This window comes from Marmota flaviventris, chromosome 3 (assembly GCF_047511675.1).
Source record: "Marmota flaviventris isolate mMarFla1 chromosome 3, mMarFla1.hap1, whole genome shotgun sequence".
NCBI lineage: Eukaryota > Metazoa > Chordata > Mammalia > Rodentia > Sciuridae > Marmota > Marmota flaviventris.
The window spans coordinates 23,680,494-24,191,891 of NC_092500.1; the positions used below are offsets into that span (position 1 = coordinate 23,680,494).

The 511,398-nt window shown below is 36.6% G+C and overlaps 2 protein-coding genes across 4 annotated transcripts; both read right to left on the reverse strand.

The window, feature by feature from the left end:
• Positions 1-60,800: 60,800 nt before the first annotated feature.
• On the reverse strand, positions 60,801-119,358 carry Nedd1 (NEDD1 gamma-tubulin ring complex targeting factor). Of its 3 annotated transcripts, none has more exons than XM_071609619.1 (15): positions 119,287-119,358; positions 116,909-117,052; positions 114,142-114,236; positions 109,218-109,334; positions 103,373-103,513; positions 81,629-81,858; positions 80,151-80,352; positions 79,604-79,769; positions 76,614-76,742; positions 73,071-73,118; positions 71,989-72,191; positions 70,953-71,109; positions 69,914-70,070; positions 62,884-62,950; positions 60,801-62,455 (listed from the first exon to the last, which is right to left on the reverse strand). In XM_071609619.1, exons 2-15 carry the CDS (start codon positions 117,042-117,044, stop codon positions 62,351-62,353), a joined length of 1,953 nt encoding a protein of 650 aa, XP_071465720.1. In that variant the 5' UTR covers positions 117,045-117,052; positions 119,287-119,358; the 3' UTR covers positions 60,801-62,350. The 3 variants fall into 3 exon arrangements, with proteins under 3 accessions (XP_071465720.1, XP_027783681.2, XP_071465719.1); XM_027927880.3 differs by having other exon boundaries at positions 79,604-79,799; XM_071609618.1 differs by lacking the exon at positions 119,287-119,358 and adding an exon at positions 118,877-118,963 and having other exon boundaries at positions 79,604-79,799.
• A 21,868-nt stretch (positions 119,359-141,226) lies between these two features.
• On the reverse strand, positions 141,227-450,149 carry Cfap54 (cilia and flagella associated protein 54). Its single transcript, XM_027928857.2, has 69 exons — positions 449,725-450,149; positions 441,662-441,767; positions 439,417-439,560; positions 437,523-437,694; positions 433,794-433,852; positions 427,221-427,364; positions 425,344-425,457; positions 425,122-425,223; positions 420,472-420,670; positions 417,132-417,313; positions 416,879-417,044; positions 415,869-415,954; positions 406,653-406,787; positions 405,455-405,605; positions 404,179-404,255; positions 398,618-398,746; positions 398,122-398,248; positions 396,001-396,087; positions 395,791-395,912; positions 386,390-386,566; positions 382,818-382,910; positions 382,394-382,579; positions 373,236-373,372; positions 370,188-370,335; positions 368,272-368,427; positions 365,418-365,540; positions 356,527-356,655; positions 354,754-354,868; positions 352,962-353,051; positions 352,223-352,349; positions 347,165-347,279; positions 346,711-346,811; positions 342,138-342,368; positions 339,861-340,003; positions 337,430-337,605; positions 335,654-335,881; positions 328,079-328,302; positions 327,840-327,975; positions 323,600-323,708; positions 316,279-316,431; positions 314,355-314,549; positions 311,429-311,516; positions 310,934-311,143; positions 307,900-307,966; positions 305,405-305,587; positions 302,394-302,480; positions 290,401-290,523; positions 286,055-286,108; positions 277,481-277,697; positions 267,060-267,139; positions 265,160-265,329; positions 258,546-258,651; positions 256,503-256,647; positions 255,356-255,513; positions 255,007-255,186; positions 254,774-254,900; positions 246,551-246,706; positions 244,735-244,840; positions 243,747-243,840; positions 237,711-237,809; positions 236,891-237,032; positions 220,676-220,849; positions 218,207-218,430; positions 213,154-213,324; positions 208,361-208,467; positions 204,811-204,952; positions 188,402-188,476; positions 152,905-153,038; positions 141,227-141,483 (listed from the first exon to the last, which is right to left on the reverse strand). Exons 1-68 carry the CDS (start codon positions 450,126-450,128, stop codon positions 152,919-152,921), a joined length of 9,603 nt encoding a protein of 3,200 aa, XP_027784658.2. The 5' UTR covers positions 450,129-450,149; the 3' UTR covers positions 141,227-141,483; positions 152,905-152,918.
• Between the last annotated feature and the right edge of the window lie 61,249 nt (positions 450,150-511,398).

Consider the following 511,398-nt stretch of genomic DNA (forward strand, 5'->3'; position numbering starts at 1 on the left):
ATGATGCTGTCATTTAACTTCATTGCAGGACCTGGGCAACATGCCACCATCGTGCAATGGAAAAAGAGAGCAAGGGTCAATAGTTGGCTTTGGGAACCAAATGGCCTTGGAGCTACTTTAGTTGAGACTTGTCTGATCCATTTTAGAGCCTTCTTAGTAAAGTTTTCACTGCCTACCTATAGCTCCATGATGATCTTCAAAGAAGCAATGGAAGAGGGAGGTGGGAGCATGCCAGTCCACGGCTGCTCCTCTCTCCCCTGCACCTGAGCCTGGCTCCAGTTAACAACGCTTACAGCTAGTGTTCTCACTCCGGAGGCATCTCTTTAGTGAAGACCATCCATTACAATAACAAACTTGATCTTGTTTTATCTCTTTATCCTTTGGCCTGAATACCACCTGAGAAAACAAGAATCTGAACCTTCTGGAGGTAGGGCCCAAGCATCAGTGTGTTTTAAAAGATCTTCACGTGACTCTAATGTATAGGCGGGGCTAAAAACCAATGAACTATGTGACCTCTAAAGTACCTTCCAACTTAAAAAAGAATAATAATAATACTGTGATCCTACCAACAGCTAGAGGAAATGACTTTGAGGCACTTGGGACATCCTTTTTAGCAGCCCTGAGACTCAAATGCCTAGTGTGCAATCAACCTTCTAATGGGAAAAAAATACATAAGCTTCATGTGTTGGTCCCAAAGCTTGCCTCTTAGGGCTCCCCCACCGGGTCACTGCCACACAATCAATGGTGGAACTGTTCTTTACTGTAACTTGAGAGGGAAATAATCAGGAACATCCCAGCTACACCACAGCCTAATCACAATGACTGATATTTCTAGGGCTGTGTTCATCAAGCCTTTGTGTAGACAGACTCTTAAGGTCAGACTGATTCTAGAATGATTCTGCCTCCACAGTTGGAATCTTTTATAAACTGAAATTCTCCATTCAGCCTTCCCTCTTATCTAAGTGCAAAATCCCTCCTAATGGTAGCATCTGTTGTCTGCAGCAAACAGAGTTGATTACAGATGCTCTGAAAGGAATTTAAGTCCTTCCTCATGCTCCTGCAGAGGTGATGGTGTGATGGGAAGCAGTAACTCTTCTGATTAGGGAAAAAAAAATCTTTGGCTAAATAGTGAATGCAATAATAAGATAAAAAGATATATTATTATATAAAATATTAATATTTGTTGGATTTTTTATCTCTTTCTTCAGTACTAAATACAGCCAATAACCATACATGTACTGTCTCTTACAGCTACAGAGCAGGTGTGCAGGTAACTGGTTACCAGGCAACGTACTGGCTGGGGATTAGAGCACACACTTGCATGGCCGTAACTCTGAATAATGCAGACCGTGTTAAGTGATACATTTTTCATTTTCTTAGTATCACATCAAGTTTTATACCACCTTTTTTTTTTCCTTTAATCCGGGGAACAAATTCCTATTAAGAACCTTGAAGAAATCTTACTATCAGATATTTCTTTTTTATTAAAAACAATGAAAAGAACAGATTCATTATATCTTATCCATCAAACTTGTTATCGACCTAAACATCTGTTCGGTTTTTTGTTGTCGTGTTTAGAAAGAATAATTATCCAGCAGACCTTATAAGAAATGAATTCCAACATGCGGATGAACTTTACTAATGACTTGCTTTTATAGTTCCTCAAGGAAAAAGTTACCTATTCTCATAATCCTGTGTATTCTTTCAAAATGAAAAGGTCTTTGGTGGTTATTTTAGATCTTAGAGGGTTTTTTTAAACTACCTCTCAAAAGTTTTCTGATCCTTAATAAATATGATCAAAACCCATTTTAAATGCTTAGAGCTCCTTAGTCCCTGAGTTTAGAAATTGTCTCTGTTCTTTTCCCTTATTTTCCTAATTTAAATCTTATCCTGCATTAAGAATGCTAAGCAGCAACTAGGAGATCTTTTGTGTATAGGAAAGTTCTCTGATACTTATGATAGCATAAGTTTCCCCTTTTGTTTTAAAGTTGTGTGTGTGTGTGTGTGTGTGTGTGTGTGTCTGTGTTGAAGTGGGGGAGGAAAAGACTGACTAATCCAAAAGGACTCCTGATTCCCCATTTCTTTGGAAATGTTAAACAAGTAGATCTGCTTAGATTGCCTTTCTTTATATTCCACAGTAAAGCTCAGCATTTTGAAACCTATTTTGTGATTGTTTAAATGATTTGCCTCCTGTAGAGAAGGTACTTACAAATAGAAATGGTATATAAAATGATTTCAGTACAAGGAAACAAAGTAAATGTTCGCATCCTTAATTTTAAGCTTACCTATCTTTGATTTTTTTAATTACAAAATTAGCAAGTATGTTTTTCTGAATCTAAGAAAAAAACAATGAAATTTTGTCTTAACCATAAATCTAGAGAAAAAAACATTCTCCCCCAGCACGTGGTACTGAGGTCTCAGTTACAAATACAGAGAAAGACCATGTTTCCCGCAGCCTTTGGGGTTCACGCAAGGCTGCAGACAATTGCCTGCCTCAGAGAATGGAGCAGTGGGGACTTGCTTCCGACCTGGTGGCTTATTGAAGCTCAAACTGGCAATTTTATAAACTCTGCAACAGCTTTTGTGTAACCGTGTCTATTATTTATGATTCCACATCTTCAAATTCATCTATGGTATACTTAACTCGAGCAGAACACTAAAAAATGGTAAAGTAGGCAACTTCAAACTTCTTAGAGACAGAGCTATGAAAGCTATTTCTGCTCCTCCTAGCTGCTCCTTTTCCTATAAAGGAAACAATGTTTTCCATGCTGGGGTTGGATGAGGAGCCCATGTGTAATTTCTTGGAGTGAAATGGAAATTTCATTTATTTCGATATAAAATTTACAAGTTTGATACAGTGCTTACATCTAAAACAAATATCTGAACTCAGAACCTCTCAAAAACAGCAAAGTGAAATAACTGCATTTGTTTTTCCAAGATGCTGCTGTAGGAGACATGAGCCACTATGTTGGCATTTTCTCCACCACTGCTGCCCCTACCCACCCCACCACCCACCCTACCCCCATCTACCCTGCTGTTTCCTAACAGGATTCCTGTCACTTTGTCTTGAAAAGGTCTTCTGACTAGTAAGTCAGCAGAGTTAATTTAAAGAAACTAAAGGTAATTGTTTAGTTCAAATTCTGTTCTAAGATTTTCCTGTTACAATGAAAAATACATTTTTATCTACCTAGTTTTACTGTCTCGGACATTTCTAACAACTTATCTATGTACAGAGTCTTCTTATAACTTAAGCTAATTTATCTCAAAATGGTAATGTCCTCAACAGTATCACTGCAACACAGATCATACTAAGAAGATACTCAACCTAAGAAAGTAGAACTTCTTGGGCTGGGGTTGTGGCTCAGCAGAAGAGCACTCGCCTAGCATGTGTGAGGCCCCTGGGTTCCATCCTCAGCACCACATAAAAATAAAAGTTATTGTGTCCAACTACAACTAAAAAATAAATGTTTGAAAATAAATAAAAGAATTTCTTATCACAAAAATTTGTTTTGAGTCAAAACATAGATAGATTTACACACATACATTCCTGCCTCCCTTTCAAAAGTATGTGCTCATATAATCATTTAATAATCATTCAATACAGACATAATACAATATAGGTAGAAGTTTTAAACTAAAATTTTCTAAAGGCATTAATTGTCCATCTAGTATGGCTTAACTGGTAATACTCTTTAATCCAACAAGTATTTTTCTAAAACTGCCTAAAGTTGTCTCCATTTCTGAGTCAGGAAATAAAGGAAAAGGGGAAAAAAGATAGCCTATAAACCTGATTACTGGGCTGGGGTTGTGGCTCAGAGGTAAAGTGTTCACCTAGCATGCGTGAGATAGTGGGTTCAATCCTCAGCACCACATAAAGTAAAATAAAGACATTGTGTCCATCTAAAAAAAATTATATATATCTTATGTTTACTTTTGTAATCTTCCCTATAGAAAACAACTTGTACTTCTGGGTTAAATCTTAGACTTATAAATTAGCAAAATCAGGCCAGGCAATATTTGCTATTAAAATGGGCTATCTACAATTGTTTTCTCCCCTTACAATGAGAAGACATTGGAATTTTAAATTTGCAAAATGTAAAAAAAAAAAAAAAAAAAAAGTCATAAACTGATATTTTACATCAATTTTAAAACAAATGAAAAAAACACAATGTTAGAATCAAAATGAATTAATAGCATCCCTCTGTCAGTCTATTTGATCATATGAATTCCAGGTTCTCCTCTTCCTGTGCCCCTGGAGCTGCCTGAAAGCCACAGTCACATTAGTTTCTTTGCTCTGTTCAGCAAAAAAAAAAAAAGAAAAAAGAAAAAAAAATGCTCGGTTTTGCCTTCGAATCTGAATTTATTCATAGAACCCTCCAATTCTAAACGTTGTGATCAACTTTTTTCTCCCCCCAAGTGTAAATGCAATCTAAACATCATTCTCTGAGTGGACACCTAAATAATTACCTTTTCAGTTTATTGCATTTTCTTTTTGCTTGAATCTTTTCAGAAATAGGGTAGGCCAAAAATTATTACTGAGAGAAAATTTATTAGAACGTCTACCATGCCCACATTTAAAATGTCAGCTTCGTGATTCATTACTTCTTGTCAATTCGCCTATGCAATTGAATGTGGTAATTAACAAAGTCTGAATAATATTTTCCAGGGGTCTTTAGGGGGTGGGAGTTTGGGGGCCAAGAGAGAAATGGGCCTGTAGTTGAGCCAGGAGAGGGCTTAAGGGGAGATACCTTACCCAGCCCACAGAGTTGAACCTCTGATTTAGACGGGAATGCCCCTCGGCACCCTCACCCCAAACAGGCCAGGAAGGGCTGGGTACTGACTTCCTCTTTGACTACTGAGGGAGAACAGGTTCCCTGAGAAACAGATAAAGGGTGTCAGCATCCCCAATTGTATCCTTTGCATCTACTACTAATAAATTCTCTGGTCTATTAGAATGTGTCCTTTCCATTACCAATTACAAGTTAGTTTCATATGTGGATAATTATGGATATGGATAAAGGGAATCGATGTTTATCAAGCAACATTCTTGTATCTGGTACTTTCTAAGCATTTTCTTATTCAACCTCCTTCACATCCATGAATGGTTGTATTCTTACCTACCTATTATACATGAGACATATAGAACTCAAAAAGGCCAAGAGATACCCTTTTGCAAGGAAACACAGTTGTGAAAAACTGGCTTGGGGATTCACATTTAGGTCACATTTCAAAGCCCCTGTTCTCTGTATATTATCTTGGAGACTGGTAAGATCTAGATTTCCTCCCAAGCAGAGGAAATTTAATTTGGCATTGAATAGCGTCATCCGACTCTTACCTCTGAAAATAGTTTTGGCAGCTCCTCAAGTAACCGATTTGTATTTTGTTGCCTAACATTTATTTCTGTTTGATAACATTTCCAATATTTAAGCACACTGAAAATTTTGTTGATCTGCTGACATTTAAATTAGTTTTTGCATGCCTTTCCTTCCGACAATTTTAGGTCATTGAATTTCAGAACAAAGTCATGATTATAAAAAATAGCTTTCTCCAGATGTAAAAAGACTATTATATTATACACAATAAAAAGGCCAGGGATTAAAGTTTGGAAACTATATATTTCTCAAGGTGGGCCCAACAGACTCCTGAATCAGGATCATCTTGGAAATTTGTTAAGTGCAGAATTTTGAACCCCATCCCAGAGATATTGATCTTGGGTAAGAGACCATGTTCTCTATATTTTGAATATAAAAATTCACCACCATAGACAAAGCATTTGAAAGAAGTTATATTGTAAAGATCCAAACTGTGGAAGTTTTCATACCCCAAGAGTTTCAAAGAGTTACTGAGGTTTTAGATTTGAAGTGGACCTACATGAAATTAACTAGATTTCTCTGCGCAATTATACCGATCATCTCATGGGAAAGAATAGTTTCATGTATGTCATTATTGACATGGTTAAGCAGATTAAGTCATCCATATCTTTATAACAACTGGCAAACTAACACAAGCACAAAACTTCAGAGGGACCCTGGACCTAAGGCAACTGGTGCATATCTTCTTCCTCCCTTCTTCCTACTCTACCCTTATCCCTATACCACTATATGTTACATGGCTGCTTTCCTCTCCCATATCTTCATGTTTCCTAATGATTATCCTCAAAACCTAATATGCTAGCATAATTTTGCCTTTATATATATGTAACATGTAAAGTCATTCAGACCCCTGTCATCTCTGCACCTACTTCTCTTCTCACATTTCTCTCATCTCACCTTGCAACAATGCTCAACTGTAATTGCCTAAGCACATAATCCTGATTCACCACATCCTTCCTTGTGGCAAAGTGACCTTCAACTCAGCATCTTCCTTCCCTGATGGAACTCAACTTATCTCCCAAGGATAATGCTGGAAGCCTCCCCTAATGCAGTCCTTCTGTGGGTAAAGTAAGGTGTTCTCATTACTGATCACCATCAGTATTACTGATCACATCAGGATCATTCAAGGAACTTTTGATGTAAATACAGCCCCTCCAGCTCTCTCATGGTTAATGTTTGTGTGGTCTATCTTTTTACATGCTTCTACTTCTAACTTCTTTGAATCTTAGAAACTAAAGTATGTTTCTTCAAGACAGCATACAGTTGAGTCTTGCTATTCATCCATTTAATCATATTTTTACTCCGCTCACATTTAATGGAATTATTGTCATGGGTAAATGACAATAATTGAGAGCTTTTATTAATATAGGTAGAATTAATCCCAGATAATGTGATTAATATATTTGCTTTTGGATTTCATACTTTTAAATTTTTGCTATAAATGTAAATACAGTTGAATTTATTTGTTTTTAATATCCTTTACACTTTTTTGATCCTATTTCTTCATTTACTGCCTTTTTCTGTATTAAATGTTTTTTGGTATACCACTATAATTCTCCTGTTAGATTTTTAGATATATCTTATGCTTTTTCTTAGGGTGTCCTATGGTTTACAGTATGCATCCCTAACCACTATATACTTCAGGTTAATACTGACGTAATTTCAGTAACATATCAACTTATCTTCAATACAGTTTCATTTCCTCCCCACTTTTTTGTGTGATTATTGTAAAATATATATCATTTCCTCCCCACTTTTTTGTGCTATTATTGTAAAATATATATCTGTACTGGATTCTAGCCTCTAGGTTAGATGCTAACAAAGCTAAATTATAACATATCAGATCCTCAGTCAAAGAAGACAAAATGTAGAGGTCAGATATTGTCTTTCAATGCTTTTTTGTAAAGAACAGCCATTTATTGGTCTAATATAGGAAAGTGTGGGTGGAAGTGAGTGATCAGTAGTAACACAACAGTAGAGAAAGAAAACAGCGAGAAAAATTGATTCCAATCCCCCCCCCCAAAAAAAAAACTCCACTTTTATGACTTTATTCCTCTGAGCTCCAATTCCTTTCTATAAAACCAAACATAAAGGATGAGGTAAGGGCATACAGAAACATTAGATAATGTGTTAAGTGTAAAAATGTACCAGGGGGCTGTGCTCGGTGGTACACTCCCTTAATTTCAGCAACTGAGGAGGATGAGGCAGAATGATTGCAAGTTCAAGGCCAGCCTAGGCAACTTAATAAAATTTTGTCCAAAAATGAAAAATAAAAAAGAGTGGGGATGCAACTCAGTGGTAGAGCACACCTATCTACCTATGTTTAAGACCCTTAGTTCGATTTCAACTAAAGTACCATGAGATAAGAAAGTCAAAGGAAGAAGATAACCGTGAGGATGAAGATGAGAGATGAGAAGAGGGTATCATGCATCTTAGTGATGGAAAACAAAATAATGAAATGAAGGTGTAGGGAATAGTGATGAAGCTTTGATGGGTAAAACTAGATACTATAATAAATAAACATGATATCTTGAGAGAGAAAAAAAAATTCCCTTTTATCTTAGGTAAATTTGAGTTGGATTTTCTTTAACTTACAATTGAGAGCTTTTATTAATATAGGTAGAAAATATGAGCTCTTCTCAGGAAGCAGTCAAATTTGTATGGAATTGGGAAACACGGGGGAGGGTGTTAAGTGATAAGGCTGAGAACTCTAGATCCTAGAATTCTTTTAAATTTAGGTTAAGTATATTCTGAGTTTAATGAAATTCTACTACTAAAACACAGAGAGGAAAAGTACCTTGCTGAGGTCACAAAGCTAGATAGTAGTGAAACTCGGGTTCAAGGCCATAGATCTGTTCCTAACGCTGCACTAATATGGTAGCTAGTAGCCACATGTGGCTGTCTACATGTAAATTGATTTAAATGTAATTTAAAATTCAGTTCCTGAGCTAACATAAACATATTTCAAATAGTCAATGATTCTACTCTATCTAGTAGGTAGAGTGTTGGACAGGGCAGATACAAAGTATTTCATACCAAAGAAGATCCTATTGGACCACCCTTTCCTAGAGGATTTTTCTTTGTTGTGTGTGTGAGAGAGACAAAAAAGAAGCCTAGATTATGATTTGTATGAGTTATTGAACAGTATTTGGGCTAGAATCTCCACTTAGAAATCTGGTTTCCAATTTGTATGTATACAGAAAACAAACCAAAACACCTAATCCACAAGCATTAGATTATGTTTCAAGTAGTAGACTTTCTCTGTGTTTCAGTAGTAGAATTGTTTTCTGTATACAAACAAATTGAAAACCAAGTTTCTAAGTGGAGATTATAGCCCAAATACTGTTCAATAACTCATACAAATCATAATCTAGGCTTTTTTGTGTGACTTTCTCACCCCCACAACAAAGAAAAATATGTGCGTGTGTGTGTATGTGTGTGCAGATATAAATGAAAAGAAATTTGATTAGAATCATAAGAAGAAAATGAATCAGAACTCTAAAAGATTTTCTTAAAATGCTTCTACTTCTAACAAATGCTGAATGTTTTCTCTGATATAAGGAGGTTGACTCATATTGGGGTAGGGAGGGAGAGCATGGGAGAAATAGATCAATTCTAGATAGGGAAGAGGGGTGAGAGGGAAAGGGAGGGGGCAGGGTTTTAGCAAGGATGGTGGAATGTGATGGACATCATTATACAAAGTACATATATGAAGACTTGAATTGGGTGTCAACATACTTTATATCAGAGATACAAAAATTGTGGTACATATATATGTGTATTAAGAATTGTAATGCAAAAAAAAATGCTTCCATTTCTGACAATACTAGGATGATTCTATGACTTCCAAATGTAAAAGAATGAGTGATAACAAAGGCTTTCTTTTTCTTCTGACCCTTTTCTTGGTAAGGGTGACCTGCACTTTGCTCTGTGCCTCTTGCCTTCTAATTCTGCTCTAAAGGTGAATCAGTCCTTCCCTAAAATCTCCACTTTGTGAATTTCCAAAGAAACTACTGGGTCTCATTTTAGTCTCTTGAGGCAATAAGATTATTTTTATGCAAATGCAGCAATGCACAAAACAAAGAACCTCCTATTACCACGCATTACATACAAAGAGAAATAAAATGAAAAGCACACTAAGTACATACGTGCCAAAGAGTAACTCTCATAAGAAGACCTACTCATTTGTTAACAAGAATCTCCTGCTAACCATTTTTAATCTATTTAGATTTCCGGAATAACAATGTACTCTGACTCTGATCTTTACCCAGTTCAACAAAGTTACCTTTGCCCTCTCCAGAGCTTATGTGGCATGCTTCCATAGACAACCCTTAAACCTACATGTAAATTGATGCCCAATATTTGAAAAGAGAAGTACTATGCTCATTCTGCCTCCATCTCTAGAAGAAAGGATCAGACTTACACAGTGCTGAACTCCATTGCAAAAGATTTTTTACAATAATTCAGTTTTATTCAGCTCCAAGTCTTACCAAGGTCAGATTCTCAAATAATTGGTTGTAAGGTGATGTAGGACATAACGAGTTCAGCTTTATTCCCTGCACTCCTGCCCTACAACCTGGGTAATCAAGGCAGATAACTGTACATGTTATCAAGCCCCAGGTAAACAGATGTAGTTGGTAGTTTCCAAGATTTCTTTTATGTTCTCTTCTCCCTTCACACCAATACTGGTTTTGAAAGATCATAAAACCAAGCTGTCTCAATTGATTTATTGATTGCATAGTTGGTTTAATTTCTGTCTTAGTCCAAAGTGAGATGCATGGTGAATTTCTGGTGTGAGAGAAGGACAGGGTATCACAGAGAGAATATGATTGGGTATCACTCTTCTCACCTTCCTCCCTCCATAAACATCTCAGGGACATGGAAGGACCTTCTGACCTACAGAAGAGCCACTCCAGAATCCTTTTACTGTGACAGTTAATGAGCCTCCTCTCCAGAGGACAAACGCAGCTGGCTGTTCCAGACTAAAAAAGATGATCTTACCCTGACACAAAGACAGAATAGCCCAGCTGTCATGAAAACTGGCCCCAAGGAAAAGAATTCTCCACCAAAACAACCCGTGATGCCCAACAACCTTCCAGCCCATAACACGGAGGCCCACTGGTGGTACCTGGTCCCCTTCCAGGGCCAGGATCCAGGCTCAATTCAAAAACAAAGTTCTTCAAGCTTATCTTTACCACTTACCCATCCTCAATTGCATCCCCACTTCTTTGTGCGTGGCAGCCACCTATTTGCTCTAGATACCCAGGAACCTCGTTCTGATGCCATTTCTCCATGCTTCTCTTTGCAATTAAATAAAAAAAAAAAAAAGTATCTGTCTTGCTTCTCTTTCCATCTAGGACCTGAATGACAGGTTCATTCACGGAGCCAGGACATTGATGGCTGGTAATTGCTCCATGAAGTCCCTCTTCCTAAATACCTGTCTATTTTTTTTAAAAGAGCCTCTAATACCTTCACCAAAGAAATAAATAAAATAGAAACTCCAGATGACCTGGCATGATTTGTTTGACAAGGGAGGAGGAAGAATGTCTGTTCATGTCTCTCAAATCTTCCTTTATATACTCTACTATATAAGGGAATGGAACATCACTGTTTGGGGGGGTTTTTCCCCCTATGCACCAACATCAAAACCATTTACTTACCTACTGTTGAGATTCTATGAGACTAAGGGCCTAGAGGAAGGCAAAGTGTAGAGACTAATCAGAAGCTCAAACAAAACAGTGGCGACTGCTGACATGCTATTGGCCCATATGTGCCCCACTAACTTCAGTTAAATAATATAACTTTTAATTAGACTTTCTTAGAAATTGTCACAGAGCAAAAATATCCCACTTACTACACAAAGGCAGAAGAACCTGTCAAGGCTACCTTCATGAGCTCATCCGGGTGAACATCAAATCTGAACCCCAAGTTGTCTGTACATAACCTAGAGATAACTATTCACCATCCAGGGCTGTCACGGGGATTAAATGAGATGGTACCTGTTAAGGTAGCAAGCCTAAGGCCTGGCGCATAGCAGCAAGCCCCCAGATGCCCTTCATTCATCTTTATCCCCAACTTCAGGATTTGTTTCTTATCTCAGTCCCTTTTTATGTCAATCTGGACACCCATAAAAGATCGTGCTTTTCTCTTCTCCATAATCACTCACTCTCTCACTTGCACTGTTGGGCCTGCCTCTTGAGACCAGCCCAGTCTGCTTCCCAGGGTTCGTTTCATGATGACCATGGCAACAGATGTGGACATCCTCCTGTGAACTCACACTTGGCCAACAAGAACCTTCCAAGAGTACACTGAGTCCTGCAAGCTGGTCTACCTGAAGCTTCCAGCTCAGTTGAGAGAGCAGGCTAAACAGATAAAACTGTCATAAGACATTTGAGACTGCATATTTTTAGTGTGTGTTTATTTTTTTAAAACATGTTTGCATTATAGAGTCTAAGTAACAATAACAATAACTAAAGTCAATGAGGGCTAATAATAAACTGGGCATGGTTCTAAGTACTTTATATACATATAGATAGATGATTGATAGAGAGATAAGGTGCTATTATTATTATTCCCATTTTTCAGAGAAGGAACTTGAGGCACAGAAAAGTTAGGCCATTTTTACAGATGATGCAGTCTTACACTGCATAATTATTAAGAGCCATAATCATTAATCAATTCAATAAAAATATACAAAACATTGTTCTAAACATAAGGTTGAGTGTGCTGGGTTAGTGCGAGATCCTTAAGAGCATGAGTCACACTTTTGTGATATTTATTTTCATGGTAGACAGTCCATAAATGGGTGCTGATTGATTGACTAAATGAACAAGAAAGGCTTTTCGGAAGATTCAGGTCAACTGAAGAAAATCCAAGTAAAGACCACTTGTGGCAAGTAGAGATGATCTTCTAGCTCATATGTTCAAAGGCTAGATTTAACATAATTATAGATAGGAACCAATAAGATCAAAGTATGAAGTCCAGGGTTTTCATTGAGGGTAATGATGGATTTAGATGGAGACAACAGGGCCTTCAAAGCTAGAAAGTGTGGTTAACACCATAGGCCACAGAAAAACCCCACAAATCCTTGAATAAGGGAATAATTTGAGAAAAGCATCATTTTAGAAAGACTAGTCTGGCTGGGTAAAAAACTGGAGGAGAGGACAGCAACCCAGGTGTGAGGTCAGGAGGGGACGAGCCTCAGTTTGCCAAATGACCGAGCTGGAAGGAAGAGTTACAGAAGCCAAAGCACAAAAAGAAATAACAATCCAACAATTACTAGGTGTCTTTATGTGCCTGGAATGGGCAAACGGTTAAAGAGAACAAATGAGACATAATCCTTGGTGACTAATGACAAAGATGAAAAGAAAGTTGAGAGAGCCCTGCCAAGATGGCACCCAGGCATTAGACAAGGGGACTGAGGAACAGAAGGGAGAGATTCCAGTTCTAGACATGTAAATAATGGAGCTACCACTCATATTTTTCTTCCTTCCCTTCAGAAGTATTTGTGTCTCTGATGAGATTTTTAAGCTTCTCCAGAAAAGGAGTCATATCGTTTCATATTTTCCAATATAGCTAGGACACGCTGGAACTAAACCAGCCAATGAATATCTATGATCAATTAAGTAAATATCATTACACTCAACAGAAACCTCTTGTTAAAATTATTACCATAACACAGTCTCCCTCTCTTCCCTCATTATCATTTTGCAGTGCTCCCCCTTTCCTCCATCCCTTCACAATACCTCTCTACTCCTGACGAGATGCTTCCTGCTGCTCCAGCCATCTGGCTCACTGTTGGTGAGCCTCGGAGACTCTACCGGTTCTGAAACATCACTTTTGTTATACTTTGGAAAAATTAACATAAAGAAAGAAGTGTATACTAAAGCTGGAAAGTAACTGAGGAAACACTGTGATAAATGTCAGGAGGGTATGTACATTATTGGATCAGAGCCTGGGAGGGCTAAGAGCTCATATTCCATTGCTGACATGCCTGGATTGTTCTATCTATAAATGGACAATATTCAGGTATGATAAACCCTCACAAAGAAGCTATCACAGTATCGGACCAATGGAAAAAAAACCAAGATGGTTAGGAAGCAACTCGCCAGCACACCGTTTCCTAGGTGGCAAATAAAATACCAGAAAGACAGGTGCTATTAAAGCCATGCACTCCCCACTTGATAACCATATATAGACATGGAGGGATAATACACAGAAAATGCATATTCCTCAGAACATTGCCGCCTACTGAAATGATCCCAGAAACAAAAGATATGAGGACTCAAAGCCTTCCTAAAGATGGGTTTAAGTTCTTTAACAAAATTCTGATGGACACTATCTACCTAGATCCTTGTGTTAAGGACTTGGGCTGTTCTGGGCTTGTTAAGAATCAGCACTGTAACTGATAGCTGGGATCTAGCACAGGGAAGGGAAAGGTGACAATGGTAGGTGTGTGTGGGTGTGGGTGGGTGTGGGTGTGTGTGGGGGTGTGTGGGGGTGTGTGTGTGTGTGTGTCCAAACTCCTTCTTCTTAATCGGCATGAAGAGTTTCTAAAGGACTGAATGAGATTCAACTGCAATGCTTCTAGAGAATTCCAGTGAGTTAAATCTACACACATTTCCTGAGTCACTACTAGGTGCAGGGTACCATATTACAAAGGGAAGCCATGTGTGGAAGAAAAAGAATACCGAAGAAAAAAGAAAGAAAACAATCAAAAGACCTGTAAGTCTACTACAAGATAGCTCTATAACCTTGGACAGGACATTTCACCCTCTCACATGCTCTAGAGAGAAGGGATGTCCTTTCTCATACAAAATTCAATGTTTTGTTGTGTGGGTCTTTTAAAACTTTGTAATAGATATTTTCTTGACCACAGAGGAAAAAGGTATAATCACATTAAAACACATGGGTCATTTGGAGGTGATCTTCCTTGAAGAAGAAAGTGGGAGACTTCTTGGTTTCAATCTGCCATCTACATATTGACATTCCTAGATCTTAGTTTTTGTCTCTTTATCCTTCTTATACAACATGCCATATTCATCCTCTTTCCTGCACGGCAGCCTCCAGAAATAGAAGTAATGTTGGCAGCAGCTAGAGATGACCCACTACTGGGTAGGGGCTGGGGGTGCTGACAGAGAAAGGGACACACATTCCCCTCTCAGATTTCCAATTTCATAGGCGAGAGTGATCGAGAGGAGAAAGAACTTGAGGAGGAAAGACTTTCAGCCAGCTTCTGAGGTGTTTGGGGAGCTGAATACAGCTGTCCACCTCCATATGTAAGTCTGAAGCTTGGGAAAAAAATCTGGGCCAGAGATACGATTCAGGAGTCATTGGTATATTGATGATAATTGATATAATGAGAATGGATTAGAGCAGCCAGGCGAGAGGGTGCACAGAATGAGAAAAATACTTTGCTTAAGATGAAAAGAATGTCCAAATTTAACTGGTAAGCAGCAGGGGTCCCCTAAAGCAAACTAAGAAGGAATTGTCTGTAAAGTGTCATGACAACCGAGAGAGTGATGAGTCCAGGAAGCCGACAGGACAGAGATCTTGATGAGGGAGTGACAAGCGGCAGAAGGATCCAGAAAGGAGTGAGAAAGAAAACCCCGATGCATTTGGTGATTAAAAGACATAGGGGCTCTCAGTGAGAAGACTCCAGCAGAATGGAGGAAGTGCATGCGCAGTGAAGTGGAGAAAATAGTATTTTACTGGAAGGAGGGAGGCTGTGTGTTAGAGGGCGAGACAGGGAAGGGAAGGCTGAAGGCAGGTGTGATAAATTCTACATACTTGCTCTTTTCTATTGCCTGAAAATGGACAAAGGTGGGCTCCTTTTTTTTATTTACTGGCATGAGTCTATCAAAGGTCGATTTCAACTGACTCACAGCTGGGAGAATTGACAGATCACACTAAGAAGAAAATAACTTGGTCTCTCAGACAGGGGGGGCCCTCTAAGCCCCATTCCCCTGGTCTGTGGTGTTACATCTGTCAGGTTTTAAAACAGTCATTCAGCCTCTTTGTTGATCCATTTCCTTAGCCTTGGAATGGGAAAATAATTCCCTTTTAATTGGATCCTGAAGTGCTCAGGGCCTTTCAGGCTGCCCAGGATTCCGCCGTGTTGAGAGACAATATCCAAGCTCAGAAGTTTCCCAGCACTTTGCCCTAAGACTGAGAAAGCCACTTCTGTCTTCACATAAAATCCACAACCCAAATGCTCAAGATATAAATTTCTTTTTGTGAGTTTACTGGGCTTCAGACGTGAAGCCGTCTCCCCGTGTCCTCCACAGGCGACTTCAAGTGGACAAGGGAGGAAACGATCCAGAGAGTCCAGCTCTCGGCTCAGCGTTGGCTTCAGTCTGTTCATTTGTTCGAGCAGAAAACTTTCTAAAACTAAATTCCTACGGCATAGGAGAAGGCCTCCAGTTTATTGGATCTGTGCAGGTTCATTGGAATTCTGTTGCTTTCCTCTTAAATTTCAGCCTCTACCAATTTGGGTCCCCCAGGAGCTGTTGTTAGCAGCCATACATCCTCTCTTGTAAATAAGCCCCAACTGTCTGCTGGAAAATTCCACTTGCCTATGCAGCCATCTCGCACCTACAACCAAAGGAATCAACCTCCCCCCCCCTCCACTGACTCCTGCCCAGACTCTATTTCTGTCAGATGACATCATTCTCCCCATCACTCTGGCTGCAGTGCTTAGCACCACCTCTGTGCCCTCACTCTCCTTGGTCTCTTGTATCTGTTCCCCAAGTCGGAAAATTTTTCCATTGAAATGCTTGGCCCATCTGTGTCACCTAGCTTCCAGTTTCTGCACGCTTCCCAAGTGCCAGCAACCATGCTGAGAGCTTTACCAACTCACCTCGCCTACTCCTCATCACAACCCTTGGAAGAGGTGGATGGAATTTCTCCTCGTTCTGCCCAAGAGAAAAACTGTGCTTCAGATGACTAAATGGACTGTTGTGGACTGAATATTTATGGTCCCCACAAATTCATATATTAAAACCCTAGCACCCAGTGTGACTATATTTGGAAATGGGTCTGTGAGGAAGCCATGAGGTTAAATGAGGTCATCAGGGTGTAGCCCTTGTCCAATAAGGTCGGTGCCTTTGTAACAAGAAACAGAGATGCCAGAGCTCATTTGCTCTACTATGTGAGAACACAGAAGGAAGGTGGTCCTCTGTAAGCCATGAAGAAGATCCTTACCAGGAAGATCACCTTCATCTTGGACTTAATCCAGCCCCCAAATGGTGAGGAAATCTATTTCTATTTTTTAAACCCAGACAATGGTGTTTTGTTATGGCAGCCCAAGCAGACTAAGACCAGGACTGCATCCAACCTACTACCATGGGACAGAGTTAGGATCCAAACCCAGGACAACTTCTCTCCAGAAAGCATGTCCTGAGCTACTGTACAGCACAGGCTTCCAGGCCAGCTCTTCCACCCAGGACCTGTGGCCTTGCAGGGGAAGCTCCATAACAGCTCCTTAGTGACCCCCTTGCTTCACGTCTTCCGTGGCCTCCTCCAGTTAACCTGTGCATGTCAGATTTATTCTTCTTAAATAGCACTCAGGTCTGAGCAGTCCTCTGATCAAAGCTCTCCATGGCTCCCTGCTGGCTATAAGATCAGGTTCAATCTCTCTAACGAGGCATCCAACTTCCTTTGAGTCTGTCTCTGGCCTTTTTATTCAGTCCCAACCCCCCTCACTGCCTATCCCTAAGGCATGCACTTCTGCTTATCAAAGTGTCATATGTTATTTGTTGTGAGTTCCAATGAGTGAAGGGCTATGTCAGTTTCATAGCTGCAGGACCAGTGTCTGGCACATAATAAGTGCTCAGTCAATAGTCGTTGAATGACTGAATGAACTGGCACATGTCTCTCACCTGGCTTGAACGTATTGTCAATCCATTCTTCCATCTGCAGCAATCAGGACTAAGCCCAGATCCACCTCAACTACAGTGGCTTTTCCTCTACAGCCAACTTACCCTCCATGATCTTGCCCTCTCCAAGCCTCTCCTCAAGAACTTTCTATCTCTATAACTCACTTGACACGTTATCTACCTGCATGAACCAACATGGTCACCCATGCTCAGGAATGTTCATCTCTGCATGGTCTGCAGTAGCAAAACCATCAGTAAACACCTCTGGCAGAGGCTGCCCAATGGCTCTCCAAGTCTCCTCAATCCTTTCTTATTATACAAACTCTCATCTTTAGCTGGGCCTGTTGCTACCCAGGCAAAACAACAACAAAAGAAACACTTGTCTTATCTTCCTTTGCAGCTAATTATGGCCTTGGTCTAAACTTTGGTCAATGGAATGAAGTAGAAGGAAAATTGTGTGTACAATCCCTGGGAGGTGTCCTGAGAGGCATCGCTTTTCCTCTTCATTCTCAGTCCCACGGCCTGGAATTCAGATGTGATACTGTAACTCTAGCAACCATGATGGATCACAAGGATAAGGACATGACAGGGTAGTGAGCTGGAAAGAGCCTGGGTATTTGCCAGTGTCATGACACACTGCCATCGAATCCTTGTGCTGCCTGCCTCTGGACCCCTCTTTCGAGAGAGAGGAATGTACCCCATTCTTGTTTGAAATCATTGCTATTTAGGCTTCTCCACTAACACAACCAAGCTGACATACACTGAAAATGCCCACCAATAAAGAAATCTAGTGTGGGAGGGGGGAGGAAATGTTGATATGAAGACAAATGAACCAGCTCTATCTGCTCACCTACCTCTCTATTTGAGATAAAATGCATTATGATATTTTTAAGTAAAATGGGATCATGTATTACATGTATAATAATAAATGAAAAAAATTTAATCATAATAATTGCTAATTTTTTTCTGTCCTATATAGCACTTGGCCTCAAAAATCTTTCCAACTTACTGGGGTAGAGATAAAAACTTCCATTTGTGTATGTGTCCACCACCCTCCCTAGACTATAACAGGTGCTAATATTTGATTGGCTAAAATTATGGAACTTTGTCAAACCCTGGCTATGTACAGAAAACCATTGGTCAATGCAGGAGAAGGGGTGTGGACTTAAAAAAATGACATCACTTATCCTTAACAACTTTCGTATGTGTTACATTTTTAAAGTTGCTTTTTTTATTTTCAATCCTAATATAGGAGATTTATATTCAATTAAATATTAACACCATCAACTTGTCTTCTATCCCCTATCCACCCTCCATCAAATTTAATTTACTATTAAGCTTAAAAAATAAGCATTTTTGAACTTTTTTAAAATGTGGGTGGTAAAGATCAACATCAAGAGAAACAGAAGAAAGCAAAACACAGATATCAAAAGGAGTAAAATGGCACTTCTTTATAATACATGGTTCCAGAGACAAAATTAATATTCATGACACCTTTCCCAGGTTCAAACTTACTCCTACCCTATGTATTTAGAAGTTATTTTCCAGAAAACAAGATTCTTTTCATCAGCTATGAAAATCCATCCTAAGTTCAAGGTCTTCACTAGAATGCTTTGTCTGGGGCCCATCGAGAGGTGTTACAGCATAGCATAGGAGTTTATTGGAAAGACCAACTCTTGTTTATTTCATAATTATGCACTTGACATTTGGAAACTCCAGCTTGTTACTAATCGCTTAATTAGGCACCCCAAAGTTCATAAAAAATCATAGGTTTAACTTCAACTTAAAAGAGCCTTTAGCACCCTTTGCTCTGAAATTCGATCTCATCTCCTTTACGTGCAATTACAGCCCTGACAATGATTGCTAAAGATAATCGACCTCATTTAAAGGAAAGAAATCTAAACATGCAATGGCCCAATTTTTTTTTTTTTAAATCTGTGTATCCACAGAAAGGAGGTTTGGAACAGATAAATCAATAATGGGGTGAGGGAACTTAATCATTGACTTTACTTTCAGCAAATCATTAAATAAAGCTTGCATTAATGGAGATTTACATAAATAGTCTGAATGGTGGGTGACCTTCAGGAAAACTGCTACTAAGATAAAGCTTTTGCATATTCCTTTAAGAGATGCTTGACAAGGGAATGACTCTCAGTAATATGCCTTCATTATTGTTTCACTGAGATCACCAGGAATTTTCCTGAACTGTACATATATCTTAGCTAGAACCAACAGTAAATTTGATGAATTTGGGCAGTTTACAAACACACATATACACAACACCCAAAACAATTATGTCCGAGTGCAAACCAGAAAACATTTTATTGTTTTCTTATGAGCAGTCAATAATATTCAGAGAAAAATGAGGATGATTTTAATCGTGAAAGCACTTTTGATAACAAAGGCTACCATATAAAGATAGAATATTACTCCACATTAATATTTCCCAGAAATGAGTTTAAAACTCTGGTTTATCAATGTGCATCACCAAAAAGAGAGAGAATTCTGTGGTCAAAAGAACATGAAATAAAATGCCAACTACCTGCTCTCAAAGACCTTCAGTTTAGCATGTAACATGTTATAATCATAGTAAAGGTTCTAAAAAAGGTTCCAAAATAAGGCAATCTTTGTAAATATAACCAGATTCTTTTTCCCCAAACTTATATTACCATTCGATTTTGAGAAATCATGCTCCAAATTAAGAGTCTGAGGGATTTTTCACTTGGCATTATAGTTTTCAACTGAATGCATTTTATTATGAAGTTCATCTACTGAATATTTGCTGTGGTTAAAGCACCCTAGGGAATAAGAGGTGAGTAAAGGAGGATCTTTGATCTCTAGGAGCTTACACTGGAATAGAAAATCTAACATGCAAACCCCAAGCTAAAATATATCATGGCAAGTGGTATGTGTAGGCCACAGGTGCCATAGTCAGGTTAAACAGGGAAGGTTTCAGAGCTGTGACATTTCAAACTGAATCTTAATGAATTGAATTTCATCTGGGAAGAAGTGGAGTTTGGAAATACAAGACACAATGATGAGGGGACAGAAAAACTTGAGATGTACCGAGGGATGATGAATCCACTAATTGGCTTGGGCAGAGCTTTCAGGCAAGGGGCCTTTAGGCTAAACGCTGGAGAGTTTATCCGCAGTTTCAAAGCAGAGGACAGGTTATGAGGGTGCTGGGATTCAAGACTATGAAAGGTGGACTCTATGAGGCAGGCCGTGTTCAGCACAGAAGGAATTGAGGGGTAACATGATTAAAGCTCTGCGGAACAGTTTGCCATGCAGCTCTTGGTAGAGACGTGAAGTCGCCCCGGAGGGCTTTCATCCTATGCTGAATCACAGTAATACATAATTTAAGATCTTAAGCAAATTCATGTTTTGAAGGTTCATAAAGTGCACATTTTATCAGAAATGTTCATACCCAAGCAACCAAGAAACTAGAAAATTATGGTTTTGGAATAACTGAGAGGGTGATAAAACCTTCACTGCCTTTCATAAATCCAATGTGATGGCCACACAAACGAGTAACCATGAAATATCACCTTGGGCATTCCCATGCCCACCTGGGGTGGTGACCATGGAATGGTCCTGCTAAACCGATGAGACCCGTTTCACCATGTTTCTTGTATTGGTTACAGTAGGCTACCTCTCTCCCCACAAAGACACATGCTCTTAATAAGCTACATGGAGCAAGTATCACATGCAAGGAACATGTGTACCAACAACCCAGCACTGCCAAATACCTAAAGACCAAATAGAAAACCTGCAGCTTGATTTTTTAATCATAGGGATTGCTGGCTTCAGAGAATAGTTTTGCTGCCACAATTGCTTTCACCTCTATTGGAGGAGTTTAGGTGACTAGCACAGAACTGTGCTCTATGGGAGGTACAAAAGGTTGAACTGAGACATGGAGAACTTTTCAAATAATTATAATGAAATATAGGTAGTCTGTGTCCACAGGATGGCTCTCCTCCTACATGGGCTGTTTTATTGGGAAATAAAACTGTTTTAACTTCGAAAAACTCTATGAAGTTTCAAACTATGGATCACAGAATCAAAGTCCTAATTAATTAGACTGGATGGTATAAACAGAGATGTTGGTTAATTTACTTAAGTAACTGAAGATCACTAAGATCACTTTTTTCCTCTTCATCCTTTTTGCTTAAAATCTTCCTGAATAAAAGTTAATCCATATTCCTGCCTAATCGAATGGATCATCTTTGTCCATGATTCCCAGAGACACACCAATGCTGGACCGACTATATCCGAGTCAGTGGCAAGCTCCTGAGAAATGCAGATTCCTAGCCTGCTGCTGCCCCTACCTTCATGCTGCTTCTGATTCTATTTGGGTCTAAGTGAGGTTTCAGAGTTAAAAAAAAAAAAAAAGTCATCCAGGTCTTGGAAACCATTTATCCAGACGATAATTGTATGTTTCTTGTTGGAATCAAAACTCAGTCAGGGCGAGGTAGATACCAAACCTCGTTTCTTTTTCTTCCTGGGCACGGAGTTGTACTGCATTTCCCAGCCTCCAGGCGAGGGCCTCTGGCTGGGTCCTGGCCTTGGAAGGTGTACACTGAAAGCTGTGTGCATTCAATTCTGGGCCCACCACCTTCCCAGGGAATCTTCCAGGTTGGCTGCTTTCCTTTGCCCCCTCAGGTTCCTGTGACTCAGGGAAAAAACAGTGAGATCTAGAGGAACCCTGGGAGCTGAGTGAGTGAGTGGAGCAGAACAAAAACCACCTGTGACCCCCACCGGATTGTGAGGTGCACAAAAATAAATTTATTGTGTTGAGGTCCTGAGATGCAGGGATGATTTGTCAGCCATGCCCTCCCTCTGCGTCATACAACCCCCTTAACGTTTTAGTGAACTTTGCAACTGATTAAGCATAAAAAAAATCATAAAGAGATATATGCATATTTTAACATCTAACTAAAAGGCACAGGACCATAGGCCATAGTTAACCTTTAAAAGAAATCCTGATATGAGCTTATTTTTCCGTGGCTTTCTCTTCCTTCTAAAAGTAAAGTGGGGGTGAGGAGAATCTGGCTAATTGAGAGCTTCAGGTAATAAGATTTCAATTTAATAAGCTTTTGTAACAGTAACAAATAAAAATGAAATACAGCAACTAATAAACCTGAATTTTCAAAGTCCAAATGGATATGATATAAAAGGCTGTGAAAATTTAAGACTTAATAGAATCACACAACCCAAAGAGTATTCAAAAGGTCATGATATTTATTTACTTTTGAAAAAATCTGTAGGAAGGAATTCTACCACTGAGCTCATCATTGTCATTACTTTGGAGGCAGTTTTACAGTATAATGTTAAGAGGGCAAGGTTAGGAGTCAGGCAGAGCTGGTCTGAATCCCAACCCTTCTGCTTCCCAGCTGAGAAATCCTAAAATAAACTCTACAGCTGCACCTTCCTCATCTGCACCATGGCGATGAGGCTGCCAACTTCACTTGGGTTGTTTTGAGATTTCAGTGGACTCTAAGGCAATATGTAGCACATCGAAAATATTTGATATATGCTCAGATTGATTTTAACATAGAAGTTAGTTGCATCAGCACTTCCTTTTTAGGATAACCAGTTACTGACTACATATATAAGGAATATCTTGAGAACTTAGAAGGCCATAACTTGCTCATTTTATTCCCCCAAAAGATAAGCATGCTGGTGGTGGCCGAACCTGAGATTCTATATAGGTTTAACCTTGTCCTTGCAAAGCAGCTAGCAAGCATTCTAATGTCTATGCATCTTAACCCTTTTTCTGCCCATCCTGAAGATGCCTGATCTTGAGTAAGGGTCACTGGTGTTCAAAGCCCTCCCTGTTCTTGGGGTGATGAGCTAGGCTAACTGTCATGGTCCAATCTGAGCAAGCTTGAGCCTTGGTGCCCTTCAGATCATCACCCCATCTCCAAAAAGCCTCTTGGACAAGAGCAGAGGTCACCTGTCAGGTGCATTGCCGGACCCTCCCTGGCTGGCTGGAGACAGCGGTGGGAGCCTTGCCACCCCTTCTGATAAGTCTCTGAGGAGACACAATGCCTTCCCCAGTTTTCTAAGTTTTAGTCTGAAAATTAAATTCAGGAACTTGTCAACTCTGACAGCTGAGCTTTAAAATTCAGTTCAAAGACAATCTGCTTGTACTTTATAAAAATCCATCTTCTGACTTCAGAGCAGTAGGATTTTTCAAAATCTTCACTAGGTAGGGAATGAAAAACTTTAGTTTTTCTTCTTTCCAATTAAATTTGGGGGGAAAAAAATCATTGCAATTTTTTTTCCTCTTCCTATACCAGTTCTTCTCCCCTAAACTGCCTCTTTCAGCAAACGGAACTTAGTCACACTTTTCAAAACGCAAGGCTGAGACTCATGTGGAATGAGGCCCCTTCTCATCAGTAAACAGTGAGGATGAAAATAGATTCAGAGGGGACTAATCACAAACCAACACTGTTCAAGTGACAGGATCCATGACATGGGAGATCTTAAAAATAATAATAAGCAGAGCCTATGAAAGAAATCACTCCATTCCCCAATGTTCTAAGAGTCTCCCCGGCACAGAGCCCTTGTCGGAGGTTATATTGAGAGGTAAAATTACCAGGACTCAAAGGGATAGGTCAAAACCCTAAACATGGCAGGAAACCAAAGGTAAAACCACGATCCAGTGACAGATGGCAAAGGCCTGTCAATGCCGGGGAAATTACACGGTGAAGTTCGTTTCTGACATTTCATTCACACAAGAATAACAGGACCCTGAAGTTAAACAATGACATTCCGAAAGGAAACACCTCAGCGGATGACACTTCTTGCATAGTTCAGCCTCAGGGGCATACACCCAAACCAGAATCTCATATTGCTCAGGTGTGGGGGGGCAGGGGGGCAGTAAGGGAAGAAGGCAATGGGGGGGAGAGAGCAGAGCAGGGAAGAGGAAGGGGGCTGATGGCTAAGCAGGGGGAGGAGGGGGGAGAAGGGTGACAGTTCATTTCTGCTTCTTCCCAAAGGACTTGAGCCTTCACTTCATAGATTTTTTTTTTAAGTGACATTTGAAAGGTGCTGCAATCATCCATTCATTTGGGTTCTGTTTGGCCTTTAAATGTAATATTTCAACTGAGAGTTCAAGCTGGGGTGCGGAGGAGGGGGGCGATGAGACGTTTTCATGAAAAATAACCATGCCAGATGCTTCCTATTGTCAAGAAGACCCTGTTGAAGGCAGGAAGCACTAAAATGAGCCACTCACCATTCAAGTGCAGGGGCACAAGCCCAACGCTGGCCTGCTCCATTCTTCCGAGCAGGAAGATATCAAAGGGAAGCAATACCGTGATTCCAAAAAAATCCAGTGTATTGTGTGTGTGTGGTGGTGGGGGGAGGGTGTTTCCTTTGTACCAACCCTGGAAATGAAAGAAAATGCGTAATGATTGAGAACTCAAGAAAAACAGAGCCATATTAAATTCCTAAGGCAAGCTCTAAGTTTTACTTGCTAATTTCTGTCACTTTGCCTTCATTTCATGATCATTAACTATTATTATTAAATTTAAACTCAGGGCTGTCACTGAGGTTGGTGGAAAATGGCTTCAACGATGCATTTTAATTATCACTGATATATTTTATTAGGAATCAAATCCTAAACTATAAAAGAAATCACAGCATAACAGAACACGGACGTATACACATCCCCTTACACCATCAAAAACTTCACTTTTCTTTTCTTTTGCTTTAGATAGTACGCAAAACTGCTTTCAATTCCAGGCAACACTGAATGGTCCAGCTCCCCCTCACCCAGCACACACAAAACTATTTCAAAAAGGTGATTAAAAACAATATCTTATTTTCCAACCCACCTTCCCACTTAAAAAACATCAAGCTGAAGAGACAGTTTCCCCCAGTGAATCTCAGAAATACAAAACAGGATGTTTAATTTGTTTAAGTTTCCACAGCAATTTACCAGAGACAAAAATAAAATACCATGGCATTTTGCTGGCATCTTCAAAATAAAAGAAAAAAGAAACCTTCTCTTGGAAGCACAATGAACCTCATGAGATCTCAGACACGAATCGGCTATTTGTATGCTCACATATTTTTATGATTTTGTTCACTGAAGAACAGTTTAACATATTCCAACCCATGCACTTGGTGCAAGAGGAGCTTCCAACAAAACAGGTCTTTTTATGAGCAGCCCCCAAGGTCTCCAGCAGCTTGACAGACTCAAGCAACCACCCACAGTTCCCATTCCAGCCTCAGCAATCAAAAGACTCTGTTCATTGGATCGTTTTAGTTTGAGAAAAGTTTCTCCTGTTTAATGGAGTAGAGACCAACCTCAGCGACAGCACTGAGATTAAAAATCTTTAAAGGAAACTTCTATGCCTGTACTGCTCTCTGTACTTTCATTATTTTTAAATGAAGGTTGAAATAAGAATTTTTTTTTAAAAGACAAGAAATTATTTATCCACAGCCCCTGGTTTAGACATTTGTGCGTCACCGTCCAAGGAGGTCAAAGGCAGGCATGGTTTAAAAGATGATAGTCACTTTTTTTTTTTTAATCCCAAACTTCAAAGTGTGTACTTGATCTGTTGCCATTGATGACCTCTCATGCTAGAAAAGTTTTTATTTTCCTGTTTTTGAGGGAGAACTCAGGCAATCTGTTGGTTTATCAATTCTCTTTTGCAGTGGTAGCTTGGCTATGGTCCATGGAGGTCAGGACAAGAAACCTCAAATGTATAGAGTTTTCTTTACAGTTTCTTACTCTACCCTGACCCTCCACCAGCAGCTAGATACTTAATAAGCACAAATGGGATTTATAAGGCACTACATATCAATAAGCTGCCATGGACAAACTAGAGTTCTTTGCAAGTTAACAGAAAATTACTCTGGCTAACTTAAAGAGCAAAAGACTTTATCAAAAGGGAATAGCAGAGCTCACAGATTGATAAAAGAGACTAGAGATCCTGATAAAGAAAATGGTGGGAACCAAGAAAGGTTTGAGGAGGTCTAGTTAGCAGAAACAACTGGAAACTTGTAAATAGGCATTGCTACTGGAATAATGCATTGCAGTCATTTTTTTTTTTTTTAAGTTTGAAGTTTCAGATTCCAAAGAAAAAGTCTTTTTGGCTTAGATCAGGGTTTCTCAACCTCAGCATTACTGACTGACAATTTGGGCCAGATGATGGGGATGACAGGTGCTGCTGTCCTGTGCACTGTGGTGTTCAGCAGCACCTCTGACCTCTACACAATAGGTGCCAGCAGCATTCCTGCTAGTCAAGTCAAAATGTGTCTAGATGTTTCCAAATCTCTCCTAGTAGGCAAAAATCACTCCCTAGTGAGAAGCACTGGCTTAGATTTGAACACAAAACAGCAAACTCATGGCTTAGGAAAGGCCAGGTGACTTGAGACTCAATCCTATAAGACAAAGAAAAGGTACCTACGTTTCCAGAAAGGAAACTGGGTTTCTCTTTCCAAAAGATATGCTATGCATTTCAACATTAGTAAGCAGAAAAACCAAAGATTAAGTTTTGCAGTTCATGTATTCAGGGAACAAGGTTTTTAGAAAATGGAATTTAAGAAATTTTTGAAAACAGACTATAGAAAAAGCAATCCATCAATATTCCATACTAGTCCTTCATAAAACTGTGATGATGAGCATTAGTGTGCTGGAAAAGCACAGTCCTGATAAGGTAGTGTTTTTCTATTTTTATTCAAATTCCCCATGTTTCCTTCTCTGCTTTTAAATCCTGTCAGATCTTTTTCCAACTCTGGGTATCTATAGACTCATGGTAATTGACATGGCTAATTTAAGGGAAACTGATTCCAAATCCCAAAGAACACCCATTGCATCTCTCTATTAATTAGTCATCTAACTCTGTTGGTTCCAACATGGTGCTAATGAGACCAAAGACATGAATCCAATCCTCATGCCATATGGGCTCGTTCAACAGCCAGCCTGGAGCCTCACTCCAGCCAGCCAACCGATAAATGTATATGGCTGCTGGTGGGGAGGGGTGCAGAAGACTACAGATGTGTCCAGATGAGTCCAGATCTACCTCCCCTGGTACACTCTCCCAGGAAAGGGGCCATTCTTGTATTCCCAAAGTATCCAGAGCACAAACATAGGATGCATCTTTCCCCCTCCCCTCTCCAGCTCATACCTGCTCTCTTTACTTCCCTTCTCTTCTGCTCATTAACATTTCTTACAAAGTGGAGTGCAGAAATTCATCTTCAATCTACACTGACATTAAATTTCCTGATCCTACCATCAGTAGCAAGACTGGGCCTGTCTCTTCTTCCATTATTATTTCTGACAGCCCCACAGAAATCACTTAATATTCATTTCAGCCTCCTTTTTCAGACAGTCTTAAAAATCAATTTCAAAATTTTTCTTCTTGATCCTGTCATTTAGCACTGAAATGGCCCAAACTGATTACTTGGGACATTAACGTTTCTCCCTTCTCCCTCCAGGATGTCAGCTTCATTTTGTGAATCTGTTCTGGTCTGATTTAAGCTGGCTTTCATTTCAGGGTTGTTGTTTTTCACGGAGAAACATGATTTTTTTTTTTTAAGCTATATTTGTAGAACAACTTTCAATTATCCTTAAAAAAAAAAAAAAAACACAGCAGTAAAGAATAGGCAAAATGCTTTGGCTAAGAGAAAAGTCAGATTTAATGGGTGCACAAAAGAAAAAAAGAAAGGACTTAAAATTGCAATTCCTCTAAAATCTTCAAGAGTGCCACTTCAAAGCCTCTACTTCATAAACAGTAAATTAGTAACAGTAACATCGTCTTATTTATTATTAATAAAAAGCAGAAGCTAAAATAGTCCTTCATTGATAAGACACAGAAAGCTACAAGGAATCCAAGAACAGGAAGAAAAAAGGTCTGAAAGGGAAGAAAAGGGACCGGCAGCTTTGCATAAAGAAGAAATCCAGTCCTTTGTCTCTGCTGCTATTCTCTGAACGGTCTAGAGAGTTCCGTTCATGGTTATTGAGGCTGCCCTTCTTCCTTGTTACCGTTTTTTCTTTATCAGGCTGTTTTTAATTCTCCCAAGTAGCATTATTAGAGAACTGGAGAAGTTGAAAACCACCAGGAGGACTGAGGAGGGCAGGGACTGAAGTAAATGAAAGGTGCTCAGATCACCACACACCACAATGGTACAGTTCTGGCTCTCAGGTTCTAATGGCATTTCCTGCTCGGCCTGTCTTTCCTCCTCTCTTGTCTCTTCTTAGTGGGCAGAGGGTGGTTTTAAAAGTAAATAGACTGCTACAGACTGGACATTGAAAGAGCACTTCAATGGACCACGAACAGTCTTCTAGCTTGATAACTGCCACTGATTTTTGCCCTAAGAATCACGCAGCTACATCTACAATTGCTCCAGCTCCTTGTTTATATTATCACAGTGTCCTAATGGGCCTCTCTCATGGTGACTGGCTTACTTGAGAAAGAAAATATCTGCTAAAACCATGAGGGGAACAAAAGCCATCAGGGTGAACTGTGAGACTGAAAACAATGAGATTTTTTTTTCTTATAGGATCAAAGAGTCAAAACCCATTCTTTCTGGGACTGTGGAACATCAAACATTGGGACTTAAAAGTGTCACCTCAGGACTTAAAAAACACTAGAATGTGCACCCAGACCCAAACCACTTTCCAAGGCTGAAGATAAATTGGAGAAACCCATCCACATCACAGCAAATACAATCAAACACACTCTGAGAAGGCACGGTGTGGCCTAGGGATAGCATCCCCTCTATCTTTTCTGCCTGACAAATGTGTGGCCTTTCTGGGGGAGCAAATGTCCTTCTAGTGCCACCAGAAGGCCCCTTACCACGCAACACAATGGTACAGTTCTGGCTTTCAGGTTCTAATGGCATCAAGTCAGTCTACAACTACAGTGGACTCATCACATGTAACCAAGAGGAGCTATTGTTGACTGTGACTATGATTTGGACATTTATTGAATATCAATAATGCATTGCACTCCATCTGCAACACAGAATTGGATGCTGCTCCTGACAGGATTGATTCGTTAGTCTATGTAGATATACAGGCAACCAGGGGACGCCTTGACAAGAAGTTGGGGAAAACAGGAACTTTTTAGATTACTCATCTTTTTAATAAATGAATCATCTATAGAGACTGTGCTGTAGCTGTATGACAGGTCCTGAGGTAAGTCAGACAGTGAGAACTTATTCTCCAATAAGTTCTGCCAGACTTCAGGTAAAGCTGATAGAAGAACATCCTGACTTTTTGAAATTAGGTTGATATTCACTTTACCCAAGTTCCATTTATTTTTACTAAGGAATTAACTTCTCAATTCTTACAAGTAGCATTGCTCTTTGAATGCATTTCTAATTGGATTGGAATTATAAACATTGTAAACCAGACTCAACAACCAAAGACAGAATATCTGAACCCCCCAGTGTAATGAACATGTCCTTAGTATAACAAACAGCATGCCTAAGTAATATGACCCTGAACTGGGATGACACACCCTTTATCTAATGATGCAAGGATTTCAACTTATTGGTCTTCATCTCACATTTCCTTAGGATGCATCAGCATTTGTAAGACCATCTTTGATTCTACTAAAATAAGCAAAATAGTAGCTCACTGCAAAATCACATGGCATTTTCATTGACAGACAACTTTAGAGGTCACCTAATAAAGCCTTCCTGCATAGTCGGACACAGCCCTGATGGCCTGTGCTTAAGCACATCCATTGATCAGAGATGACCCGAGTCTCAAAGTTCTTGCATGTCCCTTCTTGCATACCAACTTCAGTGGTACAGAATCTCCTATTAAACTATTAACAAATGATATATGTATGGAGGCAAGAGTAAAAAGGAGAGCATATTCCAGCCATCTCTGTTCTACTGAAGCATTTGGTTTCCAGACCCTCCCATTTCAGATATTCTATGACTCTGCCCTCATTTGAATTCTTTCCATGACACACTATTCCCAGGTTTAGTCTCTATTTGAAAAGAATGATAGCACCAAAAATCCAAATATTTATGATAAATTCCATGTAAATCACCTATCAGATGACAACCACACATCCATTCACCTAAGTCAGGGCATTTCATGAGCCTCATAGAGGAAAGTACTTCGAATTTCATGAATGTCTTAAAATTTCAAGAGTCTGCCATTCTCTATCTGGTCAACAATTCCAAAGGAAAACAACTCACTAACCACTATATATGGAGGGTCATTTTGGTTTCATACAGGGCTAGTTACCAGAATGGCATAAAGAAAAAATATCTCAGAGGTGGTTCTTTGCCATCAAAGATCTTCTATTGTCTCAATAGAGAGACAAGACTAATACACAAGGCCAACAAATAAGCTAACATCTAATTTTTTGAATCAAAATAGAAGAGGGTTAAATTTGTGGATTTGATACTTCAGTTCCATACACATTAGCTCTGGATGGCTTATCTGGGGTTCAACTTGACTTCAGGGATATTCAAGCCCTCTCCTGATTCTTCCACACATGTTTATCAACAGCATTTCCTGAGCATGGTTTCTTACAGAACACTCCATACTAATACTAATTTACAATTTCAATTTAGAAATGTTCCATTTTGGTGGCTGCTGTATCTCTTTTCCACTTTATAAGATGCAAACTTGAAAGTTCAACACTTCTAACATCTATCCTATATTATCAGAATTTTCCAGGCCAACATAGAAATAAGACTCCCAAACCTAAAATACTTTTTTGCCCCTTTTTCCCAAATAGATGTTAAGCAGTTTTAAATACTTAAGAACAGTCCCTTTCACACCTTGTTGCCAGTTTCTTTGTTTGTAATGTTAACAACAACAAAAAGTAACAGGAAAAGAATAGCCCAAAGTAAGGAGCAAGCAAAAGCTTACAAGAAAATACAGAAAAGAAATATATGTAAATCGCTTGCTGGAATCCTTATTTCTTCCTCTGCTTAAATTTCAGCCTTACACGATTCAATTTCACCCTAAACACAGCAGAGATAGCTGAGACAAAGGAGGGAGAGAGTGAATCATTTAATGTACATTCTAGAAGAAAATAATGCCATTCTTTTCTGTGCAAATTCATGTCAACTTTCCCTCCTCTGCAGATAAATAAAAGCATTTTTAGATAAATAGTCACCATAAATTTTGATGTTGCAAATATAAATCCCTCCAATGTTTTGTGTAGCTTCAGGAGTAAAAAGCTTCCAAGGCATTTATTCCGAACATAATACCATACTCTATAAGAATATATTGAGAACTAAACCCAAAATAATATTTTATGGAAGATACGGCACATTTTACTTTTTTAGGAGATCCAAGACCTTGAATGCAATCTCTTGGGAATACAAAGTCAAGCATATAAACTTTTAAAAATGTGTTTTAAAAATTAAAGGGTGCTATTTGACCATGTTTGTAGTTATTTTAAGAATTAAAATGTATTTATATATAATGCTAAATACTTGTGAGAATGTACTACCATAACATCTAAAGGAACATTAAAATAATTTATACAAAAATATTTAAGTTCCCATCCCAGGAATCACAATCACAGACTACAGAGCCCCTTACTCAAGAGCTTGGGCAAACTAAAGGAATTTAAAAAAAAAAAAAAAAAAAAAAATTTTTTTTTGAGACAGCTGTGCCCTCTGGAGGTAGCACTTGGGAATTAAGTAAATCTCCCCTAAACAGATAACAATGACTTTCCTAAGGAATTGAACGCACACTTGGAAATGCAAAGAGGGCTTAGAAGTTTTCATTCATGTTTCTTTGTGTGGAATCAGTTTTCAATAAATACTAATTTGCAATTTCAATTTAGAAGTGTTCAAATGGGTGTGAAACATTTTGGTAGGAGGGATTAAACATTTGTGTTCAATACCTGGAATACAATGATTAGGAACACCTGAATGTTATGAGAGAGAATGGTGGTTCCCAAATATCCTCCAGACCTTTAAGGAAGGGCATGGTGGGTGACCCTGCTTCTTCCTATTACACTTCCCAGTGCTCTCCAAGAGAACAGAGCCAGCCAGCCCGTCTAGCAAATGCATTTGCCCTGTCGTTTGGGAAAAATTCACTACTTCTCCTTTATTTTTCTGACTTTCTATGCTTGATTCCTACTAAATGGAGATAAATTTCCCCATCAAGGGAAGATATTATTCCAGCGGGAAAACTGTAAGATAAGCATGTCTTTGTCGAAGTTTTAAAGACAGAAATGAATTAAGTTGGCCTGTGTATTTGAAATCTCAAGAGGAAGGAAGGAAGAAAGGAACAAAAGAAGAAAGGAACGAAGGAAGGAAGGAAGAAAGGGAGGGAGGGAGGGAGGAAGAAAGGGAGGGAGGGAGGGAGGAAGGAAAGGAGGGAGGGAGGGAAAGAAAGGAAGGAGGGAGGGAAGGAGGAAGGGAAGGGGGAAGGAGGGAGGAAGGGAAGGAGGGAGGGAGGAAGGGAAGGAGGGAGGGAGGAAGGGAAGGAGGGAGGGAAGGAAGGAAGGAGGGAGGGAGGGAGGGAGGAAAAAGAAAGAAAGAAAATAAATGAAGGATATAATTATGGGAGGAGGATTAGAAAAAAAAAAAATCAATCCCCAAACTTGTCCTTACTTGATATTAAAACCCAGCAAAGCTGCCACTTAGAAAGAGAGAATGAAAACATTCTAATTGCCTTTGCCCTGGTTGTGAGGGAATGTTGTTTGTGTCTTTTTAGAACAAAGTAAGAAACTAAAGAATTAAGTACTGGGAGAGAGAGAGAGGAAGGAGTATAATTATCACGGGTGCGAATGACTCCAAGTATCAATGGGATATGAGCTTGCGCAGATGGGGCCAGTGCTCCCTGCAGTGCCAGGGGAGACCAGAACAAAGAAGGTTCTCAAAGAAGGCAGTGAAGGCTTTCTCCATGAGTTTGGGCCACACCTGCATCTCAAGGTCTGGCAGCCCTAAGGCAACTCCACTCCCCAACCCCATTTCCTCCCTCCTTCCCGGAGGGAAGTGGCCCAGTGTCTTTAGAACCTAGAACCTTGACCTTGTCGGTCCCCCACTGCCTCTTTCAAGTTCTCCCGTCCCCTGGCCCCTTCTCCCAAAATGTGACCCTACCTCCGCTCCTTAAAATGTGAAATATGATATATCAAGAACTATGTAATGTTTTGAACAACCAACAATAAAAATTTAAAAAAAAAAAAAAAAAGAGGCCAAGAGGCCTCCGGAGAGAAAAAAGAAGGCTCTCCTGCATCTCTGAAACTCACAGGTGACATCCAAGTCCCACTGAAGTAAGTACTCAGCTCCCCATTACGTGAAAGCAAACCCTTAAGGACAGGCCTGTGGTCAGGACGCTGGCAGGAACCTCCGGCGTCGGCTGCTCCTCCTGCAGGCCTCCTACCTGTCCTCCCTGCGGTCGGAATTCAATCACCTGGGCGTCCGCTCTTGGGGCCGTTGCACCTCCACGCCAGCACCGACAGAGGGCGCCCGCGGCGAGCTTCGCCGCCCTCAACCACGCACCTCCTTGGGCCTGGGACCAACCAGCTTGAGGAGCCATCAGCCTGATCCACTTCCGCATGCGGCACAAGCCAGGTAAATGGCAGTGAGATCTAGTGGATAGTTATCTCTCTTCCTTCCTAGAGGATGAGTTACCTGCCTTGAGCCTAGGGTGCCTCATTTAAGGACATGGTAGTAATCCTACCATCCAGGTTGTAGTTGTCAGTTATGACAACTACATTTATCTGTTCATTTATCCTTTCATTTATCTGTTCACTCACTCACAATAAATATTCCTTGAGGTCCCTGCTGTGTTGGGAGTGTTATGGAGGCACCAGGAGTCTCCTGACAAAGCAGATCCAGCTGCTGCCCTTTTGGATGCGCCTTCGAATGGGACTCACCTGGTAGCTAGCTTTAAGGAGGCCCTGCAGGCTAGCCCAACTCCTAGCACATGCTCAGCCTTTGGGAAATGCTGGTGCTTTTTAATCATTAAGCGTCAGTATGTCCATCAACTTTATCCTCTTTCTGCAAGGCAAGGGACTGTTTCATTCCTGCCCCCCCCCCCGCCCCCCAAGGCAAGGGATTGTTTCATTCCTGGGTCCTCTAGAGCTGGGTATGGCCTTCTTTAGATTAATAGTTCAACAAGAGTTCAATAAATGAAGGATTGAATTGAATAAATGCATGCCCTGAATCTCTAGAGGAGGATGGCATTGATAAAGGGGGCAGAACCCTACCACAGGTGAGGCAAATAACACTAGGGCTAGTTGACTGCCTTCTGGTAACCTCAAAGGTAATTTCTAGTAACCTCAAGGTAACTTTTCTTCTGGAAAAAGCTTTCATATTTGAGGGGCTGCCCACTTTTCAAAGAAAATGAAGCCTCTTCTGGCTAAAAAAGCCCAGACCTACCCTTGAAAGTTTCCAGTGGCACTCTGAATGTCAACGGTCCCCTACCTCTTCTGTAGGTATATTTAGGGGAGCCCAGTGGTATCAGTGTCTAAAAACCTTTCCCTGGGGGTTCTCTCTCAAGAGAGCTAAACAGAGATGATTATTCACACTCGTGACTTGTAAAAACAATCTTGGACAAATGAGAATTCTCAGCTTACTTTTAGGGACTTTAAGGTTTTAGCTCCTCAGAAAGCATCTGAACTAGGCAGTCTGCTTCTCCTTTCTACCTAGCACAGCTGAGGCTGTTTTTTGTCTTTTTTGTTTTGTTTTGTTTTTTCCTTTTAAATGAATTTTAGAAGGATACATTAATCTTGCACTCCTATGTAACAAATCACCACAAGTTTACCAGCTGTCAGCATCACACATGTATTATCTATCTCACGGTGTCTGTGCATGGGGCATCCATCAGGTTTCTGAGCCCTTTGCTCCAGATCTCACAAGGCTGTGCTAAAGTTGGCTGGTGGCATCATCTGGAGGCTGCACTTCAGAACTTTCTCAAATTACTGGCAGAATTCATTTCCTTGTGTTTGTATGACTGAGATCCTATTGTCTTGGTAGCTGTTGACTGAGGACCTCTCTCAGCTCCTAAAGGCCACTCTCTGATCCTTTCAGCAGACCCTCTGACACTCCAGTCTTTTTAAAAATGCAGCCCAACTTTTAATTTGTTCAAAGCCCACTGGTTAGGAACCTAGTCATGGAAATGATCCCATCATGTTTATAGGAAAGGGAATTATACAGATGCCATAGTCAGTTTGGGCTACTATTTAAAAAAAATACCATATTCTGGGTGACTTAAAGTATTTTTCTCATGGTTTCAGAGGCTGGAAAGTTAGAAGATCAAACTTGCAGCCAGTTTCATCCCTGGTTTGCAGAGGAACACCTTTTTGCCATATTCTCACGCGGTAGAGGGAAAGATCATCTCTCTCGTGCCTTTTCTTATAGAGATGCTAACCCCATTCATGAGGGCTCCATCCTCCTGAACTATTCACCTCCCAAAAGTTCTACCTCCCAACACATCACATTACAGATTAGAGCTTCAATATATAATCAAGCATTAACCCACAGCAATGGAACATGTATATAAAGGGGTGAGACTCTTGCAGATCAGCTTAGAATTCTGCCTAAGTCAAGAAAATATAAAGCTGTTGGAGAGTGCTCATTTATAGACATAAGGTTTCTGTTTAATATCTACAAAGGCCACAATGTCTCCAGAACCTAAAAGGACCCTTTTTCCTGATTTTGAGGCCTTAGTCTTCTCCAAACTTCTCATTCCCCTCTTTACCTATACAGAAATGGGAGAAAGAGCCATAGCTGGAACTCAAAAGGATAAAAGGCATTGATTAAGGGCCAGAAGGAAGAAAGTGCACCGACCACCCCATGGTGCCTCTGGCATGGCATGAAGCAGCAATTAAAGTGGAGGGGTCAGTAAGGCACACCTGGGTCAGGGCCCAGGTTTGCCACTTACCTTGCAACCCTCATCAGGGTCTAGCTTCTGAATGTCCACTTCTGCATTAATAATCCCCAGGGTTATTGCAAGCATTGGGTGATACAATATGTAATACCTAACAGCATCTGTATGGAAGAGTAAAATAACTGGGGAAAAACAAAACCCACCCAGAAAGCAGTTTAGAGAAGAAGTTATGTTTCACATGGTATCTACTGGGTCCCCATCACCATACAGGGAACTTTGGGGGGTACAGATGCCCATAAAGCATGACCTTGAGACTTACACCATTGAGCTGGAAAGACAAAGCCACTCACCCAGTGAAGACTTTCACAGAGGGATGGATTGTGAGCACAGAGTTTCTCTTTCTCAGGAAGGTCTTTTTACCCAGAGCCTATGGGCACGTGGCCTCACAAGGTGTTCCTGGTAAGCTTGGGGACCCTGCTTTGCCTTGGTAGCTCATTGGCTGGATAAGAGGAAAGGTCTGATGGGACTATCCCAGAGGGCCTGGTGGGACCAGTGATGGCCACCAGAGCTATTTTCCTCCTACTGCTGCTGTAACAGATTGCCACAAAGCTAGCAGCTGAAAGCAACTCAGATTTGTTGTTGTACAATTCTAAAGGATAGCAGTCTAAGTCAGTTTCACTGGGCTAGAATCAAGGTGTCCGCAGTCCACCTACCTTCTGTGAGCTCATTCTTTGCTTTCTCCAGCATCTAAAGGCTGTCTGCCTGGCTCTGCTTCACTCTAACTCTACTTCCTTCAGCTCATCTTCTCTGACTTTCACATTCCCGCCTCCCTCTCAAAGACCCTTGTGGTTACACTGGGTTCACCTGGATAATCTAAGACACTCCTCCTACCTCCAGATCCTTAATCACATCTACAAAGTCCCTTTTGCAAGTATGATAACATAGTCACTGGTTTCAGGGATTAATCATGGACATTCCAGTGACCCATTATTATGCTTATTACAGGATACTCCTTCCCAGAGCTGGATACTTGAGAGCAAATTCCCTCTCCACAAAGGTTCAGAAAACAAAACAAAACACCTCTAACCATTGCCCAGATCACATTCAACACATTTTCATAGATATAATTTTGTTGAAGTTTTTATAAGAAAAAGGTGCTGGGCTCCAGACATCAGGAAAGAATAGCTGATGGTTAAAGTCTGCTTCCTAATGCCACTGATTGGGCACCGTTTAACAAGATTTGAAAACAGCACCCGTATTTCATAGTATTCTAACATTCTCCACTTCAGTGTTTGCAAACAACTGTGATCATCGCTAACACCTATGTTCCCCTACCCTGCTTTCTAACTATTCTCTAAATTGACTTGATAGTGCATTTTTTTGACAGTTCAGTGACAGACACAAATTATTTCACTGTTACCATGGTAACCAAGGCATCTCAAAACAAGAAAAAAAAATTAAGATTAAAGTGAAAGGAGAAAGGAATAGTCCAAATTGGCATTAATGAGCCATTGTCCAGGTGAAATCGGTGCTAATTGTCCAGGCTTTGGGGGGTGCTTTAGTAGGGACCCTCAGTCAATCAGTCACCAGGGAAAGCCACCCAAGTGAGAATGCTGTCTCTTGCAAGAAGTTCAAAGTTTACAGAGCCTTCTACTCTCCCTTACTTATGCATCTCTTATTTGGATCATCTCCTTTGTTTTTCATCTCCTCCTGCTTTTCCCCTTCTGAACACATTAGTTACTATGGAAACATTGGTGTGAATGTCAGAAGGCTCAGCTCGGAAATGCTTCATAAAGTCAATTTATAGAATGGTCTGACATTTATCTCATGTTTGGGAAATTTTAAAGAATTTGTGATATTCATGACCACGGACAGGGTTGGGTGGTAAACACTGTGCTATATATGGATTTTAAAATTTGTTTTATATACACTGAGAAAACATCAGGTTTTGTCTTTTAGAGAGAGAATAGCAACAAAAACAGGAGTCTGGTTTGGGATTTGAAATTGGATTCATTTCCCCTCAGTTCAGGGAGGCTATCCACCTTTTCAGTTTGTAGAGCTGACTAGAATCTCTTGTGTCAAAATAAATGCTTTTTGGAAAAATTATGGCTGGCTTATTCTTTCTAACTTTAACCTGACAATAAGACAAATGATATTACCCATAATAGTAGACACAGGGTAACAGGAAACAGAAATGTTAATGTCCATGCTGTAAAAATTCTTTTTTTACCAAGATGAATTTCAGAGTTACGAGTTACCCTGTGGAATAAAAATAATAGCTAATGATTCTAGCACATCTATTATATGTCAGGCCCCCTTCTAAGGACATTATAGGTAGGAATTAATGTGATTCTCATGAGTGACTGGTGAGGTAAGGGCTTTCATTAAAAATTATTACACATGAGTAAACTGAGGCACAGAGTGGTCATGTAACTCATCCAAGTAAGTGGCAAAAGCAAGATTAAAACCAAAGAACTTCAGGTCCTGAACCTATGCTCCTAACCACCATACACAATTCCTTCTCTATGAAAGAAAAAAATCATACTAACCACATATCCAGAACCAGAGTTTTAAGTTCTCAGTTCTGAACTAAAAAAGACAATCTAGGCATGGACTTTATTGCCTCTCCGAAGATATTACCCCAAACCTTAAGGCTTGTGCCACTGGGGTTGAAGATATGTGGATTCCTAATGATTACAGTGCAATGATGAGTTTAGAGTTAAATTGGGTTTTCAACTTGCAAGCTGCTATGTATTTATTATGTACAAGAGGGTAAAAAATTTTTCCTATATTATCAGCAGGAAATCTAGAAAGAGATGAAAAGATCTTGAAATTAACTCCACTGTATGCCATCAGAACTTTACACAGAACACCCAAGGTCAGTCTGGGAAGCAGCATTTACTCTTTGCCACCCAGTGTTTGCCCATCTCCTCTGGCCGCAGCTCCCAGTTTTTGTCTGAAAGCTAGACCTACTCAGTTCATGTGCTTGACATGCTTGATCCCAGGATCAATCAGGTGGTCCAGGGCCAGAGCCAATCAGCACATTTCGTCCCCCATGACCTCAGTGATTGGCTTAAAGACAGCATGTGACCCAGTCAGAGCCAATGAAACACCACAAGATGTTTGCTGGGAATGCTCACACAGGAAGAGGATAGAAAACCTGACTGTGGAATGAGCTGTCTTAGTCATCCTCACCACCACACAGAGGTGGTCTAGAACTCACAGCTGCTACAAGGTACAGAGGGAGACTGAAACCTTGGCAACAAAAAGTATGTAAAAGATTAAGGGAAACCCACTACATGGCATCACTGGAGCCCTGGACACAAGTGTTCTAAAATCTGTCAACCATTTCAATTATTGACTCCATAAGTCACTACCACCACAGTGACAAGGACTCTTCCTCCTCCTCCTCCATCTTCTTCTTCTTCGTCTGCTCCCCCACCCTAATGCTTCCACTTCTCCTCCTCATTTAAAAACACGCAAGCTGGCTTATAATAAACAGAAAAAGATCCAATGGACACAACATGAAGTAATACGTGTATTTTAAGAACAGACACCACATCTTCCTCACCTTCTTGGTAAACTAGCAAATATGCCCTTAGTTAAGATTTTGAAAGTAATAAACCTCTAAAATCCCAAAATCTCTTTGTAACTCATGTGGTAGTAATACAGATATGACCTGCATGGACATGAGTCTAATCATGGTGTTTACTTTTACCACTTGCTGTCAATATTTTGATGTTTTGCTCTAGAACATGTTTATGATTACAGGATGCTACACAGACCCTGTGAAAAGTGTCCAGCTGTGTAAGGTATACAAATTCCTATCATTATTGAATCAAAAAATTATAAATTCTGAAGCTTCAAAGGTTTTAGATAAAAGACTATGGACTTCTAGTCACATTATAAATTGAATGAATAAAATGATTGAATAAATAAGTACTTAATCTCTCAATAGGATGGATCCTGAGTTAGCTAATGACACTGTTTGAAACACAAGATGAAAGTATCCATCATACCAAAATTGTATTGAAAGTAAAATTATGTTCACATGCCAGACAAGAGACATACATCAAATCAGACATCCGTTTGATAAACACCCAGAGTGAACAAATTCTAAAGTTCAGGACAAAAGCAAAAGAAATCAAGAGTATCAAAGAAGAACTTTGAGAACAGAGGCTCTGGGAGAAGAAATCCTGCTGCCTGACTCTATGTCAAGCTACAGCACACTACTGACTGCTGAACTCGAAAGCCTGAAACACTTAAGATGCTGAGTGCATGTGGCTATGACATTGACTAAGCCTTGAAATCCATGCTCCATGTCCATGAGGGGCTTATTCTGAGTTCTCATTACATACGTGTGTGTGTGTATTTCTGAGTTTTCATTATATACATGTGTATATACATGTATATATGTGTGTGTGTATATATATATATATATATATATATATATATATATATATATTCTTTTTTTAAAAAAATTTTCTTCTATAACCAAGAAAACTGTCATTCTATGCAATGTTTGATGAAAGAGTGCTGGAAACTAATTAGACATTATCCCAAAGTAGCAAACTTTTGAGTCATGACTCATCTATTTTCTTCTATCCCTTGCCTGAAACAGTAGCTAGTACACCATATGTGTTTCACATGTGCTTTATGAATAAGTGAAATAAATGCTACGTTCTGACACTTCTGCCATCTGACAACACTGATAAGTTGCCAATGGGACAAATGACAGGGGGTGGGGGAGAAAAACTAAAGAAAGAAGAAACCCCTAGTGGTGAGGACCCACTGATGCAGAAAGAGCCTCCACGAGCCTATCATGAGTTGTAGAAAAATCAAATTTAGGTCACTAATCCTCGATATGCCTTCTATCCCTATGATCACATGATTTTTCTGCATGCAAAGAAGAGAAAAGCTAAAAGGGTACAGATAGAAGTGTGTGTAAATTACTTAAAACACTGGCTAGTAGAGCATGAAATAATTCCTAAAATTTGAAGAAGACTCTCCTGCAGTTTGAAAGAGGGGCACACACATGTGTGTGTGCACATGTCATATATATGATGGATGAGTATCTCTTTCATATATATTAAAAAATCTGAGAAATATTGAATCCTTGTCTCCCTATTAAGAAAATCTCCAATGCCCAAAAGCACCCAGCTGTTAAGAACCCAGCTGGCTTTAAGGTCTCTTCTTTTCCTAGCCAAACCCAACATATTGACAAAATTTTCAATTTTTTCCCACGACATTGCTCAAATCCAGCCTATCTTTTCCATGTTCATAGTTCTTGGGCCAGGATTGTGGATCAACAGTAGAGCGCTCGCCTCACACGTGCAAAACCGTGGGTTCAATCCTCAGCACCACATAAACATAAATAGGTAAAATAAAGCTATTGTGTCCAACTAAAATAAAAAAATAAATATTTAAAAAAAATAGTTCTTCACTGCTCCCCCACTCCAGTTTCTTCTTCAATCTTCCTCGCACACAATTGCCAGATTAATTTTCCTAAAGAAAAGCACTGATCCCATCACTCTGCCTGAAAGCCTTCAATAGTCCCCCTTTCCCTTCAACAGATTTCACTCACTTCAGTGAAATGATATGGCATTTTCCTATCGTCTCTCTTACCTCTTAAGCCATCCCTTTTCAGCTTTTGAAACTGAAGCACTGTCTTCTGCCTGTCCTTTAAAATGTTGGAATTCCTTCAACTTCAGTCATAGCCCCTCTTCTTTTTCTATGCCATCTTTTTAGATGACCCTATTACAAAGCCTTCATTAACCACCAACCTGCTCTATGTCTCTCTGGACTTCTACCATGGATATTCCATGTTTTAGTCAGATTTTTTTGCTGCCATGACTAAAAGACCCAACCAGCTCAGACCCAACTAGCACAATGTTAGTAGAGAAGGAAGAGTTAGGGGCTCATGGTTTCAGAGGTCTCAGTTCATATGTGTCTGGCTGCATTCCTTGGGGCTGAAGATGAGGCTGGATATCATGGTAGAAGAGTGTGGTAAAGGGAAGCTGCTCACATGATGATCAGGAAGCAGAGAGAAAGAGAGACTCCACTCTCCATATACAAAATATATTCCCCATAGCCACGCCCCCACTGAACAACTTCCTCTAGCCACAACTCACCTGCCTCCAGCTACTACTCAGTTAATCCCACCAGGGATTAATTCACTAACTAGAGTAAGGCTATAACCCAATTATCTCTTGCATTGTCTCACACATGAGCTTTTGGGGGTTACCACATCTAAACCATAACATTTCATATGAATGGGAGCTTATAAATACCAGTCATTTGTGTCAGTTTTCACTTAGCATGATGTTTCTAAGGTCCCTCTATGTTGGATGCATTTCATTCCTTTTTTATGACTGGATGATACTCCATTGTATGGATACACCACATTTTACTTATTCATTCATCCATTGACAAACATTTGGATTGTTTTCACCTTTGATCTACTGTGAATGCTGCTGTGAATACTGGTGTCCAAGTTTTTGTTTCTAAACCTCTTTCTAATTATGGAAGGTATAAACCTATGAGACAAATTGCTGGGTATTTAAAAGTATTTTTATGTTTAAGTGATTGAGGAACTGTCACATTATTGTCCACAGAGGACATAAAAATAACCATTTTACATTTCCACCAGCAATATGAGTATTCCAGTTTCTTTGTGTCCTTGTCAACACTTGTTCTCTTCTACTTTTTAAATTCTGGCCATCTTGGTACATGTGAAGTGGTAGTTCAGTGTGTCTATGATATGCACAGTTTAATGACCAAGGATATTGAGCTCCTTTGTGTATGTTTGATAGCCAACATTGTCTTTTATTGAAAAACATCTTTTTGAGCCTGTCACCCATTTTCAAATTGTCTTTTTGTTGTTGAGTTGAAAGGGTTTTTTATATATTCTGGGCACTAGGCTCTTTTCAGATATATTTGCAAATACTTTCTCCTATTCTGTGGATTGTCCTTTCACGCTTTCGTTCCATAGACAATTTTTTAACTTTGACAAAGTCCAAATTCTCTATATTTGTTGTTTCTTATGCTTTTAGTGTCATATACAAGAAGTCATCGACAAACCTAAGGTCATGAAGATTCACTCTGATGTTTTCTTCAAAGATTTAATTCTTAAATTTTTTGATTTAAGTTTTTGAGTTAATTTTTGTTTGTGATGTGGATAAATGCTCAACTTTATTTGCATTTGCATTTCTACTTGTCACATCACCAAAGACCATCAAATGGTCTTGAGATGCTTGTCCCAAATCAGCTTACCAGAGATGTATGGGGAAACCTCACTATGTCTTAGACTTCTCCTGTGAACCTGAGACCCTATATGTATCCAGTGGGCTGTTCAACCTCTCCACATCAACACTACCTAAGCAGACCTCATGGTCTCTAACTGTTCCAAATGTGTTCAGACCACGTTATTCTGAGCATGACCATTTATCTAGCTGTGGAAGAAAGACTCATCTCCTCTCTTCTACTCTCCACATCCAACTCCTGTCAACTGAATCTCCATAAAAATATCTTGGATCTAATTCCCCCAAGCTCCTCTGCCATTCCTAGATCAAGTTACTCTGGTCTATTCCCACACTATTAAACCATTCTCCCAAGTCAAGTCCCTCTGTCCATCCTTGCAATCATTTATCTATTCTTCAATGACCTCTTTAAAAAAAAAATAAAATCATTTCTCTTTCTCTCCCTTCCTTAAGCCCACTTTTCATAGAATTCTTCAATGTCCTCCCATTACTATAGGATGAAGACCAAACTCACAATAATGTTGTACACAGCTCTACAGAGACAAATCCTGACCTTCACTCTAACTTGACTCTATACCACTCTTCACCCTTCATCCAGGTAACTACTTAACTTTCAAGTTATTCTTTAAGTCAATCTTCAAGTGACTCCTGCTAGATAAAATTTCCTTGCTAATTATTTTACATCACAGGCTACACTTCTTTACTGAACTCTTCACAATTTCTAAGTATATATCTGTGGGATTATATATGTCTGTTGCCCTCTAGATTCAAATATCAAAATCTTTAAATTTTACCCTAAAGTATTCTATATTCTCTATAATGTCACCTTTCTAGTCTTTTTTTTTTTTTTTTTGGTACTGGGATTGAAGCCAGGAGTGCTTTACCACTGAGCCACATCCCCAACCCTTTTTATTTCTTATTTTGAGGCAGGGTCTCCTTAAGTTTATAAAAGTATCACTAAGTTGCTGAGGCTGGCCTCAAACTTGTGATCCTCCTGAGTAGCTGGAATTATACGAATGTACCCCATACCCAGATCCCTTTCTATTCTCATCCACAACTATTTTCCTTCACATTCCCATCCTTGTCCCTGATAAAACCTTGCACATTTCTCTTTGTAGTTCATTGACATTGTTTACCTGTTTCCTCTTACTCTGTTTTTCTATAATTATTGTGCTAACACTCTAGCCCATTCTCATTCTTCATTCATCATTTAGATTTAGTTTATAGAGGACCTACTATACTGGGAGGTCAGGTCTGGAGCTACAGAACACAGTAAACCTTGATTCCAAATATAAAGGAAGTATGAAAATAAGTCTATAAACAAATAGCTACAAGCCCAGATCAAAGTTGATATGAAGATGACTTGAGATCTGAGAACAGAGAAGCCCAGTAATGTCAGCAGAGCTCTAAAAAAGATGTGTCCTTTTAGAAGGTCTTGGAAGATGAGTGAGAATGGAAAAGGGGCTGGGCATGGTGGCACATGCCTGTAATCCCAGCAATGTGGAAGGCTGAGGCAGGAGGATCACGAGTTCAAAGCCAGCCTCAGCAATTCAGCGAGATCCTGTCTCTAAATAAATATTAAAACAAGGGCTGGGGATGTGGCTCAGTGGTTAAGCACCCCTGGGTTCAACCCCCAGTAACAAAAAGAAAAAAGAATGGGAAAGGGGAGATTTACAGGCATAATGTAAGTCACAATGAAATACTGTCCCTGAACATGTTACAGAAGAGCAAGTGGTCCCAAGCCAAGTGTCTGGCTCACAGACATGGGCAGCATGTGAGACTGAAAGGAGGGATGTCCCAACAGCCTATGTCATTATCTCTTGGATACAACTGTCCTTCTCCCTCACACTGGAAGGAAGAATATAATTTTCCAATAACATACTAATGTACTGTAAGGCAAAACAATGGAAACATAGCATAAAACTCTGTGGTGGATAGATCCTAGGGTGTCTTATGAATCCTGCACCCTGGTGTTCCTGCCTTCCCTTGAGTTCAGGTAGAACCTATATCAATGTGACAAAAGTGAACGGATTTTGCTGATGTTATTAAGGTTTTAAATAAGTTGACTTTGACGAATTAAAATAGAGAGTATGCAGAGGGGAACTGACTTAAACTGAACAATAAGGCAAGGACCCTCCCTGAAGCAAGAAACTCTCCTCACATGGTTGATGACATAACCTTGATCACAATGCAATCACAGAAGAATTCTGCCAACTTCCTGAACTACCTTAGAAATTAACTCTTCCCCAGTCAAACCTTCAGATGCGAATGCAGCCCAGAAGAATACCTGGATCATGGCCCTGGGAGACCCTGAGCAGGGGATTCAGCTGTGCCATCCTATACTATTGAGCTAAAGAAACCATGATAATAAACGTGAATGGACACTGCTAAGTTTTTGGTAATTGGTTATGTAGCCACAGGAAATGAATCTAGTCTTGACACTAGACAAGATATTTTTTTTACTGTTTTCCTTGCTGACATGTCTTTTTTATGTATTTGCTCAAATGGCTTAAATATCTAACCCTTTAGATACTAAACTGACAAAATACACCAGTTAGTACAAAATGGAAATGTTTCTAGCCAATTCACCAATAATGCAAAGTGATAGTAGAATGCTCCAACTTGACGTGCTTGGCTTCACCGAAGGATGTATAACTTTTTGTGTTTTGTTGTTGTTGTTGTTGTTCAGATTCTTATTCTTAGCAGTTTCTTTAGCTCATAATGAACAAGTTGCTCTCAGATGCAGGGGGGGGTGTGGAAACAGATGCAGAAACATATCAGCTTTGAGGATCAAAACACAGCCATAAAGAAACACATTTATTGCACAACATGTACTCACACATTAAACTGTCAACAGCCTGTTTGTGGCATACTGTGTTCCTCACTTCTGCTGTTGGAGTCTCTACCTTTGAATAAGTTTGTAATAGGGAGTTGATGATCTGGCATCAAATAAGTCGCTATTATAACCAATATGAATTTATATATAATAAAATAAAGGATTTGAGAGCCTTCATGATAATTGAAAGTAAAACCATTATGCTTCAAGTCCTATTCTTCATCTTGATAAAAAATAAATTCGTAAGTAGCATGATAAATACATATATAACTTTTATAACACTTTTTTCATATAATATGCTAGACCTGATAAATATATATCATATAATATAAGATTTTTTTTTAGTTGTAGACGAACACAATACTTTTATATCATTTATTTATATGGTGCTGAGGTTAGAACCAAGTGCCTCACACATGCTAGGCAAGCGCTCCACCACTGAGTCACAGCCCCAGTATAAGATAGTTTTTAGGAGCTCCATGCCTGTAATCCCAGCATCTCAGAAGTCTGAGGCAGGAGGATTGCAAGTTCAAAGCCAGCCTCAGCAACAGTGAGGCCCTAAGCAACTCACTGAGACCCTATCTCCAAATAAAATACAAAATAGGGCTGGGGATGGGGCTCAGTGGCCGAGTGCCCCTGAGTTCAATCTCTGGTTAAAAAAAAAAAAAGAAGAAGAAGCTCCTATACAAAATCTAGCAAAGATATTAGAAACTTACATTGATTATGAAAAACGAAATAAAACAATAGAGAAAAGCTTGCAATAGCACATGAAAAAGCTAACCATCTCTGGCCAAAATAAAAAGATGGGTCAGTATTCAAAAATAAATTATGACAATTCACACCTATGGGTTAATAAAGGAGAGAAAAACTCAACAGACGCTGGGAGCTGATATTCCTATACATGTCATTAACTCGCATAACTCTGAAAACTGGGGTTAGTGGGATAATTATTAAATGTCAGTCTTCTCAAGTCAGTAGCCCACCTAATGTTTAACGGGTAATTTCTAGATGCATTCCTGTTTAAATCCATTCTCTTTTACCAATCTTTTTACCGTCTTTTGCTCCAATCTTCTGCTGGTTCACTCAGCATACGGAGCTGAACAGTATCCCACGAGTGAGTTCTTCCATGTGATCCTAATGCTTTCAGCACAGAGGAGCTGACTCCTGTTCACTGAGTGACTAAAAATGAACACAAGGGTTTGGTAGTGAGCCTCATCAGAGGAAACACCTCTTCTGAAGCACATGCTGGAAAGGAATCTTTTGCAGATATTGCCCAAACCAGGGAATGGTGCCTTAGAATATAACCTGCCACTAATCCGGGGAGAACCTTCCCCAAAAGTGGACCTTCCAGATCCAGGATATCCCACACACCCACCAGAATCATCTCATACCCACAATCAGAGGACAAATTTAAAAGGCTGGGCCTTTTAATGCACAGAATGAATGTCAGCCACATTTACCTTATAAAGCTGAAGAGGGTGATTGGCTGCATGTAAGAGTCTGGGTACCTTCTTGCAAGAAGGGTGGGGACAGAAGACAGTCATTCTCCTCATTCTATAATGAACAAGCAAACATCCCTCTGTTTACAGGATGAAGTCTGAACTCTTACCCCAGCTCATAAGCCCTCCTTGATCCCTCCACCCCTCACCAATCCTCTCTGCATAGGCTCCTTCATGTGGCTCCGGTCCTAGCATTTACCCACTCATACACGGAGATGACTTCATTGTCAAAGTCAATAATTTTGTTATTTAAAGAGAGCTCAATAACTATAGCAATATTTAGACATCTAGATATTCTTCAGTTTCATTTGGCAAATAAAAGTATAGTGTGATGCTCATTTTTAAAATGAGAAAATGTTTTCTCATTTCACTAGTACTCAAATAATAGAGTAGGTATCTTTTGACATAAGATGTACTTCAAATAAATTTTGAAAAGTTCAATTTTGTCTGAATGCAAAAGGAAGCATAATTGATGTTTGACATGTTAATTTTAAGTGAGCTGATTGTCAGATTTCACTTGAATAAGACCCACAATATCTGCATCGAGGATATGCTAACTATCTTCAACCATTATTGTCATTTTTCTATGTTCATAAATTAATCCTACTATTATAAAAGCTATTTCTTGACATGTGTGAAGGAGAAAGGATCACAGTTAATCAAATTTCAAGTTTATTTGAATGCCATATATACCACATAGGACTTAGTAATCTGTAACAGTCTTCACATGTGTTCATAGTGCCTCAATAATTGTTAGATTCACATGAGATGATATTGAACCTCTCCAGAGGTCAAAGCTTCATACGATACACTGCATATATCTAGAGAATTCAGAGATAGCCTGAGATAAGTGGTGGGGAGACAGGCCTGGAGAGACAAATCATCCTAATTCTGTACACATTATAATACTGGGAAGAAAGGAATTTTGCTGATGCATAGAAGAGAAGCATGTTTGTCTTTACATCAAGGAAGAATGTCACACACAAAAAGGTGGCCTGTAAGAAGTGTTTATAGAATTTGACAGCCAGATGAAAACAGTGAAGGTGATGACCAGAGCTGTGGAAAGGCACAGAAAACTCTAGAACATCAAGTGCAGGGTGTGTGGGATAGGAAATAAGTTTGCAAGGAAGGATCAGAACACTGTGCTAAGGATCATGGCTGCTTCCTGTGGACAATGAGATTTTCCTTTTGGTGAAGACACCACTCATAGAGGTGTATGCAATGGACAAGAACGAATAGAGGGTGAGAGAAAGCTAGCTAGGAGGGTCTTTCAAAAATCTCAGTAAAGCCTGTTGAAGCTCGAAACCACAGCAGCTCAGAGAGAAGTGAGTCAAATTTTCGTGTGGCTGCACAATAAACTACCAAAAAAAATGTCAATGGCATGTAATGGTGAGACTGTCAGAGACCCCCATGAAAAGCAGCATCCCTTGAGATTAAGACAGGAAAGACTCTGAGGAGCAACGAGACAGGCAGGCAGCCCCTGCAAAGGCCAGCGCACTCCTGGGACCTTAACTCACAGCTCGATAGCCATTAAACACAGAGCACAAGCTTCTCCTGCCTCCCACCCTCACTCATGGCTCCATAGATGTTAAGAGCAGGACATGTGCCCTCTCCCCCCCTCACATGCTCACTCTCAGTCTCATTGGCCTCAGGTGCATCTCCATCCAGGATCTCCTGGCCATGACTCTCCAAGGACAGACAACATAAAGGACAAAACTGTTGAGGAGTCACAAAACAGCAAATTCACAAACCCTTTACTTGTTGTTCACCTGATATGTGTTTTCTTCTAACCCCCAACTATATGTTCTTTCAACAGCAACAGCAGCTCATCCTCATCCCAGAGTGAAGATGTCTGTGCAGGAAACAGCGTCAATATGACAGATCTGACATTTGGCACCAGACATTTGACACTTTAACCTTCCCCAAAGTTAAAGTGCTCTGCCCAAAAAAACACCTTTCAGAATGCATCTAAAGCCAAGGAACATTCATAATGTTCTAGCTCACTCCTCTACCACCCTGACACGTGAATAAAAGTTAACTCCCTTCTTTGTTCAAGAGCCAGCTTGACACTGTCTTGGTTAGGGCTGTGACTCCCTCTTGCTCAAGCAAAAAGTCCCAATAAAGAGTCTTGCTCCTATCACAGTTGTGCCTTTATCTGATTCTGGTTCTTCTGATGGGGATCATGAGAGCCCGCTGAGCCTTAACCTTATTCTCAGTTGAGCTGCATTAGGTTGGGTTTGACTGAGCACTTTGGCAGAGACACCTCTACCTCAAGTATTTCTCAATTTCTCATCTTCCTCTTGGGACTATCAGCTATCCCAGGGAGGATGTGTGTGTGTGTGTGTGTGTGTGTGTGTGTGTGTGTGTGTGTGTGTGTGTTTAATGTCCATGTCAAAAGCACAAAGACAACTGAAAAAGACAAGATCTCTTAAACCTTAGGCTTAGAACTGGAATGACATCATTTTTGCCCTAGTGCCTAAAGCAAGCCACATCATCAAACCCAAAGTCATCAGACAAAAAAACAGATTCTGCCTCTTTAGTGGTAGGAGCTGCAAAGTCAACTGGCAAAGGAAAGATTGGAGACAATAATGCTATATATCACGTAGTCTGCCCTTGGGGTACAGTTATTCACATTCCTTCCATATGCATTATAGATGTGCCCACCCCATCCAAGAATATACCAAAGCCACATCCATTCACAGCCTCACACTCAAAGTTCAGGATCTTGTGAACCTTATTAGGTACAGAGGTTTCTCATTGTATTGAGAAAAATGACTGCTCTTTGTTCACAGAACAATGAACAAAAACATGTACTTTCTGGTGCCCCCCAACACACACACACAGCTTACATAGAATGGTGCAGTAGGGAGAGGAAGACTGCAATAAAAATTCTCATTTAAGAATAGGAGGTTCGGGCTGGGGATGTGGCTCAAGCGGTAACGCGCTCGCCTGGCATGCGTGTGGCCAGGGTTCGATCCTCAGCACCACATACAAACAAAGATGTTGTGTCCGCCGAGAACTAAAAAATAAATATTAAAAAAAAAATATTCTCTCTCTCTCTCTCTCTCTCTCTCACTCACTCTCTCTTTAAAAAAAAAAAAAAAAAGAATAGGAGGCTCGCAGCAGACATTGGCCCACAGCAGTTCTGAAATCCCACTGGCAAATGATGAATGAAAATTTCCTGGTTGGGCCTGAGTTCTGCTCATGCAGAGCACCTGCCCAGCCCATTCTTCTCCCTTGCTTTTGACTCTTTCCTTTGAGATAGTCTTCATTTTTTCATCCTCCTCCTAAATTATTTTTTTAAATGGCCTTGGAAAATATGATATACTTGGTACCCAAGCAGCTTTTTCAGCCTGCTTCCTGCCTTTGAAAGTTGTGGGAAGAGAGTTTTTGTTTGTTTTCATTTTCAAAAAGCCTCCATCTCTTATAGTCTCAGATGGCAGTGATTCTGCTCATTCAATTCTCTAAAAAAACACTTTTGTGTATTTGATTCCACTGTATTTCACATACCAAAAGCCAAACGTCATTCCTACAATTCTGTTCTAGAGTTAATGACTGGTAATAAGGGTATATTAGACTAATAATTACCAGTCATTAACTCTAGATCAGCTTCCAAGATGTCCTTTTAACCAATTGAGAATATCTGCTACAGGTTTTGTTTTTTGTTTTTTGTTTTTGGTCTCAGGTGTCTTTTATACTATTAAAAATCATTGAGGACTTCAAAAAGCTTACCTTAAAAAATTCTTGAAAGCCCAAGAATACACAAGTGAACATGCCATTAGATACCAGGTCAATGGTATAGACATGTCAGTAACTTCTTAAAACTCCACTCTACATTCATGAGAAAATAAGAGTGAAACAATGTCTTAATACTATTACAAAAATAATTTGGTCTCACAGGCTCCCCAAAGATCATGGAAGTTCTCAGAGCTCACCAAGGTATATTTTGGGAATAATCGGTCTTATCTCTCTCCTTTCAGACGTTCTAGCAATAGTTTCATTAGTAATTCCTTGATATTTACACAAATAACATAAATCTTAACATACTATCTCCTTATTTTATTTCTCTGTAATCTTTAAGGGTTTCATGTATCTAAGACAAGTATATTAAACTTGATAACACATGAAATAATTCTTTCTTTTTTGAACTGGGCATAGAACCCAGGAGCACTTTAATATTGATAAACCCTAGTCTTTTCCTTTTTTGTCTTTTTTTTTCCAAACACAGATTCTCAGTAAATTTCAGAGACTGCACTGGAACTTGTAATCCTCCTAACTCAGCCTACTGACCAGCTGGGATTACAGGCATGCACCACCATGCCCAGCCATAAAATAATTCTTTATTGGGAATATTTTATGATGCCATTGGATCCATGGATGTTTCAATGTTCATTTTAGAGTAAATTCTCTAAACATATATCCTGTCTCAGAAATAAACAGTGGCTAACTACAGTACCAACTTATTTGGAATTCTGTGACCTACAACTGCAAAACAATACATCTGAACATCAAGTAAGAAGCATACATCTGAAAAGAGTTTCAGGGACAAAAATTGCATGACTCACCAAGTAGTATGACTCTGATAGTACCCCAAGGATTTAACTGGAACCTCCATTCATTCTGTTTTCAGCCTTTCCCAAGTGGTAGGGCTTGGACATAATGTGAATAAGTTAATTGCTTTCATGTAATAAGAGTGGCATTTAGTACAATTTCCAATAGAATCCTCAGTCCCATCTGAGACTAGTTGCCCAGTCTCCTTGTCTTCTGAGCACTTACGAGAATTGCCCACAATGCCCTATTGATAGCATTCCAGCTGTTTATATCGTCTCCTCCAAACTCTTCCAACCTTGGCCCATAATCCAGTTCCAAAGTCACCTCCATATTTTCAGGCATAGTAACAACCTGCTCCAGTAACAATTTTCTTAGTTCATTTTCTGTTGCTAGTAACACCATATCACAGAGTGCATCAATTATAAAGAAAAGAGGTGTATTCAGCTCATAGTTCTGAAGGTTCCAGGACCCACATTCTTTCTGGCAGAGTCCCAAGGTAGCACAAGACATCACAAGGTAAGATACTGGGAACACATGGGTACGTATGTCTCTGGTTGTTTTAGTCAGCTTTTTCACTGCTCTGACAAAAGTAACTGACAAGAACAATTAGAGAAGGAAATGTTTACTTGGAGCTCATAGTTTCAGAGGTCTCAGTCCATAGATAGCCAGCTCCATTCCTTGGAGCATGAGGTAAGGCTGAACATCATTGAGGAAAAATGTGGTGAAAGAAAGTGGCTCAGGAATGATGATCAGAAAGGAGAGAGAGAAGGAGGGAGTGGGAGAAGGAGAGGGAGAGGGAGAGGGAGGGGGGGAGAGAGAGAGAACACAGAGACAGACTCCCCTCTCAATAGACAAAATATATAACCCAAAGGCAGGCCCCCAATGACCCACATCCTCTAGCCATACCCTACCTGCTTTCAATTATCACTCAGTTAATCCCTATCAGGAATTTAATGCACTGATTGGGTTAAGGCTTTCATAACCCAATCATTTCACCTCTAAACCTTCTTGCATTGTCTCACACAAGAGATTTTGGGGGCCACCTCACATCTAAATCATAAAACCAGTCTCTTTTTATAAAACCACCAATATTTAATCATATGGACTCCACCCTGGGAATTTCATCTAATCCTAATACTCGTCAAAGGACCCATCTCTAAACAACATAAATTTCCATACTCTTAGTTCTTCACATTGGAAATTAAACTCCAACACGAGTTTCAGAGGAGACAAACATTCAAACCATAGTGTCTTGTCCAGGGGAAGATAATAGCATCAAGAGACTCAATTTATTTCTATAACATTTCATAAAAATATTGAGAAGATATGTTCCATATACATATACATATATATACATATATATGTGTGTGTGTGTGTGTGTGTGTGTGTACATGTACAGAGAATAGGGAGAGGCAAAAGGGATGAAATTATTTAACTTTTAAAAAGGAAAGAACAAAGGAATCAAGAATAGATAAGAATTTCTGGTTTTGAAAAGGTCTAAATGACTTGTGGTAGACCAATGTTCATCTGAGAATAGAGAAATCAAATAAAAACATTGCTTGTTTATTGATCCATAACCAAGGAGGATTAGAGGATATGTGATTCTGGAGAAGAGAATCATGAAGAACTACTGATCTAAAAGATTCTTTTTCCATAGGAAACTTTCTAGTTATGATCACAGAAAGTTTTACCTAAATAACAAAAGAAATTGGCGCTTTTAGCATTTCTTTTTTTTTATATAATTTTTTATTGTTGGCTGTTCAAAACATTACATAGTTCTTGATATATCATATTTCACACTTTGATTCAAGTGGGTTATGAGCTCCCATTTTTACCCCATGTACAGATTGCAGAATCACATCAGTTACACATCCATTGATTTACATATTGCCATACTAGTGTCTGTTGTGTTCTGCTGCCTTTCCTATCCTCTACTATCCCCCCTCCCCTCCCCTCCCCTCCCCTCTTCTCTCTCTGCCCCCTCTACTGACATTCATTTGTCCCCCTTGTATTATTTTTCCCTTTCCCCTCACTTCCTCTTGTATGTACTTTTGTATAACTCTGAGGGTCTCCTTCCATTTCCATGCAATTTCCCTTCTCTCTCCCTTTCCCTCCCACCTCTCATCCCTGTTTAATGTTAATCTTCTTCTCATGCTCTTCGACCCTACTCTGAAGACTTAAGGAACCTCATATAAACCTCTGGTTTTTCCTCAGGACAATATTTGGACTTTGAAGCTAAAAATGCAGATGGAAAAGTCCCAAAAGCAGAAGAGTTTTTTTTTTTTGCAGTTGATGCTGAGACAACAAACTCTAGCATGGCATTTAGGTCCAACAGGTAGAGGGGACCCAGAGAACACACTGAGCTCCCACTGACATCCCGGGATAGCTACAGAGGCAGAAGGAGCCTCAGCAAAACCACAATCCAGACTTGACCCACCTTATTCCCTGGTTAGATTGAGGTGATAGGTCTGCACTCTTTCTGCCTACATCTGCAGGTGAATCTACTCTGGGGAAAGAGCTTTATGAGCCTGTAATTTTATTATGCCTACTAAACTTTGTTTCTAGTAGAAGCTTAACCTTGATACCCAGATTTAACAAATATATTCTAAAAAAGGAAAATTAACGACTAATCTTTCTCATGAATAACCCAAAAGACTCACACACAAAAAAATGAGGTCTATTAAGGGTTCAAGAATGATTTAACATTTAACAATCAACATGAATCACTACATTCACAGATTTTAAAAAAGAAAACTGTATCTCAATAGATGCCTCAAGAGCAATTGATAAAACTCAGCAACCATTCATAATTAAAAAAAAAAAAACCTTAGTAAACTATAAAGAGAACTGAATAGCCAGTGTTTTTCTTCTATCAATTATTTAGAGGTGTGTCAAAATCTCCCATAAAATTTTGAACTTTGTTCTTTCTTAACATCTGTAATATTTGCTTTATATATTCCATGCTATGTTGTTAGATGCATGAAATATTAGAATTTTTATTTCTTCCTGGTGAGTTGAGCCTTTGCTTTAGTCAGTTTTTTGTTCTGGGGACCAAAATACTCAACAAGAACATCTTAGGGGAGGAAAAGTTTATTTGGGGCTCACAGTTTCAAAGATCTCATTCCATAGATGCCAACTGTACAGCTCTGGACTCAAAGTGAGACAGCATATCTTGGCAGAAGGGCCCAGTGGGGAAAAGCTTCTCAGTTCATGTCAGGGTCAACCAGGGGAGAGGAGGGGAGGGGACAGGAGGGGAGAGGAGAGGAGGAGAAGGGAAAGAAAGGCGATCAGAAGATCAGAGAATATGTACCCTTCTAGGACATACCCCACCTTCCTATAGTAACCACCCAGAGAGACTACTCAACCTGGGATGAACTTATTAGGTTATGGCTCTCATAATCTAAGCATTTTACTCCTGAATATTCATTTCTGCATTAACACAGGAGGTTCTAGGGGACATCGCACATTCCAACCACAACATTCCACCCCTGGTCCCTTAAAACTCATGTCTACCTCACAATGAAAATTGCATTTAGCTCATCTTCAAAAGCCCCATAGTCCAAGTTCAAGTCCAAGTTCAAAGTTTCCTCTGAGACCCAAGGAAAACTTTTGGCTGTGAACCCCTGTAAAAATAAAATGCAAGCTCTCTATATCCAATATGCAGTGGCTTAGAGTAAACATTCCCTTCCAAAAGGAGGAATGGGGCATAGGAAGAAGGGACGGGACCAAAGCAAGGTGGAAACCCAGTTGGGCAAACAAATCCCAGCCTCTGCACATAGCACAGGACACAGGACTGTAAGGGGTTATTCCAAAGGACTTGGGCAGCCCTGCCCCTTTGCTTTTGCCAGGTCCAGTGTGTATGAGCTTTCTCCTTTTGTCAGCAGTTTTTTCTCAGTGGACAGTCCACATTATTGGTAACTCTTAATTCCTGGGGTCTCAATTCCAGTCTTGGTTCACCTTCATATCTTCACACATCACCTTCTCAGGGACTGAAACTCTGCTCAACTTTGCCTGGACTCTCAATGGCAGTGTCCATGACTCTCAACTCCAGCATTGTGCATTCCTGCAGAACCAGCACCACGTGGATGATGCCAGCTCACATAGTACCTGGGCCTTCTGGTATCATAGCTGCAGAAACTTCTGAGTGCCTGAGTGGCTCAACATAGTGAAACAACTTCCTAGGGTCCCAGTGCAAGCAGGGGACCCCATGATTTCTTCTCAAAGGAATTTTCCCTTTAACATCCTTGAGCCTGCAATGGATGTGGTCTTGAAAATTCCTGAGATGACCTCAAGGCATCTTTCCTATTATCTCTATGCAAAGCCCCTTTAGAGGCTGTAATCCCTCTCAAACAAACAAAACAAAAACAAACAAAGGGGGGGGGGCTTTCATAGTCCCTGTTTAACATGTACTTTTCTGTCCAAACTATAGGTTTTCAAATCCCTTAGCATTTTCATCTGCTCCCTATTATCACAATAAATCTACCTAAAAGCTGCCTGCAATATGCATGCCATTGATGGAATGCTGTGCTGTCTTGAAACGTCCAACAGCATGTTAATTAGGCCATCATTTTTAAATTTAGTCTCACACACAAAAAAATCTTAAGACATGGACAACCTATATTGAGTATATTTTGTACAGGGGTCAAACTTCCTACTTTGGCATGTGAACATTCAATTTCCCAGTATAAATAAGCTATTTTGATAATTGATCAAAGTATACAATTAGTAATAGCATAGTTAACTTCTTATGGCTTTTATAAGCACTATTTTTTCTTAAGTTGTTAGATGAAACCACAACTTAGCAAGATCCTATCTAAAAAAGAAAGAAAGAAATTCTTTTTTTTTTTGAAAAGCTGGAGATGTACCTTTTGAGATCAATTGCCAGTATCAAAACCAACCAACCAACCAGATTGAGGTATAATTGACATGAACCACACATAATTAAAATATATAATTTGGAAAATATTGGCATGGATACTAGCATCATCATAATCAGTTTATAAATGTAGTCATCACCCACAAGTCTTCTTACCCTTTCCCCATTGTTTCTAGGCAAACACTAACTGCTTTCTGTCACCATACTTAAGTTAGCATTTTCTAGGATTGTACATAACTGGAACCACATGGTACTGGTTTATGCTACTCCATATAATTATTTTTTGATTCATCTATGTTGCTGTACATATTATAGTTTATTCCCTTTATATAGCTGGATGATATTCTATTTTAATACAATTTGTTTATCCGTTCCTGTTGACAACATTTCAGTTATTTCAAGATGTTGGCTATTATAACTGGAACTGTTATGCCCATTCATGTACAAGTCTTATGTGTATACTTTCATTTCTCTTAAATATTTGGAGCAAAGGGTTAGGGTCTATGACAGTCATATGTTCAATGGTATAAGAAACAGTCAAAATGTTACTTAAGATGACTGTCCTATTTTATATTCAATTTCTAGAATATTACAGTTGCTCCATATCCACACCAACACATGGTATAGTCAGTTTTTAAAGTTTTAACTACTTTAATAAGAGTGTAGTAGTATCTCATTGTTTTGTAGTCTGCATTTCCCTAAAGACAATGATTACAAGTATGTTTTTATGCAAATATTTGCATCCTTCGTAGCTTCTTTAGAGAAGTATCCATCTAAATCATTTAACCATTTCGAAGAGTTTTCTTATTGTCTTAAGATTCCTTTACACATTCTGGATAGAAGATCTTTTTAGATATGATTAAGCAACATTTTCTTAGTGCTCTGCCTTTTAATTTTTTTAAGAGTACCTTTTGAAGATCATATCTTAATTTGCTTAAGTTCAATTTACCCAAAGTCACAAACATTTTGTTTTATATTTTGTTCTGTGATTCATTTTGAGTTAATTTTTTGTACATAATGCAAAGTATGAATCAGGATTTTTCAGTTTTGCATATAAGTCTTCATATATACCCACAAAATCTTTTGAAAAAGTCTTTCCTTTCTCTAGTGAATTACCTTTATATGTTTGTTCAAAATCAGTTGATTATATATAGGTGTATTTCTGGATTTTTACTATGCTACATTAATGTATGTCACTGTATTCATGGTTTTTCATTGTCTTGATTAGCTATGGCTTGACAACAAACTTCAAAATTATGAAACGTAACCCCTCTATTGTGTTTTTAAAATTTTTCCGAGGTGGGGTGGTTATTCTACACTAATATTTCCAAAGTTTAGAAGCAGCTTAGCAAATTCTGCTACAAAAAAAATTCTGCTAAAATTCTTAATGTGATTTGGCTAAATACATACCAATGTGGAAAGAAGTCATTTAACAACATTGAGCCTTCCAATCCATTCATACATATGTCTATTTGGTTTACTTCCAGCTGTTTTTGCAGAATTTAGTGTACAAGTCTTGCATTATCCTTTATCAAATTTATACTTGTGTCTCATTTTTATGTTCCTGAAAATGGTATTTTTTTATGCATTTCCGCACTGATTGTTCCTTATAGAAATGCAATTGATTTTTGTTTACGAATTTGTAGTCTATAGCATCATTAAATTTAGATTTTTTTTCTACATAAGATTTTCTAGAGTCAATATGTCATCTGTGAATAAACATTTTTTACTTCTTCCTTTGTAATCTGGATGCCTTTCATTTAATTTTCTTACCTAACCGTCCTGGCCAGAAACTCCACACCAATGTTTAACAGGAGACATTACATATCCTTACTTTGTCCCAGACCTTAGGAAAAGCATTCCATTTTTTCACCAGACGTTTTTAGCCCAGCTGCTGATTTTTCATGGATATCCCTTGTTAGATTGAAGACAAATGTATTTACTACTAATTTGCAGTTTTTAATTAGGAATAAATTTTGGGTTTTGTCAAATGATCTCTCTGAGACTATTATGTTTTCTCCAGGATACTTGAATACAGTGAATTATAATTTTCTAGAGCTGGCCCACATTTGTATTCTTGGTTATATGTATTATCTTTTTTACCCATCAAAAGATTCAAACTACTAAAATTGAGGTAGAACCTCTGCATCTGTGTTCATGGTAAGTATTGGTATGTAATTTTGTCATGATGCTGCCTTATTTAGATATCAGGGTAATGCTGGTCTTGATGAGATAGAAATTATCCCCTTCTAATTCCTATAAGCATTTGTTGAGAACTGAGATGCTTTCTTTAAATATTTGAAAGAACTGCTGGGGATATAGCTCAGTTGGTAGAGTGCTTGCCTCACATGCACAAGGCCATGGGCTCAATCCCCAACACCACACACACACACAAAAACAAACAAACAAACAAACAAAAAAAACCCCACAAAAACTGCTCTAGTTGATTCCCTGAAATTTTGGCATCTTGTCTTCATTTGATTCAATATATTAATATTTCCTCTTTTTATATTTAAATTTTCATATTTAAACTGGGTTTTATTCACTATGTAGTTGGATTTTTTTTAAAAAGATTCAATCTGATTAAGAGTAAATAACAATTCACATTTAAAGTAACTATGGATATGGCTATTTAAATCTATCATCTTAGTATTTATTTTCCATCTATTTTTTGTTTCCCTTTTCTCTCCTTTTGGATTTTTTTTTTTTTATGGCCACATTTTATCATCTTTGTTGGTTTATTTATTTTTTTGTGGTTGCTTTAGGATTTACATCCTTATCACAGTCTACTTCAGGTAATATTTTTCTGCTTCAGTTAGTGGAAGAAACTTAGGAGTACTGTACTTTCTCTCTCATCCTCCCAACCTTGATGATCATGGTACAAGTTAACTTTACATACGTGAAACACAATATCTGATGTTTTTATTTTTTACTTAATCTATTATCTTTGAAATAAAATTTAAAACAAGGAAAAAGATTATTTGTTCACATATTTACTATTTTTTGGTGTTCTTCATTCCTTTGTGTAGCTGAAGATTTCTATGTGGTATCATTTTCCAACAAAAGGCATTCTTTCATATTTCCTGTAGTTCATTCTGCTTGTGAAAAACCTTCCATCTTTTCTATGTCTTTTCATTTTTGGTTTTGAAAGCATTCTCTCTAAATATAGAATTCTAAATTGAAATTTTTCTTTTGGTACTTTAAAGATGACACTTCAGCTGGGCGCGGTGGCACACGCCTGTAATCCCAGTGGCTCAGGAGGCTGGGGCAGGAGGATCACAAGTTCAAAGCCAGCCTAGGCAAAAGCAAGGTGCTAAGCAACCCAGTGAGACCCTGTCTCTAAATAGAATACATAATAGGGTTGGGGATATGGCTCAGTGGTCGAGTGCCCCCCCGAGTTCAATCCCCGATACCAAAAAAAAAAAAAAAAAAAAAAGGATGAAGCTCCACTGTGACAGTCTGATTATCTTTGTTCTTCTGTGTCTTCAGCTTCTTTTAGGAATTTTCCCCTTATTGCAGGTTTTAAGGAATTTTTGGTATAGTTTTTTTTTTTTTTTTCCTTGTGTTTGTAGTTCACTGAGCTTTTGTGGTCTCACTGTTAGCCCCACTCAAGGATCACTGTCTGGTAAAATTGCCTAATGTCCAACATCTGATAATTATTTTAGACATTTTGTCTTTTTTATTTTAATTTCCATTGGAAAGGTAAATCCAATCCCTATTATACCATTCTGGTCAGAGGCAAAAGTCCAATTTCAGATTTTCTATTTTTTTTTAATAAAAAATTTTATTTTTTGTACTTAGCTTTTAAATCCATGACAAAAATGTTTCATCTATACACATAAAGTTACTAAAATTGTTTTATTTATTCCACCCCTCAATATACATTATGAGTACCTATATAAAAAGACAATAGGAAAATATAGATTTAAATACTGCATGTAGGCAAAACACACTCATGTTTATGTCTTCTAAACCTGTTTTCTGGTGACATATAAGGAAACTTGTTACAAGTCATAATGCATTCATAATCTGCCAGGAAAAGATAACATTAACACACCTATATGTGTTGATACAATGTATTTGCTGAGCCATACTGGGGAAAAGTAATATTCCTGTTTTCATTTTTGGAAGTAATTATTAGCATATTTACACTTATTTCCCATTATTTTGGAAAACAATAAAGTTAGTAAGCTAAACTAGATTTTTAAAAAATTTTAGTATATATCTTTATCTTAGAAGTCAAAATGTAGTAGTAGAGCTATATTCAAGGTATACAGTGTAACTCTTTGGGAAAGAGATAAGAACATGAACAAGTAGCCCTCCTCATCTTACACCTAAAATGGAGATCACGGCAGGTAGATGCAAATGTCCAACTACTGCCAAAGGGGTGTGAATTCTTTTCACAATGAACCTTTATAAATAATTTTATGATAAAGCAAATAATATAAAAATATTATTCATATCACAGAAAGAATTAGAGAAAGTTAATGATACAAACTGCAGAACAAAACAATTCACACTTCTCTCTTGGGAGGAAAAGATGGCAATGATATTGTAATATTTAGTATTTAATATGAAATTTTCACTAGTTGAGTAATGGTGATTAAAACTTTTATAATTTTTGCATATTAATAATTCATGAGAAAATCGGCACATATATGGTTCTTGTTGAGTCTCACACACCCTTAAAACTTTTCTCATAGGCAATGTTAAAAAATATCAACCAGAAGTACAAAGTTATCAGAAGTACTAACATAAACGCAAAAGATAAAATGCATCTGTACAATTCAAAATTTCAAAAAATTATCACATTTACAAGTAATAAATAATAGTCATACTTGTCATTAACAAAATAATTACTAGCCAACTGTGTTTTATTAGTCAATGGCATTTTCTCCATAAAAATAGAAGGTATATCAAACTTCTAAAACTACCCCAAAAAATCTGGAAGGCAATTTGTCAATCAAAAATATGTTTAAAAAAGGTAATTAAAAACATAACCTATTTTTATGCACAATTTTCTATGAAAAAGGGCACTTAGTGTATAGCTAAAGTTTTCAGAATAAAGATCCTGTTGACTTTCCTATTACGCAAATGATATATTGTACAGTTTAAATATAAAAATATAAATATTTGTGACAGAAAACATGAAACAGTGGTTGGTGTAAAATTCCAACACCCTTTAACTTGAAAAAATTTTTTTCTTCCCCTAGAGACCAAGAAAACAATACTGATTCTATGAAGTTCTGTGTTGCCAGAAACTCCCCAAATTATTAAACATTAACATATTCAGTGAAATTTTAAAAGTGAGCCCGTAGTCTTTTGTTTTCTTCTCGAAGTCTTTCAATTTCAGCCACTAAACCTTCATTCACTGAGTATCTTTCCAGCAAAGAGTGCATTTCATTCTAGAAAAAGGGGAAATGCTGTTTAGATTACTGGTGTTTCACAATTACTTGACAAGATATGTTTTATATACTTTCAGCTATCATTTCTCTCATGTTCAATTAACTAGCTGAATGATTTGTTTTTTACTTAATCACAAAGATCACTGGTGAAATTAATACGTTTAGTAGATTTATACTCACACATTTGGGAGGGTTTTTGCTTCTTAAAAGAAAAAAGAAAGAAAGTGCTGAAAAAGTGGCCTTAACTACTTACCACAGGTTAAAAAGAAGGTAAGCAGTTAAAATATTATTAAATATCTGAAACTCCCTATTTATTTATCTTAGCAACTAGATATGGCAAATAAGTAAAAATACATTGTTTTTTTTTTTTTTTTTTTTTAGCTCCACACAACTCTCAATTCATTTAAAACACAGTTTCCCATACATACCAGCTGCATATGAAACTGTTTTATCATCTCCACTTGCAAATTCACAATGTCCCTATGGCATGCTTCTCTAGGGAAGAATGTAAAATACATTAGAATTATAAGAGTTTAAACAATTCTAGTTCATTTAAGAAACTTGCTAAACTTTTTCATTGTCTCAAATTATTGAATGTTAATAATTATTTACAATAATAAAAATACTAATGCACCTAGCATTTATTTAACATATACTAGGCACTATTTCTTAAATTTTATAAGAACTTGTTTAATCTTCACAATGAGGAGAGATGACTTCTTCCACTTCACTAACAAAGTAAGTGAGCTAAAGACCAGTTATAACCTGTTCAAAAATCATACAACTAGCAAATAGTAGAGCGGGATGTAAACCCAGGCTGCCTACCTCTAGATCTCATACTGCACTACATTCCTTGATATGTAAATAATCATTAAGGAAAGACACTGATTTATAGTACAAGAAATATAGAAAACTCACTAGACTACAAATCATATAATAATCAATGACTGTGCTACTAAAAATTTTTAGTAGAAAGGGGCTATTCTGATGGATGTAACATGATTAACTCAGTACGATGCAATTAATTCTTGTCTCCAAAAGAAAATCAGCAAGTATAATGGTAAAAGAAACACTCAGTCACCCACCATACAACTTAAAGCTAGAATATTATCAAATCATAGAAATATACTGGGTGCTCCTATCTGATGATATCACTTAACACTTAACAGAAATCCCAAGACAGAAGTTGTTATATTCCTGAATTTTGTTGTTCAAAGAAAGACTTTTCTTAAAAACTCCAATACTGGCTGGTTACGGTGGTGTATGCCTTTAATTTCAGTGGTTCTGGAGGCTGAGGCAGGAAGAGTGCAAGTTCAAAGCCAGTCTCAGCAACTTAGCATTGTCCTAAACAACTTATTGAGACCCTGTCTCAAAATTAAAAATAAAAGAAGGCTTGAGATGTGGCTCAGTGGTTAAATGCCCTAGGTTCAATCCCTGGTACCAAAACAAAACAAAACACTGTCCAATAATGAATATGCTGAAAAAGAAATCAGAAAAACTATCCCATTTACAATAATCTCAACAACAACAGAAAGAATATTGGGAATAAACTAAATAAATCTAAACAATGAGGTGAAAGACCTCTACAATGAAAACTATAGAACACTGAAGAAAGAAGACTGGGGATGACCTTTGACCTTAGAAGATAGAAAGATCTCCCATGTTTTTGGATAATCAGAATTAATATTGTCAAAATGGTCACACTACCAAAGGGATTATACATATTCATTGCAATCCCTATCAAAATATCAATGACATTCTTCCCATAACTAGAAAAAATTGTAATTAAATTCATTTGGGAGTTTAGAATACAAGACTCAGAATAGCTAAAGCAGTCCTGAGCAAGAAGAGTTATGCTGGAGGCATCACAATACCTAATCTCAAATCATACTACAGAGTTACAGTACTCTGTAATACTGTAGCAAAAAACACATGCTCTTGGCATCAAACAGATACAAAGACCAATGGAATAGAAGTCACAGAGACAAACAGATCCAGTCATTCAATATTTAATAAAGGTGCCAAAAGCATACATTGAAGAAAAGACAGTCTTTTTACCAAATGGTACTGGGAAAACTGGATGTCCATATTTTGAATGAAATTAGATCCCTATTTTACCCTGCACAAAAAACAACCCAAAGGGGATCAAAGACCTAGGAATTAGACCAGAAATTTTGCAACTGCTAGAAGAAAACATAGTCTCAACACTATAACATATGGACACAGGCAAGTGTTAGAGATCTTCTTCAAAAAGATCTCTAACACTCAAGAAATAAAGAATCAATAAGTGGGATGGCATCAAATTAAAAAGCTCTGCAAGGCAAAGGAAATAATTAAGAACATGAAGAAAGAACCTACAGATCTTTGTCAGTTACTCCTCCAACAAGGGATTAATATCTAGAATATATCAAGAACCCCCCACCCCACCCCCCAAAAAAATCAACAAATGGGCAAAAGAACTAAACACATTTTTCAAAAGAAAAATTAGAAATAGCCAACAAATTTATGAAAAAATGTTCAACATGCCTAGCAATAAGGGAAATGAAAATCAAAACTACACTGAGATTTCATCTTACTCCAGTCAGAATGGCAATCATCAAAAATACAAATAATAATAAATTCTGGCAAGGATGTGGGGGAAAAGGTACACTCACATATTGTGGTGGACTGCAAATCAGTACAACCAATCTGGAAAGCAATATGAAGATTGCTTTAAAAACTAGGAATGGAACCACCAACCGATCCAGCTATCCCACTCCCTAGGTATTTATCCAAAGGAACTAAAATCAGCATATTATAGGGATACATCCACATCAATGTTTGCAGCAGCACAATTCACAATAGCCACGCAGCCCAGGTGCCCTTCAACAGATGAATGGGTAAAGAAAATGTAGTGTTTATATACACAGTGGAGTTTTACTCAGCCATAAAGAAGAATGAGATCATAGTATATGCTGAGAAATAGATGGAACTAAAGAATGACAAGTGAAACACGGCAGATATAAGACACGATCTGTAGTTAATGTTTTCAAAGTGATTGTTTTTGAGTGTTAACAAAAAGGATACAATAATCTCTGTAGTCTTGAGAAGCTTATATTTAAGAAATATTGTTTTCTAGGTCCTCAGTATCTGTAAATCACTGATTTATACTGGTTATGCCCATTTTCCTGTCAAATGATACTTGAATTGTTTTCAAGTTTTTATTATTATTGTATTATTATAATCATGTGTACACCTCTCAATCCACATGCACCCATATACACAGATGAGATGTAAAGGTATAAAGCTACGTGTGTACTTCATCAGTTTTACAAAATCATGCAATTTGTTTTTCAAAGTGGCAGTATCAATGGATATGTTCATTATCAGTGTATCAGAATTCCTCTTGCTCTGTATCTTCACCAAGACTTGCAATATCTGAACTTTCAAAATATTTTCCCATTTAATGGATGTGAAATGGTATATCATTGCATTTTCTGTTTACTAATTGTGGGTTTGAACATTTTTCCTCGTGTTCTTATTTTTCATTTTTAAGAGTTCTACTAATAATCTGACGCTTTTTTTGGTGATATGAGTATTCCAGATGCTAATCCCTCTGCTTTATTAGTGATATCTCATAATTAGAGTTGTTATTTATACACTCAAATTTACTCAATACTGCAAATTTTATAGGTAATGCATTTCCTTATTTTTAATAATTTTCCTACTCTGAAGTTTTAAGATCTCTTAGAACATTTAAAATTTTGATTTTTACAATTCAACTTTTATTCTATACAGAATTGATTTTTAATTAGTAAATTTATTCTTATACAAGCAAATATTACAATCTATAGATTATTCCATATTTTGGACACAGACCTGCAATGTTAATAATGTCATTTATCAAGTTTCCAGAATCACATAGGTTTCTTTCTAACTATTTGCTTCTTGTGACCAATTTGTCCATGCTGTGCCAGTGTTATACTATTATCTTAATTTTATTTAATAACTAAGCTTATCCATCCATCAAACCAGTCCCCTCCAACTTTATTCTTCTTTGGGATAGTAGTCTTGGATCTTTTTTTCTTCCATATATATACATTTTGGAATCATTTCATCATCTCCCAAATAACTTAGCTGGGATTCTGACTGGGACTGCATTCCATCTATAGATCAAGTTAGATGAAATGTCATCTTCATAAAATCTTTCCATTTATTTGTAAATGCTTTGTAATTCACTTTAAAAATTCTTTTTTTCTCAAAAAATCTTCACTATTTTTGTTTAGATTTATTCTCAAGTACCTTAAATTTTCTGTTGCGATTATATAGCATTTAAAATAATTTATATTTTCTGCTTTCAGTTATGATGAAAGTTGTATTAAAAACTGAAGATATCAGTTGTGGTAGAATGTTTGCCTAGCAAGTACCTTATCAATCAATAAATTCATCATTGGTATCAGAGAACCATCAGCATAGCCAGGGCTTAAAGAGCCACATTCTTGCAAAGAAGGGAAGTCTACTAGGTAAGACCCACATTTACCTCTGCTTTTGTCTCTGGAATATGTGCTGATTCCACAATGTGGAAAAAGGCTGAGTGGCAGCATTCTTCTGAAGCTTGAGACAGTGTCACCAGTGTTGGAGTGTTAGAGTTTGGGACTACCAAGAAAGCCAATGTTAAAAAGTCCAAGAATCTGAAGAGGAGAAGCCTGCAGAAATTTCCCCTTTGGATATCTATCTGCTGCCTCCTAAACAATGCCTGTACTGGGTTATGTGTCAGTAAACCAAACATAAAATAACAGCTGAAATGCAGAGAAGGAACTTCGGAAGCCTTGTGATGCTGGTGAAATAGGTTAAAGTTTAAGACCCACCTGAAAAGACAGGGTGAATACTCAGCAGATGTCCTGGAAGGGCAAAGACTAGAAATAAAGGCAAACTAGAATAAAGGAGTTCTCAAAAAAACTTAAAAAGTAGCTACAACAAGATCAAGGTGACCAGCTTGCCAAAACAAACTTAAATCTTTTTGAAAGACAACAAAGCAGCTGAACAGATTTCCACTTATATGTAAACTCTCAATTCTAATTATGAGAAGAAGCCTGATAACCTATAAAATCATACATTCTTAAATTGACCAAAGTTTAGAATAAAAAATATATATAAATAAACTAACAGCAAAGAAATGATAAGGATACAAAGACCCAGCACCATTTTCAGCATCAATACAACAGTGGCCGGAGAAAGCTGCCTACAAAAGGGTAAAGAGAACTAGCTGAAATTTTTATACATTTTTAAAAACCAGGTGAAGCCTGGTATGGCAGTTTAGAATTCCAAGGAATCACAACTAAAAAGCCTGCATTTATTCGCTCACGTTCCCCCACATGCATTCATTGAGTGCTTACGTAAAAAATTATGGATAGGCAAGCAGCAGAGCTGAGAGACTCCCTAAGACACAGATGTAAAGCACTTGCAAAGTCTTAGGGTGGAAGAGAATTGAGCATAACCCCTCTGAAGCACTCCAGGTCCTCATGGAGAAGATGGCAGCAGCCCACTACAGACCACAGACATTGACTGAGAGTGAGTCCCTCAATACTGTTCCATCTGTGCTCTCAATAACTGGTGTAGCTGAATACACCTACTGAAGACTGAAAGCAGAACAGTTAACTGAAATCCCGAGCCACTCTGGGTACTAAGCCAGGATCAGACCAGAAGCGAAAGAAAAATCAACCCTTAGCAACACAAGGAGTTGGCAGGCTATAAAGCACAGAGAATTCAGTCATCCAGGGCTCAGATCCCCAGGCCTGCTGAAGGAAAAGTCCTGAGCCCACTGCCCTCGAATCATACAAAACTATTGGTGAACCAACACTAAAATGCTTGTTGAATGAACAGATAATAAATAACACATTACTTTCATGACCCCCCCCCCCATTCCTACATATTAAGGCTTTCATAACTACCTTTTCGGCCGCATCTCGTCATAGTACCTTCTCTCTGCAAGTATTCCTAAAATTTACAATTGTTTCTGTGCTCATACTGTTCCCACACACTTGAGTATAAAATAAAATCTCTTCAGTCATTCTTTTCTAAATTTGCCCCAGCAAATTGCTCCTTTTCTGTGTTTCCAACATCATTTTGTTCAGACAGTTCTGCTATTATGCCATAAATATTTATGTATTCCTGAAAAACCTCACTCTTTAAAACTGTGTATTGAAAATAACAGGACTTAGGAAAAAAGAATTGAGGTCCACCACTCAAAACTTATGCAACTTTGTCACAGAGCACTAACAAAAACAAATCTTAATAAAAATACTAGAACAGTTTTAAAAACATGGTCTAATAGATAAATATTGAATAAGACACTTTACCTTAAAAAAGTGATGGTTACTTAATGGAAGAAGATAGAATGCAGAAGGATTGGGGCTGTCAAGTTATAGAGGCAAGAACAAAATGCTACCCGCCCCAATCCCCACAAATGGGGAATAACCACAAAATAAGTGCTTCTAACACAGACCATATAGCCACACCAAGTTAAGAGAAAGTCAGAGGAGATGGACATTGACAGGGGCTTCATTAAGCTTTTTACATGCACTTTACTTTGGCTGCTATTATAACAATGAAATTTCCCAATTGTTTTGTCAACTCTGCCCGATTTACCAATCACAAAAGAACTAATTCACATAAAACACCTATCATAGAAGGATGTACTGTATCTGTCCTGAATAAACTACAAGTCCTTTTTGGGTCCAGAGTTCATTTTTGTATCTGGTACATAAACGAGGTACACTGTAAATGCCAAAATAATTTTTCTTTAAAATATACTTTTCTAATATTAAAAAATACATTTTAAAAATATTTTAAACATAAAAAAGAAATATTCACAAACAAAAACTGCACATCTCCAATATTCTTACTCATTATAATCCCAAGTAACTATAGACTAGAAGGGGAGGGAGGAAGAAACCCCACAAAAGATTCTAATAATTGAAAATGGCTTCCAAAAATACTGAAATAAGTAAAAGGAAGCAAAATTCTAAAACACATTCAAAGGATGAGATAGGCAAGAATAAGGAAATTTTTCTATATTACATATGTTATATTATTACATTCTGATGCATTCTATATAAAAATATTTAGAATTAATTTAAAAATAAAACACTTAACAGGTGATCTATAAGTACTGATATAAGAACTACACATGGGTTTACAAGAATCTGTTCACAATCTGAAGATTTAAAAAAAATCCAGAATAGCAGTCTGCATGCTAGACTTCCCTGTCAAGTTATCTAGGTAAATGGGCCTGTTCCTGGTTGATAGTCAATAAATGCAGTACAACTAGATCAACAAAACATATCACGTTTTCTATGGTTTTATGTTCACAATAATTTAGATAAAAAGTAGTAACCATTACTTATAGTTCTGGTTTTACACTAATAAAAATAAACAAACAAATGCAAGGTTTAGATAGAGTAATTTCTCAATTACTACCTAAAGTCATCCAATGTTTCCTGTATCATATTCTGAATGAAACGGATTTGAACAGATGTCAATGGTGCATTTGGTCGATTGCTTCCGATAGTATCAACTATTTTCTCTGAGAGTGAACTGGCAACTCCAGCAGTGACAGAGGATGCTATCTTTGGATCTAAAATAAAGAATGGAGAAAATATGAATAGTCAATTTGGACTAAGAGACATAAAACATTTCTAAATAAGATTTGGCATGAGGGAACTTGAAAAACTGGCAAAGAACAGTGTTCCTCTGATATTTAGAAAAATTCACTGTCTAGAATACAATTTTAAAAAATTTTATATGACATTATTTCTAATAGTCATTTATAAACTGCCAACTGTCTAATGTAATAATATGATAGAGGAATTAATCTTGAAGAATCTCTGAACCATTTCTACTAATAAAAGACGAATGAGACAAGCTATACCACAAACCAGATAAACCAAGACTATCAAAAACAAACAGAAGGAGGGTAGGAGTAAAGTAGTGCTATAGGCAAAGTCTTGGCATTTCAGCTAATGCAATACACCCACAGAAACCTTAAAGTAAAATACAAATAGTTATATAAAGAGTTGCTCCTATATGAAGAGTTCTTTTATACAGAATATTCTTAGAGGTGAACTTCAAACTCTTTAAATTGCAATCAAGTTTTATGAGTCTGTGGCTTAAATTCTAAGAGAAAGATTTAAATATGAAGAAGAAAAACTACAATTTAGGTAGTTAACCATCCCTTTTCAAAGGGTCCTAAATTATAATTCTATCTGTACCATATTTAATAAAATCCTTACATATTAGATTGAAAATGAAATTCACACAAAAAGGGGAGGAAATCAATATTGCTGAACTTAATCATTCATATACATATGTCATTGTTTTCTAGACACTAGACAAGCCAATAAACTTTAAAGTCCTTGATTTTTTTTTAGTCTATGATCACTCTATCCTTTTTAAGTTAAATATTTGGAGGACTTTTCAATTTAACATTTTCAAACGTTATGAAGTTTTATGTACTTACTTGGAGTTGAAGATCCATTAACTGGTGGTTCATATATGAACTGAGCTTCAAATTCTTTCTCTGGCTTTTCAAATTTCTCAAGATTTCTTGTTTGGTTAGACGATGGAGAATTATTTAGATTTCCAGTTTCAGTACCAGAAGAGATCAACTTTGCAAACTTTATATTTAAAACAAAATAATTTTTAATATACTTAATTTCTTGTTTTACCCATATTACTAATAAATTTTTTACCTATTTCTCCTACCACCCCCTCCCCCTTTTAACAGAAGATAGGGTTGGGGAAATGAAGGAAGAATACAAAGAGAAAAAAATATTCTGGGACTAGCAGCAAAATAAATTAATTTTACAGATCAAAAACAATCTCTGCAATAACATCATAAGGAAAAATAACTAATTTACTAAGCATCTTCTGAACATAATTTAAAATGAAAATTATTGGCCAAAATTTAAAAAAAAATCCCCAAACTCTTATGCGACAGCCACACAAAAATATTAAAAAACAAATCAAAAGACGTATTTACTCCATAATTATCTTTTAATATTATTCTAAAAAATAAATGTGAAAACAAATAAACACATACTATACACCTAACTGACTTGGCCTTCCTATAACAGATTTTGAACGCTTACATAAGAAATTAATTCTATATTGGATACTGTATTTTTCATAAAATGTAATAATGATTAATTTCATTCTTAGCACCATCAAATTTGCTCTAAAACTTAGAGCAAACATCTTAACCACCAACTTGATGTTTTATGCTGCAATGGAAATATATTATTAAATTCAGGTAACAAGTGTTCTTACATAGACAGTACAGCAAATATTTACCTTAAGAAAAAATAGTATACATTTATATCTGCTGTTACCTTCAACATAGCCAAAGACAGATTTCAAAAATATTCTTTAGTTGTTAAAAAGTAAATATTATTCTACCTAGTAAGTGCACAGCACTCTCAATAATTAGGATATATCCTGGCAGCCACTCACTTTCTAGTGACAAAGTGACTTCAGTATCATTTTCAGGCACATACCTGTTTGAAGGAATCTTTAGGATCCTGTTTTCCTAGAAATGCTTTCTTAGACTCAGCTATCAGATCATGATTTTCATTTTCTTCTTTCCCTGGAGATCCCATAAAGACATTAAGAGGACTAGAATTCAATGCTGAAGTATTTAAAGTTACTGGATTTTTTCTTGGAGGAAACACTGAGTTCAGTTGTGGTAGAAAGTCAAAGCCTGAAGAAAAGGAGAACAAAAATGGTACATGATATCCTTTATCTTGGATATTTAAAATAAACACTTAATAGAGTCAGAATAACATAGCCAAACACATAGGAACTTGAGTCAGAAGACTAGTTTCTCAGCTATTCCCCTTAAATGATGTATACTCTTAGGCACAAATTTAAAAATCTTAAACCTACTTCCTGATATGTAAATGTGAATGATGATCTCTCAAGAGTAGTGAGGCTTAAAAAATATTAAACGTGAAAATACCTTGACACAAGGAATGCTTTATTAGTTTTTGATAAATGAAGAGGGTTAATTTGGTATGTATCTGTGGCATGTATCTTAGTAGGCAGCCTCTAAGATGGCTTCTGACTCATCTTTTGACACCCATGCCCTTGTGTATTCCTCTTTCTTTGAATATGAGTTAGACCTGGGAATTTTCTTCTAACAAAGAGAATATGGCAAAAATACTAGGATGCCATTTCCAAGATAAGGTTACAAACACACTGTGACTTCTATCTCTCACTCTTTCACTCACCTATTCTGAGGAAAATAGCTGTTCTGTGGTCAGCTTTCCCAGAGAGATGCTTAACTGTCAAGGAACTAATGTCTCTAGCCAAAAGCCATATGAATGAGCTTGAAAGCAGATTTTTGCCCAGTTGAGTTTTGAATTGAATGCAGCTCTGGCTGATACCCTAATTGAAGCATCAAGAGAGATCTGAAGGCAAAATCATCTAATCAAATTATGCCCAGACTGTCAATCCACAGAAGTAATAAAATGATGTTTGTTCTGTTAAGCCTCAAAATGTTGGGGTGACTTGTTACACAGCAACAGATAATCCAATAGCATTTTTAATTTTCATGAAAATACTTCTAAATAGTTCTTACCATCTCCTTTGCCTACAGACTCATCAACTCCCTTGTTAACTTCACCATCTACAATAAAATTTAAAAAAATCAAATTTTAAAGTAGTGAAAAATAAGCCATAGCAACTTAAGACTTCCAATTCTTTCCCCAAGGAGTTCAGAGACTATCAATCTTAAGGAGTGAATGAGGTTAAAGATTAAAGCTAGTACTTATTTAAACTTCCCTTTTCATTCTTCTAGCTTCATTCTTCCAAGTTTACATAGTCAGAAGGAATAAACATGTGTATTTGTATAGAATTATTGGTTATCTTCTGCCTTACCCTAGTCAGAAAATAACCACTTAAATTTCTGGGTCAGAATCTCCTATCTTTCACCTAATGAAAAAGGAAGGATCCTTTTAGTATAAAGAGAAAATCAAAGTACATAGTTAAAAAGAGTAAAGAAGGGAAGGAAGGTGGGTGAGGTGCCGCACTCCTCTAATCCCAGTGGCTTCAGGCAAGCTTACAATGCAATTAAACTCCAGTTTCTGCATCTCTACAATGGGATAACGCCTTGATCATCTTGTTTGGGGGCTCAACTGAAATAACACAAATATTGTGCAAGTATTACAATGTTATAAAAAACACTAGGTTTTATTTTTATTTTAATGCAGAATGTGTTAGATTATTTCAATGCTATATTATTCATCGATTAAAAAAACACTCAATTTTAACAGATTAATAGAAAAATGGACAAGTCACTAAAAAATTCACCAGAAATTCAAATGACTAATGAACATGATTATTATATTAGTGTTTCAGACCTAGTAACTGTATATAATATGCCCGCTACACACAATCTTATAAATTTCCTCTTAAAAGAGAAATACTTTTATTTACAAGATGAAGAAATCAAGACAAAAACAGATTAAGTCTTTTACTTAGAGAGCTGCATCCTTGAGATTAAAAGAAAAATCCCTCAACAATGAAAACTCTCAGCACTATATTTAGTAACTATGTTTTTCCATATTAATAACATAAAACTCTAAAAGAATTGAGGACATATGCCTCAAATTTTCATCACATTTTTTAAAAACAATAAAAGTAATTAAAGGAAAAATTAACTTAATCATTTCTCTTAAAACTCATTTAAAAAATTTAATTTATAACTCTTACAAAAAGCCCTTCCTACATTCTTCAATGCAAAAGGTGCTCTAAGCAGGTTTCAGAAGCCAAGTTACCCAACTCAGTGCTGATCCTAGAAAGCTTTCTCAATTCTAGCCACTCTTTCCTTAGTTTTTGGTGCTGGAGCTTGAACTCAGGGGCACTCAACCACTTAGCCATATCCCTTCAGTTGCTTAGCACTTTTGCTGAGGCTGTTTTCTTTCTTTTGCTAAGGCTCGAGATCCTCCTGCCCCAGCCAACCGAGCCACTGGGATTAGAGGAGTGCGCCACCTCACCCGCCTTCCTTCCCTTCTTTACTCTTTTTAACTATGTACTTTGATTTTCTCTTGTACTAAAAAGGATCCTTCCTTTTTCATTCAGTGAAAGATAGGAGATTCTGACCCAGAAATTTAAGTGGTTATTTTCTGACTAGGGTAAGGCAGAAGATAACCAATAATTCTATACAAATACACGTTTATTCCTTCTGACTATGTAAACTTGGGAAAGACAACATTAAAGTAAAAATGAAGTTGTAAAAATCCTAAGTGAATGTAACAATTTCAAGAACCTAATACTGGGGCTGGGATTGTAACTCTGTGGTAGAACTCTTGCCTCACACCTGTGAGGCACTGGGCTCAATCCTCAGAACCACATAAAAAATATAAATAAATAAAATAAAGATATCATGTCCATCTACAACTAAAAAACAAAAACCTGATATTTTGATTGTCTCTAAGCTTTCACTACTATAAATAAAACTGTAAACCCACAAATCTTTGTAGGCTTCTCTGAATATTTTCTAAGGTAAATTTGTAGAAATGGAATTAATAGGCCAAAAAATATGATTAATTTAACTCTTCCAAATTACCCTCTAGATATTTACCCAATTATTGATTACATTACTATAAATAGTAAGATGTTCCCACATTAGCATCTAAAGTACAGCACCTAAAAATACATCAAAAGATGAACATTAGCACCTAAAAAGTACAGCTAAATACTGTCTTAGTTCCCACCTATCAAGCCAGCAAAGACTTAATGGCAATATTTTTAATATATATTATGTATACACACAAGCACAAAATATGGTACTTTCATACATAGCATAAATGAGGAGGTATTCTATCATATGGCCATATACTCTGTGAAAACATTTAACAAATATCAATTAAACACTAATAATCTAGGGCTGGGGTTGTAGCTCAGTGGTTGAGCACTCGCTTAGCATGTGCATAAGATCCTGGGTTCGATCCTCAGCACCACATAAAAAAAAATAAATAAATAAAGTTCAATGTAGTTAAACTTCCTATTAAAAAAAAAAAAAGAAAAAAAAAAAAAAAACCCACTAACAATTCTAAATTTTTTAAACTAGGAAGATATTTTTTGCATACCAAAACATCCAAAATTTTAGGGAGACTTATTTTGAAGTAGATACAAGTAAAAGACTGCCTATAAAGGTAAAACTTCCTTTAAGAAATTATTTTGGTTGGCTAGGGCTCAGTGGTATAGCACTGGTCTAGCATTCATAAAGCCCTGAGGTTTGATACTCAGCACCACAGTAAAGAAAGAAATTTTTGTGGAAATTAAAATAATAATTTGAGAACTATTTGCATAGTTACCATGTGAAAATTACCAATAACTACTTTAGAATTATATTATCTGCAATATCAAAAAATATATTTTTATATGTGATAGAGTATATATGTAAAATATCAGAAAAATGTTGCTCAGGACAAGAGAAAATAAGCCAATTGGTCTTTTTTTTTTTTTTTTTTTAATTTAAACCACTAAATTTTAATGTGATTTTTTAAACTAAGCAAGTAATAACTAAAATTTCTTATTTAAATGTTTACATACTTTTTTAAAATTTTTTATTGTTGGTTGTTCAAAACATTACATAGTTCTTGATATATCATATTTCACACTTTGATTCAAGTGGGTTATGAGCTCCCATTTTTACCCCATATACAGATTGCAGAATCACATCAGTTACACATCCATTGATTTACATATTGCCATACTAGTGTCTGTTGTGTTCTGCTGCCTTTCCTATCCTCTACTATCCCCCCTCCCCTCCCCTCCCCTCCCCTCTTCTCTCTCTGCCCCCTCTACTGACATTCATTTGTCCCCCTTGTATTATTTTTCCCTTTCCCCTCACTTCCTCTTGTATGTACTTTTGTATAACTCTGAGGGTCTCCTTTCATTTCCATGCAATTTCCCTTCTCTCTCCCTTTCCCTCCCACCTCTCATCCCTGTTTAATGTTAATCTTCTTCTCATTCTCTTCGACCCTACTCTGTTCTTAGTTACTCTCCAATTGGTCTTAATTAACTTGAGTATACAAAAAATATTACCCACATTTTAGGAGGAGAATGTAATGACCACCAGCAAGAGAACGTGATCCACCCATCTGAATACACTTACCATCTCTGATAGGTGAGAACATGTCCCCTAAACTACTTTTCCCAGTATCATCAAAGCTGGAGAAATCCTGACTTTTTCCACTGTCAGTTTCCTTAGATAAAATATCTGTATTTATGCTTCGAGGAAAACCTTAGATGAATTAGATTAAAAAAAAAAAGTTGTTATTAAATCTAATTAAACATCATCAGAAGCTAAGTTGAAAAAATTATCAATATTACCCATTTTTTAGAAATTTACAACTGTGAGCATCTGTGAAAAAAAAGCAGAATATGACAATAATTAAGCCAATCAGCACTTTCATGGAATGAAGGGCTCCTCAAAAGCAAAAAGCTTATCTGTTCATACAGCAACACTTTATTTTAGCCATTTTAATGGAAAATTTCTGAAATAATTTATACACTTGGCTGCCCTCTGAACACAGCTTACTTTTGTTATGAACTCTTGGGTTCATCTACAAATGATGGAGGCAAAAAGTCTGGCAGGTATGTAATACAATGCCTAACAAACAAGATTCATTACACAACACTAAAGAGGTTGCAGCAGTTTATTTTCTCTGGCAGTATATAATGCAGGGACTTTGTAAGAGGAACTCTGTAGGATCAGTAGCTTCTTGCTCATTTCTGGGTTAAGGAATGAGTTCTTGAGATTTGAGAAGTTGGATGAAAATCTGGGAATGGTAGCACATTACTGTGCTATATTTTAAAGTGTTTTATTTAGCATCTCAGTCTCAAATGAAAACTGCAAACCCTAGGATAAAAACAAAGAATGGACTATTGTATATCCAAAAATGTCCATGTCTTGCTAACAGAATAAATTTTTCTAATAACAACTGCTAGAAAGCTAAATCATAACCAAATCATTTGAATATCACAACCACTGAAAAGTGTTTACCATAAGAGTTAAACTGTTATAAAGAGACATTTTCTCTCCTTCTTTCTAGGTCTAACTCCAGCCTGTAATAATATGCAAGCTTTAACATGCACAAATTAAATATAAAAAAAAAACAAGTTTGGTATCATATAAAAACAGTGCTAAAGCCTTAGTTTTGACTTCTTAAACAAATGTTTTGTACTAAAAATGAGCACCAGAAACAAGTCTTCAGAGATTCTTTTCAATATCTAAATCAGGACAACTTTAGTAGAAGCAACAATAATTACACAAAGCATAAAACAATGAGAGTGATGGTGATGATCATGAAGATAACAGTATCAGCAATACCACCATCCACTGTCTGCCTTGTGCCAGATACTTGTGATACATTTCTTCTGATTTTCACAAAATCCTAAAAGCTAAATATTATTATCTCAATATATGGAGGGAACAAATGAAAGTCTGGCATGTTAAGAAAGCGGTCTAAAGCTGTCTAGATAGGAAGTAATGGATCTAAGATTTAAGTCTAATTACTCTCAATGCTTCCCAGGGGAAAAAAATGTGTTTTGTGTGTGTGTGTAAAGATGTGTGTATGCGTGTGTGTGCATACGTGTTTGAAGGAAAGAATGAGGAGGCCAATGTAACAAAATTTACAAAGTGGTGAATTTGCTAAAAGCTCAGGAGTTATTTGAGTAATATTAAAAACTTTCTGTAAATTAGCAATTATTTCAAAATAAAGTTAATAAATAAAAATCTTTAACTGTGGGGGCAGAGCAAACAATCATTTTGCCAGAAATTTTGTGTATTTGCCTACCATTATCATTCATCAGTGACCCAACAGACCCGTCTTTCATTTCCTAATTAATGTTGTCATCCTTAAATAAGAGACTCCTTATTAAAAACTAGATACATAACAGTGAGACTTGAGTTTAGAGTAAATGAGAGAACCTATTTTTTAAAAATATGTATCAAATTAATATGTTTCTAAAGATTTTTTTAACTTATTGGCAATTTTCATAATATAGTTAATTCTAACAAATTGGCTGACATTACTCAAAGTCATATTTCAAAAAGAACTTATTCTTTTAGGTAAATAGCAATGGTATTTGTCTCCAAGAGTCCTTAAATAAGCACCCAATTATTTTCTATACATAGTGACTATTCTATAAGGATGATATAGATATTCACAGGAAATTGATAGTAAATATACTTAAAAAAAAAACTATTCCATACTATCAAGGTCAACAAATTAAAGTTTTGCTGCTACTTGGAAATATTAAAACTCCAACCCAGAAGATACCAACAATGAGTTTTGCCAAACTACCTATCTTGAAAACTTAAAAATATATGAATATATTGAGCATATTTCAAAACTAGTTTGCCATTAAGACTTTTAAAAGTACTGCAAATTGATGATATAGCCTAATACACTGAAAACAAAAAGGTTTTCAGCAATATGGTCTTTACTGGGAATAAGGGATGTTTTCTATTTTAAGTATGATGAAGCTTATTATAATACCTTCCCAAAGTCTACAGGAACTTTTGTATCAGAACCATCTCATCAATGATTATCAGAATAGAAGAAATCATTGATAAATAAAAAAATAAATGAATATGTTGCAATTTAACAAACTGCTAATGTATTGCTTAATATATGCCAGGTACTATTGAGCACCTAAAAATATTAATTACAGCACCTTACTTTTCATTCTGAAATATAAAATAAAAGGAGTCATTAACAGCTTTTTTTTTAACTATTCAGTCAAATTATAATGAACATCAAAGTTTCATATTCTCTATTGAAAACACAATGGAAAGTCACCTAGTGTTTGGTAACACTGAAGATGAATGATTTCTAAGTTGGCATCATTTCATTTTTTAAGATAATCACTATTTCCTACAATAGAAGTTTAAATGAATATAATAAGTGCCTTTCATGAATTAAAAAAAAAAAAAAAAAACTTATATCCAAAGTTAAAATTTTCATTTCTTCAATGACATCTACTGATAATTTTACCTAAATCTCAAATGAATTTTGAGATAAATATTCTTAAAGAAAGTGCTAATTAAATATATTTGGGGAAGAAAAAAACCCCAAATTCTACATACATAACATTTACCTGCTTTGTCCTGAACAGCAACTGTTGCTTTCCCCACAGTTGTTGTCATGGGTTGCGGGAGAACTGTGGAAATAGAAGTGGCAGTTGCTTCTCTGACAATTCCAGAATTCTGAATTCCTCCACCAACGGTGCTCACATTAATGGCTCGTTTATTCGCTGCTGTGACCTTATTTGAACAGTTTTTATTTAAACTGGACTAAAATGTAATGAAACATTTAAAGGATCAGGTTACTAATATTTTCTACTATATGTTAATATTTTATATTCTCTATTAGATTAAAAACATTTTCTTCCCTTACATATCTTAAGCTTGGTGTTGGATCTAAGTTTTCTTCTAAACCAATAAAAATACTTTTAAATACTTTTAAAGACAGAGAAAATTAAGTACCCACAAATTTTTAAAACTAAGTATCAGAGGGCTTTATGCTAAAGTTATTTAAAATGCTGTCATATAATTATGAACCAATATACTGCATTTAAGTGAAAAAATTTACATATTTTGAGCTAGAATTTTTTACTAAAATAAAAAATGCTGAAAATATCTCACCTTAGTAAGAGCAGTGGAGTACTGAAATGCTATACACTGCACAGATGTCTTGTGAGCACTGATGGTTTTAACTGGTGATTTCAACATCCTTAAATCATATTGATATATTTTCCCACGGGAAGATCCAATAGCCAAAGTGGCTCCATCTGGCATAAAATCAACTGCAGTCAGAGGAGTGTCGGCCACCAAAGTTTTCACTACCCTTTAGAAAAGGGAACAAAGTATATGCAGATATGTGTATAAGCTTATGTGATATAAATGTTTACTAACCAAGTTAGAATTGGGTAAACAGCATACACATCCCAAACACTTGTTTAAAGTAGAATTTTAGAATCTGTCTTAAGAGACATTTCTAATAAAATGACATGTAAGTAACTGCTGAATGTTACATCCTATTTTTCTATTCACTTTCAATAAGTTCAATCTACATCAACCAGAATGTAGAAAACAGCACCTTGATTAATTATTATCTTGGAAGTGAATGTGACATAATACTTCACAAAAAGGGTTTCTAGCCTCAGGGTTGATGAAGCTCTAAGTAACCACTTTCCATTTACTGAACTGCTTAGGTCTCAAGAGGACCATGACCTTTCACAGGGAAGCAGCTGCTACTTTGTTCTCAGTTGTACACTTCTTGACCAAAAAGCTAAAAGGAACAGAGTCTATGTAGCTTGACCTGAAGAAGCTAACAAAGAAATATGGATTCTGATCTGCTGAAGCTGATCTCTTTGCCTGTGTGTTTAGTGTGAGAAGAATGGCTTGCTAACTCAGAAGAGAGTGAAAAAAGTAACAGTAAAAACTCTAGCATCCTAACAAGGCCTGACAGTGGGAACTTCCCATCAGGTATCTTGAATACAGCTCTAGCACTCTTGTAGCTGGTTTTTGTTTACGTAACTGATCCAGCACACCCATAACTGAAGAAAGAAGAAAAATGGGCCCAGATGTTTAGAAGATCATCTAGGGGGCCATAATCCTCCAGGGATATTTGACAATATTTGGAGAAACTTTAGGCTGTCATGACTCTGGCAATGATAATAGGATTTAATAGGTAGAGGCCAGGGATACTGCAAAATACCCTACAATAATTGGAACAGCCCCCCACAACACAGAATTATCCAGTCCACAATGTCAACAGTTTAGGAAACTTTGATCTAGAAAATAAATTAATTTTAAAGCAAATTAATCATAATGCTTTAAAAATATGTATTTACAAAAAAGAATAGTAAGCATGCTAAAGTAAAGACATGAAAACATTAAGATGTCATCCCTCAATATCTATATTTCAAAAACACCCTAAGTAATATCCATAATCCTATCAATTTTTTCTGCATGAAAAGAAAAAGAGCTTGATTTTACTAGCTATATATATTAAGTGTAAAAACATTAGATCCCCTGGACATTAGCCAACAGTCTATGTTTGTTAATAAAATAACTATGGTTTTTTAAACTAAAGTAAGATATGAGCACATCACACTTACTTCTTACTTGAAGTGTCATAGAGGATGATTCTTTTATCCAAGCCTATGGTTACAAACAGCAATTCATTGACAGGAGAAAAACAGATGCCTGAAGCTGGAGCTTTATGCGTACTATCAAAGTTATGATATGAACTCTGACTATTCACATCCCAGAGAGTTACTACTCCATTATCTGAAACACTGCCCAATAGCGATTTCTTGAACAAGGAGTACTTCAAGTGCCGAACAGACTATAAAAATAAAAGAATAAGTTTTACATAATGGTAAGCATTCATAAAGACATTTTATATAAGCTATAAATAATAGTCAACTATACATTTCACATGGGGTTTATGACTTCTCTAGTTTCAAGACTAACGTATTTCTATCACAACAATCACACTATTATTTTGGGGGTGTAAAATGAACCCGAAACATGCAAATATTCTATTAATTGAATATCTGTCATGATTTTATCTCATATAGAGATTGCCTACATTATGTCCATTAGGGTTAGAACATTCACCATAAATATTGGACTTGATCAGAGACAAATCATGAACAAGTATAAAGGAACACTAGGAGAGAATAAGCAATAATATTTCACATTTGTTTTCTATATATACTTTAGGTATCTGGGTATGTTTGAGTATGTGATAAACTGTCAACTTAACACCTGAAGCATAATAAGACATTAAACCCTAAAGGAGGAACTGGCAATGCTACAGACCTGAGATAAATTATATCCACTCTTTCAAAAGTATCAGCCTAAGAGCAATGCTGGCCATTTTCTAAACACTAATCCCTGAGGCAGTGAAAACATTCTCCATTTCCAGTTTTTAATGCACCAAAATAAATAAAGACACAGGATGGGTAAACAGGTCTTACATTACAACAGATTGAATTTTACCTATTTTTCCAAAAAATGACACTCAAACTACTGATATTATAATGCATCATAAGAATTAAGTACTTGACTTTTAAGCTACTTTCCCCTGCAAATTTATAATCTATGTAATTCTACGATGTTTTTTTAAAAATAACAGGCATTTACCTTCCATAACAAAAAATGTTTAGGAATAACATAAAACAAACTCTAACTAAGGAAACCAAGTGTTTGCTATCAAACATCTAGGGTAAGATAACTATTATGTTCACCCATTACATTTGGCTCTGCTTTTCATATAGCTAAAGTACAAAAAGAAAGTATTGGTTTATATATTTTTCATTTTTGTTGAGAAAAAGCATATACACTTGAATAGACAAATCCTTCCTCTGGTCTACATTCAAGAATAAACCTCATGAATTTTGACTACATAAGACAGAATTCTTTAGTGGATTATAATTAATGGTTTAGAGTCATGTGCCAACCTATCAAAACATAAGGCAAACATTAATTTTCAAGGATTTCCACAGCACTTTGTGTTCATATACTTACGGTCCTCCACATGATCTAAATTTAGATGAAATGCACAAGCATAAGTGAAAGAAAGAGAACACCATAAAAGCATAGATCCATGGATTCTCAAAGTTTATAAAGTTCAAACTGATATTAGCCACAGCAAAAATTTACCTAAAACCTTCTTAAAATATGGTTATCCAGAATCTGTCTGAGTATATCAGGGAACAAGGAGCTTACCACTTTATATAATAAAACATAAATAGTTAAAACATATTTCTTGACTCACAAAAGCTAAATTATATATATTGCTTCAAGTTCTTAAGATCAACATGGCAACTTATTAAGAAAAAAAGGCGACAGATAATCATAAATGTTATTCTCAGATAAACCTGGCTTTAGGTAGAGGTTCAGCCAAACTAGCCATGATTTAGGTAAATACTTAAATTCTCCAAACATTAATATTCTCATTTATAAAATATAAAAGACTTTTGTTTGCCTATCAAGACTCTTTTGAGGATTAAATGGCATTTCTGCAGATTCAGATGGACAGTAGCTTTCACCACTGTCTCATAGTTCATAATACTTTGTTCACTGTTGCTTGTATACCCATCATTCGATCAATTTTTAGACTTCATTTTTCTTATGGTGCCAGGAATCAAACCCAGGGTTTGGGCTTATTAAGCAAGTAGAAAGCACAAACTCTGGGCTATGTCCCTAACCCTCCTGGGTTTCTTTCTTTTCCTTCCTTCTTTCTTTTCTTCCTTCCCTGCGCCCCCCCCCCCCTTCCTTCCTTCCTATCTTCTCTTTTCTCTCTGTTTTTAAAATTTTGAGACAGGTTCTGGTTAAGTAGCCAGTCCAGGCTGGCCTCAAACTGCAATCCTCCTGCTTCAGCCTACACCATCACACCCAGCTCCTACAAAGATTTTTTTAAAAAGATTCATAAGTAAGCACACCAACTTCTATAAACGTCTATTCTTTGATCCTGTATTAATATTAATAGGATATCATTTCTGAACTTTCTACATCTATTGTATCATCAGTCTTAACTTGTTAAGCACTTATTTTGTTAGATTATAAACTATTTCAAGAAAAAAAAGTTCTACAAAAAAATCAACTGATTACAATAATCTAATGCTGCACATTTAAGTTACCTCCATTTCCAAGTACCTGACTACTACAGTTTCTTTAAAAAAAAAAAAAAAAACAGCTAATTTGCAAAATAATTTGTATCTCATTGTTGTTCTTGCTTTAAAAGGTCCTGGTTGAAAAATAATATGACCATCTGTCTCTCTCCTTTTGTGAACTGCCCATTAATACACTTTGCCTATTTTTACTGGGTTAAGATTTTTTAAAAGTACTAACTTACAAATCTTAGTATAAGGCCATAAACACTCTTAGAGGTTATAAATATTTTTCCCATTTCCTTTTAGTTTTACTGATTTTTTTTCTTGCTTTCTATCATAGGTTTTAAATTTTTACATATTTAAATTTTCTGGACTTGTCTCCCCTTATGACTTAGAAACAGAAAAGAAAATACATTCATGATATTTTCTTATTGCCTTAGTGTGTAGTATATATATTGCATGTGGACATATGCATACACACATAAATATACATATGTAGTTTCCCTTTTGACTCCTTCCCCTCCCCTTTCCTTGATTCCCAGGTCTTCTTTCAAAAGCACTAGCTGATAACCTCTTATCACCTGAGCTACTGCATGTTTAACCCACTTCCACTCTCAATGGTTTCCTAGCAATCCTTCCTAGTATTGTAGAAACACCATCTTCAAAATGGAAATCTGAACAGATTTCTCTTCTGCTTAGAGAAAGATCTTAATTGGAGAATTCTGGGAAATAATGATTATAATAGTGGCATTTCTTTAAACTCTTCTTAAATTCCACTACTCATATGTATGTGTGCAGAAAAGCAGACCTGAGACTTCTTTAGCAAGTTCTGCTTTCAAGGTTGGTCCTTGGCTGGCATCTGGGAACTTGAATTTTGGAAGGTTCCCATTATACCTTATAGGAGTGGTTCGCTATGCCTAAACTATTTGGGCAAAAGATGAGGTGTATGGATGAACATCTGCTTTCCTTCTAGGAGTCTGGAATTTTGGCATATATGAGTAGCCAGAGAGGCTGCATTAGAGGAAGGCTGCCAACCCAAAGGAACTCTGCCCTAAGGTACTGTCTGTTCTTTGGACCCACTTATCTACCCACAATGCATTTATTCTCTCATTAAGTGCCTATGGTCCCCACTTCTCTCATTTAAAGAAGGGTATATAAGCTTCTAAATAACTAGCTTCCAATAAAAACTTACTTGCAAGCTTTTCCTGGTAGATAACATTTCATACAATGTCACAATTTTATGCTGGAAAAATTAAGCACATTATCTCTGTTGATGCTTACAAAAATGTCTTGGCTTGACACGCTCAGCACTTTGAACTAGAGAATCAGCCTCCGGATTCTCTGACCTCACAACACCTACTCCAAACTCCTCCTACAAATCACTGGATCCTCCTTCTGGAATTACAGGGAATGACTTTCACTAAGTTCCCTTGCCTAAGGAGTTCATCCAGAAGGAATAAAATCATCTTGGAAATCTCACTAAATCAGGGAAAATTAATCACAGAAGAAACTAAAGGTCATCACTATACATACTGGACAGACTTCCCATCCCTTCTGCGGATGTCATCTGAGAGACTGCCTTTGTTCACAGCACAATTTTCAACTTCCCATAACTCGTCTTAACCCCTCCCAAACTCAGAGGAACTCTGCCCTAGGAACTATCTGTTCTTTGGAGCCACTCCTCTCCCCACAATGCATTTATTCTCTCAGAAAGTGCCTATGGTCCCCATTTCTCTCATTTAAAGAAGAGTATATAAGCTTCTAAATCTTACTCAATTATTGGGTACTCAGTTTTCATTCTTACCTCTCCTGTTATCAGATGTTTAGTTTATTTCAGCAAATTCAATCTACTGAACCTTCAGAGGGCAGAAAGTGAAGCTACCTAGGTGAGTTAACTTGTCCTCTGCAAATTGTCCTTTGTAAACTTGCTTTTTGTTTTCTTTCCCTAGCTTTTTAAATTCTAAATAAGACATTAAGAGCTACAATAAGTTATTCCAGAAAAAGGAAACAAGGGAAACATTATCATAAGGCCTTCTAATCAATAATCTTTCTGCAGATATACACAAGCCAAAACATCTGATAACTGTCAGATAATATCAGAAAATAGACCACTGTAGAATTAGTGATTATTCTGGTGCCACCCATCTGTGGCTGAAGATACACTTCCTTAAATTTCCTATATAAGCCCTTCACTTGCAGGTATTAGCTAAGATGGTCCCTAGGACAATGGTGATAGTACAGCCATCTTCTAATCAACCAGGCAGATTGTGGTAATAAGGTTCTTTCTATACCTCTGCTTTGCCCCTCAACTACTTGGACTAACTGAGCTTTCACTGGGCTACCACCAGACCAAGGTTTTGTGTGACAACATTCCCTCCACCCCTACATGTTGTTGGGGAGATGACTCTTGGAAGCTCACACTTAGTTTCCCATGGACTTCCCCCATGTGCATTTTCTCTTTACTGATTTTGCTCTATATCCTTTCATCATAATAAATCATAGTTGTGTGATTATACACTGAGTCTTGTGAATTCTTCTACTGGGGTCTTAAAGGACCCCCACCCCCATACAGTATGTGAAGGGGTATGTGCATGTGTCTGTGCTTAACAGACAGATAATAAAGTAGATAGAACTAAAATTCCATGTATATTTACAATAAAACTAGACAGTCATATATCTACATTAATTCCCCCCAAAACATGCTGGCAGGTCAATTAACAGCCATGAGGAGTCCTTCATGGTAGTGTCTATATAAAAAGAAACAGAGGGAAATAATATGAAGTTTGAAACAGATCTGAAAACAAAGCCACACAGTATTTACAGAAAAGCGTGGTGGCAAATTTCAACTCTAACCAGGAATACCCATTATATTACCAGGTCTTTTCAGGTCTATGAAAGTTCTGAAGGGCTACAGCAGTTTAGACCTTGTGAATCCCCAAAATTATCAGCCAAAGTGCCTCCCTGTCACTGAGGAGACTGCTGGGAGCAGAAGTAAACCTGGGCAAGCTGGAGCAACAGAAAAAAAACAAAGGTTCACATTCAGTTGGAGAAATAGAACAAACCAGGGAACCCCAGAAAGCAAGATAACACTTCTTTTTATTTTTTTTTTAAAGAAACCTACCTTAAAACAAGAGGGAGCTCTGTGAAATTACATACCCTGAACCCCATCTCTGTCTAGAAGTTCAAGGAAACTAATTTCAGAGATACACTCCACATATAATTACTGTGAGAACAAAGAAAACAAGAAGACATTCTCAATTGATAGCCAAAAGGACAACAAAAAAATGACACAAGACCCTTTAAAACATAAGTTAGAATTAGAAAACTAAAAAATGAGATATAAGAACTTGAAAAAGAATTAAAATTTTTAAAATTCTCTTTAAAAACGAAGGCTAATTTAGAAGAAATACAAGAATGAACAAACATAACAGAGAATATCTAGAAGTAAAAAGAAATTTTTAAAAATCAAAAAGAATAAAAAAGAATTTAGGAAAAAAAAGACAACTGAAAATAAGCAAAGATATCCAACAACAACAATATGACAAAGATAGGGAAAAACAACAAATACAAAAGCTATAACTGAAGAAAATTTTCCTAAAATTTAAAAAAAGATATGAAACTACACATACTGTATACATAAGAATAGCAGCACAGAATGACCAGCTCCAGCACACGTTATAGTAAAATTAGTGGACTTCAAAGCGGGGAGGGGAACTCATATAGAGAAAAAAAGTGATTTATAAAGAAAAAAATAAATTATTAAACATTTGAGATCAAATATAAGAGAATAACACACTTAAGCTCCCCTTGGAAAGAAAATGAAATACATTGAAAGAATTAGCACCTTGAAAGAAAGTCTGAAGCAGAAGAGATGTACTTATGGAAACAATATTAATATGGTGTCTGTTCTGATTATAAAAATTTGGAAAATATCTAAAATAACAGAGGAATGTTTACGTAAACTGTGATACTAAACAATAATATATCTATAATCATTAAAAATTGGTTGTGAAGACTAATATGAGCATTCACTAATGAGAAAAAGGCAGAAAACAGGATTAGACAAGGAGAATGACTATAGAAGAAAACAAATAACTTCCCATTAAAAAAAAGTCTGGAAGACACAAATGGAATAAAATCAATCATTAAGAGAAAAACATAGCCAGGCACTGTGGTGTACACTTATAATCCCAGTAACATGGAAGGCCAACAAGTTTGAGGCCAGCCTCAGCAAAGCCCTAATTGACCACATGTCAATTATAAATTGTTCAAGAACATAATATAGGCCAGGCAAGTACATACAAATACTAAAGAAATACAGCAATAAAATAAAGAACATGCTATGCAAACACTTCTATCCCAATGTAAATTATACTCGTGTTTCCATATAAAACTTAAAGAGGACCAATATTAGATATAAAGCTTTGTAGTGAAATACTTTGAGTATAAACAATTCAGGTATAAACATATCAATTAACCAAATAAATCAAATTAGAATTTTTTTTTCTTTTTGGCACTGCTGGGGATCAAACCCATGGTCTTGCATATATGCTCTCCCACGTTATATGCCCAGCCCTAAATTTACTCTGATAAAATAATAATTATTTTAAAAATGTAATTAGTACTTATTTGCATTTAACAGACTCTGTACTCAAATGGGTTATCTATACATAAAAAAGCAAAAATTACACTTGAAAAGTAAATGGATTTAACATATATTATAATACATTTAAAATCTCACAGAATCTCACCCTGTTATATCTAAAGTTTTTTTTTTTTTTTAAATCCAAAGAATCAATAAAGTAGATCTACATTTTTAACTGCTTTGGAAAATGCAACAGTTTGAGAAAGACAACACAGTCTATTTTCAAGCCTAAGCTGCTGAACTTGCCAAACACTGACAGGCAATTATGGTCTAAGCAGTCGGTCAGCCCCAGCATTTCTGTAAGGAGCAACACGGTTCATTTTACCTTGCAGAAAGACACTGCATTCCACATAAAACTAATAGCTTCAATTCGGCTCAGACATTTCAAAGTAGAATTCTACATATATTCAGGCAATCTTTTTTCTGATATGAAATTCAGTCTGATGTAGATTCAGTGAAACTCCAAGGACTTGTCACTTTTACCAAGAAACCAATCTGATAATTATCAAAGATTTCAAATCCTTGATTGTTCAAAGAAACAAAAGTATGTAAAATTTCAATTTAATCACAGAAATGTCCTACTATTTTTTTTAACAACTCAGATCCTATCTATTATAAAACTGAGCAATATAGAAGTTGGGCTCAGTAACAGTAATTTGAATTTTAAAAAGTCAATTTTTTTTTTTACAAACTTTAAATTTTTATAAATACTTTTTAAATTTAAGAAACTGAAAGAGTTATTGGGATAGAGGAAGGTATAGAGTTCCAAACCAAAGGAATGAACAATCTATTGAATGAAATAATATCAGAAAATTTTCCAAACATGAAGAATGAATTGGAAAACCAAATTCAAGAGGCTTACAAGGACGCCAAATGTACAAAATCATAATAGATTTCCACACTGAGGCACGTAATAGTGAAAATGCCTAACATATATAAGGAGAGAATACTAAAAGCCACAAGAGAAAGGAATCAGATTACATTTTGGGGAAAACAATTAGATTATGTGCAGATTTTTCAAACCACACCCTGAAAGCTAGAAGATCGTGGAACAACATATATCAAGCTCTGAAAGAAAATGTATGCCAACCAAGAATCTTGTATCCAGCAAAATTAAACTTTAAATTCGATGATGAAATAAAAATCTTCCATGATAAACAAAAATTAAAAGAATTTACAGCTAGAAAACCTGCGCTACAGTCCTTGAGAAAATATTCCATGAAGAGGAAATGAAAAACAACAATGAAAATCAGCAGAGGGGAGGTATTACACTAAAGGAAAAACTAATCAAAGGAGACACCAAGTGCAAGTTAAATAACAAAAATGGCTGGGAATACAAATCATGTCTCAATAATAACCCTGAATGTTAATGCCTAAACTCACCAAAAGACACAGGCTAGCAGATTGGATCAAAAAAAAAAAAAGATCCAACATATGCTGCCTCCAGGAGACTTATCTCATCTCGTAGGAAGATTGCCACAGACTGAAGGTGAAAGGTTGGGAAAAATCATACCACTCACATGGACTGTGGAAGAAAGCAGGGGTTTCCATCCTCGTATCAAATAAAGTAGACTTTAAGCTAAAGTTAATTAAAAGGGATAAAAGAAGGACATTTCATATTGCTCAAGGAAACCATACACAAATAAGACATAACAATTATAAATATAATATGCCCCAAACAATGGAGCAGCTATGTTCATCAAACAAATTCTTCTCAAGTTCAAGAGTGAAAGACCTCTACAATAATTTTGTGTAACTTTAACACACCTCTTTCAGCACTGGATAGATCTTCCAAATAAAAGCTGAACAAAGAAACTATAGAACTCAATAATATAATCAATAACTTAAGACTTAACTGACATAATATAGAATATTTCATCCTTCAACAAGCAAATATACTTTCTTCTCAGCAGCACATGGATCCTTCTATAAAACAGACTATATATTATGCCACAGAGACTCTTAACAAATAAAAAACCACCCTGCCTTCTATCCCATCATAATGGAATGAAATTAGAAACTAGAAATCAATGACAAAATTAAAAATAAAAACTACTTCAACACCTGGAGACTAAATAATACGCTATTAAATGAACAATGGGTTGCAAAAGACATCAAGGAGGAGATTAAAAAATTCTTAGAGGTAAATGAGAACACTGATACAATATATCAAAATCTCTGGGACACTATGAAGGCAGTTCTAAGAGGAAAGTACATTGCATGGAGTTCATTCTTAAAAGAAGAAAAAGTCAACAAATAAATGACCTAACATTACATCTCAAAACCTTAGAAAAAGAAGAACAAATCAATACCAAAAGCACTAGAAGATAAAAAATAGTTAAAATCAGAGTTGTAATCAATGAAATTGAAACAACAACAGCAAAAAAAAAAAAAAATTGAAAAAAATTAACAAAACAAAATGTTAGTTCTTTGAAAAAATAAATAAAATTAGGGGCTGGGGTTGTGGCTCAGCGATAGAGTGCTTGCCTAGCATGTGAGAGGCCCTGGGTTCGATCCTTAGCACCACATAAAAATAAATAAATAAAGGATTGTGTCCAACTACAACTAAAAAAAAAAGTTTAAAAAAATAATAAAATTATCAAACCTTTAGCCATGCTAACAAAGAGAAGGAGAGAGAAAACTCAAATTAGTAAGATACGTGATGAAAAGGTAATATCACAACAAACACTACAGAAATACAGAAGATATTTAGAAATTATTTTGAAAACTTGTACTCCAATAAAATAGGAAATATTAAAGGCATCAACAAATTTCTAGAGTCATATGATTTGCCCAAATTCAATCAGGATGATATACACAGTTTAAACAGATCAATTTCAAGCAACAAAACAGAAGACACCATCAGAAGCCTACCAACCAAGAAAATCCCAGGACCAGATGGATACACAGCCGAGTTCTACAAGACCTTTAAAGAACTAATACCAATATTCTTCAAACAATTTCAGGAAATAGAAAAAAAAGGCAGCAATTCCAAACTCATTCTATGAGGCCAATATTACCCTGATTACAAAACCAGGCAAAGATACATTAAAAAAAAAAAAAAAAAAAAAAACAACTTCAGACCAATATCTCTAATGAACATAGATGTAAACACCTCAATAAAATTCTGGCAAATCGAACACAAAAACATATCAAAAAGACGGTGCCACCAGGATCAAGTGGGGTTCATCCCAGGGATACAAGGTTGGTTCAACATACGGAAATCAATAAATGTAATTCATCACATCAATAGACTTAAAGATAAGAATCATATAATCATCTTGATAGATGCAGAAAAAGTATTCAATAAAATATAGCACCCCTTTATGTTCAAAACACTAGAAAAACTAGGAATAACAGGAGCAAACTCAACCTCATAAAAGCTGTCTATGCTAAGCCTTAGGCCAACATCATTCTAAATGAGAAAAACTGAAAGCATTCCCTCTAAAAATTGGAACAAGACAGGGATGCCCTCTTTCACCACTTTTATTTAACATGGTTCCTGAAACACAAGCCAGAACAATTAGACAAATAAAAGAAATTAAAGGGATACAGATAGGAAAAGAAGAACTCAAATTAGTACTATTTGCTGACAATATGATTCTACACCTAGAAGGCCCAAAAAATTCCACCAGAAAACTTTTAGAACTAGGAAATGAACTGAGCAAAGTAGCAGAATATAAAATCAACACCCATAAGTCAAAGGCATTTCTGTATATCAGTGGCCAAAAAAAAAAAAAAAAACTTGGGAATCAACCTAACGAAAGAGGTGAAAGACCTCTACAACGAAAACTACAGAACACTAAAGAAACAAATCAAAGAAGACCTTAGAAGATGGAAAGATCTCCCTTTTTTTGGATAGGCAGAATTAATATTGTCAAAATGACCATACTACCAAAAGCACTACACAGATTTAATACATCCAATCAAAATCCCAATGGCATTCCTCATAGAAATAGAAAAAGCAGTAATGAAATTCATCTGGAAAATAAGAGACCCAGAATAGCTAAAGCAATCCTTGGTAAAACGGGTGAAGCAGGTGGCAGCACTATATCAGACCTTAAACCATACTACAGAGCAATAGTAACAAAAACAGCGTGGTATTGGCACCAAAACAGACTTGTAGGCCAATGGTACAGAATAGAGGATACAGACACTAACCCACATAATTACAGTTATATTAGACAAAGGCACCAAAAACATACATTGAAGAAAAGATAGGCTCTTCAACAAATGGTACTGGAAAACCTGGAAATCCATATGCAACAAAATTAAATTAAACTTATATCTCTCACCATGCACAAAACTCAAAATGGATCAAGGACCTAGGAATTAAACCAGAGACCCTACATCTAACACAAGAAAAAGTAGATCCAAATCTCCATCATGTCAGATTAGCCCCCAACTTCCTTAATAAGATTCCTATGGTGTAAGAATTAAGAATCAATAAATGGGATGTATTCAAACTAAAAAATAATCAGTGAAGGGAATAGAGAGCCTACATATTGGGAGCAAATTTTTACCACTCTCACATCAGATAGAGCACTAATCTCTAGGGTATATAAAGAACTCAAAAAGCTAAACACCAAAATAATAATAATAATAAAAATAACCCAATCAATAAATGGGCCAAGGAACTCAACAGACAATTCTCAGAAGATGATATACAATCAATCAACAAATACATGAAAAACTGTTCAACATCTCTAGCAATTAGGGAAATGCAAATCAAAACTACTCTAAGATTTCATCTCACTCCAGTCAGAGTGGCAGCTCTCAATAAGTGTTGGTGAAGATGTGGGGAAAAAGGCACATTCATACATTGCTGGTGGGACTGCAAATTGGTGCAGCCAATTTGGAAAGCAGTAGGGAGATTCCTTGGAAAACTGGGAATGGATCCACTTTTTGACCTAGCTATTCCACTCCTTGGTCTATACCCAAAGCACTTAAAAACAACATACTACAGGGACACACAGTCACATCAGTGTTCATAGCAGCACAATTCACAATAGCTAAACTGTGGAACCAACATAGATGCCCTTCAGAAGATGAATACATAAAGAAAATGTGGTATATATACACAATGGAACATTACTCAGCATTAAAAGAGAATAAAATTATGGCATTTGCAGGTAAATGGATGGAGTTGGAGAATATAATGTAAGTGAAGTTAGCCAATCCCAAAAAATCAAATGCCAAATGTTTTCTCTGATATAAGAAGGCTGATTCATAGTGGGGTTGGGAGGGGGAGCATGGGAGGATTAGACAAACTCTAGATAGGGTAAAGGGGTGGGAAGGAAAGAGATGGGGTATGGCAGTAGAAAAGATAGTGGAATGATATGAACATCATTACCCTAAGTACATGTATGAAGACACGAATGGTGTATACTTTGTATACAACCAAGATATGAAAAACTGTGCTCTATGTGTGTAATATGAATTATAATGCATTCTGCCATCATATCTAACAAATGTGAATTAAAAAAAAATTTTATCCATCACCGTAAGTATATACAATCAATCAAACAGTAAATTAAGCCCTGATTTGTAGTAGTTACCCATTTCTGTTGTGTAAATATTCCCACCATAACTAATTTCCAGCTATCAAAATATAATAAAATAATTATGAAGTGAAAAAAAATAGAAACTCATATTTAATGTATTTGGAATCTTGAATAAATTTTGATAAATCTTAGAAAATACTTTTTAAATAAATGCTCAAGTAAAAATTCTATGCTTTTGGTCAACAATTGATAAGGTTCAACTAAACTTTTTTTAGAAAACAAACTAATTTAAAAAAACATTTCAATTATGTAAAAGAACAAGGAATCAGGGCGTCTATGACTTTCCTCACTAAGAAAACAGAGACTGCCATCCTTACATATTCAGAAACCAATTCCTATTTCTCAGCCCCTATACTGTTTCAGTGTAGCTTAAGAGAAGAAATAAAATAAACAAAAAATATATTACCACTCATCCCAGGGGAAAGGAAAAAAATAATGCACTACATTCAATTTCTTCACTGTCTTTAATTTTCTCAAGTCAATATAAAACACAAAATATGATTACCAAGATCAAATTATAACTAGTACATTATGAGGGATTTAGGGGGAACATATCACACCCAAAGATGTTCAAACCAATTTGGAGAAGTAAATCATATAAGGTATTTTAATGGGTTGATATAATTATTTATTAAAAGCTCACAACAGCTATCATCATTGATCTTTTATTGTCAGACACAGTGATAAATTTCAACATTTCATTTAACTATATTAAAAAAAAAAAACCTGATGAAAATACATCATTTCACTTGATGGATTAGGAAAAGGAGGTCTGAGAGTTAAGTGACTTGCACAAATTCATTCAGCAAGCTAAGTGCTTTACCCCTGGTGCTCTTCAAATAAATGTGTAACCTATCATGAGAAGCTATACCAAAAGCTTCTACTGAGCTGCAAAATGTCTGAGCAGGAAGCAGCACAAACAGGATGATCACAAATTTTGGCTTATCTTATCTGGACAAAAGATAAACTTTGAGGGCTGGGGATGTGGCTCAAGCGGTAGCATTGGATCCTCAGCACCACATACAAACAAAGATGTTGTGTCCGCTGAAAACTAAAAAATAAATATGAAAAAATTCTCTCTCTCTCTCTTTAAAAAAAAAAAAAAAAAGATAAACTTTGAGCATTACTGTTTTCCTAAACTAGAAGTTAAATTTAATTGGGTTTTCCTATACAAAGTAATCAATGAAAATACCTTGATAAGCAACAAAAGAGCAACCCATCACCTAGAATTTTAAAAGATAATTCATTTAACATAAGAAAGGGATAAGAGTAAACACTGGACTCCTGCACAAGGTGACAAGAGACTGGTACAAAATTCCCCTAAGATTTGGATTCTCAAATTCTTACACATTTACAACTAGAAAGAGATCCAAAAGAAAACAATACTGCCACTCTTGAAAGACTTGATCTTCAAAACAATCAAAGAGTTATATGATCTATGAATGGAACTGCATATCATCATGTTAAGCAAAATAAAGCAGATTCAGAAAGACAAGTATCATATATTTTCTCTCATATGTGGAAGCTAGAGGATGGAAAAAGAAAAAGGACATTCTGAATGTAGAAGGGAGACCATTAGTGCAGAGAAAGGGAGGGGAGGGTAAGAGGAGGCATCTGGGTCAGAAATTGATCAAATTATGTTATATACATAAACAAATATGCCATAATGAAACCCACTCTTCTGAATAATTCCTATGCACCAATAAAACTTAAAAATTTAAGAGTTATGTGATCTAAAAATCCTGGAATCTTATTTTCTAGACTTTAAAATGAGAAGAGTATAATCTCCACAAACTAGTAACAAAGATTAAATTAAAAAATTAATATAAATCAATGATCAGTAAATATTAAGTATTCCTTTCTTAATTTTTATTTTTAGTTGTTGATAGGCCTTTATTTTATTTATTTATATGCAGTGCTGAGAATCAAACCCAGTGCCTCACACATGCCAGACAAGTGCACTACTGCTGAGCCCCAGCCCCCAATATTAAGTATTCTATGCTGGTGATAATCTCCATGAAAAGTAGTTTCTAAACCCTCTCACCCTTTCCTTTTCCCTTTCCCACCCTAGGTCTGAGTAACTTGGACTTTTCTCAGGATGCTACTGAGACATCATTCTCTTCAAAATGTTTTTCCTGGGCTGTGGTTATGGTTCAGTGTTAAAGCATTTGCCTAGCATGTGTGAGGCATTGTGTTTGATCCTCAGCACCACATAAAAATAAATAAATAAAATAAGGTATTGTGTCTACCTATATCTAAAAAAATTTTTTTAAAAACTGCTGTTCCCGACTTCTTCCCCAAAAGGTCAGGTTCCCTAGTACTATTTACTGTTTTCATAACATTTGTATTATCTGGTTAACTGTCCATGACTAATTGCTCCTACTAAAATGCAAATATATCATATTCAAAGTCATATCCCACAGTATTTAGTCAGTACTTACAACATAATCAGCAAAGTGTTAAATTGTAAAATTCTATAGGGAAAAAAGCCATGTGTATGGTTTTTTTAATTTAATAATTTCATTTAAATGTAAAAGGTAATAAAAAGTAACAAGAAATAATACCTACAGTGTTTTCTTGATTCATTCTAAAAGGTAAAAATAAGAATAAAAGCAGCAAAAGATAAACAGAAGTTTCATCTAGTATATGTAGGCTACAGAAACAGAAGATTGTGAATAATTTGATTGAATGTCTTAAAAATGTCCAAAATAAGTAGTAAATTTTGCCCACATAAGCTAAGAACAATAAACACCACTTTAGTAAGATAAAAGATAATTCTGCAAAGAAACTTTGCAATTCAAATCATGCTTTGTAGTGAAATGTGAATATTTCTTCCTGAATTTGGCAATGAAACAAGAACATCCACTATTACAAAGTCTATTCAACACTGTATTGGAAATTCTAGTCAATGCAATAAAGAAAAAGAAACAAAATGTGTAAAGATAGGGAAGTAAGAAAATAACTGCTATTTACAGAAAGCATGAGAGTATAAAAACTGCAAAATGTAAAAAAAAAAATTACAAATTCTTCAAAAATAATCAAAACTGCCAAACTATTAAGTGAATTTAGCAGGATTCCTAGATAAAAGAGCAATATACGAATACTTACTAAAATTCTGTATCTCAGCCACAAAGAAGTGGCAGATAAAATTTAATAGTAAAAACAATTATACTATACCAACAAAAAATCAAATAAATCTACCAAAACATCTCTAAGACTTCTTTAGTGAAAACAAAACACTACTTAGAAAAATTAAGGAAGGTTTATATAAATACCAAGTTAAACCATATTTATATTATGATCAAGAATTTTAAGATAGCTCTTCCTAAATTAGTCCACAGATCCAATATAATCCCAATCAAAATTCAAACACTTTTTTTTTTATAGAAACAGACATGCTGAATCTAAAATTCAGATAGATATGCAAAGGACCCAGAAATAGTCAAGCAAATTTAGAAGTATCAAGTACCATAGAGCTACAATATCCAAACAATGAGATTCTAGATTCATATAAGTCAGTCAACTAGATCAATAGAACAAATAGAGTGTCTAGAAACTAACATCTAATTACCAGTTTTGTAAGAAGGCATTACTGTAATTCATTGGTCAGTCTTTGCAATAAATAGTTCTAATGCAATTAGATATCTACAGGAAAAATAGAACCCTATTTTACACCCATACACTATTTGAAATGGATAACACATAAATGAGAAAGCTAAAACAATAAAGCTTCTATAAGAAAACAAAGGACAGTGTCTTGATCTATTTTGTGCTGCTATGACAGAATATCAGAGATCAGGTAATTTATAAAGCAAAGAAATTTATTATTCACAGTTCTAGAGGCTGGGAAGTTTAAGGACAAGGGCCTTCTTGCTGTATCATCCTATAGGGCCTTCTTACTGTATCATCCTATAGTAGAAGATGGAAGGGAAAGAGAATTTGTACAAGGAGTATGCAGAAAGGGAGAACAAAAAGGGAAGGGGGCCAAATTTACTCTTTTAATAGAAAGTTACTCTCCTAATAATGACCTAAATCCATTCACAAGGCCAGAGTCTTCATGACTTAATCCCCTCTTAAAGGTCCCACCTCTCAACATTGATAAAATAGTATCTTCCAAAGGTGGGGAAGGTAAGATTCTTCAATAGGACACCAAAAAACAGCGACTATAAAAGACAAGAATGACAAACTAGACCCAATTAAATTTAAGAACGTCTGTCCATGGCGGGGTGTGTGTGTGTGTGTGTGTGGATATTATAAGAGTAAAAAGATAAACCACAGCTGGAAGAAATTAAAAAGATGTGAAAAGACAGACAACCCTTGTTCATAAGCAGGAAGAATTAATATTAAACCTAAAGTGATCTACTGAATCAATGCAATTCCCATCAAAAGTCTGATGACATTCTTCACGGAACTCGAAAATAACAATACTAAAATTCATAAGGAAGAACAAAAGACCTAGAATAGCCAAAACAATTCAGAGCAAAATGAGCAATTCTGGAGGTATCACAGTACCTGATTTCAAATTATACTGCACAGCCATAGTAACAAAAACAGCATGGTACTGGCATGAACACACATAGATCAACAGAACAGAACAGAAGATGTAAAGACAAACCCACAAAGCAATAGTCATCTAATTCTTAACAAAGACGCCAAAAAACACATTGGGGAAGACAGCCTTTTAGACAAATGGTGCTAGGAAAAGTGGATAGCCATATGTAGAAGAATAAAACTAGATCCCCATCTCCTACTCTATACAAAATTGAACTCAAAATGTATGAAATACCTATGTATAAGACCAGAAACTTTACAAGTGTTGGAAGTGAAATGTAGGGTCAACACTTCAAAATAAAATTATAGGCAACAACTTCCTGAATATAACTCCTGTAGCTCAAGAAATAAGATGAAGAATCAGTAAATGGGATGCCATCAACTGAAAAAGCTTCTGCCCAGCCAAGGAAACAACAGAGTGAAGAGACAGCCCACAGAATGGCAGAAAAACTTTGCTAGCTACTCTTCCAACAGATGATTCATGTACAGAATATATAAAGAACTAAAAAAACTCAACAGCAAAAAAACAAATAACCCATTTAATAAATGGACAAATGAACTAAACACTTGGCAAAAGAATGAGTAGAAATGGCCAATAATTACATGAAAAAGTTCAACTTCTTTTGCCATTAGAGAAATGTAAATCAAAACTACATAGAGGGGCTGAGGTTGTAGCTCAGTGGTAGAGCACTTACCTAGCAGGTGTCAGGCACTGGGTTCGAGCCTCAAACCACATTAAATAAATAAATAAATAAATAGTGTCCATCTACAACTAAAAAAATTTTTTTCTTAAAAACTACATTGAGATTCCACTTCACTCCAGTCAGAATGACAAGCATAAATAACAATAAATGCAGTCAAGAATGGGTGGGGGGCGGTGGCTAGAGTTGTAACTCAGTGGTAAAGTGTTCACTAGAATGTGAGGCACTGGGTTCAATCCTCAGCATCACATACTAATATAATAAAGGCACTGTGTCCACCTACAGCTAAAAAATAATAATAATTAAAAAAAGAATACAGGAACTCCTCTACATTTTGCTGAGAATGTAAATTAATATAGCCACTTTGGAAACTGGTATGGAGGTTTCTAAAAAACTAAACACTGAACCATGATCTACCTATACTACTCCTCAATATTTATCCAAAAGAACTGAAGTCAGCTTACTCTAGAAATACAGACATACTCGTGCTTATCACAACACAATTCACAATAGCCAAATTATAGAACCAGCCTAGGTATCTGCTGCTAAAAGGATAAAGAAAATGTGGTATATGCACACAATGGAACTTTATCAAGCCATCAAGAAGACAGAAATTATGTCATCTGCAGGAAAATGGATGCATCTACAGAGGATCATGTTAACTGAAATAAGCCAGATTGAGAAGACAAATAAGTACAGTATGTCTTCTCTCATGTGGAAGCAAGGGGTGGGGGGGAGAAAAAAAATGGATGTCATGAGAGTAAAATGGAGACCACGGGAGTCAAGGAAGAAGATAAGTGGGAAAGAGGAGAGGAGGGTAAGGGGAGATACTAGGGAGTGAAACTGATCAGATTATTTATATGCCTATATAAATATGCCATAATAAAACTCATCACTCTGTATAATTAATATGAGCCAATTAAATTAAAAAAATAGGAGATGACTAAAGTACACCCAAAAATTGACAATCTGGAATAAGTAAAAAATTATAAATGCATAAAACTCAAATAATCCAATGCAAAAGTAAACAAGTCTTCAACAGTCAGTTCACAAAGGAATATATATGAAAATGAGTTCAACATAGAGAAATGCAAATCAAAGCCACCATTATATACCACACACAACCATCAAAGTGGCAAAATTTAAGATATACAACACAAACTATTAACAAAATCATGGAATAACTAAATCTCATATGCACTGCTAGTAGAAGCATAAAATGGCACAAGCTCTTCCTAAAACTTTTGGGTAATTTTACGTAAAATAAAATTATATGCCTACTCTACAACCAAGCAATTCTACTTCCGGGTATTTACTTAAGAGAAACAAAGACATATGTCTAAACCAAGACTTATACAAGAATATCAACAGTAACTTTCTGATAATAGTTAAAACTGGAAGCAACTGACACACTCATCTACTATGCACTACATAAATAAATGAAGGCCCATTTAAACAGTATTAAAAGAGTGTGAACTACTAATTCATGCAACAAAGCAAACATGACTAAAAGAAACTAGGCACATGATTTATGAAACATGATGCAGTGATTGGAAAACATAAGAGAGTCTTTGGTGTGCTGCAAATGGTCTGTATCTTGATTTTGTTAGTATTTATATAGCTTTAAGTAAACATAAAAATTTATCAAGCTGTACACTCAAGATATACATACTTTATTACATGTATGTTATTTCTCAAATAAAAAAGCTAAAATCTTTCACATATAAACAAGCCTCATATCTTTAGGAATATTCCTCTATGTTTTGTTTTAATAAGAAAACTACACCAACACACAATAAAAACTAAACTATAAGAATATACATAGTAGTATCTGATCTAATTTGATGCTACTAAAAAGCCAGTCCAAATTTTATAAATCTGCCATGCTTCTAATACAAAAAAAGCAAAAAAAAAAAAAAAATACTGTATTTCCTATGACATTTGATCACTGCATATTAATTTTTTCACAATTTCAAAATTTTTAAGCTTAGACTTTGTCTTCATTATCAAAATACATACAAAAAAACCACAAAAACAAAACACAATTTTTATGACAATACTAACATTATAAGAAACATGTCTATTAAAAAAAAAAAAATCACATCCTCATCCATAAAATGAAGGAAATGAGATTATCTCCAAAAACTTATTTTTTAGTTTAGATATTTTCAATTAAACACTCTGATTAGTTTCCCTAAATGCCTTCCAAAACAAAAGCCAAATCTTGTGTCTGGCATTCAAATCTTAACAATGATATTCATCTTTTCCCATACTAGTCCTATATTAAAGTCTATGTACTTTCCTTTCTCCTTGTTGTTATTTTCTCTATTATCAAACATCCTTTCCCAAAGTTCTATATTAGCCTACTACATCTCTTCCATCTTTAAATGAATTCATACATTCACATATTATATCCAGCATCTTTTCCATGTAATACATGAAGCTGGACAACAAAATAAAAACAGAGATACAAGCCACGGTTCCAACCATAATGTGGACATGTGAAGAGTTAATCCTAGCCTAAATCAGCATCAAAAATCTGCCAAAAGGACAGATTATAATGCCTTAGCAAAAACAAAAATTAACCCAGCTTAATTTAACCCCTTTAATTTTCCTAATTTTATTCCCAGATAGCTTTCTCTCACCTGTTCTGAATTCAAGATTATTGTATATCAATACCTCATAATACCATTTATGTTTATATCTCCTTCATTCCTAATAGAAACTTGAAAAATCTTTTTTCTGTATAATTTAAATATCCAATAAGTTTTCCTTAATCACTTAATATTATTCAAATAATGTTTAATAAACTGTTTTCCAAGAGTGACTAGCTCTCATAAATTTGATTCTTTAACACATTTAAGAAACTAAAACTCCATTGCCCTCTGCCTAAACACAACTATCCCATACCTACTGTTGTGGTTTGGATGTGAAATGTCCCCTGAAGTGGCAATGCAGGCATATTCCAAGGTGAAATGATCAAATTTTGAGAGCTGTAACCTAACCACTGAATTAATCCATTTGATGGATTAATAATTTGAACAGATTACTGGGTGGTGACTAGGCAAAGGGGGCATGGCTGGTGGAAGTAGGCTGGACCATGACCTTGGGAATTATATTTTGTCACTGGTTCATCCACTTGCTCTTGTGCACTCAACTCTCATTCTTTCTCTGCTTCCTGGCAGCCATGAGCTGAACCACTTTCCTCTACTATTTCCTTCAGCCACAATGTTCAACCTAACCTCAGGCCCACAGCAATATAGTCAACTGACTACGAACTGAGATCTCTCAAACCATAAGCCAAAATAATCTTTTCCTCCTCTAAGTAGTTCTCAGATATTTTAGTCACATCAACAAAAAGCTGACTAATTCATCTATGCTATTTATGAACATAAGTATCTGTCTTGGAGCCGACAGCCTAAAGTATGCAATACTCTTATATATGACATATATGCCATACAAAGATTAAAATACATATTTAGGCTTAACCTACTAACGGCTAGTTGTATTTTGTTAAATACAGTTATATTCTAGAAGTATGCAACTATTTAATTACATAATCAAATTTGGGTAAGTACCCTAATCTATTATGTATTAAATAATTTTAACATTTTAAACATCACCATCAAAAACTGTCTAGAAATGTTTTAAGCAAACTAAATACAAATTTAAGACATATAAAAATGTTTTAAACATAAATTCATCGTCTTATGTAAAATAATTTTAAAACCTATGTTATCAACTTCATTTTGAATAAACCCATATTGCGATACTATACCTGGTTACTACCATGGCCAAAAGGAGTACTAGATATATTAGTGGTTACACTATGCAAAATAATTTCACCACTGAGAGATCCAGAAGCAATGTAGCAATCATTCCAATTGTATGTTACACAAGTTACTTCATCTTTATGATCCTGAAAGAGAGAAATCCAAGTAAGCATCATGTTCTATACCATCCAACAGCCCATTTTCATAGTTTCATTACATTTGTCAAATGTTATTTTAATATTTTCCTGAAATAAGTTTTAAAAAAAATTCAGATATGTAAGGAACTATATAATCAACACCAAGTCTTCCCAGGAAACAATATTTACCTTTCATAAATATATTAATGGTCTAAGAACTCTCAAACAAGAGACAGCATAGAAGGGTAATTTTTTAAATGACTACCTTAAAGAATCATTCTCACTTACAAATAGCATTTATTCCAAGTTGACTATTAATTAGTATTACCAACTGAGAAGATGAAACATTTATATTAACATGTAAATGACACAGCAAATGCTGAGTGGTAGAGGCAAAGTATCCAAAAAAAAAAAAAAAAAAAAGAGATGGGCTATTACTCTGAACTAGTTGACAGAAGATATAAAACTTGAGTTCAAATTTAAAGGGCTGGGAATATACAACAGTGGTAGAACATCCCTGGGTTAAATTCCCATTCCCTACCCTCACCACATACACACAGAAGAATACAAAGGATAAGAGGCAAGTCAGGGGAATAGGAAAGAAACCAGACATTGAAAATGAAGAGAGGAAAAACAAATGAGCAATGAGCAAGGCACATTCTGAGACATCACACAGCAGCTGCTTAAATTTGCTGAGTACCTACCCATGCTGGGAGCTTTATGTTCTACTATTTAATCTTTAGGAAATCCCAAAAGGCAAGGTCATTTTACTCATTTATAGATAAAGTACATGAGACAAAGAAAGGTTAATAAATCCATGCAAGCTCATAGAACAGCTAAATGACAGAACCAGAATTCAATTCCAGGTCAAACTCCAAAGCCTATCTTCTTCCCACTATGAGACTCCCTCTCAAATCCAAATGGCAATCCACTTTGATGAAATAAAGTGTAGGGTTTTAAACAAACTGAATTCATAAGGACTACTTCCCAATATCAAATTAAAGATGTTTAATAGGAAAATGAAAAAAAAATCAACATTTGCAGAATAATTTTAAACAGTTTTATGTCATAAGATAAACTGAGTGTGGTACCTAATAATTAATGTCCTATTAAGAGTAGTTACACATCCCACACATATTACAAATTTATTACTAATATTACATATTTTCAAATGATTCTTCAAGTATTTTTCAGAAATTTACATTTTATTACCTTTCTAAATCAAAGAAACAATTGTCTGTGGGGGAAAGAAATGTCTGACAAGAAGAAAAAAAGGAATTACCAACATTTTGTGCACTGTTCCCAACTGGGAAATTAAGAACATGGGAGTCCAATACGATTTCTATGACTTTGTCAAGGGGCAGGTACCTTCCTAATTTCAGCAGTGAAAAATAAGTCTTTCAGTAAACATTTACTCAGCATTACCCAAGTGCCAGAAATTGTTATACCAACAGGAAAAGGACTGTAAGTGAGGGATCCAAAGGCCAAAGATAAGATTTCCCACTATCACCACTTGCCATTCAAATACTACTTAATGAATAAGGGAACAAATCACTCTAAGAATTTCAAACAATAAGAAAAATGTATCTGGAGTAAATGGGAAATGATATAAAAGAAGATATAAAACTTGAGTTCAAACTTAAAGAAAAGATTAAGAGTCTAGTGTCATGGTGCACACCTATAATACCAGCTATTCAGGAGAATCATAAGCTCAAGGCCAGCCTAAAATGAGTTAGCCATTGCTAACTGTTTAACAAAGAAAAAGTTCTTTAACTTCTCTCAGTTTCTCCATCTGTACACAGGAAAACTCTACTTGCTTTGCAGTATTTGTTGGGTTTTTTTTTGTTTTGTTTTTTGATACCAGGGATTGAACCCAGGGATACTTAACCACTGAGCCACATCCCCAGCCCTGTTTTTTGTTTTGAAATAGGGTCTTGCTAAGTTGCTGAGGCTGGCTCTTAACTCATGATCCTCATGTCCTGACCTCCTCAATCACTGGGATTACTGGCCTTCTGGGCTATTAGGGTTACAGGTACGTGCCACTGCACAGAGCAGTATTTATTTTTTCTTGAAATTTTTACTGGCACATTATAGTTGTATATGCTGATGGGATTTGTTATTACATATTAGTACAAACACATAAAAACATAATTTGGTCAGTATCAACCCCCAGCACTTCCCTCCTACCTCTGGGCTTCCCAACCCCTTAGTCCCTTTCCACTACTGATGTCCCTTTGATTTTTAGGAGATCTACCCCCACCTTTTTTCCTTTTTCCTCTCTAACTTCCCCATGAGAGAAAACATGTAATCCTTGACCTTCTGAGTTTGACTTATTTCACTTATTATGATGGTCTCCAATTCCATCCATTTTCCTGCAAGTGCTATAATTTCATTTTTCTTTATAGCTGAATAAAACATATATAAAACATCTGTTGATGGACACTTGGGCTGGTTCTATAGTTTGGCTATTATGAATTGTGCTCCTAGAAAGACAGATATGCACTATAGTAATATGACTTTAATTCTTCAGGAAAAATACTGAGAAGTAGTATAGTTGGGGCATATGGTGGTTCCATGCCTAGACTTTGAGAAACTTCCATACTGATTTCCACAGTGGTTGTAAAATTTACAGTCCCGCCAATAGTGTAAATGGATTCCTTTTCCTCCACATCCTCTCCAGCATATATTATTGTTTGCATTCTTGATAACTGATATTCTGACTGGTATGAGATGAACCTCAGTGTAATTTTGATTTCCATTTCCCTAATTGCTAATGATATTGAATATTTTTTCATGTATTTGTTGGCCATTTATATTTCTTCTTTTGAGAAGTGTATGTTTAATTAATTTGCCCATTAATTGGGTTATTTTATTTTTTTGGCATAAAGTTTTTTGATCTCTTTTTATGTTCTAGATATTAATCCTCTGTTAGAAGAGTAGCTAGAAAAGATATCCTCCCATTCAGTGTGTTATTTATCCACATTCCAAATCGTTTCCTTTGCAGAAGCCTTTTAATTTGACGCTATATCATTTATTAACTTTTGGCATTATTTCCTGAGTTTTAGGGGTCCTACTGAGAAAGTTGTTGACTGTGCCTAAAAACTGGAGCATGGACTTTATGTTTTCTTCTGGGAGTTGCATAGTTTCTGGTCAAAATCTGAGGTCTTTTTTTTTGAGAGAGAGAATTTTTTAATATTTATTTATTTTTTTTAGTTATTGGCGGACACAACATCTTTGTATGTGGTGCTGAGGATCGAACCCAGGCCACACGCATGCCAGGTGAGCGCGCTACCGCTTGAGCCACATCCCCAGCCCCAAATTCTGAGGTCTTTGATCCACTTTGAGTTGATTTTTGTTCAGGGTGAGAGATAAGAAGGTAGCTTCATTACAAATATGGATAATCAGTTGTCCTGGCACCATTTGTTAAAAAGGCTATCTTTCCTTCAATGGTTTTGGCACCTTTGTCAAGAATCAGATGACTCAGTGCGGGTTTGTCTCTGTGTCTTCTATTCTGTACCACTGGTCTGTGTGTCTGTTTTTTTTTTTTTTTTTTAATATTTATTTTTTAGGTGTAGATGGACACAACTTAATGCCTTTATTTTTATGTGTTGCTGAGAATCAAACCCGGGTCCTGCCCATGCTAGGCGAGTGCTGTAGTACTGAGCCACAATTCCAGTCCGTGTGTGTCTGCCATGCAGCTGCTGTTACTATTAGCTTTGTAGTATAATCTGAAGTCAGGTATTGTGATGCCTCCAGCATATTTTTTTGACTTAAAATTCTTTTTTGCTATTCTGGGTCTTTTAGTCTTCCAAATAAATTTTGGGACTGTTTTTTCTAGTTCTATTAAGACGTCACTGGAATTTTGATGTGGATTGCACTGAATCTCTGAGTCACAACCCCAGCCCACTAAATGATTTTTGTCCTTAATTCTGTTGGTGTGATGAATTACATTTATTGATGCACATATATTAAACTCTCCTTGCATCTCTGGAATAAAACTAATTTGTTCGTGGTGTACAATCTTCTTAATGAGTTGTTGAAAACAATTTGCTATTAAGTATTTGCATCTAAGTTCATCAGAGATATCAGTCTGTAGTTTTTTTCCTTGATATGTCCTTATTTGGTTTTGGTATGAGTGTGATATTGGCTTCATAGAATAAATCTGGAAGTGTTTTATTCCTCTCTCAGAATAATTTGAGGAGTGCTGGCATTTGTTCTTCTTTAAAGGTTTGGTAGAATTCAGCTGAGAATCCATCTGGTCCTGGGCTTTTCTTTGTTGGAAGGCTGTTTATTACTGCTCATATCTCATTACAAATTATTGGTTTTCTATGTCCTCTTGATTCAGTTTTGGCATATCATATTTGTCTAAAAATGTATCCATTTCTTCTAGGTTTTCCAATTTATTCGAGTGTAAGTTTTCAAAATAGTCCCTAATGATATGCTGGATTTCTAAGATGTCTGTGGTGATTTCTTCTTTTCATCTCTAATTTTATTAATTTGGTTTTTCTCCCATTTTCTTTTGGTTAGTTTGGCTAAGAGATTATCAATCTTGTTTTTCTTTTCAAAGAAGCAACTTCAAATGACAGTATTTAAATAGCAGTAAGAGAATTATATTTCAACTTAGCTAAGAGAAAACCATTCTTCAATATTATCACTTTTCTGGTAAGAATTAACTAAATAACATTAAAATATTTTAAAAAAAAGAAAAAAAAAAAAGGACTGGTAGTTGCTACAAAATAACCTGAAGGTGGAGAGATGAGAGCTGGTGAAGATAAAGATGAAACACTTTTTTTTTTTTTTTGGCACAGGGGATTTAATGGGATGACCACTGAGCCACATCCCCAGTTCTATTTTGTATTTAATTTAGAGACGGTCTCATTGAATTGCTTAGTGCCTCGCTTTTGCTGAGGCTGGCTTTGAACTTGCAATCCTCCTGCCTCAGCCTCCTGAGCTGCTGAGATTACAAGGTATGCACCACTGAGCCCAGCTTAAAATGAAACACTCTTGAGCAAGAGTTGATGTCAGATGACAAGTATATGATTGACGGGTTAAAGGAAGTTCTTCCTGTGTGAGTTCGCATATACATTAAATTTTTTTCACATCAAAACTTTATTAAAAGTAAAAATTAAAAGTAACTTTAAAGATCAACTTCTAAAAAGCAAAAGACAAAACGTGTAAATATTATTACAAAAGTCATCATAATCATACTTTATTGAGAAGAATACTTTTATTTTCTGAAACTGCAAAAATATAATAATTTTAAATAGATTTAAATAATTTTAAATGTTCAGATATTTTAGTAAGTATTTCATTACCAGCAACCAAATATACCACAAAACTAAAAAGCTAAATCGCCAACTCTGATGACTGAAATGATTGCCATCATTCCAGAACCAGTTTTATCTTTCCAAAGTACCTAAAAAAAAAATCCCCAATAACAACAAACCATGTCTCAGGGGAAGAAAAGCTAAACAACAAAAAAAAGCAAACAAAGAAGTAGTTGAAACAAATGCTAGCAATGTGCCCTAATATACATGGAGACAAAAAAAGGACAAGGTTTTTTGGCTAACCAGCACTTTTACTTCCCCTGACAAAACTCACTTCAATTCTGAAGCATCTTAATCTTAATCCTCAAGATTAAAAGTTTGGATAATTACTCTAAAACACATTGGGTGATACCCTTTCTGTAAAGATTTAAAAGAAAATTGCTTACCTTGAGAGACCGATGAACTCTTTTTGATTTTAAATCCCAAATATTAACGGTGCCATTTAAGCCTCCGCTTACCAAATACATAGATGTGGAATTTAAATCAACACATGTCTGATTTTGCTGTTAAAAAAAAAAAAAAAAAAGTTAATTTAACAGACCCCACAAGTACCAAGTCTTATCCAGCACTTAGTAGGCATTCCATGGTAATAGTTACACTAAGAGTTCTCCTCTCATCATCTTTTATATGGATCCAACAGCTTGCAAGAATTTCTAGAAAACATCAAGGAAATCATATTAGCTGTCTCTTCCACTGAAAAGTGACAGCAGGGAAAGCTTAGGAAACAAGAAATCTGGGCCTCCCATCAGATTGCCCTTAATATTTTCCTTTGATAAAACCTATTGTCTTGGGGGCTGGGGTTGTGCCTCAAGTGGTAGATCACTCATCTAGCACAAGAAAGGCCCTGGATTTGATCCTCAGCACCACATAAGAAAAATAAATAAAAAAATATAGGTATTGTGTTTAACTACAACTAAAAATTAAAAAAAATTAAAAAAAACAAATTAAAAAAAATTTAAAAAAACACTATTCTCTCATCTCCACAGAGTATCCGAAATTAGAATCAATTCCCAGATTGGAAAATGGTAAAGAGTGAAGTTTTTAAAGAATTTTCTAGTTTACACAAGAAACAAATTACAAATGGAGAGGTGTTTTTTTTTTTTTTTTTTTTTTTTTTTTTTTTAAACAGGTCAATATACAAGCCCTAAGTCTCCTAGCAAATCTCATCATATGGAGCCCAATTTTTAATCCTGTCATCAAAATCTGACCTCAGGGGCTGGAGATGTAGCTCAGTGGTAGAGTACTTGCCTAGCATGCTTGAGGACCTAGATTAAGTTCCCAGTATGGTAAAAAATAAAATAAAATAAAAAAACCTGACTTTACATTCTTCCTCATCTCTGTAAGGATGCCATCCATTCTGTTTCTCAGGATAAAAATCCTGAACAATCCTTGATTCCTTGTTCTTTCTCCCTTCAATCCATTAATAAGTTCTATAAACTCCAAACACCTTTATTTATAGCTACTACTAGCACTAATCCAAAAATTGCCAAACGAAAACAGCAACATCCTATTTTTACTAGTTCTACTCCTGCTTCCATATATACCAAACTCCATAAAGCAGAGTGAACTTTAAAAAATACAAATCAAAGCATGCCTTTCTACTTGTTTAAAAATCTTCAATGGCTTCCAATCACACCTAGAATAAATTCCAAACCCATTAACCTAGCATTCAGAGCCCTATTCATATGGGTCTTGTCTACTTCATCGCCTACCATTTTCTTCCTTATCTACTAATTCTCCAGTCATATCAACCTTTTATTTATTAAATTCACAACACTTCTGTATTTGCCTCAAGTCTTCAAACTGCTACTCTCCTTGCCTAGAAAGCTAAGTTCATTGAACCTTGTCTGGATGGCTTTTTCAAGTCAAAAGATTTCAACTTAAGTGCTACCTTTTCAGGAAGCCTCCCTTAGCCACCTGGTATAAATTACTAACCCAATATCTTACATTAGTTCTTTGCAAAACAACTAATACCTGGGTGTCCTATGGTTGTAATTTATTGCCTGTCTTCTACCAGAATGCCAGGTTCTTTAGAGATCATCTCCACTTATAAAGTAAATGGCTAAGAAATACAGAGGTTACCAAGTTCTTCTCACAGTGAAAATCTATAAATATTCCTGTCTAGTAGGTGCCATCAGTAACTGTGCTATGCAATACAACAAAATGATACATGTATGTTCCTATTTCACCTACAGAGGCACTATGAAGTTATATCAATTGTCCATATCTTCAGTTGGGTGCCATGAAAAAAAAACAAAGAAATGAAATCCAAAAGAGGTATTTCATGACTTAAGTTCAAAGCTGAGTTATATAGGTTTAGGCAACTCACTTCATGTCTCCGAGCCTATGTTTCATCTGAGAAATGGCAGGTAAGAACTACATCTACTATTTGTACCTTGACAGTCTATATATCCCAAGAACATCTTCTGCACAAGAGATTCTTAATAGGGTACAGAAAGTCTAGTTCCCGCATTCCAGTTGGACTAGCCAAAGTTTCTTCTAGTTCTTGACCAAGAATATCAACTAACATAACAGTGTAGCAGGATGCACATTACATTAGTGTTTTAGTACAGTTGCTATAATTCTCTTATAGGTACCATTCTAGGTATTGACTTTGGTCTAAAGAAACTAATAAAATTTAGAATCGGGTTGTCACTGCAAACCAGGACAATTTGCTAAGAACTACCAAAATAAACTTTAAATAGACAAAGAAGTTGGGGTTGTAGCTCAGGGGTAGAGTGCTTGTCTAGCATATGTTAGGCACTGGGTTTGATACTCAGCACCACATAAAAATAAATGTATTATATCCATCAACAACTAAAAAATATTTTTAAAAAAGAAAATAGACAAAGATGATGTCCAGCAAAGACTGATATGTTAGAATGCCAAATTACACTTATTCTTAAGGGTTCAGAATAAAACCTACACTTATAGTTCGCTTACCCTGTTAATAGATGATCTTTTTACGTTAATATTATTAATGTAATAAATGAACTTAAATAACTTAAAATAATTAATAGAAATTGTGTGGTCATTACAGGAATCCTGTAACCCCAAGACACAAGGCAACAACAGGCATAATTTTTTAAAAAATCTAAAAATTACAGCTGGTCAAATTTATAGATTACTTAGTAGCTTATAATACCCATTATAATTTTTTTTCTTTTTCTCTTTTTTTTCTATCCCCATCCTATCCCCCCTCCCCTCCCATCTTCTCTCTCTACCCCATCTACTGTAACCCATTATAATTTTATTAACAACATTCTGTCAACTTTAAAGAAGTAAAATGCACACACACACATACACATGAGCGCGCAAAAAAAAATTTAGAAGTTCTACTCTAAAGGCAATTTTGAAATAAGTAGAATGGAGTGTTATTCTTTCTAGCAGAAAAGATTTAAGATTTCAAATACCATGAGCAACAGGACTTGGATTCCACAAAAAACCAAGTTATCAACACATGAATACTTTACACAAAACTCATAAGAAAGACTATAGAATCAATGTTTGCAAAGTATTTTATAAGTAAATTAAGTAGATTCAAAATTAGAACTATAATGATTTCACTTTTACTACTTACATTATGTGATTTCTTAAACATGGGAAAGGCGACTAAGAATTACAGCAACTAATTTACAATATTCACAAAATCCTTAGAACTGTGCCACATTTGTGCATATCATCTGTTGAGTTTATGCTTAGGAAGAAAAAATAGATTCACTGATTCTAAGGCATAATACATAAAAGAGTGTGAGTGTGTGTGTGTGTGTGTGTGTGTGTGTGTAAATAAAACAGAGGAAACTGTTTCAGCATTGACACTGACACTGGTTCAATAAATGCTTACTGACCACCTCTGACAAAATCCAAAGATCCAAAGATGGTTTCTACCTACTCTTGAAGACTGCAGTCTACTGACCGACCAGGGACATTCTTGCCTCAATTTTACTTAACCTATTATGTCTCATCATCCTTATAGAGGACACCTATAAAAGCTTAAATTGAGCAATTTTATAGGTATCTTATAAAATTTCATAGGTTCTTAATAGGGATCTATATATAGGACAATGAGACATAAATTAATTCTATTTGAATAGGCAGAGTACCTCAAACTCCATTTCTTCCCTTAGTAGACATTAGCTCTGCCCAAGCCTCCAACTGTGCATTGGAAGTGAGCTTCAGGCCAGTCCTACCAGATACCTGTAGGAGAGGATTGATAAAATTCTAATGTTCTATAGCATAGTAGGGTAACTAAGTTGAACACAATTGATAATTGTATATTTCAAAGTAGCTAGTACAGAATTTTTAATGTTACCAACACAAAGAAATAATACATTTTCTGAGGTGATGAATATGCCAACTTAATTGATGCTTGTCAATGCATATTATATTTATGAACTGAAATATCAATTTATGCTATAAATACTTCTAGTTACAATGTGCTAATTAAAAATTATTAAAAACTTTTTTAAAAAACTTATTAAAAATCTTGTCCTCTTTAAGTTGGCAGAGTTTTTATTCTTTTGTTCTGATGTTCTCATTCTAAGTAGGCTATCTTACCTATCTCAGTATATAAAATTATGATCATTTATAATGTTTTAAGGTCTACTACAAAAACTTTGAAACTTAAAAAAAAAAGTTACCAACTACTTTTTTTTAGACTTTACATTGTTTTAAAAAGAAACAGTTTTCAAGGAGTAGTTAAAAATGAAAATGAGGAAGCCAATATTATTCTGAATCAGGGGGATTAACATAAAACAGGATAAAGAAACAATATGCAGTGAGTGCTCCGTTTCATGTGCTATGGGACTACAAGTTCATTTTGACAAAACCATCAGTTCAAGGAGATTGAGAGAAGCTCAGGCAGCCCCTCCCCCACCGAGTCAACTAAATCTGGCAGAAGGCTACCATCAGATGGGAGTCTTTAGCTGATGGTCCTGAACCCAAGGTCAGTAAGAGTAGTTATATCATAAGGGTTCACATGGTCAGGTCAACTTAGTGACTTAAGTGCAACATAGTCCTAAATCAAGCTTGAACAAGATCCTACCTACAGAGGAAAAAAACAGAGAAAGCAAGTATTAATTAATACAATCCAAGTCCTCAATTGCTCCTGTGGGATCCAATATTATTTTATCTTAAACACATGTAAACACATGTACTTCACCTTTAAGTGTTACTGTATTGACTTCAGATTAAAAATAATGCTTTAAACTACTTTCATCTTAAGTTGCAAGTGCCACAGTAAATAAGCAACTGCTACACAAGTAGAACTATGATTCTAAACAAAGAGTTAAAAAACAAACAAAAACTTACCCCTTCGGCAAGCTCCAAAAGCGGAACAGGCTTACATTTGCAACTTGAAACAACTATTTTGTCACCACTGGAAGATGCTGTTACAAGAAAGTTATCTAAATGAAGAGTTATGGAGCATCAAACAATCCATGATCATCCATGACACTAGATTATTATTTAAGAATGCAATCACACAGGCAAACACTAAGATAAGCACATAAATATAGTTTACACAGTAGCTTTCAAAATCGGCTCAAGTTACTAATTACAAATTCTCTTTACTACTCCTGCAAGAAAGAACTACCCCTTCTGGCTCTGCTATCAGTTGAAAGCTATTTAACCCATGTGAAATTCTACTCCATTTTCGGGGTAGGCCAGAAGGACTAATTTTATCCTTCAAAAATGAGAGCATGACAAAGGCAGCATCAGCAAATAGCAGTCAGCCTTTCTATCTATAAAAACTGCTCAAGATGCTTATTTATTAAACCAGTGTCTGGTAAGAATTTAAGCCAGAAAGTAAGTACCCTCGCGACTCTCCTAATTTTACAAAAAAAATGAATACTAATATTTTCTCAGAACTGGAATTCTTTTGATAGAATATTTCAGTCTGAAATATATTCAGAACGAATATTACACTAACTGGCAAATATAAGTGAGTGTGGTTCAATAGCAACTATTAATGTAATGGAAGAATTTTAACTATTTTAAATTAAATATAATCTAAATTATTTTAATTTAAAATTATATTTATTTTACATAAATGGGTAGTAATAAGTAAACACAAAAAAGTAACTAAAATTTTTGAATATACTAATACAATCAAGAATAAAATCAAGGATAAAATTCAGATTTTTAGAGTTGTAACACATTTTAATATCAGCAGTTTAAATCTATGCTCTTTAACAAATAAAGTCTATGCAGAGAATCAAGGGAGAATGGCTAACTAGACATTCAATCCTAACTGTACTACTTTTGGATAATCTGCATAACATTCAGATTTTTTCTAGACCACATATTATAATATCATCCAAACAAAATCATTTCTAAATAGGTACTACAACACTGAGAAAAATAAATCATTTCCCTTTCCCTGGCTTCTTCCTCTGTTTATCACTAATTTTGTCCTTAGAATATAAAAAAGAACTGAAAGAAGATACCGTGAAAGGGTAAGCTAGTTACTTTTCAAAGTTCTCTTATACTTTTAGAAATCATGAGAAAAGAAGGAACATTATTAAAGGACCAAAAGAGAAAACTAACCTCCCTGGCACCTTGCACTAATCCCATTTTTGGAATCTATGTTATGGGGACCCAAAAGTTGCTGAGTTCAACTATTCTTTATTCTTTAATAACCAACCTCCATGGAAGGAATCAAAATCTCATTAGGAAGACAAATAAATATATGAAGGCTTTCAGTGCAGATTCATGCACACAAGAAAACTATACTGAAATAAAACCAGTTTCCAAGCCACCCAACACAACCTCACGGCCACATCAATTTGTTGATATGTTATTTAGAAACATATCAGCAAATGCCAGCTCCCAGTAAAATTCCCTAGAACAAAAAATAATAAATCTTATTAAAAATTACTTCTTTTCTCTTACACAATAACAGAAAAAATTAAGCTATGAAAATCTAAAAAGAGGGCAACCACTTCATTTACTTGCCCCTCTCTTCAAAACGTTTTCCCTACTATACATTGGAGAGTCCTTCAAAAACTAGTTACTTCACCATGAGTTTGATTAATAGAGCACCAAAGTAAATTTTACTACTGTAATGCAAAAATCAAGAAATGATGAAGAGGTAAATTTAAATAGCTAAGAAAATTTGTCATATTTGTTATGTACTTGTAAGAACAAGCCTTAAACATAAAAAATTCTAATATTTTTGTTCAAGGATAGTCATATTTTAAAGTTTTAATATTTTTCTTTCATTAAGAAGTAAACATTAATACTTTGGTATTAATAAGATCATAAAACAATTTGTTGTTTAAGAAACAGTGTAGGCATCACAAAAGAATAGTTCCTAGCATACCAATTCTATATTTTCATAAAAGGGTGTTAAGAATCAACAGCAGTGATTCTGAACTGGGGGTGACTCTGGCAATTCTGGAGACATTTTTGGTTGTCACCATTGTGGCTATTGGCATGTAGTGGGTAGTTAGCAGGAAAGTTTCTAAACACCCTTCAATGTATAGAAAGTCCCCATGACAAATGTATAAGGCAGCCCAAAATGTCAATAGTGAGAGGTTGAGAAACATTAGTTTATGGGTGTAATTCCTCAATTCATTTTATCCACATTTAGGAGCTCACCAAGAAAAGAAGTCAAGCTATACAATTTTACTACTTTTGTTTGGGAAACAATGTTACTTTCATCATAGAAAGGGAGAGAAATACAAGTAGAATATCAGTAAGATGATGATACTCAACAATTTATCTCCTCCTCATTTTGCTTCTGCCTTCAAATTCTGTCATTAATTTCCAAATCAGATTCAAATAGTCAAATGCAGATGCAAAAACTCATTCCAAACTGCTGATAACACAATTAATTCTATGTTCTATATCTAGATTCTAATATTTTTTGAATGAGTAGGCTGCAACTCAACCTTTAAAAAATAAAATCAACAGACAAAATCAAAATACATTTATATATAATTTTTAAAAACTACTATATTTTAATCAATGGTAGCCATACTAAATATATTTTTCATTATGTGTAATATGCCAAAGTTTCATTGTTACTTATTGTTAAGCCCAATAAGGTGGTTACTTAAAAAAAAAAAAAGGATACTATTGCTGCTCCAACACAATGAACTGATTCCATGTGGTGATGTGTGTGGGTTGAATTTATCCACCAGTGTCATGGATGATGCATCCCATATTTTAATATCATCTCCTGATGAAGCAAATCTGAGGTTTTCTTGCATGACTGCGCCTACAAAAAGTTTAGAACATTATATTTAAACAGGGTGGGGAGAAAAAAAACCTGTTGAAATGAAACATCTAATCAAAAATGAACTGCTGTTTGTCCTTTTTTACTCTAGAGCACTTACCACAAAGTAGAAGCAGTGACCTTTCTAAAATATATATCACATACTCTTGATTGACCCTTTCAATTGTTCCCCAATAGCAATTACAATAAAATCCAACCTTCTTACCCTACCTTACATGACCTGGTTACTGGGTAACTCTCCTACCTCTCTTTCCCAAGGGCCACCAGACTCTGAACACAATGGCCTCCTGTCTCATACAACAAGACAAGGTCATTCTCACCTCAGTGTCTTTTCATTTGCTGCCCCATGGTCATCTTCTCATCATTTAGGTCTCAGCTCAAGTATCTCTGCTTCAGAAAGGTCTTCCCTGACCACTGTGGCTAAAGTGGTCCTTTACCACTTATCTTTCTTTACTCTGTATTCCACTGCCCAATTTCATTTCTTTTCATGGCATTTACTACTATCTGAAATTCTTATTTGTTCTCATAATAAGGTCTGCCTTCCCGTACCAGAGTCTTGAAACATTCCTGGCATACAGTAGGTACTCAATACATAAGTGTTAAAAGCAACATCCTAATATTTTTTTAAAATCTACCATAAACCTGTGTACTTGCAAGTCTGAATCCTGACATCCCAAGTTTTCCAAATAACTAAAATTTGTAATACCATCAAAAGAGATGCCACTTTATCCCTATACCAATTCTTGATCTATGATACCTTCACTTTTCTCATTTATTTACAGTATGCACTATTTAGAGGCACTACATAATTCTAACAAGGTGCTCTCACGACCAAAGGCAGTCTAGGATTCAGAGGCAAGGAAGTTGCTCCAGGCAGATACTTTAAAGAACAGCAAGTACTGTGAATGATGGGTAAGAAAAAATATGCTCAAAAGTACATGTGAAAGAAAAAGAGCATAGAAGTACACTCCCAACACCTTCCTGGAACCAGGGTGAACAAGTATTGCATAGCAATAGTCATATCATACGGGTCCCAAAGTCATCAGGAAAGCATCACATTTAGGTCTAATATACTCCAGTTCAAAGGACAAGTTAAAGGCAAAAATGAATTACAGGAATCTTTCAGTCTCAAAGACCAAAAAAAAAAATAATAATATTTATTAAAAAGCTAACACTTTTAACCAGAAAGATCACTCACATGTTTCGTCATGCTCTTTTCATCAAATAAGCAGTGCTACTAAGAGTCACTGAAGTCACCTGTTGAAATGTACACATACAGTGTTTCGATTTGGTGTTTCAAACATATGTAACTTCTGCCCTGTTGGTTTCCTACTCAAGTAACAATGAGATGCTGGAAAGGTGATCTCTAAGCCTAGGAACACTCCTGCAAGATGTAGCCAGCTACCATAACCCTACCCAGTGCCCGTTGGGCAATGTGGTGTAGTGGGTAGATTACTGAAGTCAAAGTTCAGAAAAAGATGGGTTTAAAGGGCTGCCCTAACTTAGGTGATGGTAACCTTGACAATCCTTAAATTTTTTCTTCTCTAAGTGGGAAACGGGACCATCTGCCAACCTATCACTCATCTTCTGAGATCTGAGCACATTTAAGGGAGAAGTGCTACATCAGCTCTTCAAAGGGAGTCCCATCCAAAGAGATCTGCCAGGGCACCAGGCATAAACCGGACACCAGGCCGGCCCAGTTTAGGGACGGCAGCTGCTCGCAACAAGTCAACAACACTCAGCTGAATAAAACTTCTCCAACTTTCCTCCACCAGGACGCATTCTACTTGCCAGAGCACGGCTCACCTGGGGTTATTGGTAAAACGCACTCCAGTGCCCGCCAAAAGAACTATAGGGAGGTTTACAAAACGGGAGACAGACTTGTGGGGAAGAAGCAAAACTTTCCGGAGGCTGCGCGCCCCCTTCAGCCGCCGTCAAACTACCCTAGCGGGACAGGCTACCTCTCGGGACCAGGCGGAGCAGTCAGGGGCGGAGGTGCGTGACCCCGACCCGAGAATCCCGGGCCACTTCCCCGCCCGCCGCGCCCTGGCCGGGTAACCGCCTGGAGCGCAGGGCCGGCCGGAGCGCGCGGAACCCGGGCGTCCCTGGCGCCCCAACTCTGAAGTGGTTGAAAGGCGGCAGGGCGACAGGAAAGCGGTCGGACGTGACCCGCGTGATCGGGCTACCAGCTGACTCCGGGACCTCTGGGACCTCACCTCTCCGTAGCGGCACAACAGGGAGCCCAGGCGCAACCCGTTCAGCACTCGGCTTCCGGCTCCCGCCTGGACTTGTTAAACTTCGGCGGCCGGAAGTCCCGCCCCTGAATACGTCACGGGGTGAGGCACCGCCGCAAGCGGCGCTCGAGTGTGCAGAGCAAGACCAGGACAGGGGCTCAGGTTGGAGCTAGTGCTGGGGGTCTACAATACAAGCCATTCCAGCCACGGGGCGGAAATTTGGACCCGGGGCAACAACTTCCACGCCCCAGAGACAGCCGGCAAAATGCTTCATTTGTTCTTTGCCAACTGTGTGCCAGGCACTGAGTTAGATAAATCTGGGGATAGATAACAGTGATGGGCTTAGCCTGGGGTGGACAAGAGTACAGTGAAGATTCTGGTCCCTGGCCTGGTGGCGCTCACAATAATCCAGTACAGAAGGCTGACATTAATGAATAATTACAGACTTAAAATTAAAGGAAAAACTGTGACAGTTGATACCAGATTATGAGACCTCATGATGAGGAAAATTAATATGGATGTAGGCTTATGAAAGATTCTATAAAGAGGGAACTATGTGGAGCAGATAATACCACATGAAATTTGCTAAGAGGTAACCGAAAACCTAGGAGTCTGAAAACCTAGGAGTCTGAGCTCGCCAACTTCAAAACCCATGGTCTTTCACATCTTGCTGTGAGGTCAGGAATATCAAACACCATCTGGTTGGAAATTCTTTTGAAGGGAATGCCTCTCCGCATGGACGAGAGGGTTGCTGAGCTGAATTTTCAAATGCCCCTTTAGCTCTACTGACAATTTTTGCTGAGAGTACTTGTAGGGCATTTCTTCCTCAAAGTGTCACTCTTTCATCACAGCTACACACAGGATGGACGTTGTTTGTAGATTAGGTACATAAGCCCCAGTTGTTTGCATCCATATTGCAAGTAACTAGAAACATTTCTTAAAAGTCCATTCTCCCACCCCCAGGAGAAATTGGAGTCCTGGTAACATTCTGGAGGCTGATGAGGAGGGACAAAGGATAAAGATAGCAAGCAGTGACTACCTTAATTGTATAAACTGCAATTCTTGAGATTAATCTAATGTTGGCCGGGATGGGCACAAAATGTTGGGAACTGAGACAGTAGAATAATGGAGCTAGAGAAGGGGGGATTGGGGACACATGGAAAAAAACAATTAAATCTCTGAAAATTGAAACCAGCAGGAAAATTGAGACTAGGCTATATGAAAAAGATGTCTGATATGATAAAATACAATAATGGATTATACAGAGATAGTTATTGAGCACTTTGCTAGGCACTATATAAGTATAGGTATGTATATAAAGTGTAGATGTATGTATATTCAAATGAATAATTTCACCTTTCTAAAAGCCCATGAAGTATGTACTATTATGGACATATGATGAAACAGATGTTAGGTAAACTTGCCCAAGATTACACAGTTAGTAAGTAATAGAGGCAGAAATTAAGCCCAGGACCTCCTAAGATTAAGAATACAAGGATGCCTATAAAGACTATACTCCAAACCATTACACTATGTAGTCAAAAGACAAAACAGGATGAAGGACATAGTAATAACCGCCACTCCTCCCTTCTTTCTGGTGCTATAGTCTCATCATATCTTAAATTAGTCCTAGAAAAGTCCCATTGTTCTTGTCACCATTTCTGTGTCCATTTGTTTTCTATTTATATTCAACATTATTATGATCAGAGAACATGCTCTCTGAGATTTATACTTTTAAACTCTATTGAGACTATGTGGTTTTTAAATAAATATTCCATGTGTATTCGAAAAGAATGTTTATCTTGTAAAGTTGGGAATACAGTGTTCTATGAATGTCAGTTAAAAATATTCCTTGTGTAGTATAGAATACAAGCAATAGAAACCAAATGTTGGAAATCTTGGCAATATATAAATCACATAAATATATATCTTCCCAAATAGACATCAAGACATGAACAATTCCTAGAGACAAAGAGGAATATTTCATAATAATAAAATGGTAAATAACACAAGAAGCTATATCAGTTGTAAATGTATATGAGGAATAAAATATCAGAACTAAAGGGGAAAATGCATATCCATATTCATTGTTGGAAACATTAACAGAATTCTCTCAGTATTTGATACAAAATCCAGATAAGGAAAAAAAATCACTAAAGATGTGGAAGATTTGGACACTACCAACTGTTTTTATTGACATAGAACACTGTACTCCCAACTATTACAAAATAGAATTTTTTTTCAAATATATATGGAATGTTTATGAAGATAAACTATATAATATCAATAGATTTTAAAAGAGTAAATATCACCAAGCATATTTTCTGATCATAAAAGTATTGAACAAAGATAGAAATGAATGAATAGAGTATCTGGAAAAGTTTTGAACATCTGAAAATTAAGCAACTTTACTTCTAAACAGCCCTGGGTCAAGAAGTAATCAAATCACACCACACACACACACACATAAACACACACAAAAGGCAACATATAAATATTTATGTAGACAAAGATATAAAAAGAAAAATTATAGAAAAAGCTACAACAGTGCTTAAGAGAGAAATAATAAGCTTAAATGTTTTTATTGTGGAACAAAAGCAAGTTCTAAAATCAATGATCTGTGCTGTGCTGGGTGGTAAGGAATCCAGAAAAAGAAGAGCAAATTAAACACCATAAAGATTTTTTTACTGTACAAAACAATGAAATTGAAGCAAATAAATAATAGAGAAATACTGATGAAACCGAATGCTGATTTTTTGAAATGATTAATAAAATCAATAAACCTCTACCTAGGTGTATCCAGAAGAAAAAAATTAATTAGCAATAACCTGATTAAGACAGAGATCATCAATACAGATCCAAAGAACATCTTAAAAGATGATAAGGGAATACTCTGAAAACAACTCTATGTTGATAAATTTGGTGACTTAAATTAAATGGTCAAATACCTTGAAAGACACATATATTAAACCTGACACCAGAAGAGAAGAATATGTACATAAGTTGAATTCATAATTGATAAAACTCAACCACAAAGAAAACCCTAGGATTAGACACCTTCACTGTTGAATTCTGCCAAACCATAAGGAAGAAATAATGCCAATCCAATGTAAATTTTGTCAGAGAAAAGGAGGGAGTGTTTCCTAAATACATTTTTTTAGACAGTATTACTCTGATACTAAACCTAAACAAATATATTAAAGAAACAACTGTAGACAGCTATCCCTAAAACATAAGACAAAACTCTGTGTTTGTGTGTGTGTGTGTGTGTGTGTGTGTGTATTCAAATTAAATCCAGTACTGTGTAAGAAGGACTCATGGCCAAGTAAGTTATTCCAGAAATGCTAAGTAGATTTCACATTCAAAAATCAGTTAACTTAATTCACCATATTAAAACAATAAATGAAATAACAAATAATTATATCAATGGATGAAACAAAAGTATTTCAGAAATGTAACATGCATCCATGATTAAAAATTCTCAACAAACTAGGGAAAAGAGGAAGGAAACATCCTCAACTGGTCAAGGTCATCTATGAAAAGTCCATGGATAGCACCTTCATGGTGAAAACTGGATTGTTTTCCTCCTAAGATTAAGAATACAAGGATGCCTCGTGTCACCACAGTATTTAACACTCTCCTGGAGGTCTTTGGAAGTGCAATAAGGCAAAAAAAAAAAAAGTGAATAAAAAAACATATAGAATGGAGAGGAAGAAGTAAACCTCTGTTGACATACCATATGATTGTGTGCTGGAAAATCACAAGGAATCCAGAAAGAAAAGTCTTACAGCTAATAAATGAAATTAGCAAGTCTGTACAAAGTCAATACCCAAAAATAGAATAGGATTTTTTATATACTAACAATGAACAATTGAAAATTTTCAGTTCCATTTCCAATAACATCAAAGTTATGTGTGACTATTTCTAACTACAAATAAATTTGAGAAAAATGTGTGTAATAAGCATACATTAAAAAAACAGTACTGAGAGAAGTTAAAGACTAAGTAAATGGAAAGCTATGTCATAGTCATGATTGAATGTTGTTAGAATGTCCATTATTTTCCAAATTAAATCTGTACATTCTACTGAATCTCCCCCAAATTCCAGCAGCCATAAAATAACAAAGCTAGTTCAAAATTTTATATTTTAATGTGAATCTCCTAACCAAACCAATATTTAATAAACAACAAAATCAGAGGACCTATATCTCGTATCTAGATTGATTCAATCCAAACTAACCCTCAGTGACAGAAAGCAGAAGAGCTTTCTTGCTGAGTGCCTGGGTGTTATGGAAAGGATGGACTACAAAGGAGTCAAGGAAACAATGATGGTGATGCGAATGTGATTGATATTGGCAAAGGAAAATCTCAGTCTAACAGGTGAGCATTGGGCCTAAAGAGCAACTGGTCCATGTAGCAGATCCAAGGATTCCACAGAGATACAGTCAAGAGAAATACACACACACACACACACACACACACATATCTTGAATGTTTAATTATATTGAAAAGAGGTTTACAAAACTGCGGAAGAGAAGGGTAGGGCTTAATTCATGACTGAATCCATAGAAAACCAGTCAAATAACCAAACAACAACTAAGCAAAAACCAACACCAGAGAAATAAAAAGTCCTGTGAATAGGAAAAAAATGGAAATCATAATTTACTACATACTTATTATGGTTTGGATATGTGGTGTCCCACAAAGTTCATGTGTAAAACAATCAAGAAAGTTTGGAGGTGAGATGATCAGGTTATGAGAGCCTTAGCCTTATCACTAGATTAATCCATAGACATGGATTAACTGGGTGGTAACTGTAGGCAAGTAGGGTATGCGGGGAGGTGAGTCACTGGGAGCATGGCTTTGAGGCTTACCTTTTGTCCCTAAAGAGTAGAGTTTTCTGCTTCCTACTGTCTGTCCTTAGGGGCTTTTCTCTGCCATGTCCTTCTGTCATGATGTGCTGCCTCACCTTGGGCCCAGAGAGATGGAGTCAGCCAATCATGAACTGAACCTCTGAAACTATGAGCCCCAAATAAACTTTTCCTCCTCTAATCATTCTCATCAGGTCTTTTGGTCACTGGACAAAAAAGCTAACTAAAACAATGTGTCTCTATAAATAATATTCATCTAGTCATAAAAATGTGCACATGCAATATTAATTTAATCAAAATTATGATACAGTTATCCTGGGTTGACAGGGAGATAGGAAGTGTGCATGTGTGTGTAGTTGGGTGGAGGAGGGTTCTGAAAGAACTGACTCCGCCTTCTTTAGGAGTAAAGCCTAAAATTGGAGGGAAAAAAAATAGCCTGTCATCAGAGAGATGAAGATAAATGCCATAGGACATTACAGAGAAGTACATAAAACTACAGGGCTTAAAAATATACCAGTGTTTTTTTAAAAGCAGTCAATCACTCCTACACACCCACGCCCACTTACCACTTCCCCACAGGCACATTTTTCCTATGCTCTGTCATGTTGTCATCATTGTTCTATCAACACACATTTGTGAAACTTCTAAGGTGCTGGTAGATGGGTACCGCAGTCACCAAGATGAACAACTATTTTAAATTCTTCTGGAGGTCTCAGGCAGTGCAATAAGACAACAAGAAGAAAATAAAAAGCATACAGAATGGAAAGGAAGAAGGAAGACTTTATTTGCAGATCATGTGAAATCAAAAGGAATCCAGAAATGACATGTACTCAAGAAATATAGTAGCCTCCCCCACGTTCTACCCACCCCTCACCTGCAAGAGATTCATTTCAAGATACCTTGTTAAGGTTTAGACAGGAGGTATTCAACAAAAGCTTCTGTGTGAAACAATGCAGGAATGCCCAGAGGTAAAATGATTAGATAATGAGAGCTGTAATTAGTGGATTAATCCCTTTAGTGGATTTATAATTAGAAAAGACTAATGTATTATATGGCAGCTATAAACAGGTAGGGTGTGGCTGGAGGAAGTAGGTCACTGGGAGTGAGCCCTTGGGGATTATATATTTTGTTCCTGGCTCCATATCTCCATATGCATTCTCTCTCTCTCTCTCTCTCTCTCTCTCTCTCTCTCTCTCTCCCTCCTTCCTGACTGCTATGAGCTGAGTAGCCTTCCTCCACCACACCCTTCCAGAATGATTTTCTGCCTTACATTGAGCTCAGAGCAATGGAGTTGTCCAACCATGACCTGAGCCTCAGAACTGCGAGCCCAAAATAAACGTTTCCACCTCCAAGTTATTCTTGTTGAGTATTTGATCAAATTGACAAGAAGTGGACTAACACACCCCCAGTGGATGTCTGAAACTGTACATAGTATCAACCATTTAGTCTGGTTTTCTGTATACTTTTGTACATAAAATAAAACTGAATTTATAAATTAAGCACCATAAAAGATTAATAACAATAATAAAATAGAACAGATGTAACAACATACTATAATAAAAGTTATATGGATGTCGTCTTTTCCTCTCTCAAAATATTTTCTTGTATTATACTCACCCATCTTGATAACGTGAAACGATCCTTAAACACTTTAAGAACGGCTTCTCTTTGGCATATTCACATCGCTAGCCTCACAACTCTCGTGCACAGGGACAATTACTAAGTAAAACAAGAATTGCTTGAACAGAAATACTGTGATACTATAATATCCAGTCTGGTAACTGAGACAACTATTAAGAGACTAACCAGTGGGTGGCATATACAGTGTGGATACACTGAACACAGGGATGATTCATGCCCCAGGTCAGGATGGAGCAGTACAAAACAAGATTTCATCATGCTATTCAAAATTTAAAATATATTCATTTCTGGAATTTTCCACTTAATATTTTCAGACCACAGCTGACCACAGGTAACTGAAAGTGTGGAAAATGAAAACACAGATAACAGGGTCTTCTGTGATAGTTTACAGGTACGGTCAGAGGTCCTATTAAGTGGACATCTGCATTCCTTTCCTCTTTCCCTCTTCCCTATACAGCTTCTACCGACCCATAATTTAGGCAGCCTGCTGTTCCCCATGGTTCTTCCTTGCATGGTTCTTCCTGTGTCTCCCTGTGGCATTTCATCCAGGTTTGTGCTGAAATATCGCCTCTTCAAAGATAATTTTCCCTGGACTACCTATCTAATATGTCCACTGTATTCCATCGCACTGTCATTTCTTTATCTTCAAAGCACATACCTGCTTGACATTCTACATTGATTTGCTGTTTGTATTTGCTTAGTTTCGTCACTGAAATGAAAGTGCCACAAAAACAGTTTTTCTGTTCCGTTTGTTTTCCACTGTATCCCCAGTGCTTAGAACAGTGCCTATCATAGAGTGGACTCAACACCTATTTGTTGAATGAGCAAACAAATGTGTGAATGTCTTCAGTCCAAATCTCTCATCTGAATGCATCTTCTCTATGCCCAAACATCTTCCCTTCCATAGCTCCTCATGGCATTCCCAGTACTCAAATCAGATATATGCAAGTCAGTTATTTAATTTCCCACTTCCTTCCCACACAAAACCAATCTCTGGACCCCATCAATTCTATTGCGGATTATTTCCCAATCAGTCCACTTCTCCACTTGCTATTGTTGTTATTTTGATTTGGATAATTCTCTATGTTTCATTGGATTGTTGAAACAACTTCCTCCTAATTTTCTTTACAGTTTTCAGGCTTTCATTCCTGTTACTATCCTCAAAACTCCTAACATATTTGTCACAAAAATGAAAGTCTGATCACATGACTGCCCTTCTTAAAGCCTTTGCCTTCAGAATAAAGTCCAAATTCCCTTGCAGGGCCCTGATGCCCATCACCACCTTGTGCTGACTTTTCCAAATCTTCTCTGGACACTACTGGGCCAGCCTTCCTGATTATAGATGCCATGCACCATGCTGTCTAGAATTGCCTTTCCATTGTCTCTCCTTACATCTTCTCCTGCCTCTTTACCTGGCTCTGTCCAATTGATCAGAGGGTAAGGATCTGAGAAAATTCCCTTCCCTACTGAGTGCTGCCACAGCATCCTAAGTTTTCCACTGTATCCCCATCCTGATGGATTTGAAATTACGAGTCTGCCTACTCACAGGCCTCTTGCACTGGACTTCAGGTTACAAGAACATAGAGCCTGCCTATGAAAAATAAGGCTTTGTGTCCCTAGTTCCCAGCATGATGTCTGACACAAGGGAGATATTTAATGAATGCTTGATGAATGAATGAATGCATGCATGAGTCTGTTTTTTAGAATCTGTTTTTAGAATTTAGCTGTAAAGTGGAAAATGGATTGCCAGTGGGGAGTCTAAAAACATGCAGACTGGTTAAGAGCTAATTGACATATTCCAGACAAGATGAAGAGGGGCTGGACTAAGGCAGAGGCAATGGGAATGGAAATAAGGAGTCAGAATCAAGAGACTTTTGTTCCAAAAAACAAAAGAGATTTTATGAGCAAATGCAATTGATTGAGCACTGTATATTTTCTGAAGGATGGCTGTAGTGTTTTAAATTTAGACAAAGGGCTAGAAAGCCAGACATACCCCATAAGAAGCAATCAATCAACAAACTTCATGAAAGTGAGAGGAGGTGATAGAAGTAGACAAAGAGGTTAGGGAGCCACATAGAGTTTCTGATATAGAAATAAAAAAGAGTTTTAACTGCCAAAGATCAAGAGACTGACAGAAGAGTGAAGATTTCAGCACAGAGGACATAATAACTGGAAAACTTTGCTTTAGTCTCTAGTGTAGTAATAAAAATTGACGATAGTCTATAAATATTATACTGACTAGGAAGTTATGTATTATGCAAACTGTCTTCCATTCTGATAAAAAGATAGAAAAATAAACAAGCAAATTTCTAGGATTTATTGGGGGGAAATAACTGACTTCTAGGGAAGGTCACAGGATCCATGCAGGTACATCCTATTTGCATTTTCTATCTCTAAAGCCATAACATGATAGTGACCCCTAAGATGTCCCTGAAACATGTAAAGATACCATTATGACATCTGAGCTATCAGAAGGAATGAACAACTATTTCCTAGAAGCTTACTATGTGTGGGTCACCATGGTTTATATACATCAGTCCCCCACCTCCACTTCCGGAAAAGAAAAAAGAAACAAATTATTATAGCCTCCTAACTTACCCTGGGAAATTCTTTTTGAAGGCTATTTTCTTTTCAAATAATCAAAACTGTAAGGAGCTTTCTTTTCCTGAATAGGTTATGAATATATGTTGTAAAACATTTAATCAGTACAAAAAGGTCAAATTAAAAATAAATCTTTGCCCATCCCTGCTCGTGACTCACAATTTCCTCTCTCTAGGACAGCAGCTAAGCATAATTTCTTGTGCCTCCTTCCAGGAATATTCTGTATATAAGTACAATTTTTACATAATGCATTCAAAGTCTGCTCCTTATACATTGAACACATTCACTTACTCTGCATCTGTTCTCTGCTCTATTTTTTCGCTGAACAATATACAGTCAAGTGCTCCTCATCTTAGTACACATTGGCCTCATTCCCCCTTTTGTCCACATAATATTCTGCTCTGTAGACAAGCATGGTTTATTTTGCAAAGGTGAATATTAAAATTATTTTCCAGATATTCTTTATAGCTAAATCACACATGTAAGTAGAACTATATATGCTAACACTGTTCAATAGTGACATAATATGAACAACAAATGTATTTTAAATGTTCTAGCAGCCACATTAAAAAAGTAAAAGAAACAAGTGAAAATAATTTTTAAAATATATTTAACCTGTTATGTCCAAAATATTATCATATCAACAAGTACTCAATGCAAAATAGTTAATAATGAGATAATTGCTATTCCTATTACTCATCTTTTTAACCAAGCTTTACTCCAAATGATAACTTGGGTTGTTTTAAAAATTCAGATTTATCCTTAAAAGATGTGGGTTTTTACCCTTTCAAACTCTGAGGCAATTTCAAAAGAGAAGTTTTAAGAATGTTTCATTCAGTAGCATCTCCACTGGGACAACTGCACAGCTTCCCAACATGAACACCCTGGAAAATGTTCTGTTTTTATTTATTTTTATAATCAGTTTTCTTTATAAGCTTATCTCACACCCAAAACAAAGCTAAATTGCCATTAAGGAAAAGAAAATCTATCTTAATGTGCTGCTTTTAGGGATACCTCTTAATTCATATATTTGATTAATAAAGGCAGGCTACCTACCAACTCAGTATCTGGAAAGGTTAGGGCCTGTTGATGCCACAGTTCCTCCTGTTCAGTAAATAAAGACTTGGGTTCATTCTCTTTTTGGGAATATGGGTGCAAGTTTTCCTGACCCTAGCTATCTTGACTTTCAGGTATTCTAGAATGAATAACCAGAGCCATTTTGAGATCAGTTCTGTTCCTGGGTTACAGTCTTCTTGCTCTCTGCTTGACCTCTAAATCTCTATTGTCCTGATTGTTATGCCTTCAGCCTTCTGGATTTTCATGGTAATGCCTTTCTTCCTATGAAAAAAAAATCATTAAAATCTATGGCTTTATCATTGTAATGTTTTGAGCAACCAATAAAAAAATCTATGGCTTTAATAACTATTTCTACTCTATTGGCTCTAAATCAGACATCCCATGGGAATCTCAAATCCAAAAGGGTTACAGTAAACACTGTTTTTAACACCAAGTCTGCTCTTCCCACTACACCTTACTGTATTCTATATAGCAACCAGTTGATCCAGCACCCATCCAAAAGACCGAACCAGAATCCTAATAATTATGGTCAGGGGCCTCCTCTCCTAGTCCATCAATTAGATAAAACCATATCGGTTTTACTTTCCAAGTATCCTTCAAATTAATTCCTACCTTCTGCCCTAACATACCTTCCCTTAGTTCAGACTATCATTTATTCTAGTCTGGGATTTCAGTGTTCTCTCCCAGTGAATCTTCTTCCCTCCATGTTTGTCCCAATCTGTGCTCCATATTATTGTGTTTTAGTTAACTTTTGCTTCTCTGTGACCAAAATACTCGACAAGAACAACTTCGTGGAGAAAAAGTTTATTTGGCGCTCGTGGCATCAGAGGTCTCAGTCCATAGATGGCTGGCTCCATTGCTCTGGGTCCAAGTGAGGTAGAAAAATCATGGCAGAAGGATGTGGCAGAGGAGAGCTGCTCACCTCTTGGTGGCCAGGAAGCAGAGCCAGAAAAAGAAGGGCTATAGGAAAGAAGCAATCTTCCAGGTCACACCCCCAGTGACCCACCCAATTCAGCCCTGTTCCACCTGCCTACAGTGATCACCCAGTGGGTCCATTCAAACTAAGATGGACTGATTAGGTTACAGCTCTCACAATCCAATCATTTCACCTCCAAACATTCCTGTATTAACACTGAAGTTCTGGGAGAACACCTCATATCTAAACCATAACATTGCCAGACAGATCTATAAAAATGAAATGTCACCATGTCACTCCTCTTCTGAACATGCTTCACTGGCCCCTCATCATTTTTTAGGATAAAGTTTCATACACTCATTCATTCAGTGGCTAAATCTTAAACACTTACCATGTCCCAAGCTGTGGTTGCTATAGTTGTGGAAAATAGGATAAAAGCATGGTTTCTAAAAAGCTTAAAAGAGCTACTAGCTTTGTTTATTTGAAAATAGGTTTCAAGTTCTTTGAAAAAAGTCATGAAACAAGAGAGACTTTATTGAAATTTGCAGTGCAAAGACTGTGATTCACTCTTTCTCAATTCTACAGAAAAACAACCTCAAATAGATGACCTAAGAAGTCCCAACCTGAATTCTTTGTCTACTGCAGATCCTCTCTTGCTTTTTGCTCTTTTTTTTTTTAACTGTGATGAAGCTTTTCAAAAGATTAAAGGAAGATTCCACCCCCAAAATGACTTTTTGCATTTCTTATAGTTTCTGAATGCTATTAGCATTCAAGGAATCTTAAACCCCATATCTCTGTACTTATGCAATGGAGAAAGCTTTGTCTGCCTGTATCCATGGAGGTAGACCTTTGGGTCAGACAGCTGTCCTGTTTTTTTTTTTGAACACAGAGTGAGAGATGCTCTATATCCCTTATTTTCTAATAACTTGCCACAGCTCTGATGCAACACTCTGAGGTTATGGTGTTCAGCTGGTTTGGTACATACTTCCTGTAATAAAGGGTGTATTTGAATAAAAACAGCTGATCTCGTTTTAATCTTGAGAAAAGCTTGGAAACTACATTAGAAGGGACAATCCTTCACTTGATGGATTTTTTTCTCTTTAACTTCCACAGAACTAGACAAACCTTTTTTTAAAATTTATTTTTTAGTTGTAGGTGAAAACAATATCTTTATTTTATTTTTATGTGGTGATGAGGATCAAACCCAGTGCCTCATGCATGCTAGGCAAGCACTCTACCTTCAAATCACAACCCCAGCCCTAGATGTACCTTTTATGAAGGAAAAAAAAAATGCTTTCTGGCTGTTAATTTGATGACTGGCATTTTTTTGCTTTGGTTCACCTGGACTTTCATCACTAATTTCAGCTTATGGACATAGGAGAGTTGTCTCAGAGAAACCATTTTTGAAGACTGAGTAATAATGGTCTGAGGGTATCTCATGATGTAGGAAGGTATGTTATCAAGCAGATTGCAAAGTATTTGATATTATTCCCTTCCTTGCCAAAGTATAGACCATGAAAGTGCTTCTCGGGTGTTAGTAAAATTCTGTTTTTAATCTGAATGCTGGTTACCAGGCAGATTTGATTTCAATAAATTCATTAAGCTGTACACTTTGGATTTATGAAATGTTCTGTTTGTGTGTTAAACTTCACTAAGTTTAAAAAATAACTGCAACATCCTCTTCCCACCTGGATGATAAACAGATGGGTGTGCATACCCAAACGTATACACATAAATATACACAAGATTTCCATTCAGTCAAAGGGTTTATTTTCTAAAAACTCTTTTTCTGTTAGACTATAAATTCAGTTTGTTCTTTATTAAACTCCAAATTTCTTGCTGACAGGTCAAATGTCTTATTTAGCTTGTACACTCTACTGGAGCTAACACATAAAAGATACTTCATAAATATATATTGAATGAATGAATAAAAGAAATTGGAAACAGATGATTCAAAACAGGACTAAGTTAAATTAGTATTCTCTACATTGTAAAATAGAATTATGTTCATAACTATTTTACCTATTTTGGCCAGATTCTAGAGGCAGTTTGACTCCCATAATTCTAATAAGTATTAAAAATAATGTTTGGCCAGACCAGCCTACTCCTCAGAATTACTACATAAATGTTAGGAAGAGTAAAGTCTCTGTTACCTACTGATTGTTTTTAACGGGTGGAGTAACTGCAGTACTCTAGGGCAACATGGTCGTCTTCATCTAATTTTTTGCTGCTAAGACTGTATCCCACAGCTTGAGTAATTTATAAAGCAAAGAGGCTTATTTAGCTCATGGTTCTGGAGGCTTGGCAATCCAAGTATCTGCATGGCATCTGGTGAGAGCGTTCTTGGTGCTTTTTAACATATCACAAGGCATCACATGGCAAGAGAGCCAGAGAGAGTTTGCTTAAAAAAAAAAAAAAAATCATTCCTATGATATCCCAGGGTTCTAACAGGGGTTCACTTGGTGCTTTGACTATATGCCTTGAGGCTTTGAAACTTACATGTTTTTTTCTTTTTTCCCAAACTTCTTCTCCCTGATCTTCTTTTCCCTAATCTTCTCCTCCTTCATCTTCTCCTTCCTAATCTCTCTTCCCTAATCTCATTTTCTCTGAATCAATTCTATAAAAGCCCCCTGTTTCTGCTGATGGGCAGAATCACGGCCTTTGGGACAGGAATCCCCAGTGTTTCTACTTTGCTAGCAAAGCAATAAACCTCCTTTTCTCTTTTTTCTCAAAACCGTGTCTTTTTTATTGGATTGGCATTGGGGACAAGGACCGGGGAAGACTATGACCCAATCATCTCCCAAAGGACACACCTCCTAATACCATTAACATATGACCTTGGAAAATCTTTAAATTATAGCTGAACTTGTAAGAAAGAATAAGAAATCCCCAATCCAAAGAAAAGAGCATATGAGCTAGTACTGCAACTTCACTGGGTGAAGCTTTTGGTTTTGTTAACCTAAGGGCACAGATTTTAAGGCCTGGAGGCCTGGGGCTACAAAGGGTTACAAGTTGGGAGTTATGAGGTCCTTACATAAAGCTTAGACCCTGGGAAGACTGTGGTGGGCAGAACAATGGCTCCCCAAGGATATCCACATCCTCCTGCCTGAAACCTGTTACTGTGTTACCACACTGGACAAGCAGAAAACAAGGTTGCAGCTGAAATTACAGTTGCCAATCAGTTGACCAAAGAAGAAGATTGTCATAGATCATTCCTGTGGCCTCATGTCTTATGTAGGAGACCCCCCTCCTAAAATGGAAGAGGAAGGCAGAAGGGGTCAGAGTCGGGAGATGTGAGAGAGACTTCACCCACCACTACTGGTTTTGAAGGTGGGCTACCAGTGAAGCAATGTGGGAAGTTAGGAAATTTCAAGAAATGGTTTCTCCACCAGAGCCTCCTGAAGAAACCAGGCCTGTAGGTACCTTGATTTTAGCCCAATGGGACATGTTTCAGACTTCTGACCCAGAGAACTAAGATAATATTGTTGTGTTGCTTTGCTTTTTCTTTTCTCTGTGGATTGGTCTCTCTCCCTCCTTCCTCCTTCCTTTCCTGCCTCCCTGTTTGCTTCCTGGCTTCTTTCTTCCTTCACTTCCCTTCCTTTTCCCTTTCCATTTCCCTTTCTTTCTCTCAAACTAGTGTTGCTTCAATTTCCAGTAGTTTCTGGTAATATTATTACAACAGCAATAGAAAACTAATATAGACTTAATCCTTCATAAAATATTAGACTGAAAGAAAACTGCTCATTAGCACAGGTTAAAAAGAAGGACTCTTTTCTAATTGCCCTTGGGCTCTAGGTAAAAAGTCTCCCCTGAGAATTTGTTACCATGGCTCTGCCCTTTATCATTTGCAGGGTCGGGTTCTACCAAACTGAGGAATTATCAAAATAATTGCTCCCAGGGAGAGGTTCCTGGCAAATGTAAAATCCCCTCTGGAAAGACCCAACCTCAACCTAGGCCAAAAAATTCTGATATAACAATGCTCAAAATGACAATCCAAGTAAACACACACACACACACACACACACACACACAGAGAAAGGGGGGGAGGGGGAGAGAGAGAATATGAATGAATCCAGCATAAATTGGATTGACAGACATAACTTAAATAAGCAGGATCAGTACCCCAATCATGCCTGAAAGTACCACAATATTACAGAGAAAGGGAAATACACATGCTTAAAATAAATAGCAACATAAAATAATCAGTATCATAAAATAAGATACTGTGAGAAAAGAATAGGGAGCTTTCATAAGAACCAAGTAGAAATTAAATATAACCTTTGAAATTTAAAATTCCATGGGTGGTTTAAACAGCAGTATTGACAGAGTCAAAATGAAAATTATCAAACAAAAAGATAAACCTGAAGGCTCTTTACAGAATGTATCCTGAAGGAGAAAGGATGGAAAAGATTAAGAAATGGAATAAATGAAAAGATCTAAAACAGGTTTGGTAAGAGTCCTCAAAGAAGGGAATGAGTAAGAGAGAAGCTAGAGTTAGGAAATTTATGGTACATGTCCTAGATCCATTTTCATCAGGGACCATGAAGAAAGCAAAATGATGTTCTTTCAACTCCCATTTGTAGCACGATTAAAGTAAATAAATGCACCACACATTGAATAATCATTGTCATTCTTTTCTATATTGCATAGTATGTGTTTATTCCCTGTAAAAGCATAATTTTTAAAAAGTACAAAGCATGAGACTTTTAAAAATATAAAATAAATATGAAATATGAGTCAAAGGATTTATTTAACTTATTAATTAAAGAAGGAACCTGCAAGATGCTCAGATTTTTTGAAAGAGCATTTTATAAAGTGTTCAAATAAGATAGGTAGGTTAGACATACAACTGATTGGCATCCTATAAGACAATAAGTGAACACTTTTGAGTCATGGTCTTGTCACTTACAATATTTGGGGCAATTTTTGTTATATTATTATAGAACAAGACCATTTTGATATCAGTTTTTTTTTTTTACAAGATAACCTCTATTCTTAAAGAGATGTAAGACTTCCTAATCAATAGTAAACTGAATGTCAAACAAAGGTTGTTAGAGAATTAGACCATGCCCCTGTGATCATCATTTTTATGTGTCAACTTGACTAGGCCATGGTAAATCACCAGTCTAGATATTGGCGTGAAAGTAATTGATAGATGATTTGAAGTAGACTTTGAATAAAGCAGCTTACCCTCCATGATAAGGTGTGCTTTTTCCAATCAGCTGAAGGTCTTTAAGAGAAAAAAAATGAGGTCCCCATAGGAAGAGCCAATTTTGCCTCCACACTGCTCAAAAGTTTGAGCTGCAATATTCTTCTCTTCCTTAGGTCCCCAGACAGCCAACACATGCATCCTGCTCATACTATTTCTCTAGAAAACCTAACATTCCCTCCCACTTAGGCAAGATAGACAATGCCCACTAATAAACTGAAAGGAATCCATCAATAAACCCAGTAATCCATTTGCCTATTTCCAAGTTTTGGATAATTTTTCTATATACTCTATAAAGTTAGAAAGGCTTCCAATAAATTCCATTTAAATATTAATACCTGCCAATGCACAGAAATTAAAATAATTTAAAGATCTTATTTGACTTCAATTTTTATTCTAGAATTAGAAAATACTTCATTCCATAAAATAGAATTACTATTCAGATAGGATGAACAGAAGAGCTTGGTTTTGTAGACCGAAAGTGGGTAAAAGAAAAGGAGAAACAAAGAACAAAAAGCAGTTGGGTAATTTCTAAGTGACTTTTCTTATAAGGAAGGGACAGGGAGCCAGCTCTAGGTCACTTCTTTTGTAAAAGAAATAAATCAGAGTGAACTTCCTTATTATGCTGACTGAAACTAGCCTACATGGGAAATTTGGCTATTATCTCTCATTTCTCTGATTTGGTAACTTTAGCCTGAATGATTCCATTTTGATTTTTAATCTAGTCTGATAGGGTCTAGGATAATAGCTTAGTCTAAAAATTTAAAAAAAAAAAAAAAACAGTCCCTGTAACTGTATAATTTCATTTCTCTCCTTTTTTTCTTTCTTGTTGTACTATGGATTGAACTCAGGGCCTCACACATTAAGACAAGTGTTCTGCCACTGAGCTAGAGCTACATCCTTAGAATCATCCTATAATTTTTACTCAACACATCAAAATTAGCCCTTCATTGTGGCCTTTCATATCGTAACTTAAAGAGCATTGGTATACTTGTGTTTGTGTTGTAATAAGAAGAAACAATTGGACTATTTAATTAAAAGGCCAATTTTAATAATGGTATTTTAATATAATGTATTGATGATATATGATAAACTACTTTCATTCTATCACAAAATGAATGCCAGTACCACACCCTAGTGAACATGGGCAAAGATTGTTCCATTGTTTCTGCTCACTTTCAATCCAGCTCCCCATTGCAGACAGAGTGGTCTGAAATGCATGTCTGTCTTTGTCATTCCTTGGCTTCAAATTCTTCTGTGGTTTTACCCCCTTCCTTACAGAGGCCAACTGCATACTTTAGTGAAAAGATGCACCCGTCTAGCCTCTTCTTTCACAAACCCTACACCACCACTCCAGACTCGCTCCCCAACAGAGCCATGTCTTGAGAACTCCAGTGCAATGGACTGAGTGATTATGTCTGTCTAAGGCGCTTATGTTGAAGTCCTAACCCCCAAGATTATGGTACTAGGAAGTGGGGCTCTTAGAAGGTGACTCGGTATTGAGGATAAAGCCACATGATTGGAAAGAGTATCCTTAAAAAAAAGAGACTCCAGAGAATACTAAGTCCCTTCCACACAGCTAAAACCAGGAAAGAGGCCTTTGCCAGATGTTGATTTGCAAGTGCCTTGATCTTGGACTTCCCAACCTCCAGAACTGTGAACAATAAATTTCTGTTATTTATAAGACATCCAGTTTATGGCATTTTGTTACAGCAGCCGGAACAGACTAAGATTAAAAGCTAAATTCCAATTTTGCCTTAGGTCTCCAAGTATACAATTCTTTAAATCTAGAATATTATCCTCCATGCTCGCCAGGCAATTTCTTATTTCTCTATCCAGTATTAGTTTAAAAGTTGTCTTAGCTCAGGTTTCCTAGACAACAAAGCCTAAGGCAAGAAATCAGTGATGATTCTTTATGGAAGGGTCAGGCATATATAATCCAAGGGCAAGCAAGTGTGAAAAAAATATATAAAACTGAATGAAGCAAGAAAGAATTTCAAATGTATTACCACACTGTCCTCAGCCTCATGATGTGCCTCAAAGAAGCACAAGTTTTCTCAGAAAATGTTGGGTATTGAGGACTTCTCAGGGTGGCAGTACAGGTAATCAGTGCTTCAGAATAGGAGAAATGGAAAAGTGGAATCCAATTGTTCTGATCCCACCTAGCTTTTGTTTCTCATTGGTTGGTGAGTACCCCGGAGTGTGACAGAAGTCAGTGTGAGGGCATCTAAGGGATCCACGTTTTGGGAGCTGCCACTCAGAGAACACAGGCAAATTATAAGGACATGAGTTACAGGAGATTTCTACCCTTATTATCTCACCAATCTTCCTCTTGAGCTCCACAAATACAAGCCAGAGTGTTTTAGTTTGCTTTTTCATTGCTGTGACTAAAGGAGCCCACCAGAACAACTGTAAAGGAGGAAAAGTTTATTAGAGGGCTCACAGTGTCAGAGATCTTAGTCCAGAGAAGGCCCGCTCCATTCCTCAGGGCTCCAGATGAGGCAGAACATCATGGCAGAAAAGTGTGGCAGAGGGAAGCAGCTCACGTGATGATCAGAAAGCAGAGAGATACTCCACTCACCAGATACAAAATATATACCCCACAGACACACCCCCACCCAGTGAACCACTTCCTCCAGCCCTCCCCCTCCAGTTACCACTCAGCTAATCACATCAGGACCAATTCACTGATTAGTCTAAGGCTGCAACCTAATTATTACTTCTCTGAACCTTCTTGCATTGTCTGATGCGAGCTTTTGGGGGACACCACATATAAACCACAACACAGAGAAAGTCAGATGTGGCAGGATGAAATAAGAACTGAGAAAACGGGCTTTGTCCTTTTCCTCACTGCAGGGTACAGGCTTCTTTGGAAGAGAGGGAGAGAAAAATCTTTTGAGTTGGATGCAATTTCTAAATTCTGATTTATTGGGTTTTAGAATACTTGAAAGTGAATCTCAACTCCCCAAATGGGACTTGTTCATATATTGAGAGGAACTAGAAAACAATATGAGGATCCTGGTAAGAAAATACCCACAGAAAGAAAGGGAGATTCAACACAGCTTGTCCAAAGGGAGCTTCTAGAGTGAATTGCCAGGATATAAACCTCATCTTTTGAGTATTCAAGGGACAGGGGAATAATGAGGAAAATAATTTAAACAAATGAAATATCTGTACAAATTCTATCCCTGTTGTCAGAGTAGAACTTTTTGTTTCATTAAAAAAAAAAATAGGGGCTGGGGTAATGGCTCAGCAGTAGAGCACTCGTTTCGTACATGCAAAGCCCTGGGTTTGATCCTCAGCACCAAATATAAATAAATAAAATAAAGTTATTAAAAAAAACAAATTAAAAATCATATATGTGGCTATTCCTGTTTTCTGCAAGAAGTTTTTGGAATTGAATTTTTCAAAGTTGTATTTCTATAAGGCAATTTGGAATTCCAACCTTTTTCTTCTACCAGTCTCTGGAGTCATTCAGCTGAAACAAAAGACTCAGATGGGATAACAGAGAAGCTGCTCCCCTTCACCTGCCTTCCTACCTCCCTAGACAGGCACTGGTTCTGTAGAATTCACAGGTATTTTAAAAATGTAACTGAAAGCAGCGTCTTTAAATGGTCTGAAGTTTGTATGGCATAAACCAAACTCAAATTTAAAACCGTCAAGCCACAAAGTAACAGCTAAGTAAGCTAAAATTATAAAAACATGTTTTAGTATGCAATAGTGGGGGAGCTACATGCTCAGTGAAGAGTAAACATGGATGTAATTTCATCCAGAAGAGCAGGATTCCTGTTACCTTCCCTTCCCCGCGAGAGCATGCAGGTTGGTTTCTGCTGACACATGCCCTGCGTAACTCTGACATCCTGGGACTGGAAAGTTTTTAGCATTTTTATATTCAGAGCTCCTGTGTTCTGAATCAGTCCAGGTTATACATCATCTTTTCTCAGTCTCTTCTCTGACTCACTCTAGATGTGGACACTTTTTCTTGATTTCCCCTGCTTATGTCTGTCAATCATAGGAGAGACAAGTGTATGGCAGAGGAAGGGTCTTGTGTCTGTTTCTTCTCACCCTCTTCCCCTCCGTGTTCTTCCTTTTCCCATTTCTCCTTTTCATGGTCTCTCCAAGAAATTAATTTCCCTTTTCTGTGACTGTAAAACAGTGTGGGCCACTGTCTCCTGCTTGCTCATGGCTTTCATTTACCTATACTTCATGTATTCTGTCAACAAGGGACCATATTCTCCAATGCTACACTCTTGAGCAGCACAAAAAACTGTCAGCAGCTTTGGAATTTCAACTTTTCTCTCCTACCAGCCTCTGAAATCATTCAGCTGAAACAAAAGACTCAGAGATGGGATAATAGAGACGCTGCTCCCCTCCACCTGCCTCCCTAGCTCCCTAGACAGGTTGGTGGTGGGGCACAACATGTCCCATCATGCTTGGGGTGGGTCTCTAGGCAACCTCAAAGCGGGAAACAAACATTACATGTATTTTTCTATTAAACTACCTCCCCATACACAAACTTTTGAAGGCAGGTGCTGCTAAGGTCGATTCTGATTTTAAGTAACACCCTTTTGTCCTCTTCATTCCTCAGCTGTCACATGAACCATGCCAGAACACATTTAATAAAGAGCTCTATTTTAATCATTAATTATGTTACCAATATACCAGTTGTATTGTATCCTAATGTAATTCGCACTTGTGGATTTCAAAGAGCTTCCCAGATTTAATTAATCTTAAGCTCTGCTAATGAAAAGCCTTGCTTCTACCCGGCACGAGTTTGGGTTTCTAATCTGTTCCTTAAGGTCACCTCATTTTTCTTGAAAATGTACATTTATAATTTAACACTGCAGATCTTTCACATTCCCTATTAAGCAATTATTTTGATTACTTCATTATCTTTCATTTTTCCCCTAGACTATTTAGGTTGGCTTCTGCCTACCACCAGCCAAGTGTAATTCCGACATTCTCTCTCGCTCCCTTTATTAGCATGATCTGCATTAGCAAGGGATTCATTTTCATTCCGAAGACTGAAAACAATTTCATTATCTGATAAAAATTATCTTCTCATACACTATAAGAAGCAATTCTCCTCATTTATGGTCTCATTAGGCATTTCATCTACCCAATACATCTTCTCAATATTTCTTTCCGGAAGTAATTGTCTTGTGACTCAACTATGGATATTTTGGACTAGGGATTCTCCTTTTCACCTTCTTTTCCTCCTTCACTTTTTTTCTTTTCCTAATGTAAAATCTGCAATGTCTCCTCTGTGAACCTCAATATTTCCCTCTCTTCCTAAAACATTTCTTAGGCTTCATTCTAACATTTACACTGTTGTATTGTGAATTGTAAGTTTACATTTTCTGTTGCCCTTCATGTTCTATGAGTATCTTAAGGGCTGGGCAGACTTATGGATCTTTGTGTCTTCAGAGCCTAAAATGATGTCGAGTGTACAGCAATGCTTAAAAAAAATATGTACTGAGTAAATGAAGGACTAAATGCTCATATTTATCAGAATGTAGTTTTAATTTAGTCAAATGTTTATTCTTTTCAAAACACAGGAGAGAATGAGGAAGTTGAAGCAATTAACTAAGAAAATAGATTAGTTGGACAAAATAAAAGCAAACTAAAGAAACTTACAAAAGCGTAAATAATAGCAAAAACTCAAAACAATATCTGGAGTATCTGCATATATCATAAGTAATCAAATGGGGTAAGATCCAAGTCTGAATGGGAACTTTCTGTGGAAGCAGTATATTGAATCACAACCATTTCTTCTCACCACATTTCCAAAGGTTCATAGATACTGTTGAAAAATTCTTCAATCTGATGTCACACTTTTGATTGATTTCTCAGTTTTATTCATCCCTAGAGGAGGAAAAAAGAATAATAAGACTACTTCCTCGTCTCACCAAACACAGGTTAGAAATGTAAACAACAGTGAAACACCATCTTGCAGCACTGCAGTCAATTCCATGGGAGTGACAATATGTCTCTGCCTGCTGTTGGGAGCTGGACCCATTTTTAAGGAAGCCAGAATTCCTGGAAGGTTAGGATTGTGTTAAGTTCAAAATGCTACTATACCTTGAAATGGAGATGTCAAGAAGGTAGGCAGCCAAAGGAATCTGGTGATAGGGGTGCAGTCTGGGTTAGAGATAAAACTTTGAGGATTTTGGCACGTAAGTGGCACTGGATGGGGTTGTCTTGAGAGTGTGGAGAAGAGAAAAGAGAAAATATGCCAGGAAGGAGAGAGTTCTGTTTTTCTTTTTTTTAACTCTGGTCAGACAATCTTTTAAGTCAGGGATCAGCAAACTATGGCTTGTGGGTCAAATCTGGTTCACCACCTGATTCTGTTTAGACCTTGAGCTAAGAATGGCTTTACAATTTTTAAATGCTTTGGAGGAAATTCCAAAGAGTAGTATTTCATGATACACAAATTTTAAAATATGCAAATTGATGAAGTCTTCCCAGAACACAGTCATGTTTTTTTGTTTATATATTGCCCATGGTTGCTTTCACACTATAATGAAATGAGCAATGCAGATGCAAAGCCCAAAATATTTTCTATCTGGTCTTCTACAGAAAAAGTTTGCTAATCATGATGCTGTATAAAAATGTGAATCCTAGGACTGCTGTCCCATTGTTGCTACCATGAAGGGACCCTGCTTTGAAGGTGAAATGTCATAGGAAGAGGGTTGCTGAGAGGCTTGTGGAGATATGACTCTGAACCTAGGCAGTGAATTAAACCTGAATTCCACCCTACCTCTGGATTTTTTAGTAATTTCAGTATATAAATTCCCTTCATTGTGTAAGACAGAGTTAGGTTTTCTATCGTCCCAAATCCAAAGATCTTAACTAATATAAAATCCTGGTATAATCTCAAGTCTTTTTCACCCATAATATACTGTCTTAGACTCAGATCTTCTATTCCATAGCCTATGACAGTCCCAAAGCATACCAACATTTCTACAAATACCCAAAGATAACATTCTCATTGTCCTTGCCCCACAAATACCATGTCAGTGATGCATACTGTCTATTTTTAACCCATTTTACTTCATCACTAGCTTCCCAAACATAGACACACACTTTAGAACTATCTTTTTATGTGTTTAGTAATATTTCTTAAGGTTCAAAGGATCACTGGAAGGGGCCATTTCATCCACTGTACAATCTCTTAATATCCCCTGGATATTCAATAGCCACTGTTTTCTTCTCTCTTTATTCTTTTATTCTTCTATTTCCAAGGCAAATGGATTCTTCTCTTTGCAGGATGAGTAATGGTCTTGGTTTGCCTGAAACTGTCCCAGTTTTTGGAGTCCTGGTTTTCGCACTGTTAAGTTACATTTTCAAAGAAATATCTCAGTTCTGAACAAACTGGGAACACTAGCAACTCTATCTCCTTATCTCAAATAATTTTACCTACTTCTGTAAACTATCAAAAATATCCCATATCTGTGGCTCAAGAGACCACCTGCTCCAATATACTTACCAAAGCATCGTCCCAATCAAGACAAAGATCTCCTCAAAGGGAATTACTGAACAGAAGTTTAGAAAATAATATTTTATCATTAGACCAACACACTTAAGATTATCTTATCTTAATGAATTAATGCTTTCGTCATTACAAAATGTCTCATTTCATTTCTGGAAGTATTCATGTTTTAAAATACACCTCTTCCTTTTATTTTCAAGATGTTAGTGTCTTCTATTTAAAATACATAACATCTCTGTTTTTAGTTAGAAGTTTTGGTACATTTATACCTAATATAATCAGTGATATGGTTGAATGTAAGCTGAGTGTAAGTCATCTAGACTTTTAGGTTGATTTATTTTTTTTTTTTCAGCACTTTTAAGAAAGGAATGATTGGAGCTGGGGTTGTGGCTAAACAGTAGAGTGCTCCCCTAGCACTTATGAGGCCCTGGGTTCACGATCCTCAGCACCACATAAAATTAAATAAATAAAGGTATTGTGTCCAACTACAACTAAAAAATAAATAAATGTATTTTTTAAATGTAACGATCAATATTCAGCCTTAAACAATTGTTTTAGGTCTGATTTTATAATTATTTGTACTGTTTTTTGATCCAGAGTTCAAAATTGTTATTGGCACATGGTAGTTCTATAAAAGTCATTCTGTTATTACCAGGAGACAACTCTTACCATTACTAAATTTAAAAAAAAAAAAAACCAACAAAACAAAACCCTCTGCTTTTTCTAGGTAGAAATGACTTTCCCTGGAAGGCATATGTAATAATATAAGAATTTAATGATCAGAAGAGGTAAGTGCTACCGAGTTTCCAGTGTATGCCAGCCACTGTACTAGGCACTTTATCTGTCCCAAACTTACAAACAAGAAAACTGAAGTTTAGAAAAGAAACTTGCCCAAGTTCATGTGGGTGGCATGTCAGAGCTGTCTCTCTTAAACATCATGCTACTCTGCTATTCAAGTTTAGACTGGTTGTTTCATGAGGGAGAAAATTTACAGGGGATTTAAACTGTGATAGAGAAACAAACTGAATAAAACTTCTCTGGTCTCTTTAAATTTATGAATCTATTACTCTATAAAAATTATAATCCCAAATTGGCTAAAAATATTATCATGTCAAAAAATTATTTTTCCCTCAATCAGAAATCCAAAAACATGTACCAGTTTTTCCAATTATTCCCAACTCCTGCAGAATCATCTCTTCCTTCTGCTTTGAATTTGACTTCTGGCACTTCAAGCAGAACTCTGTGGTTACAGGGGTTGCAGCAACACTAGTTGTATATTGTGTTCATTCTGAATGCAGTGTCAGGACTGATCAACCAACTTACTTTGAGCAGTTCAAAGTATCAGCCTTTGAAGTCTTGACAAATAGCTGTTTGGTGTGTTTTTCCACGCTACCCCAAACATATCTGAAAAGTATTTTTGACCAGTGAAATTGCTCTAAGTAAAAGGCCACTGGGAAGTGTTTTCCTTCATATAAAAATAAAACTGCTTTTAAGATCAATACAAAACATTCTTTTCCTTGACATCCTTCCTTTGCTACATGCCTCCCTGATTATTTTAAAATAATTAATCAGAAATGGACATTGTTTCACAAAGTTAAAACAAAGAACAAATCCTTGAAAAATTAGTCTGCAATTCTTGAAATGACCTATGAGATGTGTTGCATTTCCCTGTAGGCTGCTGCTAAAGATACAGTTTATTTACAATGTGTTCTCATAAGGATTCAGAGGAAAACCTTTTTTGGAGGGGATGGATTAGCATCAGAATTAGGAATATCATTGTATCTTCTAAGTATGTCCCCAGTTTCTCCCTTGCACCACCATTGATCTTGTACATTAGATTTACTTGTCAACATGTGCTACAGGAGAGCAGACAGCCACTCTTAATGAGTGCAAACATGCAATGGCATCTTTTTTAAAAAAATAAAATAAAATCAAGGCAACTCCTGGCCCATCTTACTTTCCTATCATTATTTGTTTTCTTTGCCTAATTTTTTTTTATCTGCTTTCACTTAATCCTGTCCTTGCATTAAATACATACTTCTAAGCTACCTTTGACTCTCTTTTTGAGTATGTCTGATTATAAAAAGCTAAATGGTCCAGATTTGACTACTACAATGTTGAAAATAAGAACCATTGAACTATAAACAAAAACCAAGAAGTAAATAAGAATCTTAAATTCAGAAAATATGTAAAAAGGGTCAATATCGTTGCTATCAAGGGATCTTGGAAATCAATAAGAAAAAGGTGATCATACAAGTAAAAATTTGAGCTCAGGTCCTGAAAAGGAATTAAAATAGGAAAAAAAACTGCAATGGTCCAGTAAAAAATTTGAAAACTGTTCAATTTTAGTAGTAGTCAAAAAAAGGCAAAACTAAATTTAATGAGAAAGTTCTATACAAAATGGAAAGAAAAAGTTTTTTATTTCCTTGAAATCTGCCTACTTTGTTGCCTCACCTCAAGGAGGGGACAGATATACAATAAGCATGATAAGAAAAAAGCATGAGTGTTTCGTGGAGGCACCAGAAGATATGGTGAAGACAGGCTCTAAGCAAAGGATATGCCTGGGCTGAGTGTGGAATGTGAGCTTTAAAAAAAAAATTAATTAACGAATAAAAATTATATTAATAAAAATTATAACATGTATGACATGGTTTTTTGAAACATGTATACATGGTGGAATGGCAAATTTAAGCTAACTAATATATGTATTATCTCACATTCTTTGTTTTTGTGGTGAGAACACTTAAAATCTACGAACAATTTTCAAAATGACAATACATTGTGATTAACTGTGGTCACCATAGTGCTAGAACACAATATTTCTCTTGAACTTATTCTTCCAGCCAAACTGAAATTTTGTATGCTTTCACCAACCTATCTCCTACCACCTCCCTTCCCTGATCCTGGTACCAACAGTCTACTCACTTCTACGTGTTCAACTTTTTTAGATTCCACATACAAGTGAGACTGTGTGGTGGCTGTCTTTCTATGTCTGGCTTATTTCACTTAACAATGTCCTCCACCTCTTCCCACATTGTCACATGTGATAGAAGTTTCTGCTTTTTAAGGGCTGAATAGCATTCCATTGTCGATATGTACCTCATTGTTCTTTCTTTATTCATCAGTTGATGGACACTTTGGTGGATTCTACATCCTGGCTGTCATGAACAATGAGGCAATGAACATGGGAGTGCAGCTGTCTCTTCAATATACTGATTTCATATGCCCAGGATTGGGAATGGGATGCAAGCTCTCAAAGGAAGGGGCTGCCTGAGTACCCCTTCCTCATGTGTGCAGTCCCTGGCACAGAGTGGGCATTTGGAAAATATTTTTTAAATAAAAAGAGAGAGAAGGAACATTTTCACCAAGAAGCAAAAATGGAGTAATGAATAAAATCTATTAAATGAACAAAGTGTATCAAATGAACAAATGTAGGCTTGAATGAATGAGCTTAGTTTGTCAGGGAGACACTAATGTATCTATGAAAGAGAGATTAAATGACCGGTCTCCAAAGGACGAAATGGAGATTTGATTTTTTTCCCCCTTCTATGGATCATTACCATATACTTTATTACTAGGGAAAAGAATTCTGGACAATTCCTTTGGATCTAATTACATCCTGATTATTCTAACTGCATTTCATCCAAACCCCCAGGTCTAAACACTCCCAACTGGAGCATTTTCCTAGCCAGTAAGTTTCTATGATACACTCAGGGAATGTGGATAGTTGCTTCAAATCTTGAGTCTGAACATTGTTTGAACACTGTTTGTTTGTTTTTTTCCTGGATAATGGGGAAGATAATTAGACAATTAGATGTTAATTAGATAATTAATTATTAATTAGATAATTAGATAATTAGATATTGGAAATATATTTAAATGTTAACATTGGTGGACTTCTGGGTAAATTTTCTACTTTGTACCTTTCTATACTTTACAAATTCTCTACATTAATTCTGAATCACTTTTATAATGATGAGAAATCAGGCCAAGAAATTCTTGCGAATCTTGTGGGAGAGAATTAAATTAGGAAAGTTATGAAACTACTTAGAAATCTCTCAATTACTTAGAAATATACTGAGTTTTCACATCATGGACAATTTAAAGGGAGGGGTTCAAGGCTGTTTGGCCTTGGACAGAATCTGGTTTTAGATTTGTTCCACTCTAAGCTGTTGAACACAAAATGTATAAATGTTACCTTAAATATCAAACAGGGGCAAGTGCAATTCACTTGCAATTAAATTTTGTATTGTTTCCAAAGTTCTAGTTGAAAACATACTTCTTAGTAATGAAATTCCTATGCCTCTTAACCCAGTTTTTTAACTAATTAATTTAATCATGAAGAAAACTGCTGTCACTAAAGCCTTCCTTTTAATCATGCCTGTGTTTATGACAAAAAAATATCTGTTGCCATGGAAATTTTAGTGTCAAAGTTGCAACTCTATAAGTCTCCATTGAAGTAGAAAGCGAAAATAGAAAATGAATATTCGATAAAGAGAAACTTACTAATGTAATTTTTAAAATGTTAAAATTATAGATGGTAGGTGGATTTTATACGTGAACCTCATCTTACATAACAGGCAGTCTTGTAAAACAATCTGCATGTGTATAATTTTGGAAGATCAAATAATTTATTAAGTATAATGAGAAAAGTTATAATTGATAGGAATTTTGCAAGGAATCTGCCTCAATTTAATTAAACATTTAGTATGGCTGTACTATCTTATATTAAAAATTAATATATGCATAGATTGAGTGTTCTAAAATTGGGCATATGTATTTAGTCTGATATCAGTTTCAAAATGATTATTAGTTGTCATTATAAACCCAAATAATGGAACCAGATGTGAACCATTCAGATGCAGTCATATAATGAGAACTGAATCATATTTCTCATTTAAGAGATGTTTACTGATTTGTGAGCCAATAACTGTACAAAGTCAACAAAATGAGGAAGATATTTGTTTTTAATTTATGAAATATACCATGAATGCAAAAAAAGTAGACAAAATACAAAAAATAAAAAAAACCCAACCCACCCAGCTTAAGAAAGAGAAATTTTCAAACCCAAGTGAAACCTCTTGGGCATTCTTCCTAGAGCTTGTTTCCCTTCTTCATCCAACGGGTGATCACAACCTGAATTTGGTGTCAAACATTAACTTGTGTTTAAAATACGTTTTGAGGATATATGCACACATTCATAAATATTGTATTGTGTTACTTTGCCTGCTTTACACTTTATATAAATGCTATCTTCCTATGTATCCTTTTGCAACCCTTAATTTTGTTCTCTTGCTCAACCTGCTTGTGAAGAGAATCCAGATTGATACACATCTCTTTAATTTATTTGCAGAGGCTTAGTATTCTATCACTCATTATAACTTCAGGATAATATTTTCCTGTATGGCTATGACTATGGCTAATTTATTTATTCTCCATCTCAGGGATATTTAGTAGGTTTTTAAATTTTATTTTTGCTATTATACTCAATGCATCAGTGACATTTTTACACACAAGGGGGTCCACAACAAGCATTTCAAACCTGAGAAAATGGCAGAGTAATTATGCAGTAGACTTTTGGGCTCACTGTTTACTCTCTAAACCATAGTTAGGGACTTTTTTCAAACTTATGCACACAGATAATATTAATAAATAAATGAACAACATCTGTATGTATTACAGATTGAAACTATCCTTGAGGGCATTATGTATTTTTCACTTAAGTTCCCAGCCTTTATGAACACTCTTAAATTAGACAAAATGATGTACTGGGCCTCAATCTGAACTAGTCAAAGGAATGTAGGGCAGACTCATATTTATGACACCCTTGAGCTAAGGGTAGAAAGCTGTGCTGTGAAAATTAGAACAATATGAAACTATGCCAAAGGGCACCGTTAGAGGTCAAATGAGTAGGGCATCCGGAAGTACTCTAGGAACTCAGGGGGAGGACATCCTCCTGCCCAGTCACTCAGAGTAACCTGGAGGGATTTGCAATGCTATTGTCTGGAAGAAGAAAGGAAGGACAAGCAAACCAGAGGCAGAAACCAAGTTTCTTGTAAAGTGAACCATTTTATTCCAAAAATGTTCCATTTTTTCTCCCCTGCAATTCAGTGAAGGAGAACAAGTCAGCTGGGCTGGGGAATGTGTAAAGCTGCCCGCAAGAAGTGAACCGAGACCACTGCATTTAAGCCTCTGAATAGCTGGCAGGTGGTCAATTTCTAAAGCAATTGCTTGGAGATTGATAAGGAGCAAGATGTGGGAAGCACTTGGGTTTTATTACTTATCACTTAGCCACACTTTTCCCAGTCTTCCCTGCATCCCTCCTCCATTTTTTTTTTTTTTTGCTTTTCTTTCCTCCCCTTTTCAGTTTGTCTTCTGTTATTCTCTGCTATAATTAAAACAAATAGAAAACACTGCAGGTGTGAACATGCTATAAAGCACTTGCAGATACTTGTATATTGCATTTTTAAAAAGCAGCTGCAAACTTATTTGGTCTTAAAGAAAAAAGAAACCCCCCCGAAAGACAATTTCATCTGGTAGATTCTGAATTTTCCCTTTGTTTGTACTTGAGCCTAGTTCATCATTTCCACAGCACCTTGCACAGAAAGTTCCAGCTTTAACTAGTGAGTGTTGCTCCTATTTTAGAAGAGACGGGGACTTTGTAGAATGATGTTAAAATGGGAAAACTGTGACTTCAGGGTCTGTTGCAGTTTTAGGCAGTATTTTTCTGAGACAAAAACAACACCCAATAATAACAGCATCTATGAATAACTGACACTGGCGAAAAAGTAAAAAATACACTGAAATGTTATATTATCTGCAATAGTTGGAAGGGACCTGCCTTTCCCCGAGGAAAACCGTGTATTGGCTTAGATAGCATTGCTTCCCTCTACACCATCGTGTTTCTTGAGGCATTCGTTCAGGTCTGCAAGTCATTTTATAAAGTCTCTTTCTAGGGCAGGATAATAGGTGTTTCAATTTTAACTTGAGGCTCAGCTATGGCTTACTCTCCCTTGACTTACAAGTTTTCCAGAGCCATGGAATGGCTTAGCAATGAAGAACTCAGATTCTCCGGTCAAGATTTAAATCCTGGCTCCATCTTTAACTGACCATGATCACTGGGCTTTATGCTTCTGTTTCCCCCTCTGTAACATGGCCTCAGTAATACTCTGTGCATCATGGTCACAATTCTTGGGAAAATACAGGGAGATAATGCATATGAGGTACTTACTAATACAGTGCTTTGCATGGTAACTGCTCCAGAAAGAGTGGGCAAAAGTGGTAGTGGTAATGATGGTGGAGCTATTTGCCATACCTTTACCTCCTTTTTTTAGACTCCATGTTGCCATATGGCCTAGGTCATTTTCTTCCATCCATCCATCCATCCATCCATTCATTGAACAAGTATTATACTATATCATAGATCTCTATGAAGTGTCAGGCATTATTCTAGGCCTCTAGAAAATAGTACATGCATCCTAATAGTTACAATAAAGAAAAATGTGCCAGTCAGGATAGAATCCTGTAAACCCAGTGACTTAGGAAGCTGAGACAGGAGGATTGCCACATTTAAGGCCAGGTCCAGCAACTTAGCAAGACCCTCAGCAACTTAATAAGACCTTGTCTTAATGTAAAATAAAAATAAACAGTTTGGGAATATAGCTCAATGGAAATATGTTCCTGGATTAAATTCCCAGGACCACAAAAATTAATAAATAAGTATATAAAATTAAAATAACAAAAAATGTAAAGCATTCAACTAGTCAAAACTTAATAGTGATGAATAATGGAAGATGAGCATATATACCCTTGGGATGCTAACATTAGGTTGAAATTAATGGCCTTGGGTTTTAGTCATGTTATATTTCTACATGTATATATTAAATTTATAGGTAATCTACAGCACCTTTCTTGCCCTTGGTGGCCAAATTTTGCATAAAAAATTTAACTCCATCTTTTGAGAAATGCAGACCTTCAAAGTGTTCTCTAACCCAGCAGAGACACCTCTCTCTCTCTCTCTCTCTCTCTCTCTCTCTTTTTCCATAAGAGCTTCTTCTTTTTTTCTCCATGTTGACCCTCCATGGAGGCCATTCCTTTCACTCAACCCCTTCTATAAATGTCAACTAGTGCCATGTACTTGTCTTTCCTCTCCTTAGTCAACTGTAATGGCACCCTATCAACCACTGATTCAGCCCCAAGTCTCCATTCAAGACCATCCTTAGAGTTCATCTCATTTTCCATGCTAACTGCATACACTGGCTAGGTAGTAGGCTAGAAATCTGCACATGCACCAAATGCATTTCCACGTGTATGCCTCTGCCCTCCTACAGTGCCCAATTCTAGAAAATTTCTATAGCAGTTTTTCAACTGCCCAGATTCTTCTGATCCTTAAATGCCTTGCCAAAAAGACTTATGTAGTACTGTAGGACAATTCTAGTTTGGTTGCTTACATATATTGAAATTCTGTGGATGTCTATATTTAAAAAATTAGGGGCCAACTTAAGATTGATCCTTTTTTTTTACTTTTTATTATTAAGACCATTTTAAAATGCTAGTTACTAGATACTATTATAATGTTTCATAAAAGAAAGGCATTTTTAAGGATTGGGGATATAGCTTAGAGGTTAAGCATCACTGAATTCAATTTCTGGTACCAAACAAATAAAGTAAAATAAACAAAAAAAATTTAAAAAGAAAAAAAATAAAGATCCTTTTAACACCATTAGGAAGTAAGAAATTCATAATCTGAGAATAAAGAACAATATACTATTATATATTATATTTAGATTTAGAAAAATAGATTTACTTACTTTATTTACTTAGCCATGAGTAATCATTTATGGGCCAGCATCTGGACAGCATTCATGTTTAGCATTGTTAGATGCTAGACAGTCAGAAATGCTCAGTCCTCCTCTACTTTGGCAGGGAAACGGCACTCCCGGTACTCTGACATTGCTACATTAGACACTATACTAAGCATCTCATTGCACCAAATCACTTACTTTGATACATGCAATAGCCCTATGAGAAGGACGCTAATGTCCCCATTCTATAGATGAGAAAACAAAAGCCTAAGAGTTTAAGTTAATTATTTAAAGTAGCAAAGCTAGCTAGCAAATGGTGAAGTTACTTATTATCCAAACCCAGGTCTATGTGATTGCAGAGTCAGAGCACTAAGATGTGATCTCTCCGAAGTATAAAATATGGAAGGTCTAACTGGCTTCAGAGTTCTTTCCAAAGCCAATAGACAAACTTCCAGAGTTGAATTGACCACCTGTTGGGGTTAATACATGGTTTCTCAACACTGGCACCACTGACATCTTGGGATGGGTAATTCTTGGTTATTGGAGGATGTTTAGCAGCACCCATATCCTCTACCCACTAGAGGCCAATACCATTCTTCCTCCAGTTATAACAACCCAGAATGTCTCCAGACACTGTCAAATGTCTTCTCGATGCAGAAAACTGCTCTCAGTTGAGAACTATTGGTTTAATCTGATCTTGTTGGATGGACATGTCTAAAGACAACCTCACATAAACTACCACAAATGTTAGAATAGTTATGTCATGCACAAACATGTTTTCTTTGGCTATCTTTGTAAGATAGTTTGAATAAAACTGGCATTGTCATTTAATTCAAATGCTATGTAAAGCATTCCTCAACACTATAGTTTATAAAAAAAAAAAAAACCTCTAGCTTATATAAGAAAATAATCTTTATAGTTGTAAGAGAACAGTTCCAGAAACTTATTTCAAACTAAGAAAAATACCAATTGGATTCTTTCTAAAGTTACCTTGGAAAGGATGGTCATGAAATAATCGACACTATCCAGTTGAAAAGGCTTCCTCCTGATATAATACAGCCATTAGCAAGATCGAAAAGTCTCTCAAGATTGAATATAGAAGGCAGCGAGATATCAAATGGGACCTGAAAAAAAAATAGAAGTGTTTGTGAAGTACACTGTTTCAAACTGTTCACAGTATTCTCAAAATACCCAGATACACATTTCACATAACAATTTTATATGAAAGTTAGCTACCTTTGTTGATTAAGATAAGGCACAAAGCTTCATACCTCTATAGTGCTGAAATGTCACAAAGTCATTCTGTATCCTATTAGGATTTATAGATTAGCCTTCAAATTATCAGGTCCTTCCAAAAATGTAGACTATTTATATGGTCTTGCTCATAATTCCAAGCATAGGACTCTTGGCCCTGTTCTATTGAAATGCTTTCCTTCCTAACAGACTGGCTGTTGACACATCTCCCTCCCTCATTTTGAGCATAAGTCACACCACAGTCAAGGGGAAATACCAGTAAATTATATCTGGAGATCATTCTATTTGAAAGAGGCACTGAGTTGCCATGACTGAAAGTAACTACAGCCAAACTCATCCTAAGCAAGTTGAAAAACAAGAGAATAAAGACTGCTTCTCTTGTTATAGTGTTGGTTATTTGATTGGGGGAAGGACAAGGAAGAGAAGACAAAACTGATGGAAAGGAAATGAATGCTTACAAAGATCCACTTTATACCAATATGTTTGTATCATGAATGAGCAAATGCTACATAGAATGACCACAACGGGTTAGAACTGTGGGCCTAAATCACAGTAAGAAATTAGAGGACAAGTTTTACTAATTTCTTGTCTACTTATTAAATAAACCATTCATTCCTTTTATTCTCAAAGAAGTACAATGAACTTAAAAAAAAAAAAAGTGGAGGCTGGTTTTTGTTAACCTTTTCTTCACTTAAAACAAATGTATCCCAATGATTTCTAGAACTTGAAACAATAAAGAGGCATTAAAAAGCTTAATATCATCTCCCCCCTTCCTTTATCAATTCTGATATAAAATCAATTTTTTTCCTATGGCTTTTGAGTTTCTTTTTTAAACGGGATGACCACCTTTCCATTATTTAATGATATATAATATATATTAGTGATATATAAGAGAAATCCCTTCTTAATTGATTCAGGGAACCACATGGAAGTTAAGAGTGTGCCTTCTAGAGTAAGACTGTCTGGTTCAAATTCAGACTTCACAGACACCAGCTCTGCGAGGGGGTCAAGTATTTGATCTGCCTGTATCTTAATTTCATCATCCATGAAATAGAAATGATAATATTACTACACCATATTGTTTTTACAAGGATTGAATGAATTCATACAAATAAATGGCGCCTAGCATACTACAATGACTACTTGATAAAAACCACATAATACTATTATTACTGAATCCATCCTTCTTTATGGGTATGCAACAGTTGGGCTGGCCAGCTCCTGATTTGTTCCATCATTCTCTGCAGAGCTCACTTCTGCTTTTTTGTACATACTTGCCTATTTATAGATAGATAATCCCTGGATATAGCGTTTTTTTATTTCTGTGTTACTGATTCTCTGAAATTGTTTTGTTTAGTCAAGGTGTATTTACCTTTTACATTTTAACATTTCTTTCTAGAATTACTTTCCAAATAAGTTATGGCAATTAACACTTCAACCAGAAATATGTGAGAATTTCCTCAAACCCAAGGTAGCATGTTATGGAATGTCAGAAACCCTCATTTTTGTTGTTACTTTTGCTATTTCATTATAATTTTTATTCAGTGAAAAGGGAACAATTTTGGGAATTAATTCTAATTGCTTTATTAATGCATTGGAACTACATATAGTAACCATGCTTATTTTGGTTGTATCTCATTGCTATTTAATTGCTCTGAACATTTGATCTATTTTATGTGATGAAACATCTCATATCCAATTTAATAACATTTAGAAGATGGCTTTCAAAAAAGTAAACAAGGAAAAAAAATTGGTATTAAAAATATTTATATTTTCTTTAGAACTCCCTTTTGTTGCAGAACCCTTTTCATTATGTAGAAATGGTTTTAACAAAACAAGGTGGCCAAGTTAGTTTTATTTAATATTGGAGTTATCTTTATGACATAATTTATTTACTAGATACAAATAGAGCATTTTGGCTTCTGACCCTTTCATTGAACCTCTGTACACAGGTCACCATTGGTCAAAGCAGAAAGATTAACTGGTGAGTTTATGTTGAGAGCCACAGTTTAGTCAGAATGACGCCTGGCATTTTGCTAGAGGGAATGGTTGAAAGGTGACCCTGCTCCGGGATTAGGGCGGATCCTGCTGCCCTAATCCCAGGGGATTTGGCATGCGGAGCCCGGTGGAGGGAGTGTGTTCCCGGGAAGTGTGTGTAGAGTGCTGGTGAGAGTTCGGGAATAAAGAGTTGCTATTTGAACCTACAAGGCTTTGTGGAGGCTCGGTTATTTTGTGCCCAGCCAGACTGCCGCAAGTTTACTTATGGAGGCCACAGGCCAAAGTTTCACATTAGAAAGATAAAAGCAGTTGTCACCCAGAAGGCACTGATCCTTGTCTGTCCTCAGAAGAATACAAATTTTTCTAAAAATGTTAGGACCCACCCTAACTTTCTATACACCCAAGTGTTTTAAGCCCTTTGGAAGGTAAATCTAGTACTTCATGTACTTATGTCTATGCTAGAACATAGTATTCTATATTTTTGTATTGATACACACAATTTTAAGGTAAATTTCTGATTGAAATATATATTTATTTTTCTTTCTTTTTTTTTAATTTTTTATTGTTGGTTGTTCAAAACATTACAAATTTCTTGACATATCATATTCCACACTTTGGTTCAAGTGGGTTATGAACTCCCACCTTCACCCCATACACAGATTGCAGAATCACATCAGTTACACATCCATTGATTTACATATTGCCATACTAGTGTCTGTTGTGCTCCACTGCCTTTCCCATCCTCCACCCTCCCCCCTCCCCACCTCTCCCCTCCCCTCCCCTCCTCTCTCTCTACCCCCTCCACTGTATAACCCTGAGGGTCTCCTTCCATTTCCATGCTATTTCCCTTCTCTCTCCCTTTCCCTCCCACCTCTCATCCCTGTTAAATGTTAATCTTCTTCTCCTGCTCTTCGTCCCTACTCTGATCTTAGTTACTCTCCTTATATCAAAGAAGACATTTGGCATTTGTTTTTTAGGGATTGGCTAGCTTCACTTAGCATAATCTGCTCTAATGCCATCCATTTCCCTGCAAATTCTATGATTTTGTCATTTTTTAATGCAGAGTAATACTCCATTGCGTATAAATGCCACATTTTTTTTATCCATTCGTCTATTGAAGGGCATCTAGGTTGGTTCCACAATCTTGCTATTGTGAATTGTGCTGCTATGAACATCGATGTAGCAGTGTCCCTGTAGCATGCTCTTTTTAGGTCTTTAGGGAATAGACTGAGAAGGGGAATAGCTGGGTCAAATGGTGGCTCCATTCCCAGCTTTCCAAGAAATCTCCATACTGCTTTCCAAATTGGCTGCACCAATCTGCAGTCCCACCAGCAATGTACAAGTGTACCCTTTTCCCCACATCCTCGCCAGCACTTGTTGTTGTTTGATTTCCTAATGGCTGCCAATCTTACTGGAGTGAGATGGTATCTTAGGGTGGTTTTGATTTGCATTTCTCTGGCTGCTAGAGATGGTGAGCATTTTTTCATGTACTTGTTGATTGATTGTATGTCCTCCTCTGAGAAGTGTCTGTTCAGGTCCTTGGCCTATTTGTTGATTGGGTTGTTTGTTATTTTATTGTCTAATTTTTTGAGTTCTTTGTATACTCTGGATATTAGGGCTCTTTCTGAAGTGTGAGGAGTAAAGATTTGTTCCCAGGATGTAGGCTCCCTATTTACCTCTCTTATTGTTTCTTTTGCTGAGAAAAAACTTTTTAGTTTGAGTAAGTCCCATTTGTTGATTCTAGTTATTAACTTTTGTGCTATGGGTGTTCTATTGAGGAATTTGGAGCCCGACCCCACAGTATGTAGATCGTAGCCAACTTTTTCTTCTATCAGACGGCGTGTCTCTGATTTGATATCAATCTCCTTGATCCATTTTGAATTCACTTTTGTGCATGGCGAGAGAAAGGGATTCAGTTTCATTTTGTTGCATATGGATTTCCAGTTTTGCCAGCACCATTTGTTGAAGATGCTATCCTTCCTCCATTGCATGCTTTTAGCCCCTTTATCAAATATAAGGTAGTTGTAGTTTTGTGGATTGGTTTCTGTGTCCTCTATTCTGTACCATTGGTCCACCCGCCTGTTTTGGTACCAGTACCATGCTGTTTTTGTTACTATTGCTCTGTAGTATAGTTTGAAGTCTGGTATCGCTATACCACCTGATTCACACTTCCTGCTTAGCATTGTTTTTGCTATTCTGGGTCATTTATTTTTCCATATGAATTTCATGATTGCTTTCTCTATTTCTACAAGAAATGCCATTGGGATTTTGATTGGCATTGCATTAAACCTATAGAGAACTTTTGGTAATATCGCCATTTTGATGATGTTAGTTCTGCCTATCCATGAACAGGGTATATTTTTCCATCTTCTAAGATCTTCTTCTATTTCTCTCTTTAGGGTTCTGTAGTTTTCATTGTATAAGTCTTTCACCTCTTTTGTTAGGTTGATTCCCAAGTATTTTATTCTTTTTGAAGATATTGTGAATGGAGTGGTTGTCCTCATTTCCATTTCAGAGGATTTGTCGCTGATATACAGGAATGCCTTTGATTTATGCGGGTTGATTTTATATCCTGCTACTTTGCTGAATTCATTTATTAGCTCTAATAGTTTCTTTGTAGAGCCTTTTGGGTCTGTTAGGTATAGAATCATATCATCTGCAAATAGTGATAATTTAAGTTCTTCTTTTCCTATTTTTATGCCTTTAATTTCTTTCGTCTAATTGCTCTGGCCAGTGTTTCGAGAACTATGTTGAACAGAAGTGGAGAGAGAGGGCATCCCTGTCTTGTTCCAGATTTTAGAGGGAATGCCTTCAATTTTTCTTCATTCAGAATGATGGTAGCCTGAGGCTTAGCATAGATTGCTTTTACAATATTGAGGTATGTTCCTGTTATCCCTAGTTTTTCTAGAGTTTTGAACATAAAGGGATGCTGTACTTTGTCAAATGCTTTTTCCGCATCTATCGAGATGATCATATGGTTCTTATTTTTAAGTCTATTGATGTGGTGAATAACATTTATTGATTTCCGTATATTGAACCAGCCTTGCATCCCAGGGATGAATCCTACTTGATCATGGTGCACAATTTTTTTGATATGTTTTTGTATCCGATTCGCCAGAATTTTATTGAGGATTTTTGCATCTAGGTTCATTAGAGATATTGGTCTGTAGTTTTCTTTCTTTGAAGTGTCTTTGTCTGGTTTAGGTATCAGGGTGATGTTGGCCTCATAGAATGAATTTGGAAGTTCTCCCTCTTTTTCTATTTCCTGAAGTAGCTTGAAAAGTATTGGTATTAGTTCTTCTTTAAAGGTTTTGTAAAATTCTGCTGTATACCCATCCGGTCCTGGGCTTTTCTTAGTTGGTAGTCTTTTGATGGTTTCTTCTATTTCCTCAATTGATATTGGTCTGTTTAGGTTGTCTATATCCTCCTGACTCAATCTGGGCAGATCATATGACTTAAGAAATTTATCTATGCCTTCACTATCTTCTAATTTATTGGAGTATAAGGATTCAAAATAGTTTTTGATTATCTTCTGTATTTCTGAAGTGTCTGTTGTGATATTGCCTTTTTCATCCCGTATGCTAGTAATTTGAGTTCTCTCTCTTCTTCTCTTCGCTAGCATCGCTAAGGGTCTGTCGATTTTGTTTATTTTTTCAAAGAACCTGTCTGTCGATTTTGTCAATTTTTTCAATTGTTTCTTTTGTTTCGATTTCATTAATTTCAGCTCTGATTTTAATTATTTCTTGCCTTCTACTTCTTTTGCTGTTGTTTTGCTCTTCTTTTTCAAGGATTTTGAGATGAAGTATAAGATCATTTATTTGTTGTTTTTTTCTTTTTTTAAGGAATGAACTCCAAGCAATGAATTTTCCTCTTAGAACTGCTTTCAATGTGTCCCATAGATTCCGATATGTTGTGTCTGTGTTTTCATTTATCTCTAAGAATTTTTTAATTTCCTCCTTGATAACCCATTGATCATTCAGTAACCTATTGTTCATTCTCCAAATGATGTATGCTTTTTCCTTCCTTCTTTTATCGTTGATTTTCAGTTTCATTCCATTATGATCAGATAAGATGCATGGTATTATCTCTACTCCTTTATATTGTCTAACAGTTGCCCTGTGACATAATATATGATCTATTTTTGAGAAGGATCCATGTGCTGCTGAGAAAAAAGTGTAACTGCTTGATGTTGGGTGGTATACTCTATATATGTCAATTAAGTCTAGGTTATTAATTGTGTTATTGAGTTCTATAGTTTCCTTATTCAACTTTTGTTTGGAAGATCTGTCCAGTGGCGAGAGAGGTGTGTTGAAGTCTCCCATGATTATGGTATGGTGGTCTATTAGACTCTTGAACTTGAGAAGAGTTTGTTTGACGAACATAGCTGCACCATTGTTTGCGGCATAAATATTTATGATTGTTATGTCTTGTTGGTGTATGGTTCCCTTAAGCAGTATGTAGTGTCCCTCTTTATCCCTTTTGATTAACTTTGGCTTGAAATCTATTTTATTTGATATGAGTATGGACACTCCTGCTTGTTTCCGAAGTCCATATGAGTGATACGATTTTTCCCAACCTTTCACCTTCAGCCTATGTATGTCTTTTCCTATCAAATGCGTCTCCTGTAGGCAGCATATTGTTGGGTCTTGTTTTGTGATCCATTCTACTAGCCTGTGTCTCTTAATTGGTGAGTTTAAGCCATTAACATTTAGGGTTATTATTGAGATATGGGTTGTTCTTCCAGCCATATTTGTTTATTTCTGTTACTAAACATGGTTTGTTTTCCTCTTTGATTATTTTCCCCCCCTTTACTGTCCTACCTCCCACTGTTGGTTTTCATTGTTATTTTCCATTTCCTCTTCCTGTAATGTTTTTGCGAGGATGTTTTGAAGAGATGGATTTCTAGCTGCAAATTCTTTAAACTTTTGTTTATCGTGGAAGGTTTTAATTTCATCTTACATCCTGAAGCTTAATTTCGCTGGATACACAATTCTTGGTTGGAACCCATTTTCTTTCAGTGTTTGAAATATGTTATTCCAGGATCTTCTAGCTTTCAGAGTCTGTGTTGAAAGATCAGCTGTTATCCTGATTGGCTTACCCCTAAATGTAATCTGCTTCCTTTCTCTTGTATCTTTTAAAATTCTCTCCTTATTCTGTATGTTGGGCATCTTCATTATAATGTGTCTAGGTGTGGATCTCTTATGATTTTGCACATTCGGCGTCCTGTAGGCTTCTAGGATTTGGGATTCTGTCTCATTCTTCAAGTCTGGGAAGTTTTCTCTTATTATTTCATTGAATAGACTGCTCATTCCTTTGGTTTGGAGCTCTGTACCTTCCTGTATCCCAATTACTCTTAAGTTTGGTCTCTTGATGTTATCCCATATTTGTTGGATGTTCTGCTCATGGTTTCTTAACAGTCTTGCTGAGCTGTCTATGTTCTTTTCCAGTTGAAATACTTTGTCTTCATTGTCTGTTGTTCTATCTTCTAAGTGGTCTACTCTGCTGGTAGTATTCTCCATTGAGTTTTTAAGTTGGTTTATTGCTTCCTGCATTTCTAGGATTTCTGTTTGTTTGTTTTTTATAACCTCTATCTCCCTGTATAGTTGATCCTTTGCTTCCTGGATTTGTTTGCGTAATTCATTGTCGAAGTGATCTTTCATTGTCTGATTTTGCTGTCTAATGTCTTCCTTGATACTCCAGATCATCTGAAGCATGTATATCCTGAATTCTTTATCTGACATTCCATCTGCTGCAGCTGTTACCTCTTCTAAAGTTGCGTTGACCTGCATTGCTTGTGGTCCTTTCTTTCCTTGTCTTTTCATACTGCTTGCGTATCTTTCCTGCAGGCGCGGGCGGCGGCTCTGCTCTCTCCTTATTCCAATTGGGGTGTCGTGGCTACCACGCCGGCAGGTCACTGGGCCTGTTCTGGGCGCTGGCGGCGGCTCTGTTCTGCCCCTACTCCAATTGGGGTGACGAGTGTACCACGCCGGCAGGCCACCGGGCCTGATCTGCCAGTCGGTTGCAGGTTTGCCTACCCTGCAGGCGCGGGTGGCGGCTCTACTCTGCCCCTACTCCAAATGGGGTGACGTGTCTGTCGTACCGGCAGGCCACTGGGCCTGTCCCGCTGGTCGGTCGCAGATCTGCCCACCTTTCGGGCACGGGTGGTGGCTCTGCTCTGCCCCTACTCCAATTGGGGTGCTGTGACTACCCCGCCTGCAGGTCGCTGGGCCTGTTCCTGGCACGGGCGGCGACTCTGCTCTGCCCCTACTGCAATTAGGGTGGTGTGTGTACTACGCCGGCAGGCTCCTGGGCCTGAGCCTGATCCGCCGGTCTGTCGCAGGTCTGCCTACCTTGTAGGCGCGGGCGGCGGATCTGCCGTGCCCCTCCTACCACGCCTGTGGACCCCTGGGCCTGATCTGCAGGTTGGTCACAGGTCTGCTCACCCTGCAGGCACGGGTGGCGGTTTCGCTCCGCCCCCACTCCAATTGGGGTCACGTGGCCACCACACTGGCAGGGCCTGATCCGGGCGTGGGAGAAGGATCTGCTGTGCCCCTACTCCAGTTGGGGTGACGTGTGTACCACGCTGGCAGGCCACTGGGCCTGACCCGCCAGTCTGTCACAGGTCTGTTTACCTTGCAAGCGCGGGCGGCGGCTCTGCCCTGCCCCTCCTACCACGCCCATGTACCACTGGGTCGCGGGTCTGCCCACCTTGCGGGTGCAGGTGGCGGCTCCGCTCCGCCCCCTCTCCAATTGGGGTCACGCGGTCACCATGCTGGCGAGCCGCTGGGCCTGCTCCGGGCGCTGGCGGCGGCCCGGCTCCTCCCCTCTGGCTCGATGACAAATCGAGGAGACTCGGGTGTCTGTGCCTCACCCTCCCTACCAGGAGACCAACTGTTTCTGTCGCCGCTGGTATTGATGAAGTTCTCTCCTCCGCTGCTTTCTGATGACATCAGATCTCTGCCATGTTGGTATCCTATGCGAATGGCAGCATTTCGTTCCCCTTGCCAGGCAACCAAAGCAACGGGTGAGTCCTGACCGGCCCGCAGCAGGACCCGGACTGAGAAGCAGTTTCTGCGGGCTCCTAGGCCTGGGCCAGGGCAGTTCCGGGAGCCGGAACTCGGCCGCTTAGTGCTTGGTGTATGCTCTGATAGGAGCAGGGTCCAAGAAGCAGCCTCCACAGGCTCCCCAGCCCTGGGCCAGGGCAGTTCCGGGAGCCGGAACTCGGCCACCCCGCGCTCGGTGTTCGCTCCGATAAGATCAGGTTCTAAGAAGCACCCAGGCACTGAACCCTAGCAATCTGTCTGCAAGCTGTAGGCGAATGGCAGCCTGAAATTACCTGTTCTATGGCTGAATGAGCTGCGGTCAGTCGAAAACAGGGATGGTGACGTCAGCTTTCCAACATGGTGGCTGCTGGCCTCCTCTGTGGTCTGACCTGTGTGGAGAATCGAGATGGACCGCTTCCTTCCCCGGTCTCGAACCCAGAATTCAGCCCTGAGTACGGTGCTTGCACGGCTGGCAGAAACTCATATTTATTTTTCAAAATGAACATATTTATGAAACCATCACCCAGATCAAGAAATAGTGAGATTTACCAGGTTACTGGGTATGCATGTGTTTACCCTTAAGACAACTGGACCATAGTTTTCAAACTCACACTCTCTATCAGCAATGTATGAAAGCTCTGCTTATTCCATATTTTTACAAACTTTGATAATTTCAGTTTAATATTTTGGCCATTCTGGTGTTTCGTATGCATCAAGAAACTCATTATAGTCCGGGAGTGGTGGCACACACCTGTAATCCCATCAGCTCAGGAGGCTGAGTCAGGAGGATTGTAAATTCAAAGCTAGCTTCAGTAACACCTAGGCACTAAGCAACTCAGTGAGACTCTGTCTCTAATAAAATACAAATATGGCTGGAAGAACAACCCATATCTCAATAATAACCCTAAATGTTAATGGCTTAAACTCACCAATTAAGAGACACAGGCTAGTAGAATGGATCACAAAACAAGACCCAATAATATGCTGCCTACAGGAGACGCATTTGATAGGAAAAGACTTACATAGGCTGAAGGTGAAAGGTTGGGAAAAATCATATCACTCATATGGACTTCGGAAACAAGCAGGAGTGTCCATACTCATATCAAATAAAATAGATTTCAAGCCAAAGTTAATCAAAAGAGATAAAGAGGGACACTACATACTGCTTAAGGGAACCATACACCAACAAGACATAACAATCATAAATATTTATGCCCCAAACAATGGTGCAGCTATGTTCATCAAACAAACTCTTCTCAAGTTCAAGAGTCTAATAGACCACCATACCATAATCATGGGAGACTTCAACACACCTCTCTCGCCACTGGACAGATCTTCCAAACAAAAGTTGAATAAGGAAACTATAGAACTCAATAACACTATTAATAACCTAGACCTAATGGACATATATAGAATATACCACCCAACATCAAGCAGTTACACTTTTTTCTCAGCAGCACATGGATCCTTCTCAAAAATAGATCATATATTATGTCACAGGGCAACTCTTAGACAATATAAAGGAGTAGAGATAATACCATGCATCTTATCTGATCATAAGGGAATGAAACTGAAAATCAACGATAAAAGAAGGAAGGAAAAAGCATACATCACTTGGAGAATGAACAATAGGTTACTGAATGATCAATGGGTTATAGAAGACATCAAGAAGGAAATTAAAAAATTCTTAGAGATAAATGAAAACACAGACACAACATATCGGAATCTATGGGACACATTGAAAGCAGTTCTAAGAGGAAAATTCATTGCTTGGAGTTCATTCCTTAAAAAAAGAAAAAACCAACAAATAAATGATCTCATACTTCATCTCAAAATCCTTGAAAAAGAAGAGCAAAACAACAGCAAAAGAAGTAGAAGGCAAGAAATAATTAAAATCAGAGCTGAAATTAATGAAATCGAAACAAAAGAAACAATTGAAAAAATTGACAAAACTAAAAGTTGGTTCTTTGAAAAAATAAACAAAATCGACAGACCCTTAGCGATGCTAGCGAAGAGAAGAAGAGAGAGAACTCAAATTACTAGCATACGGGATGAAAAAGGCAATATCACAACAGACACTTCAGAAATACAGAAGATAATCAAAAACTATTTTGAATCCTTATACTCCAACAAATTAGAAGATAGTGAAGGCATAGATAAATTTCTTAAGTCATATGATCTGCCCAGATTGAGTCAGGAGGATATAGAAAACCTAAACAGACCAATATCAATTGAGGAAATAGAAGAAACCATAAAAAGACTACCAACTAAGAAAAGCCCAGGTCCAGATGGGTATACAGCAGAATTTTACAAAACCTTTAAAGAAGAACTAATACCAATACTTTTCAAGCTACTTCAGGAAATAGAAAAGGAGGGAGAACTTCCAAATTCATTCTATGAGGCCAACATCACCCTGATACCTAAACCAGACAAAGACACTTCAAAGAAAGAAAACTACAGACCAATATCTCTAATGAACCTAGATGCAAAAATCCTCAATAAAATTCTGGCGAATCGGATACAAAAACATATCAAAAAAATTGTACACCATGATCAAGTAGGATTCATCCCTGGGATGCAAGGCTGGTTCAATATACGGAAATCAATAAATGTTATTCACCACATCAATAGACTTAAAAATAAGAACCATATGATCATCTCGATAGATGCGGAAAAAGCATTTGACAAAGTACAGCATCCCTTTATGTACAAAACTCTAGAAAAACTAGGGATAACAGGAACATACCTCAATATTGTAAAAGCAATCTATGCTAAGCCTCAGGCTAGCATCATTCTGAATGGAGAAAAACTGAAGGCATTCCCTCTAAAATCTGGAACTAGACAGGGATGCCCTCTCTCTCCACTTCTGTTCAACATAGTTCTCGAAACACTGGCCAGAGCAATTAGACAGACGAAAGAAATTAAAGGCATAAAAATAGGAAAAGAAGAACTTAAATTATCACTATTTGCAGATGATATGATTCTATACCTAGCAGACCCAAAAGGCTCTACAAAGAAACTATTAGAGCTAATAAATGAATTCAGCAAAGTGGCAGGATATAAAATCAACACGCATAAATCAAAGGCATTCCTGTATATCAGCGACAAATCCTCTGAATTGGAAATGAGGACAACCACTCCATTCAAAATATCTTCAAAAAAAATAAAATACTTGGGATTCAACCTAACAAAAGAGGTGAAAGACTTATACAATGAAAACTACAGAACCCTAAAGAGAGAAATAGAAGAAGATCTTAGAAGATGGAAAAATATACCCTGTTCATGGATAGGCAGAACTAACATCATCAAAATGGCGATATTACCAAAAGTTCTCTATAGGTTTAATGCAATGCCAATCAAAATCCCAACGGCATTTCTTGTAGAAATAGAGAAAGCAATCATGAAATTCATATGGAAAAATAAACGACCCAGAATAGCAAAAACAATGCTAAGCAGGAAGTGTGAATCAGGCGGTATAGCGATACCAGACTTCAAACTATACTACAGAGCAATAGTAACAAAAACAGCATGGTACTGGTACCAAAACAGGCGGGTGGACCAATGGTACAGAATAGAGGACACAGAAACCAATCCACAAAACTACAACTATCTTATATTTGATAAAGGGGCTAAAAGCATGCAATGGAGGAAGGATAGTATCTTCAACAAATGGTGCTGGCAAAACTGGAAATCCATATGCAACAAAATGAAACTGAATCCCTTTCTCTCGCCATGCACAAAAGTGAATTCAAAATGGATCAAGGAGATTGATATCAAATCAGAGACACGCCGTCTGATAGAAGAAAAAGTTGGCTACGATCTACATACTGTGGGGTCGGGCTCCAAATTCCTCAATAGGACACCCATAGCACAAGAGTTAATAACTAGAATCAACAAATGGGACTTACTCAAACTAAAAAGTTTTTTCTCAGCAAAAGAAACAATAAGAGAGGTAAATAGGGAGCCTACACCCTGGGAACAAATCTTTACTCCTCACACTTCAGAAAGAGCCCTAATATCCAGAGTATACAAAGAACTCAAAAAATTAGACAATAAGAAAACAAACAACCCAATCAACAAATGGGCCAAGGACCTGAACAGACACTTCTCAGAGGAGGACATACAGTCAATCAACAAGTACATGAAAAAATGCTCAACATCTCTAGCTGTCAGAGAAATGCAAATCAAAACCACCCTAAGATACCATCTCACTCCAGTAAGATTGGCAGCCATTAGGAAGTCAAACAACAACAAGTGCTGGCGAGGATGTGGGGAAAAGGGTACACTTGTACATTGCTGGTGGGACTGCAGATTGGTGCAGCCAATTTGGAAAGCAGTATGGAGATTTCTTGGAAAGCTGGGAATGGAGCCACCATTTGACCCAGCTATTCCCCTTCTTGGTCTATTCCCTAAAGACCTAAAAAGAGCATGCTACAGGGACACTGCTACATCGATGTTCATAGCAGCACAGTTCACAATAGCAAGACTGTGGAACCAACCTAGATGCCCTTCAATAGACGAATGGATAAAAAAAATGTGGCATTTATACACAATGGAGTATTACTCTGCATTAAAAAATGACAAAATCATAGAATTTACAGGGAAATGGATGGCATTAGAGCAGATTATGCTAAGTGAAGCTAGCCAATCCCTAAAAAACAAATGCCAAATGTCTTCTTTGATATAAGGAGAGTAACTAAGAACAGTGTAGGGACGAAGAACAGGAGAAGAAGATTAACATTTAACAGGGATGAGAGGTGGGAGGGAAAGGGAGAGAGAAGGGAAATTGCATGGTAATGGAAGGAGACCCTCAGGGTTATGCAGTGGAGGAGGTAGAGAGAGAGGAGGGGAGGGGAGGGGAGAGGTGGGGAGGGGGGAGGGTGGAGGATGGGAAAGGCAGTGGAGCACAACAGACACTAGTATGGCAATTTGTAAATCAATGGATGTGTAACTGATGTGATTCTGCAATCTGTGTATGGGGTGAAGGTGGGAGTTCATAACCCACTTGAATCAAAGTGTGGAATATGATATGTCAAGAAATTTGTAATGTTTTGAACAACCCACAATAAAAAATTTAAAAAAAAAAAAATACAAATAGAGCTGGGGATATGGCTCAGGTGCTCCTGAGTTCAAGACCCAATATTAAAAAACAAAACAAAACAGAAAAAGAAACTCATTATGTTTTTAATGTCATGTCCTTGACAACTAATAACACCTTATTTATGGTATAGGTCTCTCCATGAAGTGCAGATATTTTATGGATACATATGGGAATTCTTAATATATTCTAGGAACTAATCCTTTATTCTCTCTCTCTCTCTCTCTCTCTCACACACACACACACACACACACACACACACGCTCCTACATTGTGGCTCACCATTTCACTTAAAGATAGTTTAAATACAGTCCAATTTATAGTCTTTATTCTAGGAATGGTAATTTTTTATGTGGGTCCTAATTATGAAATCCTTGCCACGACCAGAGTCATGAAGATAAAATCCTTTATGATATTCTCTGGAAGATTTATTATTTTACCTTCTGTATGTGCTCCTATGATCAATTTGGAATTGATTTTGAATGCTCTATAAGGTAAGGACTGAGGTGTGTTACTTTTCTATATAGATAATCACCTGGCCCAGACTCATTTATTGAAAATGTTTTTCCTTCTGCACCGTATGGAAAAATCACTGTATATGTATGGGTCTCTTTCTGGACTCTCATTCTATTTATGTGTTTGTAGAATAGAGATTCTCTCTTTTTTAGCTGCTGAACTCTATTCTGTTTATCTATACTTACTCCAGTTTCATTCAGTGTTCTTGTGGTTCTTTAATAAGACATAATAGCCAAAAGTTTAAGTCCATCAGCTTTATTCTTGTTCTAGATGGTCTTTAAGTTCTTTGTACATTTATGTAAATTACTGATACTTCTATAATTGATAGCTTTTTAAATTTCACTTCTAGTTGTGCTTATTCTAAAGAGAAATAAAAATATATTTGTATTGGTTGAACATATAGCAACTTCCTTGAATTTATTTATTCTAAGAGTTTATCTGAAACTACTTTGAGTTTTTTGTGTCTATGAATAATGACAGTTTTATTTCTTCCTTTCTCACACCTGTACCTTAAAAAAGAAAGAAAGAAAGAAAACACCTGTACCTTTTTTGAAATTCCTCCATTTGTCTGGCTAAGAACTTCCATTAGAAGTAATGATAAATATCATTTACATATAATTAACTAACTTTTCAAACCAGAGGAAAGAGGAATGTTTATTTAATGAGTGGTATTGTAAAATTGCTACTATGGCTGCATCCTTACCTTGATTTATATCCTATATTATTTTTGTTACATTTACCTAGATTTTAAATAATTTTGCCACTATTACAAATGAAGTTTAAATTTTTTTCATTTTAAATTATTTTCACTAGAATTAGGAAATCACCTAACCATGGTTAGGGCAGCGCTTGGTAAAATCAACATTTTATCAAATACTAAAATAAAAAAAAAATCACTATCCTCAAAATCATTAAGGCCAGTTTTTTACATGTTAACTTAGGTGAAAACACTGAATTTGTCTCACAGCCGAAGCACATCAATGTTATCAATATTAAAAGAAACTGAATGTTCACTTAAAGTGAGTCCACATAAATTTTACCAAGTGAACATACCCAGCAGACCTGGAGACTGAATGACTTGCCCAAGATTCTTTAGCCAGTGAAGGTCAAGGTCAGGATCCATGCCAAGCACATCGACTCCTTAGAACACATTCTTCACCACTCTGCCGCACTGCCTCTCCCCCAGTACCCATCTCTCTCAGGTTCCTCCCGCCTTGTATGTCCAGCATGGGCAAGTCCAAGACTCTTGCTCCATCCAGCCTCTCTCCGGCTCCTAACCAAATCCTTCTTCCTATGGGTTCAGCGTGTACCCTGGACACTCACATTTCCAGCTTCTGCTTTTGGAAATTTAAGGAAGGTTTAGGATTTTCTTCCATAGGAAATTTCTCAAATAAATTTAAGCTTCAGGTGAAATTATGAAACTTTCTTGACATTTAATAAAGGAAATATTGGCAATTGCATAAATGTAGGTAGGCTTCTATGCTTTGTTTTATTTTGTTTTTTATAATTAGTCTTGAATCCAGATTGTCCAGCAGAAGGTACCAAGGAATCCTGATTTCTTTTCTTAGGTTAGAAAAGTCTCCATGGAGGAAAAGGCAGAGCACCTTTTGGCAAGTAACTATAAGTTCCTTTAACTAGGTTATACTTTAAGGAGCAATATTAAATAAATGATGATTTTGCCCTCTCAAGACCAAAATAGTAAAAAGAAGGGAAAGTGGAGTAGGGTGGGGGAACCCATTGAAAAAGGGTTCATAGGGATTTTGAAAGCCATTAGCGAGAGCTAAAGGTTATTTGCTAATTCTATATTTTTATGAGTTTTTTCATGAAAACTAGATTCTATTGTAATAAAGATTTTATAACTTGTGTTCTGTTATTCCAATATTTCACCTCAATCTAAAGGAAAATTATATTGTCTTCAAAATATTTATGATTCTTCTCAACCCAGTGAGTTTTTATTAAGTACCTATTCTAAAACTTCTTCCTACTCCTTCCTACTCCTCTAAGGAGTGTCAGTTGCTTTTTTATTGATTTTTAAGTGGTAAATAACAACAACAACAACAAAAAGTGGAGAGGGAGAACAAACTTCCACAAATCGTTTAGGTTTGCTTATTCTTATACTGTGACTGGGAAGCAGGAGTTTGAACAACTCTGAGTTTTGTGATATGGATGGATTTAACTCAGTCACCTTTTGAAAACCTTAAAACATAGAGCAAGAGACATGGGGAAAAAATTTTAATACCCTCAGGGTAAGAAGCCAAATAGTATTTCCATCCAGCACTCTTACATATAAGTTTCTCTATCATGTTTTCTATCTCTTCTTAATATATCGCCTTTTCTGAAGCTAATGATTTATTGAATTTCTTCCCTAGACTGGGGAAAAACACATTTCAAAGGAGAAAGGATAATATGATACTAGATTACTTAAGAACCAATGTCATGAATGACTGGTGACCCATCTAATAGAAGTTTCACATGAGGGAGAACTAGATATATTTGGTTTCACTGTACTTTACACAATTATGAACATCCCTATGCCAGCAATAATCGATATTATTTCCCCCCCTCTATCAGAAACAGCACTCAAAGCTTAGGAGGATAAAAGGGCTTTTATACAACTCTGCCAGACCACAGGAAATTTCACACTTTTCTGAGAATAAAATTATCTTTTCATCACTCTAATTTTGTGCTACTAAAACTTTAAATATGACAGAAAATATTTTTTTATATGAGATCAAACAGTCATACTGGTGAGATGTAGAAATCTTTTAATATTAAATTTTAAAGAAATAATATTACTATAAAAAGCATTTTACAGAGAACAAGAAAATTGGAAATTAAAGACAAGATGAAGTGGAGAAAGCATTTGTGTAGGGATTTGGTTCAGGTGGCACATTGTCTAGTAGGAAAATAGACCCTTCTTAAATGATCACCGTCACTAGCATTACCACCCTCACTTGACCATGACTGAGCTCTGCTGTGCATGGTGTTTCCTTTTAATAAAGGACAGAGTTCACCTTTTAATAAAGGACAATTTTTGCTCAAAAACATCATCTCATATGTGCAAAAAAACAGATGTTTCAAACTCCAAACATGTCAGCAACAGGAGGGCCCCTGTCTCTCTTCTCACCTTAACTGGATGTTTCCAACAATAGCCTGTTTACTGAAATACATGAAGAGCACCTCCACGAGCCAAGTGTGTTGTGGGAGACCTCTGGTCAGTGCAATGTATGCTCAGAAATCAATTTTACATTTTGTTCACTACTTAGAGTTGTGGTATAATAAAAGTTAATATTTGTCCTCATCCTGAGTTCCTGGCACAGAGCTCCTGAAACACTTGGAATTTGCTGTTTTTTATATGCTAAGGATAGGAGAAGCAATTAAGTTCAATCATAGCTAATGATGTAATCAATCATGCTTACATAAGGAAACCCTATAAAATCTCTATTCTGGGTGTTTGCAGGGTACCACAGGCCTGGAGGCTCTGGAAGGGTGACATACTCTCAGGGCGAATGGCAGGTCCTCTTCCTTGCCCTATGCATCTCTTCCATCTGGTGTTCCCAAGTTATAGCCCTTACAGCAAACTCATAATCATAAATAAAAGTGGTGTGTTTTGTTTGTTTGTTTTTTGTTTTTTTAGTTTTGTGAGTTGTTAAGGAAGGATCCAAGTTTGTATTTGACTGAGAGACACCTTGTTTGTTACATCTGTTTGCATCAGGCACCTGAAGTGAAGGCAGTCTTGTGGAAATGAGCCCTTAACTTGATGTTCCATTATATTCGGGGTAGTAAATATCAGAATTTGATAAAATCTTTGGAGACCCAGTTGGTGTTGGAGAATCCTAGAACTGTTTAGTATTAGGAAAACCCATATGGCAGCCATACCTAGTATTATTCAAACTAAGGCAGAGCTCAGCTAGAGAATGTCTCAGGGTCCTTGACCTTTTCTTCCTGGGCAACCATTTTGCACACATTATCATTCCCACCCTACCCACACCCAGTTAAAGCTCTCTACTTAATGCAAAGTGGTAGAGTTGATATAGGTATACGGTTTTTCATAGAGAACTATTTAAGGATACAGAAGAGACCCTAATAGTGAAAGTTCAGGCTGTACATATCCTGGCTCATTCTGAGTGCTCAGGACTGAGGCCCAGAATAAGGCACCTTTGAAGTCTGACACAGCAATGTGTAGAAAGAACAGCTGCTTTCTCTCACTGGGAAGGCATTTTCCAAAGAGATGGAATTAGATGTAAGTTCAAGGCTTTTATAATCAAGGGTTAGAAGGAAGAGTTAAAGGAAAAGTTTCCTTGAATAGAGAATTTAACAAAAACGCTTGTATCTGATATCTTGTCAAACTGAATGTCTATTCCTCACTCTTTGTGGAGATATATATTCTAATACAGTATTTAAATGTTATTGTATTTCATTTTTACATTATTACCTTTATTTTCAAAGAATGACTTTAAAGCTTCGCATTTCGTGAGCAGCTTTGGGCTTGTCAATGGTTGACAGACACTTCTGTACTCTGGAAAAATAGTTTTTCCTGAGACAGGAAGAACTACATTTATTGAGAACTGGATACAGGCTGGTGTCTTTGTTTTTTTAAAGGTGTTTGTTTTTTTCATTTGTAAATTAACTGTTATAGGGGAGGTCAAAAGAAAAATGGGATTGAACTGTGGGTCACACTGTATTAAGTATTTTTAGTCTTGAGTGGGTGATATGTATATATGATGTTTTCCTCTTACTTTTGCTTTAAAAATTAAACTTTAAGCCAGAAAGTATGTTTCAGAGTTACTTTAGATTTCTTTAATTAATTGTGTGCTCGTACGTATTCATCACTAGTCTTCAGTTTTTAATTTTTTCAGTCCTTGTTGTAGTTTAGTTTCCTGATACTATAGTTTGGATCTTAAGTTCCTCCCACCCCCATGTGGTAAAGGCTTGGTCTTCAGAGGGATGCTACTGGGAGGTGGTGGAGCCTTCAGGAGTTGGGTCCAGTAGGAGGTTTTAGGTCATTGGGGGTGTGCCCTCAGAGAGTATCCCAGAGCCTCTTCCTCTTTTTTTTTTTTTTTTCTTCCTGACTCACAATGAGGTGTGTGGTTTTGCTCTTTTATAATCAAGGTTTTGCTCTACTGTATGCTCCCAACATGTTGTGTGCCTCTTCACAGGTCCAGAAGTAAAGTGGTCAAAAAAAACATGGACTAGAACCTCCAAAACTGTGAACCAAAATAACCTTTTCACTTTATAAGTTTGTTTTCTGGTGTATTTGTTATAGTGATGGAAAGCTGACAAACCACACCTGGGAAGCAGATTCTAAGATGGAATTGAGTTTTCAAGAAGTTGATTAGGATTAGCGAATACCTCTGGGATTGATATCTGTGGAAAAGAAAAGGAAGCAAGATTAGGCTGAAGGAGAAGATGCACTGAAATGCAGCAAAGGGTTCAGCTCAACCTTGCAGGGAGCTCTGAAGCTGGGATGGCCCTTCAGAGTTATCTTTAAATGTGGTGGTTGCGGGGGTCAGTTCTTGTACCCCCCATTTCAACCAGTAATTGGATGCAGTCTTTCCTGTAGGAAGAAGTCATAAACTTTAGATGAAAGAAATTCCTGGAGAGAGTTGAGAACTTGAGGGCTATCAGCCAGCACATTCCCAGAGCTGGGAAAATAAGTTCTTCAGTCTTGAAAAGGAGGTGCAGATGGCTCAGTGTGGAGGCCACAAGGGTTTTTAATTCAGTGGATAACTATGAAAACATTAAGTGGCAATATGGCAGCATGTGGCCAAAAGAGATTAAAGTAATAATCTAATTTTTATGCCAAATTTCTAGATGCTTCCCTACAAGGTTTTAGTAAAACAAACCTAATATGTTTTCAGTATCATTTCTATTAATCACCATATTTGAGTGCCCTTAGGAACATCCCCCTGCCCCCAGAGTGAGAGGAGATTTAGAGATTAAAGAAGAGTAGGAAGAAAATTCAGAAATAATGTCTCCCAGCAAGTATTTATCTTCCTATAAACTTAAATTTGGAAAAATTGAATAATTTCATATTTATTCTAACTTTACTTGAGAATTTCCTGCAGACTCTCTAGAACCCTCTGTAAAATTTCCAAAAGCCGAAGATGGAAAAGTGTGTTTGTCCAGGGTGCTGAACCTAATGGAAGTCAGGTAGGAGTCAGGAGAGAGGCTGCTTGGAGCAGGGGATTTTATGGGGAGCCTTTTGACCTGCCAGTGATTGACAGACAAGGTAGGAAGGGAATCTCAGAGAGTAGCTGGGTGCCAGGGGAGAAGCCGAGCCACAGAGTGGTTAGGAACATGTTCTGAGGAGCCAGTGTGCCTGGGCATGGATCCTGATCCTGACACTGACTAGCTGAGAGACAGACCTTGGGCAAAAGTCACTTAAGGTCTTCAGGCCTCAATTTCTAACATGCAAAAATGGACAATAACGAATCTATGTTAACTACAACAGGAATCTGAAGTTACATGTTTAACTTTCCTATTGCTGCTTAACAAATTTTACCACCAAACTTAGTAGTTTACAACAACATAAATTTATGTCTTATAGTCCTGGAAGTTAAAAATCTGAAATTGCTTTAATTAGGTTAAACTCCACCGGGAGAGGCTGCCTGTATTTCTTTCTCATAGCCCCTTTCTCCATCTTAAAAGCTCATCATTCCAATCTCTGATTCCATTATCTCATCCTCTTCTCTGCTTATCTTTCCAAATCTCCTCCTGAATCCCTCTTAGAAGGACTTTGTGATTCCATTTAGGGATCATCTGGATAATCCAGGATAATCTCCACATCACAATATTCTTAATTTAATCACATCTGCATAGTGCCTTTGGTCATGCAAGGTAACAGGACTCCCCGGGAAGGCTTTTTACTCAACCTATCATAATGTGTGAGTGAGATGCTTAGTCAAAGCCAATATCATATACTATCAGTTCAACAGGGTTTTTGTAACTGAAGTTATTGTATTATTTCTATTTAAAAATTCATGGCATTTCTTCAAAGGCCTACTGTGCCACAAATTAGTAGAAGTCACTGAAATATATACTTGTTCTTCTCCCATGCTCCCTATCACATCCTTGCATATTAGGTTGACCAGCAGGATGTAAGCAGGATGGCTCTTAGAAACAGTCACCTGAATTCACTGTCTGAACTGGGTCACACTTCAGAGTGAAAGGAGAGTATGTGAACCATTTTTCTAAATCCACACATGTAAATTGTGACTGTGCCAACATATGAGAAAATAGGGTCACCCTACACAGAAATGTGTGGTGAAATCCTGCAGCCCTCTCTTCTGCATGTTTTTTCTTATGCAGCGCAGGTAGCACAGTTATGAATTGAAGGAAAGATGCCGAATCCTCATTAGACTGTGCATGAGAAAGAAAGAAATCTATACTGCCACTGAGATTTGGGGCTTGTTTTTTTAGTGACCACAGCCTGCTCTGTCCTGACTAATGCTCTTGAACTCTGGCAACCTTGGTCTCACTGTATTTCTGAATAAGGGGAAATTCTATCAGAGTCTAACTGCACTTAAAGGTCAGGGCTTGCTCAGCAGCAAAGTTAGAGGAAGAAATACTATAGCTGGGTACCCTGTGGCTGGGTTCCTTCCTGCAGGGGCTCTGTGGCTCTGCCTGTGGGCTTTTAACCTGGGACACAAAAATGAAAATTCCAGAGTTCTAACAATACTTGGCATTTCTTGATGATTTTTTATGAGAGAGCTCACTGGGCTTAACTTCTAGCAACCAGGAACTGGAGGTTCTATTTTAGAGCGAAGGCTTTATAAAGAACTGAAGTTTGCGTTTTGTTCCGGGGACTTTGTTGCCTAGAATCAAAGCATGCTGGGCTTTGTCAGCTAGCAGCTCCCACTGCAGCAGCAAACCCGAGGGCAGACCTTATGTGCACAGTGTGGAAAGAAAACTTGCTCACGCTGACTTCTTTATTCCCCTCAGTACACACCACAAGCAGCTGCAAACCCCTCTTATAAGGCAGCCAGCACTGGCAATTTCTCATAGAAAAGTCTCAGAGTGCAGTTCTCAGAGGCATGTCACACACGTTTATTCATTTCACTTTTTTTTTTTTTTTTAGCATTTCTCACTTGAACAATTAGCCTCTGTCAGTTGATAAAGGGATGTGAAGAAGAAAAGGGCAAGAAAAGAGGAGTGGGAAGGAGCCAAGAGGAAGAAGGGAAGGGTAGCGGGCAGGAAGGGAAGGGTAGCGGGCAGGAAGACTAGCAGAGTCACTGAGCACTGCATCAAGCACTTTTCTGTTATGAAAAGAATATGCCTGTTTTCAGTTTTCATCGCGAGTTTTTTTGTTGTTCATCAAAAAATAGTTTAATGGCTCTTTGTGCTGAATTGTTTAAAAAAGTCCAATCCCCAAAAGGTTACATCCTGTATGATTCCTTTTATATAATATTCTTCAAATGAGGGAAGTACAGAGATGGAAAACAGGCGGTTGCTAGGGGTTAAGGAGGAGGTGGGATGAGTGTGGCTATAAAAGGGCAACAGGGACCCTTGGGGTGGTGAACAAGTTTGCTATCCTGACTGTATCACTGTGAAGATACTGTGTGGTGTTGTACCATAGTTCTGCAAGATGTCGCCATTGGAGAAAAACGGGTAAAGGGTACACTGGATCTCTCTGTTTTCTCTCTCATCCTCCTTCCTTTGTTATGCCCTCTTCCACTCGCTACATCCCCAGCCCTCTCTGGATTATTTTTATAACTGCATTGTGAATCTACTGTTAATTTAAAAAGCATGGTTGAAAAACAACACTAAAGATACATCTATTAAATGGCCATTTACTCTTTGAAAATTAGCAAACATTTAAGGAGGCTAAAGCCAATAATGAAGGGAGTTGTTAACGTTCAAGTGAACAAATGATTCATTTCACTCTATTTTAAGGCTGGAAAAAATAAAGATGACCATGGTGTATGGAATACCTACCACAGGCCTTGTGCTGTACCAAATGTGTTAAATATGGTTTCTAATGTAGTCCCATATGGGAGTGGTTATCACCAATTTACAGATAAGGAATGAAAGCCTAGAGAAATAGAGTAACTTGCTCATGGTCTCACAACCAACAGGTGGTAGAACCAAAAATGAAACTAGGTTTTTATCCACTAGATACATTGCGTCCCAGACCTTTCTTAGCATCTAATTGACCTGAAGTCTTTTAGGATTCCTAACTTGTCTATAAGGGCAGACTTAGAACTAGAACTTGTGCCAGGTGTCTTGCCACCACACTCTGCTGCCATGTGTGGTTGAGGAAAGACCATGATGGCATTACCACCTATGATACAGGCAGAATAACTCTAAAAATCTCAAAATAGTTAGTGTCCAAAGTAAACAAGGTAAATGATATATATTTACACCTGCTTCTGCTTTGTGTGTCTACTTAAATGTAAACAACATTTGTCAAGAGAATTCCCAAAGGTTTTCCAATTGATTTAGCTCTGTGAGGCAAAAATCAAATGCTCTCCTGAAATGATAATATAATTTCACTGTTAAGGTTTGTTGTTTTTTTTTTTTAATCAAGGCAAATAATTTAGAAAACTGAATGAAAGACATGAAACTGAACATTTAACCCACGTCTTAACAAAATGGAGAAGAATGAACAGATTTGCTAATGATACCCCTTATCTCTTGCCTCCTTCTGAGTTCTACAAAGTGACTAACCTCCAGGAAACTCCCTTCTAGATGGCTGTGCAGTTGTATCCAAAATGACACTCGCTTGGTTAATCAAGGAGTGCACACACTTCTCATTACTTTTATAGCAAAAACATAATATCAGGATATCTTGTTTTAAATTTCATCCAAGCATCATTATACCCCCAAACTGCACATCTGATGAAAGTGGGGCTGGTACTTCAAGCACAGATAATACAAAGGCTCTCAGCTGCTTGATGAACGAGAGTATATTTCACCCTGACACTGTTGCCGGCAAATCTCTGAGAGATGAGCATTTTGGAAATGCTATAAACAGCTTAGCCTTTTCTTAGCATTTTGAAGAGCACATTAATAGCCTGGCCTTTTCTTAAGGGCTTTCTTTTTCCCTTAGCCAAATTTGACAGTTAGAAGTGAACAGTGAGTGGATGGCATCAAAGTCAGCGCTGTGTTTTAGAAGCAGTGTGGAACTGATGTCATCTGGCATTGTCTTCAAAAGAATATAAGAATATTAAGTGGATGGCTCATGAACTTACATACAAAGGATACTCTTCACTTGAGGATGGAATGATAATGTCTCCCAGAAGAAAGATGTAATTCTAGATGCCCATAAAATCTATTCAGACAGCTCTTAGTTGGTACAAAAAAAAGAAAAGAAAAAAAATGTACAATTCTTAACTAAAAGAAGTTACATTAATATATATATTTTTAAATACTTAGTAAATACCTGCTATGGAATACATGGAAACTTGTGCTCTGTGCTGTAAATAACAGTTTAGAGGGTATCAGCAAAAAGAGACCACAAGGCATGCAGTAAGAAAATAAAATTAGCCAAAGGAAGTTAAATAGCTTAGCGGGACCCTCTAGGATTTAGCATCCTTAGAAAAGAGAAGGAAGCTGTCCTACATAAATAGGGGCATGTTCAACCCCATACGACAGCCAGAAAGACTTCATAGGTTATTTCAGAGTATCCTTTGAGAATCCACCTAGTTTATTCCCACCCTGTGAGCATAAACGTACTCAGCAACTCCATGACTATTACCTAATATATTTAGGAAAGATTGCTAACTAATTTAAAAAATAGCTTAAGTAGTTCCCTTTGGAGAAGCCCCTGCTCAGAGGAGGAATAGGCCCAGAAATTGGGACTCACTGGATGCTGTCGCAGACTGAATTTTCCTCAAATGATTGCAACAGCAGCTCCTAGCCCACATTCCTTTCTTACAATTTGACTTTGATACTTTCCACCCAAAAGGATACAGTCTATGTCCAATCTTGAATCTGGGTGGATCTGAGACTAGTAGGGAAGTTGTTATGGAATTTTTGATGCTAAGGTATAAAAAATGATGGAAATTTGCTGGTTCTCTTGGGAGGCTCAATCTTGACAACTCAACCACCGTGTTGTGAAGGGGCCCAACTAACCACAGAGAGAGGTCTCATGTCCTGTTCTGGCCCACAGCCACACTGTGGTCCCAGCACCCAACTGACAGCCAACATCAAGTACCATCCAAATGAGCTTTCAGTGATGCCAGCCACTAGCCATTCAATTATCCCAATCTTCAAGTCTTCCTAGCCAATACCCCAGATACCATGGAGCAGAGACAAGCTGCCCTACTATGCTCTTCCCAACATGTGACCCACAGAATCTTAGGGCCTGACAAAACTATAGTCATTTTATGCCACTAAGTTTGGGGTGCTTTATTATGCAAGGTTAGCAAGTGGAACCGATGACCTTGGGAACACATGATTAGAAGGGATATGTATAGCCATACCTAGCACTTGAATCACTCCAGCCTTCTGTGAATGCACCCAGAGGCTTCACTGTAGGCATTTATATTCTCCCACTATAGTCACATACTAGGGGAATAAGTCTACTTACAGGGTTTCCTTTCAAGTGAACTCAAGCAGCTTTAGATGATAGTAATGGGAACTATATTGCTGAGTCCATGTCAGGCACTGTTCTCAGAATTTTACATGAGTTAATTCACTTAATCCACATAATGACCCCATGTGAGAGTGGTCAGAATCAAAATGGAGTCATTTGTGTCAAACTCAACAAAATAAATAAGACCAAGAAGGTTGAGAAAGAGGGAATCTCATGCACATATGCCTGTGCTGAGAGCCATAGCCAAGTAGGAATGATGCATGGCATTTTTGGTTGAAAGGTGACCCCAGCAAGCCATTGAGATGATAATGATTATGTTAAGATGTGCATTCAATTGGAGATTAGACCCCTGCTGTCCGCTTTGGCCTGCTACTTTGGAGCTCTCACAGGACTCCCGGAGAGTTCCCATTGGTTGGGGAAGTGCGGTAGGAGGGAATTCCGGAGAAGGGATTTTCCTGTTGGTGTAGTGTGTCCCGGGAGAAGGCCATGTGCGTGGCATTCCCAGGAGTTTTGGAAATAAAGTTTGTTCCTGCTTGAGTGGCTCGTGATTTTGTGCCCAGCCAGACTGCGGCATGCCTGACAACAAGAATTATCACAAAAGCCTCTGACAGAACCACAACCTGACACAAAGGCTACCACAGCCTTACACAGAAAATATATCTTCAAGGAAAGTTGTCCAGCAATGGCCTGGTCAGCCTTGGGCCAACACTACCTTTGTTAATGATCCTTGGAACCAGGCATTTTTGTTTAAAAACAAATGATTTTGCCTTTAAAAATCCCCCCCTTGCCGTAAACTCCTTGATAGGCCCATACATACTCTCAGTGAAATGTTCATTACTGAATAAATTTATTGATCCTCTGAGAATTTCGGTTTGTTATTTAGTCGACATCTATGAAATGAAATATTTTTATTCCCATTCTACAATAGGGAAACTCAAGTATTTGGGTTAAACAACTTGCCTAAGGTTATATAACTCAAAACACAGCAGAGCTGGGCTGGGATTTGGAGCCAGGCAATATGTCCCTCTGCCTATCCATCAACGACCACATCTACAACATCATAAACCCTGACTCTAACTCTCCCTCGGGAACCCATTATAAATCTAGTCCCCCACCTGCATGGCCAAGAGGCCCCATACTGAAAAGGCTGGGCAGGGCTGGCTTCAGGATAATGATAGTGGTCAAAAAGAGGCTCTGGAGTTGGCCACTCTTGACTGTGACAGGTACCAGTTCTGTGACTTTGGGCAGGTCTTTTAACACTCTGACCTCGTTCACCCTCCATCTTCATGCAAAATGATCATCCATTTTAACAACACAAGCCTTCTCAGTATGTAAGCAACAGTCCAAATCCTCGTTCTGGATCATCAGCTCCTCCAGGCAAGAACTCTGTCTTTGCGATCACCAATTCCTCCACTGAGTCCAACCCAGAGCCTGGCACTCAGTTGCAGCTTGTAAATGGAGCTAGGGTTTTTTGTTTGATTTTTAAACATTTCACTTTATTTTTCTCTGCATCCAGGGCTTCTAGGATTTATTCCATTCTCTCCATCCAAGTAATCAAAACCAAAAAATCAAAAAGTGCTCCTTGAGAAAAATCACAACCACTGAGCCAACTGCCAGGGGTGAGATTTTTACTTTTTGTCCCTTTCGTCAAAAGTCTTTCCAATAAGAGGAAAATACTTCCATGAATGTCCTTAGTCATGTTTGTATTTTCCCAAGGGTACTCTTATCATTTTGCAATCATTTTTCTAAGCAATTAGAACATTTAACCATGGGTCACTAGCTTAATTTCAAAGAGGGAATCAGTGAATCCCTCTAAAAACATACCGAAGCTCATCACCTTCAGAGCTGTGGCAAGACTGCCAGGGGAGCCCAGGAGTGGTGCTCAGTTCTCAGGCCTCTTTCCCCACTCTGGACTGTAATTGCTTTCGTGGTTGTCTCTGTCCTGCAGTAAACCACAGCTCTCTTGAAGGCAGAGACTGGCTTTTACTTTTGTCAAAGCCTCACATAGTGACTGGTTCAGAGGAGGCACTTCACAAATGTTTACTGTACCAATGACTGAAATTGATGGCCCCAAAGTCACTGACAATGGCAGAACTAGAGCAGCAATCAAGGGCTATCTCTGGAAGATGTATCATGAGCTATTCATTCATTTAACATTTTTTGAACACCTGCTGAGGACCAGACTTGGGAAAAAGCACTGAGAATAAAAATACAATATGACTCAATCTTATATAAGATCCAATCAGCACTAGTAGAGGAGAGAAAAGTGGAAGTACATCGCCATAACACATTTTGATCAACTACTATTGAGTGCATAGAACATAAGCCAAGGGCTTAAAAGAGAAGTAATGAAAAAGTGGTGATCTGAGTTAGGTTAATACAAGTTTAGATGCACTATCGCCCATTTCTATGTGATACCCAGTACAATATAAGAGGCTGGTGTTGTGAGGAAACTGCTTCAGCTAACATGCAGGACTCATAAGAGGTCAGAAGAGATAATAAGGTGTAGGTAGTCATGTGATGGAATCCATACATTAGCCGTAAAATGCAAATAATTTAATAAACTGAGGGATGTTAATATAGTGGAATGGTAATTTACTCACTAGCAAATGATTGATGTCAACATCTTATCATAAAAATATAAAAAATGATAATTAAATAAACAATAGGGATGGGGATGTGGCTCAATAACAGAGCAGTTATCCAGCCTGTGTGAGGCCCTGGGTTTGACCCACAGCACCATAAATAAACAAACAAACAATCAATCATGAGCACACTAAATTCAGCCATGTAAAAAGGAATATACATTAGTAAAGCACATACTAATATGCACTTCACTGGAATTTAAATATCATTATGGATTTTTAGGTTAAATTTACATATTTTAAAGAAACATTGCACAAACTAAATTATGTTCAATAGGAGCTACAGAAATAATGGCAGACATCAGGCTGAGATGCTTTCTGAGACTTGAGGCATTTTTATTTATTATGAGACAAATTCATAGCTATTATAATCCACCACAGTCTCCTGCATGCTATTGACTGTCTCACTAGAACTCTGACTTTCCAGGTACCTCTGTTTCCTTCTTGCATTTGCCTAATAAAATAATTTGCTTCTATTGGCATTTTTCATTCCTATATCAAAAAGCCAAGTGCTGCTTGAGAAAAATCACAAGCCAAGAAGCCTAGTATCCTCACAAACATAACTTTTAAATCTCAATGTGGCCCTCAATCTTCTATTTGTCCTGGGACAGCTTCCTTACCCATGGCCCTGGATGATGATGATATTCAAGATTTCACCTTTCTAGACGACTGTGCTCTCCAGCTTCCTGTCCCACTCTACTTAGTTGGGAAAATTAAAACCACTGGCTGAACTTCCCCAATTTCTCCTTTTCTTATGCAATTACCTATATCCCTCTCCACCTTGAGATGCCACCTAAAGGCCTAGAGGAGGAAGTTTTGTTTTGTTTTGTTTTTGCTTCAAGTATCCTCTCACTTGTGTTATACAGATCTGTTTGTTCCCTGCCCCCTCCTTATGGCTCTGCTTCACCCTTGGTCCCTACAGGCATCCTCTATCCCCCCCTAATTCTTTTCCCAACCACCCCTGCTCTTCAATTCTGTGGCTCATTCTGGCCATTTCCCTATATTCCTCATTTTGTTTTCCCATGCTCTCAAATCTTCTTAAAGATCAGTCTGCTCTAGCGACTTTTTCTTTCTCATCTCACTTTCTCACATCTCACTCCTCAATTCCCTGGAGCACCTGCTTCCACTATTCTATTTCAGGTGTTGCCTTGTCACTCTTTTTTTTTTTTTGGTACTGGGGATTGAACCCAAAGGTGCTCTACCACTGAGCCACATCCCCAGCTCCTTTTATTTTTTTTATTTAGAGATAGGGTCTCTCTGAGTTGCTTAGAGCCTCATAAAGTTGCTAAGATTGGCTTTGAACTCTCAATTCTCCTGCCTCAGCCTCCCAAGCCCCTGGGATTACAGGTGTGCACCACCACGGCCAGCTGCTTCCACTAGTCTAGTAAGTCATTCCCTGGATGTGTGTTAGTTAAAAATGCAGATCTGGAGATGGGGGCGAAGAGCACTGGTAGAGTACTAGCCCCATATATATGCACAAGATCCTGAGTTCGAGCCCCAGTTACACACACACACACACACACACACACACACACACACGATAACAGTGTGGGTCCTGGATTTAGGTGGACCTGGATTTGACTCCTGCCTCTTCCACTTATAAGTTCTAAGACCTGAGCATGCTACTTAATTTTCCTGTTCATCAGCTTCTCATCTCAACAGTAGGGATAGTAATGGTAACCCATTTCAAAGGGTTCTTGTGATATTAAGTGATATAATGTATATAAACACTTAATGATGTCTGCACATGCCATGTGCTCAATAAATATTTATTATTATTATTACTATTAGTAGTAGCATTTGCATTTCAATCACTATTATCACACTGTTAGATACTACACTAGGTCAAGCTAAAAATCCTAAACTAAAAAAAAAAAAAACCCACAACCACTAAACTTGTATAATCAAGATGAATTATTTTGCAGTTTTTGTATATAATCTCTTTGATCTCTTGATCTAAGATAACCTTTCCATCTTTAAAGCAGGATCTACTCCTAGGAACCTACCTCTTCTCCATTCTAGTCTATTCATATTACATACACTCATACATTAATCATTAATCTGTTCAATTTATAATACTTTCATACATGTATGTGGATAATTGATAAGGCAAATTGATTTGTATCATGTGTACTAATGAAAATACTTAATTTAGCTGGCAAGAGGAACTTTAATCTGTGTTTTCAGCTACAAAAAGTATCTATACCAATGTATTGTATGCAGCAGATAGTCAATAATTATGATGGACAGGTAGTTGTTTAAAGGACTTAATCACAGTAAGAAGAGAGAATATTTTTAGCATCATGTTTGAATCCTACCTGACATCTTGGGAAATGCAATAATTCAAACCTACGCAGGCAATTAAAGGAATGCTTTTTATTGCTGCTTGACCAGAAATCATACCTAATGGTCTCTGATACACTGTGATTAATCACTAAGATGGTTAGTATGAGACATTCATTCCCTTCCTTCATGTCCCTGCTATTCTCAGTCTCTTTATGTCACAAGCCATGCATAGCAATATTTATTTTAATTAGGAAGAGGTAATACAAGCAAAGGTAATTTGTAATACGTATGTTCAGTAAGGAACCAAATTGCACAGCAAGATCTCACACTGGTGACAAAAAGACCTCTACTAAAGCATGTAATTTTGCCTAACAATTTATTTCTTGGGACAAATTCATAAATGCCCAAGTCCTGTCCCAGCACTATTAGGTAAGTCTTGCTCTCAGAAGAAATACAGGAGGAGGTTCAAGTGAGAGGTACCCTTTCTTGGATCCTTCACCACTGAGATCCCATGTTGGGATCTTGACCTAATCCCTAAGATAGAATAATAAGTTTACATTATGGGAAAAGAAAATGATTTCCATCTTTTATTCTACCTTTAATATTTTGCAAAACAAATTTGGCTACTAAAAATCTGATTGAAATTAGTCCACAAGGATGAAGCACACAGGGAAGGTAGAGTCATGGTGGAGATGATGATGATAATGACAGTGATGCTTAAATATTTTCTAAACATTTCATTGTAAGCCCTATGACAAAATATTTAACTATATTATTATCCAACTCACAATTGTGAGAGCTTCATATTATGACCTATGAAAAAAACCCTGAAGCTTAGAGAAATTAAATAATTTGCCCAAGGTCATACCACAAATGACACTCAAGTCTGGGTTTTCAACCCAAGTGTCAGAAACCAAATCCACTGACATCAGTCATCATATATCTTATGATTAACAATTTTTGTGACCCATTGCTAACCATGGGTTGTCTAAAATTAGATCTAGGCTTGGTTTTACTATGTCTGACAGAGTAAGTCTAAATATTTCCATAATAAAAATTAAGCTCCCCATTTAAAAAATGGGAAAGGGCCATGAATAGTCAATTGAATTTTCTAAAAGCAAAGATTAAATTACAGATATTTAAAACTCAAAGAAATTCAATTTGATTCAAGAAACAGTAAGAGTGAGGTTGGTATACATGGTACCGTGAGAGTTCAGGGATGGAGGGAGCAGTGTCACTGTCCCTACAAGCTAAAAGTCTAACAATAAAATAGGGCACAGATTGTTGATAGGTCTTACTTCAAATGTCCCTTTGAGGAGGAGACATGTTCGGGAGAACACCCTATCTAAGCTGTGGCTCCATTCCCTGATACTCTCTATCAGAGAGGCCTACAAACTTTATAAAATCCCAGAAAATAAATAATTTAGGCTTTGTAGACCACACACTCTGTTATGGTTTAGATATGAGATGTCCCCTGAAAGCTCATGTGTGAAACAATGCAGGAATGGTCAGAGGTGAAATGATTAGATTATAGAAGCTAAACCTCATCACTGGATTAATCCACTTGTTGGATTAATCATCTGAAAGGACTCCTGTACTGGGTGGCAACTATAGGCAAGTAGGGGTGGCTGGAGGAAGTAGGCCTTTGGAATTTATATTTTGTCCCTTGGTGCCTCTCCTGTCTCTCAACTCTCTAGCTGCTATGACCTGAGTGGCTTCCCTCCACCACAACATTCTGCCATGATGTTTTGCCTCACCTCAGACTCCAGAGTGGAGTCAGCCGACCATGGAATAGGACCTCGGAAACTGTGAGCCCAAATTAAATTTTTCCTCCTCTAAGCTCTTCGTGTCAGGCATTTTGGTCAGGGTGATGTAAAGCTGATTAACACGTGGTGGTCTCTACCCATCTCTGCTGTTATACTAAAAAACTAGCTATGTACCACAAGTGAAAAAACAGGCAAGACTATTCCAATAAAACACCATTTTAAAAAACAAACAGTGGCCCAGATGCAGTTCACAGGCTATAATTTGCCAGTCCCTCCTCTTGTATATTGCTTTATTTTATTTTTTTCCTTTTCAGCACTTGACAAAATTTGAAACTTTCTTGCTTATTAATTGCTAAGCATTTCCCTCCACAAAAATGGCAGTTCCTTGAGAGCAGGATTCTTATTGCTTATCACAGCTGGCTTTCCAGTGCATAGGAGGGATTTCCTGGCATGGAGATTGTTCACTCTAAATATTTGTTACATAAGTTAATGAGCAAATACAATTTCACAAAGAAAAGATACAGATATACAATGAACATATAAAATGTATTTGGCCTTATTAAAAATAAGAATAAAATAATGACATGCTACTTTTCACTTTTCAGAATTAATAACCGTATAGAGAAGGAGAAGAGGGAGGTAAGATCTAGTGTAAATGAACGTGTTTGTAAACTGGTCCTCTCATCTACTACAGAGAGCAGAGGAAATTGGTGAAACATTTCTGGAGGGCCATTTGCAATCATATAGCAATATATATATACACTAATTCAAAAAGGACAAAGGATTGAATAGATATTTCCCCAGAAAAGACGTACAAATGACTAAAAATCATATTTAAATATGATCATTAGTCCCTAAAGAAATGCAAATCAAAATCACAACAAGATACCACTCCACACCTAGTAGGATAGTTTTTATTAAAATAAAATAAAATAAAAAGAACAATACTTGATGAGAATATGGAGAAATTGGAATTCTTGTGCATTTTTAATAGAAGTATAAAATTATATAGCTGCTATGGGAAACAGTTTGGGGGTTCCTCAAAAAATTAATACCATGGGGATCCAGCTACTTCACTCCTAGGAATATACCCTAAATAATTAAAAACTAGAACTCCAATAGATACTTGCACAACCATGTTCATGAAAACCTTATTTACAATAGCCAAAATGTGAAAACAACCCAAATATCCATTAATGGATGAATTGATAAACAAATGTTGTATATAGATATAGAGGAATATTATTTAGCCTTTAAAAATGTATACGGTTAGGAAGGACAGCAGAATAAAACAGACATTATTACCTTATGTACATACATGACTGCATGATCAATGTGATTATACAACATGTACAATCAGAAAAATGAGAAATTATACTCCATATATGTATGACAAAAAAATAAAGAATGAGGGTTGGAGTGGTGGCTTAGTGGTAGAGCACTTGTCTAGCATGTGTGAGGTACTGGGTTTGATTCTCAGCACCACATATAAATAAATAAAATAAAGGTCCATTGACAACTAAATAACATTTTTTTAAAAATAATGATAATTTTTTTTAAAAAGCAATAAAATACTTAAACATGGGTAACTTTGAAACATTATGCCTCACAAAGTAAGCCAGATATAAAATATATATATTATATGACTCCATTTATATGCAGTACCTAGAGTAGACAAATTCAGAGAAATGGAAAGTAGAATAGGGGTTATCAGGAGCTGGGAGGGGTTATCAGGAGCTGGTCAAAATTATTTTTATAGGTATGTTTTATAATAAATATGTATACATACTTTTTACTCTAAAATTCAATTCCTAAAATTGACCTCTGAGGATATAACATAGAAGGGAACAAATATGTATGTGTTAGAATCCAAAAATCTCTTTATTCATCAATAACAGTGCCTGACACAACAAATATATAATAGAGACTATTACAAAGGCTTTGTTTTTCCACATAAAAATACCTCCATGGCATTATTATTCAAGGAACAAAAGCAAGTTACAGAAAGCATGATCTCATTGACAGAAAAATTCTAAAGTTCATCTATGAAGGCAGAACATTCTAGATATTTCCAAAGTGCTAATAGGGATTATGATCCAAATGGCAGATTTCAAGTGATTTTAAAATGATCTACTACATAATTTTCTGTACTAACTGAACTTTTTTTCCACAAAGAATATTCTTAACCAAAGTAATATGCTATTGTGAACTCATTTTTTCACATTAATTAAGGAAGGTGAGACCCTTGGTACTTGCAATTAGATGTTTTTTGTGTTTTCATTTCCACAGCAGTAATACTACTTGTGAATAAGCAGATACAATTTGAAAGGAAAGATACATACCTCAGTTAATGGTGTTGGCTCTCTGTCACTCAAAAACAGAGCTAGTATTTCAGAGCAGCATTCAATGATCAGGTTCTAGAAACAGGAAGAAGGCAATATAGTGAGGGTGGTATTATTGGTCAAATACTGCACATTTAATGATAAACTATTAGTTTCCTTTGTCTCATTTTGCATCTCTGAACCCTAGTTCCCAAGATGAGAAAAAGAGGATCAGAATCACCATTTCTTAAATCATCTGGGTTATTTGAAAGGATACAGGATGGTCACAAAATATAACATCTGCAATTAATCATGAACAATACATTATTTTAGGATTCTTTCTCTGTAATTCACAGTTAAGATCCATGTCACAGAGTAATAACAAGCAAATAATCCACACCCAACTGAGATTTTAGAAAAATCACTTTTCTTCTGAGAAGAGAGTCCTGGACTCAATCCCTGGGAGGGATTTAAGCAGAAAAGAATAACTGGGATTGGGAAAGAAATGGGAAAAGACAATGGAAGAGCATGCCTACATTGCCTGTTGAGGACACTGCCATGGCCCCACTGGGCCAGATGTGGCATGGTTTGTCTAGAGGGGGAAACAGATGACAGAGAGAACTTTGTCGCCTGAGGGCCCCAGTGCAGCCTTGGCTCCTGACTCTCCGGCTCCATTTTCTGTGAGGCCCCCTGTGCCCTGCCCCAGTCGCTGGCTCTGCACAGGCTTACTTATTGCATGCTGACAAGTTTGTGCCTCCTCCCTCACTTATTTTGCTTGAGCTGGTGTTGTTTCCTTTACGTACCACTAAAGGAGCGGTGGCTATTAATTGTCAGAGACAAGCTATGCCTACCTCACAATGTTGCTAGCGTCCAGCCTGACAGAAGCAACAAGTTATTTTTTATGATAGAATTAATATATGCATGTAGTAGCATCCAGAATATTACAATGATAAAGGTATTTTCCTGTTTAAATTATAACTGAGCAATGCTGGTTAAAACCTTAAAATAAAGAACCAAACAACAACAGACCAGGTTATGGGCAAGCTTTAGTAAATGAATACATATGGAAAAGATCCGATTTTAAAATTATGAAACTATAATTCCACTTTAACAACTATTAAAGATATTACAGTAGGTGCTGTGGGACACAAAGATGAAGAAAGACAGCCCATTCTCATATAAAATTTACAATTACTAAAAAAATAGATTTATACATATCCAAGTTAAATATTAAGTCAAATATGATCAGATCATATCAGTTGTGACATGTTATAGACAGAAAGGTAGGATACTAAGTAAGATGGGATACTATTGCATACTAAGCAATTCTTAGTATGAGGAATGAGGAAGATTCCTGGAAGAGGTTTGTATGAACTGAAAGAGTAGGAGGCTCTCCTGTGGGATCTAGGGTCCCCCAGCGGGAGAGAGCCATATTTGCAATGAGCTTTGAGGTAGCACAGGAATCAGAAATGGTCCTTTCTAGTGTGGCATGGTGGCACATACCTGGAATCCCAATGGCTCAGGACAGTGAGACAGGATGTTTGCAAGTTCAAAGCAAATCAGTGAGGCCCTAAGCAGCTTAGTGAGATCCTGTCTCAAAAAAACCAAAACAAAAATGAGCTGAGAATGTGGCTCAGTGGTTAAGCACCACTGGGTTTAATCCCTGATACCAAAAAAAAAAAAAAAAAAAAAGGAAGGAAGGAAGGAAGGAAGAATGTTCCTTTCTGCAGACCTGCACAGGAAGCAAAGCAGTAAGCTTGGTGACAAATAACTGGAGAGGTCAGTTTACAACAGGTCACATAGGAGTGAGGAAAGGAAGTGGACTGAGGGAATAGTGATAGAGATCGACTTATAAATGTAATCCAGACTACAGTTTAAAGATGAACTGGCCTAGAAGAAGACAAGGGGAAGAGAAATCAGCTATAAGGCTGCTCAGACTGTCTGGGCAGCAAGTGATTTTCACTCAGGATTGTGAGTGAAAAGAGGCCAGGTTTGTGGGGCTAAAAGATGGAGGGCAGGCAGGAGGCCGATCCCTGATCAGGTACATCAGGATGTGGAGCCTTCCGGGCTCCCAGTCCACTTTACCAGACAGAGGGGAAGTACACCCACTCGTATGCTCCTCCAATTTATCTGTATTTTTATGTCTCTAATTGAGTTCTTAGGACTGGTTAAAGTGTGTTTTCTCTATATATAAAAATTTCAACCCATGATGGGTTATTGTCATGATTTTGTCAAGAGCTATCAAGCAAAATGACACTGTCTATATCATTAATCATCATTTCACATAACAGATGAAGATAGCAGTATTACCTGATAAATGCCTTCCACTGCCTGTCTCAACATTTATCACACAGAAATTTTGTCTCCACAACATTCTATTACTCTGGCATTATTTGAAGTAAACCACATACACATTGTAAAATTGGCTGATCTGAGGTTGGGCTGTGAGCACCTCCCATGACCTCACTACCGCAGAAGTGAAGACAGGAAAAGCACAGAATGCAATCCTAATCAGAACGCGTCCTAATCAGAACGGGGCTGGAGGCGTGCTGAGGTTGGTGAGGGAGCAGGGAGGGTGCAGACGGACCTTTGCTCAGTCCTCAATACTGTGAGAGTGTGGATGTGGAGTGTCCCCCACAGGCTCCTTTGGTAAGGACTGTCCACCACAGTGGTGCTGTTGGGAATGGTGGAAACTTGAAGAGACGGGGCCCAGTTGGAGGAAGCAGGTCCCTGGGGAGTGCTTTTGAAGGGTTTATTTTCCCCATGCCCCTTGCATGGGCAAAATATGCTCTTTCTCTCTTCCTATTTCTTTCTCTCTCTCTGCTTCCCATGAGGTAAGCTCATTTGCTCCCCATACACTTCTGACCATGATTCCTCACCACGAATTCACAGCAATGGGGCTAAGCAAAATGGACTGATATCTCTGACACTGTTTAGCCAAAATAAGTCTTTCCACCTTTTAGGTTTATTTATGTCAGGCATTTTGTCACAGCAATGGAAAAGTGACTAACACGTCCATTGCTCCTTTAAAAGGAATACTTGCTCATTCTATGGGGGATGTCCTTCTGAGTGACTTGGACATATTAAATCCAGGTCTTGGGATGAGCTGAAATCCTCATAATTTTTTACATGTAATAGGAAAGAAACTTCCCACTTTTTTTTTTTCAAGCTTTCAAACTCTGGCTTCCCTCATTACTCCTTCATATACCAATATGGCTGTTTTAGCAAATTGTAGGGGTAGATAGTGGGATGCCCTTCCAGGTGAGATGCTGCCCCTGCCTCCTCCTAACCTCCAGACCTCAGCTTGACTTTCCACAGTCATTTCCTAGAGAACAAAGTTCCTTCACTATTCACTCAACATCTGTGGACTGCCTCCAACATGCCCAGGGAGTGGTAACAAGAGATTAACAAGACACAAAGAGAGTTTTAAGGAGCTCTTGGTCTAGTGAGAGGAACAGGGGAGATAGACTCCTCCAGCACTATGTGGTGCGGGCAGAGAGGGAGCAGCACTTATTCCACAGATCTCCCCAGACCCATCTACCACAAATTCCCCCTACACTTCTTCCACAATGGATATCTTACCGTCCCCTGAATATAAGATTCCGCTCTGTGACTTCATAACTCATCTCTTGCTCTATTCTCAGTCTGGAATGAGTTTCTCTACAGGTATCCAACTAGAAGTTTCACAAATAACTACTGAAGAAGCACTAGGTATCTATGATATAAAGATCAATAAGATATCTAAGCAAAGGAATTCACAGTCAAGAAAGAAGAGGAGCTGAATAAATGGCTAATTACTAAAGCAATACAGCAAGGGCATAGGATATTTTGGGATACAAGGAAAAGTGACTTTCTTTTCAGTCTACAGGAGTTATTATAGAATGCCATTTGAGCTATTTAATAGTACATTATTTTGCTTAGCTTTCTTTACATACACACACACAATATATGTAAATAAGATTTAAAAAATAATAAATTGGAATAGTTTCCATCAACAGCCCTACCATTGAAGAAGAAGGATTACAGAAACCTTGCCCTTCTGTATAGTATAGAACCTGCATCATGAAGAAGTCAGTCAGAAAGTTGGACTACATAATAAAGACCTAAGTGAGAGCAGGAAGAAGAAAAGAAAAAACTCTGCACACTAGCTGGAGGAACAGTGTTAGGAGTTTAAGCCAGTATTAGGGTTGCTGTGGATGTCGGGAGATACCAGAGCTGGTGCTACAGTTTGGATAGGGCATCACTATGTCCCCCAGGAGTTCATGTGATTCAAGGCTGGATCCCTAGAGTGGCAGCCCTGGGAGATGTACCTTTAAGAGGTAGGGTCTAGTAATAGGTACCTTTAAGAGGTAGGGTCTAGTAATAGGTCCTTAGGTCATGAGGGTGAGCATGATCTCTCAGTAATAGTTCTCTGTAACCTCTAGAATTCTCTTGAGAAGGATGTTATAAAAGGATCAAGCCTAGCCCATCTAGCTCTCCCTCTACTTCCTAGTTCAAGATGTGATCTTCAGCTCTTGTTATACCATCTGCCATGTACACTGGGCCCCTCACCAGAGTCAGAGTCTGAACTTTGAATCTCCAAAACAGTGAACTTAATAAACCTCTTTTCTTCCTAGGTAGCATATGTCAGTAATTTCATTACAGTTGCAAATGCTAGCTAATACAGCTGAGAAAAAACTGAAAGTAGTTTTGCTATGCGTTATAAAAAATTCACCCCAGCCTTTTCACTGTTGTGACTAATAGACCTGACAAGAACAATTTTAGAAGAGAAGAAGTTTATCCGGGGGCTCAGAGTTTCAGAGGTTATAGTCCACAAATAGCTGGCTTGATTCTTCAGGGCCCGTGGCAAGGCAGAACATTACGGTGTAAGGGTATGATGAAGGGAAGCAACTCAAGCCATCACACCAGGAAGAAGAGAGACAGAGCTCAGCTCTCCAAATATGTACCCGAGAGGCACACCCCCAAAGACCTACCTCCTCCAGCCATACCCTACCTGCCTTCAGTTATTACTTAGTTAATCCTATAGGGGATTAATTCACCAATTGGGTTAAGGCTCTCATAATCCAATCATTCCATATGAAAACCTTGTATTGTCTCACACATGAGATTTTGAGGGATACCTAATATCTAAACTATAATACCCCTAAAATGTTCTTATGAGAAATTCTGAAAGATATAGAATGTTTCCAGTGATTTTCAACATCACACTTCAAATGCCACTTTGCTGAGAAGGCTAGCAGGTGGTTGGAATCATTATGAATGACCACTGGGTACTGTATATGGCCACATTCATACAATGTTTAAGCTTCTCCATCTGTATTCATTCCTGAATGTCTTCATATCCCCAGGCCTAGAACACGTTTTCACATAATGGTTTCTCAGAAAGAATTTGATAATTGAAGCTCATGTTCAATTATATTTTTCTATATGCCTTTATAGGACTTTAATTTTTCAAATATGACTATATACTAATTTTAATTGTCTTGTACCATCCAGGTATACTTTAAATATTTGCCAAATTAATCGTAGGTGATCTGGAAAACTTGTATTCAGCTTCCTATATCAGTATACTATCATTCCAAAAAAGGGTTTGCATCTTTCATATACTTTTAAAAGTCTGAACATGCCCTTGAGCTCTCTAAAAGATTAAAATAACTCAGTCATTCTGAGCCAGTGTTGTTCATTTCAGAAGGGTATACAGATTTTCAAGCAAGAAGTGATTGGAAGACCTGTTCTGTAGCTCTCGCTCCTAATTTTAACTTAAATTAATATCTATATTCTAAAGTTCTTGGCTTATTTTAGAAAAGAAAAAAGGAGGGAGTGAGACAGAATGAGATTCACTATCCCACATATCATCCAAAGGCACATTTTTTGGACTCTTATAGTCCATAACCCACCAACAATATATATTGTAATAGAAATAAATATATCAGATTATAGAAGTTATGAAATCCTATCCAAGTCCAGACCAGAAACGATCTCGTCAAGTGTTCTAGTTAACTTCTAATTAGCTCCAAGTGAAGGTTGTCATGACAATGAATGACCAAATTTAGTCAATGAGATTTATTTGCTATAACCCAGAATCTAGCTTCCCTCCCCCCCTCCCCCGCCCCCGGGCTGGTTAGTATTATGGGAAAAAAGGAAAAAGAAAAAGTTTATTTTACTTCCATTTCTCAACTTTCAAATGCTGTGAGCTAATTTGCTTATCAATTCACCCAAACAAATATTAGTATTTCTTCCATCTGGTGATGTTCTTTCATATAGAGATAAGAACTGGGACACATCTAAAATGCTCTATTTTAAAGATAAGGAAACACTTTCAAGGTGCATAAAACAAATTTAAAAATTAAGAAGCGAACATCAAATTTGAAAGAAATTTTTTCTACTCCAGGGTTGATGCACTGGCACTTACCATTCAGATCTGGAAATGAAAGCAAGCCACAAACCTTCAGCAAGTCAAGGCAGGTCCTCTGGATTCCTGCTTGCACTTACATTCAAACACCACTCTCTCCTCATCCCTATTTATTCCTGATTTGTTTAAATTCACAGACAACCTCCTGACTTAGATACTTGGCTCTTTGTTATGAATTCAATAACTACATCAAGGACATTCTGGTGACTCTCATTCCACCCAAAGAACTCATCTTTCCACCTCACAGCAGTATTTGAGCACAAAGATAATGTATTTTAGAGATGAAGGGAAATTATTCCTGGAAAGGATAACTGAATGAACCTTAGATAGTAAAATTGAGTGGTATAGTACATTCTAGAATCTCTACTCTTATGGATGCTCATTCTCCTGTCTCAGTCAATCTAAGTTGAAAAGACAAATGAGTTTGGGTTAAAACTGTAAAGGAGTGGATTTAGTGACATTTTCAGCAGAGAATATTCTAGACTATGGCTCAAAGATAGCAATCTGATAGGTTTTTTTCTGTTACTGAAAAACTGATTATTAGTGTTCTAGAAAAGAATTGTTTAAATTAAAAGTTGAATTCTTGAAAATAGATATGAAACACAACATACACTTTATTTAAAAAAACTACATGTACAAAATCTCTTGAGTTTGAGATAGTCTGATCTATTGGAGGACTTATTTTAGGGACTCAGTATAGTATATCAGTAAGCATCTTAATTCATATTGCAACATCTGAGGACACTGAAAAAAATATACAACCAAAATTCTAAGACATCTGTTCTATGATAAATGTAGGCACAGAGCACAGAAGACACAAATGCTGGGAGCTGGCATTTTGTAAAGGCTAACAATACTTGCCTGATAGATTCTCTTACATCTGGACTGGGTGCCTTTGTAATAATGAAAATCATATTCATTCACTCTGTTGGTAAATTAAGACTGAAGAGAGCCGCCCGCTCCCCCTGCGCCGGCAAGGTAGACGGAACTGTGACCACCAACAGAAAAGGCCCAGTGGCCCGTGGAGGGGCAGAGCTTCCAATCACTCCTGCAAGGTAGGCGGGCCTGTGACCCACCGGCAGAAGAGGAGCAACGGCCTGCTGAGAGGCAGAGCCGCCCCCTCCCCCTACGCCTGCAAGGTAGACGGAACTGTGACCACCAACAGTACAGGCCAGACCTGCAACCGATAGACAGAACAGGCCCAGTGGCCTGAAGAAGGGTAGAGCTGCACCCCCCCCCGCGCCTGCAAGGTAGGCGGACCTGCGACCCACTGGCAGAACAGCCCCAGAGGCCTGCAGAGGGGCAGTGCCGCTGCCTGCGCCTGCAAAGTAGGCAGAACTGTGACCACCAACAGAACAAGCCTAGCGGCCTGCAGAGGGACAGAGCCGCCGCCCGCGCCTGCAAGGTAGACGGACCTGCTACCGACCGGCAGAGCAGGCCCAGCGGCCTGCCGGCGTGGTAGGCACATTGCCCCAATTGGAGGAGGGGCAGAGCCGCCGCCCGCGCCTGCGAGGGAGACTTTGCAACTATACAAGACCAATATAAATATATAGGGGGAAAATTCAATAGCACAACAGTTTCACCAAGTAGAAAGGAACACGAACAGTATGAAGAGACAAGGAAAGAAAGGACCACAAGCAATGCAGGTCAACTCAACGTTAGAAGAGGTAATAGCTGCAGCAGATGGAATGTCAGATAAAGAATTCAGGATATACATGCTTCAGATGATCTGGAGTCTCAAAGAAGACATCAGACAGCAAAATCAGACAATGAAAGATCACTTCAACAATGAATTACATAAACAAATCCAAGAAGCAAAAGATCAACTACACAGGGAGATAGAGGTTATAAAAAACAAACAAACAGAAATCCTAGAAATGCAGGAAGCAATAAAGCAACTTAAAAACTCAATTGAGAATACTACCAGCAGAGTAGAACACTTAGAAGATAGAACATCAGACAATGAAGATAAAGTATGTCAACTTGAAAAGAACATAGACAGCTCAGCAAGACTGTTAAGAAACCATGAGCAGAACATCCAAGAAATATGGGATAACATCAAGAGACCAAATTTAAGAGTCACTGGGATACAGGAAGGGACAGAGTTTCAAACCAAAGGAATGAGCAATCTATTCAATGAAATAATATGAGAAAACTTCCCAGACTTGAAGAATGAGACAGAATCCCAAATCCTAGAAGCCTACAGGACACCGAATGTGCACAATCATAAGAGACCCACAGCTAGACACATTATAATGAAGATGCCCAACATACAGAATAAGGAGAGAATTTTAAAAGCTACAAGAGAAAGGAAGCAGATCACATTTAGGGGTAAGCCAATCAGGATAACAGCTGATCTTTCAGCACAGACTCTGAAAGCTAGAAGATCCTGGAATAACATATTTCAAACACTGAAAGAAAATGGGTTCCAACCAAGAATTGTGTTTCCAGCGAAATTAAGCTTCAGGATGGAAGATGAAATTAAAACCTTCCACAATAAACAAAAGTTAAAAGAATTTGCAGCTAGAAAACCATCTCTTCAAAACATCCTTGGCAAAACATTACAGGAAGAGGAAATGGAAAATAACAATGAAAACCAACAGTGGGATGTAGGACAGTAAAGGGGGGAAAAATAATCAAAGAGGAAAACAAACCATGTTTAGTAACATAAATAAACAAATATGACTGGAAGAACAACCCATATCTCAATAATAACCCTAAATGTTAATGGCTTAAACTCACCAATAAAGAGTCACAGGCTAGTAGAATGGATCACAAAACAAGACCCAACAATATGCTGCCTACAGGAGACGCATTTGATAGGAAAAGACATACATAGGCTAAAGGTGAAAGGTTGGGAAAAATCATATCACTCATATGGACTTCGGAAACAAGCAGGAGTGTCCATACTCATATCAAATAAAATAGATTTCAAGCCAAAGTTAATCAAAAGGGATAAAGAGGGACACTACATACTGCTTAAGGGAACCATACACCAACAAGACATAACAATCATAAATATATATGCCCCAAACAATGGTGCAGCTATGTTCATCAAACAAACTCTTCTCAAGTTCAAGAGTCTAATAGACCACCATACCATAATCATGGGAGACTTCAACACACCTCTCTCGCCACTGGACAGATCCTCCAAACAAAAGTTGAATAAGGAAACTATAGAACTCAATAACACAATTAATAACCTAGACTTAATTGACATATATAGAATATACCACCCAACATCAAGCAGTTACACTTTTTTCTCAGCAGCACATGGATCCTTCTCAAAAAGAGATCATATATTATGTCACAGGGCAACTCTTAGACAATATAAAGGAGTAGAGATAATACCATGCATCTTATCTGATCATAAGGGAATGGAACTGAAAATCAACGATAAAAGAAGGAAGGAAAAAGAATACATCACTTGGAGAATGAACAATAGGTTACTGAATGATCAATGGGTTATAGAAGACATCAAGGAGGAAATTAAAAAATTCTTAGAGATTAATGAAAACACAGACACAACATATCGGAATCTATGGGACACATTGAAAGCAGTTCTAAGAGGAAAATTCATTGCTTGGAGTTCATTCCTTAAAAAAAGAAAAAACCAACAAATAAATGATCTCATACTTCATCTCAAAATCCTTGAAAAAGAAGAGCAAAACAACAGCAAAAGAAGTAGAAGGCAAGAAATAATTAAAATCAGAGCTGAAATCAATGAAATCGAAACAAAAGAAACAATTGAAAAAATTGACAAAACTAAAAGTTGGTTCTTTGAAAAAATAAACAAAATCGACAGACCCTTAGCCATGCTAGCGAAGAGAAGAAGAGAGAGAACTCAAATTACTAGCATACGGGATGAAAAAAGGCAATATCACAACAGACAGTTCAGAAATACAGAAGATAATCAAAAATTATTTTGAATCCTTATACTCCAATAAATTAGAAGATAGTGAAGGCATAGATAAATTTCTTAAGTCATATGATCTGCCCAGATTGAGTCAGGAGGATATAGACAACCTAAACAGACCAATATCAATTGAGGAAATAGAAGAAACCATCAAAAGACTACCAACTAAGAAAAGCCCAGGACCGGATGGGTATACAGCAGAGTTTTACAAAACCTTTAAAGAGGAACTAATACCAATACTTTTCAAGCTACTTCAGGAAATAGAAAAAGAGGGAGAACTTCCAAATTCATTCTATGAGGCCAACATCACCCTGATACCTAAACCAGACAAAGACACTTCAAAGAAAGAAAACTACAGACCAATATCTCTAATGAACCTAGATGCAAAAATCCTCAATAAAATTCTGGCGAATCGGATACAAAAACATATCAAAAAAATTGTACACCATGATCAAGTAGGATTCATCCCTGGGATGCAAGGCTGGTTCAATATACGGAAATCAATAAATGTTATTCACCACATCAATAGACTTAAAAATAAGAACCATATGATCATCTCGATAGATGCGGAAAAAGCATTCGACAAAGTACAGCATCCCTTTATGTTCAAAACTCTAGAAAAACTAGGGATAACAGGAACATACCTCAATATTGTAAAAGCAATCTATGCTAAGCCTCAGGCTAGCATCATTCTGAATGGAGAAAAATTGAAGGCATTCCCTCTAAAATCTGAAACAAGACAGGGATGCCCTCTCTCACCACTTCTGTTCAACATAGTTCTCGAAACACTGGCCAGAGCAATTAGACAGACGAAAGAAATTAAAGGCATCAAAATAGGAAAAGAAGAACTTAAATTATCACTATTTGCAGATGACATGATTCTATACCTAGCAGACCCAAAAGGGTCTACAAAGAAACTATTAGAGCTAATAAATGAATTCAGCAAAGTGGCAGGATATAAAATCAACACGCATAAATCAAAGGCATTCCTGTATATCAGCGACAAATCCTCTGAAATGGAAATGAGGACAACCACTCCATTCACAATATCTTCAAAAAGAATAAAATACTTGGGAATCAACCTAACAAAAGAGGTGAAAGACTTATACAATGAAAACTACAGAACCCTAAAGAGAGAAATAGAAGAAGATCTTAGAAGATGGAAAAATATACCCTGCTCATGGATAGGCAGAACTAACATCATCAAAATGGCGATATTACCAAAAGTTCTCTATAGGTTTAATGCAATGCCAATCAAAATCCCAACGGCATTTCTTGTAGAAACAGAGAAAGCAATCATGAAATTCATATGAAAAAATAAACGACCCAGAATAGCAAAAACAATGCTAAGCAGGAAGTGTGAATCAGGTGGTATAGCGATACCAGACTTCAAACTATACTACAGAGCAATAGTAACAAAAACAGCATGGTACTGGTACCAAAACAGGCGGGTGGACCAATGGTACAGAATAGAGGACACAGAAACCAATCCACAAAACTACAACTACCTTATATTTGATAAAGGGGCTAAAAGCATGCAATGGAGGAAGGATAGCATCTTCAACAAATGGTGCTGGGAAAACTGGAAATCCATATGCAACAAAATGAAACTGAATCCCTTTCTCTCGCCATGCACAAAAGTTAATTCAAAATGGATCAAGGAGCTTGATATCAAATCAGAGACACGCCGTCTGATAGAAGAAAAAGTTGGCTACGATCTACATACTGTGGGGTTGGGCTCCAAATTCCTCAATAGGACACCCATAGCACAAAAGTTAATAACTAGAATCAACAAATGGGACTTACTCAAACTAAAAAGTTTTTTCTCAGCAAAAGAAACAATAAGAGAGGTAAATAGGGAGCCTACATCCTGGGAACAAATCTTTACTCCTCACACTTCAGATAGAGCCCTAATATCCAGAGTATACAAAGAACTCCAAAAATTAGACAATAAGATAACAAACAACCCAATCAACAAATGGGCCAAGGACCTGAACAGACACTTCTCAGAGGAGGACATACAATCAATCAACAAGTACATGAAAAAATGCTCACCATCTCTAGCAGCCAGAGAAATGCAAATCAAAACCACCCTAAGATACCATCTCACTCCAGTTAGATTGGCAGCCATTATGAAGTCAAACAACAAGTGCTGGCGAGGATGTGGGGAAAAGGGTACACTTGTACATTGTTGGTGGGACTGCAAATTGGTGCAGCCAATTTGGAAAACAGTATGGAGATTTCTTGGAAAGCTGGGAATGGAGCCACCATTTGACCCAGCTATTCCCCTTCTTGGTCTATTCCCTAAAGACCTAAAAAGAGCATGCTACAGGGACACTGCTACATCGATGTTCATAGCAGCACAATTCACAATAGCAAGACTGTGGAACCAACCTAGATGCCCTTCAATAGATGAATGGATAAAAAAAAATGTGGCATTTATACACAATGGAGTATTACTCTGCATTAAAAAATGACAAAATCATAGAATTTGCAGGGAAATGGATGGCATTAGAGCAGATTATGCTAAGTGAAGCTAGCCAATCCCTAAAAAACAAATGCCAAATGTCTTCTTTGATATAAGGAGAGTAACTAAGAACAGAGTAGGGTCGAAGAGCATGAGAAGAAGATTAACATTAAACAGGGATGAGAGGTGGGAGGGAAAGGGAGAGAGAAGGGAAATTGCATGGAAATGGAAGGAAACCCTCAGAGTTATACAAAAGTACATACAAGAGGAAGTGAGGGGAAAGGGAAAAATAATACAAGGGGGACAAATGAATGTCAGTAGAGGGGGCAGAGTGAGAAGAGGGGAGGGGAGGGGAGGGGAGGGGAGGGGGGATAGTAGAGGATAGGAAAGGCAGCAGAACACAACAGACACTAGTATGGCAATATGTAAATCAATGGATGTGTAACTGATGTGATTCTGCAATCTGTATATGGGGTAAAAATGGGAGCTCATAACCCACTTGAATCAAAGTGTGAAATATGATATATCAAGAACTATGTAATGTTTTGAACAGCCAACAATAAAAAATTAAAAAAAAAAAAAAAAGAAAGAAATCTTATTCAGTCACAAACCAAGAATCTAGCCCTGGCTCATGCTGCAACGGGAGGAAACTTAAAAAGTCAACGTGAAAGAAACCAGACAGGAAAGGTCAGGTAATGGATGAGTCCACCGAGAGGAAACAGCAGAGGAGACAGGCCAGGGAGAGGTAAAGCCGATGGGTGCCCAGACCTGGAAGGGGTGGGGGAGGGACAACAGGAGGGACAGGTCAGCATGGGATCTTTTTTAGGAGATTAAGATGTTCTTCTTCACAAATATGCAAAAGAAGCCACTGAACTGTACACTTTAGAAGGGCGAATTCGTGGCATGTGAGTAATGTCTCAATAAAAATGAAAAAAAAAAAATTGAGAGGCAGGAAGGTCCCGAGATTGTCATCACTACCGGCACAGCTGGCCTGGATAAACATGTCCAGCGCTCTTGGCTGGGTGTCTTTCCTTTCTGTTTAAACCACCCCCAGCTGCCCACGTCAAAGGCCGAAGCATCCCTAGGCTGAACCGCTAGGAACTCATGGACCAGAAAGGGCGCCACCCTCCAGAGCGCTCATTGGCCAGACTCAGTTACGGACCTATTTCTGAGTCTCTGATTGGTCAGCCAAAAAAGACTGACAGCTGAAAGTGAGATGCTGATAGAACGGGGAGAAAGGGGAATGAGCAGAATGAGGACGTATGCCCCCAGGAGTGGAGTGGGTGGTAACTCCAGACGTCTTAAACAGCGACGCGTATTCTGCAGACGCTGCCATTTCTGTGCTGTAAATTTCTCCTCCATCTCCCTGATGAACCAAGTCTTCAGTAGATCGACTCTTCGCAGGAATAAAAAAAAAAAAAAAAGACTGAAAATGCCAGCAAGAATACTCTGAAAATTGAGAAAGTTGCCAACTTTTATGCCTTCGCATAATAAAAATACATGGATAGATACATAAGAAAACAAAGAGCCACATCAAGAATATTCTTTAAGAATTAAAAATGTTTTGTTACTGGTAACCAATGAAATATTAACCCAGCCAAAAATTACTTAGGAAAAAGTTCTACAAGACCCAAAATAAAGGGAAAATCCTAAAAGCTTTCAGATTAAAAAAAAAAAAAGAGGGATGAGACCCAAATTGTTGCATACTCAACCAGGAAAGCAGCAAAGAGAGGCTCAGAATCAAAGTCACAGCTGGCACTGAGAACAGCCAGCCTTCAACTGGACAGAGAGGATGGAAGGTTCCAGGAGGAAAATGGGATCAGGACATTGTATGATCAGTATGAACCCCTGAGAAAAACTTATGGATAAACACAAGAAAACTCATGTAAATTAAATATAAAAGCCAAGTCAAGAAAGAAAAAAAAAACACAGCATGTTAATCTGACTCAGCTGTGAACATTATTACAGGATCATAATCAACACTAATATCAACTAAATTTTGTGATTTGACTATATTAAGATGGGAAGGGAAAAGGAAAAGTTGGGAGAACATAATTAGCTAAATCTGTATATACCGTAACAGAAAATCAACAGATGGTATCCAAAAACTTGACACCTGAAGAACCATTTTTGTGTTTGTCATTAGTGCTACTCAGCAGTATTTCCGACTGTCAGACTTCCATGCTGGTAGAGGGATTGTTGGTTTCACACGTGACTTACTTGGCAAACAAAATGTTAGTGGAAGTGACATGACGGAAACTCAGAGCCAATATGACTTGCCCCCTTTCTTCCCTCCTGCCTCAATGACTGCGATGTTGCACATGATGGTATGTCGCCAGCCTCGATGCTGACATGTGGAGACATGGAGCAGGCAACTCACTGCTCATAAGTGACACTGCATATTATTTATAGATTTGGAAACAAATAAAAGAGACAGCTTAAAGAGCTAAAAATTGTCTTTGCACAGAAGGATGGTGAAGCAAGGAGAAGATGGACAGGAGATCACTCCTTTTTGTTTCATTTCCTTTATATCTATTTTGTCTTCTTAAAAAATAAAAGTCTACATTCACTACAAAGTATATATCTTGAGAAATTAAATTAATATGCAAACAGAAATTTAAAGAACCAATGATTAGAACACAAAATGTGTTCTCTACCCTTACTCCCTAGAGAATAAAGGATTTCCATCCCACTCTGAAAGAAGAAGGAATACTTCAGTTGCTTTGGGGCCATTACTAATTTTTTTCAGGAGACAGGAATGATTTAACTGATGGGTGAGTCACAAACAGAGCATGGTAGACTCAACCTCTTCTGGGCAATCTTTCTTTATGTATGTGGGAGCACCCTACCTGCAGGAATATTATTTTCTGTTCCCATGTGCAGTAAGCTTGGTAGGGAGCTGAGGGGGGAGGGGAAGACCGTGTAGTTACACGTATGTGCTAGGTGACTGTGCATAGGTGGGCAAGTCTGGATAATTTGGTAGTAAAATATTGATAAGCTCATTTGACCACAGATTGAAAGACATGTTTGTTAATCAGCTTTATCAGTAATGACATTGATATTTTGAATCTCCATATATCCATATCTTGTGCCCCATTTCAGAACTCCAGAGAGGGAGAGAAGAAATGATCCCCTCCTCCAGAACAATCACTGGTCAGCATAGAAAACACTCAGATTATCAGGGGATTAATCACCCCTCCACCACTTCTTTGGTGAAAAAAAAAAAAAACATGTGCATAAAAAATGTCTGAAAGCATATATGCTTCTCTGTACTTTCTAGTTCTTATTCACACACTCGGGGATACAAATATTTAAATAACAGAGTGAAAAAAGCTAGAAAGCATTGTCTCTTGGGATTCATAGTCATATCTAAACAGTCTCTGGATGGGTTTCTTTCATTCGCTGTCAATATTCTTGTAATCAGTATTCTTAGAAGAGCTCTGAAGGAAACATAGTGGCAAAAAGTTGGGTCACATCTGGTACTAGCAGTAAAGAAAACAGAGGGCAGAAGAATCTCAAGTTCAAGTTTAGTTACATAGTTCTGTTCTGACAAATTAAAATATAACTTAAATAATTATGCATAATGACACCCATCCTGCAACAAAAATGCTTCTTTCTATGGTTTAATAACTTACTTCTATATCTTTACCAATTGGTTTCTCTTCTGTTTCATCCATTTTATATATATCCTCATTTGCAGTATTTTCAGGAGTTGCTGGCAATGATAGTTCAGCTATTTGTGCAAGATTAGAAAGTTTCTCATGAACTGAAATAACCCTAAAAATGACAAACATATGAGTATTTTATTTGAAAAGAAAGGCATTTTTAATTTTTGAACCAATAAAATATATAAAGAAGGCCCTCATTTATTTAACAGCTAGATTTCTAATATCCCCAGACATTATTCCATCACTCCTTCATTCAAGCAACACGAGCAGAGAGACACTCCCCCTAACTCTCACGATGTTCATGGTCTACCTACGTACTCAGGTTGATACATATTACAAAACATCAAGGGCACAATGAGAGAAAGGTACACACCCAAATTATTCCTAAAGGTGAAAAAAAAGAAAATAAATATCTACATGGGCAATAAACAAAAGATTTATTCCTAAATAAATCTTAATGCCAGGCTATGTTAGGTTAGCTGACCTGAAGGTGTAATAGTAATGACAAGTTGGCAATGACTTGAAAAGGCCAATGGATGAGCTCACAACTCTTCAGAGTAGTGCACACATCTGTGTGTGTGTGTGTGTGTGTGTATGTGCACACAGAATGTGCACACAGAATGTGGGTGGGGGAGAGGGAAGAAAAATCAAGAAAGAAGGAAAAGCAAGAACCAAAGAGGAGGTAGAGGACACAGTGGCGGTGATGATGAATATGGAAAACTTCAGGGAGGGGCCCTGGACCAGTGAATAGAGGATGCTCTGAGAGCAAAGGTGGACAGAGGAGGGGAGGCTCAAGGAAGTAGGCTTGCAGCTTAATAAGGCAAACAGTGACCTGCGTGGCCCCCAGTGTCCTCTACACCACAGACACAGCAAGAATGTGCATGCATTTGTGATCTGAAGATGAAGACAAATTACTATGGAAACCAATCATCCAGAAAGCAAGAGTACACACAAGAATGTCAATTCTCCAGTCTCCACAGCACTCTCATCTGCAGGAAGGTGTAATAATACTTGATTACCCTAATGATGGTTCTCAACAATAAAAAAGAGTTTTTAAAGAACCTTTAATTATATATGAAGATTTTCATTTATACAGAATGTTTTATAAACTTTTCTATTAGGCAAGAATTAAAATATAACACTGTTGTTAAAAGTTTGTTTGAAAAATTTTCCCATTAAAAAAAGGGTCATCTCCAATAATTCTGGAAAAGCTGCCTGATACACCGGAAAGGGAACAGCATTAGGACTTCTGGGACTTGGTGAGTTACACTTGGTTCCATCACACACCAGCCACAGGACCTCAAGTAGGTCACTTAACCTCTCTGACCCTAAGAGTCCATCTACTGCAAAATGAAAATAATAAAATCTACTTTATCTAACTTAGGGCTTTTGTAAGGAGAAAATAAGTAACTATGTATTCTTAACCATAAAAAAACACATAAAGGAAAAATAATACTCTAAAACACCATTCTTCATTCTAATATCTAGAGAAAGAATTCTTATTTCTCTTCCAAAAATAGCATAAGTCTGGGTGTAGCTCAATGGTAGAGTGCTTGCCTGTCAAGCTGGATTGTTTCAGCTCTGAAAAAAAAAAATGTTTGAGCCAAACTTCCTAATTTTGTTGCTTAGCTATACTGAAGGTCAGGACCCAGCAGGAAGTAGAAAGATGGATGGCAGGAAGCTAAAGGCAGAGACAGTGCACAGAGAACTTGTTCTTGGTCACAATAGCGTAATCATCACTGAGAACTACACAGCAACCTTTATGTGAGTTTATTGAAAACACTATTTTTTCTTTGTTGTTGTAAGAAAAACGCCACCAATTTAAAAATATTTTTTCTTTATGAGAACTTAAATAGGAGATGGGTAGATGGGCAACAAAAGGAGAATATTCTTTGGCCCATTTGTTTTGAGCCTAATTTACTGCTACTTTCCCTGACAAAGGATGGATAAGTCCTATCTTGACCCTCAACAGAGCAGAAGGAATACTAGCCTCAGAGAGAGGAATAGTCTATTTTCAGAGTGCCAGCAAAGGACAGGTGAGATGAAAGATCATCAGGCACCATCCTGTGTGATGGCCTCAATGACAAAGGTTTGTACCTATTTTGGCAACCCTACTATTGATCACAAACACACTGAAATTAAGGATATTTTAAAACAAATAAAAAGCCACCTATGAGTTTGATGACTTTCTCCTCTGCAGAAATTATATTTTTATCTGAAAAAAAATCTTACAATGTTCTTGAATTTGTAAGACAAGTGCAAAATTTCCTAATTTTGATGCTTAGTAATGCTGGTATTTGACCTGTGCCTAGGTTTTCTGCCATTCTGGAAGAAACAAAGAAAGAAAGGAAAAAATATTTTAAAATTGGTGGTGTTTTTCTTACAACAACAAAGAAAAAATAATGTTTTCAATAAACTCACATAAAGGGAGGGAGGGAGGGAGGAAAGAAAGGAGGGAGGGAGGAGGGAGGGAGGAAGGAAGGAAGGAAGGAAGGAAGGAAGGAAGGAAGGAGGGAAGGAAGGAAGGAAGGAAGGAAGAAAGAAAGGAAGGAAATTGAAAGCCTGCCAGCTCTTAAAACAGCTCTTATTTTATTCTCTTTCATGGGGAGACCAAGAGGTCCTTCAAAATAAAAACCATGGAGCAGGAACAGGACCCCAGGGAGAGACAGAGAAGCAGCAGTTCTCTGTTCAGCAAGCTCTGGCTTAATGCCTGGCTAGGCACAGAGCTGACCCTGGCAGGCATGGGTACTAGTGTTCTCAGCTCCCCAAAACATGATCATCCTTCATCTTGCTTGAGCCTATCAATAGCGCAAAAGCTAGGCAGAGCGGGTAGTATCACTCCCAGCTTGCACTGGAGGAACAGGAGCTGAGGTCACCGAGCCTTGAATAACAGAGTTGAAAATAAACTAGCTAAGTAATGAAAACCTTTTAAAGAATTAAGAAACAAAAATGTATTAAAATGGAATAGAAGAGAGAAAGCAAGCACAAAAAACATCAGAGATCATTCCTATTTGATGAAGAAGAATCCATGTGGCTGAAGCATAGATTTTGAACAATATAAATGGTACTGAGTATAGAGGGAAATGTGAGATCAGGGAGCTGGTGGGGCTGGGACACAGTACAGAGCCATGTTATTTTCTAAACACACCAAATTATAGGCAAAATACAGCACAGACAGTGTCCTTGTGCTTGGCCATCTCTGAAGTGTCATGAACTGTCGTCCCCCAACTTCCCAAGGTGTTGTTATTATTAATATTGTTTCCATTTTTCTGGTGAGAAAACTGAGGCACAGAGGGGTTAGTTAAGTTGTTTAGGATTGTGCTGGCAGTAAGGGGTACAACTGGCATTTGAACAAACCACTGCAATATAGTACTCCTCAAAATAAAAGATTCTCCCAAAAATTTCTTGTGAAAGGTCTCCTATGCTTCACATTGTACATTACTGAAATAGCCTATACTTAAAGAGAAATATCAGAAAAGAGGATTCAGACAATTGAACATGATCTGGGTTTACTTGCCTGTTCAGTGGAATCCAGAAAGAGTCAACAAATATGTTGCCACAACTGGAAAGTTTAATATCTGAACTCTTCAAGAGCTTTGTGTTGTATGCACACAATAATAAAACCTGTAAGAAAAATAATATGATACAATGACATCAAAAGCAACTAAAAAATATTTTAAAAAAGTAATATCAAAGTTATACTTTGCCTCAAAAAATTCAGCATCAGCCCTCAAAATCATGTCACAGCACTTTAAAAAGTTTTTCTTTAGAAAAGCAAAAAGAGGATTTTCCCCCAAAATTTAGTTCAGAGAAATGATGTGAACAAGAACTGTTACAGGTCATAGATGAAAAAGAATACTATTTGGAATAGTAAATTATTTTTGAAAAGTGACATTTCATACTACAAGTTTAAATTTCAGCATTTGAAGGCCCGCTGTAGTAAGTACTACACCTGAACCTCGTGGATCTCCATCTTGGTTTCTTGTTACTCCTCGTGTGGACCCTGTCACTGATGATGTTCCCCTCCTCTCCTCCATTCATTTAACCCACTCACAACTTTCCAGGGCCCACCTCTAAGATGAGACTTCTCTTGATTACTCGCATTCTAGTAATTTCTCTGTTGTTTGCATTCTGATAATTTTTAGAGTAAGGCCCATGCAATATGGCACCTATTTACAGTCATGGAATCATAGAATTTGAGATTCACAGAACCATAGAGATGATCTGGTCAAATTCCCTCATTTTAGATATAACAAAGTTAAAGCCCAAGCCTGGTCATCAAAACTGACTAATTAAGCACAATTTTATTTATCTCTGCTTCCTTGAAAAAACAAACTAAAATAAGAGTGAAGGGAATTTTTTTTTAAGCAACAAGGACAGAAAGAAGAAGACAGGAGGTGAAACAGACAATATTCGCAACATTCTGAAGGAAGAAAACACTTGGAAAACTCAGCAGAGAGGAAAAGCTGTGTCTTAAGTGACTTGAGGGATTGCCAACAGGAAGCATGACTTAAAACTGAAAAGGCTCCAGGACTGGAGGTGTAGGCACCTTAGAAGGCAGGAATAGGTAGGACTGCAAACAGGAGCGTTGGACAAATGCTTCCCCACCCTTCTCAGAGCCCACAGAGCCAGGAGATCCCCAATCCCCTTACCACCTCTCTCTTGGATGAAATTCTTCCATTTTGCTCTCTGCTGATATTAAGTCATGAGGATCTATGCTCAGGGACATTGGGGCAGGGGTTAGGTACTGGAGTGAAAATATTGGAATTAATGTATTCTGAATGCACAATATCCCCTTACTCCATTCACAGCCTCTTCCCAGAATGTAGGTAACAAAGCAGGTGTCCAAGAAAATCCTCTGTGGGGGAAATTGACCAGTTAAAGAGAAAAGACCCACAGATGCTGACATTTCTACAACCTTAAGTGAAACTGCTGGCTCCATCTGCAGATATCCTCCAACGAGGCCCATTAATCAGGAAGCCGGACCCCACACGCTCCTCAGTGCCTCACTTCAAACACCTACAGTCAGTCAAGAGTTCAGAGCAGGAAATGAAAGGCAGATGCCAAAACCAACAGAGGAAAGGAACTGGAAGAATCAGATACAACACAGAGAGCAGAAGAAAGCTTCAATGGAACCATAATTAGTACCTGCAGGGAAAAGGACAAAGCTGCATCCATGAAGTAGGAACACATGCTATTAAAATAGAACCACTGGAAAACAAGTAAGCACTCTAAAAATTAAAAAGAAAATTAACATAACAACTAAATAATCAGTAAAAGATTTGAAACATAAACTTGAACCTCATCTCCTCCAAAGTGAAACCTAAATTTGAAATCATAGATAATAGGGGAGAAAAGATTAGCAAACTAAATACTTGGTCCAATAGGTTCAATAGTCAAGAAGACACAGAGACATCAGAGGCAAGGAAACTGTCAAAGAAAAAAATCTCTATGAACTGAAGTACACTACTTTCCAGATTGAAAAGGGCATCCTAAAAATCCAGCAGAATGGATTGAAGACCTAAGCCAAAGCACACTGTGGAATCCCAATACACAGGGAATAGAAGAAAGAGCCAGGAACTTCCAGCATCACATATGAAGACCTAGGATCTCACTGCTGGGCATATTTCTAAAGGAAATAAAATCAGTATGTCAACGAGATATCTACTCTCTAATACTTATCACAGCAATGTTCACAATAACTGAGATGTGGACACAACCGAGTGTCCATCAAACAGGTGAATGGGTAAAGAAATATATTCATAAGAGAATACAATTCAGCAATAAAAAAACAAAGAATAAAATTCTGTCATTGGTGATAATGTGGATGAACCTGGAGGATAATGTTAAGTGAAACAGGGGGGACAGAGAAAGACAAGTGCTGGATGATGTCACCAGCTTCACAGAGTGAAGATTCCAGAACATACTACACTCTGTTCAAGTTCTCACTAGTATTATCATCTTGTGGGCCTCATGAGCTTCAACCAGTTATTCAACACCAAACACTACACTTAGGTCCTAAAATGATGAGTAGATGAATGTACAAATACACCCATATTATATCATCCAATAAATTTCATTCAGTATTATCTTCCAAAAACAGGATTTGGTGTCTGAGAAGATCTAGTTCCTCTAAGCCAACATTTCTCAATTTTTTTTCCCTGAATTTTATGGCAGCAACTATCTTCCATTATGAACAATACATACATACTTTCTGTTAAGCAAGGGAAAATGTAGCCAACTAAGAAATGGGAACACAGAATGTTCTGCATCTTTTCTTGTGGCTTGCAAAAATCACTGTTTAAACCAGAATTTGTTAGAACTTGGCTTCTCATCTATGTTTGACCCCAGTTTGTGCGCGCTTGCTAATTTTCAAACTTGATTATTGAGGGCAAACCTTGCTTATCTAATTATATGCAGATGTAGTCTTTACATTTGATTCTTCCACATTGTTTCTGATAGCAGTATGCGGATGTCATAGCCCATCCTGCCGTTGCCTAAGATGTACATTGCCGTGGCACGAGACTAAGTCATTCCCAGTCACTGCAAGTGAATTTGGGTTGGCATGAAATAACACACCGAGACAGAGAAAATACCTTTTTCTTGGGATTCTTTAGAGACGGCCCCTCTGCTCCAGCTCCCACAAGGGAAGCAAAAAAAAAAAAGAGAGGGAGGATTGTCCTGAAGCCCCTTTTAATTGAGGGGAAGACACTGGAGAAAGTTCCACCCCAATGAGGGGGGTCAGGTTTCAGGGGGTGATCAGCAGATTGACTGACATCTTGGAAGGCCACACTCATCTCAGGTGCTGTGGGGATCATCAGCAGAGCAAGTGAAAAGGACACAGACGTCATCAGCGCAAACAGAGAGGCAACATCAGCCGGTCCACTCACGTACTCATGCTCCTAGTTCACACACAGCCCGTGGCTGGCTCACCACAGTCCGTGATGTTTCTCTGACCTTATGAAATGGACTTCATGCCCTATTTCTTATTCTTTTAAACTTGTTGCTTAGGTAAACATTCTGTTTCTCAACTAGGTAGCCCTTCTTTTTCCTGGCTTTTTTGATAGCAAGTAAATACATTCTGACTTATGATGAAATTTTATTTTTACAACATAGACCATGAAGCAAAATATTCAGAATACAATATTTTTTACCTACCATATGTGAGGCATTCTGATAATTTTTTTTTCTTGTGTTTCATTTTCTTTATGCTACTCATGAGCCAGTATATTGATTCCCTGAGCATTAGTCTTTTTGGAACCACTATTTGGAAACTGCTTTAGTAAATTTCTCTAAAAGATATTATAGATTCATTATTCATTATTTTTAAAACATATATGGAATATCTGTCCAGGACAGGCCTCTGTGGGGTGGGAAGGACAGCACACACTGTTTTCCGTATCCACTTCTGATTTCACAGGTTGAAAGTATTTAGGGAAAAAAAAAATGTGTCCAAACTGAACTTCACAGATTTCATCTTTTCTTGTCATTATTCCCTAAACAACACAGTATGACAACTATTTTTTTATATCATTTACATTGTATTAGGTATTATAAGTAAACTAGAGATGATCTAAAGTACAGGGAAGAACATGAATAGGTTATATGCCAATGCAACAAAATTTCATAAGAGACTTGCGCATCTGTGGATTTTGATATCCTTGGAGAATCCCATAACCAATCCCCAGAAGATACTAAGGGATAACTGTATTTTAAAAAGTAGGAAATAACTTCAAATAAATCTTGGAAGTGATACTTTAAAGTTTCTCTTTTCATCTGTATAAAAAGAAATGTATAATTGGCTGAGAGTTAGTAGCAGGTTTCCAGCCTAAGGAAGCAGGATGAAGGGGCCAGTGTGAGGAGAGAGAGAAGCCCAGGAGGCTTCAGGATTTGACAGAGGTCATTATGAGTCAGGAGCTGCAGGAGCTACCAGAGGCACAGCTAGAGGGGACAACACTCGTGCTCTGGGAAGTGCAATAGTAGACCAATACAGATGGAGAAAAGCAAATAAAAATGCTGAACAGGGGAAAACTATATGGCAAACATCTTATGGGAAAAAGCCTGAGGCTCTTCTTAGAAAAAGTAGCAATCAAAGGAATTCTATAGTGGAAGGTTCCCCTGCAAAAGGCTATATTGACCAACTGTTCCATTTGTAAAAGCTTGACCCATTTTCAAGAATCTCCTAGAATCTTAACCACTACTCAATTGCCAATAGTTTAGGGACTGACACTTGCTGCTGTTTAAGTTGAAATGGTCTAGTTAAACTTTATATCTAAGCAGAAGACTTAGCTTTATCATTATATTACATACCATAGGTTCTCCGTCCTTTGGAGGTCTGTCCAGGGGAGGAATGTACCACTGAAAGCAAAGTTCTTTGTTCACAGTTGGTACTACCATTTCTGATGACGTACCGTCCATAGAAGATGTACTGGAATGAAGTTTTGAAGAAAAGATGGACTGCAGGGAACTGTCATGATATATCTAGGGAACAGTAACAACAACAAAATTCATGTTCCTTTAACTGCTTATAATGAACTCATTCAATATTTAAAGAAAATTAATTGATCGTATTGGAAAATTCTGAGAATTTTCTCATCTTGTTTTACAAAGGTAATCTTTAAACTGTCTCTAGGTCACTATAGATTCTGCTATAACAAAAATATGCTTTAAAACCCAGCAGACTTGACAAATTTCTTCCACTTTAGTGAATTTTGAGAGGAATGATCTGGAGGGGAAAATACCCATGCCACCTTTTCATTCTCAAGTTCGTCACTGTTTCTAAGAAACATCTTCTATGTTGTCTTTGGTTTATTCATTGGTGAATACACTGAGAGTGTGGCTATAATTTATTATCTATTTTCCAGTCACGGTGCCATATACAAAACAAGACACAGTTTTTGCTCTGAAAGGTGAAAACTCATGGCCCTCATTCCCTCTTTCAATGAATGTAGCTGATTTATAAGTTCAAGTCTTTGGTGAATCTGGGCCCAAATTCTTTTATAGAAATTGGTCACTAAGTCAAGAGTCTTCAAGAAATCTCAGTGTGTAGAATGCAAATTCATAAATTATTTAATTGTCCAAGGCAGCTAAGAAAACAAAGCATGGTGGTTATGTATCAACAAAAGGACAGGCTAGCCAGAGAGATAATAACAGTGCTAATAGTATCTTCAGTATAAAAAGGACAGACAATGGAGGGAAAACCATTTTCAAGATCAACTTCATGTCATTCCCAGGATCACAGCACAGTAGCTGAGAAGCAGTGCCTCTGTTGCCCTATTTCTGACATCAAAGGTTTGTGGACTGAGTGGAACATGTCAGTGCCAGAAACAAATGCTTGGTGTTTCTATAAGGTTTTGTCCTTCCCATTATTTCTTAACCTATTCAGGATACAATGCAAGTCCTCAAAATAAAATAAAAAGAGAAAGACAGTGACCTTTCAAGTTGTCTACTGATAAAAGAAAAAATATGTTTTGACTGCAAGGTAATATTAAGTGTGAAAACTTTTCAAAAATGTCTACAGACTATCATAAAAGCTATGATACTTTAAAGCATAACCAACATAAAAAATAAGCAAGATTGTGAGGGTTAAATAGACCCTCAAATTTGCATAATTAAGACTAATGCCATGTCAGGCAATTCACAAAAACAAAACAAACAGGTAAATAATTCAAAAAAATAATTTCTCCCATTTTTCCATAACTGAGTAACTCTCAGAGATTCTGACAATGATTTGAGCAAAAAATTCATATTTCATCACTAGATAAGCATAAAAGAATAAGAACCAAATACCTTTACTTCGATATATGCAGTATCTTGTACCATGATGGGCTAATAACAGTAAATTGTAATAGAAGTCAATATCAAAACAGGTATACAGGTTTCCATTATCTTTAAAGTACTGTAATATCTTATATAATTAATGTGATTGATTATATAATGCAATTGAAAAGTTTTACACTAAGTACTTTTTATATGCTTTCTCTGTTCTTTGAAAAGAATGAAAGGACGGACCTACCTAGTGAACCTTAGGTTGCCACAGTCCTATAAACAACGAACCACTTTGCACTAGTCAAATATTTGACCTTGTACAGACTGTTGCTGGCACACATAGCATTAGCATAAGTAGCTCAGCATCATGTACAGTTCTAAACATGTCTTTTTAGTGGAATTTTTAATGAAATTGGCTTGGCTTTGTTTTCCCCTCACAAAGCTCCAATAGACATCACGACATGGAGATTCACACAACTGATGAGCACAACACATAGCAATGATTGTTCTGGAAAATGCATCTACTTCTTGCAGGAAAAGCAGGTTGAAGTATCAAATTGTGGGAAGAGTTTGATTGAAATAGCCTCCTGAGTGATTAAAGCCTCAAAAATGTTATTATAAAAATCAGCCAAGCTTGGCATTTATATAAAAAAAAATCCAAAAAGGCTTTATGCTCGTTAGCTATCTACCCTAGTGAAACAAACACATGATTAGGTAGCTCGCACCTGTCAGGCAAGTGACAGTGATCTCCAGAGCTGATTATCCTGGGAGAGTGTTACACTAATTATATCAAAAAAGAGCAAACAGGGTGAAACAACTCTTTGATAACACTGTTGCCATTAGAAATGTCTCATGTATTTACAAGATATTCAAAGTCGTACCTTTGGAGCATCGTCCTTGGGAGCTGGGTAATAGTAGGTTGCCCTTAATGCTAAAATACCTTGCAGAGCTCCTTTCAGAGCACATATTAAGAAGTCACACATATTAGTTTCCAAAGTTTTATTCAATAACCACAAGAACAGATCCATTAAAACTACTTTCACAGCCTTCCCTATTCTCTGTCCCCTACTTTAAAACCACAGAATTGTCTGGGAAATATCGTAGCAATCCTCAAAGAGAACCTCAGTTCCTGGGGAAGGGGATGGGGGTTCAGAATGGGAATCTGGTGTTACATAGATGGAAACAATTTCATCCCACATCCACTGATTCCTTCCTTTGGGGTGGGGTGGGGCTAGAGACATCAACATTAGACTCCCAGCCTGTCTACTTCCTCACTCACTCCTCTCCCTAGAGGATACTTATTTGATTGGTAATTTAGGAAAAGTGAATCTTTACTGGGAGTGAACACTCTCTGTTCCTTCATACAACAGATTTTTGAGGGACCTGTGTCCACACGAAGTGGCCTATAATCACCCAATAATATATGACTGGATTGACAAATCTTCCTACTTTGGTATTTATTACTTGGAAGTAATGAATTCACCAGTAGTATATATAAACTTCATCCTACAATGTCAACTTCATGACCATAAGGTAGGTATTTTTAAGTCTTGGTCCATCTTATTCTTTTCTCTTATTTTTCAAATGATTTTGAATCTGGGCAAGAAGTATCAAGCATGGCACAAAAGTCCAGAATTCAGGAAGGGCAGGAAAGTCCTTTGGAAAATCTTTCCATGTGATCCCAAGACATTGCTCTGGGAACAACTGCATAATCCCTTGAGAATCACTTCTTTAACTGAATTCTTAAAAATTCCTTAATGAGTTTTACCACAGCGTTCTTCAACTCACAACTTATTAACTAAATCATCTGATTCTCTTGAGTAGAAGGGCAGGAATGTCCAAAAGAATGATATTTAAAACTTTTTATTATTATCTACCCGAAACATAAGGTTGCTATATTCTAGTAGAATAAGATGAACGAAGGCTCTCACTCTGGAATGAGCCGAATTTTTCAGATCATGCTCTGGGACAGTTTGCAACAGAAACATAGACATGTCTGGTATAGGAAAGTCTATAATTATAAAAATAAAGAGTTAGGTGGGGGCTAGGGTTGTGGCTCAGTGGTATAGCACTTGCCTAACATGTATGGGGCACTGGGTTCGTTTCTAAGCACCACATATAAATAAATAAATAAAATAAAAGTCCATGGACAACTAAAAACATTTTTTTAAAAAAAGAGCTAGATGGTGAAAGTTGAAGTAGAGAAAGTTCAAAATAAAGAAGATGTTTTTTTTGGTTTTGAAAGAATTCTACAAAAGTAAAATCAATTTGTTCATTTTACAAATATGTAATGGACATATCATGTCCACTTGGGTTTTTCTGCTTGAATCTCAAACTAAGTCTACAAAGCAGAACTTTGTCGAACTTTGCTGGTCATCCTGCCTCCCTCACAGCTACTGATGGTGTTGCCATGTTCCACTGAGCAGAAGTTCTAATGGCAGAATAATTTCTGCCAGTCCATCTTATTTGCTTTCCATATCCAAAGGCTTATCAAATAGTTGTGGAGGTGGTTTCCAACTTTACTGAAACAATTGTCTTTTACAGCTATCTTTTCCTTTCTATTGTGATCATAAGCTTCATTACTCTATCATCTCTTTCTTAGATGAGTCCTTTTCCTCTATTCTTTGCCCCCTATATACTAACATGTTTCAATTTTCACATTCTTTCTGACACTTTTTTCCTAGAAAGCATCTCTGAAATGAATTAATTCTTTTGGTCTAATTTTATGTCTTTCTCTTCTCCCATATCAAGACTATGTACAGGGACTATGTCTCTCCATCCTTTCTGTTTATATCAACTACGAGTTGCTCTGGTGTATTGTATTATGTTTGTTGAGTACTAAATTTTAGGCACATATTCCTATTTTTAAACAAAACCCTTTACTTTTTTAGCATCTGATATTCCAGAAATTTTGATTGCTTATTCAAATATTCAAATCACTATTATTTAAGACCTTAAGTGTGTCAGTTTAAAAAAAAACTTCACTCATATTCCCCTTTTTATATCTTTTCAACAGGTTGGTTGTTTTTGTTTTGCTTTTGTGGTACTGGGGATTGAACCCAGGGCCTCATGCATACTAGGCAGGTGATCTACCACCGAGCTAATTTAATTACTTTCCAAAATAAAAAAATCTTCTAACTTTTACTTTATTTAAAATTTCTACCTCTATTTTCTATTCGCTTTCACAACTATAAAAAGTACACACCCTGAATTTTTATTATATATTTAAAACAAAGGTACAGAATGAAGTATAAATTAGAAACTTTGACTAGAGAGTGGTGATATTGAAATTTGTGTCACTTCTTGGCAAAATGGCTGCCTGAGAGACGTTTTGTGCAGGAATATAGAAAAGTCTGAGAGAAATTCAAGGTTTATGAGAACAAGACAGAACATTTGAAATGTGAACTGTCCTGAAAATCTAGGCTGTATGTTTCACCTGCCTCAATAGTAAAACAAAAATGAGTATTCCCTAAAACTCTGAGGGAAATGGAGATCTCTGTGCCAATACAGGGGTTCATGCACTTCCTTCAGACTTGTGAGGACGAATTCTAAGAAGTTTTAAATACCGTAGAGATTTAATGTTTTAAAAACTTACCTTGGCTGTTGTGTCATATAGGACTCTCTCTGCAAGATGTGGTTTTTCCAATCCTAGAAAAAGTTCTTTTGGGAATTCATCAATACAAGATGAAGAATATAGCTGTAAGTGCTTTTTAAGAAAAAAATGCATTTCTTTTTCACGTAAAATCAGTTCGGAGTTGTAAAGGGATGTGAGAAGCGTATCATCTGGCAAGGAAATTCCAGATACTGGCTTTGCAGATGCTTAAGGAAGAAAAATACTTGAATTAGGCTCCTGCTAGGTAACAGAATGGTCTTGATGTTGCTGGTTTGTGTGCTAACCACTGCTCTGTATATCTCTGACAGTCAGGGACCATCATGGTGACAAAAAGGCAGATGCCTTCCCAAGGCCCTAACTCTTAGAGACTATTACCCATTGAAAGTATTATATGGGTTTCTCCTACCCCTACCCATTCTCCCAAGCAATCTATTGACCACAGAGACAAGGTGCCTCATAAAAGCCAGGGTGCCTTTGCCACAATGTCTCCAAGAATAGATTAGATGTGACAATGAAACTGTTGGGAGCCCCCAAACAGGACAGAGGTCAAACAACCTCCTGGCCCTTTACCTGCTATTGATTGAAAGCACCGTATAGGATTTCATTCACCCACACACTTTGCTCCCTCAGCAGCTGCAACAGCCTCAAACAGGTTGTTTGCACAAGAAAAAGAATATCTTCTGACACTGCGCCCATAACCAGTGGAGAAACTCCCAGGATATGGCCCACCCTGCAACCCCACACAAGAATGAAAGCTTGCCCCATTTCTTATGTCCAGGGACCAGCCTGGTAGTGCTGTTCCCTTTCTCCTCCAAGTGAACCCCCACCCCAGTTAAAGCCTGGCCTGCTTGTTCCCACTCACTTGGCTTGGTTTCATTTCTATTATCACCGAATCAGAAACTTTCATCTTAGGCATCATCCCCACGCCAGCGAGGCGCTGCCAACCATCTTCCTGATTTTAGAGCTAATACACTAATGGAGTTAACTTTTTTGTCAAAAGGCAGGAAAGAAAATTTCAGAGGCACATGGGATATCACTTCCAGGGTTGAGTAATAATAATAGTACCATGTATTCTGTCTACCTGTCTTTTGGGGGATTCCCCCCAAACTGATCCCAAAGCAAGATTTTAGGTTCAGGTGATTTATTTGAATAGTGATCTCAAGGAGCATAAGTGGAGGAATGGGCAAACTGGGTCAGGGGGAAACATGAGCTAATAAAGGTGAGTAAATGAATGGGCTACAGCTATGGGCAACGAGGATTCGATCCTCCTGAGACCTCTTGGAAAACCAAGGAGATTTAGTCCCAGTAAGAGACAGAAGCCCAACTGTTTGTCTAGCCATCCCATCCTCGTTAGTTGAAAGTTATCCTAGGTATGTGGACTGCCTGACACCTCCAAGCTGTCCTGGAGCGTCCAAGAAAACCCAGCGCAGAAGCAGTGAGGGTGTTTGACGTGGGACATCCACAGGTGAATCAGAGGCTAGCTAGGTCGCTACAGGGCAGGGCGTCACCAGAGCTGGCTGTATTGCCTCGTGTCCACGTCCTTCCTCTCTGTACTTCCATTGCTCTAGGCCCCATCACGATGAAATTTTTAGCCCTGTCACCTTTCTGAGCACTTGCTTATCCCACTGCTAACTCCTGATACCTGTGTCAGTCACTCTGTAATTCAGCCTATTTTCCCTGCTGACTTCCCCACTGCTGGACCTTAGCGTGGGTCAAACTGTCTTTTCTGTTTGTGCTCAGCAACACTGTGTCACTGACGTCATAGGCACAGATAATCCATAATAATGTACATTCTTACAAAACCACAAGAGGGACTGATAGGAAGCAGACTTTACCAGTTTTTCTAGATATTCTGTAAACAGTCATTTAAAAAAGAAAACTCAACAAGAACAGCAAAGCTCCACAGGGTTAAATAGCCCATCTTAAGCTATGCATTTCTTCTCTTTTTTATACTGGATACTGGAATACTGGTTTCTCTAAAGCCAAACTTTCATCCTATTTATTTTATTTTATAAGTTGTCACAAATGTGATCACTGTTTCCAGACCATCTTGAACCATGGACCAACCACTCTGGCATTCTTGGAAAGCATCAGGATGTTTCTATATCATAGTGAAATAAAATATATAAAATTTCTAAGGAAACCAATTACATTGAAATACTTTCTACCTAAAGGCCCATGAATTCCAGTTTAAGAACCCCTGAAATTTTTATCTTCTGACAAGAGATTACTCATGCCGGGTAGCCAGGCATGGTGATACATGCTTATAATCTCAGCTACTCAGGAGGGGAGGCTGAGGTGGGAGGATCTCAAGTTCAATGCAGTCCTGACAGGAAGGAAAGAAGGAAGGAAGGGAGGGAGGGAGGAGGAATTTCATAGTTCTAAATAACAAATATGACCTAAATAGGAACCAGAAAGGAATATGTTCTTTTTTAACACATTGAAACCTACCTAGCAATTTGTTCATGTTATTGATTCTTTGTAGATGTATATAGTAGCGCAGGAGAAGGACCCATGTAATTTCTACTTTGGTCTGAATCTTTGTTCTAGCATCTGTGTTGTCAGAGATGTCATTATTTTGGTGCAAAACTGCACAGCAATTCTGGAAGGCAACTTCGTAGTTATCTGAAAGTTAAAAAAAAATTTTTTTTAAATAATACAATGTTATACTTTTCTTGAAAACAACCATATGCAGAAAAAAATGCAGAACTTATAAGGGAAGGACTGACACATGAGCATATGTTCAATGAAGAAACTTTTGTGTCTCAAAGATTTCACATACAATGTTAACTGACAAATCACAGACTGAGAAAACATAATAAGAACACATATGAATTATTTTTCTCTATATCAAAATACCTAAGAAAAATGTTCAGTAATCAAATTTCAATAGGCTAGTGTCTCTCTCTCTCTCTCTCTCTCTCTCACACACACACACACACACACACACACACATATTTAACAAGTAATTCATAGAAAAGTAAACCCAAATGACAAAATAATTTAGCCTCACTAAAAGTCAAGGTCATGCAAATTAGGATGAAATGCCATTTCACATAGACATTAAAATATGAAAATAATAATATTAGTTATAATTTGAAGAAACTAGAATATTCAGATACAATTATGATTGCAGCTTTTTGGGAAAGCAATTTGGTAGGCTCTCATAAAACTTAAACACATATATGTACAAAGTCTTGCTCAAAGATGTTTATGGGAGTTTTACAGTTTCAAACAACACAAGTCAATTCATTTGATTTCATTTATGAGGAGGAATGAATCAGATCTATAAGGAAGAAAATAGAAGAGTAGAGTCTCATTTCAAATCCCAGCAGTATTTCTCAGAAAATATGAACTTGAATCTCTCTGTGCTTTGGTCCTCTCTGAGCTTTTGATTTTCTGAGTCTATTCTTTAAAATGGGCATGTTGCAAGTGGTTATAGAGAGAATTTGAAGACATACAGTGAGTTAAAAAAACAGGTCCCAGAGAAATGTGGAATATGATACCATTTATTGAAGTTTTTTCCCTCTCTTGCTCTGTAAATATGTATAGCCCACAGTTGACCTTTACCATTTAAATGTGGATATTATGTATCCTATAATGTATTGTTAATTTTATCTTTTGGGGACTTTTTTGGGAGAGAAATTGCATGCATTTATCTTTTTCCATTAAAATTTATTCAGGCTCATGAATATAGCTATAATTCATTGACAATTTTTAATTACCATATATTATTCCTTTAAATGAATATATTGTGATTTATTTATCTATTCTAATGTTGATGTACATAGGGGTTCTTTCTGATTTTGTTTTATTTTTGTCTTTGTTATTATGAACAAGACTGCTATGAATATGTGAGTACATATTATCTAGTACATAAGTACACAAATTGCCTTAAAGTGGAAGTAATGAGGTAGTTCTTTTTCATGTGTTTTTTTAACCAATCTTGGCTTTTGCTTTTCTGTATAAAGTTTAGTATCAGATTGTTAAATTACACAAAATAAAACTTGATGAATTGTTACTGCAACACATTTTTTAAAAAATATTTTTTAATTGTAGATGAAAAACAATACCTTTATTTTATTTATTTATTTTTATGTGGTGCTGAGGAGGGTACCCAGTGCCTCACATGTGCCAGGGAAGGGCTCTACCACTGAGCTACAACCCCAGCTCCAAAACTACATTGTTTATAAATCATTTTTAGAAAACGTACTTGGCATGTTACCAATATTGAGTGTTCTTATATACCTTTGTTTTCTGGGTTTTTTTCAACAAAATTTTATAATTTTTTGTTGTATAACTTTTGTTAGATTTATCCTTTGATGTTTTACATATTTTATAGTGAATATAATATCTTTTTAAAATGTATTGCCTGTTTAAAATTTATAGAAATAAAATTTTACACCCATTGATTCTTACTGTCTGTAGTTTTGGGGAATTAGCTGTGTCAATATGTCATAGCTAATGACAGATTTTTTTTCTTGCCTATTACTTATTTTGTAAAATTTCTTTTCCCTTTAAATACTGTGCAAGGCAGGAATTCCAGAACAATTCTGAACCAAAGTGGTGATAACATTTTTTTGCTCCTGCTTTTAAAGGGGACAGTGTTCGCATTTGAATATTGAGTATAAATGCAGTAGGTTTTTTCCTCACTTATAACTTTTTCAAATTAAGTAAATTTACTTTAATTCCTAGTTTTAGACTCATGAATGATTGAATTTTATTAAATTTTTGTGCATTTATTTGAGAGGATGAATATTTTTCTCTTCTTATCAGTTAATGTAGTGATTTAGTTTAATAGATCTTCTAATACTAAATCATATTTGCATTTCTGAAAGTAATCCAATTTGACATGTTGTATCTTTTAATGAGCTGCTTATTTTCACCATATATTTACATTATCAAAACTGAAATTCTCGCCAGGTGGGTGGCACATGCCTGTAATCCCAGCAGCTTGGGAGGCTGAGGCAGGAAGATCGAGAGTTCAAAGTCAACCCCAGCAAAAGCAAGGTGTTAAGCAACTCAGTGAGACCCTATCTCTAAATAAAATACAAAATAGGACTGGGCATGTGATGTTTCTTGCACAACCACTCTTTTGACTTCAAAATTTTTATACTTACAGCACCAAATTTAGTACCCCTATTTTTATATATCAACATTGTTCTAAAAGCTCTCTTTCTAGTTCCACCAAATATAAATAATCTCTTGATGTCATACTTTGTGATCTAAAAGTATCTACTCCCTTCCTTTTCCTTGCTAGCCTGTTTTCAAAGTTGATAACATTGAAGATCTGTTCTGTCTCCATAAAGAATCCTTCCTTATTTTACCTCTAAGTTGAAAATCAATAAATACTTAAAATTATTATAACTTCATAAGGATTGTTGACTTCCTTAAGACAAAATTTCTTTCACGAAGGGTAAATGCTGCAATCTTGTGACCCACAAAGGATGAATTTCTTAGCATAAAGATCATATGGATTGTTTTTACTCATACCAGTCTCAAAATCATGTCATATTCTAATTCAGTTCATGTTTGGGCCATGGATTCTTAAAGAACATTCTCCATTATAATTTCTGGATGTCTTTTTTTTTCCCCTGCGGAGGAAAGTAATATTGTATTCTTTACCATATTCTTAATATGGTAATATCTAGCTTTTTAGTTATTTTTTCTGCTGCCTAGAATCCATCTATGCTGCTTCAAGACATTCCTGACCTCACAAACTTGCCAACCTACTTTGTGCGGATATATTTCCAGTTTGCTGCACAGTTGGAAGCCCTGAGGTCCTGCCTTTCCTTCCCTCCCGCCCTCCTTCCTGTTGCTTCCTTTCTTCATGTGCAACTTTGTACACTGGGGTGCATTCTCAAGTTTGTGCACCAATAAATGTGCACCAAAAGTAAACCATTTGCATTCTTACAAAGCCCTCATACTTGACTCATGATTTAAATATATGATTTCAGTAGAAACTCATCTTCCCCTAAAAATTCAAGGACCTTGCTCTCCTGCTTTCTAGCACCAATCATTGATGGCAAGAAGCCCTGATGCCAACAAATGCTCATTCCTTTCCAGTGGACCTGAATTTCCTCCCTCTGGAATATATTCCATCAACACTTCTTATTATTTGTGGTGATTTAATATTTCATTTTGGGTCCAGGTATAGGTCTTTTCTTATTTATGCTGCTTTGAAAATGGTTAAGACCTTTCAACTTGGAGAATCATCTCTCCCTTCAGTCTTGGCAAGGACTGTGATGATTGCTTCCTAACTTCTCCCTTGCCTGTATCATGAATGCCTGTTAATTAAATGTTGAAACGTCTTTACTGAGTTTCTCTCAGTCTCTTTCCCTCTCTCCCCAGCCCCCCACTTCTCTGATCCTATGTTAAGTGGGCACTTGATTTATGATAGATGTAACCTTTAGTGATGTGAAGAAAGAAGTTAATTTCAATATAGGGTTCTGGGTTTAAAAAAAAAAATACCTTGGAGAGTTTTTAGGCTACATACTAAAATATGCACACCCCATGACCAGGAATCCCACTCCTTGGCATGTACACAAAAATGCACACATCTGTGTTTCCCATGTCCTGTACGAGTATGTTCATAGAGGCATTATTCATTACAGCCCCAAATGTGTAGCAATAGTAGGATGGATAATAAGCTGTATATTACATCCACAAAGAGGATAATCTTACAAACAAAACACCGAACAAAAGTAGCCAAACAATAGAATATGGACTGTACTATTTCATTTTTACAAAATTCAAAAATTGGCCAAACTAATCTGACTGTCAGAAATCAGAAGAAAGGGAGGTTGCTAGAGGCCAGAGAGGGGCATGGTATAGACTTCCTGGATGTTGGTCTTGTTCTATTTATGGATCCAGGGTTGGTTAGACGGGCATTTCCTTGGAAATTGTTCATGAAATTTTTATCTGCATGATTTGTGTTCCTTTCTATATTTATATTAAAAGAGTGAAACATTTATTAAAAAAAAAAAAAAAAACACTAGTTTGTAGTGACTTCTAGTTTGAAAATGTTCATGTAATACTGGCAAAACCTCTTTTCCTCCTGGAAATCACCACTAAACAACAAAGAAAATAAGTAACAAAAACAGAAATTCTACTTTCAGTAAAATCAGGGAAGAGCTAAAACCCTAAACCACAAAATGTTTGGAGCCATGCCCAAAGTCGTTGTCCTCGAGAGTAAAAAGGAGGAGGCAGATGACGAAAGAGAGGTGTTCATCTCAGGAAGAAACAGCAGAGTATACTTGATGATGACCTGCGCATTTTTTAATATTATTATGCAGCCAACAAGTTGGAACCAACTGCTCACAGTTTAAAGAAAAAGGAAATAAACATTATAAATGTAACATATGTAATAATCCAAAAAATTTATTTGTTACAGCTTTTCAAATAATGGAAAAGCCAGTGGAGTATCATATAGAGTAAGTTAGAGAAATTCCCTCAGCTAGAGAAATTCCCTCAAAAACCTAGATACTAATAAAACATTGTACCCGTGGTGTTGCCAAATGTCCATCCTGAGGTCTAAGACCTACATGTTCTGGGTGCAGTAATCACCACCAGGTCAAAATGCAAAGAACTCACAGCACTTTCCAATAATAAAAACACCTGGATTAAAGATGTTGTTGCAGACTCAGGACTCAGTTCATAATTTGTCTGCAGAATTATACTTTTGCCTTACAAATGGCTCAAATTTACAGATGTGGCTGGACTTAAAAGTTTTTCTCATATATGACTAAAGGTATTAGCACCAACTATCCCAAGAGGACCTCCTTTCATGTGAATGATCGACAATAACGCAAGAAAAATACTCAACATGCTGAAGAGTTTTTCTGAATTTAGTGGTTTACCCTGGAACAATTGTGCTGCCATTTGCATTGATGGCAAAGGCAGACATAAGTCATACTGGTAACTCGGCAGGAACCTCGGGAGGTGGTAGCACCTAATTGTACTAGTGATTTTTGCATTCTTCATGTCAAATGAATAAATTAACTTAAATGCTAGTTTCACTTAAGAATACTACTGATGAAGCAGTGAAAGTTATTAACTATCCACACTGCTGATGTTGTTTGTGATAAATGAGACATGCATACAAAGCACTTCTATGGCATACTGAAATATAAAGGCTGTCTCCAGGAAAAGCACTTAGTGACTGCTGGAGGTGAAATCTGAATGTGTTCCTTCTTTCCCTCACAAAATGCCATTTTGACTTGAAAGAACAACTGACAAGACAAACTAAGTGCTTTAAGACTTAGGTGGGGGGCAAACATTTTCTCAAAAATAAAAGAAGCAAGCATGACTTGAAGGAAAATAATGAACGATGTTTGCTACCAATGATAAAATTCAAGTTTTCAAGTGGAAAGTTTGAATTTTGGAAAACTTATATTTACTACCATGAATTTTCCAGTACTTAGACTTTTCTGATTGGAATGATGGTGATATTCAAATTTTTTTGAGTTTTAAATATTGCCCAAGGAAATGTACTGACATTTAGAAGTTCCGCATAACTCAAGGAACCAAAAATTTCCAAATGTCTAATATATAATGTTACAAAATAATGTATGAGTAAAAGAGTTACTCAAACTTCAAAGATAGACTAAAGTATTTTTTAAAAAAACTTCACTGATACGGTTTCAGAGTCTACACTCGCGTTTAAGAAACTAACTCTGATGGAGATCTAATATGGTCTCCAAAAAGAATATCCATCATCATGTGAAGAGGCTCTTGAAATGCTTCTCGTTTCTAACTACAAATTGTGTACAGCTGGATTTTATTTACTTATTTCAGCCAAAATTATATGGCAACAGAGTGACTACAGAAGTAGGTATAGGAGTTCAACTACCTTTTATTTAGCGAGGCATTACAGAGATTTGTAATGTGCTAACTTGTAATGGGTTTATTATGATTTATTTTAACTTAATTAACTTTATTTTTCAATTTTAATTTCTAATATGACATTATCTTTTCACAGTAATAGAGCTGTCTAAAATTTTCACCATTACTTAGGTAAATTATGTTTTCTAGAAAGTTATAAATTTTATAGCTTTTCTAATTTACTTGCTTAGAGTCGAGCAAGAATCCCTAATATTTTAACGTGTCAATATCAGGGACTACTTTATTAATATTTATCAATTGTGAGGGTTTTTTGCTATAATTAATTTTTCTCAAAAAGGTGACAAATATTTTAATACATTTTTTCCCTCAATTACAACTTTTGAGTTTTGTTTTCTAATCTCCCTCTCTTGAAAGAAATATATAAAACATACATACTTACATATAACATATATACACACATAGCAAAATTATACAAAATAATAACATCAATTATTCCATTCCTCCCATATTAATAAATTAAAATTGATTGAAATCACTTGTTATGAGAAAAATACTGTTGAGTTTTAAAACAAAAGAAAATCCAACTTTATATTCTATAAAATAAACATGTAAACTAAAATTATTTAGAACAGTTGAAAATAAAAGGATGGGAAAATGTATGATAGAAAAATGTAAACCAAAAGAAAGAAGTATTTATGAACCTAGTTATCATTCAAAGTAAAATTCTACCCCCAAAGTAAAACAAAGGTAGGACATTTATAATGCTACCAGGTGCAATTGACAATAAAGATATAATTTTTCAGGATGTACCTCACGCAATAGAGTATCAACAATAAGAAAACAAAAACTAAAGCTATAGGAGAAGATAGAGAATTATATTCATAGTAGAAGAACTTTACTTTCTCCAGAGAGTGTCAAACTATAACCCATGGGTTAAATCTAGCCCATGCATGTTCTTGTAAGACCCATGAGCTAAGAATAGTTTACATATTTTTTAATGGTTGAAAAATATGTAAAAAAGTAATAATATTTTGTGATACATGAAATTCATATGCCAGTGTCCACAAGTAAAGTCTTAATGGAATGCAGCTACACTCATTCATTATGTTTTATCTAGGGCTCCTCTCAGGCTACACAGAGCTAAGCACTTGCAGCAGAGAACAAAATGCTAAGATATTTACCACATGATCCTTTATGGAAAACGGCTTCTGATTCAAACCATGTTCATGAAAGATCAAGTGAAGAAAATTATTTAAGGATAATCAAATAAATATGGTGACATACATAACTTTTGTACATTAAAATAACATCTAATAGAAATGTAATAAAAAATTGACACTACTAATAAAAAGATAAAATATCTAAAAACAAACCTAACGTGAAAATATAAGATCTATTTCAAGAAAATGTTAAAATACTACTGAAAATTTGAATTAAAAAATATAAAGGGTACATAATACTTTGTTAAGATAATTCAATAAAATAAAATATAAGCTATTTATAGGCTAATATCTAAATGTAATACAACTCTACAACTCCAATAAAAATATAAGAAGATTTTTTTTAAATATACAAGTTGCTTCCAGACTTTTTAAAAAGAGCCATAAAAGCCAATTTTGGAAAAAAGAATAGGGTGGGGGATTTACCCTAATCCATATTAAATTTATTATTATAAGACCATAATAATTGAAAGAATATAGTATTAAAGCCTGAACAGATTAATAGGAACTAAAAGAAAAGTACAGAAATAGGGTATTCACCTAGGAATACTAAATTAGTATCCATTTGACACACTTTTCATATTCCAAATAGACCTCCATAAATTATTGAAAAAATCTGAGTAGGAAGGACCTTTCAACTGACAATCCAGAAGCTATCAAAGAAAACATTAATAATTTTCTGTTATGTAGAAAGAAAAAGTTTCTTCATAGGACAGAAGTATCACTAAAAAGATTAAATAGCAACTGATAAATTAGAAAAATTCATTTGAAAATAACTTCAAGTTAACATGTTGAGTTCCATAATAAAGGGCCTCTACAAAAAAGAAGAGAAAAATCTCAAGATGGGCAAAAATTATGAGTAGAGTTCACAGAAAGGATGCTCAATCTTCATCCTAGTAAGAGATGCATAATGAAAATTAAACCTTTTTTTCCTCCCACCATGTAAAAAATGTTTTAAAAGTGTCTACAATGTGCTTGTGTCAGCAAGGGTGTCGGGAAATAAAACACCTCCTATTAATTGGTGACAGAAGTACAAACTGGCATACTATTATTAGAAGACTTTTGGTAAAATTTGTGAAATTGACCTATAAAATGACCCTTTGATCTAGAGATTTCACTTATGGAAATTGACCAGTAGATACACCAGTCTATGTACACAATGACATGTATATATGTAATGTATGTGTGTGTGTATATATATACATATACACACAAACATATGTGTTATATATACATGTGATATATATGTAATAGATGTATATGCAATAATAGAGGAATGAAAACTAAATATCTATCAAAAGAAAACTAATTAATTATGCTACGACTATATCAAGGAATGTTATACAGCCATAAAAATCTATGTATTGATAAGAAAAAAGTACCAAGACATATTCATATTAAGTTAAAGGAAAAAAGGAAAGAGAAGCAATATTGTATACAGTTATACTGCTATTTGTACTTTAAAGGAAAAAATATAACAATGTATTCATGTATATACCAGATTGATTTACTCAACATCTCATCTCCAAGTACTTTCCTAAACTGAAGATATCATTTTAAAAAAATCATATTTCCAAGATTTGATGACTTCAGTGCGTTCAGAAAAGACTTGAACTTGGAACTGGGTTAAATGATGAAACAAGAATGGATGCATCTCTGGTGGGTGTGGATTTCGGCAGAGGTGATATGATTCTTGAGCCTACAGCTACAGCAGCAGCTTCCTATGTTGTTGGCAAATTCCTGACTCTACAACTTCCTTTATAAAACAAAACAGCAGCTCCTTTGGTGACTTAGTCACTTCTGGACTCTTAGCTAAGAATGTTTCTTTAGCTTTCCCAGTGACTCTGAAAGTCCTTTAATCAGTCTCTGTTTGAATGAACTGGAGTGGATCTGACCTCTACACGGGAACTCTGACAGTTCAGATGAGCATGAAATAATGGTGGCATGGAACACAAGGAACTGATTGTGGAAAGCAGATGAGGTCCCGTAAAGATGTTTGCTTCCTGTCCCCAGAACCTGTTACTACGTTAGGTTATAGGACAAAGGAGAATTAAAATTGCCAAATGAAATTAAGGCTGCCTATCAATTATCATTGAGATGGGGATATTATCCTGGGTTATCTAGGTGGGCCCAGTGTCATCACAGGGTTCTTCTATGTGGAAGCTGGAGGCAGAAGAGTAAGAATGTCAGAGAGATTTGGAGATTCTACTTGTCTAGCTTGAAAGATGGAGGAAAAGAGAGAGAGAGAGAGAGAGAGAGAGAGAGAGAGAGAGAGAGAGAGAGAGAGAGAGTTAGTTAGTTCAGGTGGCCTCTAGGAGCCAAAAAAGGCAAGGAAATAGGTTCTCGCCTACAGCCTGCCAGGAAAGTAGCCCTGTACATACTTCTACTAGCCCATTGATTGTTGTGTCAGTCAGTGACTGCTGAGGCCCTACTAAGGGGTCAAAAACCCTGATATGTTTCTTTTTATTCCCCAAAGGAAAAATCTTCCTCTCCATCTTCAGGATAGCATTCCATTGCCCTCACTTGAAATTATTTTCTCACAAGAGCCCATTGAGGCTCATTTTGGACATATGACCTCCAAAATTATAATAAATTTCAGTCATTTTAAGGCATGAATTTGTTGTGGATTGTCACCACAGGGACAGGACACTGACACAGGTAATACTGCTTCTGGGGAGAACTGAGTCAGGTACAGAGAAGGCAGAGAGAAGCCTCTCCATACCCTTTGTCTCTTTTGTGTTTTGATTCTTGAGAATAAATGTCATCTGTTCTTTAATGCTCCAGAGAAAACTTAAGACCACTTCACTTTGGGTTCCTTATACAAAAGATGCTTTTTCTACTGAATTATTTCAATTTTTATTTTCTTTTTCTTTATGGATCCAAAGTATCACCAGAATTTCTCCAGATACAATCTGAGCAATAATCATCTTCAGAAGAACTGGGAATGGTAGAGGAGAAGTCCCTGGTGACCTGAGGAGTATACAGTAGTTTCCTGTCTGCCTCAGCCAGAGCTCCCTGGGTCTCCCCAGTTCTGAGCTGGTATTTCTGCTGATTTCCCTACACCATTCAGGTGGTATGAATTTTAGCCTTTTAACCTAAAGTGGGTTTCCAATTTCTTCCAAGTGGCTTCTTTTCATCCTTGATAGTAGACACTTGACATGACCCACTTGACATGACCCCTACGTCTACTCAGGCTAGTAGGCAAGAGATTTCTATGCAGTTAGCTAAGTTCTGACTGCCCCCCTTTGTAGGGCCTTCTTTCCAGGACTCTTCCATGGACAGGTATTAAAGTCTCAGCCCTCACTGTCAGTCCTAATTCTAATTCTTCTTCATTGAGGGCTTTAGGTTCAGCACCTACTTACAAATCCACCATTTTACTTTGTAAACTTGTAATTTCCCTATTCTGTCTTTAGGCTCAGCTACAAATTAAAACAATTTCTCTTCCCTTTTATCTAGCATGGCTGTTATGTTTTGGTTGGAATGAGCAGAAGCATCTTCTATGTCATTTCAGTCCAATCCACCCAACAGGCTGACAAGAAGCATCAATTTTTCTCTTTGATTTCCTTGCATTTTCTAATCACACCCAACATAATGATCAAAGTCACAGTCTTCAGAATTGGATAGACAAGGGTTTGTATTGGCAATTAAATATTGTTCAAGTTACATAACTTATCTGAGCCCCTTGTCTCATTTATAGATGTGCATAATGACACTCTTAGAGGATTTTCCTAAAGAATAAATGAAATCAAGCAAGAAATCACCCTCAAAGAGCACTAGATGCTATTCATCCCAGTACCTCTTGCATTCTGGCTTTCTACTGTTGTGTCAGTTAGTGACTGCTGAGGCCCTACTAAGGGGTCAAAAAACCCTGATATGTTTCTTTTTATTCCCCAAAGGAAAAATCTTCCTCTCCATCTTCAGGATAGCATTCCATTGCCCTCACTTGAAATTATTTTCTCACAAGTGCCATTGTTGTTTCTTGTTTTCTATGGGTGACTCTGCCTGGAATGAAGAAAAGTTGCTTCATACCTAGTTCAAGGAAATTGGTAAGAATGTGCGTGCATTCTTTTCCTTGGTCATTGCACTCTCTCTTCTTGGATTTAAGGGATGGATGTGGATATCTCTGAGTGGAATTTCTAGGACTTTTGCAGACATTGAATTGAGAAGCTCTGTTTTGATGAGGCTGGATCTAATCAGAACTGAATAGTTTCACCTATGATACTCTGAACTGATATAGTATACACACATACACCCACACATACACACATTCTATTAACATCACAACTGCTAGCACAGGTGGTTTCCCTTCATCCCCACATAGAAGTGATGTAATTATTTGGGATTTAATTAATTTATCACTCTAGTTGCCTGTTACTATGGGGAACTGTATCTTAGGGGAATAGAAAAATGGAAGATATCAGAGGCATTGAGCCCATGTCTCTGAACCAGGGGCAAGTTGTAAAGGAGAAATAAATCATAATTTTTAAGGTTAGATTTGCTCTATCTCAAGAGACAAAACACATATTAAGGGTCAATAATGATTCTCAGTTCCACTCCATATATCTGTTTGTATTCTGACAATAGGTTCGCCAACATTAATTTTTAGCATTACATGTATTTATATTTTTCTGTGAATTGTGTGTATTTAGTTGCGAGAGGTTGCATTTGAGACCTCCAATCTGAAATGCAGAATTTGATGATTTTTATCCCAGATGAATTTTTTAGTAAGGCCACAAGAAAACCAAGACAAAAGAATTGTTTATATTTGAATACAACTGCAAAGTAGGCATCTGATAATTTTTTTTTTTTTTTTTGCAATTAATCTAAATATGGTCTCGTACTGCCAGAGATCATTTCACAGTCTCTGTTTTTGTAAGACAATGTAAAGAATACTTGAAAATTGGACCAGTGAATCACTGGATTCTTTTATTGTTCTACAGATTACTTTCAGGTTCTGGCTAGATGATATACAGTCCATTCTCCACATGTGACTAGTCTTTTGTGTCATCATGCTTCTGGTCGTGAATTTCTCTGCTGAAAATGTTTGCTTCCCTTCCTGTTGTAGTTTTGATATGTGGTGTCCCCCAAAAGCTCATGTGTGAGACAATGCAAGAAACTTCAGAGATGAAATGATTAGGTTGTGAGAGTCTTAACCTAATCAGTGCATTTTTCAACTGGTAGGGATTAACTGGGTGGTAACTGTAGGCAGGTAGGCTGTGGATGAAGAAGGGGGGTCACTGAGGGTGAGCCTTTAGGGTTTATGTTTTGTCTATGGTTTAGAGGAGTCTCTCCTTCCTGCCTGTCATGTTCTGAGCTTCTTTTCTCCACTACACCTTTCTGCCATGATATCTGCTGCAGCTCAGCACAGAGCAAAGGAGTAGCCCACCTATGGGCTGAGACCTCCAAAACCGGAAAAGGAGTAGGCCACCTATGGGCTGAGACCTCCAAAACCAGGAGCCCAAAATAAACTATTCCTCCTCTAAAATTTTTTCTAGTCAGGTCTTTTGGTCATAGCAATGAAAAAGCTGACTAAACACCTCATTTCTGATACTTCATGTCAATTTACATCTGCCCCACAATCCACTTCTCCTAGAAAACTATGTTTCTATGGAACTCTCTTATGCCATCCGGCCTGTGTCCAAACTCTTCAAAGGCATATGTTAATTCTGCCTTCACTAAGATGGTCCTCTTAAAAGATGAATTTATGTGACTTCAGTGTGTACTCATGTTTTAATTGTCCATGACCAGAAACTCATGGAAGGCAAGACCCTGCCTCCTTGATGTGTTTTCTGACTCCTTCCCTCTGGACCAAAGCATCTGGTACAGGACTGGGGATATATATAGCTTAGTGGGACAGTACATGGGTAGTAAGCATGAGTCCCTGAGTTCACTCCCCAGGATCAAAAAAGACAAAGGAAAAAGCAAGCAAGAAAAGAAAGAAAGAAAGAAGGAAAGAAAGAAATATCTGATCCAGTAGATGCAGTACTTTGTAAAGAGTAACAATGAATTTGTTCACACCTCATGTATAGATCAATGCTAATATTGTTTAAAGCTAAGATTGGTGAGAAGGTTTATTCTGGATTATAATTTATGTTAATGCCAAGAAAATTAAACAAGTTTTGTTTGTTGTTGTTAAGAGATTTTCCCCACTGGCAATTCATTATGATATGAACTCCACTGACATCTGTGTATCTGTGGCCATCAGGTGGGAATTCAGAACCTCCATCCAACCCAAACACTGAAGTGAAGAAAGCCATCAACATGCATTAATTATCAGCCTGCCAGGAAAAGACTGGAGGGCAAAATTATTATTCTTTAGGCAAGGCAAAATGCAAAATATATTTTACTTTAACATTTCATAATTTCGTAGTTTAAATAGTAAAGTAGTGGTAATGGTACAAAATGGAAATGGGGAAAAATATGGAATATGCTAGGAAAGCCACTAAAATGGAACAGGAAAGCATAATCTTTAGAATTAAACTGAGATGAAGACTACTCAACTGAATCAGCTAACATCATTTGGTTTAAAGGATGCCATTCTCCGTGGTGTGCCCATAGATGACATCGTTAATTGATCATGGCAGCACCTTTTTCCGGTCTTTCCATGCAGAGGTTCAGAATTCTGCTCAGGCAGCCACTAGTCATAGACTGAACTCATCATGTTTGGTGGTTAGATCATCATTCAGTAACCATTCACACCCTTCTCCCTGCTCTACAAGCAGAGTATATTTCCCTCCCTCTTTCATATCGGACTTGACCATATGACTTACTATACCAATAGGAAAGGATAGGAATAGAGGCCTTCAATGTTCCTGAGTGATTTGGCTCGTGGCTCTTTGGCCCTGGCATGTGCCATGAGAAGAGCATGCTCCAGGTGGCCACTGTCTCTTTAGCCTGGGCCTCACAACAACTGTACATGAAGTCCACCTGAGCCCGACTGAAGGCTGCAGCAGAACATTTGAGTATAAGAATCAATTCTTGTTGACAGTCACTGAGTTTAGGATCCATCTTAGATGAGATTTATTTTTTTTTTATCTCTGTCCTAAAAACTGGTAGAGCAGAAGAAAATGACTAGAATACAGTAGATACATCTTCCAGGATTAATAAAGAGCTGTTATGAAGAATAAATAGCTATGGAGGAAGCTTTGAGACATTGTCTTAAAAGTTTAGTTTAAAAACTGCCCAGTCTCCCAATAAGGCTGCAAGAAATTAAAAGATTTGACAGAACAAGGATTCCAATTGAGATCTCTTGATTATGAATACTGTATTCTTTTTGTAACAAAACAATAAATGTGTGATTGTAAGAGAGATGAGCTTCCAGGTAGTATCAAGCAAAAAAGGTCATGACCAGTTCCTCCTGGTTGCGGGGCGGCTCTGCACCAGATCAATGGCTTTATCTCTAGAGAACCCAAGTGTGGGGACTCTAAGGAAGAGCGAGCACCCCATGTGAAGTTTAGATGATGGCCCAGAAGCCTGATGAAATAAAATGCTACCAGGCATAAAGGAAACACAAATATAAAAACGAAGCCTTACTATAAAAAGTCTATCTGATGGTTTGACCTCAGGCAATTCTTAGGTTGGAAAACAGTCCTAGTCCCCTGTTCTTCAGAGAAGAGTTTAGGAAGGGGGGAATTTCAGATGTTAACTCTTCAGTGGAGGTTGACCCTTTGGCCAAGTAAACTTCCAAACAGATGTGGTTTCAGAGGGTTTGGAAGGCCACTGCCACCCCCTCAGGTTAAAGGGAAAAATCTTCATCTCTTTTGGCTCAATGCTCAGCTCATGCCAAACAAAATCAGGTATCAATGTTACAGAAAAGTCCGTCTCAAAGCTAGACTTTAGCACCTTAGTTCTTAGCACTTATTCAAGTGCTTAGCACACAAGAAGCCCTTAATGAATATTTTTTGAAGGAATGAGTGGACAAACATGTAAATGAATGATATATATTTATGTTATTGCTGATCTAACTTAGAGATATATATTAGAGTTTACAAAATAACAAGGAAGTCATAAAGAAGCAAAAATAAAAATAGTAGTTAGGTCAAGTTTAAATTCTGCTAACCTCTCATTCACTAATTCACTTAACAACTATTAACACTAGATGCCCGCTCTGTGCAAGCAACTGTATAATTTGTTGTAGATGGTAACTAAACATCAGGAAGCTGATGATAATTAATGAATGAAAGAGATCAAACACATCCTTGAATGTACACGTAAATGTGAAATATCTAAGGAAAAGAATAATGAGTCACATGAGAGTGAGAGTGAACATGCATTTTAGATAGAGGATCGGGGAAGGCCCTTCAGGCAAACATTCCCCAAAGGACCCCCTTGACACGTGAACTGTAAAATAAGCAAATATTAAGAAATACCACTTTTTCACAGAGCCATCCAAGTTGAGTGACTTGTGCACAGGTGCAGTGAACAAACAGCCCTCTCTTTTGGAAGCTGGCCCTAGGACCCCTACCCATCCCCAGAGGCTCCTCAAACCATGATCCTTATAAGCTAAAAGCCAACAAAACACAATTAAGTTTTCAGAACTTGTTTACATATTACATATTACATATATCAGGTTTTTGTAAAATATGTAGACATTCAAACATACCAAGCAAATAATCTGTATATGAAGACAAAATGTCCACAGTGGCAAACTCTGGGATATTTGGCAATACCATTTGATTGACTTCGTCATTTCTAGCATTCTTCTTTCCAATAAGTAGGTTAATTGCTAGCACAGCTTCACTGACCTACAATTAATACATAAATTAGAATTCACAAAGATAAGTTTTCTGATTCATATATCATCCAATAGGTAAATGCTATGGATTGAATGTGTCCCCCTAAGTTCATGTGCATTGGAAACTAGATCCCCAATGTGACAGTTTAGGAGGTGGGACGTTTAAGAGGAGATTAGGCCATGAGAGCTCTGTCCTCATGAATGGATCAATGTAGCAATCATCTGAGTGGGTTGTCCTCTCTCTCTGGCTCTTCTACTTTCCACCATGGGATGATGTAACGAGAAGGCCCTTGAAAGATGCTGGTCCCTTAATCTTGGACTTCCCTGCCTTCAGAACTATGAGTCAGTAAATTTCTGTTTATTGTAAATTAACAGTCAAATAAACAATTTAATTAATGTATAAGTACTTTATACAATCTACCTCATCTGCCTATGGAATATATTTGCCAACATGTCAGTATGCATATATGTGTATGCACCAATATTTTCATTAAAGAAAAATTACAACACAGATTAAAAACACTATACACTATAGAGTATTTCTAATCTTTCCAAATAAGCATAATTGACACAAATCCCAAAGAATGTGAAATTTCTTTTCTCTTAGATACATTGTGCTGCCTTAATAGCGAATAGGTGAATAACAATATGATGGTAATAAGAAAAATTAAATAAGAATCACACCAACCTGTGCTGCAGCCCTTATTGCAATCCAGACCAGTGAATTGTATATTTCTATTATATCTATTGTTGATTCCTTAATAGAACTATGCCTTCTGAAAAGAAGCTAAAAACATTAAAAATGTTTTATGAAATATAAATACATCATAAAGTTTCTTGATAAATCTCATCATCTAAAGATGACATTTTGGTTGAATTAACTATATAACCATTACGAATAGTAATGTATCTATAAAAGATATTTAAAATCTATTAAGGAAAGAAAAAAAAATCACAAAATTGCACACACACACATATTCCCTGTACATGTAAGCTGAGAAAATTATTAACAATGATTATTCCAACTTTTAAATTTGATTAAATTAATTTTACAATTTTTCTAATTTTTTTATAATGAACTTGCATTGTTTGTGTAATATACAAATAAAAATGTCACTTTAAGTAAAATCAAATGCTGTTTTAATAGGGGGTCTGTAGACTGAGTACACTGTGGGTAAATGTGCCAGAAATGGGAATGTTACTCATAAGTTTTTGATAAGTATGTGCTATAATTTTCTAACCAGGAAAATGTTAAAAGGGCACTATTATAAAGTTCCATAGACTATCAAAAAAGAAGCAATGAATGGGAACATTTTTTACTATGGGTATATATCTGTATAACTGTCTATACACACATACACCCTCTTTCAGGTTCATACACACACAAACACATATATTTTAAAAAAAAGAAAGGCAATGGCTACTATGGCTCTAAGCGGTGAGCACAAGGTGTTAATGGGGCTATGTAATCAAGTGTTGGGCTTAGAGGAGGAAGGTACCAGACAGGTCTGCCTGTGGGAGATCAAGCAATACAGCCCTGTTCCAAGATAAGAAGACCCTAAACACTAGCTGAGTGGAACTACTTACACTCTGGGGTAGCAACTGCCAGCTTACTGGCTGTAAGAAAGTCAATGATACAGAAGTGAACAGAAACTCTACCAGTAAGACAGTATCTGTTTTACATTTTTAAAGATAACTAAAGTAAATAGTAATAGTTATCTGATAGTTAATTTTTTTTTTTTTTCAAGATAGGGTTTTACTAAGTGGCTGAAGCTGGCTTTGAACTTGTAACCCTCTTATCTCAGCCTCCTAGTGGCTGGAATTATAAATGTACATGACTGTGCTCAGCTCAATAGTCTTTTTTTTTTTTTTTTTTTTTTTGTTACTAGGGATTGAACCCACTTAACCACTGAGCCACATCCCTGGCCCTTTTTATTTATTTTTTTTTAATTTGGAGATAGGATCTCACTAAGTTGCTTAAGGCCTCACTAAGTTGCTGAGGCTGGTTTTGAACTCTCAAGCCTCCTACGTCAGCCTCTGAGTCACTGGGATTACAGGTGTGTGTGCTATCACACCCAGCAAGTCTTTTCTTGAGATTTAAATAATCTGAATAGAGATAACTATTACATCAGTCCCCTATATTCTAATTTTTGGTGAACATATTTTGATCAACTCTTTAATCTTCAAGAAAACTGCAGAATATAACAAACAACAACAACAACAACAAAATATTCATTTTACTCCTGTCTAGAAGACTTCCAAGGGAAAAGAAAGGCAATTGGGGCTGGGGTTATGGCTCAGCAGTAGAGTGCTCACTTAGCCCATGTGAGGCTCTAGGTTCCATCCTCAGCACCTCATAAAAAAAATAAAGTTATTATGTCCAATTATAATACACATGCGCGCGCACGCGCGCACACACACACACACACATATTTTAAAAAAAGAAAGGCAATGGCTACTATTGTTCTAAGCAGTGAGTGCAAGGTGTTAATGGGGCTATGTAATCAAGTGTTGGGCTTAGAGGAGGAAGGTACCAGACAGATCTGCCTGTGGGAGATCAAGCAATACAGCCCTGTTCCAAGATAAGAAGACCCTAAACACTAGCTGAGTGGAACTACTTACACTCTGGGGTAGCAACTGCCAGCTTACTGGCTATATAAACTTGAACAATTTGCCTACTTAATTCTGGAAACAAGACTAATAGGCATGAAACAAAGAATACAGAATAACACTAAATAACTATAATGTGAGGACAATTAGGGACCCAGGCAATTTGAAAAGGAAAAAAAAAAAAAGGCCCTTCTTACTTGAGAGGAAAGCTTCAATAAGGAGGTTGGGCTTGAGCTAAGGCTGGAAAAAAATGGACTGGGAAAGAATGTGGTGGGCAGTTTTTAGATGGATAGGGGTCAGCTCACATAAATAGGACAGAAAAAGGGAAAAAAGTAGTTTGGAAAGGAAGTAAAAGTGTCTTTGCAGAAGACATGTTCTTATTTGTAGAAAATTCTAGTACACACACATAACAATAGAATCAAGGTCACAAGATATGAAATGCAACAATACACACAAGACAACTGTATTTCTATATTCTATACACTAGCTATAAACAATCTGAAAATGAAAATCCTAAAAAGTCCATTCATAATAGAAGTAAACTTAATAAACATGTATAAGACTTTTGTGCTAAAAAGTAAAACCCATGTTCAGAGAAATTAAATAAGTTCTAAATAAATGAAGAGACTGAAATTCATATTCATGAATTAGAAGAGTTAATAGACTCAACACAAAAAAACACAGAAAGATCCCAAAGATCGTATTTGTTTTGTTGTTGTTTTGCAGAAATTGATAAGCAGATCCTAAAATGTGTATGAAAATGCACAGGACTCAAATTAACTAAGACAATTTTGAAAAGGAAAAACATAATTAGTTGGAGGACATGCATTCTCCAATTTAAAAACTTACTAAAAGCTACAGTAACAAAGGCAGTGAATAACCCCATAAAGGTAGATCAATGCAACTTTAAGGTAGACTTAGAGATCTTAGATGTGCCGCCAAAAGCACAATCAGCTAAAGAAAAATAAGGATAAATCTAACCTCATTAAAACTAAGAACTTTTATGTCTCCAAAAGCACTATTAGCTATATGAAAATACGAGCCACCATCTGGGAGAAAATATTTTGCAAATCATGTATCTGATAAAAGACTTTTATCTAGAAAAAAGATATGCCCTTGACAACTCAATGATAAAAAAGACAAATGACCCAAATGTAAAAAAATGGGCAAAGGATCTGAAATAGACGCTTCTCCAAAGAAGACAGCAAATTGACAATAAGCACATAAAAGGATCTCAGCATCATTAGCCATCAGGGACAAAACCATAGAGATACCATCTCATACCCACCAGGATGGCACCATTACAAAGGTGAATAAAAAGTGTTACCAGGGGTATAGAGAAATGGAAGCCCTTATACTCTGCTGGTAGGAATGCCAAATGGGGCAGTCACTTTGGAAAATGATCTGAAAGATCATGAAATGGCTAAATCTAGAGCTTCCATGTGATCCAACAATTCCACTCTTAGATATATACCAAGAGAACAGAAAGTGTATCTCCATGCTGAAAGGTGAAGATAAAGTCAAAGCAACATTAAGCCTAACAGACAAAAAATAAAAATAAAACAATTCAAGTGACCACCAACTGTCAAATTGATACGAAAACAGTCTCTCTATATAATAGAATACTATTGACAGTAAAAAGGAATAAACTTGTTACAAGCTATACGTGGGTGAACCTCAAAAACATTACATGAGGTGAAAGAAGCAGGCACAAAACACGATACCTTGTAGGATTCCATTTATAGTAAATGTCTGTGAAAGGCAAATAGTTTTGTGGTTGTATGGGGCTGGGGTAGGAGAAGGATTGACTGCAAATGGGCACAAGGGATCATTTTGGGGATAGTGGAGATGTTCTAAAACTGGATGGGGATAACAGCTGTGCAACCTTGTAAACTGGAGTCCTAAAATAGGTTAGTTTCATGGATGGAAAGTGTATGTCAATTAAGTCTTTTTTGAAAGTATGCATGCTGATCTCTCTGAACTATTTTTCTCCCACTTAACTACTTGGAAAATTCCACTCATTCTTCAAAAATTCATCTCATCTTGGAAGCCTTCTCCAGCATTCCCCCAAAGCAGAATTACGTTGCCCGACTTTGCCACCTTGACATATTGTGTTTACAGTCCTTATCACATTGCAGTACAATTTTGCCTCTTCCTTGCCAGATTCTGTGCTCCTTGGGGAAAGACAGCAACGTGCCTGACATATGAAGACCTCAATAAGTGTTTGGTTAACAAATGAATATTGCAGAACTAGTAAATTCAACCTAACAGATAATTATTGAACACATACTATGTAAAAAAATACTTTTAGAAAGAATGTAGATATTTGGCTAAAATTATATAACAAGAGATAATAGTTTCATTTTTTGAGTGTTTATTATGTGCAAGGCAATTAACCTTGTTTATTCTCCTGACCTCTCTAAGAGGCACATGCCATCCATCATCTCTATTTCAGAGATGAAGAAACCAGGAATGGAAAGGCCACAATCACACGGGGGGTGTGTCAGGAAGCTGGGGTTCAAACCCCAAACTGCATGATATGGACAGTTCACAAAAGTGAAAAAACAATGTTTCTTAAGGATTCATAGTGTTGTCTTTATTTGGACAAATTTCAAATGCTTTATTTCAATGGTCTTGTATGTCTGAATGAAATGTTTCTATTTATTTTTGGCCATCTTCTGTGCTTCATGAGACTTGCTAAAATGTTTATTCTGTGTCAAGATATATAGAAAATAATAATAATATTATATGGAATTACTACTCTTTTCATTCAAATCCTAACTTATTTATGCTCTTAATTTTAAGAACTTCTCTAGTATGGGCCAAAAAAAATGTGGTATGTTATTATCGTACCATCATATTAATTTGTATTGCCACTTGCTATGGAAACAAAATATTTATTCTCTTACTGGAAATAGACATGTTTATCACACCACAAAAAGTAACTTTTTCTAGTATGTAATTATTTTAATTTAAAAAAATAGGTGCCATCCACATAAGGCAACTACCATATAAATAATTCAACTGAGAGTCTACCTGCCTAAAGGTTTTAAATCATGTTTATGCTGTCCCCAAAATTAGAGACTTGATACCAACATTTTCTGCAAAGATCTCTTTGGGGAGTCAAGTGATTATTAAGTAAGGATGATCATCTATTGAAATTTTAAAAGTAAAATGACTGAGCTCATACACCTCAAAGCTGCCTGGGTTAACTCCTTCCTCTAGGATCTCCCTCAGTCTAGACCCTTAATACTCAAGTGTAGCCCAAGACCACCAACATCAGTATTACCTGGGAGTTTGTTAAACACCAAACCTCAGGCCTCATCTCTGACTTCCTGAATCAGAATCTGCATTTTCCTAAGACTTTCAAAGATGTTTCCATACCTTAGTTTGTGAGAATACTGCTCTAGGTGACACATTCCTTGGCAATTCTTTGCAGGGCTCCCTCCGTATCCATCCAATCCCACCTGAGACATCACATCTTCTGGCCACATTTATTTACAACCCCACAAACCCAAGTTGTTTTCTAATCTTAAATTTCACTCCCTAAGTCACTCTCCCTGTCCCTCTTCCTCCCTTGGTCCCTCCCAGCCTCCTTCCTCTGACTTTCTTCCTTCACTGGCTCTGTCTGTTTCATGAGAGGCAAGCTGCATGAGGGAGGGACTGGACTCATCTAGAGCACTGCTTTGTCACCTTCCTCTAGAATAGTACTGGGGCCACAGTAGGTGCTCATAGGTACTTAACAAGTGAATGAACGAATGACTCTAGAGGTTAGCTGCTTATAGGCTGTGTTAGTAGTGAAAACCTTACTTGTCCATTTCGTTAGCCAATATATCATTTCCTGCAATATTCTGATCCTTACTAATGACTGGCTGCTTTAGAGTATTTACATGTATAACATTTTCACAAGCAAAAACATCCAAATGAAATCAATTTCCAGAACCCTACATAAAATGTCCAAAGAGACATATAAATACAAATGTGACTATAAAGTAATGAATTAATTTCTCCAAGTCACACAGGAAAATGCCTCATTATTTCAACATCACAGTGTTACTAAAATAGCAAGACCAAAGGCAATTAACTTATGATTTCTAAAACATTTGACTATTACCTTAAGTGCTAATGGTGTTGTTGAACTCTTTCTCTTTGGCTTCTTCAGATACAAATACCATAAGGCCAATTCTAGGTAGGAATCTCTTATCAATCTAAAATGATACAACACTGTACTTATTAAATATCTTTACCACTGATAATCTCTTTTCATCAACTTGCTACCATTGTCTGTGCTCATTAAAGGTATATATTGGCAAAAATAGCATCCGTCTCAAACTCACACCCTCTTTTCATAGATTTGGCCACAGATACTAGAATCTTTGTCTCTGATATTGAAAGCCCTTGAAGAGAGCTGGGCATTCTAGCTTGAACAGTGCTGACAACACTCCATGCTATGACTGCTCTGAAGCCCCACATCAAACCTTTCTGGAATATTCCAGCACAAGGTACTAAAGAAGGGATGGTCAGGATAAGATTACCTGCCTTGAAAACCAGCCCTGCACCTTACACTAATTAAAATTAAAAGCTATGGTGAAGTATGGATTAGGTCTGTCAGTGGGGCCACAGAGATCAATGCTATTCTAGGAATGGTGGCTAACCTCAATCTTGTGATGGTTTTTATACAGGATTAAGTTGACCAGCCCTAATGTTGATGACCAGAGTGAATATCCACACAAATCCCTTCAAGATACAGTAACATCTGAGGGAGGATCTTCTGGCTGGAAATCAGTAGTCCAGAGGAAACCCCTTTTACCCCCACAATCCCAAGGCTGACAGGAGATTTGCGTAGAAATTATTAAATAATTCGCTGGGCCATTATGACAATGGGCACCATCTACTGTTACTGTAGATGAGGCCTTGGGTCAAAGCCAAGGGCAAAATGCTTGAAAATCATGTCAGTAAACCTGATGGACAGATGGATCCCACTGTACTACCCCTGCCATGAAGAGGCCAATCATTCATTCCCACTTTGAATATCAAATGTCCTACTGGAACATGGAGCTCAAACCAATACAAACATTGCTACAACAAAGCTAGGTTTTTACCCTGAGTTTTGATCATTTTTCAAGCTGAGTTGTATAGCTTCATATAAACTCTCAAGTTGCAAAGTTGGAGATTTCTCTTCCATCATTATTTGACGTTCTATTTTGCCTAGAAGAAGAAAAAGATATACAATAATATTTTTCCACCTTTTCTATCATTTTGAACTTAAAGACAAACATTTCATGATAGAAATTCACAAAACTGGATATGCTGTTCTCTTGTCTATCTGTCGTTTCTTGCTGAATGATAAGCCAGTGGTGGAAAACCTGTTGCTTCTTTCTCTAGGAGTCTCAGGCTTCTAGAACCTTCAGTCAGCAATACTGATTCAAGATGCCTTTGGCTTCTTCAACACGACTGGCCTTACCGTGTTATTTTTCTGTTTCCTTGCTTAGTTTTCTCACTTCTCCTATATCTCATGTTTCCATTCTCTCTCTGCTTTCCCCTTTTCCCTATTTCAAAAATATCATAGAAAACAGAAGTAAAAAGCTGCATTCTGATTCACGGTAGCATTATGCACAACAGCCAACACACGGGATAAACCTGAGTCCTCACTGAATGGATGAAGGGGTAGAGAAAGTGTGGTGTATATACACAATGGAATGCTATTCACCATCAGACAAGAAGGAAATTCTGTCATATGCAACCATACAGGTGAACCTGGGACATTGTGCATGGTGACCATAATTAATAAGACTGTATCATATATATGAAAATTGAAGAAAGCAAATCTTTAAATGCTATCACAACAACAACAAAAAATAAGTATATGAGGTGATGAATATGTAAATGAGTTGATTTAATCATTCCATCATATGTGTATATATATCAAAACACCCCCAAAATATATATAATATTTTTGCCAATCAAAAATAAATTTAATTTTTTTCAAGTAATCACAAGCTTAATGGAAAAAAATCCTAAAAAGTCAAATGCTTGAAAATCCTCTATGATTCTAGTACCCACCCCCATTGCCCTCATGGTGATCCCCATCATTCAAATGTAGGCCCTAAGTGAGCACCTCTGTAGCAAAGAGGGCAGGACAGGGAGATCTTGTAGTCCCTATTGGCAAGATTCACACTTTTCATGTGGAAAAGGCACAGAGCTGGCCAGCACTGAGTTCACATCTGGGCACTATCATTTAGTAGCTGCTAACTTTGGGAAATTTACTTAACCAGAGTATACCTCGTTTTCCTCATTTGTCAACCAGGATTAGACATGCCTAACTTGTAGAGGTTGTAAGAATTAGCAATATAAGATGTGAAACACTGACAATACTACTAGATGGTTGGCATCTAGTAGATGCTCAGTAAATTATAGCAACCATCACCCTTTGTTTTCTCCTTAAGAGGCCACAATAAAATTATATGCATTTTACATAAATTGATATTGTATATAAATAAGTTGTAAGTATAGGTATGTGATAGCTATTTAATTTCAATTCCCTTACTTATGGAAATTAATAAAAATGTTTAGCTGGGTAATGAAATAATATAGGAAAAATATTTTTCAAGAATCATTTAAGTAATATTATCTATAGCCACATAGTTGATACTGATATTTCATAGTCAAACATGAAACTGTATAAGGAGGGTCAATTAAAATTATACAAGAAACCAAACAGAAATTCTTTCTTTCTAGAAATAAACAAACAAGTAGTGCCCTTTTATCTAAAACTGAGTTTGGCAGGGGTGTCAAGTTGCTTTTGACATTACCAAGGCCTTGGTAAAAAAAAAAATGTAATGTTTATAGTCAAGAATGCTGTTGTTAAGAAAAATATTTTACAAAGTTTATATAGTTCTGACCCCAAGTATGTCTTACCTTTCTGAAAGAGGATTTCAGCTTCTACCTCATATTCCTCCATAGCCGTTATCTTACAGAGCCTCAGTGCAACATCAAAAAGATGAAGAGCAGGTAACCACTTTGAGGAGTCCTTCTTTTTATTACTGTTATATACCTGTTTGGCTAATGTATGTCCTAAAAGGAAAACAAGTGGGTGGGGGCAAAACAATAAAATACACAGTGTTCATAGCAAGCCTCCACGATACCATTCTTCTCTCACAGTAATGGTATTTGTTAACAACTCTGGTGGTCTTCATGGTTTTTAGGATCCAAGATATAGTTTAAGGAAAAAGAATACCCAATATTTCAATGAATGTCCATAATTATATCTTTTGTAAATTTCCAACTTATTATTGTTTTTCCCCAACTTATTATCTTGTTTTTAAAATCAGAGATGATATCTCAAGTCTCTTTTAGTTCTAAAATTTCATGATGCTCTACAAAACAACTTTTATATTTCTGAGATGAGATCATTATTAGAGAAACATCTGGGAGTTTTATGTTGCTCCCATCAAAATTTGCATACATTGCTAGATAGTGGTTTTCTATTAAGTACTACAGTGGTTGCTTGCTATGCTATGCCCTGTATGTATGTATGTATGTATGTATGCATGCATTGTCATCCCAACTAGATAGCAAATCCATTTTGGACAAGTGTCCCTGCTACACTTATATGGGACCATCATCACTTAACGTAATAAAGGATTGGTGGAAGGAACACACATTTTTTTTTTTAACCTATGTGGCCTCAAAATCAGACAGACATTAATGCAGCAAATATTTTCTGTATTTTTAAGCACTAGATAAAAATGATCAAAATGAATAATAGATTAAGGTTAATTAACTGCTTTCCACATGCCAGGTACCATCTCATGTACTTAGCCTGTATTATCCCTATGATGCTTGCAGCTCTGAGTGGGGACCATCATCATGCTAACTTAACACAGGGCACAGCAGTGGTTCAAAAATATTTAAGTAATTCACCCACAGTCACATGGCTAGTAAAGAGCAGAGCCATAATTGTGTGTGGCAAGGAAAATACAAGGTTCTGTGGTGGCAGGTTAGGGAGCCCTGGCTTACTGGGGAAAGTTGTCCAGGCTGATGACTGATGAGCACCCTGCTTTTGGTAATTTTAGAGTAGAAAGTGGCTGGGGAAAAGAGTAGAAGAAAACGGGGTGGGGGTACTACTTTGAAGAATAGTTGAATAAATACAAGAAAGGAGCATAAACAGAAGGGCAGCATAGGATGCACAGTACAGATGCTTGATTCCAGCTGAAGTGCTGGGTCCTGGCCAGTCACTGGAGCTACCATGTCATTTGAGGCTTTGAACCTCCATGCCTCTGGGTCTTAAGTGTCTTTCTCAGAAACAGTGAGGTAACAGAACTAGAAAATACCTGCAGTCCTGTTGGGTTTGGAAATGTTTTCGATTCCAAGAAGCCAAAAAGTTCTTTTTCAAAAAAAAGAATAGTACTTTTTGTAAATTTTTAGTTCAGGGAATATGCTATATGGATGGCAAGATGGAAGAAAAATTCCTTTTTCCTTACATCCCCCAAAGAGAAGTTACTAAGCCCTTACTCTGGACCAGGCAGGATGGTGCAGAGTATTGATATACAATGATACTTCATTCTCTTCTAGAGAACCAGTTGCCATCTCTGCCTTCAAAGAGCCTATTATTTAGTTATTTAGAAATTATTGATTTTCTCTCTCCTCACCAGCTAAATAATAGGCTCTTTGAAGGCAGAGATGGCAACTGGTTCCCAATTACATCACCACTCCCCAGAATTATTCTTGCACATAAGTGATCCTCAGCAAATGGTGGTGGATTGAAACAATGAAATTTAAGTGACTTTTATTTGCTACTTACAACAAGTAATCCACTTTTTCATCTCAAAGAAAGCTCAAGTTAAGGTAATTAATGGGAAAATAATCTTAAATAATCATGATGCTTATTCTTGTTTTCTAAAAACAAACTCAAAATGTTATCTTCTATTTTCAGAAAGAAAAAAAAACTTGAAGTGGCTCTATTCTTGTGATGCAATCTATATTATAAAGAATAACTGTCAAGAAAGCAAGTCTGAGATTATTTTGTGCCTCATAATATTGAAGCGTTCCTTTTTCCAGTAAACATCAACTCTGTGAAAAAGAAGTTGTGAAACTAACATTGTTTTGACAGAAAGTCTGCTTTTGGTTTTGTTTTTAAAGTCTGTATTTAATATAATATACCAGAAAGCAAGCTGTTCAGCTTCAAATGAATCTAAAAAGCAGCAACAGTATTGTCATTGAGTGGTGACACATCTTCAAGATTAGTAAGTCAGAAAAGTAGAGAATACATTTGATTTTACACAATCTGTACTTCAAGCTCATGTGGAAATCAAATTTCCTGATAATATAACAAATTTGCAGATTAGAAAGGCATAAAAATAGCTCTCATTGGATCTTTGAACTGGAAGGAATTTGAGAGACCAACTAAATCAAGCTAGCTTCATAAATGAAGACTTTTAACAAAATAAAGTAATTTATGTTAGATAATTAAATTCATATCTGATAATCATCATAACAATGATCAATATTAATCATGAAAGGGAGAGAGTGGGAAGGTTCTGAACAGATGATTGCGTGAGTGTGCCCTTACTGGCCTCCCTTTCACTATCTAAACCAACCATCCATTGACCTCTCCTGACCAAGCAGCTGCTGGTGCAGGAGGCAGATGGGTCCTAGAAGGCGATGGGCGAGAATAGGCAGAGTTGGTGCCCAATTTTGTGCATTCTAGACTAGACAAATGCTGTGAAACAGAGGCAGGACAGTTTGGGTCACAAATCAGAGACAGCATCCTAGAGAGAGCTTGAGACAATGTCTGAGAGATCCAGAGAAGGCCAGCTCTGAATGGCTGCCTTCTTGGCTTTCCCGGGAACTGTGAGGGACCTGACAGTGACCTAAGTGCTCCCCACTCCTGAGCACCCTCCTGGTGCCTCACGAGGGAATTACACTCTGGAGGCTGGTAAAGGCAGAACTAGCTATTCTGATGGCGATCTGCAGCATTACCCCTGCTGAAATTAATCCACTAGCTGGACCTGAACCACAATTAAGTAGACAAAGTAAGACATCCAAGCAAAAAAGATAACCAGCAGCCAGCAAGAGGAAGAACAAATATAACCACCAGAAAAGCATCAGAGAATAGAAAGATTCAATCAGTGAAATAAAATTGATTGCAAATAGGATGACAAGTTAAAGCAAGAAAAAAAATACAGCATATGTAGAGATATAAAGGTATCAGATGATTTTGAAAAGACAGTCATTGATCAAATCTCAGTTAATGATACAGAAGATCATATAGAAATTTAAGTGACTTTTATTTGCTACTTACAACAAGTAATCCACTTTTTCATCTCATAAGAAAACTCAAGTTAATTTATGGGAAAATAATCTTAAATAATCATGATGCTTATATCATGATGGTATAAATAAACAGAAATTCTGCAAGATGATAGACTTGGAAGACAGATCTAAACTCGACATACAAATATTAATATTCAACACTCAGTAGTGCCTACATGATCTAGGTACTGGGGTAGACCTCTTTCTTATTTAGTCACCTGTGTGACAGGGCCATTATTGTTCTCTGCTATGATCTGAATGTTTGTGTTCCCCATTCATACGTTGAAACCTAATTCCCACAATGATGGTATTAAGAAGTCAGGACTTTAGCAGGTAGTTAATTTGTAAAAGTGGAACCCTCATGAATGGAATTAATTCCCTTATAGAAAGGGGCTTCAGGAAGGCTGTTTGCCCCTTTTACAATGTAAGGACCAATAAAAGGCACCATTTATAAAGCAGAGAAAGCCCCTCATCAGCTACCAACTCTTAATCTTAGATTTCTAGCCTCCAGAATGGTGAGCAATAAATTTCTCTTATTTATAAATTTCCTAGTCTAGGGTATTTTGTTATAACAGCTTTAATTGACCAAGACATCCCCATTTTAAAAATAAGAAGACTAAGGAGAAGAAATCACCTGCTGGAGATTTTTACCTAAGCAGACTGGCTCCAGCTCTCAATAGTAGCTGCAGAAGAAACTTTGAACAGAGAACATGCCTATGCAGTGATTAAGCAAGAAGAAAATTTCCCAGAGCTTGAAAGAGACTTTCCTGCAGATTCAAAAGGCTCACTGTGCTCTAGGGCAGAGAAGGAAGATCCATATACTCAGACATGTGCTGGTAAATTTCCAGAACTACGAGAAAGGGAAAATCTTACAAGTTTTTTGACAGAAAGAACAAATTTCTTACCAAACGAAAAGAAAAATTAGACTGACACTGCAGTTCTCATTTGCAACATTTGAAGCTAGAAATGGTGGAATAACATCTATCAAATCCTGGAGAAAAGGCCATACCCCAAGATTCTGACATCGAGCTGAGACAGCACATCATTCACCTGTCAGAGCACAGAAGAGCCTTTGCCGAGAACCATAATTCAGAGAGTATAGCAGCTGGCTATCCCATCGGGGGAAAGCAATAGAGAATAGAAAGATTCAATGAACAGTCCATGAAGCAGGACACAGGCTGGAAGAGAAGATGAACGAAGACGAGGTGGAAGGGAAAAGCAGCAGCACTTGCCCAATGGTAGGATGACTAACATGGATATTATTATTAAAAAGAAAGAATTCAAAGGGAAAAAAATAAAATTATTGGCATCAAAAGGCACTAAATCATCTCAGTCGGAGAGAGTAGGAAAGAAGGAGAAAAAATTCGAGCGATCTTCTCTAGACGGTGAGATTAAAGGAGGGACATAGCATTCACCCAAAGATCTCATCCAGTTGGGGATGGGCCTGGAGGGAAGCAGGTCAGAGTGCCCAGAGGGAGGAGGCAGCCAGAGCTGGGTAAGATAGAAGGGACCCACAGGCTTGAGTCTGAGGACTGAGAAAAGAAAAGTACAAAAGAGGTCTAAAGTAATAATAGAAAGAAAGAAAATGATGAAAACCACTTGATCAAACTGATAGATAAGGAAACTGCAGTCAAGTAAGTAGAAAAGATAAATTAAAACGTAAAGAATAATAACAATAGTAATATCTTTTACTGCATGACTGCTCTATGCCAGGTACTGTTTAATACTTTATCTCATTTACTTCAAATATGTAGGGTAAATGGCCCTGTTCCCACTTCACAGATAAGACACTGGTGTCCAAGAGCTTAAATAAGTTGTAAGATCAGACAACTAAGAAGTAATGGGAAAATCCAAGCTAAGCCCTCCAGATTCCAAACCCTCATCTAGCCAGCTTGCTCTGCACTCTCCACCTGTGCTTTTGTTTCTGTTAACCTTCTTTTTGCATCACTGTTCACTCATTTATTTTCTTTAAGTATTTGAAAAGGCTCTAATATTCTACTATGTGTGAAAAATGGTGCTAGATGCTAAGGGCTTGATTTTATTAGGAATACTTCCTGGACCCTTTTTTTCTGTCACAAAAGTTGTGTGTGTTCATTGTGGAAGATTTAAAGAGGAGAGCTAAGCAAAAAGAAGAAAATAAACATTATCTATAATCACACCAGCCAATGAAAGGTTCATTGGTATAAAACTTTCTTGTCTTTGTTTTCCTGTGGTATCATGACATAAAATGCATTTTGTACTTTGGCTTTTGTACATTTTTTCAATGTAGTAAACATCTTTTCATTGTATAAAAATCTCTGCAAATTCATTATTAGTGATTGCACAGTAGTCCCCTAGAGGAACTAAGTCCAAAGGCTCTATTATTGGTCGATTAGTTGTTTGATTGATTGATTTTAGGCACTGTGCTAAGTGTATGGCATATCAGGAGAACAAAACAAAACTGTTGCCTTAAGAAGTCTTGTTATGGTTTGAATATGAGGTGTCCCCTAAAGCTCCTATGTTAATGTGGGAATATTCAGAGGTGAATGATTAGATTTTGAGAGCTGTAATATAATCAGTTCTTCCTAGTTTGAACTGACTGTTTGGGTGGTAACTATAGGCAGCTGGAGCATGGCTGGGGGAAGAGGGTCACGGGGGACATGTCCTAGAAGGGTTCATCTGCCCAGCCGCCCCTTCCCTTTTCATCTCCCCTCTCTCTGCTCCCTGACTACCATGAGCTGAGTAGCTTTCTTCCACCATGCCCTTCTGTCATGATGCTCTGCCTCACCTGGGGTCCAGAGCAACGGAACCTGGCTGACAGGGGACTGAACTTTGGAAACCTAGAATAAATTAATAATCCTAAAATAAACTTTTCCTCTTCTAAGTTGTTCTTATCAGGTACTTTGGTCACAGTGATGAAAGGCTAACATAACTTTACAATAAAATGGAGTCTTCAAGCAAGGACACTGGCCTTAATAACCAATCTGATGAGTGCTACAATAAGAATAGCCAATTAGCAGGGGAGTGAGACACCTAACACAGTATTGAGGGTCAGGAAAAGATTTCCAGAGGATGCAATGCTTAGAGGAGTTCTGAAGGATAAACAGAGTTAAATGAAATGTATCTACATGTGTGCAAGTGCCACAGAAGGATATGAGAGTGGAGTTTCTGGGGAAGACCGTTCCAAATGGAGACAATAGCTAGTGCAAAGGTCTAAAGCAAGCATACGCCTGGAGTGGTGCGGTAAGACTAGAGTGTTGAAGAGGTGAACAGGTAGCCCAGGACCACATCATAAGGAGTCCTTTAAACAAAAATAAGTGGAAAGTGTTTATTTAAAGGGAGAAACTATGTAAATAGAACTTACAAAGGTAATGAAGAGATCAGAGAGGGAGGAGAAAAACTGGCCCAAGGCAGTGCCTAATGGTTAGGAAAGCGGTTCCAGGAAGTTGTGAGCCCTGTCAGCAGGCAGTATCAAATGCTGCTCGGGTCCATAGGGGCAAGGTCAGAAAATCACACCTTGGAGTTATGACTGATTTAACTCTTTGTGGCCTCATCAAGTGTGGGTTTTATGGTCTGGATGGAGAATGGAGTGAGATAAAGAGCGATTGGGAGGTGAGGAAAGGGGAAGGAGGAAACAGAATCCATTCTTGAGGAGTCCAGCTGGCAGTGGCTGTTGGAGGGAGAGAGAGACTTAGGGTAGATCTGTTACTGTTACTGTACTTGTTGTTGTTTTCTTTTTTAAATTAATTTAAGAATAGAACATATTTACAAATCTATAGTGTGAGAAAAGGACACAGTGAGTAAAGACAGTGGAAGACGTGAGAGAGGGTTAAAAATGCTGGAGCAGGACTCCAGGAAGGATAGAGGAGCTGGGGAGCTGAGCAAAGTCAAGAGGCTGTGCTTTGAGAAGAGGGAAGCTGCTCCCCTGGCACAGGAGTGAGGCAGAAGGAGGTGGCAGCTATGACCACACCGAGTGGAGTGTCTTCAAAGGGCTCAGCATGCAGATAACTGGAAACCATACCACCCACCTGGCATTTAGAATACTGTTATCAGCAAATCCACTATCTGAGGTGCCAGCTAATGTATTATGAAGAGACATAGATGCTGTGCCTTCAAGACACCTTGTTTAATAAAAATAAGAAGACGTTTGACAATTCCCACATTTATAAGGCATAAGTTTATTTCCTAAAATTTTACAAACAAGTTATTTGAGCTCAGAGAAGAGGAATATCACCTTCGTTAATATATTTATTAAAGCTGTTTTCTTAGTTCATTGACATTTGTTAAGCATTTTTAAAGATAGAGCTACTTAAAAGCATCCATCATAACCTAAAAGACATAATGCATTTTTACATATTCCTGCCCTAAATGTTCTTTACCAATTTGTCACAAATGTAAAGAAAGCAGGTGTAATTTAGTGGACAAAAATAGTGTTATTGAAGAAATATGTTTTGTATTTTGTGTTTGTATGATTTTTCAAAATAAATATTCTGAAATACACAGTAATTCTAAAGTATACTACGTTGGTATAATTTCATTCCAAATGATTGATTAACTAGATAAAATGCAATAGTCCAAAACAAGTAGTTAGGCATGTTGTAATTATTGTAATCACCTTCATACTCTAATCATATATAAAGATTAAATACATCACTGAGTCTGACATGTGGTAAATGATCAAAACTGTTAAATAAATGAAGTCAGAGTGTTCATAAATACTACTACTCCTTTTAAATGCACTCATATGATAGCTTGACTGAAAATAACTTGAAATGTTATATCTGTTACACACAATACTCACAAACATTCAGATTTAAACATGTACAATATATGTTTAAATGTTCTTACCAATTCTCATTTTTATTTTGGCCAGTAACATAACATGAGGAAGATAGATATTTTTCAAAGGTTGTAATAGATTTTTATATTCAGTGCTTGATAAATGCAACTCAATTGTTTCCCCAAAAGTTAGCATCTATGAAAGAAATATTATAATGAACAATTAGTTAATGTAGTTTGTAATAAGAAAAAAAGACAAAAGGTAAACTTCTACATCTTGTGGGACACAAAAACATTCTCACCTGTTCAATAATAATGTTGTGAGCCTGGGTCAAAAATTGTAACTTGTCTGGTTTTGAATAGGGAGATTCCTTGAATTTCTCAGCTTTTGTTAAGTCATCCAGTAGAACAAGGCTTTTCGCCAGAGTTAACGAAGATCGAGGAGAAAGAAATTCTTTTCCTTCAAGCAAATGTATTATATCCTATTAAAATAAAAATATTCCATTTGCTAGTATCTTTTCTAATTCACCGAAACAGAACTGGCCCTGTTCCTTGGTATGCATTCAGTACCTAATGGAATTTAAAATTCTCTCCTTTTATTCTAACTGGAATCCTTCCTAAATATAAATATGAACAAGGTTTTCTTCTTACCTGAAGGTCTGTGATAATATCTGCCTTTAAATGCTTTTCTTGCAGGCCAAGGATTACAGCTTGCATCAAGAATTCAGCCTGTAGTTCTAAGTCCTCTGCACTTTTTGCTTCCACGTATAATTCACGGATGAGGCTCAAACAATCTGTCAAATTGTTCTCTAAGATAAATAAGTGTGGCTATTTAAAATGCAGTGAGAAAATAAGAAAGCATATATGTATAACATCTGCAATGCCATCACAGTAATATTGCATCAGGTCAAAGAACAAGAGGATATTAAGATGGAAAACAGACTCTACAGGAAATGCAGGAAAAAAAAAATTGTTGTAATTTGGGGCAAAGTACTTTAGGATATTCCAGTGCTATGAAGTAACAATAATATTACATGAAATAACTTAAACTTGGGAGAGAATCATGAGTGAATAGAGAGGTATACAAATAGATAATTACTACTCACTGCAAGTACTACCATTTATATGTGCCAGGCTATATTATCTAAGATTAAGTTTAGCCCATTTAATTCTGACACTCATATTAAGTGGGTATAATTATCTTCATTTTACAGAGTAGGATACTGAGGCATACAAAGACTGAAAGAGTTGGCCGAGAAAGACTTGATGAGGAAGTGGTAGATCCAGCATCTGAACCCAAATTTGATGGTTCCAAGACTGGTGCTCCTCACCCCTGTGCTTAGCTACTTTCCAAGATGACAAATCTCCCTGCTGTTTTGCACTGTGGTAATATATATGCTATAATGTTGGAAAATATTATTTTTATTTAATACCAGATTTTTAAATTCTGGAAAGAGATCAAGCTACAAAGTTAGAAAATGTGAATGCTATATTTCGGCAAGGTGGCACATGCCTTTAATCCCAGCAACTCCGGAGGCTGAGGCAGGAGGATCAAAAGTACCAGGCCAGGCTCCACAATTTAGCGAGGCCCTCAGCAAAATTTAGCAAGATGCTTACTCAAAATAAAAAGTACTAGGGATGTGGTTCAGTGGTTAAGTGACCCTGGGTTCAATCCCTGGTACCAAAAAAAAAAAAAAAGTGAATGTTATAGCAAAAGATATCCCAATATTACTGCTCCTTCATCTGTACAAAATTACATTTTGTGGAAACATTGATTAAGAAAATAGTACATTAGTACCTTTCACAATTCCAATGCCGCGAATTTGTGAGACAAAAGCAGTCACCAGTGCTAAGCGGCACCTCAACCACAGATGAATGTTGAAATATTCTCGAGCATTCAGGGAAACAGGGTCCAAAAACTCATCATCTTTATTTTCTGAGGTCTAAACAATATTAAAATAATGGTTATCTTCTCATTTCACAATGATGAAGTTCTAACCTAAGGCCAAATGTAAGCTAAGCATCCAATATCATTTCATAGTATTCAGTTTTTAAATTTAGAAATTATTTTGTATATCTATAAAATATAAAAATTATATTGTCAGTAGTTTCTATGTCATCAAAAGTTTTTTAAACACCATTTTAAGGGCTGAAAAATAATAAATAACATTCCCTAATATTTATTGAGCACTTATTATGTGTCAGGCATTGTGCTACATGCTTTATACAAAATATCTCATTTAATTTTTCTAATAGCCAAAGAGGGGTTATTATTATTTCTGTTTTACAGTTGGGAGAACGGAAAGCTAGAAAGGTTAACTAACTTGCTTAACATAGGTGGGACTCAATGCTGGTAGGACTCAACTCACTGGGTGTTTTCCTGGGTTTCAAATCCAGTCTTAACTGCCTGTGTTACATTGCTTTGTGTGGCTCTCATTCCAAGAATGTATTATAACTGATTTACCATCTGTGTTATTATACTTTAAAAGAGGTGATGGGTGCCCATAGCTATTGGGAAGGAAGAGCAGAGGAAGCTTGTTTTGGGGGAAGTCAATCATAGACTATCAGGGAAATTTAACCCCCCAGCCCTTTGTTCTAGAATTTCCTGCCAGGGATCGTGTCCAACCAATTGGCACTACCTACTATCCAGAAGCTGCTAATGGGACTTGAAGGGGGCTAGAATGTGAACAGACAGGTGGGATGTACAGGAAAAGAAAGGTGAGTTATTCTTGAGAACAAGAGTAAGCGGTGAACAGAGGCCACGCAGGCAGGATGGTGATTAGAATGGGCCAAGTATTCAAGGAATCTAGTATTTAGAAGAGAAATACAGAAAACAATGTTCATCAATAAAACTTAATCTTTAAGTGCTTTTATTTCATGTTCCTAATGAAAAGCCAATTCTCCTTCAACTTAATCAAGGTTTTTCAATCTTGATGCTTTGATATTTGAAGCCAGATAATTGCTAGGGTGGCAGGGGGCTCTCCTGTACATTATAGGATATTTAAGCAGCATGTCTGGCCTCTACCCAACTGATGCCCATAGCACCACCCCCCCTCTAGTTGTGACAACCAAAATGTCTCCATGCATTGCCAACTCTCCCCTGGAATGTAAAATCACCTCCAGTTGATAACCATTGTTCTAAGACAATTTTTAGAATTAGATTGCTTTTTAATATGGTTAGTACTTTTAATATAGCTAGAAATGAGTCTTTATTTAGTATAATTAGCTTTGCTAATTTGTAATGATGCTGGATATTAGCTATTTTATTAGTAATTCTTGAAATAATGTGCAAGAATTCCATGTAATGAATCTTAATATTTTAATCCTAATCAACCCTATATTGTTAAATTAAATGCTCTTATCAAAGTCTAATCATAGAATTTGTGCCCAGTTCTCAAATACATTGGAAATCTAAAATACGGAGGATGCTATGAGGAATCCAAAGGAAGAAAAAGTACAGGTATTTTACTGGTCATGCCCAGATAATAAACTCAAAAGCAGAACAGAGAATAAGTCTCGTAAGACAACTTTATGTGTAGTAAGATCATATCTAAACATTACAACGATCCATCTTGATGGAACTTTAGAGACTATTATATCCAATTCCATCAGTTCACAAATAAAACTACAAAAATTCTCAAATTTTAAGAGATTTTCTCAAGGTGTTCCTGTGAATAAGTACAATAAATGGGACTTAAACTCAGGTATTTTTATTCTGAATTCAGTGTTCTTTTTGTACTTTACTCCCTTTGCTTCACCCAAATAATTAGACAATCTCCTAGCATGCCAATAGTCATTATGCAATAAGTATTATAAGGAGAAGCATAATATTCATACATACAGAAGTTCCTGGAGAAAGGGGCTTCTCTGCATCATCTTTCATTACATTCTTTTTAAAAAGTTTTGAATCTTGCAGAAGTTTAAGTGTGGAATATACTATTGCAGCACTAAAACACAGAATATATTTTAAATGTTATTAAAATAATTGTAGCATTTTTATGTTATTTCTTAAGTTTAGTTTCACACACACAAAAAAACCCTTCCCACACCCCCACCCACCCTCAAAAGGGGATCAGATATTCCTTCTACATGCCCTGTTAGCACCTTGGTTTCCTTTATGTGGTGTTTTTATCACACGATTTAATCCTCTGGACGTATCTCTACAGCTAATTTGTTTTATTTCCTTTAGAAACTTGTCATCTAATACAGTGCCTGGGTTTTTTGGTTTGGTTTTGTTTTTTTGGTAGGGAGTTACCGGGGACTGAACTCAGGGGCACTCAAACACTGAGCCACATTCCCAGCCAAAATATTGTATTTTATTTAGAGACAGGGTCTCACTGAATTGTTTAGTGCCTCACTGCTGCTGAGGCTGGCTTTGACCTCATGATCCTCCTGCCTCAGCCTTCCAAGCCACTGGAATCATAGGCATGCACCACCATGCCTGTCTAAAAATAGGTTTTTGTCCTCACATTTCTTATTGGTGCACTGCACTTGTACATAATGGTGAAATTTGTTGTTACATATTCATACTACAAACAGTTTTTAAAGTAAAAATGAGTAAATAGAAGAATGTATGAATGTATGCTTTTAAGATCTAAAACAAAATTTATTGACATTTTTTAAAATGAACAAATATATTTTATATGCATTAGAATGTGGTTCTCCAGATTTACTCAATTCTATATAGTTGGAAACTCTTAAACTAAAGTGTTGCTTGATCAATGTTTAGCAGTGCCAGAAATTAAATGTACTAAACTAACAGTTGCCAAGAGAGAGGGATTTTTACTTCCTATTGCTCCATACATACATAAACCATTGCATCCTCCTCCCCTGTATAAACTTATAATTCACATCACATTTTTTTCAAAATATCTTACATATTAAGCTGCCTTCTTTTAAAAATCTATTCCAAAACAAAACTCAAAATACAGAACAACATGTATGGTTGAAGAAGTATTTTTATATTTAGTATTATTTGTAACAGAAAAATTTAGTATTATTTGTAACAGAAAAAAATTGGGCAAATCCCCACAGGGACTCTGTTAATGGGGGCTTGGGTGTGTGTCCTCAGGCCTGTGCCCGCCTCCCCTACAAGAACAGTAACTGGAAGACGCAGCACACCAGCTGGGGGCAGGGTGCTTTACCCGGAGTTGACCACGGCATTGTGAACCTCAAGGTCAGCAGAGTCAAGCTGTCTCTTCCTCCATGCTCTTTACCTCTTCTCTTTTACCAGCAAGAGGTGACTTCTTATCACAGGGGACTAAAGAGGAGCAGAGACTTTCTCCTCTATTCATATTTTGCTGCCATCCCTCTTCTATCTCTGCGGCTCTGCCCAGATCTCTCTGTCTTTCCACATTGTTCTATCTTGAGACTCTACCCATCCCAGAGAAAGGCAAATCAAGTTCACATCCCAGAGTCACACTGAAGAGTGAAGCAAACTCTTCTGATGCCTATTCTGATGAATGAGGAGTGTCAGCCCCATCAGCCTGGGGAGGACCTGCCTTTCTAGAGGCATGTCATATGGGTTTCATTTCCTTCCTTGCCTCTAGTGCCTGTCAGCCTAGCTTGTATCATGTATTTTTTACATTTATTCATTTGAATCAATGGATTGTTTGATTTAAAAAAAAATTGGGTAAAAATCCAAATGGACAAAATATTCATGATTCCCTATTTGGTATCTCCAATTTGGATTTTTAGCAGACAGTCACATTTAACAGGTGTTATGAGGTAAATTCAGTCCCTCCAAAAAAGCATGCTGATATCCTGATTCTCAGTACCTCAAAATGTATTTTGATCTTCAAAGTGTAAAGTGAATAATTTAGTAGTATTTCATTACCTATTTCTTCCATATCTGTATAGTTACTATAATCTGATATCTTACCCCTAGATCATTATTATCACCTTTATATTCTCTCAGCTTTGGAGGCAATCAGTTTTGACCCTTGCACTTAGCATCTAGACTGAGCACAAATCCATTTGCAATGCCCATCACTAGTCATTTTTACAGAACAAATTCCTGAGCTCTTAATCATGAGATGTATCTCTTTCATTGGCTGCAGTACTTCTTTAAGTCCCTATACAGTCTCAGGGCACCAACCCAGGATTTTGCATAGTGAACCCTTCTGTCTTCATGGATCCTCATGTTTTACAATGGAATATGAAAGAAGAAACTATCAGGAAATATTTTCCTAGTAGTATCTTTAGATGGAAATCTGTACTTTAAAGATTTGTTTATTGTTTTATCTTTACTTTGTAAGAGAATGAATATCCTTCCATGTGTTTATATACTAGTTATAATTTCTCTTTTGGATGAAGGATTTATAGTATTTGATCATTTATCAACAGTGTTTTTTTATCAATCTATCACCAACTATATATAAAAATGATATGAACTATTTGTAATATTTACTACAGGTACAGTTTTGTTTTGCTATGTACTATAGTTGTAAACTTTTTGTCAAATTTATAAAAATTAAAATATGTTACAAATCAAATCAGTTGACACCTTATAGTCAGTTTTAGCTTTAGAAAAGATATATATCCTTCTAGAGATTCAATTGTTTCATTACATTTTTCTGCTTCTAACAAAAAAAAACGAACTAAAAATTCCTCTTGGATAAACCAACTTTTTAAGACCTTGACACTGAACATGCAGAGTTCAAATCTACCTTTGCCATGTATTAGCTATGTGATGCTGGGAACTCCCATTATCAACCCTTTTATCTACAAAACAGGAATGATGACAACAGAAATGCAGACCCTTTAAATCCAATGACTGTAAGGATTAAATCATTTCATTATTTTTTATTTGCTAAAAATATGTATTAAATATTTTAATATTAAAAATATTAAATATTTTTAATATATTTCTTCCTGTGCCAGGGACACAGGATAGTGCTGGGAGCCATTAGCCAAGTAGGTATGACAATTTCCTTGCCAGCGTACCCCATGTTGCTGACATGTTGCAGCGACATTGAATGTAGGTGACCTTGCTCAAGGACCAAGGCAGATTAGGGTGTTCCCGGTTTTAAGATAAATCGTGTTTAGGGCGTTCCCAGTTTAGGTTCCAGGTTTAAGGTTTAAGATTATTCCTCCTGGGAATAGGGCGTATCCTGCTGCCTGAGTTCCCCTTGAGTTCTCACAGGATTCAGACAGTTTTTTGGGAGACAGAAGCCCAGTGGAGGTGAATTTGGGCAGAGAACGTGGATTTGGGCAGAGAACGTGATTGTAGACGGCTGGTGTGAGTTCGGGAATAAAGAGTTGCTGTTTGAATCTACAAGCTGTGTGGTGGCTCGTGATTGTGTGCCCAGCCAGACTGCGGCATTTGTGCCCAGCCAGACTGTGGCAGGATAGAAATCTAGGGACAGTGAATACAGCAATAAATAATACAGATGCAATTCCCTGTCCCTGTGGAGCTGACAGTCTACTGAGAACAGAGCGTGCTCAGCAAATAGGAACACTGGACAAACGGACTTGCACATGGTGGGTGCTACCATGATCATCAGGCCAGGGGTGGAGGGAGGAGATTAAACTGATTTTTCTTTGTAAGCTGTTAACCAGCATAACTGAGCCATCTAGGAACTATCAAATTTTAAACTCCCAGGATTTTGCTAAATCATTAAAATGGCTTGCAATATTTGTAGAATATTCTCTAAGGTATTGTGATGGTATCATTTTATTTAAAAGGTATCCTTTTATTTAAAATAAAACTAAACAAGCAAGAAAACAACAACCAATATAACTCAGATTCTGTGCATATACAGATAAGAAGTTGCCTCTCCTCTTACTCTGCTAAGGCTACATGTATTTCTAAAGCACCTGTACTGGGTAGCTTCACAGGCTAGCACATCGTGGCTACTAGCAGCCTCTGGAAGAAGCAAATTGTGCCTATTCCATTCTTCTGATTCTGAAACCCAAATTCTGATTTCAAGACAAATGAGGAATAAGATTTATCATCTTGCTAACCCAAAAACTTGAATAAAATATAGGGTTTACCAGTCGGTTGCAATCTATTTGGTACAATTTAGTTGTTACCTTAGTCTGTTTTCTGTTTTTATAATAGAATACCCAAGACTGGGTAACTTACAAAGAGTACAGGTATTATTAGCACATAGTTCTGGAGGCTGGGAAGCCCAAGGGCATGGCTCCGTCATCCGATGAGAACCTTCTTGCTGCATTGTAACAGCAGTGGTCATCACATGGTGAGAAAGAGCAAGCTTGCTCTCTCTGGTCTCTCTATTTTCATTAAAGCATTAACGCCCTCATTAGGGCTCCATCTAATCCCAAATAGTTCCAAAAGGCCCCTACCTCCAAATACTGTTAACATATACCTTTGGGGATGAAGTTTCCAAACATAAATTCTGGGGGATAAACATTCAAACTACAGCAGTTGCTTGGTTTGGAAATATTTTGCTTTCTCCTCTCCTGCTAGACAGAAAGTACAGAAGGACTGTCCCCTACCAACAATCTAAAATCCCAAAGGAAGGAAGTTTCATTCTGACAAAACTGCAAGGGTCAAGTGATTTTCCATTCAGACAATAAATTAAATACAAAAAAATAGGAAGAAATACTTAGTAATAAAAAAAATGGGATTTTGAAAGTGAGAGAAGTAGAAATACGGTGTGAATAACTTTGATCTCATATATTTCTTATTAACATTCATGACAAAAACGGTCAGTTTGTTCTCATAAAATCCATGCAGCTCACTCTACCTGTCACCCCAGGGAATGTGCCTTTCTATTTCCTTGACACATAATTTTATTAGAAGTATCAGGAAATGTCAAGCTAACCATCATTTGGAAAAGGGACTGTCCAAGACTCTCAGCAGTGCCCAAACAGAAGCTTGTGGGGGGTAAAGTTCACGCAAGAAAAACTCATTCATCTTGACAGTAGGCTTCCCCCAAATGGCAAGTCTGCTCTAAAAAGGCAATAACATCCAAGTTTTTGCAGGTTTTGTCCCAAGGGCCAGGTTCATATATTTAAAAGAGGAGTTATTCTGATATACTAGCATATTATTTGCATACATCTATGTGGTTTTCAAATTAAAGTTCTATTATGACAATCCTTTCTGTGGATATTTTGTAACTTTTAGTTTCTCATTTCCTTATTATTCCCCAAACCCCCGCCCCCCCCCCCCCCCACCAACAACAACAGCAAAAACTCAGACCTTCCAAACTAAAGGGGCGAATTATACACAGAGAGCTTCAGGAAGAATAAAGGTAAATGACAAAAAATACTTACTAGGGCTTCTGTTGCCCTGAGATAATTTTGTAGAAAATCATATATTAAATCTACCTTCTTCCTCCAAACATCAGTGGGGAAAATTGTTATTATTTTATTCTATAATACCTAACACCTATTTTGCCATCAATAAACTACCATTGTACCCTTAAAGATTGCTGTAAATGTGATAATACTGTAAACCAGCTTGCCTCAAGCTTTATCTCAGCATCCCTTTAAACCCCTAACAATTACTAAGAACCCCCAAAGAGTGCCATAAACATTCACTATATCAGATATTAAACTGACAAATTTTTAACTTCTTTAATATTTAATTCACTTTCAAATAAAAATAATGAGCCTTTTGCATATTAACGTAAGTAATAAATTGTAATGCAAAGCAACTATTTTTCCCCCCAAAAAATTAGTGTTCTCTTTAATGTTTAGATGAACAAGAGACAATCTACATTTATATCCCATTATACAACTGGTCAGTGACATGCTGTTTTAAGTATATAAAGAAGAGTAGGCCTAATGTAAATAGTTGTTAGAAATGGATGGAGAATGGAAGCCCCTTCAAATAACTGTCAATATTTCCCTTTGATACTATACCAAAATGTGTCAAATGACAGTTTTGTAAAAATTTGTTGCTATATAGAATCTAATACCGTATATCAATGAACTTTTCCTACATTACATTAAAATATATTGGTCTATCTTGTTAACTGGGATTTTGTATCATTGTGTACTGGTCCTTTGGAAAATATCAGCTCCCTGAATTATGGAGACACACAAATGTAGAAATATTTCAATACACAATTAAAAATTAGTTTTGTTAATGTTACCACTAATCTTATCAGAGAAATAAACACTGGTAAACTATAAACTTCATAATGGCAAACACAAATTGTCCAAAATTCTCATTTTCCTATAAATTTCAAATGTTATCATGGGCAACAAACACTATAAGTTCTGCTCATTTTGCTCATTCTTAAGAAAATGTCTGCAAAATACCCAAGTCTGAATAAGCACAGTCTGTCCATTGTTTTTTCAAACAAGATGGTATTCCATGAAAAGATCATCTTCTTCAATTCTCAACTCAACCATGTGCCCTTCCTTAAGACCACCATCAGTTTTGTTACACAGCAGAAATGCCTACGCGGCATCCTGGTTTTCTAGAGGAGGAAACAGCTTTTCAAATGTGTGCCTTTTCTATGTATGAGGAGACTGACTCACCTGTATGCTGCCCGGTGTCTCTGCAGGGCAATTGCTGCCAGATGTAGACGGGCTTCCACCACAATCTCCAACTCAGCAGCACAACAATGAGACAGGTCCTTGTGGCCTGGATGCTCCACCTCAGACACAAGGAAGTTTAGCCTCTCTTCAGCTTCCATCAGTAAAACCGTCTAAAGAATAAACACCACACAATCACATGTTCAGAAATAATGTCTCATTCTTACCAAATATTTTATGTGTGAAAAGCAACAATGAATGGAAAACTAAACGGAAATCTGTACATAATCATCAGATAAGAGAACTCAATAAAAAGGAAAAAGACAACAGAAAATAAAAAAGTAAGAGCAAGAGGAAGGACAATAGCTATCCTTTACTGTATGGATAGCCAATGCTCATTATTAACAACGATTCTAGAAAGTTCTGAAAAGTTTTCCATAAACACTGTTTAATAAAAACTAAACTATTGCTCTCAGGGAAAATAGAGAAATGAACTCCTAGAAGCCTCTGGGCATAACCCTTTCATCAATGGCTCAATATCTTACGTTGTTTAAATGTGTATTTATAGTTAAGGACACATGTAATATATACATATAGTTGATTCATTAACCAGGGACTTACAACAAATATCACTATAACTCAGGTCTAGTTGACACACGTATTTTCTCTGTAAGGCACTGCATAGCTTTCTTGCACTTAGAAACATTAGACAGCACTTCAACATTATGCTTGAAGGATATTTTAAATAGTAAAATTATCAATCCTCCCCCCAAAACATGAAAAACATGATTCAATTAAGCATACCTAATGCAAAAATCTGAAATCTAAAATACTCTGAAGTCCAAAACTTTTTGAGCACTAACATGACACAAGAAATATTTTATTTATTGGAGCATTTCAGATTTTGGATTTTCAGATCAGGGATGTCCAACTAGTGAAGTCTAAAGTGTAGAAAAGGACATTTATTGATAGTATGAGAACTGAAAAGAGAAGTCAGAGAATCACCCTGTTCAATTCAGCTGGGCAACTCTAATTTTTCTATGCTCTAGGTATGTCCACAGATAATTTTAAAAAGTGCCAAAAGTACTGATTTGGGGAATATACAAAAATTTACCAGACATACAATGTAACAAACAAGACAAATTGTATTCCAACTTCAACTGTGATAATGTGATGATAATGAGATTTTACAGTAGATAATCAATAGTTAAATATCACTCAGACATGGCAGAAAATTTTTTTAAAAATCAATTTTTTAAGCAACAGGTCTCTAAAACCTTGTTTGTACCAAACAGTAAATATCATATATAATAATATATAACAATACTAGGGTAATACATATATAATACAAGGGCAATTTACTAACATGATTAAGAACATAGGACAAAAAAAACTATAGGCCCTACTCTCAGATCTGTATTTGATTATTTGCATAACATTAGTGAATTTCATAAACTAAGTCTCAGTTTTCTCATGATTCATCACAGAATAGTTAAAAATTAAGACCTATAACATGGAGTTGTGAAAATTAAATAACCATGCAAAATGCCTGTTATATAGTAAGCATTGAATAAATGGTAGCTGCTGCTTCTGCTACTATTGTCATCATTACGATGAGGAAATGAGAAACAGGGCATGGAATACTCACATCCCATCAAACAATAAATCAGATTTTCTGTATCATCTTAATTAGGTTGCACAGCAAAGCCTGAAACCTCTGGGCATATACTTTTCTCTTGGGGAGTACATACTGTCCTAGCCCCCACCTATCCTTATGCAAGAAAAGATACCTGATTTCCCAAGGGCAAACACCACCCCGACAGTGGGCCTGTTCAAGCCCAAATGTATGCATTTGATAACTGCTTCCCTATGATTTGAAAAAAAAAAAAAAATTCAGACTTACCTTTAGCATGTTAAGAGTGAACTCATCTTTAAATTTTGTAAGCTGATACAATGAGCCTCCATCATCCTTTATATATAGCTCTACAAAGACATGATATTTTGGAAATACTAAGGAAATATGTGGTTACTTTAAATATTAATTGCAGTTTTTAAAGTCCATCATTCCTGAGAAACTATCTATAAATTTAACATAATCACAGTAATCATTAGATTTTGTTTATTGTGACAATTAACATTGTAGATGTTATAACAGGAACTATTTGGTTTAATGCTGTATATTATTCGTATTGGTTGTTTTTATTATTTATCTTCCCCTAAATGGCCAGGTTCTGGAAACCTTCAAGGACACAGGGTAAAAATTCTACTGACCAAGACCCCTGTTAGATTGGTAGACACAGAACATAAAAAAGCAAGGGGAAAAAAATCACCCAAACAAACCAAGATACTTCAATAACAAAATCCATCGACACCACAGTGTAAGAAATATCAGAGAAGGAGTTTAGAATGTACATAATTCAACTGATCTGCAAGGTAAAGGATGATATAAGAAGTGAAATCACAGAGAAAATACAGGAGGGGAAAGGTCATTCTAATAAAGAATAGAGATTCTGGAAAAAATCAAGCAGAAATCCTGGAAATGAAAGAATCAATAAACCAAATTAAAAATTCAATGAAAAGTATCACCAAGAGAATAGACCACTTGGAATACAGAGTTTCAAGCAAAGAAGACAAAATATATAATTTTGAAAATATAATTTATCATGGAGAAAAGAGGTTGAACAAATATCCCATATTTTTTTTAAATATTAACAGGGATTTGTAATTTTATAGTACTGGAATTGATTTTAAAGGTAGGTATTTCATGCTGTGGCTATTTGGCTCCCTGCAGATTTCCTTATATTCCTCTGTTCACCATGAAAAAGATAGGGAGACACAGCTACGGAGAAACTATTTCTAAGCTAATCACTGTTTTTCAATAAAACAACAGTTGGGCTCCAAAGTACTGTAATGAAGTTTCGGAATACTGAATTGTTGTGAAATAAATTTTTAAGAATTATAAAAAAAAGAGAGACCTTGAAAAGACATCCAAGAAATATAGGATAACCTGAAAAGACGAAATTTAAGATTTATCAGAATAGATGAAGGCTCAGAGATACAAACCAAAGGAATGCACAATCTTTTCAAGAAATAATATAAGCAAATTTCCAAAACAAAAGAATGAAATGAAAAACTAAATACAGGAAGTTTACAGGACCCCAAATATACAAAATTACAACAGACCTACACCAAGGCACATTATTATGAAAATGCCTAACATAGAATAAGGATAGAATTTTAAAAGCTACTAGAGAAAAATGACAGGTTACATTTAGAGGGAAACCAATCCAGATCTCATCTGGTTTCTTAACACAAATCCTCAAAGCTAGGAGATCTGGGAATAATATATCCCAATCTCTGAAAGAAAATTAATGCTGACCAAGAATACTATACCCAGAAAAATTAAGCTTTAAAATTTACAATGAAATAAAAACCTTCCATGATAAATCAAAGTGGAAAGAATGCACAACTAGAAAGCATGTACTACAAATCATTCTCAATAAATATTTGACAAGAAGAAATGAAAAATAAAAGTGAAAACCAGCAAAGGAAGAACTATAATATAATAGACAATCAAAGGAGAAACTAACTCAAATTAAAAACAAGAAGTAAATCAAAATGACAGGGAATAAAAATCATTTCTTAATAATGACATTAAATATAAATGGCCTAAATTCATTAATCAAAAGACATAGACTGGTGGGCTGGGGATATAACCCAGTTGGTAGAGTGCTTGCCTTCCATGCACAAGGCCCTGCCATCAATTCCCAGCACCACTAAAAAAAAAAAAAAAAAAAAAAAAAAGACATAGACTGGCAGATTGGATTAAAAAACAAAAGTCAACACATGGTGTTCCCAAAAAACTCACTTTATAGGAAAAGACTTCCACAGACTAAAGGTAAAAGGATGGAGAAAAAATGTATCATTCACATGAATCTCATAAACACGCAGGGGTTTCTATCCTCATCATACAAAGAGCAATTCAAGCCAAAGTTAATAAGAAGGGACCAAGAAGTACATTCAATGTTGTTTATGGGAATTATACATCTAAAAGACATAACAATTATTAATATTTATGCCCCAAACAATGGAGCATCTACATACATTAAACAAACCCTTCTCAATTCAAAAATCAAATAGACTACAACCCAATAATACTGGGTGACTTCAACATGACTCTCTTACCACTGGATAAATCATCCAAACAAAAATTTTAAAAAGAAGCTATAGAACTAAATTGTACTATTAATAATTTAGATTTAACATACATAGATAATGTTTCATCCATCTTGACTAAATACACTTTCTTCTCAGCAGCACACAGACCCTTGACTAAAATAGAACATATCTTAGGCCACATGGCAACTCTTAGTAAATACAAAAAAAAGAGAGAGAGAGAAAATATTTTGCATTCTATCAGATTATAATGGAAATTAGAAATCAAGGATAAACGGCTGGGGTTGTGGCTCAGTGGTAGAGTACTTACCTAGCATGCACGGGCACTGGGTTCAGTCTTCAGCACCACATAAATGTAAAATACAAAAAAAAAGATCTTGTGTCCACCTAAAACTAAAAAATTTTTTTAAAAAGAAAAGAAATCAAGGATAAAATAAAAAATAGAAGCCACTCTAATACCTGGAGACTAAATAATATGTTATTTAATGATTAATGGATAGTAGAAGAACTCAGTGGTGAAATAAAAAAAATACTTAGGGGTAAATGAGAATAGCAATACAACATATTAAAATCTCTGGGACATTATGAAGGCAGTACTAAGAGGAAAGTTCATTGCATGTAGTTCTTTCCTTAAAAGAAGAAAAAGTCAACAAATAAATGACCTAACATTACATCTCAAAGCCCTAGAGAAAGAAGAACAAATCAATGCTAACAGCAATAGAAGACAAGAAATAATTAAAATCAGAGCTGAAATTAATGAAATTGAAACAACAACAACAACAAAAAACAGTCAAAGAACTTATGAAACAAAAAGTTGGTTCTTTGAAAATAAATAAAATTGATAAATAACCAAGCTAATGAAGAGGGAGAGAAAATTCATATTACTAAATTTGGTGATGAAAAAGAAAAAATATCACAATGGATACTACTGAAATACAGATAATAATCAGAAACTATTTTGAAAATTTATACTTTAATAAAATAAAAAATCTTAAAGACATCAACAAATTTCTAGATACATATGTCCTACCCAAATTAAATCAGGAAGACATAGAAAAATTAAACATATAATTTTCAAGCAATGAAACAGAAGACACCATCAAAAGGCTACCAACAGAGAAAAGCGTAGGACCAAACAGAATCTCAGCTGAGTTCTACCAGACATTCAAACAACTACTAACACCAATCCTCCCAATTAGTCCATGAAATAAAAAAGGAGGGAACTCTGCTAAATTCAATGAAGCTAGTATCACCCAGATACCAAAACTAGACAAAGATATATAAAAGAAAGAAAACTTCAGATCAATATCCCTAATGAATATATATATATATATATATATATATATATATATATATATATATTCATAGTAAAAATACTGTCAAAAACATACAAAAAACATATTAAAAAGATAGTGCACCATGATCAAATGGGGTCCATCCTAGGAATGCAAGATTGTTTCAACATACAGAAATCAATAAATATAATTCATCACATCAATAAAGACAAGAATTGCATGATTACGTCAACAGATGCACAAAAAAGCATTTGACAAAATACAGCATCCATTCATGTTCAAAACTAGAAAAACTAGGGATAGTAAAAATGTACCTCAACATTGTAAAAGCTATATATGCTAAACCCAAGACCAACATCATTTTAAATGAAGAAAACTTGAAAGCATTCCCTCTAAAAACTACAAGAAGACAGGGTGCCCTGTTTCACCACTTCTATTCGAAATAGTCCTTGAAAGTCTAGTCAGAGCAATTACACAGAAGAAAGAAATTAAAGGGATACAAATAGGGAAAGAAGAACTCAAACTCTCCCTATTTGCAATGATATGATTCTATATTTAGAAGACCTAAAAAAATTCAACCAGAATTTCTAGAACTAATAAATAAATTCAGCTAAGTAGCATGATATAAAATTAATACCATAAATTAATGGAATTCCTATACATTAGTTATGAATTAGCTGAAAGAGATATTATGAAAACTTTCCCATTCACAATACCCTCAAAAAATAAAATAAAATACTTGGGAATCAATATAACAAAAAAGGTAAAAGACCTTTAAAATTAAAACTACAGAACACTAAAGAAAGTAATTAAAGAAGATCTTAGTGCTGGGAGCCATTAGCCAAGTAGGTATGACAATTTCCTTGCCAGCGTACCCCATGTTGCAGTGACATTGAATGTAGGTGACCTTGTTCAAGGACCAAGGCGGATTAGGGCGTTCCTGGTTTAGGTTCCAGGTTTAAGGTTTAAGATTATTCCTGCTGGGAATAGGGCGTATCCTGCTGCCTGAGTTCCCCTTGAGTTCTCACGGGATTTAGACAGTATATTTTGGAGATAGAAGCCCAGTGGAGGGGGATTTGGGCAGAGAACGTGGATTTCCCGAGAAGTGTTTGTAGATGGCTGGTGTGAGTTCGGGAATAAAGAGTTGCTGTTTGAATCTACAAGCTGTGTGGTGGCTCGTGATTGTGTGCCCAGCCAGACTGCGGCATCTTAGAAGATGGAAAGATCTCCTATGTTATCAGATAGAATTAATATTTTCAAAATAGCCATACTACCAAAAGCATTATACAGGTTTAATGCAATTCCTATTAAAATTCCCATGATGTGCTTCATAGAAATAGAAAAAGCAGGGTTTGGGTTGTAACTCAGTGGTAGAGTGCTTGCCTAGCATGTGTGAGGCACTGGGTTCAATCCTCAGCACCACATAAAAATAAATAAAAATATTGTGTCCATCTACAACTAAAAATATTAAAAAAGAAATAGAAAGAGCAATCATGAAATTCATTTGGAAAAATAAGAGGCCCAGAATAGTCAAAGAAATCCTTAGTGAAAAAATTGAAGCAGGAGGCATCACAATAATAGACCTTAAATTATACTACAGAGCTATAGTAACAAAAATGGCATGGTATTGACACTAAAACAGACAAGAAAAGCAATGATGCAGAATAGAAGACACAGAAACAAACGCACATAAATACAGTTATCTCACACTAGACGAAAGCGCCATAAACATATATTGGAGAAAAGATAGACTCTTCAACAAATGGTGCTGGGAAAACTGGAAATCCATATGTAGCAAAATGAAATTAAAACCTTATCTCTCACCCTGCAGAAAACTCAACTCAAAGTGGATCAAAGACCTAGGCATTAGACCAGAGATCCTGAACCTACTAGAAGAAAAGAGATCCAACTCTCCATCATGTCAGCTTAGGAACCAAATTCCTCAACAAGACTCCTAAAGCACAAGAGGTAAAATCAAGAATCAATAAATGAATTCTAGAAATCTAAAAAACTTCTTCACAGCAAAGGAAACAATCAATTTGCAATAGCTAAGCTATGGGAGCAACTTAGGTGCCCTTCAACAATTGAATGGATAAAGAAAATGTGGTATATATACACAATGGAATATTACTCAGCCATAAAGAAGAATGAAATTATTGCATTTGCTGGTAAATGGATGGATTTAAATAAAAAATAAAATAAACAAAAAAGTACATTATAACAGCAAGGCCTAAGAAGAGGGGGAGAAGATACCTGGAATTGATACAATATATTATATATAATGTCCAGTTTCCAACAAAATGTATAAAACAAAAAAGGTAAGGAACAGGAAAATATGATCCATTACACCAATAAAAGCAAGCAACTGAACCTTTTTGACAGAGCAACCAGATATTGGATTTAGTAGACTGAGACTTCAATGTAGCTTAAAAATAGTTTAAAGAACTAGAAGAAACCATGGAAGGCATGATGATAATGTTGCATCCAATAAAAACATCAATAAGGAGAAATTTTTAAAAACCTAATTGGAAATGACAGAGTTAAAATGTATTGAAAAACTAAATTGAAATTAAAATTGAATTGAAATTGAAAAATTAAAAGGGGTTCAATAGTAAATTTGGCTGACAAAAGAGACAATTAGTAAATTTGATCAATAAAAGAAAAAGAATGAAGAAAAATGAACACAATGAAATATGAAATGCGGGACATTATTAATACATCAAATATGCATAATGTAAGTACTAAGAGAGAAGAGGAAGAAAGGAAGGGGGGATATTTAAAGAAATAATAGCTAAAAATGCATCAAGTTTATTTAAAAAAAATTAACTTATATATCCAGGATGCTAAACAAACTTCAAGAAGGATAAACACAAAAAGAGCCTCAAATAGACCATCCTAGTAAACATTCTCAAAGCCAAAGAAAAGAACAAAATCTTACAGAAGTAAAATATGCAAATGTCTTGTCAGTTTTGAACAAACTCCAATAAGAATAATTGTTAACTTCTCATTAGAAATAATGAAATCCAAAAGACAGTGGAATAATATATTCATTCAAAGTACCCCAAAATCTCTCAAATAAGAACCCATACCCAGAAAAGTTATCTTTCAAAAATGAAGGCAAAACGAATTCCTCAAGTAAAAATAAACTGAGAGAATGTTTGCTAACACACCACCTTAGACAAAAGACAAAATGTAGTTTTTCAGGGTAATAGCAAGAAAACATAGATGATAATTCAAATCCATGTGAAAAAACAAAGGACACTAATAATGGTAATTACATTATGAAAAACAGCCTAAGTATATATTTCTTCTTCTCTATACTGAATTAACTCATTTTTATAAAATGACATGTACATAATGTATCGTTGAATATATGTGATATATTTACCAATAATAGCACAGAACAAGTGGATGGGAGCAAAGCTGGACTGGACTAAGGAAATATTCCAGCTGGTAACCTGAACCCAGAGGAGCAAATGAAGAGGACCAGAAATGATAATAAGGGTTAATGTGACAAAAATTATAAGCATATAATGGCTCTGCTATCTTCTTCCGCTTCCTTAAAAGTCATAAAATTATATAAAGTGCTAATTGTAAAAATATATTGTTAATTCTGAAAACACAGACTGAAAGTGAATAAATGATAAAAGATATGCCATGCAAGTGGTAACCAAAGGAGAACGGAAGTGGCAATGCTTATATTAGACAAAACATACTTTAAATAAAAAATTCCCACAAGAGACAAGGTCATTATAAAATAATAAAGTGTCAATACATCAAGAGGATACAACAATTTTAAAACATATGCACCTAACTTTGAAGTACTTAAATACATAAAGCAGATTTTATTGGAATTAAAGGGAGAAATAGAAGCAATACAATAAATAAGGAGACCTCAATATCCAACTTCCAAAAATGTTCAGATCATCCAGGTAGAAAATCAATAAGAAAACAATATACTTAAATGACATCATAAACCAAATGGGTCTAACAGACAAATATAGAACATTGTATTCAACAGTTAACAGAATACATGTTCTTTTTAAGTGCACAAAAACATTCACCATGATAAAGAATACATAAGGTCACAAAACAAGTCTTAAGAAATTTAAGAGGACTGAAAGTATATCAACTACCTTTTCCAATCACAACAGTATGAAATTAGAAATAAATAACAGGAGAAGACATGGAAAATTACAAACATGTAGAAACTAAAGAACATTCCTGAACAACCAATGAGTCAAATAAGAAACCAAAAGGAAAATTGAAAATATCTTGAAACAAATAGGAATGTAAATACAACATAACAAAACATATAGAATGCAGCAAAAGCAGTTTATAAGAGGAAGGTTTGTAGTAATAAAAACCTATGTTAAGAAAAACAAAAGAACATAAAGACAACTAATGTTATACTTTAAGAAAGTAGAAAAAGAAGAACAAACTAACCTGAAGGTTAGTGGAAGAAAGGGAATACTTTACAGAGATAAGAGCAGACATAAATAAAATAGGGACTAGAAGAACATAGAACAATAAAACTAAGAGACCATTTTATAAAAAGATAAAATCAATAGGTCTTTAGTTAGACTAAGAAAAGAAGACTCAAACTTACAAATGAAAAAGGAATACATTATAATCAATACCCTGGAAATACAAAGAATTATAAGAAATTATTATGAGCAACTATATGTCAACAAATTGATAACACAGAATAAAATAGATGAGTTCCTAGAAATATGAAGCTTACCAAAGCTAAATCATTAAGAAATAGGAAATCTGAATAAATTAATAATGAGTAAGGACATTAAATCAGTAATAATAATTTTTTAAAAAACTCATGGAAGAAAAGTTTAGGGACTGATGTTTTACTGGTGAATTTTACCAAACATTGAAAAAAAGAGTTAATGCAAATCCTTCTCAAAGTCTTCCAAAGATGAAAGAGGAGGGAACACTTCCAAACTCATCATACAAGACAAGAATTACCCTGATAGCAAAGCCGACAAGGATACTACCTGACAAGAAAACTACAGGCTAACATAATATCCCTGATGCAAATATTCTCAGCAAAAAACTAGCAGACCAAATTCAAAAGCACATTAAAATGGTCATTTACCATGACCAAGTGGGATTTATGCCTTTCATTCAAGGATGGTTTGACATACATACATCAATAAATGTGATACACTACATTAATGAAAGATAAAAACCATATGAGCATTTCAACTGATGCAGAGAAAGCACTTGATTAAATTCAACAACTTTCATGATAAAAACTCTCAACAAACTAGGTATAGAAGAAATGTCTCTCAACATGATAAAGACTGTATGTGTCAAGCCCACAGCTAACATCATACTCAATGGTGAAAGTGGAAGATTTCTAAGATACAGGCAAAACAAGGATGCCCACTTTACTACTTCTACTCAACACAGTACTGGAAGTCACAGCCAGTAAAATCACATAAGAAAAAGAAGAAGAAAAAAAAAAAGACACCCACCAACACCCAGTTGAAAAGGAACAAGTAAATGTAAAATGTAGAAGACATGATCTTATACAGAAAACCCTAAAGATACACACATACACACACAAAAAAAAAAACCTGATAGAACTAACACATGAATTCAGTAAAGTTGCAGAATTCAAAAGATCAATACACAAAATCAATCACATGTCTATATGCTAACAGCTTTCTGAAAAAAATCAATACCATTTTCAATAGCTTCAAAAATAAAATAAAATACTTAGGAATAAAATTAAATAAGGAAATTAAAGATTTGTACACTAAAAACTATAAAATATTAATGAAAGAAATTGAAGAAGACACAAATGGAAAGATACTACATATTCACAGATTGGAGGAACTAATATTGTTAAGATGTCCATATTACCCTAAGTGATCTGAAGATTCAATGTAATCTTATCACAATTGCAATGACATTATTCACAGAAAAAAAGAACTTTAAAATTTATATGGAACCACAAAATACCCCAAATAGTCAAAGCAATCATGAGCAAAAAGAAAAAAAACTTTTTTTACTTTTGAGGTCTATAAAAAGAATTAAATCACAAGTAGGATTTATTCCAAGAATGCAAGCTTGGTTAAACATACAAGATCAATTAATGTAACATACCATATCAATAAAATAAAAAAAACAAGTAAATAATCATCTCAGCAGATATAGATAAATCACTTAATAAAATATGATGCTCTTATGATAAAATCATTCAACAAAATAAGAGTAAAAGAAAAGTTCCTCAGCCAAATAAAGAATATCTATTTTAAAAATCCATAGTTATCATAATACTGAATGGTAGAAAAGATCCATTTTTAAAATGGCCCCTAATACAATTGAAAAATGACCCATAAATCCTATTCATGGATATCTATCACGAATAAATATACACTGTGTCCTATGGATATGCAGCAATGCAGCACTGTTCCTAGAAACAAAATGCAAGAGCATCAATAGGGCAATGATTGAATAAATCATGTGACATTCACAGACAAGAATACTACCCATTCACTACAGTGGACCAAAGCCAAAGCAATTGTCTCTGAGAGGCTTCAATGGAGGATTTTCTCCATGTGGAATGCAAGATGCAGAAAACCGTATATAAAATATTCTATAAATAAATGATAAAATCTGTTATGTACATGCTTTTCTTATAAAAGTATTGATAAATATGAATGGAAATAACATATGCACATACCTAGAAATATGTACATTATATGAGCTTAGGGTAAAATATGAAAGAATATATTCTAGATTATTCATATGGATTAGTCGGGGTGGAGTAGGGTGTTTGTTGGGGAAAGGGAGAAAAAGGGAAATAACAATAAATAAAACAAATGATTACCTTTCAAGTTAGAGAGAGTTGGTTTGTTCCTCTCAAAGCTACCATGGTTAGCTCCATGGTAGAAAGCTTTCAGTGAATTTTCTGGTACAGAATTTATTGTTGCAGCCATACTTATGAAAAAGTGTGCCTTAACCATATAAAATTTATTTAGAAGATGCTGTTGGCCAGTCATAACCAGAACTACAGGTGAGCCTCTATTTATTAATTCGTCAAGTGCCTAAAAATGGAAAAAGTAGGCAGGAGTAAATCAGTAAAATTCTAAAAGTTATTATTAGTTTCATTCCCCAATTGCATTCTCCATTTTGTGCTAGAGGAAAGAATATAGGAAAAGATAGGAGATTCCATAAATGGCAGTTATTATGGTTAAGATTTTCAGTATTTGAAACATTTGTATTATTATTACTGGTGCATGATAATTATATGTAATAGCTGGATTGTGTCATATTCATACATGTACGTAATATAATTTGATCAGTTTCATTCCACAGTACTTCCCCCTGCTCTCATCTCCCTAACAGTTTCTCTTAAATTTTCATGAGATCCCCTTTTTCTCTTTTGCTTCCACATATTAGAGAAAACATATAATCCTTTACTTTCTGAGTCTGGCTTATTTTATATAACATGATGCTCTCAATTCCATCTATTTTCCTATAAATGACATAATTTTGCTCTTCTGTAGGCTGAATAAATTTCCATCATGTACACATGTCACATTTTCTTTAACCATTCATCTGTTGATAGGCACCCCGGCTGGTTCCATAACTTGGCTATTGTTAATTGCACTCATCAGTATGCAGGTATCTCTGTAGTATGCTGACGTCAATTCTTTTGTATAAATACTGAGGAATGATATAGGTGGGTCATACGGTAGTTTCATTCTTCGTTTTTTTCAGAAACCTCCATATTGATTTCCATAATGGTTGTACCAATTTTAATTCCCATAAAGAGTATATAAAAGTTCCTTTTCCCCTGTATCCTCACCAGCATTTATTGTTATTAGCATTCTTGATAACTACCATTTTAACTGGAATGAAATGAAATCTCATGTAGTTTTGATTTGTACTTTCTCAATGGCTAAACATTTTCTTCATTAAACTGAAAGCTGTTTGTACTACTTCTTTTGAGAAATGTCTGCTTAGTTCATTTGACCATTTATTGATTGAATTATTTGGGAGTTTTTGTTTGTTTATTTGTTTTGTGTTATTTTGGTTTTTAGTGTTGAGTTTTTTAAGTTCTTCCTATATTCTGAATATTAATCCTCTGTCAGAAGAGTAGCTGGCAAATATTTTTTCCCATTCTGCAGGCTCCCTCTTCATGCAATGGTCTCCTTCACTGTGCAGCTTTTTAACTTGATTCCATCCCATTTATATATTCTTGTTATTATTTCCTGAGCTTTAAGAGTCCTATTGAATTTTTTCCTGCACATTTATGTGGAGTGTTTCCCTGGGCTTTTCTTCTAGCAGTTGAAAAGTTTCCAGTTTGATTTCTAGATCTTTCTGTTCACTTTTGTGAAGGATGAGAGACAGAAATCCAGTTTCAGTCTTTCACATATGGATATCCAGTTTTTCCAGCACTAACTGTTAAAAAAGCTATCTTTTGTCCAATCTGTGTTTTTGGTATCTTTGTCAAGGATCAGATCACTGTACCTGAGAGTATTTGTCTCTGTGTCTCTGTTCTGTTCCATAGGTCCACACGTTTGTTTTTATGCCAGTACCATGCTGTCTTTGTTTCTATGACTCTGGAGTGTAATTTGAAATCAGATATTGCAAAGGCTCCTGCATTGCTCTTATTGCTCAGATTTGTTTTGGTTATTCTGTCTTTTGTTTATCCACATGAATTTTAGGACTGCTTCTAGTTCTGTGAAGAATTTTATTAGTATATTCAGTGCATTGAATTTTCAGGTCACTTTGGTAATACAGGCATATTAATTCTGCCTATCCATGAACATGGGAGGTCTTTCCATCTTCTAGTGTCTTCTATTTCCCTTTTCTACAATTTCACTATAGAGATCTTTTACCTCTTAGGTTAGATTTATTGTAAGTATTTTATCTTAGTATTTTTGAGCTATTGTTAAATAAAATTGTTTTTCTGATTTCTTTTTTTATTTTTTTCTGATTTCTTTCTCAGTGGATTTATTAAAGGTATTGATTTTGTATGCTGACTTTTATATAATGCTACTTTGCTGAATTTGTTTATCAGTTCTATAAGTCTTACAGCAGAGTTTTTAGAATCTTCTAAATATAAAATCCTATCATTTGAAAACAGTGGTAATTTGATTTCTTTCTTTCCTATTTGTATTCCTTTTATTTCCTTCCCTTATTTAATTTCTCTGACTAAAATTTCAAGTGCTATGTTAAATAGGAGTAGTGAGAATGGACATCTTATCTGGTTCCTGATTGGAGAGGAAATTCTTTCAGTATTTTGTCATTCAGTATGATATCGGCTTTGTGTTTGTTGTATATAGTTTTTGTGATGTTGAGGTAAGTCTTTTTGTCCTCAGGTTTTTCAAGGTTATCATCATGAATGGGTGCTGAATTTTGCCAAAGGCCTTTTCTGCATCTATTGAAATGGTCATGTGATTTTTATTCTTGATTCAATTTATGTGGTATATTACAATTATTGATTTGTGCATGTTGAGCCATCCTTGCATCCCTGGAGAAAAACCAACTTGATAATGGTGTATAATATGTAATATGTTGCTGAATTTGGTTTATTAAGGATTTCTACATCTTCATCAAGGATAGTGGTCTGTAGTACCACCCCCCTTCCCTTGATATATCTATACCTGGTTTAGGTATCGGGATGATACTGGCTCCAAAGAATGAGTTAGAAATATTCTCTATATTTCATGGAACATTTTGAGAAGTATTGGCATTCGTTCTTTAAAAGTCTGGTAGTTGTGAATCCATCTAATTCTGATGGCTTTTCTTTGGTTTAAAGTTTTTTAATTACTGCTTTAATCTCATTGCTTGCTATTGGTCTATCTTGGTTTTCTATATCGTCTTGGTTCAATTTTGGTAGGTCATAGGTGTTTAGAAAGGTATACATTTTTTGAGATTTTTCCAATATTGGAATATAAGTTTTCAAAATAGTGAGCCATTGGATATGTGGTGTCTGTTGTGATCTCCTTTTGTCTCTAAGTTTATTAACTTGACTCTTCTCTCTCTTTTGATTAGTTTGGCTAAGGTTTTATTGATCTTGTTTATCCATTCAAAAAACTGTTTCGCTGACAGTTTGCAGAATTTTAAATTCTCTATTTCATTAATTTTGGCTCTAATCTTTATGGCTTCTTTACTTCTACTTGTTTTGGGATTAGTTTGTTCTTGTTTTCCCAAGACTTTAAGATGCATCATTAGGGTATCTATTTGGGATCTTTCTGAGTTTTTAATGAAGGCACTCACATCTTAGAACCACCTCACTGCATCACAGATATTCCCATATATTGTATTTCTATTCTAATTTGATCCTAAGAATTTTTTAAACTTTTCCTCTATTTCTCCTATGAATCCTAATTCTCATTTGCTTATCTACGCTTCTAATGAGATTTATTCTTTCGTAATGAAATCACTCTTCATTCAAAAGTGTATTGTTCAATCTCCATGGATTTATATAATTTTTCTTGCTGTTGATTTCTAATTTCATTCCACTTAGATCTGATAAGATGTAAGAAATTATATCAATTTTTTTGTATTTTCTAAGAATTGTTTTGTAGCTTAAAAAAATAAAAAGATCTATTTTGGATAAGGTTCCATGAGCAGCTGAAAAGAAAGTGTATTCAGCTTCTGTTAGATGAAATATTCTGTAGACATCTATTAAGTTCATAATAAGTTGTAACTCTATAGATGTACTATCTTTGCTGATTTTATATCTGGATGACCTATCAATTATATGTTGCCTAAAAGAAACACATGCCATAGGCAAAGACATCTGCAGGCGGCAAGTGAGAGAGATGTACTGAAATCACCCAATATTGTTTTATTGGGACCAAACTGAGTCTTTAAGTCAAATAATATTTATTTTCTGTAATTAAGTGCACCAACATTTGGGGCAAAAACATTTATTATCATTATATTTTCCCATTGGATTGTTCCCTTTACTAGTAAGCAATAACCTTCTTTGTGGCTAATTCGGGCTTGAAGTCTTTTTTGTTGTTGTTGTTGGATGTAAAAGTAACTATTCCTATTTGCTTCTGAGTTCCATTTCCATGGAATATCATTTTCCACTCTTTTACTTGCCGCCTGCAGATGTCTTTGCCTATGACATGTTTCTTAGGCAACATATAGTTGAGTCTTCTTTTTTAATCCAATATGCCCACCTATGTCTTTTAATTATAGAATTGAGACAATTTACATTTGTCATAATTATAGAGAGGTGTTTATTACTTCTTGCCATTTTTATTTATTCTTAATAAATAATCAACCCAAATTTTCATTTGCTTATCTATTCTTCTAATGAGATTTATTCTTTTGTAAGCACTCTGTTATTCCCCACCAATTTCTGACCTGTGTCTCATATGGCTAGCCCTGACATATAATAGGAGTGAACTTAATCCTTGGAGTGAGAGAAAGGATACCTCATCAAAGTAGATAAACTGCACAAAAGTCATCATCCATGCACAAAGACCACTCTGTTTTAGTGTAAGTAAATTAAAGACTCTTGGACAGAAATGAATGAATAGACAAGCAGTCTCCCTTCCCAGCTTAGAATCCATGGTCAATCATACTCCTCCTTGTATATACCGTTAACCCTCCCCCCTCTCCCTCACACACAACACACCTGCCTGGTAATCATAGGCATAACCCTGAAATCAAATTTTAAGTCATCTTAGGGTCTGCGATTGAAGAAGACCTGAGTAGATCACACAAACTCACAAGTGGCCCTACTTTAAGTACTCACCCCAAACCTCAGTGCTGCCTAGTAATCACTCTAAATTTTGCCAGTCTACTCATTGTCCTTATCTCCCATACAATCATTTCAATGCCCTTCTGTCCTCCAAATTCTAATCCTTTCTTCCTTCTCCTTCTCCCAGCTAATGATCTTTGCCTTCTCCATTAAAATGAGAAAATTGAAGCAGAGTAGAGCATCCAAACCCCATTGCTCCACCTATTTCACCTACCTAAGAATCTACTCGTCAGAGTTCCACTTTCCTTCCCTCTGCCTGAAGCTTTTGCTCCCACTTAGACAGTCAGTCCTGACCCAGTGACCCTCTCAATCATTCTCTCCTATATTGCTCATTCTCTCCTATATCGCTCATTCACTCCTGCATCACAAATGTTTCCCACACAGACATTCCTATCAGCACATAGCCATGCTATTATCTCCTTCACCAAAAAACCAAAACCCTTTATAACCTACTTTCCTTTTCAAGTTACTCCCCTAATTCCCTGCTACTCTTCATGGAACCCCTCTTAAGAATTGTCAATATTATACATGACTGGTGTAACTCCACATCATGCACAACCACAAGAACGGGAAGTTACACTCCATGTGTGTATAGCATGTCAAAAGACATTATACTGTCATGTATGACTAAAATGAACAAATAAATTTTTTTTAAAAAGGAATTGTCAATATTCTAATTTCTATCATTTAATTTGCTTTTAAACTCACTCCATCTCTACATTCAAACCCTTTGATCAAGATTGCCAATGCCATATGAATGGCTAAATCCAATGTTCAATTCTAGTCCTCATATATATGCTATTTCTAATCTAACCGTTATTTTATGTGCACATTAAACTGTCATATCATCATCTGTAAGTTGCATTCTAATTTCAAAGATGTTAAATGTGAAAAAAAAATCACATTTAAGACTGAGTGATTTATGACACTTAATTTTATACTATTGATCATCTCCCTCCTTCTCAAGTGCTTTTTTCTCTTGCATTTTGGGCTACCACACTCCCTTTACTTCCCTCATATCCTACTAGCCACTACTTTTCATTCTTCTTTGGTGGTTCCTTCTCTTATCCTGTACCTCTTAATACTGTAATCTCTCAGAACTCAGTCCTCACTCTCCCCTTAGATGATCTTAATCAGGCACTTGGTTTTATTTCATCTAAAGGCTGATGAAATCATGAGCTTTTTACTCTAGGTCCAATCTCCCTTCTGGAATCAAAATTCACAATATAAACAACTAACAACTCCTCCACTTAGATGTCTAAGACATATCTCAAACTCCGTATGTCTAAAACTATATTCCTACTCTCCTCTCCTAACCAATCCCTACACACAAGCTTCACAAGGACTGAGGATGTGTCTATTTTGATGACTGGTGAGTTTAAACTATTTTCAGAATCAGAACAGTACCTGCCACACAGTGGGATCAACAGATAAACCAAACTGTCCACACCTCTGCTCAAAGCCCTTCCAGTGGCTTTCCATTTTTCTTATATAAGACTAAGTTACAATGTCCCTATAAGGCCCTTCTTAATTTTACCTCTCTGACTTTATGTCATATAGCTCCCCACCACAGCTGTAGACACTAGGCTCAAGGTATCTCTCACCAAGATAGACAGGGCCTTTGCACTTGCTATTCCCTCTTTCTAGATTGTTCTTTCTCTGGATTGCATATGCCTTACCCCTTTACCTGCTTTGGGAATGATAACCCCATTTAAAATTAAAATATTCACTCTACCCCATGCTCCCAACCCCTTTCACCTACTTCTGGGTTTATTTTTCCCAAGCAAGGTTCTCCTACTTGTAAAATATGTACTTTACTTGTTTATAATGTTTACTTATATGTTATGTTTATTCTTATTCCTGTGTGTTACTATAAGCTCCAGGAGGACTGAGGTTTGTCTGGAGTGCTGATTGACACATTTGATTGACATCATTAATCTGTGCCTTGCATACAACAGGCTCTTCATAGATATTTTTGGAGTTAATATAAAAGGAGCTACCTATTCTAGAAAAGAGGGAAACTATTTGCCTTATGTAAGTATAGTAATTAATATTGCTTGGGAAAGTTTGAAACAACAGTGGCAGTGGGAATGTTTGTTGTTATTGTTTATTCTCTTTTCTGAATCTTTTCAAAAGAGTTTAAATCAATGCATTCAGAAAAGCAGCACATGGAACAGCCACTGGGCCTGACTTTCTGCCAAGCTGTTGCATTAGGAAAATGGTTGACCCTTTCTTTCTAAAGGAGAAATTTCAGATGGACTAGGGGTGAGGAGAGAGGACATTCTCTTCTCTTTTCCTATCATAGCAAGCAGTGATTTAATGAGCCTTGACAATTACACACAAACACTTGAGGATCAAAGGAAGATTAATTAGTAATGCTATTTAACACTCCTTTCTCTCCCTCTATGCAGAAAATACAAAGTGTAATCTGAAGAGTCTTAAGTGGGCCAACAGTACTGTTTTAATTAATTAGCTATTAGAAATCAGGTTTCCATTATACTGTCAGTCTCTTTTTGTATAAAAAGAAACGATCAGACATTCTTTTTATATCAAAAACTGCTCCTAGAGGCACTGATTTTAGGATATTCTGGCATTTATGATTGAAAAGTCATAAATACTCTTAAACCCCCCAAGGTCTTAGAGCACTAAAATAAGATAAGAATATTTATTTACATCTTCCTAATATCAGTTTTTTCATTTCAGGCAACTTCCTTAACAATTAAAATTAAATTTTAGGCAAAAATATTGAATCATACAAAGCATAATTAAAAGTAGACTTTGTGTAATAAACAATAATAGGAAAAAATTAAGTTTACATTTAATAAAAGGTAGACCTATTTCTATTAAAATTATGGAAGAGAAAAAAATAATTTTGAGGAAATATCTCTCAAGTTATTTAATTTAAAAAAACCACCTTATTTAAAATACGATACTGTTTCATAGGATTTAAATAATAAATAAACCTATGTGTAATCTCTGCCCATGTTAACTGTAGACTCCTTCCCCATCTCTAACATCTTGTAATCATAGTTGTGATACAGCACTCTGTCCCAGCATTTTCTAGGGCACAGACTACCAATATCCCTAGAATTTTTTAAATGATTATTTGAAGATATTTAAATGCAACTAGGTTATCAAATGCTTAAAATTCCAATCATTCAATTATTGACTACCCTAAATGTATTTATATGAGCAGTCTCATTTTCTTCATGTGGAAAAATATTGGAAAAATCAGAGGAGCAACTTAATGAAAATGCCAAATGAAAACTCTGCCAAACCATTGGCTGACAGACTAGGAACTGGCAACAAACTGGGCCATTTCAAAATAGACAGAACCCTTTTATTACAATCAGAGTTACCTGGTAGGTAACCAAATAAATATTAAAGTTAGAGATAATTACCATGGCTAGATGAGCAAATTGAATACACATCTTTATGAAAAACAGGAGCAGTCACAATTATTTGCTAGAACAGTTTGATCCAATCCTACCTCTGGCTTCAGGATGTTGAGATACAACACCACTATTAGAAATAGGAAAGCATATTATATAGAAGATTTCCCAAACCAAAGATTATATTTACTGGATAGTTGAAATGACTCAAAAATTATTAGCACTAAAAAAAATTATCCATGCTATATAGCCAATGTTTAGAAAACATTATTATCCTTACCTGTATGTTTTCTTTGTTGGTAAGAGGTTTTCCTGAGTCAAATGACTGAAACAACTGTCAAAAAAAGCAAAATATTAACAGTAGGAACTAGATAATTTGAATATTCTTTTCAATGAAACTATTAATGTGTACCATTTTTATTGTAAAAGTAATATATGCTCTAGTCATAAAAGATTAATATAAAAAATAAAGTAAAAATCATACATAAGTCAATTTCCTTTGTGAGGTCAGCGTTAATATTTTTATGTCTTCTCTACCAATTTATTTTTAATGAATTTTTTAAAATTATATATGGATTTGAATTTCATTTTCACTAAGTATTACATCATAATTTTTTCTGATACCATTATTTATAACTTCGGTCTGATAGGAAATACTTGCCTAAGAATGTAGCCCTGTTAACCTCTTGCCCACTTTTAGACACCTAAGGGGGCTGCTTCCCATCATCTCTCCACAAATCAGCCTTAGCTTAAATAACACTGGTGACCATTTTGTCTGTATTTCTGACTATTGCCTCTGTATACATTCCTGAATGCAGGATTTCTGGGTCAAAATATAGGAATATATTGAGAAAACAGAAATGGTCTGGCCCATATATCGAGAAAACAGAAATGGGCTGGCCCAATTTACATTCCCTCACATATTGTGTAGAAATTCAAAATTCTAACAGCATTGAGGATTATCACTTAACACTGTCTTTCCCAGCTTGAGGTAAAACTGTATTACTATTCAGAATAACTATTTTTTGTGGTACTTTTGCTTGTTTTGTGAATAATTTATTAATGCATTTAGCTATAAATTTAATGGTGCATCAAGGAAATTATTCATTTGCCAGAAGAGACTGTTGTATCCTGGAGCAGAAAAAGGCCCTCTTGGAATAGAAAGCCCTTTGTAAAAGATGTCCATTAAGAGAAGCCAATACTGACATCCTTGCATATCAGCTCGGTCACCAGGAAGTCACCAAAAGCTTCCATAAAGGGTCTGCCTCCACATGGTTGGTGTACTACCTCTTTGCCTGAGGTAATTCTGTGGTCATAAGAATGTTCAAGAGAGGCCAGTGGTACAGGGTAAAACCCTTACCATTGAGGAATAAGAGACTTGTTCTATCCCAGTTGCCCATGGCAGGGACCTTCTTTTCAATGCTCTCTGGAAGTAACTTTCCCACTTCTCTGGTGTAACTTTACCATTCATTCACCATACACCCTGGAATTGCCTCCCAATACATTATTTGCTTCCAAATCTCTGTCTCACAATCTGCTTTTGAGGGACTCCCAAACCAATACATCATATATAGCATTCAATGGAGGAAAATATTAGTGTTTTTAAAAATCCTTTTTTTTTTTTTTTTTTTTTTGAAGATACATTTTGCTGCCTAGAATACATTGAAAAGTTAGTAACTGAATGTGGTGATGGCGGTATCTCTGGTGATACAAACTGAAAAGAGTTCATAGTGGGACCTTAGATTTGGTGATAAGAGCAGAATCTCAATATAAATAAAAATGTTAAAATATAGAATTTTTAAAGGACTATGAAAAGTCCAATAGTAATCCATAATTTTTTTTTCAGTTACTTCCTTTACAAGTGAAACTTAATTCATTAATCCCTTTTTTAAATAACTGGCCTGCAGCCTAATAACATTGGCACCTATTTTAATTATAAACCCTGAAAGCATTTCCTCTTTTAATTACACTTTTTAAATTCCCAATTGAAGCTGGAAAGCTGCAAATTAACTTTGAGAATACAAAATTTGAAGTCAGAATCTATTGGGAGATAATTCGCCCACACAGTTATCTTATGAAGCTTGTGGATAAAAATGAAGGCTGGAATTTACATGTAAAAATTAGTTCCAGACTTTTTGATTGTTTATTTGGGTGAAAACTGTGGCCATTGAAAATTCTCATTTCTCATTATTCTACCCAATTGGTTTCTTTCCTTCTCATCTTCTAAATGTGGATGACCTAAAGTTCAGTTTTCTCTTTTCTAGATTTCTCTGTCTGCCTGGGATCCTAGCTGATTGTACCTAGTTCTATTATTTAAAATCTCTATGTTAATGCTTCCAAACATACCTGCAACCCCACCCTCTCCCCTGGATTACAGTCTCTGCCTCTATATATGCTACATAGCCACCTGGTTGTCTACTATGGATCTCATATTTATCATGTTCAATTCCTGCCAGGAGCAGCATTCCCCTTCTCGGTATATGAAAACTTCTTTCTACCAGTCGTTCAAGTTGAACATTCTGCATTCACCTTGACTTAAGTCTCTTACATCCCAAACCTAAACCATCATCAGCAAATGCTGTCAGCTCTATCTTCACAATACACCCTGAACAGAACCACTGCTCACTCCCTCCACCACTATTACTCCAACTATTATCATGTGTCAACCAAATTGCTTGCAACAGACTTCTCATTGGTCTCCCTATTTATACCTTGCTTGCTCACAGTTTATTTCACAAAAAGCAAACAAAGTAGTTGATTTATATTTAATTCCTATCATGTCATGTCTCTGCTCAAAACCCTTGTCGGTTACAGTTTCCCATCGGGTAGAGAGTAAATGCCAGTCCTGACTGAGCCTCGGGAGGTTTTACATAACCTGGCTCCTGGGTTCTACCCTCCTCTTCTCTTTCCTGAATTCTCATTTGGCCTTGTTGTTTTCCCTCAACCACATCTTGCAAGCATCCTTCTCAGAGCCTTTGCCTTTATAGTTCCTCCCACTTGGGAGGCTGTTCCCACAGATCTTTCCATGGTTCACTTTCCTCAAAACCTGGTTATTAGAGACCGGCCTGAATAAAACAGCAACCTGAGCTGCCCTGGTTAATAGTTCCCCTCAGTTCAGCTGGATTGACCCTCATACCTCCATCTGACTTATATTTATGTGCTAAATATGTTTATTATTTGTCTCCCCCCTGGACTATGAGATCCATTTGTTCTTTACTGCTCCATCCCCAGTCTAGAAAAATACCTATATTCAGTAAGCACTTGAGAAACATTACACATGAGTTAAAATATAATTTTAATAGCAAAATACAAACCATTTGTAATAGGGAAAGACTGTTGACTAAGATTCAAGCAAGAAAATACTACTAACTTAATCCAGGCAAGAAGATGAATTCATTTATACAACAAAAAATGAAGGAAATAACCAACTAACCTCTCTCTTGATAGGAAGGTAGTAGATAAACAGACAGGTAGACAAACACATACATATCCACACACATACATACCATGTATGCCATATAACACATAGATATTCCTTCTATGTATAGATATAGATATATAGATGTTTATTTATTTACTTATTTTGTGCAGTGCTGGGGATTGAACCCATGGCTTCATGCATGCTAGGCAAGTGCTCTAACACTAAGTTACACCCCCTCCCTATAATAATAAATTACAATGTTGTAGCAGTCATATGGAATAAAAAGAAGTACATTTTAGGGGAATATGCTGATGTAGTAGACACAATATGTAAAATATAATGTCAGCTTATGCAACTGATTTCCAAGTCTTACAGATAATTCCCCCAGGTTCTTTTAGGTCCTCTAAATTCAAATCACACCAGAATGTATTATGTCTGTCAGTCTCACTCCTCACACATATGGTTTCCCTCAGGCAAAGGGACTTTCTACCCTGCCTCTCACCCATTTCCTTTATTCTTGGCTCACATGGATCCAAGCATCTGCCTACAGCATCTGATTCCCAGATCACCATGAAGACCAAAGCAGAGGAAAATAATAACTCACTCTGATTTAATTTCTGCTTTCATCATGAACTCTAGTACTTGTTTTCAAGAATTCTCCAGTTATCTAGTCTATAAATACAAATCAAGTGATCCCGGTAAAACTGTCTCCTAAAACCAAACATTCTAGGCAAAATGGAGAAGAATGTTCATTCCCCACAGAAATCAGAAGAAATCTGAACAAAATATTCTCAATTCATTGATGTGATGTTTATCAATCAAAAAGGTCCAAATGAGTTATAAGGAGAGATTATTTTGAGTAAGAACATTAACCAGAAATTATAGGATTAGACTAAAAAACCTAAAATGTGTTGGCTGATGTGTCTAAAGAACTGGCTTATAATAACTATAATAAAAAGCAATATTCAGTGTCCCTGTGCCAGAATTCCATTGCAAAAATTTACTACAGAACCTTGCTATATCCCTCATGACACTGTGCTATTCCAGATAGATTAAAACTCATAAAATCTAATATTAGCTGTAACCAGATTTAACAAAGCAGTGTGGAGTACTGGAGACATGTAAATATACTGTTGTTGGAATGTTTCCTAGATTTTAGAATTATAACCTTCGAAGACAAAGAACAGTTCAAATTAGTAAGTTACCTTAATTTTTCCAGTAGCTTTAAAGCCAGAAGGCACTGGACAAGGCATGTTTTTCCCATAAAATATCAAGGATAACTCATAAAAGGCCTCAGAAAAGAAGTGCAAATCTGTAAGGACTTCTATCTGTAAAGAAAAAAAAGAAGATTTTAAGTTAAATAGTTTGTTTCACTTACAAAATAAAAACTTTAGAGAAAAATAACCAACTCTGAGATCCAAAATTTCTGCTTAGTGACAGTAAAGTATTATGAATTAATGTTTACTAGCTAGGGAGTGGATGGATCTTCACATGTCTGTACATATGCCATTTTACATGTGCGATGAACCCAGAAGCTAACGAACAGTAACAGGAAGGTGTTGGAAAGAGTGGGCAGTTATCAGAGGTTGCTTACTTCATCAGAGACAAACACACAGAAATAATATAGCCATGGAAAAGTCTTAAAAGTAATTCTGTTCCCATGGTAAATTGTGGCTTAAAAGAAAAACAAAGCTAAAACTTTCCTGATGTTCTCTGGGGAAAGTCAAAAAAACCAGGAGACTAACTCCACAACATATCAATATAGAGACAACTACTAATTTTCTTATCCATAATTAATAGCTTAACATTAATTGATCACTATGCATTTTACATGGCTTATTTTGAATATAAACCAGCAGGACTACTGGGAAATGATATAAAGAAAAGATCAAATTCAAATTCATGTGTTCATTCAACATGTTTATAGGGCACTTCTTAAACAGTAAGCACTCTTGGAGGTTCCACACCTTTGGATGCACATTTAGGTAAAGGTAGGTGATACATGAAGACACAGTATGAGGAAGCATGGAGTCTGACAAAACGCTACGTTCGAGACTAGGATCAGGAAGAACAACTGTGAGGGGAAGCCATTCAAGAGAAGAGATGGTAATGACATAAGCCACAAAGTCTTATGAGAATTTGCCAAGAGGGTCCTGAGAATAAAGGTCATGTGATGGGAGCAGTTTTGTATCCTAGAGTGTTCCAAGAACAGCCTGTGTGGCTGGAACTCAGTAATTGAGGGGAAGAGGGTGGGAAGGTGGGTATGACAGTAGATACAAAAGTCATATAGAACCTGCAGGTCCCAGGAGGAACTGTCTTTCCTATGGGGTAAGAAGTTAGTAGAGGCTTTGGAACAGAGCTTTAACCTGACTCGTATTTTGAAAACATCCAGAGACTTTAGAGAGAATAGAGAATGAAAGGGTAAAATGTGCTCACAGGGAATAAAATGCAAAGTTGGATAAAGATATATATATAAACACACACACACACATAGTTTATGTTATGTATATGCATATATATATATATATTTCTATTATATTTTTTTATATAAAGCAAAATTCAATTTATCCTTAGCATTTCAATCTATCTTACTCTCCGTTTTCCTTTCACTACTAGTTTAGGAATCTCAAGAGTATATAAACCTTAAGGAAAGAGGTAAGTTAGGGGGAAATTGACTATACAAATAAAGCCTGAAAGGCCAGGAGAACATTAATGGGAAAGAGGAAGTTGCTTGTTTATTGAGTGCAAACTGTGTCATCTTTCCTAAGACACCTTAATCTCTAACCTCCCCAGTGCCACGTAGCACCAAAGTAGACACTCAGAGAGACATGGAAACCCTTTCAGGTTTCTAGATGGCCATTTTTTCTCATTATTCCTATAAGAAAACCCTTCCCAGGATCTGTGTGTGGGTTAGTCTCCTCTAGTCTTGACTCTAAGAGTCTGTACATGGACATCTGTCAAGGCTATCTCTGGTTGCAGTTTATCATACCAATCTGACTGTTTAGAAAAGCAATGCTGTTAAGAATATACATAATATTTCCAGAAGTGACCAATGCCATGAACACAAACAAGCCAGAATAGACAAAAAGAACTGGCTATATAAATCAACCCTTCACTCACACAAACACAGAACTATCAGTACCCTTCCTAGGAATGTTTAATATGTGCAGAAGAATAAATCTTTGATGAGGTTGACAGATCCAGAGTGAAGCCAGACCAGTTGATCGTCAAGAAGTTTTACAGCTTCCCCTGAAAGAGACTAGTACACACAGAAACTGAACAGAATGATGGATTACTGGGTACACTGTCAGAAAGGATCATTGTTTGCTGTTTCCTGATTGACTTTTCTTTCTTACCACTCACTGACCGCAGTTTGCTTCAGAAAGGTCCAACAAACTTTGCTCAGACAGGCTGTTATTTCTTCCTCTGTGAGATCTATCAGTACTTGCTCTTTTATATTGCATCTGTTATTGCAGCTGTCAAACCCCTAATTCAGTTTTTCAATCCTAATAAGCCAGTAAGATCTACTTCTGTCTCATCCTCCTCCCAACACTGTCACCAGATACAAGGATGATGTCATTCTCCTGATCAAAATTCTAGAATCCCCCATCCAACCCAAAGCTGCAGAATAGAGTCCACAGTTCTTCACTGATTTTCATTTTTTAGTTTGTTTTTAAAAATTTATTTTTTAGTTGTAGTTGAACACAATACCTTTATTTACTTTTATGTGGTGCTGAGATCGAACCCAGGGCCTTGCATGTGCTAGGCAAGCGCTGAGCCACAACCCCAGCTCACAACCCCACAACCCCAACCCCACAACCCCACAATCCCAACCCACAACCCCAGCCCCCTTCACTGACTACTCCTGAATGAAAACAGCTGCCATATGCTAACAAACTGCTGTGGTTTGAATGTGATCTCCAATTGTTCATGTAGTAAAACTTAGACTCTGAATTCACATATTGATGATATTTGGGGTGAGGCCATTAGGAGGTGATTAAGATTAGATGATATCATTAGTTGCTTATAAGGAGAGGAAGGGAGATCTGAATCTATGCCTGCTGATCTCTCACCACATGATACATTCTGCCATGTTATGATGCAGCAAGAAGGCCCTCAACAGATGCAGCCCCTGGATCCTGGACTTCCTAGCCTTCAGAACTCTGAGAAATAGATGTATTTTCTTCATAAATTACCCAATCTCAGATCTACTGTTGAAGCAACAGAAAAAAAAGACTAAGACAATAAACAAAAGTCATCTAACCAAAAAGTTTGTTCTGAATTCTGACTTTCAGGGCCCCCCTGGATCTCCTCCTGATGCTTTTAATGGCCACTGCAACCCCGCCATGCTTCCTTCCTCTTAATAACAGACCAGAATATACCTGTTATCCAATTCTGACTCCAGATTTCTCCCATTTCTCTTACTGCACAACCTCCCCATTATGTCTTCACAGTCTGGAATTCAAGCCGGGTCCCTGGTTTTCTCCATACCGTGGCCCTCTGGTGTTTCTCATGTTACCTTCTGCAACCCCCTTGCTCAGAACCTCCACTTCAACGTGACTGAACCATCGCTGCCCCCTAAGCAAGTCCATACTTTTTCACCTTTGTATCTTTCACACTGTTTTCTGCCAAGAACATTCCCTTCCTCCTCTCTCCCACTCAGCTGTAGGCTTTCCAAGTCTAAATTCTTATCTTCTTATTGAAATCCCAAGGCTAAAAGCCATTTTTCCCTCTTTTAAACTCTTGGAGACAAAGCTTATCAAGCTAATTTGCAAATGATAAAGTGACAAGTACATATATGTGACTTGTGTATATGTCCCATCTCTCTTCCCAGTTCTCAAAGCAAGAAAGGACCATGAGTGATGTTTCTTGGACTCAAGTTACTAACATGGTGCTTTTAAATAGAAAGTACTCAGTAAAGGTTGTTTTAGAATTAAATCAATGAACATTTATTAAGTATTTTCTAGGTTAGCTCCACTAACACTAAATAGAATGTACAAAGCAGGCATTTTATAGATGTCTGCAAATTTTAAATTCAATCCAATAATTAATGACTGAATATCAAGAATGTGAATTTATTTCTCAAGTTAGTGTAGGAAATTAAAAAATAAATAAGATACAGCCCTAGCCTTAAGAATTTCGCAATCTTAAAGAGACTACTATTGAGAGACTGGGAAAATTATATGTAGTTTTAAGAAATGTGTTTTTGAAATTCAAAAGCAAGAGAGTTCATAAGAATCAATAACTCAGAGAAGGTGATCCAGAAATTTTCATGATCAACGATGAATTATTTATTCTTGAGGTTAAAATATATCAGTAGCACCAGAAGTCCTCTTAGGAATTGCTTTATTTATAATTAGAGGACAATGGACTTTTCTCAGAGGCCCAAAAGGTCTGAATGAGATAGTAGTCCAGGGGAAAGCTAAGCTTTCCTCATTAAAAAAACAGGAGGGATGCAGGAAAAAAAAATGGAGGGTACTTCCAAAAAAGGAAGAAGAGGTGTGCTGGAATATAGTGCTGGTGGCCACTCACTCTTAATTGCAAGAGCTGATTATGTGTCTTCAGTGACGCCTTGTGGGTAATTTCGACAGCCATAGTGGGTGCATTCACAAAATGGAAGAAAACTGAAAAATACAAATCAGCTTTAAAAAGGGGCTCACATGAATCATTTTCCAGCATACACCTGATTATGCCACAGGAAGAGAGGCAAAAGCATAAAATGATGGCCAAGAAGTATTTTAAGCTCAAGAATGCCAAATATTCTATTTTAAATTATTTGTACTTCAATTTTCCTGTTTTCCCAAAATTCAGTAAAGTGCACAAAAGAAACAAAGGTCCTAGGTAAATATGTTATGTATGTTTATGTATGAGTATAACAGTATGTGTGTACGTGTGTGTGTAGACAAATGAATGGGGTTGAATTCCATTTAAGAATTGAGGAGAAATCCAAGATGGCGGAATAGAGAGATCCAAGATGGCAGAATAGAGGAGGTACTATTTCTGGCTGCTCTGTAGAATTAACTAAGAAAACAGTCAGGCGGCATCTCAACAAAGTCTCACCTAGATGGAATACAACATCTCAGAGCAAGCGACAGGACCCCTATACAGTGGATTTTCACAGAAACCACCAGAGCTGCCACCACCTGCACAGAAATCAGAGGTCGTGTTCCAGTAAGACTCCTTACTCCTGACCGAAAGCTTGCAGTTCCAGCGCACACACAGCTCTCAAGCAGCGGAGCAGAATCACCTCATCAGCTGTACTCCACTCCCATGCAGGTCACAGGTTGCAATCTAGCCATAGCACAAGGCCATCCCAGCTCCCCCCACCTCACCAGACACCCCTGTGCTACAAGCAGACTGACTGCATCTTGGAAAACCTTTCTCACCATTTTTTGTTGCGCGTGGCTATCAGCGCAGACCATTTGAACAGGTACCTGGTTTCCACCTTCCTCCCCTTCCCTCCACCCAGCACAAAACCACTCTCAGCTGAAAGGGCACCGCCCACCCGGAGCAAGCGAAGGGCGAGAGGTCCCGCAGTTGGGACCTGATAAGCAAAACAGGGGAGGGGTCTAAAAACCTGAAGCAAATTAGAAAGGCCAGGATTGATCAGGGAAGCTCCAGGCAGGAGAGGGGGCTCAAGTCTTCTCACCCTGGTTACCTACACAATAGGAAGGTCAGAGACTCCAGCTTAAAACAACTCCACCTACTGGAAGAGAAGAGAAGCAGGAAGGAAATGGAATTCTAAGAGGTTTTTTTTGTTGTTCCCTCCCGCCCCAATATTATCCTTCTTCTTTCTCTTCTACCCTTCTATCCTCTGGCTCTCACAACTTCAATAAATGTGAAACCAAGAACTTTACATGAAATAGAATTTTGAGAACTGAGTCACCTGAATAAAAATTATGGAGAATTGCATAAGGCCTCCCCTTTTTAAAAATGTTTTTATTCTCTTTTTTCTTTCTTCTCTCTTTTTTCTCTTTCTTTCTTTCTTTCTTTCCCTTTTTCTCTTCTTCTCTTTCTTCTTCTTTCACCCTCCAAATTTTACTATTTTAACATCCTGTAATTTTCTAAATACATATGTGTGTTTGTTTTTTTGTACTCTACTGTCCTCCCATGTACTTGTCTACCCTAAATTACTTCCTCTCTATTCCCCTGCTACTAACACTCTTCATTAGAGTTCTCCTTCAAATTTCCTAAGTTATATTAACCCCATACCCTCACATCTTTCCCCCTTACCATAGCATCCTATGCCCGACCCCCAGTTCACTGTCCACCACCAGAAACTGTACACCTTTTATAAAACTACTGATTATATTATTTTAAATAATAATTGAATCCAACATTTCTGGACATTGAGATTAACTATAAATGTCTTAATATCAATAATTTGTTCATAGGTGATATACTGTTGATATTAGGATCTGTTAACATTGTCCTTCCCCACAAAGGAGGGATCTTGGAACCATACAAGAGCAATACAAATCTATAGGGTAAAAACAATAAAACTCCAGTCCCACAGAGCTGAAAAGAAAGAACTGTGAGAAACATGAAGAGACAAGGGAAGAAAGTACCACAGACAATTCAAGACAACACATCATTAGAAGATGTGTTGAATGTGCAGAAAGAATGCCAGGGAAAGATTTCAGGATATACATGATTAAATGCTTTGGGATCTCAAAGAAGACATTAGAAAACAAATACAGGCAGTGAAAGATCACTTTGAAAATGAGCTACATAAACAAATCCAAGAAACAAAAGATCACCTCAACAGGGAGATAGAGGTTATACAAAAAACAAAAACAAAACACACACACACACACACACAGAAACCCTTGAAATGAAAGAAATAATAAACCAAATTAAAAAATCAAATGACAGCATCACCAACAGAGTAGACCACTTAGAAGATAGGACATCAGACAATGAAGATAAAGTATATCATCTTGAAAAGAATGTAGATAGCACAGTGAAAATGATAAGAAACCACGAGCAGAACATTCAAGAAATATGGGATAGCATAACAAGACCAAATTTAAGAGTTATTAGGAGAGAGGAAGGCATAGAGGTCCAAACCAAGGAGTGAGCAATCTTTTCAATGAAATAATATCAAAAAACTTTCCAGACATGAATAATGAAACAGAAATCCAAATCTAAGAAGCCTACAGGATTCCAAATGTGCAAAATCACAACAGACCCACACCAAGACACATTATAATGAAAATGCCCAACATGCAGAAAAAGGAGAGAATTTTAAAAGCCACAAGAGAAAGGAATCAGATTACATATAAGGGTAAATCAATTAGGATAATGGCAGATTTTTCAACACAGACCCTGAAAGTTAGAAGATCCTGGGACAACATATTTCAAGCTCTGAAAGATAATGGGTGCCAACCAAGAATCTTGTATCCAGCAAAATTAAGCTTCAAATTTGAAGATGAAATAAAAATCTTCCATGATAAACAAAACTTAAAAGAATTTATAGCTAGAAAACCAGCACTACAAAACATCCTTGGCAAAATAGTTCATGAAGAGGAAACAAAAAATAATGAAAACCAGCAAAGGAAATAGTACACTAAAGGAAAAAACTAATCAAAGAAGAAAACCAAATCAAGTTAAATAACAAAAATAAATAAATATGTCTGAAAATGCAAACCATTTTCAATAGAAACCCTAAACATTAATGGCTTAAATTCACCAATCAAAAGATATAGGCTAGCAGATTAAACTGAAAAAAAAAAAGATTCAACAATATGTTGCCTATAGGAGACTCATCTGTTAGAAAAAGATATACACAGACTGAAGGTGAAAGGTTGGGAAAAATCATACCACTCACATGGACTATGGAAGCAAGCAGGGGTTTCTATACTCATATCAAATAAAGTAGACTTCAAGCCAAAGTTAATTAGAAAGGATAAGGATGGACATTACATACTGCTCAAGGGAACCATATACCAACAAAACATAACAATCATAAATATATATGCCCCAAACAATGGTGCAGCTAAGTTCATCAAACAAACTCTTCTCAAGTTCAAGAGTCAAATTGACCACAACACAATAATTATAAGTGACTTTAACACACTTTTCCCACCACTGGATAGATCTTCCAAACAAAAGTTGAATAAAGAAACTATAGAGCTCAATAACACAATTAATAACTTAGACTTAAGTGACATATATAGAATATTTCAACCAGCATCAAGCAGATACACTTTCTTCTCAGCAGCACATGGATCCTTCTCTAAAATAGACCATATACTATGCCACAAAGCAACTCTTAGCAAATACAAAATAGTAGAGATACTGTCATGTATTTTATCAGATCATAATGGGATGAAATTGGAAATCAACAACAAAATAAAAAATAAAAATTTCTGCATCAAATGGAGACTGAACAATATGCTATTGAATGAACAATGGGTTACAGAAGACATCAAGGAGGAGAGTAGAAAATTCTTAGAGGTAAATGAGAACACAAACACAACATATCGAAATCTTTGGGACACTATTAAAGCAGTACTAAGGAAAATTCATTGCATGGAGTTCATTCCTTAAAAGAAAAAAAAAGTCAACTAATAAATGACCTTACATTACATCTCAAAGCCCTAGAAAAAGAAATCAGCAGCAAAAGCAGTAGAAGGTAAGAAATAATTAAAATTAGAGCAGAAATGAATGAAATCAAAACAAAAGAAATAATTTTAAAAAATTGACAAAACTAAAAGTTGGTTCTTTGAAAAAATAAATAAAATTGACAGACCCTTAACCATGCTAACGAAGAGAATGAGAGAGAGTACTCAAATTACTAGCAGATGATATGAAAAAGACAATATCACAACAGACACTACAGAAATACAGAGGATAATTAGAAATTATTTTGAAAACTTATACTCCAATAAAATAGAAGACATTGAAGGCATCAACAAATTTCTTCAGTCATATAATCTGCCCAGGTTGAGTCAGGATGGATACACAGCCAAGTTCTACAAGACCTTTAAGAAGGACTAATACCAATACTCTTCAATTTATTTCAGGAAATAGAAAAAGAGGGAGCACTTCCAAACTCATTCTATAAGGCCAATATCCCCGATTCCAAAACCAGACAAAGACATTTCAAAGAAAGAAAACTTCAGACCAATATGTCTAATGAACATAGATGCAAAAATTCTCAATAAAATTCTGGCAAATAAAATACAAAAACATATCAAAAAGATTGTGTACCATGATCAAGTGGATTCATCCCAGGGATGCAAAGTTGGTTCAACATACGAAAATCAATAAATGTAATTCATCACGTCAATAGAATTAAAGATAAGAATCATTTGATCATCCTCGATAGATGCAGAAAAAGCATTTGACAAAATACAGCACCCCTTTATGTTCAAAACACTAGAAAAACTAGGGATAACAGGAACATATCTCAACATCGTAAAGGCTATCTATGCTAAGCCTCAGGCCAACATCATTCTTAATGGAGAAAAACTGAAGGCATGCCCTCTAAAATCTGGAACAAGACAGGGATGCCCTCTTTCACCACTTCTATTCAACATAGTTCTTGAAACACTGGCCAGAGCAATTAGACAGATGAAAGAAATTAAAAGGATATGTATAGGAAAAGAAGAAATTAAATTAGCTCTATTTGCTGACGATATGATTCTATACCTAGAAGACCCAAAAAACTCCACCAGAAAAATTCTAGAACTAGTGCATGAATTCAGCAAAGTAGCAGGATATAAAATCAACACCCATAAATCAAAGGCATTTCTGTATATCAGTGACAAAGCCTCTGAGAAGGAAATGAGGAAAACTATCCCATTCACAATATCCTCAAAAAAATAAGATACTTGGGAATCAACTTAACAAAAAAGGTGAACAATCTATACAATAAAAACTACAGAACCCTAAAGAAAGAAAACAAACAAGACCTTAGAAGATGGAAGGATCTACCTTGCTCTTGGAAAGGCAGAATTAATATTATCAAAATGACCATACTGCCAAAAGTACAATACAGATTTAATGCAATTCTAATCAAAATCCCAATGGCATTCCTCATAGAAATTGAAAAGGCAATCATGAAATTCATATGGAAAAATAAGAGACCAAGAATAGCTAAAGCAATCCTAAGCAGGAAGAGAGAAACAGGTGGTATTGCTATACCAGACCTTAAACTATACTACAGAGCAACAGTAACAAAAACAGCATGATATTGGCACCAAAACAGGCCGGTAGACCAATAGTACAGAATAGAGGACACAGAGACCAACCCACAAAATTACAATTATCTTATATTAGACAAAGGTGCCAAAAACATGCACTGGAGAAAAGATAGCATCTTCAACAAATGGTGCTGGGAAAACTGGAAATCCATATGTAACAAAATGAAATTAAACCCATATCTCTCACCATGAACAAAACTTAACTCAAAATGGATCAAGGAATTAAACCAGAGACTCTGCATCTAATAGAAGAAAAAATAGGCCCTAATCTTTTAAAAAAAAATTATTTTTTTAGGTGTAGATGAACACAACACAATGCCTTTTTTTTTTTTTTTTTTATGTGGTGCTGAGGATCGAACCCGGCTCTCACCTGTGTTAGGTGAGCGCTCTACCGGTGAGCCACAATCCCAGACCAGCCCTATTCTTCATCATGTGGGATTAGGCCCTAACTTCCTTAATAAGACTCCTATAACACAAAAATTAAAATCAGAAATCAATAAATGGGATGGAATCAAACTAAAACATTTTTTTCTCAGCAAAAGAAACAATCTGTGAGGTGAACAGAGAGCCTACATCCTGGGAGCAAATCTTTATCCCTCACACATCAGATGAGCATTTATCTCTAGGATATATAAAGTATCCACCAAAATATAAATAACCCAATTAATAAAGTAGCCAAGGACCTGAACAGACACTTCTCAGAAGAGGATATACAATCAGTCAACAAATATATGAAAAAATGCTCATCATCTCTAGCAATCAGAGAAATTCAAATCAAAACTACTCTACGATATCATCTCAACTCCAGTCAGAATGGCAGCTATTATGAAGACAAACAACAATAAGTGTTGGCAACGATGTGGAGAAAAAGGTACAGTCATACATTGCTGGTGGGACTACAAATTGGTGCAGTCAATTTGGAAAGCAGTATGTAGATTCCTTGGAAATCTGGGAATGGAACCACCATTTGACCCAGCTATCCCTCTCCTTGTACTATGCCCAAAGGACTTGTGAACAGCACACTACAGGGACACAGCCACATTAATGTTTATAGCAGCACAATTCACAATAGCTAAACTGTGGAATCAACCTAGATGTCCTTCAGTGGATGAATGGATAAAAAAAAATGTGACATATATACACAACGGAATTTTACTCAGCAATAAAAAAGAACAAAACCATGGCGTTTGCAGGTAAATGGATGGGGTTGGGGAAAATAATACTAAGTGAAGTCAGCCAATCCCAAAAAAACAAATTCTGAATGTTTTCTCTGATATAGGGGGTTGACTCATATTGGGGTAGGGAGGAAGAGCATGGGAGGAATAGATGAATTCTAGGTAGGGAAGAGGGGTGGGAGGGAAGAGGAGGGGGCAGGGGATTAGCAAGGATGGTGGAATGTGATGGACATCATTATACAAAGCACATGTATGAAGACTTGAATTGGGTGTCAATATACTTTATATACAAACAGAGATAAAAAATGTGGTATATATGTGTATTAAGAATTGTAATGCTAAAAAAAAAGAATAGAGTTATCTTAGATTAGGTAGAGGGAAGTGAAAGGAAGGGAAGGCAATGTGGGGATAAGAAAGATAGTAGAATGAAACAGACATTATTACTGTATGTATGTATGTGACTGTATGACCAAAATGATTCTAAAATATGCATACTCAGAAAAAAATGAGAAATTATATCCCATCTATGTATGACATATCAAAGTATATAAGTGCATAAATTATATAAATTCCTGGTGTTAGTTGAGTATTGTTTCTAGAGGTAGCCATTCCTCACTCCATTGTGGCACAAGCATAAAATGATCAAAACCTTTTTAACTGGCTATTTCTTATACTTGATTACAATGATGTGAAAGTTATTTTTTATCAATATACCACAAAATTATTATCAGCTTATTATTATGAGTATTAGAGTCAAATTAATGCATAACAATACTCATAATAGTTAAAGGATATCAAATGTTTATGACATACCTTGAGGATTCTCGCTTCTAGATTTCTGACAATGTCTTGGCAAATTCCAGAAACAAAATATTGGTACAATGCAAGGAGAGGCAGAACCTGCCAGGGGAAAAACACCCTGTTTCAAATATATTTCATCAAGTTAGTAACCTAGTAATCAAATTTATCCAAACATTTAGCCAGGCATGATGGTGCACACCTGTAATCCCAGCAATTTGGGAGAGTGAAACAGGAGAATGGCAAGTTGGAGACAGTCTCACCAGTTTAGCAAGACCCTGTCTCAAATAAAAAATAAAACAAGCTGCGGATGTGACTCAGTGAGGTGCAACCCTGGGTTCAATCTCCAGGATCACAAAAATAAAAATTAGGATATGTGATTATAAAGTATTCATTGAGTTTCCACGCTAGCAAACTAAATCATTTAGCATAAGTAAAGAAATCTGGCTAGCAAACGCCTTATTAATTTCAGGGACTTACAGTTCCTTGTAGATACCATTTGGTATCCCAAAATGAGGCTTCATGTCTCTTTAAGCATGGAAAAATTAAAATCCAATTAATTATTTTCCTTGAAAAAACTAACATAAACGAAGCCTGTGGAAAATTTCTACCAAATGAGCAATCAAATAAGTGTAAAATTTAAAGCAAAAGAACTCACATTCATGTCCCCTAACTAGTTCTTACTTATTCATATCAGTGTCAGCCACTTTGTGTTTTCGATTAGTAATTTTTTCATTGGTAAAAACAAGTTTAAAACATGTCCATTGTGTGCGAGGCACTATTGAGTGAGAAGAAAATCTAACAAGTTCCAGCCTTTACATAGCATGTATTCTACTAATTAAAACCCAGCCTTCCTCTTCACATAATATTTTAAGTTTTCTAGAATCAAATCAAAAGCTCAATTATTTTTGAGGTCTCATGGCTCTAAGTGAAGGCTAATAAACAATCAATATTTCCATTAACTCAACCACTATCCATCCAGAGACAAGACAGTTTTGCTTGGACATTGGAACGGCCCCTGGTCTCAGTTCAAATCTGAAGTTCTGTTCCTGCAGCTGTAGCCTGACCCTCCAAAGGAAGATGAAATAAGAATTGAGAACCCCATTGTTTAGCAAAGTTATTTCCTATGGTTCTGCAGCTCTGGGTCCCCTAGCAAATGTTATATTTGAAAGAAGTCTCCTTAGCCACTTGGCTGCTTCTGAAGAAGGTCAATAAGTAGAAACAGTTACTTTTTACAAGTTTAGCTGGGGAACCTCTAATGGTAGGTCAATTGGTGGCTGCTAACAGCAACGACTATTTTAAAATTTTTTTAATATTTATTTTTTTAGTTATAGGTGGACACAATACCTTTATTTTATTTTTATATAGGATATGTTATTACAAAGTATTCATTGAGTTTCCATGCTAGCAAACTAAACCATTTGGCATAAGTAAAGAAATCTGGCTAGCAGTGTCTCACACATGCTAGGCAAGCACTCAACTCTGAGCTACAACCCCAGCCCACAGCAACAGCTTTTTAAAAAGGACAAGAACTAGTCTTAAATGACTTCAAACATAATGCAATCTATTTTTCTACAATTATGCATTACAAACATAACATAGAACCGTTTCTACAATTAATGTAGCACAAAACATTAAGAGTTTGTGATTACCTTTGAGATTTAGGTTTTTTTTTTCTTTAGTGAGAAATAAAACACACAATTTTATTGCTGAAAGTTGCTCAATTATTCAGGGAAAAAAACATTCTCAATTTCTTAAGCTTTATAGAGGGAAAAACAAGTCTCATTTCTCTTCCAATGCAGTGATATGTATTATATATGAATATGAGTAGGCAGCTAAAGGTTACCCAGGGAATAGGATCATTTTCTCAATCTAGAAATGAATCCCTTTACCAGGAAGAGGAGCACCATTTTATTATTATTTTTAATAGACATTTTCATCCCAAATCTGCCCAGTGTTAAAAGCATTGATAAATTGAAGAGGTGCTTTTAACACCTCTTCATTTTAATACCTGATTTTATAATTTAACAATACATTTCAGGGGCAATAAATATTTTTTAAAAGATGTTTATTTTTTAGGTATAGATGGACACAACACAATGCCTTTATTTTTATGGGGAGCTGAGAATCGAACCCAGGTCCCATCCGTGCTAGGCGAGCGCTCTACCGCTGAGCCACAATCCCAGCCCCAATAAATATTTTTAATATAAAGAGAGAGTTGAATTTAGAAGAACAATATGCCAAGAGAATAGAAAATAATACATGAAAAACAGTATGAAAGTTATGGAGTAAAGGAAAATAGTAAACGGAGAAGGAAAAGATGTCAAGAAGCAAACATAGGGGGGAAAGAGAGACAAAAATAAGAGTATAAGAGGAAGAGAGAAAAGAGCTTAAAAAAAGAAAATAGATATGAGGATTAATAAAACACACCAAATTGTTTTTAAATGCAACCAACTTTATCTTATATACTGTGATTTCTTTCCCCAGGAAAGGAGAGCTATATTTGGACTTCGGGGTTTCCTAGGACATTAGGAATTTTCTACTTTTTATCTCATCGTTAGAGTGGATTGTTCTCTTTGATGTACCCTTGACAGAGAAAAGACACGAGACACAAGAAACTTATTTCAATATGGAAGTACACTCATAGTTTGGGTATTGATAAGAACTGAACAACTTAATGCTGTAAGTTACTAGCGCACTACACTCCTATGTTTGATGTTATCTACCAATGACACAGTCTAGTCAATTTCACCATGTCTTAAGAATAAAATAAATGAAGTAATAGAATAAAAAGGGACAAAATACAATGTAAACAATGATGTCAAAATACAATGTACAAAATACAATGCAAACAATGTTAAAGAAAGACTGTTAATTAATATATTTTATTTGTAAGTATAGATAAGAATCCTAAATATAAAAGTGAAGTAAGAACTTTAGAACACTAGTGAAACTTGAAAAGTAGAAAGTAAGTGGGGAAATATGCCAAAGCGAATTAAAAGTTGTTGGTTTCACAAATTACTCACCATTAGATTTTGCTTAGCATAGTGCAGTTCACGTATGATGTAATACAAGCTGGCAACTACAGAGCAGATGTCAGCCCTGTGTCTATCGGAGAAGAGTTCAATGCCTGGGAGAAGCTGAGTGATTTCATACTGAGCATAACAACGTTCAGCTTTAGGATGTGGAAGTGTGGTTCGAAGCAAACCCTGAAAATGATATACAGTAAAATAAAAAGCTATAAATTGCACTTGCAATGATAAAACCAAAAAATAAGTACATGCTATCACTTCCTAAAGTGCTTAGCACATGTCTAACATACTATACTCCATAATAAACAGTAATTATATTATTATAATTATTAATATTACTGTAATATTAATTATTATTGCTTTTATCAGGCAAGATGGGCTTTTAAAATTCCATGGTAGTTGTATATTTATTATTTTCAAAGAAATTACCATTATGTAAAGTATTTAGTGAGAGTCAATTTGTGTTGGACTTTTCTAATAGTTTTTTTATAAACATTATTTCACTTAATGCTCATCTAATCCATTCTTAGAAGGAAGAATCACCATCTCAGAAGTTACATAATTGTGGTATAATCAATCACCTTATCTGAAGTTCCACAGCTAATGATTGCAGAAAAGACATTCAAAGTCATGTCTCTATAACCAAAAAATCTATATCAAGATTATAAATTGAGAAAATAACAACTTGAAGTCTAAATTAAGGACAGGTAATTCCAAACTTTCAACTGCAATAAATATAAAGATGATCTGGTTAATGTGACACTATCTCTTGGTAACTTACATGATCAACATTGTACTAGATTCTGGGAAAACAAGATGAATACTTTTGTGGTTTAGATGTGAAGTGTCCCCCAAAAGCTCATCTGTGAAACATGCAAGAAGTTCAGAGAAGAAATGATTGGGTTACAAGAGCCTTAACCCAAATCAGTAAATTAATACTTGATGGGATTAAGTGAGTGGTGACTGAAGGCAGGTGGGGTGTGGCTGAAAGAAGTGGGGCATTGGAGAAGGGGTGTCTTTGGGGTAAGTATTTTGTATTTGTCGAGTGGAGTATCTCTCTGCTTCCTGATCACCATGTGAGTTGCTTCCCTCCATTACACTTTTAAGCCATTGATATCCTGCCTTACCATGAGATATGGAGCCTGCTGTCTACAGACTCTTAACTAAAATTATAAAATACAATGCTAGTTTATATATAAATTTTTCATTCACAGACATAATAGATTACATCATTATTTTTAAAACTTTGATATTTTATTGTTTATATGTACTAGAATATAAAGATATTAATCTCATTTGGTTTTCTGCAGTGATGAAGTGAATATTGTTGTAACTACAGATCTCTGAAACTGTGAGCCCCCAAATAAACTTCTCCTCTACAATTGTGCTGGTCATGTCTTTTAGTCATAGCAGCAAATAAAGTTGACTAAAACAAATACATAAAACCCAATTTTACATTTAGAAGTATTTCTTTGATTATCTTAACTAATTCTTTTCTTGATGATGAATGCACTATAAATTTTTAAAATTTATATCGGGAAAGAATTTTAATCAGATTGCTTATTAAGATTATATGGGATCCTATTCTAAAATACTAGGTAGTTGTTGAAATTTTTAATCTCACAAATTTGCTTTAAAAATCTTAAGAAGAATGAGCAGACTTTTAAAATTAATCCCACCAGCTGCTTTTTATTTTAGTTATAGCATTACTAATACAGCAATATTTAATGTCCAAGTTAAACGAAAAACTGAACATTTTTTAAAATCACATATTTGCTAAAACATAAGCAGCATTATCTTCAAAAACAAGGAATATGAGAAAGTAAAACTGAGATATAAGGAGTCTGGGTCAGATCATCATTATTCCCTTCCCACTCTTGCCTCCTTCCCTCTTCCCTTTGAAGCACAGGCAGAAGGTATTTGGAATATGAAAAAATTGCAAAGTCTGTCCTTATATTCAAAGGAGCTTTTCCCAAAGAACTTATCTATCCAGATTTCAGATGCTCTTAGCCTCCTCTGATACACATAACAAGGGTTATCTGTCCATCTGCCAAAGTAAACAGAACCTTTAGCAGACTGCAAAGGCCCCTGGCTGCATCCCTGAATCTCAGAATGTCTTGTATTTCAGATAAAAGCTCCTTTCTTCTTCAGTGAAGTCAAACCAAAATCCTGAGACACACAAGCACTCCTCTTCTAGTCTTCAACTTATTACTTGCTTTTTAGATGACATATTTTACATCATGCAACCCAACAAAACTTAATTTAAAGTTGAGGTAACTTAAGGCAACCATTTGAAGTCAAACAGACTGGCTTCATAGGGACCAACTAGTAACTTGATCTTACCAAAGAAGAAATGGGCTTGTGATATTTAATCACAGTTCATGCTATTTTCCTACCTGTGAGCTTTACGAAATTTAATAACAATAGCACTTCTTTTTTTTTTTTCTAGAATAGTCATGCTATTGTAGAAAACACATATCAAGTGTTACCTGAAAGAGTAATGCAGAAAAAATGCAGCAGCTGATTCTCTTGTTAACGTTCAGGGTTATAATAAACCTAAGTGAGAATAAGAAAAACCAATTATTAGACAATTTTCCAAAATATTTTGATATAAATATATGTCTTTAGACATATATCTAGGACACAGAAAATAAAAGATAAACGTAAAAAAATATGAAGAAGAAAATGGAAAATTAGCCATAATCTTACCCCCTAAACATGATTTCTGGTAACAGTTTGGTTAGTTTCCTTCTAGATTTTTCTATACATGGCTATATAAAGGAAAACAAAAATACTTGCATATTAAGATTAAAATTATAAAATATAATGCTAGCTTTATATACAAATTTTCCATTCACAGACATAATAGATTACATCATTATTTTTTAAAACTTTGATATTTTATTATTTATATGTACTAGAATATAAAAATATTAATCTCATTTGGTTTTCTCCAGTGATGAAGTGAATATTGTTGTAACTACATTTTTGAGCATGTATCCTTCTAATTCCGCTGGATAAATCCTTCAGAGTGGAATTTGGGGGTAGAAAATGAAGTAACAATTAAGATTTTTAATGAGTATAGTTAAATAACCATAATTAGTTATAACCATAATGAATATGGCTGTTAAACCCCAAATATTGCAAAACATATATTCTCACTAGCCATTTATTATAGAGCTGCTCACACTAAGTCTCTCTGCCAAAAATTAAGATAATTTTTCCATTTACTATTGTCCCTTTTGATGCCCCTAAGAACATTGTGAGTTTCCTTTACATGGGTCTTGAAATATGCATTTGCAGCTGTAAACCGTGTTGCCTGCTCCTGAATCTTACTTAGATAAAACCCATCAGCCTCATTGTATTAATAACATTGTTCCTCTGACCTCGGCTTCTCTGTGTAGATATTTGAGTGTGGTATTTTGCAGTGTAAAGAGTTCAGTTCACTCAGAGTCTGGGAGAAGAGCTCAAGGACCCCTGCCCTTCCCTGTGGACTCAGGTTTTTGGAAGTCAGACCTCCAGCTGGGTAAACAGGAAACGGCTTTCTTTTTGGTTGAAATCACTGGGTGATAACTTCAGACACAGAGCTGAGGTGCCTCTGGCAAGAAAGCCAGAGCTGTTCATTTCCAAGTTGTGACCTTCCTCCCTTCCTTCCTCTACTGTCATAAGTGGTGCGTGTGTGTGTGTGTGTCTGTCTGTCTGTCTGTCTGTGTGTCTGTCTAAGGATAAATTCCTTTTCAGTAGCACAAAAAAAATCAAACTTGATTGAAGTTTAAAAGATCTTTCATGGGTAGTGCCTTTAAAGTGGCAATTTCTTATTTCCCCTGCCTAAAGATACTACTCTTTTAAAAATATGAAAAAACTAACTTGGAGAAGTTATTGTTTCAGTTTGCTCTAAGGCTCAAAACAGAATGCAGGTTTTTGGCCACCACGCCCTCTAGGTGAGCTAAAGGAAAAACTGGAGAGGTATACTTCTACTGTTTCTTTACTTTTTACATTTCTCTCATTATCCAAATATTCAAGGTATTTGTGTGTGGTAACTATTCAGCATTATGATCAACATTCACATACATTATACATGACATCCTGAACGATGGGCCTCAACAAAATCCATGTCTTACGCTCTAGAACCTGTGAATGTGTCACTTTACGTGGCAGAAAAGACTTTGCAGATGTGATTGAATTAAGGACCTTGAGATGGCACAACCGTCCTGGATTTTATTCAGGTAGATCAGAGTCAGAGAAGGAGATGTAGGGGGTGGAAGTGGAGGTCCTAGAGAGCCAAAAAGCAAGAGGGTGACAGCAAAAGAGAAAGATGGAGGGCAGCTGGTCTTAAGGATAGATGGGGCTTTGGCTGTGGAATGCAGAAGAACCCCAAAGCTGGAAAAGGCCAGGAAACAGATTGTTCCCTGGAGCCTCCAGAGGAAGCACATCCCCACCGATGCCTTGATTTTAATACTTCTGAACTTCACAACTGTAAGATAATAAATTTGTGCACATGCTGGGGGTGTAGCTCAGCAGTAGCGCTAGCCCAGTTTGTGTGAAGCCCTGGGTTCCATCCCAGCACAGCAAAACAACAAAACCATTTTGTTTTAAGTCACTAAGTTTGTAGCAATTTGTCACAGCAGGAATAGGAAACTAATCCTACTGCATTATGGGCTAAACTGTATCCCCTCACAATTTGTGTATAGACATCTTAACCCCTCAGTAACCTCAGAATGTAATTGTACTTGGAGATAGGGTCTCCAAAAAGGTACTTGAGTTAAAAAGAGGTCATATGAATGGACCTTGACCTAATATGATTGGTGTCTGCAGAAGAAAGAGATTAGAACACAGACCAGTACAGAGGAGAGGCCATAGGAGGACATGGTGAGAAAATGGCCCTTTACAAACGAAGGAAAGAGGCCTCAGAGGAAACCAATCAGCCAACATCTTGATCTCAGATGTCCAGACTCCAGAACTCTGAGATGATACATTTCTGGTGCTTATGCCCAGTCTGTGATACTTTGTTATGGAAAGCCAAGCACACTGTTAGCATGTGTCATGTAATTTTCACCATCACCATTTATAGATGAGGACATGAGGCTGAGAAAGAATGAGTGACATGCCAAGGGTACAGGGTTTCAAAAATACTCTTGACCCTTCCCACATCAGCCAGCCTCCATCGTTATTCTTGCCTCCGTGCCAACTATTCCTTCTCTCACTTCTTCAACAGGTAGTCAATGAATGCCGGACACGTGGGATACCTCCGTGAATAAAGCAAAGACCTATCTATGCTGATGTGGTGCTCCTACTTTAGAGCTGGGAGGTGTGGGGGTGGAAGTGGAGGTCCTAGAGAGCTAAAAAGCCAAGAGTATGAGAGCAAAAGAGAAAGATGGAGAAGATGGTCAAAACCAATAAACATCACCAATGAGTAATCCATATCACCCTGCATGGTGGGGATATAACTTTCTAAGAAGATAGCACTTGTGGCTATCGCACAAAGGGTAGCTAGGATGTGGGTCATTCCATCCTCATACTCACTGTGCTATCTTTGCGGATATGACTGCACCTTGAAGACACCCCCAAATGCCAACTTTTGATAGAAATTCCTCACTGTAGTCTTTGAAGGTCTGAGGTGAACAACTATTGGGGGCACTGGTGGAGGAGGGGACAAATTCTTTCCATGTATGTAGAACATCTGGTTTTCTGAATATATCATCAAGAGCTTGACACCAACACTTAAAAGCAGCCCTAGAACAAAAAAAGCATCAAGTGGTATGTTTTCCAAGACTGGTCTTCAAGCCCACCTTCCAAAAGGAAAAGTAAATAGGGTGAAAAAAATATTCAATGAAGATATTAGAAAATAAATCTATACCATCCATTGTTCATAACAGTTTCTCTCAAGTAGCATTTGATACTATAAAATGAAGCATGGTGCAACTAAAATTTATGGAAAACAATATTTTTTCCTAATTATTAAAATCTTTGACAAACAAAAGAAGTTAGCCCTTGACCTATTAACTCCTAAAAATCTACCTTTTCTTTTCTGCAAAGATGAGAAGATTTCCAAGTGTATGGAGTGCCTGAACTTTAAGACTTCTTTGATTGCTGGCATGGAGAACATCTGTATTTTTAATCAAGTAAAAGAACAAATGTCAGTTGCAAGAGAAATATTTCCTTTTTATTTGCAAGAATATTTTAAACTGCATTACTCCTTAACCATGTAGATTGCAGTAAGAAAGCTTCAAGTTAATAGTGCCTTCAAATGTCACACTATATTTATATACCCAGAGAGAGCAAACAATGTTTTATTTGAACACATAGGAACAGGAGATTGGGATGAAGTCAGACAGGGAGGGATGGTGAAAAGGGAGAAAGGCACAGATACATGGGAATGATGGGGATGACTGGAGCACAGTTTTCTTGAGAAGGTAAACTGGGAGCCTGAGGACAGAGGTTGGGTCTGATTCTGGAGGCCCCTGATTGCCAGGTGCTGAATTGTGGAGGCTGCCCTATAGCAACTGGGGAGGCCCAAAGAGTTTGCTTTGAGCAGAGATGTGACAAGATCACAGTAAAGCAGAATTTTTTCTTTTACCTAAATCCAGAAAATATATCTTCAGTATCATGCAAATTTGTTTGTTTGTTTTTTAATAAATGCGTGCTTTCAGGAAGCTAGGAGGCCAACTAACATGGAAGTGGTTCCTCATGAGGCAGTACTGTCTTGGAGGGCATTTTAGAAATTTAAGAAAGGATTTTGTTAGTTGTCACATTGGTGCATTTTCTGGTATTTTATAGGTGAGAACCAGAAATTCTGGATGGCCTGTAATACACAGAAACTTCCCCACAGTTAAAAAAAAAAAAAGTGCAAAATATCTTTAAAATTAACTTGGTCTGATATCTAACCTCATTTTACACATAAAAGAGTATTTTTGCATGATTTTAAACATCCTAAATTTTCCAGAAATACAATCAATGTAGAACTTTGTTTTGTTCAGAATGTTATCAAGACTTATTTGCCATTTTAGAAAATCATATCACCTAAGTTAATAATGCTAATAATTCTTAAGTCACCAATACAACACACCTGTGTCAGTTTATCCGTAGCTATCATATCATGGTGATTGCACATAGAGGACAGAAGCATCTGACCACCTCTTCACACCTTCTAATGCCTGAGCATTTATATGCTAACACACGAGTTCTTTTATTATAAAGTGATTTTGTTTAATTTATCCTTTACTTTATGAGGCAGGAGGCAAGAAATAAAAATAGGTATAAAGGAGACTAATGGGGTAGAGAAAAGCAACTGTCACTTGAAACCTAAAAACCTTCAAGAGCACCACACCTATAATCACAACTACTCAGGAGGCTGAGGTAGAAGGATCACAAGTTAAGGAGAGCCTCAGCAACTTTACAAGACCCTGTCTCAAAATTAAAAATCTCGGAAGACACTCAGTAGTAGAGCACTTCTGGATTCAATCCCCAGTACCATTAAATAAATAAATAAAAGCAGCTCCCTGAATACCCTTGCCTTTACTCCTCCCCAAACCTATGTTCCTCAAAGCCTGAAATCTTGAAAAAAAAAAAGAAGTCTTCAAGTCTTAAGAGTATTGCAAATCTAGATGATTAATGCCTACATACATTGCTAGCTTACACAATATACTTTTCTTTAGACTAAATAAAGCTAAGAGAAAATATTGTTAGATACTTGGGAATATGGGCACATTCAACACATTATCTGCTGACTGGATGACATCAAACATACAGATCCCAAAGAGAATCAGACCTCTGTGACCCACCCTGTGTTCCAGGAGTAAGAGAATAGAGCTCATCGGGCTAACATTATCCCCATGCACTTCTCATGATCAATATTTCAAAGTTCACTTTAAAAGAAGTGTCCAACACTCTGACTTGAGCCCTGGTCATTTTCAGAGGGGATCTCATATGGTCTCATTACACCCTTGAGCATTAAACATTGAACTACGGTTATTCCCCAAAGAACCAATTTATTTCCCCACCCAAAATTTCATCTGTCCAATCCCCTTTCACTCATGTTGTTGATATTCTGTCAACCTTGTATCAAAATACTACAGGTGTTATGAACTACAGGTATAATAGATGGTTAATAATCAGAATCAGGAAGTTTATTAAAATGGCTTTTTAAACAGATTTAAAAAGAAGAGCCCAAGACCCCAAATGCATGTCTTACTTTCCATACCTACACTCCTTCCTTTGAGAGTGTGTCCTGCTCTATTGATGCATGCCTGAATAAGCATTGCTCTCATGAATAAATCTGTTTCTTTTTTACATATCCTGAAATTCCTTTCTGCAGCCTAAGTCAAGAACCTGCAAGGGTGCAGTTGAGGTCCTCTTTCTCCTTTCTGGGAGACCACCTATAACCCCTAACTGGTGATGCTTAAAGCCCCATAAAGGTTTTGTTGTTGTTTTTTTGATTGGGTTTGTTGTTGTTGTTAGAAATGTGTATGTAGGAAGAATGTGATAAATATAAATTTTACTTCAGTAAAATATAAGGGGAAAGAGAATTATAAAACATCAACTGATGTTTTGTCCAAAAAGGGCAAATTGGGTCTACAATATAGGTTGAGAATATATTATTGAATTTGTAGAAAAGCCAAAAAAGGAAAATAAACTCATCTGCGATCAAGAAAAAGCATATATAAGGGTCCCCTCCCCACAAGGTGTTCACAGTTCCTATTAAAGAGGGATGGGCAGAAGGGTGGCTTAGAATCTCACAAGGGTGACAACCAGGCTGGGAAAGTGGGTCACAAGAGGAGACTGAAAGTATCTTCTGTATTCAGACTGTTGTATCACAGCCTATGATAGTGTGATAAATCAAGATCTTTCACACTACTTCCAAGGGTAACATTTCAGGACCAGATGCAACCTCACTATTAATTCAGAAGGCCATATAGAACATGCATACACAGTGGGTTAGCCTTACCAATACTTTGGTGATAAGAAGAAATTACCAATCCCAGCTGTGAATAGGGAAGTTTGCTTTTCTCCACTGAACTAAAAACTCTGAAGTGCTCCTGAGAAAGATTAGGAGGTGTTGACATGTGCATCTCTTCTGTTCCCAGACAAAATTCCACCTTCCCAGGCGTGAATTTTAAATTGTTGATTCCTGCTCTATCTCCTAAATTTGTGGAAACAAAATTTAAAATGGTGAAAGGAAGGAAACGGATGGGGAGGGAAAGGGTAGAGGAAACCGAAAGGGAAGAAAAGATTTTGCATACACATGGGAATTATTTGCAGTTTGAGGGTCACTTTTTCCCTAAACTTGGTATCCAGGATCATCTTTTAAAGACACCCCGGTGTGGGAGGATGGGCTCTATACCCTTGTTATTTCATAAAGAGCACTACAAAGGGCCAGTAAACCAGAAAGCTAATGTTGAGATCATGCTTTGGGGAATTGGGGGAAGTTACACAGTATGAGTTCGCCTTTTTTTAATAGCTTCAGACAGTAAGATGTTCATTTGCCCCTGGGGCAGAAACCTCTGGGATAGAGTCAACTCTTACATAGTTCTGGCCTAAGAAAGAAAAAAAAAAATGGGGGAAAAAACTCTCTCTTTTTAAGATCAGAAAACACACAGGGAAAAGCAGAGAAAAAATATGCCAGGGAAATAGTCAAAGTAGCAGAGAGAGAAGCTAATATGGATTTTGAAGTCCGCAGCCTGAGGACTAGGGATAAACTACTGAGAATATTTTAGCACCAGGTGAGATTCAGGGTGAATTAACAGAATCATTTTTAGGAATGAATTTCCTTTTTTACTCTATGCCTTACCCATTGTTAATGTATAGAGTAACTGAAAAGAGGTAAAAAAAAAATCTGGAGGGCTAGTTGAACATAATGTGAGTCTGCAGACAATACCTCCAAAAATTTGGCATACTTTTATAAGGAATGCTCTTGGGAGATGAAGGGGTGGCCAAAAATATAACAAGCAAATCAGTAAAAATAAATAAATAAATAGATAGATAGATAGATAAATAGATAGATAAAACTTTGTTCGTGGTTGTAAAAAAAACTCTGTACGTGGCTGTAAAAACAACTGACCAAATTTCTAAAAGGTAAGTTCAGTGGAAATTAGCAACTTATTTAAGGGGTGGTAAATTAAATCTATTTTAATTGCTTCAGAATATAATTACTGTGAGTTTATTCTCATTACTTGGATAAATTTGAGCAGCAAAGGGCATAAATATAGGTCAAAGTTTTAAAGTCTTAAAATAACCTAAGTATAGATAATTCAGGATTTTTTTCTCAGCCTAAATTTTACACTGTTCTTTGAGTTTACCACTTACCCACTCAAAGCCCTGCCTTGATTGAATTCACAAATTGATAAATGTTGATAAGGAAGAAAATGAGTAAACGTAATATAACCAATAATAGTGAATATCTGGTTCTAAGCTAAAAGAAAACTCTAAGATGAAAATTTATGGGATTAGTAAGAGGTCTTAATGGTGCTTATTTTAAAATGCACCCATTTCTTTGAAATGGGTGAAGTGGTACTTGGTAAAAGGTTCTAGTTAACTCAGTATGCCTTACCCATCCACTAATGGAAGCAGAACATGAGCACAGTCCTAGACCTGCAAAGGCAACTGTGAGGACAACAATGTACAGCATCAGACAATTAATGAATATTATTTCCACATGTTTTCCAGGGAGTTGGCTAGTTTCTCAGAAAGCATAAAAGCAGGTGAGTGAGAAATTGCCATAGTAGGAATGAAGTGTAGAAGGAAAGATGGTAAGATCCTTTAGACAAGAGGAGACAGGGAAAGGCAGCCAGGGGTGGGATGTCAGTGGGGAAGGGGTCTGCAGGATGGTGGCCCTACACAAACAGATCCAGGAACATGAAACCACCAATTACCTTGTGTCTGTGCCAGAAATAATGAAAGCAACTTTCTGCTGTGTCGGATTGATCTGTTATGGTATTTGGATTTTTCCAGGGTCTCTCTAAAGCATCTCAACGTGTCTGTCACATCCACGGGCACACAGATGATCTGTTTGGCTCTGTTATACTCTGGAAGGAAAAAGAAAGGGGACACTGGGGATGAAACGCGGCACAGAGGCAACTAGAAGCAAAGAAGGCTCTGATTTCTTGGTCCCAACCTGAAGCTGCTAAATTCAAAGTCCCCAGATCAGCAACATTCAGGTCATCTTTTTTTCTTTTGGTATCTTTGAAAGTTCTTTTTTTAAAAAGAAACTTGGGAAAGTTCTGATTCTTATGAAATGCAAATAACTTTAGATCTTGTCAATTTCCTTATGAAGCCTCCTACTTTTTCTTTCGCTGATCATAAAAAATGAAATGATCTACTCCTTTTTTAGCAAACTTCTTCAAAGCAAAGGTACCTTGGGAAAGAGACTAAAGGAGGAAACAAAGAATCCTAGAGACAGGCAACTGCTCTCTGAAGGGAAGGGAAAGACAGATTCCTAAGACTTGAGGGTGCAAAGGAAAAGGTGCATGGGGGCGGTGGGTGGGTCCGGAACCAACCAGCTACCTTGAAAAGTTCCAGGAAGAGGAGATGGTGGGAGAGAGAGTTGCTGAGAGGTTTCTGGGGAGCGAGGGGGTGATCCTGGGAATTAGACTCCAGGTTTGCAGCATACACCAAGAAGCAGGAGAGAAAGGAATTGCCAGTTTCAGAATTAGAATAACAAAGAACACGTGGAAGGTGCCCAAATGGAAGGTCTCTTAGGCCAAAGAAAGAGGTCTGTTTTTCTGTTTTTCAAATCAATCACAAGATTGGATTTTTGTCTTTTTTCCTTAGAGAAAGAAGATTTAAAAATATCTGAGTTCAGGCTGCTGTAAACGCATTACCATAGACCACACGGTTTATGAACAACAGAAAATTGCTTTTCACAGATCTGGAGGCTGGAGGTCTTAGACTAAGGTGCCAACATAGCTGGGTTCTGGCAAAGGCTCTCTCCCTTGTTTGCAGCTGGTTTCCTTTTCACTGTGCCTCTTTCACATAGCAGAAAGGGGGCTAAAGGGAGCTCCCTTGCGCTCTTTTATAAGGGCATTAATCCCCCATCTGTGAGGACTCCACCCTCATGAGCTAATCACCACCCAAGTCCCTGCCTCCTAACAACACATCACATTAGTTAGGATTTCAACATCTGAATTTTGAGGAGCCATAGATATTCAGCCCCCAGCAGGGAGCAACAGGAAAGGAGGAAGACTGGAAACTCTCACATGTTAATGAGACAATTACTTTCTCCAGCTTTAAACATTGCTTTAACACACATGTGAAGCATCTAGTATAGTGCCCGCCATGGAGTAAACACTCAATAGATAGAGGCTCACATTATGACTGCCAGTCACTTTTTTTTTTTTTTCTTTTTGGAACCAGGGATTGAACTCAGGGGCACTCCACCACTGAGCTACATCCCCAGCTCTATTTTGTATTTTATTTAGAGACAGAGTCTCACTGAGTTGCTTAATGCCTCACTTTTGCTGATGTTAGCTTTGTACTCGTGATCCTCCGGTCTCAGCTTCCCAAGGCACTGGGATTACATGTGTGAACCACCACGCCCAGCATAGTCATATATTTTTAAAATATAGTCATGTGCCACATAATGACATTTTGATCATTGACGGCTCATGTATGTGATGATGATCCCACAAGATTATATCATCTACTGACTCATAGCTATGTTAGTTTGTATAAGCACACTCTGGCATTCATATAACAATGAGGTTGTGCAGTGGCATATTTCTTCCTGCCATTGAGCGTGACTGCATATATTGAGCACTTTGAAGTACCAGACACCACGGCAGGCACTGAGGAAACACAGGCAGACACAATAGACATAGCCCCTGCTCTCACAAAGCTTACATTCTAGAATAAAACCTGGAAATATTATTTATAATAAAAATAGTCTGGAGAAAATTGTCCAGCTATCTCTGTATCAAATATCTGCCTATAACTCTTCTTCTTTTTTTTTTTTTTTTTCTAAACTATCTTTCCGTTTTTTCAAGCCCTAGCGTATCTTTTCTCTTGAAGCCTAATTAGGGTTCTGTCAGGGGTGGTATAAAGCAAAGAGGAAGCATCAGAAGTTCAGAACTTCTTTCTTAAAACACCGATGGACAGAAAATTCAAGAAGCTATTCCAAAGGCACTAGTAGTAGCACCTTCACAGTTTGAAACAGGTAAGGAGGACCAGCACAAGAAGGAAAAGGAAGGAATTATTATGTTTTTCATTGTACCAATGTAGAAACAAAAGTTGAAATGCCAATGATTCCTCAGGGCTGGGCCAACCAGGGTGGGAACCCAGGGCGTGGTCTGAAATTTGGGGCTGCTTTCTACACACTTGGTCACTTCCACGATCAAAGGCCTTAATAAAACACACCTGACAAAGAGTTGAAAATTTCAACAGACCTGAGGACTGAATGATCCTTTCAGAGAACTTAAATACTGATAAGGTCAAAACTCAAGAAAGAGACTCCAGGTGGAATGCAAAAACAGTTACAATAAAAGGCATATCCAGGTTTATCTACCCTGTGGAGCTTAACAAGCAGGAAAGTTACTCATCCATACAGGAATAATCTATAAAACGTGGTACTCTCACTTCTCCAAATCCTACGGAGACGATACCAAATTACACATGCATTATTAAATAGTTGAAGGGAGAATAGGATGCTGTTAAATAATGAGAACACCAAATGTTCCTAGCCACTGGGGCATTACAATATCTGCCGTGAAGAACTGAATGTATCAAGCATTACCACCAAATGCTGTTATGACAAAAGAAAATCTATGAGGTTCTAAAGCAGCGAGCTGGTGTGGAAATCATCATGAGTATAGTCAGTCTTTTAAAAGAATTGCATACACATCACGGTGTATGTGACATACATAAGACCCAACACACTTATAAATATGTTAACGATCTGAGCTTAGTATATTGAGAAAAATTCAGCATCCCAATAATTTGCTAAATAAACTCAAAAGCACAGGCCAAAAGATGTTTCCAGTTACAGAGGTCCTAGAGTCTTATAAAGAGCTATAAGTTGGAAGCCAAGTTTTTAACTGTTCAATGTAAAATGTATAATTAGTATACAGGGTCATCTGAACATTACTATGCTATTATAATAAGTCAGAATAAAGTGCCTGCCCCATATGACCACTGAAATACATCAAATTACTTCTTGAATGCTATAAATTTAGAGAAGATTCTAACTGAAAGGAGCAATGACGAGTGGACTTGGTAGCTCAGAGGATCACTAGTGAGTGGAGCAATTAGACAGACCAGAATTCAAATCACAGACCCAGTTTATTTTTCTCAACTGCAAGGCGAGCAAAATAATACCTACCTCCCAAGACTGTAAAAATTATAGAATCTAAATACAGTTCCAGCTTGATATTATATTGCCCTTACAATATTTCACATTCTTCTCTCTTCAAATGTTTCTGCTCTAATCAGAACACACACAGGCTATACTTCATCCACAGTTGAGAATAACTCAAAGGATGACTGTATACTGACTGCACCTACCTTCTCTTCTGTCCCACCACCACACCCTGCCTGACCAAATGTAGCTCTAACAAGAAGCAAGCAAAGCTTTGCTGACACAGCGCATCCATCATCAGTTTAAAAAAAAAAAAGCGCCCTGGTGCACAGGCTAGAATTTTGCTAGGTATATTTCTCTTATTCCTTTGCTGCTAGTCACCATTTTGATAACAACCATTTTGATGCATTTACTCACGTTAGTTGCAATCCTCTCCAGGATGGAAAGGATAAAAATAATTGTATATTTGAGGAAGGACCCAAAAAGCAGGGGAACTCCTGGGGTTTTACAGACAAAATCAAGACAAGGAGAACACAGCCAGCATCACACTCTATCATAAAAACTAGTCACACAGGACTGACCACAAGAAGTTGGTCCTCCCCTTGGTAATATGATTGATCACTGGCAGTAAAACCTACAGAGTTTATGGTCACCAACTGCACTCCACTCCATTCTACATAGCTCTCTGATCCTTCTCCCTTCCCTTCTATTTTCCTTAATGGCCAGTCTCCTTTTTTTAATATTCAAAACCTTCCACCTAACAACCTTGGCTATGTTCTCAAGCTCCTGCTTCATTAAGAAAATACCCAGTTCCCACGAGAATACCTTCAACCTCTACCCTTACTACCTACAAACCTTCTTGCATCAGGCTTATTCTCTCATCCTTCCTCTCTGCCCTCAGGGGAGCATCCCATCCTTCTGTTTGCATCCCATTTCCTTCCTTGCTTCTCCTCAGGGTCCTAGCTCTATCAAAAATCTTCCACTTTCTAAGCTCACCCTCTCTACTGGCTCTTTCCATTTAGTGTTTAAATAAGCTCCTTCTCTTCCATGAAAAATACAAAGCACAGCCTCCCGGACCCTCTGAGCTCTGCATTTTCTTCCAGCTTCTCTCCTCTCTCTTACTGATGAAGACATTCAAACTGTCTCAGTGACCAAAACAATGATCCTTGCCCTCATACAGCTTACACGTTAACAGGAGAAACAGACTAGTGACCAATAAATACAACAAAAAATCCTTAATTATACAGAATGATGCTACGGGAGGGGAAAGAAGAGCACAAAGGGAATTGGCAGGAAGTAGGCAGGGTGAAGTTTCAATTAGAGTGGTCAAGTTGAGCCTTGTTGAAAAAGGAGATGAACACAAGGAGTGAAAGGAGAGAGGGGTTTATATATAATCAGACATCTGGGTGATGGGGAGAGCATTCAGGAAGGGGAAACAGCTCAAGCAAGGTGGGGGTGCCACAGCAAAAAGGCAAGTGACAATGACCACCCATTTGCCCAATACAATAAGACTGTCAGTCCCCATCTGACACAACCTCTCTGCCTGCCGACTGCTTCCTCCTCCTTAAAGCTCTTGCTTGCCTTAGCCTTGTCTCTATCACTCTCTTCTCCTTTATTTCTCCGTCCATGTCCCCACCTCTCTCACATACTGCTCTTCTTGTTTGCTCCCATGACTGGCATTGATTCTCTTCACGTATTCTCTGCCTCTTCATTCTGAGTACAGAGTCAGGACATGCTTCCCTACCCCTTTGAGTTGGAGTGTAGCCATGCAACTTTGGGTAATGAAATGTCAGCAGACATGACATGTGTCACTTTCTAGTAGCAGCTCTAAGAGCCAATGCATGATTTTTCTTGTCTGAAAAACAGAAACAATAAACCCATCTCATTAGTTGGCTATAAGCTAATATTCACAAAGCCTTTGTAAGTGTGCCTGATGTGCAGTGCATGACTGTGATTCTTTTATTGGGATGGTTATAATAAACAATAAGAGAATCCATGTAAAGCCCTTACCATCAAACACACATGTGGTTGGGTGAGGCTGTGCCCAGAAGCACTCACTACCGCCTCTCTGTGGAGCTCCCTGGGAGGGCAACGTCAGAGTTCTGTTTCCTGACTGGGAAGCAACTGTTCAGGCCATGTCAAGGTGGACATTGCCTCATCATGGGCAGCTCCCAGTTCTCAACCTCACTGAACACAGTAGCATGAGCCAGAGATAGTCTTGCCCTTGTGTAAAAGCTATGAGACTTGGGGCTATTTGTTAGGGCTCTCTAGCCCCAGCCTACTTTGATTGACAGCTTCCTAACTGTTGGTGTTGCTCAGGTCTACACTCAACCCACTCTGGGTGACCTCATCAAAGTCCCTGACTTCAACCACCATCAAGATATTGATGACTTAAATACAGATGTCCAACTCAACTCTCCTCCACAGGCCCCATCAGTATAACCAACCACATCCTAGAGAGCTCTGCTCAGTTATCATCCAGGCAAACGGGATGCTCTAAAGTCGCTTTTCTCTGCCTGCAGTTTCCCTATGTAAGCAAAGGCATCTTCAGTCTAGCCCCCAAGCCAGAGAGCAAGACAACTGGAACTCCTCCCTCCTGACCCATCCCCCATACCCAGTCAGTACAGGACACAGTCCTGGGGTCTCCCTCCCCCCTTTCTTTCATTTCTATTCTCCTCTCTACTCTGTCCAATTCTAGGCCATTATAATGTCCACTTGAATACACAAGTTAAGCGTGGCCAATCTCCTACTTCCACATAGCCTTTCAGTTGATTTTCCACATTACTGCCAACCCTTTTAAAAATGGGAATATGAACATTTCACTTTCCTTCTTTAAATCCTTTTAACTTGTTCCCCTCAGCTCTCCAGACAAATCTGCATCTCTTTATCTGGCTCTCTAAGACACTTTATCTCCTAATTCCTGCCAACATTTCTAACCTCAGCTTTCTGCCTTTTTGCAGTCTCTCAAAAGCAGATACTAACTGTTCACTATTATTGCCGTAGCAGCAGCAGGAATGATATCACAGAACTATCACTCTCTATATCACCTCTGGTTTATTTATGTGCTTTAATTCTTCTTCAATACACTCTAAACTCCTAGATAACACATACATCTCTGTATCTTTAGTACCTAGTACAGCACTTAACACATAGTAGATACTCAGGAAATATTTGCTAAACAACTGAATGGCTGGCTGGCTGATTCAATAAATGAATGAATGAATGACTACACATATTCACATGTACATCTATAAAATAAGAGGTAAAGTGAAAAAATCTTAACACTTCAAAGACTTACATTTTCTTCCAAAGCCAGAAACAGAAGACACATAAAAAATACAATACAGAGCAAGCGTCTTCCATTTCACCTTACTCTGTAGATTCATTCCTACAAGTTGCACTGCCAAAAACATTCTGCAAGGGCTTATCAGCTAAGCACAAACAAGGCATCATGTTCCCAAATCTTCTGTGCTCTAGTTAAAAGACCAAGAACTGAACAGATTTAAGCCAGCAGAACAACCTATATTGACCATGGCAAAGGAAATTATGGAAGTCAAGACAGAACAAAGAAAACAGAAAAAGGTCAAATAGCAAGAGTTCCCCAGTGAGACAAAAACAGCAGAAAATGTGCAAAACAGCTTTTTTCCATCTCTTTTAGTCCCATCAGTCTCCTTTTTCTTTTGTTTCTTTAGCTTACAAAAAAAGGTCAAACTTTTTAAAAAGTGCTTTAATTCCCCTGACGTTTATAGCAATATAAAATGGTAAATATCAAATGGATTTTTTTTTCAAATAAACTAGCAAAAGAGATTCTTACAGATATCCTAATTACGGAATATCTGACATGGGGAAGAATGGCAAACCCTTATTTAAAGAAAACACAGATTCAAGCTAAAATTGATTCTAACCTGAATAGATCATCACTTGTAGGAAATTTGTACCGTCCCCTATATCTATTGTCTTACTGATTGAAGGATCAATCTTGAGCTGCTTTCCAATGAAATTTCGGCAGGTAATCTTTAAGAAGAAGGGAAAAAATATGAATTAATCAAGTACTCATATTTAAAAATGTGGCTTAGTTGAAATGTTTATCTCATTTTTCACTTGTCAAAATAAAGAGACACAAAACAATGCTACAAAGAAAAGTTGATAGAATAGCATTCATTCATGAGAACTTCGGGGAGAAACGTGGCTGCATAATTTTTTCATATTTCTTTTGTACAGCACAGCTGGAAGCAGAATATTAGGCAAATTATGTGGAGCAATTAGAGTATGATTTTATGATATTTTATAAATTTACTAGTCTAAATATATCTCCTATTATGTAAGTTGAAATATATTTAAAATATCAGCTGCTATTCCAATAGCAGATTTTTCTAGTCTACTCATAATTAATGCAATTTTAACTTTCCAGATGAAAATTAACTTCCTCTGTATTGTTATTATTATTTTTTTTAGTTGTAGATGGACACATACCTTTATTTTATTTATTTATTTTATCTGGTGCTGAGTATTGAATCCGTGCCTCACACATGCTAAGCAAGTGCTCTACCACTGAGCCACAACCCTAGCCCCTCCTTTGTATTATTTTGACAATTTATTTTCTGACAGATATTTGAGTTCTCCAATTTAAAAAAAAAAAATATGCAACATGTAATTTTTAGACAGAATGGAATTCTTTTAATGAATCTTGAATTTATTCTTCTATTTTTTCACTCCCATCCTGTCAGCTAACCTATCACTCAAAATACATCCCTCTTTGAACCCCAGTCTAATGTCCCTTGTGTGTATTTCCATAATGAGATGCAAACATTCCAGTAAATGCAAATGACTTCCCACAGTCTAATAAGGACATGCTGGACCTGGTTCTCCCCACCTTTCCACCTTCATTAAACAGATCTTTATTGAACACTTATTATGTGCCAAACACTGTTCCAAGCTAAAGGGATGAGATAGAAAGAAACAAAATGAACAAAAATTCCTAGTCTTAAGAAACTTATTCTGGTGGGAGAAGAGAGGAAACAAACAAGAGAGTGAAACACATTGTATAGCATTTTAAAGAGTTATAACTGCTATTGAGAGAAATGAAGAAAAACAGCATATAATTTTCAATAGAGGGGTAAGAAAAGGCCTCAAAAGAGAAGGGAACATTCAGCAAAGACTGGAAAACAGTGAGGGGGGAATCAACATGGAAATCTGCAGAGGGGCATTTCAAAGGGGTGAGAGCAAATGCAAAGACCCTGAGGCAGGCATGTCTTTAAGAGCAGTGCAGGGAAGTGATAGGAAACGAGTTACTACAAATCACAGAGGGAGAAATTATGTAAGACAGTTATATTAAGGCCATGGTAAAGATTTTCACTTACTCTGAGTCAGATAGTAAGCCGCCATAGAAGAGCAAGCCAAAGTGTGACCTGCCTGACTTGGGTTTTTAAAAGGTTATGCTGTCTGCTGCATTCCTAGAGGTAGTGGTATAAGGTAATGAGAAAGTCACTGCATTAACCCAAGCAAATATAACAATGAGCTGGGCATGATGGCACATGCCTGTAATCCCAGTGGTTCTGAAGGCTTGAGGCAGGAGGATAGCAAGTTCAAAGCCAGTCTCAGCAATTTAGTGAGGCCCTAAGCAACCTATGAAGCCCTGTCTCAAAAATAAAAAGGGCTGAGGATGTGGCTCAGTTGTAAGCGCCCCTTGGTTTAATTCCATACATATGACAATAATTAGATCAGAGGATTAGTAGTAGAGATAGCAAATAGTCCTATTCTGACTGCATTTTAAGGGCAGAAGATTTGAAAACCAATTTGTGGTGGGATGTGAAAGCAAGAGAGAAGTCAGGGAGTCTCCAAGGCATCTCACTGAGCATCTAGGATGGGCTATCACCAACTGGGGAGACTTGGCAGAACAGGTTTGTTTGAGATGTGCTAAATTTAAGAAGTGTATTAAACATCTAATAGATGCTATTGATACTCAGGTAGTGTGATGGGTTGGGCGGGGGTACTTTTCTTTACCATATTTTTTATTGGTGCATTATAGTTTTACATAATGGTGGGATTTGTTGTTACATATTCTTGCATGCATGCACTATAACAATATAATATGGCCAATATCACCCCCTGGCATTTCCCCTTTCCCTCCCTTCCTGCCTCCCTCTGGTTCCTTTCCTCTATTCTACTGATCTCCCTGATTTCATGAGACCCCCCCACACACACACTCACTTTTCTTTTCCTTTTTCTTCTTTAGCTTCCACATATAAGAGAAAACATGACTGCTGACCTTCTACGTTTGGCTTATTTCACTTAACATAATGTTCTCAAGTTCTATCCTTTTTCCTGAAAATGCCATAATCTGACAGTTTTTTTGTGGATCAAATAGTTAGAGCTAAACTATGAGAGGAAAGTAAGGGAGGCATCCTTTTTGTAACATATCTGCACCTCATCCCAGTTCTTTAATCAAATACCTAGGTGCTCTGTAAAGGGATTTGGCAGATTCTAAAATCCCTCATTAACTGGCTTTACATTAGGGAGATTATCCTTGGTGGGCCTGGCTTAATCCAATCAGCCCTTGACAAGCCAGCCATTACAAGGACTCCAAATAACAAACATGAATGGGGCCTATAGCTGTTCTCCCCTCACAGACTGTCTGTGAATAACAGCATCTGTCCATGCCTCCTGTTCATGCTCCTGATGGCCTGCTCTATGGATTTTGGACCTGCTTAGCCAATCCCTACAATCATATAAGCCAATCCCATATAATAAATCCAGAGAGACATATACTAGTTCTGATTTACTAGTTCTGCTTCTGTGGTTGAAACTTTTTGATAAAGGCACTTAATACATATCATTATAAATTCAGAAGAAAGGTCTGGAGTTGCAATGTAATTTCAATAGTTATCATCATAAAAATGTACTTAAAGCCACAGGTGGAACTAACTTCCTGAGAGAGAGTGTGTGGATAGAGAAGACAGGAGGTCAGAGAACAGAGTCTTGGGCACATTACATTAAGACATAGAGAAGAAGAGGAAGCAGTAACAAAGCAGACCTACAAGGGGCAACCCTTCTTTTGGCCCTGTCTATTATCTGCTCCATCCCAGCTAGCAAGTCTCCTTTTGTCCCATTTCAGGGCCTTGTTCTTCCCTGGGGCTGCAAGGATCCTTCTCTAGATCTTTGCATGGCTGGCTCCTTCCCATTAAATGTCACCATGTGGAAGGCATCTTATTGATCACCCTTGCTTCAGTTTCCACCCCTAACCCCAGCCAATCTCTATCCCATTGACCTATGTTATTTTCTTCAGAGAACTTAGAATGATCATAGATCTGCTTAGCTGCCTGCATGTTATTATCGGGCCCCATCCCTACCCCTCCGAAATTAAACTCCATGAAGCAGGAACTCAGACTGTATTCTCCCCCCATAGAATATGCAAAAGGCAAGGCTCCCACTGGGCCAGAAGGAAACTGTGAGGAGCAGAAAATGGAGTCCTTGCTGGGGGAAGGCCACAGCCCAAGCCCACAGACAGCTGTGGACATGGAGGACAAGGTTCCAGTCCCACATATACCATGGACTCTGAGCAGGACACACACTGTACACCTGTATGCACTGGTTCTGATTAGGTGGTCAATACCTATTTGTTAAATTTAGTTAAACAATCAACTTATCTCTTTCCTCCATCTGATTCCAACTGTACCATGATTTCCACTGGCCTTGGGTATTTTTTGCATTTACCCATTCCTCCATTAAAAAAATACATATATACTAAAAATTATGTTTTATGATTATATTGGTTTAAGTAGAAAAATACTAACAGTAGATAATTAAAACATTTTCTTTGACCTTAGTGTTACTTTTTTCTTATTTTTAAAGAAATCAAAAAAAGAATTTTTAGTAGGCCCCTAAAAATATCCTGGGCTCTAGACACTGTCCCATTGTGCCTAACAAATAGGTCAGCTGTGACCGGAATATAAGCTTCTCATGAACAAGAACTTAATTTCTGTTTACCTGGAAAATACTGATACTTGGCAGATTTTCAATAACATTTGTTGATTTGAATAATAAATGCCTAAGTGAAAATAAAATTTATCTGATTCCTAAATCTATCTTTTATGTAAGTACTAATCTTAAAAATCACAACTGTAGGAATAATAGGGCAGAACTTACCTTCTCTCCATACTCGGCCTCATACCTTGCACAAGCTTGCTGGGTAATATCTGGGCCCTTGAACTTCTGTATTCTCAGAAGCAATTGGCGCTGTGCATATACCAGAAGTGGTGTCACCTGCTCTGTGTACCTCTCACTAGACAGAAGTAAAGAATACATTAAAAAGCAAACGTTAGTTAAAAAGACTTTTACTCTAATGCACTCTTTTTTTTTATTGCCCATATAGTAGTCGTACGTACTGTGAAATTATGTTGAATTGAATGGCAAGTGATACTAGTGTTTCCCATTTTTCCACTTGATATAAAACTTCCAGGGATTTTAATACAAAGTCATGGATCCATTTCAAATCAACCACATTTACATCATCCAAAGGATGCTCAAAAGAAAGGCTAGAACCACCATTATCATGTTTAATATTCCCATAACAGCTTGGAACAATGAACTCTCCTTTGTCTTCAATGAACTGCAAGTAGAAAATCATAATAATAATAAAGAAAAAATAAAAAGGGCTAAGGATGTAGCTCAGTGATTGAATACTCCCAAGTTTAATCCCCACTAACAGGAAAAAAAATAATAAACTGCAAGTAACATATTGGAAAAAAAATGTGTCATTTCATATTTTACTACATTTTTCTGAGAAATGAAATTGATAATATAACATGAAAAAGAACTGAATAGAAAATTTTAAATGTTCCTTTTATGCAAATAAAAGCTTGATAATTTGAACTGGTAGTAATGTCCAATATGCTGTAATATGAAAAATGTGCTATATTTGTGTTGTTCAATATAGTTCCAATATAGCCACTAGACCCGTGTCTACTGAACTACTGAAATATGATTTTTTTGTTTTACTTGATTTTAAATATTTCCAACTTAAATTTAAATAGTATCGCTAATGTTTCCTATGTTAGACAACATAGTTTGAGGTCTGTACTTCTTGGTATACAGTCAGCATCCACTTAAGTAAGGATATTAAACCAATAGGGTAAAGCTTCAGGAAAATTAAGTTTTAATAATAAATAATAAGGTAATAATGAACAATAAAGTTTTGTGCATTAACTTGCAAAATGTTATATATAATTCTTTGATGTAAAGGTCAAACCTATAAAAAAGTAAATCTTCTAGAAGGCACTCTTTTTGTCTGAAATAAGGTGTTACTATTTTAACTACAATATTATGTTCATTTCCCATGAGTCCCTGATGTATTTGTGCATTTCTCTGAAAACTCTTTAGGCAAAGAAAGCAAAGCTTCTTAAATCAGGTTAAGGGCCAGGAAATAACTCCAAATGGTTGAATAAATTAAGTCCAAGTATTCCTATCCCAGTGACACCGTTAAGAGGAACCCAGGCACAGGAGAGGAAAAGTAGCAAAAAAACAATAATAGTAAAACTCTTATGCAAGTTTCATTAGATGTATTCTTAGATATCTGAAATTTTGGATGATATTATAAATGGCATTATTTTAAAAATTTTATTTTCAAATTGTTTTCTGCTAGTATACAGAAGTACATTTATTTTTATATATTGAACTTATATCCTACTATGTTATTTATTAGTTCTAATAGTTAATTGTAGAGTCCTGGGAAGTTAGAGTTCTCTATGTTAAAAAAATACATATCATATACACAAATAAAGTATTTTTATTTATTTATTTCTGATCTATGTTTCTTTTGTTTGTTTAGTTTGTCTTATTGCACTGGCCAGGATCTCTAACATGATGTTTGATAAAAGTGAAATAAGCAGACATCCTTGCTCTGTTCAAAATCTTAGGGAGAAACGTGGAATATCTCACTATTAACCATGATGTTATCTGTAGATACTCTTTATCAGGTGGCAAAAGATATTTTCTATTCCTAGTTTTCTGAGAATTTTTAAATTTTTTTTTATTAATGCATACTGAGCTTTCTAAATGCTTTGACTGTATTTATTTCAATAGTCATATTATTTTTTCCTTTATCTTGCTAAAATATGGTAAATTACTTTGATTTATTTTTAAATATTAACTTTACATTTCCAGAATACACCCTACTTTATCATCATTTGCATATTTTTATATTTATATATATTATATCATTATTTGCATACTTCATATATTATGGGGAATGGTCTGCTAACATTTAATTAAGGAGTTTTTGCCTGTTCATGAGGAATATTAATTCATATTTTTCTTGTTGATGTATCTGTCAAGGTTAAGCTGGCTTTATATTGAATAAAATCTGGTGTAAGATTTATTTTTTCTTCCATGTATTTTGGTTGAAATTTCTCAAGGAAAATATCCTGAGTCTGGAGTTTTCCTTATGTGAAGGTTTCTGATTTTGAATTTAATTTCTTGTTAATATATTTAGGTAGTTCATATTTTTTATTTCTTCTTGTGCAAGATTTGTTAAGTTGTGCTCTCCAATAAATGTGTCCATTTCATCTAACTTGTCAACTTCATTAGTAAAAATTAATCTAATATTCCTTTTTCTTTTAATATCCATAGTGTCTATCATTATATTCCTCTTTTATTACTGATAGCAATAATTTATGCTTTCTCATTTTTGTTCTTGGGAGTATTCCACCTTTAATAATCTTTTCAAATGATTTATTTTGACCTTATTAATTATCTCCAAGTTTCTTTTTGTTTTGCTTTATATCTAATTGCTTTCTGTTCTTATCATTTTCTTCATTTCTTCTTATGTCCTTTCTTCTTTTTACTTACTTGGGAGTTAATTTGCTTTTCTTTTTCTAGCTCCTATAAATGGGCACTTAGATAGCTGGGGTTATTGCTTCCTTATTTCTATAAAGCTATAAAGGCACTGCCTTATTTGAATCCCACAAACTTTGATATACTATCATCAGTTTAAAATATTTTATAATTTCCCTTGGTTTGTTTCCCCCCTTTGGGTTATTTAGAAGTGCAGTATTTAATTTCCTAATATTTGGAGATTTTTCTTCCTATATGTGTGGCAATCTACTTATAATTTAATTCTGTGGTGGTCAACATAGATTTCGGTCTTTTAGCTTTTATTAGGACTTATTGTTTTGGGCTCTGCATAATGATCCAATTTGATGAATACACAAAGACACTGAGCTATTTCCATTCTATATGGATATATTGCACTTCAATTATGACCTTATCCAGAATCAGTGTCATAAGACTGCCTTCTGTTCAACCACAAGTCTCAGGGTCACTTGCTCTTCTAACTCAGCTATAAAATCAGGTGTTCATTACACCTTCAGGGTGGAAAACTCACTAAACAACTCATAGAACTCACTTGAAGCACTACACTATGATTACAGCTTTATTATAAAGCATACAACTCAGGAACAGTGACATGAGAAGATATACAGGACGAGATCTGGGAGGGTCTGAGATGCAGAGCTTCCAAGCACTCTCACCACAGAATCAGGCCATGCTATCTTGCTGACGCATCAATGTGTTCAACTACCAGGAAGCTCTTCAAGCTCTGGGTGTCCAGAATGTATTTTCAATTTCTATTATTAGAAGAATTTCCAGAGAGCAGAACATATAGGTTTTTGGAGAATACTGTGCAACTCTTCATGTAAATGTATATTTTGTCTGACTGGGGAACATTACTCTTACTTAGCCCTGTAAAACCAAAACCTGTCGATAAAATTCAAACAAAGGTAAGGGCTGTGGAATTAACAACCAAGTTGTTATAACTGAACCGGCTTCACGTGAACTGGTTGCATCTTTTTTATCTGATTCTATTAAAAGAATAGACATTGTATCTGACTGGAAAATGTCTCCCGTACCTAGTATTGTAAATTAAAAGGCATGGAAATCCACCCTTCTAAGGAATATCAACTGGGCATTCTAAATGGGAACAAGTAAAACTTCCCAAGTCTACACAGTGGACAGCAGGATCTGGTTTGGACAAACTCTCTGGTGTATACTATGTGGACTAGGGCTTATGGTAAAAGCCTATGATCACTTCCCAGCCACAACTGGTGGGACTTTTCACCACAGAATTTGCTTTCAAGGAGCAGTTACTACCTTGCTGTCTCTTGAAACCTGAAACACCCATGATGTCTTTTATGATGTCAAAAATAACACTCAAATTTGGACAGCAGTGCCCCAAAGAGCTCCATAATAAGACAGAAATACCTGGAAAAGGCAGGAGGAGACACTCATAAACAGGGAGCTTCTTTTCCCTTAGGACTAACCCTGGAACTGGGTTAGCAATGATTGGATTCTATCTTCACTTGAACAGTGCCCTACAAACGGCTCTTGACTGACCAACAAAGAGCTGCTTGGTGTGTAGATGGTAGTTTTAAGGTGAACAGACAATATCCATTGGGAAGGATGTCCCTCTAATGCTCAGTAGGCAGACCTGCATGTTGAATACCTGAATAGTGGTAAATTCCCCTGAGTGTGAGTTCTCACTGACTCATAGGCAGTGACCAAATGAGTTTGCTTTTTCCTATATTCTCAGACCTATTTTAAGAAAAACAACAAAAATTAGGATTTCTGATAGGCTGTGAAAATATTTCACACCAAAGAAAATGTAAAACCAAGACAAATTCAAAATTGGAGGTACTCCAACAAAACTAGGCATCACAATATATCTAGCCTTTACCATAGCAATCTGAGATTATTACCAAATCAAGATTAAAATTGCCAAGTCTTTTTTTTAAAAAAAGAGAGGGGGGGGGGAGAGAGAGAGAGAATTTTTTTTTAATATTTATTTTTTAGGTTTTTTTCTTTTTCTTTTTTTTATTTTTTTTTTAATTTTTATTGTTGGTTGTTCAAAACATTACATAGTTCTTGATATACCATATTTCACACTTTGATTCAAGTGGGTTATGAACTCCCATTTTTACCCCGTATACAGATTTCAGAATCACATCAGTTACACATCCATTGATTTACATATTGCCATACTAGTGTCTGTTGTATTCTGCTGCCTTTCCTATTTTAGGTTTTTTTTCGGTGGACACAACATCTTTGTTTGTATGTAGTGCTGAGGATCGAACCCGGGCCGCACGCATGCCAGGTGAGTGTGCTACCGCTTGAGCCACATCCCCAACCCCTAAAATTGCCAAGTCTTACCTTTGAATTTCCTGGTATTAAGACCAATTTTAGATTATTTTTTTGAAATGTTAAAGAAAATCTATAAAATTATTTCAGCAAATAGAATTTTATTCGGTGCATACATATTTATGATGGGCATGTTTAAAATCCTTGCTTTTAGCTTTTTTGAAATATGTAGTATTTGAGTGTTGTCTATAGTCACCTTTCTATGCAATACAAGTATTATTGCACAGACATTATTTCTCCTAACTTTTAGTACCCCATTGACCTTATCTGCTTCTTTTCCCTCCTTTCCCAAGCTGGGGAAACCATCATTCTACACTCAACTTCTATGAGATCAACTTTCTAGATTCCACATGTGAGTGAGAATGTATGGCTTCTGATCTTCTGTGCCTAGATTATTTCACTTAACATAATGTGCTTCATTCAGTTCTATCAATGTTGTCACAAATGACTGAAATTTCATCTTTTTATGGCTGAATCCATTGTATATATATACCACATTTCCTTTCTCCATTTATCAGCTGGTGAACACCTAGGTTTTTTCCATTTCTTGGCTATTATAAATAGTGCTACAATATTGAAAATACTTCCAGCCTAAAAATGCTGAACAAATTCATCCAAAGTTTCAAGTCCATATCAGTAGATATTTTCTCAAAAGTAATGTATTGTGCTATATTCTCTAATATCATATGGTCAACCCTATTATCTTAACGCTCTTCATTGGCAAGAGAAATTAAAGAAGCTGGGATCAAGTTCAATATGTTGCTATTTACTTTGAATTCTAAGTTGTGCCTGCATCCTAAAAATTAAAATGAGCTGCAGTATGAATGAGAATATAAATTATGTTGATGTTACCATATACTAAAAATAAAATACTAAAAATGAGAGAATGAAGAGACTTTGCTAGTTGAAAATATAAGTTGGTTGCAATGATGCATGCTTATAATTCTAGTTACACAGAAGGTTGAGGGAAAAGCATCCTAAGTTCAGGGCCAGCCTGAGTAACGTAAGGAAACCCTGTTTCAAAATAAAGTAAAAAGGGATGGGGATGTCATTCAGTAATAGAGTGCTTGCCTATTGTGTGGGAGGCCCTGGGTTTGAGCCCTGGTATTGAAAAAAAAGAAAAAAAAATGAAAAGAAAAATGGGGAAAAATAGAGATCAGTAATGGTATATTTTAACCTTTTGTTAAAACTCCAATTGTAATTAACTTTTGAATAGTGCTACAATAAACATGGGAGTGCAGATGTCTCTTTGATACACTGATTTTATTTCCTTTGGATGTATATATAGTAGTGAAATTGCTGGATCACATGGTGATTACATGGTGGTTAATTCTTGAGGTACCTCCAAACTTTTTATATACTATTGAGTTGTTTGAGTTTCATATAATTCTTATCAGACACACAGTTTGCAAATATTTTCTCCCACTCCATAGGTTCTTTTAACTCTGCTTTTTATTTCCTTTGCTGTGCGAAGCTTTTTGGTTTGATAGAATCCCATTTCTCTATTTTTGTTTTTGTTTCTTATACTTTTAAGGGGTCTTATAAAAAATATGCTTGCCTATTCCAGTGTCACCTTTTCCCTACATTTTATTCTACATTTTCACATTTGCTGTTTTCATAGTATATCTTTTTCCATACTTTTATTTTCAATCTGTTTCTTACTATTCAGAGTACTTCACCTATAGACAAGAACATATTTCTTTCTTTTTTATCTTGTCAGATAATCTCTGCCTTTTAATTGGGGTGTTTAGCCACTTTGTATTTAATATAGTTATTGATAGTATTGAATTAGTTTTAATATTTGCTATTTGTTTTCCATTTGTTGCATGTGTTTTTGATTTCTTGGCTCCTTCTTTCCTTCTTTCTTTCTTTTTAATATTTATTTCTTTTAGTTGTACATAATGCCTTTATTTTTATTTATTTATTTTTATGTGGTGCTGAGAATTGAACCCAGGGCCTCCCATGTGCTAGGCAAGCACTCTATTGCTGAGCCACAACCCCAGCCCTCCTTCTTTCTTTTAAGTTCATTAACTATTACTTAGTCTTGCCTTTTACTTTATGGACTTTTTACCTATATCTCTTCTGGGTAGTTACTCTGAAGATCATTGCATGTATCCTTAACTGATCACATTTTGCTTAATATCATACCACTTTATATGAAGTATGCAAAATTTAAATATTAATTTTATTTACCCTCTCTGTCTTTTATGCTATTGTTGTTATATATTTTGCTCCAGAAACATCATAAACCTCACAGCTCAATGTGTTTATATACTTACTAATTCTCAATACATTTTGGTTATCTTTTATATTTGCATTGTTTCTATTTTATTTCTGTAATTTAAAACACAGTGTGCTAGACTCTTTAAAACTGCAAATTCTAGTGGACCTGGAATAACAAAATAGGAACAGGTAAAGCAGTGGAAAAGGTCAACTAATGACCAATGTTATCTCTCATGGAATCCATTTCCTTTCTATCTGTCAAAAGATTTATATATTGATTAAATACATTAAGATTAGTTTATGTAGGAGCTAGAGCTTAGTTAATGTTACTTTCCCTTCCCTCCAAACAAACAGAATTTTTAAGCTAAAATATTTTTCATTGATATTAATTCAAGTTATTGTGAGCAAAATAATACTGAGAAGCAATGAAATACAGACAAATCAATAGGAACTCAAGAAAAATGTCAATTTGGATTATACAAAACTGCATGGCAAAAGATATTTTAAATTGAAAATACAATTTTAAAAAATTTCCCAAATGCTCTTACCTTAACAGAATCGATATTTTGTAGATGTATTAACATGTCAATAAGTAATTCTGCTCCCAAATAGAATGGTAAAACTGAGATACAGAGGAAAGCATCCTGGCTAACAGGAAATGTTTTATAAAGATCTACTGCCTGTTTAAGAAGTATTTGCAGCTCCTGAGTAAAGTTCCAAAAGGCCCGACAGCAGTTCTGAAGCAGAGTCCAATAGCCACCACGATGAGCAAGAACCTAAGACAAACACAATGTCCAAAAGACTAAGTTTGAAAAGTTATAGTCCTCTGAAAAACTTTACCTTTCTACAAATCTTACATGTCAAAAATAACTAAGTGCATTTGTTATGTGCTTCTCATATATGCTAGATACTGTGATAAGATATTTATATGCACTACCTGGTTTAGTTCTCACAATTCCTAAAATAGGTTTACACTAGTACTCTACAAAATGAGGAAATAGAAGCATGGGGTTTACTTGCCTAGTCACGAATCTACTAAGTGTGGAAGGAGGAGATGCACGGGAATGGACTGAATCCAAAAATCCCATTGTTCTAGGTTCTGGGTATAAAGAAGTAGAGCAAGGGCAACTGGATCTCCCCTTATGTTTCCTAAACTTATTAGAGAAGACCAACTAGAAAAATAGGCAAAAATATTATTTCAGGGAATAATATGCTTTATAAAGAGAAGTAGGTAGGGACCTGATAAGATGCAAGAGGACATGTTACTTGAGACAAGGTGATCAGGAAAGAGGTTCTCTATGAGGTTCTCTATGAGAAGGGACCTGAATGGTGAGTTGAACAAGTCACAAGTCACATGAAGGTATACTGGTAGGGCTTTTATTGGTAGGAGGAGAGTATTTGAGGCTCCGGGAACAGCAAGCACCAAGGATGGAGGGTGAAAATAAGAACTAGAGATAAAAAAAGTTTAATGTCATTGTTCAGGACCATGAAGGCAGGAGTATGCTAAATAAGAGCAGAAATAAGAAGAATTGAGTTATACAAGGTGAGCAGGGCTTGGCTCTTTGAAGGCCCTGAAGTTGGTGGAAAGGAAGATAAAATGTGATGCTCATGGTCAAAGGGAAATGATCTAGGTTTACTTTGCATTTTGTAAAATCACTCTCCACTCCGTAGAGAATATGGAAACTTCAGTGTTCTTTCCTTGACTAGACTGGAAAGAGTCCCTTCACCTCTTGGAAGGTTTGAAGCATATACTCTTCACGCTATGATGAAAAGCAAGCTGTTTTTTTATAACTAGTAATTCCGATCCTGAGTTTAACAATTTATCACACATTATTTAAAAGAAAGAAAAGAGAAGACACAAGGGAACAGAAGAAGGAGGTTGGGGTAGGGGCAAGACTTTCTGTAGCCTAGAAAGACCTTCCTTTGTTCTAGAGAAAAGAAAGAGGGCTATGGTACTCCCCAGGAGTCATCAAGACCCCAGAGAGAAGCCTATGGCATCACAAGAGGATCTCAGGTCCCACCTGTGCATGAAACCAGTGGAGAGGTGTATACACAGCCCCAGGAACTTCATGAAGGCCACCTAGGCTGTGGGTGGATGGGCAACACATGACTAAAGGAACATACTTTCTCTTCCTGACAATTTGACAGTGCGTAAGACTTCAGTGCCTTAGCAGGCAAACCTCAAAAGTTGCTTAGGAGGAAGAGGTCTCATCAAAGCTAAAATTATGTATATTATATAAATAAACACAATATATCTTACTGGCCTGAATTTATAAGCTGCAATTTATACCCACTACCTAAGTAAATGAAAAGGATCACATTACCATGGCTCTCCTGCAATGTAAAAAGATTCTCATAAAAGAATCCAGTTCCAAATGTGCTCGGTCCCTTTCTCTGACACTAAGAGCTGATTGAGAGTCCAATTCATAAACTGGTTGTGTCTTGGACACATTATCTTCACTAGCTTTGGAATTCACAAATGTAGAAAATTCTTCAGCATCTACAGTGCAAAAAAAAATATGATTTAAAACATAGATATAAGTTCTGGAAAACACAGTAGGAAATAAGCATCAAATAAGTAATTCAGGGAAATAAATGCTAGTTAAACTTGAAAAAATGATGGGACTGGCCAGGACAAAAAGAACCAGGGGAAATTTCCAGAGCAGAAAGTTCTTAGGTTTTAAAGAATGGGATAAGTTCGAAAAATACAGAGAACAATAATTCAGGCAAAGATGAGGATAAAGGGAACAGAGGTAGAAATGAACTATGTTTTAGAAGGAAAATGACAGGATCCCACTGTTTGTTAATTTCCAAGCAGGCCATCTCCAGGACATATACACTAGCAAGTGAGTAGCAGCTCCCTGAGTTTGGGAGTGCAGCAACTCAGCCCACTGGTGCAGCATCAAAATAGGAGCACTGCTTCTGTCACAAACCTTCTCTTCCAATCTGCACTATATAATGTCTTTTTTTAATATTTATTTTTTAGTTGTAGTTAGACACAATACCTTTATTTATGTGTATGTGGTGCTGAGGTCGAACCCAGGGCCTTGCACATGTCAGGCAAGTGCTCTATTGCTGAGCCACAACCCCAGCCCCACTAGATAATGTCTTAATAGCAGAATATCTTGACAATTTCATGGTGGGTAGTAGGCAGGGAGCCAGTTTAAAACCAAACCAAAAAAAAAAAAAAAAAAGCTCAGGAAGTTACATATTATTATCTATATACAAAACTCATATTCTATATTATGGAATTTACTTTCAAATATTTCAATACACACATTATATGTACAGGTACCAGTTAAAACTAAACTGCACCCTTGAAGCAACTAGAAAGTATGCCAAGTACCTCAACATGAATAGACACTACTGGGACAGTTAACTAGCATACCAAGGTCCCAAATCAGCAATAAGCTGCATTGCACTTGAAATGCCATTATGAAAAATCTATGTAAATGGATTTATAAAAGAAAAAAATTACTAGAAATAACTTTTGACAGTGTCGCATGCCTGTAATCTCATGCCTGTAATCATGAGGCAGGAGGATCGCTAGTGCAAAACCAGCGTCAGCAACTTAGCAAGGCCGTAAGCAACTTAGCAAGACTTGTCTCAAAATAAAATATAAAGGCTGGGGTTGTGGCTCAGTGGTAGAGCACTCGCCCAGCACATGTGAGGCCCTGGGTTCAATCCTCGGCACCACATAAAAGTAAATAAATAAAATAAAGGTATTGTGTCCAACTACAACTAAAAAATAAATATTAAAATAAAATATAAAAAGTGCTGGTGATGTGGCTCAGTGGCTAAGCACCCCTGGGTTTAATCCCTGGTGCCAAAACAAGAAAAAAGAAAAGAAATAACTTTTGTTTGTGAAATGGCTAGTAAATAAGTTAGATTATTGGTTAGGAATAGTGTGTAGGCTTGCTCTAGTATCTGTGCAAGAAAGTGATAAAAATGTCATTTAAATTTGGCAGACAATAGTCACCAGTACAGCACCCAGATCTAAAGACCTGTTCACCAGCATGTCTCCACCTCTCAGAGACCTGATACCTGAGCAGATAACAACATTTCATGGTCCTGCCATCAGAACACTGTCACATTCATCTGAGAGTGAGCTTTCAAAGAAAGTGCTAGTTGGAGATCCTAGGGCAGCATGCACTACCTTGAGCACAAAATCAGCTATTATGACCATTTTTGTGTTTACTTGTATCAGTGTGTCTGACACAATTTGTTAAGAAAGTTATTTCCACTAAAATACTACACCTGATAGCAAGTCTTCATCTATCTTCAACCACCAAAGCCTACCTATGCTTAACAAAAGAATATTACATTTTTATTGAATAGTCAAACTGCTTTAGGTTGTAACACTAAATAGGTATGTCCAGGTATATATGGTGATACCATAAAATGCAAAATTTTTCTCTTTTCTTTTTTTTTGGTACCAGGGATTGAACCCAAGAGTGCATAACCACTGAGACACATCCCTAGTTCCTTTTTATAGTTTATATAGAGATAGGGTCTCAATAAGTTGCTAAGGATGGCTTTGAACTAGCAATCCTCCTGCATCAGCTTCCTGATCCACTGGGATTACAGGTGTGCATCACCAAACCCAGTAAAATATAAAATTTTTTAACAGAGCAAACAAGAATGTCCTATTAAAATATCAAAATTTAACAACTGAACTAAATTGCTGGGTTTTTGGAAACTGGCGTGTGCACAACTATAGAGTCATTCAATAGTAAGTCAACATATTTATTTTACCTGATGGTAAGTTGGCCTTTCTTCTTTTAGCTGTAAGTAGGAAATCAAGCATTGTTTTATAATTTTCCAGAGTCAGTTTTGCTGTTGGCAATACTGTTCCTGAATTATATAGTGAGAACATATTAGGATCACATGATCGGAAACTGCAAAGGGAAAAAAATCACATTAAGAAACAATTTAAGCAACATGGAATGAAATCTGTCAAATAAAATCTATTTTTACCTTTTAAATATTTTGAGTGCTCTCAAATTTTATATCATAAAATATTTTAACACTTAATAAAAATCAAACATTTTACCATTTCATTTTTAAAATTATACAATATAATCTTGACATTGGGAATTTTAATATCATTATCTATTTCCCTAAAAGTGCCCTTGAAGATGGAGATGAAAGATCTATACTCCCTCTGTGAGTGCTGAAACAATAATTTTTGTCACCTTAAAGCCACCTAATTTTAACACAATTCAGTGAAGAGGCCTACTATATAGAGCAGAGTGTTCATAACCACTGTTATTTCTTTTTAAAAATAAAATTTAAACAGTAAACAATCTTCCATTAAAATTGCTATGTTCATATATGAACACACCACCAGTGAAACACCACATCATATATAACCACAAGAATGGTATTCTAATTAGAATAAGTTATACTCCATGTATGTATATGTCACAATACACTCTACTGTCATGTATATCTAAAAAGAACAAATTAAAAAGGATTGTAAAAAATAAAATAAAATGTACAATTGAGTAATTAATTTAACACTGAGTATACATTAACAGCTTTAATAAAATGAAAGTTATCAGCAAGTTACTCTGACACAAATTTGATCTTTGTGTTATTGTACCATCAAGTGATCATGGTTAAATGGTGATGCATGATTGGAAGCTCCAAGAAGATTTCTCCATGTCCACAGAATAGTAAGGAAGCCAATCCTTTCCCTGGCCTGGCCCCAAGAATAGGTCACTTGGTGAGTTAACTGCTTCTTGAATGCAGATCTGGTCCACATAGGAAAGGGATCTATCCACAGATGTTTTTGTGAAAGTGAATCTGACAGTGATTTTTAACCAAAATACTGGAGAAACTGACACGAGAATCAAGTTCACTGTGAATTTCGACCTACATTTTTTTCTTCATTGAATTATTGAAATAAATACCCTCTTAATTCATATCCCTGTCTTCAGTCTTTCCTCTCTCCAATCTATTTGATATATTGCTGCCAAAGAAATTTCTTATGACAGTCCTGTTCAAAAACCCTCAATAATCTCTTTGTGTATATAAAGTAAAGCTCAGATTTAACAAAAATGGAAAATTCTCCATGATCTGGTACACACTTACTTCTCTAATTACTGCACACCACTCTTCTCATATGCCCTAGATTCTAATCAGACTATTTGGACACATCCTATGTGTCCTACCCAGGCTCTGACCTTCGCTCTTCCAACTATCACCTCTGCACATCCTCACAACTATCCACCATCTGCACACTTCTAAACCTGCTTATCCATCAAGACCAGGACTGCTTGTCCCTTCCATGAAACCTTTGCTGTTAGGTCCAGCTAGTGAAAAGCCTATTATAACAAAGACTTCATATGTACTTGACCTTCTACCATTGATTGCAATTATTGAGAATGTTTATGATAACTCTACCAACTCTAACTTGTGCATCCTATTCATCTTTGTATGTTCATTGCACCTAACTCAGTGCTTTGTAGCTAACAGGTAATCAAAAAGGTTTTGTTTTTAATGAATGATTGACTATCACCTTTCTAATGGTGTTACATATCTATCTTCAATTTTTATCTTCCATGTTACATATCTATCTTCAATTTTTATCTTTCACAGCATTTAGCTGAACACATTCAATTAGAGCTCAGAAATGTCTGTTGAAATAGCTATAGAAAAGCTTACATCATATGAGAAAATAAGATCTCTATTTATAGAGGCTTCAAATATACCTCTAAATGAAATCAAGATCTGTCTAGTGTCTGCTAATACATACAGTTATAATACAATTCATGCTAAATTTCTCTTGGAATTATCCTTGTCCTGAAAACTATACCCACAAACACATTCAAGATATATTCAAATTAACACAGCACCTGTTTGACAGAATAGATTCTGAGATTTTTTAAAAAATGTAAGAAATGCACCAATGGCCAGTATCAAGATATTCTGTAAGCCCATTGTTATAAATATTGAAGGCTTGAATATAGAAACACAATCCATGTTCATGAGACTAAAAAAGTACAACTGACTGATAACATACTATACCTGACCATTGTGTGTGAAATGCCAGGTTTCGTCTTCGTGCGCTCTCCTAGCTTTTGTAAAAGCAGGTTGTAGTATGTGATTGCCAGATACAGGTTCATCTGAGCTCTCCAGGGCATCTCTTCAAGAACTATTTGATGAAACCTTTTTCTTTTAATATAATCTAATATTAGAGGATTCATGTGAATCATCAGGTATCGTTGTGCTATTTTTCTAACATCGGGTCTCTTATTTCTGCCAAGGGAGAAAGCAGCTTTGGAATTATACAAAAAACTTCCAAACCCTTAATAAAGAATAATGATTCCAATTTGTACAAAATACATCAAGAAGTCACTTGACTGCCCTTATGCAAAAGTTTCTGTATTATTTATCATTTGCTCAGTGGTAAAAATGTGAAATAAGGTAGAAAGGAAGGCACAGAGATAAACACTAGGGACAAAGAGACCACAGAGTGCCTTCAACTCCCCCCCCACATGTTTCAGCTCAACCAGAGCTTTTCTTTCATAACCAAATGCCCACTGGGATAAGACAAATAAATTATGATATAATGTTCACATTCATCAACTAACTTCAATATTAAATGAGAAAATCACTTCTCTGTATTGGTCTTTAAGGAAAAACAATCGAGCAAATTTTTGTCTAATATTAGACTTGCAGAGGAACTAAAATATCAGACAAATATAGACTAAATAACTTCATATATGCACATTCAATATGCTCCAGAAAAAAATTCAATTTTTAACCAGTAGTTAAAAAGTAATGCCTATAAAAACTCAAAGTAGCCTAACTACTTTTTTTAGAGTAGTTATGCAGAGCATAACCTCATTTCTTCAAAACACTTTTATCCATTTATTTGGTACCATGGGACGTTGCTCCCTCACTGGCCTGTACCATTCTACCTGATTTATATTAGAGAAGGGAGAGAAGAAAAAGAAGAAGGAAAAACAGATGCCAACAGGTAAGTTCAAGTACTCTGCTCTCTTACACAGATAGCATTCTGAATCTGAAGATAAAAGGAATTAGAAGATAAAGAGGAGAGAGGAAAGGCAGGCAGGCAGGCAGGCAGGCAGGCAGGCAGACACACACTTGCAGCAGAGATGCAGCCATGTGAAGAAGAAAGGATGGAGAGAAGCTTCCTTTGGGCAAGCATGTTTTACATTACCCCTCAGTTCTAAGTGTTTGGGATTTTGTTGATTACTTCCTTTTAATTCCAGGTTTCTGGTGCTTTTTGTTGTGCTTTGCTTTTTTTTTTTTTTTTTTTTTTTTTGGTGATATGCTAATGGTTTCCCAACAAAGATGAATTGTTTTAATAAGTATTGTGAAAATTAAAAATACCATTTCCAAAATAAAGATTACTCTTGTACTTATATGAGGAGGCCAATCTCCTCAAAATCCTAAGATGAGCTGAGACAATTAGCTGCATCTTTCCCACCACTGAGGGTGAGCTAGTTCAGGGAATGGGTGAGAAGACAGGCTTCCTGCAGGTATCTTGGCACAGAACTGACAGACTCCAGGGAGCTTGGCTGGGAACTAACTGTCAGCCCACAGAGAATGCAGAATGTTTCTCCTTCTATCACCTGACATTTCTTAACATTTAGGGGATTCCAACAACCAGATCTATCACTATGGAGATGGTCATCTAAAGTCCTACAAATTGCAGAGCACTAAACCCACACTCACACACACAAACACCCATGCATGCACATGCATGAAAAACTGCTGTAATCTCAATAAGGTCATTGGATTATACCAACATCAATTTCTTAGTTGTGACACTGTATGAAAGTTATATAGTTACCCTTACAAACTAAGTGAAGAAGAGATGGGGTAAATTTCTTAATAACTAGGTATAAATCTACAATTATCTTAAAATAATAAGTATTTTTAAATGCATGTTACAATAAGTAAGTTCATTATCACAAACTATTTAATATTGAGGTCTTAGTCTACATGCTAGACAAGAGAAAAAAGAAGAGGCTTGAGTTTTAGAAAGAAATAAGAAAAACTTTCATTATCTGTTCACAGCATGACAGTCCACACAAAAACCTGTATCTATGAATAAATTATCAAGTTGTTTAGAGGGTGTGCATCAAAGTTCTATTATTACTATACAAAGACTAGGATAATTCAAAATGTAATTTTAAAATATTGCATATACTAATTTCAAAAAAACACTCCTTGATGTAGCTGGCAAAAGATGTTTAATACCTTTAGGGGAAAAAAAATCATAGAAATGTAAATTTATTAAAAGGAATTATAATACCTAAGACCATGGTCTATCTATTAGAAGATAGACTCAATATTGAGATTGAGACTAAAATTACAATATTGAGATAGGCTCAAAAAAAAAAAAAAAAACAACTTCCTAAACCAGTGTATCTATTCAATTCTATCCTTATCAAAATCACAATAGAATTTTGAATATTTGACAAGCCATCCTATTTTGTAAAAGATTATCCAAGATTTACATGAAGGAAAAGAACAAGCTAGAGAGACTTTCTATCAGACAGCAAGATTTAATTTAAAGCCAATGTAATTATGATGGTGTGATATTAACTTAAATGTAGATAAATAGAGTAACAGAACAGAAAAGAGAGCTCCAAGCTATCTACATGAATACTTGCTAAAGGACAAAGTTGACAGTGACAACAGAATAGAATACTCAATAAACACGGACACTTATGTCATAATATAAATAAAGAGAATGAAAGAATTATCAAGAAAATAACAGGCAAATGCAAACAAAAGAATAGTAGAAGGGGCTCTATTAATATCTCTGTGGTGCAATTTAAGATCAAAATCACTAAACAGTAAAAGACATTATATAATGAAGGTGAGATGTATAAAGAATTATAAGAATCATAAATACATATTCATAGAAATAGCAGCTGAACATTTTGCCATGGTAAGTTTGATAATCAGAACATTAGGTCATGGATATAGCCACAATGGCACACTGTATGGCAGTTCCTCGAAAATAAAAAATACAAATGCCACATTGTTGTTGTTTGAATCTTTCATATTCCCCAAAAAGCTCATGTGTTAGATAATGCAGGAATGATCAGAGGTGAATGATTGGATTATGAGAGATGTGGCCTTGTCAGAGGATTAATTCATTTGTTGGATTGATGTCTGAATGGACTACTGGCTGGTAACTGTTGGCAAACTGAGCATGGCTAAGGAGAGTGGTCACCAGAAGCCACAGCCTAGACTTTTATCTGTCCATGGCGCCTCTCTCTCTCTGCCTCCTCCCCCACCTCCCTTGATCTCCCTTCACTGGTTGCCATGAGCTGAGAAGCTTTCCTGCCATGAGTCAGTGAATCATGGATTACTCCTCTGAAACCAGGAGTTCAAACTAAAGTCTTCCTCCTCTAGGTTGTTCATGTCAAATATTTTGATCCCAGCAACAAAAATGCTGATTAACATGTGATTTTGCAATCTCATTACTGAGTGTATATCCAAAGAAGTGAAGTTATTATATTAAAAAGATACCTGCACTCTCATATTTATTACAGCACTATTCATAATAGCCAAGATAGAGAATCAACCTACATGTCCATCGATGCACGAATAAACGAAATGTGGTACATATATACAGTGGAATATTATTCAGCCATTTAACAATAATGAAATCTTGTCATTTGTGATAGCATGGATGGAATTGTAGTACAGTAAGTTAAATTAAATAAGCTAGACCTAGAAAGACAAAATCTGCATGTTCTCACTTATTTGAGGAAGCTGTGGGGGGGAAACGTTGATCTCAAAGGAGAGAGTACTAGAGACTACAAAGTGTATGAGAGAGGAAAAATACAGAGAAAGGGATTGAACAATAGATCCCAAAATACAACTAGATAGGAGGAATTGGATTAAGTATTCTAACACAATAGGATAACAATAGTCTGTGATAATTTATGATATGTTTCAAAATAACTAAAGGTTCCCAGTACAGAAATGATGAATGTTTGAGATGTAAATGCTATTTCACTGATTTGGTCATCATACAATGCAACTAGATAGGAGGAATTGGATTAAGTGTTCTATATAACACAATAGGATAATAGTAGTTTATGATAATTTATGATATGTTTCAAAATAACTAAAAGTTCCCAGTACAGAAATGATAAATGTTTGAGATATAAATACTAGTTTCACTGATTTGGTCATCATACATTGTATACATGTATTGAATTACTGTACTGTTACCCATAAATATGTAAAATTTTATGTGTCAGTTAAAATTTTTAAAAAAAATTATCAGGTCCTCTGATAATTAAAAGTAATTTATATTTGATCTCCTGACCCCGCATCTACATTATTGCTGCCACCAATTATTCATAGCCAATTACTCTACAGTATATCATCTGTTTCATTTATTTTATAAAATTTATAGTAAAATTTTAAACTGTCTTATTTACTTGTGTGTTTACTTGACTACTATTATTTTTCATTAAAGTAAGCACCTTGAGGACAGTGATTTTATTGTTTGGTTCACCAGTGTGTCCTTAGTACCCCAAATTATGCCCAACTCAGAGCAAAATCAAATAAACATTTATTGAATTAATTAATTAGTTAATACCTTTCATTTTCTGGAATTTCCAAAATATATGGATTTTTTGAATAAAAATCTCTTAGAGTTTCCTTTTTAATGTTTCTTTTCCTTGATGATATATCTGTATTCTTAAAGAAATAATAAATATGTTACATATTAAATTTAAACTTTGAACACAAAAGAATAATTTATTCATACTTTAATGATTATATCTTGACATTGAAACAGGGTGGTTTCATTAGATCTTTCAATTAAAATTACTATCAAAATTAACAAAAGTACTCCAATAGAAATGTTATTATAAAAATATCTAAATGATAACTGAATAATTTACAATGTAGTATGGAATTATAAAATTATGCTTGTTGGTATTTCTGTCTCATATTATAATAAGTTAAAATATTGTTAATCATCTTTAGATATGTAATCTCTTAATTAGTTTCATCAATTAATTAAAATTCATAACTCAAAAGAAACTTACTCTTCCAATCTCTAGTACTACAGCTTTAAACTTCTTTGAAGGTACATTTGCCTTTTTATAAGCAAAATTGTCCCTATATTTTATTCTTCTTTGTCCAATTAGGGATTCATTCCTCCTAATACAAAAAAAGACAGTCAAAAAGCTCTTTTAAAATTTGCAAAATTACCCCAAAGTAATAAATATTTAAAGCATGTTGATATTAAAATTATTCAAGAAGGTTATCCCAAACTGCTTGTGTCCCATGCATAATTAGACAGTGATCTCTGTTCATCAAGAATAAATGGCCTCTCAAAAGAGGAAAATGTAAATACATGCAATGAGACCTGATGTGTCTATAAGAAAAGGAAGAGTGGAAAGCACAATGTGGTAGAACGGAATTGGACTGAAAATAAAGTAACATGGACACTTCTCTTTATAACTGAGACAAAAATGTGACCACAGACAAACTATCACTGTTCCAACAGATTTCAATATTTTTTTGTTCCATCTTGTGCAAATTCCCAGCCACTATCACTTTCTAAATACCAACAGAAGTTAAGCATTTCAGATAGCTGTTGGACTTTCTCTCATCCCCAAGCATCTACAGGAATTCTTAAGCTTATTTTCTCCAGTGGATTCCACTCTCCAAATACTGTTAAGTCTCTCATTATACTTCTAACATTCCTGAAATTTATATATTTTTATGGAAGTTCTCTTCCTTTTGCAAGTACTTGCCAGGTACAGCATCCTTCCATAACATGACAAATGGGATCCCAAAACTTAAACTGAATAAAAGGTGGAGACACATCAATACAAAGTTATTAAATGACTGGATGGGTCTGAATAGCTAGTTCAAGGGGTTGAAATATATTGTATGATCCAATTCCATCTTGGTCCTGGTAGAAGCTGGCCTCTCAACTTTAATTTTTATGAAGATGGTTATGGATCCTGTGATTGACTGGAACTCCAGTCCAGTTGCAGAAATCCCATGAATCTCCCAGTTAGTTCACATTCATTCTGGAAAATGTTTTAGAATGCTTGGACCAATGATTACCGAGAATTTAGGTACTCATCCTCTGCAACTTCATCCTAATATTGGTTGTCTGCCATTTACCAACCACATCTATCTCTTTTTTATGTCCTCCCTCTCCCACACCACTGAATACTTGATGGTTGTTATGTTATTCCAGAAAGAAATGAGAAGGAGGGGAGGTTAAAGGTGCATACATTTAGGCTACAGTCTTACCAACCAGCTCTACATCTACCACCATGCCCCCCGCCCATGCACTGCTACCTTCATCCATTGAGGACATCAAATGATATTCCTTGACCTCTTCACAGCTCTGTGGAGTTCTGACTGATAGCTTTTTGAATTGTTTATGGTGTTTTGATAAGTTGTATTTTGCAACTTTCATGTAATCACACTAGTGATCTTTTATTTCATGGCTTATCGATTGTTTTGATTACTTATATTAATACTGTTTCTAACAAAAAAGTCTCAGTGGCTCTCTGCCTATTATTTCACAAGCACAACTCTGTTACACTTTATCTGACAGTACAAATCCTCCTTCTTTGTTCACTTTTCAAATAATTTTCATTATTCCAACCCATTCTAGATTCTTCTGCTTGGAATTTTATTGGAATTGCATCAAACTAACAAATTAATTTGAAGATAACAGGAATCTTTAAATTTTCAGCAATATTCTGTCTGCCAACCAGTCTTTTTAATAATTATTATGTTTTAGTAGAGTTGTTTGGTCTCCTTTATGTTAGTGTAAGTACCCTCATAATTCCTGATAAAGTTAAGCATGTACTCCTTAGAAATGAGATCATTTTTGTATTACACCTTCTAGTTGTTATAGGAAAGCTATTGATTTTGCATCTAAACATCTCATAAAATTCTATTATTAGTTCTAACGGTTTTCTATTAATTATCTTGAAGCCAAAAAAATTATTATTTGCAAACAATAACTTCACTGTGGAATTCAATCTACAAACATTTTTAACATCCTGTGATGTGATAATCATGAAAGTACTAATTCTAATTTCTATTTTTTAATGACTGGCAATAACTTTAAAACCAGTGTCAAATGACAGAAAGAATAACACATTTCCATGTTACAGAGCTTATTTTAACAGAAAACATTCTTCTAGAAGTACAGCGTTACCATAGATTAGGTAGAAAGAAGTGATGGAAGGGAATGGGATGGGATTTGGGGATAGGAAAGATAGTAGAATGAAACAGACATTATTACTTTATGTATATATGTGACTACATGGCCAATATAATTCTGCAACATGTACACTCAGAAAATAGAGAAATTATATCCCATCTATGTATGATATATCAAAGTGCATAAATGCATTCTACTGTTATTTATAACCAATTTTAAAAATTAAAAAAATTTCTTCTAATCCTAATTTGCCAGAAACCATTGTTGAATTTCACCATGTTACTTTTTAGCATCTCCTAGAGGCTCCTTGTTTACCAGTGATAATTATATTTGCAAATTTCCTACTATATTTGCACTGAGAATAAAATCTACATTTTCACTACTCATCTTACATGCTAGTCTTTTATTTTGGACTTTTGCTTCTAAATACTTCCAGGTAAGATTGTTTCATTGTTTTCTGTTTTCTATCCTCTTTTTATAAAGCTCTGTTATCAGAGCCTGCTGGACTCAATTTAGTAGAAAACTTAATACCCATGTTATGAAATAGCTTTATATGAAAAAAAATTATTCATATCTTTAAAATACAAAAGAATTACCCTAAAATATTTTGAAGTAGCCAAAAATGTTTACTGTTTCACTCAATTCTGACAAATTTTTTCCAAATAATCATCACTTTTGACTAGATTTTTAAATTTATTAATATTAAATTGTACATACTATTATCTAATGTTCATTTAGCCACTTTCAAATTTATATTTATTTTCTCCTTGGATTATTTGTTTTTCTCTTATTCTTAATATGCTGTCCATATATTTACTTAATACATTCATATTCTTAAAGAAACAGCTTTAGCAGTTATCAACTGGACTGTCTTAAAACCAATTTATAATTAATTTCAATTTTTAAATTTTTTCATTCTCTTAGATTTGTTTTATTGCATATCTAATTTCTCTTATTTGGGAATAAACCCAAATAAGCTAGACAAGTGTAATACCACTTAAGCTACATCCCTAGTCCCTCTAATTTCTTGACTTTGATAAAAGTTCACTTATTTTTATTCTTGCTTTTTAATAGAAGTTTCCAAAGCTGAAGAATTGTCTCTGTCTTTGGGTGCATTTGATACTAAGGGTTTCTCATTTTGAGGGTGCTTCAAAGTGTTTAGTCTCCATTAGCTAAACATATTAAATTAATCTTATTAATTATATTACGTATATCTTCTATGTCTTTCCTACTTTAGGGCAGGTGAATCACAAACTCAAGGCCAACCCAGTCACCTTAGAGAGACCCTACCACAAAATAAAATAAAAAGGAATGGGATGTAGCTCAATGACAGAGTGCTTAGCATTCATGAGACCCTGGGTTCAATCACAGCACTACCACCACCTCCAAATAAAGAGGATTATTCTTTCAGTATTACCAGAATAACTGATAAACTGGGGAAAACTGAAGTTAATTCAAGTCCCCATACCAAAATAAATTTTATACATATTAAAGAATTGAACTTAAATCATGAAATTTGGAAAAATGAAGTTGCATATTTTTTCATATTGAAAAAGACAGAAAATTTCTGTGTACTAGAACTTGTTAGGCATATAAATAGATATGTAGTATAAAGATATTAGTAGTATATAGATATTAGTAGTATAAAGATAGTAGTATATCTTTATACTACTATCCAATGTGGAAATCAAGGTGTTGCATCCGCACCTCTTCCTATATTCCCTGACTTGGTGAAGAACAACCTAAAACATGGGCTCAGCTTTGACAATTGAAATCATTACCTTTGTTTCGAACTCAGTTATACTGCTCCATCTCCATCCTCTGGTCTTTTATTATGCTTCTGTTCAATGCTTCTAAGCCACTTAGTCTGTTTTCCCTTTTGGAATATCTATAATTATTAGGTTGGACCTTCCACAGTCAGCCTTTCAAATTTCCCAAATTTTCCATTTTCACATTGAAAATGTCTTCTGATTTTCTTTGGTATCAACAGTATTATTTGAAACTTCTAAATGCCTAATTTTGATTACATCTTTTTTAATTGAATGGAACTCTCCAGATCTGTCCCATTCTCTGATTACCGTGGCTTGTTTCATTTCACAGAAGCAATTTCCTCTTTAATCTCTTGGTCTAATTATATTTCTGTGTGTTTTTAAATAAATGATTCTCCTCTCTTTTGCTGCCATTTTCAAAACAGATTTCATGTTATTGATATTTACTTTTTTTTTTTTTTTTGGCTGTACTGGGCATTGAACCCAGGGCTTGCACATGCTAGGAAAGAGCTCTACCATTGAGCTATATCCCCACTCATGTTTATATTAATTAAAATGGGATGAACAGATCTATTCCTAGTTGTGAAAGAGAAGCCCACTTGTGAAGAAGACACATTGGATTTATTTGACATCTCTCATAATTGGCATGAGACATGATCATATTGTTTGGGAACAAAGACCAATCATTCAGCCTTAGAGAATGAGAAAGACAGTCTAAAGCTATCTGTTGAGGAGCTTCTCATTCACATACATAAATGGAAGCCCCAAAGAATGGCTCTGCTCATTATGATAGAGGCATTAGAAGCACATGACAAACAACCAAAACTGGACTCTAACCCTTATGTGAAAGGGAGCTGATAGATAGACGGATGCTATTATCCATTCTAACCAAATAGCAAAAGACAATCTATTTCCTGACTGAAATCTGAACATGGTCTAGTCTCATTTCTTAGTGAAGCTGTATAAATATTTTTACATTTAGTCATTATTTAAATGCACGCACACAAATCTTCACTCTCTCCCAGGTGATAACTGCATACACTACCCTTTTTCATCTACCCCATGTATTTGAAAGGGACAATGCTGCTCATGTTTTTGGAAGTTGTTACCATGCATAAAACTGATATTACAAGTACCTTTTCAAGAAGTCAAGAACAGGAATTGTTATCTCCACCAAAAGGGAAAATTTTTCATCATTCAGGCATTTAAGCATAACTTGCGTAAAAAATTCCAGGAATCTAGGTCTGTGCTTAAATTTCATAACTATAAAAACAAGAAGTTCGCACACAGTTACCAATACACTTAGTTCTTGGCATTGAAAGTTTACATTTTAATACTAGATTAATGTGATGTGAGCTATTGTTTTTTCTAAGATCAACTTATCCTTTACAGTCTATGTTTAATTTATTTTCCAAAAATCTCAGTGCTGAGAAAGATTTCATTAAAGTCATTTCTAATATATCACTAACTGCAGAAAAAAAAAATACTGAGAATTGTCAAAACCAGTTGTCGTAATTTTTTCTATATTTTACTCCAAATTTAAGCAATAATGTTGCTCTCTTCATAGATGAACTTAAAAAAAAACACTGGTACATTTTCTTCAATGCCCTCATTTTTATAAGTTTCATAATAACTGTTCACTACCAAAATAAGTCATCTTGAAGGTAGTCTTTCTAGTCTTTAAATAAGGTACCCATTTAAGTCTCTTTATTACTTGGCAATCAAGATACTGCATTATTCATGAACAGAAAAGAACCCCAAAAATTCTGCCTAGAACAGATGAAGTCTTTATATAAACAACAGACACAAAATCTACAGAATAACAACTTTCAGTGGGAAGTCAAGTGAGCAGCACACAAACATCAGGTCACCTACCTTCTTTCACAGCACCTTTCACCGACCAATTTAAAACCACAGGGTAAAGAAATATAGGGTCTTCTGCTCCTGAGAGTTCAGCCGCAACATCTAAGGTTTAAGAAAATTAATAAGTTGTAGTTCTGTTTAACATGAACAACCAAAAATAAAAAATTCTTTGGAGGGGATGGAAAAATAGGAAATACTCAAATATTCCTTCTAAATTGTATCTTAAACATCAATTATAGCATTAAATTTTGAAAAGAATCCAATGATTTCAATTATTTCATTATTTTTTTCCAAAAAGTTAAAGGTTCACCACCAAAACCTAACAATTATATTAATTCCATTGTAATAAAATTATCTTTAAATGACAGTAAAGTACCACATAGGTACTAGAGCCAGACTGGGTTCAAACTCTAACCCTGACACTCTTGAATTGTGAGACCTTGGGAGGTAACTTAGTTTCTCTTTACTTAAGTTTCCTTATCTTTAAAATGTGGCTAATAACAATACTTTCCTTAAATGATTGTTATATATGGGATAGGCTGAGTTTTAAAGTGAATAAAAATACTTAAAATAGTGGCTAGTACACAGCAAACTGTATACAAAACTTATTTTTATCATTGGTGTTGTTATTGAACTGTTTACTTAGTAATCTCACATTGTGTTTCTCATTAAAATGTTTCTGTTGGTATCTGAAAATTAGTTCATGTTTCTGAAACATTTTCTAATTTAATGAATTATACTTTTTAGGTGCAACAAGATAATTAGTTTTTCCAAAACTTGGTTTACTAATTATGGAAATAATAAGCCACTGGGTTCAATTTATGAATTCAGCTTGAAACAGGCATGGAGTATATGGAAAGAGAGAGGGAAACAATTCAGGTAATTCAGAAACAGTATGACCATCAAAGTACAACTAAGGCACCCAGTAAGATAGTTGAGGGAGAGACGTGCAGTTCTACAGATATAGTCTATTCCCAGAAGACCTTGGGTCTAAACAAGGAGCCTCACACGTGGGAGAAATTTGGGTACTCTCTTGTTCCTTTAGAATATTATATATATACTATATTATATATAGTATATATACCATATTATATATATATACTAACCAACATCGGAAACTAAATCAGTCTCCCAGGCAGATTTCCAAACTGCAAACGCCTAAATACTAATTGTTCCATTAACACATTAATCTATTTTGAAATTACTACAGTACAAAGACCCAAAATTAATCTCTCTCTCTTTCTGCTCTAGTAGGCCAAGGTTCAAGCCACTTACCATCCCTCACACTACCCCATCCTTTCTCAATTGCATCTTTGCTTTCAGTAATTCTCAATTTTGTGCCATCCTACCCCCACCCCACCGCCAATGCTTTTGACATTTGCCTCTTGGTTGGTTGTCACAACCAGGGGTTTGGTGTGTTATGCTTCTATGAGTAGAGGCCAAGGATACTGACCAACATTCTACAATGCCTAGGACAGTCCCCCACTACAAAGAACCAACGGGCCCAAAATGGCGATAGTGTCAAGGTTTAGAAAACCTGTTACGGAGTCAGAAGACATGGGCTCAAGTCCAAGCCAGCTACAGAACTCTGAATAAATCACTTAATATTCATTAGCCACATCTGTAAAAGGCAGTTAGCAATTCCATATTAATAAGGCAATGTTAGGATTAATGACATAATGTAAAGGCACTGTGTAAACCTTATTGGGTTTACCTAACACTAATCTCATTTTAAGCCCTTTAACAAAATATTCTCCCGGTTTAAGAAAATTGCTGCATAGACATATACAAAAGAGAATTTTACATTGTTTTATCAGTTTGAGTAGGTGTGTCTCCAACAAGGTCAATTGTTCATTTAATTTTTCAGGCAACAATATCTGTTGTGGCTTCTTAGTTTTTACAGATTTCTTAGACGAACCCTAGAAATATTGATTAAATGTCAGAATGCTATAAAAACTGTCATTCTCAAATAACTTTCCTCAAATTATTCCTTCATATTTGGTAGGCAAAACTAAGATATACATGATTAAACAATACCAATTAGTAATTAATAATAATAGATATTATGTTCTAACTAAAAGCCAGACACTGTACCAAGAGTTTCATAGAAAGTAGTCAAAGCTCTTTTATTAAAGCAGATGAAGATATGTCTCTAAAAGTCTTTTCAAAAGAAAATCCCTAGGCCGTGTATTCATATATGAACATAGGAAAGTTATATCTGATTCATTCTACTGTATTTCCCATCCTAGGCCACCCTCAGGAATGCATCCCTTTATTCGTTTTTTCTCAGATGGAGCTTCTTTACAACTAAGCTAATTGCCTTTGATACTCTGCCTTTCACTGAAATATAATGGGATCTGTAATTAGTGGATTAAGAACTGGCCTGTCTATACTCAACTCCCCATCATGTTTTCTCTGTCTCAGCCTACAAACTGACCTCTCTCTCTCTCTCTCTCCTATTCCCAAACATCTTCCAAACCTTTTTAGGTTTAAAGGGAACTTGAATGGCTCTAATGATTTCAGACTCCCAACAACCCTAGTCAGAGGGAAACATCACAACCTTCCACTGGATCAAGAGAGTGGTGCAAGGTCCTGCCCCACAGTAATGTAAAATGAGAGTCTTGAGTTAAAGCCTGGACAATTTAAAGGGGCTAGCTGAATGGACTCTCAGTAAACACTGGGTGAAAGACTCCAATTGCCAACAGCTTAGTCAAAACTCTCTCTAGACCAAACAATGCCATCACTACCACCAACACCACCACAAGAGTGGTGCATTAGAATTTTAAAAGTCTCCCAATAATGGAGTGGTGCTTTGTGGAGCTTTTTTGGCTAACAAATGCTGACTTAAAAAGTAATCAAGTAATCAGATAACACTTTCTTGTTTTCTATCTCAAAATATAATGGAGATAGAAATGGGGATAATCTCAAACAGGGCTGGAGGCAAGTCTCTCGACCCAAGTAACAAGGGGTTTCAAGTAATTCCTAGCGTGCCTCAGCAACCCCAAAAAATCAAGTAACATTTCAAAACTGGATCTATAAAAACATTTAACACACATAGTTTCAAATAAAGGCAATAAAGCATAAGTTCTTACAAGAACCTTGCTTAGGAAGCACATATTAAAAATTAGTCTCAAAAATTAGCAGTCTCATATAGAAGAGAATTCAGGTGTTGCAATGAGTTTCAGAAATCTACTTTGAACACAAGCTAAAAAGCTCAGATGTGTATTCACTATATTCAGTGACCCACCCAGAATGTAATCTTAGATTCAAAAGGGCTTTTAGTCTAATGTCCAGCTGGGTGTAGGAAGTTCAGTCATCACCTAACTGATGGCCAGTATTGTAATAGTGACCATTTGGCACAGTAACATAGATGCTCCGTTTATTTTCTTGACCACAACTCAAAAACAAAGAAACAACAACAAACAGAAAAAGAAACTCCTACCTATATTACTTTTCTTCTATGTGAATATGACAAATCAAAAATAGATAATTTTCTAATATGTTTAATGATACTAAAAGAGCCCTCTAAAGACCCCATTAAATACATGTGTAAAAATGAAAACCAAAAACCAATTACCTCATCTGGCATTTCTTCTGGATCATTCTTACCAAATAGTGACCTGCACTCTGTTGTGATGTCCAACATCTTTTTTCCATAATTTATAACCATTGCTGCCAGATCATATTCCTTCCATGAACGTAGAATCTAATTAAAAGTAAGTATTAGTTATCTCTGTTGGATGCTTTTGGTCTGTTTTCAGTGTGATGACATCATCTTTCATAAATTTGAAGTCCTATAAGTTTGGGGGGTCTAAGAACCTCCCTGTTTTTGTTAAGGAAACTAGAAGTTTACCTCCAGATTCTATTTCCCTAGAATTCAATGTGCACTATTTTAAATGACCTAATAACAGGATCTCATCAATAATGAATTCCCCATCTCTCTGGGTCAGATGGCCACATGCCCTTTGGTACAGTAACTATTTTTTTTTAAAAAATGCCATGTTGACACGTTTTTGGAAACATATAAGCATCACCTCTTATTTTGAATTGCTCTTTGTTAGAAATGGCACAAAGACTGACCTTGTGGTATCTTAAGGGCATTTATGTCAATCAATGATTTCTAAGACATCTGGTAGAGGACTGGGCTAGAGATAAGTTGGTTTGGGTAGATTCTCCAAGGATACTAGGGGAAGTTTACACTGTGATCAAAGAGGGAAAGGCCTACCCTCTCATTCTCATTTGCATTTCCTAGTTCCAGTGGTTATTCTCTGGCCTTCTCCTACTCTGGACCTACCTCAAATACCTCCTTTTGTTTTAATCTTATTAAATGTGGAGCCAAATATATGTCTGACACCACATTTCAGGACTTCATGCCTTCCTACCTTGTCATTAAGCCTGGGCTCTAGTATCAACTCCAAAAAAGCTTCCCTGCCAGTAATCTGGTTTGTATATATCCTGCTGTGCTCATGAGTCTGAGAAAGAGGACACATTAATCGTGAGCCTGTGGGGTAACTAAAAAAAGTATAAATAAGTTTGCATGAACTTGCTATGTGTAGATATATTCTGTTGAGTTGAGTAAGTTAGTACTTAAGTAACAACTGTTACTGCCTATGCAGGGAAGGGATATATAAAACTGTCAAGAAATAATGAGGGGTTGTCTAGACCTGATGGGACCTACCTATTGTTAAGAAGTGGAAATATCTCTACAGAACCAGGACAATGTGAAAAACTAACGGAGACTGTGGAACAGACTGTGGGAAGGAAAATGGTGAAATAAATTTTAAAAAGCTAGATAGGGTTATATCTTACAGTAAGTACCTTGAATGCTTGGCACATTGGTCCAATCTCATTTAAAGGAAATATGAGAGGGGGCAGGTTTTGTTACTAGAAAAGGAGCTAGTAAATTTTGCTCTTCCACTCTACTTAATTTTGCTTTCTGATATACTTATAACCTGAGCCTAGAAAGAAACTGCATAACCTTTTCCCTTATTTCTATATGCTAGTAGAAAATAGTAAATGATAAGGGGGTTTTCACAATGATGAGTAATATAAAGGAATAATTCTATTCAGCATACCAAGTGATGGACAGAAGTCAAAAGAATACCAGATGTTTAATGCCCCAAAACTTTTAAAAAATGAAACATTTAAGAGGATGAATCTCAGAAGTGGCCCTTTATTTGGAATTCTGGTGACTTTTTTAGAAGGAAAAAAAAAATATTGCTGTTTAAAGAAAAAAGATTAAGCCATGTGAAAATATAACCGATTTTTTTTAAACAGAGCAATGAAAAGAAGCAGAGCAGCTGTTTGACTAACTGCCCTTTATAAGCTCTAAGACAAGATCTATTATTGTTAACAGCTAATAAACACCTGAAATCTGGGACTCAGGAGCAAGCCAGGATTCTGGAACTGCAGGCCAGGCCAAAAGGAGCTTCTAGAATGGCAACACTGAACGTATCAACTTCGGACTAATCCAGTTCAAGTAATAATCCACTGACATTAATTGATTCTTTTTTAATGTTCAAAACACATTTAGGGTCTTCCCTAATAATATCACTTGAATTTCAGGGATTCCTTAAGTGAGGGAAGAAGCAGGCAGGGTCTTGGATGGCAAGTGGAAGGTGCACAGGGTCATTCCCAACATCCCTCTGTACTAAAATCTGTCCAAGGCTGAGAGAGGCAGTATATGAACTCAAACATGGTCTGGAATCCTATTTTCACTAAGCTGGTACCTTCTGCTGTCTTCATCAGGGAGTGCCTAAGCCCTTCATTTCTCCTCAAATCTCTAGAACTCACAACTAGTGTCTACCTCCTCACTGTCAGAAAATGACTGCTTCCTTTCCCTACTCCTCTCCACCAGTATTCAAATGTTTTGAGTACTCAGATAAGTAGAATTGGCTTGTTGGTTGGTTGGTTTTTAGCAGAAAAAGTGCAACAGGCAAGTGGTAAGCTGGCTTGGAATAATTTCTGCTTTCTTCAAGAAACATGTCAGAGCTCCTGTTAGTTATATAAATGTACAGTGAGTAGCCATGTCCAGTGTCCTAGAAGGAGAGAGCAACCTGGCCCTCCTGTATTTGAAAGAGACACCCCCACCACACCCCCATTTCCTTTATGGGAGAGCCTGGCAGGGAAGGTCAAGCAGATGAAGATATTCTAAAGAAGAGTAACCCTGGAAGGAGTCCTCTGGGCCCAGTACAACACTAATTGATATGCAAGTGTAATTGCAGCAGTGGAAAAGGAGAGGGGTGCTTTCCGGGGTGCTTTCTGACAATGAAAGAACTGACACAGCAGGAAGATTGTCAAGACTGGGAAGGAAATAGGAATGGCAGAACAGCTTGGGACTAATCAAACTCTCCAGTTCTTCACCCTACCTAGAGTTTGGAAGCAGGATTGGCCACTTGTACTACATGCACCCTTGAGATTCTTAAATAACCCTCTTCCCTTCTCATTCCACATACTGTCTCCAGGTGACATCATCTATTTGTACTGAATATGCTAATGACCTCCTTATCTTTATACATATTTGGCCTCTCCTGTACTCCAGGCCTACTGGACACTTCTTTGGACATCCTGTAAACCTCAAAATTCAGTCTGTTCAAAACTCACTATCTTCTTCCCTTTACCACACAAAGTACTCTCATCCAGGATCAACAAAAAATTGTTATTTATGTCCAAGTGCCCAGGCAAGGTAGCTGGATATTACAGTTGACCTTTCCCTCTGCCTCCTCTATACCCTATGTTTGATAGGTGTCTAGCTTCTCAATTCTATTTCATAAGTTAACTCTTGAATCCTTTCCATTTTCTCTACCTCCCACTTTTCCACACTTGTTTAGTTTATCATTTCTCGTTTTCAAACTATCCCCTGACTCAGGTCTTATCGCTCTCTAATTGGTAGCTATTGTTCAAATAGAATAATTCCTTTTTTCCTAAATGCACACCTAATTACATTATTTCTGGGTTTAAAACCCTTCAGTGGCTCCTGTCTACCTCAAAGATGGCCCTTCATCTGTTCTACCGTTTAAGGCAACTTGAATATTTAATCATATAATCCTGTATCTGTCACTTATTTTTCTATATATCTATATGCCTATATAGATATATATATATATATAATCCTATATTTGTCACAGATTTTAATCTCCACTTACTGTGTCTTGCCATAAAAAATGTTTTAACTATCAGGTAATTAGTTATCTGTGTTTTTCTGTGTATTCTGAGCCTTGTTGAAGAAGGTGTCCCCTGATTCCAAGGTCATACAAATGTTCTTGAATGCATCTGGACCTTATTTGTGCTGAGGCAGAGCTCTGGCTTTTTTTACTTTCAGAGGAATAGTCAGTTACATCAACACATTCCATTAAATCAACTATTATAATAAACCATTATTTCCTCAAAGAATCAAATTGCTAACTTTGTCATATATTAATTTCTTCTGTAGACTTGGAGCTATTCCTGGATCCTCTAATTCCTTCCACTGAACTATCTGCCTACTATTCTGTTAATGCCAATTTTTTTATTAAAATGGCCTTATGGTAAATTTTAATATCTATTGAGAACTTTTAAATTATTCTAATAAGTTCCAGAGAAACCCTATTGGGATTTTGATTAGAGCTGCATTAAATTTAAATGTTATTTTAGGAAGGATTTACATTTCTATGACAGTAAATCTTCCTCTTCGGGAACTTGGTATGGCCTGCCATATGTTCAGATCTTAGTTTATATCCTTTGATAAGACTTCACAGTTCTTTTATTTAGGTTCTTTGACACTTTGTTAAGTTTCAAATATCATGTATTGTAAGTTTCTCCATTCTAACTACTAGTAGGGGAAAAAAAACTATCAGTTTATAAATGTTTCACATATAATCATTTGACACACTGTCTTTATAATTCTAATCATTTTTGCTAGCTTCTCCTGGGTTTTTGAGACCTTCATAATTATAAATAAATTACGCTTTCTTTCCTAATATCATATTTTCATCTATTGCATAAGAGAAAACCTCTGAATATACTAAATCTCACTGTTAAAAGTCAGCATTTCTTTTCTATGCCTGATTTTTAAGAAAATGACTTCAGAAATTTGCCATTTAATATGATATTTGCTATAAAATTTGGGTAAATGTCTTTATCATTGTTCAACAGCTTCCTTCCATTCCTAACTTATTAGAAATTTTATTAGAAAAGGTTGCTATGTATTATTAAATGCCTCTGTGGCATTTTTCATATAATCTTATTGTTCTCCTTCTTTAATTTGCTGTTATAAAAAAATTGAGTTTTGTTTTAATTCAGACTTGTTTTCTTTTTCTTTTCTTTCTTTTTTTTCCTTGCAGCCCTAGGAATCAAACCTAGGGCTAGCCTTGATCTTTAGTACTTAACAATGAGACAGCCATCACACTAACAAATGACAAGATGCCATCCAGGAGCAGGGAAGGGTACATGACAGATTTGAAAGACACTATCCAATGCCTTTATTTGTCCTGATAAATGTTTGGGGACCTTAACTCTTACTTTGTCTGATATGAAAATTGCCATTTTCCTCCTTTATTTTTGTTTGCATTTGCTCAGTGCCTTTGTCTATCCATTTATCAATCAACATCTGTCACTTTGTTTTATGCAAGTTTCTTCAAGTGATAAACATTAGAGCCTGACTTTCTGGCCCGTCTGGCAATCACTGTCTTCTAAGACCACTCACACTTAGTGAACCGAATAATACACTTCTATTGATTCCACCAAAAATACTACCTCCTTTTCCCTTTTCTTACTTTTACCTAATCATCAGTTTTCCTCTCTCCCATTTTTTCCTGTTCTTGTTTCCTGTCTCTGATTCTTCCCTGTTCTTTTTTTTCTCCCTGTCAATTGGAACTCCTACTAGGCTTTAAAGTTCTGCTCAGAGTAACATGTTCCCAATAATCTTTAAATGTGTGTGCATGCAAGTGTGTGTACACACACATATATATTCTATCAAAGAAAATAACAGTTTTATGTATATGTGTGTTTATGTAAAAATAAGTTCATACAATTGTAGTCCACAAATCCACCTGCTCACATATGCCCCCATCCCGAACAGGATGCAAATTTTAGTCTAGGTTACAAATAAGTTTTGCCTTCAAGGATGACTCTACTCTTTGAAGAATCCCTACTTAGCATTTATATTACAAAGTGCTAGTCATGTCATTATTGTCTATTTAATTTTAATAATACATATATTGCAAGACTCAATGCTCTCATTATTCCTCTCTTTTTTGTCTTTCCCTGTCTTGGGATTTCTGTTCTGATTCAATTGTCATTTGATAGAGTATTTCCCCAAGTGTTTTCCTCAGATAAGTACCAGGGCAGAAGACTTCAAATGCTTGCACTTCTGGAAATGTTTACTTTTGCCCTGACAAATGAATGATATCTTTCCTGGTTATTAATATTTGAACCTTAGTGTTCTTCCCTCAGGACTCTACCAATGTTGTTTTTGGTGTTTTAACTTCTAGAGTTGCTGATAAAAAGTTTGAAGATGAATGATTTCTTTACATTCCAAATAATCTGTTCTTTGGGTCTCAAACTTTTAAATTTGTCTTTTTCTCTTTGAAGTCAGTAATTTCACCAACATCTCTCTGCCTGGGATTCAGGAAGCCTATTACCTCCATTTGTTTCTTTTTCTACCACCAGACTCCTGTTATTTTCATGTTATGACTTCTAGATCTGCACTCTAAATTTATTTACCACCTCTGGGTAATTCTGCTCTACATTGTGAGGTATTTCTTCAGCTTCCAGATTTGATTTGAGAAATTTCATTGTCATATCTTCAGCTGTTTAATGTTTCAATCATGTATCAGATTTGTTCAATTACATTTTTATTTCAGGAGGGGGTGTTTAGTTGGTTGGTTGGTTGGTTGGTTGGTTTTGGACCATCTGTCTGCTTTCCCTTAAAAGTTTTGTTTTTTATCTCACCCCCGCCCCCCGCCCCAGCACCAAGTCATCTCTAATCTTTTTCCAACATGGTTAAGAGTAAATAACACAATCATTTGGAAGTTTGGCTTGTTCTTCCTCCATCAAGGTACTAAGTACCCTTCAATGAATTATTACTTTTCTCTCCCTGCTAATGGCTACATCCTCTTAGCATTTGCAGAGACCAGGTCATGGAGATCTCTCCAGTGGTAAACTGGTGGACAAGGGAAGGAATATTATTTTCTGCTCTTGAAGTCAGGCCATGAACAGCCAGCAAATAATGACTTATTTGCTGAGGCAGAGTGTAGAAGCCTGTCTGTTGCCAGACCTCCATAAAGGCAAACTTCCTAAAGTGTTGTACCAAATCAGCCTACCTCTGTAGTATTCTTCCAAATCTCTTAACAAATCAGAAAGGTCCTACGGACACCACATAAGATGAGCAGGCAGATGTGGATGCTCTTCTTTGAGGATATCCATTGGATTCTGTCAGTAAGGCTTTAAGGGATCACACAATGATGATGGTCTTTGAGTCAAACAATGAGGATAAAGAAATCTACCTCCCTGCCTCTGGTCTCTTGGTTCTTTCTTGTTTCCAAGGCAAATGAGGTCCTATAAAATGCCCTTCCCTAGATAACCTCGCCTAAGACCGCCCCCAGGCTTCACCAAGGAGGGCCCACTCAGGCTGCTCTAATGTCCTGAAAAAGAAATTCAAAAGAAGTCAGGGATCTGTGCTTAAGCTGCCATCTATCAGAACTCCTCCATTTCTTTACATAAAAATAAATAAACAGCTTTCTCTAAAAATTAAGCTACAGTAACTCTTCTCTAGTAACTCTTCTCATTAACTGAAAGCTACAATAAAAATAGTTAACTATTTCAACTATTTTCACACATTTTTGCAAAAAAAAGGCAAAATGTATATGTGAGAATATATTAATTCTGTGTACAATGAGTGCTAGGCACACCTATGGATGTACAAGCTTCTTTCAAAAGCTCTCAGGTCAACAGGTTGGAAATCAATGCTCCACCATTGGTCTACCCCATTTAGACTACTATTATTTATAGGCTAAAATTGGCCTTGAGTCTCCGTATATATTTGCTCACATAATTCTTCCTGCCCTCTGCCTACAAAGCTGTTTCTCTGCCCTCTGTTTTAGTTCTACCCTTCCTCTTATGTAGGGTCGTCACATCTAAAGTCGCCCAGCCCCATAAACCTCTCTCCCTTAACTGCTTTTCTATTTTAAAGCTTCATGGAATTATATTTTATATGTGTATGTGTTTTCTGCCTCCCCCACTAAATTATAAGCTCTGTGAGATAGCTTTGGTTTGTTGTTTTTTATTTGGTTTTAACAATTTTTTTAAAAAAATTTATATAGTTGTAGATGGACAGCATGTCTTTATTTAATTTATTTTTTAATGTGGTACTGAGGATCAAACCCAATACATTCCTCACATATGATAGGCAAGTGCTCTGCCACTGAGCTACAGCCCCAGCCTTTGTTTTAACGAATTTTAATGCCTACAGGTAAGTCTGACTTAGAACCCAACAAATCTAGCCTTACATTAAACAAAATCACATTTTTTTTATATCCACATGGTCTCAATAGGCATTTGAGTTTGTAATTCTGGCTTAATGCATATCTAAGTCTCATTTCCTAGGTGTTCCGTCCTTAGTGATCTTTCTGTCTTCCTGTTCTGTGTCACCACCAACCATTCATTATGCAAGCTAAAAATCTGGTATCATCTATGATTTATTCTCTTTATGAGAATAAATGAGCTATTATGAGGCTCTCCTCTAATTCTTTGGGCATATGTCATACATTTGTGACACGAAGGAATGAAATATGAGCTTATATTCTGACCACACTTTTGCCTGCATCTTTTCTCCTGCTTAGATCTCCAGATAGACAGATCTCCAGATAGATAGATAGATAGATACCTCTTCCTTGATACAGACTGATTTCGCCTCTTTTCAGGTCAGGGTGCTGCACATCAATCCCATAATCATCCTTAGACTCTACCTACTCTGCCTTTCCTTCCGGTCTACTTCATGACATTATCATACCCCTCATTTACTGATTAATCCTTTAATCAAACCCATGCTACTAAATCTCCAGATAACTTCTGAGTCCCAATGCCCTAACCCAACTCCTGGGCTCAGACGCCACAGGTCTGCCTGCAGGTGCCTCTGAGATCATAAGCTGAGAAGATGATATGCAGGCTGACTGCAGTAAAATAAGTATGTAATTAATGCTTTAGAGTTTTGAAACATATTCTATGTGACTATATTTATCACCTAAAAATATATGAAAGCTATTTCAGTAACATCAAGTTTTTGTTTGTGAAGTGCCACAATTTTGCCAAAAAGTTCAACAACAGATAACCCTTTTACAATATTTAGACATTACATTTGCTTTTGATCTAAAAATGCTTTGGCGATGCTATTTTTAAGTGTTCTAATTATTGTGATTAAAAGTAGTTTGACTTTCTAAATCATTACTGGTCCTAAATTCTGTAACACTAGACAAAGAATGAGATAAATACCTTTGTTACATAGAAGATACAACAAGCTATCATGTGCTGTATACTTTCAAAACTCGAAATATTTTTCTTCAAGTGGACAACATTCAGAACTCCTTGCAAAACCACTAAGCACTTTATCAAGATCTAAAAAACATAAGCACAATGATTTTTGTGTGAAAATATCATCCTTACCCATTATACAATTTCATATTCAAATCATGAGTCTTAAGCCATAAAATTTTGTTACCAATAATTATTTACTATTTATTATGCATAAAAGAATGTGTATATATTCAATTTTCAGATGAGTCAATTACCTAAAATAACTTGAAACATAGTGGGGAGTACAGAATAGGCATGCAAGTAACTATAAAACAAAGCATATTTTGACAAGTATTATAGAAGGTAAAGGCTGAGTGTCATGTGTATGTAAGAAACTAATGATCACATTCAGGCTTCGGAGGACCATAAAAAAAACCATATAGAGGATTATGTGGTATATTAAATATTATACAGTGATTCCAGAAGCTGGAAATGCAGTCTTCTTGAGAATTAAAACCATTCATGCCCCCCTCCCAAAATCAATTGATATTGATGTTTACTTCCTATTCTCCTTGTTTCATATTATACAATCTTGAATTTGATCAAGAGCTAGATGATTAAGTTTAGCTTTCAATAGTGCTACACACTTCTGAACAATATTAGCATCAGAAAAGTAGAGCTGAGATAGCTGCCATCTATTCATCATTTAGATTATTCCAAAGGACAAATTAATACATGGGTACTAGTTCTTTTGAAGCATATTAATTGCTTTCAGCTACTATTCCAATGGCAAGTATTTTTAACGTTTTAAATTCCTACTCTCCATGATCACCCTCTGCCACCATGCACCACTCCATATCCCCAAATCATGCTAACACCCTTGTGGTTTCCCCCACCGCTTCTATAATTATTATATATAATAATAATAATATACATATATACACTCACACATCATCATACTCGGAAGACTGTTATTATTTTACAAAATGGGATTTATGCACACTTTTCTGAACTCTGCATGTCTCCTCCAAGTCTGTCCTGTGAACAGTCACTCCAAGTCTCCAGGGACAATGCTTAGGCGTTGCTGCTAACGTGCATCACTTCATTTATTCAGCCCTTTCCCAGAATCTCACACTATATACTTTTATAGCTGATGTTTAATATCTGGCACTTGTCACTTGTCCTTGTACCTGGCTTTTTTTTTTTTTGCCATGACCAAGAACACCCCAGCAAATATTCAGGTACCAACTCTAAGTAGCAACTTCATGAGCACCAGATTTGAGGCAATGCCCACAGAGGATGAAGCACCACCCTCCAGGACACAGTGCATACTCTAATCAATGACCACTGTGTGCACTGTGTCCCCAGTAGGTAGATCATGTGGATCCAGGCACAAGGGGTGGAGCAAGGCAGAGCAATTTGCCAACTAGGAATTTTATCCTGGGGGATAAATAACATATGATAATATTGCTTTGTCAGATAAATGTATTTTTTATTTTATTAAAATTTTTTTCTATGAGATAAATTACTAAGTAGAAGAATTACAGTCAGGTATATTTGTTTTTAATTTTGTTTAAAATTGATTTAATTTAATTAAAATTAAAGTTGCTTTATCAAAATCCAAAAGCTTATAATAACTCACATTTCCCTCATCAATGAATGAGAATGCCTTTATCATATATTTTCACCAGTAGGAGTTACAGATCTTATTATATTGTTAATTTAATATGCACTACTATGAATATTCACAGTTTGAGCTTCTTTTCATGTTTCCCAGCCACTTGGATTTGCTCTCTTAAGAACTGCCTATTCATATCATATGCCCAATTTTTGATTAGGTATTTGTCAGTTACCCTTAATCAGCTTTGGAGATCTGTTTTCCAAATCTATAGGTTTTCTACAATCTTTTTATGGTCCCTTTTGTCACACGTTTCTTGTTGTTTCTAGAAATTCAGTTAGAAAGGCCCTCCACCCCCCAAACCCTAAACTGCACATGGTCGCCTCTTGGGATTTTTTTCCCCTAAGTATTTTTGCTTTATTTTACATATAGGTCTTTAATACATCTAGACTTTCTTAAAAGTCTAAATTTATGCTTAAAAGCATAAATAGAGGTCAAACTCCATTTTCATTCAAATGAATATTCAGATGTTTCATTGCCATTTATTAAAACGTCCATTCTCTTCCCATTGAATAGGAATGCCAACTTAACCAGTAAACTTGCAAAAAGAACTTCCAGCTTTAGATAAAATCACAGGCCCAGCCAACACCTTTATTTCAGACTGATGAGATCAGAAACATAAAGCCCAGCTAAACTGTATTCAATCTCCCTGCCCACAGAAACAATGAGAGAGTATGTGGATGTCATTTTAAGCCACTAGGTTGATGGTTATTTGCTCAGAAGCACATTCAACTAACATAATTCCCTCTGCTAGATCTCATCAATCCTTTGTCCTCCTCCATTACCACATATGCTTCTTAGGTTATTCACAATATTTTCCCTTTGATGATGGTTTTAACATGCTTTGGATATATACTATTGTTTCTAAAATTATAAGAACATGAAAATTGAAATAACTTTAAAAACTAAGAAAAGTGTATTGCCAATATTTAACTACAGATAGCAAAGCTGAATATTTTCAGAGAAACACATGTTATGTCCCTATTTATGTTTGCCCAGACATAATTTATTAAAATGTTTTTCAGTTAACTGCTGAAATTTTATAATACTTTTTCTTGAACTATTTGTACTTATAGGAGACACACTGCTTTTCTTTTCCAAAATGAGTTGCCTTTATAAAATTATCCTTATACAGGGTTGGGAGGATACCCTTACCTGTACAACAGGTACCAAAACAATATTGTGATATATTATAGGAGCAAGGAGGCCATAACACTGAGTCACAGCTTGAAGGACATAACTGGAATCATTCAAAAAGATGCTAAGTTCCAATGCCACTAATATTCTCTCACATTCAGTCAGTCTAGCAACCTGTAAAGAAAAGGGCTTTGTTACTCAAACTGAGCATGAAGTGCTTAACTATTTTCTTAAAGAGGAAGGGTAGGAAATGTGATCCTTGTGGCTTATAACCAGTAACATGAAGAAAATCTAAATTCAGAAACAATTCTAATTCTCCAAGAACACTAATGTAAATAATACAATCTTATCTCAAACTTCAGAATTTTTTTTGTAAAACAATACAAGTACCACTAATAACAAAAAGGAACCAAACATTTTGTATTGGTGCGATAAAATCTTGGCTATATTTTAATATTAGAAAAAATATAGCTTTCAAAACCATAAATTATAACAAATAATAATGAAAATATTACATCTCTATAACATTGTCCCAACTTGATAAACAGATTTCAATTTCCCTTTTTGATTTGTGAGAAAATGGTAAATTTTTAGTAAAGCAAACTAATCTTCATTATACTTCTGCTACTTATGCTTTTGCTACTTAAATTAAAATGATAGTAAATTATGCAATTAGCATTTTAAGATTATTGTAACTTAAAAAGAATAGGAATCCTTTCTTCTCCTTTCCTTTCCTGGGGAAAGATTTCATTATTTTCCTGCATATACATAAAACATTATGTACAAAGGAAGCTGTATGATTGGTAGCCCAAAATTTCCATACAACTAGTTTTTGCTAGAATGGTAGTTTAGCATTCTGGAATTCACTGAAGCACTGTAAAATTCTCTTTATTTTCAGACTGGATATGATGAAAGAAGAAACAGAAAGCAATGTGTTAGGAACAGGTTAATGGTTGTGAGTAACTGGACTCTACAGGATAGTGAACTTGTCTTCAGCAAAAGGTCATGTTTTTTTTTTTTTTAACTCTCACATCACCAGAAACAAGCACACACTCCATGGAACAGTTTACTAGGTAACTAATTAGAAGAGGAATAGATAGGTACACACAAAAAAAAAAAAAAACTGAAAAAATAAACAACCCAGATGGCAAAAACACCTATAGTTAAGGTTGGTTTAAAGAAAAGGGAGGGCTGGGGTTGTGGCTCAGTTGTAGAGCACTTGCCTAGCACATGTGAGGCACTGGGTTTGATCCTCAGCACTGTATATAAATAAATGAATAAAATAAAGGTCTATCAACATCTAAAAAAATAAAATAAATTTTAAAAAGGGACAGAACAGAGACAACTTCAGGCTAGAATTTTAAAAATTAATGTAGGATCATTAGTAAAAGTAAGAGCATTACAGGGTTGCAGATGTATGTAGAGCAATGATCATAACACCCCTGAAAAATCTATCATAGGAGATAGCTGCCTCTGCAAAAGGAATGCAATATTATAATTAAAGAGAATATGGCATTGATATATAACAGCATGAAACTATGTCCAAGTTTTATTATAAAAAGTATTTGAAAAGAAAGTTGCAGAACAGCAAGTTGATCAAATCTTATTTTTGTAAATAATAGGTTTATCCATGCATATTTTTAAAACTTCAAGAAATCACATGAAATGAAATCATAGTATTCTTAGAAGTGGTAGAATTACACTGGGTTTCACTTTACACATTATACAGGTTTGAATTCTGAAATACAAACTACTTTTGTACACAGAGGAAAACAAACATGATAAACTGAAAAGAAGAGAAAAAAACATAAACTCGGGTCCATAAAAATTTATGTGGAAAAATCAGATTAAAGTGACACACCCATACAGTGGCATCTCATTCCATTCACAAGACAGGATATACAATCCCACTTTAGTCACTTTAACTCACTTACTTGCTGAGCAGGGAAAACCTCATTGCCTTTGATATTATCACAGAAAAGATTTTCTTCTTTAATTTTAATGTCACTTGTGACAAAGATATTTCTAAGAAAAAGGTATAAAAGGATTGAAGAAGTCTCTGCCAAAATATCTAAATATAATCTGCAGAAGAAATAAATGACGTTACAGGTAGAAATATAAAATGATCTATTTAGCACAAGAACTTGCCTTTTTAGATTCATTTGTTCTCTATATCAACACAGTGATCCTAACAGCAACAAATATGCATGGAGTAGCTATTCTTCTACAGCTGCTTAAATTAAAATTAAAAACTACCCTTAACAACAAGTTCACAACTAAGAGAATTAAGCTGTGGAAATATTACACCACAGATACATAAAAATGACTAGTAGCAAAGTTTTCTGATTTTTTTTAATATATACAGTTCTTTTCTATCAGTATAACACAATTATTGTAGGTAAGGTTAGAAAACAGGGTCATTGATAGCAAACTCAGTTATGGTTAAAGACAGAGAATCTTAATAAGTCTGAGTTTATATCTAATTCTCTTTTCTAAATTACAGTCAACAGTGCCAACCACTGGTAAAGCAGTGAAATCTGCAGTTTTCCTTCTTTGTTTTCGGTATTCTTCTATCGACCTTAGGATTTGTTAGTAACAAAGCTCCTCTCTTAAGCTTTGGGTCCATCTACTCTCTATACTCCCATCCCCTCAAAATAGGAAGGGATCCAACATTAGTTAATCCATACATGAAGATGATCCCCACCATGTTGAACTCTAGAACTTGACTTTGCCTAGAGAACTTCAGTTCCCTTGTCCTTGCAACTCAAACTAAACCATCTCATCATCCTCATGATGAAATTCAGAAACTTGTCAGTGCAATTGGTCCCACCTATCTCTTCCTGGCTCCATTTCCTTCTTTCTCCAGCTCAGACTACATGCAGTCTTTTCAAGAGTGACCTTTCTAGCACCTTAAGTTCAGCTACCCCTTGATTTCATCCAATAATCAATTTGCCTGCTGTCACTCGCAGAGGTGTCACTGCCCACTTTTTCTATCCCTTCCACAAGTCAATTATTTATTCACTTTTTTTTTAAATTTTGCTCATTCTTTCATTCTCTGAAAGCCTACGATATACAAGACACTTTTCTGGGCCTTGGGGTATAAAGATGAATCAAACAGGCCCTTAATCATTAAAGAGCTGGGCTTCACTACAAATTCATGGCACATTAGCACTTCTTAGCAACATTTCCATTTATTCCAATTGTGTCTTTGTTCACATTCTACAGCCCCTGCTGCCCATCCCAGGTGCTCTTCTATCCTGAAGGCTGTGCCACTACAGTGGCATCCCCACCTACATTTATTTGTATCTTCATTTTCTCCCTTTTTATGGGCTCCCTACCCTCCACATTCCAAAATTATTCCCTTAAGTCTGTCTTTCCTCTCAAGCTTCTGCCTACTTCCCTCTTGTCTTCACCACCCAGCTCCACATAAGTGGTCTTTTCTTGTTGTGGTTTTTCATTTTCATTTATTCCTTAGCCAATTAACAAATGGTCTCTGGCCCATCATGCTACAGATATGGCTCTCTTGACTCCACCAGTGGCCTCCTAATGGCCAACTCTAAATGCCTCTTGTTAGTTTTCATCCTAGTCAACCTCTCTGGACCATTTTATTAAGCCTGACCTCGAATCAGCATCTGATATGACTGGCCAGTTCCTCTGGTGGTACTCTCATTTCCCTTGGCAACACATTTTCCTGAACTTTAATTCCCTGGACAGCTCCCTTTCAATATTCTCCCTTGATTCCATCTCTTGTTTCTGCTCCTTAAATGTAAGCAGTACCCACAGTTGGAGCCCACCTTCTATCTTTTCTGCTAAATAGTCATTCTTGGGAGATATTTCTCATTTTGAAGATTTCAATGATGATCTCCATGGACAATTTTCAAATCTCTACCTGTAGCCTTGACTACCTCTTGAGGTGTCAACACTAAACAAATACATCCACTGGCATCTCATATTCACAAAGTGATCTTGCTGGAAAACCAAACTCAAAACATCCCCAAATTCATTATCTTCCTCTAAACACTTGTTCTACCTCTCACATCCCCTTAGTAAATGGCTTCCCAGTGCCTTGACACTAAAAATTTTGCTCCATGAACCCTGTTACATAAAACCTAAGTCCTATGTCTTTCTCCTCTAAAATACCTCTCAAGGCCTTCCCTATGGTACCCAGCACCCTTGTTCATGTTAAATAAGAATACATTTGTGTAATTGAAATTAACTATATTTTAATGCAAATAAGCATTATCGATTGTTTCAACTATCATTTGCATTTTTTATCTCATTGAAGTAAAAGATTTTGTCTTCTTATTAAAGAAATCTCAGGCATTAACAAACAGATGAGGGAGGGTCTGGGTTTTAAATTTGTTGGTAAGACAACCTGGAATTATACTAATGCTTATTTTTTGACACTACTCTTAAACTTTATTCCTTTAAGTAAAAATGACAATAAAGCCAAGCCAAAAGACAGCCTGCCATATTATATGGCTTCCACCAGACTATTTATATTTGCTGATGATCTAATCCTGGGAGCCCCTTCAAGCAAAGGAAAAGCCTTCAGATTACAATAGTCCACCCATCAGACCCTCACCTTCAGCCCAACCTGACCTTGACCTGTTATGAAAGTCTTCAGGGAGTATTTGTGTTTTCTGGCATAACTGATGCTACTTCAATTAGCATTTGATATTTTTATTCCATAACCTTCATCCACATGTTTTCATGTAATTTTTTTGTTTATTGTATATGTGTGTGTGTGTGTGTGTGTGTGTGTGAGAGAGAGAGAGAGAGAGAGAGAGAGAGAGAGAGAGAGAGAGAGAGATTCTAGCGAGGAAGTTTCTAGCAAGGACTCAAGATCCTGGAATGTATGCCCTTATTATAATTCTGATTAGAAATATTTTTACACGGACTATCTTAACAAGAAATTGAAAATAAATTAATTCAAAGCTTCAGTAAGCAAATTAATATCTTAAAATAATATTTCTAATTACCTTCTCTGTGTAATAGTCATTATATTTCTCAAACAAATAGAGGATTGTTCATCCTGGAGTGGTGAGGCAACAAAATAATCCCAAACTGGTGAGAAAACTTTCTTAGCCAACTCATAGTTATCAACCTGATAGGCAACCTACAACACAAAGCACATTGTCTCATGCAATATTTTTATTTAAGAAATGTATATTTTAGAAAAGAATTCTCCTAAGTTCTTATTGCATGCTAATTTCATCTACAGTTATTCACATTTGCTGTTCTGTTCAGCAGTGCCATAGTGAGGGAACAGTGGGCACTGGCAAGGGAGACAGACACATTTTGAAATCTCTTTTATTTCCAAATTGCATGGAAATTTGAAACTCTGTAAGGATGTTTCGAATCCTCATAAGCAAAACAAAGATCACTTCTGAGCCAAATTAATTTCATTTTCATCTATCTCGGCAGTGCACTCCATTTATTATAGATACTGTTATAATGAACAATCTGTTCCAAGAGAAACAATCAGATTTCCCGAACCCAATATATGAAATATACTTCATTCTTTTCTGCTTCTGACTGACACTTTCAGAGCTTTTGTGCACAAAGAATTCAACACTGAAAAGAGTAAAGAATAAAATAGAAATGCTTTCCAAGAAGTCATGATACCTTTTAAGTTTAACAAATTTAACATTAGACAAAATAAATTATTTTACTGGTGAAGCCTAGAGGCTCAGAAGAAAAAAGACAATCATCAACTTACCTATTTCTTTTAGTATAATATATTTCTTTAAGGATATTTCTACAAAGTATTCTACTTATATATATGTGTAAAAGTACAAAATCTTACCAAATGATTTATGTGCTGCTTCAATCCTTTATGGAAACAGGTAAGAGACAAAGTATAAATAAATTCATTGAAGTGAGCATATAAATGACACATTACTAGAATATGTTCCACTTAAGGACCAGAACTTTTCTAATATGTCAAATGGTTACTCATATAATCAACCAACCAATATCTTTCTTTTATGAAGTTTCTTTCTGAGCTAAGCACTGAATGAGTAGATTCCCCACAGCTCAGGAACGGTCTCATAGTCTATGAAACTGGAATCAGGTAAAAGACTTAAATCACATGAAATCATAGAAAGACTACAAAGGATATCATAAGTGTTGTGGAGGCTTTAGAAAAGCAGAAGACTCCAAGAAGCAGGCAGAGATAAGATTTAGACTATCACAGCTTAGACAGAATCCGTGAGGAACCTGTATTGGAAATGACCACAGAGTATTTAAGAGAAACTGGAAGGATAGATCAGACTTTAAAGAAAAAATAGGCAATGTGATGGATAAGTTAAAAACAGGACATGATTTCTACCAAAAAGCCTTGAAGCCAAGACAGAACATTCTCAAAAGTCAAATCTGGTCTAAGTGTGTGCACTGTTTCATTGACTCCTCCTTACAGCTCTATGAATTGAACTCTATTACCATATCTATTTTGTAGATGAGGAAATTGGGAAACTGAGAAGTTGATTTTTTGTACAAAGCCTGAATGTTGGTAAAAGTAGAGAAACCAAGTCTTAGAGCAGCTAATGAGTCACTTCTTGAGGTTGCCTCTATCAGATAAGAGTTGGACTAAGTAGTCACTAACATACCATCTAATTCTAGGATTTACCATGGAAAAGAATAGAAGATGGTATGTAGGAAGGTTGTTGAGTTAATAATTACCTCTCTTCCCTCAGTACCTCATAAACAAATAAATAAATAGAGGTTAAATTTTAAAATAATAATAATAACAATATCTGTTCAATTAATGAACATTGCCAAACCAGAAAAGATGCCATGATAAAAACTAAGGTTTATAAATTCTGGATGCTTTGTGGGGTTTTAACAGAGTTTCATGATACAAGTATGTTCATGGATGGTTAACCTTGTAGTGAGGTGCAGAATAAATCTGGAGAGGGGGTGTGAAATTAAATGGAGCAAGCACTACTAAAGAGTAATAAAATAATTAAGTTTATAGTTACCTCCTCTTGACACTCTTGACACATAACTTTCAGTTGGCTTCCAGAACTCCACACTCCTAGTTTTCCTTTCATTTCAAAGGCCACAATCATTTTCAGTTGCTTTGTCTAGTTCCTCCTCTTTTCCCCACCCTCCTTGTGTTGATACCTCCCAGGGCTCATTCAGTCTTTGCACTTACCTTCTCTTTTCCTCTTCTGACTCATTCCTTAGTGATGTCATCTAGTCTTTTTAATTCTCACATAACTATCCTCAAATCCTTCTCCTGCCCAGATCTCTCTCCTAAACTCCAGATTCATACAATTTATCTCAGCATACCCCAAACTAAACTTCTGATCCCCCACTGCCCAAAATCTACACCATCCACAACTTTCTCCAACTCTGTTGATATCAACTCTATCCCTCCCATTAGTCAGCTATTATCTTAGAGTCATCTTTTATTTTTCTCTTTATATTTTTTCCATCAGGAACTCTGGTTAACCCCTTTTCCAAAAACATACTTAGGATCTGACCACTTCTCACCCATCGACTACTGTCACACTAGCCAAGCCACCTACATCTCTCATTGAATTGCAGCCACCTACATCTCTCATTGAATTGCAGCAAGAGATAGTGTTTCCCCTTCACCCTTTATGGTCTATTCCCAATTCAGCAGCTATGGTGAACCTTTAAGAAGTCATATTATGCCACATCACTACTCAAAACCATGCAACGACTGCTTATTTCAGTAAAGGTAAAAGCCAAGGTCCTCATAATGTTGCCCACACACCTCTGATCTTTCCGATCAATCTCCAGCCATTTTGGCCACCTTGCTTTATTAGACACAGCAGTACACTTCTGAAAATCTAGGGACTTTTGCTCCATTCCTTTTGTAGAACCACTGCTTCCAAGTCTCTGCTCAAGTCTCAACATCCTTGATCATCCTATTTAATATTTCAACCTACCTTCCATTCTTCCACTTCACATTTCCAAATCCCCCTACCATACTCTACTTATTTTTTCCCAAAGTATTTATCATCTTCTGACATACTAGATAATCTTCTTACTGACTGTGTTAGTTATTTACTACCTAGCTCTTACCATTACATTTTTCTCACCTTGCTGAGAACAGCAGTACTCAAATATGATCCTTGGACCATCAGCATATCACCTAGATCTTGTTAGAAATGCAAAATCCTCAGGCCCCAACCCAAACCTAGTAAATCATGAACTCTGATGGGGGAACCCAGAAACCTGTTTAAACAGCATTCCAGATCATTTTGTTGAACAGTCAAGTTTTGGAATCACGAACCTGTAATCAAGTTTGGAGAGTAAGCACTCAACAAATATTGTGTCAATTTTTAAAGTCCTTTCCTGATAGTTTCTATCTCCCCATAAAGGGGGACATTCAGCAACTTCACTATACTGTAACGTGGTTTACTGGCTCAGAGTGAGTGCCTGACTCAAGCTGGGTATCTCATAGGCCCCTGCAAGGCCAAATGGACCTGCACGCAAAGTTTGGTTCTGATACCAAGGCCAATATATTCTAACAGCCAGGTGAATTTGAGAGAAAGTTTACCACTTACACAGGGACTCTTGGGAAGAGGTGAGTAGGCATTAGCAGGTATGGACTGGCTTGGGCAGAGCAAAGAGAGTGGTTGGGCCTTTAGAGGGGCTAGGAGTAGGACTTGGGAAGACCATGCTGGCTGGCAGTTTAAACTTCCCTGGCACTGGAGGAGAAGGTGAGAGATCACAGGCTCCCTTATCAAACTATCCAGATGGAGTACTAATGGAAAAGAGGGGGATAAGGTTAAAAATAAGCCAGTGGGTAAATATCAGAAATGAGGTTAGACATTACATGGATGGACCAATTAGACTATTTCCCAGGAATGTGGAATTAAGATTACAGGAGCCAGCTAGTTGATTTCTAAAGCTGAAATGGAAGGAAATACAAAAATTCAGGAACTGCCATTTTTCCTCCAAAGATAAAGAATTAAAGAGAGCCAATTTCCAGAAAAGAGTAAAAAGAATGCAGATATATAGAGAGAACCAAAAGTAAAAGACCTAGAGCTGGCTGGACCGTAGAGCCTTCCCACTACCTCGATGCATTACCCTAGGTAAGACTGGTCCCTTACCTACAATCAGGATCTTAGCTGAAATCATAAGTCACAATTATCTAAACAAGGGTTACTGATGTGGCAAGAAGATGGGTAAAAACCATATTTCATAGGAAGGAGAGATGACATCTAGCATAGTACCTGGCATAAAATAGACACTGAATAATTATCCAACAAACAGATGAGCAGAGAGAATGATAATACTTAGAGAATAAGAGACAAAAGAACTGAAATTTATTAAATAGGAGATGATTATCTTTATACCCATTATTCTACTATTTTCAAGTTTAAAGTTATAGTCCAAAGGCAGACCTTTGTTAATCAAAGAGTTCTAATAAATTCATCTATAAAGTGGGCAAAATGTATGAACTCCATTTCCCTTGTTCCTGTCACTACCATGACTGCTGACAAAGGCTTCATGTCACATCATCAAACTCTCACCAGTACTGATCAGGAAGACCTGCTAACCAGCACCAGCCCAGATAGAACAGAATAAAAGAAAAACGATAGGGAAAGAGGTACAGAGAGTAGTGGTGAGGGGAAGGAGCCAAACAGTAGACAGGGAGCAGAAAGAGGGTCACTTAAAAATAAACGCAAAGATAAAGGCTCTGAAAGAACTGGCATGTGTTAGATGTCCGATATTTGACTTCCTGAAACCTGAACAGAGTCGTAGAAAAACATGAGCTGGTTCAAGTGTCAGGCTGACCATCTGCTGCCTGAGCAACCTTGGGAAAGCACCTTACCCTCCCTGAGATATCCTTTCTAGAACACAGTGGGATCAGCAGAAAAAGGATTAAATTTATCTCAGTTTCCTCAACTATAAAGTGAAAGCAATCACATCACTTCACAGACTTACTGTAATGAATGAAATAATAAATTTTTAAGTTTTATTTTTTTTCTAATTAACAAGTGTATATATTTATAGGATAGAATGTGATGTTTTGTTTAATAAACATATACATGGTAGAATGATCAAATGTCTATCACCTCAAATATTTATCATTTCTTCTGGTGAGGACATTAAAATTCTCTCTTTTAGCTCTTCTGAAGTACACAGTATGTTATTATTAGCCATAGTCACTGTATTGTGCAAGAGCATTAAAACTTACTCCTATTTGGGAAAAATAAGAAATGTTTTAAAAAGGGAGGGTGAGGATCCCATGAACATAGAAAGGAGAATAGTAGAGGGAGGGGGGATGGAAAAGGGAAGGAACTGCAGAATGAAATGACCAAATTATGCTGTGTACAGATATGACTATATCACAATGAATTCAACTTTTAGGTATAGCACCAATTAAAGAATAAATTAATGGAAAGAAGACTAACAAAGTAGAAGAAATGGACTAGGAAAAGGAGGAGAAGAGGGAAGATAGCTAGGGATTGAAATGCAGCAAATTACATTACATGAATTTATGAATAAGTCAAAATGAACCCCACAATTATGTATAACTATAATGTACTAATAAAGACATTAAAAATAATAAAAATTAAGATCACTAGTGGGGGAGGACTTACTTCTAACTGTAACTATACTATACTCATTGACCCTGTCTCCCCTTTCTCTGACTACTCCAAACCCTTGGCTCTGATAACTACCATTCTACTCTCTCCTTCTATGAGCTCAATGCTTTTATATTTCATATATAAGTGAGATCATATATTTTTTGTCCTTCTATGACTGGCTTATGGCTTGTTTCACTTACAGTCCTCTAGGTCCATCCACAGAATTTCCTGGTTTTTAAGCCTGAACAGTTTTTCACTGTCTATGTATAATCTGAGAAATGCAAATTAAAACCATGATGAGATTTCACCTCACACCTGTTAGACTGACTATTATCAAAAAGATGAAAGATAGCGAGTGTTGGCAAGGACGTGGAAAAAAGGAAACCTTTATAACACTGTTTGTGGTATTGTAAATTAGTAGAGTCATTTGGAAAACACTATGGAAGGTCCTCAGAAAACTAAAATTAAATCAACAGTCCTAATACTGAACACAGAAGGGAGAATAATACTAATACTGAACAGATACCCAAAGGAACTAAAATTAGCATGCCAAAAAGACGTCTGCATTCCCATGTTCACAATGGCCAAGATATGGAATCCACCTAAATGTCCATCAACAACAAATGGAATAATGAATTTTAAAATGCCATTTCCTTATCTCAAAAAGCCATTGTTTCCCCTCACTATTTGATTTATAGTTCAATAGTTTATCCATTTTACAAACAGGAAAAACAGGATGAAATAATTTGCCTAAAATCATAATCTCTAAAGTCAAGACTAGAATGCTTTCCACAGATTTCTAGTTTTCAATATAAAATATAATATTTTCACATCATCTAGCCATTCTCTACTTAAAGAAGAAAAATAAAAAGAAATGATGCCAAAAAGAGAAGAGAAATATTCACACAAAGAACCTAATTCAAAAAAGTTCCTAAAAAAAATTTCAGGCAGACTAAATTACTAGCTTCTATGTTAATGGAAAACCTGTCATAGATTCGCCTTGACTTTATTAATGTTTATAGGATAATGTCGAATAAAAGTACAAACTAAAATTTCAAAAGTTAAATTAATCATAAGCATCTAGTAAAATTTCTCTGCATTTTACTTCAAAATATTTATGATAATATGTTTTAAAGAAGAGAACTGTCCTGAAACTAAAAACTAACCACTTTGATGAAAATTAGATTGCCCTTCTAACAGAAAGGCATGTGAAGCTAGAGTTTAAAAGCTTAAACTTAAGTTATAAATTAAGGAGGTTTAATAAGTGAGGAAGTTTTGCTTCAGCCACTTAAAATTATGAGAGAGGATGCCCATAAACTGTCATGAATGAACTATAGAACTGCAAATATAGTATCAATAAAGAAACACAGGTCATTACTTCATGACACTTCTCATTATCCCAGCAGTATAGCTTGGACTTTTATTAACTTTCAATGAGAGTTCTGCCAAATGGAGCCCAAGAGTCAAACCACTCCCTGGAGAAAAATTAGGCCTTGATGAAATATTCAGTTCCTCACAATAACTCCATCACTGCAAATTAGGGAACATATTAAATTCCAAAGAAATCAAAATACCAGAAAACCATGAGCCAATATGACATGCTAAACCAATGGTAGACAATTCCTAGCAATTTCCTCAATTTAATTTTCTGTGAAAAATATGATAATATAAAATGCCAGTGAGATCTAAGCTTATCGCACTAATCAACTATTAGGAGGAAAAATATCACCATAGAATATGATAAAATTTTAGAATAGCCATCAGCTCTACAGCCAACAATAGGCTTAAAATTAGAGGCCTTTGAGACCTAGGTCAATGAGTCACTCTAGTGTGCTTTTCACTGGTGACATGTTTTAAGTCAGCTTTGCATTGCAGTGACCAAAATACCTGACAAGAACAACTTAGAAGAGGAAAAGTTTATTTTGGGCTCACAGTGTCAGAGGTTCAATGTATGGTCTTCTGATTCCATTGCTCTAGGCCTAAGGTGAAGCAGAACATCATGGTGGAAGAGTGTCACAGAGGAAAGCTGCTCAGATCATGACAGCAAAAAAGCAGAAAGAGGGAGAGAAAGCAAGAGAGGATCCAGGGACAACAAATAGTACCCAATGGCATGCCCCTAGTGACCTACTTCCTCCAGCCTCCCCCACCTGCCTGTAGTTACCACCCTGAAGCCCACTCAAATTATTAATCCATTAAATGTATTAATCTACTAATGAGGTTACAGCTCTCATAATCTCATTATTTCACCTCTGAACATTCCTGCATTGCCTAACAAATGAGCTTTTGGGGGGACAACTTATATCCAAACCGCAACATCAGACAACAGTTACTTCAGCAAAAACATTAATTTATAAGTATATCCATAACTAAAAACAATAATGGAATTTATTCAGTGTTTACTATCTGATAAATTCTATAGTTAAACATATAAGATACATATAATATGCATTTATTATTGATACATTATGATACTTAAAAATGATATTCATTTATATATGATATTCATTTAATACTTATAATGCCTCTGGGACGTACTAAGATTATTCTCACTTCACAGATGATAACTACTTGCTTAGTATCACATGGTTATTGTGAGGAGCTGTTATTGGAATTCAGGTCTGTCTGCCTTTATTGATTTAGAAAATTCTCTTCTATGAATTTGTCCTAAGAAATTAATCATGGATGCAAGTAAAGATTAATATTCAATGATATGTATCAAAACTTTTTAATAATAGTAAAAACCTGAAAATATCTAAATGTTCAGCCACAATTACTAAATAAACTATGAGACATCTATAAGATTCAATACCATGGAGTTATTTAAAAATATTCTTGAAGAATATTCTCAAGGAATGAAAAAGTGTCAATTATATATGAAATGAAAATATCAGGTTGTAAAATAACATGCATCCTATGATTTAAATTGCATATTATACATAAATTCATATACTTGTGAATATACATGTGCACTTATATATTTATATATGTAAATATATAAGTGTACATGTAGATGATAGATAGATGGACAGGTAAATTGACACCCCAAAATGAAAGGATGTCTCTGGATCAGGGTTTCTCAACCCTGGCATTACTGACATTTTGTGCTGGATAATGTTTGCTATGGAAGGCTGTCTCCTGCATTGTAGGCTGCTGAGCATCCCCAGCCTCTAGATGCCAGTAGCATCCCACTAGGTTGTGGCAACCCAAAATGTCTCCAGACATTGACAAAATTGCCCCAGAGTCAGAGCTGTTACTCTAGATAATAACAGATAATATATATTTTCCTATACATGCATCTCAGTATTTTCCAACATTTCTAAAATTATTATGTATTACATTTGTAAGCCAGGGGGGAAAATGTTACTGTAAAGAAGTAAACTTACTAATAGGAAAAAGAATGATTCATATGTTATATGACTAACCTGCAATCATGGAAAATATGAATTAGAGGAGCTTTAGACTATCTGCTGTGATTTTTCTTCCATCATAAATTACTTAGTAAGTGCTTAACAGAGAAACCATAGTGGAAAAAAAAAAAAAAACTTAGTAGAAATCTCTTTTACCTGTGTCAGGTACATCCGAGCAGTAACAGCAGAAAGAGGTGGATAAACCAGAATTGGTTTAGTTGTCTCCCCAATAGCATCCCCAACAAGCTTCCCATTAGAAGAATAAGCAGCAACCGCAAATACATATTTTTCATTAGTTTCCAAACCTTTCACTTCAAAAATGCTTTTACCATCAGCTGGAATCTATTAACAAAAACATATTTCAAGTTATACGTGGAAAATCAAAATACTGTGACTTTTAAAATGTAATTAGGTCAAACTTATAAATAAAAAAAAAAAACATTTTTTCACTGTTGGATTTTAGTTATGATCCGAGTTGAAATTAGAATAGATTCATTGAAATAATGACTTCACATGGGGAAAAAAACTATTGTCATTAGTGAGACTTTGGTAAGATTTCTTGACATTTAATACAACATACCGCTTCTCCTGAATTTGGGAGATGGTTGTTATTGAGCCTCACTTTCCCATAGCTTCCTTGTGCTTTACAACCCAAAATGCAGTACCAGGCCACCTGCCAAGGAGAGAGATGAGCCCATCACTTGCAGTCTGTTTAAAAAACATTTAACTTCTTTTATCTCAATGGAAGCAAAAGGAATACTTTTATAAATAAAAATGTAACTATTCAAATTTTAAAATACAAAATAGACTTATGGATATTCTTAGGCTCAATCTTATGAAAGTAAAGACAAATTTAGGGCTAGCTTAGCTGGGATAATGAAGACTAAAATAATATTATTATTATTATTATTATTATTAATAATAATGACATTATTTTAACTACCATTAATTACACAGTTCCTATGTGCTAAGCATCACTAGGAAATTGACACATTCTTAGCATCCCTATAAGATGGCATGACTATTGCCATAAAAATGGGAATGTGTTAAATAATTTTGCCCTAGGGCAGATAGTAGCAGAAGGTGACCTAAAGATAACTTAATCTTGATGGACCTGAGTTATGACCTAATGGAAAAAAATATCAACACTGAAATAATTTGCATATTTTATATAATAACATATGAAAAAAAAGCAAGTGAAAAAAGAATCAAGTTACCCAATTAGAGTATTCAAAATAAAATGTAAATATAATATATGAAAAAACCTGGAAGAAAATGCTCCTAAATAAAGATAGTGGTGGGGTTTGAGTAACTTTTTTCATGACCTTACTTTGATAATTTTTAAATACAGTGCTAAACCAAACACAAAGTACAAATCACAGACACAACCAAACTTAAACTTGATTAAATAGTTAGACTCTGGCCCTTCTGCCAAGATGCTGAGATAATTGGAGTACATTATTGGAATGAACTATGTTCTCACTGCAGAGAAAAAGGGAAGAAGTTGACACCTGAAAGAGTGATATTATGAATAAGACATACTGTTGCGGGTCATTTGGGTACTACTGTGGCCTTCCCTTTTTCCCAGAAGTAATTCCTAAACTGCAGGGAAGCTGGAAAGAAGGCAAATGTAATTGTCTCTAAAAAATAAAAAATAAATACCTTTGACACCCTATGTCTGCTTCTCCTTCCTCCAAGTTAAAAGAAAAATCCTAACGAGAGAGTTGGGGGGTGGGGGGGAACAGGGAATCTAATCTATACAGTGGATCCCAATTCTGTGTAACAGAATTACTTCTTTAAAACAACAACAACAACAACAGTTTGTACAGAATCAACCATTTTTTAAATTGCAGATATCCAAGTCTGCCTGGCTTCGGTGAATTAGAATTTCTGTTACAATTGTCTGACCCCTTGTGCTTTAAAGGCAATTTCTCAGGTGATGATATATACAACTAATTAAAGAGCACTATTCAAAGGCAGGAGAACTGTAAGGAAGAAAGTACACTGAAGGAACCTGGAAGATGGAGGTCAGGAGAAAAAAGTCAGATGAATCTCACCAGAAAATTGGAATAGACTTCCCTTGATTTCCCATGCAAAAGACCACCATTTTAATAGGGTTTAAAAAAAAAGAAAGAAAGACTCTGTTATATGACTTAAAACAGTTATTGTTCTAAGTTATGCCATGTAAAACAGAATCTGGAGGATAAAACTCTCTCTAAAAGCATTTTTACAAGCAGATTTTATGTTTTTAGTTTGTTCCCCTGATGGAAACATCTTAGTTTATGTAACTCTAAGAAGAATGGGTAATTAGAATCTACATCAGAATAGAGACATCATGAACAAATCACTAACTTTGGAAGGAAGATTTCATAAATAATATAAATAGCATTAGCATTTTTAACTATAAAAACAGATTTTAATGAAATGAATGTCTGAACATGAGGTTTAGATAAGACAAAAGATGGCTGAATCTGCACACCAGCAGACTTATCCAGGCCCACGGCACCACCTAGTGCTGATGAGCAGGCAATTGTAGGTGATCTTGCCAGGAACAGCTCTCCTGAGCTGTCCTTTACATCAACTTCACATAAAGGGTCAACTGACAAATACGGGCACTGCAGGCCAAATATGGGACTCTTGTATCTTCCTACTTCCAAGCATTGTAAAACAAACTAGCCACTAGTTTAAAATATGCAACAAATAAGATTTTGGTTACATAAGCCAAGATACTTGAAAACAAAAATAAACCATCCATTCTTCATTCTGTACTTATTTTCCCAAATCAGTGAAGTTCTACTCTTCCACAGATTATCAAAAATATCCAAGTTGAACTTTAAAACTGCTAGCAATAAAAGTAAAGCATTTATTATGGCACAGTTAGATATAAAATGACTGTTACTTTTAGACCCACAATCAAATATCACTATGAGTGCTACTTTTAGTTCTACAATCCCAAAACACTATTATTTTTAATTTACCACTAGTACCTCAAAGAATGAAACAGCACTTCATCCATGTTTAACTTTATACCTCAATTACCTCACACAGAATTTGATAGATTTTAGACAAATCTAAACAGAATGTCATGAAGATTATCACAAACTAATGTCATCAATTACAACTCCACTAATTGCTTTGATAAACTTTACTATATATGTTCAACAAAAGTAGTGGAGAAACATCAGTTGATATGACAAAACCATTTTATATTATCTCATTTTATTTTCACAGAAAACACTTTGCAAAGGAAAAATATTTTCAGAAAATGTATTTCACCTCCCTAAAGTCATATTGATAGTAAGAAGGGAAGCCAGAATTTTCAACCTAAATCTATTTAACTTCAAAGTTTTTGCATACAAAACATGCTAACAAGAATCAGAGGTAAAGCTCTATTTTTGCATACATCATCAAAGAACATGTTGTTGATCATCCAAAAGAAAAAAAGTGCAAATTTTTAAATATAAATTAAGTGGAACCAAATTCTTGTTAGAATTTCAAGTTTTAGTCACATTTAGGCCAACTTCCAAGACACCAGGGATGGGAGAAAAGACTCATCCTAGAAAATACACGAAGATTTATGATTTATGACATGGTTGAAATTGTTACTTGTTTACATTAAATGAATCCACATTTACTTGGAAGAACTTTGGGCAGATTCACCACCTCAAAATTTCCACACTCTGCCCTCATCTCCACTGCTGACTGTGAAAATAACTTCTACTTCTATTCTCTTCAAATGTCTGATTCCACTTAAGAAAAGGACTTCATCTTGAGCGTATATAACCTTATCATGGTGACAAAGATACCTAGAGAGAATTGCTTCTTTATTGTTTTCTCTTTACCATATATTTGGAGACAGCATGGGTATATAGAACACATGTACCTTAGAAGCATATATATCTTAATCATTGGATGATTTTTGCATAATTAGAAAATGACTACTAAGTTAGGCTAACCATGATCACCAATACCATCAATGGAATAAAAGGGAAATGTCATTAAAAATATTCTATATAAGACATACTAATCCAGAGTACAGTGCCTATAAATAAGACAAATTGGGTCCTAAAAGCAATAATAGTATGAATCATTATAATCATAAAAGTATTTATATTGCTTTTCATGAGGCAGAGATCATAATGGGCACCGTACCTTAACATCAGAAATAAATGGAGTAGGTTTCAGTGTCACAGAACAATGTGTTCGGGATAGCAGAAGAGGGGGAGGAGGGATCCTGGTCTTCTTTCTTTTTAAGCCTTCCAAACATTTCTGATATGAATATAGAGCATTTTGTTCTGCTTCAACTTTCTCAATTAAAGAATATGCTTCCTATAATGAAGTGTGGAAACAGAAAAACACATTTCAAGAGATTGAACCTCCTTTATATTTGCAGAAGACTGGTTACATTAAACAACATTATCTTTCTATATGCAATCGTTTTATATACATATACATATAATTATGCAGAATTAGAAAATGGTTACTAAATAATGCTAAGCATGACCACCAATAGCATATTTATATGTCTAAATGTATTATCATAAGTTAATATGAGGCATTTATTTTTAAATCAAACTCTGAATATCACAATCATATTTCCCAAAAGCATATTTATACATCTAAATGTATTATCATAAGTTAATATGAGGCATTTTATTTTTAAATCAAACTCTGAATATCACAATCATATTTCATTATCCTTAAGAAGTTCATAACACAATCATATACATTTATACTGATTAATGCACTTTGAGGTATGACTCTTAGGTAATGAAACTATTGAAACATGAAGTTTGTGATGTGAACATTAAAGAGTTTCCTAGATACCAGAAAAATGAAGAAAAAAATAGACAAAAATACTTATTCTGTAAACCTGAAGGAAAAGCAATCACTTTTTTCAAAGGTTATACACAGATGACACATAAAACAAAAGAGAACATAAAAATAAGATCTAAATAATACTTCAAAGGTAAGGTTAAAAAGATTCATCAGTGATATTTAAATTTCCTAATAATACTTAGTACATCAGAACTGCTAAGCTAATAGTTAAAATAATTTATAATGAATAATATTTTAGTCTTGATAGTTCCAGGTAAACTTGCTCTACTAGTTTTTACTTTTCTAAGATATTTAAACATTTTTAACAATAATTACTGATTTTTTATAAACATGATAAACTAGGAAAGTGTTCTCTCTAGAATCATTAAAATATTAATTTTAGTTAATGCCAAAATATCATAAAAGTCCAAATATAGCACTCTTGGTGCTATATTTTAGTGAAACACTAAAAGAATTATCAATAAAATTAAGAAGGACACTATTCCCATTTTATTCTGGAAGTTCTATCCAATTTAACAAAACACAAAAGAAGAGACCCTAGAAATGAGAAGGCAGTATGTCTGTCTATCAAATTCCAACTATATTTCACTCTGATACAAAAACCTGTGCTGTTTCCTCTACAGCAGACAAGTTGAGCTAAAATTTTCCATTTGGAAATCTTAACCTCAAACTCAAAAGAATGGATGAGACTAGAGACAGGATTTGGGTGTGCTTCAAAGCAAAGGGAAACAAAAGATATTCTATTTTGAGCATTTGGTTAATATGTCTTCAATTGCATCACAGGCTATAAAGATCAGGGTACTTCAGATTGTATCATAACAGGTAAAATCAGATTAAGGAAAAATTATGCAACTACAGGGAAGGAGACCAATACCTTGAAAATCTGGAGACACATCCTTTCTCTGGATTATGTTTGGAGCCTAGAAAATAAACCAGCATTGCTGGCCCACATGCCCTGATGTTATCTCACCCTGCTTTCAACCCCATCTCAATTTACTGGCTACCTGCCCTGGGGTACCCACATATAATCCCAAAATTGTGTTAGGCAGTTCCTGCTCCAGTGAGCTAGTTATACATGATCATCTTCCAACTTGACTCTAGCATCTTCTATCTATGCCTATGAGCCCCAAAAGGATCAAAACCTGCTTATGTTCTCTGTCATGGGCTGTCACACAGACATCTCTCAGACTGGCTATTGATCAGTATCATCTCTAGAATTTAAAATTTTAAGATGGTTTATTTCCAACTCAAAATTAAAATCTCCAGGGTAGGGCTTGAGCATTTGTCTGATTAACGGATGCCAAGGATACGTCTAATCAACCCCTGCTCTTCTTGCCCTTCAGTGACTCCTCCAGTACTTGATGCATAAATTACAAACCTTTCTATTGGCCTTTCATTCCAACCATGATCATATTTATTTTCTAGCCTTATCTCCTTTTCTTTCTATTTCCTTCCCTCTCTCCTACCTCCCTCTCTATCCAACCTAACCTCTGAAGCCACAAAAGAAAAAATTTCACTCATCCACTGAGAACACTACACTTTTTCATGCCTCTGAGAAATTCCCTCTTCCTAGAGGTTCTTACAACTTCTTCTCTGCTTCAAGACCCACTCAAACATCATCTGACACTTCTAAGACAGCACCATGTACTTAGGTATTCCAAGTTCTTCATTCTTTATTTTAGCAGATATTTACAATATGTAACTTGTATGTATGACTGTCCACAGCCTCTAAACAATAAGTGTCTTATTGGAAGAGGCACTGCTTTATTTACCTCTTTGGGTTCAATCAATGTGTTCTGAATGAAAAACATACTAAATTATAACAGAAGAGGAGATAGAATTCTGATTATCTTTTTATGATGTGTTTAAGATAGCATAATTAAAATGTTCTCATCGAGTCTTGATCCATTTTAACTTAAGACCTCCTACTCAGATTCCATGACCTGATTTGAAACAGGTTAGCAAAAAAGCTTTAAATTTTTAATAAAAGGTCATGAAATAAAAGTTGAAAACACGGCCCTTGGTTTTGGTAAATTAGATAAATTCTATACTAGAACTTAAGACCAACCCTAATGCCAAGTAAAAATTAGAATTCAAAATTAGAGTCAAAAAACTGACCTGTTAATTAGATTTCATTAGTAAGAAAATGATTGGGGATTTCTTAAGGAGATTCTCCAATTAGAAACAAGTAAGTAGCATGGGGAAGTAGGAATCAAGAAAAAAAATTCCCTTGTAAACAGCTACCCTCAATTTTGAGACACTGTCATCAATAAGGATATGAACATTGTTTGCAACAACTAATGTATTATAAAATGGCAAAATCTAGATAATCATTCCCTAATCAGAGACCAAGAAGTAGATTTCCATGGCATCACACAATGGAAAAGAACTCAAACCTCACTTTCCCTTGTCTAGTACAGAATTGGGAAATTATAAGGGCTCACTAACTTGAAAGAAGAAATAATCCTTTATATATCCAGAGAAAGGTTCATCCAGGGAACCTCAGTAGGAAGGGACTTCTACAACTCACAAGGGGAATAAGTTCTGAGTGTTCTTTCAATGATGGTATGTGCTGCAATGTGCCCTGCAAAAACAGTCAGGTCCAAATCATCTTTATCTGGATGTAAATTTCTCTGCCTACAGCTTCCATTAAAGAAAACAAGACCTGCCTCTCTTCACAAGCTACCCAGTGCTGATGAAGACAGGTTGACATTAAATACATTTGACACAAGCTTGACACCCACAGTGCAGCAAAACACTAATGGAAAGATGTAATGCAATCTTGAGGGCATGATTAAGACATATGTAAACAGCTATCACAGGACTGGAATGATAAAGTGCCCCATTTACTCCTATTGAGCAGACCTCCCTGAGGTATAGTGTGGTTTCTCAACATGATGATGTACATGGCAGAAGAAGAAGAAAAGTAGATTAAGTCATATCCAAGAACCCTGGGAAGGAATATTGCTGAGATTAAAATAGGCAATTTATAAGATAAACCTAAGAGAAAACAAAGAAAGAAAAGTGTAGTCTTATAAAGAGAAATATCTAAAGCAACACATAATAGTTCAAAAAGAATGTTTCAGAGTGTTTAAAGTGAACTTAGTAATAATAATAAAGGCTAACTTACTGACTGCTGACTCTGTACCAAAAGCTAAGCATTTTAAATGTATCATTTCATTGCATCTTCCCAAGAACCCCCACTTTACAGATGAAGGAATTAAATCAGAGCATCAATAAGTTGACTTAGGTCACACAGCTAATCAGCAGCTGAAGCAGAACTCTATTCCAAGACTTTATACTCCTAACCCCTGTACTATCTTGTCTCAATACAAAGCTAAGTTTAAAAAAAAATAAGGAAAGGCAACCTAGATGAAGTTTCCCATGCAGGACCTTTAGAACACTTGAAAGAAAAACAAAAATACATAGCACGCTAAATAATATGTAAATATGCTAACACATAAATATGCTAAAATATTCTGTCTGTAGTTTGAAACCTGGGGGACAAAACATGACCTCATAGGAGGGGAGGAGCCAGAATGAGAAAGACCTGGCTCTTTTATAAGGAAGATTTCAGCATGGAACAATTAAGAGGTGAGAAGATGTCTGAAATCATATATATATTCTCCTCCTTCCCCCCCACTAAAAAAATAGAATTGACTTAAATGATACAAAATCGAAAAAAAATAATTAAATCCATTTGCTGCTAGCATAGTCAATAGAGTGATATTTAGGGGACACCAACATGTAAATTTGAAAAATATTAAGTCCGGGAGTTATGGGCTTCATCATTAGTTCAGGTTCCAAAATGGGACTACATAATTATATTGTGTAATTTGTATCAATTACAAAAATAATAATAATAATCTGCAAAGCATAATAGTCCTTTGCTTAGAGTTGAGATGCTATTACTGGAATCTGGAAGTGTTAAACTCATCTCAACTGCAGATTCATTTACATTCCAACAAATAGCTTTAGGAGGAAACTAGATGCAACAATTGGGGGGTTTTGCAGCAGAAACAACTGAAGAACCGCATCTGGACCAAAGCATTCCTGACAGGTAGAAGACCTGCTGAACGTAGTTACCATGTGATCAGGACACACATATTGGGAGGAATGATTTGACAAAGTTTCATTCCCTAAACAAGACAAATAAACTTCTTTTCCTTGGTAATCATTGTCTACTGGGGTGTGCCAACTAAAGTTTTAGTCTTTTCATCCCAGTCCTGAAGATCTGGACTCCTAGGACGGGTCAATCAACTGGCCCTACTGGCATCACTGGTCTTCCTCTTGAGGACTAGGGTTCCTCATTACAGAAAGTCCTCAAGGTAATGTTTGGATGCAGTACAGAAAACTAGAGAATGGAATGCTGCCCTGGAAACCTTAGCACTTAGATTGAGGGACATTCCTGACTCTTTCCATTGAGAAATTTCTTCTGTAAAGGTGCTAGAAGTCCAGCTGGTGGACTCTGGTGGACTGGGTGCAACAACATAAGCCACAGAATGAAGCAGATAAAATGGACTTCCATAAGTCAAACAATGAAGACAGAAAAATAGGAAAAAATAAATCTCCAAATCAAGAAAAAAGTCAGTCATCTCATTTGGAAGGTTGATAAGTTATTACCAAAGGTTTGTCCCTCATTCATGGTAAAAAGTTGGTCCACTTTTAATTGATTTGAAATGAAACAGACACCTAATGGGATTATCTGGCCCCACAAGGATAGGAAACTTTTGAAAAACTGAGACAAAGTATGAATTATTTAAGAGTTCAGAAAGAGACCCGAGTTTTTTATACCTTTTTATGGTACCAGGTGACGCATCAATTACTGATTTGGGGACAATTTTATTACAAGAGCATGATAATGCAAAACATTCTGTAATATACCCAGCGAAAAATGAATGTCAAGGGAAAGAAGTTTATTTGTCTTCTTTAAAGAAAGTTAGTTTGGCAATTATTTGAGCCATAGCATCATTGTTTAGGAGAGTACCCTGAGGACTGATCATTAAGCCTTAACACTTGGATAAAACTGCCACTGAGGAGCAGAGGTGGCTACAGACGGTTACAGGACATTGAAATAAATATTCGGCATGTCCCCACTTGGTGAAAATCCTTGCAGAGGATCCCTCATAAAAAGCAGAACCTCTAAACACATCTCATGAGTCTATCCTAATAAGATACAATACTCACAATTTTTCTTAAGTTAAAATAGTTTCATTTAAGAAGCAGAAGGAAAAGATATGCCCTGGAAACTTGAGATTTCCCATCTCTCCAGGATGCCCCCAGCCTCAGTGAGAGGAAGGAGTGCATTATGGCAATATAAAAACAAGACTGAGTCATAAAAAAAAGGAAGGGGAAAATCCCAGAGGTTTTACTCTCCTTGGGATCCAAGAGCCCACAGGATTGATACTGGGAGAATTTCTAAAAGAAAAATAAGGTTTATTTTCCATAGAAATAGAACTGAAGCATCAAAGTCCTCCAAGTATATGATCTTAGAAGCACCTGCTGAAAAAAAAAAAAAAGGATGGGAACATACCCCAGAAGATCATTGCCCCCTTGGCCTTGTCAGTTTGGACTACCCAACACTGCCAAAACTCCATCTTTCAAATGTTGGAAATTCAAATTTAAAGAAGCTCTTCCCTAATACTGCCAAGGACAGATTTCTCCCACCTTAAACAGTGGCAGCATCTGTCCATCCACAGCCCTTGGCCTGATGTAAAAGACTTCTCATGACTCGTCTCTACTTTCTCTCTGGTCTCATATACATGATGAGCCTCTCCCTGACCCTTCTCCTACCCCTGGTGCTTCTAAGCCAGCTACACTGAACAACCCGCAGAATGGCAAGTGCTCTCTGCCCTTGTACCCTTGGGCCCTTTGGACACAGTTTTCTCTCTGCCTGGAATATCCTTTCTGCTCTCCGCTTTCTCTGGCTACTTGGTATTCTTTCAGTCCTCAACTTTATTTTAATACCATGTCTTTCTAAATTCACCTTTGTGTCACCTGTCTTTCAGGATTCAATGTCACCTGAGCTCTCCTGGAGGTTTCCTTCAACACCCCCACTGTTGAGTTAGGTACTCCCTTGAATTCTCCTAGCACTCTTGCAATTAAAGCTCCTATACAAGGGACCCACAATCATCTATTTACTTGTCTATATTTCCACAAACTGGATTTATCTATGAATAAATTTCAGGGACCACAAAGAGCAGGTGGGGACCAGAAAAGTGGGACCACAAAAAATAAGGCAATTCATCAATATTTGTGAATAAATAAAGGATTTCTTGTTTGTTTTTATCTCTTGTACTCAGCAAAATACCGGACACATAGTGAACTTTCAATAAATATTTGCTCAATGAATCCCAAGCACTCAAAATTATTTTTTGGATGGATAAATTGATGGACAGATGACCAGAAAGCATTACATAGAGAAACCTTAAATTCCAATATTCTACTTGTTAACCTCAAACACTTACCCTTCCGGCTGTCTCACACCCTCATTTCCTAGCCCCTGATTCGTTCTCATAGAGATATCCAGTCTTTTGTTATTTCCACAGTTACCTTGATGGTGTTACTTTGTTCTCCATTCAATCTGCACTCATTTCTTTTTCATACCATGAACATTTAATCCCTACCTTCATTCAAAAAAAAAAAAAAAAGAACCTGCAGAAGTCTTCGCTGTCATAAACATTCTGCTTCACTTCTATTAAAAACACCACTTCAGGATAATGTCATATTACTGTGAGGATGGGGCTCTTGCTCTCCAACCTCAGCAAGAACTTCGTGATGTAGGACAGTCCTTTTTCTTGGTGGGGGCTCATCTATTCTTCCCCACTTTCCAATCATCTTCACCCTCCCCATTCCAACTGCCCCACCACCTCCATTTCTGGCAGATACCTACGCCTCCTACTTTATCAAATTAATGAGATAAGAAAGCATCAACTTGGGCTGGGGCTGTAGCTCAGTGTAGAGTACTCGCCTGACACATGCAAGGAACTGGGTTCAATCCTCAGCACCACATAAAAAAATGAATAAATAAAGGTATTGTGTCCATCTACAACTAAAAGTATTTAAAAAAAAAAAAGAAAGAAAGAAAGAAAGAAAGCATCAACCCAACTCCCTACTTCATGCCTATAAACTTTTTATATCTGTCAGTTGCTCCTTCCCTGCTGTATCAAAGCATAAGGGGTTTGCCCTGCAGCCCACCCTCAACTGAAGATGATCCCCTTTATCTGTGCTTTCAATCTCATCCTCTTCCCTCTCCTGTAGGACTTTACCTCATACATTAACTTCATATGTTAACTTCTCGTATCTTTAATTTCTCTCTTTGTTCTGGCTTTTCATCATTAGCATAGTAATATACTAATTTTTTCTCTTAAACCCCTCCTAACTCTGTATCCCTCTCTTTAGCTTTTCTTTCCTTCCCTTATCAGCAAATTACTTGTAGCATGACTCTCTGTCTTCTTCCTATGACATTCACATTTGGATTTTAAATATACTCCAAAGGTCCATGTGTTAAAAGCTTGGTCCCCAGCCCATGGTGCTGCTGGGAGGTACTAGAACCTTTAGTAGACATGGCTTAGTAAGGGGAAGTCAGGTCATGGCCCTCAAAGGAGATTTTGGGATCCTGGCCTCTCCTTGCTCTTGCTTCCCAGCTACCATGAAGTGAACAGGTTGTTTTTGCGATACACTACCATCATGTTGTACTACCTCGCCACAGGCCCAAATGCAACCTTGCCAAATGACCATGAACCAAAATAAACTTTTCCTCCTTTCAAGTTGTTTGTCTCAGGCACTTTGTCACAGCAATGGAAAAGCTAAGTAACACAGCCAGTGAAAACTTTTACAGATCATACACAGAAGCAAAAGTAAAGAAGATCTCATAACTTGAAATGTGATTGTCATCAGGAAATTAAACTAATATCAACATTTAGTAAACCTGCAAGAAGACAGAAGAATTTCCAGGCCAGAGTGAAACACAATTGAAGGAATCAACAAGAGTCAGACACATTTTAGTATGCACAAGACCCTGGTTTAATTGCCAGCACTCAAAAAAATAAACAAACAACAACAAACAGTATCAATAAGAAATGAGAGGATCTATTGTTATGTATATCTAAAAAGAACAAATTTTTAAAAATTAAAAGATTGGAATGTAAATTTTCAGTATCCATCTGAGAGAGAAGGTACTTTAGCCAAAGGATTTTTCGCATTTTAATTCCATGGTAAGAAATGCACTAGGCTGGCACAGTGTTGTATCAACATTGTAATTTCCCTTACTGTGACTCCTGATTTTATTTGGCTTCCCATACAGCTTGTTCCTATAGAAAGAGAATCTCGTATTTTAAGAAAGTTCAGGACTAGAGGAATAGAACAGTACCCCTGCTTAGAACAGACTACATATAGTTAATAATGGAATATAAAAGCAACAAATTTTTTTGGCAGGGGGTTACCAGGGATTGAACTCAGGGGCATGCAACCACTGAGCCACATCCCTAGCCCTACTTTGTATTTTATTTAGAGACAGGGTCTCACTGAGTTGCTTGGTGCCTCACTGTTGCTGAGATTGACTTTGAACTCATGATTCTCCTGCCTTAGTCTCCCAAGCTGCTGGGATTATAGGTGTGTACCACCACGCCTGGCTGTCACAAATTGTTTTTAAGAAAGAGAAATAAATGTAACATAAATTGTACATCAGTAATAAAGAAATGAAATATTATTACCATCAAAAATTTCTGTGAAGTTGTACAGGTTTCATCTTTCTCATATAATACAAGAGCTTTCTGCATTAAGTAAATTGCTTTGGATAGTTTGTTCTTCTTTATTTTATTCATTACACTTAATTCTGCAAAAGCAAACATTTTACCAAAGGGAAAGATGAAAATTATTATTCAAATTCTTCTGGAAATACAGGTTATCCCCATCTTAATTACCTGTAAAACAATCATCACTTCTGGATTGTTTTTGCTTTTCCGAACCTTTGGCAGAAATGTTTTTGCTCGCAGTTGGAATCTGCAAAACTTAAGAAGACCTTTATTACAACCAGATTTGTGTCCAAGACAGGAAATAGTTTTAAAACATTAAAGAGTAAGTAACTCTTCATTAAATTATTGCTTCCTCTATTATATCTTTTTAATCAATAGATAAAAAATTAAATATATTTACTATGATACAGTTTTTTGTCAAATCATCTTTTATTTGCCACAGTATACCTCAGGACATAGAATTTCCAAATTGTAAAAGGATTTCACTTTTTTAACTTCACCTTAAATAAAATCATTGAGAAGGTGAACTTTTGTTCATTTTATCTTTTGCATAAAATATAGATGGCAAGTCCTGATATGAATCAGCCTTTCTAGAGAAACTGTTTTATCTTGGTCCCTGCAAGAGCTCCGAGTACCCAGGAAGACCAAATCCTGCTCAACTGAAACACAATTGGTTGCCAGTTTGTTAATCTTGGTGTATAACTAGGACTGACCATTGTGGTGGTCCAGAAAAGAAAGGAACCCAGATGAGGGAGAAAAGGATGAAGCTATGCTATCCCAAGGAGATAGAAACCATTGGCTTGATTCTTGATTTTCATATCCGATCCTCAAGAGACCTGGTAATACCTTCTTTCTGTCTTTCTGTCCTTGGAAGGTATTTCTGGGTGCCTATAATGACCTTACAATAACTCCCTTTCGTAGAGTTTTAATTATTTGTGCTAATTCATATGCATAACCCTGGGGTGATGACTGATGAAAAGATGGCAAAAGACAGCATTAAAGAATATAAGGTTTCTTTAATGGCAAAGGATAAGGAAACTTACTTGGCATGGGGATAGCAATGCAAAACAGAAAGTAATGCACCATTCTCTCAGTACCTAGGGTTTTATAAATGCTAATTAAGCTCTCCTGATTATAATCTTTGGTGATAAGGAGGACAGGATTTTAAGAAAACTGAATGCCAGACACAGATGAGTCATATTTAATAACATAGTCACATACCGGCAACCACTGTGAAGTTCTTGAATCAGAATGATATAAACAGTATTTAGGGAACATCAATCTGGCAGTAGCACACTTAAGTGAAGAAAGACAAGAGAAACAAAGTGCTAATCTGTGCTAAGGTGGTAGTTCAATAAAGCAGAGGAAAATTCAAGAAGCCCAGAGACATTGCAAAAAATAACAAGTAATTCCATTTAAAATTTAACTCAGTTCTACCATCAATATCTTTAAGTGGTCTCTGATTTAAAAAAAAAAAAATGGCTTTCAAAGACTTATGGACGACAGAGAATACACTATTTAGTCATAACTCCATGAGTAAATAAGACCCAATTTCTGCACTAATGAAGATAATACTAAATGAGAACATTTTTTTTTTTTTTTGGTGCTAGGGATTGAACCCAGGACCTTGTGCATGCAAAGCAAGCACTCTACCAACTGAGCTATACCTCCAGCCCTAAGCTATACTTTCAACCCTAAGCTATATCGCCAGCCTGGGCTTGTTTCTTAAAGGAAACCTGACACAATGATTTTAGACATATTTTGAAATATATTTCCTAACTAAATTTTCTCAGCCCAAAGAATGTTCAAGGTTATTATTTTAAGTAACCTCACTTATGTATTAGGCAAACATAATCAAGTTTTCAATTTTATGAAGACACAGAGATATTTAACTATTATTTGTTTCTCTTTATACCCAGTAGGTCATATGGGAAACAGTTTTTAAAACCACATAAATGTTTAAAATAAGATGTGAAAGGAAGAAAAAAATGAAAGGATGAAAACAAGGATCTTGGTAGGCACAAAATAATTGTTTTCTTGACTGAATTTTTAAAAATGCTAATAATTTCCTATAACTCTAGGAAGTATAATTATACTTTTTAAAGAAGTTAACTGATTTGATATACAAAGTGCAAAGCAATGGAAAGTACAGATATTAATCTGAGAAATGAGAAAATATAATCAAATTTATCTAGAAAACAAGAACTCAATTACACATTTAACTGATTCTATAATTGAACTTGGCTGAAAACTGATTTAGTATAAGTTCTTTGTTTTGATGACTACTACCTTGCAATTGGTCGAGAAGTACAACAGCTATCCGGTGCTGAGCTTGAATTAGTTCAAGATGCAAATCCATTATGAAAGTATTTGCTGTGATTGGTTTGTAAGAATTTCCATCTACCTCAGGGGCATACTTTGGTCCAGCAAAGTTGAAGTAGAAATAAAAAGAAATATAGTTATCAAAACATCCAAACAATAGCCATGTCCTATTATCACTCAAGTTATCATCTTACTCATAGCCATCAAATTCTGCTCACTTCTTAACCCCAAGCACGTGGCTCACATGCCAATAAATACGCTCCTAGAATTCATCAGGGTGCTCTTCATTGACATATCCAAAGACTACTTGCTCTTCTTGATTTCTTCTGGGAACAGAGGAATATATTTCTGTCCCACGAAAGGAAAACTACCACATGCTTATTAAAACCTACTTGTAAGGAAGGTCAGTCCTCTTCCACCTTAAGTAAAACTTCAACCCAATATAAGATTTTTCCATTCCTACCTTGACATAGCAGTGGTCAATTACTGGTGATCCACTTGGCAAAGTAGTTAAAACATAATTAAAATTCATCACACCAATTACTTTGTCAAGAAGTTCATAAGCAAAAAACAACTGTTCCACGGGACTTTTCTAAAATAATTTTACAAACAAAAAAGAGAAAAAACTTCAGCAAAAGTCATATGTAAAATTTCTAAACTCTTTAACAATAATCAAAACCAAACAATAGAAAATTATTTAACAGAATTTAAATAGTCTAACATCAGCAATGCTGTGTCCCTTACTGAATGTCTTTATCTTGGACTGAATGTCAAGTAGTAGCAATGAACATGAAAATAAAAAGATATTTCATCATTTTTCCAAGCATAAGTTAAACTTTTCACAAATATGTATAACTTCTATTCGTTGTTTTCAATCTGATTTGTTGATTTTGAAACCTGTACAAAAATGCACAGGTAAATTTTAAAATAGGACTCACATATTTTTGTTGTTTTCACATACTTAATTTGAAAAAAAAATATTATTTTTGAAGGCTCAGAATCCCAGAACTAAAGGTTTAGACATATAAGAGTCCCACAAATCTAACATCTAAACCATGATTTTCAAAAAGTAAATACCCTTTAAATGTAACTATTCTCACAGAGAAACAAATATAGAGAATAATATAAAGAATAGGCAGCTTTATCTGAGTTTTCAAATTCTCCACATTTTTCCAAAATTTTTTATTTAGAAAACAAAGCATAAACATATATGCATAAAATAGAAATGCCCTATATAACTGTCCACAAAGCTATTTCTCTTTTCTGCCCCTAGAGGTAGCCATTGACCATGAATTGGTTTTACCATCCTTTTTCGCATGCTTTTAAACTTTCTCCATGTGAATGTGTTCTTAACAATATGCAAAATTACTGTGCATAATCTTTAATTCTCTCTTATAAAATTCTGCTTTTTTCTCTCAACCATATGTTGTTGAAAGTTACTCAAGTCGGTGTATGTAACTCAGAGGGTCAGGCAGAGTTTGGTTGTGAACACAGAAGCACTCCAGGTATTTTAAGCAGAAGGATGTTTAATGCGCAGAATTAGAGACATCCATCACCACTGGAAGGCATGGGAGAGGAAGGGTCAAGAAAGCTGCCAGTGACAATTTGACTTCATGCAATTCTCAAGGGTTCCTCAGAAGCCTCTGTGAATTTAAGACTCTAGGAGATAGCTGACAACAACCTCAAGCTTCTACTTGCTGGGTATGGCTGGTAAATTCACACCTCCCATCTGCCAATGCACAATGAGAACTATCTCTCCTCTCTCTCTCTCTCTCTCTCTCTCTCTCTCTCTCTCTCCTCTTTTGCTTACAAATTCATGCAAATGCCCCTCATTGGAAGACCAATCACCTAAAGCACATGGAAATGAGATGCTGGGAATATAGTTCCGGGCTTCCCCCCTATAATTCAAAGGTTACTATAGAGGGGTCCACAATGATACCAAGCTGACTCGAATTCAAGGCCACTCTAGCCATTCATTCCTATAGCTACAATGAACTGGTGTCACTGTGAAGAGTATGCCACAATTTATTCCCTCATCTGATGAAGGACATTTAGATTGCTACTACTAAATATACTGCAATGTCTTGCATGTATCTGTGCATAAAGACAAAATTAATTCCCTTATAGTCTTTATATCTTTTTTTTTCTGTTTTCTCTTTTATTCATCTAAAATTTCCAGGACATGTTGAACAGAAGAATGACAGATATCCTAATGTGGTTACATCAGTTTTGATTATTGTTAAATTAAAGGGACTGCCTTTAATGTTTCACTCTAGGCATGACATTCACTGAGGTCTGTGGATGACACTTTTTATAGGATAGGGAAGCCTTCTTCTATTCCTAACTGCCAAAAAGAGTCCTTTTTCAAAAGGATGGCTGTGGATTTTTGTCAAATGAAGCTTCACCTCTTCACCTAGTGATGTGGTCATATTTCTCTCCTTTAATCTGTTAATGTTAATATTGCATTATAGATCCTCCTGTGTAAAGTCATCCTTGCATTTCCTGGAATATACACAATTTGATTGTTTTTAACCATTCACAATATATATCTCCACTAAAGAAACACAAGCTTAGGGAGGTTCCTGAGTAATCCAAGTAGTATAAATTCAAACAGCAAACCTCCTGGAGGACAGACCCAAGATTATAAATCAATTAAGGAGAGAGATTTTCTCCCATGCACTTCTCGGGACCCAAATTAAGTAAACTCTCTGTATAAACAGACAGTTTTTTCTTTTTTTTCTAACATACCCTTTCCTAGGATGCAGTCTTATAGGTTCTAGCTTTATGTGAGGGTCTCAGTGCCAAGCCCATCTGTCAGGTGCCCAAGCCTCATCTCCTACCCCTGGACGGCCAGTAAACATCTTGGCTTCCTTAGCAGTATGCCCAGCAACCCACTGCAGCACCCACTTTTGAGCTTACCGTTCTGGTTTTCAGCTCACTATTTCAGCTTTCAATTTTGGCCCCTAGCATTTACCTTACTTTCTTGTGAGCTCTGAAATGTGCCTGAGAGATATTTGTTCAATGTTGTACAAGATTCTAAGTGTTTTCTAGCAGAAGGACTTTTAAGTCATCTAGGTTGCTATTTGACGAGAAACAGACGTCTCTAAGGATTCCTTTTTAAAATTGAAAAATTTCAAAGACCACACACACCCACATATCATCATTATCACGACTACTTCATTATCAACACAGCTAAAAATTAATTAAAATGTGCTCCTGCTACTGGGTTAAGTGCTTTACACAGACTAATCCTTTAATTGCCATAGCCCTATAAAATATACACTCTAGTTATCAAAATCTTAAAATCCATTTGTTGAAGAAACAGATGCTATGCATTCAATAAAACTATAAAATAGTTTCATGTTATATAATACCAACAGTACCTAATCTATTTTTTCACACTGTAACTTGTACTTATGCAAGATATACAACTTATTCCCCTACAGACTCTGCTAGGTAAGCATATGGATTTTGGATTCTCCTTATGATAAATACTTGGTCTTGTTTCCCCACTTGGTTCCCCAAGGTGGGTCTGAAAATCCCACATTGAGATTTGGTGTACCACATGAGACATAAAAGAAACCATGATCAGCTACCATATACCAGATACTGGTTTCCACAATGTTACTAATATCTGGTTTAAACAAGATAACAACCCAATAGTAATAGGGACTATTAATAATTTTACTAATGAGGATATATGATCAGATTAAATCATTTATACAAGGTCATGTAGTCAATATCACAGTCAAGATTCAACTCCAGGTCTAACACCAAACACTGGACTCTTAGGCCACACCAATGAATCACTTCTACCACACCTACCATACTCCAGTACAGCTAAGCAGGCTGTGCACTGCACAACTTTAGGACCTACCATTCAAACTGCTGTCATCACAGACTTATACTTTTATTTAGACAATTTCTTAGCAGATGGCAATGAATAATCTTGAGAAGAGGATACGTGTTTCTAATTTAAATAATAATAGCAATAGTTCACTAATGGTCTGTTTCTTTGTTCTAAGAAACCCACTTCATTTAGAGGCTTTAACTGCCAGAACATTTCTATCTCAAGCCAAAATCTAGCACTTATGACTTCCACTAGGATTCCTATTCCTGCCTCAAAGAATAAATAGAGAGAATGAGAGTCAGCCTCAGAGAATAAGGGCCATTCCACAAAGTCACTGATTCTCAAACTCTAGCGTCCTTAAGAATCTACATAAGGAACTTTAAGAACTCCACATCCATAATTCTGGTTGAATGTGTCTGGAGTGAGAAGCAGGAAGCTGTATGCTTGGCGAGCACAAGAAGTGATCCCTAAAAAACCCTGTCAAACAGCTATGAAGTCTCCTCCACCTGTTACGCAGGACAGTCTCTTTCCAATTTGAGATTTCTCAAATCCAAGAGCAATATAGAATAAAGAACTGAAACTTAGAAGATGCACATTCGTTTGAGAAAGTAAATTCAGAATGAACCCCTCCCCTTTTCTTCCTATACGTTCATAATGATAACTGGATTCGCACCTAATCCCTTAGGACTTTATGTACAAGTACGACAGAAATGTAGCTGAAACCACACTTTTTAAATGATCACTTGTTCTTATATTTCAAAGGGCTGCTACAAATAAAGATGACAGGAGCAGGTAGTATATTATTAAAGACACTTAAAGTTATGTATTTCTATGCATTAGAAAAATAAATATCCTGAAGACTTCTTTTTAATCAAGAGGCAATGCAGCACAGGGGTTAAATGCCGGGACTATGAGGGCAAAACATCTAAGTCAAATCTCCAACCCCTTACCCTGTGACTGAACAAGTTGGATGTGGTGAAAATGAACACCACAAGCACATGAATCTACTTGGGTGGATCTCAAAAAATACAATGCTGAGTAAAAAGCAAGCTGGACAGGAATACACACGGTATGACATTAATTACACAAATTTTAAAACAAGTAAACAATACTCCATACTGACTCAGAACGCACACATAGGTAATAAAAGTGGTAAAATGCCTGAAATTTATAATCAGATATAAGTAGATATTCCACAATGAGAAAAGGGGTTTTATGCTCCAATAATGGAATACATAGTACTTTATATTTCTTTGGAAAAAACACATTGCTCATAAACTAATCAATTCCTCTGAGAAATTTCCCAGCAAAGAATTCTACTGTGTTCAATCCAAAGCCACTCAAGGTCCATGATCATGGTATCATTTTCTGATACACAACACCGGCATCATACAGGACAGAGTTTGCTAATGTTCCAGATTTTGCCAATAAATAAGGGAATATAATGAATGTAGGTAGTGGGTATGGGAATAGGAATGATAGAAGAATGAATCAGACATTATTACCCTATGTGCATATATGATCACACGACCTCTGTAATCCTACATCGTCTACAACCTGAAGAATGAGAAGTTATACTCCATTTATGTACGTTGTGTCCAAATGCACTTACTGTCATGTATAAATAATTAGAACAAGTAAAAAATAAGTGAATATAGATGTAGATATATATCAGTCCCCAGAACCCCATTCAGATCTACAGGACAACACAATGCATGATGTACAGAAATAATTCAAATATTGTAAGAAAAGAATAATAAAGAAGAGGAATAGCTACTCATCCCCCACTCCTTTCTCCTCTTAAGTAATTGCTCACTGAGAACTTCCCAAGGGCCACAGCTATTCTAAGTGCACTGTGATCAGGTAATAACTCATTCTATCTGTCAAAGGCATTTGCTGAGTAGGCCATCCCCTCTCTATAAATCTATGAATCACAACACATTCAACTATAAATCTTTTTAAGATGTTTAACTAGCTTATTTTTTTAAATGATTGGACTTTTTCTAGAGTAAAAGCAAAAGGTAGAAAAATGTTCCTGTAATGCATACAGAAACCATAAATTCTCAAGTTTTAAACATTTAAAATTACTTCTACAACAAACTACTGTGATTTAGTTTTATTTGAAAATAAAAAGTCATGTTCTTAACTATATTCTCTACAATGTGTTGTAATACCTTTAATATTGGAAGAACTTCCGGGATTCCTTTTGGAGTCCCAGGGAATATCTTAATCTCTGTTTTTAAAGGTACATCTGGGAAAAAAGAAAAGAAAGAATAAAAACAAGGAAAAGAGAGAGGAGAGGGTAATAGAGGAGAAGAAGAAACAAAGGGGAAGAAGGAAGGATCAGAGAAGAGAAAAGGGGACATATAGCAAGAAATCATAATCATAATAAATTCTATTAATTGCTTATCTTTTTAATTATAATGATCTTAGAAATGATTCAATACTTTAGAATATGACAGAATACTAAATTGCTCCTCTTGTGTGATTACATTTTTTTCTGTATATGAAGCCAGCTAAAAGTGTCTGGCAGAGCCAGGTGCAATGGTGCCCCTGTAATCCCAGCACTTGGGGCGGTGGGGACATTTAAGGCAGGAATGACTTAAATCCATGAATTCGAGGCCAGCCTGGGCAACCCAGTGAGTTCTCATCTCAAAAAGAAAAAAAAAAAAATCTCATTGCAATACAATAAGCCAAATAAGAATCTTGTTTATCAACAAAACAATATCATGGTAGACATTGGTCTTCTTAAACCTACTATAAAGTCTACTTTAAAATACTCAGAACAGAATACTATAGAAGCCATATAAATTTAGACAAATATCAGAGAAGACTACTTTGAATTAGAGGGATATGAATCATAAATATTTATATGACAATGTTAATTTTATAATTTTAAAATGTATTTAATAATTCAAACTAAACAATATATTACTTAAAAATCTAATAGACGTCTTAAAGCAGACTATCGTAAGTAATATAGAAGAATGGCTTGTACTTTAAGTTCAATGTGCCAATAAGATGATGAGAATAACATTCTTAGAAAAGTTATAAGAATTTATATATCTAGCTCTCATTACATCAATATATTAATTCCCAAATTTTTAAAAAGGATTTCATGCTCCAAAATCTACTAGTTCTTTAGAGGTGAAACATTGTAACAAAGAATTAATACCTGAGATTATATTTTGCCCATTTAAAACTAACAGAATAAAATAATAGTCTTCTAAAAGTAACTAGTAAACAAAACAATACAATTAAGTAAGAAATGGGTTTTTTAAGTATTTTTTAGTATTTCAGTTTTATCTCAGATTATAAACATCAATGAAGCACAATACTGACATGCCTAGTTTCCCCTAACACAAGTTATTCTGTGCTCTAATTTATGCTTGTCTATTTATATTTAAATGTGTATAAGTTAATAATCCCATCTTTCATTCAGTATTTTACCTGGATATTTTTTAAATTTTCTTCTTGGGCTTCCTAAAAACTCTAATATTTCACTTAATCGTAACGTGACCTCTGCCACCACTGCAATGTCAATGTCTTCCAATTTATAGTTGTGAATCACTTCATTTATCTGCCACAGAAGATAAAACCACTAAAAAGAGAAAATACAGAGCAAAACTTATTAAAGTAGATTACATAGTAGAATTAGACATTTTTCAAAACTTAGTACTTCTTTAAAATCACCATGTTCTAAGTATGAAGAAACATTATACAGGCCTCCTTATTAATACTTCCTAATTATAAATAATATAGGGATACTAAAACATATTATCTAATAATAAACCCATATAAATTGATAAAGAAGATTCACATACATATAGCTCTAATGGCAAATTTATGATCTGTTATTTTTATACATCACAAAATGTTATCTATATCCTCAAAATTCTTATTCTCCCTTTAAAGCAAAATTTGATCAAGATCAAAGTCCTTCAAATTAGTGGAGGATAAGCAGGTGTTTCAGGTTCCACTCTTGATGCCTTAGAAATCAACTTTCACGCCTATATCCCCAGCTGAGCATATAAAACCAACCATCACACTTTGGAACCTAAAATGATAAAGCAACATTTATGCACCCACATCATTACTTGAAAGAGCACATAATTTAAAAAAAGAAAAAACACACCTACGTATCTTAATGTAGCTAATCTTAGGAGACTCAGAATCACTAGAGCTAAAATATTTATTACCAGAATATCTTCTCTTAAATTTCCACTTTATAATATTCAAATGTTCAACCCTGTTCTTACCACAAAATAAACAGCTCTATTAAACAGTCCAAAAATATGATTGCAGGAAGAAAACATGAAACTACTTACTTATTTGTATTTTCTATTATTCATCTTCTTAATAATTTGTCCAATCTCCTGAGACCTTAGACATACTATATTTATTCCTCCCTTTAAAACTGAAATACTAGCCCACTCCCCAAAACAATACCAGGGCAGAGGTTTAGGAACACACATTAAAGGAAAGGCTCCTTCATCACTACAAAGAATATCTTTCTAACACATCCATCTGCAAATGATTATAGTTATTAGGGGCATAAATAGGGAAATTCTAGATTTGAAATATATATATTGCAACTTGAATTAACAATAACAAAAAAAAAATCTGAAGGGAAACAAAAAAGAAATACCTTATTACTGTGGATTTTCTGGGTGAATTTTGTATAGTCATTTCTGGACATACTGATCTTCTGAATTCCTAATTTACATTTCTGCCATAGGAACATTATCATGTCCACAACGATTTCTTTATCAGGCTGAACATCCTGAAAACAAAAGTGATGAAGTAAATGAACAAGGATGATAAGCTGTATGTATAAAAAATTACAGTGTGCCAGGTGACACTCCTCAAGCTTTATCTATATACTGACTCATTTAACCTCATACCAACCCAATAAGCTGAGTGCCGTTACTATCTACCTCACAAATGAGCAAACTGAAACACAGGAGATGAAATTGCCAGAAATAATAAGCAGACCAAAGGATCCTCACTCTTAACCAAGGCTTATTCTGTCTCTCTAAAAAGTCCCAAACACTTTAGGCAAGTATGAAAATCAATAAGTTCCATCCAATTTTGAAACTTTTCTCTTTTTCAGAATCTTGTATTCAGATAATAAAGGATGGGGGAGGGGGATAGTAATTTGAGAGGGAAAGGGGTTGGGTAAAGGATATAGTAGACAAGGTATGGGAGAACTTCATACCAGGTATGAAGTTCAAGAGCGATCCAGAACTAATATGCTTCTTGGAAAATCAAAGTTACTAAATTCTTTTCAAAAGAAAACCAGAGTTGCTCAGTATATGAAGTTCATGATTTAAAACTACCAAACTCTGAGCTCTTTTGAGGCAGCTTTAGGATTTAATTTGATATATATCACACTGCAGTACAATGCTTGGGAACATAAGAGTTAGAACATCAATAAATGTTTACTGAATTTAATTGAGCTGAACTAAGACATAATTATTTTAAAATGGACAGATGAAAGTCCCTACCCTTTCAAACCTTGATTGTTATTTTTTGTTAAGTTCTCCCACTATACATTTGGCTGAAAATGTAATGTAATTTTCAGCCAAATGCTTTCCTTTCAAAAATTAAGTACTTGTCACATGTTATAACACATTCTAATAAACCCAGAAGAAATGGGAAATACTTTAACAGCAGAACTTCTTATATCCCTTACTCAGTTTCACTTCCCTGGGCAAAAGCTTAGTATAATGCTCAGTAATGGTGGGTCTCAAATGTAATTGTATATCAAACCAAACTTTCAAACAAAATTCCATCAGAATCTCAATATTATATACAGAATTAGTAAAAACAGGTTAGGGTGCTGCTGCTCAAATTTGGGCTTCTGAGGAACTTCAGAGAAGCCCTGGAGACCCCTGGAATTCAGATGGAAAACTAGTTGTACTAGTTGTACATGAGCATTCATAGCCATGTATATAGACCATTTCTAAATGCAGACCATCAAGCGAAAACAACTCCTAGCAATCACCAGGCTTTCATCAGGGGCTAAAGAGCCCCTTCTCACCAAGCATATTAGCTCTCCCTTTAATTTAACCACTGCCCCATTTCTTTCATCATTAGAAACACAGCTGGCCTTGGGACTTCCCAACAAGACACAGAGTAACACCCAAAATCTTCATTTTCAATAATAAAAAGAAACTTAAAATAGTAGAGGGAACTGGGACCAAAGACAGAGCAGGCCCAGCGGCCTGCTGAGGGGCAGAGCCGCCCCCCACCCCCCTCGCCTGCCAGGTAGGGGAAGGGTGACCACCGACAGAAAAGGCCCAGTGGCCCAGGGCGGGACAGAGCTTCCAATCACTCCTGCAAGGTAGGCGGGCCTGCGACCCACCAGCAGAAGAGGAGCAGCCGCCTGCTGAGAGGCTGAGCCGCCCCCTCCCCCTGTGCCGGCATAGTAGAGGGAACTGGGACCAAAGACAGAGCAGGCCCAGCGGCCTGCTGAGGGGCAGAGCCGCCCCCCACCCCCCTCGCCTGCCAGGTAGGGGAAGGGTGACCACCGACAGAAAAGGCCCAGTGGCCCAGGGCGGGACAGAGCTTCCAATCACTCCTGCAAGGTAGGCGGGCCTGCGACCCACCGGCAGAAGAGGAGCAGTCGCCTGCTGAGAGGCTGAGCCGCCCCCTCCCCCTGCGCCGGCATAGTAGAGGGAACTGGGACCAAACACAGAGCAGGCCCAGCGGCCTGCTGAGGGGCAGAGCCGCCCCCCACCCCCCTCGCCTGCCAGGTAGGGGAAGGGTGACCACCGACAGAAAAGGCCCAGTGGCCCAGGGCGGGACAGAGCTTCCAATCACTCCTGCAAGGTAGGCGGGCCTGCGACCCACTGGCAGAAGAGGAGCAGCCGCCTGCTGAGAGGCTGAGCCGCCCCCTCCCCCTGTGCCGGCATAGTAGAGGGAACTGGGACCAAAGACAGAGCAGGCCCAGCGGCCTGCTGAGGGGCAGAGCCGCCCCCCACCCCCCTCGCCTGCCAGGTAGGGGAAGGGTGACCACCAACAGAAAAGGCCCAGTGGCCCAGGGCGGGACAGAGCTTCCAATCACTCCTGCAAGGTAGGCGGGCCTGCGACCCACTGGCAGAAGAGGAGCAGCCGCCTGCTGAGAGGCTGAGCCGCCCCCTCCCCCTGCGCTGGCATAGTAGACGGAACTGGGACCAATCACAGAGCAGGCCCAGTGGCCTGCTGAGGGGCAGAGCCGCCCCCCACCCCCCTCGCCTGCCAGGTAGGGGAAGGGTGACCACCGACAGAAAAGGCCCAGTGGTCCGCGGCGGGACAGAGCTTCCAATCACTCCTGCAAGGTAGGCGGGCCTGCGACCCACTGGCAGAAGAGGAGCAGCCGCCTGCTGAGAGGCTGAGCCGCCCCCTCCCCCTGCGCCGGCATAGTAGAGGGAACTGGGTCCAAACACAGAGCGGGCCCAGCGGCCTGCTGAGGGGCAGAGCCGCCCCCCACCCCCCTCGCCTGCCAGGTAGGGGAAGGGTGACCACAGACAGAAAAGGCCCAGTGGCCCGCGGCGGGACAGAGCTTCCAATCACTCCTGCAAGGTAGGCGGGCCTGCGACCCACCGGCAGAAGAGAAGCAGCCGCCTGCTGAGAGGCTGAGCTGCCCCCTCCCCCTGCGCTGGCATAGTAGAGGGAACTGGGACCAAAGACAGAGCAGGCCCAGCGGCCTGCTGAGGGGCAGAGCCGCCCCCCACCCCCCTCGCCTGCCAGGTAGGGGAAGGGTGACCACCGACAGAAAAGGCCCAGTGGCCCGCGGCGGGACAGAGCTTCCAATCACTCCTGCAAGGTAGGCGGGCCTGCCACCCACCGGCAGAAGAGGAGCAGCGGCCTGCTGAGAGGCAGAGCCGCCCCCTCCCCCCCGCGCCTGCAAGGTAGTCGGAACTGAGACCACCATCAGAACAGGTCAGACCTGCAACCGAGAGACAGAACAGGCCCAGTGGCCTGAGGAACGGTAGAGCCGCCCCCCCCCCACGCCTGCAAAGTAGGCGGACCTGCGACCCACTGGCAGTACAGCCCCAGAGGCCTGCAGAGGGGCAGTGCCGCTGCCTGCGCCTGCAAAGTAGGCAGAACGGCGACCACCGACAGAACAAGCCTAGCGGCCCGCAGAGGGACAGAGCCGCCGCCCGCGCCTGCAAGGACGGCGGACCTGCTACCGACTGGCAGAGCAGGCCCAGCGGCCTGCCGGCGTGGTAGGCACATTGCCCCAATTGGCGGAGGGGCAGAGCCGCCGCCCGTGCCTGCGAGGGAGACTTTGCAACTATACAAGACCAATATAAATATATAGGGGGAAAATTCAATAGCACAACAGTTTCACCAAGAAGAAAGGAACGCGAACAGTATGAAGAGACAAGGAAAGAAAGGACCACAAGCATTGCAGGTCAACTCAACTTTAGAAGAGGTAATAGCTGCAGCTGATGGAATGTCAGATAAAGAATTCAGGATATACATGCTTCAGATGATCTGGAGTCTCAAGGAAGACATCAGACAGCAAAATCAGACAATGAAAGATCACTTCAACAATGAATTACATAAACAAATCCAAGAAGCAAAAGATCAACTATACAGGGAAATAGAGGTTATAAAAAACAAACAAACAGAAATCCTAGAAATGCAGGAAGCAATAAGCCAACTTAAAAACTCAATTGAGAATACTACCAGCAGAGTAGAACACTTAGAAGACAGAACATCAGACAATGAAGATAAAGTATTTCAACTTGAAAAGAACATAGACAGCTCAGCAAGACTGTTAAGAAACCATGAGCAGAACATCCAAGAAATATGGGATAACATCAAGAGACCAAATTTAAGAGTCATTGGGATACAGGAAGGAACAGAGTTTCAAACCAAAGGAATGAGCAATCTATTCAATGAAATAATTCGAGAAAACTTCCCAGACTTGAAGAATGAGACAGAACCCCAAATCCTAGAAGCCTACAGGACGCCGAATGTGCAAAATCATAAGAGACCCACACCTAGACACATTATAATGAAGATGCCCAACATACAGAACAAGGAGAGAATTTTAAAAGCTACAAGAGAAAGGAAGCAGATCACATTTAGGGGTAAGACAATCAGGATAACAGCTGATCTTTCAACACAGACTCTGAAAGCTAGAAGATCCTGGAATAACATATTTCAAACACTGAAAGAAAATGGGTTCCAACCAAGAATTGTGTTTCCAGCGAAATTAAGCTTCAGGATGGAAGATGAAATTAAAACCTTCCACGATAAACAAAAGTTAAAAGAATTTGCAGCTAGAAAACCATCTCTTCAAAACATCCTTGGCAAAACATTACAGGAAGAGGAAATGGAAAATAACAATGAAAACCAACAGTGGGAGGTAGGACACTAAAGGGGGGAAAATAATCAAAGTGGAAAACAAACCATGTTTAGTAACATAAATAAACAAATATGGCTGGAAGAACAACCCATATCTCAATAATAACCCTAAATGTTAATGGCTTAAACTCACCAATCAAGAGACACAGGCTAGTAGAATGGATCACAAAACAAGACCCAACAATATGCTGCCTACAGGAGACGCATTTGATAGGAAAAGACATACATAGGCTGAAGGTGAAAGGTTGGGAAAAATCATATCACTCATATGGACTTCGGAAACAAGCAGGAGTATCCATACTCATATCAAATAAAATAGATTTTAAGCCAAAGTTAATCAAAAGGGATAAAGAGGGACACTACATACTGCTCAAGGGAACCATACACCAACAAGACATAACAATCATAAATATATATGCCCCAAACAATGGTGCAGCTATGTTCATCAAACAAACTCTTCTCAAGTTCAAGAGTCTAATAGACCACCATACAATAATCATGGGAGACTTCAACACACCTCTCTCACCACTGGACAGATCTTCCAAACAAAAGTTGAATAAGGAAACCATAGAACTCAATAACACAATTAATAACCTAGACTTAATTGACATATATAGAATATACCACCCAACATCAAACAGTTACACTTTTTTCTCAGCAGCACATGGATCCTTCTCAAAAAAAGATCATATATTATGTCACAGGGAAACTCTTAGACAATACAAAGGAGTAGAGATAATACCATGCATCCTATCTGATCATAATGGAATGGAACTGAAAATCAACGATAAAAGAAGGAAGGAAAAAGAATATATCACTTGGAGAATGAACAATAGGTTACTGAATGATCAATGGGTTATAGAAGACATCAAGGAGGAAATTAAAAAATTCTTAGAGATTAATGAAAACACAGACACAACATATCGGAATCTATGGGACACATTGAAAGCAGTTCTAAGAGGAAAATTCATTGCTTGGAGTTCATTCCTTAAAAAAAGAAAAAACCAACAAATAAATGATCTCATACTTCATCTCAAAATCCTAGAAAAAGAAGAGCAAAACAACAGCAAAAGAAGTAGAAGGCAAGAAATAATTAAAATCAGAGCTGAAATCAATGAAATCGAAACAAAAGAAACAATTGAAAAAATTGACAAAACTAAAAGTTGGTTCTTTGAAAAAATAAACAAAATCGACAGACCCTTAGCCATGCTAGCGAAGAGAAGAAGAGAGAGAACTCAAATCACTAACATACGGGATGAAAGAGGCAATATCACAACAGACACTTCAGAAATACAGAAGATAATCAAAAATTATTTTGAATCCTTATACTCCAATAAATTAGAGGATAGTGAAGGCATAGATAAATTTCTTAAGTCATATGATCTGCCCAGATTGAGTCAGGAGGATATAGACAACCTAAACAGACCAATATCAATTGAGGAAATAGAAGAAACCATCAAAGGACTACCAACTAAGAAAAGCCCAGGACCGGATGGGTATACAGCAGAGTTTTACAAAACCTTTAAAGAGGAACTAATACCAATACTTTTCAAGCTACTTCGGGAAATAGAAAAAGAGGGAGAACTTCCAAATTCATTCTACGAGGCCAACATCACCCTGATACCTAAACCAGACAAAGACACTTCAAAGAAAGAAAACTACAGACCAATATCTCTAATGAACCTAGATGCAAAAATCCTCAATAAAATTCTGGCCACTCGGATACAAAGGCACATCAAAAAAATTGTGCACCATGATCAAGTAGGATTCATCCCTGGGATGCAAGGCTGGTTCAATATAAGGAAATCAATAAATGTTATTCACCACATCAATAGACTTAAAAATAAGAACCATATGATCATCTCAATAGATGCGGAAAAAGCATTCGACAAAGTACAGCATCCCTTTATGTTCAAAACTCTAGAAAAACTAGGGATAACAGGAACATACCTCAATATTGTAAAAGCAATCTATGCTAAGCCTCAGGCTGGCATCATTCTGAATGGAGAAAAATTGAAGGCATTCCCTCTAAAATCTGGAACAAGACAGGGATGCCCTCTCTCACCACTTCTGTTCAACATAGTTCTCGAAACACTGGCCAGAGCAATTAGACAGACGAAAGAAATTAAAGGCATCAAAATAGGAAAAGAAGAACTTAAATTATCACTATTTGCAGATGACATGATTCTATACCTAGCAGACCCAAAAGGGTCTACAAAGAAACTATTAGAGCTAATAAATGAATTCAGCAAAGTGGCAGGATATAAAATCAACACGCATAAATCAAAGGCATTCCTGTATATCAGCGACAAATCCTCTGAAATGGAAATGAGGACAACCACTCCATTCACAATATCTTCAAAAAAAATAAAATACTTGGGAATCAACCTAACAAAAGAGGTGAAAGACTTATACAATGAAAACTACAGAACCCTAAAGAGAGAAATAGAAGAAGATCTTAGAAGATGGAAAAATATACCCTGTTCATGGATAGGCAGAACTAACATCATCAAAATGGCGATATTACCAAAAGTTCTCTATAGGTTTAATGCAATGCCAATCAAAATCCCAACGGCATTTCTTGTAGAAATAGAGAAAGCAATCATGAAATTCATATGGAAAAATAAAAGACCCAGAATAGCAAAAACAATGCTAAGCAGGAAGTGTGAATCAGGCGGTATAGCGATACCAGACTTCAAACTATATTACAGAGCAATAGTAACAAAAACAGCATGGTACTGGTACCAAAACAGGCGGGTGGACCAATGGTACAGAATAGAGGACACAGAAACCAATCCACAAAACTACAACTATCTTATATTTGATAAAGGGTCTAAAAGCATGCAATGGAGGAAGGATAGCATCTTCAACAAATGGTGCTGGGAAAACTGGAAATCCATATGCAACAAAATGAAACTGAATCCCTTTCTCTCGCCATGCACAAAAGTTAATTCAAAATGGATCAAGGAGCTTGATATCAAATCAGAGACGCGCTGTCTGATAGAAGAAAAAGTTGGCTACGATCTACAGTCGGTGGGGTCGGGCTCCAAATTCCTCAATAGGACACCCATAGCACAAAAGTTAATAACTAGAATCAACAAATGGGACTTACTCAAACTAAAAAGTTTTTTCTCAGCAAAAGATACAATAAGAGAGGTAAATAGAGAGCCTACATCCTGGGAACAAATCTTTACTCCTCACACTTCAGATAGAGCCCTAATATCCAGAGTATACAAAGAGCTCAAAAAATTAGACAATAAGAGAACAAACAACCCAATCAACAAATGGGCCAAGGACCTGAACAGACACTTCTCAGAGGAGGACATACAGTCAATCAACAAGTACATGAAAAAATGCTCACCATCTCTAGCAGTCAGAGAAATGCAAATCAAAACCACCCTAAGATACCATCTCACTCCAGTTAGATTGGCAGCCATTATGAAGTCAAACAACAACAAGTGCTGGCGAGGATGTGGGGAAAAGGGTACACTTGTACATTGCTGGTGGGACTGCAAATTGGTGCAGCCAATTTGGAAAGCAGTATGGAGATTTCTTGGAAAGCTGGGAATGGAGCCACCATTTGACCCAGCTATTCCCCTTCTCGGTCTATTCCCTAAAGACCTAAAAAGAGCATGCTACAGGGACACTGCTACATCGATGTTCATAGCAGCACAATTCACAATAGCTAGACTGTGGAACCAACCTAGATGCCCTTCAATGGATGAATGGATAAAAAAAATGTGGCATTTATACACAATGGAGTATTACTCTGCATTAAAAAATGACAAAATCATAGAATTTACAGGGAAATGGATGGCATTAGAGCAGATTATGCTAAGTGAAGCTAGCCAATCCCTAAAAAACAAATGTCAAATGTCTTCTTTGATATAAGGAGAGTAGCTAAGAACAGAGTAGGGTCGAAGAGCATGAGAAGAAGATTAACATTAAACAGGGATGAGAGGTGGGAGGGAAAGGGAGAGAGAAGGGAAAATGCATGGAAATGGAAGGAGACCCTCAGAGGTATACAAAAGTACATACAAGAGGAAGTGAGGGGAAGGGGAAAAATAATACAAGGGGGACAAACGAATGTCAGTAAAGGGGGCAGAGAGAGAAGAGGGGAGGGGAGGGGAGGGGAGGGGAGGGGAGGGGGGATAGTAGAGGATAGGAAAGACAGCAGAATACAACAGACACTAGTATGGCAATATGTAAATCAATGGATGTGTAACTGATGTGATTCTGCAATCTGTATATGGGGTAAAAATGGGAGCTCATAACCCACTTGAATCAAATTGTGAAATATGATATATCAAGAACTATGTAATGTTTTGAACAGCCAACAATAAAAAAAAAAAAAAGAAACTTAAAGTTACAAATCAGGATCTAACTCAAGAATTAAATAATACATAACTTTAGGTACAAATCCTGTGATATTTTAAACCTGGTCTTAAGTTAGGCATAATCTTGTTCCACATTATTAAGTTATTCAAAAGAGATAATTCACCTGGGGAGAGTTACAGACACAGACATACAGGACAGCTGCCAAATGAAAAATATCTTCTGAATATCCATAATTCCTCACATAAGAATCTGCATTCAAAAAGTCAAAGAAAACAAAAAGTCAATCATAAAACTTCAAATGCCAAAGACAGAGAAACACAGAAATCCTTCAAAAAAAATGACCCAAATGATATCTGGGCAAACACCATGTCAATAATTTAAATGCTTCTATATAAAAATGAATCGAAGCAGATCTAACCCAATTCAAACAACTATTACTAGTATTAAACCACTATATGTAAGTCAACTATATGTTACACTATATGTAAGTCCAAAGAGAAATTGAAGAGGCTTACAATATTAAAGTACATGTAAAATGGGCAGCTGAAAGAAAAATGATAAGAATATCTATTCAGAAACCACTAGAAGAAAAAGTGCCTCATGACTTGATCCAAATGATTTACTGCAACTGAGCAGCCATGCAATGCCTTAAGAGCAAGGGAAAATATGAACAATGAAATTAAGTAATTCTCATTGGTCTAAAAATTAGATCAGGTTTTCAATTACATTAACAATAACTTTTAAGTTATTTAAGTTCTACAATGGAAAGTGCTACAAGCCGGAGAGAGGGGAGACCAGACTTTCCCTTACTAAAGTGAACCAGTTCCTTTGCCCTTTGATGCAAAGTCCTGCTGGCCTCTCACTGCAGCAAGTCAGCAGCTAAGAAGAACCTGGTTCACCTCGTCAAAACTGTCACCAGAATGGCATCATCTGGTACCCACCTATTTCTCTGATCTTGCCACCTATCTACTCCCAAACTCCACCACTTCCACCAGTGCCCTCCAAACACATATGCCCACTGGCCATTCCTTCCATCGCTAAGTACACCCTTCCCTCAGGGGCTTTGGACCTCCTGTTCCCTCTGTCTTGAACATTCTTTCTCTCAATTCACCTAGAAAGAGCATCTTTTATCCAATAAAACTAAATTTTTCAAAAAGGTAAATAATGACTCACCATGTGAAACTACATGCTTTAAATAAATTTGAGCTGACTCTCCTTCTTTATAACTGTCCAAAGGAAGTATCAAACCTTTGTTTTTCTTTAGGTTGATTAGTGGTTCAATTGCAATCAGAAGAGTTAAATCCTTCTCTGCTTTCTTTGACTGTGGATCATCCTGCCTCTTAGAGAAGTACATCCCACAAGTTAAACAATAATCCAATGTCATTTTAACAAAACAAAAACAAATGAATGGTTTTGCATATATTACCTGGAGAAAATAAATAAGCTGCATAGCTAAAGATTCAAATAAACCCCATTCTTCATAAGTAAATGCTAATTTTATAAACTTTACAGCAGCATCCAGAGAAATAACATTTGTTCTTTCTATCATAAGCTCCGTAAGAGGTGTGTTGGGAAAACCAATCGTTCCACTTGGACCAATACTTGAAACTAGAAAAGGAAAGAGAGAGGTTTGAAAAAGCATCCTTGCAAAGAAATGTTGGCTAACATTAGCTATCAGACACTGCCAAGCGCTAGGAAACAATGTAAAGGAAAGAACACAATCCCTACCTTCACTGAGTTACACTCAAGAGGGCAAACAAGAAATCTAAGTGGGCAAAAACAGGCTGCTGCAGGGACAAACAGGAAGAGCAACCAACACAGGCTCGGCCAGGGAAATCTACCCAGAAGATGCATGGAGAGGCAAACAGAATTAACAACAGTGGACTCGCCAAGTGGGCAGCTAAGTGTGGACTGGAAACTCGAGAAGGAGATCTTTAATTGGGATATATAACTTGTAGAGTCACAATTACACATTCATCACAAATGGCAGGATCCACTGTAGGCATTGAATAGCTGCAGAAGAAACGTCAAAATTTAAGAGAAGAGCAGAGGGAGAAATGGCACAAAGGGAAGTGGTTAGTGGGAAAAGAGGACTATAACAAAACTACCAAGAGTGAAGAGGAAAAGTGACCCTCGAATAAGCAATGAGGTTGTCCAGGACATTCTCTGTGGAGTGTTAGGGGCTGAAGTTTTCTGATACATAAATTTCAAGAAAAGAATTTAGAACAGTGAAAATAGCCAATTCCTTTAATAAATCTAACTGTACCAAGGAGAAAACATATAGTAAGGAAGCTTGAATGAGGAAGTGAGATAAAGTGATTGCCTGGAAGGAAATAACTGCCAGACAGAGAGGAAGAGGAGGAGGAACCGCCCTTCCTTGGAAAGGAAGATACAGAGGGGGCAATCATTAGGGTTTGAGTCAAGGAAATTCTCACCAAGAACTTGATTTTTTTTTTAAGAGATAAGCCCTAAACTGGCACCAGAGGCTCTCTGCCTTCAGATGAGTGCACAGGCACACCACCACACACACACACACACACACACACACCCCACACACACACATACAACCACACAGAGGCACATGTCATACCACAGATGCACCACACATAAACACAATCTCCACCAACACCACACATGCAATTATATATATACACTCATGCCACACCACACACACACAATGCACAATGTACACACGCCACATACAAATGACAGAATACATACACACCACTCATACAACCACACTCAGAATTATGCCATATCACACAAAACACATACACAAACCATGCTTTACACACATGCCACATCACACACAGCACACACAACACACATACGCATGACACATTCCATACACATGCATGGCAAATACACTACACACACCAACACAACACATTCTGCACACATACCACACACATATCTGCACACCCCACACCAACACACACATACACACCATGCCACATACACATATTCATACTACACACCACATACAAACCATACCAACACATCACACACACCTACATTACACACACCACACCAGACACACACACACACACCACATGTATGCCACAGGCATGCCAACACCATGAACACATGTACTGCATACACATATACACCATATGTATATACCACATAATACAACACACACTATATGTACATATCACACACAATACACATCACAAATCACACACATGCCCCATACCACACTACACACATGTTCACCACATGCACATGCCACAGACATCCATACCACACACAATACACACATACATACTACACACACCAACAAACCTAACATACCACACACACATCACACACACAAATGGCACACACCACAAACACCTACTCTCAACACACATACACTCACATGCACAACAAACACACCACCACATACTTCACATGCAAACATACTACATACACATGCCACACACACCACACATCAACACCCCATATACACACACCACAGACTACACCAACACACATGACACACACAAATGCACACCGTATACACAGTAATGAAATTTGTAGACACCTGGTAAAATTGATGAAATAAGGGAGAAAGCAAACAGACCAAGATCAGGAATGAAAAAGAGGACACCACTGCAGAGCTACAGAAATCAGGATCATAATGAGGTATTATGACTCTGACAAAAATTGTAAAATACTGGTTAAAATATAAAATTTTCAAGGTATAAATGGTATAAGATACCATTTATCAAACTGGTAAAAGATTTAGAAAAAGAATGAAAATGAAAGCTGAATAATTTCATATTTATAAAAGAAATTGAATCCATAGTTAAAAACTTCCACAAAGGAAATTCCAAGTCCAGATGATTTTACCAGTAAATTCAACCAAACATTTGAGAAGAAATAACATCAATCTAGCACAAACTCTTCCACACAATAAAGGAAGAGAGCACAGTTCTCAACTCACTTTATGAGACCAACATGTTCTTGAGGGCCAAAACTAAAAATAACCTCATAAGAAATGAAAATCTCTCTCTTGAACAAAGAAGCAAAAATTAAGTAAACACTAGCAAACAAATCAAGCAATATATAAAAAAGTCAAATCCTCACTTAGAAATTAGATCTATTCCAAAAATACAAGATAGCTAAAAATTAGACATTCAATGCAATTCACCATATTAATAGAAATAAAAGAGAAAGCCCTTTGGTCAACACAGTGAATCTTGATAAATACAGAAAAGACTTTTGATAAAATTCAACAAATATTCAAATAAAATAAAAATAAAATAATAAAAGACACTTGAAAAACCACAAATAAAAGAAACTTCTTTGATCTGAAAAGGCTCTCTATAAAAATTCTTTAGCAAATATCTTTACATCTTCTTTTTTCAGTGCTGGGGATTAAACCCAGGGCTTTACGCATGCTAGGCATGTGCTCTACCACTAAGTTACACCTCAAGTCCCAAGCAAATATTTTAACTAATGGTCAAATGCTGGAAATGTTCCATCTAAGATCAAAATTGAGACAAGGATGACTGAAGACACCACATCTTTCCCATGTGTTCACTGAAGATCCTAACCAGTGCAGGAGTCAAGACATGAAAGAAAAAAGAAGTTAAAAGATTAAAAATTGGAACTAAGGATATAATTTTATTATTGGAATTATCAATTGATTAAAGCAAGGTTGATGAATTCAAGGTCAATATATAAAATGCATAAATTCTTTATCAGTTTCTCATAACTATCATGTTAAAATTTTTGTTAATCATGGCTTCCATAAAATAGTATCTTAATATCTTATTTACTTATTAAAAGTTCTTTCCCAGCTATAAACAGTTCTGAGACAACATCACGAAGTTCCACTTCATCAGATACAACAGGACCAGTTTGTAGTATTCGCCTGTTTGGATCAGAAAGAGCCTCCAAGACAGCCAGAAAGCGGGATGCGGAGCTATCAAACATTTCATCTAACAGCCGGTCTGTGATGGTACGTGGCCACGGCAACTGGAATTAAAAAAATATACAGTCCATTGTACAAGGCAAACAAAATAATGTTCATTTATCTAACACTGAAAGACAGAGGTAGTTTAACAGTGCAATGGCTGCTTCTAGGGTTTCCATTTTTTGAGATGTCACTCAACTCCATTTAAGTTTATGTCATGCTGCTATTACATCAAGACTTTGCCATTTGTTTCTATGTTTGTGTTTCCAAGGTTGTTTATTTTGGTCTTTTTATTAAGGCAGCCTCATCTCCATACACCTTGTGGTACCTTAATTACAGCCTTAAGGGACCAATACGAAAATTTCGGTGGCCTATCACTTGGGTGCTTTTCTTAGATTCAAGACCAAATCTCCAGACATGCCATAGATCTGGGTAGGGCACTGTTTCTAAGCACTGCAGGAAATTCTAATGTAGAATGTCTCAAACTCAAATATTTTGTTTTTAAAGAGAGAGAGAGAGAGAGAATTTTTTAATATTTATTTTTTAGTTTTCGGCGGACACAACATCTTTGTTGGTATGTGGTGCTGAGGATCGAACCAGGGCCGCACGCATGCCAGGCGAGCGCGCTACCGCTTGAGCCACATCCCCAGCCCCTCAATCTCAAATTTGAAACAATGATTTACATAATAAGTAACTAGACTTGTGGTAGTTAACTTAAGGAAGAGCTGATCAGCTGTGTTCTCATAAGCTAGTGACTAGGCCTGAGTTCCCAGCCGCTCTGCTCTGTACTGCCTTGGAATGGCTTCACCGCCTGCAGATGGCCCACCTCCACACTTTATTTTATCTGACAAATGGCCTGTTCTCTGCATTTAGGTTGCCTGGAAGTTAAGACCAGTAGCTCTAGTTGGCATTTCTAGAATCCATATTCAGGTAAAATACCAACCGTATTTTTCATAATTCTCTTGGGGGGGGGGGTTGTTGTTTGTTTATTTTGTTGTTTTTTTTTTCCTCTTCTTGAGGCTTTGGACTATTTCCCCCCAAACATCAGCTTCCCAGCTTCAGCTTCTCTAAAAACTCAATAAAACTTGACCTCCATGCTTTGCCCTTTCTTTCCTTATAAACAAAGGAAAGGGCTTCTTCTAAGATTTGTATTGTAGATTAAAGCAGAGCTTTCAAGTATATATATTCGAAAAGCACAATGAACTTTCTAATAATTAGAAGTATTCAAAATGAAACCAGTTTTTCACCAGTTGGTGAAAAGAATAAATTTTTTCACAAAAATATAATAGAAAATAAGCAAAAATAGGAATAGAACATTTATCAGAACTATAGACAAAAACTAAGTAAAATATTTTAAAATATAAATATTTATAATATCTATAAAAATGTAAATATAAATGTAAATATAAAATATAAAGCTGAAGCAATAAAAATAATGGATTGTCAAGTATGACAAATGAAATATGAATTTCTATAAAAATAATAAGTTAATGAGTCCATTCAAATATATCTTAGAGTAAAATATCTAGTAGATCAATAGATTGAAAGAAATCATTAAAAAGGAGATAAAAAGAGTAAACACATTTGTAAGCGAAAGGATCAAAGAAATAAGGTTAAAATGACAAGGCATTCAATTGTATAACTGAATTATCCAAACACATTTAAATTTGCTAACTGATTTAATAAAAAAAAGTTCCAACAAGTAATATCAAAATAATAATACCTTGCAATAAAATTGGTACATGCAAGTTACCACTTTGAAAATAAGAGTACCCATATTGGAAACACTTTGGCACTATATGCCAAGAGAAATAAAAATATTTGTATGCCTTGATTCAGAAATTCTACATTTTTAATTTTATCCATAAGAAATAAAAGAAAGAAAAAATAGCATTCCTGAAGATGTAAGTTACATCAATATTTATAATAATAAAAATTGGAAATAACTAAAGTAATAGCAGTAAAAAATAGACAATTTGGGTTACAATCTACTGCTTAGGATATATTATACAACCTTTCAAAATGTTAGAATGGATGAGAGTCTAAATGACACAACCCACATAGTCCATTCCACCTCTAAATGCTGTGGTCTCCATGAATCTACTCCATGAGATATACTATGCTAACTCTCCAACATACTACACCTCCCCCACTTGAAATCCACTTCTTGTCCCCAACTAACTTTGCTTACTTTGGCCTCAAAACTATGATCATGCTCTGCTTCTTTACTCAGAATGTTCTCTTCTCCTTTTCCAAGACCATTCAAAAAGCCAAGACTGGGACTTAGTCTTTTCAGCATTGCACTATACTTAAAAACACAGGTATTCAACACATGATGGTTGAATGCATGAGTGAATAATAAATAAACAAGCATAATAGCTAATATTTACTGAAGACCTACTGTGTGCAGGAATAATTTTATGTATAAGTCATTTAATCCCCACCACCATTATTTTCTTCTTAAAACTTGTCACAAGATATAATTTTGTTTATGTATTATATAGTTTCTCCACTAAAATGTAATCTCACCTATCTTGCTCACATAGCAGATATTTTTAAAATTTTTATTGAATGAATCACTAAATGTTTCATCTTTAGGAGTCTGAATTAGTAGTTCTTCAAAAAAATATTTTGAAAGTCAAAATAATTTATTGTGAGAAAAGAAATGAATTACAAACAGAAGTATTCTCAAAAATAGATGTAAGGTATATTGAAATTTCTTTATTTTTGTGGAAACATAATAAAATAATTTCATACTTATAAAAGTAGGACATTCTGCAATACATGTCAAGGTAATATGACATTATTTTTAAAAGGGCTAATCTCTGTTAGCTAATCTCTGTCAAAACTACCCACTAAACAATTATAATTGTTTTCTAAAAAAAAACATAGCACCAGAATTTCTCATAGCACAATCATCTTGAAGGAAACCAGGAATAAATGAGCCTTTAATGTAATTTAAATGGAATTTTATACATTTTTCTTTGAAAGTTTATTTTATTTTACTATCAGGATGACTGTAAGTCCTAATGTGCTAAGTCATGACAATCTTGATGACAATATTGAATTTTGGTTTGCTGAGAGGAAAAAAAATGCTGATAAGGAAAAAAAAATACGCCCTACCCTCTCACAAAAACAACAGCATTATTATTTAACAATACCAGCAGTTCATTCAAGGCAACTATGATTTGTTAAGTTATCACTGTCACCAGTTACATACCATTGATCAGTATGGGACAGGATTTTAAAGGAATATATGATATGTACTTCTAGGCTGGGTATTCAATATAGAAACACTAAAATCACATTCAAACAGTACCATGTTCAAATATCGGTACTTAATTATCTTGATTTCTTTAAAAGAAGAAAAAGAATATTTTCTAAATGTCATAAGAAAAACTGAGGAGAAACAGCCCAGTTCTTGGAGCAGTGAGACAATATTGGACTGAGACACAGATTTTCATTGTAGTTCTTTCTGCCAGCAGTTAGCGTGTAAGGTTGAGCCAGTAATTTAATTATTCCAAGCTTCATTTTAATCATCCATAGCAGAAAAGAGCTGAATTAGGTGATTTCCCAAGTCCCCTCCAGGTTCTGAGACTCAGTAACTCTTCTCTTGAAAACTACTCATCTTCTTCCCCCTCACTTTCATTTTCAGTCCCAGAAGAGAGTTGGTGGCCATATAGGACAGTAAGGGACAACTTCCAAGAGATACCAAACTGGACCTTGAATCATATGGAGCTCAGAAAGGCAAAGGGGGGCGGGGACCCCCACAAGGCATAACTTCATCTCACTCCCTCCCCTGTGACAGTCCCTAGTGCTATTTGCCAAAGATACACGTTTTTGGTAGGGGCTGTGTGACTAGTTGTGACATGAAAGAAAAGGCTCAAGTCACTTCCATGCAGAGCATCATGACCCAGGCAGGATCTTCCAGAGCTCCCTTCCAGATCAACAATTTTATAAATGAGTGCTGCTGCTCAGCCTGGCCCTGAGCAGCTGCCAGAAGTTCAGAGCCCTGATAACTCTACCAGTATCAGGCTCCAGGGGGAAATCACCTGTTTTAAGCCACCTAAGGTGTGAGGCCTGTTTTCTGCTGCAGTATAACCTAGTTCCTGAATGCTCCCAAAGGAAAAGCGATTAGAATGGATGCCTCTTCCTTCTGTCTTCAAAGCACACTAAACCAACACTAAGCAGTCAAAGCAAGGGCCCATGCAGACCAAGTCAGAAGCCTGCTCATTTGCAAGACCCTGTTCATTCACACCTTTCCCAGGCTCTCCCTTACCCTCTCATCTTAACATTGCAAAACCAGGATTATGCTAAGGAATGAAAAACATTTTAGAGAAAGGAAGACAGTGAAGCCATATCTAAGGTGGGAAAACATTCTTCTCACTATTTGCCTATTGGTGCAGAGAATCTAGGGCAGGATTTAATCACTGATGACTATTAGAAAATACAGAATAATAATACAAATGCACTGCAAAAAGAGTCTTAAATAGAGAAGAATTTTTAGACTTACACTTTGAGCTTCCTTTAGATTAAGTCTTATCTTTGGTCTAAAGATAGTTTTGACTTTTCTTCTAGATTCAAATACTCCTCTTTTGAAGATCATCACCGCCATCTGCCTCCAACAGAAGAATATATGAAGTAACCATGGGACACATTTCTTCACGACTAATATTAAGTACCTAATCAACTGTGAAGTGCAGTAAATTTCTTTTATTTCATGAAATTTTTATACCTTTATTGTAGCCTCTCTAAAATATCTTTTGGATTCATCCTGTGATTGTGAAGAACTCATTAATTCCAGTTGCCTTAACTCATCAATTTTAGCTAATCCACGCCGAGCAAATGCCTGTGCGCAATGAAAATAAATTCAGTCCATAATAAGTTAGAACACAGTGATTAAAAATGTATGAAGATAATATGTTTTGTCATCCTAGACACTTGATTTAATCTGTGAATTAAACTGCAGGCTGCTGCTGACTCCTGGTAATACAGTAGCTATCCAGTCTATCATTTTCTTTAAGTACCACTAAACTCTACAGGTCTAAACTTATAAACTGTCACACAGGCTAAATTTATAAATCATGAAGTTCAAAAAAAGTAAGGAAAGCTAAAATAAAGGTAAGATAGTACCTTCAGATTGTCATTTCCTTGGCATTACTTACACACACACACACACACAAAACCATCCTCAGGTTCTCTTCTCAAATCCTAACCTTCCTATTATAACATACTGTATAATCTATTCAATCGTTCTCACTGTCCACTATATTGTGAGGTCCTTAAAGGTCTCATTCATTTTGCACCCCAATACCCAGGATACAGGGAGTACTGAATAAATATCTGAGGAAGGGAAGGTGGGAAGAAAGTAGTCTTATCTAATCATGTCACCAATTTATAATTCTCTAGAGATAATAACAAGAGTTTAAAAGAGATGTTAGAGTTCAATAATAAGCATTCATGCCAATTATTTTAACATTTCTTTGCAATATTTTATTCATAATTTATGATTTTTAATGAAGATGCTTCCAGACCAACTGCATATTTACATGCATGGAGGGTTAAATTCTTCAATTAGCAAGAATCCCAGCAGCCATCAAATGATCAAAACTCCACAAATGTTTCATTCCCTGATAATGTTAATATCTATAGAACAAAATGTGCCACCCCTGGTATACTAAAGATAACTATCCATGTATGGTGAATAGTTTCTAGAATGTATCCTGGGCTATAAAAGTTCCCCATGAGGGTTGAATTAGTCTATTCTTCTGCCCTGAGGCCACTGCCTTCCAACACTTCAGAATTAGTCCAGGTGGGAAAAACTAATGTAAAGAAACCTTCAGTTAAGCCAGATGATTTATTTGTGGTTGTGAACAGAATACAAGCAGGTATTTGTGCAGCTCTGAGGGCTGTGTCCTACATAAGACTTCCAGACCAAGCTATTGAATAAGGACTGAGAGCTCCCGCGTACACTCTTGGCCCAGAGGCAGGGGTGCCTGTTTCCAGTTTTCACCAAGATCTGGCCCAGTAACCAACTCAATACCAAATACTATAGAAAAATTGACTCCCTCCCCCCATGGTGCTGGGGACGGAACTCACAGCCTCAAGAGTGCTAAGCATGCACTCCACCACTGAGCTACACCCCCTTTTTACTGTACACAGAGATACTGCAGGAGCCAATGGAAGCCCCTGCTGAGGTAAGTTGTATTTCAAGTATAAAGAAAAAAAAAACAGAATGTAATAACAGCGGCTGGAAACAGAGGAGACGCAATGTAAAACAGGTGGTACCGAATACAAAGCTAAACAGGAAAGGGCTTACATGTGTGAACAAAAGGAGGAAAGAAAGATACTAGAAATTATTTTCAGAAGACAGGTGAAGAGGGTGGAAGTTAATTGAGCATAAAGGAAAGAGCAGAAAGTACAGCAGGAAATCAACAGCATGGAACGGCCACGCAGACTGCTTCAAATAAAGGCTGGAACTGATGCCCTGGCTTCATTTCAATTCTTTGGTTGTTTTTGTCTTGTTTTGTTTTCTTGAGGGCATCCCAAAGAAGAAAATGCCAAATAAGCTGTATTTCAAATGTCAGAACCACCAGAATTTAAGTCACCTACCTCCCCATGGACACCCCCTTGGCAGTCATAGTAGCACTGGCAGACAGCGGTGTAAAGGGTGGCTCTCCATGTCAAGTACCTGACCGACAGGAGCGAGACCGAGGACTCCATACACATGCTGGCCCACAGCAGGTATTCCAAGGCCTGGGAAACAAAGGGCACAATTGAATTTATGGCCATTTTAATGATGATTCTGCTGAATATCACCAAATTCTAAGTCGTGAGCAGAAGGTGCTGACGACTTAAACCAAAAAATACCATTAACAGTGAGTCAAGAGAAAACCAATATTAAAGAATAATTCAGAGAACTCAGGATCTCAAGGTAGCCATTTTGGAACATGTTTCTTAGCTCCTAAACTCAACCTGTGAGTCCAGCTCATTTTTATTAAAATGTATCAAGAGCCAACATTAGTCCAGGAGTTCCCTCCAAGGATACAATTGTTATTGGCTGGCCTGGAACCAGGATCTTATTCTAGTATAGGAAGATAAAGAAAATAGGAAAGGCTGGGATTCAGCGATGCTTAGGAGAAACAAAAATTAAGATCAAATAAATCTGGGTTCCAGTCCCAATTTTACCTCTCCTGATCACAACACAGAAGAGCTATTATGGAGAAAGAGATGAATACGTACTAGTATGGTATTTGGCATGTTGCAAGCATTCTGCTTATTACCAACATAATTATTTCAAAGGTACAATTTGAAACATAATCGTGGGAGAAGGATCACAAGGCTACTGCTCTGTCCATAGGAACATACATAACAGCTTCTGATGCTCTTCTAGCTGAATGGCTTTTCCCTACAAATCCACTGGTTAATTCTTCCTTGACAAATTCTTCCCACAAACGCTTGATAGGGAAACACTATGACTGTGATCTTTACCCTTTCTTCAAAAAGATTCCAAAAGCTCAAAGGTTTACTGGATTACATTGTTTTTCACTTGATTTAATATAAGAAAGGAAATGTGGTTTCTGCTCCACATATTATTATAAGAAATATTACTGGGGTAAAAATAAGAATCTGTTGAGTTAAATGTGTCAGAATCTCAAATTCTAAATTCTATCCATGAGTATTCCAGCCCTCACCAAGTAGGTGACGACCTGTCTCCCTGGACTCTTAGGATACCTCCTGTGTTTACATATTATGTGTATACATATTATCCACATAAATTTCTATGCACATATGTACAGATTAATTATCTCTGATCCAAAATGCTGGGAGCAGAACTGCTTTGGATTTTGGATATCTTCTCATTTTGGAATATTTGCATTATAATAATGAAATATTTGGGAGATGGGACCCAAGACTAAACATGAAACTTATTTATGTTTCATATACACTTTACATGCATAGTCTGAAGGTAATTTCACACATTATATTTACTGCATCTAAATATATTTGACCCATCACATGAGATCAGATATGAAGTTTTCCACTTGTGGCATCCTGTTGGTGCTCAGAAGTTTTAGATTTAGAAGGATTTTGGATTTTCAGATTAGGGATGTTTATCTGAATCACACATCATATCCAATTGCATTAACATTACATGTGTGACTCCAAAATTAAACTGTGATCTCTTTGAGAACTGGAACAGTGCCTTATTTATTTTTATATCAGCAGTACCTGGAATATGGCCAGGTACATAGCAGATATTCTCAAGTATTATTAAATGAATTCCATAAACAACCTCGAAGTCAACAGAACCAGTCACAGGAGAGCTGACAAGTATCCTGGATTCTTGAATAATGATAATAAATTTGTACAACAGAATAAAGCCTCTCTTCCAAAAACCAAGTAGATCTTCAGTAGTTGAGGAAATATTTTTTAAAAATATATCTGTAGTGGGTCAATGACCCACCTTGAAAAGGTAAATCATTGACATCCCTCAGCTTCACATACATAAAGCAAAACTACCAGCTTTGCAGGATTGTTTAGTAGTTAAAAGTAAACTTAAAATCACCAATAATATTTAGACCCCACTATCATCTTTGAGTCCTCAAAGACAGGGTCTATAATGTATACACAAGTAGCTCAGCAGAAATCCAAGGGAAAGAAGGCTGAAAAGGCAGAATTCCCCACAGTCTGGGCAGTTTTAATTCCAAAGGAAAGAAACTATAGGAAGCAGATCAGAGTTTGACAACAAATTATAATATTCTTTGCTCTTCCCTGGAATCTCTCACTAGCATGTAAATTCACTTAGGAAAGGACCTTGTCTGTCTTGTTCACTACTGTAGCCCCTGCCCCTTGTACTTTAGCTAGTAGATAACAGATAGGTAGTAGTTGTTTGTTGACTGATCAACGAACCTACATTGAAAAGTTTCAGTTCATGATGCTAAATGTGGAGTCAACCAATCATAGATTCAAAGAGATGAAAGCCACTCTATACCTCTCCCCCACCAACATCGCCCCACAACTCCCTTTCCTGAGAGCTCCTGTGTCCAGTAACAAGGAACCCACCACATGGTGGCAGAAGACAGTTTTCAAAATGAAAAGTACTTCCATAAACCAAAAGAAAATCCACCTTGATAAACCTCCAGTTATGACTTCAGGAACAATCCCAAATAATCCAAAACCTAACTGCCAAAGTACAGCCTTCCAAGAATCTGAAAACACCTAAGCAACCTGCTCTCTCCTCCAGATCTCTCTCCAGGATAAATTCCTGAATATTTCCAGACCTCCCTTCTCCAACGTAGTTAGTCTTCGGGAGCCGCTCCAGGTATTCAATGCCCACTTTTAAGGGTATGACTAGACCACAGGATGGTAAAAAGATTCAGCCCTGATCCTGGATAAGTCAGCCTGAGTTTACCTTGAACTGATGAAAAATTCACAGTCCTCACACCTCTTGAACTTTTTCACATCCACTGTTCCCTCACTGCCCCTATTTGGATTTTTGCATTTGAATCATTGTGGCTGGGGTTGGAGGTATAAGATTAAGCCATGTATAAATTACCCCCTACAAATTCACATGTCTTTCCAAAATCCCTCAAAGCTCCTGGTATTAGAAATTTCACATTTCAAAATAAAAATAGCTTCAGCTAACAGTTGTTCATATTGTATTCGGATTTGTCTTTAGAATAAGAATTAAAGAAAATCACAGATTTTCATGCCAGAAGGAACTTTAAATTTAATCTAATCCGATTCCAAGAGGCTAAACTGCTTCTAAGCAAGAGAACCAGGACTGGAATTGAGGACTTTGAAGTCCCAAGTGCAACATTCTTTCCACTACATACAGCAGCTGTGACAAAGGGGAGAAGCTCACCAAAAACCACTTGGAGTCCTAAAAACTCTTTCAAGTTTGAAGATTAAAAGTCATTTCCCAAAATAGGCTGGGTGCAGTAGTGCATGCCTATCATTCCAGTGGCTCTGGAGGCTGAGGCAGGAGGATCACGAGTTCAAAGCCAGCCTCAGCAATGGTGAGACACTAGGCAACTTAGTCTCTAAATAAATAAATAAAATACAAAATAGGGCTGGGATATAGCTCAGTGGTCCAGTCCTCCTGAGTTCAATCCCTGGTACCCAAAGAGAAAAAGTAATTTCTCAAAATGACTTAATTTGTGACATTTTTTTCTTATCCCTAAAAGCTAGAAATAATTATTTCTATTAATAGAAATAATTGGGATACATAAAGATTATTCTCTGTATACAAAAAAATACTTTAAAACCCAAGTTACATTCACATCCCAAACTTGAAACCAAGCAAGAGCATGTTTCGGTTATCAGTAAGGGAAAACACACACATACACACACACACACACACACACACACACACATCAATCAGGTTAGCCACAAGATGGCACTGCAGACTTACTTATATCAATTTATATTTGAGGAAAATGAGAGTGAAGTAATTTCAAAGTTGATTTGGAGTTTGTGCAATAGTGTGTGGAATAACTTGACAATTACTGTTCAAGCCAAATACTTCACCAAACTATTTCAGTTTTATAGTAAAATGAAACAGAAATAAAGAGGGTTTTTTTTTAGAATGAAATGATTCTATGTATTCTTTAATGTTTGCCAAGTACATATACAGTTTGTTTTAAATGCCAGAAGAGAATCAAGATTGTTCTATAAACAAAAGCAAAGTTGTCGTATGTATTTATGGTAAAGGGTTTCATTAAAATAAAATCCCTATATTCTTTAAGCTTACATTGGTGCCCTGCCTCAGCACTAAATTGAGTTCCAACTGGGGAAAAGCCCCTGGTTAGTCCAAGTCTTCAGGATCACTTTGAGAATTGAGGGTAATATTTAAAAAAATAAAAAATAAATCAACCTCCCAAACAGTTACCCCACTTAAGCAGGTAAACCTAATGGAAAGGATTGTGACAGGATTCAATTTAGCAAACAGACATGCATTATTTGAAAGGTGAAGAATGCTAGTATAGTGTGACATTGGTTCTGGCCTCAGCACCCCTCTAACTAGATGTGTGACCTTGAACAAATTAAGCTTTCCATTAAATTAAGATGGAGGTAATAACAGCTCCTTTCTCAAAGTGGCATCTGAGGATTAGATAACGTATGCAAGTGCTCAGTAGCATACCAGATGGTAGGCACTCATTCAACAGATGATGATGACTGTGGTGGTGGTGGAAGTGGTGACAGTCCCACCTAATCTTAGACTGTGGTATTACTATGAAGGCAAAGCCTTCACACAGTACCTGGTATAGAGTATGGACTTGGTAATAACAGAGGGTAACCATAATGCCTAGATATATAAATGGAAGTTTAAATTGCTTTGGAATGACACTAAGAATAGCCTGGTCTCTTTTTCATCTATTTTAGGCTATAAAAGATTTGAACTCTAAAGTCACTACAGAGTTAGTGTCCCTGAGACCAGGAGGTCTCTGATGTAGTGGAACCTCACAAGGTATGACTCCATTAAGTGAGCCCATTAAAGCCCATTTATAGATTAGTGTCCAGTTATCAGAGAAAACATTCAGCCTTTGGTTTTGCTGTCATGTATAACTGATTAGAACAAAAAAAAAATTTTTTTAAATTTAAAGCCCATTTATAGTTTCAGCCCAAGAATCAATTTAGCAACCAGAGTTTGGAAATTTCTGGGTGAAAAGTATTAATTTCCTTGAAACCTGCTGTATTGAACAAACTGAAAGAATTTCATCCTGACCTTCAACTACCAACTGTACAGCCACTCCCCACCCCAAAATTCTTGCATGTCTCACTTTCCCCACTCCCATCCTACAAGACTGGAACCTTACGCCTGACCTCCTCCACTTATTTGTTCAGACACAATCAAGTTACATGAGAGAGGAAATGTCTTACATAGGTTATAAATAAGAAATTATTTTAAGATGATTTTCACATTAAGTTAAAATTCTCTCAACATTAATAAGTACAAACACTAACAGTCAAATGTTGGCACAGATGTCTCTGCCCCTTCAAAGTTTTGGCAAGCAAACACCAGAGCAGACCAAACTATGAAGTCTTCTGTGAAGCAGTATTTGTTGCTACAGCAAGTGCAACAGAAGTGTACAAATTCTTTTTAGGAACTCAACTGGAACTAAATATGGAATTGCTCAAATAATCTGTAGGCCAAATTTATATTATACTGTGGGACAGTATTCCCTCAGTTTAATTCACACTCAAAATGCTGGCCCAGAGTTTGTTCAAGTGACTGTCAGTAATAAAGTTCTTCTCAACTCAAGGAACAAAATGGAAAGAAAACATACCATTCATGTTATCTATTGAGCATACAAATATCTTGCTTCCATTTTTATATTTTTAAGTGTTATTGACTTTTAAGATACTTGTCTGTTTTGAAGAATTAAGGGGAAAAAAAGGTATCTCTCCTGTGTGTTAGAATATTCAGGATAAGCTTTCACAAGCAATAAGGGAAAATAAAGTAGTAATGTTTCAGACGCCAACAGCAGCTCCAGCAGGGTCTCCATGGGAGTATATTCACCCTTCTTGGCCTACATTCCAAATGACAAGAAAATGAATGCAGAAAATATACATGTCTCCTGCCGGCGAAAGTGCACCAACATTTCAGGGAAATCAACAGAAATGTCAGCAACTTCCTCAAGCTAAAACTGAGCACTGAGGACTGGTAAGTGAGAAACTTATTATAAAATTAAGTCTCCTTGCCCTCCTTTAGGTTTTTGTTCACACAAGTAGCATGTGGGCTATAAGTAAAGTCCAAGAACCATATAATATAAATAGAGTAGCCATAGTTTATCATCTAAACCAGGACACTTATAAGATTGAACAGGGGTGCTATTAATAATTACTTCAGGACTAGCATAAATAGGACTGTCCCAAGGAAGCCCAAGGGGATGGTCTCCTTGTTCAGTATCAAGTATGACAAGTTAAGACTGTCTAACAGCCATGGAGACACTGGAGAATACCTATCAATTTTAGGAATGACCTTTCTTTTCATGAATTACTCTATTGTCCACATTTTTATTGATTAATATTAAAGTAAAACAAAGACCAATAAACCATATAACATATGTATTCACTAAATTATATTAATTCTTTGTTTTATATTCAATATATGGTATAGTGAAAGCCTTAAGAAAAGTAGGAAGTAAAGGGAAAATACTTTGTTAGGACATTTCATACCTTGGAGGACTGACCTACGATCATCAGTTTCCTGCAAATGGTGTAAATATAAATGGTGCCTAGGTGGAAAAAAAAATGATGTTAACTTATTTTATACTCAAATAATGGAAATTGTATATTATAACTTCTGTGGTTTAATAAGTCTGTAGTCCCCAAAAGAAACAATCTCATGAGAAAGTCTAAAACTGTAGAGTTAATAATCATCATAATTTTTCTTGTCACTTATAGACAAAAATCACGAAAATAACTAATATGGCCATATTTAAAATATCTTGACACAGGAATCTTTTAGTCTCATTTTTGAAGGCAATTCAGATTTTGAAATATACTAAACAAAAGAATAGTAGCATAAATAATGTAGACTGTGCTTTTATTAATTCATGTAAAATGTTACTGTTTCCCCTGGTTTCCTTATGATTGAAAAACTAAAGATTTATCTCCAAATAAAATTAGAATGCATATTTAATCAACATGGCACAATACTCAACAAGGGAACTCATAATAATTTAAAAGTCATATAACAGTCTACATTATATTCATTTGCAGTCTCACAGACATTTATCCCATTCTAAAGATATGTCTTATAAACAGGCTAATGAAAAATATCATTTCATTAAAGTATGATTTTATATCAGACCACCAAGAGAGAAGGCTGGTACAGGGTTGGAAGGAGTGGGGGACATCACCATACATTCTTCTGTACATCAAAGCCAAAGATGCTATAAACATGCCCAAAAGATGGCAACATGTTTAAAAAGGCATGCAGTTATGACAAGTAGTCTAAATATTTTCCAAAAAAACTGATCTAAAATTCATAACCATCAACATTCAACCATTAGGAATCCTATGTTCATGTTTAAATTTTTAAAAACTTCTGAGAAAACAGCATCTGCTCCAAAACATATTCCTTGATTAAAATATACCTGTAAGTAGAACAAACATTATTTAATCAAATCAGCAGCAAATATGCTGAATATAATCTAAAATACTTATAATATCTTAAACATCATAGAAAATGCAACTGGTCCTTAACATTCCAGGACTCAGAAACGAAATGTGGCTGTGCCCATGATAGGTATTTATTTATTTTACCTAAGCCCCCCTAGGAAAGAAATACATGGCTACTAACAGCTCAAGCCCCAAATGATTATCTCAATGTGGCTTTATTGACCAATAATTTTAATTTTTCTAAGGGAAGAGCTCTCCAGACTCCATGCCCACAACCCAACCAGCCCAGCCCAAGGTCAGTCATTCTACTTTTAATCTTTAAAAATAAAACTGCATTAATTGTTTTTCTTTCTAGGGGGGAAAAAGTCATCATGTAAGGCTAGGCACAGGAAACATATGCCTCCCCTCAAAACATGGGATTCAGGTGTAAGCCAGGAGCCTGAATAAACACGAGAAACTGGGGAACTTAAGGAGCTTGCCCTCCAAGAATGACAAGGGCCCTCTGTATCCCCAGCCTCATGGCTGCTGACTATAACTGAGTTCTTCTTTAATAATTCAGGATCTTGGCCTGACTCGCAAATTCTCACTGCAGAAGCCAGAGGAGTAAGTGGTATAGGATAGAAAAGAGACCAAACTTTATGATCTCAGGGTATCTCTGGAAGTTGGTTTTGTTTTGTTCTGTTTTATTTTGCACCAAATCCCTAAAATGAGTTATTGCCTGATCCTGTGACTCCTTTTCACCAAAAATGGCCACCATGAAAATAATCTGAGTCTAAATTTGTTGGGTTCAGGTTAGTTGAAAAGTAAAATATTATCCTATATTCGTACCCTTCCTCAAATTTCATAAACAATCAGGATTGATTAAATATCTTAAGAAACCAAGGCTATGTATATATAATAGTTGATTAAAAGTAAATGGAGTAACTTGTCTCAGTAAAAAGGTTATCAAATGTGTTTGACATTTTCAGTTAAACATATTTTTGACTACTTAAATTCTAAATTGTCAATACTTTAAGGTCTATGCAGTTGCTAATCCCCAAATTGGAATAGCCTTTCCCCAAATATCAAGTAATTTACTCCCCAAATTCCTTCAGGCCTTCAACTATTACCTGGGGAGACCTCCCCTGACCATGCTATTTAAAATCATAGCTCAGCCCCCAGTCACCTCTATCTTACCTTTATTTTTCTCTATAGTACGATCACCATCTAACACTATTTAGTTTTGATTTATCATTTCCCTGCAGTAGAAGCAAGCATAGGAATGGAGCTTTCATCTGTTGTCCCCTCCTGTGTCCCTAGCACATAGGACAATGCCTGGTTTATGGGAGGTACTCAGTGAATTTCAGATGAATACATTAAAACAGGGACAGTAGTGAGTACAAATAAAAAGCAGTATGTATATCTCCCAAAACCCAGAAATCACACTCATGGGCATAGATCCCAGAAGACTCTTCACATGGGTCTATAAAAGGACAAGTGCAAGGTATTCATTGCAGAATTATTTGTGGTAGGGCAAACCAGGTGCCCATCCCGAGGGGTGTATGAATACCTGGAATACAATTCAACAGGGAGAATTCACAAATTAGATTTACATGTAGGAATCTGGATAGATTCTAAAACCATACTGGGCAAAACTGAGGAAACAGAATAGTCTAGGCCACAATACTACATGTGTAAATAAAAATCACACTAAGGAAAGAATATAGAAGATACAGAAATCATTTAATCTTCTAGTAAAAGGCTTTCAGGGATTTGTTTGCTTGTGTCTGATCTGATCTTAAAAGGACTAAAGATAGGGATTCATGCTGCCTACCTCTCCAGCAGGCCAATGATAGGGCTTCTCACCACCTTTTGAGCGCTGGATCGCTGCTCCTGCTCCTTGGTCCCTGCCAAGATCTGAGTAATTTGGGTAGAGAGATGGCAGCGGCAAACAAGAGAACCATTGATCCTCTTGAGGATGATTAGGCACAAAAGCTTAATAATCACTGGGCCAAAAAAAAAATCTGATCCAAGTTGGCCTCATCTCTGGGAGCAAATGTGAAGTGTAATTTAAATCAAAATGTCAAAACATGATTTGGAATGGGTGAGGAAGGAAGAGGCTATGAGATACACTTTCAGTTGCCATGGAATGAGGGAAAATCCAATATATTTTCTTCAGAGTTATTTTGCCCTGGTCTTACACACATCAAACACACTGTCACTGTTATTTTTTATTCAATAATATATTATCCAACAACACACACACACACACACACACACACACACAATTCAGAGAACAATATATAGTAAGCGACCCAATGTAACTTTAGAGAAAAACAAATGTTACTTTTTTATAGCTAAGATTCACTTCTTTGCACACAAATGTAATATATATATTTGTGGGGGGGGGGTCTCCCAAAGCTACTAGCCAAGGTCTTTGAGGAGAAGACCAACAAAGGATGATGGTTACAATCACTCTAACCTGCTGTGACCACTTGATCTCTCCTCTACTTAGATCTTACACTTGCCTATTTATTAACTGTGGTCTCTGCTTTTGATATGCACAAAACTGATTATCCCCTCAGTCTCTGACCCTTCCTTCAATGGGAAACCTAAAAACATGTATTAAAAGTCCCTATTTATGAGGATAGACTAAATGTAATACAAATGATTTTAAAAACCTACCACCATCATATCATGAAATGCATGTTTTAAATCACAAGGCAATAAGTTACTATCAAACCTGGCATTTAAATAGCTTTCTGAGAGAATCAATGGAAAATAAAACAGATTGGCACATACCGTTGAAGATAATCCAACAAAGGTGATCTTGTGGCAGAGCTACCTCCATGATGAGCCTTAAGGAGAACAAGATAGACAGACACTTGCTCACAGATTCTTTATTCTGCAGGTTGACATCAGCATCACAGAGCAGCTGGTAATTGCAAATATTTTTGGCACTCAAAGCATGAAACTGAAATATATGGAAAAATATAAATAAGAATATGAATAAGGTTCACACAACCCAGGAAAGCATTTCTCAAAATATAAAAAATACAGAAACAATTAGGCTTAATTAGTTTAATATATTAGTATAGAAATATAAATTCCTTTAAAACCTCCATTTACTTAAGCTTTCCTTAGTCAAATCAAAAGGGAAAAAGCACAAAATATTTATTATCAAGAATATAGAATTAGGGCCGGCGCTATAACTCAGTGATAGAGCGCTTGCCTCACACAGGTGAGCCACTGGATTCCATCCTCAGCATCACATAAAATAAATGAATAAATATATTGTGTCCATCTACAACTAAAAAAAATATTTAAAAAAAATAGAATCAAATCAATTTCTGTAAACTCACCCAATGTTATTATAATCTACCAATGCAGACATGATTGTCACCATTCACATGATCCATCCAGCAAATGTTGATTGTGCGCTTGTTTGCCACACTCTGCTGAGCAAGAGGGACTCAAAGATGAGAAAGAAAGAGCTCCTGCTCTCGGCAGAGGAAAAGTGTTTCAGGCACACGCAACATTAGGGATGCTTAAAGAAACTACTATGATCACTAAATTCAATGTCTTTTGTGAGTTTTGATAAAAAGATTTACGATAAGAGAGGAGACTATGGGGGTGGTGAGTTCTATGTCATTCCAAAGAATTTAGACTTTAGCCCAAGGGCAAAGTCAAAAGGCAGTGAAATAAAGTGATTCCATTTATCCTTTAGAAATTAATTCTGACAAGTGTGAAAATGAATTGCAGAGAGAGTGAGAGCTACATATACAGGGAGGCTAGGGGAAACTTTTGCTTTCAGTTCTCCTCCCAAAGGAGTGCTACCCTCCACTGCCTAGTACTCTCATCTGTATGCCCTACTGCACAGCCAAATGGAACAATTCAGTGGTTCCCCAACACACCTTGAGAACTCATTATTAGCCAGCCATACCCTGTTTCTAAGGTTTAAAATAATCATCAAATTTGGAATAACATAGATTTGGAATCAGACTTGATCAAACACCAAACTTGCCCATTGCTTTGAGTGGGTTTGGCTGGCTTCTTAATCTCTGATAAACTTTCTAAATTTCTAATAAGTTTCTTCATCTGCAAAAAAATTTTAAAAATGCCCAATAGTTCTACCTTTTAGTATTGTAATGAGACTGCAAGATGGTAATTGACATATGCATTTACAGTACCGAGCACACCGTAATTGCTCAACTGGTGGATTAATAATAGCAGTTAATATAATATTGGTATAATAAAAATAAAGTATACAACTATATATCAAAATATCTATATTTGAGTTCAAGAGCCACTTTTTTATACTAACTATGTAATCGGCTTTATTTTTCTCTTCTGTAAAATAGGGTAATAACAATATCTAACTCATAAAGTTATTGTAAGGATCAAGTATGTTTTCCAAGACACTTTGTTAACTAAAAGTACTCTACAAATAGAGTTATAAAAACAATAAGTGTCTGCTAGATGAATGAATGATTATACTGACACAATCTCTAAGGTATCATTAACAAAGTTTAATGAGTTCACTTTCTCATCCAGCCTGGAAAGCATTTATTAAGCACCTTATAGCACATGGCCAGATGCCATACTAAGTGAAATGAAATTAGAGGCTGCCAACTAAACTAATAATTACAAAATTAATCATAAAATGTGACTATTTTAGCTGTTTCTTTCATCTTACTGTAAGTGCAGCAGTTTTATCTCCAAAGCCTTTTGGAAAAAAGACAGTTTTGAATTGTCTCGCATCTGCTTTATCCTCATCAAAATTGGTACAAAACTGCTGAAGATATCTTCCATAGCACTGCCAAAGAGCCAGTTTGTATTCCTAAAGCAAAAAGAGGACTTGATTAAAGTTCAAAAATATCATTTTAAGATTAACATTCATATTATTCTTAAGAGTATAAATGTTAATTATCACTATCACTACTTTTACTACCATCACCATCGTCCAAGTACTGCACTGTGCCATCTGTATGTTATTATCTCATTTAATTCTGCTAACAAGCCAACTGTGACATGGGACCATCAAGATCACAAAGATGAGAATACTTACTTTGTGTATGGTAAAATCTACATACACTCGAAATCCAGTATCACCAGACAGTAGTAACCCACATACACTGAGAAGGAGATAAGAAGCCTTAACATCCTAGTAAAGCTGGAGAGAGGGAGGGGTGAACGCTGCATCAGGACAGACATGCTTCCTTTCTGTCCCCCATGGAGTAGAAATGTCCTGGGAGTTTCTAGTAGGGAACGTGAGCAGTGCTCTAAGGACGAATCTGTTATGGTCCTTCCTCATTTTCGTCGCCTGCTTCTGTGCCTTGGGAAAAGCAACTGCCCTGGGTGTGAACTGCCTGTCCATCTACCTAACCCCTTGGGAGGCATCCATGGCCAAACACTGTTCTGTTTATATTCCTGTTAATTTGGTTGTTATTTGCTCCCTAATTCTGAATCTTTCCCATTCTAACTTTATTCAGATAGTAAATTCAAATACATTTAAAATAAGAGTATTCCACAAGATGATCTTTATTAAAATTAAAATAATCTATACAATTCAAGTTCATTTTCAGGACTATAAAGACCTTCAGTGGCCAACTCTCCCATCAGTGAAAAGTAGATAAAACATTTTCTTTGCTCCTTTTATTTAACAATGCCTTCTCTTCTCTAGGCCTTTCTGCCAGAGATATTGAATCCTTAGCTTCTAACAACCCTAACCAACTTGCTTTATCAACTTCTGACATGCATCTTCCTCATCTCTCCACAAATACCCTCTCCACCTTCCTTTACACCCCTTAAGCAACTTCTGAGAAGTTCAGCTGTGAAGATGGAGGTGGACTCCCTTCTAATTCTCATCAAAACTGTTATTTCACTTCACATGAATATAGCTTACAAATAGAATCTTACCTAGATGGGTTTGTTGTTGTTTGCTTGTTTTATAGTTTTCCAAACTCTGTATTTGCAAGTTTCTAAGACCATGGTCCATTAACATGGGACTAAGATTATCTCTGATTTAGGCAGAGGAAAACAGATATTAGTTCTTTATTATGAAAGTTCTTCCACATCTTATCCTGTGTTTGGTGAATTTGCCTCCCAGACCAAAAGGATTGAAGTTATGAAAATATAAATGGAGGAAGAAAATTAAATTGACAAACCAAAGATTGAGGAAACTGAACTGTCCATATTGGGCCTCTATCCTTCTAGATAAAATAACTCTTAGTCTAACTCTTCATATAATTTAGAATAATCTGGACCTATGCCAGAGCTTAAGGAGAAAATTCACATTATGATTAACTAAGAACCCAGCCATAGCATGGTCCTATCAAATCAAGTCCACAGGTCCACAGCATTCCAAGATCCAGACATTCATATGAAACTAAAAATAGGGCACAAACTCAGTTTGGAATAAAATACTGAGCAGAAAATAGGGCATGTATGGAATGACACCTATAATCACATACAGCAAAACATCCAAATGCTCAGTTATTTAAACAGGACGCTGGGCAACATAACAGCAAGGCCAGTAGCTATGAAGGCTGTCCCCTGGGCAAGGCCAGTATGTGGAAAAACAACAGGAAGTGGTGTCTGGGCTCCTTTGTATAAGGTGGAACATGATGACTCAGCACTTCCTGTTGTGCACCTACCACACCCTCTGTTAGACCTGCTAAGCTCCTTCCCATCCCCAGCCAGGCTCCTGTCCTTTCAGGAACCTCTTGTCCCTGGAGAATTTTAACTACACAATTAAAAAGCAAACACATTTTTGTTGTTGTTGTTGTTGTTGTTGTTCTGGGCCTCACTAAAATCTTCATGTATTCACATATTTTTTTTCCTAAGGAAAAAAAAATCATGTATAATAGGGATGTTTTATATCAAGTAATAATTAGCCAAATAAGTTTCATCTGGGCTCTTTTTCCTCCAGCCACACTTACTTTCATTTGACAAAGGCTATCTCCAACCTTCAGAAGCTTTTCATTGTAATAGTCATCTGGCAGCCGGGGGGCATATTTGGTCCAGATATTAAACAAAGAGGTGGCACTGTAAAAATCATAAAATAAAACAACATCTTCAAAGTCAGCTGGAAACCTCAATTAATTAGTAAGCAATTCCTAAAACTTACCTTGTGCTGAGTGTTTCCAATGTGTCTAATTGTTAATAATAAATATATGGTTAAAATTATTACTTTCTATGTGCCAGACATTGATGGAAGCTTTTGATATGCATTTTTTATACACTTTATTTTAGAGCAGTTTTAGGTTTACAGCAAAATTGAAAATACAGATTTCCCACATATCCTCTGCCCCCACATATGCACAGCACCCTCCCCATCAACATCCACCACCAGACAAATGATGAGCCAATATTGACACATCATTATCACCCCAAATCCATGGTTTACATATTCAACATTATCATAGAAAGCAGTTTTACCACCCTAAAAATCCAGCGCTACCCCTATCTATCCCTCCCTTCCCCTTTATTTTTACTGTCTCCATAGTTTTCCCTTTTCCTGAATGTCATCCATATGTAGCTTTTTCAGAGTGACTTCTTTCATTTCTTGATGTGCATCTAAGTTTCCTCCATGTCTTTTCATAGTTGATAACTCATTTCTTTTTAGCACTAATATTTGTTTTTTTTTTATTTGTTTTATTTTTGCACTCACTTTCTAAAGGACAGCTTGGTTGTTATGAGTTTTGGCAATTATGAATAATATTGTTAAAAACATCCATGTGCAGGTTTTTATATGGACATAGTTTCCAAATCCTTTGAGTAAATACCAACTGGCATAATTTCTGGACCACAGGGTAAGAGTACGTTTAATCCTATAAGAAACTACTAAATTGTCTCTCACAGTGTTGCCTATTTTTCATTCCCACCAGCAACCAATGTGTTGCTCCACATCTCCACATTGTTGCCAGCATCTGATGTTGTCAGTGTTCTGGATTTTAGTTTTTCTAATAGGTATGTAGGATATCTCATTATTATTTGTACTTCTCTGATTGATAAGACATAGACAATCTATTTGTATGTTTATTTGCCATCTGCATATCTTTTTTGGTGAGGTGTCTGTTAGGGTCTTTGATCCACTTTTAAAAACATGTTGGTTTTATTTTTCTTCTTGTTGAGTTTTAAGAATCTGTTGTATATTGTGGATAATAGTCTTGTATCAGATATGTCTTTTGTATATATATTCTCCAGTTTATGAAATATCTTTTTATTCATTTGTTTGTTGTTTGTATTAGGGGTTGAACCCAGGGGCAATCAACCACTGAGCCACATTCCCAGCCCTTTTTTATATTTAGAGACAAGGTCTCACCAAGTTGCTTAGGGCCCCACTAAGTTGCTAAGGCTGGCTTTGAACTCACAATCCTCCTGCCTCAGCTTCTTGAGCCACTGTGATTACAGGCATGTGCCACTGTGCCGGCTCTTTTTATTCTCTTTTACAGTGTCTTTCATAGAACAGAAATTTTTAATTTTAATGAAGTCCAAATTATGAATTCTTTCTTTCATGGATTGTGCTTTTGGTGTTGTATAAGAAGTCATCACCAAACCCAAGGTCATCTAGATTTTCTTCTGTTATCTTCTAGGAATTTTATAGTCTTGAATTTTACATTAAGTCACATGATCCATTTTGATTTAATTTTGTGAAGGCTATAAGGTCTGTGTCTAGATTCATTTTTTAGCATGTGGTTGTCTAATTTTTCTGGCAACATTTATTACAAAGACTATTTTTCTTCTCCATTGTATTGCTTTAACCCCTTTGTCAAAAATCAGCTGACTATTTATTTCTGGGCTTATGTACTCTGTCCCATTTTTCATTTGTCTATTCTTTCACCAATATCACACTTGATTACCATAGCTGTATATAAATCCTGAGATGGTGTGGTATCAGTCCTTCAATTTGTTCTTCTCTTTCAATATTGTGTTGGCTATTCTTTTGCCTACATGCTTCCCCCCCGCCCAATTCATCTTCACAACCCCAAGATGAGAAATAAACCTAAGAGAGGAAATAATAATAACCCTGAGGACAAGGACCTCAATGATATGTTCATCTGCTCAGCCACAGTATAGTAAATGACTAGTACATGTTGAAAGAATGACTAATTAGGGAAATTTTTCTTGTTCTCATTTTATTCTCTTCTACAAAGAGCTAAGGGCTCCAATATCCAGTCAATCCATTTCAGGTTATGCATCCTTCCACCAAATGAAACCAAAACAAAGCATACAGTATTCTCGAAATGGTTTCTAGTCAGAGTTAAAAGGATAGCAGATCATTGTTTATTTTATTAATTCATTTAGTTAGCATTTATTCCTTCCCTCTCTCTTGGAATTTATAAATGTCTCTAGGAACAATCCAAATTTCCTTTAACAGTTGTCAAATCCATATCATAAATTTCTAGAAAATTGAATGTTGTGGGCTGAATGTTTATGTCCTCCCAATCCAAATTCATACCCTTACCCCCAGTGTGGTTATATTTGGAGAAGGGCCAATTAAGGTTAAATGAGGTCATGAAAGTAGAACCCTGCACTAATGGGATTAATGCCCTTATAGGAAGAGAAACCACTTTGCAATGCATGTACTTGATTCTGTTCCTCACCGTGTATTCTAAGAAGACTTTCAGCATCAAGCAATTCTTGGTCAAGAAACAAAAGCAAAATCATCCCCCAATGAATTCTGATAAAAACTGGTAATAAAATCGGGTACAACTCCAAGAAGAGACGTCGGTGAGGAACCAAGCTGTCTATAAAGAATTACACATGAAATGGCTCACACATTTATGCTATATCAAGTCATGATCATCTTATCAGATCAAGCTGAAAATGTCACCATGTCACAGTTGGGCATATTTAATTGGAATCTGGCCTTTCTTCAGCCATGAAGGTGCTGTAATACTGGTTTCAGTACTTAAAGGAAGGGGGTAGGGGAATCTACACCCTCTCCAAGCTGTCTCAGAGGAAAGGCCATATGATGGTAAAGTAGCCTTCCACAAGCCAAGAAAAAAGCCCTTACCAGAAATCTGGGACTTCTTGCCTCCAGAACTATAAGAAAATAAATTTCCCTTGCTTAGGCCAAGCGGTCTATGGTATTTTTGTTATGGTAGCCTGATCTAACTAATATAGACAGGACTCTAAACTGAGGGACTAAAGAACAATCTGATAGTCATGATGTCCATGCTGGGATATTAATGAAACAATCTCTACAGAAACCTGTCAATTCATTCATCTGGGTAATTAAATGATACTAATTGGGTCATTGAGTGAAGAACACAAAGCACTCCTGCCTTTATAAACCTCTTAATAATATTTTGGGGTAGAAAAATATATGTGTGTACCAGTAATAAATGATCATGCCAAATAAATAATGTGACAAATATAAACCAGAGAAGTTTTAAAAGGGAAATATATTTTGTTTGTTCATTTTTAACCTTTTGTACTTGGATTTGCTGCTTCATGAAATGCCTCAGGCTTAGAATAAATATAATGAATTCAAATATATAACCAGTCAAATATATAACCAGCTAGAATTCTTAAATTATGTGGATGAAATAGTTAATGCTTCCAAACCTTCCAGATGAGAAGTTTTGTTCTGATGATGACTAGATTTGTTACTCATAAAAGAAAAAAAGCAGCTTTATCAAATCAATCAAGGTTATATAACAGGAAAAAGATTTTTTTAGTGACTCTTTAAGTTCAGGTTGAGGCTACTCATTAATAATGGCTTACATAATGATTAAACAAAATATAAAATACACTGTAGAATATATATCATTTAAAGACTTTGCATTGCTGATTGGTTATAGCTGTTACTGGATATTTAGATTGTTCTAAAATTGAAAACTGCAACTGTATAAACAGAATACCTAAATTTTATCTCCTTATAACAAAAATATATTTTTTAAAATGTTCACACAAATATTTAATGACATTGCTGTTATAATCAGAATTTAGATTTTAATGCTTACAAAAATTCTTATAAGAAACAAGTTTTGATTTTAAAAATAGTTGTCTGGGGCACGGGCAGGACCCGGGTTCGATTCTCAGCACCACATAAAAATAAAGGCATTGTGTTTTGTCCATCTACTAAAAAAAAAAAAAAAAAAGATTCATATTCTCTCTCTCTCTATCTCTCTCTCTCTCTATCTCTCTCTCTCTCCTTTGGAAAAAAAATAGTTGTCTGTCAAATACATTATCAAAGCAACTCCTACCTCTTGGGCTCTATGCTACCATTCTTGCTCCATTTAGACATGATCACCAAAACAATATTTTAAAACATAATTATAAGGTTAGTCTCTTACCACAAACTTCCTAATGATTTCCCACTGCATTTGGGATAAATGCAAACTCTTTAAAGTGGTGTCTAAAACATCCCAAAACCCTATCTATTCTTGTAATCTCAGTTTATACCATTGTACCTGAATTCACTATGTTTCTGCAAAATGGGCTTCTCTGTGTTCCTTAGGGTACCTGGCTCTTTCCTTTATGCTTGTTCCATTTATCTTTCTGTCTGATCAACTCTCAGGCACACTTCTAATCTCAGCTTAATGTCACCTCTCTTACCATTCATTTGAAAGCAGGTTGCCACCATATTCTCTTCAACTCTCCACTCAGATGTCATCTATTTTGATCATCTTACTGAAAATTGCAACCTCCTTGTCTCCAAGTCCACAACCTCTCCCCTTCTTTTTCTCGGCAGAGGTCACCAATTTCTAGATTACCTTAAAGAGTACCTATTTGGTATGTTTAATGTCTATTTTGGAATCTAAGCTCCAGGAGGGCACAGATTTTTGTCTGGTTCACTGCTGCATTCCCAGAGCCTTGTCCAATGCCTGGCACATATAAATGCCTGATAGTTCTTTCATAGTACTTTCTTGTGTGCTGACTTAATGACTCATTGAAAGTATCTCCCTCTCCAGTCTATCAACTCTTTGAACAAGATTCCTACATCTGTTTTGTTCACTGGGCAATCAGTGACTAGTGCAGTGCCTGGAACATAATGGGCACGCAATAAAAAATTGTTGCATAAATAAAATCACTAAACTATATGAGAAGCTGGTCTGGGCCAGTCCTTAACATTTGCCATTTTATTATACTATGTTTAAAGATGGGACAGTGTCCTTACAGATTGACCCAGGACTGTTTTCCTATCCATAATGTTCAGAATTACTAAAAATGCTAGGATAATAACCCTTGAATTCTTGCAATACCAAATATTTATTGAATGTTCACTATGACCCAACTCCCAGGTAGGTCCTGGTGGTAAAATGATGAAAAGCAGACCCACTATCCCAAGTCACCAGGGAACTTACATTCTGGGAGGGGAGCAGGCAATACACAAGAAAACAAATAGATTTAAAGATATATATATATATATATATATATATATATATATATATATATATATATATATATATATGTGTGTGTGTGTGTGTGTGCATATTGAGTATATAGTGTGCCCTTCTTGGTCAATTCTGGGTTCTCATCTTCTTGGCCCACCAGCAGGATTTGCCACAGTGATCATTGCCTCTCCTTGAAAACTTTCTCTCCCTTGCTAGAAGTACGCCATACACACTCTGGTTTTCCTCCTTTGTCCTAGGCCACTCACTGCTGGCTTCTTTACAATCCTACTTGTCAGTGTAGGAATATCCCAGGGCTCAGTGCTTCACTCTCCTCTTCTGCATGTAGATTGCCTCCCTTAGCTATTCCATCAGGTGTTTACAATTGAATATCAATAATAAGTTGATAAATCCCAAATGTGTATCTCCTCTGACTTCCAAATTCAAAAGTCCATCTACCTAATAATAGCTCTGCCTGAATGTTGAGTTACATCTCAATGTATATAAACTTAAATTCCTTCATCTACCTCCCTTCTACCTGAAACCTGCACCTTCCATAATCACAATCCCACCCCACTTCCTTCACATTTGTGATTCTCTTTGTGTGGACTACTCTTTGCACAGAAATCTTCATCAACTGCTCCCACATGTCCTCATTTTTCTAAAAAGTCACTTTTACCGACTTTCCCTAACCATGGGCCAAGTCATCCCATTTTAAGTTGCAATACTTATCCAATATCCTCCATCCCCATTCCCTGCTCTATTTTTCTCTCTAGCATTTATCTCCTAATAAAATGCATTTACAATAGTTCTCCCTTATCCTCAGGGAATACATCCAAAAACACCCGTGTGTGCATGAAACCACACATAGTACGAAGTTCTATATTTGTGATATTTTTTTCTTATACATACATAGCCGTGATAGTTTTACTTATAAATTAGGCAGGGTAAGAGATTAAAATAAGCTTGGTGTGGTGGTGCACACCTGTAATCCCAGTACCTCAGGAGGCTGAGGTAGGAGGATCACGAGTTCAAAGCCAGCTTCAGCAAAAGTGAAGTGCTAGGCAATTCAGTGAGACCCTTTTTCTAAAATAAAAATAAAAAATAGGTCTGAGGATGTGGCTCAGTGGTCAAGTGCCCCTGAGTTCAATCTCCAGTACCAAAAAAAGAGAGTGAGAGATGAAAAATAATAACTAATAATAAAACAATTACAATATACTATATCAAAGTTATATGACTGTGCTTGCTCTCTCTCAAAATGTCTTATTGTAGTATAGATATTAATAACCTCAGCATACAATTATTTTCTTTCCTCATTGAGAACTTTTACCTTCTCACTTAAAGAAAGCACTTTATGGCTCTCTTTGGCATATCTGGATTGCCAGCATTGCTACTTTGCACTTTGGGACCATTATTAAGTAAAATAAGGGTTACTTGAATGCAAGTACTATGATACCACAGCAGTTGATCTGATAATCTAGACTGCTACTAACTAATGGGCAGGTGGTTGCTACAGTATGGATCTTACTGAATAAATGGATGAATCACATCCCAGTTGGTACAGAGCAGATGGTGTGATATTTCATCACAGTACTCCTGAAGATGTGCATTTAAAATGTATACATTGTTTATTTCTAGAATTTTCCATTTAATATTTTCAGGTAATGGTTGAAGACTGAAACTACAAAGCAAAACCATATATAAGGGAGACTAATGTACTTCCACATTTTTTAGTGGATGGCTGTACTCACAAAAATATATGCTCCATGAGGTAAGGGATTTTTATATCATGTTAACTTGTCGTTTTCCTAGTTTCTAGAAAGGCACCTGATAGGTGCTCAATAAATAGTTAATTAGATGCATAAATGAATAATAAACATTCTTTATATTAAATAAATTTTATATTAATTAAATAAACTATTTCTTTATATTAAATGCATGAACAAAAAAAAATGCAAGTTAAACCATTCACTATTCTGGTGTTTGCTATTTGTCTACATCTGTGACTGTTCTCTTTGCAATGTATTTGGCCAAGAAAGATGGTAACATAAACAGGAAAGAATCTTAAAAACAGGTAGTTTGCAGTTCACAGAAATAACATGGTGATAGAATCCAAGAAAAAAAAAAGGCAAACAGATGTGCAGATGAATCACAAAGTCTACGAAAAAAAGTCTCTGTGATTCTAATAGTAACATAAAAAGAGAATAAAAATGCATATGTTCCCAGGATGACTGACTTCATGCTTCATGATATTAAGAACTTCTTCGAGAACCTAAGCCACCTCAAAGTTATTCCTTTATCTTTGTATACAAAATTGTTCACCCACTAAATCAAAAGTTGTGACACCCCTGAGTCCAAAAAAAAAGAAAAAAGAAAAAGTATTAGCCTAGAGGAGCCATCAAGGGACACTCAGAAACAGAACAAATGGGGAGTTAGGAAACATTTCCGTGTTGATTTTTATTTTGACCTGAGCAGGAAGCCAACATACATGTAACCAAGATTTAAGGTTGTCATAACGACGAATCTCCACTTCTCCAACTTTGTTTCTCTCTCCTGGGCCCTCTGGTCAGGCCCGGCGTCCACCTCGCTGACCGGGCTCTTGGGGCCACCACCTGCCTTCAAGGGCATCACCTCCTCCCCAGCGCCCGGCCTCCGCTTACCAACGCCGATGGAATTCGTGCTTCTCTTCCGTCGTCGTCACTAAAACCTGCTTTTTCTTCATAAAGCCTAACAACTCGCGAATTTCCTTCTCGAAAGAGGCGAGGAGCGGGTTTTTAGCGTCCAACGGCCCATAAAACGCGGCGATGGGCAACGGGTCCTCGGGACTGGCTAGTTGAGGCTGCGGGCTCGGGGAGCTCGCCTTCGACTCCCGGGGCGACTCTGAAATTGCAGTCGAAGTCAGGGGTGTGGTCGATGGCAGTTCTTGGGGCGACGTGGATGTGGCAGACGTGCCCGACAGAGGGCTAGAGCTGGTGCCCTGCGCCGCCATATTGACGCGACCCCGGCCGGCCGGCGGTGTGTACACACGCGGTTGCCTGGCGACGGTCTCGCGGCAACCAAGCATCCCGCGCGCATTCCGGGAAACACAGCGGCCCCTGGAGGGCAGAGGAATAAAGAATTGGATCCAGAAAAGAATGATGCTCTGAAGGTTATTTGTACTGTTGCCCATTGGCACCGCTGTATGAGCTGAGAATAGGAAGAAAGTTTTGAACAGAGAGCCAGCGAATATTACAGCTGAATTTTTACCATCACGAATCCAGACTGTACTTCTTTTTTCATCTTAACCACTTAATAACAATAGTGGGTGATGGTGAAGCTGCTCATAATGATGATATTACATACATTAGTATGTCAGACGTTGTTGTTATAAGCATATGAAACACAAACAATATCAGATTTCATTTAACCATCATGACAACTTTGTCATTAAGATTCTGTTAGTACCTCCATTCCACAGTTTAGGAAATCAAAGATTAGGAAGGTTAAATTATTTGACCAAGGTCAGAGGAAAACCATAGCGTCAGAGACCAGGTCCTAATCTTGTGACTCCAAAGCCTGTGCTCAGAATGAATGAATATTGATGACTCCCCAAAATGAAGCTTATTAATCAAATTGAAATGATGAAACCATCTGACAAGCAATTTAAGAATCAAGAACCTGTAATTGATCCATTCTCTTCCCTTTACATCTAAAACTGTGGAAATGATGATTTGCCTCTAATAATAATTTATTTATTATCATTTCACCCTTATCCTAATTATCACTATATTGTAAATTAATGTATATTTTATACAACTTAACTATTTAACAAATTCATACTAATGATCTGAAGTGATAACTCTCAAAATACTTTTGCATTGTATGAAGGGATCTTAGGAAACTTCGCTTTTAATGGGGAAACTACAGACCTCAGGGTAAATAATTGGTGGCAAAGGAAGTTCTTCTTTCCCCACATATTATGGGCAACAGTGACAGTCAAATTTTAAAGTTTCAATTTCAACTAATAGGGAACCTGCTTTCCTTATAAGTTATGCAATGCCAAAAATTATAGAAGAACCACAATTATTTGGTAGCTTGGGGGGGGGAGCAGGCATTTAACACTAAAAGTTGTTATCAGTTCTTTCACACTTAGAAATAAAGAAAAACAGTGACCCTAACACCCAGGGAGCCTGATTTCCCATTCAGGATTAAGAAGCTTATTAGACCACAGCCTGATTTCTTCCAGCTCTGACCTAATTTCTTGCAAGCTCTGTGGGCCTGTACTAATTTGTAAGACTAGCATGATATGTCATGTGTACTGTACCCTAATATTCTTTGAAGTAAGATTACAGTGATTTTGCTCTTTGAGGCAGGTAATAATTATGGCCAGAGAACCTTTGTGGCAAGCAGTGAAATGCAAGAGTGCCTCATTATCAGAGTCTGCTTCTCCAGTCAAGGTGTAGGAATCATCCTGTGATTGGCAAAGATTTTACTCTGTCTCTAGATGAGCAGTAAAATTTTTAAGACTTTAAACAACTTATGCTTAGGGAGAAAATCATCTTTGGGACCTTTACAAAACAAATGATAGACTTTAAAAAAAATCAACTTGGTAAATTCTCTTATTTCTCATATTTCCCTTGTTTTTACAGAGCATACTTGTCCTCTTCAGATCAAAAGCTGGTGTAATTTGCCACTGATAGCTATCGCTCATATTGATGAAAGTGGAACAGCAAGGTTCAATTAAATTAAAGTGGTCAGAGAGTAGAAAATAAAATAAATAAATAAAAATCAGATAAAGTAGGATTCTCTACCCCACCCCATCTGACTGATCTCACAAATAACCTTTCTCATAATGCAAAACATTTCAAAGTCACTGAAAAAAAGAAAATGTAACAAATTAAATTCAGATACTTGAACTATGAAACATTGATCTTAGTCATCTTTCTCCTGGGGCATACTTCAGTCAACAATGCTTAACTTGGAGTAGTTTTTGGAAGCTTGTCTGAATATTTAAATGGGTCTTGTATTCTGAATCATCATCATGGTAAGATGGAAGTCTCCATTTTGTTCATTTTAAATTATATTTGAGGCATTTTTAAAACATTTTAGAGATGTTATCTTTCTTATAATGAGATGCAACCATTATAATATCTTTTCTGTTTCCTTGTCAGTTTGCTTTATTCTTTTCACAGTAATGAAAGAATGGAGCTATGCAACCACCATGTCTGACAGGGCTAAGTAATGTAAATAGCTTCCTTATAAATAATGTAAATTGCTGTTTCTCATAATTAGTGCCTTTGCAAGCTGCAGGGATCCTTTTTGCCCGTTCAAAATTCTTTTTCATTTAAAGTTACACTTAGAGAAATAATAAATACTTTTTATTAGTAGTTCAGTTGTTAATCACTTAGGCTGTCTCAAATAGATATATATGGTCTTTTTTTTAAAAAAAAAGCTCAAAAATCTCCTTTTTCCACCTCTTAATATGTAGGCTTTCAAAACTTTTTTTATTCATTCATTTAACTACAACTATTTCTTTAGTGTATCCATACAATGCATAGATGAGCCCACACATTCCCTACAAGAAGCAAATAACAGGGGCTGGGGTTGTGGCTCAGTGGTAGAGCACTCGCCTCGCACAGGAGAGACCCTGGGTTCGATCCTCAGCACCACATAAAAATAAATAAACAAAATAAAAATATTAAAAAAAAAGAAGCAAATAACACATACAACAACCAACCATGATTTGAAGGCATGCTATATATGTGCTGTGATAAAGGTTTAAAATATTATGGAAGTCCCAAGATGAAGCTTGTTAACTGGACAGAGAATAAAGGATTATAGAGGAGACCATGTTTTAGCCCTGCACTGTAACTGCCCCTCAGTAACAGAAAGACCCTGGCAACAGGGACTTGCCTATGACTATGGTAACCTAGCACCTAAGCCCAGTGCCTGGCACAGAGTACTACCAAATAAATCTTTGACAGAATGAGTGAATGAATTTTTTTTAAAAATGAAGAACATTCATCAAGATATCTCTGTCTGAGAGAAAAGCCTGAGCAAGATACAAAATCATAAACATTTACAGCAAATTTAAGTAGTCTTGTGTGGTAAGCCACTGATTGAAATACATCAAGAGGCACAAGATGAGGTAGAAAAAGAAATATGATCAAACACAGTGGGTAGTTGGGAGGCATGCTCAAAACTGTGACTTGATTTTGTATTCAGTGGAGCTCCTTGGTTAGAAAAACATACAGATAGTTCCCAACCTATGAAGGTTTGACTTAACAATTTTTCAATTTTTACAATGTTGGGAAAGCATACCCATTCAACCATTTCTGTTTCCTACTTTCAATACAGTATTCAATAAATTACATGAGATAACTCAACACCTTATTAGAAAATGGACTTTGCACTGGATGACTTTGCCCAACTACAGGCTAATGTTAAGCACTCTGCACACATTTAAGACAGGCTAGGCTAAACTGTGATGTTTGGTAGATTAGGTGTATTAAATGCATTTTTAACTTGTGATTTTTTTAACATACAATGGGTTTATCAAGATATAACTCCATCAGAAGTTAAGGTGAATATAACTCCATCAGAAGAATAAGGTGGAGATTAAAAGCCCAAATTTGGGGGCCAAAAGGTATAATTTGTATCTTTAGTTCTTCAAAGTTACTTAAATTCACTATGCCTTGTTTTCTTCATCTATAAAATGGGGGGTGAAATAATAGTACTTTCTACCTCATATTTCTATGTTGTTTAGAATCAAATGAGTTAAGATGTGTAAAACCCATAAAATATTGCCTGGCACATTGGAAGTGCTGTGTAACGTTTGCTAGTTATGATTATTTACTTGGGAACCATTGGAAGTTCCTAAGCAAAGAAATACAATTTATATTTTATATATTTTAGAAAGGAAATTATGGCAGAATGAAAGATAGATTGGAATGATGAAGATTATATTCCATCTCAGCTACACAGATCATTACAATAATTATATACAATTAACAGGCAGAAGTAGCCAACTAAAACCATTATAAAAACTGAGGTGGAATCAGTAGGAAGCCAAATCCTAATCAATAAAGCAAAGGGAAAGTTAGAGAATAATAGGTAATTTTATATATAAAATTTTATATATACATATATGTACATATATGTATATATAAAACATACATATATACATAAAATTTTATACATACATATATATGACATAACATTGCACATAATTATAAAAATAATAAAAGAAATTCTAACAGAATGTTTCAGTGGTTCTGAAGAAGAGGCTTCCTTAAAACCTACAAAAGTAAAAGATATATACTGAGATAAACTCTTACAAGGATAAAAGATAATAAAAGTGGAATAACAGGCCACATATTAAGAAAAGATATTTGTGCCAGGCATGGTGATGCATGCCTATAATCCCTGTAATCAGGTGGCTAAGGCAGGAGGATCACAAGTTTAAAGGCAGCCTTAGTTACTTAGTGAGTCCCTAAGCAACTTAGCGAGAACCTGTCTCAAAATAAAAAATAAAAATGGATAGGGATGTGGCTCAATGGGTAAGCACTGATGAGTTCAAACACCACCACCTCTACCAAATATATATATATATATATATATAGAGAGAGAGAGAGAGAGAGAGAGAGAGAGAGAGAGAAATGCACAACCTACTGTGTGTGCACTATGTTGACAAATATCAATTCTAAATCTCAATTGATGGAAAGACCAGATTAAGATATTTCTTGGATAAATTTAACAGATTTACTTATTACAAGATAGCAATGGAAGTCATTGTAATCTGGATACGTAACAAAGAGATCATCAAAGAAGTCCAGGATGTAGCTTCCAAAACCAAAAATCCTCACCAATGATATCTACCTGTGAATGGTGATACCTCTGCATCTTTCAAATCTCTGATGCTTATACAAGTATCTGTGATTCCTCTTGTGTGCCATATGGCTTCTAATTTAACACTTCAGTATGGACAGTTTCAGATTCCTACACTTGGCCTTTTTACCCATAATAGTTTGAATTCCAGGCCTTAAAGATCCAGTGTTACAGGGCTGGGGCTGAGGCTCAGTGGTAAAGCGCTCACCTAGCAAGTGCAAAGCCCTAGGTTCGATCCTCAGCACCACAGAAAAACAAATAAATAAAATAAAGGTATTGTGTCCAACTACAACTGAAAAAATAAATATTTTTTTAAAAAATATCCAGTATTAATATTCTGCTAAATATCATTCCAACTTCAATTAAACTAAACTATGGATAACAGGAGACTACTGTATTCAGGATACACTCCTACACATATTCCCCTCAGCTTCAGTTAATGCCTATTAGTTGGATCCTGTGATTCCTTTGGCATGTGGTCTATTTCTTCTCAGAACAGAGCTTGTAATTTCCTGCTCAAACTTGTGCTAAAAAACTGACTTTGCTTTTTAGCAGGAGGCAATGCAATATGTTGGGGGCATATTTTCAGGAAAGCAAGCCTCATCTTGAAAGGCACCTGCTTCAGATTAGGTCATTGTATGTTTCCCTAGGCAAGCAGAAAGTAGTTTTCTCTGGCAAGTTGGTTAAAGAACTATGTCTTCCAGCCTGGAAGGCTTGGAGGAATTTAAGAAATCAAAATTCTTAGGGTCATGTATATAAATGCCTCCACTTCAGGTCTCTGATCCCTACCCTTGGAATACCTGCAATATAATTTGATCCTGGGCCTGGTTTTCAGCAAAGTCTACCCTTCAGGTGCCCCAAGCTGTAATAGAAGCACTTCTGTCTTTCAAAGCATACCTCAAATTGCCAACTAACTGCCCTAAGACAATTGAGCCTCTGTTGCATTCAGGTAGGTGGGCAATTCACATATAAATTCTCATTCTGAGTATCCACTTTTTATCCCTCACTGCTGTTATGTTAACCTGTGTTCCCTAAAAAACAGAAATTGAGGCAAAGGCTTAAAGGGCTAGCATTTCATTTGGTAATATAATTCCTGTGAAATAAGAAGAAAGGAGACAGGAATGGATGGAAAGGAAATAGAGTGCTAGCCAGTGAATCATGAAGACACACAGCCAGTGGCTCTGCTATATGGGATATCCCCTACCAGGTTGCAGAGATTTCTATATGTCATATCTTAGAGTAATCCATAAGAGGGAGCTATGGAGAGAAAATGTACCTGCTGTCTCCTTGGTGTCAAGAGTTCCCTCTGTACTTCCACGATGGATCATGGGGCCCTTCAACAACTTTCAGGAATCCCAATTATCACACCTCATGATGCAGTTTTATCCTAGCTCAAAAGTGGTGGAAAGAACTAGAAATACCAGACAGTGGCCTCAGGCAGTGGAAGCAAGCAGGCCATCCTGGTGGCATTATAACAGTAGGTGCTGGAATATGGCAAGTTGTGGAAAGCCCAGTAGATAAGTGAAGACATGAAATCCAGGGCAGTACTCAATGTGTGTCCCATATACAACGCCCCACCACCACCACTTTGATGCTAATGCCAGCGACAACCTGAGGAAAACGGAGCAGTGAAAAAGAAGGAGCTTGGATTCGTAACACTGTGAAGCCACAATATCCATTCTGAACCACTCACACCCTAATCAGTATGTGATAGAAAATAAATTTCCTTCTTGTTTGAAGCACTAATATTGGAGGTCTTTGTAGAGGCAGACAAACCTATTTTCTAAATACTGTACCATCTAACTCAGAAATTTCATTTCTTGAAATCAACTTTACAAAATTATATACACATATGTATAAGGGTGACTATTCAGATATTTAAAGAGCATATAGCAAATGTTATTGCTAATATTAAATGTATATAATAGTAAAGCATTAGAAACAATCTAACTATACATCAATGAATGTACAGGTAAATTATTTTATCTATAAAATTAAATACTAGTTAGCATCCTAAAGTAATGTACTGGATCTTTATATTTTTCATGAAAAGATATTTTTAAGTAAAAGTCTTTTTAAGACTTTTCTGAATAAAAATTGCCAAATGTCGTGAACAATATGCTAATATTTATCTATAAGAAAGTAAGGCACCTGCTTCAGATTAGGTCATTGTATCACAAAGTGATACTCTAATATTTAGCTCACCAGGGACAAAATATAAATCCCAAATGCATGTCCCCACAGTGACCTACTTCCTTCAACCACACCCTACCTACCTACAGTTACCACCTAGTTAATCCCTATTAGGGGATTAATGCACTAATTAAGTTAAGGCTTTCACAACCTAATCATTTCATCTCTGAACTTTCTTGCATTGTTTCATACATGAGCTTTTGGGGGACACCTCATATCTAAACCATAACAGTGGCACTCATCAATTCCACTCACATTTTGTTTTCTAAAGCAACTCAAATGGAAATATAAGCCTCCTACAGAGAGAAGCATTGGCAATATCTTGAACAATAATACAACTTACAAGCATACCTTGAATTTGACAGAATCCAAACACACATCCTTTTCCTAACCTATTCTTCTCTTTCTTTCTCTCTCAGTAAATAATAGATGCCACTAGTGGAGGCTTCAGAATTTTCATACAAGAAGAGGTTTGGTGTGGTAATAGATAAGAAGGAAGAGCTCAGAGACATGTTTTGAAGCTGCATCTTCTAAGCATGCACTGTTTTCTTTCAGATTGTGTGGTCATTTAAGTTGGCTTGATGGAGCTGATTGAAATTATAAAGTGGCTTAAGTCCCCTCAGCTCACTCCCTTGACCTTTCCCCTGAATACCACAATTGCAGTCACTCAAGCAAGAAACAGTGGTATCTTTGAGTCTTCCCTCCCCATTTTCAATCCCAGTCTCTAGATCTGTACTGTCCTGTATGACTGTCACTAGCTACATGAGACTATCAAGCACTCGAATGGCTAGTCCATATCAACTAGTCTGTATGACAGTCTCAATGTGGACTACAAGTAACCAGTTTGCATTGAGATATGCTATAATTGTAAAATACACAACAAATTTTAAGGACTTTGTACAAAAGTATATAAAATAATTATTTAAAAACCATTTTCACATTGATGACATTTTTAAAATTACAACATTTTGCATACATTGGATTAAATAAAACAAAGTGAATTCTACTTGCTTATTATTACCTGGTTATGTGGATAACTAGACATTTTTTAATTACACATGTGACTTTCTTTCTTGGCTGGCATGACATTTTTTTGGACAACACTACTGTGAGCTGTCTTCTTTTCATCTCCACAGTGCCAGTATTAGCATGGCCCTTCAATCTCAATGAGATTTCTGCAAAAGCCTCCTAACTAATCTTTCTGCTCCAGTTTGGCCTGTCTCCAATCCATTCTTTATAGTATTCAGAATGACCTTTCAAAATGCAAATCAAATCATACTAACTCAACCAGTTTTTTAACTTTTCACAGGAATCCACTGCCCTTAATTGTGTAATTTCATATATAAAGCTCCCCCTGATGGTCCAGAACCCTGATTTCAACATGGCATCCTCCTAGTCCTGAGAATATACAACACTTTCTAAGGGTATGGGCATATCTAGTTTTAAGAGAGTCAATGTCCAAATCCTCCACTTTGATGTTTTCAACAAATTTCTCTGCCTTCAATGTACCTACAAAGTTTTTCCTCTCTTCTCCTTTTACCATTGCTCTTATTCTCTTGACAAAAAAGAAGCATCTGGAATCTTACTACAAGGCACTGATGGAACAATTAAACAATTCCTTTAAGCAAACCACCTAATAGCCTTCTTACCCATTGTATAATATATTGCCAACACAATATTCATAACATGCTAAATACTATTCTTAAGTATGCAAGAAAATACGGGGTTTCTAGAAGTATATTCAGGGGTAAAATTAACAGGTAAATTTGAAAAAACACGATCTAGCTCATCTTTCATGACACCTTACCTATACCACCACCACCAGCAGCACCCCCCAGAATACACACACTTTCCTAGTTCCAGCTTTATTTAGAGATCCAGTTCAGCAGCTATCTAAGCTTGGGATTCTTAGAACATCCCCCTCATTCTTCCCTCAGCTAATCATTTCCTACAACCCCTGCTTGTTTAGTGACATCATCAGAAAAGGTTACTTTCCCATTTTTTGCTGTGAAGAAGATTCATTAAATTTTCTCCTATTATGTGATCTCTGACTTTCACTAAACTTTATTAAATGAACTTTAAGGAAGATGCGAGTAATTTTTAACTGCTTGGTTCTCATTAACATAGAAGTATTCTTTGCCAAGATTTCTCTCTTTTCAGTTGTCAAAAAGTTTTTCCTCCTAAATTTGCATTATTATTTTTAAATGTTTCTGAACATGTAGTTTCCAGCACAGTTTTTTAAATGCAAAATACCAAAATTTATTAAGCTCATGTAACAAGAAAACAGATATGCATATTTTGTGTTGTTTAGATTGATCGCTGCTGCTGTGTTGATTCTCTCATCATATACTCTCACCAAATTCACTGTCAAGGTCACTATGGAAATGGTCACAGGGAGTACAGGAGAGTGGTTGAGGATGTGGGCTCCCGAAGTAAATCACCAGCCCAAGAAATTTAAACTATAAGAAAGGAATAAAAAATAACAAAAGAGTGTAAAAAAAATTAAAAAATACAATTTACTTTCTTCTCCTTTTAAATTTTCTGAACTATGTTTGACCTTTGAAGCAAAAATTACAACATTGTTTGACATGGTCTTTAATGTACATAGAGGAAATATTTAAAATAATTATTTTATAAGTGGGAAAGGTAAAAACCATGCAGAGAAATAATGTTTCTACATTTTATGTGAACTGGTAAAACCTTAGCACAATTAGATAGTAACAAATTACATATACATAATTTAGCACCTAGACCAATCACTAAAAAACTATACAATTAGATACACTCAAACACTCTAGCTAAATCAAAATGGAATTCTAAAAAAAAATGCATAGTCCACAGGAAAACGGAGAAAAACAGACAAACAAAAATTAATAAAGAAAGTTAAAAAAAAAATGACAGGCTTAAACCCTAAAATATCAATAATTACATGAAATGTAAATGGTTTAAATACACCAACTAAAAGTCAGCAATTTGTAAAGTAGGGGGAAAGAGAAAAAAAGAGATGTAGTTATATATTGTCTACAAGAAATTCATTTTAAATATAATGATACTAGTAGCTTGAAAATAAAAGGGTGAATAATAAATGCCAAGAAAATATTAATCAAGGGCTGGGGATGTGGCTCAAGCGGTAAAGCACTCGCCTGGCATGCGCGGGGCGCTGGGTTCGATCCTCAGCCCCACATAAAAATAAAAAATAAAGATGTTGTGCCCACCGAAAACTGAAAAATAAATATTTAAAAAAATTAATCAAAAGAAAGAACAAGTGGCTATATTGATTGCACATAAAATGAATTTCAAGCTAGGCACAGTGATGAGCTACTGTAGTCCCAGGTACTCAGCAGGCTGAGACAGGCAGATCACTTGAGCCAGAAATTCAAGCCCAGCCAGAAAAATGGGGCAAGACCTCATCAGTACATGTATGATTGCACAACTGGTGTGACACTACTTCATGTACAACCAGAGAAGTGAAAAATTCTGCTCCATTTGTGTACAATCAATAGAAGAGCTTTCTACTGTCATGTATAACTTATTAGAACTAATTTTTAAAAAGAGAGAGAAAAAAACGAAAGAAGAGGGAGGAGGAGGTAGAAGGAGGAGATTTCAGAATATTCAGAACAAAAAAAAATTACTAGGGAAACAAAGGTACATTACATAATGACAAAGAGTCATTCTACCAGAGTAATTGTAAATCACCAAACAACCGAGCTGCAAAATAGTTGAAGAAAAACTTATAGAACTAAAAAGATAAATATCTGGGCATGATGGTGCATGCCTAGAATCCCAGTGACCTGGGAGACTGAAACAGGAAGATCACAAGTTCATTCAAGGCCAACCTGAGCAACTTAGTTTCAGAATTTAAAATTTTTAAAAGGGCTGGGAATGCAGCTTGGTGGTAAAGTGACCCTGGGTTCAATCCATAGTACCATATAAATAAATAAATAAATAAATTTTTAAAAAGATAGACAAAATAATCAATGTATCAATAAATAAAAAAGACAAATCCACAGTTACAGGCAGTCACTTAAATACCCCTCTCTCAACTGATAGATCAACTTAACAGAAAATATTCGAGTTATGGAAAAACTCAACAAAACCATGAACCAAAAGGATCTAATTGACGTGTGTAAAATGCACCTTTTTTTTTTCTTGAGTATCCACACAACATATATCAGGATAGATCATATCCTGAACCATAACACAAACATCAAGAAATTTAAAAGAATTAAAATTATACAGTGTTCTCTGACCAAAATGAACTCAAACTGGATATAAATAGGAGAAATAATAGAAAATGTCCAAACTCTTGGAAATTGAATAGCACACTGCTGAATAAGCCATCCGTCAAAGAGGAAGCCTCAAATGAAATAAAAATATACATGAACTAAATGAAAGTGAAAACCCAGCATAGCAAAACTTGTGAGATTCAGGCAAAGCACTGTTGACACATTAGATTGATAACACTAAATGCTTACATTTAAAAAGGAAAAGTACCAAATCAATAATCCAAATTCCCATGTCAAAAAAGAAGAGGAAAAAAATCAAAACAAAAATGCAAGCAGAAGAAAAGAAAGAACAACTGCTCTTATGAGTAGTAATCAATAAAATTTAAATAACTGGTTGGACTTTCCTAATACATAAGTATAAATTTAAACATATTTTGTCGGGATTAATCCTTCCAACAAAATAAATAAATTGATACATGAAAAATGTGTACACAGTGCCTACAACAAAGCAAGTACTCAACAATGCTAACTTTTATTACTTGTTTTGTATTGTTTTATTACTTGTTAACAAAATATTTGAGTAAGAACAATTGGAGGAGCATCCAGTTGTTGCCCCAATTATTCTCGCTCAAAAAAAATTTTTTTTTAAAGAAAAATATTAAAGACCAATTGTTAAGGCGATGAATTTAAATTTTCCAAAATATTTAGTTTGGGAGTTCTGTAAACCCACAGAAAAATCTTAAATTTCTGTTTATCTACTATAATGTATGTGTTAACTTTGTGTCACTGTGACCAAAATACCTGAGAAGAACAACTTAGAGGAGAAAAGATTCATCTGGGCTCATGTTTTCAGAGGATTCAGTCCATGGTGGGCTAACTCCATTGCAGGAACATCAAGGTGGAAAGGTGAGGCACTGGAAAACTGCTCAGTTCATGGAAGTTGGGAAGCAGAGAGTTGGGGGAAGGAAGGGGCCAGAGACAGATATAGTCCCCAAGCCATGTTCCCAGTGGCCTACTTCCTCCAGCTGAAGCCAGATTTAAAATTAGGTAGTCAGTGTAGTTAGGTAAATCGGGTCTAATATCCAGTGAGATCTAAAATGGAGGCCATGCTGAGAATGAATTCGCAGAAAAGTTGAGCAACTCTTGTCAATGAAGTCCAGGAAACAGCTCCCAATAGATTTAAAGATAGCCCATCCCAAAGAAATGTTAATGAACAGCCCCAGCAGATTTGAAGGTGCTAACTCAGAAGACCTTCCTGCCCAGATTACTTCTTTGGCCCACCTGTGTCCCACCCCTCGGGCCTTCCCACCTATATGCCATCACTGAAAGAACTATAAAAAGGGGAAACAACCGCACTTCCACGGATTCCACCTCTTGGGTCCCCTTCTTCCTCTGGGAGAAGTCTTTTCTGCTGTCCTTTAATAAACTTCTAATTTCTACTCTGACATTGCCTCAGCTTGCTTCTCTGGTGTTATTCTTCAACATTGGGGAAGCAAGGACTTGTCACCGGTCAACAGCGGTAACACAGCCATGCCCCACCTGCCTATTGTTTTACCATCTCCCAGCAAATCCATTCACATTATTAATCCATCAACTGGATCAATCCACAGATAAGGTCAGAGCCCTCATAATCCAATCTTCACTGCTGAACTTAGCTGCATTGTCATGAGCTTTTTGAGGGAAGTTCCAGAACCCAACCATAACAGTGTATTTTTAATTCTTATCTCAATACAAGCCCTTTTGATTCTGAGCATAATACTAAAATCACCAGCTGCCCTGTCAACAAAAGTACCCTCCCCCCCTTTTTTAAATTTCCCAACTTCCTACCCCATGTAGGTTTTTTTGTTTGGTTTGGTTTGGTTTTGGTTTTGGTTTTTTCATCTCACTGGGTGTGAAGTCAGAAACAGTAAAAAATTGATAGAATTTGATAGTGAGGTCAGGACTGCTTGTGTGTGTTAATTATTGAATCCAAATGCTTAAAGCAATGTCTGATATTTAGTTTTATTACTTCATAAATACTTACTGAATGAAAAAAAATAGGTGATAAGTGTGGAAGGTGAAGGAAAAGTTGGAAATGAATCTGTTTTTGAGGTTGAGAGCCTAAAAGAATATTAATGATATTAATAATCTACATAAGAGTTTTAAGAGATGACTTGAGGAGCTTGCTATACAACTTTGAGTGCTTAGCCAATGCATGTAAACCTCATCTACTCCCGAACAGTTCCTCACTCACATAGTTTGAACTATGTGACTTCACCACACGAGGACTTGACCTTGCTGAGCCAATCAGATTCTTTCTCCAGGGGAATCTGAAACAGATTTGCTAGATAATGAATCTGAATAAATGGAAAGTTGGTTGGTTTTTGCCAAGAACTTGAGAAAGCTGGTTTAGAGGGAGAAAAGCAAGTTGTGTCAGAAAAGGCAGAGACTGAAGAGAGAATTGCCTATGTTAATAAGGAGTTTTCAGATCCTGATTCTAATCCCTTCCAGGGGTCCAGCTGTCTTCCTACCTTGGTTTTTGGATATCCTAATAAGAAATTCACCATTTGAATGGCACTAGAGCAGATTATGCTAAGTGAAGCTAGCCAATCCCTAAAAAACAAATGCCAAATGTCTTCTTTGATATAAGGAGAGCAACTAAGAACAGAGCAGGGAGGAAGAGCATGAGAAGAAAATTAACATTAAACAGGGACGAGAGGTGGGAGGGAAAGGGAGAGAGAAGGGAAATTGCATGGAAATGGAAGGAGACCCCCATCATTATACAAAACTACATATAAGAGGAAGTGAGGGGAAAAAAAAGAAACAAGGGAGAGAAATGAACTACAGTAGATGGGGTAGAGAGAGAAGATGGGAGGGGAGGGGGGATATTGGAGGATAGGAAAGGCAGCAGAACACAACAGACACTAGTATGGCAGTATGTAAAAAACATGGATGTATAACCGATGTGATTCTGCAATCTGTACACGGGGTAAAAATGGGAGTTCATAACCCACTTGAATCAAATGTATGAAATATGATATGTCAAGAGCTATGTAATGTTTTGAACAACCAATAATAAAAAATAAATAAAAGTTAAAAAAAAAAGAAATTCACCATTTGAGACAGAATGACAAGTAATTAGATTTGTTTTTCTGATGCTCTGAGCCAAAAATCCTTGATGAGACAGGGAGAAAGATCACTGATACATTTTGGGATATGTTAAATCTGATTTCCTTTTCTTCTTCAGAAATATTTTGATCATAGCTTTATTATATTCTATTATGTATTGAATACATTTCTAAGACTTTTTCTTCCTGTCCTTTCAGACGATAACTGATATTACAACTTGGAGTGGAGAGGGTTATACCTCAATGTCAGAAAAGAAAGTATCCTTACTTCCCAAATCTCTGAGCTGCATTATAGTTTCCATCCCTTTATAGGGAATAGACTAAAAGAAGAAAGAGCTATAAACAGGGGTATGATCATCCAAGACAAACACTGTAGACAGAGTGTTTTTCTCTTATACATCTGTCCACACACATGATGTTATTCTCTTGGAGTATCAGGGGGAAAAATGGAACAGAAAACTATGCAGAGAAATTTGAATGCAGAATATTATACAAGCAGTGAAATGCATGTCATTTTCTAATTGCTTCAACACCTCCTCACAACACCTTAAAAAAAAAGTCTGCAAATTTCAAGCCACCTCTTTGCAAATTGATTTCTTAATGTCACTAGGCTCCCCGTTCACAGCCCACGCTCTCTCAGTTGCTAAGTGCATTGGATTGTCACAGTATGTTCCAGAGGCTCTGGATTTCTCTCAAATGTGAATGATGTGCTTCTAACTGAAAGCAAAATCCTTGTTTTTCAAATACAATATTCTGTAAAAACAAAAAAAGAGTACTTATTAGGTTTCAATCATTTGAAATTAAAACTGATTTTCCAAAGCAAGGGAAAGCTTTATAAGCACTAAAATTCAATATTATCTTACAACTTGGAATTCAAAGATGATTTATAGATTAGTTTTGTATTATTAGCTTCATCTCATTTGGAAAAAAAATCATGATATGCCACTAAACACTTTTTTACATGCACTGATAACTTCTTTTGATAAGATATATTACAAAAAGCTTTGAATTTTCTAACTCAATAACATAAATAAAATTACAGGCAAAAGTTTAAGACGGGTGGTGAAAAGAAGTGGGAAACTATGGCAAGAAATACATAAAAACATGTACATTTAATGGGTGTATATATGAATTTAACAAATATTTACTGAGTGTGATCAGTTAGGTATAAATTGCAATCCACAGACTTCAAAAATTTAGGGTCTAATAGAAGAGATTGGCCATTAATCCATCCAATAAGCGTTTATCAAGTATTTGCCATAGAAAAGATGCTTTGTTGGGTACTAAATCTTAAGTTTTGCATGTAGCACTGGCTCACTTAACACATGTCATGAAACTTATGAACTTTTACTTTAAAATTTCACTGTCTTTTAATAAGTATATGTTTTTTGAAAAAGCTCAAACCATACAGAAACAAAAGGTGAAAAACTCTCCATAACTACCACCAGGTGGGGTAACCAACATTACATTTCAAGGTACCTTTTCACACTAACATAAGCACATACAAAAAAATAACTAAATAAAAGCAAAGATTGTATCATACTATGTACAAACTCAGTATAGCATAATGCTTGAGGGCATTGGCTTTAAACATTACTGCTTTGATTCAAGTCCCTAGGAAGTAACACGAACTATGTGTATCTTAGCTAAGGTAATAGATACATCTCTAAACCTTGTCACTTAAGACAATGAAGGGTTTATTTCTTATGCACCTCACATGTCCATTCAAGAGTTCTTGGTCAGGGTGACCTCCAGAAGATCATTCTAGAAGCCAGGCATTTCCATTCAGAGATGCTGGCATTTTCTTAGCTTCCATAAAGCTATGTTGTTTTCTTTATACAGATTCTAAACATTTGTTTATTCCTCTGTATTTTATGTTTTTTGATGTATTGTGGCTATCATCCTTTTCCGACTATGTTTTCTATTTCATCAATTTTTGCACATAGACAGACTATCAGCTTTTGTAAGTTTGACTTCTCTCATCTTATGGAATCTTGTTATTACCATGGGCTTGTTGGTTCTGTTTCTTGCACTATTTATAGCCAATAATGACAGCTTTTTCTCCTTTCCTAAGATTGATAGCTCTTCATTCTTTCCACTATTATTGCATTAGTTAGGATTTTGAAAATAATATTAAAAATAGCAGTGATAGTTTTCCTTTCCCTGTTCTTCCATTTAAATAAAATCTCTTAAGTAATTAACCATTAAATATAATGTTTCATAGTGATTTGTGATAAGTGTCTTTTATTGAGTTATGGAAATCTTCTATTACTGCACTTTAGAAATGTATGGGTTTTTTTACATGCTGTTAAATCAAAGTAGATTCCAAATAAATGCCTTTCCTCTCACTGTTTAGATAATTTACTGTTTTCTTTAATGTAGTATATTCAGCCAGTAGTTGTGGTGCAAGCCTATAATCCCAACAGCTCAGGTACCTGAGGCAGGGGGATCAAGAGTTCAAAGACAGCCTCAGCATCTTAGCAAATACCTAAGCAACTCAGTGAGACTTTGTCTCTAAATAAAATACAAAATAAGGCCGGGGATATAGCTCGGTGGTTAAGTGCCCCTGGGTTCAATCGCTGGCACCAATAAATAAATAAATAAATAAAACATATTGATATTTTCTAACTCAATAACATAAATAAAGTTATATTTTATTTTAATAAAATATATGATATTGATGTATACTAGATATTATACTATGTTGGCATTTTATATACACTCTCCTCAGTCATGGCATCTATCCCTTATGTATAGCATCATTGTTATTATTTAATATCTTTGTTATTGTTAAATATATTGTTATTTAATATTTTCACACCATTTTCATAGAAAAGATTGGTTAATAGGCATGCTGTATGTATGCTAATCTGCACACGATATTTGCTTAGTATTCTTAGCAGGAATATTCTACCCTGTAGAACAATGTTCAACAATTCCATCTTTTTTTATGTTCTACAAAGTTCAATATGATAGCTCTTCCCTGAAAGATTGAAAAACCTACTTTAAAAAATCACAAAAGGACAATGTATTATAGTTATTGAATTGTTGAATTATTCAAGTTTTCTACCCCTTCTTGAATTTGAAGAGTTTAGATTTTATTTGTTTTTCCAAAGCTTTCTTTTTAAATTTTTACATAATATTCTCTTTTAATTTTTTTAAGTTTCTCTCAAATCTGTAGCTTTGTGTCCTTGCACATTTGAATACTACTTATTTAAATCTTTTCTCTCTTTCCCTGATTGGGTAAGCCAACATTTGTTTATTTGAACAGGCAATATAAATTAAAAAAAATTAGCTAGGGCTGGGGATGTAGCTCAGTGGTGGAGTGCTTGCCTAGCATGTGTGAGGCCCTGCACTCAATCTCCAGTACTGCAAAAATAAAAAATTTCAAAAATCATCTTTTATCCCCAAAGTACAAACAGTGTGGGAAAACAGGAGAAATCATGTATTCATTTTTATTCCTTTCAGGTTCACATGTTAATACATTGCTTTAAATTTGTGTTTTAGCCAGTTTTATGCCACTGTGACTAAAGGACAAAAACAACTTAGAGGAAGAAAAGTTTATTTTGGCTCACAGAAGTTCAGGCCATGGTGGTCAGCGCCATATCTCTGGACCCTATGTGAGGCAAAACATCGTGGCGGAAGGGAATGGCAGAGGGAAGCAGCTCAGGATATGACAGCCAGGAATCAGAGAGCTCTGCTCGCCAAGGACAGAATGTAAACCCCAGTAGCATACTTCTTTAACACTGAGTATAGTGTTGGGTTCTTTGTCTCATGAATTCAAAGAGTGAAATTCATGACACAAAGGGTCAGAGCAAAGTAACAGGATTTATTAGAGTAATAGTAAGCAGGCAGGGCTCCCAAAGGGTAAGGGCACCAAGAGATGGTTGCCAAAGGTGTTTCTGTTGTCTAGGGGTTTATATTATAAGGTTAGATGGGAGTAAGGTGACCTTGAAGATCATAGGCTAGAGATTTTAAAAACAGTGGAGTCCAGTTGTACCAGGGCACCTGGTGTTCATACACCTTGCCCAATCAGATTAACACATTGCTGTCTGTGCTTTTTTTGGAGAGGGTCTGAGCCCTGGGTCACAGATGTTTCAATATCAGTTTTTGTTTTTAATTTAAGCTCACGTTGTAGCCCTTGTCCATCGCAGGCTATGGAACCAGGGTCACTCAGGTGAATTGGGCTGAATTCACACAGACACAGAAACTACCTTTTTCTTGGGGAGGTTCAGGATGGCTTCTCTGCCTCCAGCTGAGAGCTCCCACAGGGTGAGGGGAGGGCAAGGTAAAAACACTGGAGGCTGACAGGAGAGGGAGAGGGCACGTTCTGAACCCTATTTATTGAGGGGAGCGTTCAATAGAACATTCCGTGCAAAAAAGGTAAAGAGTAGTATTACAAAGGAACAAGAAGGCAGCCCACTCCCATTAGGTACACCCACTCCCAGAGCCCTGCTCCCCTGCTGAGCGGAGATGGGATTCACCTGCTTCTGCGTGGAGGGGAAACCAGTCTCCATACCTCCACTGCTCAAGGCTAAGGGTGCTCAACTCCTATATGGCAGCTCCTGACATGTGGTCTCTCTCTAATGTTACACAGAAATCTGACCTTGGTGGAGCTGAATTTCCTATCTGCCTACCCCTGCTCTTTTTCCTACCTCACTTCTTCCAACCACACCCTGTCTGTCTACAGTCACCACCCAGTTAATCCACTGAAGAGGATTCATTCACTCATTAGGTCATAACTAACTCTCTCTCTCTCTCTTCTTAGTTATACATGGACACAATATATTTATTTTGTTTATTTATTTTTATGTGGTGTTGAGGATCAAACCCAGTGGCTCACATGTGCAAGGAAAGTGCTGTGCCGCTGAGCCACAACCCCAGCCCTAGGTCATAGCTCTCATAATTTCATCATTTCACCTCTGAATATTCCTGCATTGCCTCACACATGAGCTTTTGGGGGACAGCTCATATCTAAACCATAACAAATTTAGTTGCTTCAATTAAAAAGATATCTGGAAGTCAAAGAAGAATATCAACTACACTGGCTGATGTTTATCCTGTTGGCATAAATTTATCCTGTGTGCCTGACAGTGTGTTCTGCAAGTTCAGGTCTGTGAATTGTTCTGTCTTCCAAATACTTATTTTCTGTCTGCTTTCTCTGTCAGTTTCTGGGAGAGGTGTGTTTTAAAGTTTTCTACCATGACTATGATTACTTCAAATTCTCTTTTTAACAGTTTTTGTTTCATAGATTTTAATGCTATATTGTTGAGATGATACTACTTTTTGATTATCATATCATTTTTAATGGATTTTTTTAATCAACTAAATTTTTTTCTCTGTTTTGTGGATACTTTTGCATTGGGAACAGCTTTTTAAAATGTAACTCTAACACTGGCTAGTGGATTAGTCTAGGACATGAAAAGCCCACCAGTATTTGAATGTCAGGCTTTCCAAAACCTCATACAAGATCAGATTTGACTGTTGGGGGAGACTGTGCCTTATGAGCTGTCCCTTGCAGGCAAACTGGAAATTCACTTTTTTTGCATGAGATATCTAGTTCAGTTTATCATTAACTCATAAATTCTGAACTCATTCGATAATTCAACTCCTATTTCTCTGAGTTGAACTAGAAGTGACAGACACACTAACGTTACTGTAAGATTATCAAATTCAAACATTTTTATTCTTCTTGTGGTTGCTATTATCTACTTTTTATTTTTATGTTTGAACCTAATATGTCAAAAATATAAAAGTAAATTTTGCTATGAATTTTCTGAACAACAGACTTATTAAACAAGGAAAAAGTCATTTTGAGGTCCTTAGTATGAAACCATTTATTCAATATCAAGAATGGTGATATAAACCAACATAGACAAAGAGCTAAGCATAAGAGATGTATCATTTTCTCAACTAGTAGTAAAGAAAGTGATTTTTTGCTAAGAGAAGTTCAGACAACAAGATAAAAAAATTGAGGCAGAAATTATAGTAAGCCATGCACAGCAGCACATGCCGGTAATTCCAGGACCCCAGAAGGCTGAGGCAGGGGGATTGCAAGTTCAAAGCCAGCCTCAGCAAAAATGAGGTGCTAAGCAACTGAGTGAGACCCTGTCTCTAAATAAAATACAAAATAGGTCTGGGGATGTGGCTCAGTGGTCAAGTGCCCCTGAGTTCAATCCCCAATACCCCCTCCAAAAAAAAAAAAAAGTTACAATGACATTCCACAACATGGATTAGCATCATTTTCAGCTTATACATCCTAGTTGAAGTACCCTATTGAAGAGAAGAACAATGTGTTATTAAAAAAAAAAAAAAAAAAGAACCTGTAAAATATTCATGTCTTTAAGTGTCAATGCTGCTATAAAAGAAAAACATTACTTTAGGACAGAAAAAGAAATTCCAGTTTAGAAGGGAGAAGTATTATGAGACATGCCATGAATGTCTTTTGAAATGGGTTTCATCCCATGAAGGATTCTATTCTTGGACATGGATTTTCTAAATACCCTTCCAGTTTGGCAACAAGTGGAACCCTCATGTGTAGTGCTGAAGAAGGGAGAAAAAAGGGATGACAATGCTCTTTTTTGTTAGTGGACAACATTTTAAAACGTTGTTGGTCACAGCATAATCCTAAAGACTAGAAAAGCAAGTTATGCCATGAAATATCAGTACTGTATGTTTTAATGAATCAAATTTCAAGAGTAGTTCTCAAAGTTGTCAACTTGATGCCATTTACACTGACTCATAATGATAATGTGGAGTCTATTTTCTCATCAATGGATGTTCAATGAACAACAGAATTAACAAGTTATATGTGACCATGGAAGAACCTAGGTTATATAAGTAGAACATAGATTATTACTTCAGGAAATTTTATAAGCAAATTCTAACAAAGAATTATTAAGAAGAACCAAAGGAAATATACTTAAAAGAAGAGGTATGTAATGTAGATAATTATAACTCATTTCAGATAAAAATAAACACTTGTTAGCATAAGTATGTCCCATCCAATATTTTTTTTTAATTCCATGTCCATATGCATATGCAATTAGAAATAATTAAAATTTAACTGTGTGTCCTTTATTTTGATTTACTCAATCTGGTAACCTTAAGGAAGAGCCAATTATTTTTTTAATTTCCCAGAACTTAGATTCCTTCTTTAAAAAATGGCAGCCTCTTCTTGTTTCATAGATTTAATAAATTCATATGGATTTCTCTGTTTCCTGTATTTATGTGGTTTTCTCATAGGAAATTTCTTGTTTCTACAGGGTGGTACCATTCTTTCATGCTGCTGGTTTTCCTTAAGTGTTTTAGACTTCTTGCTTAGCTATTTACACTTACAATTTCACATTTAGATTGACCTAGTTGGTAGCGGCAGTGTTTCAGTTTGTGAAATTCTTGGTTTTCTTGGCAAGGGGTGCAGTTCCTGGAAAGGGAGAGAGACCGGCCCAGCAGGCTTCTTTGTTGCTCTCTACCTTTATGACCAGGGGAAATCATGTCCTGGTTTGCCTACAACAGTCACAGGTTACCCCTCTTGTCCTGGCATAATTATTAATAGTGCTTACTTACTTTCAGTCAAAAGTGTCCCAGTTCAGCAAATGAATTACATTTTCATCTTTCTTATGACTGACAGAAGTTAGCTGCAATGGTGTCTCATTTCTCTCTGGTCCCAGTACCCACCTTGGCAGTGTTAGTCAGTAAATATCCCAGTTATTTTATACTTTTTTTTTACTTATAGATGGGCACAATACCTTTATTTTATTTATTTGTTTTTATGTGGTGCTAAGGATCGAACCCTGTGCCTCAAAAGTGCTAGGCAAATACGCCATACCACTGAGGCACAACCCCAGCCCTACCCCAGTTAAACAACACAGCTCATAGCTTTAACCTGAGGGCAAATGCTCCAGAATAAAAGACTGATTGGGTTACTCCATGGCACAGTAATTAATTATCCTACTGGCTGCCTGCCTCTGCTTCTATTGCCTAAGATCTTAGGTTTCTTTATCAGAGGTCATCAGAGCTATTATCTTTCACCCAAATAGGATTGTAGATTTTTTAATCCCTGTGTGTGTTATCATCCATGCCTTAACCTATCTGCTTTAATATTCAATATTAATCTTATAATTGCACCTATAATGCCACCTGTGAAAACAATAATTGTAAGTATGAGCTGAAAGCCCCATTCAAAGGTCTTGACTTGTATTAATCTTCACAGCGACACTATAAGGTGGTTTCTATTATCTCCATTTTCCAGATATGGAAATTGAGGCACAGAGGAGGTAAGTAGCTTACACTAAAGCTGGAAGACCAAAGGGAGTAAGCAACTTACCAGAACACAGCTCATATTCTTAACACCATCTAAAGCTCTCTTGATAGACAGCTCTTTTCCTGGCTTTCCAGAGCTGCTTGGGGCTCATCGCTTCTTTATTACTTCTGTCATTTCTGTGGGATTGTGGAGAGGAAGGAGCCATGAGCTGGGTTAACTGATATGAACCAGAAGCTTATTAAACTGTCCCCCTCCTCAAAAAAAAAAAAAAAAAAACCTGAGGGTTCTGCTGAATTGAAGAGGATTCTGTCTAAATGTGCTTATATCATGCAGTCAGTCACAACCTATTAGCCAACCCTCACTCATATGCACAGTCACACAGTACTTCTCAATGCTTTATCAGTCTAGAAAGCTGGATGGCAGGAAAGATGTCATGGAAATTTCTACATGGCCCCTAAGCATACCCTGTAGGTCCATTACGGGCCATTCCAGTTTCACAATACCTCATTCCTTTGCAGTAAGAAACCTCAGATCATATTATTTTGTCAGAAAAAGGCAGCTGTAACTGAGGCTAATTCCAACATTTTGCAAATAAGAAAAGGAATTCCAAAGAGATCAAGAGATTTACCCACCTCTCACAGCTAATTAATGTAATTAGCAATAAGGCCAGATCACCACACAGTGTCCTAACAAACCCAGTGTTCTCTTTATTCTGTCTCATTGCCTCTTAGTTGCTTTGAAAACAGAAAGGGAACATCATCAGAGTTGTGTTATTGTATGTCTAGAAATTATTTTTAATGTAGAATCTATCTAAATGCTCTGGATTCATACTTTTGAAAAAATAACTATTTCAATTTTAAAGGAAACCTTTAATAATTGATGGCTGGATCAGACATGGCTGTCTACGTTACTTTCCCAGTTTTCTCCCCATTGTGGTTTACTAGTATTTCAGTAAACCATGCTTCTTTTTAACCCCCCCTCCCCCACATAGCATCAACTCTTACCCCTTCAAATAGATTACATTTTCATCTAAATTGATTTACCTGCTGAGAGCAAGACTTGGAGGCCAGTGCCTGGTGAAATAATCCACATCACTCCCTGGGTCCAATAAAGGTTATTGTTCCACATTACGGCTAATGAATATTGAAAAGTAAAAGTTTTTCTTTTTTGTTTTGTCTTGTTTTTCCTGATAGTGATTTTGCTTTCTGGGGTACAAATACAATCTAGAAATTGTAACATTCCAAGAGTTAAAAAAAAAAAAAAGAAAAGGGGGTATGAAGAAAAAGAGGAAGAACTAGGACATATTTCATAACTTGTCAAGAGAGAACTTTCACATTCTAAATAAATAAAGATGATTTTCCTGTCCGTGAACAAATGGAGATGTGTATGAATTTTAAGAAGCTGATAAATTTTTATCATCCATTCCATTAAGAGGGAAAAAATAGGTATTGATGCTCGATAATCTCTATTTAGCAGGATTAAATTCAAAAACAGTCCATTGCCTGTAAATCCTAAATTCAGGATAAAAAAGCAATAATTCTTGCTAATTCATACCTCTATCTTCTTTCCTTGATTGTTTCCAATAAAAAAAAAAGTAACAAAGCTGGAAAATCCATTATTCCTTCTCCAGCTCTAACAGGCCTCCACGACATCCAGATATCCCTCAGCAGAAGCACTTTCTTGGAATTTGCAAATCCCCCATCCAGCCCCACCCCCAGTGGCCTGCTGCTGGCCTCTTGCTGTTGAGCTCTCCAGCAGTTTCTGCTTCTCAGAAGCACCAGAGCAACATCCTGCTTACATTCCTCCCACTCCTAGCTAAAACAACACCTTTACCTGTTTTATTTTCTTCGTAGCTATAAACGGTAATTTTGATACAAAAGTTATGTCATTTGTTTACACATTTGCTGTCTGTCAGCTCTCCTTAGAAAGGATGGTGCTTATCTGTTCTACTTCAAGAGTAACTTCAGCTCAAGAACAATACCTGACACCTAGGAGGTGCTTAAAAACATTTATTGAATAAACAATTCTAATTGGCTCCATTGAAGTTTCAAAGCATCCTGGACTGTGGAATATCCAAGCTTTTCCTTTCCCTTCAATATCAGCTAGCCACTCTCATACGTTGACCACCACCTCATCATTACCTGGAAATGGCCACCCCCACCCCAAATGTTAAATCCCATAGGAATTTGCTCCAGAAATTTATGCCCGTCTTGTCTCTTTCTTTGGTCTCTTCTCCACTGTCTTATTCCCAATAGCTCAGGAATCTCCAATCACAACACAAATGTTCTACCAGTGCTCATGGTTTCTCTCTCACTTCCTTCTATGGCTGAATTTAGTGAAAGACTAGTTGATATCACTAGCTCGATGTCACCAGCTCCTTCCATTCCCATCACTCTACCAAAACCATCTTTGCCAAGGTTATCACCCCACAATCCTATCATTTTTTTTAAGAAAAAAACAAGGTAGGGGGAGGAAGAAAAGAAAAGAAAGAAGAGAATCTAATTGATCAACCATTTTGGAGAGCACCTAGTGATACTGGTAAAGTTGAAAGCATGAATTACCAATCCCTAGAAAAGCTGTCCTACATGAGCACAAGAAGACATGCACATGAATGGTTGTCACAGCACTGTTTATAATAGAAATGTGGAATCACCTATAAGTTCAGCATGGTAGAAACTTGCATATGTTCTTTCCCCTTCTTAGTAATAGAACAACCAAATTTTAGGTATGTGGTCACATTGAATAAAGATTCCTTCTCCCACTCTACTTTATAGCTGTGATAATATGATTAAGTTTTAGCCAATAGATATAAGCAAAATGGAAAAATGAAGCTTCTTCCCTTTCTCCCTTGTACTGTGGTTGTGGAAATGTGTTCACTAAGTGGAGCAGCTGCCCTGAACTCCAAGGTGACTTGGTACATAAAGGCCTATGCATGGTAGAGGAACAGGATGGAGGAGGCTGGGTCCTTGAAGCTGGGATGCTCCACATCATCCCTGGAAAACTACCTTTGGGTTTATACAGAAGAGGAAGGAAATTTTCCTATTTTGTTCAAGACCTTGTTATTTTGGTTGTGTTGGTGGCATCGTTAGCCAAATGCCATCTTAACATTCAAAACAATGTATTCACAAAATGGACTCCGGGCAGCAATACCTGGACAATCACACAAGAGAAGTCCATCAAGATTATATTGCAGAATGATATGTATAAAATTGTACCATTTATTTAAAATACAAAATAATACCTAGTTTATGAACTTATACATACTTACATAAAAACATGTGACTATGATTCATAATCTAGTTCATGGTAACAGTATCCTTAGAGGAAGGCCTTTTCTGATTCAACATTGATTAACCAGCTACATTACTGATTATCTTATCAGGCAGGATGGTCAAAACCAAACCAATTAAGAGCCACTCAGTTTAATCTGTCAAGTGCTTTCACGGCTGATCTGTCACCCGTGCAGTCCCTCTTATAAACCACAGCCACTGAAATAAAGCGTTACTTTTCAGTATCTGAGTCACTCTTGAATGACAAGAGGTGAGACAAGCTGTTTCTGGGACTTAACTTCGTGAAAAACAAAGCCAAGGAGAACATTCTGTCAAACTTCAATGGGAGGAGAAGGCATGAGAAGTAGCCTTAGCCAAGTAGCTGCTGTGGATTGACCATAATTTATTCATATTCTCCCATTCACCAAATAGTTCCTGAGTATAATCTGAGTTACACTGAAGAATATTAATCCTCCAAATTAATGTAAATGAAACAAGGGCTAGCTACATTATTTTTTACATGTAGAAGACATTTGAATTTGAGATAAAGGGGGAAATCAACAAATTAGTCATTTTCAACTTTTCTAATAATGGTAAAAACAAGAGTTTTGAAACAGACCAGCAGTTCATGATCAATTTTTCTGCTTTCAGGGTTCTCGAATCATGAATTCAGAGAATAAAATCTAGAGATCAGGATGAGTGAGAATAGGATTTATTGAAGAATAGCAACAGGAACACAATTCTTGCATTTCAACAGGAGATCCAAGAGCAGACTTTCTCCATCCAACTGTGCTAGTCTACAGGTGTCCATGGCTCTTGGATCATTACTGTTGGTCCAAATTTATGCTAATCAGGGTTTGAAAGAAGTACCAATGCTATTGGTTTAAACTTATGCTAATTAGAGTTTGGGAATATACTAACGGCTATTGGTCAACTCTCAAGTCCTGACTTCCATTCAGGTCTGCCCTATTTCCATTTTTTCATTGCCAATCAGGAAGCAGGAGGTTGAAATCATGGGATGGAGCTGCCACGCTGCTTGGAGTCGGATTATGCAGCAGGCTTCCTAAGGTACCCAACCTGGCAGCTGAAGGATGACTGGTCCGAGTGCTTTGGCTCAACTCCGTGCTGCTTCTACCCTAGGCCCACCACACCTGAAATGCTTGCCCTCGAGTGCCAACCCACCCTGGCTGCCATTCTGCTGCTCGACAGGGACCAGTAGGCCAGCTGCATGGCCTGACAACTGGGGAGTCATGTCAATGGTGAAAATAATAACTCCATTTATTGAACTCTTGACATGGGCTTACACATGTTGTATACATTCATTTATTTAAGATAATTTTCACAGCAATCCTGTATTATAAATTTAAAACCTGAGAAATAGCTGGTGATCACATAGGTAGAAAGTGCCAAACTGGAATCTGTTTAAAGAGTTGTCTGAATCTGAAGTCTAAATTCTTGAATTTTACACTTGATCATTTCACATCACTAACAAGATTTCCTTTCATGGTCTAATCCCATGAATAGGTAAACTAAATGGTTGATGACATGGTGCAATTAAAAGTCAATGAAGAGTTCATTTGTCCTCAAACATCTCATTCTGTAGTGTTGCTAACATTTTATGTCACTTTTTGGCTTAAATCCTTTCCCCATAATACCAGTAAAATTTGCCCCTTAGGATAGTTAAAACCTTTACCTGAAGATTACTTTAACAAATTAAGCTATAATTTAAAAGCAATCTATTAAAACTAGATTCCCAAAGGAATGAGATCCTGGTCACATACATGCCAGTGGGTAATGTAAAAGTCTTTTGAAAATCACATACTCTCAGGAGGAAAGCTGGGACAGGGGACCTGAGCATTGAAATAATAACAAAAATGGTCTGCCTGCTTGTGGATTTGGTGATCTCAACCTAAATGGAATGTTCAAATTTGAGGAAATCTTGAAGATCATCTATCTCAATCCCATTCATCACCACATCTGCCAAAATTACCCTTTGCCAAAAAGGAAGCTTAGCTCCAAAGAGATTCCCCCATTTCTCTGTAATTGTGTGGATACATTTTGGTGGTGCTAAAACAAAATCATAAGCCTTTTAACTCCAAGGTCACGTCTCTCTTCTGAAAGTTGGGGAGGTCATATCAAAAATGTCTTTGCCTATGCCAATGTCTTGAAGTGTTTTCACCTAGTTGTTTCATGGTTTCAGGTCTTTAACCAATTTAGCTCAGTGATTCATTTTGAGTTGATCTTTTTAAATACAGGGTGAAAGACAAGGGCTGAGTTTCAATCTTCTGCATATGGATTTCCAATTTTCCTAGCACTATTTATTGAAGAGGCTGTCCTATGTATGTTTTTGGTGCCTTTGTTGAGGATAGTTGGCTATCGATGTGTGGGTTTATTTCTGAGATTCCTATTATGTTCAATTGTTCTATATGTTTATATTATGCCAGTACTGTGCTGTTTTGGTTACTATGGCTCTGTAGTACATCTTCAAATCAGGTATTGTGATGTCTCCAGATTTGTTCTTTTTGTTCACAATTGCTTTGGTCTCAGGGGGTCTTTTGTGCTTCCATGTGAATTTTAGAATTTCTTTCATTTTTCCTCCTTTTCTTCCTTTTAGTTCTGTGAAGAATGTCATTGATATTTTGATGGGGATTGCATTAAATCTGTAAATTGCTTTAGGTAGTGTGGACTTTTAAACAATAATATTAGTGGTCTTCCAATGGAGAACGATATTAAGATTGCTCAGGAAAAAAACCAACTAAAAATAGATCTATCATAGGATCCAGGTATAGATCCACTTCTGGATATATATCCAAAGGAAATGAAATCAGCATACTAAAGAGATTCCTGCATGATCATATTTATTGGAGAAAGCACTATTTTCAATAGCTAAGTTATATCATCAACTAGGTACCCATCAATGAATGAATGGATAACACACACACACACAAGCACACATACACATGGGTGTTGAAATATTGTTCATCTATAATGAAGACTAAAATCATGTCATTTGCACCAAAATGGATGGACTGAAAGACATTAAGTTGAATGAAATATGTCAGCTCCAAAGACAAGTACTACCTACCATGTGTTCTCTCTCTCATATAGAAGTTAAAAATAATTGACTTGAATATATAATAATGATTACTGGAGGTTGAGAGGGGGCAGAGAATGAGGATGGATGAAGGATTCTGGATTTGATCAGTGCACAATATATGCCTGTTTTGAAATGTTATACTAAACCCCATTAATATGTACAATTAATGCATGTTAGTAATAAAAATAATAATAAGATACAAGTTAGGGAGAAAATTCCCCAAAGCAGAAGATAAATAACAGAGAAAGAAAGAAAAAATTGAATTTGATTCATAATTTTAAGCAACAGGAGCCCACACATCCACTGACTGTCTTTATCTGGGTTTCGGGGGGGGGGGGGGGAGGAGGCAGGGAAAAGATAGGGAAGTGAGGAGATGGCTGATTGGATTCCAGTAAAATTCTACCTCTGTTTGGAAAAAGTCTGTTCAAATTACTGAAAGGACTACAGCTCTGACTTCTCCTTCCTCCTTCCTCCAAGTCCAGAGCTGATCAGATGAGGAAAGAGGGGCAGCTTTGATAATGAGAGGGGAGGCTGCTGAATGGAGGTGGAGGGTTCGTTCACCTTCCCAGTTTCCAGCCTAGTCTACCTCCACCCCAAACATCTGACTAAGGAGAGTTCCAAGCTCTACTGTTATGAAGCCCACCCTTTCTGAATAGATCATATCTTTGAGTCAAAATGAAATATGCTGTGGTTCTCACCCACTGTTCCTAGTAATGCCCTGGGAGCCACTCCTAATAGGTCATATCCCCCCTCTAAGTATGTAATAATTCTTCACGTATGTGATGAGTCAAGTATAAGAATAACAACACAATGGGTGCTGACCACATGCCAGGCTCTATTCAAAGCACTTTTTAAAAAAACTCATTTAACTTGCACCAGTCTAAGTACTCTTATCATTGGTCTCATTTTACATATGAGAAAACTGAGGCATAGAGAGGTTAAGAAACTTACCCTGCCCTTACTGTAAGTTGATATTCAAACTAGGACCTGAGATATTCACTCATTTATTGTGCTATACTAGCTTTTCTTCTCTACTTCTTGCTCTCCCTCAGCCACTCCCTCTCTGACATGACCCACCATTGTTTAACCCTTTTCTCTGACTCATATCCCAGTTATCCCTGGGGCTTGTCCATGTGATAGACTAAGTTCACTGGCAGGCAGACACAGAGGCAGTAAATAATATGCAGGAGGTTTCTGCAGGAGCACCCTGCAGAAAAGTCAATACCCGTGAAGGGTGAACAGGTCAGAGGAAGGGGGACAGAGGAGATCTAAGATACAATCACAACTTTTGTAGGCCTATTGCAGTATCCTAAAATATTCACAGGTTACTCTGAAAATGTAAAATACATTCAATTGACTGAATATATAAGATCAGCTGAAATTTTACAACATTAAATTAATCACATGGCCTATATGTGTCCCAAATGTTACTGAGGCAAAATCACCCAGAGCCCATTATTAAAATGGGACATAATGGTGTCTGTGAGTAATAATAATAGAAACCAGTTGACTGATTGGGTATAATAATTTGTAAATAAATTTTTTTTAAATTTGGACATATTCATCTCCTGCAATTTATCTTTAAGAACAAGAGGTGTGTTGCTCTTATGTTAAAGTCTATAGAGTCCCCTGATAAGGATTATTAGGCCCCTTTATTCATGTACAAGTTCTTTTTTGTTTGTTAGTTTAGTGATGTTTCTGCTGGTTGAGCCATCGAATTGTTTTAAGAGCGCCACAGTATAAGTCTGCTAAGTAATAGATAATTAGGCCCTAGGAAAAAAAAGGGAGAATTCTGCAGCCCCCACAAATCTGTTACTTGTCAGATGCCTATTACAGTGGCTGCTCCAAATGCTTTTAAAGTGAAACCTTGAATTCTTACCTTATTTATTTTCACAATCTGTTTATCCACTGTGCATATTCCAAAGCTGCATACATTTGTGTTCTTGTTTTTATCACATTATCAATTTCCACAACCACAATTATCACTTAGCTGGAGGGGTTTCTGCAATATCAACATTAAAAATCATACAAATGTATGAAAGGGAAATTGATGAGAGTATTATTTTAATAATACGTACAAAGTACTGAAATTAGGGAAAATTTCAAAGGGAAATTAAAAACAAGTAAGTTAAAAAAAAACAGGAAATAGAATGTGATGAGGAAGAATGGTCCATCTGCTAAATGAATATGCTCTCATTCAGTGTGGATTCCAATACAGCATTGTTATACCACATTGTTAAGTTTACACTGAGAAGATTTGATTAAAGTGGCAGCTCCCATTTTCAAGTTGAATCACTTCTACAAAGTAAGCCAGCAAGACTCTAATAATATTTTTCAGTAGCCATGGAACCTCTCTCTGAAACTCAGCAAAATGCAGACTACCTGTTAGGACACCAAACATAACTTCTTGCTCTTTGAAATAGTCCAAGCTTCTTTTCCCTAAACTAATTAGATTCCCTTATTAACTTTGCATAACTGTTCTCCATGGAAACAGTTCCTCACTCATCATACTGAGTCAGGAGCAAAGTAACTCGGCTGCTGAGTATAACAATTAGAATTATCAGTAGGATATTTTTCCCCATTGAACTAATGAATTTGATGGAGGTCAAAGGAGAATTAAAAGCTTATCAAGTAAGCTATGCTATAAGGGTAGTTTTCCCATGAATCAACCCAATATTTCCTGTAAGAATTACATAATATGTGTTGCTCAAATTGCCAAAAGTCTTTATCTTGCCTGTGATGTAAAGCTGAGCTGTAAGGGAGAAACTTGGTAAAGAGAAGGGTAAGCTGAGGCCCTGGACCAACTTTGAGCTGCAAAGGGAAATTGACTAATCTTAGAAATTTGTTTTTCCTTCCTTGTCCACGGCTTGATCCAACTGGAGGAAACCAACTGGCATTTCATGATTTTCCTTTACAATAAGCTTGGAGCAAGCTGCAGAGGAAACCAGGCAGGTCAGAGCAGAAAGGAAACTGCCTAGCACCTTCGTCAGTTTCCTGTTGCATCTGACTGATAGCAGAAAAAAGAGGATGTGATGTTATGGTACTGGGGTTTGATTCCAAGATGCAGCTGATAAATGCCTTCATTCAGTGGCTAGCGAGCTACAGTTTTCTACTAACCAAATCTAGGTTCAAAATTTAAAGCCAGCGTCTTAAGAATCTCTTAATGACCCAGACCTCTAACACTGTATAAGATATGAAGACCCAAAAGTTAAAAATTTGTCTTATAAATAGCCCCCTGATGATCTATAAAGTTCCAGAAATATACTGAATCTGTTTCTAGGGAAATTAGCTCCTTCAGACTTTGGTTGGCTTATCATAGACATTTCCTTGGGGGAAAATGACTTTTGATTTAGTTGAGGGTTAGGAGTGTGTTGGAGACGTTTTATTAGATTCTCTTTCCCAAATAGTCTTATCAGGGCATTAAGCAGCTCTACTCAAAAATTTTAATGACTTTCCCTTGATTAAAGAAGAAAATTCTAGTTTCTTTACAAATAATTTGAAAGTTTTGCACAACATAGGCCTTACCTACATTACAGATGTGTCTTACACTACCCCATTCTCTCTACACATGGAATCCCAAGCTTAAAGAGCTTGGTCTTAAGCCAGGTATTATCTTCAATGTACTCAGCATTTCTATTTTTCTCTCCAAGTTGTGTCCATAATTCTAATCCAGTTCAAGTTGCTGCTTCTCCATCAAGACTCTCCATCAAGACTACAAAGAAATTGCACAAACAATAAATGGTATTTATTGTCTCTACCTCTCATTGAACCACTAATCACTTGACTGATGGAACATATCTCATGCTGTTTTGTTGTGCAATACTGATTCTTAATTCTTGTGTTCCTATTTAAGTTTGCATGTTTTTGTAGTAAATTCAGGAGGAAGATTACATATTATATATTCTGTGTATGCCTGAACATCATCCAGAATAGTGTCTTCAATTCAGTAATACATATTTTATATCAATTTAATGAAAGCACAATGTATTAAACAGGAAAAAACACAACCATGTATAAACTTAAATGGAGTAGAATGAGTTAGCACTATAATAAGATAATCATTGGTTTGGGGGATTTAAATAGGATAGGTTCTTACAGGCTCAGATTTGTAATCTTATAGAAAATATCTTGACTGTTTCAACCAACCAATCAACCAACCTATCAAACGAAAGCAAACAAAACCCATTTTGAGTTTGGGTGATAATGATGTAGGTTCACTGGCTATAAGCAATGGACCACTCTGATGCAGGATGTTAATGGTGGGATTTTGTGCAGGGGAGGAGGTATGTGGGAAATCTCTGAACAGTCTGCTCAATTTTGCTGTGAACTTACTGCTGTAAATTTTTTAAAAAAAAATATATTAAAACAACAACAAATTAAAAGTCTGAGCACCTACTATATTGAACCCATTTATGTACCATATGAGATTGCTCAGCAATGTCTGGTCCCACTGCCTATCCTCAGCCCCTTGATATGTCTTTGCCATTGTGGCTGTGCAGAAAGATGAGCTCCCGTGTGCAGTATTACTGACAAGGAAGGTCCAGGTAATACTCAGTAGATGTATGTTGCCTGTATTTTTCCCCCCAGTGCTGTGGATGGAACCCAGGACCTCTTTCATGCTAAGTATGTGTTTTACTATTGAGTTGCACTCCCAGTCCTTATGCACGGGCTGGAATTGCTCCTGGAGGCTCCACTCTCACCAAAGCTGCCTGGAGTAGAACTCAAAGCAGTAGACTTTAACCAAGGAGAAATGAGAGACTGGGAAGATCCAACAGATCCATTGTTCTTCAATCCTATCCCTGGACTATTCTCAAATATGCTGTTTTCCAAATGGTGGGCTGTGTTTTGTTGTGAAGTTAGGGCCAGCAATGCAACATACCTCCTTGTATTTGCTCTCCTTCCTTTCTCCCTTTGTCTATTTACAATTCTTAGTTCCCTGGGATTGTCCTCCTTTCTGAAATGATGGCTATATAAACTCAGCCTCTATTTTCCAGGTAATCTGAATGCCTAGCAAATGCCAAATGCTGTGCTTAGTACTAGGGAAAAGGCAGAGTGTTCTACAATTACAAATGCTCTTTTTTTGTATTTTGTTTTGTTTCATGTGGTTCTAAAGAGTAAAAGCACAAAAGGGAAAAATAGTGAAAACCGCCCTCCCACACATGTGCCCCTGGTAACCCAGGCTTCCTACATCCCCCCTCCCATTAATATAGCTTGGAAATTATTTCATATTGGTACATTAAAAAGATTTACAACATTTTTGGTTCATAGTGTTCCAATGTGGAGGTGTGTCCTAACTTATTTACTCATTTTATTATTGATGAAACTTTAGGTTGTTTCACTCCATTTTTATTGCAAATAATAGAGAATGAATAATGTATCTATAGGATTTTAAAAATTTTTCTTTACTTTATATTTATATTTTTTGCAGTGCTAGGGATTGAACCCAGGGCCTTACGCATGCTAGGATAAGCAAGTATTCTACCACCAAGCTACAATCTCAAACCTACATAGGATAAATTTCTAGAAATTATATTGCTGGGTTAAAGAATATGAAGGTCTGCAGAACACTGTTATTACGTTTCCTCAACATCACAGTATGTTAACAAAATTTTTGCTTTTTGCCTGTTTGGCTAGTGAAAATGGTATCTCACCATATATTTAAGTTGTGCTTCTCTTATTGAGTGACATTAAATGTAATATCTGATGTTTGAGAGTCATTTGTTTTTCCTTTTCAGTGAACTGCTTGTTTTTGTAGAAATCTTCACCAAGGGAACAGTCATTGGAGCCTCTATTTTTACAATCCTATGCACCATGTTTCAAAGAAAATTAAATGAGGGCATTAACACAACTCTCACTAATCTTTGCTTGAAATACTGCAATTTATATCATTTCAAGTTGCAAAGTCTGGTCCTCACACTCAACAAGTTCACAGTCTGGCAAGAAAAGAAAGACAGTGGGGAGAAGGGAGAAAATCAGGCAGACAAGGAGCCAGCTGATGCCCTAAGAGCTTAACACACTTAATGGAGGCTGACGTTGGGACCCAAAAGTTCAAGGCCCTAAAGGATAAGATGGACCACACAGAGGAGCAGAGATTGCCCTTAATATGCAAAAGAAAATCATAAGTAAAACTATGGATGTCCAAGATCTTTTTTCTATGAATAATGACTGATCTAACAGGGAGAGCGTGTTGTGTGTGTGTGTGTGTGTGTGTGTGCGCGCGCGCGTGCATACACAAGCAAAGGTATGAAAGATGGGCAGAATGAGAGATGAGGTCACCCTTTAATTAAAAGCTGTTTTTCCTTTGGGTTCTCCACTGAGCTCACATTTTCCTATAAATTTTATACAACATACATGAAAAACCTGGCATAAATATGAATGGGATGATACATAAATAACTTATTTTAGGGAAAACAGAGGGAGACGCCCATCAGGTCAGAGAGAGTTGGTCCCTTTTAGTCACAATCCCTCTTGTTCCTCTCAACAAATGAAAAATAAATCCCAGGGTATGAAGGCTAATGAGTATGTTTGTAAGGACAAAGCAGCACAGCATAGGGGTGGAACAAAGCAGAAACTTCTTTGAGAATAAGGAAATGTCTATCGCTTTTATATTTATGGTAATTAGAACTATTGGAATAAAGAACAATGGAAGTGTAGATTCGAAGAGAGGTCAGTGAGTGAGATTAGCTACATTACAGAAATCTAATGATACTCAGTTTCTAAACACCCAGCAGATTTTACTAATGAATACTCCAGAGCTGTAAGCATTTAAAAAAAAAATCTGCTTGGCTTTAACAAGAAAAGATACATGATAATTATTTTTTCAAAGAGACCTTGCCAAGGTTTATCCATGCCAAAACGCTGAGGGAAATTTTAATGTGAAATGAACCACAGAAAAGAGATGATAATGAGAGAGGCTTACAAAGGCTCTGTCATCTGCAGAGACGTTGGCATTCTCTATTCTTCTTTCAGCTCCTCCTCAAACTGTTCTTGCCTAATCCTTGATGTTTATATTATCCACCCCCTTAAAATCCAACACTTGACAGACTCCAGGGGTAAAAACAAGAACTGAATTCTCAAGTCTTTACACATAAGGGAAAACTAGCAACAGGGGTTCAAATGACCTCACTAATATCCTACAGCATCGTTCAGTCTTGCCCTGTGATCTAGGCAATAGCTACGTCCAGTCAATTGTTCTTCGGTTCTGTGTTTTATGGTCCTGGGATCAAACCCAGGGTTTTCTGCATGCTGGGCAAAGCACTCTCACTGAGCTATACATCCAGCCCAATTGTTCTTTTGTAATGACCATCTTTACAGTGACGCAGGATAAATCATACCAAGAATTTCCCAATGAAGTAGGAGGGAAGGCAGGAGATGGATGCACTGAGGTTGGGGTTCCAAGAACTGGTGGAGAGGTGATCCTGTGGGGTGGGACAAGGTGCTGCACTGGGAGTCCATAGCAAATACTCTGAAACTGCTAACTCAATTGTCTTCCCCCTACTTGCCAGCTAAGCAAGCCCCAGCTCTGTTCAGGAGCACATATCAAGCACATGGGATGAGTGATGGTGGATCTAAACCAATCTTGGCAAACCCATTCTCCTTTGCCATCAACTGGTATAGAATCAGACATGAGGCCCATGTAAGAGGAAACTGCCCTGTAAGAAGAAGTTGGTTTAGGACCTGTTGGGAAGATTTTATTCTCTGATGAAAGAAAAGGAGGAGAAAACCTTTTTGTGTTCCCTGATTCCAACTTGCATGCCTTTGCCTGACGGGTTTTCCTTGAGAAGGTGACAGCTATCCAATATTTGCAAGGGGAGAAACAGCTGACTCACTGAGGAAGAGAGTGGAATTTACCTTCTCTGTAATGTTGCATGACCCAACCAAGCTTGGAGGCAGGCTTCTGGTTGAGTGAAACTAATATTCTTACAGTCTTAGGCCATTGTTTGTTAGTTTTGTTGTTGTTGTTGTTGTTGCTGTTGTTTCTTGTAGCTGGTAGAAAAAAAATTCTATCCACAGTAGAAACCCACACAGTAAACAGGGCAGTAGTGGCAGGTGAAGTCCAAAGGGTGGATGGAACACTAAGCAGAAGGGGCCAGGAAACAACAGAATGTCAGAATGCAGTGTGAGAAACAGGTTGGGAACTTTAAGTTGCTGGGAGTATACTTGTTGAGCTTTGGAGGCCTCCTCATGCTTCTAGCTATGTGTGACAGGGACAGTACTGCCTGTATAAAGATTCAGTGTCAGACCAGACATTTCTGAAATCCACACTTTTTTTTTTTTTTATCATATACCACATTTTGGCCCTGATCCTTGTGGACTTGTGCTTACAATCTTTCCTAATTGACCTTCTATCTCAAGTCTTTCCACCGTCTGACCCACCCTAGACATGGTAGCTAGATAAATTGCCAGTCACAGCACTTCTGCACTTTGAAACCTTTGATGGTTTTCCATTTTAAAGGTCCAGCTTCTCTCGTCTTCTTTTTAAAAAAATTTTTTACTCAAATTTGACATACATGACAGCAGAATGCATTATAATTCATATTACACATATAGAACACATTTTTTCATATCTCTGGTTGTATATAAAGTATATTCACCCCATTCATGTCTTCATACATATACTTAGGGTAATGATGTCTATCTCATTGCACCATCTTTTTTATCCCCATGCCCCCTCTCTTTACCTCTCTCCCCTTTGCCCTATCTAGAGTTAGTCTATTCCTCCCACGCTCCCCCTCTCAACCCCCTAATGAATCAGCCTTATATCAGAGAAACCATTCGGCATTTGTTTTGGGGGGGATTGGCTGACTTCACTTAGCATGACATTCTCCAACTCCATCCATTTATCTGAAAATGCCATGATTTTATTCTCTTTTATTGCTGAGTAATATTCCATTGTATATATACCACATTTTCTTTATTCATTCATCTACTGAAGGGCATCTAGGTTGGTTCCACAGTTTAGCTATAGTGAATTGTGCTGCAATAAACACTGATGTGGCTGTGTCCTGAAGTATGCTGTTTCTAAGTATTTTGGGCATAGTCCAAGGAGAGGGACAGCTGGGTCCAATGGTGGTTCCATTCCCAGATTTCCAAGGAATCTCCATACTGCTGTCTATATTGGCTGCACCAATTTGCAGTGCCACCAGCAAACATCCCACCAGCACATACGAGTATGCATTTTTCCTCATATCTTCGCCAACACTTACTGTTGTTTGTATTCTTAATAGCTGCCATTCTTGACACTGATAGACATCTCTACACTATACTGTAAGGACAGTTCTATGTTATAACTTTTTGTTTCACACACGTTATGGTTTAGATACAAAGTGTCCCCAAAAAACTCGTGTGAGACAATGTAAGAAGCTTTAGAGGTGAAATGATTGGGTTAACCTTAACCTAATCAGTGAATTAATACCCTGATAGGGATTAGCTGAGTGATAACTGAAAGCAGGTGGGTGTGGCTAGAGGAGGTGGGTCATTGGGGGCCTGCCTTTGGGTTTATATTTTGTAGTGAAGAGAGCTCTCTCTCTCTCTCACTCTCTGCTTCCTGGTGCCATGTCCCCAGCTGCTTTCCTCTGCTACACACTTCCACCATGATGTTCTTGAGCTCCATGGCATGGAGCCAGCCATCTATGGACTGAGACTATGAGCCTCAAAATAAACTTTTCCTCCTCTATGTTACTCTTGTCGGGTCTTTTAGTCACAGCAGCGAGAAAGCTGACTAAAACAACATAGTTCGGGCTGGGGATGTGGCTCAAGTGGTAGCGCGCTCGTCTGGCATGCGTGCGGCCCGGGTTCGATCCTCAGCACCACATACAAACAAAGATGTTGTGCCCACCAAAAAATAAATAAATAAATATTAAAAAAAAAATTGACGAAGGGTTTAAAAAAAAAAAAAAAAAACAACATAGTTCTTAGAATACCTTATATACAATAATTTTCGATAACCCTTTAGTCATATACATGTTGGGTTTTTAAAAATCTTATTTTTTACATTGTGCCTTAAGATTTTAGAAGAAATAGTACTGACAGGTGACTAGATATATAACCATATCCATTGACTAAATACATGAATCATTTTAAGTAATCATTTTAATTATTAAGTAATTATCATTCTCATAAATTATGTCTAGATTAACAGGTTGTTAGTCACCTATTGTTTGTATAATCTTATGATTTTATGGTGATATTTATGGTAATTAAATTTATTCACTAAATGTTTATTAGAAATGCCCTTACTTTAATTTTAGTAAATTATCAAATCAGGGTAATGACGATTCTTTGAATCACTATTTGTTATAATTATTTTTTAAAACAAGAATTTTAGCTGACTCTGTCTTTATAATTACAGCACTAAATTTTGAAAAATTCCCCAAACAGAACCAGCTTCCTGGCTCATAGCATTATTATTTCACACTTTGACCATTTCGATAACCCAGTTGGTATTTTTCTTTTTTATGTTGTCAATTCCATGACTTTGCTTTTATCATTCTATCTAGAATATTCTGTTTTCCCTTAACTGATGCTTAAACATTCTTCAAAGCTAAGTTCTGGTCTCATGTATTATGTGAGCCCTTTCCTGAATGACCACTGCAGTCCACTGTGGTTTCTCTTGCTTTGGGGGCCCATTTGCACTTTTTGTCTGTATCACTCATTAGGTATCTTTTGCCTTGTACTGTTGGTCTTCTTTATAAATGTACCTGTGCCCCAGATATTTCCAAGAGCTCCTCTTGTCTTTAATATTTAATAAAATAAACAAAGCTTCTACTGCACATCACTTTTCTTTCCTAAAAAGAAAACTTGAATTTACTAAGTCTGTCACCTCTTGCTCTTAAACTCCACACTAAATTCAGTTCCTGTCTTTCACCATCTTGCCTCCTGCATTTGCTATCTTCTCCAACACTGCTTTTTCCCCAAAAAAAGAACATAACCTTGTCTCCACCATTCCTTAAAGTACCATTAATATAGTGATTAAGCCATACCAATGTTTGTAGCAGCTCAATTCACAATAGCTAAGCTATGGAACCAACCTAGGTGCCCTTGGACAGATGAATGGATAAAGAAAATGTGGTACATACCCATGCTGGAATATTACTCAGCCATGAAGAAGAATGAAATTATGACATTTGCTGCTAAACGGATGGAAATGGAGACTATCATGTTAAGTGAAATAAGCCAAATGCAAAAAACCAAAGGCCAAATGTTCTCTTTGATATACGGACGCTAACTTGCAATGAGAGGTTGGAGAGAATAAAAGTTCATTGGATTAGACAAAAGGAAGGGAGGGGGAATGGGAATAGGAGAGAGAATAGAATGAATTGAACATAAATTTCCTATGTTTGTATGTGAATACACCACCAGTGAAACTCTACATCATGTACAACCTCAAGAATGGGATCTTAATTAGAATAAGTTATAACCATATAGGTCAAAATATTCTCTACTATCATGTATACCTAAAAAAATGTAAAGTTTTAATCTATATGCTAGAACAAGTATCCTAATTGAGAATATATAATTCAGGGATTAGGGGAAAAAAGTACCATAAACCCAAGGCTTTCACATATAATGGACTTTTTCTAAGCATTTGCAAATAACAAGAAAAGTGAATTTACAATAGAAAATGACTAAAATTTCTATATCACACTTAGAGTCATGACCAATTATTGAGCGCTTAATATGCTGCCAGATCCTTTGCCAAGCATTTTATATGCATTATTTCACTTTATATTCAAAAGATCCTTACACCCACTACCATACAGCTGGTAAGTAAGGGAGCTATGATTCAAATCCAAGTCTTTTTGACTCCAGAGTCTGCAATACTCATTGCTGTTTCTAAAGAGATCTTGAATCCCAGGATCTCCAAGTCTGCTTTCTCTAAATGTCAGAGATCATCTCCCAGAATTCTGTGGAGAACAATTCCCCTTTTTACTCAATTTCTCCCAACTGTCCTCTAGCTCTCCTCCCTACCACTTCATTCCCCAAAGGCCCACTTAAGGAATTTTCCTAAAGAATTATTCCCAGAGATTAAATGTTAAAGATCAGGTCAAATTGTGTGACTCTGAATGTCAGTTCCATGTCTTCCTAGCTGCGTAACCCTTGAAAAGTTTCCTAATTTTTCTAAGGTTCATCTTCATCTGTCAAATAGGAATAATAATGCAGGGATTATTATAAAGATTGAATAATGTCATCATCCACACAAGACTTCAAAACAAGTGCCTAACCCTTGTAAGTATTCAAGGAAAAAAAAATGCTGATTGGAAGTAAAGGAAGGTAGGAAGCAAGGGAACATTTTATTCCACATGCTAGTAGCTCATAGGACGGAAAATCCAGCTCAATAACTAGGCAAAGAAAAGTTAAGGACTGGGGTGGGCTTGAGGATCCAGATAGCAAGAAGAATGTGATCTTCTTTAGTCTTTTTTGTTCCTCTACTCAAGATTCAAATTCCTGGGAGCAAGCATTTGATTGGTCTAGCTTGGTCATGTGTCTACCTCCTTGGGCTGCTCACATAACACTTTGGTTAATGAGGTAGCCAGATTGCCTCCAATAGTGCCCCAAAACAAACATAGAATACTGTCACCAGAGAAGGAATAAAGTGAAAACAAGCAACTTAACTACATTGGTTTCTCTACATTTGTTTTACTGTGTTTATAGGACAGGGATTATGCCTTACCAACAATATGCCCATTATCCTAGTTGAACCATTATCAATATTCAAGGTTTGTTAGTTAGTTTTCTTATTCAGGTTGACTTGTAACACTAATCATTTGTATTTTTATGGTTCAGTCCAAAAGAAAACATGTGTTTTTTTTTTTTTTAAGCTTAGGAAGTCTGTCAATGATAATTATGAAAGAATATGTCAAAGCTGTTTTTGAAATGGGGGAAGCAGACTGTGAGGTTGTTAACCAAAAAATACCAACATCAAAGGAAAACAGTGGAGGAAAGAACAGACAATTGAGGACCACATTGTTCAGATTTCAGCTCTAGAGAATGAAGTAAAAAGGGAAAGGAAGGGGTTTGAGTGTGTACCTCAGAGGTAGAGCACTTGCCTAGCATGTGTGAGGCACTGGGTTCAATTCTCAACACCACATATAAATAAAAATTTTTAAAAAGGTCTATTGACAACTAAAAAAAAATTTTTAAAGGGAAAGGAAGAATTGATAGGAAAGCATATCAATGGTCTAATTGGGTCTTTTTGTCTAGTCTTCAGGAGAAGTACTCTTGACCTCAAGCATGGCCCCAAAGAAGATTGTTCATTGCCACTGTAGGCAAAGAATATAATTGTGTCTATTTTTCCTTATGAATATATTTTTTCCTGCAAATTCATTCCTATTATCAAAGTCACCACTGCTACCACACAGCCTGTCTTCCAGCAGCTTAGTCTTGCTCCATTCCTTTCCGTGAAGTCACAGCACGAGTCAACTTCCTCAAGCATTATTTTGGCTTCATGCCTTTCAAATCATACTTAAGCTCCTGGTCCAGATGTGAGAGCAATCTGGCTGAGACATCTGTCACCTCTTTGTTCGTCAGTACTGACTCTTCTGAGCTGACTGATGAGGCAGATGCCCCTCTTCCTTCCTCACAGCCCCATGTGTGCCGTTCCCCACGATGCTGCATACATGGAAGTACTGGCAAGCAAGCAAGAAGGGAAGCCATCACCATGAGCAAGACTGTCTAAGGAAAGAGGAGTGCGGGGAGGAGGGGTCCTGGGAGCTAGTGTTAGGGAACACTAACGTTGAATGGCCAAGAGGTGGAGGGTGAGCTTGAGAGGAAAGATGTCAGGAAGGGAAGAGGAATACCAGGAAAAATGTAGCATCGTGGAAGCTAAAGTAAGAGAGGGTCTCAAAAATAAAATAAAATACAAAGACATCGTAAGCAACATGTGACATTATGCAAACATGTCTTTAAAAAGACTGTCTTTTCAGTCTTTAAAAAGAAGGATGGTCAGGTGTCGTGGCACATGACTGTAATAGCAGCTACTCAGGAAGCTGAGACAGGAGGATGGCAAGTTTAAGGTCAGCCTGGGCAACTTAAAATTTAACTCAAAGTAAAATTTTTAAAAACGGGTGGAGGATTAACTCAGTGCTAGAGTGCTTGTCTAATATATGTGAGGCCCTAGATCCCATAACAGTACTGAAAAAAAAAAAAAAAAAAAAAAGGAAGGGAAATTCTAACACGTTACAATATGGATGAACCTTGAGGCCTGAGGACATTATGCTACGTGAAGTAAGTCACAAAAGGACAAATATCATACGATTCTACTTATATGAAGTACGTAGAGTGAGTAAACTCATAGACAGGAAGAGGAATCGTGGTTTCCTGTGGGAGTGGAGTGGTTCTTGCTTCCTGGGTGCAGAGGTTCAGTTTTACAGGGTAAAAGAAGTGCTATGTATGAATGGTGGTGACGGTAGTATAGTAAGGTGAACGCCCTCAATGCCACTGAATTGTACACGCACAGGTAGTTGAGAGGGCAAATTGGATGTTATGTAAATTTTATCACCATTAACAATAACAACCAAAAAAATTAGAGAGAGGTGGACAGAGTCAGCCTCAGCTGAAAGGTCAGCTTCAAGGGAACTAAAGGAGTCCCTTGGGTTCAGTGTCCTAGAGACTGCTGGTAATGAGTGTGAGAGGGACCCTATATACCCTATATACTGGGTGACTTCCATAGTCACACATAAGCATCCATGCAGATTTTACGGATCTTAAATGACTTTCAGTAAAAGTGAGTCATGATAGATTCAGGCATCTCTGGTTCCATGCCTAACCTCTTCATCCTGTTGCTGCCCTGGCTGTGCTTTCCATTCACCTGGTGTTCTCTCTCTGACTCCCACACATAGTTCACTGGTTTTTATCTGAAGTTTAACAGGACTTAAATGTGCTGTGTCCCTATTCCTCCCCTCTGCCAACCTGTTTCTCTTCCCTGCTTCTAGTCACTAAGCACTTCCCTCCTCCAAGGCCTTTACCTAGATTAAATCCATATGGCTTCTAAAATTCTTACTTCCTACTGTTTACACCTCCCTTATCACTAATAATTTTTTTCTTGTAAATAATAGTAAGACGCCATTTGGCACTTATTCAACAATTACTAAGGAATTGAATGTTCCATAAGCATTGATAACAATACTAAGGAATTGAATGTTCCATAAGCCTCCACTACAAATCTGGTATTATTAGTTGCTAGAGATAAAATATCTGTCTCAAATAGCTCAAAGTCCACTGAGAATTTATCTTCTGGGCTTTGGAGTTTTTGGAGTTTTTTCTTTGGAGTTTTTTCTCTTTGGAGCAGAGAAATTTTTGCTTGAGGTTAAATTTTAAAACGCAAGTGACAAGAGAAAAAAAATACCTACCTCTCTACAGAAACACAATTACTTTGGGAGAAAATATATCCTACAATTTCAGTAGAAACTCCTTCCCACTGCTGTTAATAATTAAGTATGGTAGATATAGTACAAAATCACCTGACCTTGTTGTACGCCTACAGAGTAACTTTTACAAACAAAACTTTCCAGCGCCAGCACTCAGTTCCCCTACACATATTCTGTTTTCTAATAAAAATGAATTACCACCAGGAATAGTGGTGCACACTGTAATCCAGTGGCTTGGGAGGCTGAGGTAGGAGGACTGCAAGTTAAAAGCCAGCTTCAGTAACTTTGCCAGGCTCTAAGCAACTTAGCAAGATTCTGACTCTAAATAAAATATAAAATGTGACGAGGATGTGACTCAGGGATGAAGCACCCCTGGGTTCTATCCCTGGTACCAAACCAAACCAAACAAACCTGAATTACCTTATTTTACCATTTCTAAAATGCAACCATGATTGTAAAAAACGCCATCAATTAAAGGACATTTTGGGGCATAAATGAAACAACCATAGTACATTCAGATAGCAATTATAAGACACATACCAATTATGACAATTTGGAAATGTCAAAATGGAAGCGGGGAACATGAAGGTGAAGTGTACATCTCACATTCAAAGATTCACTGCATTTGTTGCTTTCAGAAAATGCTTTGCACAGGGTGGTGGTGCACGCCTCTAATCCTGGTGGCTCAGGAGGCGGAGGCAGGAGGATCATGAGTTCAAAGCCAACCTCAGCAATGATGAAGTGCTAAGCAACCCAGGGAGACCCTGTCTCTAAATAAAATACAAAATAGGGCTGGGGATGTGGCTCAGTGGCCAAGTGCTCCTGAGTTTAATCCCTGGACAACAAACAACAACAACCAAAAAAAAAAAAATAGAAAATTCTTTGCATTTATTGGGCTCCAAACATTTGCTTATGCCTTTCCTTCTGTTTGGGGTATCTCTCTTCTCCCTAGCTCCACCTGCAACCTACCCAGCTTTTAAGGATTCCTTCCTCTTATTAAACTTGTCCTGATTCTCCCAAGCAAGTATGATCTTTTATTGATTCATCCATTCATTCAACAAATATGTATCGAATGCCTACTATGTGTTGGGTGCTGTTCTAGACTTTGAGGATAACACCGCAGACACCACAGGCAGACATATAGCAATTGTAACAAATGCTGTGATGAAACAGATACCACGATAGAGAATTATAGAGGGGAGTCTCTATGAAAGGTGGTCAGGAAAGATCTCTACCAGGAAGTTAAGTAGGAACTGAAAACTGAAGGGAGAGGAAGTTATGCATGGAGAGGACAAAAAGCACATTCCAAGCACAGGGGGAAGCATGTGCAGAAGCCATGAGTGGGATTGAGCTTGTTTGAGAAAAAAGACTTCTTTTGAAATTTTAGAGCATTTTGTGACTTCCTTTGGAATTTATACTAGTGTTCCTTACCATAGTACTTTTTTTTTTAACCCTACCTTGCTGATCAATAAGTTCTTGAGGGCAAAAATTAAGACTAATTCATCTGTTTTCTTAGGCATACCTTGCACAAAGCAAATGTTCAATAACTATTTTTTGAAGTCCATAAGACTATAACTTGTGGCCATTATATGTCTCATTATATAATTTTTTAAAAATTAAGCTACGGTTTAATTGTATAGTTTGTGTTTTAACCAAATGTTGCTATATCAGTCTATAAAATTCATTACAGCATTTGCTGTAAAATAGTATTGAAAACATTATTTAATACATTATCCACCGTACCCTCCGTAGTTCCTTTTGAAATTCAACACTAGGAAAACTTTTACTTCTGAATTGGTTTGCTTCTTTCCTTCTGAACCCAAAATTTTTATAATAGATTGTGTTTCACCTTATGTTATAGGTTTTAGAAAACTCAAACTCAATTTAACTATTTAACTTGAACTGCTAAAGTCACATGTTCATCTATGTGGTTATAATATTTGTGTGTGTGGGGGGGTTGTTTGCTTGTTTTGGTTTGGGTTTTTTTTGTTTTTGTTTTTGTTTTTTTTTTTTTTGAGGAGGGTACCAGGGATTGAATTCTGGGGCACTCAACCACTGAACCACAACCCGACCTATTTTTGTGTTTTATTTAGAGACAGGGTCTCACTGAGTTGCTTAGCACTTCACTGAGGCTGGCTTTGAACTTGCAATCCTTTTGTCTCAACCTCTCAAGCCATTGGGTGTACTTATTCTTAGTAGAATCTTAGAAGAATCTAGTTGCTGAAACTGGCTTTGAACTCCAATCCTTCTGTCCCAGCCTCCTGCTGGGATTTCAGGCATGAGCCACCGCAACTGGCATATTTGTGTTTTTCTTTTTCCTAAAGCCTGACTTTTGTCTTTATAAATCATGGTTGGCTAAACTCTGTGCTAAGTGCTTTAAATGAGTTATCTCATTTAATCTGCAAAACAATCCTAACTTTTACAGATTACAAAAAAAAAGTAAGGCTAGGGGCTAGAGTTATGGCTCAGCGGTAGAGCGCTCGCCTTGCATGTGCAAGGCTCTGGGTTCGATCCTCAGCACCACATAAAAATATATAAATAAAGTTATCATGTACAACAACAAAAAAATAAATATTTAAAAAAAAAGTAAGGCTTAGAGTAAAGTCAAACAGATAGCAAGTACCAGTGCTTGGGTTGAACCCAGGAAGTCTGATTCACAATACTATATTTTAGTGTCTTATCATATGGGGTGTTATAGTCATTTAAAATAACTCAGGAAGAAGAGGAGAAAACTATATATTTCTACTTATAAGTACATTTGCATATTTACATAAAATGATTTGAATTAAAATGTAAAACAATACACAGTGGATGTGAGTGACCTATCTCACACAACATTCTAATTGGTGGTCATTATGAAATATATCATGAATCTTCTAACCCTTTGATTATTGAATATAGATGAATGGGACTTAAATTATAGAATACTTCTAAATGTCATTTTAATGCATAATTCAATCTAGAATATAAGCAATTTTATTTAAAAGTTTCATCAGAATATAAGATTGGGTAAAGAATCCTTCAAATTTTCAAGTTAAAATTGTGGCCCAGCCTTTGCAGTGATTTTCAAAGAGAGAGTTCCCAGCTGCATTGCAGTAAAATTCCTTAGATAATATATGTCATGTTTTAATATAAGATTGGCTCCCAAGTGGGAATGTGATCATGGATTCCTGGCTCTCTCAGACATTCAAGTTGAGCTCATCGGAACAATTTTACATGGTTTAACACTTAAATAACTCTGCATTCTCTGTCAGTCAAGATTGGTTTTTACATTTTTATAGAGACGATTTGTAGAGAGAAGGAAATTATTGGAGCATATTCCCAAGGCAAATGCTAATTTCTAGGATGGTGTTCAAGACTATCTTTCTTCATTTATGACAGGAGTTTACACTCATACCAGTTAGAAAACAGGGATATTAATATATTGAGAACTGAAAATTTTTTCCAGCAATATTTATTTCCCTGCACCAAAGCTAGAGGCAAGAAAGCTCAGTAGGAGAAACTGTTTCAGGAACAAACAAAGCCACAGAAAGAAATCCTCTCAGGGTGTTCTAACTCATTTAGTAGGAGAAATAACTTTTCATTTCAAGAAGAACAGGTATGCCCCCCCCCCCCCCCAGGAAAACAAACACAAAAACAAACAAAACCCTACAGAATCACCTTGCTGAGCCAACACATAATTGGAAAATGACAAAAGCCAGATTATTAAAATACAATTCAGGAGGAAGTCAGAATATAGCATAGTGTAGTAGCCTGGCTTATCTGCCACTAAGATTACCTGATAATATCATTAGGGGATTAGAGAGGGGAAGGAGTTGTTGGCAACTGATAAGAAAATTTAGCTCTTCTCTCTTTCATTTTGGAAGGGATTAATAGAGAAAGCACAAATTGACTGCAGCATATTATCAGAATGGTCAGAAATGAAATGAAAGACATTAAGCATAGTCAAGAGCAGTGGGAAAAATATGCTTTCCAAAGATAAGAAAACGAAGGCACGAGACTGGTGCAAAAAGACTGAAGAGGCATAGGGAACCGAAAGACGTGCATGAGTCAGCACCACCAAGGGCTGCACAATTCGGGCATGTGCTTGTCCAAACAAAGGTTTGCTGTGCAGGAACTGCAAGATGACTGTTCTGCCCATCGTCCAACTCTGGGTTGTTGATGGGATGGGAGCGAGGGGAAAAGTGGATCAGCTCTGTTGAGTATTGCTCCCATAGTGCACTTTTAGCAAATTGCTGGATGTTTCAAGTCTGCTGAATGTTTACAGTCAACTCGGTAAGTGTTTCAGAACCTCATTCGTTATTTTATCATTCAACAGGCATTTACTGGATGCCCACTAATGGCAAGACACTGTGCTGGGCTGGGAGGATACAGAGATGACTAACACAAGCAATTCAGAAAAGGAAGGGCTGCAATCAGGTCTCAGAAAAATGGTCTCTACTGGTCAAACTCCTCAAAGCCTGTTTTGACATGAGAAAGATTTAACAGTTTATAATGCAAAATTTTAAGGACTTGGATTGCGATTTGGGGATTCCATTCCTAGTAAATATTCAAGAGAGAAACTAAACCACAGCTTACAAGATTCTTTGTGAATACAGACCTTTAGATCAAAGGGAGTAAGATTTGTTTGGAACATGGTACTTTTCCCAAAGATAATTTTATTCATTTCTCCTTAAATTATTTCCATTCTATCCCCAATATCCCATGTTTACCTTTCTGATAAGAATTCTGCCTTCTTTGCTTATTCTTATTTTCTCACCTGTGCCTCTGATTCTTTTATACTAATCATAGTTAAGAGCACGGGCTTTGGAACAAAGGAGACATTGGTTTAAACTTCAGCTCAGCTATTAACAGTGCAACATTGGGTAACTGAGCTTTAAATTGCACGTTTGTAAAATGATGGCAATAGTAGTACCTGTCTCTCAGTGTTATTAGAAAGATTAAATGGGATAATACATGTTAAACAGCCCCCCCCCCACTCCTGCTTGTCTCACTTTGTCCAACATTGTTTCATTTTAATATGTAATCCATTTTACTCTAAAAATAATGTAGCAGCATTATGAAAAAGTCAGAGTTAAAATGTTTCAAAACCATCTTCTTTTAGTAAGCCCCTTTTGGGAATCCCAAAGGCTCCAAATTATTTGAAAGGGTGAAGAGTTTCTTCTTCAAGTTAAAACTCCAGTTGCAAACAAAACTTTGACACTATGGTATATATGCAGAGTTTGGCAATGCATCTGGTTTTTCTGCTTTGATGAAGAAAGAATCTCAGTATGTCACTATGAGTCACAGCTTTCTACACCTAGTTGTATAGGGCATTAAAATTCCTGCCAATAAAATTCATGCCAATAGTCCCAAAGGAGTTTGCCTAAAGAGGCAGAAGTCATCGATTTCTCCAGACTCCAGACTTTGACTCATGGCATTTAAAGAAATGAAAGCGGTATATGAAGTTATTCACAGGAATTCACTCCTGCAATAATTTCACAGGGAAAAGTTATTTGTGATTTGTTTTACTGGATCATATGAATAAAGTAAAGCTTTTTTTCAGCATAAGATCCTGAAGTTGCCATTTTGCAAATTGACAGAGAGAGAGAGAGAGAGAGAGAGAGAGAGAGAGAGAGAGAGAGAGAGAGGCAGACACAGACATGAGCTCTTTTGGCTAAGCTGCCATTGTGGGAGATAAGGTTGGGAAAAGACAAATAGCATAAACCTTTCCCACGCTGGAAGAGATTTTCCTGGCTCCATTCAAGAGTGATGAAACATGTCAATTTCTCATGAGACAGAAATCTACTGACACCTGCAAACACTGCAAAATGCCTTCAAAGGTTAATTAAACTAGTTTGACCTTAAATCGGGAATGGGCATTTTAACCATTTTCTCATGAATATATGTACAGCATTAACGATGCAGAGTTGCAGAAATGACCAAATGTGTAGACATGAAGACAGAAGAAATGATGCAACTGTATCCGTTTCTAGAAAGCATGGTGGTGCACGCCTGTAATTCCAGTGACTCAGGAGGCTGAGGCAGGAGGATCCCAAGTTCAAGGGCAGCTGCAGCAACTTAGTGAGGCACTCACCAACTTAGCAAGACCCTGTCTCAAAATAAAAAATAAAAATAAAAATAAAAGGGAGTCCTAGAGAAATCCATATTTCTAGATTTAGCCTATTTGCTATAGCATTCTTCTGGGCTTTCCTTCACTTATTGCTATCAGAATTAAAAGCCAAAATTGGTAGGCTAACACAAATGACAAACATATTAACATGTAAGATTACATTATAATTTCTTCTCATCAAACTAAATAATGGCAGTCTCAATGTTGAAATTCATTTTGTGGGAAGAACTTTGATTTTGTTTTTTTCTTTCATATTTGAATATTTTGGGTTCATTTCAAATTACTTCATTTATGAGAGCAAATAAGAATGAGGGAAATTTATTCTAAGTTTTTTTTTTTTTTTCTCCTATAGAAAGTAAACCAAGTTCTAATGTAGTAAAATAAAGCATGTGCCAAATTTGGGGAGGGGGATGTTTAGGTGCACTTTTATGAGACAATGATCCTTATCTCTCATCAGATCAAAAGAACTGAATGACATTTTTTTTTTCAAAATCGCTATGAATCATTGATCTAATATGACCACATAAATGATGAATAAACAGAGACTCTGAAACATGAAATATTTGCCTAAAATCAGACAACTTTTAAGCGTTAGAACTAGAATTTGAATGAGTTCTTTTGATGTAAGGCGACTATACCATGTAGCCATTGTATTTCCTCAATGGTCATCCCATAGTCATATAAGAAAGTTCTGTGAAACTAAACCAAAACAAACAGAAAACAATTACACAACCATAAAATTTCTGTAAAAATGAAGTCTTTTGTTTCAAACTTGTGACTATCAGATCTTACCAATCTCAACTACCCACCTATCTAGACCTGTGCTGATTGTCAGCTGCTTCGAAAATCCATCTGCCACCTATCCATTCCATCTCTATCCTGCTTGTTTTTCCTCTTTGATGACAAATGTTCCAGTTTCAAATCCACTTGCAGATTGAAGCATCTTCAATAACCAACACTTGCCTTTACTGAGTGTATTGCTAATCTCTAAACCAAGTCCTGGCTTTTCCTGCTGTGTCATTTCATCATTGCCTGAACTCTGGGTATAATACCTTACAGGAGAATTTAGCAAGTTCTTGTGGCCTTATGCCAAAATGGACCCCTTGCCTTAAAAAGAAACAAACAAAAACAAGAACACTAACTTAAAGCTTTTTCAAGTATATAAAAGTCACGTTTTCACACTGAATTTACTTAACTGTATTTATTATATACAACAAAAAAAATTGTTTGGAGTTGAATAATTTTTCTTCAGTTGCTAACCCAAACAACAAAACAGAGTTGGAGTTTTGCCTCATAGTCCGTAGTTCTGGTTTGCCATCTTGGAGGCCATCTGAATTAAGTCTGTTATTGGTATATGAACAAATGGACTCTCTGTAAGTAGGAACCCCTTAGTGTGCAACAGCAGAGGGTGTAATCAAGACAGATGATTAGAAAGAATAGACTAAAGTGGAAGTCTTACATAGGAAGTCAGAGTATTCAGGGGAAATGGTAGTAGAGACAGCAGCAGTCTGGGCAGACTTAGTACTATGGTCTGGGTCTGGAATGTCCTCCAAGAAGCCCACGTGTTACAGTCTTGGTCCCCATCCCATGACACTGTTAGGAGGTGAGGCCCAGTAGGTGGTCTTCTGGTTACTGGGGGCAGGCCCTTGGAGAGGATGGTGGGATGCAGCCCATCCTCTCTCCCTTTCATTCCTGGCCATGAGGTAAATGGGTTTCCTGTCTTGCCTTGATGTACTAGGTTGCTTCAGGTCCAAAGCAAAAATGTTAATCAGTCATGGAAGGAAACCTCCAAAACCGTGAGTCAAAATAAATTTTTGTTCTTACAAGTTTATTATCTCTTCATTGTTTTGTTACAGCAATGGAAAGCTGTCTAATAATGTACTCAGCTTGCCTGAAAACATGGGGGTATTCTTCAATGATGAATAGGAATTAAATGAACTATATGGTAGTTGACAGGACAGAAACCCAACCAAGTGAGGCACTCTTCCGTCCAGCAACTCCCAGGCATACTTCGATGAAGACTTTGCAGAGAGGTGAGGAGGGTCCATGAAACACAGATTACAGAACAGAATATCAGGCAGCTGACAAATAGTATCATCATAAGACTCTGGCAAAAGCAATAGGTGTTGATAACACTGATACAAATCTACCTGTACACTATTAAAATATGTGTAAAATTGAAATAAAAGCTAGAAAGTAATACTCCAAAATCATAAAAAGTTATTGTGTTGGAGTTGTGGCATTATGGATGATTTTCTTTTACTTCTTTTAAATATCTTTTGTAACATCATTGCATAATATTGTATAATTTTGAAAGCATTTATGTAAAAAATGGCAAAGGGAGTAGAAAAAAACTAAGTCAACACTTGATATTCTATAAGAAAAATAGAAAATTGTTAAAAACCAAATAAAATTTTTCTTCCATTCTTCCTCTGTCATCTTTTCAAAGTCTGTATTCAAGCTTCTGATATTCCAATTCATTCCAATTTAAATAAAACAGCTCACTCCCTGTGGGCTCAATTATGGTACAGTTTGAGTGTACTGTATTTTTCTGGCTTGGTGTCACTCGTGTGAGCCATCCAGACTTGCCTAAATCTGAGTTGGAAGTATGTGACCTGTGGAAAAAATCTGAGCCATCCAGTTCATAAAACAGCAGAGACATGAGTCAGATACACAAGGAAAGACAGGATTTCTCAGGTAAACAACTCAAAAAACTGAGAAGCCGAACTTAGTGAGGCTGTTTTAGATAGAAGAAATTGGGAACTCAACTGTAGGAGGAGGAATAGAATATGTCACATTTAATGAGTTTACAACATAAATAAAACTAAATTTATTTCTGAAGATGTAAGATAAAGTTTTATAATATGTTTGTATTGTGAAATAAAATACTTTTTCTAATAAAAGTTTAGTAGGATCCTTAATCTTATTGTACATAAACACCAGACCCAAATGTTATGTGTCTCTACAATCATGTTACTAATGCTTTTAAAAATAAGGGTATACAGAGTAACCAAATGCCTATTTTAATTTTTTAGTTTCCAAAATATTGCCAGGCAGTCAAGATTCATGAAGAATGGCATACTCCCCCTGAACATTTTGGCAAAGGACTAGAAACTCTAGATGGCCTTATTCTATTTTATTTTTTATTATCTGTTTACAAACCACTAACATGAAGAGAGGCACCTGTGCCTTATATCAAAAACAGCAAATAGATTTGCTGTTTTCTAAAACTGGATTACTATTAACCACTGAGTTAATGTTAAAAAGAATAACTGACATTTGAATAAATTCATTAAAAAAAAACTATAAAAGGGATAAAAATAGGCTGCCACCTTGTAAACCCCAGCCCCGTGCTAGGATATTTGGTCAAACATATTGTGCATGCCAGAAGGCCAGGGTTCATGGGTTCACCATTTAAGGTACTTGTGTTTGCTCTAGCATTCAACACCTGATTCCTAATTAGTTGCTAATAAGTACTTGTTGACTTCGTTTTATGTGAGCAGTATAACCTGCTTTGGTTTCCTACTCTCCCCATTTCTCCCAGCCAGAAGACCTCTTTTCTCTGAGCAGCATATTCAAACTTTTCATCTTAAGCATTTAGCTCTTTCTGAGCTCCAACCAGACCTTCTGCCCTGTTACACATTAAGTCCTGCAAGGCCAGAATTTTTTTTTTCAATCTTTACAGTGTCTGACACATGGTAGGCACAAAATACAAATTGGTAGAAAAAAAGAATTGAATGGAATGGTAATTAGAAAGTAATATGATATTTGAGTAACTTCTATTTCCCAGTCCTAAAATTGTTTGAGCATCTCTGATTGAATATATTGAGATGGATAGTTCTATTTGTAAACGCAAGGTATAGAAAGCAGATAAATAAGAAACTGTGCTCATGTGATCTGTTCCCTTTATAGGAAAATCTTTGCAGAACAATAACTACATATTTTTTCTATTCAGAATAGCTATCATGGGCCCTCCTAATATTACCCTTATGATCGATAATATGTGAAAATATAAACATCTATCTTCTTGTCTAATTGGGGCTTCTACTCATCCAGGGGAAAAAATAAAGTTTATTTTTTGTCTATTTCTTTTTTCTAAATATTGTAGTGCCTCCCCATAGAAGACAGATTATTTCTCTTGAGCATTATAAACTCAGGCCTCTGCCTTCCTACATGCATTTCCATCACAGTATTTTTCCATGACTTTTATAGTCATGATGTGCGAGCGTGGAAGGAAGAATAGTAACATTTATTCTTTGCCTGTTGGGTGCCAAATACTGTGTTAGGCAGTTTTATATTTGGTAACTTGCTGAATCCTCACGAAAGGCCCTATTAGATATGCCCATTTTACATATGAAGAAACTGAAGCTAAAGATTTAACTCTTCCTGAAAGTCTTAAGGCAAATAGTGGAGCCAAGATTCAAACTAAGGTTCATTTCACTTTGAATTCTAAAGACTTTTGGTTGTCTATCTTTGTGAACATTTGTGAAAAATAAACACAACCTGGAATATTTTACTCCATAATGCCTAGAAGGGGATAGAAAGTAGTAAAATAGTAAAGGAATGAAGTCTGATACACAGAGAGGCACCAATGACCATAACAATAGATCTCTATATAACAATGTGAATGATCCAGACATATAATGTCTTCTTCCTTTCTTCCTTTTGGCACTGGAGATTGAACCCAGTGGTGCTTTTCAGCTGAGCTACATCCCCAGCCCTTTTTAATTTTTGAGACAGGGTTTCATTAAGTTACCAGGCTGGCCTTGAACTTGTGATCTCCTGACTCAGTCTCCCAAGTAGTCCTTAGGATTACCTTGTGCACCACCATGCCCAGCTATAATACCTTAAAAAAAAAAACCCAGACTACATCATCAAAATTTGTCAATATAAGGAATTATCTTTTAAACAAGAGAAACAGGCTGGGGTTGTGGCTCAGTGGTAAGTACTTGCCTAGCACATGTGAGGCACTCACTGGGTTCGATCCTCAGCACCACAGAAAAAATAAATAAATAGAATAAAGTATGGTGTTCATCGACAACTAAAAATATATTTTAAAAAAAGAAAAATAAACAAGAAAAGCAGTCTTTGTAAAATGTCTTTTCATTCTAGGTGTATGAAAGGTTAATACTGAAATATTTAGCCCTTCTGATGTCTTCTAATCAAACTAGAATTTAAGGATAGTTATTATGAATTCTAGAAAACAATTTTAATTGTGGTCTACCTAATAGCTTTAGGGATCAGGGTGCCCAGAGAAACAGGATGTTCTACCAACTGCAAACTTCTTGCCTAGAAGAAAAGCACTATTAATTGCACATGTGTTCTACATTTCAGCTCAGAAGTATAAAAAGTGAAAATATTTGTTACATAAATATATAAGATGAACAAGATTTTGAACTTTATTTCCACATAGAGGAGGTAAAGGGAGAAGGGAACTGGCATTTATTGCATACTGTAATCTGTTTTAATAGGATATCCTGGATTTACCAGGTCAATGTCTTACACGGGGTCAAGTAGGGTTCATGTGTGCCTCACATACAATCGCCCACTGCTGCGTACGCTTGTCTGCCTCATGGAGAGAAATAGGTCAATAAAAATACAATTTTATTTTCAGCTCATATTAACCTCTTCATTGATCCCGAGGCTAGAAATTACCTATAGATTAAGTAGAATGGCTTCTATATAGATATAATTGGAGAAAACCTGCATTTTCAACACTGTTGGAAAACTCAGGCTTAAACAGTCAGGTCTGATGATCGTTTCAAATGCCACTTTATAGCACAGTATTTTGGATCACTTTCTCTTTTTAAAGCAATATTTAGGTATGATTACATAAAATAAACTGAACATGTTTACAGTGTTCAGTTTGATAGGTTTCACGTTGGGTGTACACCCATGAATCCATCACAATATAGACACTTATCAACCCTCATGAGTATCCTCATGCTCCTTTGTAATTCTTCCATCCCCCAGATCCAGGCAACTACTGATAAATGGGCTTCGTCACTATAGAGTAGTTTGCATTTCCTATAATTTTACAAAACTGCAACCATGTATATTCTGGTTTTGGTCTGACTTCTTTCACTTAGCATAATTATTTTGGTATTCATCCATGTCATTGCATATATCAGTAATTCAATTCTTTTTATTACTAGTAGTATCACAAATTACTTGGTTTTCCATTTACCCCTTCACTGGTCCATCTTTGTAGTTTTTCCTGTTCTCTTTATAACAATTATTTTAATTTACAATTTCTGATTGTACCCTTTATCTACCCATGGGTAGAGGACACTGTAGTTTTTGACTGCTCTGCATTTCTTCCCTTTTACCTCTGTTAATAGTACCCTCCTGTCCTTTTGATATTTGCATCTTCCCCATTCCACCTGGTCTGGTGCAACCCTAGGTGGGGCAATCAGAGTCCTTCTTTGGAATTTTCAAATGGACCTTCCTTCCCTTGGATTAGGAATTATTTTAGTCAGTTTTTCAAATTGCTGTGACAAAATACCTGACCTAATAAATTTAAAAATAAGAAAGGTTTATTTTGGCTCACAGTTTCAGAGGCTTTAGACCACACTCACTTAGTCCTCCTGTTCTGGGCCCATATATTATGGGGGAAATACATAGCAAAGGAGGCCTGTTAACTTCAGGGAAGCTAGGAAACAAAAAGAGAGAGGAATATCCTCTTCAAGGGCATGCTTACAATGACTTACCTTCCTTCTCAGGCTCCATCTCTTAAAGATTCCTACCTCCCAGTACCACTCTAGATTGAAAACCAAGCCTTTAACGCAAAAGGCTTTAGGGGATACTTAACTAACCATTGCAAGGACTATGAGCTAATTAGAACCAATATTTGTGTTACTGGAGAAATTGCTTTCTCTTTTCTTTGGGACTGATATCTGGAAGTACAGAGCCACAAATATTGTAGTCATATGTTGACCTAGTGGGTGGATGATCAAGGGCCATCAAAGGCCAAACCAAAAGGAGAGAAGCCAGGTTCTGATGACATCATGTGGGCTGTTTGGCAGAGATGTTACTGAAGCCTGAATTACCCCTGGGCTTTTAAGTTATATAAACAACAAAATCCCCTTTCAGTATGTGTTATTTGTTTTGCTGATCATGTCTCTTACGCCAGACAAAGTTGCAATACAGTGCATTACATTTACTATTTCACTTAATCCTTACAACCTGGAAGATATGTTATTATACCAAGTTTATATATGGAGAAACTCTTAGTTAAGTAACCTACCAACATGTCACAGTAGCAAAGCTAGAATTTCTATCCAATCCAATTGATCACAAAGTCCACCTACTGTGTAATATTGCTTCAGGGCTAGAACTCTCACCCACTTAGCTTCATGTTTTTTTTTTTTGTAGTTTCTATTAAATTAACTATAAAACTATTAATATTTGCAGCTTCCTTACTACTGAAATAAAATTATATGTATAAGGCTTAACTCTCTTCTTCTTGACTTTCTTTCTTCTTTCCCCTCTTTCTCTTTTTTATTTTTCCATTTTACAATGTCTACATGACAAATATTTGCTCTTGTCTCCTCATCATAAGTCACATTAATTCTAAAATATTCCTAGGTGTCAACATTGGCTTGGGCAAGGCAAAGTTAGTTTACTAAAAACTTGTTCTTCTGACTAATAATGAAAGATTAAAAGACTACAAATCTGTCTGATTAGCTGACCTAAAAGCAAACCACTGAAAAAAATTTAGGGATGACAAACCATAGGCCACTGATACTCCCTCCCTTTCATTCTTTAAAAGAATGAAGACAAGATCAATGGTCATTGATCATTTTCCCCTGGGAAAATGACCAATTACCATGTCTTCCTTAACACATCTAACGGGAAAAACCTATATTGCCCTAGCTTTCAGTTTTCAACAATGTTTTCTTTTTCTTTTGTTCTCTAGTACTGGGGATTGAACCCAGGGGCACTCTACCACTGACCTACATCCTTAGCCCTTTTAATTTTTTTTTTTGAGACAGAAATTGACCAGGCTGGACTCAAACCTGTCATCCTCCTCCCTCAGCCTCCTGAATCTCTGGGATTATTGGTGTGTGCCACTACATGTGGCTCAACAACATTTTCTTTTAAAAAGGGAGGAATTTGTTATGTCTTAAAGCTGGTTTCATGAGGATCTTCATTTTTTTAAGAAGCTCAAAATAACTTTTAAGTATAGTTTATTTTGTTACAAGCCCACCTCTGTTTTTTCTGAGTAGATATAACATTAATCTAGTTAAGAGCAGAAAGGCAGGCAGGAAGGAAGGAAGAAAGGAAGGAGGAAAGGAAGGAAAGAAGTCAAGGATGAAAGGATAAAAAAAAAAACCAAAAAACAAACAAACAAAAACAACAACAACAACAACCACAAAAACAAACACAAGACTCTCCAAAACCCTCAAACAACCAAAACCCTAATCCTTCCATTAAGGCTTAATGCAGCCTTATATGGAGACTTAGTGGAAGGCTGAAGACCAACACTCCCCTAGCATTTTGTTAGCAACCAGAGAATAATTTTGTTTTCAAACAAGATGTTTGAAAATTATGTCTTCTTTAACTGCCTACACTGAGTTTGGTTCCTGGATTCATTTTCGTCGTAAAGATATATGACATCACTGTCCTGAAAGCTTTATGTAATGCTCTGTGGCCTGGATCAAGTGTCTCTTGTGTTATTAATCCTCTAAAGTTAGATAGTGCTCCAAATTTGAAAATTTACATGTAAACATGGAAGAAATTTCTCTCTCCAAATTTGTAACTTGTAAGTCTGTGGAGCTGTTCTGATAATGATGTAAAGTAAATCTGGGTTGGTAAAGTCTCTACAGTTAAACGTTTAGGGGTAATCTATTCTTTTGTCATTATGCAAGGGTACACAGCTGTTTTGCAGGTGTTCGGATAGTAGGAAATTTTTTTTAAAATAAAGTTTTGTTTTCAAATTAGTTTAAACAGAAGCCTTCAACAATAGTCTTTTCTCACCTATAGTTTCATTTTCACCAAATGTAAAATTATTTTGCTCAAGTGATACTAGGGAGTAATAGCTGATTGCTGCCCTTAGCTTGATTAAAGATGGTGCCAAAATTCAGACGTCTAGAAAATTGTTTTGTAAATAGTCAAAATTATGTTGATGTTCTATAGAGCAGAGATTCTCAAACTTTATTGTGTAGGAGAATCCTCGAGGACTTGGTAAAACAGAGGTTGCTACACCCATTCTCAGAGTTTCTGATTTAGTTGTTCTGGAGTAGGACCTGAGAATTAGCGTTTCTAAGAATTCCCTGGTAAAATTGCTGTTACTGGCTCAGGATCCACAGTTTGAGAACCACTCAGGTACAGGAACTGAAAACCCACGTTTCTTTTTCATATCTCATCTGAGTATGTTTCACATTTGTTTCCTAGGCAATGTCACACTCAAAGTGTGAATCACAACAGACTTTGTGGATTCATCCCCCTTTACTCTATCTGTCCGAAGTTCAATGACCTTCAAATTCTCTCTCTAGTATTTTCAACATATGTCCTACAATATTGTTACTCTAAGGAAAAACATTTTGGGATATACTGGTTCCACTGAAAAGAAAATTATTTTTAATCTAAGAACTTCTCAGAACATTATGACTTTCCAGAAGGGAGATGATGTATATGGCATTTCCAAGATGGATCTGAACTTGGAATTCTTCCTAAACGGTTCTCCTCCGCTAAGTACTAAGGAGTATGTATTAATCACAGTTTAGGAAATACTCTAATAATTTAATGATATTAAATTATTAAAAAACCCTATATTATATAACCTAGGGAGGTCAACTAATATGTTGAATATGAGTAAATTTAAAATCAATTAAGAAAAATCAGTATGTAAATGTCCTCATCCATTGTTTTGATTGTCCTTTGACCTTTTCTTGATCAAATAATTGGCTAAATAATACAAAGAAAGAATCCAAGGCTTTAGCCTTTCCTGACCTTAACACCTAAAATATCCCTGCTAAACTGTCTCCCCCCCCCATTTGTTTCATTTTCTTCATAACACCTCTCAAAATTATAAATGATTTTATAAATTCCTTAATATACATGCTTATTGCTTGTTCTACCACTAGAATACCTAAAGGCCATACCTTATCTATATTTTCACTTGTAAGTCTTCAACAGCTAGTATAGTGCCTGGGTACATAATATTCAGTTAGTAAAAAAAAAATTTTTTTTTGGTTAAAAGAAAAAATAGATCAATAAAACAATCATCTAGGTCCTAATAATCAAATCTTTATTATGGTGCACCGTAGGAAGAGGAGATAATGTTTTAGCAGCTTTGGATAAGGCCATTTGAAACATCTTTTTACTTCTAATCATTCCAATTGAAAGATATGAAGGGCAATTATTGATGTTGAAACTTAGGATGCAATTTTGTAGACTCTGTGGTGATTTTGAATATTTACTAAGAGACCCCCTCCCAACCCTGCCCCACAAAGCATAGTTAGTTTTTGAATGGCAACATGTAAAATCACTTGGAAAAGCAACTCTTGTATCCATATCATTTTTTCTTCCAAACTTAAAAAGAACTCTGCTACTTTTTTGCTACATTATCAAGTTCTTTTACCTGTACAAACCTTAAAAGCATCATTAACGGTGCTTTTTAAAACGGTGCTTACCTGTAATCGATGTGGCTTGGAAACTGAGGCAGGAGGATCCCAGGTTCACAGCCAACCTCAGCAACTTGGCAAGGCCCTGAGCAATCTAGCAGACCCTGTCTCAAATTATAAAAAAGGCCTGGGGATGTGGCTCAGTGGTTAAGGGCCCTGAGTTCAATCCTGGGAACAAACGAACAAACAAAAAGCTAAATAAATT

Excerpts from the sequence above, each read along its gene's own strand:
- Nedd1 (XM_027927880.3), bottom strand. The coding sequence starts at position 117,044 with ATGCAAGAAAACCTCAGATTTGCTTCATCAGGAGATGATATTAAAATA. Across the intron at positions 103,514-109,217 it reads GAGTTCATCGGTCTCTCAAG|GATCATAAAGATGAAGTAAC; the intron begins GTAAGCAATTTT and ends TCTCTCTTTCAG. Across the intron at positions 62,456-62,883 it reads AACAGTTTCATATGCAGCTG|AATGAAATGCACTCTTTGCT; the intron begins GTATGTATGGGA and ends CCCTTTTTCTAG.
- Cfap54 (XM_027928857.2), bottom strand. The coding sequence starts at position 450,128 with ATGCTTGGTTGCCGCGAGACCGTCGCCAGGCAACCGCGTGTGTACACA. Across the intron at positions 405,606-406,652 it reads AGAAAATCCACAGTAATAAG|TGGTTTTATCTTCTGTGGCA; the intron begins GTATTTCTTTTT and ends TTCTCTTTTTAG. Across the intron at positions 204,953-208,360 it reads TTCTGGATTCCACTGAACAG|GGTTATTTCAGTTCATGAGA; the intron begins GCAAGTAAACCC and ends TGTCATTTTTAG.